This window comes from Pelophylax lessonae, assembly GCF_965119305.1.
Source record: "Pelophylax lessonae genome assembly, chromosome: 3".
NCBI classification, from domain to species: Eukaryota; Metazoa; Chordata; class Amphibia; order Anura; family Ranidae; genus Pelophylax; species Pelophylax lessonae.
In genome coordinates this window covers 361,605,183-362,065,229 of record NC_138770.1, presented here as the reverse complement: position 1 = coordinate 362,065,229, position 460,047 = coordinate 361,605,183, and the positions used below count along the sequence as shown (strand labels likewise).

Sequence of the window (460,047 nt, the reverse complement as noted above, 5' to 3'; positions counted from 1 at the left end):
AGAAGAAAGCACTCTCCTGAAGATTTACCCCCCTTCATCACCGCTCCATTTTTGTAATACGGCACTGCCTTACTTACTACCTGACAATTATGCGGTTGTGCAACACTGTATCCAAATAAAATTGACGTCCTTTTTTGCCACAAATAGAGCTTTCTTTTGGTGGTATTTAATCACCTCTGCGTTTTGTTTTTTTTTGCGCTAGAAACAAAGGACGGCCAACAATTTTGAAAAAGTATATATATATATATATATATATATATATATATATATATATATTTTTACTTTCTGCTATAAAACATATCCAATAACAAAATGTAAAAAATCTAATTTCTTCATCAATTTCAGCCAATATGTATTCTACATATTTTCAGTAAAGAAAAAAAAAATTCCAATAAGCGCATATTGATTGGTTTGTGTAAAAGTTATAGTGTCTACAAACGATGGGTTGTTTTTTAAAAAAACATTTTTTGCTAGTAATGGCGGCGATCAGAGATATAGTGCCGGTTCACACTATAGCGTTTGCAGCGATCGCATGTAATGTCGGAGCGCACTGCTCCTTCATTACATGCGATCGGATGTGCGATGCGAATTCAGCCATACACTTTGTATGGCTAAATTCGCACTGCACCCGCACAAAAGTCTCACATGACCCTTTTTTTCAGCCGCATCAGGATCGGATCGCACAGTGGTTCACACTTGTGCGATCCAATCCTGTGCGAACTGTCAGGTCGCACTGCGATATGCAATCAAACTGGAGGTGTCGTTAACATTTCATTGACACCCCCTGCGTATCGCATATGGCGGTGTGAACTGCCAGATGTGTGGATGCGATGTGGGAACAGGCTGTGAATTCACAGCCTTCCCGCATCGCACAAGTGTGACCCGGCACTTATAGTGAGACTGTGACATTGTGGCAGACAAATCGGACACCTAACTTTGACACTTTTTTGGGGACCAGTGAAATTATTACAGTCATCAGTGCTAAAATATGCACTGTCACCGTACTAATGACACTGGCAGCGAAAGGGTTTAATATCAGGGGCGTTGTGCATCAGTGTGCCTAGTTAAAGACATGGCTCTGTGTTTCTTCTTTACAGGATCCATGTCTTCTGTACTGACGGAATCCAGAAGTTCGGGTCCTATTGATTTCAATGGGGTTCTGGAATCCGAACCAAACTTTCGGGAAATTTGGGTGTTCTGGTCGAACCAAACTTTTCAAAAGTTCGATCATCCCTAGTTGTATGCCCTACCTTCCAGAGATGGTATGGAGAAATCTTCATCTGTGGTGGTACCAGTGCCACTGCGCCCCTCCCCCTGGTCTCACTTGTCTCCAGGCTCCTCTCCCTCATCTCAATCAGCTCCAGGCTCCTCCCCCTCACCTTCAGGCCCCTCCCTCTCATCTAGATCGGCTCCAGACTCTTCCGCGGGCTACCCCTCATCTCACATGCCCTCCAGTTCAGCGGCCATGGTCTTTGTGCTGCTGAACTGGAGGCGTTCCTGTTCCTCTCCCTGCCACCGCCCAGATGGAAGGAGGGATTTTTTTTACAGGATCCAGTGATCCATGTTTTGATGGCTGGAGAGAGGGGGTGGAGTCTTCTAGCCGAGGCTGGCTCTCTGCCCTGCATCCGGTGCAGGAGTGAAGTAGGCAGTGCCGGGCCCCTCCCCTCCTCCCACTTACGTAGCGCCAGCCGCCGGGCCCTAATAGTCCGATTTTGTCTCTGAGATAACATTGGGTGAATTAATTCTGTACTGGGTAGAGGGCCCCCTTCCCAGCCAGCCCTCAGACCACGTCTGAAGTGCCTGACCGCTCAGTCCGCCCCTGTCCATCACGACTGGCCTTAGTGGCCTGGAGATTGAAGGCAGGGGTTACAAGAATTAGGATGTTCTCCAGAGGTTATTAGATCTTTAACCACCTACCCACTGAGCACTTAAACCCCCTTCCTAACCAGGCCAATTTTTAAAAGCTTTCAGTGCTCTCACATTTTGAATGACAATTACTCAATCATGCAACGCTGTACATATATGAAATTTGTGTCCTTTTTTTCCACACAATAAAGCTTTATTTTGGTGGTATTTAATCATCACTGGGTTTTTTATTTTTTTGTGCTATAAAATGTAAAAATCTGATATTTTTGTAAAAAAAATGCATTTTTCTTTTTTTCAGTTATAAAATTTTGCAAATTAGTAAATTTTCTTCATACATTTTGGCCAAAATTTATACTGCTATATATCTTTGGTTAAAAAAAAACCCAAAATAATTGTATAGTTTTTGATATTTATGAAGTTTATAGAGTCTACAAGCTTTGGTGTAAATCAATGAAAATTGATCACACCTAATCACACCTCATGTACTGACAGCCTATCTCATTTCTTGAGACACTAACATGCCAGGAAAGTACAAATACCCCCTTTAACCTTTGACAAATGACCCCTTTTTGGAAAGTAGACATTCCAATGTATTTAGTAAAAGGCATAGTGAGTTTTTTGAAGTTGTAATTTTTTCCCATAATTCTTTGTAAAATGAACTTTTTTTTTTCTTTTTTTTGTTTTTTTTTTCACAAATGTATCATATTAAAGGGTTATTTCTCTCACCTGGCATGTGCATACCACACATTTCACTCCAAAATACATTCTGCTATTCTTCTTGAGTATGGCGATACCACATGTGTGAGACTTTTACACTACCTGGCCACATATAGAGGCCCAACATGCAAGGAGCACCTCCAGGCGTTCTAGGAGCACAATTTACACATATAATTTCCTGACAACTTATCACACTTTTGAAGGCCCTGGAGCACCGGGACAATGGAAATGCCCACAAAATGACCCCATTTTGGAAAGCAAACACTCCAACTTATATTTTATGAGGCATAATGAGTTTTTTGAACATGTCACTTTTTTCTGCAAGTTTGTGGAAAATGTGGAAAGAAAAGGAAAACTCTAAGTTTTTACACAAAGTTTATAAGATATTTCTAAGACGCAGCATGTGCATACCACACATTTCACCCCAAAATACATTCTGCTACTCCTCCTGAGTATGGCGATACCACATGTGTGAGACTTTTACACAGCCTGGCCACATACAGAGGCCCAACATGCAAGGAGCACCTCCTGGCGTTCTAGGAGCATAATTTACACATATAATTTCCTGACAACCTATCACACTTTTGAAGGCAATGGAGCACCAGGTCAATGGAAACACCCACAAAATGACCCCATTTTGGAAAGCAAACACCCCAACGTATAATCTCTTAGGTATAATGAGTCTTTGGAACAAATAATTTTTGTCCATATGTTTTTGGAAAATGGGGAAAGAAAATGAAAACGCATTTTTTTTTTACACATAGTGGTGTATTTATAAGATATTTCTAAGACACAGCATGTGCATACCACACATTTCACCCCAAAATACATTCTGCTACTCCTCCTGAGTATGGCGATACCACATGTGTGAGACTTTTACACAGCCTGGCCACATACAGAGGCCGAACATGCAAGGAGCAGCTCCAGGTGTCCTAGGAGCATAATTTACACATATCATTTCCTGACAACCTATCACACTTTTGAAGGCCATGGAGCACCAGGACAATGGAAACACCCACAAAATGACCCCATTTTGGAAAGCAAACACCCCAACGTATAATCTCTTGGGCATAATGAGTCTTTGGAACATACATTTTTGTCCATACGTTTTTTGGTAAACAGGGAAAGAAAATGAAAACGCATTTTTTTCTACACATAGTGGTCCATTTATAAGATATTTCCAAGACATAGCATGTGAATACCACACATTTCACCCCAAAATACATTCTGCTACTCCTCCTGAGTATGGCGATACCACATGTGTGAGACTTTTACACTACCTGGCCACATATAGAGGTCCAACATGCAAGGAGCACCTCCAGGCGTTCTAGGAGCACAATTTACACATATAATTTCCTGACAACTTATCACACTTTTGAAGGCCCTGGAGCACCGGGACAATGGAAATGCCCACAAAATGACCCCATTTTGGAAAGCAAACACTCCAACTTATATTTTATGAGGCATAATGAGTTTTTTGAACATGTCACTTTTTTCTGCAAGTTTGTGGAAAATGTGGAAAGAAAAGGAAAACTAAGTTTTTACACAAAGTTGTCCGTTTATAAGATATTTCTAAGACGCAGCATGTGCATACCACAAATTGCACCCCAAAATGCAATCTGCTACTCCTCCTGAGTACGGCAATACCACATGTGTGAGACTTTTACACAACCTGGCTACATACAGAGGCCCAAAATCAAAGTAGCACCTCACATTGTTGAAGGCCCTTTATATTTCTAACACCTAGCATGTACATATCAATATTTACACCCCAAAAATACATTCTGCTGAGCAAAGGGTAAAGAAAATATTACTTGTGGTTTTAGTAGTGCAGTTGTCCACAGGAGAACATTGGTCCAGGCAACAGGCAGGGACGTGGTCCGCCACAGCGAACTGAATTGCCCAGGCAGCAGGCAAATATTGTCCATAGTCGGTACAGGCAGGGATACTGTCCATATACAGTCCAGGGTAAGTGCAGGTAGAGATATTGCCAGCAGTGCCTTGTATTCCTGGTATTAGTCCTGGTAGTAGGCAGGAACATGGTTCATACTACAGGTAGCAGGCCAGGAAAGAATGGGGACAGGCGTAGAGGCTTCTCCCACCCAAATCTCTTTGAAGCCTCCGGACTCCAGACCCTAATTCGGGAATGAGAAAACTAAAAAATTTGTTTTCTTCATCCAGAAAAACATTTCTGTAGCCCCTCACATATGTGAGATCCCTGTGTTATAAATCCCACTACTCCAGTAGCAGGATAAAAGATCAGTCCAAGAGGCAGGCATAAAACGTGGTCAATAAACAGTCCAGGGTCAGTTCCATAGCAGGTAGAGATGTACAGTTTAACGATAGGCAGAAGCGTGGTCAAATAACAAGCCAGGGTCAGTTCCAGAGCAGGCAGAGATGTACAGTTAAGTGTTATGCAGAAGCAATGTTGTATAACAGGCCAGGGTCAGTTCCAGAGCAGGCAGAGATGTACAGTTAAGCGTTAGGCAGAAGCGTGGTCAAATAACAAGCCAGGGTCAGTTCCGGAGAAGGCAGAGGCATATACAATTTAGTGCAGTGGCATTAGGGGTGTGGAGGTAAATGATAAGATTTGAAAATTACATTTACTGTACTTCACTAATAATTTAGAGAAGTATGGTAACGGCGGAAACACTGACCTATACAGAGGCCTGTTTGGAAAGGACACTCGGGACAATAAAATGTGGTGTCCCTTCTAAATCCTCCTCTGGAGCAGGCTCTGCATTTCTTCTGTGGTATTCGGCCTGTTTCACTGCGGGGGGAGTCGTTCAGGAAAATGCCACTCATAGAGTCTGCTCACTGAATCCGAGCGAATGCTTTCTGGTGTGCCTTCAGGGTACACAAGTGTGGTGATAATTTCTTCCTGGTATTGAAGATAGGGTATGGGGGTCTCAGTAGATTTGTGGTAAATAACATAAGTATTATACATGGCTAAACTGAAAAAATAAATGGAGACTTTTTTATACCAATGGTGGGTTTTTCTTGTGGGAAGGTAGGGTTCAATCATTTAATCATTGAAGTTGACTCCTCCCATGAATAAATTATATTCGTGGACACATGCTGGTTTCTTGATTGGGCCGTTTATTCTTCTGGGGGATTTCCACATAGGTGTCGTTATGAATAGTTGAGAGCATGTAGACATTTCTTCTGTCCCTCCACCTGATAGCCAATAGCTCATCGTTCCGCAAACTTGCTGTCTCCCCTCGTTGTAGTTTTTGATCAACGAGCTTTTGCGGGAAGCCCTTCCTATTGGCTCTCACTGTACCACATGCTGGAGTCTTCCTCCTGTGTAGATTGCGGAAGAGGGGCAAGCTTGTATAGTATATAGATGGTAACCCTTTTCAAGGAGTGGATATACAAGCTCCCAAACAATTTTTCCGCTGACTCCAATGTACTCTGGGCATTCATGGGGATGCAGCTGGGCGTCCTTCCCTTCGTACACCCGGAAGGAGTAGATGTAACCTGTGGCTCTGTCGCATAACTTATAGAGTTTAACCCCATATCGGGCCCTTTTGCTGGGGATAAACTGCTTGAAGCCCAGCCGTCCTGTGAAATGGACAAGTGACTCATCCACGGATATATTTTTGTCGGGGTAAATAACTGGGGGAATTTCTCAGAGAAAAAATTTAGAAGCGGCCGAATTTTAAATAATTTGTCGAATGCTGGGTCATTTCGGGGAGGGCACTGGGTGTTGTCATTGTAATGTAGGAAGCGCATAATCATTAGTTATCTTGATCTTGGCATAACGGATGAGAAGATTGGCATGTGGTGAATAGGCTTGGTTGATCAGTAGGAGTATAATTCGTTTTTTTTTGTGAGTCCCATATTGAAAGTGAGTCCTAAAAATATTTTAAATTCCTCCACTGTTACTTCTCTCCACACATAGGGACGGGCGTAACTTGAACTTGGGTTGCTTGAAATGAACTGTTGTGCATAGAGGTTGCACTGGGCCACGATGGTAGATAGAAGGTCTTGGGTAAAAAGTAAATTTAAAAAATCAATAGGGGAAACATTTTCTGTGTTCACCTGGACACCTGGCTGGGCGGTAAAAGGGGGGATGTTTGCTGCGCCTGAATTAGGGGGACGCCACAGAGGGTTTTGAAGGGCATAGGGAAGGCTGGCATGGGTGCTGAGATGACACCCCACAGTGGGCTGAGATGACACCCCACTAGTGCTTGGCATTTCTTGCAGTGGTACTCCAATTCCTGTGGATGCCACTATGCTACTAGTGGATGCCACTGCGCTAATGGTGGATGGCACTGAGCTGCTGGTTGATGCGACTGCTCTATCTGTGGTAGCCTGCTCCTCGTCAAAACACCTTTGTTTCCTAGGCACACTTTCTTCATCCTCCGATGCTGTAGCAGATCTACTGCTTACAACTGGTTCAAATTCAGAATCAGACTCCGAGAGCTCCTCGCTGCTCTCGTCGGTCAAAGAAAGAAGCTGGCATGCCTCTTCAGCGGAATAAATTTTTTTGGCCATACTGGTGACTGTGGGCTGTCTTGAGAAACTGCTGAGATATGGCAGCAACAGATGTGGCTGCACTGATGGGTGTCGATGAGGGTGCATTAGTGGGTGCTGATGAGGGTGCACTGGTGGGTGCTGATGAGGGTGCACTGGTGGGTGCTGATGAGGGTGCACTAATGCACTGCACTGATTATCTTGCACTGTTGTGCACGGATAAGGCGGCACTGACGGTTGCTGATGAGGATCTACTTATAGGGTGGCACTGATGTGTAGTGGCACCGATTAGCACTGTAGTGGCACTAATGTGGTGCACTGTAGTTGCACAGTTGCCACGGATTTGACACTGATGTGGCACCGATGGGCACTTTAGTGGCACAGGTGGCACAGAGGAGCACTGATGTGCACTGTAGTTTGACAGTTGGCACTGACGTGGCACTGTAGTGGCACTGATGTGAGACTGATGTGACACTGACGGCACAGATGTGGCACTGATGTGCGACTGATGTGGCACTGGTGGCACAGATTTGACACTGATGTGGCACTGTAGTTTGACAGTTGGCACAGATGTGGCACTGTAGTGGCACTGATGTGAGACTGATGTGACACTGACGGCACAAATGTGGCACTGATGTGGCACAGATTTGACACTGATGGGCACTGTAGTGGCACAGGTGGCACAGATGAGCACTGATGTGCCACTGGTGACACAGATAAGCACTGTAGTGGCACTGATGGTACAGATGAGCACTGATGTGGCTCTGATGAGTACTGATGTGGCACTGGTGGCACTGTAGTAGTGCTGGTGGCACAGATGAGCACTGTAGTGGCACTGGTGGTACAGATGAGCACTGATGTGGCTCTGCTGAGTACTGATGTGGCACTGGTGGCACAGATGAGCACTGTAGTGGCACTGGTGGCACTGATCTGATACTTTAGTGGTACTGGTGGCACTTTCTTGGCAATGATGGCACAGATGTGGCACTGCTGGGTGCCGATGAGGGTGCATTGGTGGGTGCTGATGAGGGTGCACTGGTGGGTGCTGATGAGGGTGCACTAATGCACTGCACTGATTATCTTGCACTGTTGTGCACGGATAAGGCAGCACTGACGGTTGCTGATGAGGATCTACTTACAGGGTGGCACTGATGTGTAGTGGCACCGATTAGCACTGTAGTGGCACTAATGTGGTGCACTGTAGTTGCACAGTTGCCACGGATTTGACACTGATGTGGCACCGATGGGCACTTTAGTGGCACAGGTGGCACAGAGGAGCACTGATGTGCACTGTAGTTTGACAGTTGGCACTGACGTGGCACTGTAGTGGCACTGATGTGACACTGACGGCACAGATGTGGCACTGATGTGCGACTGATGTGGCACTGGTGGCACAGATTTGACACTGATGTGGCACTGTAGTGGCACAGGTGGCACTGATGTAGCACTGATGTGCACTGTAGTTTGACAGTTGGCACAGATGAGGCACTGTAGTGGCACTGATGTGAGACTGATGTGACACTGACGGCACAAATGTGGCACTGATGTGGCACAGATTTGACACTGATGGGCACTGTAGTGGCACAGGTGGCACAGATGAGCACTGATGTGCCACTGGTGACACAGATAAGCACTGTAGTGGCACTGATGGTACAGATGAGCACTGATGTGGCTCTGATGAGTACTGATGTGGCACTGGTGGCACTGTAGTAGTGCTGGTGGCACAGATGAGCACTGTAGTGGCACTGGTGGTACAGATGAGCACTGATGTGGCTCTGCTGAGTACTGATGTGGCACTGGTGGCACAGATGAGCACTGTAGTGGCACTGGTGGCACTGATCTGATACTTTAGTGGTACTGGTGGCACTTTTTTGGCAATGATGGCACAGATGTGGCACTGCTGGGCACTGAAAAGTATTACAAGGCTTACTGTATACAGGTCTCTCTCTCCTCTCCACAAACGCTGTATAGGTGTGAAGAGAGGAGAGAGCTCAACCCCTGCCTGACCCTGCATTGTTGACATTGTGATCGCTCCGTCATTGGACGGAGCGATCACGTGGTAAAGGGCCGCGCTCATTGGTCCTTTACCCTGATCCGTGATGCGTTGGGTCCCCGTGACCCGGCGAGCATGGTCACTCCCGTGTGCACGCCCCAGGGGGCGCACGGGAGCGCGATTCTGGGAGGACTTTCATGAACGCCCTCCCAGAACTAGACGACCGCACTGCAGCTGTTTTTTTACAATGGGCCGGTCGGTTAGGTCAGGTTAAAGAGCTCCAGGAAAGGGTCAACCAATTCCATATACTCCAGAACATGGGATAGGTTTACAGGCTTTACAGCCAGATGTCAGTTTGACCCCGGTGACCCAACTGTGTGTCAACTTCTGTCTTTCCTGCAATCCAGATTGGATTTGGGGCTCAGTCTGAGTTCACTTAAGGTGTAGGTTTCAGCCATCTTGGCTTTTACCCAAAGGAAATGGAAAGCAAGCCCACTGGTGGAGCTCTTCATGAGCGCTGTGCTCAGACTACGCCCTCCCAAAATAAATAGGTTCCCTCAATGGGACCCGGCAATAGTTCTAAATTTTCTGGCAAGCCCTCCTTGTGTTCCTATGGAGGATTGTTCATTATGGGTCATCACCTTAAAAATGGCTTTTCTAATAGCCATAACTTCAGGGGGAAGGGTGTCATAGATCCAAGCATTGGGGGCTATTGAACCTTATATAATTTTCTTCCCTGACAGGGTTGTGTTGAGACCATTGGATCACATTGTCCCAAAAGTGGCTTCAATATCTCACCTCTCCAGTGAATGGGTGCTTCCAGCCTTCCCAGCAGAATCAGGTTCTGACCTGCATGAGTTGGACATTACAAAAGTCCTCAAATCCTATCTTCAGGCTATGTCTGCATTCAGACGTTCTGACAGACTTTTAATGTTACCTTCCGGAAAATTTAATGGGAAAGAGGCTTCTGCCAGAACCATCTAGGCCTGGATAGTGAAAACTATTTATCAAGCATATAGAGCGGCCGGGAAGGATCCTCAGGTGGTGGTTCGAGGTCAGTCAACCAGGGCAATGTCTTCTTGGCCAGCATGTGTGGGAGTGTCTCTGGAGACTGCAGAACAGCTAGCTGGTCATCACATCATACTTTCTTAAGACACTACAGGGTGGATCCAGCAGCTTACTACAGTGGAATTTGGGAGGAAAACTATTCAAGCTTCTGTGTCTATTGTCAAATAGACTAAAGCCCCGTACACACGTACCGATCGGACGATTGTAGGCTTGTTATTATGATGCTTCCGACAGCCGACATTTTCGGCCGAACAGAATCTGTCATGCAGGCATTAAAATTTTTGTCGGCCAACACCAGAACGGCCGATTGTTCGCCAGTCAGTACAGAATTTGGCCGACAATCAGCAGATTTGCAAGACTGGGCATGCTCAGAGAAGAAAAAACACACGGAAAGTTAACCATCACATGACATCACTTCTGCAGTCGGCTGTTGTTGGCCGACAAAATTCGTGTGCAGTCTTTTGCACTTTTCAGCGGACAGGACAGCCCTGGACAAAAGACGGCCGATCAGTCGGCCGACGATCGGTATGTGTGTACGAGGCTTTAGTTTGTAGCATTAAACCCTCTCTCTCAAAAGCCTATTATTTATCATATGTATGCTGCCATGTTGGTGTCAGGAAAGTGGAAAATTGTATCAAATACTTACCGTAATTTTACTTTCCTGACGCCAATACATAGCAGCATATCAACCCTCCCTCCAAACTTTGTACTTTATATTAAGAATAGAGGAGGTTGCTCTCAGTCAGACTTTTATAGCTTTAAACAGGTCCTGTGGGTGGATATAGGGGCAGAGCTATATCATATGTATGCTGCCATGTATTGGCGTCAGGAAAGGAAAATTACGGTAAGTATTTGATACAATTTTCCATTATACTGTAATTGTTTCATTTTCTTGTCCATATTTGCAAAATGCATCAAGATTTTGTTGACATCATGGCTGCAACATTGTATGAGTACAAAGACTCTTTAAACTGATATTTACGGAAATATTTAAGGCTTCATTAATATTTCAGCATTTTTGGGTACATTTCTGCTCACATCCAGGTGTTTTTGGGCGATTCTCTGCTCTAAGCCCCAGCTCTACAAATGCCCAACAAGACAAATCCCATTCATTTCATTGGCCCCTGTTCACATCTGATCGTTCTGTCGCCTTAACCACTTGCCTACTGTGCACTTAAACCCCCTTCCCATCCAGACCAATTTTTAGCTTTCAGTGCTCTCACACTTTGAATGACAATTGCGCCGTCATGCAACACTGAACCCATATAAATTTTTCGTCCTTTTTTTCATAGAAATAGAGCTTTCTTTTGATGGTATTTATTCACCGCTGGGCTTTTTATTTTGTGCGCTAAAAAATGAAAAAATACCGCAAATTTAAAAAAAAACGTTTTTTTTTTAGTTTCTGTTATAAAATTTTGCAAATTAGTAATTTTTCTTCATAAATTTTGGCCAAAATTTATACTTCTACATATCTTTGGTAAAAAATAACCCAAATAAGTGTATATTATTTGGTCTGCGTGAAAGTTAGAGAGTCTACAAGTTATGGTGCTAATCATTGAAAATTGATCACACCTTATGTACTGACAGCCTATCTCATTTCTTGAGACAATAACAAGCCAGGAAAGTACAAATGACCCCCAAACGACCCCTTTTTGGAAAGTAGACATTCCAAGATATTTAATAAGAGGCATGGTGAGTTTTTTGAAGTTGTCATTTTTCCCACAAGTCTTTGCAAAATTAAATTTTTTTTTTTTTTTTTTTTTTTACAAAATTGTCATATTCAACAGGTTATTTCTCTCACATGGCATATGCATAATTACAACTACACCCCAAAACACATTCTGCTACTCCTCCTGAGTATGGCGATACCACATGTGTGAGACTTTTTTACAGCCAGGCCACATACAGAGGTCCAACATTGAAGTAGCACCTCCATGCGTTCTCGGAGCATAAAATACACTTTTCATTTCTCAACCACCTATTACACTTTTGAAGGCCCTGGAGCACCAGCACAATGAAAAAGCCCACTAAATGACCCCATTTTGGAAAGCAAACACCCCAACGTATAATCTATGAGGCATAATGAGTCTTTTGAACATGTCATTTTTTTCCAGAATCTTTTGGAAAATGTGGAAAAAAAATGAAAACGCATTTTTTTTACACAAAGTTGTCCATTTATAAGATATTTCCAACACATAGCATGTACATAGCAAAAATGACACCCCAAAATACATTCTGCTACTCCTCCTGAGTATGGCAATACCACATGTTTGAGACTTTTACGCAGTCAGGTCACATACAGAGGCCCAACATTCAAAGACACATAGCATGCACATACCATGAATTACCCAAAATACATGCTGAGCAAAGGGTAAACAAAAGCTTACCTGTAGTTTTAGAAGCGCAGTTGTCCACAGGAGTTGAGTCCAGGCAGCAGGCAGGGACTTGGTCAGCAACAGTGCATGCAATTCTCCAGGCAAGGATACCAGTCCAGTGTCAGTGCATGCGGCAGGCAGAGGCATGATGGTAGTAAGTCCTCTAGTAGGGCCTCTGTCGGGATAGAATGGGGACAGGGGTAGAGGCTTCTCCCACCCAAATCGCTTTGAAGCCTCCGGGATCCAGACCCTAATCTGAGAAGAAGAAAAACAAAAAAAATTGTTTTCTTCATCCAGAAAAACAATTCTGGTCCCCTCACATATGCGAGACCCCTGTGGTATGAATCCCACTACTTCAAGAGGCAGGCAAAAATCGTGGTCAAACAGTCCAGGGTCAGTTCCAGAGCAGGCAGAGGTAGGTACAAAATCAGCAGGCAAAGGCGTGGTCAAATAACAGTCCAGGGTCAGTTCCAGATCAGGCAGAGGTATGAACAGAATCAGCAGGCAGAAGCATGGTCAAAAAACAGGCCAGGGTCAGTTCCCGAGCAGGCAGACATAGGTACAAAATCAGCAGGCAAAGGCGTCGTTGAATAACAGGCCAGGGTCATTTCAGGAGCATACAGTGGCATAAGGGGTGAAGGCGGAGGACTACGTTTCCCATACTAATAATTTAGACAAGTATGGTAACGGCGGAAACAGTCTTCTACACAGAGGCCTGGTTGGGAAGGACACTGGGGACAATAATAACGGGTGTCTTTTCTAATTCGTGCCTTGGTACACTCCCTACATTTTTTCTGCCGTTTTTTGTCTGTTTGTGTGGGAGGGATTTTACTGGGAAAATGGCGTTCAGACAGTCTACTGATTACGTCAGATCGAATGTTTTCTGGTGGGCCGTTTGGAAATATAAGGGTTGTGAAGATTTCCTCCAGGTAATAAAGGAAGGGTTGGGGGCTTTCGGTGGACTTGCGGTATAATATGTACGTATTGTATGTGGCCAAATGAAAAAGATAAATTGCTACTTTTTTGTACCAATGATATGTACGTCTTGTGGGTAGATAGGGTTCCATCATTTGGTCGTTGAAATCCACTCCCCCCATGAACAAGTTGTACTCATGTACACACGTTGGCTTTCGGATTGGGCCATTCCTTCTTCGGGCCTCCACATAGTTGTCATTGTGGATTGAAGACAACGTGTAGACGTCTCTTCTGTCCCTCCACTTCACAGCCAGAACTTCCTCATTTCTCAGACTCGCCGTCTCCCCTCTTCTCAGCTTGGTGTTAACGAGCTTTTGAGGAAAGCCTTTCCGTTTTTTTCAGACCGTGCCACATGCAGGAGTCTTCTTTCTGTGAAGGTTTCGGAACAGGGGCAAACTGGTGTAGATATTATCTACGTAAAGGTGGTAGCCTTTTTCCAGGAGAGGGTAAATGAGGTCCCAAACTACTTTCCCGCTTGATCCCAAGTAGTCCGGACATTCAGGGGGATGCAGCTGGGTGTCCTTCCCTTCGTACACCCTGAAGGCATATGTGTACCCTGTGGCTCGGTCACATAGTTTGTACAGCTTCACCCCATAGCGGGCCCGTTTGCTGGGAATAAATTGTTTGATGCCCAGCCTGACGGTAAATTTAACCAGGGACTCATCCACACATACATGTTGGTCTGGGGTAAATAATTGAGGGAATATTTCCGAAAAATAATTTAGAAGTGGCCGAATTTTATATAGCTTGTCAAATGCTGGGGAATTTTGGGGAGGGCACTGGGTATTGTCATTAAAATGGAGGAACCTCATGATCATCAAATACTTGGCCCTGGGCATTACTGCAGAGTAGATGGGCATATGGTAGATAGGTTTGGTTGACCAATATGCTTGCAATTCATTTTTTTTATTGAGTCCCATGTTGAAGGTGAGGCCTAAAAAAGATCTTGAACTCCTCCACCGTTAGGTCTCTCCACTCAAAGGGACGGGAATAAAATGACGTGGGGTTACTCCGAATGAATTGTTGTGCATACAGGTTGCACTGGGCCACAATGGACGTCAGCAGGTCCTCCGTAAAAATTAAACCGAAGAAGTCTATTGGGGCAAGGTTCTCCGTGTTGACCTGGACTCCTGGCTGGGCAGTGAAAGGGGGGGATGATGGCTTCTCCTGAGTTGGGAGGAAGCCACAAGGGGTTCGGAAGGGCATAGGGAAGGCTGGCGTTGGTCCTAACCCTTTGGGGGCGAGGTGACACCCCACTTGAACTTGGCCTTTCTTGCCGAGGCACTGTGGTGCTGGTGGATGGCACTGCGGAGCTGGTGGATGGCACTGCAGAGCTGGTGAATGGCACTGCGGAGCTGGTGGATGGCACTGCGGAGCTGGTGGATGGCACTGCGGAGCTGGTGGATGGCACTGCCTCCTCCTCACCAGAACGCCTTCATTTGGCAGGCGCGCAGTATGGAGGACATCCTCTCTGCCGGGTAAGCAGAAGAACTCAGCTTTTTGTAATCATGCAGCGCTGCCAGTGTAAGACACAGCCACTCCGATCCTCTCCATTCTGCCCCCCCCCGCTGATGACTTGACTTTTTATAATCATGCGGTGCTCTAATCCGCACTGGTCACTCTTCAATAATGGGGGCATGGGTCACTGGTCACTCTTCATTTATTGGGGCAAACACACTGGTTAATCTGCATTAATGGGGGCACGCACACTGGTCAATCTGCATTAATGGGGGCACGCACACTGGTCAATCTGCAAACAGCTACACAGTGGATTGGATTGGAGTCAGTGGACTACCTCTGCAGTAGGGCACTCACTGCAACTACTGCAGTCAGTGCAAAACTGCTAGAAAAAAGCTAGACAACAGCAGGACAGTGGATTGGAGTTGGACTGGAGTCAGTGGACTACTGCTGCAGTAGTGCACTCACTGCAATGATTTACTGCAGTCAGTGCAATTCTGATAGAAAAAAAAGCTAGGCAACAGCTACACAGTGGATTTGAGTGGACACTACTCGTTTCAATACTCCGAGTCAAGTAGAACAATATTATACTGCAGAAAGCACAACACTTCAGCATGTCCAACTCCATGGTCACCTATTAAAGGGCTTCTGATTTGTTCATATAATGCTGCCACTTCATAAACATGCTCAAGATAGGAAGCAAGTCTTGTGTAGCGTGCCTCATTTTCTTTCCACCACTGAAGAGGATCACTTATTCTGACAATTTCTGGTTCCTTCAAATAGAGATGAAGTTTATCATCCAGGCTCATTATTGCAGATTCAGAAGAAATTGAATCCTCCGCATAAGGCCCCAATAAAACACTGAAAATTACCTGATCAAGTCCACCACGATGAAGAAGATTATCTTCTATTCGTTGATGCCTTTCTGGACATTTTCTGTTTTTGCTGCATGCTGCTCTTTCATATTATCAAAATAGTGATCTGGACTTGTCTTTTTGGCAGGAACCTCCTGCACCTCCTGTTGAATATCTTCTGTCAGCCATTGTTTTGCCTTTGCCAATACATCATCAGAAGAGAAAGCATATTGAGGATTCAAAAGACTTACAAGCACAACATTTTCATGCTTCTCAAATCATGCTATCAATCAAAACTCTTTGGCTTGACATCATTTGAAAGTTGGAGTGTGTCATCATTTGAATGTTGGAGGGTGTTGTGTGCCATGACACTGAAGTATGACATATCATCAAGCAGCTTCATCATTCCTTTCCGTATGTTTGCTCCACTGTCTCGAAGTAGCATAAGCATCACTCTGTCTTTGTTAATTCCCCAGTCTTCAAGCATGCCTAGAAACATTTCTGTTCTGTACTCAGTGTGGGATCCTTGCATCACTTTTGTATCCAACACCAATGGCCTTTTTGTCCATCTGCTGTCAATGAAGTGGCATGTAAGAATCATTATTGACTCTGTTTGTCCTGACCAGCAGTCAGTCGTGAATGAGAGTGAGTTGCCAGCATTCTCTGGTTGCAGCATAGCCTTTACTTTGTCAACAACCTTTTGGTGAATCTTCCCCAGCATTTCTGTTTGACAATAGTTCTCACTCTTCAGTGTGTAGCTTGGCTCAAGTATGGACATCAACTGCTTAAATCCTGAGTCAGACACCATTGTAAATGGCTTGTTATCAGTGAAAATCATCTCTGTGATTACTCTGTCCAGCAGTTGGGATCTTCCATCTGAATCTAGACTGTGACACATGTTTTTTTTTCAGAAACATATCTGTTATTGTTGCCTGGGATAGTGGAGGAGGTATTTCAAAATCACATTGATAATCGTTTTGTTTTTTCTGTGCTGCGTGATATAATTCAATATGATGAACTCTTAGATAGGCCCAAAGATTTGAAGTATTTATGTTTTTTTCCAGTTACTGATCCCATGCTTATGTTGTTTGTACATGTGTTGCACACTGCTGCTTTTCCTGGAGAAGGTTGAGATGAGAAATAGTCCCAGACCACATTTTTACTTTTTCTCTCCTCATCCATCTCCATTTAAATTTGAAAGACACAAAAAAGATTTTAAAAATGGCTTGCTGAAGTTGCTGGCACCCTGTTTTGGGTGTCTGGTTTGGTGGTGGGTCAGTGATGGTCTGGGGAGGCATATTCATGGATGGAGGGACGCAGGACTTCTACAGGCTAGCCAATGGCACCCTGACTTCCATTGGGTATTGGGATGAAATCCTTGGACCTTATGCTGGTGCAGAGGGTCCTGGGTTCCTCCTGGTGCATGACAATGCCCGGCCTCATATGGCGAGAGTATGCAGCCAGTTTCTGGTGGATGAAGGAATTGATACCATTGAATTGAATTGCCCCCACACTCGCCTGACCTAAATCCAATAGAACATCTACGGGACATTATCTTTCGATCCATGCAATGCTGCCAAGTTGCACCTCAGTCTGTTCAGGAGCTCAGTGATGCCCTGGTCCAGATCTAGGAGGAAATACCAAAGTACACCATCCATTGTCTTATTAGGAGCATGCCCCAACATTGTCAAGCATGCATACAAGCATGTGGGGGCCATAGAAACTACTCAGCACCATTTTGAGTTGCTGCAATGAAATTTCAGCAAAATGAACTAGCCTGCTGCAACATTTTTTCACTTTGATTTTTGCGGTGTCTTTGAATTCAGCCCTCCGTACATTGATAATTTTTATTTCCATCAAACTAAGCGGTATCCTTTTGTTCCTAATACATTACCCAGTCCATATCAGTATAGATATCAAGCATGAGATTTTTCCCCATTGAGATCTGATGTGTTTTCAAAGTGTTCCTTTAATGTTTTTGTGTAGTGTACTAACCGGTGTTTGCCAGAGCTCCTGATGGTGGAGATGGGCTTTGCTGCATGTTAGTACCATGTCACTGTCCTTTAGGATCCCCCACCAGGAGGTGAGGAAGCCAGGGTCCAGTAGTGAATATAGCAGGTAAGGATTAAACAGAAGCGTAGTCAGTAAACAAGCCAAGGGTTAGTAACAATTGGTAGCAAAAACATGGATGGCAGCAGGGAAGACAAGAGCAAGATATTGGCAGGAGAAAGCACAATAATCGGGCAAACAGGTAGTGCAAAAACATGGCTTAAATCATGAAGTTCTTGGGAGAAGCAAAGAGCTCAAGGTTTAGCAAAATTCAAGGCACAAGGCAGGGTTTTTTCCAATAGATCAGACAGGATCCTGTCTAGCATCTCAGGTAGTTTAGTGAGAAAAGTCATTGTCAGACACAGCAGAGGACCCAGGTTAAAGTCTAGGCCCTAATACTGATGTTCGATTTGTTTGATGCAATGTTTATTAGTAATGTTGAAAATTGTTACCTGGTTACTTCCTAATGATTTTGCGGAAGGCACATCAGAGAATTGTTAGAAAAGTTGAACGTGTCATAGACCTCTCTGCATAGCAAAAGAATGGCAAGCATTTCTGCTATTGAAGTCTGAGGTGCTGCTGATCAGCATGTAGTCCAAGGCACCCATACTGCAGCAGACAGACCCCCTGAGTTACAAGGACCAAGAATGGATGAGAGACTATCTGAAACCCTTGTCCGAAGCTTAAAAAGAGGTATTGATTGAAGTACCAGTAGACACTGAAATGGTTAAAAAGATTGTGTTCACCAATCTACAAATAAGTTGCTATAATAAATGTCAGATGTTAAGACAGCTGCCTGCCGAGTGTGAAAACAGGGGTGGCAGGGCTTTGGGAGATTCTCATGGATGCTGGCTGCTTGCTTGTGTGTGTTCTCCCTGCAGATACTGTCTTAACAAACGGGAAAAAGGAGTGTTGGTAAACATGAAAAACAGCTAGTGGTGGCTGATCCTGATAGGAGTGGTTTCCTTACAGACATCATAGCACCATAGAAATAGGCCCCCAAAAGCCTAGGAGTCAGTAGTTCTGGGAGAGATGTCAGGAAAGCCAGAATATACTAAGAAGTGATATACCCAGGAACCCAAAGCAAGGAAGAGAGTATGTTAGAGAGACCAATGGTACCCCATTCAGGTTTAGATAAGATGCTTGTGGAAGCACACCCGAAAAAAGATTTGGGAAGGTCTCATTAAAGTCCATAGTCCATAGCAGAGTGAGGCATAGAGAGGGACACCAATGGAGGCATTGGGTAGAGCTCCTCTTTAGGGAAAAGAAAAGTAGGAGCAGACAAGATTGGACCCCTGTAAGGTGCCAAAGCAAAAAGTTTGTGTGTTCCCCCCTCCTCTAACAAAAACATGAAAAACATGATCAAAACATAGACAGCTATCCATTACTCATACAAAGAGATTATGTTTTTTTTCAGAGAGTTCAAGGGTAAGAGTCATGTATGTACCTAGGTAGTTCGTCCACAGAAATAAAATAGCTAGTTACCAAGCAACAGCAGATGGGGGTGGGGTGTTAGCTGCATTATCAATGACATGTTGGAGGAGTTTATTAGTTTAGAATATATAAAATATAAAAAAATTACATATTGTAAAAAATAGAATTTTTGTAAGAACTTACTGTAAAATTATTTTCTCTGAGTCCTCTGACAGTCGCCGCCCATTCATTTATTCTGCACCTCTGGGTATTGGCCCTTCTCTGTAGGAGTAGCTAGGCAGAAGATTTTGTTAGAACAAATCACAAAAAACCTTGTAGAGACACACCTACAGGGGGCTGTCCCTCTGGTCAATACCCCCAGCTAGCCTCATTCCCAAATCAGTTTAGTAGCAAGCAGTACAGATAAACATGAACCCCAAAAGAGGGGTGGGGCGGCGACTGTCAGAGGACTCAGAGAAAATAATTTTATGGCAAGTTCTTACAAAAATTCTATTTTCTCTTACGTCCTCTGACAGTCGCCGCCCACTCATTCATTCTGCACGTCTGGGACGTCCCAAAGCAGTGTGGATGTGAGGGGTGGGAAAACGCAACCGTCAAAGAGGCAACGCAGCACCCAGGTCAGAGAAAATAATCTTTTCTGAGCCAGAAAACTGGGCAACAAAAAAGCTCAACAGGAGCGAACCCAGGAAACAAACAAGAAATAAACCCCAACAGGAGGAGACAGACAAAAACTACCCTGTCTCCCCTAAAGCACTGCTGCACTCAAAACTTTGCGGCCAAAAGAGGCATCGGCCGATGCCAACACATCAAGTTTGTAAAACTTTGTAAAGGTATGCACGGACGACCAGGTCGCCGCCTCGCAAACCTTAGTCACCGACGCCTGATGGCGGAAAGCCCAAGAAGCACTAACAGCTCTGGTAGAGTGCGCTTTGACAGGGAAAGGTGGAACCCAATCCTTAATCGAATAGGCCTGCACAATCGTCTGCCTGATCCATTTTGAAATGGTTGCCGCAGACGCAGTCGTACCCTTCTGAGGTCCCTCGGGAAGGACAAAAAGGCAATCCGACTTCCTGAAGAATTCTGTAGACGACAGGTAGACCCTGATCACCCGAACCACATCAAAGGAATGCAAGGCAAACTCCCTAGGATGCTTAGGCCTCGCACAAAGCGAAGGCAACACAATGTCCTCATTGAGGTGGAAGTCTGAAACCACCTTCGGAAGGAAGGACTGATTAGGTCGTAAGACCACTTTATCCTTATGAACAACCAGATAAGGGGAGCGGCAAGACAAGGCCGCCAACTCCGACACTCTGTGAGTAGTGTTGAGCGAACACGGACTGTATTATTCGTGTTCGTACCGAATAATTGGATTTTTTGTACCCGAACACGGACACGGACACTTTACTGTATGTTCGGGTAAAAATCCGTGTTCGGTCGTTTTATTTCCGGGTTTTGCATGCTTTGGCGCTCTTTTCATGGCGGGCTTTCAACAGCCAATCAACAATCGTTTAACTGGTGTGCCTTAAGCCATCCCAGCCATGCCTGCAAATGTCTCAGTAGCTGTGATTGGCCGTCTGAAGCATGTGACCAAGTCTTTATAAGTTCGAGGCAGCCGCAGCGGCGTCATTATGCTGCTTAGATTCAGGGACAGAGCACACATCAACGTGCTGGCTGCTGATTAGGGAAAGATAGGCAGGAAAAAACCATTTGTGTCCGGATAGAATTGAGGGACAGGTCGGAGTGTTTAGGCAGGGCGAGTTGTAGGCATTTTAGGGATAGAGTCTGCTGAATTATAGGGTCAGTGTCTTCTACAAACTACAATCGATATTGCTGTGTGGGGGGTGGGGTCTGCACTCAATCCTGATCTACGATCTCTTCTCAATCCTGTTAGGGACAGAGTCTGCTGAATTTTAGGGAAACTGTGTTCTACAAACTACAATCGATATTGCTGTGTGGTGTGGGATTGGAGATAGGCAGGTGTCAGTGATCCACATCCATTTTTCTGTGTGTGAGCTGCAGTGAACACAATCTTTTTGGGCTGCAGTGAACACAATCTTTTTGGGCTGCAGTGAACACAATCTTTTTGGGCTGCAGTGAACACAATCTTTTTGGGCTGCAGTGAACACAATCTTTTTGGGGTGCAGTGAACAAAATCTTTTTGGGGTGCAGTGAACACAATCCTTTTTGGTGTGCAGTGAACACAATCTTTGTGGGGTGCAGTGAACAAAATCCTTTGTGGGGTGCAGTGAACACAATCTTTTTGGGGTGCAGTGAACAAAATCCTTTTTGGGGTGCAGTGAACAACATCCTTTTTGGGGTGCAGTGAACACAATCTTTTTGGGGTGCAGTGAACAAAATCCTTTGTGGGGTGCAGTGAACACAATCTTTTTGGGGTGCAGTGAACACAATCTTTTTGGGGTGGAGTGAACAACATCCTTTTTGGGGTGCAGTGAACAAAATCATTTTTGGGGTGCAGTGAACAAAATCATTTTTGGGGTGCAGTGAACACAATCTTTTTGGGGTGCAGTGAACACAATCTTTGTGGGGTGCAGTGAACACAATCTTTTTGGGGTGGAGTGAACAACATCCTTTTTGGGGTGCAGTGAACAACATCCTTTTTGGGGTGCAGTGAACACAATCTTTTTGGGGTGCAGTGAACACAATCTTTGTGGGGTACAGTGAACAGAATCTTTGTGGGGTGCAGTGAACACAATCTTTGGGGGGTACAGTGAACACAATCTTTGTGAGGTGCAGTGAACACAATCTTTGTGGGGTGCAGTGAACACAATCATTGTGGGGTGCAGTGAACTCAATCTTTGTGGGGTACAGTGAACACAATCTCATACTTCTGAAGGTTTGAGGGTGCTGCCTGTTCCATACTCCCCCTACTCCTCATCTAGCCTTTTAGGGGTACAAACAATAGTAATTGGGGCCTAGTGTGGTTGTGTACGTGTGATATACATACACTTTTTTTGGATCATATTTTCTATTCCGCTATTTAATCAAAAACCTTTGGGGATCAGTTAAATTGGGGGATAGTCTGTGTTGGTACGTGTGAGAGAGATCCACCTTTCCAAGTTGTTGGGGTTCATCTCATACTTCTGAAGGTTTGAGGGTGCTGCCTGTTCCATACTCCCCCTACTCCTAGCCTTTTAGGGGTACAAACAATAGTAATTGGGGCCTAGTGTGGTTGTGTACGTGTGATATACATACACTTTTTTGGGATCATATTTTCTATTCCGCTATTTAATCAAAAACCTTTGGGGATCAGTTAAATTGGGGGATAGTCTGTGTTGGTACGTGTGAGAGAGATCCACCTTTCCAAGTTGTTGGGGTTCATCTCATACTTCTGAAGGTTTGAGGGTGCTGCCTGTTCCATACTCCCCCTACTCCTAGCCTTTTAGGGGTACAAACAATAGTAATTGGGGCCTAGTGTGGTTGTGTACGTGTGATATACATACACTTTTTTGGGATCATATTTTCTATTCCGCTATTTAATCAAAAACCTTTGGGGATCAGTTAAATTGGGGGATAGTCTGTGTTGGTACGTGTGAGAGAGATCCACCTTTCCAAGTTGTTGGGGTTCATCTCATACTTCTGAAGGTTTGAGGGTGCTGCCTGTTCCATACTCCCCCTACTCCTCATCTAGCCTTTTAGGGGTACAAACAATAGTAATTGGGGCCTAGTGTGGTTGTGTACGTGCGAGATACATACACTTTTTTTGATCATATTTCCTATTCCGCTATTCAATAAAAACCTTTGAGGATCAATTGAATTGCGGGATAGTCTGTGTCGGTACGTGTGAGAGAGATCCACCTTTCCAAGTTGTTGGGGTTCATCTCATACTTCTGAAGGTTTGAGGGTGCTGCCTGTTCCATACCCCCCCTACTCCTCATCTAGCCTTTTAGGGGTACAAACAATAGTAATTGGGGCCTAGTGTGGTTGTGTACGTGCGAGATACATACACTTTTTTTGATCATATTTCCTATTCCGCTATTCAATAAAAACCTTTGAGGATCAATTGAATTGCGGGATAGTCTGTGTCGGTACGTGTGAGAGAGATCCACCTTTCCAAGTTGTTGGGGTTCATCTCATACTTCTGAAGGTTTGAGGGTGCTGCCTGTTCCATACTCCCCCTACTCCTCATCTAGCCTTTTAGGGGTACAAACAATAGTAATTGGGGCCTAGTGTGGTTGTGTACGTGTGATATACATACACTTTTTTTGGATCATATTTTCTATTCCGCTATTTAATCAAAAACCTTTGGGGATCAGTTAAATTGGGGGATAGTCTGTGTTGGTACGTGTGAGAGAGATCCACCTTTCCAAGTTGTTGGGGTTCATCTCATACTTCTGAAGGTTTGAGGGTGCTGCCTGTTCCATACTCCCCCTACTCCTAGCCTTTTAGGGGTACAAACAATAGTAATTGGGGCCTAGTGTGGTTGTGTACGTGTGATATACATACACTTTTTTGGGATCATATTTTCTATTCCGCTATTTAATCAAAAACCTTTGGGGATCAGTTAAATTGGGGGATAGTCTGTGTTGGTACGTGTGAGAGAGATCCACCTTTCCAAGTTGTTGGGGTTCATCTCATACTTCTGAAGGTTTGAGGGTGCTGCCTGTTCCATACTCCCCCTACTCCTAGCCTTTTAGGGGTACAAACAATAGTAATTGGGGCCTAGTGTGGTTGTGTACGTGTGATATACATACACTTTTTTGGGATCATATTTTCTATTCCGCTATTTAATCAAAAACCTTTGGGGATCAGTTAAATTGGGGGATAGTCTGTGTTGGTACGTGTGAGAGAGATCCACCTTTCCAAGTTGTTGGGGTTCATCTCATACTTCTGAAGGTTTGAGGGTGCTGCCTGTTCCATACTCCCCCTACTCCTAGCCTTTTAGGGGTACAAACAATAGTAATTGGGGCCTAGTGTGGTTGTGTACGTGTGATATACATACACTTTTTTGGGATCATATTTTCTATTCCGCTATTTAATCAAAAACCTCTGGGGATCAGTTAAATTGGGGGATAGTCTGTGTTGGTACGTGTGAGAGAGATCCACCTTTCCAAGTTGTTGGGGTTCATCTCATACTTCTGAAGGTTTGAGGGTGCTGCCTGTTCCATACTCCCCCTACTCCTAGCCTTTTAGGGGTACAAACAATAGTAATTGGGGCCTAGTGTGGTTGTGTACGTGTGATATACATACACTTTTTTGGGATCATATTTTCTATTCCGCTATTTAATCAAAAACCTTTGGGGATCAGTTAAATTGGGGGATAGTCTGTGTTGGTACGTGTGAGAGAGATCCACCTTTCCAAGTTGTTGGGGTTCATCTCATACTTCTGAAGGTTTGAGGGTGCTGCCTGTTCCATACTCCCCCTACTCCTCATCTAGCCTTTTAGGGGTACAAACAATAGTAATTGGGGCCTAGTGTGGTTGTGTACGTGCGAGATACATACACTTTTTTTGATCATATTTCCTATTCCGCTATTCAATAAAAACCTTTGAGGATCAATTGAATTGCGGGATAGTCTGTGTCGGTACGTGTGAGAGAGATCCACCTTTCCAAGTTGTTGGGGTTCATCTCATACTTCTGAAGGTTTGAGGGTGCTGCCTGTTCCATACTCCCCCTACTCCTCATCTAGCCTTTTAGGGGTACAAACAATAGTAATTGGGGCCTAGTGTGGTTGTGTACGTGTGATATACATACACTTTTTTTGGATCATATTTTCTATTCCGCTATTTAATCAAAAACCTTTGGGGATCAGTTAAATTGGGGGATAGTCTGTGTTGGTACGTGTGAGAGAGATCCACCTTTCCAAGTTGTTGGGGTTCATCTCATACTTCTGAAGGTTTGAGGGTGCTGCCTGTTCCATACTCCCCCTACTCCTCATCTAGCCTTTTAGGGGTATAAACAATAGTAATTGGGGCCTAGTGTGGTTGTGTACGTGCGAGATACATACACTTTTTTTGATCATATTTCCTATTCCGCTATTCAATAAAAACCTTTGAGGATCAATTGAATTGCGGGATAGTCTGTGTCGGTACGTGTGAGAGAGATCCACCTTTCCAAGTTGTTGGGGTTCATCTCATACTTCTGAAGGTTTGAGGGTGCTGCCTGTTCCATACCCCCCCTACTCCTCATCTAGCCTTTTAGGGGTACAAACAATAGTAATTGGGGCCTAGTGTGGTTGTGTACGTGCGAGATACATACACTTTTTTTGATCATATTTCCTATTCCGCTATTCAATAAAAACCTTTGAGGATCAATTGAATTGCGGGATAGTCTGTGTCGGTACGTGTGAGAGAGATCCACCTTTCCAAGTTGTTGGGGTTCATCTCATACTTCTGAAGGTTTGAGGGTGCTGCCTGTTCCATACCCCCCCTACTCCTCATCTAGCCTTTTAGGGGTACAAACAATAGTAATTGGGGCCTAGTGTGGTTGTGTACGTGCGAGATACATACACTTTTTTTGATCATATTTCCTATTCCGCTATTCAATAAAAACCTTTGAGGATCAATTGAATTGCGGGATAGTCTGTGTCGGTACGTGTGAGAGAGATCCACCTTTCCAAGTTGTTGGGGTTCATCTCATACTTCTGAAGGTTTGAGGGTGCTGCCTGTTCCATACTCCCCCTACTCCTCATCTAGCCTTTTAGGGGTACAAACAATAGTAATTGGGGCCTAGTGTGGTTGTGTACGTGTGATATACATACACTTTTTTTGGATCATATTTTCTATTCCGCTATTTAATCAAAAACCTTTGGGGATCAGTTAAATTGGGGGATAGTCTGTGTTGGTACGTGTGAGAGAGATCCACCTTTCCAAGTTGTTGGGGTTCATCTCATACTTCTGAAGGTTTGAGGGTGCTGCCTGTTCCATACTCCCCCTACTCCTAGCCTTTTAGGGGTACAAACAATAGTAATTGGGGCCTAGTGTGGTTGTGTACGTGTGATATACATACACTTTTTTGGGATCATATTTTCTATTCCGCTATTTAATCAAAAACCTTTGGGGATCAGTTAAATTGGGGGATAGTCTGTGTTGGTACGTGTGAGAGAGATCCACCTTTCCAAGTTGTTGGGGTTCATCTCATACTTCTGAAGGTTTGAGGGTGCTGCCTGTTCCATACTCCCCCTACTCCTAGCCTTTTAGGGGTACAAACAATAGTAATTGGGGCCTAGTGTGGTTGTGTACGTGTGATATACATACACTTTTTTTGATCATATTTCCTATTCCGCTATTCAATAAAAACCTTTGAGGATCAATTGAATTGCGGGATAGTCTGTGTCGGTACGTGTGAGAGAGATCCACCTTTCCAAGTTGTTGGGGTTCATCTCATACTTCTGAAGGTTTGAGGGTGCTGCCTGTTCCATACCCCCCCTACTCCTCATCTAGCCTTTTAGGGGTACAAACAATAGTAATTGGGGCCTAGTGTGGTTGTGTACGTGCGAGATACATACACTTTTTTTGATCATATTTCCTATTCCGCTATTCAATAAAAACCTTTGAGGATCAATTGAATTGCGGGATAGTCTGTGTCGGTACGTGTGAGAGAGATCCACCTTTCCAAGTTGTTGGGGTTCATCTCATACTTCTGAAGGTTTGAGGGTGCTGCCTGTTCCATACCCCCCCTACTCCTCATCTAGCCTTTTAGGGGTACAAACAATAGTAATTGGGGCCTAGTGTGGTTGTGTACGTGCGAGATACATACACTTTTTTTGATCATATTTCCTATTCCGCTATTCAATAAAAACCTTTGAGGATCAATTGAATTGCGGGATAGTCTGTGTCGGTACGTGTGAGAGAGATCCACCTTTCCAAGTTGTTGGGGTTCATCTCATACTTCTGAAGGTTTGAGGGTGCTGCCTGTTCCATACTCCCCCTACTCCTCATCTAGCCTTTTAGGGGTACAAACAATAGTAATTGGGGCCTAGTGTGGTTGTGTACGTGTGATATACATACACTTTTTTTGGATCATATTTTCTATTCCGCTATTCAATAAAAACCTTTCTAGGGCAAGATCTTAAATTACAGAAATATGAGGAGACCGTCAAATAAGGGCCGTGGCCTGGGTCGTGGTGCTGCTGGTAGAGCTCCTGTTGCAAGGAGAGGACATGGTCGATCTGTGCCAGCTACACGCACAAGTGAAACACCTTCCTCAAGTGTGAGTAGGCGACAGAACCTGCATCAGTATTTGGTAGGGCATCAAACGCCCCTAGAAGTGATGAGGCCAGAACAAGTTGAGGCGATAGTAGATTGGTTTGCTGCTGACAGTGCCTCCAGTTCCTTCACATTGTCTCCCACCCAGTCTACTGCAGAAAGGTCAGAGTTGGCACCTGCAGCCAATGTCCAACCGTCTTTCACCTCACCCCCTTGCAAATCAGGCCAGCAGTCTGAGCCCCAAGCCATACAGCAGTCTCTTATTCTTTTTGAGGACTCTGTCAGCAGGGTTTCCCAGGGCCATCCACCTAGCCCTGCCCCAGAAGTGGAAGAGATTGAGTGCAGCGATGCCCAACCACTTATTTCTCAAGATGAGTACATGCAAGGATCATCGCAGCACGTCTCCGATGATGACGAAACGCAGGTGCCAACTGCTGCGGCGTTCAGCATTGTGGAGACCGACAAGGAGGGCAGGGGTGAAGACTGGGTGGAAGATGATGTGGAGGACGATGAGGTCCTCGACCCCACATGGAATGAACGTCATGCAGGTGACCTGAGTAGTTTGGAGGAAGAGGCGGTGGTCGCACAGAGCCACCAGCACAGCAGAAGAGGGAGCAGGGTGCAGAAGCGGAGCGGCCGTGCCCTAGACACTACGCCCGCTACTGCCCAACGCAGCAAGGGAACGAGCGCACCAAAGTCAGCTCAAAGGAGTTCTCTAGCGTGGAAGTTCTTTAGAAAATGTGCTGATGACAGGACACGAGTGGTTTGCACCCTGTGCAATCAGAGCTTGAAGCGAGGCATGAACCTTCTCAACCTGAGCACAACCTGCATGATCAGGCATCTAAGTGCAAAGCACGAGCTGCAGTGGAGTACACACCTTCAAAACCAAGAAACGTCTCTGGCTCATCCTGCTTCCTCTTCTGCTGCAGTCTCGGCCGCTCCAGCCACATCTGTAGTGATACCGGCACCTGCCACCCCGCAAACAGACGATCTGTCAGCAACACCACCACCTGGGTCACCAACAACCATCTCCACAATGTCCCGTGGAAGCGTTCAGCTTTCCATCTCCCAAACACTTGAGAGGAAGAGGAAGTACCCCCCTACCCACCCGCGATCCCTGGCCCTGAATGCCAGCATTTCAAAATTATTGGCCTTTGAAATGCTGTCATTCCGTCTGGTGGAGACGCACAGTTTTAAAAACCTTATGTCGGTGGCTGTCCCACAGTACGTCGTGCCCAGCCGCCACTACTTTTCCAGGCAAGCCATCCCTTCCCTGCACAACCAAGTGGGGGAAAATATCAGGTGTGCACTGCGCAACGCCATCTGTGCCAAGGTCCACCTAACTACGGATACGTGGACCAGTAAGCACGGTCAGGGGCGTTATATCTCCCTAACGGCACACTGGGTAAATGCAGTGGCGGATGGGCCTGAGGCGGATAGCAATTTGGCGCATGTCCTTCCACCACCGAGGATTGCAGGGCGCTTCAGTTTGCCTCCTGTTCGTAACTCCTCCTACTCCGCTTCCTCATCCTCTACCGCCTCCTCATCCGGACAGCGTAACACCTTCACCACCAACTTCAGCACGGCCAGGGGTAAACGACAGCAGGCAGTTTTACAACTTGCCTGTTTGGGGGACAAACCACACACCGCGCAGGAGTTGTGGAGGAGCATGGAACAGCAGACAAATGAGTGGTTGCTGCCAGCGAGCCTCAAGCCCGGCCTGGTGGTGTGTGATAACGGGCGAAATCTCATAGCAGCTCTGGGCCTAGCCGGTTTGACGCACATCCCTTGCCTGGCGCATGTGCTGAATTTGGTGGTGCAGAGGTTCCTTAAAAACTACCCCGATATGTCAGAGCTGCTGCAGAAAGTGCGGGCCGTTTGTGCGCACTTTCGGCGTTCTCACCCTGCTGCTGCTCGCCTGGCAGCGCTGCAGCGTAACTTCGGCCTTCCCGCTCACCGCCTCATATGTGACGTGCCCACAAGGTGGAACTCCACCTTGCACATGCTGGAAAGACTGTGCGAGCAGCAGCAGGCCATAGTGGAGTTTCAGCTGCAGCACGCACGCGTGAGTCGCTCTGCGGAACAGCACCACTTCACCACCAATAACTGGGCCTCCATGCGAGACCTGTGTGCCTTGTTGCGCTGTTTTGAGTACTCCACCAACATGGCCAGTGGCAATGACGCCGTTCTCAGCTTAACTATCCCACTTCTATGCCTCCTTGAAAAAACAATTCGGGCGATGATGGAAGAGGATGTGGCACAGGATGAGGAGGAGGAGGAGGATGAAGAGGTAACATTTCCAAGGCTTTCAGGGCAGTCATTCGCAAGGGGCTCCGAGGGTGGGTTCCTGCACACGCAAACGCCAGGGACGCAATTGTCCAGCAGGGGCACAGTTCTGGAGGATGAGGAGGATGAGGAGGAGGAGGAGCTGGAGGAGGAGATGGAACCATGTTCACAGCAGGGTGGCACCCAGGCCAGCTCATGGCCATCACTGGTGCGTGGCTGGGGGGATACAGAGGACACAGACGATACACCTCCCACAGAGGACAGCCTTTCGTCGCCTCTGGGCAGCCTGGCACACATGAGCGATTACATGCTGCAGTGTCTCCACAACGACCGCCGAGTTGCCCACATTCTAACTTGTGCTGATTACTGGGTGGCCACGCTGCTGGATCCCCGTTACAAGGACAACGTACCGTCCTTAATTCACTCACTGGAGCGCGATCGCAAGATGCGCGAGTACAAGCGCACGCTGGTAGACGCCATGCTGCTGGCATTCCCATCTGACAGCGGGGCCACAGTGGAAGCACAAGGCAGAGGAGGAGGAGGAGGAGGTCGCCAACGCAACCAGGGCACCGCCAGCACCTCAGAAGGCAGGGTTAGCATGGCCGAAATGTGGAAAAGCTTTGTCAGCACGCCACAACAAACAGCAGCACCAGCAGCTCAGATGGAACGTCTTAGCAGGAGGCAGCATTTTACCAACATGGTGGAGCAGTATGTGTGCACACGCCTACATGTAGTGAATGACGGGTCTGCCCCCTTCAACTTCTGGGTCTCCAAATTGGGCATATGGCCTGAGCTTGCCCTTTACGCCTTGGAGGTGCTGGCGTGCCCTGCAGCCAGTGTATTATCTGAACGGGTATTTAGCACGGCTGGGGGCGTTATAACAGACAAGCGCAGCCGCCTGTCCAGAGACAATGTGGACAAGCTCACGTTCATTAAAATGAACCAGGCATGGATCCCACGGGACTTTTCCGTACCTTATGCAGAATAGCAATGGATACCGACCTTACCCACCCATTGTTCCATTTTTGCTCTTTCTCACTCTTTTGGGGTGTACCCTCATTTAAAATTTTTGAAAAGAAGCAGTGTTGGCTACCTCGTCCTCCTCCTCAGGGCCGGACAAGGAGGGACAGTTGGCGATGCATGGATGTGTTTATGGGCTTCAGAGACAGCATCCCATGTTGAATTAGGCATGCATGGCTGCACCCTTCCTCCTCTGGGTGCATGGCAAGGCACGGCCCTTAAGGCCCTTCAAAATCCTCAGCACCAAGCCCATGATGCTGTTAATCCGGCCCTGGTCCTCCTCCACTGCCGCTTCCACCTACACCGCCCATAGGTGTGCGCAGCCTATTGCATTAAGGTGTGCACCCCAAAGTTGAAATACACATGCATGTGTTTGCCAGCAGGGAGAGTAATGTATCGGGGCCATGTACCTGTAGGCAAGGAGAAATAGAGCAGAGCAGGTCCCAGGGAGATCTTTCCCATCTCCTCACTGGCAATGCTATGTGCCCTAGGTGATTAGGGTGTGCCCAGGCACACCCAGCACACCCTGTGCGCACGCCTATGTCACCGCCACATCCACCACCACCTCAACCTCCCTCCTACTCCATATGGGCCTCGTCCTTCAGAGATGAAGAAGAACATTGTTTTATTTTTCTGTTTTTTTTTTGTTGTTTTAAGTTATTTCCCTATCCACATTTGTTTGCAGAGCACTTGCCATGCTCTTAATTACGTTTTGCTGCCATTTGCAGCACTCTAGCCCTTTCCTTTGGTGTTTTAGAGCCATTTTAGTGCCTTAAAGTTCGGGTCCCCATTGACTTCAATGGGGTTCGGTGTCCGGGAAAAGTTCGGTAAAAGTCCGGGACACGGACCCGGACTTTTTTTTAAAGTTCGGCCGAACCCGTCGAACACGGACATCTAGGTGTTCGCTCAACCCTATCTGTGAGCAGACGTGATCGCCACCAGAAAGGCAACCTTCTGTGACAGCACAGGCAGAGGAATATCTCAGATGTTCTCAAAAGGAGGTCATTGTAAAACAGACAAAAACAGATTCAGGTCCCAAGGGGGCAAGGGTGCCCTCCTTGGAGGAGCCACATGATGCACCCCTTGAATAAAGGTACGGATCAAGGAATTAGATGCCAAGGGACGCTGAAACAGAATGGCCAGAGCAGACAACTGGCCCTTAATCGTGGTCAGCACCAGACGCTGATCCACACCGTTTTGCAGGAAAGCCAACACCCTCGCCACCGAAAAGGAGCGGGGATGGAACCCCTGCAACTCACACCAGGCGCAATACGCCTTCCAGGTACGATAATAAATCTTACCAGAGGAGGTCTTCCTAGCCTTGAGTAAGGTAGGAATGACTGCCGACGAGAGACCTCTATCTCTCAAGACTTGGCTTTCAACAGCCACGCCGTCAAAGCCAGCGACTGTAAAGCAGGATGGAAGATCAGCCCTTGAGACAGAAGATCGTCTCGTAGCGGAAGCCGCCAGGGAGGCTCGACGACCATTTGCATGATGTCTGCGTACCAAGACTGACGCGGCCTGTCTGGGGCCACCAGAATTACCAACATCTGTTCCGAGACCAACCTGCGGAGGAACCTCGACAACAATTGAATGGGGGAAAATACATAAATCAGCCGATACCAATGCCAAGGACCACCAACGTGTCCGAGGCGTCCGCCAGAGGGTCGCGCGTTTGAACCACAAACCTTTCCACCTTTTTGACGAGACGCGAACAGATCCACATCCGGGGACCCCCACCATGCGAAGCACCTCCGGGTGCAGGGACCATTCCCCGTTGTCCAGGGTCTGGCGACTCAGATAGTCCGCCTGCCAGTTCTCCACACCCGGAATGTGGACAGCCGAAATCGCCTGAACATGCGTCTCAGCCCAGGACAGAATCTCAGCCACTTCCTTGGCCGCCTGGGCACTCCTGGTGCCCCCTTGGTGATTGATGTAAGCCACCGCTGTGGTGTTGTCCATCTGCACACGCACTGGGCAGCCCTGAACCCGAGCCAACCAACAGAGCAAACAGAGCCTGATTGCCCGCAGCTCCAAGACGTTTATCAGCAGGGAGGACTCCCCCTCCGACCAAGTGCCCTGGGCACACAACTTGCCCAGAACTCCACCCCAGCCCGACAGGCTGGTGTCCGTGGTGACCACAGTCCACAGCAACGGCCGGAAGGACTTGCCTTGCGTCAGAGCCGGAGACTGGAGCCACCACAAGAGATCCGACCTCACTTGGGGGCTCAGAGAAATCCTCCTTTCCAAAGACTGAGGATGCCTGTCCCACCTGACCAGAATCTCCGCTTGAAGAGATCTCGTGTGAAACTGTGCAAATGGGATCGCCTCGAAAGCTGACACCATCAGGCCCAGAAGCGAGGAGAAGCGAGGAGAAGCGAGGAGAGCTCGTTGTCCCTGAGGGACCTGACCTCGCCCTGCAGGGTCCGGAGCTTGTCCTCCGGAAGAAAGACCTTTGCCTGAGCGGAGTCCAGAATCATCCCCAGGTAGGGGAGATGAACCGAAGGGGACAAAGCCGACTTCTGAAAATTGATGGTCCACCCGAAATCCTGGAGTGTTCAGACCGTGACCGACAGATCGCGTAACAGGGTGGCACTGGAGCTCGACCTTAGTAAGAGATCGTCCAGATAACCAAGGATGGCAATCCCTTGTACCCGTAACAAGGCTAGCACAGGAGCCAAAACCTTGGTAAACACCCTTAGAGCCGAAGCGAGGCCGAAAGGCAACGCCATGAACTGATAATGCTCCTACGTGATTGCGAAGCGGAGGTACCTCTGATGACCCTCGTAGATAGGGATGTGTAGATACGCATCCTTGAGATCGATGGAAGCCAAGAAATCCCCGTGACTCAGGGATGTCCCCACCGACCGGAGGGACTCCATCCGGAACTTCTGAACCTGCACAAAGTGGTTCAGGAACTTCAAGTTCAGAATTGGACGCACCTTGCCCTCCTTTCTGGGCACTGTGAACAGATTGGAGTAAAAACCCCGAAACCTGTCCTGCTGTGGAACCGGCACGACCACTCCTTGGGTGAGTAGATCCTGAACCGCCCGCTTGAGATCCTGGAAACGATCAGGAGTCAAATGAAGATTTGGGGGAAAGAACCTGTCTGCGGGGCGAGACTGAAATTCGATCTTGTACCCTGAACGAATGAGTGCTTGAACCCACCTGTCCTGAACCTTGGACAGCCAGGGCTCGGGAAAACAAGGCAGATGCCCCCCCACCCCTGAGATGGGTGAGGGCGTCCCTTCAGGACGAGGTGGACTGAGTCGCTGTGCCAGCGTGGCCGGCTTAGGACTTACCCGCCCAAGGCTTCTTCTGGCCACTAGAGGCCTTGAAGGACTTCCCTTTGTCCTGTGCCCCGAATGCATGAAAGGACCCCCGGTTAGGTTTAAAAGAACGACCCCACTTGGCGCGGGACGACTTCCCCCTAGCCTCCTGGGGCCTCTTACCCCCAGTGAGCCCTTTGATCAGCTCATCCACAGAGTCCCCAAAAAGACGACTTCCCGCATAAGGGCTGTCAGACACTGTCTTCTTCGAAGCTTGGTCGGCCGACCAGCTTTTCAACCAAATAATGCAATCCCGACCGCCGACAGCCGTGCGACTAAGGGAGCCTCATCCAAGGCCGCGTCACACAGGTACATCACGGCCTGGGCCATTTGATCCAACATCTCCAGCGCAGCAGAAGAGGCGGATTCTGCAATTAGAATGCGCCTAAGCACCTTGGCACACTCTGCAATAGCCTGAGATACCATTACCGAAGTGAACACGGGCTTCAGCAAGGAACCCGCCACCGGATACATGTGGCGGGAAGCATCTCCACCCGCCTATCCGCTGGGTCCTTAAACACCAGGGAATCCTCCACGGGCATTAAAGTGGATTTATTTAATCTAGAAACAGTGTGGTCCACCTTAGGAGCCACAGTCCAGCGAGAATCCACCGAATCTGCAAAGGGATAACGGTACTTAAATCTCTTATCGCACCACCAGCATATGCTTGATACAACGTCATTGGTCATTCACGGTTTCTTGAAACTCCTCGGGACAAGGAAAAACCTGACCCAATTTTTGGGCCTTGCGGGTCCTGAAGGAAACACAGTTACCCGACAGGGGGGGGCTCATCATCCAAATTCAACGTCTCCTTAATAGAGCTGATAAGTGCGTCCACCGCAGTCCTGAGCTGTCCCAGAGGACGAATCCTCCTCCTCCACATCCGACTGAGAGGACAGGGACACCTCAGGGGGGACGTTGTCCGTGGCAACCAAATCAGGCTCTGAATCAGAAGACAGAGGGCATAGGCCGTTTTTTAGAAACCCGGTCAGACATCAGCAAATCCACTTTTAACGCTAAAGTCGCAAGTGCAGCAGATAAAGAGGCTATGGAAGCGGATTCAGGAGTACCTGAAACACCAACCAGGTCTGTGGGGAATTTGCTATCCTGGGACTCCATAATAGCAATAAAAAAATTAAATGACGCTGGCACTTTAAATCGGCGATTTCCACGGACCCCACCGCAAATGGAGACCCTGTCCCCTGCTACAGAAATCCGGAAAAAGGAGTGCTAGCAGGAATCCAGGCCAGAGAAAACAGTAAAATCCCCCCCCACAGTGTGCTATACTTGGCCGCGCTGCTGAGAAGCTGAAGGGAAGAAGGAGGAAGTGACATCACGCCCCTAGAGGCAAAGCCAGCCCTGAGCCACAACAAAATGGTTGCCAATAGAATCCAATGGAGAGAAAGCACCGGGAAAATGGCTGCTGCCCACAAAGCACATCATGCCCACACTAAAGATGGCGCCCGATCGGCGCCAAGGATGATAGAAAATGGCTGTTGCCCCATTCTGAAGCCTGACAGCCTGCCCTCACCCAAAATGGCGGCCACGCGAAACAGCGCCAAATGTGGCCTAAACGCCGCGCCACTGGCCCCTGCAGAGTACTGCCACGCACCCTTAGGGAGTAGGAGACCCCCGCACCCCCCCACCTAGCGGTCCAACCGCAATAGCGCCCCCACAGGGGCAGTGAGGGACACACAGGGGACCGCACCTACAGCCATGAGGGGGGATATTACAGAACCCATACCTGACTGCCATCCCCAGAGAGAGAGAGAGAGGGCCCACATACACACCCCATCAAACATAGTACAGAGACAGAGGTGTAGTAACAGTACTCACCAGTCCAGCGAACGTGGGCACCGCCTTGAAACGGGAAACCTCCCACCCTGAGTGGGGGTGCCATCAGCCGAAGGGGATGCTAGCAACGCACGGGCATACCGCAGTTGAGACATCTCAGCGAAGATAGGAACTTTGCAGGCCTGTCCCAGTCGCTAGTGACACTGTCGTTTGTGAGGCCTAGGCGTACCAATAACCTGTTCACGCTCGGTGGCAGGCTGGGAATCCGTAAGGTACTATAATGACCAGTGCCAGGCCCAGCTCTGCAAATGATGTAGTCTTCTCAAGCGTGAGTAACTAGCGCTGGTGAGAGAAAATAAAAACTATCTTTTCAAGAAAAAAACAGAAGAAAACAGAAAAAGAAGAAACTGAGACACTAGGTCCCAGCCAGGGAAACCTAGTCTACTTCTGAGCTAGGCAGCAGAAAACTGATTTGGGAATGAGGCTAGCTGGGGGTATTGACCAGAGGGACAGCCCCCTGTAGGTGTGTCTATACAAGTTTTTTTGTGATTTGTTCTAACAAAATCTTCTGCCTAGCTACTCCTATGGAGAAGGGCCAATACCCAGACGTGCAGAATGAATGAGTGGGCGGTGACTGTCAGAGGACGTAAGAGAAAATAGTGTTTTTTTTGTCCATGCAGTCACTCCGGTGTATCACTCCCCTCTAAACTGTAATTTACCTTCCACTGACGTGTTTCACCTTGCTCAAATCCCTTTTTGAATCAAACAGCAGTTGTGCTCTCACTTGATGTTATATAGGTCTAGATATTGCTTTCTCTCAAGGGGTTAAAGTGATTGTAAATCCTTACCCAGTGAACCCAGTAAAGTGACTGGCCTCAGGTGATACACAGAGATGAAACAAATCCTTCTACATAGGTGGTACCTGTTTATCTGTAGTCTTCTCTACAGCCAATCGAAGTACAGAATTTATAACCCATGTCTGAGCTGTCAAAAAAAAAGGGGGTTGAGAGTTGTAGTTACAATTTGCAGAGCTCAGTGGGGAGAGATGTAAGAGCTGATTGGAGGGATGGGACACACCTCCCTACACACAGAGGTCAGTCAATCAGCTGGAGGTCCCTCCCTGTCACTTTTTTTTTTCTTGGTGTCAGGAAAACCAGCAGTGATTCATGCTGATAGCAGAGGAACAAAGCAGCAGTCAGAAATTACACTTAGTGCTCTTAATTGAGACAAGTGCACATTATAGAAGCATATCCTTTGTTCATATTTCATACCTGAAATTTACAATTACTTTAAAATCATCAACTTCTTTCCGGGAGAGTACTGATCGAACTATCCCTCAGATGGTTGCTCTTCCAAGCTCGCACATCCACTCAAAAAAAAAAATCAGAAAACGCATAGCGCTCACTGTATCAAAGATACTTATTTAAAATACTCTATAATAAAACATTCCCATTTTTAAACCTCATTTGCTGTTTTAAGTATTCTTGTGTCCCAGGGCGCTCTGTAGATGCTGTTAATTCCTGCCAATGCCTGCCAATTCCTGCCATGTGCATTCCCAGATAGCAAGCAATTGAGCTGTAAGTTTGGAAATGACTTGCTAAGCTATTGCTCGACTTGCCAGGCTTCACAAGTTTGTTCCACAATTAAACTTTCTTTGCAAGCATTCTGCAATTCTGCTGCAAGTTCTGGTTCAGTTATGTTTTGAAATAGTCATCCCACCACAGGGGTCACTGTGGTTGAATTTTCATCTTTGCTCCCTGCTCTGTGTACATTTTTTCCTTAATTGGTGCTGGATACCACCAGCTATAGGGGGTGTATATAGAGAGCCATGCATTTTACTGTAAATAAATAGCAATGTACTGTATACTGAGAATTATGCACAGTGTTGTAGAGAGATCCATGTACTGTACTGTATACAGAGAGACCCATGCATTGTGCTGTATATGCAGATCCATAAATTGTGCCCTCGATTGAGATCCAATCCCCTGTACTGTATTCTGAGATCCATGCATTGTGTTGTATATAGAGAGATCTATAAATTATATTGTTGAGCTAAATGCACTATACTGTATACAGAGATCTATGCATTGTGTCATATATAGAGAGATCATTGCACTGTACTGTATACAGAGATACATGTATTGTGTTCAATATAGAGAGATCCATGCATTGTGCTGTATACAGAGATCCATGCAATGTACTGTTAGTGATCTATGCATTGGGCTGTATACAGGAATACATGCAATGTATTGTATATTGTGATCTATGCTTCGTGCTGTATATACAGATACATGCATTGCACTGTATACACAAAGATCTTTGCATTGTACTGTATATAGAGATCCATACACTGTACTGTATATAGAAAGGTTCATACATTTTGCTGTAATATGCAGATCGATGATTGCATCGTATTGTATATAGAAATCCATACATTGTGCTGTATATAGAGATCCATACATTGTACTGTATATAGAGAAATTCATACATTGTACTGTATATACAGAGATCCATACATTGTACTGTATTCATAGAGATCCCATCCATGAGAAAGAGGAAAAGGTGGATTTTGTCACCATCTATACCAGGCTGACCTAACACTACAGAGGTCTCAGGTCACATGATATCTTTTTGGTCTAGGCATGCCTTATATCCCTGACAGTAAAGCTGAGAGCTGAGCTGAGGGTTCCCCCAGTACTGATTCCTCCATTGTGCTGTATGGGGGTCAGTCTATAAATTGCTAGATTTGCCTCCTACATTGTGTGAAATGTCCTTCTGTAGCTTTATTACTCACTGGCTATAGTCTGCAATCTCTGTATTTATGCATCTGCTAACCATTGATATGAAAACACAGCGATTCCCATCATGGGATGCCCTGAATATTCGTATATAAAACTATCAACTAAAATTCAGAAACAATATATAGTGGTGATCGAAAGTTTGGGCACCCCAGGAAAAAAATTGTATTAATGTGCATAAAGAAGCCAAGGAAAGCTGGAAAAATCTCCAAAAGGCATCAAATTACAGATTAGACATTCTTATAATATGTCAACAAAAGTTAGATTTTATTTCCATCATTGACAGTTTAAAAATTACAGAAAACAAAAAAATGGTGTCTGCAAAATTTTGGGCACCCTGCAGAATTTATAGCATGCACTGCCCCCTTTGCAAGGCTGAGAACTGCCAGTGTCATGGATTGTTCTCAATCATCGTCTGGGAAGACCAGGTGATATCAATCTCAAAGGTTTTAAATGCCCAGACTCATCTGACCTTGCCCCAACAATCAGCACCATGGGATCTTCTAAGCAGTTGTCTATAAAACTGAAACTGAAAATAGTTGATGCTCACAAAGCTGGAGAAGGCTATAAGAAGATAGCAAAGCGTTTTCAGATGTCAATATCCTCTGTTCGAAATGTAATTAAGAAATTGCAGTCATCAGGAACAGTGGAAGTTAAAGCAAGATCTGGAAGACCAAGAAAAATAGACAGAACAGCTCACAGGATTGTGAGAAAAGCAATTCAAAACCCACGTTTGACTGCACGATCCCTCCAGAAAGATCTGGCAGACACTGAAGTTGTGGTACACTATTCCACTATAAAGAGATACTTGTACAAATATGGTCTTCATGGAAGAGTCATCAGAAGAAAACCTCTTCTACGTCCTCACCACAAAAATCAGCATTTGAACTTTGCAAATGAACATATAGACAAGCCTTTTGCATTTTGGAAAGAAGTTCTGTGGACTGATGAGTTTAAAATTGAACTTTTTGGCCGGAATGAGCAAAGGTACGTTTGGAGAAGAAGGGGCACAGAATTTAATGAAAAGAACCTCTGTCCAACTGTTAAGCATGGGGGTGGATCAATCATGCTTTGGGGTTGTATTGCAGCCAGTGGCACAGGGAACATCTAATGAGTAGCAGGAATAATGAATGCAATAAAATTTCAGCAAATTTTGGATGGTAACTTGATGCCATCTGTGAAAAAGCTGAGGGTAAAGAGAGGGTGGCTTCTACAAATGGATAATGATCCTAAACACACCTCGAAATCCATGGGGGATTACATCGAGGCGTAAACTGAAGGTTTTGCCATGGCCTTCACAATCTCCTGACCTCAACATAATTGAAAATCTATGGATAGACCTTAAAAGAGCAGTGCGTGACAAACAGCCCAGAAATCTCAAAGAACTGGAAGACTTTTGTAAGGAAGAATGGACAAAGATACCTCAAACAAGAATTGAAAGACTCTTGGCTGGCTACAAAAAGCATTTACAAGCCGTGATACTTGCCAAAGGGGGCAGTGCAAGATATTAACTCTGCAGGGTGCCCAAACTTTTGCAGATGCCATTTTTTTGTTTTCTGTTATTTTGAAAGTGTAAATGATGGAAATAAAATCTAACTTTTGTTGACATATAAGAATGTTTAATCTGTAATTTGATGCCTTGTGGAGATTTTTCCATCTTTCGTTGGCTTCTTTATGCACATTAATACACATTTTTGATCACCACTGTATACAATAAATGCTATAAATTAAGTTGCAGTTCAGTGAGTAAAATAACTATTTGATCCCCAAGCAAAACATGACTTTTTACTTGGTGGAGAAACCCTTGTTGGCAAGCACAGAGGTAATATGTTTCTTGTAGTTGGTGACCAGGCTTGTACACATCTCAGGAGGGATTTTGGTCCACTCTTCTTTACAGATCTTCTCTAAATCCTTAAGGTTTCCTGGCTGTCACTTGGCAACTTGAAAATTCATCTCCCTCCTTAAATTTTCTATAGGATTAAGGTCTAGAAACTGACTAGGCCACTCCATGACATTAATGAGTTTCTTCTTGAGCCATTCCTTTATTGCCTTGGCGGTATGTTTCGGGTCATTGTCATGCTGAAAGACTCATCCACTATCCATCTTCAGTGTTCTAGCCGAGGGAAGAAGGTTCTCATCCAAGATTTTATAATACATGACCCCATCCAATGGCCTCTCAATGCGGCAAAGTCAGCCTGTACCTCTAGCAGAGAAACAGCCCCAAAGCCTCATGTTTCCACCTCTGCTTGACTCTAGGGATGGTGTTCTAAGGATGACCCAGTCAGCATTTTTCTTCCTCCAAACACGACGAGCCGAGTTAATGCCAGAGAGCTCAATTTTGGTCTCATCTGACCACAGCACTTTCTCCTAGTTATTCTCTGAATCGGTTAAATGTTCATTGGTATGACTGTACGTGTGCTTTCTTGAGGAGGGGGACACGCCGTGTTTGGAGGAAGAAAAATGCTGACTATGACACTAAGAACATCATCCCTACAGTCAAGCATAGAAGTTGAAACATTATGCTTTGGGGCTGTTTCTCTACTAAAGGTACAGACTGACTTTGCCACATTGAGGGGATTATGGATGGGGCCATGTATTGCAAAATCTTGGATAAGAACCTTCTTCCCTCAGCCAGAACACTAAAGATGGGTCATGGATAGGTCTTTCAGCATGCCAATGACCTATAAAATACCGCCAAGCCAACAAAGGAGTGGCTCAAGAAGAAGCGCATTAAGGTCATGGAGTAGCCTAGCCAGTCTCCAGACCTTAATCCTAAAGAAAATTTATGGAGAGAGCTGAAACTTCGAGTTGTCAAGTGACAGCCAAGAAACATTATGGATTTAGAGAACCAAGGACTAAGTCATGTTTTGCTTGGGGGTCAAATACTTAATTTTACTCACTGAACCTAATTTTTGGCATTTGTATCATTTATTTTTTTTATGGATTTTTGGTTGATATTCTGGCTCTATCATTTAAAATGCACCTATGATAAAAATTATAGACCCTTCATTTCTTTGTAAGTGGGAAAAATTACGAAATCTGCAAAAGAATAAAAAATTATTTTCCCCACTGTATGTGTATGTGTCATCTGTGGATCAGTGTGTCACTGTCACTTATCCCCCGCTCTTCCCTTTCTCTCTTATTCCTATAGCCTGTCCTTGTACTAGCTACATCACTCACTCCCACTAATCACCTTCGAACCTGAGCAGGGAGAGGGCAACAGTACTGTGGAAGCTACAAAATGCATGATTCTGAGCTGCACATTGTTCTCTAAGAAGTCAGAAAACTAGAACATTTTGACTCCCAATGCTAAATTCACCTTAGATTCCTAAGTGAAAAGTAGAGCATGGACCAACTGAGTTTTGAGACTTCATATTGGATATTATGAGGATCCCCATCCCCTCTTACCTTGTTTAAGATGTACAATGCCCCAATTACCATGTACCAACTGCAGCTGAGAGTATCTATAGATTCAAATACTTTATTTTGGTGCTATGTAATAATTGATTTTGTTTTTTTAACAGGCCAGTCTCAAATCCAAGGCCATAAGACAGATAAAGATTATATATTTTTATTGTGCCATTTTAGGATTGTTTTTGTAATTTTTTTTTCATATTTTTAAAAATGTTCTTTTCATTGTTTTGTAAATGTTCTTTTTCATGGTTTTGTAAATGTTCTTTTTCATATTTCTATAAATCTTCTTTTTAATGGTTTTGTAAATGTTTCGTATTTTGTAAAATGTTTAACCAAATAAAACAAAAGGTTTGTAAGATGTAATAGTGTTATTTAGTTATTTTATTAAAATATTTTAATACATGTTTTTATTTAGATAATTTTTTTCTTAAAACGTTCCACTGGTTTTTGTGTTTAATAAAAGTCAGCAGCTACAAAAAGTGTAACTACTGACATTTAATAAACACACACTCACCTATACTCGCCACATTCCAGCGATGCGGCTGGTGGGAGCATCGGTTCTCTCCCTCTTTTCCCTGTGGCACCGGCATCACTACTGTGGGCACCCGGCTGTGACAGCTTGCTGCTTTACAGCCCCGTGCGCACTGCAGTTGCGCAAGTCGTGCTGCGCATCTTGAGTGGAAAAGCAATCTTCTGGGACCTGTGATGTGTCCCAGAAGATTGCAGGGAGGGAGGGGGAGAGGAGAAATTCCGTTCGAGCCGCCTAGGCGGCCTGAGCGGATGTGGGAGCAGGTACCTTTCAAAACTAGGTACCTGCTCCCCCCCCAAACACAATGACATGCCAAATGTGGCATGTCAGGGGGTCAGGAGGCTTTAAAGCCGAAGTTCAACTTTTGAGTGGAACTCCGATTTAATGCACTATTCAGTGAAGTGAGGTAAATTTTCAGGGAAATGGTAAAATTTAGGCCAAAAAAAGCTGAGCTAGAAATATTTGAATGGAGGATTTTTTTTCTACTTCAGCCACTTTGGCTTGGATCTTGCATTTCTCCTGACAATTTACTTCTGTTCACTTTTTAGTGAAAATACCCTATAAAACCTGAGACTTGCATAACTACCAGAACTCCTGCTAAAGACTTGCAGAGCTCTTGCTATAGACTTGCAGGGCTCTAGTCATGGACTTGCAGGGCTCTTGCTATAGAATTGCAGGGCTCTAGCTATAGACTTGCAGGGCTCTTGCTATAGACTTGCAGGGCTCTTGCTATAGACTTGCAGAACTCTTGCTGTAGACTTGCAGAGCTCTTGCTGTAGACTTACCACTGCAACCTTCCTTTTGCTAGAGACTTGCCATGCAAATTTGCTACAAGTTGGAAAAGTGTAAACTAGAACTTGTGCTTCAAGTGCTCTGCAAGTGTACAACTTGCCAGTGAAAATATGCAGCAAGTTAACCAGACAATTCAACACTGTCACACATTTGTGGCAAGCTATCCTTGCTATCTGGGTTGTGTCTCAAAATCTCAAAGCTTCACCCTATGAAAAGAAACTCTGTTGTAGAGGAGTAAGGAAATATCTTTGGTTGATGTCAATATCCTAGTTGAAAACAGTATGAAGTATAAGTGGAAGTACAGTAGTAGTAGCTCCCAGCACTCTTTCCCGCCTATATGCGGGCAGTGGTCTGGGAAGCAAAAATGGCAGGTAGGAGAATGAAGGGGAGGGGAAATTTGGATCAAATTAAATAATGACATATAACGTAAGAGGTCTGAATACCCCAACAAAAAGACACAAAATATTAGAGTAGCTCAGGAGGAATGCTACTAGTATTGCATTCTTCCAAGAAACATACATCTCACAGGAGACAAATGTGAAATTATACTCAAGACACTACCCAACATGGTACTATGGTGACACACCTATTAAAAGAGCAAGAGGGGTAGCAATTGGGCTGGCCAGGGACGTAACGTTCTCCCTTGAAGAGAGTAGATCTGACCCACAAGGCCGGGTTACAACTACAAGGTATAGATTTTACTCTGGCAAATGTATATTGCCCGAATAAAAATCCCAGCAGGTACTTGGGGAAGATATTGCATGAGTTGTCCCTTTTTAAAAAAGTTTTTTGTTGTTAGCAGGAGATCCAGTGGATAGATCCAGTCCTGGACTGTACATCGAGTGCATGGTGACGGGAGAATGTCAATTTAAAAAGGTAAAGAGTAAGTTGCATCAAGCCCAACTGATAGATGCCTGGAGAATACAACATCCAAATGAAAGGGATTACTCCCATTATTCCTCCGTACACTCTATGTATTCTAGACTGGACTACATCATGATAGATCATAGAATGATAGAAGCTGTTATTAGTAAGAAAATAGGGATTATAACTATAACCGATCATGCGCCATCAATATTAGAAATAAAAATTCTTGGATCTCAAAAAAATACAAACACCTGGAGATTAAATGAAGATCTGATCCTAGACAAGGAAGTAGGTTGTAAGATAAAAAAAAAAAATAGACCAATACTTCCTTGAAAATAGAGTCCCCCAAGATTTCTGTTGCTACAGTCTGGGAAGGCCATAAAACATATATTAGGGGGATACTAATATCTATTGCCCCCCAATTGAAAGCTCTGACAAGTCTCTCATCAGTGCACCTACTCCCATCCTGATGGGGAAATGCACAGACAAGTCCCTGACCTCGAAAACCTCCACTTTGGGCTAAATTAAGAGGTTTCTGGCGGCGGACACAAAGGACCCCTCGGAAGCGGGAGAACTAGGCCGCTCCCCCCGTGAGGGCGGCTCCACCCACAGGCACAGGGCTCCATCGTGGTGTGATTCTCTGGCCTCCTCGTTCTGCTCCGATAGAGGGGGAGACTCTACGCGATGATCCAAGGTAGCTGCCTTGGTAAGTGGATGCTCCATGGCTTAGAACAATGCTTGATGCTCCATGGCTTAGAACAAGCCATTAAGAAGGAGGTCTCGGCGATCAGATTGGACCTTAGCCAGGTTTTACAGCTGAGACTGGACAAACACGAGTCTGCCATTTGCAGCTTGCAGCAGCAATCTAAGTGACTGGCACTAGCCCATAGGATGGTTTTTTATAAAATTGAAGATCAAGAAAACAGGAATCTCAGTAATAATATTGGGATCAGGGGTCTACCCGAGGTTACAAAGAATGAGGACCTGCTACCCACGATGTGCGGCAGGTTTAATAAACTACTGGACAACCCCATGGATGATCCTATCAAAGTTGATAGAATTCACCGTGCTTTGCGCCCTCACAATTTATCTGCTGCGGCTTCTAGGGATGTGATCTGCATATTAAATTATTATGAGGAGACGATTATGTGCAAAGCAAAGGAAGCTAAAACATTGAAACTTGACGGTGTTACCCTGTCCTTTCTTCCCGATCTAGCCAGAGAGACCCTGGATCGCTGTCGGGCCTTACGACCTCTTACTGAACAACTCAGACAAAACAACATCCCATACCGATGGGGTTTTCCCGCGTGCCTCATTGCCACCAGGGATGGTCGTTCAGCCCCTCTCCTCTTCCCAAAAGACCTGGATCATTTTTGCATGGATCATAACATTTCCCCACCTGAGCTCCCAGGCTGTCAGGAAGACATACCGCTGTTTGATCCATCCCCGACTGCTGCCTGGCAAAAGGTGGCCAAGAAACACCATGCCACCACACCGTCTCCGTCCCATAAGCTAGGATGGGTATCCCAACGGGTATTCCATAAGGCCTCACTTGTTGCCTGCTTAATGTCCTTCTTTCTCTACAATTCCCGTCGTGAATGCCTGCTGTGGTTGGGTTGGTTTAGTTTACAAAATCAGTTCTTGCTCTTGCCTTTGATCACTGGGGTATTCACTTGCAATGCTGTTTTATGATCAATGTTGCTCTAGCTGTACAGTGCTCTTAGCATGTGTGTGTCACAGGTGCATTTTCAGTACATACAGTTTTGTTGGAGTTAGTTTACATGACTTTAGTTTACCATAGGGTTGCCTCGGGGGGGGGGGGGGGGTGAGACATTACAATGGCCCTTCTTGGTGGTTGTACTGATCCCCAGATTGCGATTGATGTACCCCCCATGTACCCCCCCCCCCCTCCCATGTGGGGTTCCCCGTCTCCTTCTCCGTACTCGCGACCGTGATTGTGATGGGCTCGAGTGTGGGGAACCTGGGGGATGGGGAATTCCCACACATGCATGGCATTCAGATGCGTGCAAGTTAAATACTTATCAGGTTGTTGTTCATGCCTCTCCCTCTCTCTTACCTTATCTCTGATTACTGCTATCCTTTTTCATTGCCTCTTTTCTACCCTTGATCCCTCTATATTCTCCTTGCCTCTGGGTGCTTGTATTGGTTTATTTCATGTTTGGAGTTCCCTCTGTGTCGACCATTGCATCTTACATAGTTACATAGTTACATAGTTAGTGAGGTTGAAAAAAGACATCAGTCCATCCAGTTCAACCTATGATGTGTGTGTTTGCTTTTAACCGTACATTGTATACCACTGTATGTTGTGGTCTTTAAGGTGTCCATCTAATAGTTTTTTGAAACTATCAATGCTCCCTGCTGATACGACTGCTTGTGGAAGAGAATTCCACATCCTTACCGCTCTTACAGTGAAGAACCCCTTACGCACTTTAAGGTTAAACCGCCTTTCCTCAAGCTTTAGTGAGTGGCCTTGTGTCTTATTGTATCTCCTCTCTCTGAATAGTTTGTTCCTTATGCTAGGGTCGCCAGTACAGTATTTGTACATTGATATCATATCCCCCCTCAATCGTCTCTTCTCCAGAGAGAATAGGTTCAGTGCTTGTAGTCTCTCCTCATAGCTGATGTCCTCCATTCCCCTAATTATTTTTGTTGCACTTCTCTGGACTTTCTCCAGTTCCAGTACATCCTTCCTGAGGACCGGTGCCCAGAACTGGACAGCATACTCCAGATGTGGCCGGACCAGAGTCTTGTAGAGTGGAAGAATAATCTCTTTATTTCTGGAGTGAATCCCCTTTTTTATACAACCCAGTATTCTGTTGGCTTTGCTTGCGGCGGCTTGGCATTGCATGCCACTGCCAAGCCTGTTGTCTACCAGTACCCCCAGGTCCCTTTCCATCCTAGACTCACCCAGAGGTTCCCCCCCTAGTGAGTAGCTTGCATCTCTTAACCTGATCACCTTTAATGTAAAAGGCCTCCACGTCCCGGGCAAGAGACATTCTCTCTATAGGGAATTGAAGAGGATGCATTGTGATGTTGCTTTCCTACAGGAAACGCACCTCACACATTTCACTAATACTAGGCTGTCCTCTCCACACTTCCCCGATTGGCATTATAGCCTTTTAGATATTAATAAAGCGAAAGGTGTTGCCACTGGTTTTCGTAGGGGGTCCTCCTTTACGTGTGAGGACGCATTGGTGGATGTGCAGGGTAGGTATCTGTTTCTGAGGGGAACACTGGGAGGCACACCGTGTACATTAACAAATGTATATGCCCCCAATCAGGATCAAATTGTTTTTTTTATTGAAAGTATTAAGCAAATTGAAGGATTCTGGTAAAGGATCTATCATACTGGCCGGAGACTGCAATGTTCACCTGGAACCTAAACTTGACACTTCGTCAGGCAATTCCTCACTGTCCCATAGGCATTTAACGTTTCTCTGTAGGAGACTCCAAGACGCACAGCTCATGGATACCTGGCATACCTCACATTCGTCCGAGAGGGACTTTTCCTTTTACTCACATAGACACCAATCGTACTCCAGACTTGATTATATCTTTCTTGATCATCATCACCTAAAACTTTTATCCCACTCTACAATAGAATCCTCTTTGCTCTCAGACCATTCCCCCATACTTACTGCTTTGAAAATTCCTTCATCCCATTGAGATCCAATAATTGAAAGCTTAATGATTCCCTGCTGCACGAGGATCCAGATAAAAATTAGATTAGTTTGGATATAACTCTTACTTTGCTGAGAATACCTCACATGATGTGTCCCCTGCGGTTTTATGGAAGGCACACAAGACCTTCGTGTGCAGTAAATTTATAGAATTAGGCTCATGTAAGAAAAAGGAGAGGCTGCGGCGACAATCTGAACTAATTCAAGAGATCCAGACCTTGGAACGTAAACATAAAGCATCGTCACCATCTCTATTACTCACTCTAACCCAAAAAAGGGAAGAATTGAAGGCTACTTTCCATATTGCACATAAAAATGCATTTCGTAAGGTGGCTCAACACATGTGTGAGTGGGGGAACAAGCCTAGTAAGTTCTTAGCAATATCCTTGAAAAATAAGATGTCAGCCTCCTTTATACAAAAAATAAAAACTCCTATGGATGTGATAGTATATGAATCTTCTGCCCATGCTAGGGAATTTATAACCTATCAACAGCTTTACCAGGTGCAGGACCCCAACAGAGATGACCAGAGTAGGAAGGCGTTGATGCAGGAGTTTCTGTCTCAAGCGAACCTTCCTAAACTTCCTGCAATGGCATTTGAGACTCTAGAGCAGGAAATAACAACCATGGAGCTCCAGGCAGCTCTGGGATCTATGGCTTCAGGGAAAGCTCCATTGAATTCAATAGGATGTACGTTCAGCTGCTCAGCAAGACATTGGGTTGTCATAAATGGCAGCTGGGGACCTCCAGCCAACCAGTATTTCGAGATTTTGTCATAGCCTAACTAAGAGCCCCCCTGTTGACTGAATGTGGCAAAGTCTTAAGATATGTGAGCAGGAGTGTCTCTACTTGGAAGGGTGTGAGGAGGAATGGTCTTTGCAAAGTAATAGCATAGTACAAAAGCAAAACCCCCACTTTCTCTTTCTTGGTCTCTCTGTCTGCACAATGGGAACACAAGGTTGTCTGCGTAATGTATCACCATTATTCTTTCTTCTTTTTCCTGTAACTTTCTTTCCTGTAGTTGTCTCTATGTATTCGGTAACATTCTGTATTTGAATTGTAACCTCATTCCTTTTTTTATTACTATTTACTTACTTTAAATTTCATTCTATTTGATTAATGGTCAGCTTATTTTCTGTATAAATAAATTAGATCTATATTGTTTAGCACAGTTATCATTTGTTATTAACTTTATTAGTAATAGCCGCATCAGCATTGTCTGGATTCTTATATAGACAAAAGGTTGAAGTCACTTATTATATATCATTAAGCGAATAAGTGAGGTAGAATAATCAATATTTACCGCTGTTTTATGCCAACTCACAGAAATTTTTACTGCTTGTTTTTCTGATTGTGTATTACAAGACCTAATTAAGCATTATTATTTCATAAAGGCTGCTATTCTATTGTTATTATACACAGTACATTTCCAGAATTGCCCACCATGGCAACCATAGACATCAGACAGTTAAAAAGTGCTCCAGTTCAATCATCTAATTGTGTTAAATGAACATATAAGGCTTTTACTCGGAGGTAACCCTTGATCCACATAAACCAAACAATAGATTCACCTACATATTTTCCTCAAGGTCTCAAGATTTACAAACAACATGCTATGTTAAGTTTTTCATTTGTCAGTGATATAGCAGCTTGATAAATCAGCCCCATGTATTTTAGCAGCACAATGATCATTGTTACAGTATGTTACAGTAAAGTCTGCACTGCAACAGTCAGAAAACAAGAGTAAGTGTCGCACATATGCTGAAAGTATGGTCAATAATTCCAATGTGCGAAGGGAGTGGGCTGGGTGAAACCAGAAGTGTTTTTATTGAAAAGTTTCTGCAATGACATAAAGCATGACCTTCAGTCTGATAGACAGGATAGCAACTGCTATTCTATTCCCACATAATAATACATATATATATATATATATATATATATATATATATATATATATATATATATATATATATATTAGCATTCTCATATACAGGAATAATGTCCTCATAGAAAATATTAAACAATTTAACATGTGCCGATATGTTATTACTCATTCTGCACCACTGTGGTCTAATAATACAATCCAATATAATCTAAGAACATACAGTAACACTATGATAGTCACATTCCTGATACACTGGTGTCATGTGATGCATCAAGTGTAATCCACTAACGTTTGTGCAGTGTGTTGTTTAATCATACAGTAGCGACAGCAGCCTTTGCTGATCACAGGGATGTAAATTAAATCAATTTCGCTGTTTATAGCCCTAAATATGCTCCCTCTTATCTGCAATGAAATAAAGCATGACCTTCAGTCATGACAGGATAGCAACTGTTATTCTGTTCCCACCAGAAATAACAGTCTGTCTTTTTGGTTCCCCCTGCTATATTAGCAGTTTCCATTAAAATGTGCTCTCTGTCATTCAGGCTTTTAACTCTATGCTGCTAACTACTGGTGATTTATTAGAAATGCCATGAATTTTACTTTCTCTATGAACAGAACTATAATCCTGTACTGCTGGAGCTGGAAATGTGATACTTATTAGGGATAGACCGATTATTGGCAAGGCCGATATATCAGTGGCCAATATGCACTTTCCCCAATATATCGGTATCGGCCCCGGAACTGGCCGATATTGCCGACATTTTTGTGACATCATTCTTCCTTCTTAGGCCACCTCCCTCACCTTGGTCAGCCTCGAATGGAGTCAGGACTAGTCTCGCGGGAGTGTATCACAGCCTTACACCCACCCACAGCAGCCCAGTGCCAGTCAGCCACCCACATCCACAGGCCCTGTACCAGCCAGCCAGCCAGCCACAGGCACTGTACCAGTGAGCCAGCCAGCCACCCACAGGCCCTGTTCCAGCCAGCTACCCACCCACCCACAGGCCCTGTACCTGCCAGCCACAGGCACTGTAGCAGCCAGCCAGCCACCCACAGGCACTTTACCAGCCAGCCAGCCACCCACAGGCCCTGTACCAGTCAGCCACCCACAGGCCCTGTACCAGTCAGCCACCCACAGCCCCTGTGCCAGTCACCCATCCACCACAGGGTGCCAGACAGCCAGCCACCCACCACAGGGTGCCAGACAGCCAGCCACCCACAGGCCCTCTGCCAGCCAGCCACAGGCACTGTACCTGCCAGCCACCCACAGGCCTTGTACCAGCCAGCCACCCACAGCCCCTGTGCCAGCCACCCACCTACCCCAGGGTGCCAGCCAGCTACCCACCACAGGGTGCCAGACAGCCAGCCACCCACCCACCAAAGGGAGCCAGCCAGCCAGCCACCCACCAGATGGTGCCATCCAGCCAGCCATCCACCACAGGGTGCCAGCCAACTAGCCACCCACCACAGGGTGCCAGCTAGCCAGCCAGCCATCCTCCACAGGGTTTCAGCAAGCCAGCCACCCACCACAGGGTGCCAGACAGCCAGCCACCCACCACAGGGTGCCAGACAGCCACCCACCAAAGGGTGCCAGCAAGCCAGCCATTAAGCATTAAACAAAAATGAACATGTTCAGTACCAGATCTGTGTCAAAAATTGTCTTTATTTTTCAAAACTTTAAATGTACAAAATATCGGCCCAAATTGGCCGATACCGATACGTTGTGACCAAAATAACGGTATCGGTATCGGCCCTGAAATAACCATATCGGTCTATCCTTAATACTTATTAGTTAATATTCTTATATCTGATCTATTTTTTCAAAACATGTCGGATGTTCAACTTTAAAAACAAACCTGAAAAAAAAACGGTTAGAAATGCTGACGTTTAATAATCAAAGAAGCCTGTTTTTTTGCAGTCTCTGTAAGCCTCCAAATTAACGTGGTATTAACCACTTGCTGACCGCCTCCTGTACATTTACTGCGGCACGCAGCCGCTGACAGGCAAAGTGACGTAGTACTTCGTCGTCTGCCAAAGAGTCTGTAGGGGGCGAGCGCGCTGCCGGGGGCACGCTTCCGCTCGTTCCCTGCCTACCCAGCGAGTGTGAACGGCGGCTCCGATGTCCGCCGACCACTGGCAATCTCCCTCAGGAGTGGGAGAAAGACAGACGGCTAATGTAAACACAGCCGTCTGTCATTCTCCCTGAAGTAATGACAGAGGCTATGCGATCCTGCTATGTAGGATCGTATGTCTCTATGATTACTTCACTAGCTACGCCCCCTAACAGTTAGAATCACGGCCCTAGGGACACACTTAACCCCTTGATCACCAATAAACTTAACCCCTTCCCTGCCAGTGTAATTTTTACAGTAACAGTGCATATTTTTAGCACTGATTACTGTAGTAATGTCACTGGTACCCCCAAAAGTGTCAAAAATGTCAGTCAGGGGTCTGATCTGTCTGCCGCAATTTCGCAGTTCCGCAAAAAAAAAAAAAATGCAGATCGCCGCCATTACTAGTTAAAAAAAAAACAATAAAAATGACCTAAATCTTTCCCGTAGTTAGTAAACGCAATAACTTTTGCGCAAACCAATCAAAATACGCTTATTGCAATTTTTTTTGCCAAAAATATGTAGCAGAAAACAAATTGGTCTAAAATTGTTGCTCTTTTTTTGTTTATAGCGCAAAAAATAAAAATCGCACAGGTAATCAAATACCACCAAAAGAAAGCTCTGTTTGTGGGGGGAAAAAAAAGATGTCAATTTCATTTGGGTACAGCATCGCGCGACCGCGCAATTGTCCGTTAAAGTCACACAGTGCCGAATCGCAAAATAGGGCCTGGTATTGAGCAGCCAAATCCTCCGGGGCTTAAGTGGTTAAACCCAAATGTAAAAATGTATTATATTGCAGTCTACTAATTCTTAGATATGATGGATGCATTGGTTTTCTTTTTAGGCTTTCTTTCTTTTATTTTTACCTGGTGATCTGCCCAGTAAAGTCTGATGTTTTTCAACAGAACAAGCTGTCTTGAAAATGTGTTGAGTGTTGACACAAACCATTTACCACTGACTGGGGTGCCTAAAATGAACAGCCTGTATTTATTCATCCAAAAAAATGCAATAAATACTAAAATCAACCTAGCATCAATGGCATTCAGCAGCGCTCAATATGTGTGTACATATTTTTAATCATAATCGTCCTCATAAATAATGTGCAAATGAGTCTAAAAAAGTTCAGTCCTTTTGATGGTAAAACAAGATTTCACAATAAACAATGGTACTCCCAGTGCTCTGAACACAGATCCTGCACACGCCTTCACCACACCATATGTGCTCCCCTTTAGAATGGCACTCACCAGATGACCACTGGTCATTCGCATGTAAGCATAGGTTGCTTGTACCCTTGGTGACCTTGAGCAGGGACCCTCCTAATCTGCAGGTAACCACTGTTGTCTGGTGTTTCTCAGAGACCGGACCGTACCAAATATAAAGACAGGATAGGAGGCACAATAGCGTAATACTGCTTTTCAAGTTTATTACACAACACAGTATACAGCACCAAAACCCCCCTAATCCCATCTGCTTACATCAAAAACATGAATGACAAGGCAATGTAATCATAAAACCGCAACCAAGGCGTTCTGGCCGGCTCGCCACTACTGATGGACCTTCCCACAGCTTCCCAGCGGCGAGTTCCGGATTCCGGCCGTGAAGTCACAGGTTGCCTTGGAGACAGCGTGCCTACGTTCTGACGCATTTCATCACAAAGACTTCCACTGAGGACGCAAGCACGCTGCGCTGCACTCCAATTTATACCCGGCACTATTGAATTCCGCCCCGTGCATGAATGAATAATCGTTTCGTAGGAGGGACCCGATGACGCTTTAGCATCCACTCAGTCCCACCCTCATCAGGAAGTGATCGCTAACTGGAATCATTCCGTGTATCCAATCATAGGTAACTGAGCAACAGAATCCGAGATGCCATTTTCGTTGTGGGCGGAATCCAAAACATGCATGTATTACATATACATAACTTGCATATTAAAGGACAACAAATAAGGTGCAATATGTGCATATCTATAAGACACCCTATAGTGCATTATAACGATTATAGGTCTAAAATTTATTTTTTTTAAAAGCTTATATAAAATCCATATTTGTTTCTAGATTTAAAATAAACTTAAAATAGACCAAGCTGGTAAATGTATATACCCCATAAAAAATAAGATATATCTAAAATGAATATTAGTCTTTAAGATGATAAAACGTATGTAAAAAAGTACAAAAAAACACCATACAAGTATATAATAAATATAAAAAGGCACCCCAATAACGCCATTTTTGTAATGCAACACCAACCATAAAAACCGAGAAAATTCAGGGAAAAAGGGGACAGATAAAAACTGCTCAAACTGCTAAATGGTGACAAATATGCAAATAAAATTAATCCCCATTAGTAGTTACTTAAAAAACAGTTTAAATCTAAGTCTATATTTAACCCATTAGGTGTCAAGGCATTGGTTAAATATATCCACTGGGTCTCTTTTTTAGAGAGTTCCCTCACCCTATTTGCTCCTCGCCATGAGTGGGGCATTTTCTCGATCCCCCAGAATTTCAAACCTGACGGGTCTTTCCCGTGCTTCTCTCTGAAGTGTAACAGGACACTGTGTTCTTTGAAACATGTGGTAATTTTGTATATGTGTTCAGAAATGTGTATGCCCAATTTCCTTTTTGTGCGGCCGATATATATCAAACCGCACGGGCATTCCATACCATATACCACATGGGTGGACATACAGGAAATTACTTCCTTAATTTCAAAGGTTCTACCATTTGCATTTGATGTAAAGGCACTTGACGACGTGCCTTACATCTTCTACATGAGTAAAATCCTGTAGTATTCCAAAACATCTTTGGTATCTTTGGTGGATCAAGTACTTTTTTGACAATTTTGTCACCTATTGTGGGTGCTTTACGGTATATAAATATGGGGCTTTCAGGTAAAACCGGTCCTAAAACTTTGTCCATTTTCAGAATTCCCCAATGTTGCTTAAAAATCCCTTCAAATTCTCTATATTGCACATTATATTCTTTGATGAAGCCCCATTGGTGCCTTTCATTAATGACTTTATCCTTTGTTGCTAAGCACTCTGTGTGGGGGATGTCATACACCTCCTTAATTGTTTGATCAATAGTATCTGGCTTGTATCCTTTCTCCACAAACTTGTTTTTAATTATAGCTGATTGCGTCAGGAAATCTTCATCATTTGTGCAATTTCTCCAGATTCTTAACATCTGACCCTTCGGGATATTTCTCAACCAAGTTGGATGATGCCCACTTTGGATTGGTAGGTATCTATTTCGATCAGTGGGCTTGAAGTATGCTTTTGTGCAAATCTTTTTGTTGACTATAGAGACACATACATCTAAGTAATTGATTGTCTCGCAACTCCATGTAAAATCCAACTTGATATTTTGTTTATTACTGTTAAGGTCATTCATATAATTTATCAGGGACGCTTCGTTTCCTGCCCATACAAAAAACATATCGTCAATATATCTTCTGTACGTCAGTAACTCCTCCTTCCGATTTGCATGGATCCTTCTATCCTCCCATTCACCCATAAAGAGGTTTGCGATACTAGGTGCAAACTTTGCACCCATCGCAACACCTCTCTTTTGGATGTAGAACTGCCCCCCATACCAAAAGTAGTTATGGGACAAGCAGTATTCTAAAATCATTCCTAAAAATTTCGTCTGTATGTGAGGTAGATCTGACCGTTGACTAAGGGCCCAATTCAAAGATAAAATTGCATCTTCGTGCTGAATGATCGTGTACAAAGATGACACATCAGCAGTCACTAGATATATTTCAGATACATCTGGCAGGATCAAATTCTCTAAAATGCATAACAAATCTTTGGTATCCTTTAGATAAGCACGTACCGGTACAACACTTTCCTGTAAAAAACGGTCCAGATATTCCCCTACCCTTGTGGATACTGATCCAATGCGGTTTACAATTGGTCTAGCTGGGGGGTTAAGCTGGTCCTTATGCACCTTAGGAAGTGTGTATATCGTTGCAATACGACTAAAACTCGGAACCAAATATTTCATTTCCTTTTTGGTTATGATTTTTTTACTAAAACCTAACTCAATTAGAAGGTTCAAATCTTTTCTGTATGAAATAGTGGGATCATGATCCAGTTTTCCATAAACTTCGGAATCGTCAAGCATTTCCATCAGCTGGTTGTGGTAATAATTCTTATCCAAGATCACCACACCTCCCCCTTTATCCACGGGTCTAATTATCACATCCTTTCTCTTCTTTAAGGATTCTATGCCCTCCTGGATATATCTTGGGTTGGGGTTTCTAACTGGTTTGATTTTCTCTAGGTCTTTTAGGTGCTTGCGGTGGGTTAAACAGTGATTTGTTTTTTAATCCGCTATTAACCCCTATGGTAGTAGATCTACCCGTTACATTCTCCACCCTATTCTGAGAAGGGTTGATATTTAGAAAATATTTCTTCATATTTAATTTTCTAGTTTTTTTTTTATAGACGTTAAATTTATTTACGGGTTTCTTTATACCACATTTTAAACCTGCGTTAAGGATATTCACTTCTTTCTTATTTAATTTGACTCCTGTCAGATTATAGATACCCTTTAATCCATCTTTCATCTTCTTTTCCTGGATCCTTCGTCCTGCTCTGCATTAGGGATGATCGAACGGTTCGGGTCGACCATCGGTTCGACCCGAACATTGGATGTTCGATATTCGGCCGAATACCGAACTTTTTGCGGCAAAAGTTCGGTATTCGGCCACCAGAACCGCCCAAAATGCACTGGGACAGGAACTGGGCTTTAAAAGCCCGTGATTGGCCCAGAAACGTCTGCAAAAGCCAATGAGGGGGCAGGAGTCTCCTAGGAACGTGATTGGAGTGACTACGGGGACCAGAGGCCAATCAGGAGTGAATACGCCCCACACTATATAAGATGGCCCCGCCTAACCCCTAGCACAGTTATCCAGAGCCTGTTGAAGAGAGTTGAAGCAGTTCTGTCTGACTCCTGCTTGCTACACTACATTTCCTACATATCGAGTGGTTCTAAAGCTCCATATAGCAGAATTGTATTTAGCTTACAGCCAGTGTAGTTAGATACAGCGATTGTGCTGGTTCTTAGAGTTAAAAAAAAAAAAAAAAAAAAAAAACTTAAGGGACAGTGTCAGTCTTCTGCTGTATGGAGCTTTCTATTTAGTGGAAAGGGATATCTAGTGTAGTTAGGGAACTTTGTACTACATTAGTTAGATTTGAAAATTTAGTTTCTGTAGGGAAAGTGTGAGGGTTCTGTTTAGTGAGCACGTGGCACAGTGCTGCTTTATCACAGCAGGTATACGTGCTTGCTAGGCAGCAAAATACAGTGACAACTTAACGCCTGTTGTTCAAAGCGTTAGGTGCACTGTACAAAAGCCTTTGCAACTGTGCGTGACACGCAACTGCTGTGCTGTATCCAGCGACAACTGTGGGTCGCATAGCAGTGTGCGTTTTTCACCGCACACAGTTGCCAACGCATCGGTGACAACCTAACGCCTGTTGTTCAAAGCGTTAGGTCCACTGTGCAAAAGGCTTTGCTACTGTGCGTGAACCGCAACTGCTGTGCTGTATCCAGCGACAACTGTGGGTCGCATAGCAGTGTGCGTTTTTCACCGCACACAGTTGCCAACGCATCAGTGACAACTTAACGCCTGTTGTTCAAAGCGTTAGGTGCACTGTACAAAAGCCTTTGCAACTGTGCGTGACACGCAACTGCTGTGCTGTATCCAGCGACAACTGTGGGTCGCATAGCAGTGTGCGTTTTTCACCGCACACAGTTGCCAACGCATCAGTGACAACCTAACGCCTGTTGTTCAAAGCGTTAGGTCCACTGTGCAAAAGGCTTTGCTACTGTGCGTGAACCGCAACTGCTGTGCTGTATCCAGCGACAACTGTGGGTCGCATAGCAGTGTGCGTTTTTCACCGCACACAGTTGCCAACGCATCATTGAGAAATATGCCTGGTAGACCAAGAAAAGGCATACGTGGCCCTGCTGCGGAAAGGGGCACAGCTTCTAGGGTGTCTAGAGGCAGGGGTGGACGTGGTGGTCAGTCCTCAGCCAGGCCACCATTTGGATTGTTCTCCGGCAGTGGCCAAGCTATACGTCCACAGTATGTACAGGAGGTGGTGGACTATATGAACAAACCCTCATCATCGGCATCATCTGCAACTACAGTGACCCAGGCAGAGAAAAGTGGTCAGTCTTCTGCAGTTGTCAGAACAAATACAGATGAGTCCATGTCCACCTCATGTCCTCCCTTAGACCCAATTTCAGACATGGCAGAGGAGTCAGCTGAGCTGTTTGACCACAGTGTCGGCCATCTACTCCAGCCTGATGCTCAGTCCTTTATGGAGTCTGATGTTGGGTCTGAGTTTGAGGAGGAGGCAGAGCAAACAAGAGGGGAGAGCAGACGGCCCGCTCCATCTAAGGCCGCACCTGTTGTCTCCCAGGCCAGGCCTGATGCTCAGTCTTTGATAGAATCAGATGTTGGGTCTGAGGTTGAGGAGGAGGCAGAGCAAACAAGAGGGGAGAGCAGACGGCCCGCTCCATCTAAGGCCGCACCTGTTGTCTCCCAGGCCAGGCCTGATGCTCAGTCTTTGATGGAGTCAGATGTTGGGTCTGAGGTTGAGGAGGAGGCAGAGCAAGCAAGAGGGGAGAGCAGACGGCCTACTCCATCTAAGGCCGCACCTGTTGTCTCCCGGGCCACTATACACACCTCATCTTGCTGGGCCTTTTTTGAGACATCCCATGCAGATAAAACAGTTGCGATCTGCAAGATTTGTAAGAAGGGTATAAAACGTGGCAAAAATGTCAACCACCTGGGTACAAGCTGCCTAAACAGGCATTTGACAACCCACCACTCGGCCCGTTGGCAGGAGCATTTAAAGAACCCACAAAAGGGCCAAAGATCGGTCAGTCGGCCTCCTAGTTCTCCTCGCGCTCCTCCTCATGCTCCATCTGCTCCACCTGCTCCACCTGCACATCAGTCTGTTCCTGGCCCTGCTATAGTCACTCGTCACCTGTTGGCAGCCTCCACTGGCAGGGATGATGATATAGCAGGCAGTGTCGCATCTACCTCCAGCACACCACCAGCTGTAACATCTAGACGCCAAATTTCGATTCCACACATGCTGGAACGAAAAAAAATGTATACTCCCCGCCACCCACATGCCCAGCGTCTAAACAGTAGTTTGGCTAAACTACTGGCTCTGCAACTATTACCATTTAACCTGGTAGAGTCTGCTCCCTTCCGTGACTTCGCAAAATGTGCAGTTCCACAGTGGCAGGTGCCAAGTCGGCATTACTTTTCCCGTAAGGCCCTGCCATCCCTATACCAACATGTGGAAGGCAATGTAGTGTCGTCCCTGGCCAAGTCAGTCAGCCGTAAGATACACTTGACGGCTGACACTTGGTCAAGCAAACATGGGCAGGGACGGTACATTTCTGTCACTGCTCACTGGGTGACACTGCTTGCCAGTGGAAGGGATTGTAGCCAGGGCTCGGTGCTGCAGCCAGTGTTGCCCCCACGTCTGCAAACAGCTGGTGGTGTCGCTGATCCGGGTAGATCGATCACTTCTACCCCCTCCTGCTCCTCCTCCTCTACCTCCTCCATGCCCTCCTCTGCAGAATGGTCCTTTGAATATGATGAGGTACCACGTAAACGTTCAAAGGGCTATTCTATGTCTCAGGCCAAAAGGTGTCACGCAGTGCTGCAGCTTGTGTGTCTAGGGGACAGGCAGCACACTGCCCCTCAGATTCTTGGGGCTCTGCAGGCACAGGCCCAGAGGTGGTTGACACCACGCCAGCTGCAGCCAGGGATGGTGGTTACTGATAATGGGTCAAACCTCCTGGCCGCCCTTCGTCAGGGAAAGTTAACCCATGTGCCATGCCTGGCGCATGTCCTGAATCTCGTGGTACAGCGGTTTTTGAACTCGTACCCGGGAATGCAGGATGTGCTAAGGATGGCAAGAAGGGTGTGCAGTCACTTCAGGCGGTCGTACAGTGCCACTGCACGTTTGGCCGAAGTGCAGCGCGAGTTTCACCTGCCGGTACACCGCCTCATCTGTGACATGCCCACCCGCTGGAACTCCACCTTGGCTATGCTGCAGCGCCTGTACACGCAGCAGAGGGCCCTCAATGAATACCTATGCGAGTACGGCACCAGCACTGGCTCTGCGCGCCTGGGCTTCTTTTCACCACGGCAGTGGCTTTTGATTAAGGATGCATGCGTTGTCCTCTCGCCATTTGAGGAGGCCACAAGGATGGTCAGCCGGGACAGCGCATGCATCAGTGACACCCTACCGGTACTGTTTTTGTTGGAGCACACTCTGCGTGGCATTATGGACAGGGCACTGGAGGCAGAGCAGCAGGAGGAAGAGGAGGACTTCCTTGCCTCTCAAGGCCCCCTTTATCCTGAGAATCCTGACCCCATTATGCCTAGCTCCCAGAGGCCCGAGCAGGATCCAGGGGTGGAAGAGGAGGAGGAGGATGATTCTGCGGGAACTTTTGCAGGGTTTGAGGAGGAGGAGGAGGAAGACATGCGGCAATCTGCAAGGCCTAGTTTGACTCCCTCGGGACACTTTGGAGTAGTACGTGGCTGGGAGGAGGAAGAGCCCGTTGAAGATAATGTCGTTATGAGTGACCCCGAGGAGTCAGCTTCTCAGGCCTTCGCTAATTTGCGACGCATGGGAAACATCATGCTCCAGAGCCTGCGAAAGGACCCCAGAATCAAGGCCATTAAAGAGACAAACCACTATTGGTTGGCCACCCTACTTGACCCCCGGTACAAGTGTAAAGTCTCAGAGCTTTTCCCATCCACCCACAGGATCAAATTCCTTGAGGACAGTCTCAAGAGGAATCTGGTGAACATGTTCCCCGACTCCCGTAGGGTGCAGGGGCGGGGACAACCTACCATGGATTCTACTGGTGGTCACGAGAGGAGCGTTGGAGAAGGCGTGCGGTTGACGGATGCCTTTCGGTCTTTTTTTAGTCCTCACCGCCCAGGCCTCTCAGCTGCCACATCACATCGACACCGTCTGCATCACATGGTGGACGATTACGTGAGGGCACAAAGTGACACAGAGGGCTTTTCATGTGACGAATCCGATCCACTGGCATACTGGGTCTTAAGATTAGACCACTGGCCAGAACTGGCCCAGTATGCCATGGAGTTGTTGGCCTGCCCTGCTTCCAGTGTCCTATCGGAACGGGCATTCAGCGCAGCAGGAGGATTCGTCACAGACCATCGAACTAGACTCTCCACCGACTCAGTCGACCGTTTGACATTCATTAAGATGAATCAGTCGTGGATATCAAGCTTTGATGCACCTGATGCAGACCTTGTAGACTAGGCTATCGTTGTGATGTGGCAGTTGAGCCTCAGTTTAAGCCTGGACCATGGTGCCACCCTCAAACCCTCCTCTCATTCTCTTTACGTTCACAGAACCTCATTTTGGTTATGACAAAACGACAATGTTTGCGCACCTGTTCCACAGGTGCACACCTTTACAATTTTTGGGCCTCCTTCAACACCAGCTCTTTGGGGTTAAGGTGGGGAGGCTATGCTAAAACAAAAACGACAATGTTTGCGCACCTGTTCCACAGGTGCACACCTTTACAATTTTTGGGCCTCCTTCAACACCAGCTCTTTGGGGTTAAGGTGGGGAGGCTATGCTAAAACAAAAACTACAATGTTTGCGCACCTGTTCCACAGGTGCACACCTTTACAATTTTTGGGCCTCCTTCAACACCAGCTCTTTGGGGTTAAGGTGGGGAGGCTATGCTAAAACAAAAACGACAATGTTTGCGCACCTGTTCCACAGGTGCACACCTTTACAATTTTTGGGCCTCCTTCAACACCAGCTCTTTGGGGTTAAGGTGGGGAGGCTATGCTAAAACAAAAACTACAATGTTTGCGCACCTTTTCCACAGGTGCACACCTTTACAATTTTTGGGCCTCCTTCAACACCAGCTCTTTGGGGTTAAGGTGGGGAGGCTATGCTAAAACAAAAACGACAATGTTTGCGCACCTGTTCCACAGGTGCACACCTTTACAATTTTTGGGCCTCCTTCAACACCAGCTCTTTGGGGTTAAGGTGGGGAGGCTATGCTAAAACAAAAACGACAATGTTTGCGCACCTGTTCCACAGGTGCACACCTTTACAATTTTTGGGCCTCCTTCAACACCAGCTCTTTGGGGTTAAGGTGGGGAGGCTATGCTAAAACAAAAACGACAATGTTTGCGCACCTGTTCCACAGGTGCACACCTTTACAATTTTTGGGCCTCCTTCAACACCAGCTCTTTGGGGTTAAGGTGGGGAGGCTATGCTAAAACAAAAACGACAATGTTTGCGCACCTGTTCCACAGGTGCACACCTTTACAATTTTTGGGCCTCCTTCAACACCAGCTCTTTGGGGTTAAGGTGGGGAGGCTATGCTAAAACAAAAACTACAATGTTTGCGCACCTGTTCCACAGGTGCACACCTTTACAATTTTTGGGCCTCCTTCAACGCCAGCTCTTTGGGGTTAAGGTGGGGAGGCTATGCTAAAACAAAAACTACAATGTTTGCGCACCTGTTCCACAGGTGCACACCTTTACAATTTTTGGGCCTCCTTCAACACCAGCTCTTTGGGGTTAAGGTGGGGAGGCTATGCTAAACAAAAACTACCATGTTTGCGAACCTGTTCCACAGGTGCACACCTTTACAATTTTTGGGCCTCCTTCAAAGCCAGCTCTTTGGGGTTATGGTGGGGAGGCTCCGCCAACACCAAAACTACCATGTTTGCGCACCTGTTCCACATGTGCACACCTTCATAATTTTTACGCCTTCTTCAACACCAGCTCTTTGGGCTTACAGTGGTATGGCTCCGCCAACACCCAAACAACAATTTTTGCGCACCTGTCACACAGATGCATATCATTGTAATTTTTTTCCTTACAAAGGCAATTATTGCTTTCATTACCAGCACTTTCATAGGGATATGGTGTCAAGGCATCGTCCGCACCACCAAATGCCCAATTTTTAAGCATCCTTTACTTCTATTCAAAGTCAAGAGACAACAGTATTCATCCAAAACATCTCTAATCTTGTTCACTATGCACTACATTGTGGCCCCTACCCCTAACCCTCAATGTATCCGTGCATATATGTCTGTTTCTTGTGAGATTTCAAGTTAAAGTGCACCAAACACCATTTTACATGAAATAAAGTGCAATTACATACATCTTTGGACTTCTTGAAACATTTGGTAATAAAAGCCCCATTGTGGAAATACACCCGTTAATTATATGCACATTTAAAGAGACAGCACCTTTTTCCAAAAAAACCTCTAATCTTGTTCCCAGTGCACTGCATTATGTCCCCATCATACACATTGGCTGAGCCGTTGATTAGGAGCAAAAGAAAGGTGCGGTTAAGCAAAAAAGTCATTTTTGAAGGTTTGGTATGCTGTAATTCTGGTTCTGGACATGCTACAGAGCTGAAACTTCACAGGTACACCTTTTAGAACCCCCAGACACTAAATCCAAAGAAATCTCTCTTTTTTTTTTTACATTTTTTCAATAATTGGCTATCTATCAAAAACGACAATTTTTAAGAACTTTTTTTTGTGTGATTAATAGTCCCTGGGGCATGACCCAGAACCCTAGGCACTTTTTAGGGGCATTTATTGGGTTTTAGGGCTTAAAAATTGTGTTTTTTGATTACAGAAGTTCGGGTCCCATTGATTTCAATGGGGTTCTGAAATCCGAACCGAACTTTCGTGAAGTTCGGGTGTTCTGGTCGAACCGAACTTTTCAAAAGTTCGATCATCCCTAGTCATCAAGACCATGTGGTGTTTGTTTTAAATCAATGTTAATTATTTATGGAATATCTCTGGTATCACAAGCGCTGGGCGAGTGTTTGAAGATTTTGTCCTCAACCACTATATTCTTTGTTTACATTTCTGTCTTACACCTAGCAGCTATGGAGGGGGTGCAGTATTTGAAAAATAGACAATTAGATCCCAAAACCGTATTCGTTGGTCAAGAGATACCCGATACTGATATTGATATATCCGGTATTTTAAACATTTCAACTAATACTTTGGAAAAACAAGTCAGAACGTGGTGGGATATATACACGTTCGAACAATATGCAAAAGACAAGATCATCATGAGGAGTCTGAGGTGGGAGATGACTCCCTTTAGGATGGTCTTGATGACGAGGCATCCACCACAAAGTGGTTAGAATTTTTTAACCAGGCTGGTTATAAACTTCAAGAATTAGTTTTAAAAAGGAAAAAGAAGAAGATGATAAATTTTAGAAAAAAAGATATCAGATATACAAAAAGAATTGGAAGTACATAAAGACTCATCTTTATTGGCGAAATTCAATGTAGATATCAAGAAGCGTTTAGAAAAAGTAGATCTCGATACTCAGAAGAAAAAAGTGAAAAAATATCAAAGAGATTTAAACGATTTTAAAAAGAACCACATTTATTTGTGGCAGATCCCATTCCAGGGTAGTACCAATGAACCTTCCTTCCCCACAAATATTAGGGAGGATGTTCCATCTACGAGTAATATCCTAAAGAATACAAGAGTAGCGAACACTCCTCAAGGATCCACACAGAGAGGTAGCTCCTGGCAACAGGTCAATGGGAGAGGAAAAAAGGCAAAACCTATGGGAAGGGAGAATATTCCCAACTCATCTAGCCCTGGGCCAAGACCTAAGCCCCCCCAGCAAGCAGCTGGTAGCTCAAAAGATAACAATAAAAAGAAACCTTACGAACAACCACAACAAAGAGTGCAAACATATAATAGGTTTGAGCCTCTAAGAGTGGAGGAGGATTATCAAAATAGCTACCAACAGCCTCTTTTATGGAGAGGTTGGAGGGGGAGAGGCAGAGGAAGGGGCCGAAGACCGGGGAGAGGAAGACCGTGGAACAATTGCAGAATGCAGAGAGAAGAAATGGAATACTATCACCAACAAGAGGTGAGAAGCAACCCAGTAAACGAGTATTATACAGGGGATGCAGAGCAGGACGAGGATCCAGGAAAAGAAGATGAAAGATGGATTAAAAGGTATCTATAATCTGGCAGGAGTCAAATTAAATAAGAAAGAAGTGAATATCCTTAATGCAGGTTTAAAATGTGGTATAAAGAAACCCGTAAATACATTTTTTTTTTTTCAAATTCTTTTATTGAACAGAACAATAAATACAAAGTGCGTACAGGCAAAATAGGTGTACATCAAGATTTGGCTAATCGGACACATCAATACAGAACATGAATTGACCACATAGGGCGTTAAGCCCTTGAGGAGAGAGTAGCGCCTTCCGTGAGCTCTCCCCGCCCCCCAGAGCGGGCCAGGACAGCCCCGAGGGTCCAACCATATGTAGGTGTCATGGACAGCAGAATCTACAGGCAACATTGAAAGGAGAATGTGGAGTAACCAAATTAATACGTGATATACGCACATCGCCACAGTTAGACTAGTTCCAGGATTTTCAAGATAGTAACACAGAGGGAGGGATGTAAAGAGCCACAAAGGGAAAGATAAGAACTACTGACAAAAGGAAGGAGGGGGGAGAGATACCCGGAGGTGGGAACCCCTGGGCCTAGGTAGGGAGGAGAAAGGTGAAAGTGGGGGGGGAGAAGAAAGGATAGGAGGAGGGGTGAAAGAGCAGAGGGGATGCAGGAGCAGCCTGCGCGGGTGACCACCCGCCCGTTCTTTCCATCAATCAAGCCGGTGGAGTGCTGAGAGACTGACCTTCATCGGAGAGAATGAACGCGTTCCAGCAGGCCCAGGTTTTAGAATACTGTTCCCTTCTACCCTGTGCAGTGAGTACCATGTCCTCCAAGTCATTGATCCACTTCACTCTCCGGAGCCACAGGGAGATGGTAGGCGGGGCAGTGGACTTTCAGCAAAGGCCTATACACGACTTCGCAGCATCAGTAAGGTGTCTAAGTATGGAACGTTTGTAACGTCTCAGGGCCATACCCGAGCAGTGGAGAAGAAAAAAGGCTGGGTCATCCGGTATGGTGCGGTCAGTCATTGTCTGGGAGATCCTGCGTACCTCGGTCCAAAAGTCCCTGAGGGCAGGGCAGCTCCAGAAAATGTGGGACAGAGTGCCCCTTTCCCCCTGGCATCTCCAGCATTTGTCCGAGGATCCAGGGAAAATACGGCCGAGCCACGCTGGAGTATAGTACCAATGGATGAGGATCTTATAATTAGATTCCTGGATGCGCGTGCAAATAGAGGACTTAAGGGAGAACCTGATCATGTTACGGCGCTGGGGCTCGGAGAATAGCCTGTGAAGTTCATGTTCCCATCTCAGAATTCCCGGCAGGACAAAGTCCTCGGGGGGTAGAGAGAGTAGGGCATAGATTTGAGAAAGGGTATGTAGAAGGGGGCCCGAGGCATCCAGAAGGCACTCGAAGGATGTCCGGTCCCTCAAAAATGGAGTCGGTGGTCCCAGTTCCAGGAAAAAATGAAGGAGCTGGAGGGCCTGCCAGCGAGATAGCCGGAACCTTCCAGACCGGGATGTCAAGTGGGAAAGGGACGGCCATGCATCCCCCACCAGAAAGTGGGAAACCTGGAATGTGCCCTCCAGCAGGAGGTCCCCAAATTTACCCCCCTCGCACCCGGGATCCCCAAGATTGGGAGCAATGGCGACTGGCCCTCCGACAACCCCTTGCTGACCACCAGCGCCGAGCACGTACGGAGTGTCGGCCCGACCGTAGGGTGCATCCTAGCCACCGCCAGGAGTTCCCGGGACAGTAACGGCGCTCTGGGCAGATATAGGGGAAACAGGGACATGTCCAATCACACCCACAATTTCAGATCAGCATGACGGGCCCAGTCCACCCACCGCGTCAGCATGGCTGCCTGATGATATCGGAGGTCCGGGAGCGCCAACCCCCCATAACGTTTAGGCAGGACCAGGATACGGCGCGCCATCCGAGGCCTCCTGTTTGCCCACACAAAAGACGTAAAAAGAAGGATGCTGGAATGGAGACCGGAACCACTTGGAGCGCGTAGAGAAGTTTAGGCAGAATCGTCATCTTCAAGATGTTACAGCGGCCGAACCACGAGTGGAGTCCCGAGGTCCATTTCTCAAGGAGGGAGCCGATCACCAACAGCAGGGGCGGGAAGTTAAGATGGAACAGGTCGGTCGGGTCCGGTGACAGCCAGGTGCCCAAATAACGCAGGCCCCCCGAAGCCCACCTAAAGGGAAAGGTACGCGAGAGTGAGTCCTTCAAGGCTGGGGAAAGAGCAACTCCCATGATCTCGGACTTAGTAAAATTGATTTTCAGATTCGAAAGCTTGCCGAAGGAATCAAATTCCCTCAAGAGGCAGGGTAAAGAGATCAGGGGTTGCGCAAGAGAGAACAGGAGGTCATTGGCATAGGCCGAAATTTTATGGGTAGAGTCTCCTACCGGGATCCCCGATATATCTGGATTCGAGCGAATCCTTGCCAGAAATGGTTCCAGGGATAATGCGAAAAGCAGGGGCGAGAGTGGGCACCCCTGCCGAGTTCCGTTGAGAATGCGGATCGGGTCCGAGAGGACCCCGTTCGCCTTTACGCTTGACCCCGGATTAGTATAAACACTCGCTATCCAGGACTGCATCTGCCGTACCCGTAAATAAATTTAACGTCTATATGGACATTCAAAAATATGTCAGAAAATAAATATGAAGAAATATTTTCTAAATATCAACCCTTCTCAGAATAGGGTGGAGAATGTAACGGGTAGATCTACTACCATAGGGGTTAATAGCAGATTAAAAAACAACTCACCAAACAACTGTTTAACCCATCGCAAGCATCTAACCACAATATAGACGTCTTTAAACAACTCTTGATAAAAGACCTAGAGAAAATCAAACCGGTTAGAAACCCCAACCCAAGATATATCCAGGAGGGCATAGAATCCTTAAAGAAGAGAAAGGATGTGATAATTAGACCCCCAATAAAGGGGGAGGTGTGGTGATCTTGGATAAGAATTATTACCACAACCAGCTGATGGAAATGCTTGACGATTCCGAAGTTTATGGAAAACTGGATCATGATCCCACTCTTTCATACAGAAAAGATTTGAACCTTCTAATTGAATTAGGTTTTAGTAAAAGAATCATAACCAAAAAGAAAATGAAATATTTGGTTCCGAGTTTTAGTCGTATTCCAACGATATACACACTTCCTAAGGTGCATAAGGACCAGCTTAACCCCCCAGCTAGACCAATTGTAAACCGCATTGGATCAGTATCCACAAGGGTAGGGGAATATCTGGACCGTTTTTTTACAGGAAAGTGTTGTACAGGTACGTGCGTATCTAAAAGTATAACAAAGATTTTTTATGCATTTTAGAGAACTTTTATCCTGCCAGATGTACCTGAAATATATCTAGTGACTGTTGATGTGTCATCTTTGTACATGATCATTCAGCACAAAGATGCGATTTTATCTTTGAATTGGGCCCTTAGTCAACGGTCGGATCTACCTCACATACAGAAGAAATTTTTAGGAATGATTTTAGAATACGGCTTGTCCCATAACTACTTTTGGTATGGGGGGCAGTTCTACATCCAAAAGAGAGGTGTTGCGATGGGTGCAAAGTTTGCACCTAGTATCGCAAACCTCTTTATGGGTGAATGGGAGGATAGAAGGATCCATGCAAATCGGAAGGAGGAGTTACTGACGTACAGAAGATATACTGACGATATGTTTTTTATATGGGCAGGAAACGAAGCGTCCCTGATAAATTATATGAATGACCTTAACAGTAATAAACAAAATATCAAGTTGGATTTTACATGGAGTTGCGAGACAATCAATTACTTAGATGTATGTGTCTCTATAGTCAACAAAAAGATTTGCACAAAAGCATACTTCAAGCCCACTGATCGAAATAGATACCTACCAATCCAAAAAGAGGGCATCATCCAACTTGGTTGAGAAATATCCCGAAGGGTCAGATGTTAAGAATCCAGAGAAATTGCACAAATGATGAAGATTTCCTGACGCAATCAGCTATAAATAAAAACAAGTTTGTGGAGAAAGGATAGAAGCCAGATACTATTGATTAATCAATCAAGGAGGTGTATGACATCCCCCACACAGAGTGCTTAGCAACAAAGGGTAAAGTAATTAATGAAAGGCACCAATGGGGCTTCATCAAAGAATATAATGTGCAATATAGAGAATTTGAAGGGATTTTTAAGCAACATTGGGGAATTCTGAAAATGGACAAAGTTTTAGGACCGGTTTCACCTGAAAGCCCCATATTTATATACCGTAAAGCACCCACAATAGCTGACAAAATTGTCAAAAAAGTACTTGATCCACCAAAGATACCAAAGATGTTTTGGAATACTACAGGATTTTACTCATGTAGAAGATGTAAGGCATGTCGTCAAGTGAATACCCACTTTAGAGGGTTGACTGCCTTTACATCAAATGCAAATGGTAGAACCTTTGAAATTAAAGAAGTAATTTCATGTATGTCCACCCATGTGGTATATGGTATGGAATGCCCGTGTGGTTTGATATATATCGGCCGCACAAAAAGGAAATTGGGCATACGCATTTCCGAACACATATACAAAATTACCACAGGTTTCAAAGAACACAGTGTCCTGTTACACTTCAGAGAGAAGCACGGGAAAGACCCGTCAAGTTTGAAATTCTGGGGGATCGAGAAAATGCCCCACTCATGGCGAGGAGCAAATAGGGTGAGGGAACTCTCTAAAAAAGAGATCCAGTGGATATATTTAACCAATGCCTTGACACCTAATGGGTTAAATATAGACTTAGATTTAAACTGTTTTTTAAGTAACTACTAATGGGGATTAATTTTATTTGCATATTTGTCACCATTTAGCAGTTTGAGCAGTTTTTATCTGTCCCCCTTTTTCCTGAATTTTCTCGGTTTTTTTATGGTTGGTGTGACATTACAAAAATGGCGTTATTGAGGTGCCTTTTATATTTATTATATACTTGTATGGTGGTTTTTTCTACTTTTTTACATACGTTTTATCATCTTAAAGACTAAAATTCATTTTAGATATATCTTATTTTTTATGGGGTATATACATTTACCAGCCTGGTCTATTTTAAGTTTAGTAGATATACTGCGGCGGTCAGCACCGGCCAGGCAAAGTGACGTATATATACGTCACTAGTCTGTGACCGGTTTGTGAGCCAATAGTGGGCGAGCGCGCGCCCGCTGAGGTGCGCGCGCACCCCGGCTCGTTCACTGAAGAGTCCGCACGTGTGACCGGCGGACCCGATGTCTGCCGGTCACACTACGATCGTCGGTAGAGCGGGAGAAAGGCGGGCGGCTTATGTAAACAAGCCGCCTGTCATTCTCCCCTGTGTAAAAATGGAGATCAGACGGTTTTACTATGTAGAACCGTTGATCTCGGTTTTTACAATAGTACACATGTCCCATCACAGTTAGAAGCACGCCCCTAGGACACACTTAACCCCTCCCTCTCCAATACAGTTAACCCCTTCCCTGCCAGTGTCATTTTTACAGTAACAGTGCATATGTATAGCACTGATTACTGCAGTAATGTCACTGGTAACCCCAAAAGTGTCAAAAATGTCAGTCAAGGGTCCGATCTGTCCGCCGCAATGTCGCAGTCCCGCAAAAATAAAAATCGCAGATCGCGGCCATTACTCGTTAAAAAAAAACACCAAAAATGACAAAAATCTTTCCATTTGTTAGTAAAAGCGATAACTTTTGCGCAAACCAATCAAAATACGCTTTTTGCGATTTTTTTTACCAAACATATGTAGCATAAAACAAATTGGCCGAAATTTTAGACCTATAATCGTTATGATGCACTATAGGGTGTCTTATAGATATGCACATATTGCACCTTATTTGTTGTCCTTTAATATTCAAGTTATGTATATGTAATACATGCATGTTTTGGATTCCGCCCATAACAAAAATGGCATCTCGGATTCTGTTGCTCAGTTACCTATGATTGGATACACGGAATGATTCCAGTTAGCGATGACTTCCTGATGAGGGCGGGACTGAGTGGATGCGAAAGCTTCATCGGGTCCCACCTACGATATGTGCGTTCATTCGTGCGATCACTTCCTGATGAGGTCGGGACTGAGTGGATGTGAAAGCATTATCGGGTCCCGCCTACGAAATGATTATTCATTCATGCACGGGGCGGAATCCAATAGTGCCGGGTATAAATTGGAGCGCAGCGCAGTGTGCTTGCGTCCTCGGTGGAAGTCTTTGTGACAAAATGCATCAGAGCATAGGCACGATGTCTCCAAGGCAACCTGTGATGTCACGGCCGGAATCCGGAACTCGCCACTGGGAAGCTGTGGGAAGGTCCATCAGCAGTGGCGGCCCGTGCATAGGGGGCGCCAGGGCGCCGCCCCCCTGCCCCTAAAAAAAAGAAAAAAAAATTACAAAAAGAACAAATAAAGTTGGGAAAAAAATTGGGTTTGCAGGCATATGCGGTGGCACTGTTGGCTATGGGGGGGTGGGGTTTACGTCCCAGAAGAGGCGCCGATTGGCTGCCTTCTGGGGGCGTAACCTGGGCGCAAGTCATTGCGATTGGTCACCCCCACTTTCCTGATATCCTGGCTGTGATTGGTCCAGGCTCCAGCCTGGACCAATCATCATCCAGGGCATCCGATTGCGACGCCGCTGACGTCACAATGGGGGCGGTGCCGGTGCGTGCATCAGTCACTCACCGTCACCGCCCGGTCAGCTTCCCGCCCCCGAAGAGGAGTCCAGTCCTGAGAAGAAGCCGGCGCCGGTGACCCGCCGCAGAAGAGGCCGAGAGGGAGAAGCGCCGCTCACCTTCCCGCCGCCGAACGAAGAAGAGGAGAGGGAGAAGCCGCCGTTACTCACAGGTAAGTGCACTCTCAGTCGGGCACGCACGCATAGCTCTGCATTGGGGTACAGTACATGTATACTGGTGGTCACTGGAGGCACGCACGCATAGCTCTGCATTGGGGTACAGTACATGTATACTGGTGGTCACTGGAGGCACGCACGCATAGCTCTGCATTGGGGTACAGTACATGTATACTGGTGGTCACTGGAGGCACGCATGCATAGCTCTGCATTGGGGTACAGTACATGTATACTGGTGGTCACTGGAGGCATGCACGCATAGCTCTGCATTGGGGTACATGTATACTGATGGTCACTGGAGGCACGCACGCATAGCTCTGCATTGGGGTACATGTATACTGGTGGTCACTGGAGGCACGCACGCATAGCTCTGCATTGGGGTACATGTATACTGGTGGTCACTGGAGGCACGCACGCATAGCTCTGCATTGGGGTACATGTATACTGGTGGTCACTGGAGGCACGCACGCATAGCTCTGCATTGGGGTACATGTATACTGGTGGTCACTGGAGGCACGCACGCATAGCTCTGCATTGGGGTACATGTATACTGGTGGTCACTGGAGGCACGCACGCATAGCTCTGCATTGGGGTACATGTATACTGGTGGTCACTGGAGGCACGCACGCATAGCTCGGCATTGGGGTACATGTATACTGGCTGCACTGGAGGCACGCACGCATAGCTCTGCATTGGGGTACATGTATACTGGTAGTCACTGGAGGCACGCACGCATAGCTCTGCATTGGGGTACATGTATACTGGTGGTCACTGGAGGCACGCACGCATAGCTCTGCATTGGGGTACATGTATACTGGTGGTCACTGGAGGCACGCACGCATAGCTCTGCATTGGGGTAGATGTATACTGGCTGCACTGGAGGCACGCACGCATAGCTCTGCATTGGGGTACATGTATACTGGTGGTCACTGGAGGCACGCACGCATAGCTCTGCATTGGGGTACATGTATACTGGTGGTCACTGAAGGCACGCACGCATAGCTCTGCATTGGGGTACATGTATACTGGCTGCACTGGAGGCACGCACGTATAGCTCTGCATTGGGGTACATGTATACTGGTGGTCACTGGAAGCACGTACGCATAGCTCTGCATTGGGAACATGTATACTGGAGGTATGCACGCATAGCTCTGCATTGGGGGCATGTATACTGGCTGCACTGGAGGCACGCACGCATAGCTCTGCATTTGGGGACATGTATACTGGTGGTCACTGGAGGCACACACGCATAGCTCTGCATTGGGGGACATGTATACTGGCTGCACTAGAGGCACGCACGCATAGCTCTGCATTGGGGGACATGTATACTGGCTGCACTGGAGGCACACACGCATAGCTCTGCATTGGGGGACATGTATACTGGTGGTCACTGGCTGCACTGGAGGCACGCATGCATAGCTCTGCATTGGGGACATGTACGCTGGTGGTCACTGCATTGGAGGCACGCACGCATAGCTCTGCATTGGGGACATGTACACTGGTGGTCACTGCATTGGAGGCACGCACGCATAGCTCTGCATTGGGGACATGTATACTGGTCACTGCATTGGGGACATGTATGCTGGTCACTACATTGAAAGGGGGCATTTATACTGGTCACTATATTGAAGGGGGCATGTACTGTGGGGTTTGTGCTAGGGGCCTGTACTGTGGGGTTTGTGCTAGAGGGCCTGTACTGTGGGGTTTATGCTAGAGGGCCTGTACTGTGGGGTTTGTGCTTGAGTTGTTTGTGCTTGAGGGGTTTGTACTGTGGGGTTTGTGCCACTCTCAGTCCATGTATCCCATAATAGGATGTCTCTCACAGTATATCCCATAATAGGGCCCCTGTTCCCTATTATGGGATATACTAGCACTGATGGACCCCTTAATATGTGATATATTGGGAGAATTGGTTCACGCAAGCAAAATACAGGGGACAAAATGGGTGGAGTCTATAAGGGGTGGGGCTTTTGAGAAATGGGAGTGGCCAAAATGGAAGGGCGGGGTCTTGCGCCCCCCCATCTTAAAACTTCACCAGCCGCCACTGTCCATCAGTAGCGGTGAGCCGGCCAGAACGCCTTGGTTGCGGTTTTATGATTACATTGCCTTGTCATTCATGCTTTTGATGTAAACAGATGGGATTAGGGGGGTTTTGGTGCTGTATACTGTGTTGTGTAATAAACTTGAAAAGCAGTATTACGCTATTGTGCCTCCTATCCTGTCTTTATATTTGGTACGGTCCGGTCTCTGAGAAACACCAGACAACAGTGATTTCCTGCAGATTAGGAGGGTCCCTGCTCAAGGTCACCAAGGGTACAAGCAACCTATGCTTACATGCGAATGACCAGTGGTCATCTGGTGAGTGCCCATTCTAAAGGGGAGCACATATGGTGTGGTGAAGGCGTGTGCAGGATCTGTGTTCAGAGCACTGGGAGCACCATCGTTTATTGTGAAATCTTGTTTTACCATCAAAAGGACTGAACTTTTTTAGACACATTTGCACATTATTTATGAGGACGATTATGATTAACAATATGTACACACATATTGAGCGCTGCTGAATGCCATTGATGCTAGGTTGATTTTAGTATTTATTGCATTTTTTTGGATGTTCCTCATTTTTAACAGCGGCTGCTATCAGTGAACTATATGGTGTTTGTTTTAAATCAATTTTAATTATTTATGGAAAATCTCTGGTATCACAAGCGCTGGGCGAGTGTTTGAAGATTTTGTCCCCAACCACTATATTCTTTGTCTGTATTTATTTATGTAAAACCTTTATCTCAAAAGGAAAAAAAATGTTCCTGTCACTGCTTGTGTAACTGCACTGAGAGCTAGAGCTTGGCTTCAATTTGCTAGTGTATCTAAATCTGCTAGTACATCCCACACTCTCCTCCCCCCAGATTAACAATGCTGCTGTCCAAAGGTGCCCCTGTGCTTATTGATCCAGAGTGTTGGCAATCAAATACAGAAGGTTTATTGCTGGCCAGAGAGAAAAAAAAAATAAACCTAATGCAGCCACTATATCTAAGGATTGGTAAGCTGAAATATATTACATTTCTGGTTTTGGGTTACATACTGATTTAATGTTACAGTGTAAGGCCCCTTTCACACTGTCCGCTCCGTTTTTCGATCCGCCGATCCCACGCTGTGTGTGGAGACAGAGCTGTGAGGTCCCCACTGTTCTCTATGGGGGAATCGGATGAGAACGGACCGCCTGTCCATTCTCATCTGATCCCATCCGATCCGATCCACTGGACGGATGGAAAGTAGGGTTTCCATCCGTCTGGATTTGAAGGACAGGATCGGATCGGATGGCAGCGGGTGTCAGCGGAGATGTCTCTGCTGACATCCGCTACCCCATAGAGATGCATGTGGCATATCCGTTCAGATCCGCCTGAAAAACTGACAGCCGAATCTGAACGGTCTGCATGTGTGAAAGGGGCCTTATACAAAATTCACTTTAGCGTCAGGCATTTTAAAGCTTTACTCTAGTCAAAATCTATCTCCTTACAACTATCCTCTAACCTTACTTAACACGAGTAAGCATATTCCGTGTGAAATGTGATAACTGCCCTCTGTCCTGTGGTATGGAGCTGTGATGTTTGTATGTTTTATGCTTTGAAGAGTTTCATAAATATAGTTTTATCACACCATTGGAATGCAGTCAGCCTTTCATTTTTGCTTCTTTTTTTTGTTTTCTTACCTTGTGAAGCTTTAAACCTGTAAATTCCCCATCCAGGATCCTTGCCAGCATTTCCAATGCTGCAATGCTGCCAGAGACCAGTGGTCCCCAAACTCTCCTCCAACTACATGGGATCTCTTAAGGATCCTGAGAGCACCCTGACACTGGACATCCAGTAGTAAGTGCTCATATCATGCAGGCAGTAATTTGAACACCCAAAGAAGGACCAATGCAGGAAGTGAAAAGACAAGAATAAGGCCTTGGAGTGGAGCATCATAAAAAAGCTTAAAGCGGAACTAAACCCTTCTATCATTGTCAGCCAAGAAAGCCACCATCTTGACATCTGTTTGATCTGCAGTTCCCATGGTGCTCCACATGTGATCTGGTATGACACCAGCCATTTGATGGTTTGACAGTTTATTTGAGAGCACAAGCAAATGGGAGAGTTAGCATTTAAGGGCATGCCTTGAATGTAACTGTTTTTTGTAAATTTGATGGGTTTAGGTCTACATTAACCGCTTTCGGACCGCCCACCGCAGTTATACTGCGGCAGGGTGGCCCTCCTGCGTGAACCGACGTAGGTATACGTCGGTCGTGCGCACACTTGTATAAAGTACTCGAAACCCATACTTGAGTAAAAGTACAAGTGCTCGATCAAAAAGTGACTTGAGTAGAAGTGGTAGTGCTCTATCAAAAAGTGACTTGAGTAGAAGTACTAAAGTATTCAACATTTTTTGTACTTAAGTATTGCAAGTAGTTTTTTTAAATTTTGCTACTCAAGTACTGAAAGTAAAAGTACCAGTAGTTTTTTTTTTTTAAAAAATTGCTACTCAAGTACTGAAAGTAAAAGTACAAGTACTGTGTTATGTAGTTATTAAAGAAATAAGTGAACATCATATTGATTTTTATGATTTCAAATGATTAACCTAAAGGACAATCACAATTCCTTTGGCTGTACCTTTTTGTAAACAAAAACAGATAAAGTATGTCCCTCCCATCCCTCCTTCTCTTCCCTGCATGTTTTTTCTCTTCACAGCTTATTGGTGCGCAAAATCATATATAAACCAATGTGATATACAACAATATATTCCAATAATGAAAGAAAGGAAGAGTGTATGAAATCAAAGTCAATAAAAAGTCCATATATATATATATATAATGCCATAATACCATATACAGTGGGTACGGAAAGTATTCAGACCCCCTTACATTTTTCACTCTTTGTTATATTGCAGCCATTTGCTAAAATCATTTAAGTTCATTCTTCTTCCTCATGAATGTACACATAGCACCCCATACTGACAGAAAAACACAGAATTGTTGACATTGTTGCAGATTTATTAAAAACGAAAAACTGAAATATCACATGGTCCTAAGTATTCAGACCCTTTGCTGTGACACTCATATATTTAACTCAGGTGCTTTCCATTTCTTCTGATCATCCTTGAGATGGTTCTACACCTTCATTTGAGTCCAGCTGTGTTTGATTATACTGATTGGACTTGATTAGGAAAGCCACACACCTGTCTATATAAGACCTTCCAGATCACAATGCATGTCAGAGCAAATGAGAATCATGAGGTCAAAGGAACTGCCTGAAGAGCTCAGAGACAGAATTGTGGCAAGGCACAGATCTGGCCAAGGTTACAAAAAGATTTCTGCTGCACTTAAGGTTCCCAAGAGCACAGTGGCCTCCATAATCCTCAAATGGAAGACATTTGGGACGACCAGAACCCTTCCTAGAGCTGGCCTGTAACAAAACAAGATTAATATATTTTCAAAGGTGTAGGAATCAAACAGGTGCTATTCCAAATAATAGGTGCAGATTCCCACCACCTTGTGGATTTCCCCCTTACCCGGTGGATTAGGGTAAGTGCAAAATAATATCCAAATAGACTCTTCCAGTGAAACAAAACCGCAAAACCTGTGCTCTCAACTTCCAGTGAAAAAAGCAAAATCAGCCTCTTACCAGAAAAAAGGTATATGTACGCTTGTGACTCTCCTTGGTTGGGGGAGGTTCTCTTTCCCCTTAACAGCAGATATGTAGACCATTTTATTTATACATACAGTAGCATTTATTTTCGTATGCGCTGATTTACACATGACATTATACACATTTTTTTGAGCTTCATGAAACCTGCCATCTACTGTTCTGCTAGTGGTAATTTTTATAATTGTAACGAGTAACTATGCAGCACAAAAAAAAAAATATTGGAGTAGAAGTATTGAAATCATCGCAAAAATGTAGTGAAGTAAAAGTGGTAGTAGGAGAAAAAAATTCTACTCTAGGAAAGTACAGATACTGCCTTTTGGTACTTAAGTACAGTAGTGAAGTAGTTCTACTTAGTTACAATACATCTCTGGTCGTGCGCCTGCAGCTAGGGGGCAAGCAGGGACTCAGATGCACGGGGCAGGCGGCTCTGATTGCCGTCTGCCACCAGCGATCATTCCCCGCTGAGAAAGAACAGTCAGCTGTTGTAAACACAGTTGACCGTTCTTCTCTCTGCAATGATCACAGAGTGCCTGTGATCCTTCTATACAGGAACACAGATCTCTGTTAACATTTCACAAGCCACGCCCCTATACAGTTAGAAACACACCCCTAGGTACACATTTAACCCCTTGATCACTTACTGTGTTAACCCCTTCCCTGCCAGTGTCATTATTACAGTAACAGTGCATATTTTTAGCACTGATTACTATAGTAATGTCACTGGACCCCTCAAAAGGGTCAAAAATGTCAGTCAGGGTTCCGATCTGTCCACCGCAATGTCGCAGTTCCGCAAAAAATCGCAGATCGCCGCCATTACTAGCAAAAAAAACCCCAATAAAAATGACCTAAATCTTTCCTGTAGTTAGTAGACGCAATAACTTTTGCGCAAACCAATCAGAATACGCTTTTTGCGATTTTGTTTACCAAAAATATGTAGCAGAAAAAAAAAAAATTGGCCTAAAATGTTAAAAAATTTTGATTTTTAATTTTTTTTGGGGGGGAATGTTATATAGCACAAAGTGAAAAATATTGTTTTTTTGTTTGCAGAATTGTCGCTCTTCTTTTGTTTATAGCGCAAAAAATAAAAATCGCAGAGATGATCAAATACCACCAAAAGAAAGCTCTATTTGTGGGAAAAAAGGACATCAATTTTATTTGGGTACAGCGTTGCACGAGCGTGCAATTGTTGGTTAAAATAACGCAGTGCCGAATCGCAAAATATGGCCTGGTCATTAACTACTTGCCGACCTCTCGCCGCAGTTGTAAGGCGGCAGTCTGGCGCTCCCAGGCAAAGTGGCGTACGGCACTAGCCTGGGAGGAGTTAGGGGGTGATCGCGCGCCGTCGGAGGTGCGCTCCTGCCCCTGCTCATCTGCTGGGGAGGCAGTGCATGTGACCTACGGCTCTGATGGCCGCCAGCTACTCGCAATCTCCCGCTGCAGTGAGAGAAGGACAGATGGCTGATGTAAACACAGCCGTCTGTCATTCTCACTAAAGTAATCACAGAGGCTATGCGATTCTGCTATGTAGGATCGCATGTCTCTGTGATTACATCACAAGCCACGCCCCATGACAGCTAGAATCCCGCCCCTAGGGACACACTTAACCCCTTGATCACCAGTAAAGTTAACCCCTTCCCTGCCAGTGTCATTTTTACAGTAACAGTGCATATTTATAGCACTGATTACTGTAGTAATGTCACTGGTATTCCCAAAAGTGTCAAAAATGTCAGTCAAGGGTCCGATCTGTCCGCCGCAATGTTGCAGTCCCGCAAAAAAATAATAATCACAGATCGCCGACAGATCGCCGCCATTACTAGTTAAAAAAAAATACAATAACAATGATTAGATTTCCTGTAGTTAGTAGCTGCGATAACTTTTGCGCAAACCAATCAAAATACGCTTCTTGCGATTTTTTTTACAAAACATATGTAGCAGAAAACAAATTGGCCTAAAATGTTAAAAAATTTTGATTTTTACATTTTTGTGGGGGGGGGGGGGGGGGGGGGAATGTCATATAAAAAAATGTGAAAAATATTGTTATTTTTTCAAAATTGTCGCTCTTTTTTGGTTTATAGCGCAAAAAGTAAAACTCGCACAGGTAATCAAATACCACCAAAAGAAAGCTGTATTTGTGGGAAAAAAGGACAAATTTAATTTGGGTACAGTGTTGCACGACCGTGCAATTGTCAGTTAAAGTAACGCAGTGCCGAATCGCAAAATATGGCCTGGTCAGGAATGGGGTAAAATCTTCCGGTCTTAAAGCGGTTAAAGTTAAAGAGGGGGTCTGGTGCTAGAATTATTGCTCATGCTCTGATACTCGTGGCAGTACCTCACATGTGTGGTGCAATCGCTGTTTAAGTATGCGTACGGGACCAGCATGTGCGTTTGACTTTGCACGTGAGCGTGCGGGGGACAGGGGTGCTTTACATTTCTTAAGTTATTCATTTTATTTTTTGCTTATTTTACACTGCCTGTCACTTAGGAGATCCGCCAGCTTTGTTTACACAAGCGGGCGGATCTCCTCACTCCTCACTCGATCGACGATCGGGGAAGAGCGGTGGTGATCACCGCCTCTCCTCCCCTGGCCCGACTCGCGCTGTGTCTGAATACAGTGGGAGCGAGCCTCCGGCGGCACGCGCGCGCCGCCCACGGGGGGAGGGGTCGAGCGACGTAGGTCTACGTCGCTGGACGAAATTCGAGGCACTTTGCCGCAGTACGCTCCATGTGAGCAGTCGGCAAGTGGTTAAATTGGTAACCTGTAAAGGCTTATAAAAGGTTGCCTATGGAGATTTTTAAATACCGATGTTTGGCACCATTCCACAAGCGTACACAATTTTAAAGTGTGATATGTTTGGTATCTATTTGCTCGGTAAAACACCATATTTTAGATTTTACCATAAAAATTGGGTATTTTATTTTATTTGTGTGCACTGAAATTCAATAAAGTGTATTTTTTCCCCAAATAATTGTGTTTGAAAAACCGCTGCACAAATACTGTGTGACATAAAAAATTGCAAAACCTACCATTTTATTCTCTAGAGCCTCTGCTAAAAATATATGTAATGTTTGCAAGTATGCCTATGCCGTGTGTGAGAAATAGCTTCTTAATTTGACATTATTTTAATTTAATTTCTTTATTTTCCAAACAATTTTGGGGAAAAATACAACTTTAAAAAACTTGCCATGCCTCTTACTAAATACATTGGAGTGATTACTTTCCAAAAAGGGGTCATTTGGAGGGTATTTGTACTGTCCTGACATGTTAGATGAGATTGGCCGTCAGTTCATTAGGTGTGATCAATTTTCAATGATAGGCACCATAGCTTGTAGAATTTATAACTTTCACACAGACTAAATAATATACACTGATTTGGGTTATTTTTACCAAAGAAATGTAACATTTTACATTTTGCTCAAAATGTATGAAGAAAAATTACTTACAGTATTTGCAAAATGTTTTGACAGAAAAGCTTTTTTTTTTTTTTTTTTTTTTTTTTAATATTTGGTCATTTTTATGTTTTAACCACTTTACTACCAGTCACGAAACCTCTACGTCATCAGACTTTGCGGGGTTATACCGGGATGATGCCTCTAGCTAGAGGCATCATCCCGGTACCGTTGTTTGAAGCCGACGGTCGGCTTTCCGTCGGTAACGATCGATGCGGCTCGGGAGCCGCTCGATCGTTACCCGGGGGGGCGGGAGGGGATGTCCCCCCCTCCCGCCGCCTTCCGCGGCTTTGCTTCGGGCTACCGTCCCACCGGGAGCCCCGAGCACCCAGCCGGCACGTCCGCCGGCTGGATGGAGTCCCGATGAATGCCGGAAACGGCATTGATCGGGTCTCCGATGACGTAACCCGGAGGCGGCGTCCATGACGTCACGTCCGGGTTACTGTGCTGCAAAAGGCGGCAGATTTGAAAAACGGCTGTATGCAAAAATGCCGTTTTCGGCGTTTTGCATACAGGGAAGTGTAGTGGAGGGGTCTAGGGTCTTTTAGACCCTCGATCCCTCCATAAAGAGTACCTGTCACGACATATTGCTGTCACCAGGGATGTTTACATTGCTTGTGACAGCAATAAAAGTGATCAGATTTTTTTTTTTTTAAAAACCTGTAATAAAGTTTAAAAAAAAAGAAAAAATAAATAGGAAAAAAAAAAAAAAAAAAATTTAGCCGTCCCCGTCACCGTTAGCTCGCGCACAAAAAAAAACGTATACGCAAGTCGAGCCGCAAATGAAATCGCTGTTCAAACCACACATGTGAGGTATCGCCGCGATCGCCAGAGCGTGGGCAATAATTAAAAAAAAAGAGCTACACTCTAACTCTAAACTGGTAACCGTTAAATAAATTTAAAGCGTCGCAGATTGAGATCTCTATTGACCGTAGTTTGTCGCCATCCCACGGGGGGCGCAATTTTAAACCGTAACATGTTTGGTATCTATTTACTCGGCGTGACATCATCTTTCACAATATACAAAAAAAATGGGCTAACTTTACTGTTTAGTATTTTTTAAATGCAGTGAAATGTGATTTTTCAAATTTTTTCCAAAAAAATGGCGTTTTAAAGACCGCTGCGCAAATACCGCGTGACAAAAAATTTTGCAATGACCGACATTTTATTCTCCAGAGTCTTTGCTAAAAAAATATATATAATGTTTGGGGGTTCTAAGTAGTTTTCTAGGAAAAAATACTGGTTTTAACTTGTGAACAAAAAGTGTCCGAAATAGGGCTGGGGCTAAAGTGGTTAAAAAATATAAAACCCAGCGGCAATTAAATACCACCAAAAGAAAGTTCTGTTTGTGTGAAAAAAAAAAAACGGTTAAACGAATATGCATCTAAATACCTTTACATCTGCTTTTAGGTCTTGTATACACAAGACCTTTGAGTTTGTATGCCATGTGAAAGCCACGTCGATTCACACTGGGATGCACAGGTGTTCCGTGCATCCCCATACATACAGTCCTATTGCTGTCAATTGGGATGCTGCGGCTGGACAAACACGCTTGCTGCTTCCAATGTGACATCTGTGTGGGTTTAGACGAAGGGCCCCAAATACACCCAGAAACTTTCAGTTTCTTGTTTTCATGCTCTCACTCTCTCTATACACAGATTTATACGTGTACATGTTCTATTTCAAGATTTTATGAAATCAACAGCATATGGATGCTATATCATTTGTAATCCTAATCAAATATTTTATTTCACAAATAATATGCATTCAAGCTGGCAAAAATATGGAAATTGTTTATTACCAGAAGCCATTTGTAGCACTGTCAAATGTTTTTGTACACTACTGATGCCAGTTTTTTAGAGAACAGGTGGCTTAATACACTATCTATTAAACCATTGTCTGCTCCCTCCTCGGTCACCCAGCCTTCCATTCCATGTTTGCCATTTTTAGAGCTAATTACAAGGATTTTAGACACAATTTCTTCTAATTAGCAAGCTTTACTGTCAATCCATTTAAAGCAGACCTTGCCTCAGTTATACTGTATGATGTTTTAGGCCGATCCCGGAAGTTCATGGTTTCTGATGCTGTTGTAATTGATTTTAAATGTGATTTACTGCAGTTTTTTAAAATAATACATTTTACTTTGAATCCTACACAATGAGGATTTGCTTTCTTGTATAACCATGTCACCCATTGGAGGAGAGGAGAGTGGATAGCGGGAGAGAGTGAGGACAGACCCATACAGTGAGGGAAAAAGTATTTGATCCCCTGCTGATTTTGTACGTTTGCCCACTGAAAAAGAAATAATCGGCCTATAATTTTAATTGGTAGGTTTATTTTAACAGTGAGAGACAGAATAATAAAAAAAAAATAACCAGAAAAATGCAATTAAAAAAAATTATAAAAGGGATTTGTTAAGTGTTTGACCCCTTCGCAAAACATGACTTAGTACTTGGAGGCAAAACCCTTGTTGGCAAGATGTTTCTTGTAGTTGGCCACCAGGTTTGCACACATCTCAGGAAGGATGTTGTCCCACTCCTCTTTGCAGATTCTCTCCAAGTCACTAAGGTTTCAAGGTTGACATTTGGTAACTCGAACCTTCTGCTCCCTCCACATATTTTCTATAGGATTAAGGTCTGGAGATTGGCTAAGCCACTCCAGGACCTTAATGTGCTTATTCTTGAGCCACTCCTTTGTTGCCTTGGCCATGTGTTTTGGGTCATTGTCATGCTGGAATACCCATCCACTACCCATTCTCAACGCCTTGGCTGAGGAAAGGAGGTTACGATACATGGCCCCGTCCATCGGCTCTTTCATGCGGTGAAGTTGTCCTGTCACCTTAGCAGAAAAACACCCCCAAAGCATAATGTTTCCACCTCCATGTTTGAAGGTGGGGATGGTGTTCTTTGGGTCATAGGCAGCATTCCTTCTCCTCCAAACATGGCGAGTTGAGGCCAAAGAGTTTGATTTTGGTCTCATCTGACCACAAAACTTTCACTCAGTTCTCCACTGAATCATTCATATGTTCATTAGTAAACTTCAGATAGGCCTGCATGTGTGCTTTCTTGAGCAGGGGAACCTGACAGGTGCTGCAGAATTTCAGTCCTTCACAGCATAGTGTGTTGCCAATTTTTTTCTTGGTGACTATGGTCCCAGCTGCCTTGAGATCATTGACATGATTCTCTGGTGTTGTTCTTGGCTGATTCCTTATGGTTCTCATGATCATTGAAACTCCACGAGGTAAGATCTTGCATGGAGCCCCAGATACAGAAGTGTCGGCCATAAAAGGCCCCAAAAATTAGCCCACATGGGTTTAACTGACAGCAAAGAACTTAATTTTTGATGGCTAGAGGTACAGTAGGCGTTCACAGGATACATAAGTAAGTGTCGGCCTGTATAGGCTCCAAAAATTAGCTCACATGGGTTTACCTGACAGCAAAGAACTTTGTTTGTGATGGCTAGAGGTACAGTAGGCATTCACAGTATACAGAAGTAAGTGTCAGCCTGTATAGGCTGCAAAAATTAGCACACATGGGTAGAACTGACAGCAAAGAACTTCGTTTTTGATGGCTAGATGTACAGTAGGCGTTCACAGTATACAGAAGTAAGTGTCGGCCTGTATAGGTTGCAAAAATTAGCTCACATGGGTTGATTTGACAGCAAAGAATGTAGTATATGATGGCTAGAGGTACAGTAGGCGTTCACAGTATACACAAGTAAGTGGCGACCTGTATAGGCTCCAAAAATTAGCTCACATGGGTTGAACTGACAGCAAAGAACTTTCGTTTTTGATGGCTAGAGGTACAGTAGGCATTCACAGTATACAGAAGTAAGTGGTGGCCTGTATAGGCGGCAAAAATGAGCTCACATGGGTTGAACTGACAGCAAAGAACGTAGTATCTGATGGCTAGAGGTACAGTAGGCGTTCACAGTATACAGAAGTAAGTGGCGACCTGTATATACTGCAAAAATAAGCTCACATGGGTTGGACTGACAGCAAAGAACTTCGTTTTTGATGGCTAGAGGTACAGTAGGCGTTCACAGTATACAGAAGTAAGTGGTGACCTGTATAGGCTGCAAAAATTAGCTCACATGGGTTGAACTGACAGCTAAGAACTTCGTTTTTGATGGCTAGATGTACAGTAGGCGTTCACAGCATACAGAAGTAAGTGGTGACCTGTATAGGCTGCAAAAATTAGCTCACATGGGTTTAACTGACAGCTAAGAACTTTGTTTTTGATGGCTAGAGGTACAGTAGGCGTTCACAGTATACAGAAGTGGCGACCTGTATAGGCTGCAAAAATTAGCTCACATGGGTTGAACTGAGAGCAAAGAACTTTGTTTTTGATGGCTAGAGGTACAGTAGGCGTTCACAGCATACAGAAGTAAGTGGTGACCTGTATAGGCTGCAAAAATTAGCTCACATGGGTTGAACTGACAGCTAAGAACTTCGTTTTTGATGGCTAGAGGTACAGTAGGTGTTCACAGTATACAGAAGTAAGTGGTGGCCTGTATAGGCTGCAAAAACTAGCTCACATGGGTTGAACTGACAGCAAAGAACTTAGTATATGATGGCTAAAGGTACATTAGGCATTCACACAGTATACAAAAGTAATGCCTGTATAGGCTCCAAAAATTAGCTCACATGGTTTGAACTGACAGCAAAGAACTTTGTTTTTGATGGCTACAGGTACAGTAGGCGTTCACAGTATACAGAAGTAAGTGGCGGCCTGTATAGGCTGCAAAAATTATCTCACATGGGTTGAACTGACAGCAAAGAACTTAGTATATGATGGCTAAAGGTACATTAGGCATTCACACAGTATACAGAAGTAAGTGTCGGCCTGTATAGGCTGCAAAAATTAGCTCACATGGGTTGAACTGACAGCAAAGAACGTAGTATATGATGGCTAGAGGTACAGTAGGCATTCACAGTATACACAAGTAAGTGGCGACCTGTAAAGGGGCCCAAAAATTAGCTCATATGGGTTGAACTGACAGCAAAGAACTTCGTTTTTGATGGCTAGAGGTACAGTAGGCGTTCACAGTATACAGAAGTAAGTGACGGCCTGTATAGGCGGCAAAAATTAGCTCACATGGGTTGAACTGACAGCAAAGAACGTAGTATATGATGGCTAGAGGTACAGTAGGCATTCACAGTACACAGAACAGTTAGTGTCGGCCTGTACAGGCCCCAAAAATTGGCCATTCAATGGACATGAAATGCCTTTTATGCCACTGTATTTAGCGAAGACAAGGACCAGGAATTGTTGTGGGTTGATGGCGGCCTGGCAGATATTTGTGGCCTGTGATGAGGAATTGAATGAAACATGGTCTACTGGTGGTCACATGTGTTGAATTCCTCAGAGATCCATGCCTCATTCATTTTTATAAATGTTAGGTAGTCTACACTGTCATGAGCTAGGCGAGTGCGCTTATTGATCACGATCCCCCCTGCGGCGCTGAACGTCCTTTCGGACAGGACACTGGATGGGGGGCAAGCCAACAGTTCCATTGCAAACTGTGCAAGCTCTGGCCAGAGGTCATGCCTGCCCACCCAGTAGTCCAAGGGTTCATCACTCCTCAGAGCGTCCACATCGGCCGTTAACCCAATGTAGTCGGACACCTGTTGGACACCTTTTTTTACGCTTCAACATTTGAGTCACAGAAGCCTGCCTTTTTTCAGAACAACGTGACGACGGCATCATGGAAGGTGGAGTGTTGGACAACTGTGAGGAGACAGGAGAAGGAGAAGAGGTTGGACGGTGAGAGCATGGAGTGTGGCTTTGTGGGTTCTGACGGTGTTGCTCCCACTGGGCTTGGTGATGGTGGATTTCAGGTGCCTTCTTAAGGCGGTTGTCCCTAGGTGAGTGTTGGGCTTACCGCAACTTATGCGTTGACTGCAAAGGCTGCAGATGGCAACACTGGTGTCAGCAACAGACACATTAAAAAAAGCCCACACTACGGAGCCATGTGTCGGCGTCCTGGGAGCCGCAGATGTGACTGTACATGGTTGATGGCTCACTCCTGATAGATTTGCAGTCTGATTTGTACCTCTTGTGCAATGCAAGTTCTGCCTGCATCTCCTCCCTACCTGCCAGTCCGTCAGTCTGCCAGTTCTACAAATAATTGGCCAGTAACTGTTGTCACTGTGTGTAGCACAGTTAACACAGCAAAAGAGGCCACATTTTTGCAGGACTAAAATACAATCTTAGAAAAGTATACTGTTAAATAACACCTCACTTCAATCTGTGGTATTGGGGGGCCACAGGTTTATCACACCATTTCTACAAATAATTGGCCAGTAACTGTTGTCACTGTGTGTAGCACTCTTTACACAGCAAGAGGCCAAATTTTTGCAGGACTAAAATACAATCTTAGAAAATTATACTATTAAATAACACCCCACTTCAATATGTGGTATTGGGGGGGGGGGGGGGGGCAGTGGTGTATCACACCAGTTCAAAAAATTGGCCAGTGAGTTTGGCGCTGTGTGTACCAGACTTCACTCAGCAAACGAGGCAGTATTGTTGCATGACACAAATACACTTTTAAAAGTTTACTCAGATAACACCCCACTTCAATATGTGGTATTGGGGGGCCATTGGTGTATCACACCAGTTCAGAAAATTGGCCAGTGAGTTTGGCGCTGTGTGTACCAGACTTCATACAGCAAACGAGGCAATATTGTTGCATGACACAAATACACTTGTAAAAGTTTACTCAGATAACACCCCACTTCAACATGTGGTATTGGGGGGCCATTGGTGTATCACACCAGTTCTAAAAATTGGCCAGTGAGTTTGGCGCTGTGTGTACCAGACTTCACTCAGCAAACGAGGCAATATTGTTGCATGACACAAATACACTTGTAAAAGTTTACTCAGATAACACCCCACTTCAATATGTGATATTGGGGGGGGGGGGCATTTTGTCACTGTGTGTAGTGTTGCTGCAGAAACGCTCAGTCTCACCACCACACCTGTCACAATGCTGCACAGTGAACAATAATACTACTAATCCACAATAATATGCTTTCTACAAAGTATATTATACCGTGGATTCCCCCCCCCCCTTTTTAGTGCACTGCACAGCAATACCAAAAAATTTGCAGCCCTTTAACCACTTAAGCCCCGGAAGATTTTACCCCCTTCCTGACCAGGGGGTATTTTGCGATTCGGCACTGCGTGACTTTAACAGACAATTGCGTGGTCGTGCGACGCTGTACCCAAATGAAATTGACGTCCTTTTTTTTCTTCAAACAGAGCTTTCTTTTGGCGGTATTTGATCACCTGTGCGATTTTTTGATCATGCGCTATAAACAAAAAAAGAGCGACAATTTTGCAAAAATAATAATATTTTTCACATTTTTTTATATGAAATTCCCCCAAAAAAATGTAAAAATCAAAACTTTTTAACATTTTAGGCCAATTTGTTTTCTGCTACATATGTTTGGTAAAAAAAATCCAATAAGCGTATTTTGATTGGTTTGCGCAAAAGTTATTGCGTTTACTAACTAGGGGAAAGATTTTTGTCATTTTTATTGTTTTTGTTTATTTAACGAGTAATGGCGGCGATCTGCGATTTTATTTTGGGGGACTGCGACATTGCTGCGGACAGATCGGACCCTTGACTGATATTTTTGACACTTTTGGGGGTACCAGTGACATTACTACAGTAATCAGTGCTATACATATGCACTGTTAATGTAAAAATGACACTGGCAGGGAAGGGGTTAACTTTATTGGAGAAGGAGGGGTTAAGTGTGTCCCTAGGGGCGTGATTCTTACTGTGCAGGGATGTGGCTTGTCATGTAACAGCAGAGATCTACGATCCTACATAGCAGGACCGTATGATCTCTGCTGTTACACAAGGGAGAATGACAGGCGGCTTTGTTTACATTAGCCGCTTGCCTTTCTCCCTCTGTAACGGATGATCGCGAGTGACCGGAGGACATCGGGTCCGCCGGTCACACGCGGCGGGACAACAGTAAGCGAGCGGGGGCGGGAGCGCGCCTCTGGCGGTGCACACTAGCCCCCTATTGGTTAGATAGCGAGTGACATACCCATACGTCACTTTGCCTGCACGGTGCTGACCGCCGCAGTATATGTACTTGCGGCGGTCGGCAAGCGGTTAAATGACTTTTGTGGACATTAACAGAGCGATTTGTGTCACTGCTGACGATCTCTAACTGCCCCTACAGCAATCACTGGATACCTCTCCCTATACTAAAGAGACTGTAATAGACCCTATAACGACATTGGAGCACTTTAAATGACTTTTGTGGACATTAACAGAGCGATTTGTGTCACTGCAGATGACGATCTCTAATTGCCCCAACAGCACAGACTGAATAACCTGTCCCTATACTAAAGAGAGACTGGAACTATGCCAATATACCAGCCCTGAAAAGGACTTTTGTGGACATTAACATAGCGATTTGTGTGACTGCAGCCGATCTCTAACTGCCCCTAAAGCACCGACTGGATACCTGTCCCTAACCTGAAAAGAGACTGTAGAAGGCCTATACCGAAATACCAGCCCTGAAAAGGACTTTTGTGGATCTTCACAGCGCTATATGTGTCTAAAAAACTCTCCCTGATGAACACAGCAGACCTCTCCCTACACTGGCAAAAAGCGGAATGTGAAATGGCCGCCAGGTCAGGTCTATTTAAAGGGTAGGGGGACTGTCCATGTGCTGGAATGTTTCAATTGGCTGTCCCGTTCCACCTGACGGCTGTGTCATGGGTCAAAGTTCTCCCCAATGTAAACTAATATGGCCGCCGCGAACGACGCCATGTGTTCGCAAATTTGGCGGGTTGCGAACAAGCAAAATTTGCCGCGAACCGACCGCCGGGCGAACCGCAAGGCCATCTCTAATCACTGGACACACTGATTTTGTTCTGTATGGACTATATTATACGAAAATGAAGTCACTAATTTGTTTTTTTTTTTTTACTTATTGTATAACTGTATTGATTGATGTTTAATCTATTTTTGCTTATTTGCACATTTTTGCACAATTTAGCATTATTTGCAGCACTAGTGTTTTGGCTACAATACCCAGTATGGGTTATATTTTGATGTTGGATTGTGATAAAACATAAGAATATTTTTTTTTTTATTTGCGTTATTTTTGCACACCTTGATGAGAAGTTTGTTGCAGAACAGTTGATACTCCTACTTACTGCACAGTATTATACTCCTTGTACTGATTTCTAAAATTACTATTGTAGCACCACCCCCGCAGGAGCTGCTGATTATATTATTGGGTCTACACCCTGCCTAACAACCCAATCAAATTGGCTCGATCCCTCCTCAGGCACAACTGACCCAGAATAGGACTGGACTATCAAATAGATACACAGGTTGGAATACAATACTTCACTATGCAACAATACCTTGTTACCTTCTTGAATAGTAGTCCTTCTGGGTGACACAATGGAACAACGCACAAGATTGTAATTAACCAAACTTAGTTTACTATGTATCAAATTGAATAGGGGAGATACAATACAATACAATACAAGTCCATAAAAGGTTATTTAAAACAGCTTTAAAAAGGTAAAAGAATACCCCCACACTCCTCCTGCATTAAGGCTAGACACAGTACCAGGTAGGTGGGCCTATCTGAGTCCCTCCCCCAGAGTTCTCTTCTTTCTTGTTGATCTTCGCTAGCAAGGTTATTGAATAGAGCTCATTTGTAATCCAGATTAGGAATAAAGATCAAGAGAGAAAAAACAACGAGCTGTTAGTTGTCACCGCAGGGTGTCTGCGTAACTGAGCAATAACTTCTGCGAGAGAGATAAGCCTCTGGCGACTCCTTTACAGACCTTATTGTTTGTCTATGAGTCTCCTGAGAGAGTATGGTGATAAACCCCGGGGTTTTATCACCTCCTGCTGCGCTACCGCTATCTGTAGATAAAACTGTCTCTTCAGCAGATAAAGTCAGTTATTGGGCATGTGCCCTCTCACCAACAGAAGTTTCTCCTTCGCGCGCTTCCACTGCGGTCTCAGTCCTTTGGCTATATGCCAGCCGCGCGGGGTCCTTCTGGCGGATGACTTCCGGTCTCGGCAAACAGCAGTATGACCTCCAGGAATGTGCCTCGTGCTTGAGATGGGACGGTTCCACGTCGTCCCTCCAGGCTAAAAGGCTCTGGCCCAATATCCAGTGTCAGTCCTTCACTCTTGCTCGCTGGTTCCTCAGAGTCCAGCGCAGAAAGGCCCCCCCCGTTCGCGCGCTTCTCTCTTCCTTTAAATAACCTCCCCCATAGTGCCGTGCGGTGCAGCCGTGCACCCTGGATCTTGCAAAGCAGCCTGGGAGATGTAGTTTCTTCATCTTGTGAAAAGGAAGTCACAGCCCGGGAAATTCCATGCAGCTACCACTAGAGGGAGCCTAGTTCCTGGATCTTGCAAAGCAGCCTGGGAGATGTAGTTTCTTCATCTTGTGAAAAGGAAGTCACAGCCCGGGAAATTCCATGCAGCTACCACTAGAGGGAGCCTAGTTCCTTCCCACATATCAAACAGTGTCTTTAGGCATGTTTAACCCCGCTACACACTCCCCCCACTTGAGAAACTTTGGTCCCCAAAGAGGTCAACAGTATGTACCCTAGTGCATAGGTTGGCATTATACAACAAAAACATTAACATTTTGCTGAAATAAGTCAATCTGAATACATCCAATTTTGTATTCTAATAGCAGTGCAACAGTAAAACGATAAAGTGCAATTAATAAACAAATAAGTGATTTCTACAGTGTTAATATAGTGCTGATTTCTAGTGCTTTTATATAGTGCTCCTTTAAAAAGCACATGTGCCTTTGCAATTTCTTAAACACTTACATCTTAAAGTTTGTGTTGAAAAAAAAACATCAAAAGGTGAGAAAGAGAAAAAAACATATAGTGAGGTCAGAGCAACAAAATGTGCGCAAACATTAACTCACAAAGTAAACCAAATTGTGAACATCAAAAACTGTGCTTATTATAATGGCCAAACCCAATATCCTTATGTACAAACTTAAATGCAAACGTTTTCTACTTCAATACTTTGTTCTCATGATCTCTCACAGACCCCCCAAAACTTGGGTGGCTTGTACAGTTGTGCCTGGGGGTGAGCTAGGGTTGTCCCCCACCAAATCTACAGTGGAGGAACTAGGCTGGTCAGGAGATCTTTTGGAGGTAAAAACAGCTTCTTCCGAACATTCACCCAATTGATCATAGGTCAGTCTCTTAGGTGGGTGAATGACTCTCCTTTCCCTCTGTTCCCGTGGAGGCATGCTCTCAGAGGTGCTAGGATCAGGCACTTCTGAGGATTCTTCAATGTCCCCCTCCTCATGTTCCAACACAGAGGAACCTGATGGTTCAAGAGAGGTCAGTTCTTCTTCAGAGAAGGGTGCAACCTCCTCCTCAGGATCTTCATCCTCAGCTGCTTCTTCTGGAAGCATATGAAAGGGTATGAATTCAGGGGCTTCTGCCCGAAGGGCTCCTCTATCAGCCAAGTCAGATGAAGACAGGGAGGCAGGTGTGGGTTCTGGCAACTGAGATGACCACAACCAGTCGGGTACCTCCTCTTCATCTTCCAAATCTTCAGATGGAGAACTTCCCTCTCCCTCATCTGGGAGCGTCGTCTGAGATCTGGTGACTGGTCTGGACCGGCGAGAAGTCGAAGGGGCCTCTGACAAGTCTTCCACAGGGGGCATACGAACCGCTTCAGAGAGAGGCAGCAAATGGTTCCGATGCCAAGCCTTCAATGGACCCACACTTCCTTCAGGCCGAATTTGGTACACAGGAAGGTTTGGCAGTTGCTTGCAGATAACATAAGGTTGGGACTTCCAGCGGTCTGCCAACTTGTGTTTTCCCGGGACACCCAAGTTACTCAACAAAACCCTGTCCCCTGGTTGCAGGTCATGGATCCGAACTTTTAGGTCGAAATTTTTTTTATTCCGCAGTCCACGTTGATCAGATGTGGCCTGAGCCTTGTCATAGGCCGCTTTCAGACTCTTCCGCAGTCGGTCCACATATCCTCTATGCGATGCTGAAGAGGTATGATCAGGCGAAATGCCAAAGGCCAAATCCACTGGCAACCGAGCCTCCCTTCCAAACATCAGCCGATAAGGGGAATATCCAGTAGCATCACTGACAGTGCTGTTGTAGGCATGCACAATGGCAGCTACGTGCTTGCCCCAATGCTGTTTCTTCTCTGAGCTCAAAGTCCCCAACATATCCAAAAGAGTCCTGTTAAATCGTTCAGACTGGGCATCCCCCTGTGGATGGTAGGGAGTGGTTCTAGTCTTTTGAATGCCTAACATATCTAACAGTCTCTTGATCAGTCTGCTTTCAAAGTCCCTTCCCTGATCAGAATGGAGGCGTTGTGGTAACCCATAATGTACAAAGAACTTCTCTACAAGAACTTTGGCTACCGTTGAGGCCTTCTGATCCCTTGTTGGGAATGCTTGAGCATATCTGGTAAAATGGTCTGTTACCACAAGGACATTCCCCTGGCCACTCAGATCAGGCTCTAAGCAAAGGAAATCAATGCACACCAGCTCCATGGGTCCCTGACTTTGTAGATGGCCCATTGGGGCTGCTTGACGTGGCAGAGTCTTCCTCTGTATACACCGGACACAAGAATGACAGTATCCTTTAACTTCGGCCCTCATACAAGGCCAGTAGAACCTGTCCCTGACAAGCTGAAAGGTTCTTTCGGGCCCCAGATGGCCATGATTATCATGAAGAGCGGCCAGAACTCCCTCTCTGTATTTAGCTGGTAAGAACAGTTGCCACTTCTCCTCCAGATCTTCAGATGGACCTCTCCGGTAGGCCACTCCTTCTCTGATCTGTAACCGGGTCCACTCTCTATGCAACAGACGGGCCCCCTGAGGGGAGTCAGTTAGAAGCAACTCAGGGCTCTGGATCTCCAGAGCTTCCAAGAGAAGTTTTCCCAAAGGGTCTTCCAACTGCTCCTTCCGCAAGTCCCTTTTGGACAGCCGGGGCAAACCCTCCCCTTCAACTTGGGTCACCTGGCAGTAGCATTTGGGTACTCCGATAGCCGAAACCCCAATCTCTTCTGCTCTTGACCCTCCTCGGGATCGAAATTCAGTTCCCTGATATAGGGCACGCACCCCTTCTGGAGCCAAATGAGTCCATTCTTCCGCAGGTTCCTGTGGAACATGCAACCTTCTGGATAGGGCATCTGCATCCCTATTTCCGATTCCTGGCCGATACTTCAGGCTAAAATTGAAGCTAGAGAGGGCAGCCAACCATCGATGTCCTGTTGCATCCAGCTTGGCCGTAGTCAACAGATAGGTGAGGGGATTATTATCTGTCTTGACAATGAATTCAGCTCCGTACAGGTAGTCTTTCAATTTGTCAACCACTGCCCACTTCAAGGCCAAGAATTCAAGTTTGTGAGTAGGATAATTCCTTTCAGCAGGCAATAGGCTTCTGCTCACATAGGCAACAGGTCGCAGATGACCCTCATGCTCCTGATAAAGTACCCCCCCCAGCCCATCTCGGCTGGCATCAACATGCAGTTCATATGGTTTTGTGGGGTCCGCATAGGCCAACACAGGGGCAGTGGTTAGGGTTTCCTTCAGCTGGACAAAGGCCCCTTCGCATTCCGGGGTCCACTGATACTGGATGGATTCCTTAGCCTTCCGGGGGCCTATGGTGGACTTCGCCGGCTTTACCAACTCAGGGACATCATCTTCTTCATTCTTCAGGAGCTCATTTAGGGGTCGGGCAATCTGGGCGAACCCCTCCACAAACCTCCTGTAATAGGAGCAAAAGCCCAAGAATGACCGGAGTTCGGTCACATTTGTGGGTCTCGGCCAGGAAGCAACAGCATCCAGCTTGTCCGGGTCAGTGGCCACCCCTTCTTCAGACACGATATGGCCCAGGTAATGGACCGAGGACTGATAGAATTGGCACTTCTCAGGAGAAAGTTTCAGACCTTCTTCATGTAGCCTCTTCAAGACCTTTTCCAACCTCTCCTCATGTTCTTCTAAAGTTCTGCCAAACACGATAACATCATCCAAGTATACCAGTACCTCTATCAAATTCATATCTCCAACGGTCCTCTCCATCAGCCTTTGGAAGGTAGCAGGGGCCCCGGACAACCCCTGAGGCATGCGATTGAACTCAAAGAACCCCACAGGGGTGATGAAGGCTGTTTTCTCCCGATCTTCAGGGTGCATGGGGATCTGATAATACCCACTCTTTAAGTCCATCACACTGAACCACTTCGCCCCTGACAGACTCTGTAGGGCATCTTCGATTCGAGGAGTGGTATACTGGTCTGGGATGGTTCTTCTGTTCAGCGTTCGGTAGTCGATACAAAGCCTCAAAGATCCATTTTTCTTCCGGACTACCACTATCGGGGAAGCATACGGGCTCCTGGATTCTCGGATAATCCCGATCTTTTTGAGCTCTGCCAGCTGTTGACGTAGATCTTCTAAGTCACCTAAGGGGACTCGCCGGACTCTCTCCCTGAAAGGCTTGTCCTCACTCAGGCGGATCTTATGAGTAGCGCTCCTGGCACATCCCACGTCAAACTCGTCCTTAGAGAATATTTCCCTACATCGAGCAAGTTGTGCCTTGGCCCTCTTCACCCATTCCGGCGGGAGGGCAGCGTTTCCAGAGCAAAGCTCCTCTATAACCGCTTCACCCTGTTCCTTTTCTTTGAAATCAATGGGGGCAACTGGGGTAGCCGGGTTGACTTGGCCCAGGAGCACTCTGGCCGGTACCTTCACTGGTGTAATAGAGGTGTTTCTGACACTCACTAAAACCCTTCCACGGTTTTCCTGTAACACCTTCAAAGGGATCACCTCAGGGATCACTTCTATCCCTCTCTGTCTCTCCTTTTGACCTGATTCAAAGATAATGAAGGGACCCGGCTGTTGCCATGTGAGTTTAACAGAAGCCTTAAAACAGGCCACCTCTCCTGGCTGTAAGACCTTTTCTGCTCTATCCAGCTTCCAGAGTCGTCCAACTCCTTCTGCGGGGGTCTCTTGCTCCAACACTAATCGTTGGTAGGCCTGCCGTAGCATGGGATGGATCCTTGGCGCCTGAGCATCTTGTCCCTGGACCAGTTGTATCAGAAGGCGCCTTACCAGGTCAGTGTTTGTTCCTACGATGAGAGAGCTTTTGTTGGCCCCTGGTGGACGAGGACAGACCACCGCTAAGGTGTCGAAGGTTTCCGCTTCACCAGCCACTGATGGATCAAAGGTCAACCTGATTGGCAGATACCCGTCATAGGGAAAACTTTGGGTCCCAATACCCCATATCTCCAGATCTTCCAACTTCTGCAAAGGTAGATGGGTAAGATATTTATCATAGAAGTCTCTATACAAAAGAGTCACCTGGGCCCCTGTGTCAAGGAGGGCTCTTGTGTAAATTCCTTCCACCTGAACCGAGACCACTGGGGAGGGCCCGACCAAGTTAGTTGGGAATTCTCTTGATGTAGCCTGGTTGTCTGATTCAGTTCTCTGTACCCTGGCCCTCTTCTCCTTTTTCTTCCTTGATCTGGGCCCCCGCTGAACCCGGTGTGCATTGACTTTCCTTCCCTCAGTAACCCGGAGTCTAGAACTGGGGGTATTATATTTGGGTCTGACCCCCTGACTCAGTTTCCCTGATCCTGCACCACTTCTGGAGTCCCTTAAGACTGGCGGACACCCGGTTGACTCCTTCACCGGTGTCCTCTGAAGTTTCCCGCTGGCTCGCGAGGTTTCGCGGCAGCATTTCCTGAGCTGGGACATACCCTTCTAACATGCCCAACTCCCCCGCAGTTGAAACAAGTTAACAATCTTGCAGGCCGTGGCTCTGGATCTGTGCTGAGACTAACAGGTTCATCTGGCCTCTCCGATATACTCCCCTTGGGTAGAGTGGATACCTGACCAGTCAGGATGGACACCATTTCTATCAACTGAGACACTTGGGTCTTTAGGAGTTCAACTTGAGAGTCACCCTCTTCCACACTTATCACTCCAACCCGGGCAGTTGAGTCAAACTGCCGACTTTTCTTCTTGTTGTCCAACATAACCTCTTCCTCTCTGACCATTCGAATCAGATCGGGGTATTCTAGAATGCCGCCATCTCGACGAGTTCGTAACAGTATGGCAATGGGATCTAAAGGTTGAGCCCCTTTCAGAACCTGTCGTGCACGAGTCTCATCTATTTTCCGGTGGTCTATTCCTTTCTTTAACAGAATCTGGTGGATAATCCTATCCAGACGTTTAATGAATTCGGACAACTTCTCCCCCTCTTCTTGATAACAGTGGTCCAACTGGTAGAGAAGTTCAGCCGCGTTCTCCGTCCGACCAAACACATCTTGCAGAATGTCCAAATAATCCTGTGCAGTGCAGTTCTTCTTGCTAAGCTTTAGATTACGTACAGCCTCTAATGCAGGTCCCCTTAAACTCTCTGTGATTCTCTGCTTCTTGTGCTGTTCTGGTACCTCCCATTCCTCCAAAGCCTGAGTGGCGGTATCTAACCACTCTTCGAACCCATCTTCTGCTGAAGGCACAGGCTGTTTCCCAGAGAATGTCCGGAGCTTCCTATATCCAGTCATCAAATAGCTCGAGGAGTCCCTACTACATTTTGCCACAATCTCCCCAAGAACAGCACACAGTTCTGAGCTAAAAGTCGACAAAGGTGATGACTCAGGATGCCCTTCTTGGACACCTTTTTCTTGGCTGGATACCCCAGGGGTGGTGGATGAGGGACCCGCAATAGGAACTCCTGGATGTATCAGGAAAAGTTCTGTTTGGTCAGTAGTTTTTACACTGTTTCCGTTGAAATAATCAGGGACCCCCTTCCTCCACTCACACAGTGCATACGTGTGTGGGACAGTGGTGTCAGTTTTCATGTCAATCACCCAAAATTTCCTGTCTGTGGATAGTGCCCTCAAAACAGGGAGGAGCTTTTCTTCAGTCCAGGCTTCTCCCTTGATTTCAACCACCAGGCCATTTTCCACTATGACATTCTCTTCCTTGCACCACTCAGCAGCAGCGACAGGATCCATTTCTGCGTGGGAGGGGATTCTATGGCTGAGAGGGTTGTATTGCAGGACTGTAGAAATCCCGGACGAGCCCCCACGTGTAGCACCACCCCCGCAGGAGCTGCTGATTATATTATTGGGTCTACACCCTGCCTAACAACCCAATCAAATTGGCTCGATCCCTCCTCAGGCACAACTGACCCAGAATAGGACTGGACTATCAAATAGATACACAGGTTGGAATACAATACTTCACTATGCAACAATACCTTGTTACCTTCTTGAATAGTAGTCCTTCTGGGTGACACAATGGAACAACGCACAAGATTGTAATTAACCAAACTTAGTTTACTATGTATCAAATTGAATAGGGGAGATACAATACAATACAATACAAGTCCATAAAAGGTTATTTAAAACAGCTTTAAAAAGGTAAAAGAATACCCCCACACTCCTCCTGCATTAAGGCTAGACACAGTACCAGGTAGGTGGGCCTATCTGAGTCCCTCCCCCAGAGTTCTCTTCTTTCTTGTTGATCTTCGCTAGCAAGGTTATTGAATAGAGCTCATTTGTAATCCAGATTAGGAATAAAGATCAAGAGAGAAAAAACAACGAGCTGTTAGTTGTCACCGCAGGGTGTCTGCGTAACTGAGCAATAACTTCTGCGAGAGAGATAAGCCTCTGGCGACTCCTTTACAGACCTTATTGTTTGTCTATGAGTCTCCTGAGAGAGTATGGTGATAAACCCCGGGGTTTTATCACCTCCTGCTGCGCTACCGCTATCTGTAGATAAAACTGTCTCTTCAGCAGATAAAGTCAGTTATTGGGCATGTGCCCTCTCACCAACAGAAGTTTCTCCTTCGCGCGCTTCCACTGCGGTCTCAGTCCTTTGGCTATATGCCAGCCGCGCGGGGTCCTTCTGGCGGATGACTTCCGGTCTCGGCAAACAGCAGTATGACCTCCAGGAATGTGCCTCGTGCTTGAGATGGGACGGTTCCACGTCGTCCCTCCAGGCTAAAAGGCTCTGGCCCAATATCCAGTGTCAGTCCTTCACTCTTGCTCGCTGGTTCCTCAGAGTCCAGCGCAGAAAGGCCCCCCCCGTTCGCGCGCTTCTCTCTTCCTTTAAATAACCTCCCCCATAGTGCCGTGCGGTGCAGCCGTGCACCCTGGATCTTGCAAAGCAGCCTGGGAGATGTAGTTTCTTCATCTTGTGAAAAGGAAGTCACAGCCCGGGAAATTCCATGCAGCTACCACTAGAGGGAGCCTAGTTCCTGGATCTTGCAAAGCAGCCTGGGAGATGTAGTTTCTTCATCTTGTGAAAAGGAAGTCACAGCCCGGGAAATTCCATGCAGCTACCACTAGAGGGAGCCTAGTTCCTTCCCACATATCAAACAGTGTCTTTAGGCATGTTTAACCCCGCTACACTATTAATATACACTTTAGATATGAGTCTGATACATAGATATGTCTCCTCTAGCCATCACCATGCATGCCACACTATGTTGGTCTGTGCTTGTGTTTGGCCCTGTTTGTCCTGCCCGGCCCTCGTGGATCCCAGGCCAACAGCTCCCAGGATAGACATTCCCACTGGCAGCCAATGGATCATGAGCATGCGATTTTTTTCAACAGATTTGTAAGTATGGGTCCCTTGGTGGCCCCTTAGTGTTTTGCATCAACATAACATTATCTACTTTATTAAATGCTACAAACTGTTTATTTCTTAGAAACCATGTATTGAATCAACCCCAGAGGAAGTGAACGGTTGTTCACAAAACGGGTTGGGTTACCAGGATGCATTTTCATACCTACTATGGATTGCTCTATGGAATACTGAACTTGACATTGAATATTATTATACTATGTATAACATCACAAATCTGTTTCATAATATGGTACCTGTCTGTGTTTACTTGCTTTATTGTTTATTGTGTCGCACCTCATTCATTCAAAGTCCCAAGGGCAAATTTTTGCAACTTTTTGTTATTCTGAGAGCAGGAACTCCTCCGCTGTCAGAATACTCTGAACAGCAGCACTGATCGAAACAAAATTTTTCAACAAGACCGAACGAGAGCAGTCGCTACTTGGACCAACTGATTGGAAATATTATTATTGAAATTACTACCGATATCAATTTACTCAGCACTTTACATAAACAGTATGCGTCTGCAAGAAAAAGTATGTGAGCCCTTTGGAATGATATGGATTTCTGCACAAATTGGTCATAAAATGTGATCTGATCATCATCTAAGTCACAATAGACAATCACAGTCTGCTTAAACTAATAACACACAAAGAATGAAATGTTGCCTTGTTTTTATTGAACACCCCATGTAAACATTCACAGTGCAGGTGGAAAAAGTATGTGAACCCCTAGACTAAAGACATCTCCAAGAGCTAATTGGGGTGAGATGTCAGCCAACTGGAGTCCAATCAATGAGATGAGATTAAAGGTGTTGGTTACAGCTGCCCTGCCCTATAAAAAACACACACCGGCAGACTTGTATAAAGTACTCGAAATTTCTACTTGAGTAAAAGTACAAGTGCTCGATTAAAAAAATTACTTGAGTAGAAGTGGAAGTGCTCGCAGAAAAAGTTACTTAAGTAGAAGTACTAAAGTATTCAACATTTTTTTTACTTAAGTATTGCAAGTAGTTTTTTCAAAAAATTTGCTACTTAAGTACTAAAAGTAAAAAGTACCAGTAGTTTTGAAAAAAAAATTCTACTCAAGTACTGAAAGTAGAAGTACAAGTACTGTGTTATGTAGTTATTAAAGAAAGAAGTCAAAAGTATGAACATCATATTGTTTTTATTATTTCGAATGATTTATTCAAATGATTAACCGGTGTTTGTTAGTAGTTTCTTGATGCACTTTAAGCGCTGTAGCATCATTTATTTGTTTGTTTCATATTTTCTTTTTATTGGAAAGATTTGGTATAGCAGCTTTTATTATACACAGCCTTTATTTTCATATGCGCTGATTTACAAATGACATTATACACATTTTTTTGAGCTTTATGCAACCTGCCATCTACTGTTCTGGCAGTGGTAATTTTTTTAAAAGTAACGAGTAACTATGCAGCACAAAAAAAAAATACTTGAGTAGAAGTATCGAAATCATCGAAAAAATGTAGTGAAGTAAAAGTAGAAGTAGGAGAAAAAAATTCTACTCTAGGAAAGTACAGATACCGCATTTCGGTACTTAAGTACAGTACTTAAGTAGTTCTACTTCGTTACTATACATCTCTGCACACCAGTTCTGGGTTTGCTTTTCACAAGAAGCTTTGCCTGATGTAAATGATGCCACGCACAAAAGAGCTCTCAAAAGACCTACGATTAAGAATTGTTGACTTGCATAAAGCTGGAAAGGGTTATAAAAGTATCTCCAAAAGCCTTGCTGTTCATCAGTCCACGGTAAGACAAATTGTCTATAAATGGAGAAAGTTCAGCACTGCTGCTACTCTCCCTATCAGTGGCCGTCCGGTAAAGATGACTGCAAGAGCACAGCGCAGACTGCTCAATGAGGTGAAGAAGAATCCTAGACTGTCAGCTAAAGACTTACAAAAGTCACAGGCAAATGCTAACATCCCTGTTAGCGAATCTACAATACGTAAAACACTAAACAAGAATGGATTTCATGGGAGGATACCACAGAGGAAGCCACTGCTGTACGTTTACAGTTTGCACAAGAGCACCTGGATGTTCCACAGCAGTACTGGCAAAATATTCTGTGGACAGATGAAACCAAAGTTGAGTTGTTTGGAAGAAACACACAACATTATGTGTGGCGAAAAAGAGGCACAGCACACCAACATCAAAACATCATCCCAACTGTGAAGTATGTAGGTGGGGGCCTCATGGTTTGGGGCTGCTTTGCTGTGTCAGGGCCTGGACAGATTGCTATCATCGAAGGAAAAATGAATTCCCAAGTTTATCAAGACATTTTGCAGGAGAACTTAAGGCCATCTGTCTACCAGCTGAAGCTCAACAGAAGATGGGTGCTGCAACAGGACAATGACCCAAAGCATAGAAGTAAATCAACAGAATGGCTTAAACAGAAGAAAATACGCCTTATGAAGTGGCCCAGTCTGAGTCCTGACCTCAACCCGATTGAGATGCTGTGGCATGACCTCAAGAAAGCAATACACACCAGACATCCCAAGAACACTGCTGAACTGAAACAATTCTGTAAAGAGGAATAGTCAAGAATTACCCCTGACCGTTGTGCACATCTGATCTGCAACTACAGGAAACGTTTGGTTGAAGCTATTGCTGCCAAAGGAGGTTCAACCAGTTATTAAATCCAAGGGTTCACATACTTTTTCCACCTGCACTGTGAAGGTTTACATGGTGTGTTCAATTAAACCATGGCAACATTTCATTATTTGTGTGTTATTAGTTTAAGCAGACTGATTGTCTATTGTTGTGACTTAGATGATGATCAGATCACATTTTATGACCAATTTGTGCAGGAATCCATATAATTCCAAAGGATTCACATACTTTTTCTTGCAGCAGTATTGCATATTCACATCAGTCCCTGCCCTCAAGGACAATACAATCTAAGATTCCTAACTGACATTCATACACTAGGGCCAATTTAAGCAGGATCTAATTAACCTACCAGTATGTCTTTGGCCATAAATTGATCAAACTTCATCTGGTCGCTGCTGAACTGGACACATTTAGATCCATTTAAGGCTACCTTAACACTTATTATCTTCAGAAGTGGTTCTAAAGGCTCAATGTTTTTTATCTTCATGCATTCTTTGTTTCTATACTTATCTGAGCCCCATCGCGATCCAGCGATGTGCATGAGAGCCTCAGCTCTCCAGGGGCTCTCCTTTCCTGACTGAGACAGCAGAGGGAGCCATTGGCTCTCACTGCTGTCAATCACAGCCAGTGAGCCAATGAAGAGAGGGAGGGGACAGGGCTGAGCCGCTGCTGTGTGTGTGAATAGACACGCAGAGCAGTGGCTCAGGAGGGAGCCTGCTTGGGTGCCCCAATAGAAAGCTGCTTGCTCTGGGGGCACTTGCCAGGAGGGAGGGGCTAGGAATGCCACGGGGGACCCGGGAAGATGAGGATCGGGGCTGCTCTGAGGAAATCCACTGCACAGAGCAGGTAAGTATGACATGTTGTTTTAAAAAAAAAAAAGCCTTTAATGTCACTTTACCATGAACACATCATTTCACTTTCAGCAGGTCGTTATTAAAGAGGTCGTTATTAAAGTTTTGTAGGATACATAGTATGACCCATACAAATGTTAAAAAAAAAAAAGTGTGTGCAGGACAATGCCTTTTTCCCCAAAAGGATGGCATCATCTTGCTCAAGCATCAGCCATCATCATCTAATAAGATGGTCCAGAGATGACAAAATCATGTACTTCCCTTTTGTTTTCCTGGCTGTGTATATCCCTTATCTTGTACAGATCCCACACTTGGTACTTCCTCTCAACTCATGCGCTTTCCGAAAGTTACAATGTTCCAGTGAGCACTCCCACCAGCAGCAGATTCATGCTGTTATGTCAGTTTTCAGATCCAATCTACTTTAATATGCAACGTATACTGTACTGTATAGAACATAAAATGTGGTAGAGTGATTTAACCACATGTTATACTAAATTCAGTATCTCACAAAAGTGAGTACACCCCTCACATTTTTGTAAATATTTTATTATATCTTTTCATGTGACAACACTGAAGAAATTACACTTTGCTACAATGTAAAGTAGTGAGTGTACAGCTTGTATAACAGTGTAAATTTGTTGTCCCCTCAAAATAACTCAACACACAGCCATTAATGTCTAAGCCACTGGCAACAAAAGTGAGTACACCCCTAAGTGAAAATGTCCAAATTGGGCCCAATTAGCCATTTTCCCTCCCCGGTTTCATGTGACTCGTTAGTGTTACAAGGTTTCAGGTGTGAATGGGGAGCATGCGTGTTAAATTCGGTGTTATCGCTCTCATATTTGTCACTGGAAGTTCAACATGGGCCCAATTCGGACGTTTCCTCTTAGGGGTGTACTCACTTTTGTTGCCAGCGGTTTAGACATTAACCTCTTCCGGAACACCTGCCCCCTTTTTACTGCAGCAGTGTGGCCCTCCTGTGCAAACCCACTTAGACCTACGTCGGTTGCGCGCCTGCAGGTAGGGGGCGAGCGGGCGCCACTGGCGGCGCACTCCCACCCACACTCGGCAGCGGGGAAGCAAATGCACGGGGCAGGCAGCTCCGATTGCCGCCTGACACCCGCGATCGTTCCCCGCTGAGAGAGAACGGTCAGCTGTTGTAAACCCAGCTGACTGTTCTTCTCCCTGGAAGGATCAGAGAGCCCCTGTGATCCTTCTATATAGGAACATTGATTGTGATTATTTCACAAGCCACGCCCCCCCCCCACCCTTAGAATCACTCCCTTAGGCTCACATTTAACCCATTGATCACCCACAATGTTAACCCCTTCCCTGCTAGTGTCATTATTACATTAACAAGGCATATTTTTAGCACTGATTACTGTAGTAATGTCACTGGTTCCCCCAAAAGTGTCAAAAATGTCATTTAGGGGTCTGATCTGTGCGCTGCAATGTCGCAGATCGCCGCCATTACTAGTAAAGAAAAAAAAAAAAAACAACAACAATAAAAAATTATATAAATCTTTCCCGTAGTTAGTAAACGCGATAACTTTTGCGCAAACCAATCAAAATACGCTTATTGCAATTTTTTTTTTACCAAAAATATGTAGCAGGAAACAACTTGGCCTAAGCTGTTAAAAAGTTTTGATTTTTACATTTTTTTTTGGAGAATGTTATATAGCAGAACGTGAAAAATATTGTTTTTTTTTTCAGAATTGTCGCTCTTTTTGTTTATAACGCAAAAAATAAAAAAATGCACAGGTAATCAAATACCGCCAAAAGAAAGCTCTATTTGTGGGGAAAAAAACCCCATCAATTTTATTTGTGTACAGTGTCACATGACCACGCAATTGTCCGTTAAAGTAAAGTGCCGAATTGCAAAATATGGCCTGGTCATTAAGGGGGAAAATTTTCCGGTCAAGAAGTGGTTAATGGCTGTGTTTTGGGTTATTTTGAGGGAACAGCAAATTTACACTGTTATACAAGCTGTACACTCATTACTTTACATTGTAGCAAAGTGTCATTTCTTCAGTGTTGTCACATGAAAAGATATAATAAAATATTTACAAAAATGTGAGGGGTGTACTCACTTTTGTGAGCTAATGTATATCAAAAAATGTTTTCTATTATTTGGATACTGTGAAAGGGTTAGAACATCTGGTAGGTTTTTATTACTGGTTGTGTCCTTGCTGTGGAGAGGCATCATTTTTTAAACAGACAATTATATAATACATAAAGAGTTAACATGTTACTAAACCTACAACAGCAAAATGAGTCTGTATATGCAGTAAAGCATGCTTGTTATACTCACTGTGGAACCTTAAGCCTCTGCATTGTGTAAAAAGGCTGTTTGATCCTGTATTCTCTGATCCTTCCCTTCTTCCACTGTCCCCAATCTATCTCCTGATAGCATAGATCCCTATGAGGCAATTTGCACATGCTCAGTTTGGTGTGTATTGCTTGTGTTTTTTTTTTTGCAAGGGTGCATGTGATCAGCACAGGGCCAATCAGCACTGTCCAGAAAGAGGGTCAGGGGTCATGCAGCCTCATAGGACAATCAGGAGAATGAAAACTCCTCCTACAAGCAGTGCTCAGCCTGACACTGATAGAAGTCACAATACTGCTATTCACTGCTGATGAGAAAAGGTATTTAGCAGTTTATTTTTCACTAAAGTGCATTTTCATGTTATGTGTGCTGTGGGAGACCAGATATAGTGACCGCAGGATCCTGGCTTTAGTAACACTTTAACAGTGAGTCTGATATACAGTATGTGCTCGGTGGTATTCCCAAAACTATTTCTTAATTAACAACCATGATGTTACAGATTGACGCCTGCTCAATGGGATGAGACAATCAACGCGTTTCAAACTTTTAGATTATTTTCTTCCTCAGGGATATAAAACCACCCTGCAAAAGCAAAGAAATCTCACATAATATACAGTCCATTAAGAAAAACAAAATTTGTTTCACATGAGACTTACAACCACAAACGACAGACCAATTGATTTCCAGTATGTTAGACTCACTTTCTGCCTCCCAAATCCCCATGGAAGTAAAAGGCATTAATGAAAGGACCTTCATCAAAAAACAAAAATGATAATAAGTAGGGAACATTGGAATAAACCAGAAAAAAAAAGGATTCTAAAGTTATTGTCTGTTTAAAGAAAAATTCTGGACAGAAATAAAGAAAACATATATTTTTTGTTCTTTTATTTGTTCTTCATTTCTGTCCAGGTTTGTTAAGTATGCCAGAAAGCAAAGTGTAACAGCATAATGTTGAAAGAGCCAAATGAACCATTTAGAATTGCTTTCTGCATGAATTGCTCCTAAAGTATGATCTGTTCTTTAGATAATAATATCTGTAACATACAGCTGTATGTAAAATGCTATACATCATATCTTTCAAAAGCAAATGGTTTAAAGTGATAAGATAGGCAAGAAGTTCAAATTAATTCAGCAACCTGCAATCACCCTCCTTCCCCCTAGTCCCCCGGAGTGAAATGAGTGAACCATACATTTTATTTTTGAATAGCATATTCAGAGTATAGACCGGCCTTTTTTTTACCAGGGTGCCCAGGTATCCTGGTGCCCATGGGGTGTCCTCTGTGCTGCCTTGGCAAAATGCCTACAAATTGCTCAATTTAGATTATATACAAACCAGTGGGTGGATCAAGCCTGTCCTTAAGTTACACAAAGCCATGGGTTTCTTTTTTTGTGCACCATTTAACCCAGTGGCTTAAAGTGGTTCTAAAGGCAGAAGGTTTTTTTTTTTTTTTTTTTATCTCAATGCATTCTATACATTGAGTTAGGAAAAAAACCTTCTGTGTGCAGGAGCCCCCTTAGCCCCCCTTATGTTTACATGAGCCTCCTCCAATCCAATGATGTTCATGATAGCCTCGGCTGTCCAAGACTCTTCCTCCTGATTGGCTGAGAAACAGCAGCAGGTGCCATTAGCTCCCACAGCTGTCAAAGTCCGTGAGCCAATGAGGAGACAGAGGGGGTGGGCCCGAGCCATGGCTCGGTGTCTGAATGGACACACAGAGCAACGGCTCGGCTTGGGTGCCCCCCATAGCAAGCTGCTTGCTGTGGGGACACTCGTCAGGAGGGAGGGGCCTGGAGCGCCGGCGAGGGACCTGAAAAGGGGAGGATCTGAGCTACTCTGTGCAAAACCACTTCACAGAGCAGGTAAGTATAATATGTTTGTTTTTTTAAACAAAAAAAAACAAGACTTTAATATCACTTCAACAACCAATGATGTCATCAGTTGACTAAAAAGGACATTGAGCGCTGGCACAGCATTCTTGTTTGCCCGTGTCCTGCCCCTTTCTGTCAGCACTGGTTTCACATTAGTTGAGTAGGGGAGAGGAACTGAATGAGAAAAAAAACTTTGAAATACTAGTCAGTATGAGCATGCAAAGGTGTGTTTACTTTGGTAAATAAATTACCTCTAACATTGGGCGTCCCACGTGTGTGGATATTGCTGCGTTATACAGTATAAAACTTAGAATGGGGTGCCCCAAGATTGCCTTAGCAAAAAGAAAAGGTTTAGAAACACTGGTCTAGACCTCAACCCAATTAAGATGTAGAGACAAGACCCTTAGGGCTCATTTACACCAGTGTCTCCCAATGGCTCCCGCGTCTCAGCTAATGAGGATGGAGAGACCGGGAGAGCCTAGGCTCTTGTGAACTTTGCTGAATCAAGATGGGGCATGGTTAAGTAATTGGGGGGGGGGCTGCTGCACACAGAAGGTTTTTTACCTTCATGCATTGAATGCCTTTACGACCACTTTAAAAGTTAATGGATGTGGCATAGTTGGGTAAAAAGGATTTCAGTTCATCAATGGGTGACAATACAGATTTGCTTCAATTAATTAATAAACCTGTATCCACTAACAATAAAGGATCGTCTTTTTTTTTCAGATAATTTTTATTTGTTTTTTCAAAAATAACAGAGGGTTAAAGAGAACATTGTAAGCTTTAAACAAGTACAGTCGGACATTGTGTAAGGTCCGAGCTAATAGCAGATACACTTTCAGATTTCCTACTGACCCATTATTACAATAATGCAAAGTTCACAAAAATAAATTAAACACAAAAGGGAAAAAAAACAAAAGTGAGGTGTCCATAACACTACTAAGGGGTAGGAAGGAAAAATAAGCGAGGGGGGGGGGTAACTTGTCAGTTGAGGGGGGTTTACTGCAGGATTTGGGGATATGGTCAGGTGATCATGTGGGAGATGATCGTATCTCAGTTTTTTCAGAGGCTGTAAGGCACTTGTCAATGAAAGGAAGCTATCTGAGTTCATATAGTATGGAAGACTGGCCATTTTGTAGAGTAATATTCAGTTTTTCTCTAAGAAGAAGGGTTTTGAGGTTGTTTTTAATTTCTGGGATTGTAGGTGTGGTAGAAGATATCCAGTGTTTGAGTATTTGTCTGCAGGAGGCAGATTAGTATCCATTGATAGTTGTTTTGAAGGTTTAGGGTTTGTGCACCATTTAGGGGGGCACTCATCTTTGGACAGCCAAACAGAAGGAGCATGGGGTCCTTGGGGAGCTGTTGTCCAAATATGAAAGAACACAATTACAGTAATCTGAGATGGCAGGGCAATGCCACAGACAATGGAGTAGATTAGGTTTTGGGGTCAAACACCATGGACAAATCCCTTTTGTTTGAGGTTATTTTGTGGAGAAAGGGACATAAGCTGTGAAGAATTTTGAACTGGGTATTTCTCCATATTACGTTAGGTATCAGGTGAAAGGCGATAGAATAGCCTTCCAAGATGTTATCTAGGATATTCTCTCCCGGAAAGTCTCTAGCCCTGGCTTTTACTGATGTTTTATGTAAAGCTTTCGTAAAAAACAAGCTGAGAGGATTGTAGGTGTCTCCAATGGAGTATTGCTTTTCTACTAGTAGATTATCTATCAAAGATGGCCAAAATCTATTCGATTTGATTGGGCAGGATTTGTTGATGAATTTAGAGAGTTGGAGAAATGTAGGAAGTGGTGTTTTGGGACATGAAATTCCTCCACTACGGAGTCCAATAAAATTCAGGTTAACTGAAGGGGCATCACATAAGGATACCAGGTTAGTCAGGCCTTTGTCTTTCCATTGTGAGAAAGCCTCAAACTGTGGACCTTGAGGGAACATTGGGTTTCCTTGTATAGGCAGGTGTTTGGAGATGAAGGGAGAGAGACCAAGTTTCTTCCTTGATTCTCTCCATGCAATGACCATGTCTCTGTTCAATAGGTTATGTCTGGGATGTAGAGGAATCGATTTAAGAGCACATTAGAGGAGAGCTGATAATTCAAATGGTTGAAGCATTGCTGCTTCAAGATTATAATTTGTATATCGTGGGGTTAGGGGTATCCAGTCTAACCCAGCATGTAATAAGCAAGAAATTTTATACACTCTGATGTTTGGTAGATTTGTCCCCCCCCCCCCTTCGCTCCTTGGGAGATAAAGTTTGCAAAGAGCTATTCTGGGCTTTTTTTTTGCGCCAGATGAAAGCTGTTATGGCAGTATTTCATGCTTTAAAAGAAAGAGGGGAGGAAAGGATCCATGTATGAGTATTTCTCTTGTTGCGAGGGAGCATCTCACTTTTGCTTTAATAATTTTAAGGCCGGAGCACAATCAAAATGAATCTGTTGTAGCTGCCCTATGTCTGATGAGAGTGAGGAGGAAAAGACCAGTATGTCATCCCCAAAGATGGCTACCTGTAGCTCTTCCTGTCCTATGAGAATGCCATGTAGGGGGGCCTTGCTGATGAGATAGCGGGAGAGAGTTTCTATTGCCAGGTTAAAAAGTAGCAAGGATAGGGGGCAGCCCTGCCTTGTACCTTTGTGGATTCCTGTCGCAACAATTCTGGCTGAGGGGGACGAGTAAATACTATTGATAAAATTAAAGGAGGGACCTGTAAAGCTAAATTTTTGTAGGATCAGAGAAAGCCAGTGAACATTAACATTATCGAAGGCCTTCTAGGCATCTAATGTGATGATCGCCACGTCCTCCAACGGGAGGGATTTGGCATATTCTAATACAGTTAAGACTTTGCGTATATTAGAGGAGGCTGACCTGCCTTTAGTGAAGCCTGCTTGTGCTGGGTGTATTAAAGATGGCATAATGTCAGCCAGACGTGAGGCTATAATTTTGATCAAATTTTTGAGCCTACGTTTAGCAATGAGATGGGCCGGTATGAGCCCAGTGCTGTTGGATCTTTACCCTTTTTTGCTATCAATTTGATGTGAGTCTGATGTCCCGAGGGTAAGTATGGGCCTCCCCCCAAATTGTGTTATATACCTCTGTTCGAGTCAAGGCGATCGTATTTCCAGATAGTTTGTAAAACCCTGGGGTATATCGGTCAGGACCTGGGGCCTTGCCATTGGACATCTTTTTTATCGCTAACGAGATTTCTTCTTGGGTGATTGGGGAGTTTAGTTGCAACATGGAGGAGGGATCTAAAAGGGGAAGACTGGTTGCGTCCAATAATTTTTTCGCTTCCTCTAGGTTTATATGTTTGTTGGCGTATAGTGTAGTGTAGTATATTTCCAGGATTTTGTTTATGTCTTTTAGGGTGGAGTAGAGATTTCCCCTGTTGTCCTTCAAGGAGGTAATGTGTGTCGGGTGATGGGTTGCCTTTGCTTAATCTGGCTAGTAGCTTTCCGCCTTGCTGCCATGTTTGTGAAATTGTAAATCAGTGTAGGCAATTTTGATGTGTTCCAAATTATATGCCCAAAGATCAAATGAGCTCGCTTAATGCCAACTCTTTAAGTTAGCAGGCTTGTGTTGTTGGTTCAAAAGTGTTTGTGTCTTATGAAATCTAGCGCTAGCTGCTAGATAGTGTTTCTCGGTAGCTTTTTTCATAGGAGGATACATAAGATATGATCTTGCCTCGCAAGAATGCTTTTCCCGCTTCCCAAATTAAATTTGGGTTGTCCCTGTGGATGGCATTAGTGTCTGCATAGTCGGTCCAGGCTTCTTGAAGCATTGTTTTGAAGGGTTCATTGTGCATTAAGTAGGTTGGGAAGCATCATTGTTTAGTTGAGGTTCTAAGTATAAAATCATCTAATTTTATTGAGATGGGACTGTGATTTGAAATGACCATGTCGTGGATAATGGACTCTTGTATATGTGGCAAGAGGGAGGCAGTACTGAAGATGTAATTTAGTCTGGCAAAAGAGTCATGTGTGTGGGAGAAGAAGGTGTATTCTTTATCTGTTGCATGAGATAACCGCCAGGGGTCTATTAATTATAGGGCGGTGACCATTTGATTTAGGTGGGTGGCACGTCCTTGATTTGTCTGGGTAAATTTGACCCCTCTTATGGATCTGTCTTCTTTTTCGCACATAGTGGAGTTAAAATCCCCTCCTATTAGGTGAAGGATTTGGGGAGTGCGTAGGAGTAAAACAGCTAGGTTGTTGAACTACTGTATGTTTTACATACAGTAAAAAATAAATACAGGTAATCAGTAGCCCTTTTATGGGAAATTTAAGACGAGCCGTGATTATTCTGCCTGATTCGTCTTTGTCTACCGAGACTAAATCATAAGAGAGGTTTTTGTTCAGAAGGACAAGGACCCCTACTTTTCTGCCTTTAGCAGATAAACCCAAAACTTTTCCCACCCATAATTTCTGCATTCTAGAGAAGTCATGCTCAGACAGATGGGTCTCCTAGAGTAGAACAATGTCGGTTTTGAGCCTCTTTTTTTGTCTAAGGATTTTTATTCTTTTGACCAGGGATCGCAGTCCCTTAACGTTCTATGAAACTATAGTGTGTGTATAAAGAATTACCTTGTTTTGGTGCCTTATCGTTTTATACCCCCTACATGGATGAGCATATCGTGGAAGTGTCCCCAAGTGTTACTTTGTAGTGTTAGGAAGGTTGGTTCCAGGAGGTTCCCCGTAGGTAGAATAGAAAGGAAATGAAAAGCGGTTAGAAAATGTGTGATAGGCATAGAAACAAAATCGTATATGCAAACCGAACACAATAGTGACTTCATTTTTTTCCATATGTACTTCTCCCTACCAGCAAAACCACTTGCCTTTAGGCTAGTAGCATGGGGGAGATCCTGGACTGCAGCCTCCCCTGGTCACAAAGCTCAATGGAGTGTGAGGAGATGAAAAGAGCATAAAACATACTGAGCTAATGCCCCCTGAAAAACCTTGAAGGATTGCTAGGCGATCCGTATAGTTGAGGTATTTCACTATAACCGGTCTCGGTTTCTTGCGATTATCTGACATGACTCCCACGCGTTGTGCTCTTTCTGCCATACATTTATATTGTATGCCCAGAGCTCCTGGTATGTGCATGGAGCAGATGTCCACGAGTGACTCTGGCTTATAAGTTTCAGGGAGACCTATAATTCTTAAGTTGTTTTGCCGAGATATATTTTCTAGGTCTTCTATTCAGTCATATAGAAGTTGTTGCACTTGAGTATTATGCTCCATAGCTGTATTAGTGTGTATTTGTTCGTCCTCCAGCAAGGATATTCGTTGTTCAACTTCTGTGAGCCCCTGGGACTGTTCCCCTAGTTCCTCCCTGATCTGCAGCATGCCTGCTGCCACCACCTTTTCCACTGCATTAGTAATGGTGTGAGATAGCAAGGCGACCACCGCTCTTGCTATTTGCCCATGGGATTCCTCCTGTATCTCCCCCCCCCCCCCCCCATCTCACCTTCCTCCAGGCTCAAGGATCTAGCAGCCATTGACTGAGAGAGGCATGCCAGGTCCCATGAGGGAGATGGAGGGTGCGGTGTGGTGGCCATCTTTAGGTCCATAGTCGTCTGTGAGGGAGACGAGTGCTGCGATCGCTAGCAGGAGCATAGCTGCAACAGGTATCTTTCCATCCAGCAAGCCGAGGGGAAGCGGTAGGGTGAGGTCCGGTCGGGTAAGAGCTGTCCCAGGAGGTTGTATAGGGTTTAATGTTGCAGGCTAGCTGCCGATGCTCACGTCCTGCTACATATAACGCCGGAATCGGAAGTCAGGATCATCTTAATATAGCTCTATTTTTTTCCTATAGAATGTCGTTTAAAGCCCTTATTCTCCACGGAATGTCTGGTTCTAGCCGCCAATGTTTCTTTAGATACTGCAAATAAAACCAAAGAGCTTTTTAACAGGACTTTTAGGTAACGCTGACAAACTAGCAACGCTAAAAAAACAATATTTATTTAAAAGTTTTTATTCATTGTTTATTCAATAACATGCATAAAACACCAGAAAAAAGGAACAAAAGGCCAGACCTTCTCTATTCATTCATTCTCTATTCAGTTTTTTTATTGCAGAAAGTGATAGTTCAGCTTTTATAAATGAAGCAAAGGAGGGTGCAAAGGGTGGGCATAGTTGGCATTTTTTTTACTTTTTTTTTTTATGAATAGCCCAGAAGCTTGTAGTAATCCTTGCAGCTCAAGAAAATCACAGCTGCGGGGAAACCCAGAGGAGGGATCTGAAGATTTAAAAAAATATAGCCAGCATAAGCGACGCTTTTCATTTATTGCAAGTACCATAAAAGCTTGTCCCTTTTTAATGTGGTAGAAGTCTTAAAAAAAACGTAAGGAATTGTGCAGGGTTAAAAATGGGATAAGATGTGATTGCAAGTATTACCTTGATCTGTCCATTCCTGAAATTTATCGTAACCTTTATATTAGAGACAAAATTGTTACTGCCTTAATAGGATGATAAACAACATGTTCATGGTTGCTATAAATAATATTAATGTAGCGCTTACAGTATCTCACAGACGTGAGTACACCCCTCACATTTTTATAAATATTTTATTATATCTTTTCATGTGACAACACTGAAGAAATTACACTTTGCTACAATGTAAAGTAGTGAGTGTACAGCTTGTAAACCAGTGTAAATTTGCTATCCTTTCAAAATAACTCAACACACAGCCAATAATGTCTAAACCACTGGCAACAAAAGTGAGTACACTCCTAAGTCAAATGTCCAATTTGGGCTCAAAGTGTCAATATTTTGTGTGGACACCATTATTTTCCAGCACTGCCTTAACCCTCTTGAGCATTGAGTTCACCAGAGCTTCACAGGTTGCCACTGGATTCCTCTTCCACTCCTTCCATAATGACATCATGGAGCTGGTAGATGTTAGAGACCTTACGCTCCTCCACCTTCCATTTGATGATGTCCCACAGATGCTCAATAGGGTTTAGGTCTGGAGATATGCTTGCCCAGTCCATTACCTTTACCCTCAGCTTCTTTAGCAAGGCAGTGATCGTCTTGGAGGTGTGTTTGGGGTCGTTATGTGTGAATTCTGCCCTGCGGCCCAGTGTCCAAAGAGAGGGGATCATGCTCTGCTTCAATATGTCACAGTACATGTTGGCATTCACGGGTTCCCTCAATAAACTGTTGCTCCCCAGTGCCAGCAGCACTCATGCAGGCCCAGACCATGCATGACACTCCCACCACCATGCTTGACTGTAGAAAAGACACACTTGTCTTTGAACTTCTCACCTGGTTGCCGCCACACATGCTTGACACCATCTGAACCAAATAAGTTTATCTTGGTCTCATCAGACCACAGGATATGGTTCCAGTTATCCATGTCCTTAGTCCTCTTGTCATCAGCAAACTGTTTAAGGGCTTTCTTGTGCATCATCTTTAGAAGAGGCATCCTTCTGGGATGACAATCATGCAGACCAATTTGATGCAGTGTGTGGCGTATGGTCTGAGCACTGACAGGCTGACCCCACCCTTTCAACCACTGCAGCAATGCAAAAAGTTGTTTTTCCACAGGCAACCTCTGGATATGATGCTGAGCATGTGCACTCAACTTCTTTGGTCGACCATGTTGAGGCCTGTTCTGAGTGGAACCTGTCCTATTAAACCATTATGGTCTTGGCCACTGTGCTGCAGCTCAGCTTCAGGGTCTTGGCAATTTTCCTATTTTTAAATCCGCAGTGGTGCAAAAACCTACAACAAAAAAAAAAACCTGTAAGTGAAAAAAAAAATGTGCATGTGAACACACACTAAAAAGTGCACTGAAGGGTGTGATTTCAGTCCACCCCCCGAAGGAGTAGGACTTCTACCCTGATCTCCTGAGGTGCAAGGCTTCTGACAGGACAAAGGGTTTACATGGTCTGCCTAGCCAAAAAACCTGGCAGACCCCGTTCTTATGGGCAGCCAAAGCCGCCACCGAATACTTGGTCGAGGGGCTCTCCTGAAGAGAGACACCCTAGGGGCAGGGAAGGAAGGAACCAGAAGGCCACACATACCCCCCTAGACGTCAGGGCAAGCCCGAGGACTCACACCCTTCAAAAACACACACAAAAGTGAAAGGTGACAAACATGGGAGAAAAAAAAAAATTAAATAAATAAGTGGCCATGCATGATGCACGCACTGGCCAGGCCTTAAAGCCTGGTAACAAAAATTGCGCAGTGCAGAAAAAGTGTTTGCAGCTGTGACCATGTGCCTGTTCACACATTGGGGTCCCATACCCAAGTGTTTCTAAGAGCACCTCTGGGGCGACCACTCCCAGAGGGCAACGACACCATGGACTCTCTGCCTTGCCAGCCCATGGCCAGACAAGGTAGAATGTTTGAATCAGGAGGCAGTGGACCCTTCCAGCTTTCTCGGGGAGAACTTACTCCCTGCCCCCAATTACCTATGGGCACTCTGGTTTCAGTTCCTGCCAGTACTAACCTTCCAGGTCCCCATCACTCCAGCAGGTTTGCATAGCCGCCACCCAACCTTGGCCAGGTCAGATGACAGCACAGCACCCCCACTGGATCACTGATAAGAACAGATACTAGCCAAAAGGATTTTCTTATAGCTTAGGCAATCTTTATGTAGAGCAACAATTCTTTTTGTCAGATCCTTAGAGAGTTCTTTGCCATGAGGTGTCATGTTAAACTTCCAGTATAAGAGAGTGAGAGCGATAACACCAAATTTAACACACCTGCTCCCCATTCACACCTGAGACCTTGTAACGGTTTGTAACACTTATGAGTCACATGAAACTGGGAAGGGAAAATGGCTAATTGGGCCCAATTTGGACATTTTCAGTTAGGGGTGTACTCATTTTTGTTGCCAGCGGTTTAGACATTATTGGCTGTGTTTTGAGTTATTTTGAGGGGACAGCAAATTTACACTGTTATACAAGCTTTACACTCACTACTTTACATTGTAGCAAAGTGTCTTTTCTTCAGTGTTGTCACATGAAAATATATAATAAATTTACAAAAATGTGAGGGGTGTACTGACTTTTGTGAGATTCTGTATTTCTAGAACTGATCAATGTATTAGTGGCACTGGTCCCCAAAAAGTGTCAGTTAGTGTCCGACTTTCCGCCGCAATATTGCAGTCCCACTATAAGTCACTGATCGCCGCCATTACTAGTAAAAATATATATATATTAAAAAATATCTAAATAAATAAAAAAATCCCATAGTTTGTAGATGCTGTAACTTTTGCGCAAACCAATCAATAAACGCTTATTAGGAATTTTTTTTCCGTTTTACCAAAAATATGTAGCAGAATACATTTAGCCTAAATCTATAAAGAATTTAGATTTTTTTCAATTTTTGTATTGGATATTGATTTTATAGCAGAAAGTAACAAATACTGTCTGTTTTATTTAGTTTTTCTCTTCTTTTTTTTTTTTCTTATAGTGCAAAAAATAAAAACCGTGGAGGTGATTAACCACTTAAGCCCCGGAGGATTTGGCTGCTAAAAGACCAGACCCCTTTTTTCAACTTGGCACTTCGTAACTTTAACTGATAATTGCGCGGTCATGCAATGCTGTACCTAAACGAAATTTACGTCCTTTTTTCCCCACAAACAGAGCTTTCTTTTGGTGGTATTTGATCACCTCTGCGCTTTTTATTTTTTGTGATATTAATAAAAAAAGAGCGAAAATTTTGCAAAAAAATGACATTTTCAAATTTGTCTTTTAAAAAATATCCAATATACTCAATTTATGTCATTTTTTCTGGCCAAAATATATTTAGCTACATGTCTTTGACAAAAAAAAAAAATCAATGAGCGTATTTTTATTGGTTTGCGCAAAAGTTATAGCGTCTACAAACTATGGTGTAAATACTGAAATTTACGAAGCTTTAATTTCTGACTGCCTATCTCATTTCATGAAGTGCTAAAATGGCGGGGCAGTACAAAACCCCCCCCAAACTACCACTTTTTGGAAAGTAGACATCCTAAGGAATGTTCTGAGAGGCATGTTGAGCTCATTGAATATTTTATTTTTTTGTCACAGGTGTTTGAAAAATGACTAAAAAAATTTTTTTTTTTTTTTTTTACACAAAGTTGTCATTGAAATGATATATTGCTCACGCATGCCATGGGTATATGTGTAATTAAACCCCAAAATATATTCTGCTGCTTCTCCTGAGTACAGGGATACCACATATGTGAGACTTTTTGGGAGCGTAGCTGTGTACGGGAGCCGGAAAACAAATTACCACCATCAGAATTTCAAAGGGCGTACATTTTTCATTGCATTTTCTCACTACCTATAATGGTTTAGGAGGCCCTGAAATGTCAAGATACCACAAAACCCCCCCAAATGACCCCATTTTGGAAAGTAGACACCCCAAGCTGTTTGCTGAGAGGCATGGTGAGTCCATGGAATATTTTATATTTTGCCACAAGTTTCGGGAAAATTACAATTTTTTTTTTTAATTTTTTTTTTTACACAACGTTGTCACTAAAAGATAAATTTCTCACACATGACATGGGTATATGTGGAATGACACCCCAAAATACATTCTGCTGCTTCTCCTGAGTATGGGGATGCCCCATGTGTGAGACTTTTTGGGAGCCTAGCTGTGTACAGAACCGCGAAAACCAATCAACACTCTCAGGTTTTCTAATGGCGTAAATTGTTCATGTCACCTCTGCACTACCTGTCACAGTTTCAGAGGCCCTAAAATTCCAAGATAGCACAAAACCCCCCCAAATGACTCCATTTTGGAAAGTAGACACCCCAAGCTATTTGCTGAGAGGCATGGTGAGTCCATGGAATATTTTATATTTTGCCACAAGTTCCGGGAAATATATATATATATATTTTTTTTTTACACAAAGTTGTCAGTAAATGATATATTGCTCACACATGACATGGGTATATGTGAAATGACACCCCAAAATACATTCTGCTGCTTCTCCTGAGTACAGGGATACCCCATGTGTGAAACTTTTTTGCAGTCTAGCCGAGTACAGGTCCCCGAAAACCAGTCCCCACTTTCAGGCTTTCCAAAGGCGTAAATTGTTGATTTCACTCCTGACTACCTATCACAGTTTCGGAGGCCCTAAAATTCCAAGATAGCACAAAACCCCCCCAAATGACCCCATTTTGGAAAGTAGGCACCCTGAGATATTTGCAGAGAGGCATGTTGAGTGTTTTGCAGATCTCACTTTTTGTCACAAAGTTTTGGAAATTGAAAAAAGAGGAAAAAAAATGCATTTTCCTGTTTTTTTCTTCATTTTCCAAAAAAAATGAGAGCTGCAAAATACTCACCATGCCTCTCAGCAAATAGAATGGAGTGGTGAAATAGTAAAGAATCCGAATAATGTCCAGAATATGGAAACAAAAACGGGTAACTTGTGCAGGTACCGCTTACCGGAAATAAGATAAACAAAGGCCCATCAGTATGTTCAAAATACGTCCTAGGGATGAGGTCCAGGTGGACTACCAGGTTCCAACGCGGATCCCTCAATGGAGTGGTAACATGTGTGATACAAAAAAATATACCGCCATAGCGTAAAACCAAAAATATGTGTAAAGAAAGGACACCCAAAGTGCATTGAGAACACCACTGCTCCCGTAGTGAAATAAACGTGATAAAGGATGCCACAGAACCCCAATAGGTACTCCTTACCAAATTATAGATGAAAAATAGCAGATACACCAAAAAGGGGGGAAGGGGGATCACCCCAATAGGACAGCAGCTTACCACAAGGATGAGTATGGAGAGCTTATATAAGACTGGATAGGTGTGACTTGAACATGCAAGCAAGTGGGGGGACACCTCTGATGGATAAAACACCCTTACCGACTCCCGATGATAAGGAGGCAGGAGGGATATGTATGGAACCGATCCGTTGTGTCTCCTCACTCAGATAGACGGTATTGGATCAACCTTTATGCCTTGACTGGTCACACATAGAAATGTAGCCATGGGCTACACTTCAGCCCATGGCTACATTTCTATGTGTGACCAGTCAAGGCATAAAGGTTGATCCAATACCGTCTATCTGAGTTCCCTATTTTTGCTTTTTTATGTTATTTTGACACCTTTCCTTTAATTTTTTTTTAAATCATTTTTATTGTTATCACAGTGAATTTAGATATCCCCTATGATAGCAATCTGTAGTGACAGGTACTCTTTTTTAAAAAAATTGGGGTCTTTTAGACTCTAGATCTCTCCTCTGACCTTAACGCATCTGACCACGCCAAAATTGGTGTGATAAAATACTTTCCCAATTTCCCAATGGCCCTGTTTATTTCTGGCGAAAAAGAAGTCATGAAATGCTCGTAGCCTCCGGCATCTTAGGCCATAGAGATGATTGGAGCCATTCCAATCTTCAATTAGCTCTATGGTTAGATAACTGGACCACCGGCTGCACTCTCGGGTTAACCGGTGGGACAGGAGAGCCCAAAAAAAACCACGGAAGGCTGCGGAAGGCGGCGGCAGGGGGGGTGGAGGCCCCTCCCACTGCATGTAAAAGCAGTCTAGCGGCCAATTACCTGCTAGGATTGCTTTTACATGTAAGCCGACCGTAAAAACGATACCAAGATGATGCCTAAATCTGCAGGCATCATCCTGGTACAACCACTCAAAGTCCAGCAACGTACCAGTACATTGCTGGTCCTTGTTTGGCATATAGGTTTTTTTTTTTTTCATGCAGCCTGTGGGCTGAACGGAAAAAAAGAGAACCTATCAGAAATCAGCACAGGAATAATGTGTAGTATTACTCATCATTAACCGCCCAAACAACCACCCACTGAATTTAATGATGGGTATACACGACACTATCCACGTATACCAAAATAGGATTTTAACTGCAGTGCTGAAATCAGAAAATCACCACAGCTGCTATGAGCAAAGGTATCCATATATGCTGAGCGCAAACGCTGTTTGTGTCAGAATATATAAAATCAATGCGTGGTAGCCGACGAGTACCTGCAAGAGAAACAGGTCACAAAAGAATGAAAAAACAAACAAAGGACATTTAAAAGTACAGTAAGAAGAGTAGAAGGACATATAAAATTACTGACACAACAACAGTTTTTGGATCCTTTTATTTTTCTTTCTAACTGTTTCTTCATGTCTTGATTTGGGACTGCGATCTTCCAGCTTGGGTCTCTCAAAATGTCGATGGACATCCAACATCCTTCGAAACCCTGTGTTTGTGTGCCCTACACTGTGTCGTGCTGTACCCTACACTAATACTCCACTAGTGTATGGTAGCGCTCAAAACATTCCCCGATGCAGAGACCAGGTTGGTCAGGACATTTGGGACAATAATAACGGGTGTCACGCCTAAATCCGCGCCTGCTACAGACACGACATCGTCTTTGGGGTCGTATTTGGGTAGGGGTACTCGGGAGGGCATAAGGAAAATGCCTCTCATGCAGCCGGCTCACTGCATCTGGAAGGGGAAGTTGGGCAGGCATGCCTCCTGGGTACAGGTAGGCAAGGATGACCGCTTCCTGGAATTCCCGGAAGGGTCCAGTTCGTCCTGACGCCCTGTATAGGACAGAGGCGTTCAGCATAGCCAATTGGAAAAGGTAAACAGACACTTTTTTGTACCAGCGTCTGGCTTTACGGGCAACTAAATACGGCGCCAAAAGCTGGTCGTTAAGGTCCACCCCTCCCATGTTAAGGTTATATTCGTGGACACAGAGGGGTTTCTCCATAACGCCAGTTGCCGTAGGGATTTGGACTGTCGTGTCTGCGTGAAGGGAGGACAGAACATAAACATCCCATGTATCCTTCCACTTCACCGCAAGCAATTTGTCCGTTTTCAAGCAGGCTCTCACCCCCCGACTAAGACGGAAATTTACAAGCCGTTGGGGGAAGCCCCGGCGATTAGGTCGCATGGTGCCACATGCGCCAATTTGTAAATCAAGCAGGTGACTAAATAGTGGCACGCTTGTGTAAAAATTGTCCACGTACAAATGGTACCCCTTTCCGGATAAGGGTGACACCAAGTCCCAAACAATCTTACCGCTGCTCCCTATGTAGTCTGGGCAGTTCGGGGGCTCCACAGTGCCATCTTTTCCCTCATAGACACGGAAATTAACTGTATAGCCTGTGGCCCTGTCACAAAGCTTATACAACTTGACCCCGTATCTGGCACGCTTGCTGGGGAGGTACTGTTTGATAGCAAGACGGCCAGTAAATTTAATCAGGGACTCGTCAATGCAGACAACTTGTTCGGGGGTAAACAAGGCTGCAAACCGATGATTGAAGTGGTCTATGAGGGGCCGAATTTTGTGGAGCCGATCATATTCAGGGTCTCCCCGAGGACGACAGATTTCATTGTCGCTGAAATGCATAAATCGCAGAATTTGCTTGTATCTCCCCCTGGACATGGAGGCAGAGTACATGCGCATACGGTGAGCTGGGCTAGTGGACCAATATAGCCGCAATTCACTTTGTTTAGTTATGCCCATGTGGAGGGAAAGGCCCAGAAAGATTTTAAATTCGGAAACCGTTATAGGATTCCAGCCGAATCGTCTGGCAAGGTGCGAATTTGGGTTGGCGGCGATAAATTGTTGAGCATATAAATTTGATTGATCCACAATAGATCTGTAAAGAACAGCTCAAAAAAGTTCAGGGGCGTAAAACCAGCTGTCTCCACGTGGATTCCAGGTTGGGCAGTGAATGGGGGAAGTACTGGCGCTGTAGAATCAGTGGGTTGCCAATTGGGATATGCCAGCGCATCAGGGAGGGCACTATGGGCTCTACGGGCCTGTCTTCGAATACGCGGTGGCTGCGGGCCACTACTTGTGCTAGCCACCGCACCAGCTTCAACTGCACTTAGGGGACTCGCCACGTCACCAGGTGTTACTGCAGTGCTGGTTGTACTAGGTCCAGGGTGTACTAGGCCGCTGGCGCTTGCCAGGTCGCCAGAAAAATGAGCGGCACTAGTAACCACACTCTGCTCCATACGAGCACCCTGCGATTCCTGCATCTCAACAACTCCAGAATGGGGTCGGGTACGCCTGGGTCTAACAGGGACCCATCTGTCGTCGGAGCTATCTGTCAGGGAGCCGCTGTCGTCATCAGGTTCATATACTGACAGTAATTCGGTCATTGTAGCTTCCCCATCGCTATCAGATGACCCGGACAGCATATAACTGAGAACCTCTTCATCATTGTACGAACGTTTAGACATTTTGGTAACTAAATTTACCCGTACAGTGATGCGACTCACAGGTAATAAAAGCACCTGGTTGTCGAAGACTATTTCAAGCGCTACCAAAAAAACTGCTAATGCTAGCAGGGATCAGGCCTGACTCTGCTAACACAGCGGTTTTGTGTCTTGTGTTTTTTTGTAAGTGACAGTAATCTATTGATTACTACACTTACCTGGGTGAAAGGGTTAAACGCAGGTGCTGGACGGAATCAGTGCTGATCGTGCAAACACCACGTTTTGGGAACCCTAAACTATGGGGGCGCTAGTATAGCTCTGATCAGATCAGATATTGATCTGTTCAAACACTATACTAGAAATGGAAGTGCATGTGCGTGCGTGCGTGCGTGTGTGGTAATCAAGGGGTTACTTCTAAACTATGCGCTGGGGATCTGGGGGGGGGGGGTGGCGGGGACCCTAAACCTCCTTTGGGAAAGAAACTAGCTCGCTAGCGCAACCTCAAGTCACAATGACACCAATACAAAATACAGTAAAAACAGTATATTATGTGTGTATTAGTGCTAATGTGACAGAGGGTGTAGGGGTTAACGGGATGTGATCAGGGGGGGGATCAGGGGTTTAAATCTTTATTGGAAGGGGCTGGCGGGTATCCTAAGGATAAAAGGAACGGTGGCAAGCGCTAAACCTGGTCACAAGTCACACTTATACAGGTAAATAGAAAATGCTATATACTGTATACAGTGTGCGTTGTGGCAGGGGGTGTAGGGGTGATCAGGGGGGGATCAGGGGATTAAATCTTTATTGGGCAGGTGGCGGGGACCCTAAACCTCCTTGGGACACAAACTTGCCTGCGCTAATTCTGATCACAATCACACTAATACAAAAATACAAAAACACTGTATATTACGTTTGTATTAGTGCTGATGTGACAGAGGGTGTAGGGGTTAACTAGCGGTGATCAGGGGGGGGGGTCAGGGGAGATCAGGGGCTCAAATCTTTATTAGAGGGGGGTGGCGGGTAATTCAAGTGGAAAAAGGGGGGTCGCAAGCGCTAGACCTGACCACAAATCACACTTATACGGGTATATAGCAAAATGTTATATACTGTATACGGTGTGTGTTATGGCAGGGGGTGTAGGGGTGATCAGGGGGGGGGTCAGGGGCTTAAATCTTTATTGGGCGGGTGGCGGGGACCCTAAACCTTCTTGGGACAGAAACTTAGTCGCCTGCGCTAATTCTGATCACAATGACACTAATACAAAAATACAATAACACCGTATATTGCGTTTGTATTAGTGCTGATGTGACAGAGGGTGTAGGGGTTAACGGCGGTGATCAGGGGGGGGTCAGGGGAGATCAGTGGGTTAAATCTTTATTAGGGGGGGTGGGGGGTAATTTGAGTGGAAAAGGGGGGGGTCGCAAGTGCTACACCTGTTCACAAATCACACATATACAGGTATATAGGTAAATGCTATATGCTGTATATAGTGTGTTGTGTCAGGTGCTGTAGGGGTTAATCTGGGGGGCGATCGTGGGTGAAATGTGCCTATCTAAGTGTGTATGTACGTGCTTGGTGCTGTACTTACAATTAGATGTGCTCTCCTCTCAAGCTGGATCCAAAAAGACCGTTGTGAGGGGAGGGCACATCTCCTCTAAGCCTGTGTTTACATTTCACAGGCTTAGAGGGTGATCTGATTGGGCAGGACCGATCAACAGGTCCAGACCAAAAATGATTGGCCTGGACCTGATGACTGATCGGTTCTGACCCCAATCGAGTCATCGGCGGGACCGCGGGTGCACGCGCGCGCACCAGAGCGGCGAAGGCTAGTGACGTACCGCTACGTCACTCTGCCTGGCCGGGGCTGACCGCCGCAGTATATAGTAGTGCGGCGGTCGGCAACCGGTTAAATACCACCAAAAGAAAGCTCTATTTGTGGGGAAAAAAAGAACATAAAAATAATTTGGGTACAGTGTCACAGGACTGCGCAACTATCAGTGCCGAATCGCAAAAAATGGCCTGGTCATGAAAGGGGCTAAATCTTCCGCAGGTCAAGTGGTTCAATAATACATTACAGTTTAACTAAACTCATTTGAAAAAGAAAATTGAAATGTGGAATGGATTTTCGATCACAGTTTTTATCAATTGACTTATTTCTAATTCATGTTTAGATTTCTTCACTGAAAACATGAAGCTGACAAAAGCTGACAATGACAGAAAAAGTGCTTTATCCTCAGTTACCAAGTCCACAGTCTCTTATAATGCTACTCACATATCATAGTGTAGTAATGTGCCAACAATACTATTTTTTGTTGTGTCCAGGTGTGCCCTCACCTGGATCTTATGACCTTATACTCTATGTATGGTCAAATTGAGCTTTAATTAGTTAATGGACATCAAATACCCCCTTGTTTATTCAATCAATCTCCTTCTCTTTAGTTTATATCTTTGTACCGCACCTTTAGGATGATCCCTAAATATTTCTTCTACTCAGCAAACAAGCATAACGAACACTACATGTGTGCTTTATCTTTAAATACAGGGGCGGCCGCGGTCCACACTGGAAAATGGTCCTGTGCGTCTTCTGGTCTGTTTCAGGTGCAAATTCAGTCAAAAATTCAGACCTGATTCGCACCTGAAAAGGAGAACAGGCATGCACCTGACCCCTGCTGCGAGGCATGGCCGCAGCTAGTGTGAACCCAGCCTCACTCAGCAAACTAAAACTCACTATGTATAGTGCTTCAAAAGTTACTCTATCCTTTATTATATAAAATGACCACACCGTGCCACCATCACCTGGACTCTTTAATGTTACATCACATATAAGGTCATATTATAGCGTGCATGCAGCTACCATCTTTGAGTGGACTTTTTACTATACCTCTACAAATATTCATGGGATCTTAATACACTGATCAAAATTATAACGCATACATACTGAAGTGCATATAAAAGTACTAATGAGGCAAATAAATATACCATCACCTGGCCTTTTTCAATGTCACATCACGTATATGGTCAAATTATAGCGTTAATCCTTCAGGTTCTTCTTCCTAATTAATAGCCCTACAAAATTTCTTTAAGGCACTCTCAAGCTCTCTCGGCAAGCATAAATAAGCAAAGCCATATAGTGCTTTATCCCTAAAAAACGCTTTATTCAACTCACATGCTGAATAGCTTTAAAAGAAGGGGGGGGGGGGGGGCGAACGGAAGCGCCACCTAAGTTTAGTATTAAGCAAGCAATTTACTGTCGCACAATAATAAAAACTCCCAGAATGTAAGTGTTAAAATGGGCTCATAGGATGGGATAAGCAGGAGAAGCCGTTCCGATCCATCTCTCACACTAATCACGCGCATGGGGTGCTTTACCGTTCGCGTATTGGGGTACAAGGGTACTCTTACCCCCTGTGAGACCCTTGACCATCTCATCCAAGGAGTCCCCAAAAAAGATGCTTCCCCAAATAGGGGAGATCAGACATGGTCTGCTTAGAGGCATGGTCTGCCGACCAGCTCTTAAGCCACACCATACGGCGGAGTGCAAACCCCCCCTGCAGAATGTCTTGCGACCAGGGGAGCTTCGTCCAGGGCCGCATCACACAGATACACCATGGCCTGGGCCATTTGGTCCGTGAGCTTAATAAGGGTCGGGGGAACCGACTCACCCAGCCAGTTGCTCTTAAGCACCTTGATCCATTCCGTAACCGTCTGAGAAACCAGCACAGAAGCGAACACAGGCTTGAGGAACGAGCCCGCCACCATGTACATGTGGCGGGAAAGGGACTCCACGCGCTTGTCCATCAGGTCTTTAAACACCGGGGAGTCCTCCACAGGCATCATCGTGGATTTATTTAACCTGGAAACAGCATGGTCCACCTTAGGGGACACTGTCCAGTGATTGGAAACTGGGTCCACAAAAGGATAGCGGTGTTGAAAATGCTTTGGCACCGCCAGCACGTGCTTAATGCGACGCCACTGTTCGTTCACGATATCGTGAAACTCCTCGGGGCAGGGGAAAACCTGACCTGATTTCTGGGCTTTGCGGGAGCCGAAGACAAGCCGCTTTCTTGATTGGGTGGGCTCATCAATATTCAAAGTCTCCTTGACGGAGCGAACAAGCGCTTCAACCATAGCACGTTCCCACGCTGCAGCGGAGGAGGACTCATCTTCCTCGCTGTCAGAGTATGAGGACAGGGAACCCTCAGGAAGGGCAGTGTCCGTGTCAACCACATCAGGCTCTGAATCAGAAGACTGAGAGGGAATCGGCCTTTTTTGAATAGGAACTTGTGACATGACAAGATCAACTTTGGACACCAAATGTCCAAAGGCTGCAGATAAAGATGCTAGGGAAGGTGAGTCGGAGTTCCCAGATGCACACACCAGATCAGTGGGGAAATTTTCATTCTGAGTCTCCATTTTGGCAATGATATAAAAAAGGAACGCTGGCCCTTTAAATCCGCGATGGCGGCCCACACCACGATCCTGCACTGCCACTGGAGTCCCCTTTTAATAAGTAGTAAACTGATTAAAGCTAAAGGTGTCAGAAGAAAATGCCTCAAAAGACTAAAAAAAAACCCTTCCTGTGCCCGAGAGAGAAGGACAAACCGATCTGAACGCTTTTCCGCAGTCAGTGAAAAAATGGCAGGAGGAAGTGACCTAACGTCACTAGAGGCTGAAGTGCCCTGAGCTACACAAACATGGTGCCAATAGAAAGTATAGGGGAACACAGGGAAAATGGCCGCTGCCCTCACAATGAGGCTTGCCCACATCCTAAGATGGCGCTGGAAAACGGCACCAAAAGCATACAGCAATGCAAACAATGGCTGCTGCCCTCAAACTGATGCAGCCAGGCTTGCCCACACCCAATATGTTGGCCGAAACTGCATCAGGAGTTCAGGGACCCTGGCCACTGTGGGAATCCACTACATGAAGCCCCCCCGGAACAAGGTAGGAGCCATACACCACCCCCCCCCACGCAGTGAACACCGCTAGAGCGCCCCCATATGGAGCAGTCCAACTTTTAAGCCAAATAATGCGGCGGATTGCGACCCCAACCGCAGATAACCTTGCGACCAAAAAAGCCTTGTCCAAGGCCGCATCACATAGGTACAGCACGGCCTGGGCTATCTGATCCACAAGGTCAAGGGTAGTCGGTGAGGCTGACTTCGCCACTAAGGTGCGCCTAAGCACCTTGGACCATTCCGTGACCATCAGCGAAGCGAACACAGGTTTGAGCAGGGAGCCCGCCACCAAATACATGTGGCGGGAAAGCGTCTCCACAAGCCTATCCACCGGGTCTTTGAACACCGGGGAGTCCTCCACGGGCATCAACGTGGATTTATTCAACCTAGAAACAGTGTGGTCCACCTTAGGTGACACCGTCCAGCGACTGTCGACTGGATCCGCAAAGGGATACCGGTATTGAAAGTGCTAAGGCACTGCCAGCATTGATCGTTCACGGTTTTGTGAAACTCCTCAAGGCAAGGAAAAACCTGACCCGACTTCTGGGCTTTTCGGGACCCGAAAGACCCCCGCTTACCTCACTGGGTGGGCTCATCATCAAGATTTAAAGTCTCCTTCATGGAGCTAATGAGTGCATCCACTACTGCGCCGCAGCGGAGGAGGACACCTCTCCCCCCATCCGAATGAGAGGACTGGGACCCCTTAGGGGGGACGTTGTCCGTGGCAGGCTCTGAGTCAGAAGACTGAGAGGGCATTGGCCTTTATAAGCAGCGTGTTCAGACATCAGCAGATCAACCTTAGATGCCAGGGTCGCAAGCGCAGCAGATAAGGAGGCCATGGAAGAGGATTCATGAGTTCCTAAAGTCCCAACCAAGTCTGCGGGGAACTTGTCACCCTGGGACTCCATTTAGCATTAAAAACATTTTTGTCACACTGGCCCTTTTAAAACGGCGGTTCCCGCGGTCCACACTGCAATTCTGCACCGCTGGTGGAGACCCCTTTAAAACTGCTATAGCCACAGAGAAAGAACAGTTTTGCAGAAAAAAGTCCGAAAGACAGCCAAAAATCAGCCCCACAGTGTACATTACCACCTCACACACGCTGCTGCAGTGAAGGGAGAAGAGAAAAAGGAAGTGACCTCACGCACTAGAGGCCGATCCATGCCCTGAGCCACAGTATAATGAATGCCTATTAAAAGTAAATGGTAGGAAGCACTCGCAAAATAGCCCCCGCCCTTACTAGGCGGCCGCCCATAGTAAAGATGGTGCCCGAACCGGTGCCAGAAGGTCAGAAAATGGCTGCTGCCCACACGAGGAAGCCAGCTAGCCTGCCTTCACCCAAAATGGCGGTCGAACAAATGGCGCCAAGTCAGCACAAACCCAGGAAACTGGCCACCGTGGGGACACCTCAGAGGCACCCCCCAGACATGCAAAAAGCCCCCACACCTCCCCATTCAGGCAGTGTACACCGCATAGCGCCCCCAATGGGGGCAGGGAGTTAGGGGCCGCCAAAAATGGCCAGGGAGGGGGAAACTACAGAGACCGCGTGTTCTGCCTTCCCCTAGGAGTGGGCCCACATAACACCCCCAGATAACAGTCCCAGGGACAGGGGGATAGTGTAACTCACCATTCCATGGACTGCGGGCTCCGCTCCAATACGTATACACAACGTTCGACCTGCGCCAGTGAAAGAGTCAAGTACATTCGATCTTATGAAAAAAGTTTCAACTGTGGCTGTAGGTAGTCTTTTTAGGAGGTATGCAGGATAGTTCAATCCCTGGGGTTAGTGGAGATGGATGGTGGAGGTGGCTGTAGGCTTCATACAGAGCTAGAGGGACTCTGCAACAGACAAAAAGGGGTAGGAGAAGAAAAGCAGCGCCACCTCAGTGTAGATTAAAAGGTTATTTATTACATAAAAACGTAGTAACTCACACAGAGGAAATCGTTGATCAGCAAATGGTGATAGTTTATCTGCAACACTGCAGGGATGTTCGGGAAGTACACTGTGGCGGCCGTGGTCCTGGCTGTGCCGGTGGAGTCCGACACTTCCTGTGGTTCTGGCAGCATGCAGTATCCAGGCTTACATCCAATAGTGGCAGGGGGGTGCTCGCGTTCGGAGCATGCGTGCTCCTTCCTCAGGCGATCTCCGTTCGCCTGAGGAAGGAGCAAGCATGCTCCGAACGCGAGCAGCCCCCTGCCACTATTGGATGTAAGCCTGGATACTGAATGCTGCCAGAACCACAGGAAGTGTCGGACTCCACCGGCACAGCCAGGACCACGGCCGCCACAGTGTACTTCCCGAACATCCCTGCAGTGTTGCAGATGGACCATCACCATTTGCTGATCAACGATTTCCTCTGTGTGAGTTACTACGTTGTTTTTGTGTAATAAATAACGTTTTAATCTACACTGAGGTGGCGCTGCTTTTCTTCTCCTACCCCTTTCCGCTCCAATACGGAACACCTCCCACCCTGAGTGGGGGTGCTGTCAGCCAGGAAAAGATGCTACCGACACACGGGCATTCCTGGAGTTGAGACATCCCGGTGAAGATGAATTCTCCGCAGGTTCATCCCCTTCCTCAGGGGCACTGTCACAGCGAGGCCTGGGTGGACCCATGACCAGCGATGCTCGTTGGCAGGCTGGGACACCATAAGGATCTATATTATCCAGTGTGAGGCCCAGCTCTGCTGTCGCTTGTAGTCCTTCAGGGATCCCCCTGACTAACTATAAATAGTGAGTGATGAAAGAAATAAAAAGAAAAAACTTTTTCCAAAAAAAGACAAAAAAACTGAGACAGGTCCCAGCTGGGAAACCTAGACCTACTCCTGACGCTAGGCAGCAAGAAACTGAAGAGAAGCACCTAGAGGCTGATCGGTAATGCCTGAGGGACAGCCACTGAGAGGTGTGTTGTGTGTAAAGCTTTTGTTGTTAACCTTTTAACTACCTAGTCTGCTTCTGCAGAGAGGGCGCATTACCCACTCGTGAAGGAATACTGAATAGGCTGCGACTGTCAGAGGACGTAAGAGAAAAAGATTTTTATTGTTGGGCTGTGGATTGGGTGCAAGATATCACATGTAATGGCGGCATATAGGAACAACACAAACAGGATCCAAGGGAATACAATAGAGATGTCCAGTATAAAAAAGTTAATTTATTGATTAAAAAGGGGGGGGGGGCAACTACCTACATACCACCCTGGGTCTAGAGTCAGGCAGGGGCACCGTCAGGATTGAAGACTGGATGGCCGATTGCCAAATTCCGCTGTGTGCTGGAAGTGGGGAATCCTTGTTGGAAACCAGCTGGCGTGAGGATAAACTGTCACTTCGCTGCTCTGATGCGATGGCCGGAAGTCACTCACCTTGCAGGAGCAGGGTAGAACGCAAACGTCCTCTGTTGCCGGGACTATGCATTTCACGTGCATGCGCTTTATCAAGATAGGGTGCAACTGATTTACTCTCACTGCTAAACCAACATCATTCCTTTTTCAAAACATAGTAAGCACAATTGATACCCCATAGAAGATTACAGGACCACTGCCAGAACAGTCCAGGAGGAACTCCGGGGACATCCGAAGACAGACAAGAGGTCCGGAGCTACCAATTTATGGGCTTGACACAATGCTAGACCTGGTGCTGGATAGAGTGGGTGAACTATGAATGCAGTGTGGGAGCTGGGAGGTACACATTAATACTGCTATGCCATTCTGGCCCACAACTTCCCGAACTCTGTTTTTACATCATAAATTTACAGTAATGTGCAGTTTAAGATAGATAGTTAGAAAGACAGACAGATCGATAAAGAAATTCACTCATCAATGAAATATAAAAAGTTTATTGCATTCAGCAAATTTGGCTATACACATTTAGACTATAACATTGACCAATGTTTTTTTTTCTTGTTCCTGAGATTCCAAAGTTTGAGTCATAGTAAAAAAAATTCAAGAAACTGAACAAAAATGTATAGCTATGATAATATATACGAATGCCAATAAAAAAAAAAAAAATTCCCCTCCCTCTAAACCCATAGGCAAGACATAGCTTCATAATAATCCAGTACAGGTTCATTAAGATTATAACACTTATCAATTTACTTTTCTAGTTCCAGTTTCCACAGCTGGGAGACATAGCAATAAAATACAGTAAATTGAACAAAAATGTTTTACCATAATAATTTATACTAATGCAAGTAAAAATATTTCCCTCGCTCAAAACCTGCTGGCAAAACACAGCTTCATAATGATTCTAAATGAGTTCAAAATTGTAGCATGAACTAATGTGATGATAAAATGGGCCAATTCAAAAAATATAAATGGAACGTTTTTGAATGTGCTTTTTTTTTCTACGCAGAGAAAAATGCTGAACTTTTATATATTCATTTTATTACAAGCATTTTTATAGTGCCGGCAATATACATATTGTACATTTACATTAGTCCCCGCCCTCAAGAAGTGTACAATCTAAGGTTCCCTTCTAATATCCATACACACACATAGGGCGAATTAACCTACAGCATGGAGTTTGGGAAGAAACTAGGACTACCCTGGGGAAACCCATGCAAACACAAGAACATGCAAACTCCGTGCAGAGAGTGTCCTGACTGGGAGTGCTGCCCAAAAATTATGTAAAATCTTGTAGCAAGCAGAATCCAATCCTATTCTGCTGTGACTGTCAGATGGTGATTAGGGCAAATCCCAGTGCTGGAGCAAGCTGTTTGGAGGAAGATACCTGTATGTCCTTGCCCATTATTCTCATGGAATAATATGCCTATCTATTGCCACCCATAGAATTTCTCCTACTTTTCCTTAAATGATCACAAGGGTCCCTGCTACAAGGTTTGCCTAAACCCTTCATGCTTGCCGAGTTGCACAAAGCAGCATGCCCATGTAGAGAAAAAAAAAAAAATCGGACTACTTGTAATCATATTGAAAGCAGTTGGGAGCAAATATGGAACTCTTTTTAGCTACAAATAATATAATAAATGTGGGGTGAGGAAGGAGGGTTACGTAAAAAGCATTTTTGTACCTTTTATGAAAGCAAGTTATGATTTAAGCTAGCACTCTTAAAGCTAAACTAAACACTCCTAACCTTTTTGCAGCCATAGATGGTTCCATCTTAGCCCTAAAGTGTTACTAAACCCAGGACCCTGCATTCACTATATCTGGTCTCCAACAGTACACAGAACATGGAAATGCAATTATTTTAAAAAATACAAATTGCTAAATACCTTTTCTCATCAGCAGTATATAGCAGTCTTGTGACTTCAATCAGTGTCTGGTTGAAGCTTGTAGGAGATTATGTCATTCTCCCTTGATTGTCTTGTGAGGTGGCAGGACCCCTGATCCTCTGTCTGGACAGTGCTGATTGGCCCTGTGCCAATCACATACACCCTCCCAAGAAAAATAAAAAAACTCTCTAGTAAAACACACCAAACTGAGAAAGTGCAGTGACTCCAAAGGCTCTGTCTTATCAGCAGATGAATCGGGGACTGTGGAAGAAGGGGAGGATCAGGGAAGACAGGATGAAACAGCCTTTTTTAGACAATGCAGAGGATTAACCCCTTAGGTTCCACAGTGATAACAAGCATGCTTTACTGCATATGCAGACTGATTTTACTGTTGTGAGTTTAGTAACACTTTAATGTAGATCTGGGGTCGCCAGAGAGCTGGCATAAGCACACTGACAACTGTGACATACACTGACAGAATGTAGCATACACTGCATGCACTAGTAGGCAGAAATATAAATGAAAACAATGCAGAAAACTAAATTAGTTATTTGAATAAGGATATCATAACATTTATTGAACATTTCTAACTTGAGAATTATTTTAGTAAACAATTAAATTGGTGGGTTTAGTTCTTCTTTAACTACCTGTTAACTGCAATACGCATATGATATATACGCTGCGGTTTGCAAGTATTTTACAGTGATTATGGCTGAAGATATCAGCCATAACCCCGGTATTGTTTTTTTCAGCCAGCGGCTGATCTCTCCATAAAGAGGACCTGTCATCCTTATTTCTATTATTCCTTGTAATAGGAATAAAAGTGTTTAAAAAAATAATAAAATGAAAGGGACAGTTAAAAAAAAAAAAAATAAATAAATAAGAAAAAAACAATTGAAAGCCCCATCCCTCCATGCTCGCTCGCAGAAGGGAATACATACGTAAGTTTCGCACACATAAGTAAAACGTGTTTGCACCACACATGTGAGGTATTGCTGTGAACTTTAGAGCAATGATTCTAGCATTAGACCCCCTCTGTATCTCTAAACAGGTAACCTGTAAAGGCGATTAAAGATTTTTAAGAACCGTAGTTTGTCGATATTCCACGAGCGTGTGCAATTTTAAAGCATGACATGTTAGGTATCTATTTACTCGGCGTAACATCATCTTTCATAGTATTAAAAAAAATGAGGGTATATATAGTGTTTTGTTTTTTTATTTTAAATTGCACTTGAAAAACTGCTGTGCAAATACTGCATGTACCGTGTGACATAAAAAATTGAATTGCAACTAAATGTATTTCCTAATGTCTCTGCTAAAAAAAAAAAAAAAAAAAAAAAAAAAAAAAAAAAAAAAAAATATATATATATATACAGTGGGTACGGAAAGTATTCAGACCCCCTTAAATTTTTCACTCTTTGTTATATTGCAGTCATTTGCTAAAATCATTTAAGTTCATTCTTCTTCCTCATGAATGTACACATAGCACCCCATACTGACAGAAAAACACAGAATTGTTGACATTGTTGCAGATTTATTAAAAAAGAAAAACTGAAATATCACATGGTCCTAAGTATTCAGACCCTTTGCTCAGTATTTAGTAGAAGCCCCCTTTTGATCAAATACAGCCAGGAGTCTTTTTGGGAAAGATGCAACAAGTCTTTCACACCTGGATTTGGGGATCCTCTGCCATTCCTCCTTGTGGATCCTCTCCAGTTCTGTCAGGTTGGATGGTAAACGTTGGTGGACAGCCTTTTTTAGGTCTCTCCAGAGATGCTCAATTGGGTTTAAGTCAGGGCTCTGGCTGGGCCATTCAAGAACAGTCACGGAGTTGTTGTGAAGCCACTCCTTCGTTATTTTAGCTGTGTGCTTAGGGTCATTGTCTTGCTGGAAGGTAAACCTTCGGCCCAGTCTGAGGTCCAGAGCACTCTGGAGAAGGTTTTTGTCCAGGATATCCCTGTACTTGGCCGCATTCATCTTTCCCTCGATTGCAACCAGTCGCCCTGTCCCTGCAGCTGAAAAACACCCCCACAGCATGATGCTGCCACCACCATGGTTCACTGTTGGGACTGTATTGGACAGGTGATGAGCAGTGCCTGGTTTTCTCCACACATACCGCTTAGAATTAAGGCCAAAAAGTTCTATTTTGGTCTCATCAGACCAGAGAATCTTATTTCTCACCATCTTGGAGTCCTTCAAGTGTTTTTTAGCAAACTCCATGCGGGCTTTCATGTGTCTTACACTGAGGAGAGGCTTCGGTCGGGCCACTCTGCCATAAAGCCCCGACTGGTGGAGGGCTGCTGTGATGGTTGACTTTCTACAACTTTCTCCCATCTCCTGACTGCATCTCTGGAGCTCAGCCACAGTGATCTTTGGGTTCTTCTTTACCTCTCTCACCAAGGCTCTTCTCCCCCGATAGCTCAGTTTGGCCGGACGGCCAGCTCTAGGAAGGGTTCTGGTCATCCCAAACGTCTTCCATTTGAGGATTATGGAGGCCACTGTGCTCTTAGGAACCTTAAGTGCAGCAGAAATCTTTTTGTAACCTTGGCCAGATCTGTGCCTTGCCACAATTCTGTCTCTGAGCTCTTCAGGCAGTTCCTTTGACCTCATGATTCTCATTTGCTCTGACATGCATTGTGATCTGGAAGGTCTTATATAGACAGGTGTGTGGCTTTCCTAATCAAGTCCAATCAGTATAATCAAACACAGCTGGACTCAAATGAAGGTGTAGAACCATCTCAAGGATGATCAGAAGAAATGGAAAGCACCTGAGTTAAATATATGAGTGTCACAGCAAAGGGTCTGAATACTTAGGACCATGTGATATTTCAGTTTTTCTTTTTTAATAAATCTGCAACAATGTCAACAATTCTGTGTTTTTCTGTCAGTATGGGGTGCTATGTGTACATTCATGAGGAAGAAGAATGAACTTAAATGATTTTAGCAAATGGCTGCAATATAACAAAGAGTGAAAAATTTAAGGGGGTCTGAATACTTTCCGTACCCACTGTATATATATATATATATATATATAATGTTTGGGGGTTATAAGTAATTTTCTAGTAAAAATACTGATTTAAACTTGTAAACAAAAAGTGCCAGAAAAGGCTTGGTCTTCCAGTGGTTAGGGAGCATGAAATTTCAAACTTTGTTAACCTCAGAATATTTACATTCATTTTTAGTAAAAGGTTTAGCAACAAAACTATGTCATCAAAAAAAATGCACGCAGAACATATGTTTGTAGTTGTGACAAAATCTTAACCCTGGAAGAATTTATCAAATATTATCTGGCAGTGTTAAAAGAAAATTCTGGAAATGTAAAATGAAAGTAGTTCTAAACTCAAAAGGTTTATTACCTTAAGACACTCTCTACATTAAGGTAAAACACCATCCAATACCTGCTCCCCACCCCCCAATACCATCCATAAACACTTACGAAGGAGACTCGGAGATTAACGGGAGCCATAGGCACCTGCTGTTGTCAGTCAAATCCTGTGAGGAGGAAGTGGAGGTGTGGCCGAACTGCACTGTGTGTCTTGTGGATGCACACAGCCCAGCTCAGGCGCACGTTTGCTTGGGTGCCCCCTAAGCACAAAGCTTGCCGAGGAGGAACTCCGAAGAACGAATGGACAGGGCTGACAGAGGAATCCAGAAGAAGAAAGAAGTGAGGAACTGCTCTGTGCAACATTACATAGAGAAGGAAAATAGAATATCTTTTTTATTTTAGATTTAAAAAAAAATATTCTTTACAAAATCACTTTAACTCCTGCTATAGAGACAGTCTGTGTTTATGCAACAATAGTTCATGTCAACTTCTGAAGAATTTTAAGTATTTTAATTTTTTTTTTAATTTTTAAGTGTTGTGTGATGTCTATGAGTAGCCTTAGACACAATCTTATAACAGTTTGAGAGTATATGACATAACAATGCTTATAAAAATGAAGGGACTTTGCATTATGAAACCTTGACTTTATGAGCTGATAAAAAATTTAGCATATTTGCAACTGCATTCTGCTGATACAGAAACTTGAAATTGTGTGCTTGCTGCAGATTATATATATATATATACGTATATTATAAAAACGAACAACAGGTTAAACAAAAAAAACCTTCTTAGGTGCTGGTCTTTTCACCAAGTAAAATATTAGATAAGATGTCTTTTTCTCCGAACTACATATAAGGACTGATTCAAGTATATCTATGACAAAGCTATCAGCACGCATATATCAAATACATTACCAAACTATTCAACATATTGTTGTTAATTTATTAAAACAGAGCAGAACCATTGTTTTGAGATGTGATCTCATGTACAACAGATGGGGGTATATATCTATATGTTCTTCAACCTGCCAATATCGGTATGCATAGTAAATGAAAGCATTGATGCATAGGTTATGAGTGAGTCACCAGTCACTACCGTATGAATATTCATTCTCTGAAAACAAAAAGGTCCTCTTTGGAAAAACCAAGATCTTCTAAAGACCTGCAACAATGTAAATCGGAAAATCAGTGAGTCGTCCATGTAAACAGCTACATCAACCTTAATTATGACACTCAATCTTCACAAAACAAGCACAAATGAAAAAATACTTTAATGTGATGTAAAAAAATACTGTTTAAATTAAAAGCACATTTTTGACAAAAATACAATGATCTAAAATATAGCATATCATCAAATCTGCAACCTCCCTGGTTTATCAAGTTATCTTAAACAGTCAGTGGCAAAAACAAATGTTTTACTTATGAGAAAGCTGAAGTACAAAAATCTTGCAGTGCATTAACACAAAGCACGTAAGTAATATGCATCACTTCTCGTGTTAAAAGAGAAGTGCAGGATATGAAAAAAAAAAAAAAAAGCTCAAACTTTTCTTTTTGCAAGATAAGTGCATTAATACTATATTGGTACATAGGGGAGCTGGAATCTGGGAAAAAAAGGTGAACTTAGCCTTTTAGGCTTATACAACAGGCCAAAAATCATACAAAATTGGCCGTCTCAACAGGAACTGGCTGAATTTTGGCCCACATGTACAGCTGTCTGTTCTACAGAAGCCTATCTTGACACCGGGTTCTGTCAAAAAGGCGTGCTGAAAAACCAGCATCCGGCCCACAACTGATCAGGGCTGATCAGTGTGTTCTGGCGGGGGGGAAGATCTCCTGTCAGAACACAAAGGCACAGAGGGGGAGATTGCTGCAATAACATTGCTTGCATTAGTATAGTGATCTGCCTGTTTTTCTTCGTTCAGCGCACTGGGTTGAATGAAAAAAGCTTCTAGTGTGTACCAGGCTTTGATGTCAAAAGGTTGAAAGACCCACAATTTTTCCTAAATCTCTCTAGGATGCCAGTGGAAAGGTCTGTTTGCAGGTGCTTTTGTAAGGAAGTTTCACTCTTCCTTCATTGATTTGACACAGCGGAGGTGATATATTTCAGAAAATCAGCAAGCTCATAAAAACCATGCAAGCACTTGTGTTAGTACATAAATGGACTTGGAAGTGGAATTGGGCATTTTACAATTTAAATATCAGGAAATTTAGATCTTTACACCTGTAAAGCAATGGAAAGAGTAGGGATACAGTGCAATTTACAAATAAAATACAACAACCAATCAGTTTCCTGTAGTCATATGTGTAAAAGATGAATTGATTGGTTACTTCATTTCACAGAGTGATACAAGAAATGTAAGGCTGTTTTTAGACTAATGAGGTGCAGTTTGACCGTACTGCAATAGCAGCAAAGTGTACCTGCGGGTTTGTTGTGGGTTAGCTGCGCTTGCCCATAGAGTTCTTCCAGGTCCTGCAGTTTTAGTGCGCTTTCTGAAAGCGCACCAAAATTGCAGGACCTAATAAAACTCTATGGAAAAAAAACGCAGCTAACCCGCACAAAACCAGCGGGTACTCCTGTATGCTGTATCTTTGGTGTGCTTTCAGAAAGCACACTAAAACTGCAGGACCTAATAGAACTGCTCTCGCGGTGCGGTCAACTAGTGCCTCATCAATCTGAAAGTAGCCTTAAATAGGCTTACACACATGTAGGGGGATGAGAGGAAGGACAGAACCCTGTGTAACATGCAATATTCAGCAACTGATTATTATTTTTGACTGGGTGTCTAATAACTGGGTTTTTGACTTACCGTAAAATCCTTTTCTCAAGTTCATTGACGGACAAAGTTCTCTCTGATTCATATCAGTAGGGTTATACTGCCCCCTACAGGAGTAGGACACTAGGCAGGAAAAAGTTCTGGCTACGCCTATGGGGCAGTCCCGGAGGGTACACCCTCTCTCTTCCTGCATAGGATGTCAGTTTTGGATCAAAGCAGTGTCAGAAAGAAACACCAACCCAACTCAAAATAGAGGGGCGGGTACTGCGTCTGTCAATGAACTTAAGAGAAAAGGATTTTACTGTAAGTCAAAAATCCAGTTCTCTCTATCGTTCATTGACTGACGTAGTTCTCTCTGATTCATATCAGTAGGGACGTCCCAAAGCAGTGCCATAAAATGAGGGGTGGGAACAGCAGAAAAGAACAAGTCCCCAAGGCCAAAAAAACAGCCAACCAGGCAACATAGGACTCATCAGAACAAAAGATGAGGCCCACCTGAAAACAAACAGTAAACACCCTCAAGGAAGGCCAAAAGCCCTCCAAACAGCAGCCAGCAAAAAACCTTGTGGTCGAAAAGGAGGCATCTGCAGATGCCAGCACATCCACCTCATAAAACGTAGCAAAGGTGTGAACAAACGACCAGGTAGTCCTTTTACAACCTGAAGCACAGATGCCTGTATGGCAAAAAGCCCAGGAAGCACTAGGCGCCCAAGTAAAAAGCGCCGAAACAGGGAAAGGTAGGACCTGACCCATAAATAAAGAAGCCTGCACCACTGACTGTCCGATTCACCTGGAAATAGTTGCAGCAGACACAGGCAGCCCTGTCCTTGGGCCATCCATGAGCACAGAGAGCAAACCTGACTACGGGAAGACTCCATAATCGTCAAGTACCCCTCAAGTGCCGAACTCCATCCAGAGTATGCAGCACACATTCTGTAGGATGAGGGGGCTCAGGGCACAAGATGGCAACACAATGGCCCCGTGCAAGTGAACACTAGAAACCACCTTCGGAGGGAAGGACGGATCCGGACGAAGTACCACCTGGCCCCATGAACCAACAGATAGGGAGAATGACAGGACAATGTCGCCAGTGCTGACACCCCATGTGCAGAGTGAAAGCAACCAAGGCCACCTTCTACAATAAGGTAAGCAGGGGATACCCACGGTACTAGCAAAGGAGTGTCTGGAAGAAGCGACTGCACCAACCAAGGTCCCCAGTTGGCGACGGAGGTCGCACCGGAAGAACCAAGTGTCACACCCCCTGGAAAAAGTTACGCACCAGGGAACGGTTGCCAACGGCCTGTGGAATAAAAATGATCAAAGCCGAAACCTGACCCTTGACAGTACTCAAGGCCAACTTTTGATCAATCCCCCCGTTGAAGGAAGCCAAGATCCGGCCACTGAGCAAGAGTGAGGGGGAGCCCAAGAAGACTCACACCACGTAATACGCAACTTTCTCACATGATGAAAAAAATCATCATAGAAGACGCTTCCCACGCCTTACGCAGGGTGGGAATCACCGAAGCAGACAACCCCCCATCCTCTGATACCTGGCTTAAAACAGACAAGCCCGCAAGCCGTCGAACATAAAGCCAGACGGGAGATCGGCCCAGAGAGAAAAAAACTCAAGGAGCGTCAGCGGCAAGCCTGACCAGGTCGGCGTACCAAGCTCGGCGAGGCAAGTCCGGAGCCAAGAGAATGACGGAAATCCTGCCACCTCGATCCTGCGAAGGATTCTTGGCAGCAACAGGAGAGGAGGAAAGGCAGACAGCAGCTGACACTGACCTCGGCCCATCCGCGAGCACTCTCGCACGACCATGCTGGCGTCAGCCTTGCACAGGTGACCACGCCAAACATCTCAGCATTGAACATGTTGAACCTAGCGAATGTTCTTGCCCATGACAGAACCCATGAGGCCACCATTGCACCTGCCAGGAGCGGGCCACGACCTCTGCACAATCCTGTAGATGCGATGTCAACAGGCCCACATCCGGAGTGCCCCCAAAGAAGGCACAACTGCTGGAACGACTCCAGATAAAGGGACCATTGCCCTGCATCCAGGAACAAGGTGCTCTGCCCAATGAAGAAACATCAGTTAGAAGGCAGCAAGGACACTCATGGTGCCCCCATGGTGAATGACACAAGCCACGGTCGCGGCGTAGTCAATTGAAAGTGCACCGGACAGCTGCAGGTGCCTGATCCAGTGAACTAGACAAAGCTGGAACGCTCTCAGCCCCAGGACAATAAGCGGTAACCTGGATTCTCCAGTGACCATACTCCCGAAGCAGAAAACCTGCCGAGGACTCCTCCCCACCCGGACAAGCTTGCATCCGTGGTGACAATTGTCCAGTAGACGGGGAGGAAGGATTCCAGAGCAAGACTCCCCGGGCACCCGGCCCAGCCAGATCCGCAAGTCCAGAGAGTTTGGATTCCAGTCGCCTTCGAGAAGGAGTGCCTCCTGGGGGATCCCCAGAGGGATTGAGCGAAAGGGACTGAAGGGGAATGACAGGACCTCTTTCTAGTTGCTGGCAACCATTTTCTAGCTTGACCTGTGTAACACCATTTTCTTTCTTACAACTGTGACTTGTAATGACTTGTTTCAGTTAAGGTTACTTTAAGTCTTTAGTTAAACATGATCAATGACCTAAGTAAATCACCCGATATGTTCTGACATTTCAAGATAAAGATACATCCCCACTTCCTTTGTACCTAACACATTCTGCTTCCTTTTATTCTAAGTTGAGCTATAGGGTCTAGACAAGGCGTATTTTGCAATTTCTAACGAACATTCTGTATTAACCCATTGTTCATCTTTTGTGAGAACTTGACTCTTCCTGAGAGTATCCACTCCCCCTCCCAACTGTATTTCCTGTTCAATACTGTGTATAATAGTTACCCCGCTTTGCAAATAAAGTTAAGAATGTTTTAGACTGATCACGGTTTGGACGTGTTTTCTTTAGCAGGATAGAACATTCTCCAGAGCTCTGCCTTATTTGCATAGAACAGACTAGACTCTGCTAGTTAAGTCAGGGACTTAACCTTTGAATATACATTTAAGGTATCTAGGGTGAATATAAAGAGAAATCACCAACAGTATTGGGGGCTACGTCTGGGATCGGAGAGAGAGCGGCCATCACGGGTCCAAGGATTCACCGGTCTGGGTAAGGAGATATTTTATTTTATCTGTTTGCCTGTCCGGTGGGACTTGGCCGTTTGGCCCTGGTTCCGTTCTTTGAGCCATAGACACCAAATGCTCAGGGAGCGTGTTGGATAATAGAGCAGCTCTGGGAGATGCTCTGGATCTTTATATATATATATATATAGAGGCTTCAGGGAAGCCAGAATAATATTTTTCAGGGAAAGATATTATATGTTAGGTTGTTGAACCTGAATACGTTCCGGGAACGTATCGAGACAGTGTCTCTGGGAGACACAGGATTTGTCATTTATAAGGAAAGACAATATCCGGGGCTTCTGGGAAGCCCAGCGGATTTTTTCTCGAGAAGAATCCCGTTCCTCTGGGAGGGACAAATAAAACGTCTCTGGGAGGCGTTGAAGCTGTCTTCAACAAAGACAGTATTTTTTTTTGGGGTTTCAGGGAAGCCCAGGGGGTTTTAGGAAAACCCCGTTCCTTTAGCGAATAATAAATAGATGTCAGTCTGTTCTGTGTAGAAAACAAATACTTTCCTTTTTTCTTGCTCCTATCTTTCTATCGCATAGAAACTGTAAGATTTAGAGTATAAGATAATTTGTTTGTGTGATCTAAAAAAGCTTATTTAGTAAGTAGATAAGTTCGTTCATCACGTGATTATTTTGTTATTTCATTTGAAAATATTGTCATATTGTATTGGAGTATTATATTGCTGGTTTGACATATATGGAAACTGTGTCTTTAATTATATATGACTTGTAAAAATTGCGCCTGCTGACTGTTAATATAACACAGTGTTCCTGATAGCGACAGTTTCATTATTACTGTAAAAATTGACTGACCGATCGTAGGTTATCAGACAAATCAAGATAAATGTTTATTATGTGTATTGTTTGTTTGTCTATAATGGTAGGAAAGCCTTCTTGATAGCCACTATACCTGGGAGTATAAGGTGTAATATACATACACCAAATGGCTTTTCAGGAGGGTTTTTAACCATAAAGAGGGTCTAAGGACCCAGATACATTTAAGTGATTTTGTGAATGTGTAAATCTTAGAGACATGTTTTGTTTATGGTTTTGTGAAATTATACTGAAGGTTTAGGTCTGATGCTGGCCATACGGGATACAATTTTCTTACAATTTTCAGTGCGGTTTTCTTGAAATTTACTTTCAGCTATGTAGTACAAACGTCTGCCTAATTGAATACAGATGAATATGTTAATTTTGACCTCTTATGTGGTTTGTGGTGGATCTAACAGAAAATTGTACGATAAAGAGTTGTCCGGACATGTGTGGCCAGCCTTAGAGATATTAGGATACAAGTAAATCTTTTAGTAAATGTTTAGTTGTAATATAAAGTACATGGAAAAAGTGGGGAGAATTGGTTTATTTATGCCCCGTATTAGTACAATTAAAAAAAAAAAAAAAGCTACGTAGAGCTATTAGAAGTGAAAGTGAAAGTCTTTAAATACGTAGATATAGACCACAGCGATTGCCTATAGACAGAAGACGGGTGAGAATTTGGCGTTTTTGGAGTAGCACAGTCTTAGAATTCAAACATTTGCCGTTAATTTAAAGTCACAGTACATGTTAATTGTAAAACAGTAAGTTTCTGATTGGGCTACTAAAACTTTGTAAGGTTTTCAAAAAAGCCATAACAGAGAGCGATGTGGCTGGCTCTTTTGATCTGTCTAAAGAAAAGCAGCCTGTCAGGACGCATTTCCAAGGACCTTATCAGAAGAGGCAAATCAAAGAGTAGGACATTTTCAACATAGGCCCCCCTATAATAATAATATTACCTTACAAATACCCCTGACCACACCTGCACCCCACAGTTTCATTCTCCAAGGCAGGTGTAGTTTTCTTCGTAATGTCAGACAAGCAGAAAATGTTTATATGTCAGATACATTTAAAACTAGTACATTTCCTTACACGAGGGGAAAAGAGGGGGGGGTCACTTCTGCAAATGAACGGTCTCAGCATTCCTATACATATGCAATTATTTTTATAGAATTTTTTTGAAGTTTTGCCATTTATACATTTGTGCCCATCTTGTATGAGCGTAGTAATAATGAATAAAAACACTATTTTACTAGAAAAAAAATATATAAATTGCCGTTGTCGGCAGGATATTTTGAAGTTATTTTTTATAGAATTATAGATAATGAAAAATTATATTTGGCAAATGATCCCCTATGTGAAGGGGAGCCTTCCTGCAAAATTTTGAAAATTGGCTATTTGCCAAGAAAGCGTTCAAGTGTCATATCTTTATTCCTGTTACAATTATGGAATTTATTTTTGGACAGAAAGAGTTACCGCAATTAGTGTGACCATTGGACCCTGTTGGCACAGAGCCAAAAGTTTCAAATCAGATTAACTTTTTATCTGATTATAGTTTTTAAATTATGTTTTATGTGTATCCTCTATTAAAAGAGGGGAACCTCTGGCCAGATTTTTGTTAGAATCTGAAAAAAAAAAAAAAGTTTTGGGAAAAATTGGCACTAAGCCAAAAAGTTTTTTAGTTCTTTATCTGATTATAGTATGCAAGTGGTATCTGATGTGCCATCTCTACTGACAACCATACCATCCGATGCTACCCACTGTACAGTGATTGGTTTAAGTAGCGTGTTTTTTTTTAAAGCGTCCTATTGGACGAGGAGACACAGCCATCTTTGTTTCTTATTTTTCAGTCCAGGTAACTTACCTGGTGTAGAAATGCCTTAGGGCCAAGCAGACAATTCAATTGTCCGCTCTATAGTTCTCCAGACCATGCAAGAGGGGATGGACACCTGCTCATGGGTCAGTCCCGCTACAATATGTATATGACATATGTAGTCACTCTGTGGAGGCCAGTCAGAGCGAGTGAGTTTATTGAAATGTACATGTATGTGGAAACAAAGTGTCACAGGAATAATGACAATGGTGTCAGGAAAGTGTTGTTTACCTTGGTTTTGTTCTCACAGGTGATAGTAGAGTCAGTCATATAAGAAGTGGGTCTTGCCAGCCCACAGTGGGTCTTGCCCGCCCACAGGATCATTGTTATAGATCCAGACTGCTCCTATCTATAATAACATTTTGAGACAAACCACAGGTCCAGAAATGTCACCAGAAATGTTAAATGCGTTTATATATCTGAAAAATGCTATGGTTGTAGCGCCTGAACTGGGCCTCCCAAATCATGGAAAAATGTTTTGTGTTTATGCAAGGGACAATTGTAAGACCATGGCAGGTGTACTTACCCAGGAGTATGGTGGAAAACTTTGCCCTATAGTTTTTGTCCAAAGATGGTCGCAGTCCAGGCCTAAAGGCATGCCTGAAGTGACTCCAAGCATAGCATCTTGTGAGATGGTAATAGGGATGACCACATCATTTGCCCTAGGTAGGCCCCAGTTTTAAATGGGCTACTGGTATTAAAGAGTGTGTTACACCACAACATAATATATAGGCAGCCATAGAGGGAGCAGAGGATGTTTTAGTTAATGAATTTCCTGCTCCAAGCCAAAAGATCACACATTATTGAAGCTACAAACACATACTACAGAACAGGTTTTAAGGACTTAGGTGATGTTTTAGAAAAAGTTGAGAATCACCTTTTTCTAAAAGAGGGGAGCTCTTGTGTGTATCCCCGCAGCTAGCGCCCCACTGTTTATTGCCTAGTATTATGGAATAGGACACAGGGGGTGGGAAAGAACATATGAAGTATTACTGACAGTTTAGTGCAAGCATATGTTGCTAGATGCATCACTTGTATTAGAAACAAACAGACCAAACATGAGCATCTCCAATACCCATCAAACCCATTCACACATCTACAAATAGATTTCACATATAGGCCCAAAGCAGGGAAGAAATAAGAGTTCTTTTTAGTCAAATAGTGGACGTGTTCAGCAGATGAGTGGAAGCTTTTAGGACCACAAAAAGGGAGATGCCCACACGGTGGCATGCATTCTCAATCAGGAGATTATTCCTGGATGGGGGTGCCTGCCTTGAATTAGGTTTAATTATGCTCCAATTTTCATATCAAAAATATGCCAGGAACTAGTTAAAATCTTGAAAATAGATTATTATCCGCAGAGTTCAGGTATAATGGAAAGAATGAATAGCACAAATAAAGAGTAATTGAAACTTAAGAATCAAGTGGAACGGAACGAAAAGTTGCTCTCACCTTTTCTTTTCTTTTTACAGGAAAATACCCATCCCTTCAGAGAAGGAGACATAGTGGTGATGAAGCTGCTGCGCAAAGGAAAGAAACAAAAGGATTTCGCCTACGGCCCAGAGACCACTGTGGTAGCAGTTACCAGGACCGCTGTCTTGACCAAACACAGCCCTACTTGGATCCATGCCACTAGAGTGAAGTTGGTGCAGACAGGACCTGAGCCAGAGGATCCAGAAGCAAGCAAGAGAGGTACTAACGGGGGCAAATTGCCCTGACCTTGAACAGGAGAGTCAAGAAAAGGGGGTACTGACAGGGGCAGAACGCCCAGACCCTGTAGAAAATAACTTTTCCAGTTGCACCGGACTCAGGCAAACTGTGGCTGCTGATAATCCTGATTCCATTTTCAGTGTTTTCCCTTGTATGGACTGTTACTAACTGCATCTATCACCCTGAAGATTTGGGTGTCATGAGAAGTATATGCGGACCATACCCTGCATATGAGACGCATAACAGAACAAAGAGAGAATTGAGTATTGAGCATAATGTAGATGAGAATCCACCCACTTTTCATAGTGAAATGTTACTAACAAAATTTAAATATGCTTATGCTAGGAAGTCCGGTTTTGAGAAATGTTGGATATGTAGCAAACTCCATCCAGAAACAGCCCGCATCCCTCTTATTGCTGTCCCTTTGAATATTACCCAGTTTCTTAAAAGAGACCTCTGCTACTTTAACCAATGTATCAAGTAATAATAATATCACCTTCCCAGTAGATGGTAGAAGCCATTTCCCAGACTGGTGTTTTAGCCTAGGAAATAACACATGTGTTAACCCTTCCATTTGCAGAGAGTCAATTTTTAATATTACTTCCTGCCAGGCCCCATTGAAAAATCATGTTCTCTGTTTGACATATCAAGTCCTAGTTTAAATAAGACCATTATGAGTAATTACCAGAATTTCTCTAGAGACATACAAAGAGTACTGGACCACCTTGTGACCGCAGTACAGAATAGACGCCTACAAGAATATATTGCCCAAAGACCGTTTTCACGGGGACAAAGTATATATGTATGTTGTGGGAAGGAATGCTATCCCCGGGATTAAATAATTATTCTGGAATCATTGATGAGATCATGGAAAAAAACTCAGATGATATTAAGTTGCTAAATCTTGAACAAAGGGCCATTAGGAAGAAGTTAGAATTACATGAGCTAGCTATAGAAAGTATGAGTGCTGCCCTGACTGGCCTCTGTGAGCATACTGAGGACTATGAATGTTGCACTTGGATATACAATACCACTTTGGAAGTGCCAAATTATTATGACATAATTGCCCAACACAGAAAGGAGGTCAATAAGTTGCAAGAAGAGGCCCGTAACATTGCTAAAAGCTGGGATCCCTTTGTAGGTATGGGAGGTTTTGGTTTTGGAGGAGTGTTTTCCTGGTTAAAAGACATTGCTATGATGATTGTGATGTTTTTACTTTTTCTATTATTTTTATATGCATTTTTTAAGCTTATTATGTGTTTAATCGCTAAAACCACAAAGAACCCAGACTCAGCTAGCAGAGGGGGATCTTATGTAAGTTTGTACTTTAACAGAGATGCTGAAAATGTTGACACATTTCTAACAGCTAGACAAGGTGTTCTGACCCAACAAACCCAAAACCCCTTTCGATTACCAGGAATATGTAAAGTTTTATAAAGCTAAGAAAGCTAAGTCTACCGTTTAGGTGGGCAGGTTTAGGTCCTTATTTGATTATACTAAGGAAACAAAGGACATTGTCGCCTAACCTGTTATTCCTTTCCAGAGAGGCCTTGTGTCCTCTGATGACACCGTATAAATGATGAGGAGAAAAATCATGCATATGAAATTATGATTTTTTAGAGGGGATTGAAGGGGAATGACAGGACCTCTTTCTAGTTGCTGGCAACCATTTTCTAGCTTGACCTGTGTAACACCATTTTCTTTCTTACAACTGTGACTTGTAATGACTTGTTTCAGTTAAGGTTACTTTAAGTCTTTAGTTAAACATGAACAATGACCTAAGTAAATCACCCGATATGTTCTGACATTTCAAGATAAAGATACATCCCCACTTCCTTTGTACCTAACACATTCTGCTTCCTTTTATTCTAAGTTGAGCTATAGGGTCTAGACAAGGCGTATTTTGCAATTTCTAACGAACATTCTGTATTAACCCATTGTTCATCTTTTGTGAGAACTTGACTCTTCCTGAGAGTATCCACTCCCCCTCCCAACTGTATTTCCTGTTCAATACTGTGTATAATAGTTACCCCGCTTTGCAAATAAAGTTAAGAATGTTTTAGACTGATCACGGTTTGGACGTGTTTTCTTTAGCAGGATAGAACATTCTCCAGAGCTCTGCCTTATTTGCATAGAACAGACTAGACTCTGCTAGTTAAGTCAGGGACTTAACCTTTGAATATACATTTAAGGTATCTAGGGTGAATATAAAGAGAAATCACCAACAGGGACCGTCTTGAAAAACAACACCATCAGTCCCAGAACTAGCATGCAGGTCCAAAGAGAAGATCATGTGCGGAACAGCAGTCTAAAGTGCCAAGAGTTTTGACCCCGGAGGGAGAAACACCCTGGCCGAGGACAAGTCCAAAGTCAGACTCAGAAAATCCAGTCTCATAGAAAGGACCAGGGATGATTTCTGAAGGTTCAGAACCCACCTGAACTCCACCAGAGTTCCCACGGTGACAACCAACTTCGTTGTCAGCACCATAGGGGACTCCAAACGGAGAAGCAGAGTGGCCAGGAAACCAGGGCCGATACGCCCCGCTGCTGCAACCGTCGTGAAGACCCTAGCAGCATAAGCAAGACCAAAGGGTAACGCCACAAACCAAGAGATCCTTCCCCACTGCAAAAAACAGAGAACCCGTAGCTGTCCAGAACATAACAGGACGTGAAGGTAGGCAGCTTGATGTCTATGGAGGCCAGGAAGCCCCCCTTATGTAGAGAAGCCACCACCGTGCGAACCAATACCAACTTGAATTTGTGATCTGCACGGAACCAACAAAAGACCAGTAGGTCCAGCTTGTTGAACCAGAGCCTGAACTGCCCCACAAAGCGACTGTAAGCGATCTGGAGACAGCCACACATTGGAAGGGAAAAAACCTTACCGGAAATAACCGGATCGAAACTCGATCTTGCAACTGGACCACATGACCTCCTGAACCCAGTCAGCCTGGGATCCAGGCCAGCTGAAGGTCCTCGACCCCCTAGATGGGAGAGGAAGCACCTTCAGGCCATGTAGGCCTTGTTAACAGGTCTAGAAAAGACCAAACCCATGTACGCCAGACCAGGGTCGTCTGGAACCCACGTGGAAGTCTGGAAGGACTTCGCCACATCGACTGTCCCCGAGGGACGTAGAAACTGTTTGCAAGCCGAAATGGAGGAACCCCCCGACTGTGACGAAGGCCCTCACCCCTGACAGCCTGTGTCAGGGGCAAACAAAAAGCAGCCCCTGCGCCAGCTGGTCCAACAGCTCCCCCAGAGCAAGAGGGACATGCCCCACACCAAATTGCGGTGTTGGGACTCATCAGGCAGAGTCTGCGTGAGAAGGGCAAACATGAACACTGTTCCCAGTGCAGCTACGCCAGTAAGCACAGAGCACAGGCCACAGCCCGCGCCATCCTATGCCCTAAGTCCTTAAAGGATGGGGATTCCTCCACCGGAACAACGGTAGTCCCATTCAGCTAGAGACCGTACGTCCACCAAAGGCGGAAACAGTCCTCTGTACCAGAGACTCCCCCAAAAGGGCAACGGCTAACGGCCGCTTAGACACCCCAGGGGAACGTCTCAGATGGTTCCACTCCTACATGAGCAGCCTACAAAATGAGCACCTCCGGGTGGCATGTGAGTGCCAGATGCCACCTGCGCCCTAGGCACAGCCGCCGCTGCGACCCCCAAATTGCAGGGTGCCACGCACCGAAAACAGCCAGTGCGTCCACCAGCGCCTTTCGCGGCAGGGGAGGTGGAAATTTCATCCTCATCATCCGAGGAGACAGGGCGCGAGGTAACAGACCCAGCTGGGAGGCTCACGTCAGGCCCATGCCTGCGGCGCCTGAGCCAGACTCAGACTCCGAGACATCAGAAGAGGCAGGGGTAGGTGGAGAAACGTTTTAGCGCACCTACCACCACCCCCCAGGCCCAAATGCGTCCTGAACTGCCGAAAAGGCATAGACGGACAGTGGAGATCCGGAAGGCCCTGCGGACTCCGTGAGGGGGTCAGGTGGGAAAAAAAGGCCAGCAGGGTCCATACTGAACCTGAGGAACCCTCCAGCAACTTAACGGACCCACACAGAGAGGGAGAGACCACCCTCGAGACTCACAGTCCTTCAGGCACTCCCACCGGCCTTCACTGCAAAAAATCTCTTCGCAAAATGGCCTAAAACGGGTGTACCAAGATGGCCGCCTCCATAGAAGCAGACAAAGGCTACAACAAAATGGCGGACCCGCCTGAAAATCGCGGTATTCGGGGCCCTTTCGGGGACCCCCCAAACACCCATCCGCACCATCCACTTCAGAAGAACCCCAGCAAGCCCCCCCCGCATGATCATTGAGCACCGCGGACAGCGCACACAACTGCCCGGCTCCCCATGCGACCTGCACACTAGGCCCCAGGCGCATGTAGGCCCAAACAGTCCCCCACGTGGGGAGGGGGTAGCAGGGGGGGTGGACAGGAGGGGAGTCACAATAGGACAGAGGGAAACCCAGGAGTGCGAGGGTCCGACCATCCCAGGGAGAGGGCCCACGTCCACCCCAAAAGGGAAGGAGGGAACATTTACTCACCATACCAGGAACACAGACGGGCGCCATCTCTTGACAGGACCCCACGCCACCGGAGAAGGGGGCTGTCGGCCAAATAGGAATGCTGCGACATCAGCCTAGACCCTGTCGTGTGCGTCCTGGCGAGACGTTTAACTCGCAGGGCCAGTCCCCGTCCAGTGGGACTATGTCGCCGCCAACCCAGCGTGGAGCTAAGGCCTGCATGTGCTCGCTGGCCAGACTGGGGTGACCACTGGATATGGGGTTTCAGCCTGTCACCCAGCCCGGCAAAATTGCTTGAAGATCTCACAGGAAAAAACTTCTGGAGAAAAAAAGGCTAGCTAAAAAAAAATCTACATAAAAAAATACTTTATATGCCAGGACCAGAGATCCCAGGAAGGAACTAGGTCCTTACTCCTGACTAGGCAGATTAATACTGATATCCTATGCAGGAAGAGAGAAGGTGTTCCCTCCGGGACTGCCCCATAGACTGCCTAGTGTCCTACTCTTGTAGGGGGCAGTATAACCCTACTGATATGAATCTGAGAGAACTGCGTCGGTCAATGAACGATAGAGAAAAGTAAATTATTAGTTATTGTGTGTGTATTTTAATACTGTATGGGTATACACTCTTTAAAAATAAATGCACATATGCCCCATAATTACAAGTCAAAATTTTTTTTACCATTATGAAACCTACAAATATTTGTACCCATCATAGGTATCTAGTAATTTATCCAAAAAGCAAACTTGTTCAATTGCACATAACTATCCCTGAGCTTACCTTTCTGCTTGCTCCACAAATCCATTTGGACCACAAATACAAATAAGAATTGTGGAATCTTCTTTACTTCTTTGAATGGACTCTGAAAGTAGTGAAGTTGATATTTGCCCTTTGAAACCAGACCATGAATCACTTGGTTCTGAGAGCACTAACTGTGTTTCAAACCTGTGAAAAGGACCAAAGTGAATAAAACAGGCTTTATCATGCACACAAAGAATATGACTCAACACATTCTATTCCTGAAATCACAACTGTCTATTCGAGTATATGAAACGCCCCAAATCTAGTTTTCAGTGTGTTTGGTATCATGCTCCACTGTATACAGTTTGCATAAAGCAAATTATTTTTTGTCAATCTAGTGCAGAGGTTCTAACCTGGAGATCCTACCAGTATCACTTCCAGTTGTAAACTGATAACTCTAAGGCCCCTTTCACACATGGGAGTCCATTGGCGGACTCTGTTTTTCTCAGCGGGGGGATTGATCCCCCGATTATTAAGTTTAATTATCTTTCCCAAGTTGCTATATAAGCTGGGAGATTGGGATGAGTGAAAGTAGAAAATTTTGAATACATTTGGAAATCCGAGTATGGTGGGGGGAATGACATAACAATTTTTCAAAGGGGGTAGGCTGAGAAATCAACCTGCATCTGTCCGGCCGAGACTGGATGAAAGCCGTGAGTTGTTGATTCAAATACCAGGACCGTAGTCTAGGTAAATTAGAAATAGTATTATTATTAAAAGAACCAGATGGAGAATGGCCATAAAGTAAATATTGATGTCAATCGACGATGAGAAGCTTTGCTCCAGGGACCAATTGTTGATGTAAAGTATGTATACCAATGGGAAAAGAAGGATTGTCATAACAATGAAATTGGGCCTACATATTAAGAAATATTAAAGGTAGCAATCCACCTGTCCCCCAAAATTAAAGTTTGGTCTTTGAGTGGCAATACGTGTCCTTCCTCTTATTAGGCAATATCCATGGGAGAGTCCAGACATACAGTTGATTTTTGCCCTCTGGTCTGGAAACAAGAAATGCATTGCCTACCTTCGGTCAATTGAAGACAACTTCTCTAACTGTTCTCTCCACAGAATATCATCTTCTGTTTTATTGAAGAATATCAGTTTTACTTTTCTGCTGGTATAAAATCACACAGTTAAAAAAACAAGCACTGTTGGTTATGCCCTTCAGTCTGATTAAAATTAAAAAGGTGAATTTTCATTTGATCAATATAATAAAATAGAGTATGTCAAAGCCCCGAGAAATGTGAAAGATTAGTATTTGAGCATTTTATTTAGGCAATAAATCCTGTGACTGGATTGGCAGCTTTGATTCTTTGAAAGAAGAGGAGGAGCCATGGAACGCGTAGTTGCCAGCCCCCTTGGCCAGTGACGTGTACGTGCTCCCTATCAGCAGGTCGAGTGGAAAACGGTAGACGCCACTGCCCATCCATACACATTGGCGGGTCCCTGACTGTATGCACATGTGGAATCAAAGTCACTGATCCAGTCACAGGATTGTTGCTCTTTGTACATGCTATTGACTTGGAGCCACTGAAGCTGGAGCACATTTCATCATGATTTAAGTGTTGCTTTTACTATGCATTAATCCCTGCTCCCTGTTCTGCTTCTTTTTCACAACCCTTGCAGGCATTTTCTCTAATGCAAACCTGTGCTGACAGAAATACTTGGACTGCCCCCACAAAATGCTAGTTTTCACTAGCAGTGAGCTGCTTAATCAATGTGCTGTGTCTCTTTCACTGTCCAATCAAGAAGCTTGGCATGTGTCTGGTACTGCTATAATGCTGAGGTCCCAGACCTGGATAATTTGTCTTCTAGAAATGCATACAACCAAGACTGGCTGCAGAAAAAAATCTGTACATTTAGATACGTTTCAAATAAAGGGTGTGTTTGTAGCACAAAAAAATAAATAGAGGTACCACATCCCTAGTCTGTATATGATCTATACTGGGAAAGATATCCCAAAGGGTGAGACCAACAGCTAAACCTGAGGTGTGCAGGTAAGTGCTGGGGTACACAGAAAAAAAGAAAAACAAGAGAAAAAGTGAGGAGAGCGAAAGAAAAAGATAGGAGGAAGGAAGCAGGGAAAAGGAGGGGGATGGGAAAAGCAAGGTGGGGAAAGTAAAAGAGAGGGACTGGGAAGGGGAGCTAAAAGGGGTAGGAATGGGGAAAGGTGGGACAGAGAACTGTAGGAAATAGGAAGAAAAATGGGAGGGCTAGTGGGACTTTTAAGGTACCGGATAATTCAAAATAATAATAATAATTTTTCTCTTGTTTTTCTTTTTTTCTGTGTACCCCAGCACTTACCTGCACACCTCAGGTTTAGCTGTTGGTCTCACCCTTTGGGATATCTTTCCCAGTATAGATCACATTTAGATACGTGCCCTAAGAACAGCGTTAAAGTGACACTAAATTATATTCTTCGTCTCCAAAAATAATCTATACAAAACTACTACCAAGCAGCCCTATAATTTATTTTATGTGTTACTGCTTTTTCTGCCTCCTTGCTATGTCCTCCATGACCTTCTGAGCTCACCTATTCCCCCTTCCATTTGCATCGAATGAACAGTGCCCGTAAGGTGCAGTCATGTGCACTGCTTTATGCACAATACAAATCCCATAGTCCAAAGTTCCTAGACCATGTAAGGGGAATGCTATGGTGGCTATACTCCTACATACATTAAGACCACGGACAATGAATGTAACCACCCTCTAACAAGAGGTCAGATTATAAAAAAAGGAATCTGGAGATTCTGAGAACGCTGGGAACAATAGAAGATACTAAAAACACCTGTGCTTTTGCACATACAGCACTGAGTAATGTCTTTTGCTTTCTTGTTTACTTTTAAGACTATCAACTATAACTGTGTGTGAATGGAGCTTGCTTGAGTGCCCCCATAGCAGAGTGCCGCTCGGCTCCACATCCCCACTCTCTCCTTTTTCATACACATCGCTGGATCGAGATGGGTCTCACGTAAGTATAGGGGAAAGGGAAGGGGGGCTGGAGCTGAACTCAATAGGTTTTTAGGTTTCCATTAAATTTTATTATGAATATTCAAAGAGAAACAAAAACAAAATAAACAGAACAGTAAAGATTACATGGGCTGATGGTCTAAAGGTATACAAAAATTTCACAACTATAACAGCAGTTCAACAAACCTAAGAGTATCATAAAAACAGGGACAGTGATAGATTAATTATATTGGAGAATTACAGGGGTTGTGAAGAGAGCACATATTTTGTGTAACATAGGCCAAAATGCCCTGAATTAATAAATAATTCAAGTTCACGTTAAGACTATGGTACGATTTGAGCTGATTTCTTGAGGCAGGGGACGTTGGTTGGGTATAGTTCTGTAAGGTATCGGAGGGGGTGAGGTTCTCAAGATGGCTAATACCAAAGATTGAGAGTTACTCATGTTTGAGGATAATTTCAAGGTTGACAGTCCAGCTAGCCACTTTGGTTAGTTCTATTAGCTTCATGAAGGTGGGTATGGGAGAAAAGGGGGGAGTGGGCGGGAGAGTGGGGAGAGGATAGGTAAAAGGTGGAATAGAGTCAAAAAGGGGGTGTAGAGATTAAAATAAAGAGAGTGAGGGGGAGACAGGCCAAAACAGGGGGGGCATGTGCCTCCTACCTATCCCGGATCTTCGGCCATTCAATCTCGGTTATCAAAGAGGTTTTCTGTAAGTGACATATCAGTACTACTTAGTACAATTGCACCGAAGCCTAGGCTTATACTTTTTTTTTGCTTAGGCTATCTTGTGATCACCCATCCCCCTCACCTTTCACACTTTTACACAGCATATAGAAGAAAACAAAAAATGTATGATGCCATATAACAATAGCAAGATCATAATCATACTTGCAAAATTTAATCAGAACCAAATTAAAGCAACCACAAACAGTAACAGTATGTCCACAGAGATAGCATACATTGGCAAGGAAAAGTATATGAATCCCTTAAATGGCCATACATTATACAATTTTCTTTTAGATTTACCAAAACCATATAATATGAGGTCAAACCTAAATACTTTCAATATGTATGCAATTAGGCAGGCCCTTGCACTACATAGTTGAAGGTAAAGCTAAAGGAAATTGAATAAGAAAATGGTATAATGTATGGCCAGGATCAGATCATTGGTTGAATTGGATGGACTTGTGTCTTTTTTTCAAACAGACTAACTATGTACAGTATCTCACAAGAGTACAGTATCTCAACACACAGCCAATTATTGTCTAAACCACTGACAACAAAAATTAGTTCACCCCTAAGTGAAAATGTCTAAGCTTTCACCATGGTGTTGTGCCATGGACACCCTGCCTGTTCAAATAATTATTTATGATAGATTCATGAACAGGGATGTTTGCCAGTTCCAGTGATGTCTTCAAGTCTTTAGCTGTCACTTATCAATCAAAGTAGCAGTAAACCCCACTTCCAAGCTTTTTACTTTATTTGGACTCCAGGTTTACAAACTACTGACTCCAATTAGCTTTCATTTAAGCAATTAGTCTATGAGTTCACTTACTTTTTTCCTCCAGCACTGTGAATGTGTAATGAGTATGTTGTTCAATAAAGACACAAATTAGAATGGTTCGTACTTTATCAGCATAAGCGTAGTGTGTTTGTCTAATGTGACTTAGATGAGAATTAGATCATGTTTTATGACAAATTAGTACCAGTTTTTCTGCCACTGTAAGTACTGAAGTGAAACAACCAGAAACCTTTACACAGAAAGAATTATTAGTGTACTAACAAAAGTAGAAAGGTCCACAGAGACAAAGTCAGTGCCACACTGACATAAGCAGAAACCTAACCACTGAGCCACAATCAGTACCATACTGACACAAGCAGAAACATGTCTACTGATACACAACCAGTACTGTATTGATACAACAAAACATCTCTGCACAGACAGAATCAGTACTGTACCAATGAGGCACACACCCCGATGCTAGGATTGCCTCTTACACAGAACAGTCGAGTCTGTTACTGGCCTTGAAATATTGTGCAAAAGCAAAATATATGAAGAGCAGCAATCTGCTGTATGCAATATAGAAAATGTATGGTGTAGAGAACCCATTCATATTCTGTAAGACATTTCTTATGGATAAGAAAAAAATCAAAGGTCAACAGGAAAGATATTAATCTCTGTCAGTGGTCAATAGATGGAAAAACTGTGCCGATGTCAGTAGTAGGAAAAATGCCCTGAATTCTGTGGTCAGTAGGAGTAAACAATGGCCACCCGAAGGGAACCGTGTAACAAAAAAAAATAAATAAAAATAAGCGCTGTAGTGCTAGTAGTCAGTAAGAGGAAAATTCCCTTGCTCTGGCATCAATGGAAGAAAAAACTGTCCTAATGTTGGTGTCAGTGTGAGCAAAAATAGGGGCTTTGAAGTGTGCTAGATGCTCTGGAAGGGGCTGTGGGAGGCAGAGGGCTCTGCAGAGGGTTGGGGGACTAGCACTGTCGGGGGAACTCTGTAAGGAGCTATATGATCAACATGTAGAAATACATAAGTGGTCCATACAGTGAACTTGGTGTTGAGTAAAGCCTCGTACACACGCACCGATTGTTGACCGACCGATCGGCCGCCTTTTGTCCATTGTTGTTGTGTTGGTTGAAATGTGCTCTAGACTGCACACGAATTTTGTCGGCCAACAACAACCAACTGCAGAAGCGATGTCATGTTCTGGTTTACTTTCCGTGTGTTTTTTCTTCTCTGAGCATGCCCAGTCTTGCTCATCTGACTTTTGTCGGCCGAAATCTGTACTGACTGACAAACAATCGGCCGTTCTGGTGACGGCCAACAAAAATTTTATAGCATGCACACCAGATTTTGTTCGGCCGAAAAGTCGCAGTCGGTTGTCGGAAGCATCATACTAACAAGCCGACAATCGGCCGATCGGACGTTGGCCGAAAATTTACGGCCAACAATCGGTGCGTGTGTACGAGGCTTTATTCACTTTAAGGCCATCACAGAGTACAAAGATCTAGAGGAAAAGAGATTTAATCTCAAAATACGGAATAGTTTCTTTACAGTAAAAGCTGTGAAAAAGTGAAAGACTCCCTCAAGAGCTTGTCCTGGCTGGCTCAGTAGCTTGCTTTAGGACTTGATTTTTTCCTAAATGTACATAACATAACTGGATACTACCATTTATAGGTAAAGTTGATCAAGGCAATATCCGACTGCCTCTCGAAGGATCAGGAAGAAATTTGTTTCCCTTGCTGGAACAAATTGGATCATGCTTTGCTGTTTTGTTTTTTTTTGCCTTTTTATGGATCAACTGTGATATAGGATTGTGTATAAGGGATTGTATGATTTTTTTTTCTACCTTTTACTGGTTGAATTAGATAGACTTGTGTCTTTTTTAATCTATGTAACTATGAGCTGTGTGCAGCATGCTTTGATCAAATTGCAATGTTGAATGTACAATTGATTTTATTTTATTGATGAACGGGTGTCCACATTGCACTTTCCAGTTCACCTTGTTTTGTTCTACTTTTGCTCCTAGCTATATACATGGAGCATGCAAGGAAAATAAGTCTGCTTTGGTACCAGTAAAGGCCATAAATGGTTCAAATCTCAGCCAGTTCAGCAGGAACTGGCCAAAATTAGAACAAGGTGTGGGCAGGCTGAATGTACTCAAGTTGATCATTGATCCATTAACTTGGGTACAATCAGTCTGTCAGATTTTACATGCAACTAATGCCAGTGGCTATTACAGCCGCTAGCAATAATCACTGTGTTCTCTTGGCAGGGATGGCTTCCTGTGCACCCCAAGTGGTTGCAGGAAAGAAAATCGCACAGTCTATGGCTAGCTTTAGGCACCTTATATTGTGAAACAATATCCGGTTTTGCTGTTTGAAGATAAATGAACAATTATAGCTCACTAATGTCCTTTAATGAGAGCAAATAGTATTATAAAAACTTGCTTTTACTTAATAATTCAAAAGTTATCCAAGGTCAAGTTTGATTTACAACAGCTATCATTAGGATTTTTAATGGTTTCCAAGAAACTTCATTACTTGGTTAATGACCTGCAGTGTGAGAATTGTTGTGTATACCCGAAATGTAATTGATATTAAGGTGATGAGCACAATCGTTCTTGACTGATATTTAAGCATTCTCTTTGAATAATTCTGTTGTTTTGAAGATAAACAAATTATATTATTTAAAAATGTATTTCATAAACAAATATATTTCTTAAAAGATATTAAACCTTAATTAAACCTTCATGTTTTTTTTTAAATGTATTTTTTCAAACGCCTAGAATATATATATATATGTAAGACCTATTTATGTCATGACATAAGGGGGAAACACCAAAACTTAAAATTTGAAAAATGAAATTATTTCGTAATTTAGTTTCTTCTCCTGCCCACCCTTGGACATTTGTGCTGTTGAGAAGACTGACTATAGTTCAAGAAACATCAAACTCTTTCCTTTGTTTGTTGGTCTGTCCAATCAAAAAGTTGCAGTGACTATAAAAGCAAACCGCAAGCCAGGGGCAGACTGGACAGGGGGCAGAGATGCAATTGCTCCCAGGGCCGATCTGGTGACCTGTACAAAGGCCGTTGTGCTGCAAGCAGACCTGCACATGTGCAGTTTGGGAGCTAGCCGAGTCTATTTCTCGGCATGGCTGAAATAATGTGGAGGTGGGAACATTCCTACATCCAGTGCTTATTAGCCGGTGATGTGTTGTGTACCTATCACAGGGCTGATTCTGTATTCCTGTCTTACAGTGCCCAGCCAGGACAGCCTACTCCCTCCTCCACACGAGGGGACAGGGTGATTAAGCTCTGTCTCCTCCCGTCCCTTTCTTCCTGTGCCCGCCCACACTCCAGGCAGCCCGTGTGCTGTGTCTGTGAAGAGAATGTGTGAGCGGGAAAGTTAAAACTGAGAAGATGGCAGCAGTCTCTGTCTCTCCCTGTGCAGGCATTGTGGAGCAGTCTCTCCCTCTCTGTGTGGGCAAGGTTGAGCAGTCACTCTCTCCCTCTGTGCGGGCAATGTGGAGTAGTCTCTCCCTCTCCATGTGCAGGCAATGTGGAGCAGTCTCTCCCTCTCCCTGTGCGGACAATGTGGAGCAGTCTCTCTCTCCCTCTCCCTGTGTGGACAATGTGGAGCATTGGGCTAATTAGCACCTAATAAGTGAGGTAAAAACCTCACTACTATTCTTTTGTTTTATAATGTCTAGGGGGGGGGGGGCTGAGTCGCTGCACCATGGGCCTCTGGGTTGTACTTGCCCCCGGGACCAAAAGTTGACAGTCAGCCCCTGCAGCAAGCTTCCTTCAATAGCAAGTTATATAAATAATTTAACTGCAATAGTGAAATGATACCGGAAGTGGAGCTGATACAAAACATCATCATTTAGGTGTTCTTAAGGCAAATTGATGTCTTGCAGACCATGCAACGTATCTTCTGTGTCTACCTCTGCATTACCTCACTGCAGCAGCCTTGAGCTACCAAAAAGTTACACTGTCCAGCTTATAAATGTGCTGAATTTGAAGTGTGGTGGAATTCCCTTCTTTCTTGTGAACCTACTGTTTTTAATGACATTTCATGGTGGCTGAAATACGTTGCTCTGTTTGATAATATGAGGAGAAGAATGGACAAACTGCTAATCCAAAATGTGTCCCAACTAGCCTCTTATATAAAATTGTTATGCTTCATATAGAATATTTTATTTTAACACTTTAGGGTAAACAAGTTTCAGAGTTACAAGACTCTCTACCTTGATAGGTTCTCTGCATTTTCCAAAGGAAAAATGTGTACTAGAAGTTTATATTTTCCTGGCAACAGCCTGTGTTCGTTGTGTGAAACACACCTACAGTGCATCTGGAATGTATTCACAGCTCTTCACTTTTTCCACATTTTATGTTACAGCCTTATTCCAAAATGGATTAAATGTATTATTTTCCTCAAAATTCTACAAACAAAACCCTATAATGACTACGTGAAAGAAATTTGTTTGAATTCTTTGCAAATTTATTTAAAATAACAAAATAACAAAATACCATGTATGTAAGTATTCACAGCCTTTGTTCAATACATTGTTGAAGCACCTTTGGCACCAACTAAAGCCTCAAGTCTTGAGTATGATGCTACAAGCCTGGCACACCTATTTTTGGGCAGTTTCTCCCATTTTTATTTGCAGGACCTCTCAAGCTCCATCAGATTGGATGGGGAGTGTCAGCGCACAGCCATTTTCAGATCTCTCCAGAGGTGTTCAATCTGGTTCAAGTCTGGGCTCCGGCTGGGCCACTTAAGGCCATTCACAGAGTTGTCCCGTAGCCACTGCTTTGTTATTTTGGCTGTGTGCTCAGGAACATTGTCCTTTAGGAATATGAGCCTTCACCTCAGTCTGAGCTCCAGAGTGCTCTGAAGCAGGTTTTCATCAAGGATGTCTCTTTACATTCCTGCATTTATCTTTCCCTCGATCCTGACTAGTCTCCCAGTTCCTGCCACTGAAAAACATCCCCACCGCATGATGCTGCCACCACCATGCTTCACTGCAGGGATGGTATTGGCAAGGTGATGAGCAGTGCCTGGTTTCCTCCAGACGGGACGCTTGGCAATTAGGTTAAAGAGTTCAATCTTTGTTTCATCAGACCAGAGAATTTTGTTTCTCATGGTCAGAGTCCTTCCGGTGCCTTTTTGGCAAACTCCCGGCAGGCTGTCATGTGCCTTTTACTAAGGAGTGGCTTCCCTCTTGCCACTCTATCATACAGGCCAGATTGGTGGAGTGCTGCAGAGAGGGTTGGTCTTCTGGAAAGTTCTCCTCTCTCCACAGAGAAACACTTGAGCTCCGTCAGAGTGACTATCGGGTTCATGGTCACCTCCCTGACTAAGGCCCTTCTCCCCTGATTGCTTAGTATGGCTGGGTAACCCATTCTAGGAAGAGTTCTGGTGGTTCCAAACCTCCATTTACGGATGAATTGGAGGCCACTGTGCTCATTGGGACCTGAAGAAATTTTTCTGTACCCTTTCCCATATCTGTGCCTTGATACAATAATGTCTCTGGGGTCTACAGACAATTCCTTGGACTCCATGGCTTGGTTTGTTCTTTGACATGCACTGGTAACTGTTGGACCTTATATAGACAGGAGTGTGCCTTTCCAAATCATGTTTCAATCAACTGAATTTACTATTGGTGGATGCTAATCAAGTTGTAGAAACATCTTAAGGATGATCAGTGGAAACAGGATGCACCTGTGTTTAATTTTGAATGTCATGGCAAAGGCTGTGAATACTTATGTACGTGTGATTTTTTCCGTTTTTTATTTTTAATAAATTTGCGAAGATTTAAAAAAAAAAAGACATATTTCACATTGTCATTATGGGGTATTTTTGTAGAATTTTGAGGAAAATATTTAATTTAATTCATTTTGGAAAATGGCTGTAACATAACAAAACAAAATGTGTAAAAATTAGGGAAGTACATGCAAAAAGATGCCCCGAGTTAAAAAAAAAAAAATTAGACAAGTCATTTAACTATGCGGCTGTAAATCCTGTATTGTACCATTACCTCTTAGAAAACATTTACATAGAAACATAGAATGTGTCGGCAGATAAGAACCATTTGGCCCATCTAGTCTGCCCAATATATCTGAATCCTATGAATAGTCCCTGGCCCTATCTTGTATGAAGGATAGCCTTATGCCTATCCCATGCATGCTTAAACTCCTTCACTGTATTTGCAGCTACCACTTCTGCAGGAAGGTTATTCCATGCATCCACTACTCTCTCAGTAAAGTAATACTTCCTCATATTACTTTTAAACCTTTGCCCCTCTAATTTAAAACTGTGTCCTCTTGTGGTAGTTTTTCTTCTTTTAAATATGCTCTCCTCCTTTACCGAGTTGATTCCCTTTATGTATTTAAATGTTTCTATCATATCCCCTCTGTCTCTTCTTTCTTCCAAGCTATACATGTTAAGGTCCTTTATCCTTTCCTGGTAAGTTTTTTCCTGCAATCCATGTACTAGTTTAGTAGCTCTTCTTTGAACTCTCTCTAGAGTATCTATATCCTTCTGGAGATATGGCCTCCAGTACTGCGCACAATACTCCAAGTGAGGTCTCACCAGTGTTCTGTACAGCGGCATAAGCACTTCTCTCTTTCTACTGCTTATACCTCTCCCTATACATCCAAGCATTCTGCTGGCATTTCGTGCTGCTCTATTACATTGTCTTCCCACCTTTAAGTCTTCTGAAATAATTACTCCTAAATCCCTTTCCTCAGATACTGAGGTCAGGACTGTGTCAAATATTCTATATTCTGCCCTTGGGTTTTTACGCCCCAGGTGCATTATCTTGCACTTATCCACATTAAATTTCAGTTGCCAGAGTTCTGACCATTCTTCTAGTTTTCCTAAATCCTTTTCCATTTGGCGTTTCCCTCCAGGAACATCAACCCTGTTACATATCTTTGTGTCATCAGCAAAAAGACAAACCTTACCATCGAGGCCTTTTGCAATATCACTTATGAAGATATTAAACAAAATTGGTCCCAGTACAGATCCCTGAGGTACCCCACTGGTAACATGACCTTAATGCTAGATACAAATCCAACAAATCTTTTGTGAAACTTAAACTTTCATTTTTGGTAGATGCTGGCAAGTTGCTAAAATGCAATCTCTGCTTATGTGGCTGCCCTCAGCCACTTGCTGTCAAAATGATGTATTATGGAAAAAAAACTTGGAAATAAATACTCAACTCCAGGCTTCTGACAGATTTGTCTGGGCACAATGTGATTTTAATGGCGCTTTTTGTGGGATTTTGGGAAAGGCAAGGCAAGGCAAGAAATCCAAATCCCATGATAACATAGGTTCCAATGCCGTATTTGTGAGAATTGGGATCATAGGCTTTCCCAAGATCCCTGTGAGGCTCAGTGATGTCAGTGTCCAGAAGCACCCAGAACCCAAGAGTAAGGTATTTTTCACACATTTATTTTTTCTTAGTCCTGTAATGCAGTTTTCTGTCAACAGGAGGTGGGGCAACCACATAAGGGGACAATACATTTTAGAACAAGGTCCTCTTTGAACAATTTCTCTGTCTCTCAGGTATTCGAGTTGAGTCGTCAGGAATGGAGCCAGAAACTATGGCAGGGGGATCTCACTACCTATATCACTTTTCTGTGGATTGACCTATAGTAAACACAAGTAACTCCTATACAACCAATATTAAATTGTAAACCAATAACGCCCTCATTTTGTGCTAATATAAATTCTAATTGCTGCTGCTTTGATCATATAGTGTCCCACACACTAGTCAGTCAGATTTACAAAACTCTCGATATAGCACTGTAAACTATGCATATACACATTTAAAACAACAAATCTATAATGAAAAAAAATGATAAAGCCAGGTGATGTTGATGTAACGCGTAAGGGGATGAGCTGGTGATGTAAGCAAGCAAGTTTAGAAAGTCTGTCATAAGTGAGTACGCTCAGCACAAACAGTAAGCAGAGGTCACTTGTGCCTTAAAGTAGGTGTAAACCCTATTCATTAAATCTGACGTGGGCACATATCTGTAGTGTTTACTTATCTCTCTCCAAAGCCCTAAGTTCCATTTCTTTCTACTTTTCTGTTATCAGCATGATAACTTCTGACAAGCTTTCTGACACAGAAGATAAAAGCAGCTGGAAATTTGTCTTGGAGAGGTAACTTAGAGACAGATAAGCAGAGTGCTTGTCTATTCAAATCATAGGTCTACAAGTTTCCTAGCTCCTCTGCATATGTGAAGGGGTGTGTGTGCCTTTCCTCCAATCAGATTACACACAGTGTATACTTAGACTCCCCACCCACTGCTGAAACAGGAAGAAACATTTCTAACACAATTTGCACTTTCTGAAGAATATAGAGAGCTGAAGACAGCAGATATACATCTAAAACTTATGTAGGGAGATTTGTCTCATCTCTGTGTATCCTCTGAGGCTGTTCATTTCACTGAGTATATGTGAGGGTTTACATCCACTTTAAGGGGATAGTACAGATTCAGCAGATTTAAGTATTTATTGTGTACAGCCTCCATCCACACCTTAAGGGGACAGTGTAAACCTTATTCCTGTAGCGCACAGAAAGCACTATGAGTCAAACTTTTTTTATTTTGAGCAACATTCAAGAATTTAGTTATGAAGTAATATCATATAAATCAGTGGAGTTGAATGGGCATATGAAGGCAAAACAAGGATCCATTTGGGCTTAAAGAATATGTAAACTCAACATTTCATATTCCTGATATGTGCCTGCTGTACCATGCAATTGTATGAAAAAGTATCCTGTTATTTGTATTGCTTCCCTTGTATGAAATCCCCGGTGTTCCTGACAGTTTCTCTGTTTTCCTATTAAAAACTGGCCATACTAAGCAGGAGAACACATCGTGGTCAGCTCTCTAGCTATGCTGGGAACTCAGTCTACTCTCCTCCCCAATGATAAGACTTGTTTTGACATGCCCCCCCTGTACAGCCTTTCACTGGGCAGACCAGTGTTCTGCTGTTTTTCCTCCCCCATCTCTTATGCAGCTGAGAACAGAGGGGATGTTATCACTCACAAAAAGAGAATTATATATATATATATATATATATATATATATACACATACATAAATATTTGGCACTGTTTTATAATCACAGGATATTTTTTCTGGGGATTGATCCTAATTGCAAAAGTGTGAACAGGTAATTTCCTAAGCATGTAATTTAGACAGCTGGTGTTAATATAAACAGCAAGCAATATTGTTCCCATGCCAAACTGGTGTGGTCCTAAATGTAAGCAATAAAAAACAATGTGGGAGCTGCTGTAAATAAAAAAAAAAAAAGAAATGTTGAGCAATGTGCTGCAAGAATCTTGCAATTTTTGAAAGTATGTTAGATTTTGCTTAGGTAGTAGGGACCACAAAAATACAAAAGGAAGAGCCGTAACAGAAAAAGAAAAATAATAGGAATATTCTAAGTGCTAGCATTAAAGCACGCCTGATGCTTTGCTCTGTAATAAAAAAAAGGTTCACTTTAAGCAAATGCATATTTGATGCATTTCCTAAACCCAAGTTACAGCAGTCAGCATACTTGATGATTACAAATTGGCACACAACAAATTGCATTCATATAACATCAGGTAGTATTATAGTAATTTGAAATAACTGATTCTGAAAACACAAACAAAAAAGCAGAAGATTGCAAATATAAAACGTAACATTGAACTGAGAGCAGCACAAACACACTGACCAGAAGACCAGAAAGAAATGTCACTCACATTTCTATCTTCATAGCCCAAGGACAGTAGATCATGAAATTATAGAACATGCTGTCTAACCTCAGTATTACTTTATGTAATTAACAATCTCAATGCAGAGGGGCAGTACAAGAAATGGCGACTGAATTATATTGGCTGGACATATTGACAGAAATTCACACAATACCACAATTGAGTGGCATTTAAATAAAGCGTGTTTCTGTAGGGGAGGATTGGTGTATGTAGAAAGTAAAGGGTTGACTAGTGTATGCAAAGGGATAGGTGATGTACGCTCCCCACTCCTCTGCCATTCCACATTGTTTCCCAAGAAATTTCATCCCCCGAAGAGAAGAGATGTACTGTACTGAGTTACACAGAGCAGAAATTCAAGCCAACTAAAATAAATCCTAAAGGCTTGACGATTCTCTCACGATTCTCAGCGTAAAATTAGCTTTCAAATTATACAAAATAAAAAATAATGGGCTAACTTTACTGTTTAGTTTTTTTAATTCATTGAAGTATATTTTTTCTAAGAATTGCGTTTGAAAGACTGCTGCGCAAATACAGTGTGACATAAAATATTGTAACGATTGCCATTTTATTCTCTAGAGTCTCTGCTTAAAATATATATATAATGCTTGGGGGTTCTAAGTAATTTTCTAGCAAAAAATAAGGATTTTAATTTGTAAGCACCAAGTGCCAGAAAAAGGCTTAGTCTTTAAGACGTTAAACTGCCCTTCTTTAGAGACGGAAGTTCATTCCTTTGATCTAAAAGAACCAAAAGATACTTTGTAAATCATGTTTATAGTTTTCTCCTAGCGCTTGGCAATGTTGATAAGTTCTGTATGAGTCGAGGGCATGCATAATTAAGATCGTGAGGGGGGGGTGAATCGAGATCGCAATTTGTTAACGATCAATCGTGCAGCTCTACAAACATCAATACTATGAATGTCAATCCAATACAGATTTCGGTCACTGCTTTCTTCAAGTAAATTAAAGGTCTTTACACAGTATATTTTGAAAGGGTGGGTAAAAAAAACAAAAAATGTATATCTTCTTCAGTTTCTACAGCGTTCACACCATGTACAGAGACATCTGTTTTTCTGCATGCGTTCTGTAAGGGCACAAAAAGTTAAAATAAAGTTCTCTATGTGCCCTGTTCACACCACAACACTGGTATCATGTACAGACTTTCTGTGCAGGAATCTGCAAAGTGTACGCAGAAAAAAAAATGATGTGACAACACTCTGGTGTGGCACATAGCAGATGTGCATGACAACTGCATAAAAACTCACTGAAGCATGCATGAAAATGGATGTAAACTCACGTCTCTGCAAGTGAAACCTGCACCCATTCGTTTCTTTGCATGTATGGTGTGAATAAACCCTTACAAGCAAAACTACAAACAGTTTAGTTGAAAACCGCTAACAGGTGCTGGAATAATTGTAGTGTCAGAATCAAAGCTCGTAAATTCTATGCTAAATGAAAATTATTTTTTTTTTAATGGATACTCTATATTTGTTAGCAAGACAAGCTCCATCTGCTTCATGGTTATATGAAATCACTCTGTCATGTGGGAAGTATAAGGGCAGCCAATACTGGTCTCCTTCTGATAATGTTATTTGCCTGGATGTGTCTGACTTAAGAGAAGAACTCCAGATTTTCCTCCTCAAAACAACAGATGCAGTGTGCATGTGAGTGAATCCCAGCCACACTGTCCGTTTCTGTGCAATTTACCTCTTTTAGCTGAATACAGCAGGTTTTCAGTGTCTGTAATGTCACTTCTCCTCCTGACTGAATTCCTAAGTTCTCTGACTTCCGGTTTCCTTCCTTTTCCAGGCCTGATACTACATATCCCATGATCCTTTAAGCTGCTTCAGGGCAGGGTATGGGAGACACTTGTACTAGTTCTGGGAGTTATTGTGGGTGGGTCCTAGGGTTACTATGGGTGTTGCTGGGCCATGAAGGTGCTGAAAGGTGTAAATGCGTCATACCTCCTCCTCTGTCACTCCTGTCTTGCAGCATGCCAAAGAATAATAGCTTACTACAAGACCACAGAAGAAGATAATATGGAGGTGTTTCCTACCTACAGTGCTTAGCATAAATAAATACACCCCTTTTGAAAAGTAAGATTTTAAATCAATATCTCAATAAACACAAGAGCAGTTTCCAAAATTTTGCCCAAACAAAGTTTTATAGAACATTTCTTTGGCTCATTACATGAGCAAAAAAAAAAAAAGAAAATCTGGTCCAACCACATCTGGAGTATTCTGTCCAGTTCTGGTCGCCAGTTCTCAGGAGGGATGTGTTGGAGCTGGAGAGAGTCCAGAGAAGGGCAACTAAACTAATTAGGGGATTGGAGGACCTTAATTATGAAGAGCGTCTGCAAACGCTTGATTTATTCTCCCTGGAGAAGAAACGCCTGAGAGGGTACATGATAGCAATGTATAAATATCTCAATGGTGATCTCAGCATAGAAAAAAATCTATTCAGTAGAAAGGATTGCATGAGGACTCGGGGGCATACAATGCTATTAGAGAAGCGTTTTAACCTCAGGCAACGTGGGGGGTTCTTTACTGTTAGGGCTACAAGATTGTGGAATTCACTACCACAAGAGGTGGTTTCTGCGGGAAGTATGGTGGCTTTCAAAAGACTCTAGACATACATCTCAAGGATCAGAACATTAAAGAGGTTGTACACCGAGAAAAATTTTTTTTCTCTTCTTTACATCCTGAAAGAGAAACCCATAATGAGCTAGTATGCATCGCATACTAGCTCATTATGAAATACTTACCTTAGAACGAGCCCCCGCCGTGCCGTCCGCTTACCTGTATGACGGGCGACATGTATAGTGTGCGCGCGGGAGTCGACGGTCACGGCACGGGGCTCTGAAGGAACGGCACGATCTGCCGTTCCTTCAGAGCGCGCGGGAGCCGACGGTCACGGCACGGGGCTCTGAAGGAACGGCACGATCTGCCGTTCCTTCAGAGCGCATGCGCCAGTGACGTCACTGGCTGCATTAAAGGTAAATATCTCCTAAACGGTGCATGTTTAGGAGATATTTACAGTACCTATAGGTAAGCCTTATCATAGGCTTACCTATAGGTACAACTTCCTGAGGAGGGTTTACTTCCTCTTTAAGGGGTATGAGAGATGATTACAGCCACACACACCTACACAGGTTGAACTAGATGGACTGTCTTTATTCAACCTCACCTACTATGTAATATTGCAACATCTATCTATTTGCGTTCCTCAAGAACAGAACTACCTCTTTTAAAGCTTGGATGCTGGATTGAGAGTGTTGCTTAAGTTGTCTCTTCAGATTTCCCCATTTGCCCAGCAGCACAGCTAGCTTTCAGAACAGGCTGTGTATGAAGTGTTTTTTTTTCTTGAATAATGCTGTGATCTGTGAGGCAGGACTTGAGAGGTTTGGACTCTTCCTGTAGGTGTGACTGGGCAGGACTGAATGTTAATTAGGATGTATTCAATCTCACCCACCATCAGAGCTGTGAAGGAAGTTACATCATTTGCAGAGTTTGAAAGGCTACAGACGGGTGTTATAGGCTCTAGCTGCTGCAGGAAGTGGCTTTGGAAGGGTCAGAGTCTACCAGCAGGATATACAGAGTGTCACATAATACAAAGCCACAACAAAAAACAGAATATCAGGGGATCTGAAGACAACAGAGCAACATGGTATAGAGGTATGATCTATGCTGGGATTGAGAATTCTATTCAGTTCTAGTGAAAAGCTGGCATTCAGCTTAAGTACATTAATCAAGTGATTAACCCAGAACCCAGAACAAGCATACTTTAAATTAGTGACAGAAAACCAGCAAACCTTCTGATTTCCAAACTTGCTATGTAGACAGTATTGGAGCCAAAGCATCAACATGACAGCCAAGGAACAAACATTCTAAAAAAGAGAGTTCATAAATGGTGGCCTTCATAAATGGCACCCTCCATAATCTTCTAATTACAGTTTACCTTTAGACAGCATTTATTAACTTACGATAGATAACGTCACTTTTACTGTGTCTGGAACATTATATATATATATATATATATATATATATATATATATATATATATATTTAGCATATTAAAGCTTTTAGCAAACTAAATAGCAACAAGCAACACTAACACCTTTTACTTTAAGACATTTCAATCTTTAAAGTGTCCCTGTATTGGTATAAACATTAAAAGGACTAGATGAAGTAATGGAAATAGATACACAGATAGACTACTGTCAGATCAGTCAGATACACTAGTGTATTAATCATCTCCAATATATTAGTGCATCCCTTAATTCTGTTGCAGCATTTGTGTATGGGGTCTAAGTATGACTGTGCAGTTCAATATGCACCAGGAGTTCCATATTTATCTGCGTGGAATTCCATATTTTTCTAAAGCCTACCAGTGACCCTAAAGTGGGTGTTACTATAATATGCAATTCTAGGTGTTTGGAGCAAGGTGCCAACTTTCCTGTTGATAACGAAATGTGCACAGGATTTTCATATTAGTGTGCCCCAGTTTTCAGGGGTCAAAGGGCTCTTTAGGACAAAGCTAGGTACTGACCAGACCACTTGTTGGATCACAGCCATCAAACTCTGTGCATTATAATATGCTAGTACAGGAGAGATGCCGGTGACAGATTCAGGCCTTTCATCACCAAGATGCACACAAAACCAGATTTATGCATTGTCAACTATGGGCTAGATCAGTGGTCTCAAAAATTGCAGCTCTTTTCTTGACTTTATCAGGGCTTTGGGGCACTATTCTTCCCACTGACACCAACAAGGACACACCATTCCTTCTACTATCGCCAACAGTGGGGTAAACACTCCTCTCACCGACACCAACAATGGGATATTTTTTCTTCCACTGACACCAACGATAAAGCACTATTCCCCCCACTAGTACCAATGACGGGGCACTATTTCTCCTATTAAGGACTAAGGGCACTGTGTAATTCTTTTACTCCCACTGACGCTAGGGCATTTTCTACTCGTACTGGCCACTCCGGCACCCCTAAGACCCCTGGCCTAAATGAACAGGTCTGCTAAAGGCAATACACAGCTGCCCACATATCACTCTGATCACTGTCAGTAACTCTTTGCTTGTATAATTAAGGCTTCAAACTACTGTCCTGCCTATCAGTGAGCAGTCCAATTGGGTTCTAAGTTTTTTCTTTCTTAAAACATTTTGTGTGATTTTGCTGGTGAATTGGTTTACTTTGTGCTTACAATTCCCCCTCCACATAGATGTACTGATACAGAATGCATGAACTGTCTCCATCCACCTCTCTGGTACCTAATCATGTTAGTGTAGGACTAATATGGCTAGCATGTCGATAAGGTAATTGAAGAAGTGGCTCAAAACTGTTGCCTGATGATACAAAGTATACATATGGTCTTGGCTTCTTCTGCTTCTCTGTATGATTTATTTATATGTTTTCAAACAGAATGCATAATTCAAGAAGTTATTGTTGGTTCAAGATGTCACAGATATAAAAAAAACTGCACATTTCAAGAAGTCCCTGGTAAAAATTTGAAAAATGTTTTGTCTCTCTACTCTTCTAAACTGAAATGTTAGGGATTTATGCAAATTAGCAGCATATGCAAGGTTATTTGTGTACATTTATGTAGCCCAAAAGGATCCAAAACACACCATAGATTTTTGTTAGCTAAAACATTCAACTGCAAATATTTATTACAAACACATGTATATATGGTATGTATAAAATGTATACATTGTGAGATTAAAAGAAAACAATACCTGAGTGTGTTGGAACTATTTAAAACATGATTCAGTAATTTTACAGTTGGTGTGAAACCAGTGCCAGCTACCAGAAGAAAAATATCCTCAACTTTATCAACTTGGGAAGTCTTAAAACATCCTTGAGGGTTGCTCATTAAGATGTTATCACCTGCACCAATAAAAAGAACATTCAGATATTAAATAATGCACAGTTCTATGCTTATTTAGGTATTTACCCTCTTTTTTTTAAATCCAGAAAAGGTTTTAATATGTGAGATAAAACATACATCAAATATCACAAGGCATTAACATAAAAGAAGAAAAGATAAGTAAAGGTTGTACATTTCGAGTAAAGGAATACAAGGTACGCAATATTCACCCCCATATATAGCCTATGGTGCGGATATTTCCAGATGGTACTAACAAGCTATTTGCTGACACAATCTCGGATCATAAAGTGACACTGAAGTACCCAATGAGATCGTATGACACTTATAAACCCAAAAGATAATAGAGGGATATATGAAAAAAGAAATAAACAAAAAGAAAAGATAAGAAACCCAGGTGGCCAATGGGCCATCAAAACAAAGCATGTCTGCTCACTGCCACTGCTTTAACCCGTAGCTATTACATTCATAACATAAGTATCTCTTACACCTGTAAAAGCCTGTTCATAAATAATTGTGGTGGTGCTAGACCTGGGGTATTCAACCAGGCCTGCCAGATAGAAACTTTTTGGGGATGTTCCAGTGTCAGTAAGTCAATTGCTCCTTCACGAGTAAATGACTTGTTCTATCCACTGCTTTCTAGTTGGCACATGGGAGGAAAGCCAGAATCTGGCTATCAGCTTCTGGGCAATATACAAAAGTCTAGAGATTGCAATATTGGAAGGGGGGAGCGTATGTTTCTTTGTGTGTTGCACCTAGGATACAAATTATAGGATCCAATGGAACCCCTACCATATAAACTTTGGATATAGTTTCAGTCATTTCTCTCCAATAACTATGTAGTTTGGGGCAACGCCAAATGAGATGGATTAATGAGCCCTCATTAATGCAGCATTTGGGGCACAGAGAAGAGTCTCTTCTGCCCCAACGGTGCAGCTGAATAGTAGTACGATGTGCCCTATGTAGTAAAAACAAATGAGACAACTTGTGTAGCGGGAGCAGACTGCAAACACAGTTTTCAAGTTTCCTCATCTATGTCCCCCCAGTTCCTTTCCTAACCACGTCTCGAGGGTAATGATGCGGAGTTTTGGATAGTTGTCAACAAGGTAGAGTAGATATATGAGATCATACCCTTTCTAGTAGATCTATATATGATTCCTTTTACCAAGGGGTGGGATGATAAGGCTAAGGTGGTTTTACGCCTTTGGGCTGGTAGGGCATGATGCAACTGGAGGTACCGATAGAATTGGGATCTGGGAAAGTTAAACTCCTCTTGGAGATTTGAAAAGGATTTCAACACATTTTGGTTATACAATTGTGAGATCAGTTGGATACCTGCTTCTTCTTAAACCCCTCCAGTTTGTACACCTCTTCTAGCATTGGATTGTGCCAAAAGCGGGGTTCCCTTCAAAAATCCCTCCATTTTCAGAGCACCTTTGACCGTGACCCAAAGTTTCCTCAAAAGAGCTATTGTCGGTATGATTTACCCTCTTTAACTGAAAATAACCTTACACGAGTTATGTGCAAAAGTAAAAATTGGTTTATGCTGTTGCATGGTTCTGGTCTCTGCTGACCTTGTTCAGACCGTTTATGTATAAAAACAAAAAAATAACCAAATAAACCAAAAATGAGAAAACACATTTTTAGAGTATTGTAAACAAAACAGAATTGCATACTTAATAAAACGCAGTTTTCCCCTTACTTTGCTCATGTTTTTTCTCTACTCTGTGCACATTCTATTTACTCTTTGTGTAAACTTCCTGTTAATTATGTGCATGCTGCAGTGGCAGCTGAACCTCACAGTTTTACCTCAGTTACTATGGCTTGAACTCAGAACCTTGCAGGAACAGGCCATCATGCTGCAACTCAACTTCATTGAGAAGAGGCATTTGAAGGTGTTTGATCCTCTTTTAAAAATACATAAACTGTGCATATATTAAACCAGGTGCTAAGGGTTTACTTTAGGGTTATTTCAAAAGACAAGGGAGCATGTATTGCATCTGGAGGAAAAGAAGTTCAACCTCGGAAAATGTGAAGGTTGTGCAAAGACTGTGCATAGCCAGGAGCACCAGCGGAGTACCCCAGAAGAGAAGGATTGGGGCTGCTCTGTGCAAAATCCCTGCACAGAGCAGGTAAGTATAACATGTTTGTTATTGGGAGGTATTTCTAGACAGCTCAGATGACTGTTTAAAAAAATCTGGATGTGTTTCTAAGTGCACAGAAAATAACAATATCAATATTTATACAGTGCCTTGCAAAAGTATTCGGCCCCCTTGAACTTTGCGACCTTTTGCCACATTTCAGGCTTCAAACAAAGATATAAAACTGTAATTTTTTGTGAAGAATCAACAACAAGTGGGACACAATCATGAAGTGGAACGAAATTTATTGGATATTTCAAACTTTGTTAACAAATAAAAAACTGAAAAATTGGGCGTGCAAAATTATTCAGCCCCTTTACTTTCAGTGCAGCAAACTCTCTCCAGAAGTTCAGTGAGGATCTCTGAATGATCCAATGTTGACCTAAATGACTAATGATGATAAATAGAATCCACCTATGTGTAATCAAGTCTCCGTATACAGTAAATGCACCTGCACTGCGATAGTCTCAGAGGTCCGTTTAAAGCGCAGAGAGCATCATGAAGAACAAGGAACACACCAGGCAGGTCCGAGATACTGTTGTGGAGAAGTTTAAAGCCGAATTCGGATACAAAAAGATTTCCCAAGCTTTAAATATCCCAAGGAGCACTGTGCAAGCAATAATATTGAAATGGAAGGAGTATCAGACCACCGTCCCTCTAAACTTTCAGCTCATACAAGGAGAAGACTGATCAGAGATGCAGCCAAGAGGCTCATGATCACTCTGGATGAACTGCAGAGATCTACAGCTGAGGTGAGAGACTCTGTCCATAGGACAACAATCAGTCGTATACTGCACAAATCTGGCCTTTATGGAAGAGTGGCAAGAAGAAAGCCATTTCTGGAAGAAAACCTGATGGGAGTCTGCAAAAGACCTTAGACTGGGACGGAGATTTGTTTTCCAACAAGACAATGATCCAAAACATAAAGCAAAATCTACAATGGAATGGTTCACAAATAAACATATCCAGGTGTTAGAATGGCCAAGTCAAAGTCCAGACCTGAATCCAATCGAGAATCTGTGGAAAGAACTGAAAACTGCTGTTCACAAACGCTCTCCATCCAACCTCACTGAGCTTGAGCTGTTTTGCAAGGAGGAATGGGCAAAAATTTCAGTCTCTCGATGTGCAAAACTGATAGAGACATACCCCAAGCGACCTACAGCTGTAATCGCAGCAAAAGGTGGCGCTACAAAGTATTAACTTAAGGGGGCTGAATAATTTTGCACGCCCAATTTTTCAGTTTTTTATTTGTTAAAAAAGTTTGAAATATCCAATAAATTTCGTTCCACTTCATGATTATGTCCCATTTGTTGTTGATTCTTCACAAAACAATTACAGTTTTATATCTTTATGTTTGAAGCCTGAGATGTGGCAAACGGCGCAAAGTTCAAGGGGGCCGAATACTTTCGCAAGGCACTGTATGTGAACCAGCTCCATTAAAAGCCGTTCGGTTCACATGCTATGCGAATCAGATGCGAACAGAGCCTTAGCATTTATTGCATACAATATAGTTGTTTTGGTTGCTTAAAATGGGTGGGTAACATGGAGCCCACTATAGGTAAATAGCAGTGGTGCCAGCCAAACCCTATCTACAGACTGATAAAGTTCTAGACTGGGTGGGATGAAACACATTGACATCATGGGGCATGCCCAACCCCCCCTAACTTCTGCTCCCCCACAATAAGCTGGACTACACACCAGCCAGTACTGGCTTGATACACCTTCACTACGCCATCCACCTGATGCCTGTCAGGTCATCAATGTCTTTGCCTTCATACACTGATGTTCAGGAGACCTGGATACAAGTTGACCATAAGGCTCCATGTACACGGGACGTTGTAAATGGCCGTTTAGGAGCAGTTGGGCGTTTTTTTTTAGAAGCCCCTGCACCCACCTGCATGTTATCTTATCTGCCAATGTACACAGGGTCGTTTACAGTCATTTGCAGGCAGTTGAGTTCAGGGACTTTTTTGGAAAGCAATTATTTGCGTTCGAACGTGTGTTTCCCGACGTTTCAAACGCAAAAACGGGACCGAACGCGACCGAACGTGATGAAGTACGATCAGCCACGATAGAGGTTTTTTTTCTTCCATTCAAAATCAATGGTTCCCTATGGGAGCCTATTGATTTGAATGGAAGTCGCACCGCAAGTCGGATCAGGATGATCAGACTTGCGCTGTGAGGATCTTGAGGGGGAACTCCACAGCAAAAATGGGAAAAAACTGTGTGGGGGTCCCCCCCAGGTTCCAAACCAGGCCCTTCTGGACCATACCAGGCCACATGCCCTCAACATGGGGGGTGTTGGTGCTTTGCGGCAGGGGGAGCTCTGCACCCCCCACCTCAAAGCACCTTGCCCCCATGTTGATGGGGACAAGGGCCTCATCCCCACAACCCTGGCCGGTGGTTGTGGGGGTCTGCGGGCAGGGGGCTCATCGGAATCTGGAAGCCCCCTTTAACAAGGATGGCCCCCCAGATCCCAGACCCCCTCCCTATGTGAATGGGTATGGGGTACACTGTACCCCTACCCATTCACCCCATAAAAGGCAGTGTATGGAAATAACGACAGGAGACGTTTTGGAAACTTTATTAAAAATCTTCAACCGGACTTCTCCGCTCTGGTCTTCTCCCTCTGAAAAGCAGAAGAGCGGACAGCAAAAGAGCAGAAGACAAGAAAAGTGGAGAGGGAGAAGACCAGAGCGGAGAAGTCCGGATGAAGATTTTTAATAGAGTTTCCAAAACGTCTCCTGTCGTTATTTCCATACACTGCCTTTTATGGGGTTAATGGGTAGGGGTACAGTGTACCCCATGCTGCAAATGTATATATTCAATCGAATATATTCCTCGCGCCTAGGAGTGCCTAATAGGATAGGTGATGTGGCTACTACCTTAGAAGGTGGAACGCACGCCTTCAGCCCGGAAGTCAGCCTGGAACGCTCGTCCCCTCCCCCTTCCTGCCCTATCGGGCTGCATGCTCGGATAAAGGTCTGGTATGAATGGGGCTACCCTCAAATTCCATACCGGACCCGAAGGGCCTGGTTTGGAACCTGGGGGGGACCCCCACGCAGTTTTTTTCCCCATTTTTGGCGTGGAGTTCCCCCTCAAAATTCTCACAGCGCAAGTCGTCATCCTGATCCGACTTGCAGTGCGACTTCCATTCAAAACAATAGGCTCCCATAGGGAACCATTGATTTTAAATGGAGGCAGAAAAAACGCTGCTAAAAGCAACGTGGCCAAGCGTGCAATAACACCAATGGAAAAAGCTACTGAAAGCACGTTTAACACCTGCTTTTTCCCGGCGTCAGAACTAGCTTTGCAGCACGTTTTTTCTAACGTCCCGTGTACATAGAGCCTAAGATGGTGGGACTCTAATACTTTATATAGTATCTTCAGCAGCTTACTGCATGCACCTTTCCAGCATGCAAGGAACGCCACTGTTTATAGTTTATGGTCATATCAGCTGCACTGTTACTTCATCTCTAATATACATTGGCTAAACTGTGTATCAGGGAGGCTGTTTCATGGGATTTGTGTTTATGGGCACTTCCCATGCTATCATAAGGCTCCATTCACACCTGTATGTTTTGGGATCTGCCCGCCATCTCAATTGCACTACAATCGCAAAATGTGGGGTCATATGGCATTACTTTCAATGGCACATAAAATGCAGAGCTGTTTGGCAATTGCGGCAAATTAGATCATGTGAAGCTTGTCGCCCAAAAGAAGCTCCTGCTCCTTTTTGAGGTGACAAGCATCACAAAACGAGATTTTCCGTAATTTCCAAGAGATAAATCATGGCAAAACCGCACCAGGTTTTAGGTGCCATTGAAAACAATATATAAATCAAAAAGCTGCGCTTACCCAAATTGAATAAAACATTCCTCGTGTTAGTCATATAACAAAGATTCTTAATAAAACCAATTGTTAAAGTGCAAATGTCCATAAAGTGCAGTCCAAAATGCTAAATCAAAGTGCAATAGTGCAAATAAACGTGCAATACACTCGTGCTGCAATTCATCTAAAATAAAGTGACTTGTGCTCTATGTGCTCCACTCCAACTGACTCCACTTAGTGTCACCACCGGTGTTCCCTCCAAGGACTGAACTCACCAAAGGTTGTTGACCTCCTGAACATATGCCCAGGAAGGTCAATACATATTTTATAGCACAGGCCCAATGTGTATAATATGCCATCATCCAGGGACCGGTACTTGACATATTCATCCCATGCATGTTTATTAAAATTACTCAAAATAGAACAAAAAGGTTACACTCACAAAAAAATGCCTTTCTTGGCACCCAAAACCCGTCTCCTGATGACGTATTGGGTTTGACAAAACTTGTAGGGGTGGGAACTCCCGGTTAGGTTATTTCTACTCTTGGGAACGCACGTTGAGGATGGGAGCAGTGGCGTTCCTGTGAAAGCTTTGGCAGATCATTCTGGGTGCCAGGGGAAATACCTTATTTGTGAGTGTAACCTTTGGTGGGGGAAAAGGGGATGGGGGGGGAATTGTGGATCTTACAGGCAGACACTGATGTGTAGGGATGCACCGAAATTTCGGCCGCCGATATTTTCGGCCGAAAATGCTACTATTTCATTTCGGCCGATAGGGGGTTAAAAAAGCCGAAAATGTATGGCCGCTGATCCGTGAAAGAAGTGAGTCATTGACTTCCCTGTCCGCCGCGATCCGATGCGGTGCCTTCATTGTGATTTACAGCTTGTCGTCCTGGGGGAGAGGGACCCAGAATGCACAGTGACAAGTGTAGGAGGATCTCATTCTCCTCCATGCCGATTGCTGCATCGCTCCACCCACCTCCTCCCTTCAGTGCCTTCACGTGGTGTTTGTTGTGGAGGAAGGTAATGTTATGTGCTGTGCTGTAAAAAAAAAAAACAGTTTCTCCCCTTTTCTCCTGCATAAATGTCAGTAGTAGAATGGATTCACAGCCTAGTGCAGTGCTCACCCCCTTCTAATTGCAGTGCGCGAGTTAATAAAGTTAACCCCTTAGATCAAAAAACTAAGAATCTGCGCTTAGGATAACAAATAAAGAAATTAAGAAATATATATGTATAAAGAGATAATAGAGAGATTGGCTGCAGCCCACTTCAAGATATAACCCTGGGAGGGGTTATATAATAGATATATAAAGAGAAGAGGAAGTGATTGGCGCTGCCGGTGAATATGTAGGATTCAATGTGAATATTCTCTATCAGCGTAGTGTGTAAACTGAGAAGGGAAAAAAATACAGATGTATATATATATATATATATATATATATATATATATATATATATATATATATATATATATATATAGAGGGAAATAAATTATCAATATATAAATATATAAAGAACCTCAATAATCTACATAATAAAAGTGTCAAACACGCCTATAATAAATAACCCATAAATTAATATCAGCAATAAATAAGCAATATATTCAATATTCTATAAAAGCTCTCACTAATGTGGATAAAAAAAGAATGTATGGCTTATACAGTACATAAATATGAACTTAGCAAGTATAGAATAAATATAAATGAGCAATAACAAGTGCAGTAAAACGAATATCCTCGTGCACGAGGATATACGTTTTACTGCACTTGTTATTGCTCATTTATATTTATTCTATTTATTTAAGTGATTTGCTAAGTTCATATTTATGTACTGTATAAGCCACACATTCTTTTTTTTATCCACATTAGTGAGAGCTTTAATAGGATATTGAATATATTGCTTATTTATTGCTGATATTAATTTATGGGTTATTTATTATAGGCGCGTTTGACACTTTTATTATGTAGATTATTGAGGTTAAAAAAGTCATTTTCGGTTTCGGTTTTCGGCCAAGGGCATCCTGAATTTTCGGTTTCGGCCCAGAATTTTCATTTTGGTGCATCTCTATATAATAGTTGAGGACCACAATAAAATGGTGGCGCCCGTGACCTTCAAGAGTATGGTGCCAACCTGGGTATATATTGACAGACAGCCCTACCGTCCAATTAAAATTCCCCCTGAGGAAGACACGTGACTCTGTGTTGATACACGTAGGGGAGGGGCCAGGACAGCGACGACACCTAGGAACCAACGTTGAGCTGGAGGCTAGATCTGTTTGTAAGGCTGCTGTTTATACTGGATTGTCCCAAAAACGATGTATCTTTGAATTGTGAACGCTTGTGTTGGTTTGGTGCACTGCAAGCACCTGTAAAGAGTGAGTACCCTATGAGTTTTTTTAATAAATGCAATTTCAAAAAGGGTATAAGCACTATTGGCTTTTCTTATCTTTCAATGAATATATCGCGATAATACAATCCGTAATGAGAGGAGCCTAAAATGATGTTTGAGAAGTTGGATATAGCCAACAGTGGGCTAAAAAGCTGGTTTAGATCACGCCTAATCGCGGTGATCACATTACCCCAGGTGAGAATATTTCTGGTGGGGGGGGGGGAGCACATTGAGGTGGCACACTATTGTTTTTTTGCATGGAGAAGGAATTGCACGGCAGATCAAGCACTGTGTGTTTTTCTTGATTTTTTTTCTTTATATTTTCATTGCAAGCAATCATTTGCATGGACTCTTTTGTTGTTATATGGTGATTGCACATTTATGTTGGACTAGATTTCACTTAATGTTGGACAATTTTTCACTAAATTTATACACTATTTAAAATTATTTTGATATTGTTATATTCTGATTATATAGTCATTTAGAATTCACATAGAGCAGCATTTAATGTGTATTGTCAGGAAAGACCTACTAGAACAGTTGAACTTTATTAGGTATTAATTAGAGGCAGGTGTGTACTGACTCATATTTTACATGTGTTTGTACAGGATTGCTTATTTTGACCATCCAGCTACATCCCCGGTTATAAAAGGGTCTGCACACTTATGCAACCATATTTTTTTATTTTTACCTACCTCCACTTAAAAGATTTCAGCTTGTGTGTTCAACTGAGTTGTTCAGTTTATAGGTAACATTAAAGGTGGAAAAAGTTCTGAAATTGTTTATCTTTGTCTCATTTTTTTTGCATCACAGAAACCTGACATTTTAACAGGGGTGTGTGGATTTTTGATATCCATTGTACCTTGTACATTACATACTCACAACCACTATATTCTGTATGCTGTGCTGTATGTTGCATATCTTTTACAGTCGTTTGTTACATATTAAAGGCTTCTGGATAGTAGTCCTAAATGCTGTACTCTGTACATGGGTTTTGAGTTACATACTCCTGAGTCCTGCATTCTGTGTGCTGGGCTCTATGTTACATATTCCTGACCCCTGCACTCTGGACACAGGCTATATGTTGCATATTCCTGACCCTTGTACTCTGGACACAAGGCTATATGTTGCATATTCCTGAGCACAAGCAAAGTTTTAACATTGAATGTAAATTCCATCCCTTTTGCTGACTTTTTTCCTGCACCCTGTGTGAGACGCACTTCTCACAACTGCACAATACACACTCCTGAGCCCTGTGTGTTATACACCCCTGAGTCCTGTATTTTGTTTCCTAAAAAATGCGTCCCGTGCGATATGCAGTTCTAAGCCTTAACTTTTTAGCATTATTTAGCGCCACTTTACTTCTCTCCCCAGAGGAAGGCGGGATTGGAAGCGGGAAGTTGGCCGGGGAGGGTGAGTTCCTGCACTTATTCTGAGAGAAAAAAGCCCTGATAAAGCATATTACTCTTACCTATTTCCAAGTTGTCAAGCATGGGTGTAAAGCTTCCATTTGGGTAGATTTTGATGATTATATAGATGTACTTTTCATTATTGCCAGATGTTTGTTGTGGATCTGACACTAACGTCTGGGAAACTGGCGTATAAGGTTTAACCACTTCCACACCTAAAACAAACAGATATATTTGTTTAACACAATGTAAGTAGGTGGTTCAGAATTCACTTGTGAATTTAGTTTATGCAAATGCAAAAAAAGCAACCCTTCCATGACAAAAGTCAGCCAGAGATTTCAAAATGCTTTCCAGAGACATGGACACTGAAATTGCTGGAGTGTGTATGTATATGGTGATAGAGTGAAGAGAGGAGGCAGCTGAAGGACATTTCCAGGACAGGCCAATTTTGGAGAAAAAGGATATCCAGCTGATCAAGGCATTATTATCTATTGGTTCTACTAAAACAATGAAGAGCCTGGGCCTCTGCAGGTCTTCAATCATCTGACTTCAACCATCCCTTCAACCTTGCACAATTTCCTCGCTTTTAGCCCCGTTCACATTGGCGCAATTTCACATTCAATTTGACAGGTCCAATCGCATTTCAAATCGCAGTCTATTGCTGGAAATGGGAGAGCCCTAATCGGTGCAACGCTGACTTTGCGACGCGTCACAGATTTCCAAAAGTAGTTCCTTCACTACCTTTGGCGACTTTGGGGTGATTTCAATAGACATTTGTGTATAAAGCTGCACAGATGTCTTTGAAGTCACCCCTGAAGTCAGACTGAAATGCAGCTTTTAAATTGTTTGCGTTCAGATGAACTAGCATGATTTCTAAGCCGCAATCAGCGTGAATGAGGGCTCATTCTAATTTCACTGCACACTGTGAGCCTCTCACAATGTGTATTCGAAGCAGCAGAAAGTCAGATAGAGCTTGCCTCATATCATGGCTAGAGGAAATACAGCATCATCTAGTCCTTTGCTGCCCAGCCTGACTGTTCCTTGTTAGCCCCTTTCACTTTTTTGGCTTTCAGTTCTTTTTATCATGAAGACTCACCATCACCCATTGGCATTACCTAAGACAGTCTGAATCCTAATACAGCCTGCCTTGGAACACCCATTCCTCCAGACTGACATCCACCCTTCAAGGCATTTTGATATTTGCATGATTCCTCCTAAGTGCCAGCCCACTGCTTGCATCAGGACTGAGGGCTCTTGAGAGGAAAACTGAAGAAGGGTGCTGTAATGCTTTCAGGAAACTATGTAGAGCCTCCTGTCAGCCCCCTAAACCAGCCATGATCTGCCTGCACTGCATAGGAAAGCACAGGGCCCAGTGATAAAAGCACAGGTTCTAAAATAAAGCTAGCCATAGACAATTTGAATCTCAGCTGGTTCAACAGGGACCGGCTGAGATTGGAACTGTGTATGGGCAGGCTGATTGTAACGAAGTTGATCAATCGATCAACTTCGGTACAATTTATTGTCAGTGGCTAAAGCTCTCCACGTCTCCCTACCGGTAGAACACAATAGCTCAGCGGGAGGGATTACAGTCAGGTGTTGATGGGGGAATCAATTTATTTTCTTTCCTGCAAGAAAATCACTCCATTTAGGCCTGGCTTTAGGCATTTAATGAAAACAAAGGGGTTTTAATGAATAATTTCATTAGCGTGTTGATGAGGATGGAGGGAGGAACCAGGGAATAAAAAATATAAAAAGCTTAAAATGATTGTAAAGTCTTGTTTTTTACCCTATAAAAATAACAAACATGTTATACTTACCTGCTCTGTTGCACTGTATTTGCACCGGAGCAGCCCAGTTTCTCCTCTTCTCGGGTCCCTCTTCTGTGCTCCAGGCCCCTCCCTCCTGTTGAGTGCCTCCACAGCAAGCTGCTTGCTATGGGGGCACCTGAGCCAAGTCACGGCTCCCTGTGTCCATTCAGACACAAAGCCCCAACCCAGCTTTGCACCCTCTCTCCCCTGATTGGCTAGCTGACTTTAATTGACAGCAGTGGGAGCCAATCAGGAGGGAGAATTTCGGATGACATTTGTGGACATCGCTGGACAGAGAGGGGGCTGCTGCACACAGAAGGTTTTTAATCTTAATGCATAGAATGCATTTAGATAAAAAAAACCTTCTGATTTTACCACCCCTTCAACTTTCAGCTTTAGGTGAAATATTTAAAGTGTAGTCATCTATGGGATCCTTTGTTACTGACAAAAACCCTACCTCTATATGATCAGATAGTAGATGAATAGGTTTTCCAGGTTTACAAGAAGCACTTTGGGCAATAGTTTGAATATTTCACACAATATTTATTTCTATTCCAAGCAATAAAAATATACCTACTACAACTCCAATTCCAAAAAAGTTGGGCCTCTGTGTAAAATTTACATAAAACCAGAATGCAGTGATTTGCAAATCTCAAACTCATTTTTTATTCACAAAGGAAACTAGAAAACGTGAAATGTTTAAACTGAGAAAACAGTTCTAGGTAATGTTTGTCATATTTTTTGCTTCAAGATGCGCCAGATATTTTCAATTGGTGAAAGGTCTGGACTGCAGGCCAGTTACGCACCAGGACTCTTCTACTACGAAGCCATGCTGTAGTCATAGATGCAGTATGTGGTCTAGCACTGTTTTGTTAAAATCTGCAAGGCCTTCCCTTAGAAAAATAAATCATCTGGATGGCAGCATATGCTGCTTTAAAACCTGGATATACAACGTATGTACCATATAAAATATTAGATTATATTGATAGAATAATATTCGCTATTTACTAGATCGCACTAGCAAGTGCTGCAGTTAGACCTAAAACTAGTTAAACAGATCTGTATTGTTAAACTACAATAAACATTGCTCACTTAAAAATACACGGTCTTCTTATCTGTTAGAACCCCACCCTCTCCTTCATATCTCTCTTTTAGAACTACACCAGTATAAAAAGATTGTCAATAAAGATTCCACCTCATAGATATCTGACATTACTAAAAGTAAATGATATGCATAGTACTAGCAGTTAGGCATTTCAGTCAAGATAAATGTCCGACACTGCAAAATGTGTGATTCATCCAAGTTTAATGAGATCTGCATTCATAAAATTGGTCTAGTATTCAGACAGAAGAATAGTAAAATGATGAATTTGAAGGGCCCTTGGGTAAATTGTTTATAATAAAAATTCAGCAACTGAAGTGCATGTACTTTGACATGGGCATGAGTGTTCAATTTCCGGCTTTTAGAATCAGCTTTAGTATTCTTGGAAGTATTTTCTTTGAGATTTGCGTGCCACTATAGTTTCTTCCTCCATATCCCATCAAGAGAGGTTTGAGATCACTTATAGGGTATTTCGCACCCTGGATACGTATTAATTTAGCGGAAGTTGGAAAATGAGGAAACCTCAGTACGGAAGATGAATAAATTAAGCAGAAATGTTACATAGTGATAAAACAAAAGTGTGTGTGCACTAGACATTAGAAGCCACTATTTAGCAGCATTGGAAATGTTTCAGTCCTTGCTACTCCCAGCACTTTTGTTCACCAATGGTTTTGGCTATTTTCTTAATTGCCGACATAGCATTGGATGCAACAAAAAGACGATTTTTACAGGTTTTTTTCAAACTGCGCAAGCCGTGCCTCTGTCTGCATAATCCCAAGCAAATGCTACTGTGTCATAATGACCATGTAAGAACCACTATTAGGAGGGAGGCAATGTGCTCCATTTCATCTCATACTGGTACTGCCCTCCACTAAATATTTGTAAAAATGTACCCATTATATCTTTGCTGTATGTTACAAACTCCAGCCTGCCAAGAGTCATCATACACATTAAACACTCGGGACCACAAAACTCTGTATCATACTGTACTCTAAAGTACGTTACATATATCTGACTGCTCCACCTATGCATTGTGCTATACAATACATACTTCAGACCAGTATACTTTTTACGTTGTAAATTTTATATATATATATATATATATATATATATATATATATATATATATATATATATATATATATATATATAACCAGCGTGTCTGGCGGTGGCGGCGGGCGTTGTGATTGGTTATGGATCTACACCGGGGGACATTGTTTTTTTTTTGTATTTTTGATAAAGGAATTTCCAAAAACTGTCTGTTTTTTTTCTTTTGGCAAATGAGTAGGGGTACAATGTAACTTATACTAATTTACATGGGGGCAGGATCTGAGGGCTTCTCCAGATTCCGATAAGGCCTGGTAAGGATTGGGGGGGGACTCCCACGCCGTTTTTTTCATGATCTTTTATTGCCTGCAATGTTTTTTTTTTTTCATTCAACACCAACAGCTGATGAGTCATCATCCGTTGTTAAGGACACAGTGGCCCGTTTCACAGCCCATTTCTTAACAACCAGCTAATGTTAAAGATGTCAATTCCTGTCGGCTCCAAAAACTCACATCTAAAATCACAGCTGAACAGCTGCTTAGGAAATTTGCAGTGACATGTGTGAACCTAGCCTTAGGCTTTCAAGGGTCCTAAATTATGCATCTGATTTCCTAACTGCCTCACAATTCCAAAGGCCTTAACATGCCACGACAATTAAAAAACCCACAAAATGACCACATTTTGAAAAGCAGACACCCCAAGGTATTTTAGGAGGCCCGATTTGCCTTTTGAAGCTGTTATTTTTTTGCCACAAGTTTTTGTAAAATAAAGAAAGAAAAAAATGTATTTTTTACACAGAGTTGTCAATTAATCAAATATGTCTAACCCATCAGCATATGCATATTTAGAATTCCACCCCAAAACACATTATGCTACTCCTCCCGAGAATGGAGAAACCACATGTGTAAGACCTTTACACAGCATAGCTGGATAGAGGGGCCCAAAATCAAAAAGGAGCACCTTGAGTCTTTCAAGGGCCAAAAATTATGCAACTACTGTAATTCCACAGACACTAGTGCTGATTGGTGATTAGGACACAGGTTTTGGTTGACACTGGCACTGAAGTTGGCTGACAGTAAAAAGGACCCTGGTTCTGGCCGATGCTTGTACTAGTATTATTACTTCTATTACTGGTGCTGACTGGCAATCAGGACACTGATTTTTTGTAAGCAATAGAACTTAATGACACTGGTAGTGCTGTGGCTGGCAATCAGGACACTGGTGTTGGCGGACACTGGTATTTAATGGCAATGGTATTGGAGCTGTCTGAAGAGCAGGAAACTGAAACTGTCCGATTGGTACTGGTGCTGGCTGACAATACGGTCACTGGTTCTGGATAACATTGATGCCTGGTGACACTGGTATACGTGCTGCTAGTGACAAGGGCACTGACACTGGTACCTGTAATGCTGGGGATCAGGGCACTGTTACTGTACTGGCGGTGATCAGGGCACAGTTACAAGTACTGGCTGCAGTCAAGGTACTGTTAATGTGGTGGCTACTATCGGGGCACTGGTTCATGTAATGCTGGCAATCACAGCACTGGGTGTACATATATATTTTACCCCAAGACACTCTTCTTAGAGAAGAGACACCATCTACTTTAACAGAGAGCACTACCACTAGGTCTGCATACCAAACTTCTGGGTGCTTGAATGGAAAAACTGCTTGGCACCAATGTTATAGGACATATCAAAACTGTATTTTGATGGCAAAACATGCAGGAGATATGGGACAAAAAATAAACTCCAAGGATTTAGGTTTTTGTTAGCTGGTGATAGAAACATCCAGAAAAAAATACATGAAAATGTTATTGCTAATCCTATTATTTAAATTACTTTTGAGGAATGAGACATTGCCTTACTCTGTAGTGAGTATTGTGGTTGCAGAGAGTCAGATCTTTCACAGATCTGCATTCCAACTATATAAAATGTCTTAACACAACTACAGGGAGTGCAGAATTATTAGGCAAATGAGTATTTTGACCACATCATCCTCTTTATGCATGTTGTCTTACTCCAAGCTGTATAGGCTCGAAAGCCTACTACCAATTTAGCATATTAGGTGATGTGCATCTCTGTAATGAGAAGGGGTGTGGTCTAATGACATCAACACCCTATATCAGGTGTGCATAATTATTAGGCAACTTCCTTTCCTTGGGCAAAATGGGTCAAAAGAAGGACTTGACAGGCTCAGAAAAGTCAAAAATAGTGAGATATCTTGCAGAGGGATGCAGCACTCTTAAAATTGCAAAGCTTCTGAAGCGTGATCATCGAACAATCAAGCATTTCATTCACAATAGTCAACAGGGTCGCAAGAAGCGTGTGGAAAAACCAAGGCGCAAAATAACAGCCCATAAACTGAGAAAAGTCAAGCGTGCAGCTGCCAAGATGCCACTTGCCACCAGTTTGGCCATATTTCAGAGCTGCAACATCACTGGAGTGCCCAAAAGCACAAGGTGTGCAATACTCAGAGACATGGCCAAGGTAAGAAAGGCTGAAAGACGACCACCACTGAACAAGACACACAAGCTGAAACGTCAAGACTGGGCCAAGAAATATCTCAAGACTGATTTTTCAAAGGTTTTATGGACTGATGAAATGAGAGTGAGTCTTGATGGGCCAGATGGATGGGCCCGTGGCTGGAATAGTAAAGGGCAGAGAGCTCCAGTCCGACTCAGACGCCAGCAAGGTGGAGGTGGAGTACTGGTTTGGGCTGGTATCCTCAAAGATGAGCTTGTGGGGCCTTTTTGGGTTGAGGATGGAGTCAAGCTCAACTCCCAATCCTACTGCCAGTTTCTGGAAGACACCTTCTTCAAGCAGTGGTACAGGAAGAAGTCTGCATCCTTCAAGAAAATGATGATTTTCATGCAGGACAATGCTCCATCACACGCATCCAAGTACTCCACAGCGTGGCTGGCAAGAAAGGGTATAAAAGAAGAAAAGCTAATGACATGGCCTCCTTGTTCACCTGATCTGAACCCCATTGAGAACCTGTGGTCCATCATCAAATGTGAGATTTACAAGGAGGGAAAACAGTACACCTCTCTGAACAGTGTCTGGGAGGCTGTGGTTGCTGCTGCACGCAATGTTGATGGTGAACAGATCAAAACACTGACAGAATCCATGGATGGCAGGCTTTTGAGCGTCTTTGCAAAGAAAGGTGGCTATATTGGTCACTGATTTGTTTTTGTTTTGTTTTTGAATGTCAGAAATGTATATTTGTGAATGTTGAGATGTTATTTTGGTTTCACTGGTAAAAATAAATAATTGAAATGGGTATACTGTATATTTTATTTTTGTTAAGTTACCTAATAATTATGCACAGTAATAGTCACCTGCACACACAGATATCCCCCTAAAATAGCTAAAACTAAAAACTACTTCCAAAAATAGTCAGCTTTGATATTAATGAGTTTTTTGGGTTCATTGAGAACATGGTTGTTGTTCAATAATAAAATTAATCCTCAAAAATACTCATTTGCCTAATAATTCTGCACTCCCTGTACTTTAAAGCCTCATTTATACCATAAACCCTGCTTACCAAGCTTTACTTTCTACTGAAGCATATAAAAATTGCAAGTGCTTTTTCAGTTAAGCTAGTGCTTTGCACACAAATCTGTATTGAGTAATTTAATGCCAGACTCCGGGAAGTCCCAAACCCTCACACAGTGAGACTGCAGCAAGCTTTGCCCCTTGTGCACTTTGCAACTGTGCACCCCATGTAGTACACTCCTGAACACTGTGCACTCTACATAGCATCCTCCTAAGCCCTGCAACCTGTAAGTAGCATCCTCCTAAGCCCTGCAACCTGTAAGTAGCATCCTCCTGAACCCCGCACTCTGTACTTGGCTTCCTCCTGAACCCCGCACTCTGTACTTGGCATCCTCCTAAACCCCGCACTCTGTACTTGGCATCCTCCTAAACCCCGCACTCTGTACTTGGCATCCTCCTAAACCCCGCACTCTGTACTTGGCTTCCTCCAGAACCCCGCACTCTGTACTTGGCTTCCTCCAGAACCCCGCACTCTGTACTTGGCTTCCTCCAGAACCCCACACTCTGTACTTGGCTTCCTCCAGAACCCCGCACTCTGTACTTGGCTTCCTCCAGAACCCCGCACTCTGTACTTGACTTCCTCCAGAACCCCGCACTCTGTACTTGGCTTCCTCCAGAACCCCGCACTCTGTACTTGGCTTCCTCCAGAACCCCGCACTCTGTACTTGGCTTCCTCCAGAACCCCGCACTCTGTACTTGGCTTCCTCCAGAACCCCGCACTCTGTACTTGGCTTCCTCCAGAACCCCGCACTCTGTACTTGGCTTCCTCCAGAACCCCGCACTCTGTACTTGGCTTCCTCCAGAACCCCGCACTCTGTACTTGGCTTCCTCCAGAACCCCGCACTCTGTACTTGGCTTCCTCCAGAACCCCGCACTCTGTACTTGGCTTCCTCCAGAACCCCGCACTCTGTACTTGGCTTCCTCCAGAACCCCGCACTCTGTACTTGGCTTCCTCCAGAACCCCGCACTCTGTACTTGGCTTCCTCCAGAACCCCGCACTCTGTACTTGGCTTCCTCCAGAACCCCGCACTCTGTACTTGGCTTCCTCCAGAACCCTGCACTCTGTACTTGGCTTCCTCCAGAACCCTGCACTCTGTACTTGGCTTCCTCCAGAACCCTGCACTCTGTACTTGGCTTCCTCCAGAACCCTGCACTCTGTACTTGGCTTCCTCCAGAACCCTGCACTCTGTACTTGGCTTCCTCCAGAACCCTGCACTCTGTACTTGGCTTCCTCCAGAACCCTGCACTCTGTACTTGGCTTCCTCCAGAACCCTGCACTCTGTACTTGGCTTCCTCCAGAACCCTGCACTCTGTACTTGGCTTCCTCCAGAACCCTGCACTCTGTACTTGGCTTCCTCCAGAACCCTGCACTCTGTACTTGGCTTCCTCCAGAACCCTGCACTCTGTACTTGGCTTCCTCCAGAACCCTGCACTCTGTACTTGGCTTCCTCCAGAACCCTGCACTCTGTACTTGGCTTCCTCCAGAACCCTGCACTCTGTACTTAGCATCCTCCAGAACCCTGCACTCTTCTTGCGACCCTGTTGACTATTGTGAATGAAATGCTTGATTGTTCGATGATCACGCTTCAGAAGCTTTGCAATTTTAAGAGTGCTGCATCCCTCTGCAAGATATCTCACTATTTTTGACTTTTCTGAGCCTGTCAAGTCCTTCTTTTGACCCATTTTGCCCAAGGAAAGGAAGTTGCCTAATAATTATGCACACCTGATATAGGGTGTTGATGTCATTAGACCACACCCCTTCTCATTACAGAGATGCACATCACCTAATATGCTAAATTGGTAGTAGGCTTTCGAGCCTATACAGCTTGGAGTAAGACAACATGCATAAAGAGGATGATGTGGTCAAAATACTCATTTGCCTAATAATTCTGCACTCCCTGTAGTTGTGTTAAGACATTTTATATAGTTGGAATGCAGATCTGTGAAAGATCTGACTCTCTGCAACCACAATACTCACTACAGAGTAAGGCAATGTCTCATTCCTCAAAAGTAATTTAAATAATAGGATTAGCAATAATATTTTCATGTACTTTTTTCTGGATGTTTCTATCACCAGCTAACAAAAACCTAAATCCTAGGAGTTTATTTTTTGTCCCATATCTCCTGCATGTTTTGCCATCAAAATACAGTTTTGATATGTCCTATAACATTGGTGCCAAGCAGTTTTTCCATTCAAGCACCCAGAAGTTTGGTATGCAGACCTAGTGGTAGTGCTCTCTGTTAAAGTAGATGGTGTCTCTTCTCTAAGAAGAGTGTCTTGGGGTAAAATATATATGTACACCCAGTGCTGTGATTGCCAGCATTACATGAACCAGTGCCCCGATAGTAGCCACCACATTAACAGTACCTTGACTGCAGCCAGTACTTGTAACTGTGCCCTGATCACCGCCAGTACAGTAACAGTGCCCTGATCCCCAGCATTACAGGTACGTAGCATCCTCCTGAACCCTGCACTCTGTACGTAGCATCCTCCTGAACCCTGCACTCTGTACGTAGCATTCCCCTGAACCCTGCACTCTGCACGTAGCATCCTCCTGAACCCTGCACGCTGTAAGTAGTGAAGCATGCACTTTGCATGCTCCTCAACCCTGCACTCTGTACGTAGCACACTGCACGCTTCTCATCCCTTCATTTTATGCATAGTGTACTCCTAAACTCTGCACCCAGAACCATCATTTGCGGCATGCTCTACCCCTTAGTGGGGAAGAAGTGGTCATTTATATTGAGGTGGAAGTGTGGTTAAAATCTTAAAACTATTCTTTAGGAAAAAAAAACCTAACCACCAGTATACAGGGGCACACTGACCACCAGTATGCAGGGCCACTGGTTACCAGTATACAGAGGACATACAAAATCAAATATACCAAATCAAATATAAACTACCATTCAACTAGAAAATCTCAAAGCACAGAATCTTTTTGGCTGGTTCCCACAACCAACGTGAATCAAAAAGTAAAAAATGCAGCACATACTACACCTCCTCTAAAAATTGTGCAAATGGACTTATAAGTGCAATGGTAAAACCTATATATAGGAAAAGCCAGTGCAAATCAACCAATGTATTGGAAATTAGTAGTGATGGTGTCACCCTCTCTGCAAAAATAATTTGAGAAATTGCAAAGCTGCAATGTGCAAATAACGGTGAACCACCATTGTGCAGATGCACACTGACAACTGACACTGACAAACTACTTTTTTTTTTTTAAGAACATTTTATTGAAGTTCAACTCTGTACAACATAAACATATACAGAACCTGTAAACATCAGTATATAGTATTAATTGCTACAGGGCTATCGTTCTTAAACAATTTGAGAAAGTATAGTGAGGAACTCCGTGTTTAGTTGTATCACTGAAGAACACAGTTGTACAACCTAAAACCTTTTAACATGAGGGATACAGGGTGGGGAAGACTGAAGGTAGGGCGAGGGAGAGTGGACAAGGGAGGAGGAAAAGGATGGATGTGATTGAGGGACAGGGGGTAGGGTGAGGGGGGGAGGCAGGGTATGAGAGAGGCATAGCAATGAACATCAGGGAGTAAGGGGGTACTAGATGCAGCGATTTACTTTTAACATCAGCAGTACTTAATCAGCAATAATAAGGTAAAGCTGAGATTTGTGTTACAAGCAGTAGTTATTGGGAGTTAGAGACACTTATAATGACACTTGATTCCAGGCATGTCTCTTAGCGAGGTATGGAGAGAAGTGTCATCTCCAGAGGTGAGTGCGTTCGGAGGGTTGGTAGGTAGAGTCTAGGTCAGATCACAAGTGGGAATCCCATCCCCAGAAGGGAAGCAGGACCATTTCTGGACGAAACGTGTGCCATTGTCGTGGGGATCTAGGGATAGTCCCGTTGTTTCCTTTTCACTAAGAAAGTGTAAATCATTTGTCAACTCGCTGATGGAGGGGGGGAAGGTGTCCATCCAATGTTTTAGTATTAATCTTCGGGTTATCATTAGGCATGTTATCAACCATTGCTTGTGTCGAATCAACATTTTCCAAGAGTGTCTTGGTAGGCCAAGACTCGTAGAGTCTAGGTATCCAAATAGTAGAAGATAGATGTCAGACCTGTGTACCTGGCCACATATCGTAGAGTTTTGTCCCAAAAGGAAGAGATGTTGGGGCATTGCCAAAGCTTGTGAAGTATGGAGGGGTAATGTTCATTGCATAGCGTGCAGAAATGGTGAGTTGCATCTGGGGACCACCGGAGATGTGGGATATATGCCCTATGAAGGATCTTAAATTGTTGCTCTCTCCAAAATTCATTAGAGATTAATTTACGGGTAGTAAGATAGCCTGCCAAGATTTTTTTACTGTGCAGTCTCTGAGTGAAGAATCTTGTTCCAGGGTTTCACTATCTTGCATGAAATTTCTCGGAAAAGTTATTTGTGGAGGGGTTTGTATAAGTGGGATATCTTGAGTTTGCCTTGTTGCATCCAGGAGTCCGCAAGAGATGGTTTGAAGTGGTGGTGAGAGGTTTGGCAGCTCGAGTCCACAAAGCTTACACATTGCCCAAAGTAAATGTAGTGGCTAGTGGGAAGACCATATGTGAATGACAGTGGCTTGCCTGTCGTAGCATCAAATAGCTGGGCAAAATGCTTCACCTCCCGCTGTGACCATTCCCCATAAGCGGAGTATGGCTGCGCCTGTGGAAACATGGGGTGCTTTCGGATAGGTAGGTAGCAAGAGGGACACTGAGGTGCTCCCAATCGCTTTCTCACCTCCCTCCAGGCCATTACAGTATCCTTTAGTAAGTGGTTGTTTCGTAAGGAAGGAGGGAAATCCCCGGTCCCACAGTGCAGCAAGGCTGCCAGATCATGGGGAGCGGCCATATGGGTTTCAAGGGTATAATTGGTGTATCTCAATTCATGACTCAACCAGTCCATACAACCCCTCAGGAGGCACACAATGTTGTAGATTTGTGTGTTAGGAAGATCCAGGCCCCCTTCCCGTTTGGTCATGTGAAGCCTGCTAAGAGATATTCTGGAGTGTTTGCCCTTCCAAATAAATTGAGAGACTGCCTTGTGTAATCGGTGTATATCTGAGTGTTTAAGAAGAAGCGTTATTGTTTGGAGAGGGTAGAGAAGTTTCGGGAAGGTAGCCATTTTGTATAAATGACATCTGCCAAGGAAGGACAAGGGTAGATTTGCCCAATTCTTAAATTTCGCTATCATTTTGTCTATTACCGGGGTGAAATTTAGCTGGTATAGGGAAGATGGAAAGCGCCCTATTTTTTACTCCCAAGTATGTGATATGGTTAGTGGTGATGCGTAGGGTGGAGGAGGAAGCCCAGGAAGGGGTGCAAGTGGTATTTAGGGGAAGAATCTCACTCTTGGCGAAATTTATGCGCAGACCCGAGCACAGACGATATTCAGCGAAAATTGCTTGTATGGTAGGTAGGTGAGTCATGGGTCGACATTGAATGTTAATAAGTGTCTGTAAGTATTGGAGAAAGGCCAGCTTTAAGCATAAAATCCATCTAGTACGTAAAGCAGGTAGTACATCTAGCATACACATTGAGCGAGGTGAGGGGGGTATCAGCCCAACAGGGGCTTGGGAAAAATGTAGAGGGGTAGTAACCGTTAGAAGCCGAGACTTCACTTTTTTCCTCATGTAAAAACACAAACGGACGGACAGCGTAAACAGTTTCCTGATGCTTGACGTCCATGTCAATCAGTGGGCTTTAGGTGAGGTTCAACTCAGCAATGTCGTTTAACTGCGGGCATTAGATGCCGGAGGTAGCGCCAAGCTCCTGAAAACGATAAGGCTGTGTAACTGGGATTAAATCATAATACCCTAAGGAAGTGGGTGAAAGAGCGTTAGTAGTAACTGACATAAAGTGAACACATACATTGCTAACAGCATTATCAGGCAGATATACCAACTTAAAAACCTGTGATGATCAGGTCGTACGTTTGTTAGTATGAGCATAGGAAGTCCGACGGGTCATTAAAAGGGAAGACAGACGACTCAGTGAGCAGTGCCGGATCTTTGTTTACAAGAGGTAGAGTAGGGCAAACACAAGATAACCCTTGTCAGCAATCAACGCGGCCTGGAGCGGGATGAGGGACTGTTTGTGCGCTGTTTTTTTGCAGGATCTTTCCTAGGGCTCCTTTGTTCCCTGGCTCCCTGGGGGGCGTTGTGGTGAGGGGGTCAATGGAGATTGCAGTGAGATGTTAAAGTGGCATTGGATAAATGGAGTGGCTTCGTCTGGGTGTGTGAAAGACTTTTGCTCCCCTGACAAGTCTGAGGCGTAAAGTGGCAGGATAAGCCAGGGTGAATTTGACGGCCTTTTGGTACAGGGCCTGGCATATCTGTTGACAGGCCTTTCTACGCCTTTAAACTTCCTGTGAATAATCGGCGAAAACCAATAATTTGTGGCCATCAATTTGGAAGGACTTTGAGTTGCGGAATGATTTGAGAATATTCTGTCTGTCCATATAATTGGGATACCGCACTATGACAGGTTGCGGGGTGCGTCGCTCATTAGAAGGGGCCCCCAGACGATGAGCTCGCTCCACAGTGCATGCGGTATTGATCCCCAGGGCCATGGGAAGGCGAGACATGGCTATGTCTATCCATAGATCATGAAGAAACATCAACTAGCTGCCCAAACCCACGTTTTGGACACGCCCACGTGTGCGGTAGCGACCGGCATTAGCACCCTCACTTGTACCTCAAGCACCACCATAGCACCTCAAAAAAATTTGTCTGGAGCCGCCCCTGGTCCCCCAGCACCTGGTACCAAAGCAGCTCTTGATGTGTCCTACGCTTTCGGCAATGAGGCTTAAGATCCGAGCGGGTAGCCCTGCTGGTTGGTATATACAGGAGGTGACCAGCGCTATGGAGTTTATAATAAATACAAAAAAAGGGGACCTAAGGTGTAAGCTGCCAACAACCAACCCTGAAAGGGTTAAAAGTGATAAAATTATAAAGAAGGTTGAGACCGGCGCTACCTTTAAAGTGCTAATGTGCCAAATAAATAAATAAATAGTATATAAGTAAAGTGCTGAAGTGTATTATTTATTTAAAGTGCTCATATTCTGAGTGATAACGGGTTGGGTGTTGTAACATTTATCATAAGTGCTGGTGCCAGAACAAAACTTGAAAAAAGAAACCAAACCCAGTGCTTTTATTCAAAATATTAATGAGTATTACAGTGATAGAACGTGGAAGTTTACATAAATGACATATACATAAACGGTGCTTATTTTGTTGGAAAAAATGACTGTAAATAATCCCTGTTATTAATACGTGCTGTGATCATAAAGTGATGTGAAACTTAATATATGCAAGAAAATGAATAAATTAGATAAATTAGTAAGTCCTCTTTAGTAGAGAAATGAAAAAACAGGTGTTGAACAAAAGAAAAAATGGAGCACGGATTGCAAACACCACTGTAGCCACTAGGTGTCGCACCCGGCCAATATACCACCTGTGTGTCGATAGGGACCAATAAGGAATCCTGGGGTTCCCTCACCACGGTCTCTCCCTGTCCGGAGTACCTCAGGATATAAAAAGAGAGAGAGAGGGGGACCCCTTGGTGCGATGTATATTGCCAAACTTTTAAATGGCGAGGTAGTAACTCACGGTTAGGCTGTCCTCGATCAGTAAAGAGAAGCCGGGAAGCTTCCGCGTTCCACGGCCCAAGCTCCAAATACCGGAAGTGACGTAGTGACGTAAGACTCCACCCTACGCGTTTCGTAATGCAACGTCTACTGGAGCGGCGTCAACATATCGGGCTCCCGGTGTTAAATAGCCGCACTGTCTCCTAGGTAACCAAATGGCTTCCGCCGCCATATTGGTGCTCTTGGACCCGAAGCCGGACGGAGGACACCTTTAGCCTCACTGCAATGCCGGCGTTTTTGGGAGTGGCAGCTTTCATCATTTCGGGGACAGCCAATACCGATCAAGGTGTATATGTGAACTTGCGAATCATGCGAAAAAATAAAAATAAAAATAAAAATAAAAAATAGTTTTATTTCAAAGAAGAATTTTTTGAAATAAAACTATTTTTTATTTTTATTTTTATTTTTATTTTTTCGCATGATTCGCAAGTTCACATATACACCTTGATCGGTATTGGCTGTCCCCGAAATGATGAAAGCTGCCACTCCCAAAAACGCCGGCATTGCAGTGAGGCTAAAGGTGTCCTCCGTCCGGCTTCGGGTCCAAGAGCACCAATATGGCGGCGGAAGCCATTTGGTTACCTAGGAGACAGTGCGGCTATTTAACACCGGGAGCCCGATATGTTGACGCCGCTCCAGTAGACGTTGCATTACGAAACGCGTAGGGTGGAGTCTTACGTCACTACGTCACTTCCGGTATTTGGAGCTTGGGCCGTGGAACGCGGAAGCTTCCCGGCTTCTCTTTACTGATCGAGGACAGCCTAACCGTGAGTTACTACCTCGCCATTTAAAAGTTTGGCAATATACATCGCACCAAGGGGTCCCCCTCTCTCTCTCTTTTTATATCCTGAGGTACTCCGGACAGGGAGAGACCGTGGTGAGGGAACCCCAGGATTCCTTATTGGTCCCTATCGACACACAGGTGGTATATTGGCCGGGTGCGACACCTAGTGGCTACAGTGGTGTTTGCAATCCGTGCTCCATTTTTTCTTTTGTTCAACACCTGTTTTTTCATTTCTCTACTAAAGAGGACTTACTAATTTATCTAATTTATTCATTTTCTTGCATATATTAAGTTTCACATCACTTTATGATCACAGCACGTATTAATAACAGGGATTATTTACAGTCATTTTTTCCAACAAAATAAGCACCGTTTATGTATATGTCATTTATGTAAACTTCCACGTTCTATCACTGTAATACTCATTAATATTTTGAATAAAAGCACTGGGTTTGGTTTCTTTTTTCAAGTTTTGTTCTGGCACCAGCACTTATGATAAATGTTACAACACCCAACCCGTTATCACTCAGAATATGAGCACTTTAAATAAATAATACACTTCAGCACTTTACTTATATACTATTTATTTATTTATTTGGCACATTAGCACTTTAAAGGTAGCGCCGGTCTCAACCTTCTTTATAATTTTAGCCCTGCTGGTTAGCTGATGAAAAAGAGTCCTAAATGCGTCCTAGCTGCCCTTGTCTAAGGTGACGTCATCAGAGGGCTGGTGCATGATGGGTTCCTAAGACACCAGAAGGCTCATTCATTTCCACCCCAGACGGTACATCCTTCCAGTGGTTCGGACACTGGGACTGTTTACACTCACACAAGTGTTCCTAGTGGCTTTACCTCGAGTGGTCTTGGAAGATCAGGTAAGTTACATTGTTTTACCAAGTCCCCTACACATAGATAAACAGTTAACCTGTACAGTGTGGGAACAGCCCCATTGAACTGGAGGATTTTAGGTTCCTTGGACTTCAGCTTTAATGCAAACATCCTTTTGGATTATTTGAATGTTACTGTCAAATATATTTAAGACGTACTGCCCATATATGTGGTATTTTGCACAGACATACAATGCACTTTACATTACCTGAAATAGTTAACTTGAGGTAAATATGGTATCCCACGGGAACCTCAACATGACAGTCCTGAGGAAGAGCAAAGCAAAATAGCCTGGTATTATGACTGACGTCCATTTTTGAAGTTAGTCTGCATTTCCTATAATAATGGCCTAGAGGGAATATATTTGAAAAACGCATGAATGTCACATAGTTGTACTGCTAATGAAAAACATGTCGTCAAATATATAAATAATTCACTACAGTAAGTCAAAGTTGAAAGATATTTATGTGTTAATGCCTGGGTTCAGAAATTCTAATGACACAGAAGACAAGCAATTTTCCCAATTTAAAGTGTAACTGTGACACACACACACACACACACACGAATCACAGTGCCAGCTATATATAGCTTTATAGCTTTCAGCTATGTATAGTTTTATAGCTTTTAGCTATTTTCTGTAGTTAGGCTCTATGCCAACATGGTGTCTAGAATGGAAATGTAAAGAATAAGTTCGCCTTTTAAAAAAATAATAGATGCACATTTTTTTGCAGGTAAAAAATGTGCATTTATTATTTGTTTTCTAAGGAGCCTGCAAAGCATTGCATCCACAATCAGCAGATCACAGGTGCAATCTTAGGCTCCTGCAGACTCTCAGCATAGCTTGTCTGCCCATAACTCATTTTGGGCAACCAGTTACCCGAGAGCAGGAGGATAATGAGCTCCCCAGCGCCTCATAGTTCATTGATAACTACAAGCTGTCAGCTGTAATGGCTGACAATACTTGAAGGCATTCATACCTTCATGGGCGGAGCCCCACATGCAGGGCAGGGACAAGGGATGGGCAGGAGGGGCGGTTGCCCTGGGTGCAATGGTTTATTGCAGGGATGGGTGGGGGTGCCTTGACCCCAACCCTAGGGGAAGGGGAAGAAAATTTTGGCATCCTTGCCCTGGGCGCTGGATGACCTTGTCCCGGCACTGTCCACATGGCCTCACTGTTTTCAAACCAGCAAGTGCAGGGAGGTGGGATCAGGGTGGCGTGGATGGTGTCAGAGGAGAGGCTGCAGATCCTTGAACATGTTACATCCTTAAAGGATACTTTTATTTTTCAGGCCAAAAACATTGGCAGCAAGCACACAAAACACTCTTTGGTCAATAAATGCAGTCTAAGGCTGGCCATACATTATTCAATTATCTTGTACAATTTTCCTTTAGATTTACTAAACTATACTAACCATATAATATGAGGTCGAACCTAAACGCCTTCAATTTCTATGCAATCAGGCAGGCCCTTGCACTACACATTTGAAGGTAAATCCAATGGAAATTGAATAAAAAAATTGTATAATGTTTGGCCAGCTTTAGTCATTTTCTGTGAGCTGGACTGAAAGCACAAACAATGCTTTCTTCCATCTGTAAAATGCATATTTCCTCACCCCCATGCAATAGAGACAAACAAAGATATACGTGTTTGAAATGAAGCCTGGGTAACAGGCCTCCCTCCACAGATACAGGGGAGTGAGTGAGTCTGCCAGGGGAAGGAATGTTGGCATTCACAGGATTACCAAGTGCAAAAAACAAAACAAAAAAAAAAAAAACAGGAGAGGAGAAAACTAATACAATCAAATCATCTGAGGACTAACGAGCTGCAACATTTACATTTTTTTCTTTTGGGTTTAAATACGCTTAAAAAAGAAAACTCTATTTCAGCCTTAATCATATTACTGAAGAATTCTATGGCTCAGGTTTGGTTTCTTGCCATATTAGTATAGAATACATTATATAATAACATATTATGGCAGCAATATACTTCATAAAGAAGCAACAAACCAGTCATTTAGAAGCCAACCTGAAATTAATCCCTTCACATATAGCATTGTCAAATCTGCTCCATACTGACCTCTTTCAGAGCTTTTAACAAGTGAGTGGTTTCCCTCTAGTAACTTCCCCAAGCTCTTCCAGACAGTGCAATCCTTCTTCTGCAGAACCAATTCTACTTTTCCAGTCTTCCCTGAAGCATGAACTATATATAAAGCACATTACTATTATCAAAAATGGCTACTGCTATAAAGGGTGAGTTATAGTCAATGACTTATATACAGAAGAGGAAAACTAGTGCATGGTACATATTCCTCTGAAAATAAAGACTGCTTATTTTTGTTTCCCTGAAAATGAAACCAAGGTGAAGGGCACAGCCTCCCATAGACATGAATGCAGTACTTGGATGCACTCATCCAAGTACTGCTGTGCTTGGGTGTAATGCACGTAAACACAAATGTAGCTTAGGGGCGTATCCAAAAAAAATTTAATGTTTTCTATTTTTTGGATATGCCTGTAGTACCCTATACATGTGTTTACTATAGCACCAACAAATACCCAAGTACAGCAGTGCAAAGTAATTTATGTCAATGTGAGGCTGTACTCCGCACCCAGGATTCCCCGGCAGGGGAAAGCTGTCAGCATTCACTCAGTCGCCGTGAGTCCTTAAACAAAACATGAAATACAAACACACACATCAGACTGTCATGTCATAACTAAACAAATACAGTAATTGACAAAAATATAAGTGAACCCCTAGAATCATGACATTTAGAAAGTTAAGCCCCGTACACACGCACAGATTGTTGGCCAACCGATCGGCCGTCTTTTGTCCAGTGTTTGTTGGTTGAAATGTGCTCTAGACTTGCACTGGACTTTTGTTGGCCAACAAAAACCAACTTCAGAAGTGATGTCATGTGATGGTTGACTTTCCGTGTGTTTTTCTTCTCTGAGCATGCCCAGTCTTGCTCATCTGATTTTTGCCTGCCGAAATCTGTACTGACTGAGGAACAATTGGCCGTTCTTTGTTGGCCACCAAAAAATTTATAGCATGCACACCAGATTTCGGGCCGAAAATTCACAGTTGGTTGTCGGAAGCATCATACTAACAAGCCTACAATCGGCAGATCGGACGTTGGCCGACAATTTACGGCCAACAATCTGTGCGTGTGTACGGGGCTTTAGAAAGGTGCCCTGTCATATACATTAAAAGGTACATATATAGATGAAGCTTCAACCAAAACACATTTCAATGGACGCTGCAAGAACTGTAAAGATTCATGTTTAATGCTGGAAAAAGCCACTAAATAAATTCTAAAGGTGTGCGTTCATTAATCTACAGGAAAATAAACCATTTACAATAGAGAAAATACAGTACCGTTGCTGCTATCCCTAAAAATGACCTAAAAAGTTCATATTATGGAGTCAGCAAGACAACCAGGCAACTTGCATTTTGGAAACAGAGATCAGTTACGGCAGCCTCCATGTTTACCTCATGACATCTTTGAGATAAATATACGGATAACTACACTTCAACTTAATAAGAGATACTCAACACTAGGAATAGGCCTAACACATAAGTGCTGCCGAAGCACAGAAAGAGGAGGAAATGGCTAAATCTATTAATAAAGGAGACAATGCCATTTTTAGGTACATCAATGATAAAAGGAACCAATATAATGAGATCACTGAAATGAAAAGTGAAGACAACACTTATGTTGAGGTAGACCTGGGTGTAGTAAATCACTTAAACAACTACTTTTATTCAGTCTTCTCAGAAATGAATTGTACTAAAAAAAAAAAAAAAAAAAAAAAAACAAGTTGGAGGATCATATTAGTTTTGATGTAAATGGTTCATTTTCAGATTTCTGGATAAGAACTGGATCGGTTAAAGCTATATAAGCTATGGGTCCTAAAGATATTCACCTTGGAGTTCTTAGAGAACTTTGAGGTAAAGTTTTTGGGAGGATAAGCAGATCCTAATAATCAATCTCTTCTAACAGGAGAAGTTTCCAATGACTGGTGGACAACTAATGTTCTCCTTATCCACATAAAGGGTAACAAGGTACAAGCTGGCAATTATAGCCCAGTGAGTTTAACATCTGTTACAGTCATGTTGGATCATTGATCACTTAGAAACACACAACTTGATGGACCCAAAGCAGCATGGCTTTACCGAGGGCATATTGTGTCAGACTAATCTGATTAAATTTTTTAACTAATGTTTTGGACCAGGGTGGTGCTGTGGACATAGCCTATCTTGATTTCAGCAAAGTATATGATACAGTTCCACATAATGATCTAATAAAAAAAGTTGTACAAGCTAGGACCTAACCCTTAGGTGGGTCAGTGAATTTGCAGTTTGCTTAAGGATATATACCAGAATGTGGTTGTAAATGGTATTTTTTCAGAACAGAGACCCGTCACTATTGGTGTACCACAGGACTGTACTAGTCCTATTCTATTGTATCTATTAGTATGTGATATAACCACCCGTGGACCGCCCGCCACATATTTACGTTGCTATTTTGACGTTAAATACCAGTGATATGGCAGCAGATAGCTGCCATAACCCCAGTATTTCTCTATGCGGCCGGTGGTCCTCTTTCACATAAAAGTGGTCCCACTTGCTTTCCCGACAATTTCCCTGCTTATCGAAGCCGTCAGCAGCGGAGAAAGTGATCCAATCCTTCCGGGTACCAGGCAGGAAGTCGAGTGAGGGTAAGATGGTCCCCACTGGACTCTATGACCTTGGAGGACCTGAGCGACATCATACGCCGCTTCCGCCCAATGGCCTAAAGGGACTATTTTCTTTTTTTGACTTAAAAAATTACTTTTTTTTTTTTTTGCATTTAGGTGTAGATGAAAGATCTAAGGTCTTTTTGACCCCAGATCTCACCTGTCCTGCTTATTTCTATTAGAAGGGATGTTTACATTCCTTGTAATAGAAATAAAAGTGATCAAAACTATTTATTTTAAAAAGGGACTGTGGTGCTTGCCTCGGCAGCACATATACTAAAATTGGAACGATACAGAGAAGATTAGCATGGCCCCTGCGCAAGGATGACACGCAAATTCGTGAAGCGTTCCAAAAATTTTTGAGCATCTTAAAGCATTGGACATCTAAGGACCCTCCCTCTATCACGGAAGTCAGGGGGGAACTACAAGTGCTTCTACGGAGAGACTTGATGGACTTACACCAACTAAGGATTCTCTATCACTCTCGATTCCACCGAAAATGGTCTGCCTATCTCCTAGCTACTGACTCCTCTGCTTCACCCTCCTCACTGACTCTGCCTCCCCTTAGCGTTCCTATGAGCTCTGGAGCGTCGGGCTCCGACATATAGACACCCGATACGTACTTTGATAAGGGTCATAATGTTTAATCTTTGCAAATTGCATAGTGGGTCTCCAAGTTGTGTCCTCTACATCTTTGGATGTCGTACCTTGACACATCCGCAAATGTGATATGGTATCGCTCTGCAACAGCTCTTTCTCCCCCCCCCCCCCCACCCTCTTTACTCTTTCCTTTCCACTACCTTCCCCCTCCCTTATACTTCATCCCCTCTCCCTTACCTCCACCCCCCCCCCCTCTCTCTCTCTCTCCCTCTCTCTCTTTCTCTCTCTCCTCCTCTTCCTTCTTCCCCCCCCCCCCCTCCCTCACACTACTCTATTTTTGGATGTTTTACTCTATGCTCTCTTATTCCCCCAAGTGGGATCAGTATACGGTGTAAAATGTGAAATGAAGTGTCGATGCTAACCTATTGCATTCATTCTCGGGGTCAGAGTCTCTTTGATTGGATCTGACTGTTTGTTGTACATCCCTGTTTTAACTGTTTCTGATGTATTGTTTATTGACCTTCAATAAAATATTATAAAAAAAAAAAAAAGGGACTGTGTAAAAATAAAACATAAAAGGCAAAATAAGAAAAAAAATTAAAGAGCCCCGTCCCTCCGAGCTCGCGTGCAGAAGCAAATGAATACACAAGTTGCTCCCACATATATAAACTGTTTTCAAACCACACATGTGAGGTATCACTGCGATTGTTGGAGCGAGAGCAATAATTCTAGCCCTAGACCTCCTCCAACTCTAAACTGGTAACCTGTAGAAATTTTTAAAGCATCGCCTATGGAGATTTTTAGGTACCAATGTTTGTTGCCATTCCACGAGCGAATTTTAAAACATCACATGTTAGGTATCAATTTACTTGGCGTAACATTATCTTTCACATTATAGAAATAAATTGGGCTAACTTTGCTGTTTTCCTATTTTTTAATTTAAAAAAGTGTAAAGTGTATTTTTCCAAAAAATTGTATTTGTAAGACCGCTGCACAAATACAGTGTGACTAAGTATTGCAACGATTTTTTCTCTGAAGTCTCCGCTAAAAGTATATATATATATTGTTTGGGGGTTCTAAGTAAATTTTCTAGCAAAAAATAATGATTTTAACTTGTAAACAACAAGTGTCAGAAATAGGCTTGGTCCTTAAAGCGGAGTTCCTCAAATACCTTTTTTAACTAAAAATACCCCTATAATACTAATCCATCGCCCTTTACAGAACCGCTATTCTCATACTTACAAGGTGTACAGTATTGGATTTTAGTCAAAATCTTACTTTTAAAAACGCTGTCTGAGCGCGGCCATCTTGGATGTGGGCATCTGAAGCCGCAGTGTAATCTGCTGTGTCCTTCTTTTTGATTCCAGGGAGTGTTCTGGGAGTTCTTCCTGATTCCAGCCTCCTGGGAGTGATGACAAACAGCTCCCAGGATGCAATGAAAAGGTGGAAGTGATGTCGGTAGCCGCGGCCACAGAGGGGGGAGAAGGAGGAAGTACAATCAAAAATTCCCTGAAAATAAGGTAAGGGACCCCCGAAAAAAATTGAAAATGCCCAATTGTTGATCAGCATAGCAAGCACTCCAGGAATCACTATAGTTGCAAAATAGGCCGGAACTCCGCTTTAAGTGGATAACTAAAGGGTTGGTGAGTAAGGTATGTCTCTCTGCTGAAGACACAAAAATGTGGAATAGAATTGATATCCCTGGAAGTGTCTATAACATGTAACATGATTTGGCATTGCTGAAAGATTGGTCAAAACAGTGGAAACTGCAGTTCAAGGTTTCTAATCGTAAAAAAATGCACCTAGGGAAAAAGAATCCCTTGATAGACTGCAATATTGAAAGATTAGGAAAAGAAAAAGATTTGGGAGTACTTATTTTAGATGACTGCAAAATTAGCAGTGTGGTCAGGTAGCGGGAAAGCAAATACAATTCCAGGATACACAACTAGAGTGGTCACCAGCAAGTGGAAGGTCCAGATTCCCCTATATAGATATTTAGTTATCACTAGAGGGGTCAATAGCAGGAGGAAGGAGGTCCTGATTCCCCCATATAGATCTTCAGTTAGACCTAATTTAAAATACTGTGTCTAGTTCTGGAGACCTCAGTTACAAAAAGATATTGATAAAATAGAATAGGGTCAAGACGCAAACAAAAATGCTGAAAGGCCCAAGGGATTAAACATATCAGGAGAAACTTCAGGAGCTTAATATTTACAGTTTGGAGGAAATGAGGGAAAGACACATCTTTAACCACTTAATATCCGCCCTATAGCAGTTTTACACACACATACATACATACACACACACACACATATATATAACTGTATATGTAGCAGTGCCCCCTAGAGGACTGCTGAGAATTACACTTTCTGGATTCCCCTGGGTTACCCTTAGCAACTGACAGCAGATAAACAGCAATGAAAGTTCTAGGCTCAGTCAATAATCAATCCAGGGGATGTTGTTTTTATTGAGAACTTGGATAAGAGAAGGGATGAGTGGGATACTCCAACTTAGATTAGGTAGAACCTATCACTCAATACCCAGTGTGAGTGGCCATCATCCCGATTAGTAGGAAAAGGAGAATCCCCCAATGGTGTGGGACTTTATATGCCACATGCACACTGAACAAGAATACGAAAATTGTATGGGTACAAAACAATTTTATTACACAAAACACAAAAATTATACAACGTATATGTCTAAAAAAGGATAGACACACAATTAAAAAACCTTGCAAGTGTTAACAGACCAGTATCCGTACAGAAGACCCTTGGGTGTCATTGGTAGGATGAACCGGACAAGACCCTACGCGTTTCAGGTTACAAACCCTTCATCAGGGCTCAACCAGAGTTCAGTACACAATGTCAACCAATTTGTGAGTATAAGTTGTATATTAGTATTGTCAAATTCATGAATCTTATGACATACAAAGATAAAACAATATATAATATGTATTTATAACGAATATAACAAATTGCATATCAATATAGTCCAATTCATGAATCTTATGACATCAAAGATTAAACAGTCTACAATGTGCATTTAACGAGAATATAACACTATTTGTAGATTTTTGAAGGTTGATACCTACCACAAGGGGAACTTCTTAGTAGGGGCAACTGGGCTGTCGATTAAAATCGGTGTCAACCGATGAGAGGATGTCAGGGGCTGCAAGAACAATATTCATTGGAAAGATAGTAACAGGATAGACCAATGTTGGCGGAAGCTGACCGGATCGAGGGCACCGCAGTGATCCGTCACTGGTCCAAGTAATTTGGAGGTAATAATGTCACTCAAACGAATCCCAAAATATCACTGAAATAATGATAGAATGAGGGGAAGTGAGTAAAAACTCAGATATGCATAATATGGAGCAAATTGGAGTTGTTTAACAGAGAGGGAAGTACTTCTCACATACCTCTGTAAAGTACATTATATTCATGGCAGAAGGTAAATATGGTGTAAAGAGTAGGGTAATTGTCTGACGTGGATATTCTCCTGGAGGGGAAAAAGTATAAGTGGACAAATATGAGCAATGAGGGGGAAGAAGGGAAGGGGGAGGTGGGGTGATTGATGGTGATGAAAGGAGGGGTCAAAGGACCATAGGTGATTGATGAGATATGCAAAGCACACGTGTCATAAAGAAAAAAACATGTATGAACGTGATGATTAGGAAAGGACAAGTGAAGATCAGGTGGGATGCCATAGGATGGATAACCATAGAAAGTGCAAAGTAGTCAATCTGTATATCACCTGAGCAGATATGGCAGAGCTCGTATAATAGCAGTATGAGTAAAATGGTTGTCTAAGAAAAATTGATACAATCAGTATTGCTGATATTAAACCTTATGGGTGTCCATATCATAAAACCACAGGTGAAACAGAAAAGGACTTACATTATTGCAGTCAAAGCAGTTGACATGATAAAAGAACCCGTGAATGAAGAAACAGTGATGGTAGAATTCATGCAGTGTAAAATACAATAAGGATTAAAGCAGAAAGGCATCCTAGAAGGCAACAGCATGCACCATCAACCGATGTCCACATCACATGCATGAGTATCCAGTGTGCAAATATGAAGACCCCTCAAATTACAGCCGTGCTGGGTGTATTGGGAGTGGAGATAAATACTTACCTTCGTCTTGTTCACCTCGGCGTGGACATCCTCTGCGAGTGAAACCTCGTGAGCCGCCTGCTATAAGGCGTCCCGGATGACGCCGGCGGCTGCGCAGTAGGATGAGGTCCTTTGACCTCTGGAAAGGGGCCAATCGTAATCACTTTGTCGGTGGAGCGCGGCGCCCGCCCACAACCAGCAGGAAGTGAAGAGAAGAGCGCCGCGTTACCTCGGCAACCAGCGATGGAAGGGAAGTGCGTCACCACACAAGCAGAGAGGTTGAGTTTCCCAATACAGGGGACGACTATCCGAGAAGCGCCCCCTACCTGCGCCAGGGGTAACCGCAACACCCGGCCAGCGAGCGCCACATTGGGAAAAGACATTGAAAAAGGACGAAAAAAGAAAAGAAAGAAGATGTAGAATGAGAGAAAAAAAGAGGCTAAAGCTCCTATAGGGAAAAGGGAACCATATAAATTAATCCATTAATATTTATGCTGGGGTTTGTATTTAATGTAAAGATATATTCCAAACAATGTCCCAAGGGTCTAATGTATCACAGTAAGCAATAGGATATACACATCGAACAGTAAAGAGGACCATACAAAAGATTGTCTTGCCTGTTCTTTAGCTGCAAATTATATTACTGATTCTTCTCAATGTCGATACAATCTTTTGTATGGTCCTCTTTACTGTTCGATGTGTATATCCTATTGCTTACTGTGATACATTAGACCCTTGGGACATTGTTTGGAATATATCTTTACATTAAATACAAACCCCAGCATAAATATTAATGGATTAATTTATATGGTTCCCTTTTCCCTATAGGAGCTTTAGCCTCTTTTTTTCTCTCATTCTACATCTTCTTTCTTTTTTCGTCCTTTTTCAATGTCATTAAATACAAACCCCAGCATAAATATTAATGGATTAATTTATATGGTTCCCTTTTCCCTATAGGAGCTTTAGCCTCTTTTTTTCTCTCATTCTACATCTTCTTTTTTTTCTTTTTTCGTCCTTTTTCAATGTCTTTTCCCAATGTGGCGCTCGCTGGCCGGGTGTTGCGGTTACCCCTGGCGCAGGTAGGGGGCGCTCCTCGGATAGTCGTCCCCTGTATTGGGAAACTTACCCTCTCTGCTTGTGTGGGGACGCACGTCCCTTCCATCGCTGGTTGCCGAGGTAACGCGGCGCTCTTCTCTTCACTTCCTGCTGGTTGTGGGCGGGCGCCGCGCTCCGCCGACAAAGTGATTACGATTGGCCCCTTTCCAGAGGTCAAAAGGACCTCATCCTACTGCGCAGCCGCCGGCGTCATCCGGGACGCCTTATAGCAGACGGCTCACGAGGTTTCACTCGCAGAGGATGTCCACGCCGAGGTGAACAAGACGAAGGTAAGTATTTATCTCCACTCCCAATACACCCAGCACGGCTGTAATTTGAGGGGTCTTCATATTTGCACACTGGATACTCATGCATGTGATGTGGACATCGGTTGATGGTGCATGCTGTTGCCTTCTAGGATGCCTTTCTGCTTTAATCCTTATTGTATTTTACACTGCATGAATTCTACCATCACTGTTTCTTCATTCACGGGTTCTTTTATCATGTCAACTGCTTTGACTGCAATAATGTAAGTCCTTTTCTGTTTCACCTGTGGTTTTATGATATGGACACCCATAAGGTTTAATATCAGCAATACTGATTGTATCAATTTTTCTTAGACAACCATTTTACTCATACTGCTATTATACGAGCTCTGCCATATCTGCTCAGGTGATATACAGATTGACTACTTTGCACTTTCTATGGTTATCCATCCTATGGCATCCCACCTGATCTTCACTTGTCCTTTCCTAATCATCACGTTCATACATGTTTTTTTCTTTATGACACGTATGCTTTGCATATCTCATCAATCCCCTATGGTCCTTTGACCCCTCCTTTCATCACCATCAATCACCCCACCTCCCCCTTCCCTTCTTCCCCCTCATTGCCCATATTTGTCCACTTATACTTTTTCCCCTCCAGGAGAATATCCACGTCAGACAATTACCCTACTCTTTACACCATATTTACCTTCTGCCATGAATATAATGTACTTAACAGAGGTATGTGAGAAGTACTTCCCTCTCTGTTAAACAACTCCAATTTGCTCCATATTATGCATATCTGAGTTTTTACTCACTTCCCCTCATTCTATCATTATTTCAGTGATATTTTGGGATTCGTTTGAGTGACATTATTACCTCCAAATTACTTGGACCAGTGACGGATCACTGCGGTGCCCTCGATCCGGTCAGCTTCCGCCAACATTGGTCTATCCTGTTGCTATCTTTCCAATGAATATTGTTCTTGCAGCCCCTGACATCCTCTCATCGGTTGACACCGATTTTAATCGACAGCCCAGTTGCCCCTACTAAGAAGTTCCCCTTGTGGTAGGTATCAACCTTCAAAAATCTACAAAGAGTGTTATATTCTCGTTAAATGCACATTGTAGACTGTTTAATCTTTGATGTCATAAGATTCATGAATTGGACTATATTGATATGCATTTTGTTATATTCGTTATAAATACATATTATATATTGTTTAATCTTTGTATGTCATAAGATTCATGAATTTGACAATACTAATACACAACTTATACTCACAAATAGGTTGACATTGTGTACTGAACTCTGGTTGACCCCTGATGAAGGGTTTGTAACCCGAAACGCGTAGGGTCTTGTCCGGTTCATCCTACCAATGACACCCAAGGGTCTTCTGTACGGATACTGGCCTGTTAACACTTGCAAGGTTTTTTAATTGTGTGTCTATCCTTTTTTAGACATATACGTTGTATAATTTTTGTGTTTTGTGTAATAAAATTGTTTTGTACCCATACAATTTTCGTATTCTTGTTCAGTGTGCATGTGGCATATAAAGTCCCACACCATTGGGGGATTCTCCTTTTCGATACTCCAACTTAGGGATTGACCGATTATCGGCAATGTCGATATATCGGGGGCCGATATGCACTTTCCCCGATATATCGGAATCGGCCCCTGAGGTTACCGGTATTGCCGATATTCCAGGAAAGTGCTGTACCGGAGTGATGCCTGCAGCTAGAGGCGTTACCCCGGTACCGGCGTCTATAGCCGAAGGTCGGCTGTCTTGTAATGACAACCGATGCGGCTGAGAAGCCGCTCGGCTGTCATTACAAGGAGCAGGAGGAAATGTTCTCCCCCTCCCGCCACCTTCCGCGGCTCGCCCAGGTCTCCCATCCCACCGGGAGACCCGGGCATCCTACCTCCACGGCCGCCGAAGAGAAGACCTGACCAAAGCCGCATTCGGCTCTGATCGGGTCTCCATGTAAAAACCCGGAAGTGATGTCATGACTCATCATTCATGATGTCACTTCTGGGTATTCGGTGCCAGATTCAAAAAAATTATAGCATTCGAAACAGCCTAACTTGGCTGTTTTGAATGCTTTTAAGTGCAGAAAAGGGGTTTGGGGACTTTTAGACCCCAAAATCCCTCCACAACTGTACCTGTGAAAAAAAAAAAAAAAAAAAAAAATTTAAATGTTCGAAAATATAGGCCGATACCGATATCCGATGACCAAAATATTGGTATCGGCACTAAAACAACAATATCGGTCGATCACTACTCCAACTATTAACTATTCACAGTCTTGAGGACAGCTAACTGTAGAATGCGGCAAGGCTGCTGCTTCACTCTGCTACTGAAGTGAAGATGCTTTAAATGTTCCTGCTTGGATATTCTCTTCAGGGCTCTAACCTTGGCACCCCTTTTTCTCTCAATGCCTGTGTGCTGACACCCGTCCGCTGACTCTAGCCTCTGGAATGGTCCCCTTCCTGGCAGACTCCTGGGCAAGTTCATCTGTACTCACGGACACTGTTTTTCCAGAGTCCCCGTTACCTCCAAACTCCACTGAACCTCTGGGTTCAGCCACACTTTCTGATTTACCAGGCTGACTGCCTGTACCCACCTTCCACAGCTTCAGAAGAGTAGACAGCCGTCAGCCTCCTTCTGGGACTTGGCTTCCCACCCAAAAACCCCCTGTCACATGTGCCCTTGACTTTTATAGCTTATAGCATATCCCAGGATATACCACTTGTCTGTGCCAGCCCACTGAGACAGCTACAAAAGCCTGTGTGTCACTGGCTGGGTTTCCTCCACTGTCCAACTCGCCTCCCCATTGGACACATCGGGGACACTTCCTCAGCCCAGATGAATCACACATGGAACAGGCCTAACAGATCCTGCTCCCTGTGAAGCAAGGAGCACATAGATTTGCCTGCTGCTCTGCTGTTAAGCAGACAGAGCCAAAAACTATTCTGTCTATCTAGCACCTGACTAGGAGGGTGCGCTATATATATATATATATATATATATATATATATATATATATATATATATATACACACACACACACATACATATATACATACATACATACATACATACATACACACATACATGATCTGACTCTACCGGGTAGGGGGCATAAATGTGCGCCGCCTGCGGCTCAATTCCACTGTGGCTATACATGGTGGCAGCTGATCAGCGGGGACCATGGACTGGATGTCTGCCAGCACCCGCTGCCCATCAGACAGAATAGCAGAATGTCTATGTAAACAAGACAGATTGCTGTTCTGACAGGAGGGAAGGGATGGAATTTGTGTCCTTGCAAAGCAGGGAATAAATTCCATCGCTTTCCCTAGTAAACGCACCCCCACAGTATAGTAAAACACTGGTTATGCACGCAGTTAACTTTGTTCGCCCCTGTTAGCCCCTTCGCAGCATGTGTCATTAGTACAGTGACAGTGAATATATTTTAGAACGGTCACTGTATTAGTGTCACTGGTTCCAGGCAAAGTGTCACAAGTGTCAGTGTCAGAATGTCCAACAATATATTGCAGTCCCACAATAAGCCGCAGATTGCCCACATTACTAGTAAAAAAATAAATAAAAATGTATATTTCCTTGTTTGTAGATGCAATAACTTTTGCGCACACCAAAATTGTCAGTCTTTTTTTATAGCGCAAAGCGCAAATAAAAAAAAATGCAGAGGTAATCAAATACCACAAATTTGTGTAAAAAAAAAAAAAGGACATACATTTTATTTGGGTACAGCGTCGCATGACCGTGCAATTGTCAGTTAAAGTAACGCAGTGCCTTATCGCAAAAATGGCCTGGTCATGAAGGGGAGGGGGGATAAATCTTCCAGAGGTCAAATGATTAAAATACATCAAGGAGATGAATAAGGTTCAGGGCACCATATTCAATATGATTTGATGTATATTATTTTAACAACTGAGCTTTGTGCTGATAAGATACACCTTATTACCAAAAGTATTGGGACACCTGCCTTTACACCCACAAGAACTTTTAATGGTATCCGCTCTAATTCATCCTAAAGGTGTTCTATCAGGTTGAGGGAAGGCCGGTCAAGTTCCTCCACCTCACGAATCCCATTTTCTCTTTCGTTCATTGATGGACACAGCTCCTGATTCTGCTTAACCTTAGGGACGTCCCAAAGCAGTGTTAAAAATGAGGGGTGGGAAAACAGCAGAAAAAAAAACCAACAGCCTGCAAAAACTTGCGGCCAAAAGAAGCATCCGCAGATGCCAACACATCCACCTTAAAAACTTTGTAAACGTGTGCACAGACGACCAGATAGCCGCCTTGCAACCCAGCATCACTGATGCCTGACGACAGAAGGCCCAGGAGGCACTAAGCTCCCAGGTAGAGTGTGCCTTAAAAGGGAAAGAAGGAACCTGACCCCTAATTGAATAGGCCTGAATCACTGTCTGTCTGATCCATCTGGAAATGGTCGCAGCAGAAACGGCCAACCCTTTTTCGAGGTCCAAACGCGAGTACAAATAGGGAGTCTGACTTCCTAAAAGACTCCATAGCTGCCAGGTACACCCTGATTGCCTGAACCACATCCAGGGAATGCAGAGCGATTTCCTTAGGATGTTTAGGCCTGGGACATAAGTAAGGCAACACAATGTCTCAACTTAAATGGAAATCAGAGACAACCTTTGGAAGGAACAACGGACAGGGATGAAGAACCAACTTAGCTCTGTAAATGTAACGCTCCTGCATTTCATGTATGGTGTGGATTTTCAGCTGCAGAAATATTCCACTTCAGTAGTCATGTAAGAGATGCTGAGATACCATTCCCAACCTCAATGACTCATCATGTGTGGAAGGTCTTAATTCAGCTAGTAAATACACACACTCAACAAGCTGGTTCCTAGAGTGACTTTATGTATGTAGTAACACAGTGATGAAGATTTAAGAGACAGGTTGAGTGGAGGTGGTAGGTGACAGACACTTGAAGGTAAGACAGTAGCAGATGGATGCAGGTAGGTTTAGCAATCATGTATGGTAGCAGATGACAGAGTAGCAGGTGGACATACAAGAGAGATCAACCCAGTGCAGAAATAAGTAGCAGTAGTCTTTAGAGCTAGCAATCTAGATATGCAGATGTGATAAATAGTCTTTACTATGCAGAGCTAGATAGTGTAAGCTTAGTATAAGTTTATAAAGGGTTCCCCTGCGGGGTACTTAGCACTAATAGCAATACAGCCGAAGGTTGGTTCAGGAGGAGTGGATGATCCGGAAGCGGGATGCAGGGATCAGCGCAGCGAAGTTCCGTCAGCGAGGTATGCTTGCAAGCACGAAAGCTTCAAGCCAAGTTAGCATCCAGGTAAGGGTGTTTGAACGAACACATGTGAGTGAGAACCGGCGATTTAAATAGCCATCTAGTCCGGCGCTGAGTGATGACAGCTTCAGTCTTAAAGGTGTATGCGCACCTTTCCAAAAGAGAATGGTGGGGCGCATACACTTGTGAAAAGAGTAATTTAGGGTACCAAAGTTACCGGAACATTACAATACCCCCCCCTTAAGGCCGGCTCCTGAAGGCCTCTGGAGCTGGTTTGTCTGGGTATCTCGCATGAAAATTGCGGATTAATCTAGGGGCATGTATTTCAGAGGTGTTTAGCCAGGTGTCGTCTTGGGGCCCATAGTTCTTCCATCTAACCAAGTACTGAAGTCTTCTTCTGTAGATACGAGAATCCAGAATCTCTTTTATCTCGTATTCTTCTCCACCTTCAACTTGTACAGGAGGCGGAGGTGGAATATTAGGCCTTATTCCTTGGTCCGGAACATGGGGCTTCAGTAGCGACACATGGAAAATGGGATGGATTTTTAGGTCTATTGGCAATGTAAGCTGTACTGCAGCTTTTCCAATAAGTTTTTTGATTGGGAAAGGTCCCAAGAACAGAGGTCCAAGCTTTTTGCTAGGGATCTTCAGTCTTAAATTTTTTGTTGAGAGCCAAACGAGGTCCCCGATAGTGTACTGTGGAGAAGGTCTTCTGCGAAGATCGTAGTACTTCTTTTGTTGACTGTGAGCGTGTGCAATGGTAGTATTTAATAAACCCAGAGAATCCTTTATTTGGGTAAGATAGTCTGAGGCTACTGGGTTGTTTGAAGGAAGGATGCGTGGTGGAAGAATAGAGGGATGAAACCCATAGTTCAAGTAGAACGGACTCTGCTTGGTTGTACTGTGGGTTGCGTTGTTGTAGGCAAATTCTGCCAGAGGGAGAAGATCCATCCAATCATCCTGTTGGTAAGAAGTGTAACAACGTAAATACTGCTCGATGCATTGGTTGACTCTTTCAGTCTGTCCGTTGGTCTGCGGATGGTAAGGAGAAGTGAGCTTCCGCTCGATCCGTAGTATGTGACATAGTTCTTGCCAGAACTTAGAAATAAATTGGGATCCACGGTCAGACAGAAGAGTTTTTGGGATACCATGTAATCTAAAGACATGTTTCATCAGGAGTTCTGCCGTTTGTTTGGACGAAGGTAGTCTGCGAATAGCAATGAAATGTGCCATCTTTGTCAGATGGTCCACTGACACCAAGATGGTATTAAATCCTTTGGAAAGAGGCAATTCTACGATGAAGTCCAAGGACAAAACTTCCCATGGAGTTTGGGGTATTGGTAGACTGCATAGTAGACCGGATGGTCTCGTAGTGTCAATTTTGGACCTGGCACAGACATTGCATGAAGAGACGAATTTTTGTATAGATGTTTTCATGTCAGGCCACCAGAATTGCCGGGAAATCAAATTAAGAGTCTTTGTCATACCGATATGTCCTGCCATAGGCACATCATGAGATAATTCCAAGATCTTGGTGCGTAGGGTAGGTGGTATGTAAAGTTTGTCGTTGTAGTAGAGGAAGCCTTCTGCATCAGTATTTAGTTGTGGTGGGGGTGAATCCAAACTTATACCATGCAAAACCTCTTCCTTCAAGGAACGGACAACTCCAATAATGCGTTTGTGAGGTATTATAGGAACGGAAGGGATTTCAAAGTAGTTTTCTTCAGTTAGTCGTGATAGTGCATGCGCCTTTTTGTTCTTATCTGCAGGTGTGTAAGTCACTAGGAAGTTAAACCTTAGAAAGAATAGTGACCATCGTACCTGTCGGTGCGAGAGAGTTGTGCTAGTCTGAAGATATTGGAGGTTTTTATGGTCCGTGTATATTATTATTGGTAATTGGGTGCCTTCGAGTAAATGTCGCCAATTCTCCAGAGCCAATTTTATAGCAAGCAGTTCCTTTTCACCCACGGGGTAATTTATCTCGGGACTGCTTAGGGATTTAGAAAAAAAGGCGACTGGATGAAGTGGTGAAGTGTGGGTTAGTCGTTGGGAGAGTATTGCTCCTACTGCCATGTTTGACGCATCTACCTCCAGAATGTATTGGAGGGATGGGTCTGGATGGCGTAATATGGGAGCGGAAGTAAACCTTGTCTTTAACAAGTGAAAAGCTTTATTGGCTTCTTCTGACCATTTGAATGTTTTTTTTATGCTAGTGAGCTGTGTGAGGGGTCTCACAATAGCAGAAAAGTTTTTAATGAACTTCCTGTAGAAATTTGAAAATCCCAGGAATCGCTGTAGCGCCTTGCGTGTGGTTGGTGTAGGCCAATCCTGAATGCAGGATATTTTACTCATGTCCATCTCGATTCCTGTTTTGGATATGATGTAGCCTAGAAAGAGTACCTCGTCTTTATGAAACAAGCATTTCTTCAGTTTCACATAAAGGTTATGTGCAAGCAATCTCGATAGTACAAGTCTTACATGTCTTATGTGTTCAGACAGGGATCGTGAATATATAAGTATATCGTCCAGATATACCACAACACAGACATCTAGTAAGTCTTTAAAAATATTGTTTATAAATCGTTGGAAAACTGCAGGGGCGTTGCATAGCCCGAATGGCATCACAAGATATTCGAACAATCCGTATCTGGTTCTGAATGCAGTCTTCCACTCGTCTCCATCACAGATTCGAATGAGATTGTATGCTCCTTTCAGGTCCAATTTTGAAAAATAGGTAGCTCCACGCACCTGCTCAATGAGCTCAGGGATAAGCGGTAGAGGATAGCGATCTTTTATTGTGATAGCATTCAATTTCCTGTAGTCGATGATAGGTCTGAGACTTGAGTCCTTATTGCGAACAAAAAAGAGTCCTGCTGCTGTGGAAGAAGTGGAAGGTCTAATAAAACCTTTTTCCAAATTCTCATCCAAATAGGTTTTGAGATGGGAAAGTTCATCCTGTGAAAGAGGATAAACATGACCGAACGGCAATTTGCTATTTGGGAGTAGATCAATGCTACAATCATAGTCTCGATGAGGAGGTAATGCTTGAGCATTTTTCTCAAGAAAAACCTCAGAAAGATCCTGATAACATAGTGGTGCAATCTCATCTGTCACCATAGACAGAATCTTCCCGGAAGACGGGAGGTTACACGTATCCTCGCAATAGCAAGAGAGGAAGGCCAAGGACCGTTCCTTCCAATCTATGGTTGGTTGGTGTGTGTGTAACCAGGGAAGTCCCAACACAATGGGAAAGTGGGGTGAAGGTATTAAATCGAAGGTAGTAGTCTCCCTATGAGACTCGTTAATAGTGACTAGAAGTGCTTGTGTCTGATCGATGATTGGACCAGAGGATAACGGAACACCGGTAATAAGACTTACTGAGACAGGTTTAAGTTTAGAAATAATAGGAATTTTATTTGAAGCAGCAAAACATATATCAATATAATTTCCACAAGATCCTGTGTCAATCATGGCCTTAGTAGTAATCCTGTTCTGGTCCCACTGTAATGTCAAACAAACAAAAATGTAAGGGTTAGTGAATGAAGTTGTCAATCCTCCTAGGAGGACATGTGAACACTCACCCTTCTTTTTGTTGACTAGGGGACAGACATTTATCTTGTGATCCGGGGATGCACAGTACAAGCAGAGATTTTCATATCGTCTTTTGGCTTTTTCCATAGTTGATAGCGGTGGGCGTATGGTTCCTACCTCCATAGGAACGGGGTTAACGGCCGGAATCCGAGAGGAAACGGATAATGGCATTCCCATTTTCTCAGCCTTTCTTTCTCGTAGTCTTCTATCTATGGTAATACTGAGTTGTATTAATGCATCCAGGGTTTTTGGTAGATCCGCTCGGGCGAGTTCGTCCTTAACGGCTTCTGATAGGCCAAGCCTAAATTGGGTTTTCAGAGATGCATCATTCTATTCTGAATCAAGGGTCCATCTCTTGAATTCCGCGACAAAGTCTTCTACAGGCCTCCTTCCTTGTTTCAAGGATCTTAATTGAAGATCGGCAGTACTCTGCCTATTGGGGTCATCATATAGGCTAGTGAGTTCTGCTAGGAACAAGGCATAGGAGTTGAGAAGCTGGTCGTTTTTCTCAAAAAGAGAGTCTGCCCAGGCTCGAGGATCGCCTGTTAGGTAAGAAATAATAGTACAAACCTTAATGTGATCAGTAAGGTAGGTACGAGGTTTTAGCAAAAAAAGTAACTCACATGCGTTTTTAAATTCGCGAAATTTTTTGCGATCGCCTGTAAATACCAAAGGGGGATTTATCTTGGGTTCAGGGGACTGAGCAGAGGTAAGTTGTGTCAGTCTAATTACCTGCTGCGACAGAGCCTGATTGTCTTCTTTTAATTCAGCAAGTGAGTGTATTAACGTAGTTACTTGCTGTTTTAATTGTGTCACCTGAGTGGTTATTTCTGCTGAATCCATTTGTAGGTTCGTTCAATCTGTAACGCTCCTGCGTTTCATGTATGGTGTGGATTTTCAGCTGCAGAAATATTCCACTTCAGTAGTCATGTAAGAGAGATGCTGAGATACCATTCCCAACCTCAATGACTCATCATGTGTGGAAGGTCTTAATTCAGCTAGTAAATACACACACTCAACAAGCTGGTTCCTAGAGTGACTTTATGTATGTAGTAACACAGTGATGAAGATTTAAGAGACAGGTTGAGTGGAGGTGGTAGGTGACAGACACTTGAAGGTAAGACAGTAGCAGATGGATGCAGGTAGGTTTAGCAATCATGTATGGTAGCAGATGACAGAGTAGCAGGTGGACATACAAGAGAGATCAACCCAGTGCAGGAATAAGTAGCAGTAGTCTTTAGAGCTAGCAATCTAGATATGCAGATGTGATAAATAGTCTTTACTATGCAGAGCTAGATAGTGTAAGCTTAGTATAAGTTTATAAAGGGTTCCCCTGCGGGGTACTTAGCACTAATAGCAATACAGCCGAAGGTTGGTTCAGGAGGAGCGGATGATCCGGAAGCGGGATGCAGGGATCAGCGCAGCAAGGTTCCGTCAGCGAGGTATGCTTGCAAGCACGAAAGCTTCAAGCCAAGTTAGCATCCAGGTAAGGGTGTTTGAACGAACACATGTGAGTGAGAACCGGCGATTTAAATAGCCATCTAGTCCGGCGCTGAGTGATGACAGCTTCAGTCTTAAAGGTGTATGCGCACCTTTCCAAAAGAGAATGGTGGGGCGCATACACTTGTGAAAAGAGTAATTTAGGGTACCAAAGGTACCGGAACATTACAGTAAACCAACAGGTAAGGTAAACGACAAGACAACGCGCCAGCTCCGACAACCTGCACGCAGAAGTAATAGCCACCAAAAAGGCCACCTTCTTGGACAACCTAAGCAGGGGAACCTCCTGATATTTTCGAATGGAGATTCCTGGATGACTGGCAACACCAATTTGGGGACCCACAAGGGTAATGGCGACTGCACTGAAGGAACCAAGTGTCGAGCTCTCTGGATAAAGGAACGCACCAAGGAAAGCGTGGCCAATCGACATTGAAAGAAAACCACCAAGGCCGAAAACCTGGCCCTTGATGATACCCAAGGCCAGGCGCTGCTCAACCCCCTTGTTCGAGGAAAGCCAAGATCCGAGCCACTGAAAAGGAGCGAACGAGAACCCCAAAAGACTCACACCACGCAACGTACGTCTTCCAAATACGATGATGGATCTTCCTAGAGGTAGATTTTCTAACCTTTAACAGCGTAGGAATCACTGATTCAGACAAACCTCTATCCTTCAGCACCTGGCTTTCAACAGCCATGCCGTTAAAACCAGCGACTGCAAATCAGGCTGGAAGATTGGTCATTGAGACAGCAGATCTTCCCTGAGAGGAAGTCTCCAAGGAGCATCGGGGACCAGTTGTACTAATCAGTGTACAAAGACCAGAGAGGCCAGTCTGGAGCCATCAGAAAGACCAGAATCCCTTGTTGCCTTGATCCTGCACAAGAGTTTTGGCAAAAGTTTGAGAGGGAGAGAGGCATAAATCAGACGATAATGACACCAAGGAGCCACTAATGTGTTTTTGGCCAGAGGATCCCGACAATGCCACAAACCTCTGTACCTTCCATGGAATGTGTACAGCAGAGAGAGCTGGATTCATCGTTCTGTCCACCTTAGAGTGCCGGCTACTTTCTGACCCACCAGGACACTTCTTGTGCCCCCATGGTGACCGGACACTCCTGAAGACGAATTGTCCAATGATCCAGACAAAGTCTGATCGCTCGGAGTTCCAGTACATTGATCAGCAGTCTGGACTCTTCCAGAGTCCAGAACCCCTGAGCACAAGCTATACCAAGGATGCCACCCCACCTGGACAGGCTGGTATCCGTGGTGACAACCGCCCAGTACAGGGGGAGAAGGATTTCCTTGTCAAAGTGCTGGAGAACTAAGCCACCTCTAGAGAGTGTGGATTCTTGCCCCATTTCACCAGAATCTCTTTTTGCAGAGATCTTGTGTGAAACTGTGCAAATGGAACTGCCACAAAGCTAGACACCATCGAGCCCAGCACCCGCATGCAAGCCTGGAAGGATGATCGTCTGCTGGACAAGAGAAACTGAATTTCCTCCTGCAATTTCTGGAGTTATTCCAGAGGAAGCAACACTCTGGCCGAGGCCGAATAAGCCCAGATAGTCCAGTTTTGTGGATGGAACAAGAGCAGACTTCTGAAGGTTCAGAATCCAACTAAACTCCCTCACAGATCGCAGAGTAATCTCCAAGGTGTCCATCAGAGCAGTCGGAGACTCTGCTCGCAGAAGAAGATTGTCAAGGTACCCCAGTACCGCAATCCCCCACTGATGTAAACAATGCTAGCACTGGGGCTAACACTTTGTGAAGACCCGAGGAACGGAGGAGAGACCAAAGGTAAATGCCACAAACAATGCCACAAGTATAATGCTCCTTGCCCATGGCAAAGGGGAGGAAGCGCTGGTAACCGGCACATATTGGAATGTGAAGATAGGCGTCCTTGATGACGACAGAAATGAGAAAATTCACCAGATGTAGGGATGCCACTACCATGCGAATGGACTCCATTTAGAAATTCTGTACCCGCAAGAAGCAGTTTAGCTCCTTGAGGTCCAGAATTGGACTTGCCTTCCTTCCAGGGAACTGGAAACAGGTTTGAGTAAAACCCCTGAAAACATTGCGTAGCTGGAACCAGGCCAATCACCCCATGAAGCAACAAGTCTTGCACTGCCCCAAAGTGACCCCCATAAGCAATCGGGGACAAGTGCAGGTTGGAAGGGAAGAACCTTTCCGGAGGAAAAAAACAAAACTTGATCTTGTAGCTGGACCAAATTACTTTGTGGACCCACTTGACCTGTACCAGAGAGGTCCACAGATCCGGAAATCAGCGAAGATGTCCCCCCATCCCAGATTCAGGGGAGGGCGCCCCTTCATGCAGAGGAAGCCTTGTCCGCAGGTCTGGAAGAGCCCCTCATGGCTTGCAAGACCAGGTCCTCTTGGAACCTCCGGGGGAGGCCCGGAAGGACCTTTATTCCCAAACAGGCGATCCCCCACAAAGGGGAGATCAGAAAAGGCCTTCTTAGAAGTCTGGTCTGCAGACCAGCATGGTCAACCAGATAAGACACCGAAGGACCACTGCTGATACAGACAGCCTAAAATCAAATGAGGCGCATCCAAAGAGGCATCACAGATAAACTGTAGCCCCTGGATCAACTGATCCGCCAGCTCTGCAAAGGCAGGGTGAAGCGGTTTCCCCTCCAGGTCCCGGCGTAAAAGTTTAGCCCACTCGGTCAGAGCTTGCGACACCAGGGCAAATACCGGCCTAAGCTGAACCAGCCATAGTGAAACATACGGCGGGCCAGAGCCTCCGCTCTCCTATCAACCAGATCTTTAAAGGCCAAGGGCTCTGAAACCTGGAATCAAGGTAGCTTTATTTAACCTGGAAACCGGTGAGGTGGGATCGTCCGCTTTTTAAGTAGGGAATTCTTATAAGGATACCGTATAGCAAAACGCTTAGTTGTCAAAGTAAGCGGGAAAGGGGAACACCCACGCCACAGTGAAGGACCTGTGGTGCCAAAAGGGACCAGCGCACCGGACGCAGCATTTCTGCCATGTTTAAAGTTTCACGCTTTATCACAATCAGTGCATCCACGAACGTCTTTTCATGCACGGCTAGAGGAGTAGAGGAAATATCCACACTGTCTGAGCACTCAGGGTGCGTGGACGCAAACCCAGTAGGGCGGCTTGCGTCCACAGCGGCCGAAACAGATTCAGGTTCTGATGGACAGATGAGGCAGGGGAGGGCGGTGGATGCTATATACTAAGGTCACCTGGAAAAACATAACAAATCAGGGGAGGGCCGCTGGTTGCGATCCTGCAAGGCAACAGCCAATCCAGGGTCCACAAATGGACCACCTACTGGACCCCACAAAATACAAGGGCGTTGCCTTCTGAGTCCCTCCATAGAGGCCACAAAATAGGAAATAGCCCCCTTAAAAGGGGGGCCGCCTGTCGTGATGCAAACGCGCAGGCAGGGTATCCTGATGGTCACGCAGCGCTAAGAGGAGTAGGTGCCCTCCACAATAATAGCGGCATGGTTGCCATCACAAATTAAACCGCCCCAAGCTGCCCACATGGTCTAGTAGGCTGCAAGCCTTGGTCTCAATTCGTGTGGAGGCCCAGCCGCAAGTGCACTCATCCCAGTCAGGCTCACTGGGGCCTTCCCACCAATGGAGGCCAACTCGGCCGCATGGCCTAGTAGGCTGCAAGCCGCGGCCTAAATTCTTTTGGATGCCCAGCCACCTGGGTGCGAGCATCAGCGAAGCCGACCACCCAGGGGCAGCAGAGGGGAGGGTAGATTCCCAAACAGAGGGTAATGGCTTCAGCCACCCTCACTGGGGCTGCCTAACATAGCTCCCGACCAGCAGGTGGCAAAGCTGTGGCATAAATTTGGGGCCACATGCGGCCAAGTGAGGAGCCCAGAGGACATCCCTGCCCTAGTCACCGACCCCCAGGGTAGCAGAGGAACCCTGTTCAACCCCCCATTGTGCACCAGGAAAAACCTGGTCAACTCCAACAAGCCCCCTTAAGAGCATATGGCAAAAGCCAGTTCATATCCTCACCCGGGGGGAAGACCCACAGTGACCACTGAATTTTTGGAGGGCTGGGGGGGGGATTCGGGGGTTCCCCTGTCCCAGGGAGGGGCCCATGTCCACCCCAAAAACACTCCAGGGGTAGAGGGGGAACAGCTACTTACCATACCAGGAACAGGATGGGCACCGCTCCTGACAGACCACTGCTTCATCTGGATGTGGGAGGCTGAGGCCAGGTCGTATGCGTCCTTGCGAGTACTCACTTTTGTTAGGCATTAATGGCTGTGTGTTGAGTTATTTTGAGGGGGACAGCAAATTTATACTGTTATACAAGCTTTAGACTCACTACTTTACATTGTAGCAAAGTGTAAGTTCTTCAGAACTGTCACATGAAGAGAAATAATGATTATATTTACACAAATGTGATGGGTGTACTCACTTTTATGAGATACTGTATATGAATGCTTTAGCCAACTGGTTCATCAATGTTGTATTATTATCTCTATTAACAATGTATCCCCAGGTATTTATGCCTAAAGAAGAACATTCTGCCTTTTTGTATTAAGTTTTTTGCTGGATCCAATGCGTCCACCTCTCCCTCATCCAAAGAGAATGAATGACCTTAATTATTCAGCCAAAAGTTACACAAATTTAAGAATTATAATACTGCGTAAAATAGAACAGAAAGGTGTTACCCTACAGAGGACAGCGTAAAGCCTAGTGTGTGCTATTAGTTTTCTCTTAGTCCAACCCAGCGGGCTGAATGACAAAAAAAAAGAAAGAGCTCAGGAGGAGTTCCTGTACTAACAATCCAATGTTAATACAGCCATCTCCCCACTGAGCTATTGTGTTCTGACGGGGGGCAGCCCACTCGCCAGAACACACCCACTGGCTCAGAGCGCTGAATGGATGCTGACTGGCAGATCTTTTTCGGTCATGCACCTTCAACGGATGTTCGACCGGCTTCTGTTGGACGGGCTGCCATATGCACAGCCAAATGACGGCCGGTTTCTACTGAACTGGCCAATACAGCTCGATATTCAGCTTGTGTGTAAGGCCCTTAAGTAGGCAGTACCCAAATGAGTGTACTGGAGGCTCATCATAGATGGACAGGACAGCACTTATGGTGCTAGTTTTTATCTTAGTAATATGCCAATATTATTCCTGAAAGCCTGAAATAGAAATTGAACAATAAAAATTGTATAATGTGTAGCAAGGTTTAGGGAGGTTTTTGCGCAATCAAGAATTTCCTATCCACATATATCCACACTCACTGTGTTTCTGCTGACCTTAGGTTATCTGCACAACCAAATTCTTTTTCATGCCTATAAATACTCGGAGAAAACTGGCGTGATTGGCCAATGAAACACGTCAGCGTACATGTCACGATCATGTAACGACTCACAGGAAAGGCTATGCCGATTATGTGCCCTGGACCCGATGCCATAAGCAGTATCAGGAAGCACACAAAGGCTGAATAGCTTTGCAAACAGACCCAAGCAGGAATAAGGTAAACCGGCACTTGACTAGGATGGGGACAATAATACATGGTGGTGAGTGTGATCTACTTACCTTCCACTCACACACGCAATTGGACTATGGTGTCCCCTATGTAAGTTAATACTTCACTTTTTGACATTTACGGAATAACCTCTTCCTTGCTGAACTGGATGCTGCATGACAATTGCTATACCCAATCCTGTACTGGAGCCACTCTTCTTCACTTAATAGACCTCCAACCAACCCAAAAATTAACATAATGAACCTTATGTGTATTCATGGTGGGTGTTACGTATGAGTGGAGTGGATGGGCAAAGCATGAGCAGCTGCCTATTCCCATTTGTCGTTTGTTTTTATATTGACAACGTTGTCATTTTGTATGTGTTTTGTGAAGGTTTAGTGTGATAATGGGTTTTGTATAGGGATGCACCGAAATTTCGGCCACCGAAATTATCGGCCGAAAATGAGCCTCTCTCATTTCGGCCGATAATGGGTTAACAGTGCCGAAAATAAAAATGGCCGCCGTGGGGAAGGAGGAGGGCGCAGCGCAGCGCAGCGCAGGGCAGGTTTCAAAAGTCCCGCCTCTGGCCGGCCGTCCGCCTCTTAATAATGTCCCTACTACTCTGTGCATTATGAATGGACATACTAGGCGGGGGGCGGGGAGAGCGGCCGCTATAGAGAGAACTATTGTGATCCTTCACTGTCAGCTCCTCACGTCTATGTATGAATGAGAACTGAACTGAGCTGACACCGGGCGGGGGGGCGGGCGGAGCGGCCGCTATTAGCTGTGACTATGTGAGAGTTTCACTTCCCTGACAGGCACGTATCTCCGCTGACAAGGAAGAGAAGCTCTCACATAGTCACAGCTAATAGCGGCCGCTCCGCCCGCCCCCCCGCCCGGTGTCAGCTCAGTTCAGTTCTCATTCATACATAGACGTGAGGAGCTGACAGTGAAGGATCACAATAGTTCTCTCTATAGCGGCCGCTCGCCCCGCCCCCCGCCTAGTATGTCCATTCATAATGCACAGAGTAGTAGGGACATCATTGAGAGGCGGTGCCGCCGGCCAGAGGCGGGACTTTTGAATGCAGGAGAGGACACCCAAGGAGGAGGACGCTGAGGCAGTGGGGGAGGGGGGAGGGGAGCTGAGGCAGCTTACCAATGCTATTAGTATTATGAGGCATGAGGGGTTAATGTATTGTCACTGCTGGTCACTCATCTATTAGTGACTGACCAGTGGCAGTTAATTAACCCCTTTTGTGCTGCATTAGTGCAACCAGTGTCAGTGTTAATTAACACTGGTTGCACTAATGCAGCACAAAGGGGTTAATTACCTGCCACTGGTCAGTCACTAATAGATGAGTGACCAGCAGTGACAATACATTAACCCCTCATGCCTCATAATACAAATACCATTGGTAATTAAATTAACCTCTTGCCAACCCATCACAGTACATATACTGTGACAGGGTGGCAGCGACAGGTGTAGGTGTACGTCGCTGCCTGTTTTTGGTTTATGTCCCTGTTCTATCCATTTCAAATTTTTTTGGGGGAAAAAGTCATTTTCGGTTTCGGTTTTCGGCCAAGGGCATCCTGCATTTTCGGTTTCGGTTTCGGCCCAAAATTTTCATTTCGGTGCATCCCTAGTTTTGTATTAATTTTTCATAATAAATGACACCTTTAATCAGTACCTGTGTGTCCCTATATGACTTCTGGGAGATAATGCCCTCCCCTTCCTTTTTCTGTATGGTATTTAAGTCTTGGGACTGCACCCAACCTAAACCATTAGGTGTTTGGTGATAGGGTATGTAGGTTTGGGGAGACACCGACTAGTAGGTACCCCTGAATTATTGTGGATGAGCCGGTGTGCTATCCTTGGTTTTTGAATTAAGTTACTGTACGGTTACACGAAAACTACAGATACAATATAAAATAGGGTTAGTAAATCCTTATATGAAATCATGCAGACTGGCACCTTCTTATTAAAATCTTGATACAGTAGTTATAATTAATGTGAAAAGGAGATATAGTATATGAATAGTATGGATTTTATTATATACTGTACAACGTAACAGCAAAGACACTGGGGTTGATTTACTAAACCCGGACAGTGCAAAATCTGGTGAAGCACTGCATAGAAACCAGTCAGCTTTCAGGACTTTTGCCAAAGCATACCTGAACAAATTGAAATTAGAAGCTGATTGGCTACCATTCACAGCTGCACCAGATTTTGCACACTCCAGGTTTAGTAAATCACCCCCAGTGGAAGAGACAGGGAATGTTACCCGTCTTCCCTGGAGTGGAATGCAGTGCGGTGTGTGGGAAGGAATGCATAGTATGTGTAACAGGAGAATACCTGTAACCACTACCCTAAGAAGGGTCTTAGTGGATGGAAATGCACCAGAGAGATGCGTGTTGACAGCGGATTTCCAATGAAGACACCAGTCTACCTGGGGATACAGTACAAAACAGTATACACATCTGCCACCTTTGTGGACAATTAGGCAGTGTATGCACTAGTGCAACCGCGATGAAGGCAGTTTAAATGACTGTATTGAAACTGGGAATTTGCACATGGGATATAACTGGATGCTAAATGCCAAATTGCTGAAAGGTAAGCTGATTTATCATGAAGGTGGATACAAAAAGTCTAAGTATAGAGACATCTCAGTAATTACTGCAGTCAATTAACAATAACTCATTCATATGTCACCTCAGCTGCTTCTTTCTTTTTGTTTGAGTGCAGAAACATATTACCTGTTTTAGCTACTGCACTTTCTATGGTTTGCAGTTAAAGGGGCTTGATGCAGAGTTTGCTGCCTCTTTCACAGTATACTGCTACAGTGCAGGGATGGTTACCATATCTAGTGGTCCAGCACATGGCAACATCTGACGCAGTGCTAAGATAAATTTGATGCAATACATTTGTCTGTACGATAAAGAATTTGATTATGTGGAGAAAGTCAGCCCATGTTTACATTGAAGCGAGGCCTGAGGAAGGAGCATGCATGCTCCGAACGCGCACCCTGATGTCTATCCACCCTGCAGTGACCTTCCTTTCTCCCGGCATCACTTGGCTCCTCTCCCTGCTCACGGACTCGAAGCTCTGGAACCTACCGGTGCTGCTGGCAACGTGGCACTCGGAGGACGCCGCGCTGTCTCCTACTTGAAGTGTACCCTTGATATTTCTAATCTACACTTAGATGGGCGCTGTTCTTTTTTATGTTTCTTAATACCAGCTATGCCTATTCATCAAATTATCTGCAGATTCTTTCAGTCGCCGGAATGGCCTACCCTATTATACTGGCTAACGGTTTCGACTACCTATCTACTTTGGCTTTTGGCTACATTACAGACACATGCCATACGTATTGTCCTGTCCATCTATGAACCCCCCCCCCCACTCATTATTTGGCTAAAGTGGGGTACACACTAGTAGAAAATCTGCCGAAAATTCCCGCCCGATGTGAAATGCCGATGCCGACATTTTCAACGAAAAAAAACGGAGGGACAAACACCAAAATTTTTTTCGTCCGTCCCCAGACGACCGATTTTCGTTTAATGTGTATGCAGTACGTCCGTGAAAAATCGGATACGAAAGACCGCGCATGATCTGAAGTTGCTGACAACCCGGAAGTCTAGGAACAAATGTGCCAAAAAAAAAAAAGAAAAATCGGACGAGAAATTTCGTGAACATTTATGCACTGTCGACTAAAAACGGTAATGAACGCTGAGAAGACAGAGAAAAATCGGAGGATATTTCGTCCGATTTTCGTCAAGTGTGTACGGCCCTTAAGTCTGGCTTATACTGTCAAGTGTAGGATAACACCTTGATTTTCTAGCCTATGTGTCTTAAATTGTAAAAGGAGATTGATAGTCATAGAATACACTTTTATTACATAAAATCAGCAAATTATTAAGAATAAAAACAATCTGAGAACCCAATAAAAACGTACTTGAAATATCCCCTTTCGTGTTGTGAGTGCTGCCTGTCTGGCCAACTCTTCCCACAACTTCCTGGATTCCCTGCATGCTTTGCAGCTTCTCATATTTTGTTTACATTCAATTTCTAAATAAAACATATCCCATGATACTTTGGTGTCTGCAAGCAATGATTCCTGTACTGATTCTACCTCCTGAAACTTCTCCTCTCAGCACCTCTGTAGCTCAGAAGGCTCTGTGAATTCTTTGACACAACAGTGCCTATTCACAGGTCATAGGGAATATGTGTCACAGCATTCAAGGTAGTAAATGTAGGAGGATCTTTACATGTAAGTTTATAAACTCCAACATCGTTAAGAATAATGGGAGTAGGCTAGAAATAATTGAAATACAATGTGAAAATAAATATATAAGTTTACATTTTTACCATGGATTTGCTTTACATGCATAGACCTTTTGCCCGAGTAATTAATGCCATTCACTTTGGACAGGAAAGTGGATTGGATCTAGCAAAAAGCTTTATACAAAAAGGATGGATGACATTATCTATTTATGCATAAATGCCTGAGAATACACAGTAAATAGTAACAGTGACAATGCTGCACCAATTAAGTTGATAGATTTCTGTCTCTAAGGCCCCTTTCACACCTATGCTACTCAAAAGTTGTGAGATTTTAAGCTTTTTTTTTTGCCTCAATTTTGACTGGACTGAAGCAAGGCCTGTGTAATCTTGAGGTCTATGGACCTCAAAAACGGACCAAAGTAGTGCAGGGACTACTTTGGAGTCATTGAGACTTGAAGTCACACAGATACGAATGGTACTCATTGGTAATCATAGTGTAGGACTTGTCATGCAACTTTGCAGTCCCAAGTCACAGGACAAGTCGTACACGTGTTAAAGGGGCCTTATATAGGAATGAAGACATCGATAGTTTTAGGCAGTTGTGAAAAATGCTGTAAATTAACCACTTAAGGACCAAGCCTATTTCTGACACATGTTGTTTACAAGTTAACCACTTAAGCCCCGGAAGATTTTACCCCCATTCCGACCAGGGGGTATTTTGCGATTCGGCACTGCGTGACTTTAACGGACAATTGCGCGGTCGTGCGACGCTGTACCTAAACGAATTTGACGTCCTTTTTTTCCCACAAACAGAGCTTTCTTTTGGTGGTATTTGATCACCTGTGTGATTTTTTTGATCACGCTATAAAAAAAAAAAAAGAGTCAATTTTGCAAAAATAGCAATATTTTTCACATTTTTTTATATGAAATTCCCCCCCAAAAAAATGTAAAAATCAAAATTTTTTAAAATTTTCGGCCAATTTGTTTTATGCTACCTATGTTTGGTAAAAAAAATCGCAAAAAGCGTATTTTGATTGGTTTGCGCAAAAGTTATCGCGTTTACTACCAAAGGGAAAGATTTTTGTTGTTTTTTTTTTTAACGCGTAATGGCGGCGATCTGCGATTTTTTTTGCGGTACTGCGACATTGCAGTCGGACCCTTGACTGACATTTTTGACACTTTTGGGGTTACCAGTGACATTTCTACAGTAATCAGTGCTATACATATGCACTGTTACTGTAAAAATACACTGGTAGTGAAGGGGTTAACTTTATTTGGGAGGGAGGGGCTGTGTGTGTCCCTAGGGGCGTGGTTTCTACTGTGATTGGCTGTGGCTTCAGCTGTAAGGACACTGATCAACGGATCTACATACTAGATCCGAGTGATCAGTGTCTTTGCAGCGAGGAGAATGACAGGCAGTTTGTTTACACAAGCTGCCTGACATTCTCCCTCTCCCCCGCCAATCGCTGAGTGGCCGGCGGACATCGGGTCCGCTGGTCACACGCGCGGGGGGGGTCCGTGACCACGCGGGAGCGGGGGCGCGCGCGCTCGCTCCCTAGACCCTCACAAGCAAGCAACGTAGCCCTACGTTAGTTTGCCTGTGAGGGGCTGACCGCCGACGTAGATAGTCGTGCGGCGGTCGGCAAGTGGTTAAAAGCAGTATTTTTTACTAGAAAATTACTTCGAACCCTCTGAAAACTCTGATATTTTTAAACCTGCGACTCCGAATAAAATACCCAATTATCCTGCCATGAAAATCCTTGTGTAGGTACTTCCTGTTATAATGAGACGATGATCTTTTTCATATCTCCCGATTGTTCTCTTATGTGTTGTCACCCTATCCACTGCTTGCCCAATTGAGACGATGGCAGACTGTGCTTCTAGACATTGCACAGGCGGGTTAATTTATGGTCATGTGAAAACCTGCCTTGCAAAGCACAGGTTCACTTCAGCAGAGCTTTCAGAGTACACAGAATTAAAGTGGCACGGTGCTGCAGCTGGTTCCAAGGTCTGGAGATAGAAAAATACATAAATAAAAAGTTCCATTCTATCAATCAGCCAAAGATTAGGAGCCCACTTAAAAAAAAAATATGGAGATGAGCTCTCGAGACCAAAGCTGAAAGCTGGGAGCTGCTGCTGTTGGCACTGCTTTGAATAACTGACACCAAATGCCACTCAGGGGAATAACAGATTTGCAACCACAGCACAGGGCAACACTAACACCATCAGAGAACTGCAAGCAACTGCCCAGTTTACCCCCTCCGAGGAAATAATTATTCCTGCCTGCAGCAAATTTAGAAGATACTGTTCTCTCAGCGAGCCTTCTCATTTAGATCTTGAAGTGCCACTAAACTCTGATTTTAAAAAAAAATTCTATTCAATTATATATTCTTAAAGTGTCATTAAACCCACATCATTAAAAACTCTAAAAAAAAATGGCGTATTACATGCGGTTCATACTCAGTCACTATGAGATTTGTTTTCTGTATTTTGCAAAAAAAACTCCTTCTGCTCATGTCCCCACTGCAGTTGGGGATTTTGCAAACCAGTGTTGGCAGCTAGTGAATATGCTCAGTTTTCAGTGTATTTTCTGCCCTGAGCATTTCCTCCCTATCACATCTGAGCAGCCAATGTGAAAATAGAGTCACACACGTGGGCGCATACACAGTGGTTAATGACAGGCTACTCCCTCCCTCCTTCTCCATGCCCACTAATCAGCTAAACACAATGGTTGTGGGATATTACATCTTGATTGATGGAGGCTTCACCTATCCATTATTCTAAGACACAGGCTTGAGGGGACTGACACAGCCTGTGACTGGCAGAAATCTGCCCACACCATGTTATTGCCAAAAAAATAATAAAGATTTGATTTCTAATATATTTGTATGACGATTTAAAAGTCAATTGATATTATTTATTTATTTTTACTTTGTATTCCAAAGGCCGTTTTTTTTTTTTTTTTTTTATTTGAACATGTGGCCAGCAGCAGATTACTAGAAGCTCCCTCTGCTTATGTTTCTCTGCAGACAGGCTGGGAATGATCTGGGTCATGTGACAGCTGTATTATATTTTTAGGAAAGAGGTACTTAGCTGTTTTTTTTTTTTTTAATTAAAATTACAGTACCAACATTCACAGAAAGAGAAGGGGGAATGTAAATTAAACAGTGTTTAGTATCACTTTAAATTAAAAAAAGGGCCGTCTACTTTTGTCAGTTTCCTAATTTTTGCAGCTGGGTTCCAACTTCCTGTAATAGGGTGGCTATGTTTGTTCTTCATGGTCCCACTTTATGTAGGAACATACTCTCTTGCTCACTCACAGGGTGGACTAGGAGCTTTGAGAATTGTAGTGTGCATACAGCAGTACACATGACTGCAACTAATATGCACTGCTCGTTCCAAACAAACATAGGAGTAACGTTATGGCTCCTTGAATTCCCAGCTGACTCCTTCCTCTCCCCTGCAACCACCAATGACTAACACAGCGGATCATGCAACCGTACCAGAGCAGAATAAAAATAGGTAAGTATATGCATCTTTATTACACGAGTTAGGCAGCATAAGAAGACGAAGGGGGGATGGAACATTTTTAAGACTAGTTAGTGTTAGGCTGCAATTCTACTTCAGGTAGTGGATGTATATGGATTATTTTTTAGAGAATTAGGATACAATTTAGTGTCACTTTAAGGAACAGATTTAGATGAAGCTGCTTTAGGACCACCATTACATACAAGATGAATCAATTTCTATATAATACTGATTATTGAGGGAAATGTGAAAAATCCACTTTATCCATATGTTTGTTCCAGACATAATAAGATCCAAGGTCATTATTTTATAAGCAGTATATCAGTCCGTATGTGTCTGGTTTTGTTGCAAATAACATTCAGCAACACCTTTCACCACCTTGTACATTTTTTCAACAATAACAGCAAATGAAAGAGCCTTTTCCTGAGAATTAAGTGTATGTATACTTTAATATATTAAGTTCACACACAAAGCAAGGAAACAATAAATGCCTTCAAAAGAACCCACACAATATATATATATTTCTATTTATAAGAGCATGGCATTTAAATGATAATTTATTCCTACCCTTTCAATTTCTTGACTATTTTTTTCTTACCTTGTAAACCTTGTATTGCATTCTCCAATTCTAGAAAAAAAAGACAAATAATGGTTTACATTTTGACTATTTTTATCATTGCTTTAATGATGCATAAAAGCTACTGGCATAAGCAATACACAGGAATATTAAAGTGGAAGTTCATAAAAAATAGTTATAGAAAAATCATTATTATATGGACTTCCATATTAAACCTTTTTTTTTTTACCCATTAAAGGACATTTTATATAAATTATCTTGGCTAGATTTTTGAAATACTTTTTCAGTGAGAGAGATGAAAGATCACATATAAAGTGTTAGTAAATGCAGCAGGTATTTGCATTGCCTTGCTGGTTTTCAAGTGAAAAAAATTAAATCTGGTTCCACATTCAGCAACAAAAAACTATCACAAGGTCATCCCCACTTTTCTGAAAAAGAGTTTCTGTTGTCTTTGTGTCCAATCAGGAAAAATCTCCCAAATGGGGACACAAACAGCGAAAAAAACCCCTGAGGGCCGGTTTCTGTGTTCCATGCACATTTCCCAAAACCACGTTCAAAACGCACTGCAACTGTGATCTGCAGCGGGTGTCAGTATTAAGTTAACACCCCACGCAGTGCATTTGCCTAACTGGATCGTTTGGTACAGAAGTACCATGCAATCTGGTTGCTCTGTGTTTTTTAAAGTAGTGCGTGCACTACTTTTGCTGGGGTCTGGTTTCAAAATAAATAGGCTCAAATCACAATGCACTAAACTGCATTTGAATAGCACAGAAATGTGGCCCTGAAAGATTTGTTTACTTACAACTAATGAAGTTTAGGCACCTTGTGGCATCTGTGTCTTCAGAATAATTCCTGTCAATTAGGCTTCTCAGATGTAAAGCCCAGACCTTACAAAGACCTTGACTTCTTTCCAAGTGGACATTGAACATCAAGTCCCACTCCTCCTAACATCAAGACCAGCTCCTTTTCAATAGACTGTAAAAATGTGGAGCCTCTATCACCTGAGGCTCTGGCATTTGAAAGTTTAAGAGGGTCAGGTTTTAGTGTTGGGAAAACACCTGGGTGGGTAATTTCAACTTAGAAGCTAAAGCCCTGTATAAAGCCTGGGTCTAGTATACAAGGGGTTGCACAGGTACTTGCACTTCAGAACAATTTAGTGCTTCAAGTTTATTAAATTACTTAATGGTAAAATACATATAGTATCAATTATTTTACTTACTCACTAAAGCTGGGTACACACTATACAATTTTCTCTTTCGATTTTTTCATTTAGATTTACCAAAACCATATAATATATGGTCAAACCTAAACACTTTCAATTTGTATGCAATCAGGCAGGTCCTTGGACTACATAGTTGAAGGTAAATCTAAAGGAAATTGAATAACACAATTTGCATAATGTGTATCCAGCTTTACTTGCTGCTAATAGAAAATTAAACCCTGTATTTTATAATGTGAAATATGCTACTTGTTGGAGTACCGGAAGATTCTTGCACATCCTCAGCTTTACACAAGCAAAATCCCTCTCTTTTCTACTCACCTTAGTTTCACTTCTTCTTCAGCTGGCCATACACTGTGCAAATTTCATCTGTTGCATGAACTGGCTAAAATTCCCTGTTGGTCTCCACCTGTCTTAAATCCTTAGATTGAAAAATTGAGGGAGCTGGGTAGAAAATGTTTGAGCATCCAATTAGGTGCAAGTGCTGTCCTGGCATTCTGACAGCCAGCGGCAGCTGTCAGAAAAGCAACCAACACTGGGAACAGACCTCAAAGCCCACACCCTGAAGGGTTAATTAAGTAACATAAAACTACATTACACATCCATAGCTCAAAAGCAGAAAAATTCTATAAACCACTACTGTAAAAAAATCTAAATTTGCAGGGCTACCATAAAAGGTAAATATGGAAACGAAGAAAGAAATATATGGAACTCTTATGTAAAAAAGTGCTTAAAGAGCAACCTAACTTCTGTTGAGAAAAACTGAATTTTTGTAAAATCTTACCGTAAAATTCCTTTCTCTGAGTCCTCCGACAGTCGCCGCCTCCTCTAAGTCATCACAATGGGTATTGTCCACCTGTCCGTAGGACCAGCTAGGCATATAGACTTAGTCAAAAGACAAAAAGCATTAGCATATACACACCCACGGGGGCTGTCCCATCTGGCCAATACCCCCCCTGCATCACTACTCCCAACTCAGTTTGGTAGCATAGCAGTAGGTAATAAGAACCCCACAAAAGAGGGGCGGGGGCGGCGACTGTCGGAGGACTCAGAGAAAGGAATTTTACGGTAAGATTTTACAAAAATTCAGTTTTCTCTTACGTCCTCCGACAGTCGCCGCCTCCTCTAAGTCATCACAATGGGGATGTCCCAAAGCAGTATATAGACATGAGGGGTGGGAGATGCAACCGTATAAAAGGCAACGCAGTACCCACATCAGAGAAAGGAATCTTACATGCACTGTAGGAAACAACTGGGCAACAGAGAAAAAAAAACAAGCTCAACAGGAGCAACAGCCCAGGAAAGCAAATGCCAACAGCCAGGGACCCAGAGAAAAAAACTCAAGGGTCCATCATGGCACATCCGCACTGAGAACTTTGCGGCCAAAAGAAGCATCAGCTGATGCCAGAACGTCTACTTTGTAGAACTTGGAAAAACGTGTGCACCGACGACCAAGTCGCCGCCTTGCACACCTGGGCCACCGAGGCCCGATGCCAATAGGTCCAGAAAGTACTCAAAAACCTGGTAGAGGGCGCCCTAAATGGGGAAGGGCGGAACCCGTTCCGTCAAGGCGTAAGCCTGTTCAATGGTCTGTCTGATCCACTTGGCAATAGTCGCTGCGGACGTAGCCATGCCCTTCCGAGGTCCCTCAGGAAGGACAAAGAGGGAATCAGTCTTCCGAAAAGACTCCGTAGACGACAGGTAAGCCCTGATCGCCCTGACAACATCAAGGAATGCAAGGCAATCTCCTTTGGATGTATTGTCTTCGAACAAAGCGAAGGCAGGACAATGTCCTCATTAAGGTGATAATCCGAGATCACCTTAAGAAGGAAGGATGGGGGTGGTCGCAAAACCACCTTATCCCTGTGAATTATCAAGTAAGGGGAGCGGCAAGGCAACGCCGCCAGCTCCGACACTCTGCGAGCCGAAGTGATCGCCACAAGAAAAGCAACTTTCTTCGACAGCAGAGGCAACGACATCTCCCTGATATATTCAAAGGGAGCCCGCTGCAACGCGGACAGGACCAAGTTCAGGTCCCATGGAGGTAAAGGCTCCTTCCTGGGAGGAACCAAATGTCGCACACCTTGAATGAATGTGCGCACCAAGGAACGAGACGCCACAGGGCGTTGGAAAAGGACCGCCAGTGCTGACACCTGGCCCTTTATTGTGGCCAGCGCCAGGCGCTGATCCACTCCAGACTGGAGGAAAGCCAAGATTCTCGACCCCGAGTAAGAACGAGGGGAAAACCCCCTGGACTCACACCAGGTGAAGTAGGCCTTCCAGGTACGGTAATAGATCTTACCAGAGGAAGATTTCCTAGCCTTGATCAAGGTAGGAATAACCTCAGAGGATAGACCCTTGTCCTTCAAGACCTGGGTCTCAACAGCCAGGCCATTAAAGCCAGCGACTGTAAAGCAGGATGGAAGATCGGACCTTGAGGCAGGAGATCTTCCCGCAGAGGCAGGCGCCACGAAGGTGCCACTGCCAGGCAAACAACGTCGGCGTACCAGGACCGGCGAGGTCAGTCCGGTGCCACCAGAATCACCATGTGCAGTTCTGAGGCCAATCTGCGAAGGAACCGGGATAGCAACTGAATCGGAGGAAAGGCGCACAGCAGACGATACTGATGCCAAGGGGCCACCAACGCATCCGAGACGTCCGCTAACGGATCGCGAGGTCTTGCCACGAAGCTTTCCACCTTTTGGTGTAGCCGGGATGCGAACAGATCCACATCTGGGGATCCCCAATTCGCACACAGCATCTGAAAGACCTCCGGGTGAAGGGACCATTCCCCCCTGGTCCAGGGTCTGGCGGCTCAGATAGTCGGCCTGCCAATTTTTCACACCCGGAATGTATCGCTCTTAGTTCCAGTACATTTATCGGGAGGGAGGATTCCTCCTCCGACCAAGTGCCCTGGGCAGATAGGATGCCCAGGACTCCACCCCAACCCGACAGGCTGGCGTCCGTGGTAACCACTGTCCACACCACAGGGCAGAAGGACTTGCCTTCCGCCACCGACGGGGACTGGATCCACCACAGAAGAGTCAATCTGGTCCGGCGACTCAAGGAGACATCCAGATCCAAGGACTGAGGAAGTCTGTCCCACCTGGCCAGGATCTCCGTCTGGAGAGCCCGCGTGTGGAACTGGGCAAAGGGAATCACCTCGAAGGTCGACACCATCAACCCCAGGCTCCGCATGCAGGTCCTGAGTGACGAAGACGGATTGTCCCCGAGGGACCTGAGTACGTCCCGCAAAGTCTGGAGCTGTCCTCTGGCAAGAATACCTTTGCCTGAGCAAAGTCCAGAACCATTCCCAGATAGGGAAGACGAAGCGACGGAGACAACGCTGATTCCTGAACGTTGATGGTCCATCCGAACTCCTGGAGCGTCTGTACCGTGATGGACAGATCGCGCACAAGGTCCTGGCAGGCTCTCGATCTCAGAAGCAGATCGTCCAGGTATCCCAGGACCGCAATGCCCTGGGCCCGTAGCAGGCCCAGGACCGGTACCAACACCTTGGTAAACACCCTTTGTGCCGAAGCGTGACCGAAAGGTAACGCCACAAACTGGTAGTGGTCCTTTGCAATAGCAAACCAAAGGTACCGCTGATGACCCTCGAAAATGGGGACGTGCAGGTACGCATCCTTCAGATCTATCGAAGCCAGGAATTCTCCCGGCCTCAAGGAGGCCACAACCGAACGGAGAGACTTCATTCGAAACCTTCGAACTCGCACGAAGCGGTTCAGTGCTTTCAGGTCCAGAATAGGACGCACTTTGCCCACTTTCCTGGGCACAGTGAACAGATTGGAATAAAAACCCCGAAACCTGTCCCGATGAGGCACCGGGACAACCACTCCCTGAGCAAGCAGGTCCTGCACCGCCCGATGCAAATCCTGCAGACGCCCCGGAAGCAGATGGAGATTGGAGGGAAAGAATCTGTCTGCCGGCCTTGAAAGGAATTCGATCTTGCATCCTGATCGAACGATTTCCTGGACAAACCTGTCCGATATCCGGAGCAGCCAAGGTTTGGAGGAAACCGCGCAAACGTCCCCCCACCCCAGAAACAGGTGAGGGCGCCCATTCAGGCAGAGGCGGAGTGCCCCGCCGAGCCGGTATTGCCGGCTTTCTGCTTACCCGCCCAGGGCTTCCTCTGGTTGCCCTGGGCCTTGAAAGGCTTGCCCATGGATTGGTTCCGAAAGGCACGAAAGGACACCTGATTAGACCTAGGCGCAGAACCCCGCTTGCCTCGGAAGGACTTGTTCTTCGGGTTCTGGGGCAGTATAGTGCTCTTGCCCCCCGTGGCGCCTTTTACCAGGGTATCCAACGCCTCGCCAAAAAGACGAGAGCCAACATAGGGAAAATCAGCAACAGTTCACCATGAGGACTGGTCGGCCGACCAGCTCTTCAGCCATATCAGTCGCCGGTTAAGCACCGCGACACTCGAGAGGCGAGCCACCAAGGGGGCCTCATTTAAGGCTGCATCACACAGACACATGACTCCTTGGTGGACCTGATCCACCATTTCCAGTCGGGCATGCAGCACGTCATCAGACACCAGGTAGCTACGACGCACCTTGATCCAATCAGCTACCGCCTGAGCCACCATAACGGACGTGAAAACTGGTTTGAGCAACGAACCCGCCACCGTATAGGAATGGCGGGCTAGAGACTCCAACCGCCGGTCCGTGAGATCCCAGAAAACCGGAGTATCCTCAATAGGAACTAAGGTAGCCTTGTTCAGCACGGCCACATGTGATCTACCTGTGGAGGCACACACCAACGCGAGTCCGTAGCCGGCGCAAAAGGATAAAGCAATTTGAACCGACTAGGCACCACGAAACGGACGTTTTAACGTGCGCCACATTTCATTAACAGTGTAATGAAAAGTAGCTGGGCAGGGAAAAACCTGCGCAGACTTGCGGGTTCTGCGTGTCCCAAAAGAGGACACAATGCCCGGAGGATCGGGCTCACCCTCTAAATGCAAAGTTTCTTTTACAGAAAATAATTAACTCATCCATGGTCGCCCGTTCATCAGGGGACCCTGGGGAGGATGTGTCGACACCCTCAATTTCAGCCTCCCCCTCAGACCCCGGGGGGTCCAGGGATGAGCGGGACCCTGAAAAGGGCACGCTCGCAGCAGCAGCAGCAGCAGCAGCAGCATCAGCCATATCCCCATCTGAATCAGAAGAGAGAGACAGCCTGGGCCGTTTTCTCGCAGCCCGTTCAGGCATCAGCATTTCCACATTTGCCACTAAAGTCGCAACTACAGCAGCCAGATCAGGTCGCAGCGGGGCCACAGGAGAACTGGGGCCCCCCACCAAAGCTGGAGGAAACTTGTTTTCCTGAGAATCCATGGCTCAATACAGTAAAAAATTACAGTGCAAAAAATCAGTGTACTGTCCCCTTAAATAGCGCTGCGGAGTGCGCAGCCCACCGCTACTGTCACAGCAATGAAGACCCCCAAAGGAGAAAGAAAAACTGAGCCAGAAGCAGTATGCAGAAGACGACAGAGGGATACACTGCAGAGCCCGCAGATCGTTGCTACCTGTGCTGTCGCAGAGAAAAAAGGAAATGCTGTTGGGAGGGGCTGGCTATAAGCCAGACCTCAGGGAAAATGGCTGCCCCATAGGGAAGCATAGGAGGCTTCACTAAAATGGCCGCCGACATGCGGCCGAACCGATCGTTCTCCCGCCCCTAAAATGGCGGCGGATGGCGCCAAAAACGAGCGGTATACTCGCCCCAGAGGGGCCACACAGTGTGCATAGCAAAAAACATGGTGGACCGCGCAAATTTTCGCCCTCAGCGGTCGCCGCACCAGACACACAGCTGTACCCCCAAACATGCACCTAAGTTGACACAGGGACAGGGACCCCCAGCAATCAGACATATCTGTACAAAAACGAACCCCGCAGGGATCGCACAGGGAGTCACACAGGCACAGACATGGGGACACACAGCAACACAGACTGCCACCCCAGACAGAGGCCCCCCACAGAAAAGTACTTACCTGTACCTGATGGCGTGGGGGAGCCTCTATGCACGGATAAACCTCTGTCCACATCTGACAGGGAGTGCCGTGAGCCAGGGACATGACGCTGCAGTACCGCAGACGAGTCCTGTGAGGTAGCCACCTCACGGCTGCATCCCTGCATCGAACAGGGATGGGTCGTTCTTAGTGCCAGGGCGAACCATAGCTGAACGCTCGATGGCGGGCTGGGGGTCCATCTGACCCTCAGTGCCCTGGAGAACCAGGGCGGCCAGTCCGAATCCCAGCACCGCATGATCCATCTTCATCCGAAGACTAAACTAACACTAAAGCTGACAAAATAAACAGCTAGTAAAGTGAGAGAAAAAAAACTGACATTTTCAAAGAAAATAAAAAAAAAGATCAGGAAGGCTGAGACTAAAGCCCCAGCACAAGGAGAGCCTAACTAGTCCTGATGCTAGGCAGATTAAAACTGAGTTGGGAGTGGTGATGCAGGGGGGGTATTGGCCAGATGGGACAGCCCCCGTGGGTGTGTATATGCTAATGCTTTTTGTCTTTTGACTAAGTCTATATGCCTAGCTGGTCCTACGGACAGGTGGACAAAACCCATTGTGATGACTTAGAGGAGGCGGCGACTGTCGGAGGACGTAAGAGAAAAAAACATTTCCCTCGGGGTGATCTACGTACATTGCAAGGATGTTGACAAACTCTGTTGCAGATTCCTGCCTTTTGTTATTCTGAAGAAATGGGAGTGATTTTATAATTATCATTTAGCTGCTGCATCTGCAGTGCACTAATGAGAAAATTGAAAAAGTCTGCATATCTTTAGATATGATTTCCCTTTGGGAGTATCTCACTAAAATGACTCAAAAAAATTATCAAAATCTGACTTGTATCTTAGTGCAGACTTCTGGGAAAATCAGTGAGCCAATCACACAAGCAGGAAATTACATTTCTGGGGGGCGTTCTGTACACTGTTTGGGTACAGAATGCCCTCAGGTTGCCATATTGCATTTTACAGAAAAATACAGCCCTACAGATTAGGGAAAGGGGTTAAAGGAAAGGTAATTTTTAATAACATTTAATTCCAATTATTGTAGACACTATTATATATTTTACATTTCTACTTTACATGAAGATATATACAGTATCTCACGAAAGAGAGAGTACACCCCTCACATTTTTGTAAATATTTTATTATATATTTTCATGTGACAACACTGAAGAAATGACACTTTGCTACAATGTAAAGTAGTGAGTGTACAGCTACAACAGTGTAAATTTGCTGTCCCCTCAACATAACTCAACACACAGCCATTAATGTCTAAACCGCTGGAAACAAAAGTGAGTATACCCCTAAATGAAATAGTCCAAATTGGGGCCAAAGTGTCAATATTTTGTGTGGCCGCCAATATTTTCCAGCACTGCCTTAACCCTCTTAAGCATGGAGTTCACCAGAACTTCACAGGTTGCCACTGGAGTTCTCTTCCACTTCTTTATGATGACATCACGGAGCTGGTGGATGTTAGAGACCTTATGCTCCTCCACCTTCCGTTTGAGGATGCCCCACAGATGCTCAATAGGGTTTACGTCTGGAGACATGGTTGGCCAGTCCATCACCATTACCCTCAGCTTCTTTAGCAAGGCAGTGTTCCCCTTCACCAAATAAGTTTATCTTGGTCTCATTAGACCATAGGACATGGTTCCAGTAATCCATGTCCTTAGTCTGCTTGTCTTCAGCAAAGTGTTTGCAGGCTTTCTTGTGCATCATCTTTAAAAGAAGCTTCCTTCTGGGACGACAGAAATGCAGAGCAATTTGATGCAGTGTGCGGCTTATGGTCTGAGCACTGACAGGCTGACTCCCCCCCCCCACCCCTTAAAGCTCTGCAGCAATTCTGGCAGCACTCATACGTCTGTTTCCCAAAGACAACCTCCGGATATGACGCTGAGTATGTGCACTTAACCTCTTTGGTCGACCATAGCGAGGCCTGTTCTGAGTGGAACCTGTCCTGGTAAACCACTGTATGGTCTTGGCCACCATGCTGCAGCTCAGTTTCAGGGTCTTAGCGATCTTATAGCCTAGGCCATCTTTATGTAGAGCAACAATTCTTTTTTTCTCAGATCCTCAGAGAGTTCTTTGCCATGAGGTGCAATGTTGAACTTCCATTGACTAGTATGAGTGAGTGAGAGCAATGACACCAATTCTTTTTTTTTCACAATCAAAGTTGATTGAAGAGAAAACAAAAGAATACAGATAATGACATTCATTAAGCATTAAGTAAATCAACATACAGCAAGGCAATGTAGTGCAATGATAGAAACGCAAGGTAACCTTGTTTATGACAGGGCCCCAGTTATTACATGCAAAACACTCATAATACATAAGGGGAATCACAGTGTAAGTTATGGTAAGCTAACCATCTAGCAGCATTATTAGGTACACCATTGTAATGGGCTAGATATCCAAATAACTGAACATATCTTATTGGTAAAGGTAAATTGCCTAATAAACAGAGCATAAACTTGAATAACAAATGGAACAAATTATGGCTGCTGAAGAGAGAAGATTCTAGCTTAGTTAGAATGTCAGGGGTGAAGGAAGAGAGGGGAGGGGGAGGTAAGGGATATCGAAGAAGCAATACGTCCAGGCATAAATGGGAAGGGAACCATATAAGTAGTAGAGAACCAACATGGCTCTCTTGCAATTTCAATGGAAAAGCAGCGACAGAAATGCAGGCCTCCAGGTTAGGAGGTTAGAGCGCTTCATGTCAGATTACAGTGAGAATCAGTGAGTTTCATAGCGAGAGGAGTATCGAAAGACATGCCAAGCGGACCACATTTTGTTTAATCTCTTAAGGTTATCATTAGCAACCGCTACCGATTCCTTCCTCCATGTTATAAATATCGTTCACTGTCAGCAGCCACTCTTTAATCATGGGAGTGGAAGTGGATTTCCAGCATCTGGGAATCAAGGACTTAGCTGCATTGAGTAAAAAACGTACTATCGACTTCTTATACGTACTAAGTGAGCGGTCCGCTATGTGTAACAGGCAGCATTCAGGTGTAAGAGAGATACTGGTGTTGGTAATTTCACGGATAAGATCACATACCTGGCTCCCACCAGATATGTACTAACGTGCCCGGAGACTGGCCACATCTCCAGCACATGTTCGAGGTTTGAGGGAACCATTTGTGAAGCCTATCGGGAGTGAAGTACCAGCACGTGAGAAGTTTGTAGGCATTCTCCTGAAATCTAGAGCTTACAGAGCATTTGTGTGCTAGTATGCAGGAGTTCGTCCGTTGTCCGTCTGAAATGGAACTCTTCAAAGCAGATTCCTATTTATTTTTAGGAGGTTGTGAAGTATTAGTCTCATTGTCCAACAACAAAGCATATGAAAGGGAGGTCGCTTTCCGGCATGGTTGTTGGTCAGACAGATGTTTTCAAAGCTAGAGGGCGGTCGTGTGAATGCAGATTTCCTTGTGCTGTCAGACAGGTAACGGTGCATTTGTCGGTATGTCCAAAAAGAAAGAGTAAGTCCGGGGACAGAATGGGCAGCAGTGTCATATGAAAGAAATGAGCCACGACAAAAAAAAAAAAAAAAAATGGGAAGCTACTATACATACATTTATTACCCGGGGCAAGTAGCCAGGGGTTGGATCGGCCCGGTGGGAGCTCCGGATTTCGGGCCAGTGGGGTCAGAGGGCCTGGTGAGCTGCATAAGTCAGATGAAGCTGCCAGTCTATGAAATATTCTAAGTGTAGCGCTGGTTAGTGGGTGCGTTTTTACCTTAGGCGGGCAGGCAGACCAGGGTAGAAAGTGGAGGGGAAGCCTGACGATATGGGATTCCAATTGAACCCATGCTTTATTGGGGGTGTGACAATGTCCGTCGATAATTATGGTTAAATGCGTCACAAAATAATATAATTGAAAATCTGGGAGACCCATCCCCCCTAGCGCTTTCCTTCTAGTGATTAGTTTGTATCGGATTCTGGATTGATTATGTGCCCAGACAAAACGTAGTTGCAAAGTTTTTAATTGTCTAAAAAACCCTTTGGGAATCCAGATCGGTAGCGTGTGAAACAAGTATAGTAGTCTAGGAAGCGTGACCATCTTGACAATGGCTGCTCTACCGGACCACAAGAAAAATGTTGTGTTCCATTGTGTCGAATCCGTAGCAATTTGTTTCAAGAGGGGTGTGAAGTTTTTTCGAACAATGTATCTAGTGATGGCGTGATCCATACCCCTAGGCATTTTAACGCTGCCGATTCCCAGCGAAAAGGGCAACTGGTTTTAACTCGGAAGAGCAAGTCCTGCGGAACCGTCAGGTTCATGGCTTCTGACTTGGAAAAGTTAATGCAAAAGTTTGATACATAGCCATAAAGTTCAAATGCTTTCAAAAAGTTGGGAATAGTAGTATGGGGGCAGGTGATATAAAAGAGCAAATCGTCAGCATACGCCGCAATCTTATATGTCACACCGCCAACCAGAATACCCGAAACTGAGTCATTAGCTCGGATCGTGCGCAGAAAGGGTTCCAGAGTCAATATGAACAGTAAAGGCGATAAGGGGCACCCCTGCCTCGTACCCATTGGTTATCGATACTGGTTCTGAAAGGAGCTGATTAACCTTTACGTTAGCTGTAGGTGAGTGATAAAGGGATGCCATCTAGCCCATTAGTTTAGGTGGGAAACCTACGTGTAGACATGTGGCCAGGAGAAAATCCCAGGCCACTCGGTCAAAAGCCTTCTCCGCGTCGGTGGACAGGAGAGAGCTCTCGACCCCATGTCGTCGTGCGTGATGTACTAGATTCAGGGTTTGATGACATTGTCTTTAGCCTCTCCTTCCAGGCATGAAACCCGTCTGATCCGGAACAATACGTTTATGGAGCAGGGGTCCCAATCTCATCGCAATAATTTTTGATAAAACCTTCAGATCCAGGTTCAGGAGGGAGATGGGTCTATAATTTGTGCAATCTGTAGTCGATTCGCTTGGTTTAGGTATAACCGTAATGTGCGCTTGATTGATGAGTTGATGATTATGTAAATTTCCTATATGTGTTTATATATGCATGACAGTGAGTATATCTAAAAATTCAGGTGAACCTATGTGTTAGCATGAATTAACTCTTAACAAGTGAACAGTGTTAATTTAGTGGTCAAAAACATTTTTTGTCATAATTTTCATCAGTGGCATATTTCCAGTGATGAAAACTAACAGAAAATGACACCACATTTTTGTCAATTGATGATACCTATGACGAACATCAATTCCCATTTTCGTCAATGACCAAAAATGAAACAAAAATGTGAGAGAAGGGAGTTTACCCACGTGAACTTCCAGTTTCCTCGGAGCTCCCCCTGTAAAGCCCATGAGTGTTCCCCCTCCAAGTAAGCAAGGTATCAGCTGTAGCCTGCTTAGTGGTGTTTCGTGCTTAACACTATGCAGCATTACAGGCCTCCTCAGATGACTATCCAGAGCACTGTGCAGTAGTGACAGGCCTCCTCAGTCCAATGTCCAGAGCACTATGCAGCACTACAGGCCTCCTAAGACCACCATTTAGAGCACTGGGCAGCATTACAGGCCCCCTCAGACCACTGTCCAGTGCACTGTGCAGCATTACAAGCCCCCTCAGACTGTCCAAAGCACTGTGCATTTACAGACCTTCGCAGATCCACACCCAGAGCACTGTCCTGCATTACAGGTCTCCTCAGACTACAGTCTAGAGCACTGTGCAGCATTTACAGGCCTCCTTAGACCACTGTCCAGAGCAGTGTGTGCATCACAGGCCCCCTCAGACCACTATCCAGAGGACTGTGTGCATTAAAGGCTTCCTCAAAACACTGTCCAGAGCACTGTGCCCCATTTACAGGCCTCCCGACCATCCAGAGCACTGTGTGCATTACAAACCTCCTCAAACCACTATCCAGAGCATTGTGCAGCATTTACAGCTCCAAAAACCAATAGGGTGTGACCACCCTCCTCCTGCGCTTGGTATCCAAACCCCTCGACCACACTCCTCACGGGACTCACAACTGGCTTCTCAAATGGCTTAAGTCTTGCTGCCCATATCGGACTGGGGTAGTCCACCGGTACTAGAATCAAAGAAAACAAAAAGGGCGCACCGACCTAGCGCATTATCCTCAGTAGAAGGCTTTATTTATGTAACAATAAAAAATGGCTACTCACAGACCTAGCTTGATATGATGTATTTTCATCTACGTCTGTGAGTAGCCATTTTTTATTGTTACATAAATAAAGCCTTCTACTGAGGATAATGCGCTAGGTCGGTGCGCCCTTTTTGTTTTCTTTGATTGCAGCATTTACAGGCCTCCTTAGCCCACCGTCCAGAACACTGTGTGCACTACAGACCTTTTCAGACCACCGTCCAGAGCACTGTGCATTACAGGCCGCCTCCTCCTTTTTTACTCCAGGTGTATACGAGTTTGGAAATTCTAAAGAAATGCTTAAAAAATACATTACAATTTAACTAAATCCATTAGATTTTAGCCAACTAAAATGTACTGCAGATTGTTGTAGATTAACCACTTGCCGACCAGTCACGTTGACTGTACTGCGGCAAAGTGGTTAGTTATCGTCTGGCGACGTAGACCTATGTCACCAGACATTCCCCTCCCTCGGCGGCGCGCGCGCGCCGCCGGAGGCTCGCTCCCGCTGTATTCGGGAGTCGGGCCAGGGGAGGAGCGGCGGTGATCACCGCTGCTCTTCCCCGATTGTCGGGGATCTAGTGTGGAAATCCGCCCGCTTGTGTAAACAAAGCGGGCGGATCTCCTAAGTGACAGGCAGGGTCAAATTGAAGGGTTCAACATAGCTGAACCTGCGATCTGTCCCTGTGTCACCTCCCCCCACACACGTCAGTAAGCACCAGGCATATATTAACCCCTCCCTCTCCAATAAAAATTAACTCCTTCCCTGCCAGTGTCATTTTTACAGTAACAGTGCATATGTATAGCACTGATTACTGTAGTAATGTCACTGGTACCCCCAAAAGTGTCAAAAATGTCAGTCAAGGGTCCGATCTGTCCGCCGCAATGTCGCAAAAAAAAAAAAAAAAAAAAAAACACACCAAAAATTACAAATCTTTCCCTTAGTTATTAAACGCAATAACTTTTGCGCAAACCAATCAAAATAAGCTTATTGCGATTTGTTTTTTACCAAAAATATGTAGCAGAAAACAAATTGGCCTAAAATGATAAAAAATTTAGATTTTTACATTTTTTTGGGGGGGAATTTCATATAAAAAATGTGAAAAATATTTTTTCAAAATTGTCGCTCTTTTTTTGTTTATAGCGCAAAAAGTAAAAATCGCACAGGTGATCAAATACCACCAAAAGAAAGCTCTATTTGTGGGGAAAAAAAGGACATAAATTTAATTTGGGTACAGCGTTGCACGACCGCGCAATTGTCTGTTAAAATAACGCAGAGCCGAATCGCAAAATATGGCCTGGTCAGGAATGGGGTAAAACCTTCCGGTCATAAAGCAGTTAAAAATACGCTCATTGAGATTTTTTTTGTCAAAGACATGTAGCTAAATACATTTTGGCCTAAATATATGACAAAAATTGAATATATTGGATATTTTGTAGCTGTCAATGTAGAAAAATATTGTTATTTTTTCAAAATGTTTGCTTTTTTTAATTAATATCGCAAAAAAGAAAAAGCGCAGAGGTGATCAAATACCACCAAAAGAAAGCTCCGTTTGTGGGAAAAAAGAAGTAAATTTCGTTTGGGTACGGCGTTGCATGACCGCGCAATTGTCAGTTAAATTTGCACAGTGCCGAATCGCAAAAAGTGGCCTGGACGTAAGACAGCAAAATCCTCCGGTGGTAAAGTGGTTAAATACAACTAAAACTAAAATAATTCAGCTGACTAAAATAGAACTAAAATTAAAATGGCATTTTAGTCAAAAGACTATGACTAAAACGTAATCAAAAATTTAAAAATTTGACGCCAAAATTAACACTGCAAGTGAAGGCGCCTTATGTTAGCACTAGATGTGCTTGTGTGACTGTAACCTCTGGGAACATGTTACTGTAAGTTACTTGGGAAATTTGTGCTGCGTCAGTCATTACCCAGCTGAAGGGACGGGAAAAATAATATGAAGATTTGTTATGTTACTGCTTATGGGTCCCACAGAAGCTCGGCAAGTGAGAAAACGCCTAGGTGCATGGACTCTGCTGAAGGCAAGTCTGAACTGAAATTTTCCACTTCGGCACAGCCATTGGATCACAGGACAGTTTGCAATGAAGGTAGTTCGTTGTGTTTACTATTTAAAATTTGCAAAAAACAGTAAAAGCAGACTTTTCTGCTTTGACAGAACAAATGATTACATACTGATCTAATTTTGTCGTCTGATAAAGCTAGAAAATGCTACTACGAAAATAGAATTCAGATTTGTGCAGGTCAACACTTGTTAATGCAGAAGAACAGCCATACAAAGAGCTTTGGATTAGCAATTCAAAATTAAAATGTACCGCTCTTGTGAATATAGTAATTGCTCAATATGCATCAATGTACGTACGTCAATGGGATTACAAAGTCCTTATTAAAGACTGGCTGGGGAAAAAAACAAAGCTCAATTACCTTTTTCCCCTAGCTGTTTTTTAATCGAATGCAAATGTAGATTGGCTCACATAAACAACAGGCCAGTATCAGCATTAGTTTAAAGTGGTTCTAATGCCTAAACATTTTTACCTATAAGTATATGTCTGTTTTGACACCTGATGTCTCTGCAATCTCCCCCTCCCCCAAAAAAAAAAATTGTACCTGATAAAAAACATAGATACAATTGTAAAATAAACATTGTAAGGGTAGATTTAGACATGCGTCTAAATCTCCCTAGCCTCTGAAGACCAATAGGAGCTTGAATTGGGCTCCGGAGGCTACTATAAGGCGGTGAGGAAATCAGGCAACGCCTCCTCACTACCTGTTTAACCCAGTTGTCAACCGCCCGCCGCAGTTTTACTGTGGCAAGGTGGCTCGGCTGTGTGAACCGACATAAGTTTAAGTCGGTGGCGTGCGGAGGTAGGGGGCACGCCCACGCCCCCGTTCCCATGATCTGCTGATTCGGTTCAGAACCGATTAGTCATCAGGAACAGGCCAAAAATCATTGAACTGGTGATCGGTTGTGATCAATGGCAGAACGTCCTGTGCCTGTGTAATGTAAACACAAGCACAGGAAATGATGCAATCTTCTCTCCTGGAGCCCTTTTCGGTTCCAGCGTGAGAGGGTATAGCATCTAAACTGAGTACACAAGAACTACACTGACACCAGTACACATAGGTAAATATTTAACCCCCTGATCACCCCCCAGTTAACTCTTTCATTCCCTGCCACAGTGTCACTATATACAGTATACCGAAAATTTACTTATCACTATATTAGTGGTAGTTTAGCTGCATTCCCAGATAAGTTTAGGGTACCCGCCATAAATTCTCTAATAAAGATTTAACTCCCTGATCACCCCCAGTTAACCCCTTCATTGCCCTGTCACAGTACCACTTTTATAGTGTACAGATCTTTTCTCTGATCACTGTATTAGTGTCACAGGTAACGTCAGTTAGCTTTAATGTTAGTTAGTCTCAATCCAGGACAGCGTCAGATTGTCTACCACAAATTCACTAATACATTTTAACCCTTGATTGCCAGTGACACACACACACACACAATAAGCACCACACTACTAGTATAGTGTCTGAACAGATCAACGTCTTTGATCAGATCAGAACTAGCCCATTGGCTGAACAAAAAAAAAAAACAAAAAGAACATTGCCTATATGCCCATCATTAGAAGTGGGTGGATGCTGGGAGGTCCATTGGTGGGCATACCACACACTTTCTGGCAGAGATTTCTTCATCCACATCGATCGATGTGAATGAAGGAATCTGTTAGGTTCTCTTTTTTTATTCAGCCCACAGGCTGCATGAAAAAAAAAAGAACCTTACAATGTATGCCCATTGAGGGCCAGAAACGTACTGGTATGTCGCTGGACTTTGAGTGGTCATACCAGGATGATGCCTGCAGATTTAGGTATCATCTTGGTATCATTTTTTACAGCGAGCAGTCGGCTTTCATGTAAAATCAATCCTAGCGGCTAGTCTGCTTTTACAAGCAGTGGGAGGGGACTCCTGCCACATTCCACGGTTTTCTCTGGCTCCATTGTCCCATCGGGTAACCCGAGACTGCAGCAATTGGTTCTGTCAGCTGACCATAGAGCTGACTGGAGACCAGAATGGCTCCAATCATCTCTATGGCCAAAGGTACTGGAAGCTACAAACATTTCATGACTTTGGATTCACCAGATATAAACAGCGCCCTTGGGAAATTGGGAAAGCATCTGATCACACCAATCTTGGTGTGGTCAGATGCTTTCAGGGCAGAGGAGAGACCTAGAGTCTAATAGACCCCAATTTTTTCAAAAAAGTGTACAGGTCACTACTTAAAACTATCACAGGGGGGAATTTAAATTCCCTGTGAAAACAATAATAATAAAAAAAGAAAAAAAAATGAAAGGGAAAATAATAGTAAAAGCAAAATAAATAATAATTAAAAAAAACAATTCAAGCACCCCTGTTCCCCCGTGTTTGTGTGCAAGGGTGAACGCAAGCATCGGTCTGGTGTCATATGTAAACAGCAATTGCACCATGCATGTGAGGTATCGCTGCGAATGTCAGATCGAGGGCAGTAATTCTTGCAGTAGACCTCCTCAGTAAATCTACAGTGGTAACCTATAAAGGCTTTTAAAAATGAATGTAGTTTGTTGCCGCAGCATGGGCGTGAGCAATTTTAAAGTATGTCGTGTTTGGTATCTACGTACTTGTCATAAGATCATCTTTTATATTCTACCAAACAATTGGGCAATATATAGTGTATTTGTGCATTAAATAAAAAAAAAAAAAAAAAAAGTGTCCCCCCCCATGTGTTTGTAAAATCTCTGCGCAAATACAGTGTGACAAAAAAAAAATTCAACACCCACCATTTTGTTCTGTAAGGCTTGGGGTTCAAAGTAATTTTCAAGTAAAAAAAAAAATGTATTTTTATGTAAACAAAAAGTGTCAGAAAAGGCTTGGTCTTCAAGTGGTTAGAAGAGTGGGTGATGTATGGCATAAGATTCTAATATTTGGCATAAAATGCAAGGACAGTTCAAAGAACCCCCAAATGACCCCTTTTTGAAAGTATACACCCCAACCTATTTGCTGAGAGGCATGTTGAGTCCATGGAATATTTTATATTTTGCCACAGGTTTCGGGAAAATTACAATTTATTTATTAATTTTTTACACAAAAGTTGTAACTTAAATGATAAATTGCTCAAACACGCCATGGCTATATGTGAAATGACTGCTCGAAATACATTCTACTGCTTCTCTTGAGTACGGGGATACCACATGTGAGACTTTTTGGCAGTCTAGGCACGTACAGGACCCCAAAAAACAATCACCGCCTTCAGGCTTTCTAAGGGCATAAATTGATGAATTCACTCCTCACTACCTATCACAGTTTCGGAGGCCATGAAATGCCAAGATAGTACAAACCCCCCCCCCCAAATGAACCCTTTTTTGAAAGAGGACACCCCAAAGTATTTGATAAGAGGCATGGTGAGTATCTTGCAGCTCTCATTTGTTTTGGAAAATAAAGAAAGAATAGGAACATTTTTTCTTTGTGACAAAAAGCAAGATCTGCATAATACTCAACATGCCTCTCAGTAAAAAGCTTAGGGTGTCTACTTTCTGAAAAAGGGTCATTTGGGGGGGCTTTGTGCTGTCTTGGCATGTCATGGTCTTTGGAACTGTGATAGGTAGTGAGGAGTTGAATCAATTTATGTCCTTAGAAAGCCTGAAGGCAGTGATTGTTTTTTGGGGTACTGTACGTGGCTAGACTGCCAAAAAGTCTCACAAATGTGGTATCTCAGTACTCAAGAGAAGCAGCAGAATGTAATTTGGGGTGTCATTTCACATTTACCCATGGCATGTTTGAGCAATATTTCAATGACAACTTTGTGTAAAAAAAAAAATAGTATTTTTTTGTCATTTTTTAAACACCTGTGTATATATATAAAAATGTAACATTCGGGGCGTGGCCAGAAGCCGTGTGGGACGGACGCGTCTGGAGAGAGCTCCGATTCCAGCAATTTTTGTCTGCATCCATCCTCCTCAATCTGCCCTCATTAAGGTCAAAAAACACCACCGGGCGACTCATCTAAACCCCAGGGATTGATATCATCCGATATCTTGAAGAAAGAACACCAATTGAAGGATCGCCGAGTTGAGGCCTAGGAACACACAGAAGCCGCGGCCTTTCCTAGAACGGAGCCCGATCGCGCCCGAGGAGCGTCGATCATCGATTTAATCTGTTGCAATCCTCCTCAATCCAGGCTTTTTGGAGACCATCCTCACCTCAATCGGCTTTCCTGGACCTTAGGGGACCCTCTCAGCCCGTTATTTTGATAGAAGAACCGCTGGGAGCAGAATTAAGAATGAGGCCTAGGTAACCCACCTTCGACCCTGAGGAGTCCTAGGAGACCCACCTAGCCACAGAGGGATCACTGGGGGTCCCATCCTTCCCCCCCCCCCACTATTTTGTTGCTGCTGATCAGGGGCAAGCTCTGCTCCTCCAGATTCCCACTGCTGAGGGAGGCTGTGGCCTGGACAAGGACTCTCTGCTACTGTTATCCTGTGGGCGGTGGGGGGGGGGGGGAGGGGTCCTGAAGCCTGTGTACTGACCCCCTTCCAATTGCCGTCTTTACCTGCCCACTGCTTCTCAGCCCCTGCAGAGCATCGCTCACAGCTCCTGCAGAGTATTGCTCACAGCCCCTGCAGAATATTGCTCACAGCCCCTGCAGAATATTGCTCACAGCCCCTGCAGAGTATTGCTCACAGCCCCTGCAGAGTATTGCTCACAGCCCCTGCAGAGTATTGCTCACAGCCCCTGCAGAGTATTGCTCACAGCCCCTGCAGAGTATTGCTCACAGCCCCTGCAGAGTATTGCTCACAGCCCCTGCAGCATATTGCTCACAGCTCCTGCAGAGTATTGCTCACAGCCCCTGATGAGTCTCCCTCAGTCTGACAAGTACCTGTCTGCTGCTTTGAGGCTTCACAGCTACATCCTCATCGCTCTGCAGAGTATTGCACCAGGCCTCCACTACTTGCCTTACAAATCCCTGTGCCAGATCATCTGTCTCTCTGCTCCTCTTTTGCTGTGGATTGCTAAGCTCAAATTTTTCCTACATTAAACGGACTTGCACTACCTGCCCGTGTCTTCACTCCCGTGTGGATTTCATTGCAACTGATTTGAAGACACTGGTCATGCGGTGCTGAGCCACGAGATCATCCGGCTCCAGCAGTTACGTATTAGTCTAGCTACACCTACCATATACATGTCGGCGGGCAATTCCCACCCCGCCGACCCCTCAGACCTTCAACAGAGCTCTATGCAACGTTACCTGCTGCGCACTGCGCCAACGGAACCCCGCTCCCCCAGACCTGACAAGATGGCGACCTGTCGCGCGGTGGGTAAAGCTAAACCCCCCCCCCCCCTCCACCTTCTCAGCCGGCTTCCTTTGGTGTGGACGCGGGATGCGCGGATCGACCTCCTTCTCCAGCAGCGTCCTCTTCCTCATCTCCCTTGCCCAGCTCTTCCGCAATAAATGGGGGTCCGGACGTCCGGGATTGTGGGGGAGCCCTCCGGTCGGACTTCGACTCCTGGGCCTCTAAAATGGAACTCTCCCTGCATGCTAAATTAAATGCGATCGGTCAGCAGATTTCCACTACCGACTCCACTGTTGCCTCCATCACCGCTACTCAAGAGGCCCATGGGTCCCGCATTTCTGCACTGGAGGCTGCTTCCCGTGACCACCTCCACCGCCTGCGTCAGCAACAACTTCGCATTGATGACGGCGAAAACAGGAGTCGCAGGAACAACATTAGGATTCAGGGTCTCCCTGAGGCCACCTCTGGTGCGGACCTTAAACCCACTGTGACTGCCATTCTCAATCAGGTTCTCGGTAGAGCTCCTACCACAACCATCGAACTAGACAGGGTGCACAGAGTGGGGGGCCCAGGAGGTAGGGGTGATGATCGTCCCCGTGATGTGTTATGTAGGGTCCACTACTATACCCTGAAGGAAGAAATTATGAGGAAGGCTTGGCAACAGGGTCCTCTGGACTTTGATGGCTCCTCCATCCACCTCTACCCCGACCTATCCCGCAACACCCTACACATGCGGAGAGTGGTCCGTCCCTTACTGGACTTGCTACGCCAAATTGGGGCCCCTTATATACATGGAGCACCCCTTCAGCATTAAACTGACTTTCAACTCCCGGAAGTTTGTGCTGGCGGATCCTGATCAACTAACCGAGTTCTTCTCCTTCCTGGGTCACACTCCGTTGGACATTCCGAATTGGCTGGATCCTCCTGCTGAATGGGTGCGACCACAGAAATCTGGGCCTCTTCCTCAGAGAAGATGGCGCTCCCGCTCACGCTCTGCCATACCCAGGAGTGGGGCTCGTCGCCCTCAGTCCCCGGAAGCCTGATGACCGCATGTACCGCAGTATACGCTGACTGTCCTGATGTGACCAGACCCTATCTGTTGACCCCCTGTTTTCCCTCTCCCGCTCTAACAGCTACCAGCCTTATCCGTCAAAGGGTCTTACTTCTGCCCTTTGCTATTGCTATATCTGGCTGGGGTTTGAGGGGGTCGCGGAGTAACCGCTACCGCTGAAGATTTCTGGTCCACCAGTCCTTAGTTGTTTTTATGTTCCATGTTGTTGGTATTACTTGATATACAATGATGATGCTTCTTCTAGTTGGTGACAATTTGTATATGTATTTTTTCTCCATGTTTACTGCTCATCGCCCCATGGCTTCCTGCACTTACTGTTTTAAACTGCCCTTTGCTGTCGTCCTGACCGGCTCGGGTTTGGGGGGGGGACGCCTGACACCGCATGATTCTGTTGGATCTTGTCTTATCAGTTAGTATTTCAATTGCTATTTCGTTGTTGATCTACCATATGTCATGAGGTTGTTACTTTCTCCCCCGATAGCCGCAATTCTGCGTCTTTCCCATTCTTCCTGTATTGAGCTCTAATGTTGTAATTTTCCTTTGGTGTACTCATAACTGATTCTTTTAGGTCTGCTGTGTTGCCGGACCCACTCATGTGCTTCTAACTCCCTCTTCACATTTCCACCCCCCCATAGGTTGAGCACAGTTCTGTGCCCGTATCGTATGTAACGTGCGGTGTCCTGTATTCAGGCACCATAGTTTCCTTGGCTCCTTTCCTGGAGTCCCCCCTTTCTACTCCTCAGTGTACCACTTAGTTTTCCCCTCCTTTTTCTTCTCTACTTTTTTTCTCTTTTCCTATATTCCGGGTTTCCATATACCACTTCCTTTTTTCTGCGCCCCGACCCCTTTTTCCGGGCTCGGCTTGCATACCCCTGGTGACCTACTATCCTCTACCTGCCCGCTCGCGTCCCACTATGGCCCACACGGTAAGTACTCGCCCCCGCCTGACCCTAGGCTCCTAAAGTGTACAGGGCCTCAATGTAGCTTCTAAGCAGGGCCAAGTTCTATATCGTATGCATAAGCACCATGTCAATATCTTGCTACTCCAGGAGACTCATTTTTGCTCCAACTCTGTCCCTGCTTGCTCCGACTCTGTCCCTGCTTACTCCAACAGGTACTACAACCGATGGATACACAGTTCTAATCTGCTTCAGAAGTCCAAAGGGGTGTCTGTGGCTTTTCATAAGTCCCTGCCTCTCAGCATGATTGACCATGTTGCAGACCCACAGGGGAGGTACGTGCTAGTTAAGTTTGCACTCTGGGGGATGACGTACACGGTCGCCAACTTCTACTTGCCTAATACTAATCAGGTCGCCTGGGCCTTGCGGTACCTTGAGCTGCTTGCGAGGTTCGTGGAGGGGAGGGTCATCTTGGGTGGCGACTTCAACCTCCCTTTGGACCCGCTGCTAGATACCTCCTCCTCTCGTTCATCCCTCTCCTATACGAAGTTACGCGCCCTGAAGCGTACCCTTCACGACATGCGCCTTGTTGATGTATGGAGGATCCTCCACCCGACCTCTCGGACCTACATTCACTTTTCGTCAGCCCATCAGTCCTATAGCAGGATAGACTATTTTTTCGTGGATCATGCTTGTCTTGATTGGTCCCCCGAGGATGGCATTGGGACGTTGGTCTGGTCCGAGCCATTCCCCGATTTTTCTCACACTTTCCCCCCCAGATACTCCGCTGAGAGAGTGGACCTGGAGGCTTAATGACTCTATACTGGCGACTCCGGGCTGTGTGGATACGATCTCCACTGTCGTTAACCATTTCTTTTCGGACCACGCTGACGACCCTACGCCCCTCCCTTATCAGTGGGAAGCACTCAAGGCAGTGTTACGGGGTACCTTTATTCAGATGGGTACCCGGCTTAAAAAAGAAAGATCGGCCTCCATTGCAGCCGCGACTCTAAAGCTGCGCGAACTAGAAACGAAGCACAGCCGGACCCCTTCCGATGCCATTCTGGCAGACCTCTCTACGGCCCGCTCCCAACTTAGAGACCTATATGTGGCCTCCACCCACACGTTTGACCAGAAACTGGCTCTACACAGATACAAGTCCCAAGATAAATGTGGACGCCCATTGGCTGGCGCTCTCCACCCACACGCTGCCTCTACGTTTATCACCCAGATTCGTGGCCCTACAGGGTCCCTGGCGACGACCCCAACGCAAATTGGTCAATCCTTCGTGACTTCCTATCAGTCGCTTTACCATATTTCTGCGTCCCTGCCCCAGGGTGCCCCAGGGGCCTCCCTTGACGACAAGGCCGCATGTGTGTCGACGACCGCCCTCCCATGTATGCCTGATGACGCCGTATCGGACCTGGAAGTACCGATCTCAGCGGACGAGGTTATGGCGGCGATTGCATCCTCCCCTACCGGTAAAAGTCCTGGCCCCGATGGCTTTACTGCCAAGTTTTATAAGGCGTTTGGCCCCCCTTCTGGCCCCTTTTCTAGCCCGGGTATTTAACTCGATTCCGGACGGCTCTGCATTTCCCCCTCAGACGTTAGAGGCCCACATATCTCTAATTCCAAAACCGGGGAAAGACCCCGCCTCGTGCGCCAATTACAGGCCTATCTCTTTGATTGGAATTGACCTTAAACTCTATGCTAAGATCCTAGCGACCCGACTGAAGCCTTTATTGCCGGACTTTATCCATATGGACCAAGTGGGCTTTGTCCAGGGCTGAGAGGCTAGGGACAACACCCTGAAGACCCTCTTGCTTACCGACTATGCCTGCTCCCAAGCTATACCCCTATGCCTGCTGACGGTGGACGCGGAGAAGGCCTTTGATCGCGTGGACTGGCATTTTTTACGTCTTACCCTAGAGCAAAATCGGTATAGGCCCGTTGATGCTAGCTAGAATTATGGCCCTCTATAAGTCGCCTTCCGCTAGGCTCCGAACGGTTCCCTGTCCCCTGCTTTCAGCATACACAACGGCACACGCCAGGGTTGCCCCCTGTCTCCGCCCCTCTATGTCCTGGTTATGGAACATTTGGCCGTTGCACTTCGCAACAACCCCAATGTTTGCGGACTGACCATAGGCCCCATACATTCTAAGCTGGCACTATTTGCCGATGACCTACTGCTCTACATCACTTCTCCTCAAAAGTCCCTCCCTGCGATCCTGACCAAGTTCCGCAAATTTGGCCTTATGAGCAACTTTAAAGTCAATCACTCTAAATCGGAGATACTCAATATCTCCCTGCCTAAATCAACTCTCCAGCGTATCTCGGAAGCTTATCCCTTTAAGATGGGATCCTCCTCTGTTCGCTACTTGGGCGTCCAGCTGCCCTCTGACCCGACACGACTCTTCGCTGACAATTTTGCCCCTCTCCTCACTAAAACCCTATCTGACCTGTCTACCTACTCCACGAAACGCTTGTCCTGGTTTGGGAGGATCAATGTTCTGAAGATGGACGTTCTACCTCGTTTTTTTATACCTCTTTCAAGCGCTTCCTATCCACATACCTGCCTCCTTCTTTGACAAGCTACGCAAAGCACTCTCGATATTTGTATGGCTTCATAGCCGACCCGCTTAAAATATGCGACTCTCACCCTTCCAAAGTCTAGAGGGGGCACTGGTATCCCAGATTTCGCTCTCTACTACCGAGCGGCGACCTTGACGCGCTTAGTGGATTGGTTTCACAATGCCCCAACTAAACTGTGGGTGCAACTTGAACATCTTCTGGCCCCCTTCGATCTCAGGGCACTCCCCTGGCCCCCGGTACATCTTCGTGGCCACACTTCTTTCTGCGCTTTAACGCGTCAGACCTTGCGGGTCTGGGATTGCCTGAATAAATCGGGACGTCTATCAAGTCCTCAGGGCCCCATGACGCCCTTCTTTGGATCCCCAGCGTTCCCTCCGGCGGCCTCATGTTCCAGATTTGGCTCCTGGAGCGCAAAGGACCATCGACGGGTATCCCAAATTCTCCGAGCTGACCCGTCCCTGTTGATGTCTCCTGCATCCGCCATCCCCAGTGGTGATCTTGTGAACTGGCTGCAGCGCCGCCAGGCCCTCTCCTATATACACACTCTGCCCTCGTTGACTGATGTTAGGGGAGACCCTTTGGAGTTGGACTCTATCCTGCTTCAGGATGTTCCCCCCACGCACACGGTGTCTCTCTTATATTCCTTGCTATTGCGTGCCCTCCGCCCTGACCTGCCGACATATACTGCTGTCTGGGACAAGGACCTGGGCCGAACCCTCTCATCTACCGACTGGCACAAATGTTTTGCGTTGACCCACTCGCTGTCTCCTGCTACCCAAGTTCAGGAGAAGGGGTTCAAACTCTTGAGCAGATGGTACAGGTGCCCTTCCTCGATTGCCTACATTGACCCACTCCAGTCGGACCAATGTTGGCGGTGCACGTCCTCTAGGGGAACACTTATTCATATCTGGTGGGAATGTCCCCAGATCTATGAATTGTGGACTGGAATTATAGCTCTGTATTGCAGGCTCCAGGCAACCAATGTTCCTGCTACACCGGAACTGGCCCTGTTGTCTTTGTTACCCGGCTCCTTCCGGTCGATCAAGAGAGACGTTTTGAGGTTTTTCTTAGCGGCTGTTCGGACGGTGATACCCAGACACTGGAGGACCAAGCACGTACCCTCTAAACTTGAGTGGGCTCTGGAACTGGACCGGCTTAGGGACATGGAAAACCTGTTGGCGTGGGAGGGGGGCAGGGAGGACCGATTCTCTGCTGCTTGGAGGTCCTGGGACATGTTTCGGTGCTCGGATGCCTTTCAGTCCTGGCTCGAGACGTCGTGCTACCTGGTGCTAGGGGGCAGTAGTGGGACGTGGGCGGCCCCTCCTGATTTCCTCCACCTTCTTTGCCCCCTTGGCATACCTCTTTACATTCTCCTGCTTTATCCCACCCTCTTCCCTTTACTCCCCTCTCTGGCTGAACTATTGACACCATAAGGCAATCCTCTTTTGCTTATTTGTTGTTTTTAGGCGCTTCTCAATAGGAAGCCGGGATATTTATCAATGCCTTCCGCACTTCCCACATTCTTCCCAAGTGACACCAGCTATGATAGTGTTTATACCGGTGTTGGCCTTTCCTTGACTTTTCTCTTGTTGATGTTAACACCTGACACCCCAAGTTGCTGTTCTTCTTGTCCTTGTGCTGCTGCCGGGATCTAATGGACCTGGCGGTTTAGGTTCCTTATTTGCACTTATTAATATTGATTGTTGTAAGCACTTACTCACAGTTTACTATATGTCATTCCTGAACAATTTATTTTTCTTTATGTTTCATACCTCCATGCTTCTCCCCTAACTCTGTAAAACCCTTCTCTTTCAATAAAATAAGATTGAACTAAAAAAAAAAAAATGTAACATTCAATGGGCTAAACACGTCTCTCAGGAAATTCTTTGGGGGTGTCTATTTTCCAAAAAGAGGTAATTTGGTTGGGGGGGTGGGGTGAGGGGAGTTGTACTGCCCTGCCATTTTAGCACTTCAAGAAATGAGATGGCCAGTCAGAAAGTAAAAGTTGCGTAAATTGCAGTATACATAGTTTGTAGACGATATAACTTTTGCATAAACCAATACATTACCGCTTATTGAGATTTGTTTTATCAAAGACATGTAGCTTAATACATTTTGGCCTAAATGTATAAACAAAATTGAGTTTATTGGATATTTGTATAAGAAAAAGTAGAAAATTTAGTTTTTTCTCTAAATTTTTGGTCTTTTTTAGTTTATATCGCAAAAAATAAAAACTGCAGAGGTGATCAAATATCACCAAAAGAACACTATTTCTGGGGAAAAGGGACATAAATTTTATTTGGGTACAGCATTTTATGACTGCGCTATTACCAGTTAACCACTTGCCAACCGCCGCACGACTATCTACGTCGGCGGTCAGCCCCTCACAGGCAAAGTGACGTAGGGCTACGTCACTAGCTTGTGAGGGTCTAGGGAGCGAGCGCGCGCCCCCGGAGGCGCGCTCCCGCTCCCGAGTGGTCACGGACCCCCCCCGCTCGTGTGACCGGCGGACCCGATGTCCGCCGGCCACTCTGCGATCGGCGGGGGAGAGGGAGAAAGTCAGGCAGCTTGTGTAAACAAGCTGCCTGTCATTCTCCTCGCTGTATGAGAGCTGATCACATGGATCTACTATGTAGATCCGTTGATCACTCTGCATACAGCTGAAGCCCCAGCCAATCACAGTTAGAATCACGCCCCTAGGGACACACACAGCCCCTCCCTCTCAAATAAAGTTAACCCCTTCACTACCAGTGTATTTTTACAGTAACAGTGCATATGTATAGCACTGATTACTGTAGAAATGTCACTGGTAACCCCAAAAGTGTCAGAAATGTCAGTCAAGGGTCCGATCTGTCCGCCGCAATGTCGCAGTACCGCAAAAAAAATCGCAGATCGCCGCCATTACGCGTTAAAAAAAAAAACAACAAAAATGACAAAAATCTTTCCCTTAGTTAGTAAACGCAATAACTTTTGTGCAAACCAATCAAAATACGCTTTTTGCGATTTTTTTTACCAAACATAGGTAGCATAAAACAAATTGGCCGAAAATTTTAAAAAATTTTGATTTTTACATCTTTTTTGGGGGGAATTTCATATAAAAAAAAGGGAAAAATATTGCTATTTTTGCAAAATGGACGCTCTTTTTTTGTTTATAGCGCGTGATCAAAAAATCGCACAGGTGATCAAATACCGCCAAAAGAAAGCTCTGTTTGTGGGAAAAAAAGGACGCCAAATTCGTTTAGGTACAGCGTCGCACGACCGCGCAATTCTCCGTTAAAGTCACGCAGTGCCGAATCGCAAAATACCCCCTGGTCGGAATGGGGGTAAAATCTTCCGGGGCTTAAGTGGTTAAATTCACGCAGTACCAAATTGCAAAAAAATGGCCTGGTCATTAAGGGGGTAAAACCTTCCGGTCCTTAAGTGGTTAAACCCTATTAATGCCACCAAATGTGCCACAACCACACAGTTGTGGGGCGTTTACAGTGCTTCCCTATTAACTTGAATGTGTAGCGGGCCAACTTTTCTGCAGGCACAAAACAAAGCATCGTTGCCGCAGCATGTATACACCCTTGTCCACTGCCTGATACAGCTTAAAGGGGGCAGTTGGCAGGCGGTAAAAACACAGCTCAACTGCACATTTTTGGCGCCCTCAACGGAAAGTCTACATGAGGCCTAGGGCCTCATTTATGAGGGGCATACTAAAGGGAGGCAATGTTGTTCTGTCAATACCCATGCAGGCAGTCCCACTAATGTTAAATGGAACACAGCAGCTGCACAGGAATGCACAGGTGTTCCATGCATTCCTGTACAGGCAGTCTCATTCATGTCAATTGGGATGAAGTGGCATGGACACAGCCACTGCTCTCAACTTGACATTCATGAGGGTGCATGTCCCTGAACTCACACTGTCTGCATTTATGGCCATGCACCTGCACCTAGACCCACATAGTTGTCAGATGGGAGCAGTGGCTGTCTTTGCAGCCAGTGTGTGCTAATTGATTTGAAAGAGACTGCATGCACATGGATGCACAGAACACCTGTCCATACCCATGCAGGTACACATGGCCCTCCATGAGCATTCCCTTTAATACACCCAATGTGAATGAGGCCTTAGAAGGAATTCAGCAGGAATTTTTTAAGTTATGTTGTGTTTATGTGTACAAATAAGGATTTTAGTATTTTTTTTTGTGACAATATCGATTTGATAAACATGTACGCTACTGCTAAAAAAAATCAGTAGCACCCTATTTCTATTCTATGGGTCCTTTTTCTTTCAGAATGTATGGTTTGGGGATCTTTTACAAACTATTAAAGCAAAAGTAAAAAAAAAAAAAAACCTCCAGATTTTTGGAACATTTTGGGTAGTTCCAGTTTTGCGTACCTTTGGATTTTCACCATTTCGCAATAAAATACACAATTTAAAATGTACAAATATTTGTTATTTATTAACTCAATACAGGTTAAGCCTTAGTAGGAGTTTAGCAGGAGTTGTGAAAAATGTGCTGTGTTTGTATATGCTACAAATGATTTTAGTGTATTTTTAGCGAAAATATTGTTTTGATAAACATTTATGAAAATATTGCGGGGCCCTAAAAGTCTGTAGCAACTTATTTTAATTCCATTGGTCATATGCTTTCGGAAAGTATATATTTATTTTGTAAGGGAAAAATAAAAAAGCGATAGAAAAAGTAAATAATTGTCTGGCTACCGGAGTTTAAAAGTGAAGCACAGGGCCTGGCAGCGAAAGAATCAATCAGTAATCCAATGTGCCCCAATAACCAACAATGGTCACCTTTTATTCACATGGTTTAAAGTGGAACCAAAGAAAAACAAACGAACAAAAAAAAAAATTCTGAGAGCAGGTTATTTCCCTTATTTGTCTTTTATCAAATGCTTTCTTTGTGGAAACTGCCTGGGCACTCTAACCATCAGCAAAATAGAGCTGTGTGCCAGGATGATTTAATTCCAGCATGCATGTGCAGGCGGAACACAATCAGTTGCCGTCCACTGACTAAAGAGAGAGGATGCCAGAAAACTAGAAGATGGCAGGGGTTGCTGACAGAGAAATAAGAAGGAAGCACAAACCTCACATGGCTGGAGGAGGGCATATTATGGGATAAATAAGTAAATCTGCCATAATTTGAAAATATGCTGCGCAACATATTTAGATTATAGTAAGTGCTCTGGGACCCCAAGCCAATTTAGTGGTTTTCTTTTAATTGTGATTTAACCACTTTACCACTAGAGCATTTTGCTGTCTTACGTCTGGGCCACTTTTTGCGATTCGGCGCTGTGCAACTTTAACTGACAATTGCGCAGTCGTGCGACGCCGTACCCAAACTAAATTGACGTCCTTTTTTTCCCCACAAACAGAGCTACATTTTGGTGGTATTTGATCACCTGTGCGATTTTTACTTTTTGCGCTATAAACAAAAAAAGAGTGTTTATTTTGAAAAAATAACAATATTTTTCACATTTTTTTTATAAAAAATTCCCCCCAAAAAGGATGTAAAAACCAATTTTTTTTAAAATTTTTGGCCAATTTGTTTTCTGCTACCCATGTTTGGTAAAAAAAAAATCGCAATAAGCGTATTTTGATTGGTTTGCGCAAAAGTCATTGCGTTTACTAAAAAAGGGAAAGATTTGTCATTTTTGGTGTTTTTTTTTTTTTAACGAGTAATGGCGGCGATCTGCGATTTTTTTTGCGGGACTGCGACATTGCGGCGGACAGATTGGACCCTTGACTGACATTTTTGACACTTTTGGGGGTACCAGTGACATTACTGCAGTAATCAGTGCTATAAATATGCACTGTTACTGTAAAAATGACACTGGCAGGGAAGGGGTTAACTTTATTGGAGAGGGAGGGGTTAATATATGCCTGGTGCTTACTGACGTGTGGGGGGGGAGGTGACTGTGTGAGACAGGGACAGATCGGATGTCCAGCTATGCTGAACACTCCGATCTGTCACTCCCTGTCACTGAGGAGATCCGCCCGCTAGTGTTTACACAGGCGGGCGGATCTCCACACTAGATCCCCGACGATTGGGGCAGAACAGCGGCGATCGCCGCTGCTCCTCCCCTGGCCCGACTCCCGCTGTGAATGAAAACAGCGGGAGCGCGCCTCCGGCGGTGCGCGAGCGCCGCCTACAGGGGAGGAGTCTAGCGACGTAGGTCTACGTCGTCAGACGGGAACGAGCCACTTTGCCGCAGTACTATTCCAGTACTCAGCGGTAAAGTGGTTAAAAAGAGAAAAAACAGTGGATGGAACTGCTTAGCAACATTTGGTAGGTTTATCAAACATTTGAATTGAAAACACCAGTGACAAATCATTTCTCTTTTGAAAAACAATATAATGGATAAAAGTATTTTACATCTGGTTGTCTGCACAAACATACTTAAAGGGGAGGACATTTTTAAATCTGGGAGCGGACCAAAATATTTTTTTTTATTTCAAGATTTGATTCATATACAGTATTTTAAAATTTTGATTTCTCCCATTTGGACAAATACATTAAGCTTTCATTTGGAGCCGAAAGCTACATTTTTTAAAACCGTACATGAGGGTCACCAGGCCCCAGCACACTTTCAACCGAGCCAGAAAAAAAATAATTATTTGTTTAACTAGTATATTAAAAACAGGAGCTTTCATTTCAAATATTTGCTATAACATTTGGAAGCCACACTGCAGCGTCAAGGCACCTCTAATAAGTTTGCTCATTAGTAGTTAAATTTTATGTATCATTTATTTGCTGAAAGGTTATAGAAATAAAGATAACGTCCTAAAAATTGAATGAGGCCCGTAATAAAGCTCCCTGTGCATTCCAAAGTGCTGAGCAGCATAAACTTTTTCAAAAGGATGCTTTTTTAAAGCATGATGTCATGTAGCCTAGAGTTTAATTGAGTATTCCAATCAAAACAGCTGGGGAGTCCTCACAAGACCTGCTATTTGCAGTGAACTTCTGCATATGCCTACATCTAAAGTGCCCATCTCTTTTACAGACCTGGAACATGCCTGGATGAGACCGCGCCATTTCATTCCAGCTGTATAGAATTCCTTTGGACTATATGTTGTCTAAGAACTTCTAATTTTCTGTAAATGTCTGCTGTACATTCAATCGGGTTGATTTACTAAAAGTAAACTGGCTGTTTGCTTTACAAGGGAATTTCCCTTAGCTTACTGAATGTAATAAAAATTCACTTTGGGAAGAATAACCAATTATGTGCTTCACATGATTGGATAATGGAAGTTAGCAGAGTTTCACATCAAGCTAAGATAAGCGAAGATTACCTTGAAAACAGCCATTTTGCCTTTAACAAATCAGCTTTACTAAATATACATTTTGCAAAAGCTTCAAATGGCAGGATCTAAGTAGAACTCTTATGCACAGAGTACCTGGAGACTGCATCCATTTGATAGTGGAGTCTGGCCTTTTCTGTTTAACGGGCCAATATAAAACTGTACCTATGGTACTGGTGATCTGTGTGTGTACATTTCATAGAGTAGATGTGGGGTTTTACTAATGAGTTTACCAAATGCTAATTTACATATTAACAAACATATTTGCTATTAATAGATCTCTGGAGCATTCAAGAGCTTCCAAATTATTTTTTTTGAGAGTAAGAATACACTTTCAAGAAGTATCAACCATATAGATTCTAATGAATCTAGTCACATCCAGTCACTGTCAAAAGCTTGCCGCCTCAACCTCCGCAACATCTCCAAGATACGCCTCTTCTTAACCAATAATACCACAAAGCTCGTAATCCACTCCCTGGTCATCTCTCATCTCGATTATTGCAACTCCCTTCTCATTGGCTTACTTTTAAAAAGGCTATCCCCCCTTCAGTCCGTCATGAATGCTGCTGCCAGGCTCATCCACCTTGCAAACCGCTCTGTGTCTGCTACCCCTCTTTGCCAATCCCTCCATTGGCTGCAATTCAACCAACAAATTAAATTCAAGTTACAAACCATACAAAGCCATCCATAACTTGGTGCCTAGCTACATCACTAACCTGGTCTCAAAATACCAACCAAGTCGTCCTCTTCTTTCCTCCCAGGACCTCCTGCTCTCTAGCTCTTCCCAAGCTCGCCTCCAGGACTTCTCCCGAGCCTCTCCCATCCTCTGGAATGCTCTACCCCAATCTGTCCGACTATCTCCTACTTTGTCCACTTTCAGACGATCCCTGAAAACACATCTCTTCAGAGAAACCTATATGGAAACCACCTTACAACTGTACTTTTATTTTCTCCATCAGCCTATCCCCCACAGTTATTACCTCTTGTATCTCTTGACCCTCCCTTTTAGATTGTAAGCAGGGCCCTCTGATTACTGTAGTAATGTCACTGGTCTCCCAAAAAAGTGTCTAAAATGTCAGTCAGGGGTCTGATCTGCCCGCCGCAATGTCGCAGTCCCACAAAAAAAAAAAAAAAAAAAAAAAAAAAAAAAATCGCAGATCGTCGCCATTACTAGTAAAAGAAAAAAAAAAAAAAAACAACAATAAAATTGACATAAATCTTTCCCGGAGTTAGTAGACGCAATAACTTTTGCGCAAAACAATCAAAATACGCTAATTGCGATTTTTATTACCAAAAATATGTAGCAGAAACCAAATTGGACTAAAATGTTAAAATGTTTTTTTTTTCACTCGTCGCTCTTTTTTTGTGTATAGCGCAAAAAATAAGAAAATCGCACAGGTGATCAAATACCACAAAAAGAAAGCTCTATTTATGGGAAAAAAAGGACATCAATTTTATTTGGGTACAGTGTCGCACGACCGCTCAATTTTTCGTTAAAGTAACGCAGTGCCGAATTGCAAAATATGGCCTGGTCATTAAGGGGCAAATCCTTCCGGTCCAGAAGTGGTTAATAAAAGTACTGCCCAAATTTACTATGTTTGCCCAGAAGACTCTGGAGGAGAACCCCCCTTATGTGGTTGCCAGTTTGGCTTTAAATAATCTATCCACAAAAGCACAAGAATCAGATTACATGAAACACACAAAAAATGAGCCGGGCAATATAGTGGAGAGCAGAGGTTTAACAGCCCCTTTTTAAACTACTAAAAGGGATTTGGCTTGCATCTTAGAAACAGATGATTGGCATAAATCAAAAGGCACATATGCAAAACTAGATCTCTCTGAACTTAAGGCTTTGGCCAGAGAAAAAGAGATAAGTGTCTGAACTTCCGGAGCAAACCATAATTTCCAAATTGTGGCAGCAAGATGAAGAGAGAAGGAAGGGAGAAGCCATCCCTTCTTCCCCTACCACAGAGCAACCTGTTGCAGCTTATCCTGTCAGAACCCAATTCGTTTTAAAAAAAAAACGAAGTTGACAGTAAGTTTCAAATTAAATGGCATGTACCTTTTAGTCTCCAAGAAATAGGAGCCATATTAGAGGGACTGGGGAATCCTAGAAAGAATCCCATTGGATTTGCAAACAAACTTAGTGCTGCACAGGAAGAATATAAGGCTTCTGCTTCTGACGTTTATCAGCTTCTTATTAAAGCAGTAGGAAGCAACATGCCAGGGTAAATACTTGAGGAATGTAATGCAGACATCCCAAAGCTGGATAAGATGGTTAGTGGATGGGGGGTTTGTGAAAAATTAAAAGAGAAACTGCCCCAAATATATGGACAAACCAGACATGCTGAATTCATGAATGGAAAGCAAGTGAAAGAGGAAGCTGCAGTGGCATATTGGAGGAGGCTAAGCAATATGGCTGAGGAAGCAGGTCTCAATATAGAGGAAGAAAAGAAGGGAGAAACTGAAAAGTCCATCTACACAACTGGTGAAACATAAGGTTTCTTGATGGTTTAATACCCCAATTGAAGGAAAAGTTGATAATGGCAAGGCCTGAGGCAGGCAATTTTATCTATTCAAATCCTCCTGCATATATTGTTATCCATAGAAAACAGGATTAACCAGAAAGAAAGCAAACCCAAAATTATGTACATGGGAAAGCAGAGGAGAAAAGGAAGAGGAAGAGGCAATTTAAAAACCATGGCAATCAGGCACCAATCATATTCTACAATTGTAATGGGGAAGAACACATAGCCAAATTCTGTCATCTTCCTGACCGTAGACTGGAAAGGAGCTCAGAGGCACCTCATGCTGATCCCAGTTCTCTGCCAAAAGGCAGTGGATCAGGCCTAGGAAAATGACATGCCAGTGTCAATCATGTTAAATAGGGGAGACAATGGTCCCGAGGCCAGGGTAAAACTATTTTTACAAGAACTCCCCTATCCTGGAGGAGAAACAGAATTATCCTGTTTAATTGATACTGGTGCAAGCCAAACTGTTTTTAATATAGAGGACATACCTCCAGGATTATGATCTGAAAATGTTCTCTGGTGTTGGCCTAACTGGGACCTCTACTGATTTGGTTGAGTCCAAGCTACTAAAACTCAGGCTAGGACAGCAAACAGAAATTGTCACTAAAGTGTTAGTTTCAGGCACAGTTTCAGACACAGCTCCTACTAATCTTTGAGGAGCTGACATTCTGAACCAAATTTTAGCAAACATAGACTACACTCCTACAGGAGTCCAAGTGGCCAGTAGTCTGTCAGGGGAAGCTTTAAATTCTGCCTGTGGAGTATTTTTAATTCAAAACTCCAATCTGCCTTTTCCACCAGAATTGGAAGTGATTCCTGCTGAGTTATGGGCCACCAGCAAATATGATGTAGGTCTGTTGAACTGCACCCCAGTTATGATAAAAATTAAACCAGGGACCTAACTCCCACAGATTAAACAGTACCCACTGAGCATTGCTCAGACTGAGGGGATAAAGAATCAGACCACTCAACTGAAAGCCGCAGGGGTTGTTGTACCAATTAAGTCCCAAGCCAATACACATCTGTTTCCAATTGCAAAGAAGCCAGATAAAAAGGGTGGACAAGTGACATACCGCATGGTGCATGATTTGAGAGCCAACAACAATATAATTGAGCCCCCCCCCCCAATCAAGCCCAATCCCTGCACTTTACTAAGTGGAATACCTGCCTCCAGCGCCTGCTTTACAGTGATTGATCTTGCAAATGCTTTTTTTTCGGTGCCCCTACACCCAGATTGCTGGCACCTTTTTTTTTATTTACCCATGATGCCCAAAAGTTAGCCTGGACAAGATTGCCTCAAGGCTGTGTGAGTAGCCCCTCTGAATATAATACTGCATTAAAGCAAGTATTGGACCACTGGTCCCCCTCACACCCAAACACAGTTTTACTTCAGTACACAGATGATTTGCTTGTTTGTTCAGATACAAAGGATATATGTAGCAGAGAAACAGTAAGCCTTCTCGTGTTTTTCTACAACAGTAACAACAAAGTTAGCAAAAATAAGCTACAACTGCCAAGAGAAAGTGATCTTCCTGGGTCACTGCATTTCACATGGAATCCATCACTTAACCCCAGATCAAGTTAAAACTGTACAAAAATTTGAAAAGTCAAGAAATGTACGGCAACTACGTGCCTTCCTGGAGTTAGTGGGAAATTGTAGGGACTGGATTCCAAATGCATCAGAACCTATGGCTCCTCTTTTTGAGGCTACCACTACAAACCTTTTCAAGCTCACATGGGACAATGAATTGCAGATGAAGGAGCTTATTAAAATTTTGTCTGAAGCTCCCATCATTGGACTTCCTGACTATACTAAGACCTTTTCCTTGTTTTGTCATGAGGTCAATGGTTTTGCTGCAGGTGTACTCACCTAGTTACATGGAGGCAAACAGAGGCCTGTGATGTATGTATCAGCCTCATTGGACCCGGTCATCAAAGGCTTCCCTAGTTGTATGCAAGCCTGCTGGACAAAGTAACTGAGCTTGAACAAAGTAACTGAGCTTGAACTCCCCTGGCCCCCGGTACATCTTCGTGGCCACACTTCTTTCTGCGCTTTAACGCGTCAGACCTTGCGGGTCTGGGATTGCCTGAATAAATCGGGACGTCTATCAAGTCCTCAGGGCCCCATGACGCCCTTCTTTGGATCCCCAGCATTCCCTCCGGCGGCCTCATGTTCCAGATTTGGCTCCTGGAGCGCGAAGGACCATCGACGGGTATCCCAAATTCTCCGAGCTGACCCGTCCCTGTTGATGTCTCCTGCATCCGCCATCCCCAGTGGTGATCTTGTGAACTGGCTGCAGCGCCGCCAGGCCCTCTCCTATATACACACTCTGCCCTCGTTGACTGATGTTAGGGGAGACCCTTTGGAGTTGGACTCTATCCTGCTTCAGGATGTTCCCCCCACGCACACGGTGTCTCTCTTATATTCCTTGCTATTGCGTGCCCTCCGCCCTGACCTGCCGACATATACTGCTGTCTGGGACAAGGACCTGGGCCGAACCCTCTCATCTACCGACTGGCACAAATGTTTTGCGTTGACCCACTCGCTGTCTCCTGCTACCCAAGTTCAGGAGAAGGGGTTCAAACTCTTGAGCAGATGGTACAGGTGCCCTTCCTCGATTGCCTACATTGACCCACTCCAGTCGGACCAATGTTGGCGGTGCACGTCCTCTAGGGGAACACTTATTCATATCTGGTGGGAATGTCCCCAGATCTATGAATTGTGGACTGGAATTATAGCTCTGTATTGCAGGCTCCAGGCAACCAATGTTCCTGCTACACCGGAACTGGCCCTGTTGTCTTTGTTACCCGGCTCCTTCCGGTCGATCAAGAGAGACGTTTTGAGGTTTTTCTTAGCGGCTGTTCGGACGGTGATACCCAGACACTGGAGGACCAAGCACGTACCCTCTAAACTTGAGTGGGCTCTGGAACTGGACCGGCTTAGGGACATGGAAAACCTGTTGGCGTGGGAGGGGGGCAGGGAGGACCGATTCTCTGCTGCTTGGAGGTCCTGGGACATGTTTCGGTGATCGGATGCCTTTCAGTCCTGGCTCGAGACGTCGTGCTACCTGGTGCTAGGGGGCAGTAGTGGGACGTGGGCGGCCCCTCCTGATTTCCTCCACCTTCTTTGCCCCCTTGGCATACCTCTTTACATTCTCCTGCTTTATCCCACCCTCTTCCCTTTACTCCCCTCTCTGGCTGAACTATTGACACCATAAGGCAATCCTCTTTTGCTTATTTGTTGTTTTTAGGCGCTTCTCAATAGGAAGCCGGGATATTTATCAATGCCTTCCGCACTTCCCACATTCTTCCCAAGTGACACCAGCTATGATAGTGTTTATACCGGTGTTGGCCTTTCCTTGACTTTTCTCTTGTTGATGTTAACACCTGACACCCCAAGTTGCTGTTCTTCTTGTCCTTGTGCTGCTGCCGGGATCTAATGGACCTGGCGGTTTAGGTTCCTTATTTGCACTTATTAATATTGATTGTTGTAAGCACTTACTCACAGTTTACTATATGTCATTCCTGAACAATTTATATTTCTGTATGTTTCATACCTCCATGCTTCTCCCCTAACTCTGTAAAACCCTTCTCTTTCAATAAAATAAGATTGAACTAAAAAAAAAAAAAATGTAACATTCAATGGGCTAAACACGTCTCTCAGGAAATTCTTTGGGGGTGTCTATTTTTCAAAAAGAGGTAATTTGGTTGGGGGGTGGGGTGAGGGGAGTTGTACTGCCCTGCCATTTTAGCACTTCAAGAAATGAGATGGCCAGTCAGAAAGTAAAAGTTGCGTAAATTGCAGTATACATAGTTTGTAGACGATATAACTTTTGCATAAACCAATACATTACCGCTTATTGAGATTTGTTTTATCAAAGACATGTAGCTTAATACATTTTGGCCTAAATGTATAAACAAAATTGAGTTTATTGGATATTTGTATAAGAAAAAGTAGAAAATTTAGTTTTTTCTCTAAATTTTTGGTCTTTTTTAGTTTATATCGCAAAAAATAAAAACTGCAGAGGTGATCAAATATCACCAAAAGAACACTATTTCTGGGGAAAAGGGACATAAATTTTATTTGGGTACAGCATTTTATGACTGCGCTATTACCAGTTAAATTCACGCAGTACCAAATTGCAAAAAAATGGCCTGGTCATTAAGGGGGTAAAACCTTCCGGTCCTTAAGTGGTTAAACCCTATTAATGCCACCAAATGTGCCACAACCACACAGTTGTGGGGCGTTTACAGTGCTTCCCTATTAACTTGAATGTGTAGCGGGCCAACTTTTCTGCAGGCACAAAACAAAGCATCGTTGCCGCAGCATGTATACACCCTTGTCCACTGCCTGATACAGCTTAAAGGGGGCAGTTGGCAGGCGGTAAAAACACAGCTCAACTGCACATTTTTGGCGCCCTCAACGGAAAGTCTACATGAGGCCTAGGGCCTCATTTATGAGGGGCATACTAAAGGGAGGCAATGTTGTTCTGTCAATACCCATGCAGGCAGTCCCACTAATGTTAAATGGAACACAGCAGCTGCACAGGAATGCACAGGTGTTCCATGCATTCCTGTGCAGGCAGTCTCATTCATGTCAATTGGGATGAAGTGGCATGGACACTGCTCTCAACTTGACATTCATGAGGGTGCATGTCCCTGAACTCACACTGTCTGCATTTATGGCCATGCACCCGCACCTATACCCACATAGTTGTCAGATGGGAGCAGTGGCTGTCTTTGCAGCCAGTGTGTGCTAATTGATTTGAAAGAGACTGCATGCACATGGATGCACAGAACACCTGTCCATACCCATGCAGGTACACATGGCCCTCCATGAGCATTCCCTTTAATACACCCAATGTGAATGAGGCCTTAGAAGGAATTCAGCAGGAATTTTTTAAGTTATGTTGTGTTTATGTGTACAAATAAGGATTTTAGTATTTTTTTTTGTGACAATATCGATTTGATAAACATGTACGCTACTGTTGTGAGGTAGAAAAAAAATCAGTAGCACCCTATTTCTATTCTATGGGTCCTTTTTCTTTCAGAATGTATGGTTTGGGGATCTTTTACAAACTATTAAAGCAAAAGTAAAAAAAAAAAAAAAACTCCAGATTTTTGGAACATTTTGGGTAGTTCCAGTTTTGCGTACCTTTGGATTTTCACCATTTCGCAATAAAATACACAATTTAAAATGTACAAATATTTGTTATTTATTAACTCAATACAGGTTAAGCCTTAGTAGGAGTTTAGCAGGAGTTGTGAAAAATGTGCTGTGTTTGTATATGCTACAAATGATTTTAGTGTATTTTTAGCGAAAATATTGTTTTGATAAACATTTATGAAAATATTGCGGGGCCCTAAAAGTCTGTAGCAACTTATTTTAATTCCATTGGTCATATGCTTTCGGAAAGTATATATTTATTTTGTAAGGAAAAAAAAGTAAATAATTGTCTGGCTACCGGAGTTTAAAAGTGAAGCACAGGGCCTGGCAGCGAAAGAATCAATCAGTAATCCAATGTGCCGCAATAACCAACAATGGTCACCTTTTATTCACATGGTTTAAAGTGGAACCAAAGAAAAACAAACGAACAAAAAAAAAAATTCTGAGAGCAGGTTATTTCCCTTATTTGTCTTTTATCAAATGCTTTCTTTGTGGAAACTGCCTGGGCACTCTAACCATCAGCAAAATAGAGCTGTGTGCCAGGATGATTTAATTCCAGCATGCATGTGCAGGCGGAACACAATCAGTTGCCGTCCACTGACTAAAGAGAGAGGATGCCAGAAAACTAGAAGATGGCAGGGGTTGCTGACAGAGAAATAAGAAGGAAGCACAAACCTCACATGGCTGGAGGAGGGCATATTATGGGATAAATAAGTAAATCTGCCATAATTTGAAAATATGCTGCGCAACATATTTAGATTATAGTAAGTGCTCTGGGACCCCAAGCCAATTTAGTGGTTTTCTTTTAATTGTGATTTAACCACTTTACCACTAGAGCATTTTGCTGTCTTACGTCTGGGCCACTTTTTGCGATTCGGCGCTGTGCAACTTTAACTGACAATTGCGCAGTCGTGCGACGCCGTACCCAAACTAAATTGACGTCCTTTTTTTCCCACAAACAGAGCTTTCTTTTGGTGGTATTTGATCACCTGTGCGATTTTTACTTTTTGCGCTATAAACAAAAAAAGAGTGTTTATTTTGAAAAAATAATAATATTTTTCACATTTTGTTATAAGAAATTCCCCCCAAAAAAGATGTAAAAAACAATTTTTTTTAAAATTTTTGGCCAATTTGTTTTCTGCTACCCATGTTTGGTAAAAAAAGATCGCAATAAGCGTATTTTGATTGGTTTGCGCAAAAGTTATTGCGTTTACTAACAAAGGGAAAGATTTGTCCTTTTTGGTGTTTTTTTTTTAACGAGTAATGGCGGCGATCTGCGATTTTTTTTGCGGGACTGCGACATTGCGGCGGACAGATTGGACCCTTGACTGACATTTTTGACACTTTTGGGGGTACCAGTGACATTACTGCAGTAATCAGTGCTATAAATATGCACTGTTACTGTAAAAATGACACTGGCAGGGAAGGGGTTAACTTTATTGGAGAGGGAGGGGTTAATATATGCCTGGTGCTTACTGACGTGTGGGGGGGGAGGTGACTGTGTGAGACAGGGACAGATCGGATGTCCAGCTATGCTGAACACTCTGATCTGTCACTCCCTGTCACTGAGGAGATCACATCACTTACACAAGCGGGCGGATCTCCACACTAGATCCCCGACGATTGGGGCAGAACAGCGGCGATCGCCGCTGCTCCTCCCCTGGCCCGACTCCCGCTGTGAATGAAAACAGCGGGAGCGCGCCTCCGGCGGTGCGCGAGCGCCACCTACAGGGGAGGAGTCTGGCGACGTAGGTCTACGTCGTCAGACGGGAACGAGCCACTTTGCCGCAGTACTATTCCAGTACTCAGCGGTAAAGTGGTTAAAAAGAGAAAAAACAGTGGATGGAACTGCTTAGCAACATTTGGTAGGTTTATCAAACATTTGAATTGAAAACACCAGTGACAAATCATTTCTCTTTTGAAAAACAATATAATGGATAAAAGTATTTTACATCTGGTTGTCTGCACAAACATACTTAAAGGGGAGGACATTTTTAAATCTGGGAGCGGACCAAAATATTTTTTTTTATTTCAAGATTTGATTCATATACAGTATTTTAAAATTTTGATTTCTCCCATTTGGACAAATACATTAAGCTTTCATTTGGAGCCGAAAGCTACATTTTTTAAAACCGTACATGAGGGTCACCAGGCCCCAGCACACTTTCAACCGAGCCAGAAAAAAAATAATTATTTGTTTAACTAGTATATTAAAAACAGGAGCTTTCATTTCAAATATTTGCTATAACATTTGGAAGCCACACTGCAGCGTCAAGGCACCTCTAATAAGTTTGCTCATTAGTAGTTAAATTTTATGTATCATTTATTTGCTGAAAGGTTATAGAAATAAAGATAACGTCCTAAAAATTGAATGAGGCCCGTAATAAAGCTCCCTGTGCATTCCAAAGTGCTGAGCAGCATAAACTTTTTCAAAAGGATGCTTTTTTAAAGCATGATGTCATGTAGCCTAGAGTTTAATTGAGTATTCCAATCAAAACAGCTGGGGAGTCCTCACAAGACCTGCTATTTGCAGTGAACTTCTGCATATGCCTACATCTAAAGTGCCCATCTCTTTTACAGACCTGGAACATGCCTGGATGAGACCGCGCCATTTCATTCCAGCTGTATAGAATTCCTTTGGACTATATGTTGTCTAAGAACTTCTAATTTTCTGTAAATGTCTGCTGTACATTCAATCGGGTTGATTTACTAAAAGTAAACTGGCTGTTTGCTTTACAAGGGAATTTCCCTTAGCTTACTGAATGTAATAAAAATTCACTTTGGGAAGAATAACCAATTATGTGCTTCACATGATTGGATAATGGAAGTTAGCAGAGTTTCACATCAAGCTAAGATAAGCGAAGATTACCTTGAAAACAGCCATTTTGCCTTTAACAAATCAGCTTTACTAAATATACATTTTGCAAAAGCTTCAAATGGCAGGATCTAAGTAGAACTCTTATGCACAGAGTACCTGGAGACTGCATCCATTTGATAGTGGAGTCTGGCCTTTTCTGTTTAACGGGCCAATATAAAACTGTACCTATGGTACTGGTGATCTGTGTGTGTACATTTCATAGAGTAGATGTGGGGTTTTACTAATGAGTTTACCAAATGCTAATTTACATATTAACAAACATATTTGCTATTAATAGATCTATGGAGCATTCAAGAGCTTCCAAATTATTTTTTTTGAGAGTAAGAATACACTTTCAAGAAGTATCAACCATATAGATTCTAATGAATCTAGTCACATCCAGTCACTGTCAAAAGCTTGCCGCCTCAACCTCCGCAACATCTCCAAGATACGCCTCTTCTTAACCAATAATACCACAAAGCTCGTAATCCACTCCCTGGTCATCTCTCATCTCGATTATTGCAACTCCCTTCTCATTGGCTTACTTTTAAAAAGGCTATCCCCCCTTCAGTCCGTCATGAATGCTGCTGCCAGGCTCATCCACCTTGCAAACCGCTCTGTGTCTGCTACCCCTCTTTGCCAATCCCTCCATTGGCTGCAATTCAACCAACAAATTAAATTCAAGTTACAAACCATACAAAGCCATCCATAACTTGGTGCCTAGCTACATCACTAACCTGGTCTCAAAATACCAACCAAGTCGTCCTCTTCTTTCCTCCCAGGACCTCCTGCTCTCTAGCTCTTCCCAAGCTCGCCTCCAGGACTTCTCCCGAGCCTCTCCCATCCTCTGGAATGCTCTACCCCAATCTGTCCGACTATCTCCTACTTTGTCCACTTTCAGACGATCCCTGAAAACACATCTCTTCAGAGAAACCTATATGGAAACCACCTTACAACTGTACTTTTATTTTCTCCATCAGCCTATCCCCCACAGTTATTACCTCTTGTATCTCTTGACCCTCCCTTTTAGATTGTAAGCAGGGCCCTCTGATTACTGTAGTAATGTCACTGGTCTCCCAAAAAAGTGTCTAAAATGTCAGTCAGGGGTCTGATCTGCCCGCCGCAATGTCGCAGTCCCACAAAAAAAAAAAAAAAAAAAAAAAAAAAAAAAAAAAATCGCAGATCGTCGCCATTACTAGTAAAAGAAAAAAAAAAAAAAAACAACAATAAAATTGACATAAATCTTTCCCGGAGTTAGTAGACGCAATAACTTTTGCGCAAAACAATCAAAATACGCTAATTGCGATTTTTATTACCAAAAATATGTAGCAGAAACCAAATTGGACTAAAATGTTAAAATGTTGTTTTTTTCACTCGTCGCTCTTTTTTGTGTATAGCGCAAAAAATAAGAAAATCGCACAGGTGATCAAATACCACAAAAAGAAAGCTCTATTTATGGGAAAAAAAGGACATCAATTTTATTTGGGTACAGTGTCGCACGACCGCTCAATTTTTCGTTAAAGTAACGCAGTGCCGAATTGCAAAATATGGCCTGGTCATTAAGGGGCAAATCCTTCCGGTCCAGAAGTGGTTAATAAAAGTACTGCCCAAATTTACTATGTTTGCCCAGAAGACTCTGGAGGAGAACCCCCCTTATGTGGTTGCCAGTTTGGCTTTAAATAATCTATCCACAAAAGCACAAGAATCAGATTACATGAAACACACAAAAAATGAGCCGGGCAATATAGTGGAGAGCAGAGGTTTAACAGCCCCTTTTTAAACTACTAAAAGGGATTTGGCTTGCATCTTAGAAACAGATGATTGGCATAAATCAAAAGGCACATATGCAAAACTAGATCTCTCTGAACTTAAGGCTTTGGCCAGAGAAAAAGAGATAAGTGTCTGAACTTCCGGAGCAAACCATAATTTCCAAATTGTGGCAGCAAAATGAAGAGAGAAGGAAGGGAGAAGCCATCCCTTCTTCCCCTACCACAGAGCAACCTGTTGCAGCTTATCCTGTCAGAACCCAATTCGTTTTAAAAAAAAAACGAAGTTGACAGTAAGTTTCAAATTAAATGGCATGTACCTTTTAGTCTCCAAGAAATAGGAGCCATATTAGAGGGACTGGGGAATCCTAGAAAGAATCCCATTGGATTTGCAAACAAACTTAGTGCTGCACAGGAAGAATATAAGGCTTCTGCTTCTGACGTTTATCAGCTTCTTATTAAAGCAGTAGGAAGCAACATGCCAGGGTAAATACTTGAGGAATGTAATGCAGACATCCCAAAGCTGGATAAGATGGTTAGTGGATGGGGGGTTTGTGAAAAATTAAAAGAGAAACTGCCCCAAATATATGGACAAACCAGACATGCTGAATTCATGAATGGAAAGCAAGTGAAAGAGGAAGCTGCAGTGGCATATTGGAGGAGGCTAAGCAATATGGCTGAGGAAGCAGGTCTCAATATAGAGGAAGAAAAGAAGGGAGAAACTGAAAAGTCCATCTACACAACTGGTGAAACATAAGGTTTCTTGATGGTTTAATACCCCAATTGAAAGAAAAGTTGATAATGGCAAGGCCTGAGGCAGGCAATTTTATCTATTCAAATCCTCCTGCATATATTGTTATCCATAGAAAACAGGATTAACCAGAAAGAAAGCAAACCCAAAATTATGTACATGGGAAAGCAGAGGAGAAAAGGAAGAGGAAGAGGCAATTTAAAAACCATGGCAATCAGGGACCAATCATATTCTACAATTGTAATGGGGAAGAACACATAGCCAAATTCTGTCATCTTCCTGACCGTAGACTGGAAAGGAGCTCAGAGGCACCTCATGCTGATCCCAGTTCTCTGCCAAAGGGCAGTGGATCAGGCCTAGGAAAATGACATGCCAGTGTCAATCATGTTAAATAGGGGAGACAATGGTCCCGAGGCCAGGGTAAAACTATTTTTACAAGAACTCCCCTATCCTGGAGGAGAAACAGAATTATCCTGTTTAATTGATACTGGTGCAAGCCAAACTGTTTTTAATATAGAGGACATACCTCCAGGATTATGATCTGAAAATGTTCTCTGGTGTTGGCCTAACTGGGACCTCTACTGATTTGGTTGAGTCCAAGCTACTAAAACTCAGGCTAGGACAGCAAACAGAAATTGTCACTAAAGTGTTAGTTTCAGGCACAGTTTCAGACACAGCTCCTACTAATCTTTGAGGAGCTGACATTCTGAACCAAATTTTAGCAAACATAGACTACACTCCTACAGGAGTCCAAGTGGCCAGTAGTCTGTCAGGGGAAGCTTTAAATTCTGCCTGTGGAGTATTTTTAATTCAAAACTCCAATCTGCCTTTTCCACCAGAATTGGAAGTGATTCCTGCTGAGTTATGGGCCACCAGCAAATATGATGTAGGTCTGTTGAACTGCACCCCAGTTATGATAAAAATTAAACCAGGGACCTAACTCCCACAGATTAAACAGTACCCACTGAGCATTGCTCAGACTGAGGGGATAAAGAATCAGACCACTCAACTGAAAGCCGCAGGGGTTGTTGTACCAATTAAGTCCCAAGCCAATACACATCTGTTTCCAATTGCAAAGAAGCCAGATAAAAAGGGTGGACAAGTGACATACCGCATGGTGCATGATTTGAGAGCCAACAACAATATAATTGAGCCCCCCCCCCCCCAATCAAGCCCAATCCCCGCACTTTACTAAGTGGAATACCTGCCTCCAGCGCCTGCTTTACAGTGATTGATCTTGCAAATGCTTTTTTTTCGGTGCCCCTACACCCAGATTGCTGGCACCTTTTTTTTTATTTACCCATGATGCCCAAAAGTTAGCCTGGACAAGATTGCCTCAAGGCTGTGTGAGTAGCCCCTCTGAATATAATACTGCATTAAAGCAAGTATTGGACCACTGGTCCCCCTCACACCCAAACACAGTTTTACTTCAGTACACAGATGATTTGCTTGTTTGTTCAGATACAAAGGATATATGTAGCAGAGAAACAGTAAGCCTTCTCGTGTTTTTCTACAACAGTAACAACAAAGTTAGCAAAAATAAGCTACAACTGCCAAGAGAAAGTGATCTTCCTGGGTCACTGCATTTCACATGGAATCCATCACTTAACCCCAGATCAAGTTAAAACTGTACAAAAATTTGAAAAGTCAAGAAATGTACGGCAACTACGTGCCTTCCTGGAGTTAGTGGGAAATTGTAGGGACTGGATTCCAAATGCATCAGAACCTATGGCTCCTCTTTTTGAGGCTACCACTACAAACCTTTTCAAGCTCACATGGGACAATGAATTGCAGATGAAGGAGCTTATTAAAATTTTGTCTGAAGCTCCCATCATTGGACTTCCTGACTATACTAAGACCTTTTCCTTGTTTTGTCATGAGGTCAATGGTTTTGCTGCAGGTGTACTCACCTAGTTACATGGAGGCAAACAGAGGCCTGTGATGTATGTATCAGCCTCATTGGACCCGGTCATCAAAGGCTTCCCTAGTTGTATGCAAGCCTGCTGGACAAAGTAACTGAGCTTGAACTAGACTGGTGCTCTGACCCTGTATGTGCCACATGCAGTACAGGAAATCATGAATCAAGTAAATACCAGACATGTGTCTGCCAGTAGATTTGACAAGTACCAATCTGCTCTTTTTGCTCCATCAAATTTATCAATCAAACTATGTTTTTCTCATGATTGTATGGCTCTGATGGAGGTAGAAAGGGCCTCTGTCACACCAGCAAAAGATGAGCCTTTATCAGATTGTGAAACATATTTATTCATAGATGGTTCCAGATTTTACACTGATGGTCAGCCACACACAGGGTTTGCTGTAACCACTATAGACACTATTTTATATCAAGAAACATTGACACCCCAGATGTCAGCACAGGAACCTGGAAGCGGAGTTGTGTGCTGTAGTTAAAGCATGTCAACTCCTAGAGAATCAAAGGGGAAATGTTTACACTGACAGCAGATAGATGTTTGGAGTGGCTCACGATTTTGGGCCCATTTGGAAAGCATGGAACCTCCTTACTAGTGCAGGGAAGCCAGTGAGACATGCAAAACTCAGAGCAGCTATTTGAGGCCTTTCAGAAACTAGCAGAAGTTGCCATCTTGAAGGTAAAAATATGCAAGGGGAAATGACATGACAGCCAGAGGAAATGCTTTAGCGGGCCAAGCGGCAAAGGATGCTGCACTTATGGCATTTGGAGTCACACCCACTGTAGGGGTCGCCCAGGTAGCAGGGAAAGATTCCCTTCATCAAGAGCAGTGGGATATAGAAACTTTAATTCAGTCACCTGACGAAGAGAAGGATAAGTGGATAAAATGTAATGCTACCCAAAATGAGCAGGGCCTGTGGAGTGCTGAGAACAGGTGGTGTCTACCGAGGAGCTTGTACCCAGTTTTAGCACAACTGGCACATTGCGTCAGTCATCTTGCTAAGGGCGCGGTGGTGGCACTTACTGACTGCTATCAGATAGCACCTGGATTTAGCGCACTTGCAGCCAGGTTTTGTGCTTCATGTCTCACTTGTACTGTTCAATGCAGAAAGGCCTGTTCATATTCCCCAGAAGCATTCTCCTTAGCCAGATTTCCCTTTCCAAAGAATTTAAATAGACTAGACTACATTCAGATGGCCAGAATAGGCACCTTTGTGTATACTCTAGTGTGCGTTGACATTTTTTCAGGTTGACCTCAGGCCTGGCCAGTAGCTAAAGCAAATGCAAAAACAACAGCAAAGGAAATTTCTAAACAAAATAGTTTGTAGATCTGAGGTTCCAGAAACTATTGAGAGTGACAGAGGAACGCCTTTAGTATCCAAAAGAGTTGTTCATTGAAGGTGACATCACATGGTCATAGTTCCCTTCTTGGACAGGATGGGGAATTGAAGCAATGAAAATAATACATAATTACACTAGAATTATAGATGAGATTATTAACCTTACTACCACTGATATGGGTTTATTACATGAAGAAATAGCTCAGCTAAAAAAAGTAGTTTTAAAGCATAGATTAACGTTAAATTATCTCACTGCAGCTCAAGGTGGTTTGTGTAAGGTTATTCACACAGACTGCTGTATATACATTTCTAATAATGAGGACATTATCAAAGGGCATTTTGCTAAAATAAGAGAATTACAAAATAAGGCCAGAGAGATTGCTAAAGATGAATGGAACCCCTTTAAGGGATTAGGAGGTTTTGGTGACTTTTTATATGGCATAGCAACATGGTTACAGAAATTAGGTGCTTACATAGCAGATTTAACTTTTATTTAGAGTTTCAACCAGAAATTTCTACAACAGGGCCTTAAGGGTTGTGGTCATGCTTAAGCCTGCACACCAAATAGGTTTTTTAAGGCTCAGCCTTAAGCTGGATACACACTATACAACTTTTTATAGATTTTTTTCCTTTAGATTTACCAAAACCATATAATATGAGCTCAAACCTAAACACTTTCAGTTTGTATGCAATCAGGTAGGCCCTTGCACTACATAGTTGAAGGTAAATCTAAAGGAAATCAAACAAAAGCTGTATAGTGTGTATCCAGCCTAACTCATGATCATGCTGACTAGTCTTCAGGTGTTTCTTGTTCCTGACCTGTGCTGTACTTATTGATAAGCTGCTGTTATTGGCTTGTAGAGATAAGCATGGGCGCAATAGTATACTAAAGGGACTGCACTGGATGCAGACTCACTGGGGGTGCATACATCGCTGGATCCCGGGAACAAGACGAGTACCCTCTCTTACAGGATCCTGCAATCTCCCTAGCGGCACCCCGAGTGTGGCTCGGGGGTTACCGCTAATGGCTCTGAAATTTCACCCCAAGCCACACTCGGGAATACCGCTGAGGAGGTTAAAGTGGTTCTAAAGCCAGAAGGGTTTTTACCTTAACCTTTTCGCTGCCAGAGATGTTTTTGCATTTTTGGCACTAATTTAAAAAATTATTTTAGCCTTGAAGATGATGTAAAACAATACCCAAACATTATATATTTTCCGAAAGCAGACACCCTAGAGAATAAAATAGTGCCAGTTCCAATTTTTTACGTTACACAATACTTCAGCAAAGGTCTAGGAAACTCAAAATTTTAATTTTAGGAGAAATAAACGCAATAAATTACCCACATTTTTGGTAAGATATAAAAGATGAGGTTGGGCCGAGTAAATAGATACCAAACATGTCAAACCTTAAAATTTGCGTGCACCCATGAAATGGCGACAAACTTTAGTACAATATTTTCTACAGGCGAGCCTTCAAAAGCCACCTATAGGTATCAGTTTAGTGTTAGGGAGGAGGTCTGGTGCTAGAACTGTTGCTCTCCCTCCGGTGTGCGCGGTGACATGAGTATCACAACAAATACAAATCACATAGGTGACAAAAAAACCCCTATGTGATGTTTTTTAGATGACAGCCTCAGATTCTCTTTATTGAAACATGCAAGATCTCCTCTGGGCTCCACTGAATGTTTTGCAATGCAGATCGCATTGCAAAACATTCTTAACAGTCTAAGCTACCTGGGAACACAGAGAGGCTGACCTGGAAGTGATGTCATAGACGCAGCTTTCTGGGTCACAGCAAGAAGTGGAGGAGAGTGAATATGTGGCCGATCTTCTCCTTCCCCCCCCCCCCCCAAGCCACAGGCACCCGCCATGTCGGTCCTGGGCCCACAGATGGGCAAGAAGAGCCTGGACCGGGGTGTGTGTGAGCAATCGAGCGGTGCCTTCACCTGACAGGCAAGAGTTTGCCTGTCAGTTCCACACACAATCCCGGTGGCTGCAGGGAGGGGCTCGAAGTGCTGCAGGGGGACCCGAGAAGAGGAGGATCCGGACTACTCTGTGCAAAGCCACTGCACAGAGCACATAAGTATGACATGTTTAATATTTAAAAAGGAAAAAGAAAATAGCCTTTAATATCACTGAATGCTGTAATAAAAAAAAAAAGAAATCAGACTTCATCTTTAAGTCCCTGCAATTTGTGGAAAATTATTTTTCTCCCTCTAAGGATCCTTTTTTATTTGCTTGAAAATATTAAAATACGTTGGTTGAATAGGCAATAACATACCAATTAAAAGAAGATAGGAATAATCTCTGACAGTTATTTCCACTCTGAAGATGTTCTCTTGATAGTCAACAGTGACGAGATTCAATTTCATATTCTATTTGGGGGTGAGTAAAAACAAAACAAAAATTACAATATGGCACCAATACATCTTACAAAGTTAACCTCATGAAATGTTTAATCGCAGGTGTGGAAAAGTAACAGCTCCTTCAGTGCCGGTTCACATTTGTGAGATGCAAATATGCAGTGTGATCCCGCATCTCATCCGCACCTCTGGCAGTTCACACTGCCATATGCGATAAGCAGGGGGTGTCAATTAAAAGTTAACGACACCCCCAGTTGCGATTGCATATCACAGTGCGATCTGCAAGTTCGCACAGAATCGGATCGCACTAGTGTGAACTACTATGCGACCAGATTCTGCTGCGAATAAAAAAAAGCCTCATGTGCGAGTTTAGTGCGGATGCGGTGCGAATTCAGCCATACAAAGTGTATGGCTGAAATTCGCACCGCACATGAAATCACATGTAATTTAGGAGCAGTGCGCTCCGAATTACATGCGATCTCCACAATCGCACAAATGTAAACCAGGGCTCAAAGTTTATAAATAGCAACTTTAAGGCCTCATGCAACCAGGGTGTTAGAAAAAACCAGCTGCAGATCCACTACCAACGCCAGGAGAAATCAGCTGTAACAACGTGCTTTTAGTAGCTTTTTCCATTGGCGTTAATGCACGTTTAGCCAAGTTAGCTTTTAGCAGCATTTTTCTGCCTCTATTCAAAATCATTGGTTGCCTTTGAGCCGCCTTTGATACAGCTTTAAGCCACTGATTTGAATAGAAGTCGCATCCAAGTTGGGTCATGATGATCTGACTTGCGGTGCGACTTGTGCTCTGAGGCTCTTGAGGGGGAGCTCCACGACAAGATAGGAACAAAACGGCGTGGGGTCCCCCCCAAGATCCATACCAGCCCCGCAGGTCAGGTTAAGGGAGGGGACGAGCAAGCGGCCCCACCCCCTCCTAGACCATACCAGGCCATATGCCCTCAACATGGGGGGGGGGGGGGTGGGTGCTTTGGGGAAGGGGGGCCATGAACCCCCGCACCCCAAAGCACCTTGTCCCCATGTTAATGAGGACAAGGGCCTCTTCCCGACAACCCTGGGCGCTAGTTGTGGGGGTCTTCGGGCAGGGGGCTTGTTGGAATCTGGATGCCCCCCAGATCCCAGACCCATGTGAATGGGTATGGGGTACTTTGTACCCCTACCAATTTACCCCAAAAAAGGCAGTGTAGTGTAAATAATGACAAGAGACGGTTCTGAGAAGTCCTTTATTAAAAAAATCATCCGGTGAGGTCAATCGGAGACCCTGCCCCCTTTTGTCGTCACCTGATGATGCGTGACAACACAAGGGGGTGGGGTCTCCATGTGACGTCACCTAGTGGCCACGCCCCATGGCTATATAAGAAGCCGCAAAGAGCGGAGCCGGCATAAATCACTGGAGACATCGTCGGGGAGGACCGGGTTGGCATCGGAAAAGACCAGAGGGAGAAGCCCGGAGGAAGAAGACCGGAGAAAGAAGATCGGAGGAAGTCCAAAAGGGAGATGACTGGAGGGAGAGGACTTCTCAAAACTGTCTCTTGTCATTATTTACACTACACTGCCTTTTTTGGGGTGAATGGGTAAGGGTTCAGTGTACCCCATACCCATAGGGGGATCTGGGATCGGGGGGCCCCCTTGTTACAGGTGGCATCCAGATTCCGATAAGCCACCTGCCGGCAGACCCCCACAACCAACACCCAGGGTTGTCGGGAAGAGGCCCTTGTCCTCATCAACATGGGGACAAGGTGCTTTGGGGTGGGGGGTGCAGACCCCCCTGCTCCGAAGCACCCACCCCTCCATGTTGAGGGCGTGTGGCTTGGTATGGTCCAATAGGGAGTGGGCCCGCTCGCTCGTCCCCTTCCCTTTCCTGACCTGCGGGGCTGCATGCTCGGATAAAGGTCTGGTATGGATTTTGGGAGGGGGACCCCAAGCTGTGTTTTTGCGTAGGGTTCCCCTCAAAATCCATACCAGACCCAAAGGGCCTGATATGGAACCTGGGGGGGTCCCCCATGCTGGTTTTTTTTCCCATCTTGGCGTGGAGTTCCCCCTCAAGATCCTCAGAGCGCAAGTCGCACCATAAGTGGGATCATCCTGATTGGACTTGGATGTGACTTCCATTCAAATCAATGGGCTCCCATAGTATGATGCGGCTTAACGCTGTATAAGCAATGTTAGGCAGATTTTAGCAGCATCAGACGTTTTTACAGCTGTAACGCCACTCAGAACGCACAGGCCCTGGGATATTTTTAAAGCTTGAAACGTCTGTATGCACATGAGGCCAAAAAATAACATGGAGGGGGGCGTTTTTAAGCTGCAAAAAAAAAAATGTCGGGCACTCCTAAAAGCAGCTGCAAAAACACCATGTGTGCAAGAGGCCTAACTGCAAAAATGTAAACTAAACTCTTCTCACATAACTGTTAAAGCATTTGTATATTCTTGCTTTTTTCAATCTAAAATAACAAACATTTTATACTTGCCACCTCTGTGCAATCATATTGCACAAAGCTGCCCTGAACCTCCTCTACTGGGGTTCCACGCTGGCACTCTAGGCTCCTTCTCTTTTGCGTGAGGTACTAGAGCAAGCAAGCTGCTTGCTATGCGGGCACACATGCAGGCTCATAATTTGTATTTTTCTTTGTAAATTCATTTAAATATTACTAGAACTGCTCAAAATATCTGGCCAAACACAATATTAAAAGATTGCAAAAAATACACATTAGTAAGCAATACAGATAACAGTGTACTTGAACATTTTGTAATCCCCTTAAGGAATTTTTTTAAATAGTGCATGCTTCTAAAATACAATTCTTAATCTAACTCATAATAATAAAAGACATCTGTATTTTCCTAGAGCCTGGCACTGCATTTTATTTTTTCATATCTTCACTGATACAAAAAGTATGGGGACAAAGTGCAACCAAATAACATGCTGGATGGACACAAGGTACGCACAGGAGACAAGGAACCAAGCAAACCTACTGCAGCTAGCTAGGAAGGGACACGCCAGGGGAGAGGATGCAGGGGGCAAGCCTATAGCGAGAAAAAGAGAGAGAAAAAGAGAGAGAGAGAGAAAAAGAGAGAGAGAGAGAAAAAGAGAGAAAAAGAGAAAAAGAGAGAGAGAGAGAGAGAGAGAGAGAGAGAGAGAGAGAGAGAGAGAGAGAAAAAGAGAGCGAGAGAGAGAGAGAAAAAGAGAGAGAGAGAGAGAGAGAGAGAACGAGAGAGAGAGAGAGAGAGAAAGAGAGAAAGAGAGAGAAAGAGAGAGAAAAAGAGAAAGAGAGAGAAAGAGAGAGAGAGAGAGAAAGATAGAGAGAGAGAGAGAGAAAGAGAGAGAGAGAGAGAGAGAGAGATTCATCTGTATGTGTGTCACAGCGAAACGCGTCTAGCGATAGGTAGAGCGAGTACCACGTGATCTTTGGCTGGAGGATCGTATGCTGCAGGAGCAGCACACCGCCGAGCTGTCCTTTTCACTTTTGCATGCTATTTTGTGATGTTTGTGAGTATAAACCCCCGTTGTACACCTAATAAATGTGATGTCCAAACGAACTTCACTATGATTAGTTTTCTTTTCTGAGGACACGGGGGAAGAATCTTGACCTTCCAGCAACGATCCTTCCATATCAATTGGCGAAGCTGAGTGCAAAGCCCTTTTTTCATGCCTGCTATTAACTACTTGGTGGTAAGTAGACAACTATAGGCGGAAACCCCGCATACAGCACAGATCGAGCACTCAAGCACTTTATGAACATTGGGGAAGGATACACCATCCAGGAAGGATGCACTAATGGACATTTATTTGAAGCACAATATGTTTGATTATTTGATTGAAGGAAGTTTATGATTTATGATTTTATGAAGAATCAATCATTTATATTTATGGAATTATCTTTTACTTTAAAGCAGCGCTGCATTCACATTCCACATTCCTAAAAGAGCACCAGCACTTTTCACTGCAGCTAGCAGCTTTCTAATAGAACACATTTAATTCTATTTATCAGCACAAATTAACCACTTGCCTACTAGGCCTATTTTTGACATTTGGTGTTTATAAGTTAAAATCAGTTGTTTTTGCTAGAAAACTACTTAGATTCCCCAAACATTATATATTTTTTTTTAGCAGAGACCCTAGAGAATAAAATGGAGATTATTGTAATATTTTTTATCACACCGTATTTGCGCAGCGGTCTTCCAAACGCAATTTTTTTGGAAAAAAATCACTTTTTTGAATTAAAAAATAAGAATCCAGTAAAGTTAGCCCAATTTTTTTCCATAATGTGAAAGATAATGTTACGCCGAGTAAATAGATACCCAACATGTCATGCTTCAAAATTGCGCATGCTCACGGAATGGCGACGAACTTTGGTACTTCAAAATCCCCATAGGCGACACTTTAAAAATTTCTACAGGTTGCCATCTTAGAGTTACAGAGGAGTTCTAGGGCTCAAAATATTGCTCTCGCTCTAACGATCGCGGCGATACCTCACATGTGTGGTTTGAACACCGTTTACATATGTGGGCGGGGTTTCCGTGTGCGTTCGCTTCTGCACGCGAGCTAACGGGGACAGGGTGCTTTATTTTTTTTTTACTATTTATTTTATTTATTTTTTATTTTTACACCGTTTTAAAATGTAAACATTCCTTGTAATAGAAATAGGCATGACAGGACCTCTTTTTTGTGAGATCTGGGGTCAAAAAGTCCTCAGATCTCACAAGTACACTAATAAAGATGGAAAGGAAAAAAAAAAAAAAAAATGACAAAAAAAAAAAAAGCGACCTTTAAGCCGGTTGCTCGGCAACGATGTTTGCCGTCGCTCCGGTCCTCCAAGACAATAGAGTCAAGTGAGGGCAAGCTTGCCCTCACTCGACATCCTGTCTGTGAGGAGCCGGGACCCAATCGTTTTCCCCGCTGCCGGCGGGTCCGATAAGCGGGGAAAAGGACCGGGACGCGGCGGGAGGGGGGGGGGGGCACCCCTTCCGCCATCCCGGACAGTGATTTTGCGGCGAATTCGCCGCTGGGACCACCCTTATCGGAAAGCCCATCGCCTGCAGTTTAAAAAAATGCCAGGGTTATGGCAGCTATCTGCTGCCATAACACCGGTATTTAGCTTTAAACTCAGGACGTCAATTTACTATGGGCCGGTATTGAAGTGGTTAAGCACTTTTTAGCACTTAATCCATAAGCGCAGGGTCCCTCAGTCCTATATCCTATGGGGTAATTTCTCTCTGCTAGGAAGAACTTCTGCGAGAAAAAAAAAGGCACATGGACGTTTAGTCGCTCAAGGTGATTGGAAAAGAAGGGCCACAACTCCTACAGAGGAGGCATACACTTTGATGTAGAAGTGCTTGGCGACATCAGGCCTCAAGAGAGCAGTGCCAGTGAGGAAACTGCTTTAAGGCATGGAAGACCTTCACTGCATTGGGGAGCCAGTTCCTAGGGGTAAGGGCTGTGATAGGTGCAACCAGAACAGAATAGTTGCAACTGAATTGCAAGTAGTAGTTTGTGAAGCCGAGAAAGCACTGGATAGCCTTAAAACTGTCAGCCTAGGGCCAATTGGAGATAGCGGCAACCTTTTCAGGGTCCATGGAGAGACCATCGATGAAGACAGAAAAGGTATTTGAGATTGATAAAAGAGGCATTTTTCTGGCTGCCATAGCATAAAGCATATTCTCACGAAGCCGTTGGTAGACTGTATGGACATGAAGTCTGTGCATCAGGAGATTTGGAGAAAAAATAAAAATGTCATCCAGATAGACTACTACACAAAGATAGAGGAAGTCACGGAAGATCTAGTTGAGAAAGTGCTGAAAAACCGCTGAGGCCAAAAGGCATCACTAGATATTCATAGTGGCCAACCCTGGTGGTAAAAGCAATCTTCCATTCATCTCCCTCTTTGATACCTATTAGATTATAGGCTCCTCTTAGATCGAGTTTCGTGAAAATTTGTGCTCCATGAAGTCTATCAAACAACAGGGTAATAGGTGGCAGCGGGAAACATTTCTTAACTGCAATGGCATTTAATCCCCAGTAGTCAATACAAGCATGAAGGGAACCATATTTTTTCTGGACAAAGAAGAACACCACTCTGGTGGGAGAGGAGGATATCTGGTTAATTTTTTTTGGAGATTTTCTGCAATGTATTCAGACATGGCTTTGGTCTTGAGAAGGCTGAGGGGATATACCCGGTCCCTAGAGATGCTGGAACCTGGGACTAGGTCTAAAACCAAAAAAGGAAATTCCCCTGGGGGCGGGACTTTTTAGGCACCAAGATGAAAAAACAATCAATTGTATAAAAAAGTCAATTCTTTATTAAGTCATACAGAAAAGATTAAAACATAAGGCAAGCTATAAAATACTTCACAATAAACAGTCGAACTAGAGACCACACGACCCCTGGGTTAGAACACCGACGCGTTTCGGAGTCTCTTGGAACTCCTTCCTCAGGGGTACCCTTGGAGGGTGGTCTGTGGGTGATCAATACAAAACAAATTAGTTTCAACATTTTACATATGTATGTATTTATTACATTGGAAAAGTTTTTTGATAATAACTTACATAGTTCACTGTGGTGATAGGTATACGTAGCCTGCCTAGGCAATTTAAAAACAAATGGTCAGCATATCAGTGTTGTCCATAGGGGGTGCCGTTTTCAAAGATGTATGGGTCTAAGCCAAAATCCTAGATGTTCAGAATTTGTGTGCTGACCAGTCTCAGTTGGAGGCTGGGTAGGGGCAGCTGGAACCTCATATAACAGCAGATCTGCTGAATGAGAATCGCATAATTATTACAAGGACTAGTTCAGAAACCAGGCATGTATAGTGCACCGAAAAAGAGGATAGCCTCCACTTCCATATATTTTCAAAAAATTGGATATCAAAATAGGGGTATATAAAATGAAAAAAATGTGGACAATATATAAAAATATATGTAATGCCAATTGGTGTATCAATGGCAAAAAGGAATACCAATTAATTATAGTAAAGGCTGTGGGGTTCCGTTAGGCGTCATATACATGGCTAGTATTCAGATAGCTGATAGAAAAAAGTCAGCAGTATTAAAGTGGAATAATTCAAAAGGATTTCTTTCTTACCTTGAGTATAGCAGAAAATCATTAACAGAGATGGAAGCGCCTCACAAGACCTGTGTGTCCGGCAAAAGATCAAGCAGATCTGATGCCAGACACACAGGGCTTAAAATAGCGTGGTAATCAGCTGAAAAAACATTTCAGCTGAATTACACGCATCCAGCTGATAGCCGTCAAGGTTCCCTGGAACGTAGGAGCCGGACACGCCCCCAGCCGGATATCCGGCGGAAGCGTGAGCGGCCAGTGCATTCCACCGACACGGAAGCACTGCTCGTCTGCGTGAGCCGCAAACGAGTGTGTTGGGCGTGCACCACCGACCTCTAAAGAGAGGTAGGGGTGGATGGATAGACACCCATCTATGCGGGCGCCACTAGGTGGCGTCCGCCTTACCGTGCCGGGCTGCTCCTACAGGCACATCTAAGGACAATAACTCTGAATACTAGTAAAAGGATTTATTCCTTTGGTGCTAAACTACACCAGAAGAGTTGCTTATTTACAGCAAATCCGAACAGTTCAATATCTTGTTTATATATGAACATACGGACTGCCCTAAAGTTTGAATAACAAATTTTATAAATGTATAAATTAATAAAAATTAATGGGAAACGGACTTAACTCCTGATTGGACAACTCGAGGATATGCTAAAACATTTGTGTACAACAGTGCAAAGGTGTGGAAGCAAAGTATTTTTATACATATATGTAAGACAATCTATTATATAGAAAGGTTACACAATCACATTGTAGGAAATTAACCAAAGATTAGTAAAGGGAAATAGGATATTCACAAAATATTAATAAGAGAAAAAAAGAAAAACAAGGACAAACAAGAAGAAGAAGAAGAGGGAGAGGGAGAAGAGGGGGAGGGGGGAAGGGGAAAGGGGGGAAGGAGGAGGGGGGAAAGGAAAGAGGAGGAAAAGAAAAAAGGAAAGGAGGCAAGATAATTGTGATGGTATTGAACACTGGTATATCGACTAAGAGAAAGTATCAGGGGATACCGAATATTAAATTAATTTGGTATACCAGTGGTTGTTCGCCTGTCAGCAAGGCGCCCTCAAACAGGTAATCCTAATATAGGAGTCTCTCTATGTTATACTCAGGAGTATGGTTTATCTTTCCATGCCTCCAGATGTAAAGCCCTCAAGGAATGGTCTGAATGAAATTAAATCATTCAGTCCTGGTGGCTCAGTGGCCTTTAATCGGTAGATCCAACGTAACTCCATTTGGAGGAGGGTCTTGTTCCAGTCCCCTCCTCTGGGGTTTGGATGGATTCTATCCAATATCAAGAATTTGATTTTGGGAAATTTTTCGGGATGGACCAAGGCGGCATGGCGTCCCAGTGGGAGCTCTGGGTTACGTGTTTGTATACTTTTGATATGTCTGCAGGCACGTTTTGTAAACTCGAGTTTTTTCATTTTATATACCCCTATTTTGATATCCAATTTTTTGAAAATATATGGAAGTGGAGGCTATCCTCTTTATCGGTGCACTATACATGCCTGGTTTCTGAACTAGTCCTTGTAATAATTATGCGATTCTCATTCAGCAGATCTGCTGTTATATGAGGTTCCAGCTGCCCCTACCCAGCCTCCAACTGAGACTGGTCAGCACACAAATTCTGAACATCTAGGATTTTGGCTTAGACCCATACATCTTTGAAAACGGCACCCCCTATGGACAACACTGATATGCTGACCATTTGTTTTTAAATTGCCTAGGCAGGCTACGTATACCTATCACCACAGTGAACTATGTAAGTTATTATCAAAAAACTTTTCCAATGTAATAAATACATACATATGTAAAATGTTGAAACTAATTTGTTTTGTATTGATCACCCACAGACCACCCTCCAAGGGTACCCCTGAGGAAGGAGTTCCAAGAGACTCCGAAACGCGTCGGTGTTCTAACCCAGGGGTCGTGTGGTCTCTAGTTCGACTGTTTATTGTGAAGTATTTTATAGCTTGCCTTATGTTTTAATCTTTTTTGTATGACTTAATAAAGAATTGACTTTTTTATACAATTGATTGTTTTTTCATCTTGGTGCCTAAAAAGTCCCGCCCCCAGGGGAATTTCCTTTTTTGGTTTTGTACTTTTTGGGATGTGGCACCGTGGGGACATATACAACGTGAGCATTCATTAATGTTATTGGGACTAGGTCTATGGCACATTCATAGGGTCTGCGGGGGGGGGGGGGGAAGTTGGTCCACCTGGCACTTTGAAAACACATTCAGAAATTCCCAGTAGTGCGTTGGCACCAGGGAACAAACCTCAGCGGATTCCACTGGAAGAGTTGTGGCTGGAACCACCTTGCCTAGGCATCTAGTGTGACAGGTGGGTCCCCAGGATAATAAATAGGGACCAGACCAGTCGATTATTGGGGAATGTTGTTGCTGTCAAGAAAGACCCAGGACTAACTTAAAGAGAGCCAGCGGTAACACCAAAAAGCAGATGGATTCCTGGTGAAGCACTCCTATCGACATCTTGATGAGTGGTGGAGGAACGAATAGGACCTGAGGCCAGAATGGTTCCATTAATGGCCGAAAGTCAAAGGATCTGAGGTGGGTCTGTGGTCCGAGTGATATCTTTTACCAGGGACGCAGAGATTAAATTGTCCGCTGCACCAGAGTCAACAAATGCTTCCATTGAGACAGTGGAAGTGGGAAAGTGCAACTGAACAGTAATAGTTGGACATGGACTTCAGGGGGTAGGAATTATGGTCTAGCATACCCCCTCTAGGTATACTAGCCTTGGAAGTTTCCTGGCTGCTGTGGGCACGGTTTTAGGAAATGTCCATTTTGTTGACCGTAGATGCACAGTCCCAGAGTTAGACGATTCCTTTCCTCAATGGATAGGCATGAATGGCCTAGTTACATAGACTCTTCTTGAGAGGAGGAAGAGGAATAATTGGGGGATACCAAGGGGTGTTGGAAAATTGGAGAAAGATGAGAAGCTGAGAATTTGCATTGCTGAGCCCTTTTCTGGGAGCGCTCCTGGAAATAGATGTCGATCTGGATGGCCAAAGAAATAAGATTTTCCAGGATGGTAGGAATTTCACTACCCACCAACTCGTCTTTGATACGTTCCATCAAACCTTGCGAGAAGGCCGCATTAAAGGCTTCATTGTTCCAGGAAAGTTCAGCTGCTAGTGTGCAGAACTGAATAGCGTACTCTCCAAAAGTGAGGTTGCCTTGACAAAAAAGTGAGCAAGCAGCGGAGGACGCACTGCCTGGCCCATCAAAAATAATTTAAAAAAATGAGTGAGCAATGCTGCGATATCATTCGTTACTGGATCAAACTTTTTCCGCAGCAGAGAGGCCCATGCCAAGGAAAGCAGAGAAATCACGTATGTGACCTTGGCCTAACCAGAAAGAACTCATAATAAATGTTACGTTGGTTAACCCCTTGAAAACTAAGCCGTTTTCTGACACTTGTTGCATACAAGTTATAAATGGGATTTTTGACTTACCGTAAAATCAATTTTGCTGATGACGGGCTCCTGATCTTCATAACCATTGGCTTTTACTGCCCCCTACAGGGAGTAGGACACTAGACTCAGTTTAGTTACAAGCAGTGTCAGAAGAATTACAACTCCACAGAGCGGTGGGTGCTGTGTCCATCAATGAACATCAGAGAAATGGATTTTACGGTAAGTCAAAAATCCCATTTTCTCTTTTGTTTATTGACGGACACAGCTCCTGATCTTTTATAACGATAGGGACGTCCCAAAGCAGTGTTTTATTACAAAGGCTATACAGTAGCCAATCAGGGAACAGGAGCTCAACCAAAACAACTGGAGCCCACCTGAAAAAAAAAATACACTCTCAAAAGAGAATCAGGTCCTCTAAACAGCAGCCTGCAAAACCATGCAGCCAAAAGAAGCATCCGCAGATGCCAACACATTCGCCTGATGACAGAAGGCACTAAGCACCCGAGTAGAGTGCGCCTTAACAGGTAAAAGGAGGAACCTGACCCTTGATGTAATAGGCCTGAAACACAGTCTGCCTGATCCATCTGGTAATGGTCGCAGAGGAAGAGACAATCCTTTCCAAGGCCCATCCATTAACATAAACAGTGAGTCTGACTTCCTGAAAGACTCCGCAGCTGCCAGGTACACCCTAATTGCTCGGACCACATACAAGGCATGCAAGGCATTTTCCTTCGGATGTTTAGGCCTGGGACACAGGGAAGACAACACAATGTCTTCATTCAATAAGTTTGGTATATTACTTATCTGTGTCAGCTGCCGCCCCACCACAACCCAGAGATGCACCTTTTTCTTCCGTGGTATGAATACTGTTTAGATTTGCGGGTGCGACTTAGGTATGCATTCACGTCTGTGCGCGAGATGGGGCGCTTTAATTTTTTTTTTTTTTTTTACACTGTCCCTTTAATTCTTTTTTTTTACTTTTATAGCTTTCACAAGGAAAGTAAACACCCCTTGTCACAGCAAAAGTCACGTCAACCACTTGAAGCAGAAGGCCGCATATTTGCGTTACGTGGGCGTGAAGGGGTTAGCAAACCCACGGCAGGCCTTAGGATCTCCAAAGAATTGCGGCGGGGGCCGAAAGATGAAGTGTGGACGTCGCCACCGAAACGGTTTGGGGCACAGGGGCTGCCTGAGGTAAGTCTGCAGGCGCCGAAAGCAAAGCCTGGAGTTGATTCAAATGATTGGTTAGAGACTAGAGATGACGAATAACGTGAACTTGGCTAGATTCTTGATAACTAAGCCTTTGGAGAAGTCGCTCTTTGAAAAACGCAGTTGATGGGGATTCATCTGTTATGGTTCAAGCACTGTCACGATCAGAATGTAAGACCACCTCAGACAGCAGCGAATGCCACAGGAACAGATGGGTCCAGCTTCCACGTGAAGACATGTTGCTCAAACACTAACACACAGGTGCAAAAGCTTCCTAATACCTAGGTTCAGGGCAGAACAGCAAGAACCAGAGCAACTCTGACAGGAGACAAAACCAGGCGCTGGATCAATATGCACAGAAGAGTGACAGTATGAAAGTTAATCTTGGTGGTTAACTAGTGGTACTTCAGCAGTCGTTAATTGGCAATACCTCTAAACACTTTTGGTACCTACTGGTCACCACCACCCAGTGGTTTAACTTGTTTCTATGTACAAAACTTTTATATTCATGTATATTTTGTGGTCTTGTGTGGATGACATGCTTCAAATTATGCCACTGCTCTTCAGCAGGAATTCAGTCAGGACATTAGCCATTTTAAAATACAGAATTCTTTCTTCTTCAGTTATTTGGTTGTTCATTTGTTCCAGAGTCTTAAATCGCTGTTGTCTCCTTTACCCCTTTTTTAATCCAGAGGCATTTTTGTATCTTTTGCACATGTTTAAAAAATTATTTTAGACCTGAAAATAAATGTATATAAAACCCCAAAACATCATATATTTTCTGAAAGCAGACACCCTATAGAATAAAATATTGGTAGTTCCAGTTTTTTATGTCACACGATATATTAGTACAATGGTTTAGGAAACACATAATTTCAGTTAAAATAAACTATTTTATAAAGTTAATTTTAGGGAACACAAATGCAATAAACTGCCCACTTTTTTTGGTAAAATATAGAAGATGAGGTTGCGCTGAGTAAATATGTCAAACCTTAAAATTGCATGCGCCTGTGAAATGAATGTGAAACTACAATACCCTACATTTTCCATAGGTGATGCTTTAAAAGCCCCTATGGGTCATCAGTTTAGAGATAATCGTGAATAATGGGCCTAGAGTTACTATATATTATATCTCACTCCAGCGTTCGCAGTGATATGTAACATTTGTAGGCACCACGCCATGTGCATATCACAGTGATATCAGGACCCAGAAACAACATTTTACATATTGCTTCCAGGTCAGGCATTCAACGCGCTGGTCCCGGTTCTGCCGATGGGTATGCAGAGCCTGGGATACAAGGTGTGGGAATGTGCAGAGGGGAACCCGCAGTAACAGGGATGTGTGAAAGCAATCTGGGGGCTGCACAGCCACCAAGCTACTTTTAACTGCTGACACTTGGCTTGTTAGATTTTCACACACTCCTGGTTGAAGAAGCCCTGTCATCAATGTGAATAAGTGCAGGTAAAAACAAAGAAAAATCAAGTATTTTACATATTTGCTTGCAGTGTTTTTCTTTTCTATAAATTATATTTCATTCACCTGCAATGTGCCTTTGAACTTGCTAGCAAAACTGACAAGTTAATTCCCAAACACAGCTCCCTCCCAACTTACACATCATAGTCCTCTCCTCTTCTGAGAGTTTATAAGTACTCTCTGTGCTGGACCAACACCTCTGCTCCCTCTGCCGAGGTAGAAGTAAAGTGGTCTGATTCTCATCAATCCCTGACCCTCAGGTTTGGGCCCTTTACGGCATTAAGAAGCTTCGGGATGTTATGCCAAGGGGTATTCTGTTGTCTTTTCACAACCTTTTTCTCAAATATGACCTGCCCTGTTGGATGCATTTCCATTATTGGCAATTGCGTCATGCAGCTCAATCACAGTTCCCTGAACCCCCCTGCTTTAGTGTCAGACCGAATTGAAGACACCCCCTTTCACAGAAGCAGCTCTCCAAACCCCTCTCAGCATTCTTTCTGGCTCTGTTGTGTGTAGAATCTCCTAAGAAAGAAAATCTCAGAGCAGTGGAGTGCAGATATTCCTACTTTGGGCAGGAAAACTTGGGAGGAATGTTTTGAAGACAACTCTAGACTGGTCATCTCTGCACAGAGAAGTTAAACTAAATTTCTTCACAGAGTTTATTTCATGTCCCTAAGGCTACATCAAATGTATCCAACCAGATCTCCAGAATGTACCCACTCTACTGTCACTCTTCTGTTTGCTCTTTTTTTCATATGTTCTGGACCTGTGCTAGGGTGACCCAGTTCTGGACAGATGTTTTTGATCTTAATAATACCCATCTATTTCTCCCAATGTCTCCTGACCTGGCCTTGTTAGGCATCCATGACGACGAACAAGGGCATAGAAATTATCAAAACTTCTGATTTCCTATCTGGTATATTACGCTAAGAAAGATTATTTGCAGATGGACCTCTAGCCCCCACTCCCTTACCCTAGCCTCATAGAAGACTGCACTTGATGCGGCATTGCCAGTGTATAAGTTAACCTATCTTGGCAGAAATTTTCCTAAGAAATATGATACAGTTTGGCAGCCGTGGCTGTCTCTGAATACTCCCAATGTTTATTTGGATAATCTTTTAGTTATTTGCAATTTTGGTATACATTCCCTTGTAAGTGTGCCATCAATTTTCTGTATTATATTGTTGCTTGTTGTACTGCATTGTAAACTACCACTATTTGCTCTTATTGTACCACATTTCTGTTATTAAAAGTAGTCCTGGTTTAAAATTAAAAAAAAAAAAGTAGTCTGATGACAGGATCTCCTTAAAGATTTATATCACAAACTGATGGCCCTACATTTTGCTTTAGGTTTGTAGTCATAGACTACAAGCCATACAGGCCCTGAAGGAGCAAAGCAAACCCACAATATCATAATGTTTCTATCAGACTTCACAGCTGGGATAGGGTGTTGATTTGTAATAGTGTGTTTTCTCCATGCATACCATTGTTTACTAGAAAAAGTCCAAAGACAATCATTCCAGTTGCACATCCTGACAGCTTATCAGTGGCAAGATGGACATCAGTGTATTTAATGGCGGGGAGTAGTTTCTTAGGCAACGTTTTAAAAATAGAACCTTTGATAAATGGCTGTCCAAAAAATTTTGAATCAACCAGGTCTAAGAGAAGCTTGCATAGCCTTTGATGTTATACTAGTTTCATTGACACTTGTTTGAGGACTGTACTGCATGCCCTTGCACTGATCCTATTAGAATGCCAACTACTAGATAAGGGACTACTCTGCTGAATAAATATCCATTCCTAAAATAACTCACTATGGGCTCATAGAGGTGACAGTTTTGATAGTTTCAGGTTTTTTTTTTTTAGCCATTTTTAAACTTATGAACTTCAATGCTCTTTTTTCTTAGTTCCTTTAAATCTTCGATTTTTAACATAACCCTCTGACTTTGGTTACCCTCTTTTTAACAATTCCCTATCGCAGAACCTAAAACCTCATACAGTATATGTTTAATTATATATGCAGAAAGTGCATAATATTCCTGTTTCAAAACTAATATACAGCATGTACTGTATAAATGAGTGACAAGATTACAAATTTGCAATATAGCGTTTGACTGAATATTTTTATTTTTTTTTTGACAAATGTGATTTCTTCCTTATACCACTTATTCATTTTCCAGCTCAGAAAGCTTACATTTGTTCATAAGAATCAGTGACTGAACAATATGAAAAAAAACATACTGCACACACATCCTTGCCAAATTTAGTCAAATCATTCAAACAAAACCATTTCAATATCCTTTTTCTTTAATCTTACCTTTTGCTTGGTGTAAATAACTAGGATAACATTAGCATCTGTCTGGAACCATTCATATCTGCATGAACAAAAAAAAATAAAAAATACAAAAAGAAATTGCATGACAAAGAAAATGCTCAGGAAAATTTTTGACAAATGGTTTACTGTGCTGAAGGATATTTACCCAGGTGAAAATATATTTTTCATGCGGTTAAAAATGTAAATCTAATTTTAGTTCTAATTTTTTTTTTTTAAAGAAGCAAAGTATTTGAAACTCCACTGTTTAACTCATATCCGTTTCTACCAACATTCCAAATATACAGTATCTCACAAAAGTGAGTACACCCTTTACATTTTTGTGAATATTTTATTCTATCTTTTCATGTCGCAGCTGCATCCTCCATTTTTAGTGTCTCACGCACATATACAACCAGTGCATCCACCAGAGCCTTATCTTGCACGGTGGTGAAGGTAGAGATGTCATCCTCACTATCAGAGGAGACAGGGTGGGAGGTAGTAGACCCGGCAGGGAGACCCACGTCTGCGGTGGCTGAATCAGATTCAGAATCTGACACATCAGATGAGGCAGGGGTAGGCCGAGGGCGTTTGTTGGCACCTTGTCCTTTAAAGGCTACCTCCACCCGAGACACAAATGATTCCAGGACCCCCGACAGTAGATCTACAGATAGCTGGGATCCGGAGGGCCCTGTGGCATCATTGAGAGGGTCAGGGAGGGAAGAAAGTTCTGCAGGGTCCATGTTGCACCAGGGGAACCCCGCAGCGAAATTTGAAAAAAAAAAAAAAAAAAAAAAAAAAACTTACATTTTTTTTTTTTTTTAAGAATGTTCCACCCCTCTACAGCGCCCCCAAGAGGTCAGGCAGAGCACACTGAAGACCCCCAGCAGAGAGAGAAAGACCCCCCAGACTCATCACCCGCACCAAAGATGCAACAGGAAGGCCCAGAATGTCTGCACAGCACGTGTCTGCAGCGATCTCAATCATTAGAGAAAGATTACTGGCCGCCAGTAATTTGTAATAGAAATCCACCGCAAAAATGGCCGCTGGGTGTACCAACATTTCCACCGACAAGAAAATGGCGGCACCGCGTGGCCTTCAGAGCTTCTGAAGGCCCTCGAGTGGACCCCCCAGCCTCCTGGAAGGGATCGACAGGTAAGGGGCCCTGGGAGGTACAGGTGAACCCCCCCCGCATGATCGATTGTCTGTGCCGGCGACGCACCCCTCTGCCCCCACCTTCGGCCTAACGCCCAGTCCCAGCCACCGGGAGTAGTTTTTAGCATCCCATGGCCCCAATAATGGGGGGTGGGGGTGGTTAGCAGGCAGGTGGAGGGGTGCGTTTTGACAGTAAAGAGGGGAACCCGGGTTTGTGAGGGTCTGACTGTACTAGGGAGGGGCTCGCATCCACCCTAACACACGCCAGGGGAAGAGGGCAGAACATTTACTCACCATACCAGGAACATGCAGGCGCCATCTCCTGACAGAACCCCTCTCTGCTGAAGAGGGGGGCTGTCGGCCAATAGGAACGATGCAACTCGGGCCTAGACCCGGTCGTATGCGACCCGGCAAGACGTTTAACTCGCGGAGCCAGTCTCCATCTGATGGGACTATGTCACAGCCGACCTATTGCGGAGCTGGGGTCTGTGCGCGCTCGTTGGCCGGCTGGGGTGAGCTGTCACGGGGTAATGTGGCAGAGCCTGACGTAAGAGGAGTGGCTTACCGGGTAACTGGCGTGGCACAGGTTCACCAGAGGCGCGGAGTCTAAGTGTTAGCCGGTTTTCACCAGGGGCCCCAGATGGTGGGGATGGATTTGGCTGCTTGCTAACACCAGGTCGCGGTCCCCCGGATTCCCTGGTGGAGCCAGGATCAGGTCCAGGACCAATAGCCGGTAGCGGATAAACAGATCATGATCAGGCAGGAGAATAGTCAGGACAAGCCAAGGTCAAAAGGCGGGCAGCAGGTAATCAGAATCCAAAGACAAGCCGGGTCAGGTAAACATGAACAGCAGACTACAAACAGGCACAGGAAACAGGAGAGCTGAAGATAACACAGCAACTTCCTGTAGTGACAGCTGTGTTTAAATAGGCCAATTTGGTAGCCTTGAGATATACTGAGGTAGCCTCTAATTATTCCAAGGTAGCCTCTGACTATTCCAAGGTAGCCTCTGACTTTTCCAACGTAGCCTCGAACTACTGCAAGGTAGCCTCGAACTACTGCAAGGTAGCCTTGAGCTATTGTAAGGTAGCCTCTAGCTATTCAAGGTGCCTCTTCGTACGCACAAGCGCATAGGCATTCGCCGGTTGGCAGCGCCAGTGCGCCTGCGCAGGGTATTGATTCCCTGACATTGCCCCCCCCTTAAGGGCAACCTCCGGGTGCCCAAAAGATTCCTTTTGTGGGGATGGTTGCGGAAAAAATTTCGGATTAATTCTTGGGCATGGAAATTCTGTACCGGTTCTCAGGAGTTCTCTTCGGGGCCGTAGCCCCTCCATTTAACCAAGTATTGTAACTGATTCCTCCGTCTTCTGCAGTCTAGGATGGCCTCCACCTCAAATTCTTCGTCCCCGTTGATGGTGACAGGAGCAGGTGGTTCCCAACTTCTACCTGGAAAGGAATCAGGTACTGCAGGTTTCAAAAGTGATACATGGAAGACCGGATGGATCTTGAGGGAATCGGGTAGAGTTAGTTCGTATGATACCTCATTTAATCTCCTCTTCACCGGGACCGGGCCAATAAACTTGGGTGCCAGTTTCTTGGAAGGGCATGTCAATCGGAGGTTGGTAGTGGCTAACCATACCAGGTTGCCTGGTTGAAGAGCCAACTCACCTCTCCTCCTTTTGTCAAAGGCCTCTTTATTGGCGGTCTGAGCCCTGGTCATGGCATCCTGTAACAATTTGTTGTTCTCTTTAAGGAACTCCATGATATCCCGGACTGCTGGCACTGTAGGTTCAGGAACAAAGCAGGGCAAGAAGGATGGGTGAAACCCATAGTTAGCATAGAATGGGGACTGACCTGTAGCCGAGTGTTTGGCATTATTGTATGCGAACTCCGCTGACGGTAGTAACGAGACCCAGTCATCTTGAACAAAAGGTGGTAAAACATCGGATATATTGCTCGAGGGTCTGGTTGGTCCTCTCAGTCTGCCCTATAGTCTGGGGATGGTATGCAGAGGACATTGACAACTTGATCATCAATGAGTCACATAAAGCTCTCCAGAAGCGAGAAGTAAATTGAACACCTCTATCCGACACAATGTCCATTGGAACCCCATGGAGTCTTACAATCTCTTTGATGAAGACCTGCGCTGTCTCGAGCGCGGAGGGTGTGCCCTTCAGTGGTATGAAATGAGCCATTTTCGACAGACGGTCCACTACCACGAAGATTGCAGAATAACCGTCTGAAGGAGGAAGTTCCACAATGAAATCCATGGCAATCATCTTCCATGGTCTGTCAGGGACTGGTAGTGGTCTGAGCAGGCCCCATGCCTTGTTTCGGGTTGTCTTGCTTCGTGTGCAGATAGTACAGGAGGAGACATACTGCTTACAACATTTCTCTAGGTCGGGCCACCAGAACGTGCGTTGAACCAGATCTAGGGTCTTGTGAATCCCAAAATGACCAGCCATCGGGTGGTCATGACAAAGTCCCAGGATGGACACCCGGGCACTTTCTGGAACAAAAATTTGATCTCCTCTCCATAGCAGTCCATTTCTGGGTACCAGTACAGTTCCAGGAGGATGGGAAGCATTTATTGTGGCTTGTCTCAGAGAGGTAAGAAGGTCAGACTGTAATAGCAGGAAATTACCTTTGGTCAAGATGGTGTCAGGTACAAGGATTCCTTTAGAACTGTTGTACATTCGGGAGAGAGCATCGGGTTTCGTATTTTTGGAACCGGGTCGGTACGTTATGTGGAATAAAAACCTGGAAAAAAAAAAGTGCCCATCGTGCTTGGCGAGGTCTCAAGCGTTTGGCCGTCCTCAAATACTCCAGGTTCTTATGATCAGTGTAGATAAGTATGGGATGTGCCGCCCCTTCCAACAGGTACCTCCACTCCTCCAAGGCGGTCTTGATGGCAAGGAGTTCCCGGTCCCCTACATCATAGTTCCTCTCCGCAGGAGAAAGTTTACGGGAGAAAAAAGCCACCGGATGGATCAGGTCCTTGAGGCCTTGACGCTGGGAGATGACTGCTCCTACTGCGATTTCCGAGGCGTCAACTTCGAGGATGTAAGGTAGGGCAGGATCCGGGTGGCTGAGGATAGGGGCCGAAGTGAACAGCTCCTTTAGAGTTGTAAATGCGACTTGAGCCTCGGGAGACCAGTGGAAACAGGTACCCTGTTTGGTGAGCAGGGTAATAAGGGCGATGATAGAGGAAAACCCCTTGATAAATTTCCTGTAGAAATTTGCGAATCCTATGAAACGCTGAATCCCCTTCTTATCCACAGGTGCTGGCCAATCCAGGATGGCGGAGACCTTCTGAGGGTCCATTCTGACCCCTTCAGAGGAGATTACTAGACCGAGGAACTGGATACTCTGCTGTTAAAACTCGCATTTCTCAGGTTTTGCGTAGAGCCTGTGTAGCCGGAGTCGGTGGAGTACTCTTTTAACGTGTTCTCGGTGCTGGGCCAGGGAGGAAGAAAAGACCAGGATATCGTCCAAGTAGACAATCACAAAGATGTCCAGATAGTCTCTGAGGACATCGTTGATGAAGTGCTGGAAGGTGGCCGGGGCATTGCAGAGCCCGAAAAAGGCATTACCAAGTACTCATAATGACTGAATCGGGTGCGGAATGCTGTCTTCCATTCGTCCCCCTCCCTGATACGGACCAAATTGTAGGCTCCCCGCAGGTCCAGTTTGGTGAATATAGCGGCGGTTCTTAATCTCTGGAAGAGTTCAGGAATCAAGGGTAGGGGGTACCGGTTCTTGACCGTAATTTTATTTAATTTGCGGTAGTCCACACATGGCCGAAGTGAATGGTCTTTCTTCTCTACAAAAAGATCCCAGCTCCTGCCGGAGAAGTAGAGGGTCGGATGAATCCCTTCTCAAGATTCTCCTTTACATAGTCCTTTAGAGTACCCAATTCCCGTTCAGACAAAAGGAAAGATACGTCCCAAAGGGATCTCGGCCCCCGGGAGTAACTCAATCGGACAATCATAGGGGCGGTGGGGGGGGGTAGAGTCTCGGCCCCTTGTTTACTGAAGACATCCAGATATTCATGATAGGGTAATGGGACAGAGGAATGTATCTCCTTATCAGTGTCCATACAAAGTAGACTGCTAGGAGCACTATAGCGTACTGACAGGCAATGATTCTGGCAGTAAGGGGACTGGAACTTGACGTCTCCAGAAGTCCAATTTATTTGCGGGTTGTGCGCTTGTAACCAGGGTAACCCCAGAATAACGGGGAACAAGGGAGAAGAGATGGCATCCAGGCAAAACAACTCCTTGTGACCTTCGAGGGTGACCACAGGCAATGGAGGGGTTTCTTGAGTTACTGGCCCAGACTTGATGTGGGACGCATCCGCTAGGAAAATGGAAAGTCCTTGTGACTTGGGTCGAAGTGGGATGTGTTGTTGTGCAGCAAAGGTGAGGTCAATGAAGCAGCTGCATGCCCCGGAATCAATTATAGCGGTGACCGGGATCAGGCCTTCTGGAAGCTGTAATGAGATAGAGAGAGCCAGGTGAGTGGTATTGTTGCCAGAAACTGGGTAACTTGAGGGAGATATAGAAAGACACTTACGCATCTTCGCTGGGCATGTGCGTACAAAGTGTCCGGCTTCTCCGCAATACAGACACAAATTGTTCTGACGTCGCCGTAAGCGTTCTTCTGCCGATAAGGAGGGACGCATGAGCCCAAGTTGCATCGGCTCTGAAGTATCCGATTCAGGAGTAACCGGAGCTGTGCTGCTGGGACGGGAACCAGAGGAGAAGGTGTGGACGGGATTAGGGACCCGTGGCATCATCCAGACAGGGCGGGTCTGCTGCGTGGACCTCTCTGCCCTGCGTTCACGGAGCCGGCGGTCTATCTGTATGGCCAAGGCGATTAATGCCTCCAGGGTTTCAGGTATGCCCACTCGGGCCAGCTCATCCTTCAAACTTTCTGACAGACCCAGGCGGAACTGATGTCGCAAGGCTGCGTCGTTCCAGTGAGTGTCCGTACTCCAACGCCTAAAGTCAGCGACGTAAACTTCCACGGCTCTACGGCCTTGTTGAAGTGCGGTGAGCGCGGTTTCTGCGGTAGCAGTACGCTGCGGATCTTCATACAACTGCGCCATTGCATTAAAAAAAACCGACATGGTGTCCAGCTGGTTACTGTGCTCTTCAAGCAGGCGGTGAGCCCAGGACTGAGGTTCACCTTGAAGCAGGGATATGATGAACCCCACCTTGGTTGCTTCCAGGGAGAAGGTTCGGGGTTGCAGGGAGAAGTATAGCTCGCAGGCATTGCGGAAGGCTCTGAACTTGCTCCGATCCCCAGAAAACCTTTCCGGCGTAGGGACCCTTGGCTCAGGAGGTAGCATCACCACCGTTGGACCCGAGGGATGCCCAGAGGAGGCCATGGAAGCAGCAGAAACTGCAGGATCCGTGGAGGAGGTTAGGGACTGAACACGACCCTCCAACTGGGTATAGCCCTCTTGCAGGGACTTAACGGCTTGGGTAAGGGCCTCGAGACGCTGGCAGATGTCATCCATAGGAGAGGCTCCTCTAGCAGGCTCAGTCATGGCTGTGTTATACTGTCACGGGGTAATGTGGCAGAGCCTGACGTAAGAGGAGTGGCTTACCGGGTAACTGGCGTGGCACAGGTTCACCAGAGGCGCGGAGTCTAAGTGTTAGCGGTTTTCACCAGGGGCCCCAGATGGTGGGGATGGATTTGGCTGCTTGCTAACACCAGGTCGCGGTCCCCCGGATTCCCTGGTGGAGCCAGGATCAGGTCCAGGACCAATAGCCGGTAGCGGATAAACAGATCAGGATCAGGCAGGAGAATAGTTAGGACAAGCCAAGGTCAAAGGCGGGCAGCAGGTAATCAGAATCCAAAGACAAGCCGGGTCAGGTAAACAGGAACAGCAGACTACAAACAGGCACAGGAAACAGGAGAGCTGAAGATAACACAGCAACTTCCTGTAGTGACAGCTGTGTTTAAATAGGCCAATTTGGTAGCCTCGAGCTATACTGAGGTAGCCTCTAATTATTCCAAAGTAGCCTCTGACTATTCCAAGGTAGCCTCTGACTTTTCCAAAGTAGCCTCGAACTACTGCAAGGTAGCCTTGAGCTATTGTAAGGTAGCCTCTAGCTATTCAAGGTGCCTCTTCGTACGCGCAAGCGCATAGGCATTCGCCGGTTGGCAGCGCCAGTACGCCTGCGCAGGGTATTGATTCCCTGACATGACCACTGGATCTATATATCCAGCCCATCACCCAGATCTGACATAGTTGCTTGTAGATCTCACAGGAAAAAAATCCAGAGAAAAAGCTAACTAAACAAATTAAGAAAAAAAAAAAAAAAAAACTTTTGCCAGGACCAGAGACCCCAGCAAGGAACTAGGTCCTTACTCCTGACTATGCAGATAAAAACTGACATCCTATAGAAGGGAGATAGGATATACCCCCTGGGACTGCCCATAGGCGTAGCTAGAACTTTTTTTCTGCCTAGTGTCCTACTCCTATAGGGGACAGCATAACCCTACTGTTATAAAGAACAGAGACTGCGTCCGTCAATGAACGATAGAGAAATGCATGGTTTTGCATGCGTTACTGCACTGCACCTGGTGTGAACAAGCCCTAACATGTAGTCCCCACCTCAGCCTCCTCCTGTCTGTATACAGGAGGTGATACAGGAATGCTAAAGGGGGGTACTTAATCCCTGTACAGTGCAATCTGTATTTGGTCCTAAATCCTGTATACAGATGGGAGGGAGAGAGCACAGCCCGCACCTACTCCTGGTTCTTTCCTCCTCTCTGTATACAGGAGTTAGGACAAAAACACACTCAAACTGGACTGTACAGGGTTTGATTATCCATCCCCTATCTCCTCCCAACACTTCTCTTGTCACAGGGGGAGAAATTGTGGGTAGGGGGCAGTAATCATTTTTTCAAGTCTTTTATTAAAAAACAAAATGAAAAAAAAATTGCCCCCCGGGGTGTAGATCCTATTTCAAATATGATAAATGCTGGCCACTGATCAGAAAAAAACAAAACAAAGTTCCGCTTCAGAAGAAAGCTCCCGCTACCCCATTCACATGAGGGGGGCAGGATCTTCCAGGTTCTGATAAGCCCTCCGCCCGCAGCCCCCCAGAACCACCAGCCAGGGCAGAGCCCCCCTGCTCCAAAGAACCCCCACATGTTGCGGGCATGTGGCCTGCTGTGGTTAAGGGGGGGGGGCGCTCGTTTGTCCTCCCCTTTCCTGGCTTGCTGAGCTGCATGCTTGGATAAGGGTCTGGTATGTATTTTGGGGGGATCCAACCTGTTTTTTTTTTTTTTTTTCATTTTTCCATGGAGGTTCTTCTCAAATCCACACCAGGATATGCTCAGATAAAAGCCTGGTATTACAGATTGGGGGGGCCTATATGCAGGTTTTTTCCTGATTTTTTTTTTTTTTTAATGCCGGTAATTTTATTACATTCAGCTGTCAGCAGGGAACCCTGCTGACAGCTGAGGACTTGTCGGTTGATAAGAACGTACTGGCCGCCAGCTTCTTGACAACCATGTTGTTTATGGGTTGTTACAGGTATCGGCGGCTGCCCGCTCTATGACAACTAGCTATTCATACTGTTTGTTAAGGATGCCGGCTACCATCTGCGGTAATTTATTGACTGCAATAATTTATAACTTCATAAAATAGTGCATGCTGTATTTTAGTAGCATACTCAGATGCAGTAAGATACCACTTTGTGAATGGAGCCCATCATCCCTAATCACCGACATACCAGTTACAGCGTCTATTGTCCTGGTGCTTTAGGGCCTTAAAAAAAAAAAATGTATGGGTAGTCTGGAAATTAGATGTGTAATTTATGCGCCTAGAACACCTGAAGGTGCTCCTTGGATTCCGGACCCCTCTATGCGGCTATGCTGTGAAAAAGTCTCACATATGTTAACCCCATACTCGGGAGGGGTAGCAGAATGTGTTTTGGGGTGTAATTATAAGTATGCCCATGCTGTGTGTGAGAAATAACTTGTTTAAAAATGATGACTGTGATTTCTTTTTCCAAAAAATTGTGACAAAAAAAAAAAAAAAAATCACATCTTCAAAAAACTCACCATGCCTGATTGAATAAATTACCTTGGATTCTCTACTTTCCAAAAATAGGTCTTTGGGTCAGTACATCAGGAATAATCAATTTTCAAATATGCACTGTATATACACCATAGTTTGTAGACCAACTAGCACACACATTTGGATTATTTTCACAAAAGAAATTTAACAGAATACATTTTGGCCTCAATATATGGACAAAAAAAAAAAAAGATTTGCGAAATTTTATAACAAAATCTAAATTTTTTTTTTATTTTTTTTAACATTTTCGGTCTTTTTTGATAATATAAAAATAAAGCACCCAGTGGTGATTATCACCAAAACAAAGCTCCATCTGTCTCAAAAAAAAAAAAAAAACCCTAACGATTTCATTTGGGTACAGTTTTGCATGCTTAAGTAACGGTCATTCAAAGTGACAGTGCTGAAAGCTAAAAATTGGCATGGCCTGGCCTGGACTGGACTAGAAGGGGTGAATATGTATGGACTTGAGGTGGGTAATAATCATGTGGTATTCTGAAAAATACAAAGACATTGTGTCCGTTTCCAGCATGCTGTTTTTTTTTTTTTTGGCTAGGCTTCAGGTACACACTATCTTTTAAAAAAAGAAAAATCATAATTAAACAAGCTCAATCAGTATACATTTACTGATAATTAGCTACCATTTTCAGCTTTATTTGAGTGGATTTGTAAATAAAAAAAAATGCATCTATGCTTAGAAAAAAACTTTAAAAGGCTGAGTACTCAGAAATCTAAGGCAATTAAATTTTACTTATTTATGGTTGTAGGTCCTCATTGATGTAAGTACTAGTAGATAAGCAACTGCATCATTAAAGTATTTACATCACACTACCACATAATTTTCATTAAGCTGCATTAAATGATTATTTTAAATATACTACATGTTGTTCACTAATGCTCTCTGCTGTTAGTGAGGTTGTGCAATCTGTTAGAGTACTCTTACATTTTAAATTGCGCTAATAGCTGGTTATTATGGAGTAAAGAGAGCAAACAGGCCCTGTATTAGTACAATTGTGCAATTTCACCTCCATTTACTAAACTAGACTACAAAAGACAACAAAGGTTTTTTTTTTATTAAGACAGAAAATTACTTTGATTTTGTATCTAGCATGAAGATAAAATCCTTGAGCCTTAACCACTTTAAGGCTGGTATTTTGTTATAGCTGTTTGAAAAAGAGCAAAAGATAACTTTGATCATGCAAGAAATCCAGAGAGCTCCTAACGTTTTATGGACTCTGCTGCACAGAAATCTCCCCATGTTACTGAGATAAGGAGGGAATTTCATTTTCATCTTGGCTAAGGTATGGAAAGGTTAAAACCTGCCTGTTTTTTGCCATCTGTGTCTGATTGAAGAGCCTTGTCTTCACTTCCTGTTCTGTAGAATGATAGTAGGTGACAGGAAATCTCTGCCAAGTAAGTAAACCACCCTCAGTTGTCTCCAGAAAAATGTTTTCCCTTCTATCCACACATCTGTGAACATTTTCAGTAATGGCTGTGCAGTTACCTGTGTTAGATGGGGTGCTGGGAGTCATTAAAAGACTAAAGCCCCGTACACACGTACTGATCGTCGGCCGAACGATCGGCAGTCTTTTGTCCAGGGCTGTCCTGTCTGTTGAAAACTGCAAAAGACTGCACGCGAATTTTGTCGGCCAACAACAGCCGACTGCAGAAGTGATGTCATGTGATGGTTAACTTTCCTTGTCTTTTTTCTTTTCTGAGCATGCCCAGTCTTGCTAATCTGCTGTCTGTCGGCCGAAATCTGTACTGACTGGCGAACAATCGGCCGTTCTGGAGTTGGCCAACAAAAATTTTAATGCCTGCACGACAGATTCTGTTCGGCCGAAAATGCGCTGTCGGCTGTCGGAAGCATCATACTAACAAGCCTACAATCAGCCAATCGGTCGTCGGCCGAATATTTACGGCCGACAATCGGTACGTGTATACGGGGCTTAACTGTTGAAAAGTACAGCTATCCTTAAGGTACAACTAAAGGAAACACTTTTTTAAAATGTTGGATAGAGTGGAGAGGAATTTGAATGCTTGTAAGTTTTTTTTACTGTCTGTGCCCCCGTTAGGGAGATTCACTCTCTATTTGTCCTGTTTACCATTATGATTGAAAATGAAAATAAAAGAAAATCCCAAATTTTGGGTTTTCTCCAGAAAAGTAATAGAGGGGGAATCTTCGAATGGGGACACTAGATCTGGTGACCTGGGAACCCCAAGGCTTCAACCACTTTCTGTCTGCCATATTGTAATAATACGGCCAGGCTGATGCTTCCCAGTTTCAGGAGACCGTCCACGGAGTCCTCCCGCTCACATGGCTCGATCCTGTGACCACTGTATCCACCGGATCTCACACTGCTTGGTACCCAGCTGCTGTGAGCAGCCAATTTATCATGTGATCACTGTGACAAACACAGTGATCACATGATAACATGTAAACACAACTGTCATGAATGTCTTTCAATCATAATAGCTTGCTTATTATTGTGATTTTTTCTGTGATCAATCACAGTGATCACATAGTACAGGGCCATTGCCAGCAGTCCTGTACCATATGATGGCTATAACCAATACAGTAACAGAATGCCGTTCATGACAGTTAAAACCATTGCTGTTGCATTGATCATCACTGTAACAAGCAACCACCATGTAAAAAAATAAATAAATCTAGATCACCTTCCCAGAGTAGCGTAGTGTCACTACACCACTCATTATAACATTATACAAAAAAATAAATAAAAATTGTAACAAAAAAAAAATTATATTATATATATATATATATACACACACACACACACACACACACACACACACACACACACACACACACGTTTTTTTTTTTACATACTGCCCCTAATCTCCGCCACCCACTCACAGTGTCTCTAATTACCACTGCACCAGTTACAGTGTCCCTGATCACAACCATACCAGTTATATTGTCCCTAATCACCACTACATCAGTTACAGTATCCCTGATCACTGCCACACCAGTTATAATATCCCTAATCACCATCACAGCAGTCATTGTGTTACCATAAAAACGTGTTCACATGTGTGATACGGTCTGAAGAGCTATCAATGTTCGGATTGATCATCAGAGACCATTTGACAAGCAGTAAGGAGGCATTGCATTGCCTCCAAACCACCTGTTTTAACCCCTTGGACCCCGCAAATGAAATTTTATTTTTTTTCCCCCACACAGATGTATCTTCAGTTTTATCGCTCTCAGTTCCTATAAGCCAGTGATGGTGAACTTTGGCATCCCAGATGTTTTGGAACTATATTTCCCATGATGCTCAGCTACACTGCAGAGCACATGAGCATCATGGGAAAAGTAGTTCCAAAACATCTGGGGTGCCAAGGTTTGCCATCACTGCTATAAGCCAAGAAAGCATAGTCTACTGGTATGTGACTGCAACCAGAAATGCAATGATCACTAGGCATTTAGTAAATGAGGCTAAAGAAAGGAAGAAGAAATTAGTTCCAGGAGTGCAATTGTCCACCGGACATGGCTGGGATTGGTGTCTTGCACGAACATAGTCCGTCAGAAGTGCAAATGGGTCAGTTCAGCTGCAAGCAGAGATGTGGTCAGCGTATAGGCAAAGAATCAGGCTGGTCAACAGGCAGACACATGGTCAATAAACAGGCAAATCAGGAACAGTGATTCTAGCTATACTGGTCTGGCAACACTTTGGCTGGTGTAGTGGTGATCGGATAACTGTGACAGACTGCACCATTAGGACTCTTTCACACGTGAGGTTGGGGATGGTAAAACCTTGTGGTTGAGCCATGGTTTTACCATCCCTCAATGACTGCCCCTTTAGCTGCAGAGGCAGCGGCTAGGGTATACACCTGCCATGGTTGCAATGCTTAGCTGCACAACTGTTGCAGGAATTATACCCCCTGTATGCCTGCCGATCATGACCCATTCAAGTGAATAAGGTTACTTTTTCATTCCACTTTTTCCAAAAACTTGTGGCAAAAAATTAAGTCTTCAAAAGACTTCTAAATGTCGTAGAAAATATGTTGAAGTGTTTGCTTTCCAGGGCCTCCAAAATGTCACAGGTAGTCAGGAAATTTGATGTATGATTTAAGTCCCTGAGAAATCCTAATGGTGCTCCTTGGATTTTGGGCCCCACTGTGTTGCTAGGCTGTGAAAATGCCTCGCAAGTAGTATCCCCATGCTCAGGAGGAGTAGCAGAATGTGTTTTAGGGTGTCATTCTAAGTATGCCTATGATGGTGTTAGGAACATCTTATTCAATGACAACTTTGTGTAAAAATAAATACAATTTTCTTTCCTGAATTTTCCAAAATCTTGAGGGGAAAAAATGACAAGTTTGTGGGAAAGAAAAACAAATTTTACTTTATTTCTTTATTTTCCAAAAAACTGCGGGAAAACAAAAAAAGTCACAATGCCTCTTACTAAATATAGTGGACTGTCTACTTTCCAAAAATGGGTTATTAGGGGGTATTTGTGCTGTCCTAGCATTTTAGGGCCTCAAGAAATTAGATCAATTTTTAGATTTATATACCATAGTAGAGTCTCTTACTTTCACATAGACTGAAGAATATACACGGATTTGGGTTATTTTTACCAAAGAAATGTAGCAATTCATTTTGGCCTAAATGTATGAAGATCATTTTTTTTGCAAATTTGTATAACAGAATCAAAGAAAAGCTGAGTTAGACTTACCAGTAACTCCTTTTCTGAGATTGTTCCAGGACAGCCCATGAGACCTAGGGCTCCTCCTACCAGGCCAGGAAACACGTTGAATCCAATCAGATAAAAGGCAGTCCTCTAGTCCTCACACTTCAGTATTCCTGAGAACCCTAGGACATTCCTGTAAAACATATATATAATACATAATACAAGACATCACCGGGTGGGAATCCGGCTGTCCTGGAAGACTCTCAGAAAAGGAGTTACCGGTAAGTCTAACTCAGCTCAAGTCGTCTTCCAGGACAGCCCATGAGACGATGAGCCAGAATTTACCAGTCTAGGGAGGAACTACTGCCTGGAGCACCTTTCGACCAAACGCCTGCTCCTGAGAAGAGAGGAGGTCCAGGCGATAATGTCTAACAAAGAACGAAAAGTTAGACCACGTAGGTAGCTGCATTACAGATTTGTTCTGGTGAGGCACCAGCCCTTTCATTCCAGGATGCGGACAAAGCTCTTGTTGAATGTGCGTTAACGAAGGTTGGAGCAACATTTCTAACTTCATAGGCTTCTGTAATTGCCTGCTTTATCCACCTAGCTATGGTGGCTTTAGAAGCTCCATTACCCTTGCATGTGCCTGAAAAAAGTACAAATAAGGTTTCACATTTCCTAAAGGTTTCAGTCACCTCTAGGTAAGCCAGAAAAACCCTTCTGACATCCAAAAATGAAAATTCTTTTGTCATTTTTTGGAGAATTACAAAAAAGTAGGTAGTACAATATCCTGTGATCTATGAAAGGAAGTGGCTACCTTAGGTAAAAACCCTGGATCGGTTTTTAACACAACTCTATCATCAAAAATCATAAGGAAAGGCGCCCTAATTGAGAGGGCCTGCAACTCACTGACTCTACGAGCTGTCGTAACTGCAATCAGGAACGCAGTCTTCAGTGTGAGAAATTTTACTGCCAGATCCTTCAGAGGCTCGAAAGGAACAGTCACCAAGGCCTAAAGGACTAGAGATAGGTCCCAAGTTGGACATGATCTGACAATCATTGGTTTCGATTGGGCAATTGCCCTAAAGAACCTTGCTATAACTGAATTTTCTCTAAGGGAATACTGGAGAAAAATGCTAATGGCTGCAGCATATACCTTTAAGGTACTAAGGGAAAGACCCTTTCTGGCACCCTCCTGAAAAAATTCAAAAATAGACTGCACATAGGGGGATAATCTGTGATTTTCAGACAACCAGGAGTTACATTTCTTCCAGACTTTGGAGTATATTGCTCTCGTGACAGGCTTTCGACAACTGACTAGGGTCTTTACCACCGTGTCTGAGAACCCCTGGGAGCTTAGTATCTGGTCTTCAGATACCAAGTTGTCAACCTTAAGAATGTGACTTGACTCAGGGCCCGGTATTTCATCATCAACAGGTCCTGTCTTAAAGGAAGAGCTATTGGAGGCTTTGAGGTTAAAGTCTGTAGGCGTGTAAACCACGGCCTCTTGGCGGAGGACTTCCGAGATTAGCCTGACTGGGGGGAAGACAAAGCAAAGGTTGAATGACCAGGGATTCGCAAAGGCATCGATCCCCAGAGACTGATCCCTTTGGTTCAGGGAAGAAAATCTCTATGTCTTGCTGTTTGTTTGGGCTACAAATATGTCCACTTCTGGAAGACCCCACCTGGCCGCAATTTATGCAAAATCTTTCGGGTTGAGGGACCAATTGTCCCGACACAGCCGGTAGTGGCTGAGGTAGTCTGCTAAGCAATTCTGAGTCCCCTTCAGATGAAGCGCGGAAATGGAGGCCAGATTCACTTCGGCCTAAGAAAAAATATTTTGGAATATGAATTGCAACCCCCGACTTTGCGTACCCCCTTGTTTGTTGAGGTATGCTACAGTTGCAATGTTGTCGGATCGAATCCATAGATGACATCCCTTGATTTCTGCTTGAAAGACCTCTAAAGGCATTCTGTACTGCCACAAGCTCGTTTTGAATTGGATGACGCTCCTGCTTCTAGTGGGGACCATTCTCCCTGCACTATTTGGCTCTGACTATGTGTCCCCCAACCAAAAGAGCTTGCGTCTGTGGTTATCCTCTGAGACACTTGAATAACCCATTCCAACCCCTTGGTGAGGTGAAGTGGTGATCTCCACCACCATAGGGTTCTTTTTACTTTGGAGGGGATTTTTACCTTCAGTTCCAAGGACCTTTGAGACCCGTCCCAGATTTTCAGCAGGAACCACTGAAGGGGACGCTGTCTAAACCGTGCCCAAGGGACAGCCGGAAAAAAGGAGGTCATCAGGCCCAAGACTCTTGAGATATCCCTGAGCGAGACCCACTGGTTGGTTTGTAAAGAAGCCACCATCTGAATCATCTTTAAAACTTTGACTTGCGGAAGAAAAATCTTTTGGTCCAGAGAGGAAATCTCGTACCCAAGATATGTCACTCTTTGGGAAGGTGTCAGATAAGACTTTTCTTTGTTGATCATCCAGCCTAGTGACTTGAGGAACTCCTGCACTGTCTGGAGATCCCTTTCAAGTTTCTGACCTGAGTCTGCCAATACTAGAAGGTCGTTCAGGTAGGGGATGATCAGAATCGATTTCTGTCTTAACGGGGCCAAAACTTCCCCCAAGACTTTTGTGAAGATGTGTGGGGCTGAAGACAACCCGAAGGGTAGGGCTTGGAATTGAAAATGTCGGACTTCTGACCCAAGCTTTACTGCTAGTCGTAAAAACTTTTGGTAAGCTAGGTGAATGGGGATGTGAAAATAAGCATCTTTAGGTCCAGTGTTGCAAACAAAACATTCTGGGTATAGTAGATTTCCTGTGGAATGCTCCGATTCCATGCGAAAATGCTTGTATTTTATCAAGGGATTTAGAGTGCTTAGATTCAGTATTAAATGATAACTTCCCGAGGGCTTTCTTACCACAAAAATGTGGGATTAAAACCCCCTGCCCTGTTTTGACTTTGGAACCGGGACCAAGACGTTCTGATCTACCAAGTCTCCGATTTGGAAACTTAAAGCAGCTGCTTTAACTCGATCTCTGGGCAGACTGGTAATTAACTATCTCCCTGAAGGCCGGGAATCAAATTCCAGTCTGTGGCCTGTGGACACCAAGTCCAAAATAAAAAGGGCTTTATGTGATCCCCTTCCACTGTAGGAGAAAGGCCCTTAATCTTCTGTCCACTCTGTGAGAGGAGTCATTGCAGTTTGGCAAGGTGTTGAGGAGGGTTAACCAGGACGACCCTCCTACCCCTGCCTTTGTAGCCAGTCCAATGGTTCTTGGGTCCGGCCTGCTTCTCACGCGGACCCTGTTGTCTGCCCCTCCCCTGAAAAAACGTTGAGGATACGGGGATTTTTTCTTATCTGGAAACAACTTATTTTTGTCAGCAGTACGTTCCAGAGCTTCTGCTAACCCGGGGCAAAAAAGATGGTCGTGTGTAAAGGGAAGACCACACAGGCCCAATTTGGAAGCACAGTCTCCCGACCATGTCTTAAGCCAGATACTTCTCCTGGCTGTATTGACCAACGCCGAGGTTCTGGCTGTCATTCTGACCGACTCATCTGAGGAATCAGTCAGAAATCCTACTGCCTGAAATAAAAGAGGGAAAGATTTGTCCTGGCAGATAGGGGAGACTGAATCAACGAGAGCCATAACTGGAAATGTCTGCTTCTACAAGTGGATGCTAAAGCCGGTTTTAGACTCATAACTGAGGCTTCCCAGGCCCTGCCCAACAAAATATCTGCTCTTTCATCCATTGCATCTTTAAGTGTACCCATGTCATCAAAGGCTAGATCCGTATTCTTTGAAATTTTTGAAAGAGGGGCATCCAATTTAGGAATTTTCTTCCACGGCTGGGCTGCGTCTTTATCAAAAGGAAACCTTCTTTTTAAGTTACTAGAAAAATACGGTTTACTTTCGGGATTCTCCCTTTCCAATTTAATTGTGTCTAGAAGGGAGCTGTGCACAGGGAAAGCCCTGGCCTTTTTCATATGCGTTGCATACATAAGATCGTGCTTAGATCATTGCACCTTCTCCTCCTCAATTTCTAGTGACATACACCGCTTTAAGCAATTCATCCACATCTTCTAGCGACAATTTGTACCTAGACTTTCTGCTGGATTCCCTATCCTTGCTCCTCCCCTGATCCAGATTCCTCAATGGGGAGACTCCAACTCCTCCCTTGTGTCGTCACAACACACACTCTGTGCTGGTTCAGAAATAGATTTTGAGGCTTGAGAAAAGGTAGAGGGTAGTTCATCCCTAACTGAAGTCAGCATCCTCTGGGAGGATATAGCTGGATCATCCTTAACTAAACCGTCTACGCATGTGCGGCACACTGTTTTGCTCCATTTGGAACTTAGCTTTGTTCCACAAAACGGCACATTTCTTTTTTGGGGGGCTGCGTCTGGACCTTGTCCTGAGCCTTGGTCTATAACAACAAAAAAAGAGAAACTATTCTTTGAGATTAAGACCCCCCAAAACAAACAATCCCAAAACACAGTGCAGGAGTGAGGAAAAAGTGCCCCCTTTCACCAGCCCCCAAGCCATTTCGGAGGGAAAGAAAAAGGAAAAAAACAAAAAGGAGCTGCAAGCGGGAAGACTCCCCAGGCTTACCTGAGAGGTGTCGGTGCCAGAGCCTGCTTCTGCCGCTTGAGCGGTTGCTGCAGGGGACTCCATCCTGCTCCACTGGTGTCCCACAGCCTCTGCTGGGTCTTAACCTTAACACTGGCCATCCAGTAATCTCTCTGTTCGCGCTTTCTGGAAACGGGAACCAGCGTTTCCAGTGCCCACCGATGACGTCACTGTGGTCGGAAGTGACTTTGTCACTTCCTTTGGGCCAGAGTGGAACGTATGAGTTCCGCCCCTTCTGCCCTCACATGGAGCCAATTTCCAGGTAAAAGCCCTGAATCAGCAGCGTTCACGGGATAACAGCCTCGCTGCTCCAAGGACTGCTACCACCAGGATGGAAGAGACTCCCCCTGCCCTCCTGACATCAGCCACGGTCTGGCCTTCTCCAGGCCTCGAGGGCAGGAGACAAGCAGCCACCTACTGACCTGTAAGCAGAGTTAAAACACTTGGGCAGGAGAAGTAAGCAAATGCTTTCAGAATCTTCAAAGGACAGACCATGAGACCAGGAGAACCAAGCTCCAGGAAACAGGTTACCCCCTGTCCGGAGGAAACACTAATACTGAAGTGTGAGGACTAGATGACTGCCTTTTATCTGATTAGATTTAACGTGTTTCCTGTCCTGGTAGGAGGAGCCCTAGGTCTCATTGGCTGTGCTGGAAGACGACTTGAGAAAATTTTGTTTTTTTTTTTACATTTTTGGTATTTGTTTTTGCTTTTTTGTTAATATAGCAAAAAAAAAAAAGAAAAAGGTGGTGATTAAGTAATACCACCAAAAGAAATCTGTCTCAAAAATGATAAAAAACATAAATTTGGGTACAACATTCATGACTGAGTAATTCTCATTCAAAGTGTGACAGCGCTGAAAATGTAAAAATGGCCTGGGCAGGAAGGGGGTGAACGTGCCCAGTACTCCTCCTGCTTATGTTTCCATGCAGACAGGCTGGAAAAGATCTGGGTCATGTGACAGCTGTAAATCGATCAGGAAAAAGGTACTTAGATTTTTTTTAATTAAAATAATTACTGTGCCATAATCCATATACAGAAAGAGAAGGGACAATGTAAATTATTCAGTGTGTGTTTGTGCTTTTCCTATGCAAGAAAATAAGTGGGTACTGAAGATACCATACACGCATGCTTAGAAATGCACAGACAATTCAGTCATTCAAAGCATTTTTAACCAAAGCCAAGTGGGAAATCTCTGGAAAGCTGTATCATTTCATTATTCCTCATTTTTTTTTTTTTTTCTGTAAATGTTGTCTTTGAGTGCATTTTTTTCGGTTGGAGTTGTTCAGTTGTAAAAGTTCTCCTACAAACATAAGATACTTCTGCAACAACTGATTTTTTTTGCAATGGCCATTTGGCACTGGAACAAAATATAAAATACATGCATTACATGTATTATCGTCAAGTTAAAAGCAGAACTAAGTTCTCCTATCATTTTAAGCCAAGGAAGCTGCCATCTTAGCCTCTATTTGATCTTCAACTGGCATGTGCTGCACTGTACATGTGTCTTAAAGAATATGTAAACCCTCACCTTGTAAGACCCCATTCACACTAGCGCGACTTGTCAGGCAACTTGGTCGACTGACAAGTCACGGTGGGTCGCTCGCCATTGAATAGTACAGGACCCATTCTAATAGGAGCGACACAAGTCGCTCCGACTTAGAAAAAGGGTCCTGTACTACTTTTGGGCGACCTGGAGGCGACTTGAATTGACTTCAATGATATGAAGTCCGTGCAAGTCGCGCCGAGGTCGCGGTGCCAGGTCGCCCCAGCAAGTTGTGTTGCGCCAGTGTGAATGGGCTCTAAGACAACCCATTTAGTTTTAAATAGAAATAAAAGGCAAAATATGTATGAAAACATATAAAAATGTATAAACACTTTTTCCCCTGTTTTATTAGTGATTACATTACCTCTGTTCTCAGCTGCATAAAGAGCTCAGGAAAGAGAAACAGCAGTACACTGGTCTTCCCAGTGAATGTCTGTGTGGAAAGGGGAGGGGGCGTGTCAGCACAAGTCTGATCATTGGATGAATGAAGGCTGAGTTCAAGCACAGCTAGAAAACTGACCAGGCTGTGCTCTCCTGCCTAGTGTGGTCAGTAAATGGAAAGCAGAGGGAATGGCAGGAACACCAGGTATTTCACACAAAAGAGGCAAAAAACGAACAACACAAAACTTTTTCATACAAGTACATTGTAAAGCAAGCACATATCAGGAATATGAAATACTGTACTAGGTTGACATATTCTGTAATTATTAGAATAGTCTTTCCCGCATAGGATACTATCAACATTCCTATCTACATAACACCCTAAATGGGATATTTATGCATGGGTTAATGTTAGGCTAATTAATCATCCAACATCCAAAAATGCATAGGCATACAATTGGCATTTATATCCCAAACATATGAAGTTTGGAGATACCTTTGACCAGCTAATTTGCAGGTGCTCAGTGCTTGTATACAGAGAGATACAGTATCTCACAAAAGTAAGTACACCCCTCACATTTTTGTAAATATTTTATTATAGCTTTTCATGTGAAAACACTGAAGAAATTACACTTTGCTACAATGTAAAGTAGTGAGTGTATAGCTTGTATAACAGTATACATTTGCTATCCCCTCAAAATATTTCAACATACAGCCATTAATGTCTAAACCGCTGACAACAAAAGTGAGTACATCCCTAAGTAAGAATGTCCAAATTGGGCCCAATTAGCCATTTTCCCTCCCTGATGTCATGTGACTCAGTAGTGTTACAAGGTCACAGGTGTGAATGGGAAGCGTGTGTGTTAAATTTGGTGTTATTGCTCTCACTCTCTCATACTGGTCACTTGAAGTTCAACATGGCACCTCATGGCAAAGAACTCTCTGAGGATCTGAAAAAAAGAATCGTTGCTCTACATAAAGAGGGCCTAGGCTATAAGAAGATTGCCAAGACCCTGAAACTGAGCTGGCCATGACCATACAGCGGTTTAACAGGACAGTTTCCCCTCAGAACAGGGTCAAGCAAAGAAGTTGAGTGCACATGCTCAGCGTAATATCCAAAGGGTGTCTTCAGGAAATAGACCTATGAGTGCTGCCAGCATTGCTGCAGAGGTTGAAGGGGTGGGGGGGGGGGGGTCAGCCTGTCAGTGCTCAGACCATACGCCGCATACTGAATTAAATTGGTCTGCATGGCTGTTGTCCCAGAAGGAAGTCTTTTCTAAAGATGATGCACAAGAAAGCCAGCAGTTTGCTGAAGACAAGCAGACTAAGGACATGGATTACTGAAACCATGTCCTGTGGTCTGAGGAGACCAAGAAAAACGTATTTGGTTCCTTTGTTGTCAAGCATGTGTGGTGACAACCAGGTGAGGAGTACAAAGACAAGTGTGTCTTGCCTACAGTCAAGCATAGTGGTGGGAGTGCCATGGTCTGGGGCTGCATGAGTGCTGCCGGCACTGGGGAGCTACAGTTCCAGTTTGAGGAGCTACAGAGGGAACCATGAATGCCAACATATATGGACACATACTGAAGCAGAGCATGATCCCCTCCCTTCGGAGACTGGTGCTCAGGGCAGTATTCCAACATGATAACGACCCTAAACACACCACCAAGACTACCACTGCCTTGCTAAAGAAGCTGAAGGTAAAGGTGATGGACCGGCCAAGCATGTCTCCAGACCTAAGCCCTATTGAGCATCTGTGGGGCATCCTCAAATTAAAGGTAGAGGAGCGCAAGGTCTCCAACATCCACCAGCTCCGCGAGTCCGTCATGGAGGAGTGGAAGAGGACCCTAGTGGCAACCTGTGAAGCTCTGGTGAACTTCATGCCCAAGAGGGTTAAGGCAGTGCTGGAAAATAATGGTGGCCACACAAAATGTTGACACTTTGGGCCCAATTTGGACATTTTTACCTAGGGGTGTACTCACTTTTGTTGCCAGCGGTTTAGACAATAATGCCTGTGTGTTGAGTTATTTTGAGGGGACAGCAAATTTACACTGTTATACACGCTGTACACTCACTACTTTACATTGTAGCAAAGTTTAATTTCTTCAGTGTTGTCACATGAAAAGATATAATAAAATATTTACAAAAATGTGAGGGGAGTACTCACTTTTGTGAGATACTGTACACTTCATGCAAGCATGATTAAAGAAAGAATTGTTAATAGTATTTCTTTAAAATATCCAAGATAACAGCTCAAGAGTTCTGCCTGCATTTTTTTCATACTTAAGGGGTGGTAGACCACCACATATTTAATTTGATTGTGGCTCACAAGCTGATAAAAGTTAGGGCCTTATGATGTAGGCATGTAGGGTCTTCAATGAGCATTATAGAAATGCTTAGGAGTGGGTCGGAAAAGAGAATTATACCCAGACGCTGCTCATTCTTAATATCTGCACAGCACCATATAGGCATCATAGAAAATAATTAAGCTGATAGAAAAAGCCTATACCACTGGATTTTACCTGACGGTCTACCATTGTTTTTCCAGTGAACATTAAAATTATAGTTTTCTAATTCTTAGCAAAGCATGCACCCCCTGCAGTCTGGGTACTGATACTTACATCACCTTTATGTGCTATATTATTGTAGCCATATCCTCTCTGCATTTATAGTGCACGCACACCAATCAATCTTAGCATGTCTGCCTGTGCCTGCCCCTACCAGAAGAGCAAATTTAATATTTTAGATCTGGTGCCCAGCTGGGAGCCAAGGTGAATCATGCTACTGCTGAGCCATTATACACTCAACTCTGCAACCTTTGCAGCTGAGCCATTATACACTCAACTCTGCAACCTTTGCAGCATATTTACCCCCATTTGCTCCCCTAAATTGGTGCTCTGTGGCCCACTCCATTCCCCAACCATTCCTAGGTGAGATTAAATAAAGAGTGTCTGGGTATGAGAAGAAGAGGTTCACCTTGCTTGCCAGATTTGCTGTTTGGAGGCTGAAGAGTGGGAAATTTGAGTGGAGAGTGATAAACAGTTTTACTTTTGAGTGCTGGTGACTGTTTGCATTTTTAGGGGCTCTTTCCTTGCATTTTTTTTTACTCTTTTTTATGTCACTTTTTAAATAGCTTTCTTTCTTTCTCGACTGCTTTCTGAGCTTGCTCTTTCTTGAGCTTGCCATCTTTTTGCTTGCTGGATCTCTGAGCAAGTGGACCTTGACTAAGTGGTGAGTTAAAAACCAGAGTTGAAAACAGGAGGTTACAACAGGAGTCTTCTGACCAGTAAGTAACATCTGAAATTTTCTATTAGTTGTATTATTGTTGTAACCAGGAAAATGTGTGCTAGCAAGATTGAAGTTTTGTGCAGTGCACAGTGTGCCGCATGTATACAATAACGGAGCAACCGCTCCAGGATGGATACTGCTGCAACAGATGTGAGCGGGTTGCCCTTCTGGAAGCTCACATTAGAGATTTGGAGGAGCAAATTGGCAAAACTGACAACCTTGAAAGGGGTCCTCTGCTCGCTGAACACGTGGCTAGTGGGGTCAATGGGGAGGGTGGAGGGGTACTGTAAGTCAGGTTTATCAGGTAGGAAGATGGGTTAATACAGTCAGAGGGAGTGGTAGGGGCTCACAGAAAAGGAAGGCCAGTCCTGGGTTTGAGCACCCTAACAGATTTGCCATGTTGGGTGAAGATGTGGGGGTGGCAAGCTCAGAGGTGGCAGCCCTAGATGTCACCGCTATCCCTAACAGCCTGTAGAGCAGTCCATCTAGTGGAGGTGGTGAGGGGACTGTAGGAAGGCCTAGACAAGCGGTGGTAATTGGGGATTCTATAATCAGAAGGACTGATCTAATAATGAATAATTTGTCGCCAGGATCACTTCAACCGAATGGTTGGCCGTATCCCTGGTGCCAGGGTTCGGCATGTGGTGGAATGGGTTGATAAATGACTGGGAGGGGCTGGGCATGGCCCAGCTGTCTTGGTCCACATTGGAACCAATGACAGAATATATGGAAGGTGGAGGCTCCTTAAGAACCAATTTAATGAACTAGGCTGCAAGCTGAAGGGAAGGACCTCCAAGGTGATACTCTCTGAAAAATTGCCATGTGCAACACAGGAAAGAGATTAGAGAGCTGAATGCATGGCTAAAGACCTGGCAAAGGAAGACATCACACAGCACTGATATATTCCACTAAGTAGTTCATGAATGGAGTTATTCATTCAGCAGTCAATGCAGACTAAATAGATCAATAGTTCATTGGGAATGGCTTTATCCAATCAGGACTTGATGAAATACATGTATGGATAGATTTCAATCTAACCCCATGTAGGGTATTCCTGTTGCAAGAAAAAAGGAAGGCAAAAAGCCAAAGCAAAGTCCTCCATTAATGTAACGTATGTACAATTTATATTCCTCTCAGGATTGATCACCACTATGGTGTCCTTTTATGAAACGGAGATGAGCAGTGATCCTGCTGATCACAGCTCATTTCCGATCATTCTCAGTTTATGAAACAGAAATGATCGGGGGAGAACATGTTCTTCGCTGATCATCTCTTCACACGGGAATCTGTCATTGCCTGACACAGAAACAGCCAGGCTATGAAGCTGCTATCTCCGCACTTCACTGGCGATCTGTGCCAGAATTCACACTCCCAGATTCACCAGCCTGGAGCATGTGAAGCAGGGAGTGAAGACAGAATCGGGGGTGAACTGAGGGGGAAAAACGAAGATTATCGACTTCCTTCTTCCTCGTTCAGACCCCCCAACACAGTAATCATGTCCCCCTGCCATATTTATGTGTATATATATATATATATATATATATATACACACACACACACACACACACACACACATACATGTAGATATATATTTAATGTGTATATATATATATATATAAAATGTATGCGTGTGTGTATTCAGTATGTATTTAGTTATTTATGTAAGGGGACTATTATTTATTAACATTAGTGGGGATCGTGTACTCAGCAGTGATAATTTATCACTGCTTGTTAAAGAGCGCCTTTGATTTTCATACTACGGTAATCTCTCTTTGTCTCACGAGATTACAGGTGCTCCCATTCACTTCGACACAGATCTCCGAGAAAACACTTCTCTGATCACCCTGGGAGAACTGAAGTTCTCCGCTTCATAAAAAGGGTGCCAGAGGAGATAATTTTCCCCGGAGAACTGCAGAGAAGCGAATAGAGAAAAAAAATTCACCCTTTCATAAACGTACACCTTAATTATTAGAAAAATTGCAGACTGGCTGGAAAATATTTTTTCTCTCACCAAATCCTCAGCTAAGTGAAAATAGCAGTCCTTGTCTAATCAGAGAGAGGGAGGGGGGAGGAAGGAGGAGGGAAGAGCCTGTAGATACCAGCACTGTGCTGGGACAAAAAGTCCTACTTCAAATAGGGATATCAAAGCTTCACAAGATCCTATCATAAAAAGATAGCAGATGTATGAGGTATTCACACCGTTGGAAGCACTGCATGATAGTTCACCACCAGTCTGTGACTAGTCTCTGATGTCAGCAAAGAGCAGCGTGACTAATCCTAGTCATTTGATAGACAAAGTTCTCCAATGATCGTTAATAAGTTCACTGCTGGACCCTCTCCAGTCTCCTGTATATACGATGGGGAGTGCTCTGGATCCGGTGGTTAAGGGTACAGGTATCGGTAGAGATCTGTGCTGCGGATCCCGGTCATATGATAGGCTGGGTCCTCCAATGTACGTTCAAAATGTGCTTTCCTTGCCTATCCCCGTCTCCAGTATACACAATGGGGAGCGCTGTGGATCCCAATGATTAAAGATGCATGGACCTCCAGCACAGAAGTTAATATCCAAGCATATGAGAATATTTTGGGTTGCTAGCCATTAAGGCTGCCTTCTCTCCTGCTCCTTGCATGATGGGCTCAAACAACTTCCACCTTCAAACTCTCACACACCTCTCACAGCTGATCACAGGCCAGGCTGTGATATTCTCTACGTACGTATCGCTACGATGACCATACAGGAAATACAAAAAGACTTACCTTTAACCACTTCAATACAGGGCACTTTCACCCCCTTCCTGCCCAGGCCAATTTTCAGCTTTTAGCGCTGTTGCATTTTGAATGATAATTGTGCGGTCATGCAACACTATACCTAAACCAAATTTATGTCATTTTTTCTTTTTTGCTAACCGAAAAAGAAAAAGAGACTGAAAAGTTTGGAAAAAAAAAATGTTTTTTTGTTTAGGTTATACAATTTTGTAAATAGATAAGTTTTTTCCTGCACTGATGAGGTTGCACTGACAGGCACTGATGAGGAGGCACTGATGGGGTGGCACTGATAGGTAGCACTGATATGCAGCATTGGTGGGCACTGATAGGCGGCACTGGTGGGCACTGATAGGCGGCATTGATGGGCACCGATAGGCGGCACTGATAGGCAATAATGGGCACTGGTGGGCAGCACTGATAGATGGCAATGATGGGCACTGGTGGGTAGCACTGATGGGGAGGGCACTGGCGGGCAGCACTGATGGGGAGGGCACTGGCGTGCTCCCTGAGCCCTGATTGCCGTCCAAAGTGGCCATGGTGGGCATCCCTGGGGTTATGGGTGGGAATCCCTGGGGTCATGGGTGGGCATCCCTGGTGGTTCAAGTGGCACCCCCCACCCCCCCCCCCCCGAGGGTCTGCACCGGTAATTAATGATCTGATTACCAGTGCAGACCCCCCCTGTCAGGAGAGCCGCAGATCGGCTCTCCTCTACTCGTGCCTGTCAGGCACGAACTAAGGAAAGCCGATCAATGGCTCTTCCTGTGTACTATGTGACCAGCTGTGATTGGACACAGCTGGTCACATGGTAAAGAGCCTATGTCAGTAGGCTCTTTACCGAGATCGGAGATGCGGTGTGTCAGAGTGACACGCCGCATCACCGATGCGGCGGGGGGCACGCAGAGCGCATTATCCTGCCGCCGTCATATGACGTCCGGTCAGGATAATGCAACCACTTTCCCACCGTCAATCGCCTATAGGGCGGGCGGGAAGTGGTTAAGAGAGCAAATTTTACAAGGATGAGGGCTGCTCTCCAGGATTTAGACTGGGAGGGAATATTGGCATCTATGAGCACAGAACAGAAATGGGAAATTTTCAAAAAGACTGTATTGCAAAGTATATTCCCATGGACAATACGTTTAAAAGGCTAAAAATAAAAACCTATGTGGCTCATGGCCAAAGTTAAAAAAGCTATAAATAAGAAAAGAGCTTTTAAAAAATATAAAAATGAAGGAACACTATCATTGTTTAATTGTTACAGAGAATATAAACAGAATATGTAAAAAGGAAATTGAGGACACAAAAATTCAAAATGAACGATAGATTGCAAAAATAGTAGGACAAACCCCCAAAAATTCTTCAAATATATTAATAATAAAAAGGTTAGGTCTGAGCATGTAGGCCCTTTACAAAATAATCAGGAGTGGGTGACTGGGGACAAAGAGAAGGCAAATTTATTAAACACTTCAGCTCTGTGTATACAAAGGAACATGGGGGAGCTCAGGACCATAATGAGGATGGTATTGACACAGCCTCAAATGATCAACAATGGCTCAAAAGTGATATGGTCCAGAAATATTTAGACAGAATAAGGGTGGATAAAGCACCTGGAACAGATGGCATCTACCTATGCATCCTAAAAGAATTGAGTGCCGTAATTTCAAAGCCTTTATTTCTAATTTTTAGGGACTCCTTAAGGACTGGAATAGTACCACTGGATTGGCGTAGGGCAATGTGGTGCCTATATTTAAAAAGGGATCAAAGTCTTTGCCAAGTAACTATAAACCTGTTAGTTTAACTTCTATAGTCGGGAAGATGCTGCAGAATTTAATAAAAGACCACATAGATGGAGTTCTTGCTGGAAAAAAATATTTCAAGCAACAGACAGCATGAATTCATGAAAGACAGAAGTTGTCAAACAAAACCTGATTTCTTTTTATGAGGAAGTAAAACCTTGGACAGAGGGGTGGCTGTCGACGTAGTATACTTGGATTTTGCAAAGGCGTTTGACACAGTTCCCCACACACGGCTAATGTGTAAGGTAAAGTCTACAGGCTTGGAAATATCGGTTTGTGAATGGATAGAAAATTGGCTAAAAGATCGAATTCAGAGAATAGTGGTTAATGATTCTTACTCTAAATGGTCTAAGGTCATCAGTGGTGTACCCCAAGGTTCAGTGTTGGGACCCATACTTTTTAATATCTTTATAAATGATATAGGGTCGGGGATTAAAAGTACAATTTCAGTCTTTGCAGATGACACCAAGCTTTGCAGTGGAATAACTTCTTTACAGGATGTCGCCAACTTACAAGCTGACCTCAATGCACTGTTTCATTGGGCAACTATGTGGCAAATGAGGTTTAATGTTGATAAATGTAAAGTTATGCACTTGGGGGCTAACAATATGCATGCAGCATACATACTAGGGGGAGTAGAACTGGGGGAATCCATAGCGGAGAAGGATCTGGGTGTTCTGGTAGATCCTAAGCTTAATAATAGCATGCAATGCCAAGCTGCAGTTTCCAAAGCAAGCAAAGTCCTTTCTTGTATTAATAGAGGCATGGACTCCAGAGAGAGAGATATCATTTTGCCCCTGTACAAATCATTAGTAAGACCTCATCTGGAATATGCAGTTCAGTTTTGGGCACTAGTTCTTAAAAAGGATATCGGGGAACTGGAGAAAGTGCAGAGAACGGCAACCAGGGCAACCAAACTGATAAGAGGCATGGAGGAACTCAGCTATGAGAAAAGATTAGAGGAACTGAATTTATTCTACCTTGAGAGAGAAGATTAAGGGGGGATATAATCGACATATAAAAATATATAAGAGGTCCATATAGTGAACTTGGTGTTGAGTTATTCACTTTAAGGTCAACACAGAGGACAAGGGGGTACTCTTTACGTCTAGAGGAAAACAGATTTTGTCTCCAAATACGGAAAGGTTTCTTTACTGTAAGAGCTGTGAAAATGTGGAAAAAAAACTCCCTTCAGAGGTGGTTCTGGGCAGCTTACTAGATTGCTTTAAAAAAAGGCCTGGATTCTTTCCTGGGTGTACATAATAGAAATGGGTATGAATATTTATAGGTAAAACAGATCCAGGGAATATCCGATTGCCTCTCAGCGGATCAGGAAGGAATTTTTTTTCCCCCTGCCGCAGTAAATTGGATCATGCTTTGCTGGGGATTTTTTCGCCTCTCTCTGGATCAACTGCGGGTATAGGATTGTGTACATGGGATGGTATGGTTGGGTTTTTGTTTTTTTATTGGCTGAGCCAGATGAATGTGTGTCTTTTTCAACCTCACTATTTATGTAACCTACAGGTGATGAGGCAGAGCCGATACATTCCTTGCATTCTGCTTACTAAAATCTTGCAATTTATGGAAACTCCTACTTCCTTTCATATGAAACCAGGTGAACACACAATCATTCCCATTTAACAACTGGCTCATATGTACTGTGAATTTTGTACGAAGTCCATATCTGTGCTGTCATTCCAGTTCCGTAATTGTTTTTATATCACATTTTTGATGAATGAAGACTGATTTTGATTGGTCATGTGATCCCAGGAAGGAGGATAACTTTCATATATAGTACATACTTGAAACATTTTAATTATTATAAAATGGCTTGAAAATAATCGTATGTAATTTAACATGGACTGTTAACTTTATACACATGTAACTACAGTATTCCTTTTCAACATAACAATGTCATTGTATAATATACAGTACATGTACATCATTCAGCTACAGAGAAAACATTAAAACTGTTCAATATAGGGAGATATTGAGGATATAGGTACACTATGGCAGGGATATGCAAACTGTGGGCCTCCAGCTGTTGCAAAACTACAAGTCCCATCATGCTTCTGCCTCTGGGTGTTATCCTTGTGGCTTTCAGAGTCTTGCTATGCCTCATGGGACTTGTAGTTCTGTAACATCTGGAGGGACAAAGTTTGATTTCCGCTGCACTATGGAGAAGATTTTTAACTTTAGCTTGTTCAATTATGCTTTGACAATGAAACCTATAAGCCGATTAATTACTATGTGCGGCTGCACCAGATTTCGTTTTGGTAAATCTCCCCCCCCCCATGTGTTCTAGTACATTTACAACACATCTAAAGATTAGTAAGCTGTGATACACTAACAGTTTTGATTTTGGATTTAGATATGCATATGTGTTTAGATATGCACAACATCACTATTTTATCCCACACAGAAAAACACAGACTAACCTGGGATGAAAGAGTTTATCTTCATGCTGCAAATGAGACACTGCACCTAAAAAAAATGTGAACATCAAAATTAAAAGCTTTTAGGATATTATCCATATCAAAGCAATATTAAGCTTAAACAATGCAATGAAGTGGTTTCAAAGCAAGTGTGTAAGTGGCTTGGTAGAAGGCAAACAGGCATGGGGTTGTTTCTTCAAAAGAGTTACTATACAGATGCATCTCATAAAATTAAAATATCATCATACAAGTAATTTATTTCAGTAATTCAATTAAAAAAAATAAGCCCATATCATTTTATATAGATGTGTTACACACAAAGTGATACATTTCAAGCATTTCTTGCTTTTAATTTTTATGATTATGGCTTACAGCTAGTGAAACCCAAAATTCAGTATCTTAGACAATCTGAATAGTACATAGGACTAATAAAAAAAAAAAAAAAAGAATGTTTAATACAGAAATGTAGGCTTACTGCAAAAGTATGTCCATGTGCAGTATAGTATGCACTCAATACGTGGTCAGGGCTCCTGTTGCATGAATTACTGCATCAATGCGGCATGGCATGGAGGCAATCAGCCTGTGGTACTTGATAAAACACAGTGGATCAACACCAGCAGATGACATGGCTTCTCAAATCATCACTGACTGTGAAAAATTTTGAATTGCATATTTAATTTGGAAATCAAGGACCCAGACTCTGGAGGAAGAGTGGAGAGGCATAGAAAGTTGCATGAGGTCCAATGTGAAGTTTCCACAGTCAGTGATGATTTGGAGTTTCACTTTTTGAACTGAATTACTGAAATAAATAAATCTTTTGATGATATTCAAATTTTATGAGATGCACCTGCATGTCCCAGGACCTACAAACCCAGCCACATATGCAAATCACCACTTCAAGATCATTACCATTTTACACCCCTACATCCCAAAATTCAAACAGCTTGCCTCCATCAGTCAGCGTGACATGTGCTTTGAATAGTTAATTAAAGGGGCATAACATAGGTTTTCACTTTAAATGTAAGCTGGTGCTGGTACCGGTCTGAATTTAGGGATTCTAGTGGAGTGCAGAAGTACTTTTTATAAGGAATATACTGTATACACTGATAGTACTGTACACTGCAATAGACCTGCTTTGCTCACAGTGCTGGCCCTTCTTCTCTGTCTCCTGCTGAGCAATTGTAAGATATTTAAACCAAAGTTTGAAAAGGTCTGCTACCCCTGGCTAGATTCCCAAGATACGGTTATTCCAGAAGTGTGTTCTGTGCCTACATGTCTATAATGACTTACTTCCATTGGCTGTGAGATCATTAGATATACCTATGCCTTCAAAACTTTTGTAATTCTAGATTTCCTGTGCCAGATTTATGTCATGAGACACAGATATTTGGTCCTTTTCATTTATCATTGCACTAGTATGTAAGGACATGCTGTTAATATCTAGTTTGATAAACTGCTGAGTTATGTCTTGGTTTTGTATTTTCGCTTGGTTTTGTTTTCTTTTGTATGTTGAAAAATTAAGAGTTCAATAAAATGTACCCTTTAAATAGATATTTAAACTAGCAGAACATATAAAAAACATATAATTGGATCAAAGTGTGTGCTTTTTATACATTTGCCTGGAGTTTTACCTACTTGAGCTAAAACATAAATTTAGATTTTATATTTCTCTCACCATCAAGCATAAGTATACAGTATGTACAGAGGTGAAATAGGGCTGATGTATATGTGTACCATTAGGCTGCACCAAGAGTTTCAGCTTTTGAATGCACTGGGGACAAATACAAATTGTCAGCTTTTCTTTTTACCCGTTACCTGTGATGGATGCTCTATCGAGAAGACTTTCCCTCACCTTCTTTCTCTTATGAAACTCATGTATTATAGGGGTATGCAGAAAGCACTAGAAATGTTGACAGTTCCAAGGCCTTGTTCACACAGGCGCACTAAAGCATTACTCCCCCTGAAGGGCCAGGTTTACCCACACAGGGATGCTCAGGTGATCCCTACATCCTCGCATACAGTCCTATTGATGTCAAATGGGATGAAGCGCCCAATTTTTACATCCATTAGGATAATACTGCGTGTCCCCCATACAGTGTATGTTGGGGGGCATATACCCACACTGAGGTGAAACTGGGAGTAGCGGCTGTGTCCATACAGCCACTGCGTCCCAAATGACATAAATAGGACTGCAAGGAACACCTGTGCATCCCTGGGTGGGTAAACACGACTCTCCAGAGGCATACACTCTTGTGTGAATGAGGCCTAACACTTAATTTTACTTTCATTGGTCACAGAGATGGCAATAGAAGCCTGACAGAAGCTCTAACTCTTCCCTTCCTTCTATCCAAAAAAATATAAAAAAAAAAAAAAAACTTTGATTCAGAATTGGGCTTTAAGATACATTACAAAATCAGTGGCATATCTTTTTGCTAGTGTTTAAAGGCTTGTGCTCTGTACAGCATTTAATTATTTTAACGACAGGGTAGGGGCATTTATGTGGCGAGACCTCAATGTATTTGTTGTTACATGCAAACATCTAAGGAGTTAAAATCTTGGTTAATGTTCCATGTATCCCTAGACAGGCACTAGACGCACCGGGCTTCTTACCACTGAGTGTTGTGACCACACCATAATCCCCATACCCTGGTAGGTGGCTCTATCACTTCGAACCCATGCATTTTTTACAACCACCTTACAAACTTGGGTTCTCTACATAAAGACCTGACCCCTTTTGAGTCTCTCTGCCTTAGGCAAACTAATTGCCCCTGCACAATATCTATAATCTATGGTATACTCCTTCAGCACATGCTTCCTTACTATCCATTTTTCATTAGAGACTGGGAGAGAGCTCGGGCAGCTCACTCGCTGCTGTGGATTAGGAAAAGTAAATTTTATTTCACATTCAAATCAACCCTTTCCACTTATGTCCTGAAGAGGAACTACAAAATGTTGTTCAGGTGGTATTGGTGTCCTACTAGATTGCACAAAATGCTGCCAACATCCCCTGACCATTGCTGGTTATGCGTAGGTGATACAGGTACCATGCTCCACATATGGCAGCCCTGCCTTCTGATTTAGGTCCTCATATGAGGCCTTTGTGTACCTATTATTGCTCACATGTTTGACCTATGTATGTGCTCTCAGTGTATCCTGTGGATATTAAGTCTTATTCTTTAAAAAAAAAAACAATGTACTATGTAGCCCGATTAACATGAGTAATATTTTACTGTGGTGCAATGCTGCTCCCCTGGGCACATTGCAACAGGACCCAATTAAGAAACCAACAGGATCTTGAGCATATATTGCCTGCCAACCACAATAAACAAGGAGGAGACAACACAATATCAACAAGGAACACATTCATACGTAAATAATTGGTAAACTGACCATTTTCTTCTTGTGCTACTGTGTTGACTGATGAAGTTAAGGCTATAAAAGGTAAAATAAATAGTATTTGAGACTCTTACTAAAAACATATAATACAGAGACAGTTGTGAAAATAAATGTTTGAATAAAATGTATTATACTGTGCATGACCAAAGTGGAGCACCAGTCAAAAACGGAATTTTTGTAAAATCTTACCTGTAAAATTCCTTTCTCTGAGTCCTCCGACAGTCACCGCCCACTTCATATTCATCACCAATGGGGTTATGTCCTCTATTCCGTAGGAGTAGCTAGGCAATAGAATATGTTAGTACAAAGACTTTTAACATATCCCACCCCCAGGGGGTGGTCCCCTCAGTACATAACCCTCCACTTCCTGTATCCAACTCAGTTTCAGTGGAATAGCAGTAGAGAGTACATCAAAACCCCAAAAGAGGGGCAGGGGCGGCGACTGTCGGAGGACTCAGAGAAAGGAATTTTACAGGTAAGATTTTACAAAAATTCAGTTTTCTCTTACGTCCTCCGACAGTCGCCGCCCACTTCATATTCATCACCAATGGGGATGTCCCAAAGCAGTGAAAACATGAGGGGTGGGAAGAATGCAGCCGCGCCCAAGGCAACGCCGTCTCCCCATCAGAGAAAGGAACCTTACCAAAGGAAGGAAACCAGTTGGGCATAAGAACAAAACACTCGCTCAACAGGAGCAAGAAAACCCAGGGAAAAAACAAATATCCCAAAAAGCCAAAGAACCCGTAACAAGGGCTCTAGGGAACTGCCGCACTAAGAACCTTGCGGCCAAAGGAAGCATCAGCCGATGCCTGAACATCTACTCTGTAGAATATCGTGAAAGTGTGTACGGTCGACCAAGTCGCCGCCTTACACACCTGGGCCACAGAGGCCCCATGACGACAGGCCCAAGACGTACTCAGAGACCTGGTAGAGTGCGCCTTCACAGGTACAGGGGGAACTTTCCCCTTCAAAGCATAGGCCTGTTCAATGGTCTGTCTGATCCATTTGGCGATTGTAGAAGCCGACGCCGCCATGCCCTTCCGAGGACCTTCCGGAAGGACAAACAAGGCATCCGACTTGCGAAAAGACTCAGTCGATTTGAGATAGACTCTAATCGCCCGGACAACATCCAAGGAGTGAAGCAGCACCTCCGTCGGATGCTTCGGCTTCGCGCAAAGCGAAGGTAGGACAATGTCCTCATTGAGATGAAAGTCCGAAACCCTTTTTGGAAGAAAAGAAGGGTTAGGTCGCAAGACCACCTTTTCCAAATGCACAACCAGATACGGAGACTTGCAGGACAAGGCTGCCAGCTCCGACTTGGATAACAAAGACAGCGAGATCTCCCTGATCCTTTCAAAAGGAGCACGCTGCAATACTGATAGAACTAGATTCAAGTCCCAAGGGGGAAGAGGGTCCCTCCTAGGAGGGATCAGATGACGTACCCCCTGCACAAAAGTGCTAACCAAAGAATTAGATGCCACAGGCCGTTGAAAAAGAACGGCCAAAGCAGACACCTGACCCTTGATCGTGGCCAGCGCCAGACGCTGGTCAACACCCGTCTGAAGGAAGGGCAACACCCTAGACACCGAAAAAGTGTCAGGAGAGAAACCCCTGGATTCGCACCAGGCAAAATACGCCTTCCAAGTACGGTAATAAACCTTCCCCGAGGAAGATTTCCTCGCATTTATTAAGGTGTGAATGACCTCAGGGGAAAGACCCCTGTTCTGCAGGACCTCGGTTTCAACAGCCAGGCCGTCCAGGCCAGCGACTGTAAAGCAGGATGGAAGATCGGTCCTTGCGACAGAAGATCTTCTCGAAGAGGCAGACGCCACGGGGCGTCGATTGCCAGATTTACGAGGTCTGCGTACCAGGACCAGCGAGGCCAGTCCGGTGCCACAAGAAACACCGTGGTCGGTTCCGCGTGTAACCTGCGAAGGAACCTGGACAGCAATTGAATCGGTGGGAACGCATACATCAGTTGGTACTGATGCCACGGGTCAACCAACGCGTCCGACGAGTCTGCCCGAGGATCGCGCGTCCTTGCCACGAACCGTGGTACTTTGTTGTTCAGACGAGACGCGAACAGGTCTACCTCCGGAAGACCCCACCTCGCGCACAACATCTGGAAGACAGCCGGGTGAAGGGACCATTCCCCCTGGTCCAGGGTCTGGCGGCTCAGAAAATCCGCCTGCCAATTCTCCACCCCCGGAATGTGAACTGCCGATATTGCCGGGACATGCGTCTCGGCCCAAGACAGAATCGCGGCCACTTCTCGAGCCGCCCGGGCACTCCTGGTGCCCCCTTGGTGATTGATGTAAGCCACCGCCGTGGCATTGTCCGTCTGCACCCGAACCGGGTAGCCGTGAAGATTGTCCGTCCAACGACGAAGACAGAGGAGTATCGCTCGCAGTTCCAGAACGTTGATCGGAAGGGAGGATTCCTCCGTCGACCAAACACCCTGGGCGGACAGAACGCCCAGAACACCACCCCAGCCCGACAGGCTGGCGTCCGTGGTGATCACCGTCCACGAAAGGGGACGAAAAGACTTGCCCCCCGATACTGAGGGGGATTGAAGCCACCACAGAAGATCCCTTCTGGTCTGAGAACTCAATGACATCTGGAGATCCAGAGACTGCGGATGCCCATCCCACTTGGACAATATCTCCGCTTGGAGATCCCGTGTGTGAAACTGGGCGAAGGGAATCGCCTCGAAAGCCGAGACCATCAATCCCAGACACCGCATGCACGTCCGAATGGACGAAGATGGAACGTCCCTGAGGGACCTGACTGCCTCCTGAAGAGCTGCGAGTTTTTCTTCCGGCAGGAAGACCTTCGCCTGGACAGAGTCCAGAATCATACCCAGGTAAGAAATCCGAACCGATGGGCACAATGTCGACTTTGGAAAATTGATCGTCCAACCAAACTCCTGCAGAGTCTGCAACGTGACGGACAGATCCTTCTCCAGACTCTGGCTGGTCGCAGACCGAACCAGAATATCGTCCAGATACCCCAGAACCGAAATGCCCTGGGCCCTCAACAAAGCCAGAACCGGTGCCAGCACTTTGGTGAACACCCTCGGAGCCGAGGCGAGACCAAAAGGCAACGCCACAAATTGGTAATGATCTTCCGCTATGGCGAATCGAAGGTACCTCTGGTGACCCTCGAAAATCGGGATGTGAAGATACGCATCCTTCAAGTCGATGGAAGCCATGAACTCCCCCGGAACCAGGGCAGCCACCACCGACCGCAGGGATTCCATGCGGAACTTGCGCACCCGCACAAAGCGGTTCAGCACCTTCAAGTCCAGAATCGGACGCACCTTGCCCTCCTTCCTGGGCACGGTGAACAGATTGGAATAGAACCCTCGAAATCTGTCCCAATGAGGCACCGGGACCACCACTCCCTGAGCCCTCAGGTCCTGCACCGCTAGATGCAGGTCCCGCACCGCTAGATGCAGGTCCCGCAAACGCTCCGGGGATAACAGAATATTTGAGGGAAAAAATCTGCTCTCCGGCCGAGAGAGAAACTCGATCTTGTAGCCAGATCGAACGATTTCCTGTGATTCGGGTGAGGGCGCCCCTTCAGGCCGCACTGTTGTGGGCCGCAGAACCGGATTGGCCGGACTTTTGCTTACCTGCCCACGGCTTCTTGTGGGAGCCTTGACCCTTGGACGGCTTGCCCCTATAGTGTGACCGAAAGGCACGAAAGGACCCCTGAGGGGGCCGAAAGAAAGCATTCTATTTTCCCGGAGCCGTCTTAGTCTTGTGGGATTGAGGTAAGAGCGTGCTCTTACCCCCCGTGACCCCTTTATATAGGGCATCCAGGGATTCGCCAAAAAGGCGAGAACCATCAAAAGGCAGATTGGCCAAGGTCTTACGTGAAGATTGATCCACAGACCAACACTTCAACCAAACCAGGCGGCGAGATAACACTGCCACACTGTGTACACGTGCAGCCAACGGAACCATATCCAGGTCCGCATCACACAAATACATGACACCCTGGCGGATTTGATCCACCATATCCAAAGTCGCCTGGGGGGCAGAATCAGCCACCAGGACACGCCTAAGCACCTGCGTCCAGCTCGCGACCGGCTGGGCCGCCAGAAGTGAAGCAAATAAAGCTTTCAACATAGAACCCATAATAGAATAGGTACGACGGGCAAGGGACTCCATCCTCTTGTCCGTGGCATCCCGGAACACCGGGGTGTCTTCAGCAGGAATCGCAGTGGACTAGTTCAAAACTGCTATCGCATGGTCCACCGGAGGTGGGACACACCAACGCTCATCAGTAGCGGGCGTAAAAGGATAGCGCAGCGTAAACCTACTTGGTACAGCAAAAGGTTTGCGTATATTACGCCATTGTTCTTTCACAGCGCGCTGAAAATCATCAGTGCATGGAAACATCTGCGATGATTTGCGCCTTTTCTGCGTCCCATAAGCCGCCAAGGCAGCTGGAGGACACGTTTCCTCCTCCAAACGCAGAGTTTGCTTGATAGAAGCAACCAATTCACCCATGAGTGCAAGCTCTTCAGACGAGCCAGGGGGAGAATTATCAACCCCCTCTACCTCAGCCTCCATTTCTGACCCTATAAGGTCCAGGGAGGAACGAGACCCCGATAAGGAGATCTCTGCCACAGCAGCCCCAGTACCATCACCCTCTGAATCAGAGGAAATTGAAACTCTGGGCCTTTTAGAGGATTGAGCAGCCACCAGCATTTGCACCTGAGTCGCAAGGCTAGCCACAATCGCAGCCAAATCCCCCCCCCGGGGGGGGAAACCGCAGTCCCCTGGCTTCCCACTAAATTGGCAGGAAACTTGCATTCCTGAGAATCCATGCCCCTGTAGTAGCAAAAATAAATGGGTGACCGCCCCTTTAAGAGAGCGCTGCGATCGTAGCCCACTCACACTAAGCACCCCACACAAGGGACCCCCACAGGGACAAGTATACCAAGGCAGGATACAGGGAATAGAGAGAAATGAACCTGGAGAGATCGGTGCTGCTGCTGCTGCCTGCGGTGCTCCTGAAGGAAAGGAAGTGCTGGCATACAGGGCGCTCTATTAAAGCCTATGGAGGCTACAAGAAAATGGCCGCCATGCATGTAAAACATGCGGCCGGAGCGATCGCAGCCAAAATGGCGCCGTTTTGGCGCCGAAACCGCCGCTCCCACACCCCATGAGGGTGAAGTAAAACACACCATCTGCCCAAAAAAAGGAACATGGTAAACCGCCGCAGCGGCGCTGTAATGTGCCCCAAGCATGAGAAACTCAAGCCCCACAGCACACAGCCGTTCACACAGACAGAAACTGACACAGAGTGCAGCCAGCCCCCCCTCCTGCAGCCCACAGCATGCAATGTGAGAGATAGGGAAAACGTAATAGTGTGAACACAGGGCAAGGTACACAGTCCCAGACTGACACCCCCCAGACAGACAAGTCCCCACATAAATGCACTTACCTCTTACATGGCGTGGGGGACCCGCACAGGCGAACAAACCGCTGTACATGAGACAGGGAGAGTCGCATCCAGGACGCATCAGAAGGTGGGTTGAGAAACCGCACAGCGTCCGGTGAGGTAGCCACCTCACCTAGCATCCCTGCACGGAACAGGGATGGGTCGTTCAGATAACTCAGGAGCGATACCTGACTGAACGCTCGATGGCGGGCTGAGAAACCACTGACCCACAGCCTGCTACCAGGGGGGTCAGCCCGAGACGCAGTCCGCATGATCCTCTTCTTCCGAAGAACTAACTAACGCTGGTAAAATAACAGCTAACAAGAAAGAGAGAAAAAACTCAAATAAAATCCAAAGAAAGGAAAGAGAGCTGAGACAAGGTGCCCCAGCACAGAAACTTCCAGCTACTCCTGACAGCTAGACAAATGAAACTGAGTTGGATACAGGAAGTGGAGGGTTATGTACTGAGGGGACCACCCCCTGGGGGTGGGATATGTTAAAAGTCTTTGTACTAACATATTCTATTGCCTAGCTACTCCTACGGAATAGAGGACATAACCCCATTGGTGATGAATATGAAGTGGGCGGCGACTGTCGGAGGACGTAAGAGAAACATTATTTTATTTTCAGACAGGGTATAGAAGGGTTAGACCCCGCCTGTCATATTTCCCTCTATTTGCTGTACCAGTGATAACACTGCTGACAGAAGTGAGCACAAAGCCTGCTGCAACCTGTTCATACAATGTCCTTCAGATCTACCAACAATTCTGTAGTGCAAGGGCCTGCTGTCCTGAATAGCTTAGGTAGGTCTTCATGTTACATAGTTTTTGATCTCAAATTGATTGTGCAGAAATTGTACAGTCATATAGCAACATGTACTGTGAGTCCAACAGTTATACAACATCAACAAAAACAGCTGTATTAGAAAAAAAAAAAAAGACAAACAGGGGACCAAAAGACAGGGGAAATTGCCACAATGGGACCATGAAAAACAATAAAATCACAGACTACAATATGCAGTGTCATAAATATGTAAGCTGAGGCGTGGGAAGCTTGTGAAAATAAGAAAAGGCATTAACATGATTCAAGCAGAACTCCAGCAGAAACATTTTCCAGTTTTGGACAGATTGAAAGAGAAAAATCTGTCAGTGGGCACATTGCGCAGGTCTCCCATTACTTCCTTTCCCAGAGACATAGCAGGGAGTTATTGGAAGCCTCCCCAGTCAAAGTGAGAGGAAATCCCCTCTTAAACCTTCTCATCAATACAGCTGGCAGCGCAGCGCCAAAAAAATCTTTTGGCTGGGTGGGTGAAGCCTGATGGGGAAGCTGAGAACATTGGTTCCCTATCAGGTCTGCTCAACTTGTGGTTGACAACAGGCAGTGGGCGAATCCATAACCAAAAGAATCCACCCACTGCCTGCTGTAAATCACAAGGAGAGAGCAGACCAGATAAGAGACTAGTTCCTCACCATCAGACTCCGCACACTGTCAGCGTCACTGGTTACTAGGAGGCTGTCAGCCTCGCAGCCCTTAATGTAGAACTAAAAGTAAAGCTTTATTTTTCATTTTGGATACAGTAAGGGAGGGTTATAGCCCTTCTTTTTTTTGCCATATGTATCCCATTTAGGAGATTTCACTTAATTTCCATCCCATACTAAAACAGGAAATTATAGGAAATCTCTAAAAAGTGAAGGAATCTCTTAGGGAATCTGTCACTATTGCCAACAGAACTAGTGTCACCATTGGAACATTTCCCCTCTATTCCAGTTATAGCAATAACTCAAAATTTTGGATTTGGTTTCACTTTCACTGTGATGACGGCAAACAAGACAAACAGAGGGAGATAGATGTCCTTTAACTTTGGCACAGACAGCAATAAAAACCTGTCAGGTGTTCTAATTGCTCTCCCCGCTAACAAAAAAATAACATAAAAAAAAGTTTTGCCTTTAGTTTAACAATTAATGACAAGTGTGGAGGGGGTAGCAGCAGCCAATATGCTGCCTGCTGCACAGCGTACAAAGAAAGGCACATTGTCTCTGTATGCCTGTGTGCCAACCTACAGTTGTGTTATCTTCAACCCGGAGATAGTTATTTTTGAGTTTGGTGCAGTAAACATTGCACTATTTACAACTACATAAATCTGTCACCAGTGTCGGTAAAGCCACCAACATGCGTGGCAGGGATTTTTTCATCTTATGCAGGCTTTTTTTTTTTTAAGGGCCATACCACCAGAAAAGGCTTGATAGGGCATTATTGAATTTCCCAGTCTCTGTTTCCAGCAACAGGGGAGATGTTGCTCATACCCCTCTAGGAAGATATAACTTGTATTATACTTACTGACACTGCTCTGTGTGGTAAGCTACTGACATGTGAAGTATTAAAGCAATCTACTCTTCCTAATCCATTTTTGTCAGCTAACACACACCTTTGGGTGTGCAGGATAGAAGGAGGTCAATTGTATCCATCAATGCACTCTTAATGCTTTTAGAGGCATCTCAAACTGATGCTGTTGATACTTGCCCAAAGTCCATTGACCTACCTTCTTACTCAGTCCACTTGGTTCTTTCTATTACATCCGCATTTCAACTACAAATGGAAATCAGTGTACTGAAATACTGGGAAATGTGGAACTTTGCAGGAACTGCCCCAGATTAGTTGAATAAAGTTATACTTTTTAGTACTCTGCTCTTCAATGGCATCAAAACTTTTGGTAGAATGAGATCAATGCTTCAACAGAAGCTATATAGCTAACAAACAAAATGTGACTATGTACTTTCTGACCTATGTTTGTCAGACACTCTAATAGACTAAACTACAATGCACTAAACCAGTTGCATGACCCTACCTAAGACTTTTGCATTAGAATCAAATTTGTTTGAGAGAGACGGGCCTCTTGAAGTAGTGCCACATTTGCCTTCAATTTTCAAGTGTCAGAGTATCTTTAACCTGCTGCCATCCGCGCTACAGCCTATATACGGCTGCAGCGCGGACTTGAATTTTCGGGAGGCCGTTTTTAAACGGCCTCCCAGAAAGACACTCCCCGTGCGCTCCCGCGAGCGCGCATCGGGGAGAATCTGTGTCGGCCGTGTCCCTTCACCCGATCACTGATCGTGGTGAATGGCCAATCACAGCGGCCATTCACCACGTGATCAAGCCGTCCAATGAGAGATGATCTCATATGTAAACATATGAGATCATCTCTCATCGCCGGCGCTCCTTCCTCACACAGAGCCTGCAGTGTGGAGGGGGAGCCGTCAGCCGCCGGGGACACACAGCAATGTAATCAGGGCACTGATCACCAGTGCCCTGATTACTAAAGGTAAAAAAAACACACAGTGCCCGCCATCAGTGCCCGCCATCAGTGCCCCCCATCAATGCCCACAATCAGTGCCCACAATCAGTGCCCATAGTGCTGCTAGTCAGTGCCCATCAGTGCCTGCTCATCTAGGCACTGATGAGCACTGACTGGCAGCACTATGGGCACTGAGTGTGGGCACTGATGGTGCTGCCCATCAGTGCTCATCAGTGACGCCCATCAGTGCTCATCAGTGCCACCCGTCAGTGTCCATCAGTGCCATCCACCAGTGTCCATCAGTGCCGCCTATCAGTGCCCATCAGTGCCGCCTGTCAGTGCCACCTCTCAGTGCCCAGCAGTGCCACCTCTCAGTGCCCAGCAGTGCCACCTCTCAGTGCCGCCTATCAGTGCCGCATATTAGTACCTCCTCATCAGTGCCCATAAGTGCCACCTCATCAGTGCCCATAAGTGCCACCTCATCAGTGCCCATCAGTGCAGCCTATCAGTGCCCATCAGTGCTGCCTCATCAGCGCACATCAGTGAAGGAGAAAAATTTATTTTCAAAATTTACTCGCAGAAAATAAGAAAAACTTTTTTTTTTTTTTCAAAATTTTCTGTCTTTATTCTTTTTTTTTTGTAAAAAATAAAAAAAACCCAGAGAGGATTAAATACCACCAAAAGAAAGCTCTATTTGTGTGAAAAAAAATGATAAAAATTTCATATGGGTACAGTGTAGCATGACCGCGCAATTGTCAGTCAAAGTGTGACAGTGCTGAAAGCTAAAAATTGGCCTGGATGGGAAGGGTGTTTAAGTGCACAGTAGGCAAGTGGTTAAAGTGGTTGTAAAGGCACAAGGTTTTTTATCTCCGTGCACTCTATGCATGAAGGTAAAAAACCTTCTGTGTGCAGCGGCCCCCTCCCCCTAATACTAACTTGAGCCCCCTCTTGATTCAGCGATGTCCACGAGAGCTCTGCCTCTCCGGGGACTCGTACTCCTAATTGGCTGTAAAGACGGCAGGTGCAAGCTAGGAATCTTGCAAAACTAGGGGGATCCCTGTGAATATCCCCAATATTCCTCGTGGATATAATTGGAGGCGAGGTTGAAAAAGAACATAAAAACAGTTAAAATAACTAAAACATAATGATGAGAAACAAAACAAAGTTTCTGTGTGCAACTTTTTTCCCCCAGAGGAGGGAAAGCTGCGTACAGCTATTCACTTTTTATGACTGCTGTATGTGCCATTTGTGGCCTCCGGGCAACGGAAACCACCGTGAACTTTACACTCTGGCACTTTTGAGTGTCTAAACATCTGTGTGCATGTGACCTTAAGCCATTCACTGCTTTTGCAACTTTTGCATTTTTTTGCACACCTGTTAAAGAGAAACTAAACTCAGTTTAAAAGAAAAATATTCTATTTACAGGGTTCATACACATTTTTACCAATAAAATTCCATGACTTTTCCATGACTTCAAGTAAGTAAGCTGGGAGCCGGTGTCACTTCAGGCGCACAGGTGAAAAAGCCAGCGATCGGATAGGAAGCTGTCGAGCACGCAGCTGCAGACTGGTGCTATGCACCTTTAGCGTGGCTAGACAGCACTCTCCTCTCTCCTCTCCCATGTTCTAAATGTCAAACGTTTTACGACACACGCTGTACATTTAGCACGTCCCGGGTCCTGATCTTTCTCCAGCCACCTCTCATACTTTTCATCATGCAGCCATACATTTTAAAGCTGCATTTCTCTGGCATTGCTACACACCAACGTTAGCTGAAAATGCGTTACCTCCATAAAGTTAACTATTGTAATTTGACCAATATACTGGAGAAAGAAGATTAATGGACACTCCTGCTTGGGGATAAAGCTTCAGTTCAGGCAGTCATGATGGAGGTGCAGCCGGACTGGTATGGATGGCACAGATGCACAAATGAGGCGCTTACTCTTATATTAGTCTACTGGAGAAAGAAGATTAATGGGCGCTCCTGCTTGGGGATAAAGCTTCAGTTCGGGCAGTCATGAAGGTGCAGCCAGACTGGTGGATGGCACAGATTGCACAAATATGCAGCGATTACTCTTTGTAGGCCGAAGCCATAGTCCCACGAACAGGCAGAAAAGACAGAAAGGCGCCACTGTGGAGCAGATGCTTAATAATTTTATTGACACATTTTACATGGTATAAGCGTCTATCTGCATAGGAGGTAGGCGTCCTTCAGGGTCCGAAACCGAAACCGGTTACCGCCCCCCGCATCATCATGCTCATGCGGCCCTCCAGTGACTATGCGATTCACCGCTGCCTCGATCAGAAGTGAGTCCCTGATTGGTTCTCTAGTGTCATCTCTCGGCTGCTGCTGGCCAGTCTCAGGGAAAAACCGCTGACCCGGAAGGATGCCTACCTCCTATGCAGATAGACGCTTACACCATGTAAAATGTGTCAATAAAATTATTAAGCATCTGCTCCTCAGTGGCGCCTTTCTCAATTCCATGACTTTTCCAAAACTTTGTGGGGTTCAGACATTTTTCAAAAACTTTTCCAGGAAAGTGCCATTTCAAAATCCCATGACTTTTCCAGGAATTTAATGACTGTACGAACCCTGTATTAAAGTATGCATTCTTATCTCAAAAAACGGAATTTTTGTAAAATCTTACCTGTAAAATTCCTTTCTCTGAGTCCTCCGACAGTCGCCGCCTCTTCATATTCGTCACATATGGGGTATTAGACTTTGCTCCGAAGGAGTAGCTAGGCAACAGAATATGTTAACAATAAAGCTTTAACATATCCCACCCTCAAGGGGTGGTCCCCTCAGTCAATACCCTCCTACTTCCTGCAACCATATCTCAGTTTTAGTGGAATAGCAGTAGAGTATACATTCAAACCCCAAAAGAGGGGCGGGGGCGGCGACTGTCGGAGGACTCAGAGAAAGGAATTTTACAGGTAAGATTTTACAAAAATTCCGTTTTCTCTTACGTCCTCCGACAGTCGCCGCCTCTTCATATTCGTCACATATGGGGACGTCCCAAAGCAGTGCAAACATGAGGGGTGGGAAACGCATCCGCGCCGAAAGGCAACGCAGTCTCCACATCAAAGAAAGGAACCTTACCAAAGGAAGGAAACCAGCTGGGCAACAGCAAAAATAAGTGCTCAACAGGAGCAACAACCCAGGAAAAGACAAAAAACCAGGGGATACAAAACTTATCCCAACAGCCAGGAGTCCCCAACAAGGGACCCTAGGGAACAGCCGCACTAAGAACCTTGCGGCCAAAGGAAGCATCCGCCGATGCCTGAACATCTACTTTGTAGAATTTTGTGAAAGTGTGTACGGTCGACCAAGTCGCCGCCTTACACACCTGGGCTACAGAAGCCCCATGACGACAGGCCCAAGACGTACTCAGAGATCTAGTAGAGTGCGCCTTCACAGGCACAGGGGGAACCTTCCCCTGCAAGGCATAGGCCTGTTCAATGGTCTGCCTGATCCATTTGGCAATGGTAGAGGCGGAAGCCGCCATGCCCTTCCGAGGACCCTCTGGAAGAACAAACAAGGAGTCCGTCTTTCGAAAAGACTCAGTCGATTTAAGGTAAACCCTAATCGCCCGAACAACATCCAGAGAATGCAATCTCACCTCCTTTGGATGTTTAGGCTTCGTGCACAACGAAGGCAAAACAATATCCTCGTTAAGATGGAATTCCGAAACTCGTTTCGGCAGAAAAGAAGGATTAGGTCGCAAGACCACCTTATCCAAATGAACAACCAGGTACGGAGACTTGCAGGACAAAGCCGCCAGTTCCGACACTCTGCGAGCCGAAGTGATGGCCACCAAAAAGGCGACCTTTTTGGACAACATAGACAACGAGATCTCCCTGATCTGTTCAAAAGGAGCACGTTGTAACACAGATAGGACTAGATTCAAGTCCCAAGGGGGCAAAGGATCCCTCCTAGGAGGAACCAGATGCCGCACACCCTGAATAAAAGTGCCAACCAAGGAGTTGGAAGCCACGGGACGTTGAAACAGAACGGCCAGCGCAGACACCTGACCCTTTATCGTAGCCAGCGCCAAACGCTGATCGACACCCGTCTGAAGGAAAGACAGCACACGGGAAACCGAGTACGTGCGGGGTGAAAACCCCCTGGACTCACACCAGGCAAAATAGGCCTTCCAAGTACGGTAATAAACCTTTCCCGAGGAAGACTTCCTCGCGTTGATCAAGGTATGAACAACCTCTGGAGAGAGACCCTTCTCCTTCAGGACCTCGGTCTCAACAGCCAGGCCGTCAAAGCCAGCGACTGTAAAGCAGGATGGTAAATCGGTCCTTGAGACAGTAGATCGTCCCGAAGAGGCAGACGCCAGGGGGCGTCGACCGCCAGATTCACGAGGTCTGCGTACCAGGACCGGCGAGGCCAGTCCGGTGCCACAAGAATCACCGTGCTGCGTTCCGAGTGTAACCTGCGAAGGAACCGGGACAGCAACTGAATCGGTGGAAACGCGTACATCAGCCTGTACTGATATCACGGGGCCACTAACGCGTCCGACGCGTCTGCCCGAGGGTCGCGCGTCCTTGCCACGAACCTCTTCACCTTGTAGTTGAGGCGAGACGCGAACAGGTCCACATCTGGAAGACCCCACTTCGCGCACAACATCTGGAAGACAGCCGGATGGAGAGACCATTCCCCCTGATCCAGGGTCTGGCGACTCAGATAGTCCGCCTGCCAGTTCTCCACTCCCGGAATGTGAACCGCCGTTATCGCCGGGACATGAGTCTCGGCCCAAGACAGAATGTCGGCCACTTCTCGAGCCGCTCGGGCACTCCTGGTGCCCCCTTGGTGGTTGATGTAGGCCACCGCCGTGGCATTGTCCGTCTGCACCCGAACCGGGCAGCCCTGCAGCCGGTCCGTCCAGCGATGAAGACAGAGCCTTATCGCACGCAATTCCAGAATGTTGATCGGAAGGGAAGACTCCCCCTCCGACCAGGTCCCCTGGGCGGACAGAACGCCCAGAACACCACCCCAGCCCGACAGGCTGGCATCCGTGGTGATTATCGTCCACGAGATCGGACGAAACGACTTGCCCCCGGACACCAACGGGGACTGGAGCCACCACAGAAGGTTTTCCCTGGTGCGATGACTCAACGAGACCTGAAGATCCAGAGATTGAGGTCGCCCGTCCCACTTGGACAAGATCTCCGCCTGGAGACCCCGCGTGTGAAACTGCGCGAAAGGAATCGCCTCGAAAGCCGAGACCATCAATCCCAGACATCTCATACACGTCCGCAGAGACGAGTTCGGAACGTCCCTGAGGGACCTGACTTCCTCCTGAAGAGTCCTGAGTTTGTCTTCCGGCAGGAAGACCTTCGCCTGCACCGAGTCCAGTATCATTCCCAGATAGGGAAGACGAACCGACGGACTCAGTGTCGACTTTGGAACATTTATCGTCCAACCGAACTCCTGCAGAGTTTGCATCGTGACAGACAGGTCCTTCTCCAGACCCTGACTGGTCGCAGACCGAATCAGAATGTCGTCCAGATACCCCAGGACAGAAATGCCCTGGGCTCTCAATAATGCCAGAACCGGTGCAAGCACCTTGGTGAAGACCCGCGGAGCCGAGGCGAGCCCAAAGGGCAACGCCACGAACTGGTAGTGATCCTCCGCAATGGCAAATCGAAGGTATCTCTGATGACCCTCGAATATGGGGATGTGAAGATACGCATCCTTCAAATCGATGGAGGCCATGAATTCCCCCGGAACCAGGGCAGCCACCACCGAGCGCAGGGATTCCATGCGGAACTTGCGAACCCGCACAGAGCGGTTCAGAGCTTTCAAGTCCAGAATTGGACGAACCTTGCCCTCCTTTCTGGGCACGGTGAACAGATTGGAATAAAACCCCCGAAATCTGTCCCGATGAGGCACCGGAACCACCACTCCCTGAGCCCTCAGGTCCCGCACCGCCAGGTGCAGATCCCGCAGGCGCTCTGGAGACAGTTGTAGATTTGAGGGAAAAAATCTGCTCTCTGGCCGAGAGAGAAACTCGATCTTGTAACCAGATCGAACGATTTCCAGAACCCATCTGTCCCGCACACGGGCCAACCAGGGCTGAAGAAAACCGAGCAAGCGTCCCCCCACCCCAAAACTGGGTGAGGGCGCCCCTTCAGGCCGAACTGTTATGGGCCGCAGGTCCGGATTGGCCGGACTTCTGTTTCCCAGACCAGGGTTTCTTCCGAGAGCCCTGGCCCTTGAACGGTTTGCCCTTGTAGTGCGGCCGAAAGGCACGAAAGGACCCCTGAGGGGGCCGAAAATTCGCATGCTTCTTCCCAGAAGCCCCCTTAGCCTTGGGGAAATGGGGCAAGAGAGTGCTCTTACCCCCGGTGATCCCCTTAATCAACACATCCAGAGACTCCCCAAAAAGGCGAGACCCATCATAAGGCAGATTGGCTAAGGTTTTACGTGAAGATTGGTCCACCGACCAACATTTCAACCAAACCAGGCGGCGAGACAACACCGCCACGCTGTGCACACGTGCAGCCAACGGAATCAGGTCCAGGTCCGCATCACACAGATACATGACACCCTGGTGGATCTGATCCACCATGTCCAGGGTCGCCGCCGAGGCCGAATCGGCCACTAGGACGCGCCTAAGCATCTGCGTCCAACTTGCGATCGCCTGGGCCGCCATGAGAGAAGCAAATAGAGCCTTAAGCATAGAACCCGTAACAGAATAAGTATGACGGGCAAGAGACTCCAGTCTCCTATCCGTGGCATCACGGAAAACAGGGGATCCCTCTGCAGGAATCGCAGTGGCTTTGTTCAAAACCGCAATTGCATGATCCACTGGTGGAGGCACACACCACCGTTCATCAGTGGCAGGGGAGAAAGGATAACGCAGCTTGAATTTACTTGGTACCGCAAAAGGTTTGCGCAGATCGCGCCATTGATCCTTTACCGCGCGCTGAAAATCAGCATTGCAGGGAAAAACCTGCGGCGTCCTGCGTTTTCTCTGCGTCCCATAAGCCGCCAAGGCAGCGGGGGGACACACTTCGTCCTGCAAACGTAGCGTCTGCTTAATGGAAGCAATCAACTCATCCATGATTGCAAGCTCTTCAGGCGAGCCAGGGGGAGAATTATCAACCCCCTCAACCTCAGCCTCTACCTCAGACCCCACTAGATCAAGAGAGGAGCGGGACCCCGATAGGGAGGTCCCTGCCAGAACAGCCCCATCACCTTCACCCTCAGAATCGGAGGACAGAGTAACTCTGGGCCGTTTAGTAGATTGAGCAGCCACCAGCATTTGCACCTGGGCAGCAAGGCCAGCCACAATAGTGGCTAAATCCCCCCCTGGGGGGGAAACAGCGGTCCCCTGGCTTTCCACCAATACTGTGGGAAACTTGCCCTCCTGAGAATCCATTGCCCCTGTACGCCAGACAACCAAGGGTTAACTGTCCCCTTTCAGCAAGCGCGGTAAGCGCAGCCCACCGCACACACTCAGGCACAATGAGACCCCCACAGGGAATATACAGACTGAATACAGGCAATGGACAACAGGAATAGAAGGATAAAACCTGAGGAGACCCCGCTGCTGCTGCTGCCTCGACCGGTGTTCCAGGAAAAAGGAAGTGATGCAGCCAGGGCGCTCTATGTAAGCCTATGGAGGCTACAAGAAAATGGCCGCCGTGCATGTAAACCATGCGGCCGGAGCGGGCGCCGGTAAAATGGCGTCGTTTGGCGCCGAAACCGCCGCTCCACAGTGCATAAAAACACACACAATTTCATCCCATTATATGGATACATGTTAGATCACCGCAGCGATCGCTGTATATGCCCCAACATGCCATTAAAAACATGCCCCACAGCACACAGCTTCCCACACTGCCCAGCCTGACACACACAGTGTCATACAGCTCCCCCCCCCCCTTGCAGCCCACAGCATGCAGCCGAGAGATAGGGAGACAAGCAGTGTGATTTAAAGGCAGGTTACACAGTCCCAGACTATGACCCCCCCCAGACAGACAGGTCCCCACATAGACACACTTACCTCATATGGCGTGGGGAACCCGCACAGGCGAACAAGCCGCTGCACATGAGGCAGGGAGAGTCGCAATTCAAGACGCACACAATGGCGGTTAAGAAACCGCACAGCGTCCGGTGAGGTAGCCACCTCACCAAACATCCCTGCACCGAACAGGGATGGGTCGTTCACCGTGCCAGGAGCGTTACCTGGCTGAACGCTCGATGGCAGACTGGGAAGCCACTGACCCACGACCTGCGATCAGGGGGATCAGCCCGAGACCCAGTCCGCATGATCCTCTTCGTCCGAAGAACTAACTAATGCTGACAAAAACAACAGCTAAGTAAAGGTAGAGAAAAAACTCAAATAAAATATTAAAAAGAAGAAAGAGTCTGGGACAAAAAGTCCCAGCACAGAGAGAGCCAGCCACTCCTGACAAGCTAGACATTAAAACTGAGATATGGTTGCAGGAAGTAGGAGGGTATTGACTGAGGGGACCACCCCTTGAGGGTGGGATATGTTAAAGCTTTAAATACAAAAATATGTGCAGCGCTAGAAGAAAAGAATTCCCAACAAAACAAATTGTCCAATCGCAGGAAACATTCCACAAGTAACGTAAACAATTGATGGTGAGAAAAAGTCCAATATATAATGGTGCAAATCATATATAAGTGCAGCAAATCCCGTCACCAGTGAAGGTAGAAATATATTGCGCTCACCAGATGGATGGGACCCCAAAACACCTTATAGTGTAGGAGTCAAACAGGCTTAAAAATGATGGAGTATCCCCACAGATTTTTCACCGATTCCAACGGCAACCATGCAAATCTCCGGTAGATGGAATAATTCAGAGATTCCCCTTCCACATGGTGGGTGGTAAAACCGAAAAAAATGGAGGGACATATAGCGTAATATTGCTAAAATCAATTTAATATCAATAAAGCTGATACACTTACAGACATCCGTGAAAGACAGGCATATAAGATGTAAAACAGCTGGGCTGACCAAGTCCTCTTCAAGTCCTCTTTAAGAGGACTTGGTCAGCCCAGCTGTTTTACATCTTATATGCCTGTCTTTCACGGATGTCTGTAAGTGTATCAGCTTTATTGATATTAAATTGATTTTAGCAATATTACGCTATATGTCCCTCCATTTTTTTCGGTTTTACCACCCACCATGTGGAAGGGGAATCTCTGAATTATTCCATCTACCGGAGATTTGCATGGTTGCCGTTGGAATCGGTGAAAAATCTGTGGGGATACTCCATCATTTTTAAGCCTGTTTGACTCCTACACTATAAGGTGTTTTGGGGTCCCATCCATCTGGTGAGCGCAATATATTTCTACCTTCACTGGTGACGGGATTTGCTGCACTTATATATGATTTGCACCATTATATATTGGACTTTTTCTCACCATCAATTGTTTACGTTACTTGTGGAATGTTTCCTGCGATTGGACAATTTGTTTTGTTGGGAATTCTTTTCTTCTAGCGCTGCACATATTTTTGTATTTATTGATTTATCACTCTCCTTAGTTCAGTGATTGATGTCAGCTGCTTACATTTTTTAAGTTAGCGCAATAATCTCTATTTTATTCTGTATGTTAAAGCTTTATTGTTAACATATTCTGTTGCCTAGCTACTCCTTCGGAGCAAAGTCTAATACCCCATATGTGACGAATATGAAGAGGCGGCGACTGTCGGAGGACGTAAGAGAAAAAGTACCTTCTATTGCTCTTAGCCACCTCTAAGTCTTTTTGCTGCTGTGACCAGACTTCAACAGGAAGTAGTCAGTGTTTTTGTTTTTTTTTCTTTTTTGTTTCCTGAAAAGTTAATGCATAAGGTGCTAGTATGCATCGCATATTAGCACATTATGTGACAATTACCTCCAAATGAAGCCCTCGCCATCCCCGCTGGAGGCCGCATTCATCTGTCTTCCTTCCAGATCCCCGGACTCCGGCTGTGCTACAGGTTGGAGCCGCGCAACATCACTCCTGCGCATGGGTGCGGGAGACGCCGGTCACCGCACAGGGCTCTGAAGAAACGACACGGGCAGCCGTTCCTTCAGAGCGCATGCCCCAATGACGTCATTGGCGCATTATACAGTAAATATCTGCTGGTGCAAATTTAGGAGATATTTACAGTACCCATTTGTAAGCCTTATTATAGGCTCACCTATAGGTACAAGTCAGAGATGGGGATTTACAACCACTTTCATGTTATATGGCTACATTTGTTCTCAGTGGTCCCACGGTATGTAGGAATGTAGCCAACCCCTTCTCGCTTGCTCCTGAGATGGACTATGGGATTTGGAGTGTTCATCGAGTAGTGCACATGACCACAACTAACGTGCACTGCTCATTCAAAACAAATAGAAGTGAGGAGAGGGAAAAAAAAAGGGGGGGGGGGGCTTGGGAGCTCACTAGTGAATAGGAAGTGGCTTTCCTTCAAGCATGGTGGATGAGATGAATAGGCATAGAAACTAGGCCTGAGGTGAGAGGAGAGAGAGGGGGAGCCCGCCATCCTATCTACCTAAAGCAAGCCACAAGGAGACCCTTATCATAGCCTGGAAGGCTACCTATGCCTGGTTGGTCTTGATGCCATAAGGCATACATGACCCACATCTTTTGGTAAGTGACCCACTCTTACCATTTATCACAGTGGAAATAGAATAAGAAGCTGCATCGATAATCACAGAGCGAATTGGGAAATCATCACGCTGAGCACTTGCACCTATTGTTTGTGAATAAGCATTATTTGCACAAGAGACTCACCATTTATTCTGGATTTTAACATTTTGGAACTTTGTTGAACTTTTTTATGAAATTTTCACTACAGTCACCTATTATGGATTTTAATGTATGAATTATTTTGTGTATATAATTAGAGTACCCACATATTTATTTAATTATATATTATTAATATTTTATTGAATACCTTTATTTAGATCAATTTTAGCAAGCGCTATGGGTAGCCTATTTTAGACTACTTTTCTACGTTCTGCAGGAGCGCAGGGTGGGGGCATCTATGTTGATTTCAGTGTGTTTTTTGATTGTCATACTTATTGCTGTTGTATAGGGCATAACGCACCCCCCAGAAATGATTTTCATTTGGGCAGAGGTTGGATGCGAATAGTCCACGATGCAGGGATTTAAAGGGAGACCATATTCATATAATTTGGAGGTGCCCAAAGTGACAGAGGTTATTGATACAATAAATATTGCTTTTGGAACTCCTCTTGGATTAGACCCAATGTATGCATATTAGGGTATATGGAAGAGGATAACAACATGAGGGGTAGATGAACGGCAATACTTTGATGTTTGTTTTAGCACAGAAATGTATTCAGAGGAAGTGGCTGGCAATAATCCACCAACCTATGCAGAATGGAAGAGTGAGCTAAATAATACGACCAGTAAAGAGAAATTTTTGTACTGTATACCAAAAAGGGAAATATTAAAATATTTAGGAAACCATGGGAATGTTGGATTTATAGAGAGGGGCAAAGTATGATATACTGATAAGTAAAATCTGCAATTTTCTACTTTTTTATATCGCATTGTAAGAGGATGGAAAGTAGAGCACTGTATAAACAGAATGCCTATGGAAAATGTTGTGATGTTGTGATAAATGTGGATGTGAGAAGCATGTATAAAAAATTCATTAACTAAAGATTACATGATTAAAGAAAAAAAAAAAACCAAGAACGATAATAAAAAAACATAAGTATGTTGCTTAAAGCTATATGACTCATACATTATCACAATTTCTTCAGTGTAAATTAACTGAAAATAAATGCTGGGAAAAAATGTGAAAACACAACATAAAAGGTAATGCTATCTAATTTTTGCTAGTAAGATACAGTGCCTTGCAAAAGTATTCGGCCCCCTTGAACTTTGCGACCTTTTGCCACATTTCAGGCTTCCAACATAAAGATATAAAACTGTAATTTTTTGTGAAGAATCAACAAGTGGGACACAATCATGAAGTGGAACGAAATTTATTTGATTTTTCAAACTTTTTTAACAAATAAAAAACTGGAAAATTGAGCGTGCAAAATTATTCAGCCCCTTTACTTTCAGTGCAGCAAACTCTCTCCAGAAGTTCAGTGAGGATCTCTGAATGATCCAATGTTGACCTAAATGACTAATGATGATAAATAGAATCCACCTGTGTGTAATCAAGTCTCCGTATAAATGCACCTGCACTGTGATAGTCTCAGAGGTCCATTTAAAGTGCAGAGAGCATCATGAAGAACAAGGAACACACCAGGCAGGTCCGAGATACTGTTGTGGAGAAGTTTAAAGCCGGATTTGGATACAAAAAGATTTCCCAAGCTTTAAACATCCCAAGGAGCACTGTGCAAGCAATAATATTGAAATGGAAGGAGTATCAGACCACTGCAAATCTACGAAGACCTGGCAGTCCCTCTAAACTTTCAGCTCATACAAGGAGAAGACTGATCAGAGATGCAGCCAAAAGGCCCATGATCACTCTGGATGAATTGCAGAGATCTACAGCTGAGGTGGGAGACTCTGTCCATAGGACAACAATTAGTCGTATACTGCACAAATCTGGCCTTTATGGAAGAGTGGCAAGAAGAAAGCCATTTCTTAAAGATATCCATAAAAAGTGTTGTTTAAGTTTGCCACAGGCCACCTGGGAGACACACCAAACATGTGGAAGAAGGTGCTCTGGTCAGATGAAACCAAAATCAAACTTTTTGCAAAACGTTATGTTTGGCGTAAAAGCAGCACAGCTCATCACCCTGAACACACCATCCCCACTGTCAAACATGGTGGTGGCAGCATTATGGTTTGGGCCTGCTTTTCTTCAGCAGGGACAGGGAAGATGATTAAAATTGATGGGAAGATGGATGGAGCCAAATACAGGACCATTCTGGAAGAAAACCTGATGGAGTATGCAAAAGACCTGAGACTGGGACGGAGATTTGTCTTCCAACAAGACAATGATCAAAAACATTAAACAAAATCTACAATGGAATGGTTCACAAATAAACATATCCAGGTGTTAGAATGGCCAAGTCCAAGTCCAGACCTGAATCCAATCGAGAATCTGTGGAAAGAACTGAAAACTGCTGTTCACAAACGCTCTCCATCCAACCTCACTGAGCTCGAGCTGTTTTGCAAGGAGGAATGGGCAAAAATCTCAGTCTCTCGCTGTGCAAAACTGATAGAGACATACCCCAAGCGACTTACAGCTGTAATCGCAGCAAAAGGTGGTGCTACAAAGTATTAACTTAAGGGGGCTGAATAACTTTGCACGCCCAATTTTTCAGTTTTTTATTTGTTAAAAAAGTTTGAAATATCCAATAAATTTCGTTCCACTTCATGATTGTGTCCCACTTGTTGTTGATTCTTCACAAAAAATTACAGTTTTATATCTTTATGTTTGAAGCCTTGAATGTGGCAAAAGGTCGCAAAGTTCAAGGGGGCCAAATACTTTTGCAAGGCACTGTACACAGTATATCAATATATTTAGCAAAACTGTCGTTTTTCATGCAGTTGATAGAAGTTACATTACTATAAAGTATCTATATACATTATGCTTTCCTGTGAAATATCTATATAAGAAAATAGATAAGAAAATAATAGAACACAGGGCATAAGGTGTGATATTTGCAGGATTACAAGGTAATACTAAAGGGAAAAAAGGCCAGAAAAAAAAAAAAAAAAAAAAAAAAAAACAACAGTACAGGCACCTCAAGGCCTGGTAAACTGAAATATAATACATTTTTGTCTTCGAGTTTAGAAACACTTTGATCTTTGATATATAGTTGCGAAAATATCATTATTGGCCATAACAACCAATATTTTCAAGAGTGACCTATTCTATCATTACCTTTCAACAATGAAGCGTGCTTGACAGCCATCCTCCCAATGAGGCACTCTTTCAGCATGGATTCATAGTTGACCCAGCGATGAACCTATCAACATAAACATCTTATATCATACACTCATACACTCATATACTGCATCAAATCTGTAAGAAAAGGAACTTTTAGTAAAAATAGGCAAATACAGTAAATATCATTAGGACAATCACTAGAACAGGTTGCATCATGATCATAAAAAAATATGTACAAGACAAAAGGAGTGGGGTAAGCTTGGTCATTACCAGCAAGTGCTGGAGCTTTTACGGTTCTGAATATCCTGCTCTAGCAGAGAGGAATGAAAGCCGCTGTAGGTACGCTATTTTATACCTGCTGGCAGCTCTCTCGCTTTCTTTTTCACAAAACTAGTCACTTTAAGCAATCTTTGAATTGTGAAAGGGAACAATGTAAATATCGACATCAACATAACATACAATTTGAATTTAAATGATATACTATGTTATCTGTGTACCTCATCAAAAAGTTGTGTACCATCTGCTCCTGCTGCCTTCATTAACTCGTCTTCACCTCCTGGATGATATTCCATGTAAGGAGTGACATTATATACAAGCCCTGTAACAAATAAAATACATGAGTGCCCAGCTACTGAATTATACAAGGGACACCACCAATAATTCTCCTATTTAAATTGCGTATAGCATGATCCATCTTATTTATTTTGTCGATGTGATAATATACCACAGAGGGCTTTTGAAGCCTAAGTCCAGATAGAGCAAGACCATGAAATTGTTGCCTAAAAAATAGGAGCCCAGGGCTCTGTGGTTGTAACCAAATCTGTAACCTTGAGCATCATTATCACTTTACCCAAAATGATTCTAAAGTCAGAAGATTTTTTATCTTAATGCATTCTATGAATTAAGTAAAAAAAAAAAAAAAAACAGTTTGCAGCAGCCCCCTTCAGCCCCCCTAATACTTACCTGAGTCCCATCTCAATCCACCAGTGGCTCGGCCATCCGGGACCCTCCCTGATTAGCTGAGACACAGCAGCAGGGCCATTGGTTCCCACTGCTGTCAAAGTCAGCCAATCAGGAGAGAGAGGGGGCAGGGCCAAACCACAGCTTCATGTCTGAATGGATACATGAACCTGTGGCTTGGCTGCCCCCATAGCAAGCAGCTTGCTGTGGGAGCTCTCAACAGGAGGGAGGGGCCAGAAGCACCAAAGAAAAAGAGGATCTGGGTTGCTCCGTGCAAAACCACTGCACAAAGCAGGTTAGTAGAATATATTTGGTATTTTTAAAGAAAAGAAAAAAACCAAGACTGTAGTAACACTTTAAAGTGCTACTAAACCCACAACATTAAAGCATGCTGGTTATATTTGCTGTGGAACCTAAGAAGGTTAATCCTCCACACTGTGTAAAAAGGCTGTTTGATCCTGTCTTCTCTGATCCGCCCCTTCTTTTACTGTCCCCAATCCAACTGCTGATAGTATAGAGCCTTGGGGGCACTCGGCATGTGCTCAGTTTGGTGTGTATTGCTAGAGAGTTTTTGTTTTTCTTTGGAGAGTGCATGTGATCAGCACAGGGCTAATTAGCACTGTCCAGACAGAGGGTCAGGGACCTGCAGCCTCATAGGACAATTAGGGGAGAGCGAAAACTCCTCCTACAAGCTTTGGACACTGATAGAAGTCACAAAACTGGTTTAACTGTTGATGAGAAAAGGTATTTAGCAGTTTAATGAAGGGAATATGCCTTCAGATAGCAGCAATCTGAGCATATAAATTAAGTCCCACACGTGACCATATCAAAGGATCCGTACAGGCGCAGCGGGAGAAAGTGCCCATTATTTTGTTTGAATACTGTAAGGTCGAGGAAATTGACCTGTGATTGATGGTTCCCACTACCTCCAGGTGCAGGGCGTGGCCATGGGCACTTGTTGTGCACCAGCCTACGCCAACTTGTACCTGGGGGGGTGGGAACGTCATATTACATCTGATGATGCGCTATCAAGCTTTTTTATGTACGTAGCAGTCTGGCTACGCTTCATTGATGATATTTTTGTTGTGGTATGGACAGGCCCTAAACACCTATTGGACGAATTTATTGTGATACTCAATATCAACACGTTCAACCTCAAACTAACTTGCACGATTAATCAATCACAGGTCAATTTCCTGGACCTTACGGTATTCAAACAAAATAATGGGTATTTAACCACAGACCTCTATCGGAAAGAGACTGTAGGCAATATAATTTTACATGCCTCCAGTGCTCACCCTCCTGCGCTAATACGCAGTATTCCTTATGCCCAGTATATTCGCCTAAGGCGTAACTGTACCTCAGACAGGGACTATAAAAGACAAGCTGACCTACTTTGTGACCGGTTGAGACATAGGGGCTATAGTAAACGCATCTTACGTAAGGCGTTTAACAGAGCCTCGGCGCAAAACAGAAATGACCTTCTGTTCAAGAAAAAAACGGTGCCTGCCCAACCAACAGTAAAATTCATCACTAAATACTCGACACATAACATTCTAAGATCCATTTTGGAAAGACATTGGTATTTATTGTGTGATGACCCCATTATCAAAAAACATATAAGTGAACATCCTCAAATAGTGTTTAGACGTACAACTTCCCTAAGGGACCATTTAACCTCGAGTCATTACCAACCAATCAAAAAGAGGAAATCATCCTTAAGAGGAACCTACAGATGTCATGAATGTGCCCAGTGCCCACGGGTCGAGGAAGGAACACACTATACACTCCCCAACGGCGAAACCTTTATACCCAAGTTCAGAGCGGATTGTAGTACCCGTGGCGTAATCTATCTGATGCATTGTGCCTGCGGCACGTTCTATGTGGGCAAAACCATACGGGAGCTGCGCCAACGTATTAACAACCACGGGTATGTATCGGAAGGGGGGGGGAGATGATCACACCGGTCAGTAGACATTTGGATCTTTACCATAAATTCAATCCCAAGAAAGCCCGTTTCTTTGTTTTGGAAATTATTCCCCAAGATCCCCATGGGGGAAATTGGGATCTGCGGATTCTCCAGAGGGAAGCTCTCTGGATAGAACGCCTCAATGCTACACAAAGGCCGGGAATTAATGAAATGCAATTATACAAGTCCTTTCTTTAGACAGTGGCTGCACTACTAAACATCTAAAGTCCGATCAAATGCGGACAAATTTGTTAATGTGTGGGGACCATGTGTCCCTTCTCTTCTATTGCAGATCGCTGTGGTCATCTTCTTCCCCCCTTCCGAGAGCACTGTTCTGGTTTGTTGATTGGGTACCATTCCCCTCTGATAATCACAAATATGCAATATCTAGAGATGGGCATAATGTACTTGGTCCTATTTAAGATACATACTTTCCCCCTGTCATACAATTTTGTGACATTTTTGTACTTTTTAGGGGCCTCTTCTTCCAATAGTGTTTTCCTTCCTCCTCTATGGCACTGACCTTACGTTTTAAGTCAGACTTAAATGGCTAGAGAGTTATTTCTCAGCTTCTACGATGTATGTTTATATGCAATATAAAGCTATATTTTATAGCCCTTTCTGTATATGTACTGTATACTTTACATCTGTAACACAGTGTATTACTAAATGCAGTGTTTTTCTTTGATTTCCGTGTTTATCTTGTGCATATGCGGTGTTTCTCATGTCGCTGGCTGGTTGGTCCCGCAGGTGTTCATGTCTGGGCCTCTGGGGGCGCGATCCGAGCGGCTCCTTTTGTTGGTGCGTGTGCGGCCAGACAGGCCGCATGTTGTCTCCGCCCTATCCGGCGGGGACTTCCTGTGGCACTACGAGCACCTATGCAGGCACTTACTGCCTCGAATGGGCGCTCATCCCCATTGGATAAGCCCGCGACCGATAGCGTGGCGCCTTGCGCCGCTTTGGTCGGTACGCTGCGCATGTCCGGGGGAATGGCCAGGGCGGTGACGTCATTGACGAACCGCCCGGGGTCCACACTATTTAAGGGCTGTATGTACAGGCCCTAGTTATGGTGGCGGTTCCCCATCCGGAGAGGACGTTCGTGGACACTCGATCAGAGCATACACAAGGTAGTTTACTTGGCTGTTCTTCCCATGCGTCAATCTCTTTTTCATATATTTTGAAATAAGGAGGTGGAATACATTTATACCAATTGTTCTAATTAACTATTCCCACAGTGCTTACTCCTTGGGCCCATATGGGAGACTCTGATTTAGAGTTCTCTAGCAGCACTGACTTGATTGGTAAGATATTGGGATTTACCTTTACCACCTATACACTCTTTCCATCCGACTTGACTATAATCTGACGTCATTAATTATCCCATGCTTTCCTCACGTTGTTTGATTGGTGCCATCTTGGATATTTAGTCCAGGATTTATGCACACTGGTCTGTGTTTAGGTCTTATCTATGCATGACTCTCCTATACACTATCTACCTATACATCTCTATGTGGTGGTGCTCTCTATTGAATACTCAGCTTGCACATCCCATGTTTATGGCACAATCTCTGGGTGCAATACATGGATCTATAATGAGGTTAACCATTTATGCTTAAGAGTATAGATACACATTTATTGTGTTTAAATCTAGATGACAGCAAGGCATATACTGTTCCTTGGCGGCTACACGTCCAAGGCTCCTCTACCTACCAACGTATCAAGCTCTGACAAATCCACGACATCCTCCCCGTTAATTACAAACATTGTTGAGACATCTGTCTCGGTTTACACAAAATGTACAAGTATGTACGATTGGAAAAAAAATGTTTCTATACATATACTTCTCTATAATACACATCTATATGTACGATGTATACAACAAATTAACCTCCATGTCACAGTGGGGACCCCCACATGCAACCATTTGGTGGGCATCTTTGTTCACTTTCTCCAGCTGCGCCTGTACGGATCCTTTGATATGGTCATGTGTGGGACTCCAGTCAGCCATTGAGACAGCCACTATATATAGGAAATGTACTATGGAGTCTTCAGTTCTATGTAGTTGCAATTGTTGTAACAATGTATGAACAATCATGTGTTTGTTATGTGGTTCTTAAACCTATTTGTTTACTATACAGAGCTTTTCATAAATAAGCTCCAGATAAAGCTTTGAAAAAGGCGAAACATGTTGAGCAATTGAACATATACATAAATACAGCATCAGCTGGCCTAGCTGGACGGCTATTGTTCCCTCTGCAATCCGTCAGCAGGACTCTCCTGGTGCCAAATATCTTCACCCTTTTAAGGATTTGTATGAAATTTGTTTACCTCTGTATGAAATTGATACTCCTATAACTGCTACATATCTGTATATAGTTTGGGGCTTGTTGTCAAGCCATATTTTTATATGTAATACTTCTTCTCTTTGTTTTTATGTGAATTGAAATAAAAAGTTATTTTATCTATTTGAAGTGCCAACAAAATCCTTGTCCCCCAACCTTCCATGTTCCAATTTAGTAGTTTATATTTACTAAAATAATTGCATTTCCATGTTCTGTGTACTGTGAGAGACCATTTATAGTGAATGCAGGTTCTGGGTTTAGTAACACTTTAATGATGTGTAGGAGGGTTAGCTCAATGGGGATCACCTTCCCTGAGAAAAAGGTAGTCTGATGGCAGGTTTTGTTAAAATAACTTGTAGCCAGTTTTATATTAAAAGGTTGCATTAAATAAAACAAACAAAACAGAAAATAAATCTTTGCCATCCTGGCACAAACATTTCAGGTTCCTAACTCACAGGTGAAGGGCTTCTCCGAATCACCCACAAAAAAAAGATAATGCAAACCATTTTCTTTCTCTAACAAAACAAACTTTACATCAGTAGCTCTCTCAAGTTTTGGCTTCCTGAGTCCCAGGCCAAGAGCAAACTCCTGCTCCAGTCCTGCTTTATTTATACCACCTGCTGGTGGTCAGTAGTGGACAGCAAAATCTGGACCGGAACCAACACTGCCAAGGTGGCCCGAAAAATCTGGCCGGATTCCTCCTTAGTTTCCTGCATATGAACGCATGCAAGGTGATACATAGCGTCCATCCATCGCCTCGCCTTTCATAATGTCACAGATGTTATAAATATAAGGTCTCTCTGAACCTTTTCTACATAAATGGATTTTACTGGTCCTTTTCCATTTGCTTTTCTCCTCCTGAACCAAATGAATGAAAATGTCATAAATGTGTTTCATAGCAGCTCTATTCCAATCATTCAGATCGGCTTATTGCAGTGTCAATACAGTATCTATAGATGCCTGTTCATAACATAATACATTGAAAAATGCATTGTTTGCATAACTGCTGCTGAATATTATTCCAACTTTGTTAATTAAAAAATTCATATTTTATTCCTGGAATTTCAACAATACTGAAAATGAAGCTTTTATGTGAATGTTTTTAATGCTTGGATGCATTGAATTCTAGTAATATTACATTGTGTATTCTGATTGGCAGAGAGGAATAATCAGTGTGCTTTTCAGCACTATAAAAATTCATGAAACTGTTTTAAAGGAGACGTACAACCAAAGCTTGTTTGGCTGAACATCTCCTGTGGATCACCCATTTTCAGCGCACAGCGTGCTAAAGCCTGCTGTCTGCTGACGTCACAGAGCCGGTTCAGGTTCGGGCAAGATTGCGACAATAGAGTCGGGATCTGCCCACATGCCTGGACTGGTACCCAGCTCAGCCTGGGTACCAGCGGAGAGCCGGTGACTGACAGTTAGCAGCTCTTTGTTAAGGGAGCTGTGAGAACCAAGCGATCAGCGGTGTTTAATCGCTTGGTTCTCGGTGTTAGAGGGGGACCGATGCTGCATCCACTTAGGTTAGAATGATTCTAAAAAAAAAAAAAAAAAAAAAAGCCATACATCTCTTTTAACCATTTACCTCTCACACCTGCACACCTATTGTAGTCCAGAACTAAAAGGTGCAGTATAGGTGCAGTGAATTTTGAAAAGTTCTGCATGCTGCATCTTTGGTGCGGTTTTACAAAACCAGAAATGCAGCTTCCCATTGAAATGAATGGAAATTGCAGCAAAATTGCTGTAAAACGCACCCCGATTTTGCATTTTTGGTGTGCTTTTGGGAAATTTTTTTACAGGTGCAGGCAACCCCAAAAACACACAGCAAACGCACCTAAAACACAGCAAAATCATAGTAAAAACATAATTTTGCTACAGAGCAGTATGAAAGTACTCTTATGCCCCGTACACACGTATCGATTGTCGGCCGTAAATATTTGGCCGACAACCGATCGGCCGATTGTAGGCTTGTTAGTATGATGCTTCCGACAGCGCATTTTCGGCCGAACAGAATCTGTCGTGCAAGCATTAAAATTTTTGTTGGCCAACACCAGAACGGCTGATTGTTCGCCAGTCAGTACAGATTTCGTCCGACAGACAGCAGATTTGCAAGACTGGGCATGCTCAGAAAAGAAAAAAGACAAGGAAAGTTAACCATCACATGACATCACTTCTGCAGTCGGCTGTTGTTGGCCGACAAAATTCGTGTGCAGTCTTTTGCAGTTTTCAACAGACACGACAGCCCTGGACAAAAGACGGCCGATCGTTCGGCCGACGACACGGGGCATAAGGCCCCTTTCACACAGGAGGACCGTTCAGATCCGCCTGTTCGTTTTTTTGGCGGATCTGAACGGTCCCCCCATGCATTTCTATGGGGCATCGGATGGCAGCGGAGACATTCCATTCGTCCAGCGGATCGGATCGGGTGGGATTGGATGAGAACGGACCGATGGTCTGTTCCCATCCGATTTCCCTCCTTGGAGATGCATGGGGAACTGACAGCTGTGTCTCCGCACGGATCGATCCCCCGCTGAGAAAAACGGACTCCGTCCGGCGGACGGAGTGTGTGAAAGGGGCCTTAAGAAAAAGTAGTACACATTTTTTTTTTTTTTTTTTTTTACGACAAGCAAGGCTTACTTTTGGTTATGGAAGAAAACAAATAACAGTTCTCTGAGGTCAGTATCAAATAAAAACACTTATTAAAATATGCAGCACACTTACATAGAAGTTAGCATGAAACAGCATGGATAGGGAACAGGTGGGACAAGCAGCTGTAATCAGTGAGAGGCTGTAGACATCACTGAGTAAAAGTCAGCCAGCTCCAAGTATGGGTATTGGCAGCGGCGTTCTAGGCTGCACACGAGCATGACAGCTGTCAAAATGCCTGGTGGATGTCGGGAGATGGGGTGTGCATGCATATCCGTCATCCTCGTGTGCAGCCTAGAACACCACTGCCAATACCCATACTTGGAGCTGGCTGACTTCGTCTCATCCTTAGTTTCGTTTTTGCTCAGTGATGTCTACAGCCTCACACGGATTACAGCTGCTTGGTACCAGGTGTTCCCCATCTATGCTGTTTCATGCTAACTTCTGCGTAAGTGTGCAGCTTATTTTAATAAAGTGTTTAATTTGATACTGACCTTAGCACCCTGCTATTCGTTTTCTTCCCCATTGAGGTTGAGATACAGATGAAAGTCCTCCAAGGGACTATGCACTTCTCCTAGGAGAGCTGTATGTACTTTGTACTTGTACTTTCTTTTGGTTATACTGCCGTGCAAAAATTATTTTATTTTTTATGGCAATCTATGGGGAAAAAAAAAAAAAGTAACAAAAAACGCTTAAAAAGCTTGTAAAGGCTAAATGTTTTTTTACCTTACTGCTTTCTATGCTGCAAGGTAAAAAAAAAAAAAAAACCTTGTGAATGCAGCTCTCCCCACAACCCCCCTTAAATGCATACCTGAGCCCTATCCTTAACCAAAGATGTGCACAAGAGCAAAGACACTCTTGGTTCTCTCCCTCCTCATTGGCTCCTGCTGCTGTCAATCACAGCCAGTGAAGAGGGAGCAGGGCCAAGCCTTGCTCTGTGTGCTTTAAGGACATACAGAGTGGGGCTCAGGAGTGAGCATGCATGAGTGCCCCCATAGCAAGCGGCTTGCTATAGGGGCACTTAACAGGAGAGAGGAGACAGGAGTGCTGGAGGAAGACATGACAAGAAGAGAATCAGGGCTGCTCAGTCAAAAACAAGCTACTGTAATGGGGAAAAAAAGAGAGGACTTTACAATTACTTTAAAACACATTTACTTTCCACATTGATCAGTGTCAGTTAAAAAAAAAAAAAAAAGCTACTTGTGATAGACCGCCTTACTCAAGAAGAGTATGTCCACCATATAAGCTTCCCTTGCCTAATACCAGAACGATCCAAGATCCCTTAGTCCACCCAGTCACTTGTCGAGACATCAGTGTAGGATGGTAAGAAGCATAAGACAGTTTATTTGAACACAGGCACAAAGAGATATACACTAAGGGGACAATCCCCCCTATTTGCATAATGACACAGGACGGGATAAGCTACATTCAGTAACATGACACACAGGTATCTTCAACTTTCCAACTGTAGACAGTCTTTAGGAAGGGCTGCTGGAGAAATCCTCCCTCCAATCTAGCAGCTAATCCACATACACATATACATCCCATAATAGGTTGATCCCAAGGCAGACAGAAACAATATAACAATGGGATACAGGCACTTAATGACAAACCCCACACCACCTTAACCTTTCTAGCAATGGTCTATGAGGTAAACTCCTACAAGCAGCCTGAAAAAGGTCAAAACCAGTTTATCTTTATATATTTCCTGAGGGGTATTGTTCATAAATATTACTGTCCAAAGTGAAAAAGCCCCTTCATTCTTTTAAACACAAACCACACATATAGAACCCAGGATAACCGGGGTCACAAAATGCTGAGTCCGTTGTAGTTGTACAGTGAGTTTGGTTCGAGCAGACCCGACTGGGGTTCTCGGTCACCCTATGCCCCTAATAGACACAGGTGACTTACACATAGGAGGGGCCGGGGGAGCTGGACAAGGAGTTTCCCGACCTCTAAGGTAATCTGTGTTCCACAAGCCCCCTGCCCAAAGTGACTCCCGTCACATATCTCACCTTTCGGTAGGAGACTAACACAGAAGGAGACCCCAAACAGGTTGACTTTGAAGTTAGTCTGTAGTTCCAGACCCCCAGAACAGTCTATTACATCCCCAGTCTCTGGAACTGGTATCTGGGGATAGAGGTTCACCATCGCCTGTCAGTGGAACCCAGAAGAGGTTACTGGTCCTGGGCAGAGACTAGCAGAGCTCTGCACTGTTGTCAGCACTTCAGCTTTGGGGATGCCAATCTCTGGAGTTACCGCTGCCGATTCTAGGGCATGCTGCTGAACGCGTTATAGCATTTCCCTGTATGCCCTTTTCAGATACTGTTCTTTCCTTAGCAAGTATTACAGATCAGGTTTAAGCTCCGAGACCCCTGCGAGACAGAGCATAGCCTCTCTGTAGTCTCGCAAGACTTCAAGGGTAGGCTCCACTTCATCGCCAAACACATCTGTGAGGCTCTCCCACAGCAATCAAGGGCGGGCCAAAGTCATATCCCTCTAGAGCGCATTCTATAGTCTCTCCTAAATATTCCTGCTCTGCGTGCCATTGCAGAGCCCCACATCGATTGTCAAGCTCTATCTCCTGCTGGACTAGCCTGTTCAACTCGGATACCTATTGCTCCTGGGGCCTCTCTTACAGGAATGCCATCCACAACTCCCATTGGTCACTGGCCCGTTGCCTTGGGGTTGGAAAGCACTCGCCCTTGTGCATACCAGCAACCTGGAGGGCTCCAATCCAGACCTCCACCTGAATCTGCTGCCTAATCTCCAGTTAATGATCCGCAGACACAGTCCTGAAGGTGACTGAAAGGGTGATCTGCAACAGCTCCTGGAACTCTGATGCCAGGTCCATATCTTGGCTGGGGTGACTGAAGTCTGCTATCCCCATCTTCGATCCCCGTGGTGGTTTGGACGTGTTCACAGGAAGGAAGCACTATCCCACTGCTGCCACCAATGTGACGGACCCCCTTATTCAAGAAGGGTATGTCCGCCGTATAAGCTTCCCCTGCCTGATACACTGCTATTACTGTAGATAAAAAGTATACATTTTTATTTTATAATTTGTCCTGATTAAAATAACACTGCTATTTGGATTCTGGTATAAAGCAACACAAATGTTAACACAAAGAAATAAAATACCGTTATTTTTTTTTTTTTTTTTACTGTGGCACTAAAAAGTTATTTTGAATAATAAAAAAAAAAAGTTGAATTATTAATATTAATAGACAGAAAAAATAAAATAAAAAAAGAAGGATTAATGAGGGTAAACAGAAGCAAAATGTTATTTAAGTAACATTGTATGCTGATGAAAGCTCATTCCTTTGAAATCAAAGTGACAAATGTTAATTTATATCTCTATTTCAAGTCTTATCAGTGCTTACAAACACTATGCCACTCCATTTATTTATTTGGATTTTTTATTTTTTTTTTTTATTTTTTTTTTTTTTACAGCAACAGCTCCTACAGCCACCTTGTTTTCACTGCAACTATCATTTTGACTGCTAGCAAGTACAAGGAAGGTAGCAGCAGTAAGGCAGGAGTGTAGTGCATCCTACACATCCTGTGTACTTTGATGAAGTGTGTAGCATGCCCAGTGTCTCCAACTAATTAGTGAGAGGTCTCAGAGGTATAATTTTTACAAAAATATGAATATTACAAAAATATGAAAAAAGTTAATGTTAATAAAAGGTTTTAGGTAAAAAAAAAAAATTTTCACTACTTCCAACAGTCCCTGTTTCGGCGGGAGAGTTCAGAGATTGCAACATAATCCCGACATCCCGCAGATCTGAGCTTTGTCATGCACTTCCGCAAGTAACATAGGTGGCAGCTGCAAGTCAGTGCAGAGACGCAGTACTGGCCCTGCAGCCGCTCTGTGGATTGTTCCCACTGTGACTGTTAACTGCCCCAAGTAAACAAAAGACTCCTGTCCGGGAAGCCCCTAATCAGAACTAGCACACTGTAGCCAATTACCACTGCTTGAGGGCTTGTTGGCACTGTGAACCGGTAATGGAAAATGTGAGCTGCTCAGGCTACAAGCGAAAGTAAGGGCTCTTTCACACGGTCCGCCTCCGTAGGCGGATCTGTGCTGCTCAGCGGGGATCGATCCACGATCCCCGCTGAGCCGGCGGATGACAGCTCCGTCTCCGCTTGCAGTGCGGAGAGGGAGGTGTCACAGCCCCCGCTGCTCTCTATGGGGGATCGGATGAGAGCGGACCGCCTGTCCGCTCTCACCCGATCCGATACCTGAACGGATGGAAAAATAGGGTTTCCATCCGTCCAGATTTAACGGACAGGATCAGATACGGGTGTCAGCGGAGGTGTCTCCGCTGACATCCGCTGCCCCACAGAGCTACATGGGGGATCCGATCAGATCCGCCTAAAAAACTGACAGGCGGATCTGATCGGACCGCCCGTGTGAAAGAGCCCTAATCCCATGGCCACCACTGAGTGCAAGCAAGGGAGGGAGCGCGTTTTGGCTCTTTTGAGCAAAGGATGAATCCCATGAAGCCGCACATTAATACAGAACCATTAGTACTAATACTCAACCATGCTTAATCAGGTGGCACTGCAACAGCTCTGGTGTCCCTGGTGTGTACTCTGAGGAGCTGCAGTTGGACAGGTCATCAGGATGGCCCCCCATGTCAGGAATGTGAGCAGAGAATAGCTGACGTAAAGCTTTCTTAGGAATGTAGGAATCCCCAGCCTGAATTTAAACTATTCCTTGTTGTCATTATCTTTGCCCTCTGCCAAGTAGTCGCACAATCTACACAGATTAGAATATAGTTTTCCTAGTTGACAATATATTCTATTGTCTATATATGCATAAAATTTTGACAATATAATGTGCCACTGACCTACAAAACCATCACTCGAGCTATTTATTTTTATGTGAAAGAAGACCAAATGATCTTTGACTCAACGTAAAATCCATTTCTCTGATGTTCATTGATGGACACAGCTCCTGTCATTCTTGAAAATTGGGTTATGTTGGCCCCTACAGGAGGGGTGAGGTCCATCCATGAGCACAAATACAGAGACTGACTTCCTGAAAGACTCCGTAGCTGCCAAGTACACCCGAATTGCCCGGACAACATACAAAGCATGCAAGGCAATTTCCTTCGGATGTTTAGGCCTGGGACACAGAGAAGGTAACACAATGTCTTCATTCAAATGAAAGTCAGAGACCACCTTGGGAAGGAATGACTAACAGGGGCAAAGCACCACCTTATCCTTGTGAATCACCAAATAAGGTGAGCGACAGAATAACACGGCCCTGTGCGCAGAAGTTATAGCCATCAAAAAGGCCACCTTCTAGGACAGCGTAAGCAGGGGAATCTCCCAAATGTTTTCTTGTTAAATAGTTCTTATTAAGATTATTTCAAATAGTAACAAACAGGGAAAGTAAATTATAATAACAGAGGAAAGCAAACTCATAAAACACTGATATTATGGCCAGTAGCACATAGGTGCAGTTATGTAATCTAACTTCATGCCCATGTAGATAAGCCATTACAGCATTAAGCAATCCAAATATACGAATAGCATTAATACTTATAAGATGGGGTCGCTGATGGCCATTCTCTAATAGGGCCACCCCCAACCCCCCTGATCACCCCAAATGGGTACACACTGTGTCCAGTTGGGGGGAAGGGGGTAGACCCTGCGACAGCTAAACATCCGCGGACCACCATAGATTAGACTGACATGTACACATAGTTCTACAAGGTGTTATTTGTGACACTAACAGAGAATACATGAAAAGGTAAAATAAAGGGAATACTGTTTGGTAGTAAATCAAAGCAGGCTAATTGGGCTTGAGACCAGGAGTGGCATTAGGATGCTTTAACCTCCCTGGCGGTATGATTAGGTCAGGAATTATGTACCAAAAGCGGTACAATTTTTTTCATGGAAATTTGGCGTTATGTATTATAGGCCTACAATTCTTAGTAATTACTGACTTAAACCTGACCAAAACAAGAGTCTAGTAGACATCCCAGATGTGATAAATTTGAAACACAAACGCATGAATTATAATCGAATCAATAATATAATTTTAGTATATAATAAAATTATATTATTGATTAGATTATAATTCATGCGTATATATATATATATATATATATATATATATATATATATATATATATATATATATACACATATTATATATACACACACACACAATATAAAATGTGTTATGTGTTTGTGTTTTGTGCAACGTTTGGATTTCCCTCTCAGTTCCGCTCCCATGCAGCATTGCTGCTGCAGGGAACGGAACTAGGAAGTCATCACACCGACGGACGAGCGGCGGGGATCTCGGCTGGTGGTAACAGCAATGAGAGATCATCGCTGGATCGCCAGGAGAAGGTAAGAGACACCGCTGGGCTCTGTGCACATCTACCCCGAGCGTGACTCAGGGATACCGATCCTGGACTAAAAAAACCACCCTGAGTCACGCTCGGGGATACCGCCAGGGAGGTTAACCAGTGAATCAATCGTTTGCAAAAGGTAGGCATTCTATGATCTTTAACAGCTAGTAACTTTTCAAAATGACATTGTGTTTACCCGTGAAGTAAGTTCCTGAATTTTTGGTGACTCAGGTGATTTCCAATGGTGAGTGATGGTCAATCTAGCAGCAAACAAGATGTGGAGTGCTATAGTCTGGTACTTCGGAGGGATCAGATCTATTCCCAAGTTCAAAAGTGCCAAAGCCGGCCAGATAGAGAAGGTTCGTGCCCAGAAAAGGTTCGTGCCCAGAAAAACTCCCAAGCAAAACCTCCACTTCCTTCCAAAAGGGTTGAACAAAGGTGCAATCCCAAAGGATATGATACAGTGTTCCTACCTTATTGCACCATCTCCAACACAACGCACTGGAGGAGGGATAGATTTTAGATAGCCTATGGAGGCGTTTAAGTACCATCCATGGTCAGTGCTGTATTTTGGCCTAGGCCAACAAGGCCCAGGCCTAGGGCAGCACTTTGCAGGGGGGCAGCAAAAAAGCCACCCCCACCACCTGAGACTCTATTGGCCACTGGTTGCTAGAACCACCTCTCTCACCTCCCTCTCTCTCTCACACCCCTCCTCTCTCTTTCTCACCCCCTCTCTCTCTCTATCATCCTCCTCTCTCATCCCCCTCTCTCATTCTCCCTCTCTCTCATCCCCCTCTCTCACTCATCCCCCCTTTCTCTCACCCTCTCTCTCCATCATCCCCCTCTATATCTCGCTCAAATCTCCCTCTCTAATCCCCCCCCTCACTCTCTCTCATCCCCACTCTCTCTCGCTCTCTCTCTTATTCTCCCTCTCTCTCCCTCCCTCACCCAACCCCTCTCTCCCTCCCTCACCCCCCCTCTCTCTCCCTCACCCACCCCCCCTCTCTCTCCCTCACCCATCCTCTCTCTCTGTCCCGCCCCCCGGTTCATGCTGGGACTTGTAGTCCTTCAATTTTGGAGGAAGACACATCCATTAAAAAAAGGAGTGGGGAAAATTTACATGGGGAGGGCGCCCAATTTTAGTCTTGCCTAGGGCAGCACAAAACCAAAATACACCACTGTCCATGGTATATTTTCAGAAATTGTTCCCAATGATCAATACATTTAGACAGTTTATAGTTGACCGTGATGGCGTTATGCCATTGTGAATCTGTAAAGGTCAATTGGAATTCAGATTCCCATTTAGTCCTACTTGGGCCCAATGAAGGTGCTTGGGTATTCATATACAAGTTGTAAAAAAAAAAAAAAAAAAAAAAAAAAAAAAAAAAGAAGATATGCTCCGCGTGCCAGATATAGCGTGGCCCCTAAGGAAGTCCCATGCTGTAGCAGGGATGGATAACTGGAAGGCGAGTTTGTTAGTTTTGTGAAAATGGCGAATTTGTGCAGTTTTAAAGCAGTCTGCGGGAAGGGTGCTATCCTTAGCCAATCCTGAGCCAATAGTTGTGGCCATTCTTTTTCCAATCCAACGTTGAGAAGGATGGAATGATCCATTCGTAAGCCCCCAATGGAATATCTAAGTTACGCCTTTCAAGGGTCTGATGGTGAATGGACAGTAAGGATCGCCAGGCAGTTAGTGTGGCCGTAATAGTAGGATGATGGATGCGGTGGGTCGAGGAGGACAAGGATGAGGCAGCTAATAGTGCCCCTAGATCCTGGTGCACTAGAAGGGATCTCTCCATGAAAACCTAAAGTTTGTCCAGTGGTTCCTGTAGCCAATATTGCATTTGGTCAAGGAGTGAGGCGGTATGATAAAAGGGGATGTTGGGGAGCCCCGCGCCTCAGCGGGTTCTCTGGCTCACCAGCGTTTTAAGGGCTATTCTCGGTCTTTTGCCAGACCATATCAAGGTCCTAAGAAGGGTATTACATTTCGCAAAGAAACTAGAAAAAATATAAGAGTTTGGGAAGAAGCTGCATCTTAAATGCAGCCATTTTACCTAGCCAGGATAGTTGTGATTTATTTATCGTTTCATATCATGTTCTATGTTACGAAGTAGAGGCGGGAAATTAGCCTTATATAGTTCAGAGGTGGATGGTGTCAGTTGGATGCCTAGGTAGGAAATGGTGCTATGTTCCCATTGAAAGGGGAATTGAGCTTTCAAATGGGCCAAGTTATCTTGGGTTAAATCAAGAGGGAGTGCTTAGCATTTGGTTGCGTTAAGTTTGTAGTATGATACTTGGCCAAAGGTGTCTATTACTTGTTGAACTTGGGCGAGAGATGTTTGTGGATCGGAAAGCGACAGAATAACGTCGTCTGCAAAAAGCCCTATTTTGTGCTCCTGGTTACCTATTGTTATCCCTCTAATAAGAGGGTCTGCTCTAATAGCTGCCGCTAACGGTTCGATGGCTAAAGTGAATATGATTGGGGACAACGGACAGCCCTGTCGGGTGCCGTTGGATAAGTCAAAAGATCTAGATAAAGAACCAGAGGTAAATACCTTTGCAGAAGGGTTTTTGTATAAGGTCATTATGGCAGAGTAAAGCTGGCCTGAAATGCCAAATTTATATAAGACTCTGTCCAGGTACTGCCAATGGACCCTATCAAAAGCCTTTTCCGCGTCCAAACTAAGGAGCACAGAAGGCAATTGACGGGTCCCAGCCTGGTGAATTAAATGAATCATCCTCCTAGTGCCGTCCGGTGCTTGTCTGCCTTTAACAAAGCCGACCTGTTCAGGACTTATAAGAGTCGGGGTAACTTCCAAGAGCCTATTTGCGAGTACCTTTGCGTATATCTATATCTTCACATCATAATTTAGTAAAGATATAGGCCGGTAGTGTGAGGGAGAGTGGGGTCTTTCCCCGGTTTCGGTAGAGTAATAATAATAATAATAGCTTCCATCATTTCCTTGGGAAATTGCTCGGTGGAGACTGCCTCATTAAGAAGATTAGACAAGTGAGGAGTGAGAATGTCAGAGAACACTTTATAATACTCTGAGGACAGGCCGTCTGCGCCCAGCGCTTTATGGGATGGAAGATCTTTAATTACCTTGGTGATTTCTTGAGGGTCTATAGGTCTATTTACTAATTCTAGAGAATTAGTAAAAAAAGATTAGAGAAAAAAAAATGAAATACCATCCAGTGGGATTCAAACACCGCCAGGGATCATGGAAGTCCTCTTGAAAAACATAGGGAGCCAGACCCAACTTTTTCTTGCGAGTTCTAGCTGTGGAATCTATAGATGGGTCCATGGTGATATTAAAGTCTCCACAAAGAAGAACATATCCCCTCTGCACTGATCCCACTTTCTTCATCACTTTCCAAACAAACTTTTGCTGATGGGTATTAGAAGCATATAGTGTGACCAGGGTATAGGTAATATTATTGACGGTTGCCACAACAATCAGGAACCGGCCGTTGATATCCGTAACTATGTCCAGTAAGTGAAAGAACAGAGTGTCCCTGAATGCCATCAGGACACCCGTTTGTTTTTTAGAAAAGTTTGCCTGAAAAATATGTGAAAAAGATCTGGAAGAGCATTTAGGTGGGTTCAATGCTGTGAAGTGCTGTGAATATCTGCTTGTTTGTTAACAGCGTCTTTCCAAAGAGATCTCCTTACGTGTCGGCTATTTAGCCCCTTTGTATTAACAGATACTAGTTTCAGTACCATGGCAACACAATAGAAAAAGTATACAAAGGGAATGCCACAAAGTCACGTCAGGTGATAAAGACATGCACGGTGCACCAACAAAAGGTTTGCTGATGAAAAAAAAAAATAAAAATAATAATAAGACAACAAAAAAGGGGAAAATTTGAACATACAGGCAGCCGCCCTGGCAACGGAGGGCCTCCAGCGGCCCATTGTACAGGCGAATCTATACGCATCTCTAAGGGGTTAAGATCAATAGTCCAGCCGGACGAGATCTGTCAATTTAGGAGGGGAAAAGCAACTCAAGGGAGTACGGACAGGTAGCGGCCCAGAGAACTCGGTGTAATAATTACAAGGCGGAGGAACCACAGCGTGGTGTGGTAGGAGGGTCAGCGACCCGAATTGCCCGCTTGAGAGGGTTGGTGCGCGATGTCTTCATCATCCTCTGGGGGGGGGGGGGGGAGTAGTCCCCATTTTCTCATTGAGAGGAGGCCATCATCCAGGTCAGAAATCCAAAAGGTCCTGTTGTTCCTTTCAATTTCAAGTTTAGTAGGGAACTTCCACCTGTACTTGATGTTATTGTTGCGCAGGATTTTTGTGATGGTGTTAAGATTTTTCCTGGCAGCTACAGTGGCTTGGGAAAGATCTGTGTAGAGTGAGATACCTGCATATGGTTCAGGCAGGGAGGCACATTGTCCTGCATATTGCATCAAGCGATCTTTCACATGAAAGAAATGTATTTTTGCAATGACGTCTCTAGGTACGCTCTCAGGCAAAAAGGACTGCTTATGGAGCCTATGAACTCTGTCAATTGTCAAATCCTGACCTTGCACATCAGGGAGGAGTTCAGCAATCATCTTTTGTAGATAGGAGTGGAGTTCCGCCGCAGGAACCGAATCAGTAATGCCGCGAAACTTAATATTGTTGCGGCGGGAGGGGTGCTCCAAGTCCGCCAATTTTATTTTCATGGTGCGCATTTCATCCAACAGAGCATCATGGGCATCTACTAATTTATTGTGAGCCTGAGCATAATCACTCATATTAAATTCCACTTGATCAACCCTATTACCTAGACTCTAGGTCCTAGAGCTTCCATTTCAACTTTAGTTTGTTTCATAAAGCTTGACATGTCATGTTGCAAAGCTCCCCGCAGTGTAATAAGCATATCCTTCATTGTGGAATCAATTATGGGCTGGCCAGCAGTGGGAAAAGCGTCCAGTTTTTCCCCAAAGAGATTTGTGTCAGGTGGAGTAATTATAGGAGGAGGGAGAGGTACTCACTTGAGTAGTTGTAATGTCCAGCTTCCTCTGTTTCACCGGGCTCTGGAAAATCAAGGTGCCAGGGTGACCATTCCCCTCTTGTGTATATTATTGCCTTAAAGCGGAGTTCCGGCCACAAAATCGACATAACCGATTTTGTGGCCATCCGCTTGCTTTTCCTCACCTGAAACAGAAATGCATAGTTAGGATTTTTTTTTTTTTTTACTTACCTTGTAATTGTAGAAAGATATACTCACCTGTCTTCCACTCCCTCCCTCGGCGGCCGCGGCCCGCGCCGTCACTTCTTGTTTGCAATGATTCCTGGGAGCTGAACGTCATCGCTCCCAGGAATCAATGCGACGGCACCGGCCCCGCTCGTCACTTCCGGTGCGACGCCGCATTCCTTGCTAAACAGCTTCTGGGCATGCCCAGTAGCTGTGGAGGAATGCGGCGCCGCACCGGAAGTGACAAGAGGGGCCGGTGAAGGCGCATTCTGGGAGAAGAAGACACGGATGAGGACGCAGAAGAGGATCGCGCTGGCTTCAGCTGCCCACAACAGAGATGGCAACGCTGGAGAAGAAATTTTAAAAAAAGTGAGTGAGTATTTCTTCTTGCAGGTAAGTGCAAACCGGGACAGATCAGAGGCGAGCCATTGTGGAATGTACTAGCCCTGACTGTCCCGGGGGTATGTTTATTGAAATTTCTTTTTTGTGGCCGGAACTCCGCTTTTAAGGAATCTGTCTCATGAGACACAGCAGCAGCTGCTGTGTGTCTGTGTGGCAGTGCTGCGAGGCTGGTGCCATTTTGACTTCTCTGAGGCCCCGCTGTACTGAAGAAATGTATACGTTTGCGGGGTCCTTCCCGCGGCTTGCGTTTCCCCATGTGAAAAGTAAAGTTGTGGGGTAATAGTAGCGGTGTATAGGGATGGATTTGCTACCTTCCCTGTCGCTGTGAGCCGCCTAAACGATCCCGCTTATCCGGAGCTCAGAACTAAGCGTCCATCACCTCAGGATGCCGGCCACGCCCCCTCCCAAATATTTTCAAAGGGAAGCTTCTGTAGAGCTGAAAGCACCAAAATTAAGATCCCAAGACGGTAAGAAGGCCCGCACTGGACGAAATGTCGGACGCCCTGAAGAAAGGTACGCACCAGGGAGTGCGTGGCCAAAAGTGGAAGAAGACCGCCAAAGCCGACTCCTGGCCCTTGATGGTACTAAAGGCCAAATTCTGTTCAATGGTAGATATTCCTAGGAGGTAGAATTCCTAGCATTTAACAATATAGGAATCACCGACTCAGACAACAGACTATCCTTTGGCGGCTTGGCTGTTGAACGCCGGGTGCCAAAGTCAGCAACTGTAAAGCAGGCTGGAAGATAGGTCCTTGGAACAGCAGATCCTCCCTGAGAGGAAGCTTCCAAAGAACGTCGGCGATCAGCCGCACTAGATCCGCATACCAGGCCCAGCGAGGCCAGTCCGGTGTCACTAGGATGCCTGGAATCCCTTCTGCCTCGACCCTGCGTAGGAGTCTGGCCGGAAGCTTGAAAGGAGGAATGGTGTCGATCAGACGATACGGACCCCAGGGGACCACCAGTACGTCTGTGGCCTCTGCCAGGGGATCCCTTGACCGAGCCACAAACCTCTGCACTTTTCTGTTGAGACGAGACACCATCAGATCCAGCTTGGGGGTCCCCCGCCAGAGACACAGCTGATGAAACACCTCCGGATGAAGGAACCACTCCCCTTGGTCTAACGCCTGCCGACTGAGGTAATCCGCCTGCCAGTTTTTTACCCCGGGAAGGTGTACGGCGGAGAGGGCTGGAACGAACAGCTCTGCCCACTTTAGAATGCCGGCTACCTCCAGAGCCACCAGGCAGGGTTCGTACACATTTTTACCAATAAAATTCCATGACTTCAAGTAAATATTCATGACCTAATGTTTCATGAAATGTCTATGCAGCTATTGTAATTTAACCAATATTATCAACTATATTTGAATATACTGGAGAAAGAAAAAAGATTTGATGGGCGCTCCTGCTTGGGGATAAAGCTTCAGTTCAGGCAGTCATGATGGATAAGGTGCAGCCGGACTGGTATGGATGGCACAGATGCACAAATGCGGCGCTTACATCGAGGGCGGCTCTTTGTTAGGCCGAAGCAACAGTCCCACAAACAGGCAGAAAAGATAGAAAGGCGCCACTCAATTTAGCAGATACAAATAATTTTATTGACACATATTAAAAAAACTTACAAGGAGGTAAGCGTCTATCTTCATAGCTCGGCGTCCTTCCGGGTCCACAGTGTTTCCGTCCCTGAGGCTGTCCAGCAGCTGAGAGATGACACTAGGGGAGAACCAATCAGGGGACTCAGTCAGATCGAGGCAGCGGTGAAGCGCATACCTCACTGGGGGGGGGGGGCGCACAAACGTGATGACGCGGGGGGTGGTAACCGGTTTCGGAGCATGCGTGAACCACTCCTTCAGACCCCTAATGGAAACACCGTAGACCCGGAAGGACGCCGAGCTATGAAGATAGACGCTTACCTCCATGTAAGTTTTTAATATGGGTCAATAAAATTAATTTACATCTGCTGCACTGAGTGGCGCCTTTCTCTCTTTTCCGCATACTCGAATATACAGTGATTGTGAAACAAATTTCAATGACTTTTCCAAAACTTTGTGGGTTAAATTAGTTTTCAAGACTTTTCCAGTCCTGGAAATTGCCATTTTAAAATTCCATGACTTTTCCAGGTTTTTCATGACCGTATGAACCCTGCCAGGGCACTTCTTGTGTCCCCTTGGTGTTTGACATAAGCCACGGACGTGACATTGTCCGATTAAATGCGCACTGGGCATCCCTGAGGACGATCTGTCCAATGATCCAGACACAGTCTGATCGCTCGGAGTTCGAGGACATTGATCGGTATTCTGGACTCTTCCAATGTTCAGATCCCCTGAGCAGAATGCTTGCCGAGGACGCCTCCCCAGCCGGACAGGCTGGCGTCCGTGGTGATCACTGTCTAATACAAGGGGAGAAAGGATTTTCCCAGCCAAAGCGCAGGAGAACAAAGCCACAATATCAGGGACTGCCTCGTTCCCAGACTCAGCCAGATCTGATTGTCCAGAGACTGCAGAGTCTCGTCCCATTTGGTCAGAATTTCCCTTTGCAGGGACCTCATATGGAACTGTGCAAACAGAACCGCCTTGAAGGTAGATACCATCAGGCCCAGCACCTGCATGCAAGTCCGGAGGGATGACCATTTTTTGGACAGCAGGAGATGAATTGCGGCCTGCATTTTATGGAGTTTGTCCAGAGGAAGGAGCACTCTGGCTACGGCCGAGTCCAGAGTCAGACCCAAATAGTCTAGCTTTGTGAACAGAACCAGGGCAGACTTCTGAAAATTCAGAATCCAGCCAAACTCCTGCAGAGTTCGTATTGTGATCTCAAGGTTCTCCACCAGGGCAGAGGAAGACTCTGCTCGCAGAAGGTGATCATTCAAGTAGCCCACTGCCGCGATCCCCCATTGGCGTAGCAAGGCTAGCACCGGAGCCAACACTTTTGTGATGACCCGAGGAGCGGAGGCGGGACCAAAGGGTAACGCCACAAACTGATAATGCTCCTCTCCCAATGCTCCTCTCCCACAGCAAAGCAGAGAAAATGCTGGTGACCGACACATATTGGAATATGAAAATAGGCATCCTTTATCTATAGAGGCGAGGAAATCCCCCTGACGCAGGGATGCCACCAATGTTCGAATGGACTATTCTGAACTTCTGTACCCCCACAAAGCAGTTTAGCACCTTGAGGTCCAGGACAGGACGCACTTTGCTTCCTTCCTGGGGACTGTGAACAGGTTTGAGTAGAAACCCTGAAAACGTTCCAAAGTCGGAACTGGGATAATCCCCTCTTAAAAGGAACAGGTCTTGTACCGCCCCATACACACCCTGCAACCAGTCTGGGGACAGATGCAGGTTGGAAGAAAACAACCTAGCCTGGGGACAAGAGTGAAACTTGATCTTTTAGCCGGACCGAATGACTTTGTACACCAACTTGTCTTGCACCACAGAAGTCCACGGGCCTGGAAACCAAGGAACGGGTGTGGGGGCGCACCTTCATGCAGAAGAAGCCTTGTCCATGGGTCTGGAGAAGCCCACTCTTGGCTTGCCAGACCAGGTTTGTTTGGATCTGCCAGAGGAGGCCCTGAAAGGCTTTAAGCCCTTGTCAGTCAACCCTGAGGAACGAAAAAAACTTCTCATGAGCGGAGATGGAAGGTCCACGTCTACAACGAGGTTCCTTGCTCTTAGTAGCCTGCGGAAGAAGGTACACTTCCCCCCCCCTGTGAGACCTTTAATGAGGTCATCCAGGGTAGCTCCAAATCTCCTTGAAAGGGAAGATCAGTCAAGGTCTTTTTCGAAATCTGGTCCACAGACCAGCATTTGAGCCAAAAGACACGCCGAAGGACCACAACCAAAACAACGAGGTGAGCCATCAGGAGAGCTGCGTCCAAAGAGGCATCACAGATAAACTGCAGCCCCTGAACCAGCTGATCCGCCACCTCAGCAAAGGCAGGAGAGAGCGGTTCTCCCTCCAGGTCACGGCGTAGGAGCTTAGTCCACTTGGTCAGAGTTTGCCACACTAGGGCAATGGTAAATACAGGCCTCTTGCCGAACCAGCTAAGATGTACATAATGCGGTCCACAGCCTCCGCCTTTCGGTCAGCCAGATCCTTAACCACTTCTTACCTGCCCGCCGTCAAATGACGGTGGAGCAGTGTTTCCATTTTTCTTGGACGCCGTCATATGATGGCACACCAGAACAGCCTCTCTCGCGCGCCCCTGGGGAGCGGGGATCGTGGTCACGTTGTGTTGCTAGGACACGGCACGACCCCGATCTCAGTAAAGAGTCAATGAAATGACTCTTTACCCATGTGTTGGGCTGTGTCCAATCACAGCCGGTCACATGTAAATAGGGAAGTGCCGTTATTCGGCTCTCCTCACCTCACGCTGACAGTGTGAGGTAAGGAGAGCGATCAGCGGCTCCTCCTCACAGGGGAGACGAGGACATGTAATCATGGCACTGATCATCAGTGCCCTGATTACAGAAAATCTAAATAAAGTGCCAATTAGTGCCCACCATCAGTGCATACAATCAGTGCCCATAGGGCTGCCAGTCAGTGCCCATCAGTGCCTGCTCATCTAGGCACTGATGAGCACTGACTGGCAGCACTATGGGCACTGATTGTGGGCACTGATGGTGCTGCCCATCAGTGCCGCCTGTCAGTGCCCATCAGCGCCGCCCATCAGTGAGACCAAGAACTCTTCCACTGGAATCACAGTTGCCTTGTTTATTCTGGAAACCGGAGGGTCCATCACAGGTGGCACAGTCCACTTCACAGTCCACTCCTCATAGGGGTAACGCCTAGTAAAGCGCTTAGGAACCCCATGGGGATGTTTTGGTCGTTCCCATTGTTTTTTTGACAATTCTGTCAAAATAGGCAGGGAAATAAATCACCTTTGCCACTCTGGATGGCTTGTAAGGGCCAAAGGGTACTTACACCTCCGTCACAGCTTCAGCTGCGTCCTCCATCTTTAGGGTCTAGCGCACAGATACAATCAGTGCATCTACCAGCGCCTTTTCATGCGTGGTCACAGACGCGGAGGAATCATCCTCACTATGAGAGGATTCCAGACGCGTGGTCCCAGACCCAGCAGGGTGACCCACGTCCACAGTGGCCAAACCAGATTCAGGATCTGATCGGACAGATGAGGTAAGGGAAGGTGGGGGGTGCTTTTTGCTAGCCTGTTGCCCACAAGCTGCCTGACTCCACCCGGGACACAAGGGACTCCAGGACCACAATCAGCGTATGGATGGATGGTTGGGACCCGGAGGGCCCCGCAGCCTCAGAGAGGGGATCAGGTGGGGAAACGTGCTTCAAAAGCTCCATGAGTAACCAAGGGGACCCCACAAAAAAGTGTAACACACTGCTAAACTACAACCCCCCACGCTGGCAGCACCACCAAGTAGCCAAGCACAAGGCACAGAGATACTCAGCAGAGGGAGAGGACCTTCCAGACTCACCACCCGCAGACACAGGCACCTGCAATCACCAGGAGAATCTATACTACACGTGGGGCGATCAGGAAGCTAAATGATCCAGAAGTCCGCACCAGGGGATTAGGGGCTTCCACTGCCTAAAACGCCGTCCACGGGGCTGCACTGTCATGGCCACTGCTATTTGCAATGCAAACCACAAGAAAATGGCAGGACTACACAAACATGGCCGCTATGTATAGGAATACACAAGGCTACAACAAAATGGAGGCACCGCGAGACCTACAGGGACCCAGAAATCGGGAGGACCAGGCCTCAGGACAGATCTAGGCAGGACAGGGGGCCCTGGCAGGAGCCCCCATGAGGAACAACCTCCCTGCCAGTCAATCATCCAGTTGCCAGCGGCGCACCACCCCGCCCCGATCGCCAGTTAGTACCCTGCCCCCACCCCAGGAAAGTGGTCAGACCAACCAAAAAAATACATCCCCAGTGTATGTGGAGGGGGGGGGGGGGCAGGACGAGGAACTTGACAAGGGGGGGTGCCTAGGGGAAGGAGGGGAACCCGGGTGGGCACCGCTCCAGACAGATCCTTCAGTCGAAATGGGCTCTCGGCCAGGAGAAACAGGCTGAGGCTAGGTCGTATGCAACCTTGCAAGACATTGAACTCGCAGGGCCAGCCCCTGTCCAGTGGGGCTATGTCGCGGCCGACCTAGCGAGGAGCTGAGGCCTGCGCGTGCTCGCTGCCCAGACTGGGGTGAATACTGGATCTAGATTATCCAGCCCGTCGCCCAGTCTGCCAGTTAATTGTAGATCTCACTAGAAAAGTCCAGAAGGAAAAAAATTTCTATCTGAAAAAATTTTGCCAGGACAAAATATCCCAGCAAGGAACTAGGTCCTTACTCCTGACTAGGCAAAAAAAAAAAACTGAGTGACTATAGTAGGAAGAGGGAGTATACCCCCTGGGACTGCCCATGGGTGTAGCCAGAAGATTTTTCTGCCTAGTGTCCTACTCCTGTAGGGGCAGCATAACCCAATGGTCAAGAATGACAGGAGCTGTGTCCGTCAATGAAATAGCTGCCTGGCTTAACTGGGCCCGGCTGATTGGGCTTAGCTCCCTCCTGGCCAGATCGCCCTATTCCTAGCTGGCTAGCCTGGAGTCTCCTCCTGGCCGACTGGGCTGAGATTCCGGCCTTCCCGGCAGGGCTACGATTCCGGCCTTCCCGGCGGGGCTACGATTCCGGCCTTCCCGGCAGGGCTACGAGTCCGGCCTTCCCGGCAGGGCTACGATTCCGGCCTTCCCGGCAGAGCTACGATTCCGGCCTTCCCGGAAAGGCTACGATTCCGGCCTTCCCGGAAAGGCTACGATTCCGGCCTTCCCGGCAAGGCTACGATTCCGGCCTTCCCGGCAAGGCTATGAATCTGGCCTTCTTGGCTAGGCTATGAATCTGGCCTTCTTAGTTAGGCTATGAATCTGGCCTTCTTGGCTAGGCTATGAATCTGGCCTTCTTGGCTAGGCTATGAATCTGGCCTTCTTGGCTAGGCTATGAATCTGGCCTTCTTGGCTAGGCTATGAATCTGGCCTTCTTGGCTAGGCTATGAATCTGGCCTCCAAGGATGAAGAGTATACACTTTGGCTAGGACATTGCAGTAGCAGTAAGTACTCCTTGCAGAGTTTGCAGGTTAGAAGTATGTAATGCAGACTGCATGGATGTGGAGTAAGTAACACAAAGCTTAGGAGTATATAACAGAGTGCAGAGGTCAGTAATATGTAACGCAGAGAGAAGGATCACGTGTAACACAGATTGCAATAGGTTAGCAGTATGTAACACAGAGTGCAGGTGTCAGCAGCATGTAATGCATATTCCAGGAGTCAGGAGTAATTATAACAGAATGCAGGGGTCATTAATATGTAGCATAGAGCGCAGGGTTCAGGCAATATGTAATGCACAGAGTAGGAGTCAGTAGTAAGTAATGCCAAGCACAGTGGTCAGTAGTGTGTAATACATGCAGGATTCCATATTAAGGAGAGTGCAGGAATCAGTAGTATGTAATGCAGAGTGTAGGGGTCAGCAGTATGTATTGCAGAATGCAGAGGTAGGAAGTATATAAGACAGAGTGCATAGATCAGATGTATTTAAACCAGAATGCAGGGCTCAGGAATAGGTAACAGAGAGCAAAGTCAAAAGTATATTTTGTAGAGTCCAGGGGTCAGGAAAAAGTAATGCAAAGTGCAATGGGGTCAGCAGTAGGTAATGCAGAGGGCAAGGGTTAGTGTTATGTAAAAGCAAAGTGCAGGAGTCGGCAGCACATAATGCAAAATACAGGGGTCAGCAAAATGTAATGCGGAGTACATGGAGCAACAGTATGTAACACACAGTACAGTAAACTACATACATTTCAGTCATATTTGTATGGACACCATCATATTGTTGTTATTCATAAGAAAATTATACCCATATATTGTTTGAATTATCTTTCACAGTGGGGTTATTGCACTTTCCTTTTTTTTTTTCTTTTAGAGTGGCAGATGCAGGGAATAGGGTACCTTTGCATATATGCAGGGTTTGCAGGAGCAGTAAAATACTAATAAAAACATACGCAGAGCAGTCCAACATCACAGAAACCCTGGACAACTCCTTACTTGCAGTTCTTTTCACCTTGACTCCTAGCACCACCAGACCTGATCTTCCTCATCCAGTCTTTGCTGCCTCCTATTATCCAACCCAATGATTCTCTCTGGTGCCTGTGAACTATGCCGAGTGGAAGTGAACACCTGACAGCCAATGTTGGCGGTGATCAATCAACCAGAGAGAGAGAGACAATGGCACGTGTCAAGTCTGAGCACTGCGACTGACCAGTTGCCAACCCCCAAACTAAACTAAGTGCTGTATAGAACATCCATTTACCAATCTGTATAAATTAACTTACTGTATCTAATTATCTATGTTTTACCAAACTATCAACTACAAGGTATTGAAAAAAAAATATTTAAAAAAAATGGTAAAGCATGCATTTTTGTGCAAGTAACTTTTTTTTTTTTTTTGGGTTACAAATAATATTTTTTTTCCTGTTCGGTAAACCATGTGAAAAACAGATGAAAGTCCCAGTGAGACTGATTAAAAACGGATCTAAATTAGATTGCGATACAGCTGAGTGGCAGTGGTGAACGAAAGTGAGAACACACATCTACTTTGAGAAGTTGTAATTTTTGAAGACTGTCATGCAAATAAGGCTATAATTACCTGTCACGTTTTATTATTTAAAAAAATCTTGTAATGTCGTTTTGATAGTTTAGAAGATCAGGAAACATTACAGAAAGTAAAGATATGTAAAAGAACAGCTTAGATATATAACTCCATGCTGACACCAGCGCTTGCTTGAATGGTGAAAATAGTAATGAAAGTGAATAATATTACACAAATATAATTAATAAACAATACTTTCTTCAAATATCAAATAAATACAGTTGAAATACAATAAGGGTAATTCCATACACTTCAATAAACCAAAAAAAAAACAGTGACATGCCAAATAATGATAAAAACAATTAATGGTAAAATGTGCATAAGTGTCCAGTGAGAAAAACAGTCCAAATAAGTAAGATAGTATGTTCCGTATATTCCAAGATTGAAAGATTCATGATCTTTTAGCAGTAGCATGAAAATTCTTCCCAATCTTAAGCATCCACACCAAGAGGAAAAACAGCACCCCTGTGCAGAGAAGGCAAGCAAAATTCCCACTCAACAGACGCGGTGGATCCTCCTTGCTATACAGCAATAGGATCAATAAAGCTTTGTGGGGTTCCTTTGCCCCAGGTGAATGCTCCACATCGATCCTGCGATCCCCCTCACTGCAGGCTCAGATGTTCTAGATAGGGTGGTTCATAGAAAGGCAAAAAAGGAACGGACTCCATATAGTGTAAAAACATAAGGCCTTTACTTGAAAGTCCAGAACACGGGCTATACTTAAGGCAAACACATAAAAAAATCTAACAGCAGCAGTGAAAAAATAATCTCCCGTGCGGCTTCCCGCACTAGTGTATGGGACCTGCGCAAAGGGGCAGCGCGCCGGATTCCTGGCTTGCGTTCCACCTGCAACTTGAGACGTCACCACGTACATTCCAGCTTGACGCGTTTTGTCATTAATTTGACATCTTCAGAAGCTGGGACGCATGCCATATCTCCCTCCATGATATACCCTCATCTTGCCACCTACACACACGCCCCACATTTAGCGCCAAATTCAAATCAAGCAGATGTCGTGTCAATTGCAGGAAGGGCACCTTCAATATATTGAGGCCCGTAATGCGTGGGCTATCACATACATCCTAATATATAGTGTTTTAGTATACTAAAATCATTTTAACTAAATGGGTTATCAACATGAGTTATAAAAGCATACAGTACTGACCCACAATATGGATTTGATTTCTAGTATCTGGCAATTTTATAAAAATTGGTTATAAAAAAAAAAAAATTAACAAAAAACATTGTGGCATACATCAAAATACGCCATAATCTGAAAACAAAAATCAATAATATTATATATATATATATATATATATATATATATATATATATATATATATATATATATCTATATCATATTCCTTTAGTCTGTTTAAATAACCTTCTCCTCACCGCCATCTAGAGGACAGAAGCTAGAAAACATTGGACAATGTTATATTTAAGATGGGCCATCTAGTGGCTTAATCCAGAACTGACCCAAGTGTAGCAGCTTATTCCGAACGGGGAGGGCCAATGTTTCATAAATGTCTGCAACAAACAAATGGCCATTAAAAATAAAATTAAAATACAATGATTAAAAACGACCCCCAATTGAGATGAACTCTGCCGGTACAAAAAAAAAAAAAAAAACATATGAATTGTAATAGTTTATTTTTATACCTATAATTCCAGACCTATAAATTCACCAAGCCAATTCAGGTGTTGGATATAAAACAATTTATATCCATGTCTATATTCATACCCTGAGGGCTGTGAACACAATTCATATATCCAACGTGATTCATTTTCGGATACTGCAATGCACATATTTTTACCCCTCCAATGTGGATCTATTTTATTTATTCCACAAAATTTAAAGTAGACTGGGATCCATTTTGTGTTAAAGTCTGAAATGATTAGAAACACTAGGGTACCTAAATCCTTTTTTAAAATGCTGTTAATGTGCTCACCCAATCTCACCGCCAGCTTTTGTGTCATGTGGCCCACATATTGGAGGCTGCACGGACAGGAAAGCAGGTACGTGACACGAGTGCTCTGGCATGTTATGAGTTTCTTAATAACATACTGCTTGTGTGTGATGATTGGATTGAAAGGATACTGTTTTTTCTTCCTATCTTATTGTTCTACAAGGTTTACACTTTCCGCAAGAGAAGAAACTTTGTGTTACTTACTCCAAATCCATGCAGCCTGCATTACATACTTCTAACCTGCAAACTCTGCAGTGAGTACTTACTGCTACTGCAATGTCCTAGCCAAAGTGTATACTCTTCATCCTTGGAAGCCACATAGCCTAGCCAAGAAGGCCAGATTCATAGCCTAGCCAAGAAGGCCAGATTCATTACCTTTTCCGTGTCTTTATAGTTTGTATTGAAATTGGTAAGGAAGGCCTGGTTCTATCCAATGTGGAAATATTGTGTTTAACCTCCTGTAGTACATGATTTTTGTAACCCTTATCCTTAAACCTATCTATAAGTACATCGGCTTGCTGATATTCCCTTCCTTACAATTGTGCCGCAATTGCATCAATTGTCCCTTTGGTATTCCTCTTATCCACTGCGGGTGATGGCAATTATGGGTGGGAATGTATCCATTCCGATCATTGGATTTGAAGAATGTTTTGGTGAAAAATTTGTTCTCATTTATATATATCGTCAAATTCAAAAAATTGATTTGCTCAAGTTCCACTCTCCTGTATATGTGATACTATAGGCATTGTTGATATTAATATCCTCCAAAAATGTCTTTAGGCCTTCTTGATTACCTTTCCACACAATAAAGATATCATCTAAATATCTTTTATTCATTAATAATTCTCTCCCATCTTTCCCAAAGACCTCCTCATTTTCCCATTTGCTGAGAAAAATGTTTGCCACACTGGGCGCATACTTAGCCCCCATGGCAACGCCTTTATGTTGGTGATAAAAGTATTGTTTATTAAGATGATTATTTTATATTCACTTTCATTACTATTTTCACCATTCAGGCAAGCGCTGGTGTCAGCATGGATTAATATATCCAATCGCTTCTTTTACATTTAGCTACTCGGCTTGCTCCAGCATCTGCTTCACAGCATGTTATTTCATTATAACTTCACACCATTTTTGTTTTGTGGGGATTCTTTGGAGGCAGTGAAATGATTCCACTCACAAAGTAAAGATGGTATGCATATCTCCAATAAAGAGGACGTTATTTTGTAGGAAGAAGATGCAGAGAATATTCCCTCTAGTAAGTCATCACTTCAGCAATCACTGCAAGAACTGCAGTCTGCTCACATAATTTTATAATAAAAACATATTTGCCATTCTGAAGCTTCCCTCCAAACACTTTGCATAATATTATTTTATTTATACTGTGATTTTGTCCTTGCCAAATATGCTCCAGAAATCTCCTTCTACTAAGTCTAGCTGCAGCCATTTTAACTGTGGGCAGCTGAAGCTGCTGCCTGTTCACTTCCTGGATTTACACAGTAACAAAGATGCGCACACCCTCACAGTGTGGGGACATACAGACACACACCCCTGTTTGCCTTCACATTTCTCCTCATAGATCTCTGCAGTCGCCTGTTATCGCTACCCTTATCCAGCCCCCTCCACCTTTGCAGCTCTCCTTGGCTCTCCTATGACTCCCCCCTCCTCCTTTTATGCCAAACTCTCACGAGAGTGAGAGAGCGCTGTGCATGATGTCACTGGAAGTGAGCTGTATTTACTGGCAGAAAAAAAATATGGTGGTAAAAACAACAGGGTACAGCTAAGGGTTATGGTCGCAGCAGACGCAACCAATCCCTTACAAGGTCCCTCAGGAAAGGACAAATAGAGCATCTGATTTTCTGAAAGACTCAGTGGCCTCCAGGTAAACCCTGATCGCCTGAACCGCATCCAGAGAATGCAAGGCAATTTCCTTGGGATGCTTAGGCTTGGAACAGAGTTAAGGCAGCACAATGTCTTCATTCAAATGAAAATCAGAAACCACTTTAGGGAGAAAAGACTGATTTGGCCGGAGTACCACTTATCTCTGTGGACCACTAAATAAGGTGAGCGGCATGACAACGTCGCCAATTCATATACTCTGTGGGCCGAAGTGTTGGCAACCAAAAAGGCAACCTTCTGAGACAACAAAAGCAGAGGAATCTCCCAAATGTTCTCAAAAGGAGGTTTTTGAAGAACCGATAATACCAGATTCAGATCCCAGGGAGGTAGCGGGAACAGTCTCGGAGGAGCCATATGGCGCAGTCCCTGAACAAAAGTACGAATCAAGGCATGTGTAGCTAACGGACATTGAAAATGTATAGCCCAAGACGACAATTGGCCTTTGATAGTGCCCAGAGCCAACCGCTGTTCAACCCCTTTTTGCAGAAAGGCCAAAACCCTAGCTACTAAAAACAAGCGAGAGTGCACCTTTAGCGAGTCACACCATGAAATATACGATTTCCACGTAAGATGCTATATCTTCCTGGAAGTCGACTTCCTAGCCTTCAGTAACGTAGGAATCACAGAGTCAGAAATACCTCTATCCCTCAACACCTGGCTTTCAACAGCCATGCCGTTAAAGCCAGTGACTGTAAAGCAGGATGGAAGATCGGACCTTGAGACAACAGATTTTCCCTAAGGAATTCTCCAAGGTGAATCAGCGAACAACCTTACTAGGTCTGCATACCAAGACCGGTGAGGCTAATCTGGAGCCACCAGAATGACCGGAATCCCTTCCACCTCTATCCTGCATAGAAGCCTCGGCAGTTTCAGCGGAGGAAATGCATAAATCAACCGATGCTGAAGAGTGAGAAGTATTATCAAACCAAAATGCTGGCAAAGCTACACCGAAAAGTAGTTGACAGAAGTAAAGGCTATGCTATTTGAAAGAAGCCGTAATTGACAGAAGAAGTCATCCTCTTCAGTGGTGGAGAGAAAAGGAGGGACGCTACAAAAGACTTGCTTCCCATGCTAGAAGATACCTCTCTCTCTCTGCTCCTCTGTCCTCCACTCCTGAGCATGTTTACGAAGTTGCAGCATTGTTTGAACAAAACAGAAGACCTTTAACAGGTGACCATGGACATGCTGAAATGTTCTGCTTTCTGCATTATAATATTGTTCTACTTAACTGGGGGTATTGAAAAGAGTAGTGTCCACTCCAATCCACTGTCTAGCTGTTGCCTAGCTTTTTTCTAGCAGTTTTGAACTGACTGAACTGCATTATTTGCAGTCAGTGCCTTACTGCAGAGGGTAGCCCTCCACTGACTCCAGACCAGTCCAATCCACTGTGACATTGTGTAGCTGTTGCCTTGCACTTTTTCTAGCAGTTTTGCACTGACTGCACTGCATTAGTTGCAGTCAGTGCCTTATTGCAGAGGTAGTCCTCTTCCACTGATTCCAGCCCATCCAATCCACTGTGTATGTGTATTTTGTGTAGCTGTTGACTAGCTTTTTTTCTAGCTGTTTTGCACTGACTGCACTGCAGTAACATATTGAAGTTTGTGAGTCCCCTACTGCAGCACTTTTATCATAAAAGTGCTGCAGTAGTGGACTCACACACTGCAATATGTTACTGCAGTGCAGTCAGTTTTATGCATTAATGCACAATCAGGATGTGAAATGCAAAGCAAATGTCCCTGGAATTGAAGTTTTCATATCAGTTTTTATGCAGTTAAGGTGTGAAGAACGAGCACTTAATGTTAAAAATGTTAATAAAGATTAACATGTTTATTAAGAGATTTCTGTTGTATTTTGTGTTTTTTTGGGTAATTTTTACATGTGTGAAAATATCGCCCAATACCGATATGTGATTGGCAAAATATCGGTATCGGCAACGAAAAAACGATATCGGTCGATCACTACCTATAATAAGGCCTACCTGTAGGCAGTGTAAATCTCTCCTAAACGTGCACCGTTTAGGAGATTTTTACATTACATGCAGCCAGGTACATGCGCTCTGAAGGAATGGCCACCCGTGCATTGAACAATGGCTCCTGCACGCATGAGTGGGAGTGACGTAATAGCAGTTCCGGCCAGTCACAGAGCTGGGGTCCGCAAACCCGGAAGCAAGACGGGTGAAAATGAGAGCCCCTGCAGCACTGACCTCTCAGCGGAGAAGGTCTTAATTTTAAGGTAAGTTTAACATACTAGCACATTATGGCTTTACCTTGCAGGCCCCCCCCCCAAAAAAAAAAAGGCCAGCGGTTTACAACCACTTTAACAGCAGGAAAAAACAACAGTGAGATCAGAATCCAGAATGTCTTGATTAAAAGAAATGGCTACATTGTCACACTTGTATCTTTCAACTAAAAACATCAGTTCGGTTTTGGGTAGCGTGGGTAAAGCTTGGATGTTGAACCTAGTTTTCGGTGTGTCCCCACTGAAATTTCCCCTGTTATGATTTAAAAAGTCTTTCAAGTGAATAACATATTCTGCATTAAATATAAGAAGTTTGACTAATAGTGTGCCAATGTAGAGTTCATCATGCAATTATCTAGAAAAAACAAAACAATATAATGCAAGGAGATTTCTTTTTTGTTACATTTTACAAATAAAAGTTCAGACGAACTTCATATTTGTTTCTTTTAATTTTGAAGGACCGTGGTCACTAAATCAGTCACAAGTGGTTTCTGCAACAGAAAGATTTATTTTTTGAAATCTTAAGAGAGAAGTTCCCTTTTTAAGAAAAAATATAAAAAAAAAAAAAAAAAAATTTCTTGTAGACGCCTGAAAAACATTGCACCCATGATCAGTGGACCAGGAGTACAATGTCAGGCTTCTGCAGACAAGCCCTGCAGTTTTCAGCCCATACCGCCAATACAGGCTGACTGTTTACAAGCTGCAGTCTTTTCACAGTCAATTTAGAACTACAAGCGGTCAGCTGCGGTGGCTGATCGCAGTTGTAGTCTATTCATTCACAAGAAACTGTGAATGGATGATGCGGCCATGTGGGCGGAGTCCGGCACAGCTGCGCTATTTTGGAATTATGACAGCAAGTGCGGGGAGAAGACTCTCTGCCCTCAATCCACTTAAATACATGTGGAACATGTAACATGTCCTGAAAGGTGAACTTAGCCTTTAGCTGGCCGTCAATGGTTCAAAATTTGTCCGGTTCAGTAGGGACTAAATTTCAATTCATCTATGTCGGTTCCCTCTAGAGAGAAGTTAACGATAAGCTTCTCTCAAACGGAAATTTTGATCAGTGCCTGTCAGTCGGCAGTGATGATCGGTGTATTCTGATAGCAGAGGAGTCCTGATGTCAGAATACAATAGTGCAGAAGGGAGGAATCCTCCATCCACCTCGACTGTGCGGTTCATCAGTTTGCTTTTATTTTTTTATGGCCAGCTATACATATCTTGGTTATTTAAAGTGGTTGTAAAGTCATGGTGCATAATTACTGGAATCCACTTTGTTATAGCAAGCTTTGTTGCACAGTGTATGTGTTTGTTTCAAACAATGCAGCTAAATACCTTATTTCAGAGTGCTGCTATGCGATCACGTGGCCTCCCACCGCTCTCCTTCAATCTGAGGACTACAGCAGAGTCCCCTCTGAGATTATCCTCCAATGTCAGCTGGGAAGAGAGGAGGAGACCGGCGGGATTGCACAGCTGCGCCAAATATAAGGTATTTAACTGCATCATTTTAACCACTTCAATACAGGGCACTTTCACCCCCTTCCTGCCCAGGCCAATTTTCGGCTTTTAGCGCTGTTGCATTTTGAAAGGCAATTGCGCGGTCATGCAACACTGTTCCTAAACCAAATTTATGTAATTTTTCCCCCACAAATAGACCTTTCTTTTGGTGGTATTTGATCACCACAAGATTTTTTCTTTTTTGCTAAACAAATAAAAAAAGGAGCAAAAAGTTTGAAAAAAAAAAAAAAAAAAAGTTTTTTTGTTTATGTTATACAATTTTGTAAATAAATAAGTTTTTTCCTGCACTGATGAGCACTGATGAGACTGCACTGATGGGGTGGCACCGATATGCAGCATTGGTGGGCACTGATAGGCGGCAATGCTGGGCACTGATAGGTGGCACTGATGGGCACTCATGGGCACTGATAGGCAGCACTGACAGGCGGCACTGATGGGAACTGATAGGCGGCACTGGTGGGCAATAATGGGCACTGGTGGATGGCAATGATGGGCACTTGTGGGCAGCACTGATGGGGAGGGCACTGGCAGGCAGCACTGATGGGGAGGGCAATGGGGGGCTCCCTGATTGCCCTCCCTGGTGGCCATAGTGGGCATCCCTGGGGTCATGGGTGGGCATCCCTGGTGGTTCTAGTGGCACCCCCCCCCCCCGAGGGTCTGCACAGGTAATCAGTGATCTGATTACCAGTGCTGACCCCCCCCCCCCCTGTCAGAGGAGCCGCCGGCTGGTCACATGGTCAATAGGCTCTTTACCGAGATCGGAGATGCAGGGAGTCAGTGTGACACCTCGCATCACCGATCAGCGCTCTGCGCGCCCCCCGGCATTATCCTGCCGCCGTCATATTACATCCGGTCAGGATAATGCAGCCACATTCCCGACGTCAAACAAACACATACACTGTGCAACATAGCTTGCTATAACAGAGGTGGTTCCAGTGATTATGCACAGTGACTTTACAGTCACATGATATACTGTAGCAGCACCCATATAACTAACTACTAACCTTGCAACAATCCCCTCTGCCATGTTAAAAAATGTCTCCAGCGCATTCGTTTAAAAAAAAAAAAAAAAAAAAATGCCGCTGTGTATCCAATTTCAGAGCGCCGATTTGCGCTCATGTGACCAGCCTCTCTCCTTCTGGCTGACGTCAGCAGGGGTACTCAGCCCCGCTCTCTTTGCTGTCAGATCAAGAGAGGAGAGAGGCGGCTGGTCACGTGAGCACTAATCGGCGCTCTGAAATCAGGTACACGGCGGCATTTAAAAAAAAAAAACAAATGCATTGGAGACATTATTTACATTGCAGAGGGGATTGTTGCAAGGCTTACCAACCACTTTAACTTTTTGATGAAATCTATTTTTATGTGTGTATATATATATATATATATTTATATATATATATATATATAGCTCTAGGAAGGGTTCTGGTCATCCCAAACGTCTTCCATTTGAGGATTATGGAGGCCACTGTGCTCTTAGGAACCTTAAGTGCAGCAGAAATCTTTTTGTAACCTTGGCCAGATCTGTGCCTTGCCACAATTCTGTCTCTGAGCTCTTCAGGCAGTTCCTTTGACCTCATGATTCTCATTTGCTCTGACATGCATTGTGATCTGGAAGGTCTTATATAGACAGGTGTGTGGCTTTCCTAATCAAGTCCAATCAGTATAATCAAACACAGCTGGACTCAAATGAAGGTGTAGAACCATCTCAAGGATGATCAGAAGAAATGGAAAGCACCATTGAGTTAAATATATGAGTGTCACAGCAAAGGGTCTGAATACTTAGGACCATGTGATATTTCAGTTTTTCTTTTTTAATAAATCTGCAACAATATCAACAATTCTGTGTTTTTCTGTCAGTATGGGGTGCTATGTGTACATTCATGAGGAAGAAGAATGAACTTAAATGATTTTAGCAAATGGCTGCAATATAACAAAGAGTGAAAAATTTAAGGGGGTCTGAATACTTTCCGTACCCACTGTATATACACACACATACATACATACATACATACATACATACATACATACACACACACAGCTGCAAGAAAAAGTGAACCCTTTGGAATTATATGGATTTCTGCACAAATTGGTCATAAAATGTGATCTGATCATCATCTAAGTCACAACAATAGACAATCACAGTCTGCTTAAACTAATAACACACAAAGAATGAAATGTTGCCATGTTTTTATTGAACACACCATTTAAAAACATTCACAGTGCAGGTGGAAAAAGTATGTGAACCCTTGGATTTAATAACTGGTTGAACCTCCTTTGGCAGCAATAACTTCAACCAAACGTTTCCTGTAGTTGCAGATCAGGCGTGCACAACGGTCAGGAGTAATTTTTGACCATTCCTCTTTACAGAACTGTTTCAGTTCAGCAATATTCTTGGGATGTCTGGTGTTAATGGCTTTCTTGAGGTCATGCCACAGCATCTCAATCGGGTTGAGGTCAGGACTCTGACTGGACCACTTCAGAAGGCGTATTTTCTTCTGTTTAAGCCATTCTGTTGTTCATTTACTTCTATGCTTTGGGTCATTGTCCTGTTGCAACACCAATCTTCTGTTGAGCTTCAGCTGGTAGACAGATGGCCTTAAGTTCTCCTGCAAAATGTCTCGATAAACTTGGGAATTCATTTTTCCTTCAATGATAGCAATCCATCCAGGCCCTGACGCAGCAAAGCATGATGCCCCCACCACCATACTTCACAGTTGGGATGATGTCTTGATGTTGGTGTGCTGTGCCTCTTTTTCACCACACATAAGGTTGTGTGTTTCTTCCAAACAACTCAACTTTGGTTTCTTCTGTCCACAGAATATTTTGCCAGTACTGCTGTGGAACATCCAGGTGCTCTTGTGCCAACTGTAAACAAGCAGCAATGTTTTGTTTGGACAGCAGTGGCTTCCCCTGTGGTATCCTCCCATGAAATCCATTCTTGTTTAGTGTTTTACGTATTGTAGATTCGCTAACAGGGATGTTAGCTTTTGCCAGTGACTTTTGTAAGTCTTTAGCTGACACTCTAGGATTCTTCCTCACCTCATTGAGCAGTCTGCGCTGTGCTCTTGCAGTCCTCTTTACAGGACGACCACTTCTAGGGAGAGTAGCAGCAGTGCTGAACTTTCTCCATTTATAGACAATTTGTCTTACCATGGACTGATGAAAAGAAAGGCTTTTGGAGATACTTTTATAACCCTTTTCAGCTTTATGCAAGTCAACAATCCTTAATCATAGGTCTTCGGAGAGTTCTTTTGTGCGAGGCATCATTCACATCAGGCAATGCTTCTTGTGAAAAGCAAACCCAGAACCGGTGTGTGTTTTTTTTATAGGGCAGGGCAGCTGTAACCAATACCTCCAATCTCATCTCATTGATTGGACTCCAGTTGGCTGACATCTCACTCCAATTAGCTCTTGGATATGTCATTAGTCTAGGGGTTCACATACTTTTTCCACCTGCACTGTGAATGTTTACATGGTGTGTTCAATAAAAACATGGCAACATTTAATTCTGTGTGTGTTATTAGTTTAAGCAGACTGTGATTGTCTATTGTTGTGACTTAGATGATGATCAGATCACATGTTATGACCAATTTGTGCAGAGATCCATATCATTCCAAAGGGTTCACATACTTTTTCTTGCAGCAGTATATATATTAGATTATTATATATATATATATATATATATATATATATATATATATATATATATATATACACACACACACATAGATGAGATAGATATATACTGTATTTTCTGGCGTATAAGACTACTTTTGAACCTCAAAAAAATCCCCCAAAAATGGGGGATCGTCTTATACGCCGAGTATAATATCTCCAAGGTAACCCAAGTATAAGTATTACCGGTAGATGAAAATTAGGGGGGGTTGTCTTATACGCCCAGTCATCTTATACGCCGGAAAATACGGTATATCAAATTTTCATGTCTATGCCTCTTCACTCCTAATTTCCTAATTAGGCTTTTCACAAAACGCTGGAGGAAGAAGCAATTATACTTCAAAACGTGTCCTTGTTTCAGTGTCCTACACAACAGTATAGACAGACAGCTCTCTACCCCAGGCTCCAGCCCCCAGAGGCGGGGCCATCCTTCATTGTCAGCAATTTTATATCTACCAAGTTCCAGCCCCCAGTGGCTGTTCCATTCATCTGTGCCGACAGAGTTACATCAAGCACAGTCCAATCTCTCTCCAGCCGGGGATCAAGGCGGGGATCCCTGGTTGCTTGCTCCTGGTCCAGCGTTCCAGCCACCTGTCATGCTCAAACACCTGTCAGTTGCTCTGTGAGTGCAATATTTTTTCTTTTTTTAAATAATTTTTTTTTTAACTTACTACACTATGGGGTGTGCACTCCTCTCTCTCTTTTTGTTTTTCACAACAGTGATGACCCACGCAGCTTGGAAGCAGTACCTCCACATTTTATACAGCCTTTCAGACTGTTTTCTACCTCTGGACTACCTGCTCTATTAGTCATTTTTTATCATTTTTTGAATTGTTCATGATCAATGAATGACTGTCTGTGGTGGTGAACCTCTGTGGCTCATTACTGATCATCAGGTGCAGTGAGACATCACAGGTTGTCCTGTTGGCCTTTTTTGTCCTTTGGCTTTTCCCCATTCCCATTACGACTACAGACTATAGAAAAGATAGCAGTGTGTCAGCACGACAATGAGTGCTCAAGTGCCACCAGCTCTTTCTCATTACCACTGCTGCCTATAGAAGAGAAGGCGTTGCCCTGCTGACAGGCACAACCCCCCCCCTCCAGCCCAGGTGCCAGCAGCTCTGAATACAGAAGGGAGCAGGATGACATTCTTCCATTTATAGACAGTAAGTAGAAAGAACCACTGCCACTCAAGCTGGGAGTGGCCATGTGAGCAGGGTGGGGGTGTCCTCCCCATGATTAGGCTCCAAAGGCCAGAGCAAAATGTATTGGGGGCATGGCCTGTCTGGAGTCGGGGATGAGGCTGCCATTCATCTCACACCATGCACATGGGGTCTGCTTCATAATGTGCAGCTTATGGGTCTCTTCCTTTGACATTACAGCAGGGGAAAAAGGGGGGGGGGGGTTCAGACGCAACCCGACCACACAAACATGGATCTGCCTTTATGCTTGGTGTGGTCAGTTTGAAAAATGAACCAAGGGGAACTAGCAGGATCACCAGGTATTTAGAAGCTATGTGCCAAAAAAACCTTACAGGCTAGGTTTAGTGAAATTCATGTAAATAAACCAACACATAGACGCATCTGAGTTTTTAGAGTAACACACACTTTAACAACTAAGAAATGCTGGGTTGAAGCCAGTGAATAAAAATTCTGTAACTTCCAGGGCTCCGTTGGATGTAATTCCTCATACTCCACTCTCACATCCTCTTACCTATTGCTTTTTTTTTTTAGTCTTTGCCTTCTAAAGGCTTCAAAATGTATGTGAATTTAATCTTTAAAGCCAAATAGATAATGTAATGTAACTGGATTGCTATCTCTATTATGCTGAAAGCTCTGAAACATTTACTAATGTGCTTTAACATTTGTGCAAGCAATTACACTGCAGGCACTTACCTCTAATACATGTCCAGCAATCAGACTTTTTATTGTGTTTAGCAAGTTCCTCTTCGGTCACCTCGATTAATCTTCCGCCAAGGCCTGTTAAATCCTTGCTGCTACTTTTTACTCTAATCCAGTCCATCAGACTTCTTCCTGGCTTCAGTGGTGTCTGAAAAAATATACATTTATAAATAATAATATAGCTATTCAGTTATATAGCATGTGACTACTATTTATACTATTTGGCTAGCTGTAGGAATGCTCACCACTGAACCACTATTAAAAACTAAAGTGAAACTCTAAACAAAAATTATAACCACTGGATCTCAATTATACAGTATGCCCAGTATACACGAAACAAACCCTTTCGACTGAAAAGTACTCATGATTGGAATCTACAACTGCTGCAGTTCTGTTTTCTTAGTCACCTTTCCTCCAGGCCTGTGATTAGGCAATGAAAAGTCTGTAATACTAAAAAGCTTATCCCTTGACTCCACCACATTGTAAGCAATTCAGCAATATCGGTAACCTCCGGGGCCGATTCCGATATAACTGGGAAAGTGCATATCAGCCCTCAATATATCGGCCTTGCTGAGAATCGGTCGATCCCTAGTAAGCATGGTCAAATTTAATGTAGGAAAAAGGGATCCACTGCACACTAGGGGGATTCACTTATATTTGTGTTTACTGTCCACAAGCATAGCAGTGAAGGTCCCCACTCTAGAAATGCTCCCTCCAACGCATTTCACCCAATAGGGCCTAATCATAGGGATTATTCCTTCATTTATGCAGGTTACATCAGTAAGTAGATCATTAAGTCCAACAGTGTCAGAAATACATTGCTGGGTGTATAAATACGCTGTGTTCCAGCATTTGACACCTGCTGCACTTTGCATTCAATAGCTCCCACCAGCATGCAATGAGAACGCTCTGCACGTAGGACCTTTTCATTATGGGGACAGATAATAGCAAGCAGCAGGCCGTAGTTTGAGTGCCACTGTCTTCTAATCTCCTTATTTATTTAGAAGATCACTAACAAGCAATAACAATTAAGCAGTGCTTGTTGGCATAATATTTTTTCAATGTTTTCACATGAATAAACAATTTTCTCCAAGAAATAAAAACAAATATCGCATCAGCATGAATATTATTTCCTAAACACAGCAGTAGTCTGCAATATTATGTTGCTTTAAACAAGAAGTTACAAAAGAAAGGTTACACAATGAGACATTGCATAGAAGAAGCTAGCTGTGCCCATAATGGAAAAGAACAGTATAACACCAAATCAGGAGCTAGTAATGAATGACTAATGCACAAGGAAAAAGCCTAAGTAACAAAACAACTGCATTTGTTGTATAACTGAAGTCACAGAGTACTATTCAGGTGTAATGGTGTACTACCACTATTGTTACAGGTGAATGCTCAAATGGTAGTCCTCTTTCTATTTAAACCTGAAAATCATTTTTGCTAAATTGAGTCTACAGTTCAATGGCCATCGGTGAAGGCAGCTTGACATTCTATACAATTTTCAGTACCCTATGAGCAATTTTCCAGCAATAAGAACCACTTGGACATTTCTCTGCACTGCAGACCCAAAAGAAAAGCTGCACAGTACAAAGTTGTACACCTGCAACAAGCTCACTGCTGACATTTCTAGAATCAAGGTCAAGAAGACATACAAAAAGCCCTAAATTGGCTATACAAAAATTGGCCAACTGGAAACACAATCCTGCTCCGTTGATTCTTCAGGAAATAAGTTTGGCCCATAAAAATAAGATTTTTCTACTTGCCATAAAAATCTTTTTCTTGAAGTCTACTGAAACACACAGAAACAGTCAGGTTATACTGCTGCCTACAGGAGTTTGGGGCAATGGAAAACAAAACGCATTAAAAAGTGGTTGTAAAACCTTAAGGTTTTTTTTATCTTAACCTCTTGGCACCGGCCACACGCAAATATGCAACCTTTTGGCGGGTGGGTCTTGGTGCCAAGTGGCTGCATATCTGCGTGCATTAGTGCAAAAATAGCTGTGCCAAGAGCGAGCTTACCGGTGGCTAACGGAAAACCGCAATCGGGAGCTTTCCGATCATGTGACCACCGTGACAGCCAATCACAGCGCTCACATGATCTTAAACCCAATCCCACCTTCCGCCATCCTAAAACCCTTAAAGGGTCGGGAGACGCTGGCTCCAAGGGGTTAATGCATTAAAGTATAACTAAAGGCAAAACTTATTTTTTTAGTTTTAGATAGAACACCTGTCAATTTTTATTGCCGTTTATGTTACCAATAAGGACATTCACCCTCTCCATTTGTCCTGTTTAGCATTATCATTGAAAGTGAAAGAAAAATAATAGCTATTACCTTTTGGGTTGTCCCCAGAAATGTAATAGAGGGAAATTGTGAAATGTGGACAAAATGCATTAAAGTGGTTGTAAAACCTTAAGGTGTTTTACCTTAACCTCTTGCCACCAGCAGCATGCAAATATAAGATCTCTGGGGGGGGGGGGGGTTGAGCCTTGGTGCCAAGCAGGGGCCTGGAGGGGGACCTAGGGGCCCCCAAGGAATTCCCTTAATTTGCAGAGATTTCCTCTTACTTCCTGTTTGGCTATGGAACAGAAAGTGAAGGTAAGTCTTTTACTTTCTGACTGCCTATCACATTTCTTGAGGTACTTAACCACTTAAGCCCCGGAAGATTTTACCCCCATTCCGACCAGGGGGTATTTTGCGATTCGGCACTGCGTGACTTTAACGGACAATTGCGCGGTCGTGCGACGCTGTACCTAAACGAATTTGGCGTCCTTTTTTTCCCACAAACAGAGCTTTCTTTTGGTGGTATTTGATCACCTGTGCGATTTTTTGATCACGTGCTATAAACAGAAAAAGAGCGTCAATTTTGCAAAAATAGCAATATTTTTCACATTTTTTTTATATGAAATTCCCCCCAAAAAAAATGTAAAAATCAAAATTTTTTAACATTTTCGGCCAATTTGTTTTATGCTACCTATGTTTGGTTAAAAAAAAAAAAAAAAAAAAAAATCGCAAAAAGCGTATTTTGATTGGTTTGCGCAAAAGTTATCGCGTTTACTAACAAAGGGAAAGATTTTTGTCATTTTTGTTGTTTTTTTTTTTTTAACGCGTAATGGCGGCGGTCTGATTTTTTTTGCGGTACTGCGACATTGCGGCAGACAGATCGGACCCTTGACTGACATTTTTGACACTTTTGGGGTTACCAGTGACATTTCTACAGTAATCAGTGCTATACATATGCACTGTTACTGTAAAAATACACTGGTAGTGAAGGGGTTAACTTTATTTGGGAGGGAGGGGCTGTGTGTGTCCCTAGGGGCGTGCTTTCTACTGTGATTGGCTGTGGCTTGAGCTGTAAGGACACTGATCAACGGATCTACATAGTAGATCCATGTGATCAGTGTCTTTACAGTGAGGAGAATGACAGGTGGCTTGTTTACACAAGCTGCCTGACATTCTCCCTCTCCCCCGCCGATCGCCGAGTGGCCGGCGGACATCGGGTCCGCTGGTCACACGCGCGGGGGGGGGGTCCGTGGCCACGCGGGAGCGCGCCTCCGGCGGCGCGCGCTCGCTCCCTAGACCCTCACAAGCAAGCAACGTAGCCCTACGTTAGTTTGCCTGTGAGGGGCTGACCGCCGACGTAGATAGTCGTGCGGCGGTCGGCAAGTGGTTAAATGCCAGGGCAGTACAACCAACCCCTAAATTACCACATTTTGGACAGTAGACACCCCAAGGTATTTGCGGAGTGGCATGCTTAATGCATAGAAGATTTTATTTTTTGCAACACACGTTTTTGGAAAAATGACATTTATTTACGCAAAGTTGTAAGCATAATTAGATATTTCTCACATCTGCCATGGGTTAATGTGGAATTACACCCCAAAACACATTTTGCTACTTCTCCCTAAATATGGGGATACCACGTGTGTGAGACTTTGTGGGGGCCTAGCCACATACGGGGGGGGCCCAAACTTTCAGGTTTTCAAAGTATTTTCCTTGTGTTGCCTTTTTCACTACCCATCACAGTTTTGGAGGCCAAGAAATGCCAGGAGAGTACAAACATCCTCACCACCCAAATTACCCCATTTTGGAAAGTAGAACACCCCAAGATATTTGCTGAGAGAAATGTTAAAAGAGGAAGTAAAACAAATGTATTTTTGGTTACCTGCAAAGTAAATGCATAATGTGCTAGTATGCAACTCATGCTAGCACATTATATGACACTTACAGTCCCCGCTGGAAGCCCCATCCATCTTCACCTGTCTTCCTTCCGGGTCTGGAGACATCGGCTGTGCTACTGGCCAGGGCCGCGTGACGTCACTCCCGTGTATGCATGAGGGAGCCGCCAGGGAGTTCTGAAAAAAAATATCTCCTAAACAGGGCAAGTTTAGGCGATATATACAGTACCTATAGGTAAGCCTTGTTCTAGGTTTACCTATAGGAACAAAACAGTACTTGGGGGTTTATAACAACTTTAACCACTTTACCACCGGAGGATTTCGCTGTCTTACGTCCAGGCCACTTTTTGTGCTTCGGCACTGTGCGAATTTAACTGACAATTGTGCGGCCATGCAATGTGGTACCCAAACAAAATTTACGTCCTTTTTTTCCCACAAACAGAGCTTTCTTTTGGTGGTATTTGATCACCTCTGCGCTTTTTATTTTTTGTGATATTAACAAAAAAAGAGCGAAAATTTTGAGAAAAAATTACATTTTTAACTTTGCCTTTTCAAAAATATCCAATATACTCAATTTATGTCATATTTTTTGGCCAAAATGTATTTAGCTACATGTCTTTGACAAAAAAAATCTCAATGAGCGTATTTTTATTGGTTTGCGCAAAAGTTATAGCGTCTACAAACTATGGTGTAAATACTGAAATTTACGCAGCTTTAATTTCTGACTGCCTATCTCATTTCATGAAGTGCTAAAATGGCAGGGAAGTAGAAAACCCCCCAAATTACCACTTTTTAGAAAGTAGTCATCCTAAGGAATGTCCGGAGAGGCATGTTGAGCTCATTGAATATTTCATTTTTTTGTCACAGGTGTTTGAAAAATGACTAAAAAAAAAAAAAAATGTTTTTTTTTTTTTTTTTTTTTACACAAAGTTGTCATTGAAATGATATATTGCTCACACATGCCATGGGTGTATGTGTAATTACACCCCAAAATATATTCTGCTGCTTCTCCTGAGTACAGGGATACCACATATGTGAGACTTTTTGGGAGCCTAGCTGTGTACGGGACCTCGAAAACCAATCCCCACCATCAGAATTTCAAAGGGTGTACATTTTTCATTGCATTTTCTCACTACCTATAACGGTTTAGGAGGCCCTGAAATGTCAAGATACCACAAAACCCCCCCAAATGACCCCATTTTGGAAAGTAGACACCCCAAGCTGTTTGCTGAGAGGCATGGTGAGTCCATGGAATATTTTATATTTTGCCACAAGTTTTGGGAAAATTACAATTTCTTTTTTTATTTTTTTTTTAACACAAAGTTGTCACTAAAAGATAAATTTCTCACACATGACATGGGTATATGTAGAATGACACCCCAAAATACATTCTGCCGCTTCTCCTGAGTATGGGGATACCCCATGTTTGAGACTTTTTGGGAGCCTAGCTGTGTACGGGACCCCGAAAATCAATCACCATCTTTAGGTTTTCTAATGGCATAAATTTTTGATTTTACTCCTCACTACCCATCACAGTTTCGGAGGCCCTGAAATTTCAAGATAGCACAAACCCCCCCCCCCCAAATGACCCCATTTTGCAAAGTAGACACCCCAAGCTATTTGCTGAGAGGCATGGCGAGTCCATGGAATATTTTATATTTTGCCACAAGTTCCGGGAAATATATTATTATTATTTTTGTTTTTTTACACAAAGTTGTCACTAAATGATATATTGCTCACACATGCCATGGGTATATGTGAAATGACACCCCAAAATACATTTTGCTGCTTCTCCTGAGTACAGGGATACCCCACGTGTGAGACTTTTTTGCAGTCTAGACCCACGCATTTTGTCACTGCAACGTCATCTGGGGGCGGTGTCATTCTACGTGCTCCCGGTGTTTATATAGGCCTCCGTATTCTAGTGACCCTTTTGTTTACCTCCGCCATATTGGTAGCCTTACTGAAGCTACGCGGCGGCCATCTTGGTAACTCGAAGCCCTTTGTTACTGGTCAGTATTTCATGGATACGGTAGGCTGTTTACATCATGTGAACTTCCTTGAACAGCGGGTCCCATATGCATATCAGAATACATACATTCTAAGTAGTAATAACGGTGTAATATTGATATCAAAAAGGGTCACTAGGATACGGAGGCCTATATAAACACCGGGAGCACGTAGAATGACACCACCCCAGATGACGTTGCAGTGACGAAACGCGTAGAGTGGCAACCAAGCGTCATTCGTCACTTCCGGTTAGGTGGTTTCGGTCCATGGAACGCGGAAGTGCCGAACGGCCGAACGCAAGGGAACCCCCGATGAGCTGACCATGAACTTCCTAACAGTGAGTTGATACTAACTTCTTCCCCCGATATACTACTGTACTACGCAATGGAAGTCTTCTTGGTTTTTGTACACTGACTCCCTAGATGTCTTATCACTGAACAACCTGCAAACAATCGAGCCCAACACAGGAGCCATATAGGCACAGCAGGAATTAAAGTGATACAGTGGGAGAAGCAATAACCCAGCCGCTTTGGAGCAAGGGAGAGGTTCTGGTAAGTGCTTTACCTCAGGTATTAGCACTTGCACTCCCAGCACACGCTGAATAGGCGTAATTCACCCACAATTTGCTATCACTATTTTATTATCTATGTGATCACGGTTGCAAGTTTTCACTCCCCATATGGGGATATCACAATAAATGGTTAATAGCAACAACTGTTTATTCACTTATTAGCACTTTGGCACTTACACCAAGCAGTACCAGCAGGTTGGTTCACAATCTGCATTTGGCAAATTGACACACAGACGGTCTAATTTATTCTGCACCAGTACACTTTGAATACCTTTGCACTTACTAGTATTGATAGCACGCAGCACTTTTTTAATCTTCTTGCACACCTCTGGCTTTTTGGCCAAATTTCAGTGAGCACAGTGCACTTTTTGGGACCATCATAAATCCATATATCCTTTGCACAACTGGGTAGTGCAAGGTGGTAGCGCCCTAAACCAACACAACCCCAATTTCCATTATCTTTTACCCTAGTGGTAAGTTGGAGGCAGCACATCCACCTGGTCCTTTTTTAAAAAGTTCAGTATTAGTGTTTAATACACATTCCGTAGCGCAGGTGCACCCCATCTCTTATTAACAAAGCCTATTTAAAAGTTCACTCATCTATAAATATAGGGAGAAAATAGAGGAGTATACAAGCAATATAAATCTCTCCACCAGAGTTCTAACAAAATTGAAAGTTTATCTTTATGATAAAAAATAAAACATATATTTTTGCGGGAAATTTTATTTTATTATTTTTTACCAAAGCCTGCAGAGCAGTGCACCATATTTAGGGTGAAATCTCCTCCTGGAATCCTGCAGGAGCTTAACATTGCACCTACATTGTCAGCAGCACCCGCGTGCAATGCCAGATTCCTGCAGCCACTGCCTACCACTGTGTCCGTACCATTGTACAGGCGGTCATTGATTTGTACAGGCTTCCTGACTGCAGCTAATCAGAAATGGCCAGCCATACCCGCTGCAAAAAATCCACTGATCGGGGCAGTGGACAAACCTAGATGGCTGTGTGCATGAGCCCAAAATTTGACACCCAGACTAGACCCAAAAAATCCACTGATCCGGGCAGTGCATGAGCCCAAAATCTGACACCCAGACTAGACCTAAAAATCCACTGATCTGGGCAGTGGACAGACCTAGATGGCTGTGTGCATGAACCCAAAATCTGACACCCAGACTAGACCTAAAAATCCACTGATCTGGGCAGTGGACAGACCTAGATGGCTGTGTGCATGACACCCAGGCTAGACCCATGTCTATTCTAAAAACAACAATGGTAATGGGCAATATTGCACCTCTAGGAATGACAACAACTAAGATCCTGCTATTGTTTGATATAGTACCAAAAACATCAAATTGTTGACATTTACACTTCCTTATTTGTAGTGACAACATGAGATTTTTTTTACATTTACATGTGACTGTGCTTATGTTGTGTGGTGTTTATGTCCAGATAGAGAAGATCAGCCATACATTGTAATAAAGAAGACAGAGTTATCTACAGTCATACCTTGTTTCGGCCACCTGCGGACACCCTTTGCTGGGAGTTGGGGACAGGGAATGACGGCGAAGGGACGTTCAGCATTCTTGCTCAATAAAATGCAATAACAAAACAAACAGGAAAGGTTCAGGTAAGCTCAGAGGTCCGTATACACAGCACTGTCACACATGGGCCATCACAGAGACATGATATAAATACTAAGAACAATTAGTTAGTCTCTGTAAACCATAAACTCCCCAGAGTCGCCGGCTTCCCCAGCGCTGCAGTCCCAGATCAGGACCAGTGACACATACACCGCCTATTTCAGCTACTTCTCTAATGTCTCCACTGAGGAAGCCATTTTCTTTGGTACAGCTCCCTCTCGTCTATTGACTTTGGTCTCCGAAAACATGGCTGCCTCCAGAATCCGCTAGCACTTAACAGAAGACATCTTCACTACCGCCTGTGTTAGCACTATCAGCTGTACAGGGTCGCATTAGGGAACCACAGCGGAGTAATGTGCGTCTCGAGCCTCGTTTTGGTCGTCCGTGCTCACTTCCTGTTTATATATATATGTAAAGCGTGGTCTCTAGGTTACAGTGTGACACTTGTTGTATTTTATTATTTTAGTTTAGACTTTCTTTTATGTAGTCATAACCTGATATTTTTCTTGAATTTATTGTTACAATGCTTGTCTGAATTTTATTTAGCAGCAATTTGCCAGATGAAAGAGCAGTCATACGCCTAGCTCCTAACTGTCCCTGATTTGGAACAAAGTGCCTCTTTCCTCCTCATTTGTCCCTCATTTTGGTCTGATCTATATAGTTGTATATAAAATGCACTTTTTATTTTTCAGAAAATGTTTCCCAGTGCTAAGACCCCGTTCAGACAGGGGCGAAGCGACTTGCTGGGGCGACCTGTGAAGTCGCGGTGCACGCGCGACATGCACGGACTTCATATCATTGAAGTCAATGCAAGTCGCCTCCAGGTCGCCCCAAAGTAGTACAGGACCCTTTTTCTAAGTCAGAGCGACTTGTGTCGCTCCTATTAGAACGGCAGAAGGAAAAGGAAGCTGGACAGGAAGGGCAGCAGAGGTGGTGTTTATTAGAACAGATCCCCTGTATATTCCTTCTGCAGCAGCTGAATGCTAGCAGGAGGGATAGGAGAATAAGCCAACATTCAGCTGCTGAAGAAGTAAAATACAGCCAATCAGTTCTAGTAAATGTGTGACAGGAATACGGCACAGGCCCCCCGAAGCTACGCCCACAGTCCTGTCTGAATAATGTGTCCTGGTTTCAGGCCAATACCACCAACATCCTCTGCAAGGGATAAGTAAGGCTGAAAAGCCGGAAACTGGGGGTGAGGGGAGAGGAGGGGAACCACCAATCGTCCTTCCCATCATCCCCTGAATGGTACTGAGTACCCCAAAACTGCCCATCCCTCAACCGCAGTCTGGTCTGAATAATGGGTCCAGGTTTCAGGGGGAATGAAACCCGAACACATGATTTTAAACCTGGACTGTCCGGGTGAATCCCAGACAGGTGGCAACCCTACCCGGCATCCCTTTCAAAAGTTCCGAACACCTGGGAAAGGGAAGGGTCAGTAATCATGTAACCACTGCGATTGGCTGTTAGTGGGAACCAAAAGTTGTCTTTGACAGCTTGGTCTCTGTGCTGGGAGTAGGCGGACGCACGTACATGGTCGGCCATTTTCAGACAGGCGGGCGCATGCACAGGGAGTCAGTGACGTATTGGTGCTGACTGCCGCTATTTTTGAATGTACTGCAGTCAGCACTTGGTCTCGGTTCCTTGGCAGCACATCAGCAGGCACAAGACTAGACCCCAGCCCACACCATGGCTGGAGGAGCCTGTGGTTACTCCCACCATGGCACTGTACCCCTGCACCGTCCATCCATGATCCATGGCTGCTGGAGACTCCCACCACATGACCCCTGCAACATACATCCATCCTTCCATGGCTTGACTGCTATCTATCTGTCCACACTTGAGGATTGAGGAGGCACAGCAGTTACCAGAAAAGAAAGGCAGTGGTGAGATTTTACAGAATCACAGATGTTCATAATCTCTTGCTATCTCTTGTATCGTGTCCGCAGCCTCTTACTGCCTCCTGTACCTTGTTTGCAACCTCTAATCATCCTATATCATATCCGCAGCCTTTAACCACCTCCTGTATCATGTCCGCAGCCTCTAATCATCTTCTGTATTATGTTTGCATCCTCAAACCACCTCCTGTATCATGCCTGCATTATCTAACCACCCCCTGTATTATGTCCGGACCCTCTAACCACCTCCTGTATCATGTCCGCAGCCTCTAACCACCTCCTGTATCATGTCTGCAATCTCTAACCACCTCCTGTACCATGTCAGCATTATCTAACCACCTCCTGTTTAATGTCTGCTGCCTCTAACCTCCTCTTGTATAATGTCCGCAGCCTCTAACCACCTCTTGTATCATGTCCGTAGCCTCTAACCACCTCCTGTATCATGCCTGCATCATCTAACCACCTCCTGTATCATGTCAGCAGCCGCTACCCACCTCCTGTACCATGTCTGCAGCCTCTTACCACCTCCTGTATCATGTCTCCTGTATCATGTCTGCAATGTCCTAATATTATGTCTGCAGCCTCCAACCACCTCCTGTATCATGTCCGCATCCTCTAACTACCTCCTGTACCATATCCGCATTATCTAACTACCTCCTATATCTTGTCCGCAGCCTCTAACCACCTCCTGTATCCTGTTGGCTTCCTCTAACCACCTCCTGTATACTATGCGCATCCTCTAACCACCTCCTGTATCATCAAACAAACAGAAGAGCCGGCAGATCCATCTGAAAGCTTTATTTTAACATGACCAGGTTAAAAGCAAATGGCTGACGCGTTTCGGCAGCAAGCCTTGTTTACAGCACAAATTTAAAATGAAAAACAAAACATATATATATACAAAAGGTTATGAAGTCCACCCCCATTAATTACATGATGTCATTCAATTGAGGTAAAGAAGAAACACCACTGCAGGTGTGGTATTTCTGGGAGGTGTTTATCAAAACATATCATAATGATACCTCTAAAATCAGTAGATGAGTAACATGGATCTGAGAAAATAAAATAAAAAAGGAGGAAATTAGCATACAATTGTGAAGCAAAAAGTAACAAATATAAACACAACATACTAAAAAAGATCTACATCTTTCCGAAAGTTCATGCCAGACAGTATTCTGGTCTGGAGGCTAAATATCCAGACTTCTCTTTCTATGAGTCTGCAGTGGACATCTCGTCCACGAGATGGCTTTTTAACCCTTTCCAGACCATAAAACACAAAGGATGACATATCACTGAGATGCTCATGTTTAAAGTGCTTTCACATTGGATAAACCTTTATCATTTAGATCTCCATGGTAATGTTCACGTATTCATATCCTAAGAGATATTACTGTGCAACCCACATACTGTAAATTGTATGAAATGCATTCCACAGCATAGACCACATTATTCGAACTGCAATTAATAAAGTCCCGGATCAAAAAGTCCTTTCCAGTGGAACACAAGCAGACTTTTTTTTGTTTTTTGGAATTTCTACCACAAAACCAACAGGTATTCAGACCACAGGCATACGATCCTGTGGTATGTAACCAAGTTTTTGTTGTGTCCTCTCAACTGATACAGACTGTAGGATAAAATATTCCCTAACGTTCTAGCACAGCAACTAGAAAATATACAACCAGCCACCATGATAGGGACTATATCTTTGTCCGTGTATAAAATAGGCAAATATTTTTTGATGATGTTTTTGACAGAATGGAACTTTTGCAAATATGCATTTACAAAGGTGATGGAATTATTGTGATCCCTATTGTGATCCCTATTGTGATCCCTATGTTGCTTACGCTTCAGAAGCAAAGATCTATCTCCATCAGAAGCTACAAATATACCTCTAATGATGTCCTCTTTCTTATAATGACGTGTTTCAAGTCTGGAGGCAACAACACTACACTCTCGAGAAAAACTGTCCTCTGTGTAGCAATTTGTCCTAGCCCTGATACATTCTCCTACTGGGATCAATCGTATTGCTGGACGGCACCTGGTAGCTAGTAATAGGGAGTTTCCAGCACACTCTTTACGACATTTACAAGTGTGAACAATTCCATTGGAGCTGTCTCCCTCTAGAGTAATGTGCAGAAAGTTGATACATTTATAGTGGCTGTCAAAGCTAAATTCTAAGTTAAGAAGATTATTGTTAGCATAAGTGACAAAGGATGGGATGTCATCAGGCATGCCATCCCATACAAGTAGCAGGTCGTTGATGTATTGACCATACCATCTTATGTGGTTAGTAAAAGGATTAGTGGCGGAGAAAAGAAAACATTCCTCCCATCAGCCCATGTACAGATTCTCCAACCAGGGGAAAAACTTTGGCCCCATGGAGGTATCCTTAAACTGTAAATAGTATGTCTTGTCAAAAATAAAGTAGTTGTGGCTTAGTAAAAAATCCACTGACATGACTATGAATTCCCTTAGTCTGGCTTAATAGGAACTGTAGCTTTGTAGGTGGAACCATAGGGCATCCAAGACCAAATTATGGGCAATACAGGAGTACAGTGATTTCACATCCATAGTGATCCAGTTATATGAGTTATTCCACTGGATATCCTGTATGTTGGGCAAAACAGCTGAGGTGTTCTTAAAGGATAAGTCCACCCTAACGCTAAAATCCCTGCATCAATAGATCTCCACAATCTAACACTAACCTATCTAACCCTGTAAAGCAAAAATCAGTATACATACATTTTTTGAAGCCAATCCAAACGGATCCCACGCTGAGCTGTCAGCTGCATCCTCGCTGTGTAGGTGGGTGTAGAGGACACAGCCGACAATGGAAGCCCCTTAGTAAGTCCATGGTTGATGTCACTTCCCATTCATTTCACAGCCGTTACCGGCCATGTCCTCTGCAGAGCTTCTACCGCTGGAGACCATGTCGGATTGGCTGTAAAAAAATTTATGTATACTGATTTCTTCTTTACAGGGCTAGATGGGTTAGTCTTAGATCGTGGATGTCTATAGATGCAGGGATTTTAATTTTAGAGTGGATTTATCCTTTAATATAGACCGGTAACCTGATAATTAACGGCTGGAGATATTGGTCGATCCACTGGCTCAGTCTTTCATTTAGGGATCCAAGGCCCACAACTATGGGGCGCCCCTGTACAGGTGAAGTTTTTTTATGTACCTTGGGCAGATGATGAAAGACTGGGACCACTGGAGAATCAACCAAAAGGAACTTAGCTGTCTTGGACAACAAAAAAAACATTTCCAGTCCCTTTTCTACCAAATTGGACAGTTTTTTGAAAACTGAGGTGGAGTTTCCAGTCAAAGTGCAATATTTCAAACTGTCATTCAGTTGGCGTAAAGCCTCTCTACCTGTAGTTTTAAGCATTGAGAACCACAACAGACCCCTCTTTGTCGGCCTGTCATATCACTATAATACCTTATAATGCTGCGGCACTTAAGGGTCTTAAGGGCAAGCGTCTCTGCGTTGGTTGAATTGTCATTAAAGCGGAGTTCCACCCAAAAGTGGAACTTCCGCTTTAGGGAGTCCTGACCCCCCGACATGCCACATTTGGCATGTCATTTTTTGGGGGGGGGAGCGGGTACCTAGTTTTGACAGGTACCCGCTCCCACTTCCGCTCGGAGCGCCGCGGCGCCCTGAGCGGAAGTTCTCCTCTCCCCCTCCCTCCCTGCAATCTTCTGGGACACGTCAGAGGTCCCAGAAGATTGCCGGCCAATCACGGCGCGCAGCGCGGCTCACGCATGCGCAGTGGGTACCCGGCTGTGAAGCCGCAAACTGTAACAGCCGGGTGCCCACAGCAGTGATGCCGGCGCCGAGGGAGAGGATCGAGGCTTCCGGCGGCCGCATCGCTGGACCGTTGGACAGGTGAGTAAATGGCTGGAACTCCGCTTTAACCAAGGCTGGGGGTTGTTTCTATTTTCTCCCTAAGTGAGACCGAATTCCTTTCTCTCTCTCTTTCCCTCCCTGTGTGTAATTATCTGTCACACCATGCATCCCACCTATGGACTCCGACTGCAGACTCTGCAGAGTAGATCTGACCATGAGGTCTTGAAAATCAAATGTGTTTGTTGAAGATATAATGGATGTATTACTCTGGATAGCTGCAGGCAGTGGGCCCCAATACAGAGAAAAAATGTTTCCTAAGGACCACATTGCGAAAAAAATAACTGTTTACATCAAGTAAGGTTTGAAAAGTATCAAAGTGTGTGGAGGGGGAAAAAGAAAGACCTTTAGGGAGGAGAGAAAGTTCAGAGTTTGAAAGCAAAACAAGGCTGTCCATATCACTAGTCACCTGTGTTAAGTCTTCTTGTTTCTCCCCTGTCGTGAATAGTTTGGTCTCTTTGAGACCACATTGTTCTCGCTTTGTTTTTCCTTTTTCTTTTATTTGCTGTCCATTGTTGCCATGTAGTTTTTTGAGGATGAACCCTCTGTATATCCAGTGTCTTTTGCAAAAACTGATGAAGTGGAGCTCCTGGATGTAACCGATGATCTCCCATTCGTAGTGTCTGAATACTCAGACACTGTGAGTCTGATGCGTCCGGGGAGCTAAAGTTAACATGTCTTGGTACCCTCCTCTTACAGTGCCTTGCGAAAGTATTCGGCCCCCTTGAACTTTGCGACCTTTTGCCACATTTCAGGCTTCAAACATAAAGATATAAAACTGTAATTTTTGGGGTATGTCTCTATCAGTTTTGCACATCGAGAGACTGACATTTTTGCCCATTCCTCCTTGCAAAACAGCTCGAGCTCAGTGAGGTTGGATGGAGAGCGTTTGTGAACAGCAGTTTTCAGTTCTTTCCACAGATTCTCGATTGGATTCAGGTCTGGACTTTGACTTGGCCATTCTAACATCTGGATATGTTTATTTGTGAACCATTCCATTGTAGATTTTGCTTTATGTTTTGGATCATTGTCTTGTTGGAAGAAAAATCTCCGTCCCAGTCTCAGGTCTTTTGCAGACTCCATCAGGTTTTCTTCCAGAATGGTCCTGTATTTAGCTCCATCCATCTTCCCATCAATTTTAACCATCTTCCCTGTCCCTGCTGAAGAAAAGCAGGCCCAAACCATGATGCTGCTACCACCATGTTTGATAGTGGGGATGGTGTGTTCAGAGTGATGAGCTGTGTTGCTTTTACGCCAAACATAACGTTTTGCATTGTTGCCAAAACGTTTAATTTTGGTTTCATCTGACCAGAGCACCTTCTTCCACATGTTTGGTGTGTCTCCCAGGTGACTTGTGGCAAACTTTAAACGACACTTTTTATGGATATCTTTAATAAATGGCTTTCTTCTTGCCACTCTTCCATAAAGGCCAGATTTGTGCAGTATACGACTGATTGTTGTCCTATGGACAGAGTCTCCCACCTCAGCTGTAGATCTCTGCAGTTCATCCAGAGTGATCATGGGCCTCTTTGCTGTATCTCTGATCAGTCTTCTCCTTGTATGAGCTGAAAGTTTAGAGGGACGGCCAGGTCTTTGTAGATTTGCATTGGTCTGATACTCCTTCCATTTCAATATTATTGCTTGCACAGTGCTCCTTGGGATGTTTAAAGCTTGGGAAATCTTTTTGTATCCAAATCCGGCTTTAAACTTCTCCACAACAGTATCTCGGACCTGACTGGTGTGTTCCTTGTTCTTCATGATGCTCTCTGCGCTTTAAACGGACCTCTGAGACTATCACAGTGCAGGTGCATTTATACAGAGACTTGATTACACACAGGTGGATTCTATTTATCATTATTAGTCATTTAGGTCAACATTGGATCATTCCGAGATCCTCACTGAACTTCTGGAGAGAGTTTGCTGCACTGAAAGTAAAGGGGCTGAATAAGTTTGCACGCCCAATTTTTCAGTTTTTTACTTGTTAACAAATTTTGAAATATCCAATAAATTTAGTTCCACTTCATGATTGTGTCCCACTTGTTGATTCTTCACAAAAAATTACAGTTTTATATCTTTATGTTTGAAGCCTGAAATGTGACAAAAGGTCGCAAAGTTCAAGGGGGCCGAATACTTTCGCAAGGCACTGTATATTTTATTCTATTTTTCAGGATAGAATGAAGTTTGTCCGTTCGTTACATGTGTAAACAATACCTTGCTGATAGTCCGGCAAATATTTTTGTCTTTTGACACTCAATATATCCTGCTCAAACTTGTTGATGGAATCAGTGAGATCAGTATTGAGTGAAGTATACACTTCCAAAGCTTGGCAGGGTTTCAGCGAGTCTCTGATGGAATCAATTTCTTCATTGATAGTGCACAGCAGTTTATCTTCATGTGTGATAATTAACCCCATCAAATCCAGTGAACATTTAGAAAGAATATTATTCCATTCAACCATAAATTCATCCGAGTAGGGGGGTTGAAGGAAATTTTAATACTTAATCCCCTAGGGAACAAAATTGTTTTCAGTTAGCTGAAAAGGGTAGTGCAGGCAATATCTTCCAATATCGGTGTTGGATATTTAGTATACATTCCTGTATCATGTCCGCATCCTCTAACCACCTCCTGTATCATGTCCACATCCTCTAACCACCTTCTGTATCATGTCTGCATCCTCTAACCACCTCCTGTATCATGTAGGCAGCCTCTAACCATCTCTTGTATCATGTCCACAGCCTCCAATCACCTCCTGTATCATGTCCACAGCCTCTAACCACCTCCTGTATCATGTCCACAGCCTCTAACCACCTCCTGTATTATGTCTCCAGCATCTAACCACCTCTTGTATCATGTCCGCGGCCTGCAACCACTGTCGGGATTCGAACCTGTGACCAGCCACATCCCAGGCGGTAGCCCTGCTTACTAGGCTACCGTCCTCTCTGGACATTCTTCCCTGAACATTCTTCCCTGAACATTCTTCCCTGAAGCCTATTAATTCAACCTTAGTCTTGCCTAGCCTTGCTCATCACCCTTGATTCCCCACACCTGGTACTTCCCTATATAAGTCCAGCCCCTTGCACTCCAGATTGCTGATTATTGAGCTCCTGAACCTTGATCAAGCTACTCCTCACCTGCTGCTCTTATCTACTACCACAAATCCAACGCTGACCAGGAATTGACTACCGACTACTCTTCTGCCTTGTCCCTACCTACTGAACTGCTACCTCTGTTGCCGATCCGGATTGTCTGACCACGCTTACTGCTGCCCGCCCCGATCTTTGGCTCGTCTGACTTCTCTTTGGTTATCCCTTGTCTGCTCCTCCGCCTTCGGACCGAACCTGCCCTCTGCCTGGCTGGGTGATCCTGAGGACCGCGTCCTGGTGTTAGCTTGCAGCGCAGTCTATCCCCACCATCAGGGGCTCTAGTGAAAACCAGCTAGCACTTAGTTTCCGCACCTCAGGTGAACCCGTGTCCTCATCAGAGTACTACGCTGTGTCTATCCGGTATCCAGCACCTACTAACTGCCTGCGGTCTTTGCCACTGGGCTCCACTCCTACCTCCGGCCAGCAGTCCTCTGACTCAGGTGAGCCTATAGGATTGTTACAACCACCTTCTGTATCATGTCTGCAATCTCTGGCTATACATACCTCCCAACAGTCCCGGATTCTGCGGGACAGCCCCGGATTCTGCGGGACAGCCTCGTATTTGGACTTATGTCCCGCTCAGCTGAGTAGTTTCCTGCATTGCCTCTACTACCGCTCACTCTTCTTCTGCACAGCACAAACAAGGAAGAGGAAATGACAGCCAATCAGTCTTCATAACCTCGCCTCCACATTTGTCTGTCAGTATCTTACACCAACTGTCATTTCTAATTCTGAGCGCTCAGCATCCACTGCCTGACATGCCAGTACTCCGATATCTGACAGGTTGGTGATCTCTCTGCTCCTGCTGCACCTACACACATTCTCCTCCCCTGCAAGCTCTCCTCTCAGGTCTAGATCACCTATTCTCCCTTGGTCTAAACTTTTTCTCCTCCCTGTCATCCTCATTCAGACACATCAATGCTCTGCTTTCCTTCCCCACAACTAACAGCTCCAGTTCCAATACTCCTTTCTCTGCAATCAGTGACTTTTGTCCCATAGCTCTGTTATCAGCTATTGTCCCTGGCCTGCAGCATCTTCGATCCTGATATACATCTCCTCTTCCAAGTCATCAATCACTCCTACCCTGAGACAGCAGACCTCTGGTTTCCCTCCATTGGATGCTTTCTCCCTTTCCCTACCAACAAGCACTCTGGTTCAGTCACCACCAGCATCCCTTGTTTCCCCGCCAGTAGTTCCTGTTATACGCCTCCATTCCCCAGATAATTCCCTGCTCCAAAGCCCAACTCCTTCCACTCTTTACTGTACTCCAGCCTACACTACCTGCCTTCTAGCTGTCTGCACCCTAGGCTTTGGATCCCTGTCCCAGTCCCTATCTATTTAATTCATATCCCTGAAACACCCGACCAACACCCCCCATGTAAAGAGGGATTCTAATGTGAAAAGAGGAATACAGATGCTAAGCAGGGAGTTACTGGTGTAAAGGGAAGACCCCTGATGTGATGGGGTCTCCAGATGTGAAGGGGGACTACCGATTTTAATGAGGGACTTTGATAGGAACAGGGGACTACCGATTATAATGGGGAACTCCAATAGGTAAGGGGGGCTACTGATTTTAATGGGGGACTCTGATAGCAAAGGGGAACAACCAATTTTAATGGGGGACTCTGATAGGAAAGAGGGACTACCGATAGGAAAGGGGGACTACCTATTTTAATGGGGGACTCTGATAGGAAAGGGGGACTACCGATATAATTGGGGGATTCTGAAAGGAAAGTAGGACTGCTGATTTTTAGGGAATCTTGATTTTAGGTATAGGGGGCTCTTGATTTTTGGTATAGGGGGTTCCTGATTTTAGTTGCCATTGCTCTTGATGTAAAAGGGGGACTCTTGATGTGAAGGGTGAAGGGTTCTTATTTGAAAGAAGGGACTCCTGATGTGAAAAAGGGGGAAGGTGGGTCTCCTGAGGTGAACAGAGGACTCTGATATGAAGGGAAAAACTGCTGATATGAAGGGGGGACTCCAAATTTAAAGAAGGGACTCCTGATGTAAGGGGTCTTCTGATGTAAGGGGGAAGAATTAGTGTGAAAGGGGGGGCTTTAATGTAAAGGGGGACACCTCATGTGAAAGGTCTAACTTCTGATGTGAAGGGGAGATTCTGATATAAAGGTTGACAAAGTATACCTCAGCCCTTGACTGTGATATCGGCAGCCTCTAACCACCTCCTGTATCATGTCTGCATCCTCAAACCCCCACCTGTATCATGTCTGAATCCTCTAACCCCCACCTGTATCATGTCTGCATCCTCTAACCCCCACCTGTATCATGTCTGCATCCTCTAACCCCCACCTGTATCATGTCTGCATCCTCTAACCCCCACCTGTATCATGTCTGCATCCTCAAACCCCCACCTGTATCATGTCTGAATCCTCTAACCCCCACCTGTATCATGTCTGTATCCTCCAACCCCCACCTGTATCATGTCTGCATCCCTTAACCCCCACCTGTATCATGTCTGCATCCTCTAACCCCCACCTGTATCATGTCTGCATCCTCTAACCCCCACCTGTATCATGTCTGCATCCTCTAACCCCCACCTGTATCATGTCTGCATCCTCCAACCCCCACCTGTATCATGTCTGCATCCTCTAACCCCCACCTGTATCATGTCTTCATCCTCCAACCCCCACCTGTACCATGTCTGCATCCTCTAACCCCACCTGTATCATGTCTGCAGCCTCTAACCACCTCCTGTATCATGTCTGCAGCCTCTAACCACCTCCTGTATCATGTCTGCATCCTCTAACCACCTCCTGTATCATGTCTGCATCCTCTAACCACCTCCTGTATCATGTCTGCATCCTCTAACCCTCACCTGTATCATGTCTGCATCCTCTAACCACCTCCTGTATCATGTCTGCATCCTCTAACCACCTCCTGTATCATGTCTGCATCCTCTAACCCTCACCTGTATCATGTCTGCATCCTCTAACCACCTCCTGTATCATGTCTGCATCCTCTAACCACCTCCTGTATCATGTCTGCATCCTCTAACCCTCACCTGTATCATGTCTGCATCCTCTAACCACCTCCTGTGTCATGTCCGCATCCTCTAACCCCCACCAGTATCATGTCTGCATCCTCTAACCACCTCCTGTATCATGTCCGCATCCTCTAACCCCCACCAGTATCATGTCTGCATCCTCTAAACACCTCCTGTATCATGTCCGCATCCTCTAACCCCCACCAGTATCATGTCTGCATCCTCTAACCACCTCCTGTATCATGTCCGTATCCTCTAACCCCCACCAGTATCATGTCTGCATCCTCTAACCACCTCCTGTATCATGTCCGCATCCTCTAACCCCCACCTGTATCATGTCTGCATTATCTAACCACCTCCTGTATCATGTCTGCAGCCTCTAACCACCTCCTGTACCATGTCAGCAGCCTCTAACCACCTCCTTACCATGTCCACATCCTCCAATTACCTCCTGTATCATGTCCCCAGCTTCTAATCACCCCCTGTATCATGTTCACATTATCCAACCACCTCCTGTGTTATGTCCGCAGCCTCTCACCACCTCCTGTATCATGTCCGCAGCCTCTAATCACCTCCTGTATCATGTCCGCAGCCTCTAACCACCTCCTGTACTATGTTTGCATCCTCTAACCACCTCTTGTATCATGTCCGCAGCCTCTAACCACCTCCTGTATCATGTCAGCAGCCGCTACCCACCTCCTGTACCATGTCTCCTGTATCATGTCTGCAATGTCCTAATATTATGTCTGCAGCCTCCAACCACCTCCTGTATCATGTCCACATCCCCTAACTACCTCCTGTACCATATCCGCATTATCTAACTACCTCCTATATCTTGTCCGCAGCCTCTAACCACCTCCTGTATCCTGTTGGTATCCTCGAGGAGGAGCTGATTGCTTGACTTCCTGAAGGGCGGAGCCACTGTGCTTCAGGCTGGTTTACCCACAAGATGCAGAGGCGTAATTTCTGGCCTTAGTGACATAATCAGTGGGCGCCAGTGGTGTGCGGTTCCAGCCTCATAAGCGGCGCAGATATCAAAATTAGGTGCCCGTCCTTCACAGGACACCAACAAGTCCTCTCTGGTTCTAGAAGCCACCTGCTCAATAGCTACATCGAGTTCAATACTATTATAGCCTTTTTCTATGAACTTGGACTTTATAGTCTGAGATTGGACATAAAAGTCTTAAATTTTTGAGCAATTTCTTCTTAGGCGCAAAAATTGGCCTTTTCGGAATTGCTTTTAACCATGAAGGATGGTAGCAACTCGATGATCCAGATAGGAGTTTCTGTCAGTTTCTTTAAAATAAGTAATAGTTGTCAGACCTTTTACTCCCACCTTGATGGTTAGATCAAGGAAATGAATCTTTTCAACACTGGCTTTGCATTGGAGAATAATGCCCCGGTTATTAGTATTCGGGCACAAATGAACTCTTGAAAAGAGTCCAATTCGCCATCCCATACCAGGAGGATGTTGTCTATGTACTTGCCCCAGAATAAGAGTTCTGGGCGCCTATGTGCATAGATGACATCCTCCTCCCATTTGGCCTTAAATAAATTAGGCATGCTTGGCGCAAAATTTGTGCCTATCCCAACCCTCCGTTTCTGAACATAATATTGATTACCAAAATGATTATGCATCATAGCAAATTTAAATTATTCTAACAAAAAGCTAATCTGTTCTGTGCGTAGGGTGATATCTGTCTGAAGAAAGTATTTGAGGCCTTGAGCATGAGCAATAACTGTGTATAGTGAGGTGACGTCAGCCGTAGCCAACAGATAGCCTTGTTTCCAATCTAAACTATTCACTATATTAATTGAACTTGATGTTTTTTTTAAATATGAAGGTGTGTTAACTACCAAGGGTTGCAGGAATTCATCAATATACTTGCCTATGCGAGAGATAATGGAGTATCAGGGACGTAGATAAGGGGGGGGGGGGTTAGGGGGTTGAAACCCCCCCCCCCCCGAGCATCAGTGTATAATATACATTGCGCCGCACTATGCACTAATGCATTGTTATTTTAATGCTGCTGCCTGCTGTTACTCTACCTAACCACCTTGAGTGCCGCCCGGGCTGTAGGCTTGGCTCGGGATGAGGGAGGCTCCGACTGTGCTCTTGTCTGTCTGCTCCGACTCCACACCTCCTCTGTAGTCCAGACTGAGACTCCAGAGACATGTCTTGTCTTGTCCAGCCAGTTATAGAAGCTTCCAAGAGGACAGCAGCACTGAGAGCAGAGCAGGAGGGAGCGGGCAGCACCTATGCTGCCCATTGACACAAATGGTCGGCTCCTCCTCTCTTCGAGCTGCCATTTCCTGCTTTTGGCTGTCGTTTGGTAAAGGAACTGCCTGAGCTTGAGTCTGAGTGCTGTTAGCTCAGCTGAGCCTGCCTGCCTGCTTGCCAGTACCACATGGAAGGATCATCTCAATTTTCTTTGAAGTGCTGCTGTGCTGGAGTCTGGACCTTAACCTTAACTCCAGGAGAACACGTCACCAACAACCACCAGGTGTGTCTCTCTCTCTGTGTGCTGTGTTCTAGATCTGAACTTCAACCATGAATCAAGTTCATGGCTGCTAGAACAGTTGGAGTTCATTTTTTTCTTCTGTTCTTTTATAAAGGGTCCTTTCACACGGCCGCTCCGTGTGTCCGCAAATCATCCCATCCGTTTGCGGATGATTTGCGGACATAATGTAAGTGAATGGCACTGCGGGTGTCAGCGGAATACCATCCGCTGACACCCGATTTTCCTCCTTTCAGTTCTGTTCCGTTTTTACGAATGGAACAGAACCCCATTTTTCCTTCCGTGTAAAAAACGGAAAGGAAGGAAAATCGGATGTCAGCGGTGTCATCCGCTGACATCCGCAGTGCCATATACTTACATTATGTCCGCATATCATCCGCAAACGGATGGGATGATATGCGGGCACACGGAGCGGATGACAGAAATGTCATCCGCTCCGTGGAAAAAAAAAAAAAAGTCCCGCAGCGGACCTTTCACACGGAGCAGCCGTGTGAAAGGAGCCTAACTCTTTCATAATATCTCTTCTTATCCTCCTCTTATTTCATGCTTGCAATGCACACCTCAGTCCCAACATTAGAGTGTAAAATAGGGGTAAGGTTGATGATCTCTTACGAAAGCCTATCCTGCTATTCTGAATATAAGTACAGTGGGCAGCATGGATTTATTTTATTTTTTTTACTCTTGTGTTATCTATTTTATGACAAAGATTGGCTCTGAAAGGAAGGAGACCTACAAATGAACAGGCTCTCTCTCCCCATGTGTGTGCTATCTGCACATTCACATAACAGTGGGAACATTCTGAGATTTACCCTTAGCTGTATGGAGTGCTGTGCTACTACATTTGAATGCTGCCCTGAAGGTTATTAATTCATATTTAATGTATGCTGCTAGCCTGCTACATTGTAGTCCTGCTGAGGAAGTTGTTGACCCTTTCCATGTGATGCTAGGCCTACTGGTCTTAGCTTAAAGTGGTAGTAAACCAAAAAAATCTTCTCCCTGAAAATTAATGGCATAATGTGCTAGTATGCATCGCATACATTATTAATATTATTATTATCACATTATTTTTATTATCACCTTATTTTTGCCTGGCTGTTTTGTTACATATTTGAATGTATTCTGTTTTAATTATCTCACAGCAGAGTCACTGCTTATATCACCAATTAGTTTTGGTTTTAATAATGATGTTTTCCAAGTACAGTTTCAAATTTTGGATTTTTATATACATATATATATATATATATATATATATATATATATATATATATATATATGTGTGTGTGTGTGTGTGTGCCTCTTTCCCTTGTGTGCTCCTCAGGCTAAAACTGCAGTGCAGAATTTCTTCCTGTCATTAATTTATACTATAACTAGGTATCTGAGATTGTAGGAAGTGCTGGCAAAGTTTGTTGATTGAGGTGTTGGGTGCTGAGTCTTCTATAATTGCTGTTGTGTTAGCCTGTTGCGCCCTGACTGTTCACATATGTAACAATTTGGGATTGTGGGCAGAATATCCCTGTGATTCCGCCCGCCGCCACACACAGATTCCAATCCAAATCGCATAGCAATGCTGGCAAAACGCAGCACATGTGTTTGTGTTCTATTCATTTTTAGTAACACCAAAATGTGGTGTGGTTTTGCTGTGATTGTTGAGCGATTTATCACACAAAGATCCAAAACCTCACCATGTTTTGGTGCCACTAAAAATGAATGGAACACAAACACAAGTGCTGCGTTTTGCCAACATTGCAGTGTGATTTGGAATTGCAGGCAGAATCACGGGATACTGCCAGCCCATGATCCCAAATCACTACATGTGAACAGGGCCTTAATGACATCGACTAAGGCTGGGCTGAGTCTTCCATTGCTGTTGTAATACTGTTGTGTTTCCCGGGTGCACTGCGGTGTCTGCAAAGTACCACTTCTCCTGTCATGTTTGCCTGTTTAACAAAAAATCAGTGTGTGCTTTGCTGCTTCCTTCCACAAGATGGTGCCCTTTGCATCTGCCCAGTAAAGATCCCAAATTGCTACATGTGAAAAGTCAGGGCCTAACAGGCTAACACAACAGCAATTATGGAGGCCCAGGCCTCAATGTTTTTTATAGGTACAAGGAAGCCCAGGTTTTGTTTAACCATGTCTCTTAAAACCCTCCCACTCTAATGTTTTGCCACACCCACTTCTGTAGCGTGCCACAAGTCACTTCCTCCCTAGCATATCCCTCATTCTCGGAAGCTCGGAAGTTGTGAGGTATGTTCTGTATGTATGAACAATGCACAGTGCCGCTTCTCTTATCTGGTATGCCAGGTTAACAAAAAAATCAGTGAGTGCTTCCTTCCACAAGATGGTGCCTGTGACAGTTCGCACCGTCACTGACAGTGAATTGTGACAGATAAATTGATGGTTTGGACTGCTTCAGTTGGTCAGACTTGTAACAGATGCATGTCATCAGCCCAAACACCTGTCTTACACGCATTGTAAATCATGCTGATTTGCTCACCTATTGTTTACGATGGGTTCTCAGTATTTACATTATGATATGTGTATTTGTATCTTGTTTTAGCTTTGGTGTCGGCAGTCTGTTCTTCCAGGCTGGCTTAAGTGTAATGAGTTAATTAACATGTTAATTGGGATTAGCCATGAGTCAGCTGTACCTCGTTAGCTATTCATTGTGTGATGTTTTGGGTAAATATTCATGTAGTGACCGACCTACTTCTAAAGTGTATAAAAGTCTGTTTCTTTTTTAATAAAGGAGTTAGTTTTTTCCAGTATACAAGCTAAGTGTCAGGCTAGTTTTGTATGACAGCGGCTGGGATTTGATATCTATGTTCATGACTGCGAGGTATACTGACGGAAGACCACAAGTACAGTGTGGGTCTGAGGTTCCGTCACAGTGCCCTTTGCACCTGCCCAGTAAAATTGGCTATTACAATGCACCACCCTGTGGGCAGTCCAGTGGCTGAGGGCACTGTACACTGTGTTCTGGTGAGGGGGAGAACACAATAGCATAGCTGGGGAGATCACTGTGCTAACACAGCGAGTTTTAGTACAGTGATCTGTCAGTTTTTTTCCTTCAGCCAGTACCCAGCTTTAGGCTGGACAATAGCCAACCAAACTGGGCAGTGTTCATAAGAATTGGAAGAAGGCAAAACTGAAATCAGGCTCAATTTTCAAGAGGATCTGAGAACATAGAATTAATAATGTGATTGCTTACTATGAGTAACACATAGTTTTTTTTCCTTTTTCCAGCTTTTTTTAATTTGGCGCAATTTGTTTTTTTTAAAAAGACTTTTGCTTAGTACCTACTGCTGAACCCCCCCCCCCCCCCCCTGAAACAAAAATGTATCTACGGCCCTGTGGAGTATATCCCACTGATGGGTTCTGGAGATTTTTATGGATCTTAGGGAGGTAATACATTACAGGTACCCATGAAGCCAGGGGGACCAAAAATGCTTTCTCTTTTTTATTATTTATATCATCCCTAAAACCCCTTTCAATAATATTTACCAAAGCTTTTTTATATACATTAGTTGGGATACATTGTAAGGGGGCATAGGTGTCCATATCAGATAGAAGACGATTAATGTCTGCTTCATATGCATCTTTAGTGAGTACAAACCCCCCCTTTATCCTCTGATCTCACCACAATGTCAGTTCTCTCGTGCAATTTCTGTAAACCTTTCTCAAAATGCAAATCCCTAAATCTATTTTTTATTGCTAGCTTATCTAAATCTTTGCAGAAACACAAGGAGCCATGGCCTTGGGAGGTTTAAAGAAAGAGGCATTAGGAAGTTGGGTATGTCTGAATCCATCGGTCAATCCCAGTGTACACTGTATGGGGTTGGTAAGCATATATGGTATCTCCTAATATTGATTTTCCTAATAAACTTTTGGACATCAATAAATGTTCCAAATTTATTAAGTGATTTCGGGGGAGCATGTTTTAGCCCCTTGCTCAACACCAACACCTCTTCCTTAGAAAGACAGGTTCCAATGATATTAACCACTTGCCGACCGCCCCACGCAGATTTACTGTGGCAGGGCGGCTCCGCTGCACATAATCACGTAGATCTACATAAGCATGTGCACGCAGTCTTGGCGGCGCATATGCTGATGAGACACAGCAGGAGCCAGACCACGGGAGGAGCAAGCACGATCCCCACTGGCCTCCCACCAGTGTTCCTTTCACAGAGCCCCCCACACAGTTAGCAAGCACTTTAGGCATACATTTAACCCCTTGATCACCTCCAGTAATTAACCCCTTTTCTGCTAGTGTCATTTATACAGTAACAGTGCATATTATTTAGCACTTATTACTGTATTAATGTCACTGGTCCCCAAAAAGTGTACAAAATGTCAGTTAGGGGTCCGATTTGTCCGCAGTTAATACATGCTTTTTGGGATTTTTTTTTACCAAAAATATGTAGCAGAATACAAATTGGCCTAAACTAATAAAAAAATGTGATTTTTAAAATGTTTTTATTGGGAATGTTTTATAGCAGAAAGTAACAAATATTGTTTTTTTTTTTTTTTCAAAATTGTCGATATTTTTGTTTATTGCGCAAAACCTTAAAACCACAGAGGTGATCAAATACCACCAAAAGAAAGCTCTATTTGTGGGAAAAAAAGGACATCAATTGTATTTGGGTACAGCCTTTCATGACCGCGCAATTGTTAGTTAAAGTAACCCAGTGCTGAATTGCAAAAAATGGCCTGGTCATTAGGGGGTAAAACCTTCCGGAGCTGAAGTGGTTAAACATGCCCGAGCAGGCTAAGTTCTTCTTTTTTTACCTCTGCCTCACCCCACCTCGTGTCCCTCTCTTTGTTCATTTGGCCTTTTTCCTCCCCGTGTAGGTTAGTACTGTTAAATACTGGAGAGGTAATATGTCCCTGAGGTTGTCTATGATAATAATCAACTTCTGGGGTGTGAAGTGGAAATTGGGTCATAATATTCTGTTCCTCATAGGGGTCATATTCAGTGTTTGTTAGAGGGTGAATTCTATTAGCAGTATAAAACTGTTGATAATCCTCCCTGGGGGGTTCTAAGGACGTCTTCCTCTACCATTGTTATATTGAAAATTAGGGGGGCGCCCTGACAATGATTGTTATAAGAGTTATATGGGCGACCCCTCATCTCCCATGTCTCGAACCCCTAGGAGTGGAGTATTGGGTAATATTACTATATCCTCCTCTAGGTGTGCCACCATTGGTGTACGTGGATCCTTTAGGGACCGTTTGGTAAGTATTGTTAGGATAAGTTTTTTTAGGGACAATTTGTTTGTTTACTTGGGTCCTAGATGGGAGTGTGGATGTTGAGGGTTCAACCTCAACCTCCATCTGGTTTGTTTCCAAAATAGGCAATACCTCATTAGCCTGCCATCTAAACAGAGATGTATAGTAACGAAGTAGAACTACTTAAGTACTGTACTTAAGTACCGAAATGCGGTATCTGTACTTTCCTAGAGTAGAATTTTTTTCTCCTACTTCTACTTTTACTTCACTACATTTTTTCGATGATTTCGATACTTCTACTCAAGTATTTTTTTTTTGTGCTGCATAGTTACTCGTTACAATTATAAAAATTACCACTGCCAGAACAGTAGATGGCAGGTTGCATAAAGCTCCAAAAAATGTGTATAATGTCATTTGTAAATCAGCGCATACTAAAATAAAGGCTGTGTATAATAAAAGCTGCTATACCAAATCTTTCCAATAAAAAGAAAATATGAAACAAACAAATAAATGGTGCTACAGCGCTTAAAGTGCATCAAGAAACTACTAACAAACACAGGTTAATCATTTGAATAAATTATTTGAAATAATAAAAAACAATATGATGTTCAAACGTTTGACTTCTTTCTTTAATAACTACATAACACAGTACTTGTACTTTTACTTTCAGTACTTGAGTAGAAATTTTTTTTCAAAACTACTGGTACTTTTTACTTTTAGTACTTAAGTAGCAAATTTTTTGAAAAAACTACTTGCAATACTTAAGTAAAAAAAATGTTGAATACTTTAGTACTTCTACTTAAGTAACTTTTTCTGCGAGCACTTCCCCTTCTACTCAAGTCACTTTTTGATCGAGCACTTGTACTTTTACTCAAGTAGAAATTTCGAGTACTTTATACAAGTCTGCATCTAAATACCAAGTTACTAGCATAATCTTGTACGTCCCTATTCAATTTCTTTTTCTTTTTATTCCTTTGCTCAAGTTCCTCCTTTTCTAGAGTTTTCCTTACAATTTCAGATTTCTTCTTGAATTCATCCAGTTCCTTAAAGGGGATAAGTTTGTCTTTAAGCTCACCAATCTCACGGTCTAGTCGGGTCAGCCTATTCCGTTTTACTACCTTTAAGGGACTGTAGTTATTTCAATCCTGTCTCATTAAAATAGGTGAACAATTCGTCTATACCTGCCTCATCACTTTGCGTGCTGATGTCCCATCTCAAACTACCTGCAACCATTTTGTCACCCACATATTGTTCAAGAAAAGCGATGTCCCAATTGGCACATATTTCTGACGGCATAAGGTTTTTTAACCTCATGAACCTACCACTTAGGTCATCACTAATTGCATTATTACCATCAAAGACACCTTCAGTATTGAATGTGCGATTGTTCCTATAATCAAACACATCCATTTGACCAACAGGATCAACGGCAGATAATTAGTAAATCAAAAATCATATAGAATATCCTTGCTAAAACATATCAATTACAAATGAGCAGCTGCTTAAGCTATCTGTGAGACTAGATGCAAGAATTGTGATAAATATATGAAGCAGCGCTAAAAAATTGAATTCAATATTGTGAAAACCTAAAAAAAAATCAATATAATTACATCAAACTTAGGTGAAAAACATATATAAAGAAATCACACCAAACATATAAATAGTGTCCATAAGAGCCCATTACACAAGGGCTGAAAAGGAAAAATATATGTGAAACAAGAAAGTCCAAATAAAACAAATTGTCCACGATTCACTTGCTCCACCAGTGTCCCCACAATCACAATTGGTAGTGCTTCCACCACCAGGTGACAACAAGTATTAAAGCCTCTTAGCGGATCCTGTGGACCATCATATAGTATGGTCAAATGCGCGTGTTACATCTTCTTATGAAGGGGAACTCCAAAGCGACGTGATCCAGTCAGGGTTGGTTCATCAGCAGGATGAAAAATAAAAAGCATATATGCCCATAGTGTAACCAATAAAAAACATTTATTCAAAAAATAAGAAGTGAAACTTGCAAAGGGAATTACATTAAGCAAATCATTGGATAATAGGTTTAAAAAACTTGCATATAGCAATAAAAACAGATACAATTGCTCTCCCAAAAATCAGCAGGCTGTGTGGCTGCACTGAACTCTCCCGCCGGTCAATGAGTGTGTGTGATGACGAAACGTCGTAGCAATGCCCAACTAGTTTTGTCAAAGAGATGACGTCGTCAGGGGACTGGCTTACACATCATACACCACGCTAGACATTTTTAAATGTCTGCTGATAACCAGGCAACCAACACAGACTGTGAAGTGCTCGTTATTGTAACGCAGCACATCTGAGAGAAGGGAAACAAAAGGGAGTTATTGTAGACGGGTTTGTAATTTCCTTATTGTCCTACTGACATATTGGTAGCCACATAGGCACCTTTTCATCCAATCAGACTAACAAAACCTATAAAATGTATATCGTGATTACATGTGACACTAAAAATGTTGTGTACATGATCATTTGCCCATGTGGCTACCAATCTGTCAGAAGGACAATAAGGAGATTACAAACCCGTCTGAAAGAAAATATTTCAACCATTAGGGCAGGTGTTGTAAATCATAGTGTGCCTAAACTTTTTGCTAGATGTCATGGTAGAGACCCTACTGGTACTACCTTTTTGGCCATCTATACATCTTCTTCACATTGGAGAGGAAGTAATATCAGGAGGGAAATTTCACGCTTAGAAACAAAGTGGATTTACAGCCTGCAGACTTATGTTCCCTTTGGCATAAACGTTGATTGGGACGTAAACTGCTTTATTAATAATGGCTGACCTACCACTTTTTTTCCTTTGATGGTTATAATAATTTTTCTGTATATGCACTCTGCATTCACCAATGGGTGAGACATGGGTGGTTTTAGGCCTATGGATGTGTTTTATTGTATAATCTTTTTTGGTTACAATGATCAGTTTTCATATTTATGCTCATGTTCATATGTACAGTAGTTTTGCTCAAACAATAGCAGCAGGCTCTTTATCTGAGAACATTTATAAATATAAGTTAATTTTAAATAAAACATTTTTTTTAGTGTAATATGTTGCTTTGCCACTAGATGGAGTTCTTCTGCCATTGAGTTCTTTCACACTACAAGGTGGCTTTTACAATAACTTCCTTTTGTTTCCCTTTTCTCAGATGTGCCTGTGTTCCGTGAGAATTACCTACCCGTGAGAAAAACCTACCCTCGTCACTTCCGGTTGCACGGCACTGTGTGTAATGCGGCGTTTACATTAAAACAGCTGTGCTGCAATACGAGTCATCTCCACTCCTATCCCTGTCACTTCCCTCATCTCGGCTAGTAAATATAAAAGCAGCGGCGGGTGTATGAAAAGATAAATCACGGAGCCGCCAGCAGCTTTTATATTTACTAGCCGAGATGAGGGAAGTCACAGGGAAAGGAGCGGAGATGACTCGTATTGCACCCAAGATGTTTTAATGTAACCGCCGCATCGGTAGGTTTTTTTCACGGAACACAGTGATAATTTCATACTAGTGCGCATGCGCACTAGTCTGCTCCTCAGCTGTTACATTACGTATCCGGAGCTGTGAGCATGCGCACTGCTGCGCTGCTCAGCTGTTCCTGGCCGGAAGTGACGAGGGTAGGTTTTTCTCACGGGGTAGGTAATTCTCACGTTACACCGGTTGTTAAGGACGCCGGCAGCCTCCAGTTAGAAAAACAAAAAAAAAAAAAACTGGGCACCGGCATTTAGCGGAGTTTAGGAGATGTCAGCGGTTTTTCTGGCAAAATGCTGCTGCTCCAGAGCGCACTGGCAGAGGATTTTTTTTCACTGCCACTAAACTCTCCTGCCACAAAACACTGCTAAAAGCCTACGTGTGCATGAATACATAGGATGACATGCAGGGGAGTTTAGAGACAGTTAAAAAAACGTTGCTGGGTTGGACTGCACAGTTGTGCTGTGAAGCCTTATGCCTCGTACACACGTACCGATCGTCGGCCGAGGGCTGTCGTGTCTGTTGAAAACTGCAAAAGACTGCACACGAATTTTGTCGGCCAACAACAGCCGACTGCAGAAGTAATGTCATGTGATGGTTAACTTTCCTTGTCTTTTTTCTTTTCTGAGCATGCCCAGTCTTGCAAATCTGCTGTCTGTTGGCCGAATTCTGTACTGACTGGCAAACAATCGGCCGTTCTGGTGTCGGCATACAAAAATTTTAATGCTTGCACGACAGATTCTGTTCGGCCGAAAGTGCGCTGTCGGCTGTCGGAAGCATCATACTAACAAGCCTACAATCGGCCGATCGGTCGTATCTTTTCGGCCGACAATCTGCACGTGTGTACGGGGCATTAGGCCCCTTTCACACAGGGGAGTCCATCGGCAGACTCCGTTTTTCTCAGCGGGGGATCGATCTGCCGATTCCCCGCTAAGCAGGCGGATGGCTGCTCTGTCTCCGCGCTGTGAGCGGAGACAGAGCTGTTAGGTCGCCACTGTTCTCTATGGGGGAATCAGATGAGAACGGACCGTCTGTCCGTCCTCACCTGATTCCATCCGATCCGTTGGACGGATGGAAAATAGGGTTTCCATCCGTTCATATTTGACGGATCGGATGTCAGCGGACATGTCTCCGCTGATATCCGATGCCCCATAGGGATGCATGGGGCATCGGTTCAGATCCGCCTGAAAAACGGACAGGCAGATCTGAACGGTCCGCCTGTGTGAAAGGGGCCTTATACTGTTGACTGATAACCATTTGGCTGATCAAGTATTCATCATGATTAGCCATTGCCCAGTAACAAACTTTTTTACTTTCTTCTGTAAAACAAATCCAGTAAAAAAATGTAAAAAATCAAATTACTTCAAAAATTTAGGCCAATATGTATTCTGCTACATGCTTTTGGTAAAAAGCCCAATAAGCATGTATTAATTGGCTTGTGCAAAAGTTATAGCGTCTACAAAATATGGGATAAATTTATGGACTTTTTATTTTTTTTTATTGTTTTTACTAGTAATGGCAGCGATCAGCGATTTTTAGTGGGACTGTGACAGTGCGGCAGACAAATCTGCTACTAAGTGGCACTTTTTGGGGACCAGTGACACAAATACAGTGATCAGTGCTAAAAAAAAAAGCACTGTCACTGTAAATGACACTGGCAGGGAAGGGGTTAACATCAGGGGTGATCAAAGGGATAACTGTGTTCTCTGAGAGTGCTTTCTTACTGTGTGGGGGGTGGCTTAACTGAAGAAAGACAGGGATCCGTGTTCCTGCTTAGCTTTCTTACTAGCAGAAAGGCTATCTGCCTTGTTTACAGTCCTAGGCAGACCGCCATTCTGCCACTCTCCAAATGATTGATAGGTTTCGCCGGACTGGCCTATTGGCTCCCGCTGTGAGCCAAAGAAAGTAATCACGTACATGTATATGTACAAGTATATGTACCTTTGCAATGGGAGTCTTATTAGTGGTGAGAAACTTTCAAAGTTTTATTCACATCTGAAGGATTGCACACACCGCTGTTTTTCTGATTGCAACAGTGTGATTGCACCAGGTGGTTACAATGAAGGCAGACCTCTCTATTTAGAAATTGGATTGATAAAGGACAGAATATCATTCTCCAAAAAATGTGTTTAAAACCTGGCAAGATATATAGTTTGCCTGTAGGGGTTTGTTTTTTTTTCTAAAAAAATGGCAAGGTCTTCTCATGCTAGTCATGCTCCAGGTTATCAAACTCCTTACTACTGGAAAATGAGAATTAAGAAATGATAAGCACTTGAGAAAAACTAACTGCAGTGACAGAAAAATAGGTGTCATAAAAGCAGTGTCAAAAATGTTGTGCACATTATATATCACATACTATGTTTTTCAGTTTAGCTCCACTTAATTTGTCACTTTTATTAAGAACATAAAAGCAATATGAAATCTACGGTTAGAGGACCCATTCTTTATTTCAGCGTTCTCTTTTCAAGATCGAGATACAAATTTCAAAATAATTGGTTTCTTGGGTTGCATGAAACCTTGAGTGCTGAACTCCATTGGGATCTGTACACAGAAAAATAGGAAACAAACATGTAAGCACCATAGCCAACAAAGCCAGGAAAACAAATTATATTCTACAATAAAGGTTTTTGGGTAAAACGAATTGCAATTTTCTAACTTAATTTATTATTTTGATGTTTCTTCCTCTTCAGCTGTGTTCACTTACCGTATACTTTAGTGCTTGTTGCATCCTTTGTGGTTTCCAATAAGATATGTTCTCCATAGTATGAATGTCGATACATGTAATATGCACTCAAAACACATCTAACATGAACTGCAGTGTTTTAAAAAAAGCATATGGTGAATGTAAACTTATAATAATTAGTGTGAGAGGTATCTCCTTTTTCAGAATAGTCAGTGGGTGACAGACTGCCTGTTGTAGTGTAAGTCACTTTTTTTTATACTATTGCCACTATCAGAAACCTGCTGCTTAAAGCAGAGCTCCACCCAAAAGGGGAAGCACCGCTTGTTCGCACCCCCCCCTCCACTGCTACATTTGGCACTTTTTGGGGGGAGGGGCACCCGGTTTTGACAGGTACCCGGTCCCACTTCTGGGTAGGATCGCCGATCTACAACATTTCCAGCCCCACCTCCTTCCCCCTTGCTGCCTTCTGGGACACACAAAGGTCTCAGAAGAAAGCACAGTAGGAAACTGGCTGTGAAGCCTGAAGGCTTTATTATCAGTCTCCCTTACTTACAATGCTGGTTCCTGCACCCAAAGCCGTTTGATGAATTGGCTTGGGGTGCCCACATCGTGGGATTCCTGGACATGTAAGTGTCCTTATAATAAAAGTCAGCAGCTACATTATTTATTTTTTTTTTTTTTTACAGACTGGAGCTCCTTTTTAACCACTTGCCGACCGCCGCAAGTAAATATACTGCGGCGGTCAGCCCCTCACAGGCAAAGTGACGTATATAAACGTCACTAGCCTGAGAGGGTCTGGGGAGCGAGCGCGCGCCGCCGGCAGCGCGCTCCCGCGCGGTCACGGACCCCCCCGCGCGTGTGACCAGCGGACCCGATGTCCGCCGGTCACTCTGCGATCGTCGGGGGAGAGGGAGAAAGGCAGGCAGCTTGTGTAAACAAGCTGCCTGTCAGTTCTCCCTGTGTAGAGACACTGATCATACGGTTCTACTATGTAGGACCGTTGATCAGTGTCCATACACCTCAAGCCACAGCCAATCACAGTTAGAATCACGCCCCTAGGGACACACACAGCCCCTCCCTCTCAAATAAAGTTAACCCCTTCATTGCCAGTGTAATTTTACAGTAACAGTGCATATATATATAGCACTGATTCCTGTAGAAATGTCACTGGTAACCCCAAAAGTGTCAGAAATGTCAGTCAGGGGTCTGATCTGTCCGCCGCAATGTCGCAGTACCGCAAAAAAATCGCAGATCGCCGCCATTATGCGTTAAAAAAAAAAAAACAACAAAAATGACAAAAATCTTTCCCTTTGTTAGTAAACGCGATAACTTTTGCGCAAACCAATCAAAATACGCTTTTTGCGATTTTTTTTTTACCAAACATGTAGCATAAAACAAATTGGCCGAAAATGTTAAAAAATTTTGATTTTTACTTTTTTTTTTGGGGAATTTAATATAAAAAAATGTGAAAAATATTGTTATTTTTGCAAAATTGACGCTCTTTTTTTTTTTATAGCGCGTGATCAAAAAATCGCACAGGTGATCAAATACCACCAAAAGAAAGCTCTGTTTATGGAAAAAAAAGGACGTCAAATTCGTTTAGGTACAGCATCGCACGACCGCGCAATTGTCCGTTAAAGTCACGCAGTGCCGAATCGCAAAATACCCCCTGGTCTTTTAGCAGCCAAATCCTCCGGGGCTTAAGTGGTTAAAGTGATAGACCCTTACATAGGTCCTGAAGTGACCAGCCTCAGGTGATACACAGTGATAAATGAAATCCTCCTACATAAGTGGTACCTATTTTTCTTCAGAATTCTCTCCTCTACAGCCTTCTAAAGTATACAGATGGTATTTCTCAGCTTCTAGGAGGTAAGGGGATCTGATGTCACTTACTGCACAGTGTGTAATCTGAGATCTGAGTGGAGGGAAAGGAGACACCTCCCTATGCACATTCTCATAGGGAAACATGCATAACTGAGGCTGTCAAGGATTAACTGTCAGAAGTGACTCATGCAGTGCTTTCATTTAAAAGGTTTTCAACAAACTTAAAGCTTATATTCAGGCAGATATGTAAAATATACCAATGAAAGCAGATATATTTTTATTAAAAATCAAAATTGAAATAAACATTGAAATATCATAAATGTATCTTAAATGCAATCGATATAATACATACATTTATCTTGAGTTCAGTATGCTGGAAGACGTAGCGTTCACATGCTAGATTTGATGCCAAGGAACCCACTGACAGTAGGAAATAGACAACTTCATATGTCTGTTGCTGCTCCCTCACTGTTCAGTCAGAGACTGAGACCAGGGAAGTGAACTAGCTGTGTTGTTTATCTGGAGCAGATAAATGTCAGATCACCTGATTGGTTGTGCTATATGGCAGGGTTGTGTAAATCTCAGGACTAGTGGACAAAAATGCTCATGGCCATAATGAGGATGGTATTGACACAGGCCCAAAGGATCCACAATGCTTTAAAAGTGATATTATCCAGAAATATTTAGACAGAATAAAGGTGGATAAAGCGCCTGGACCAGATGGCATCCACCCCCGCATCCTAAAAGAATTGAGCGCTGTAATTTCAAAGTCTGTGTTTCTAATTTTTAGAGACTCGTTAGGACTGGAATAGTACCACTGGATTGGCGTAGGGCCAATGTGGTGCCTATATTTAAAAAGTGATCAAAGATGCCAAGTAACTATAGACCTGTCAATTTAACTTCTATAGTCGGGAAGATACTGGAGAGTTTAATAAAAGACCACATAGATAAGTTCTTGGAAAAAAATATTTTAAGCAACAGACAGCATGGATTCATGAAAGGCAGAAGTTGTCAAACAAACCTGATTTCTTTTTATGAGAAGGTAAATAAAACCTTGGACAGAGGGGTGGCTGTGAACGTAGTATACTTGGATTTTGCAAAAGTGTTTGACACAGTTCCCTACACACGGCTAATGTGTAAGGTAAACTCTGCAGGCTTGGAAAGATCAGTTTGTAAATGGATAGAAAATTGGCTAAAAGATAGAATTCAGAGAGTAGTGGTTAATGATTCTTACTCTGAATTGTCTAAGGTTAGCAATGGTGTACCCCAAGGTTCAGTGTTGGGACCCTTACTTTTTAATATCTTTATAAATTATATAGGGTCTGGGATTAAAATTACCATTTCAGTCTTTGCAGTTGACACCAACTTACAAGCTGATCTCAATGCACTGTTTCATTGGGCAACTATGTGGCAAATTAAGTTTAATGTTGATAAATGTAAAGTTATGCACTTGGGGGCTAATAATATGCATGCATTATACATACTAGGGGGATTACAACTAGGGGAATCCATAGCGGAGAAGGATCTGGGTGTTCTTGTGTTCTGGCAGATCCTAAGCTTAATAATAGCATGCAATGCCAAGCTGCGGTTTCCAAAGCAAGCAAAGTCCTTTCTTGTATTAACAGAGGCATGGACTCCAGAGAGAGAGATATAATTTTGCCCCTGTAAAAGTCATTAGTAAGACCTCATCTGGAATATGCAGTTCAGTTTTGAGCACCAGTTCTTAAAAAGAATATCGGGGGAACTGGAGAAAGTGCAGAGAAGGGCAACCAAACTGATAAGAGGCATGGAGGAGCTCACCTATGAGAAAAGATTAGAGGAACCGAAAAAAGGAACTGAACTATAAAAAGAGGAGATAAAGGGGGGATATGATCAACATGTATAAATACATAAGGGGTACATATAGTGAACTTGTTGAGTTATTCACTTTAGGGTCAACACAGAGGACAAGGGAGCACTCTTTACGTCTAGAGGAAAACTGATTTCGTCTCCAAATACGGAAAGGTTTCTTCACCGTAAGAGCTGTGAAAATGAGGTGGTTCTGACCAGGTCACTAGATTGCTTTAAAAAAGGCCTGGATTCTTTCCTATGCTGTACATAATATAAATGGATACTAATATTTATAGGTAAAGTTGATCCAGGGAATATCTGATTGCCTCTCGGAGATCAGGAAGGAATTCTTTCCCCTGCTGTAGCAAATTGGATCATGCTTTGCTGGGGTTTTTTCGCCTTCTTCTGGATCAACTATGGGTATAGAATTGTGTATATGTTATTCTATGGTTGGGTTTTCTTTACTGTATTTTATTTTATTGCTTGAGCCAGATGGACTTGTGTCTTTTTTCAACCTGACTAACTATGTAAAATGCTAACAGTTTTGCAAGTAAAATAGATCCCAATGCATACCTTTCAACTTTTTAAAATAATAAGCAATAAAGAGGGACAGCTTTTAGCACACAATATGTAGAGCAATGAAAACAAGGTTTTTTTCACGGAAAAATGTAAACAAACAGGGAAAAACAATATTATGCATATTATTGGGCCTTCAAACACAGAGTGAAAATCATGTTTTCTGAATTACATTTGGCTATCATGAGGATACTCTTTGGACTGGCATGTCATAAGGGAAAAACTCAATTTTTATACACTGAACGTTTATGAAGAACAAACCAACATGTGGACAAAGAAAAATCCTCACCGCTCGTAACATGTTTATATATAGGCATGGCTAGAGGGGTCACTCATAATGACATTACTTCCTTTCGTACTGTGGCTTGTTGCTACGTATGGGGGAAATTATATTGTCTTATGAAAAGTTTGAAATTTTGGTACTGTTCGCAAACCAGCCATGGGTCTGATATGAGACTAGCATTTAAAAAAAAAAAAAAAAAAAAAACGGACGATCCTTGACTCACATTCATAAATACACATACAGTACTAGGACTAATTTAGACGGGCCAATAAACCATCAGCATGACTTTGAAGCATTGGCTTACGATACACTTTAGTCAAATACATCCATACCAAAAATAATTGGCACTATCAGGAAAAGCACCAAAAAACACTTTTAAAATACAGTATAACTTCAATAAGAAGTATAGTAATACAACACAATGTAAAAGGTCAACTAGGGGCTCACAAATTTACCTTTCAAGTATATCAGCAACCATTAGAGCGATTAAAATGTATCCATATCCAAAACTTATTTTAGCTTTGCACAACGTGGGGAAAAGTTAGAAACCCCTGTCAGATTTTACTGCTAACCAGAGCCCTGTTACAGAGATTCCCCTCACTTTCTGTTCTGGGGACAATCTTTTACCAGACAAGAAGTAAAGAAAAAATGCAACAGAGAAACAGAAAATAATAAAAAAAAACAGACAGATGTTTGAGCATTTCTGTACGTAAAAAAAAAAAAAAAAAAACATCTTTACATCTGTCTGTGTTGCTGATAGAGAGGTTTCCCCTCACTTCCTGTCCTGGGGACATCCTTTTTACCAGACAGGAGGTGAAGGATTCTCTCCAATGGAGTTCTAATCTTACCCACTCTATCCAAAACTAAAAGAAATGTTTTGGCTTTAGATACATATCAACAAAATGTAGGATTTTGCCAAAGATGAAGCCCGGCTCCAATCAAAACATTTTTTTTTTCTTGTTTTGGGTTGAGTAGAGTAGGGTTAGTGCCTTTTTTCATTTTATTGCTGTCTGACTCCCTGTTGAGGATATTTTTTACTCACTTTCATTTCTACTTAATACCGTAAGTAGGAATCTCCAAAATGGGGACACAAACTATAAAAGAACGCAAAAAAAGGTTATAAGCCTTCCGTAAGCTCTTAAACAAATGCTCTTATTGCTGAGTCCCCAACAGTGTTCAGATAGCAGCAAAAACCTGGTTCCACAAAGCATGGGAGAGGAAACCGGCCCAAATAAATCACATACATAAATAAAAACCTGGCATGGGTTCTAGACTTCTTCAATTCTATCCAAAACTAAAAAATCTTTTAGGCTGGGTTTCCACTTTAGGAACTAAAAAGATGATAATACCTAAACAAACTCTTTTGTGAAATAGATGTAAATGTAGAGTGAGATGGATAATACTATCTTTATAAAAAGTGCAGATATTTAGCTTACCAGCGTGTCTTCACAGGGTCGACACGTGAAGTGCTGGAGGATGGCCACTGTTGCTACTTTCATGCTTAGCAATGCAAACCTCATTCCAATGCAGTTTCGTGGTCCATCTCCAAAGGGAATGAATGTGTATGGAGTATGACTTTCTCTGTTTTCCTTGCTAAACCTATAGAAAAAAATATTACCGCCAAATGAATACTTACTATGAGCTGCAGTATTTTTTTTTAGGCTACGAAAGGGTGACTAATATTTTACTTTCAATATATTTATTGTCTTTTGTAAGAATAAAGCACACAACCTTATAACAGTAGTTATCAAAAGTACATAAACAAGGCAAGACAGGGAAATACCTCTCCTGGGTACATGGTCCATACCAACAGAGTGGGTGACTAATATTTTAAATAAAGCTTGGAATTTTGGAACTGATCAGGTATGCAAGAAATGGTACTTTACTTTGTTAAAGTATTTTGTACTATACTAAGCACTGTCAGCAAGTTGTTTTTTTTTTTTTTTTTTTCGCATAAGATCATAAACAACTTTCATACATTTCATATTTCTACAAATAAATAAAAAACAATATGTGATTGTTTATATATGGGAAACAACAAATTCTTACTTTAGTAAGTATAATTCATTGTAGGTTTTTGGGTGACCACCTTTTTGATTGTGCCAGTTCATATCAGATAATGAATTGTTTTTAAAAAGTTGTCACTGGGGACGGATATCAAGAGGTAAACAGCTTGACATCTTCTAGTTTAGGGTCAAACTGGAATATGCACTAAAGGAAATGATAAGGGTCAATAGAGCCTCTATTGATCTCTCAATCTCTCAAGTATGGAATTCTGTCATTTGCATTTATTCCTATTGTTTTCCAGAGGCAATTGAAGCAGAGGTCCTGATTGTTGAAACCCTCAATGTAGCTGTCAGGGGCTCCACTGCTCTTGCAAATTAATAGTAGCGTCAATTGACACAACTGGCAAGTGCATCTATATAAGTGGAGGTCTAGCTGTTCATTATGACCTTTGCCAGTGAGTTATAGTATAGAAGTTTAACATATTTTAAAAATCTGGTGCCAAAACCTCAAAAGAGTGTGGTCCAAAGGGAGATCCACAAAATGAGTGAAATGCCTTGTGACATCTGGAAATGACAGCACCAAGCTATTTGTATTTTTGTCAAATATGTTATGTGTATATTCAGAGAGCATGTTTGGCTCAGATGTAAAATGTTTTTTTTTTAACTATTATTGATTGTAAGAATAAAATCTTAACCAACATCCTAATTTTAATTTTGAAGCAGGGAAATGGGTCAGTAAGGATGGGAGTTCATGAACAGTATGCTGGTATTTTCCATACTATACCTTTCAGGTCGAAACTCTTCAGGCTCCGGCCAGTATTCTGGGTCATTATGCAACACATATGCTGGGATCATACAGACCATTCCTTGTGGTATGGTAACGCCATTGATTTCAACAGTTTTCTTTGAAACCCTCTCCACTCTTGCTGCAGGAGGGTACATTCGAAGAGTTTCCTGAATCACCATATCCAAATATTCCATTTTCATCAGAATATCATAAGTGGGGCTGGCCTGAGAGGGTAACATTAAATAAGTATACTCAGGCCACAAAAAAAAAAAAATCACAATTTAATGCATATCCAAATTCAGTCATTTAGTTTGCTAAGGCCATTTGCATCATAAACAGTTGCTATTTTTTACAGTCAATAAATGCTGTTTTCACCTTTTTTTATGCTTTTTCTGCCTATCTGTGCTGTTGATCTTATAAAACCTACACTCACTCCAGCATCAGCCGCAAATCATCGCTCTGTGCTGGCTTACATTTAACCATGCCTGTACAATGTGCGTACTCTTAATAAGCAGGAGCGCATGTGATAGGTGACATGGCAGCAGTACATTTAGGCTATTTACATTATAAATCAATATGCTTTAAGTTCAAGCTGAGAAATGTGAAATATTTATTCTGTAAAATGAATTTCCCATTGCAGTAACCTTTCTGTATTACTGATGTGTTGATCCAGAGGTAGACAAAAAAAAAAAAAAAAAACAAAGTGAAAAAGTACTAAAATAACCAAAGAAAAAAATCAGGGGGAAAAGTTTACTCGACTGGGTGATATTGATTCAGCTAATGCGTTGTTCTGTAAAATGAATTTTCCATTGCAGTAACCTTTCACCTTTGGTGATGTGTTGATCCTGAGGTAGACAAAAAACCTAAAGCGAATAAGTAGAAGAAAAAACAAAGGAAAAAAAATCATGGGGAAAAGTCTACTAGACTGTATGAGGTTGAGTCTGCTAAAACTTAAATTTTATGTTAATGTGCAAATCTTGTGGGGGAAAAAAGTCATTTTCTAAAACCTCTGAAAGCTGTTTGACATGGACCTGTGAGAATGGAAAAAAGCTTCCAAAGCTAACTTGGGTTTAATAGTCTAGGCTCACTAGTGAGTGACTGACCTAGAACAGGCATGCAGGCAACAAAGTATAAAAAGTCAGAGCTGTCATTCTACATAATTATTCGTAGTCAATGATGCCAGCATCAAGATGGCAGCTTTAGAACTGGCACTTTTAGAACTAGGTAAGCAAAAACAGTGCAATATAGGAATTTCACTCCTTTATTTTTAGCTTGGGCCAGACAGCATGCCACCACTACAGTCCTTTATCATGGGACTCCCCAGAGATTCCATTATTCTTAGGGGCAGAACAGAGAGATATAACACCCTTGGGAACTCTAGGCAAGACCCTGCCTGGCCTAACCAAGATACAGTCCCACTACTGAGCTCTCTCTCTTTAGCCAGCACAAATACCTTTATCACTGCACACAGATCCATGTTCAAGAGTACCTCCCTACTTTGTAAATAACAGTATTGGCTGGATAGCATTATCAAAAATCAAAACAATGCTGTACAAGTCAAGTGAACAGTATTACATGAGTGGCAGTTATTACTTCACGGGCACCTCTGAAAGCTCATAGCTGTAAGAAGGTTTAAAATGCCTAATCCACTCGGAGAGACCCATGCCATCATTTGCTTTGTTATCAAAACATGTTCTTCAAGTTTAAGCTATAGTCCAGTTCTCCTGCCCTCTCCAAAGTGAGCAGTCCAAATGCTCCCCCAAAGGGCAGTACGAACCCCAGTACTGTCTGCATCCACATTCTTCTGACTGCTAGCTCACCAAGAGAATAATTATCTCTTTATTTCTGTTACCTGCCAACTCAACTAGAACTTTACCCAACTATGACTTTATATCTTTACAGCAACAACAGTGATAGACAGAGGAAGGTTGCCAAGCAACCTAAGGTGAGATCCAAACTTAAACAACTTCTCTCTCCCTATAGCAGCTGACATATTATTCCTTAAAGGCTCATAAAAAAGGGTTTGGCTAGCTAGTGACTATATGGGGAATTTTCTGGACAAAACACTTTTTTTAAAATGGACTATTATAACTGTTTTTCTTTTCCAAGTATAGGCTTCCATTCTACATTTTAATCAGAAATGTCATCCCAGCACTGTTTTAGAACTGTAGCATCCCTTCTTAGAACCATATCCATGATACTTCCACATTGCGGTTGCATGGGAAATGCCTATGATGTCTTTCTAAATTCCAGTGAGCATTAACAGTCAGTCTAGAGGGGGCCAGAGATGACCACCACTTCCTCCATTCCTGCTTCCCATGTCTAGATGCAAATTGCTGCCTGATGTGATTGGTACTTTTTAGGGCTGTGCTGGCAAGCAGTCAGATCATGCCTACAAGTGCAACTTCCCCTTAGTATTTACAGCCAGCTCCACTTAGCCAACGCCACTTCAATTTTGTTTTTCTGCTTGCTGATAACAGTGTGGAACAGAGTACAGCCATAAGTGATCTACTGCTGCAAAGGGGGGAAGCCTGGAGATAGATGCACAGCAGTAGGCGGAAGGCTGGACATGACTGGGTTTGCAGGGAAGGTTGCTACCTAGTGGGGGTTAAGTTTTCAAGCTAAAAATGTAAGTAGGTGATTGGTTTTTGGGAAGGTGGGGCAGGGTGGGGCAGGGTGTGGCAAGGTGGGGTTAGCAGGGGCTAGTTTAGGGTGGGACCAGGGGTCCGGTCAGTTGCAGACGAGACAGCAATAGGAAAACTTCTGTAACCCTCTTTTCCATTGCAATGGCGGATTTGGACTCCATGTTGGCCCAGATACGCAGTGCGGCCATGGTACATGGTCCGCAATGGCTTCAGTCCCATATGACTGAATTGCTGCAGGGGTCGGGGCAGGTACCAGCTTCGCCTGCCCCAACTTTGTCACGGCCTAGGAGGTCAAGGCCTCCTGAGCGCCTCAGCCCCGAAACGACCCCTAGGGTCCGCCGTCGCTTAGGGAGCCCCCCTAGGGACCCTTCGACCTCTGCTGCGAGTGGGAAGCCTCCTACTGGTGCAGCGGGGGTTGGGAGGAATCCTCGGCGGGGACGGGGCCCTGGCAAGCAGAGCGCGGTCCCCTCCAGCGCCATTGCCCCCTCACCTGCAGCTCCGGATGTTACGACTGGCTCCCCGGGTCTTTCCAGCAGGAGCGCGGTCCGGCGTGGGAGTGTAGTGCGGGGTCCGGGTACGGACCTACCACCGGGTGCGGCCGTGGCCTCTCGTGGAAGAAGCCGAGGTTCCAGGAGTGCCCCCTGCATCCCATCAGTGGTTCCGGACCAGCTTTCGGCGCCCGCCGCTGTCCCATTGCGGCGGGGCGTTCGGCGGGAAGAAGAGGAGGCGGGGCCGAGTAACGGTGCTCGATCGGAGGCGCCCGTCTATGACGTCACTGGCCTGCGACCTGGCGATGGAAGCCTTCCAAGGACAAGTAGAGCGGTGTCGCCTGGTGATGACGTCACCATCCAGCGTCCCGGGTACGGAGGCCACCCTGGTCCAAGCAGAGTGGCAGCTCCCAGCGATGCATTCTTCAGCCTGTCTGGTGGCAGCGGTGGCTCTTCAGGACATGGCCGAGTGTCCTACTCGGCTGCAGGGGAGGAGCGCTCTGAAGGGGAACTGTCGGCATCTGATGAAGAGGATCCTCTGGACATCGAGGCGACTCCACATTCGGGACACGGACGAACGGCTGAGCGGAGGCTTTTACCGGGTCAGCCAGGTAAGTCAGTTTCTTTTGCTTCTCCTTCCCTTCTGTTTCCTTCTTCCTCTGTGCCAGGCTCTTCTTCTGTTACTGTGGGTGGGTCTAACACGGTCTATTCTTCTGGTATGTCAGATTTGCTTGCTGTCCCTGCTCCATCTGCATTGTCTGCGTTGCTTGATTCGTCCACTCTTCCGGCAGGGGGGCCCTCTTTGCCTACTACAGGGGTGGGGGTCCTAGGTAGCAGTGGGGGGACACAAGGTTCTGGGGGACTGGGTACACCCGCGGTCCCGGACGGGGTAGGGGGCGTGTCATTACTGCATACTTTTTTATCTGGCTTTAAAGATTTGTTGTCCAGGTGCGAGCCGGCATTAGCGGCTGCGCCCGCGGGGGCGCCGATACATGCTTGGGCTGCTGCGACAGGGGGGGCTGGTGCACCAGCGGGGTCACCAGCAGGAATTTCTTCTGTTTCCCGGCCCCTGGCAGAGTTGGCCGGATCCACGGAGGTGAGTTTGGTGACGCCGGTCCCGGCACCTTCAGCCCGGGCCCCGGTCGGGACAGCTGGTACCATTGAGGTGAGTTCTGTAGTGCCGGCGTCTTCTACGGAGGCAACGCCGGAGGCAAAAGGGGCGTCGGGATCAGCTGACGGGGACAAGGAGCTTGTGCGCCTGGCCGACTCTGCAAAATGCGAAGTATATGTCTGCTTCGAGGGCCTTCGACGGAAGTGAGGGAAAAAATCTGGCGAGGTGAGTATATTGAGATTTTTTCGCTTCTACCTTTAGAGAAATTCAACTTGGATAGGGTCAAGCCGGACGAATCCAAGAAGGAGGAGAAGGAGAAACGCCGGTATCGTTTGATTCCGCGTTCTTTTACCAACTGGTTGCAGGCGTTTAGCATTCTGGCCAGTGTCATTGGGGAGAAGCACTCCGATCAGTGTTCCCCCCTCTTTTGTTATTTGGATTCTATCGGTGAAGCTTATCGGGTCTATGGCGGTACGGCCTGGCTACGCTATGACGAACATTTTCGTCAGCGCAAGGCCGTCAGACCATCTTTGTGCTGGGATCATAAGGACATCAGTCTCTGGATGCGCCTTATGACCCAGGCGAGGTCTATTGGTCACCCCTTTCAGGGTGGGGTCGGGGGGGTGGCCTCCTCGCCTTCTCCGGCCGCAAAGCGAAAAGGTTTATGCTGGCAGTTTAACGAGGCCACTTGCAAGTTTGGGGCCTCCTGTCGCTTCAAGCATGAGTGTTCCAACTGCGGCGGCAATCACCTGTCGTCACGATGCTTCAAGCATGGGGGAGTCAAGCATGCCGACGCTGGAAAGAGGGCGGACGCCGGTGAGGGTGGAAAGGTTGGCCAGGTTCCTAAGTAGGTACCCTGATCGGGAAGCCGCCGCTCTTTTGCTGGGGGGTTTTCGCACGGTTTTCACATTCCTTGTACTTTGTCGGTGGCGCCCCCTCCTGGGGGGAATTTGAGTTCCGCTAGGCTGCATTCTTCAGTTGTTTCTGCAAAGCTTATGAAGGAAGTTCGGTTGGGCAGGATGGCTGGCCCCTTTTCGTCTCCGCCTTTGCCAAATTTGGTGGTTTCCCCTCTGGGCGTGGTTCCGCAAAAGGAACCTAATCAGTTTAGGCTGATTCACCACCTGTCCTATCCCCCTGGGGGTTCGGTGAATGACGCTATAGCGGAGGACTTATGCTCTGTTTCGTACGTATCGTTTGATAAAGCAGTGGCCTGGGTTCATCGTTTTGGGCGGGGGGCCCTGATGGCTAAAACGGACATTGAGGCTGCGTTTAGACTGTTACCGGTGCATGCGGACAGCCTACATCTTTTAGGTTGTGAGTGGCAGGGAAGAATTTTCATTGACCAATGTTTGCCTATGGGTTGTGCCATTTCTTGTTCGCTGTTTGAAACATTCAGTTCCTTTTTAGAATGGGTTGTTAAGGATGTTTCTGGGTTTTCTTCAATAATTCATTATTTGGATGATTTTCTGGTCATAGGTCCTCCCGGGGAGGTGACGTGTGCAACGCTATTGGCTACGGTCCAACAGCTATTTGATTATTTTGGAGTCCCGCTGGCTCCCGACAAGACTGAGGGGCCGTGTACGGAACTGCGTTTTCTGGGTATTGTCATTGATACGATGGCAATGGAATGCAGGCTTCCGGTTGACAAATTGTTAGATCTGCGGGGAGTTATCGCAGGGACCTTGGCCGCACGAAAAATTCAGTTGCGTGCCCTGCAGTCTCTGCTTGGAAAATTGAATTTTGCCTGCCGCATAATGCACATGGGGCGGGTGTTTTGCAGGCGGTTGGCGGCGGCAACGGCTGGTGTCCGGGCACCGCATCATTACATTCGCTTATCCAAGGACCATCGTGATGACTTGCAGGTCTGGGATTTGTTCTTGAGCTCCTTCAACGGCCATTCTGTATGGTTGGAAGCTCCGGTGTCAAACTTTGACCTGGAACTGTATACTGACGCGGCTGGCTCTGGGGGTTTTGCGGCATATTTTCAGGGTCAATGGTGTGCTGGCGAGTGGCCGGCCTCCTGGCGGAGTTCTGACTTCATACGTAACTTGGTATTGTTTTAATTGTTTCCCATTGTGTTGGCTGTAGAGCTGTGGGGTCAGGATTTCAAAAATAAGAGAGTCCGTTTTCATTGTGATAACCTGGGGGTAGTTCAGTCGATAAATAGCATTACTGCTTCTTCGCCGCCGGTTATTAGGTTGCTTCGCCACCTGGTGCTGAAATGTTTGCTGCTTAATTCCTTTTTCTATGCTGTGCATGTCCCGGGTGTTGACAATTCGGTGGCTGACGCTCTTTCTCGCTTCCAGTGAGACAGGTTTCGGAGGTTGGCACCGGATGCGGAACAGCAAGGACTGACTTGTCCCGGGGATCTGTGGAACATCGTCTTGCCGCAGTGATGGATTTGGTTCGAGCGTCTGTTTGTCCTTCCACTTGGACGGCCTACGAAAGGGTTTGGGCGACATGGCATTGGTTGGTGAGTGAGGTGGGTGGTCTTTCTGATGATCAAGATCGGTTGTACCTGCTTCTCTATTTTGTGAGCCTGAATTTTGCAAAACTTGTGTCGGTCTCTACGTTAAGCCGGAAGATGGCAGCCTTGGCCTTCTACTTACAATTGTCGGGGGTTGCTGATGTTACGAAGCATTTCCTCGTTAGGAAGGCGTTAAGGGGTTACAGGAAGGGTTGTCGGTCGGTCGATTCCAGGCGCCCGGTCTCCTTTGACTTGTTATCCCGGCTGGTGGACTGCTTACCGGGTGTTTGTTCTTCTGACCAGGAGGTGGAACTCTTCAGGACGGCGTTTCTTTTGGCGTTCTTTGGAGCTCTCAGGATTGGCGAATTGGTGAGTAACTCAAGACGGGGGGATGGAGGATTGCAGTTGGGTGATGTATGTTTACATCCAGACAAGGTTCTAGTCTGGATACGCAGGTCTAAAACGGACCAGCTGGGCCGAGGGACTTGCGTGGAACTGGGGGAGATTCCGCGGTCCTCACTTTGCCCCGTATCTGCGGTGCGGCATTGGTTACGGGTGCGCTCCGCTCACCAGGGTCCTCTGTTGTTACGGGCTGACGGCACGGCACTCTCCCATTTTCAATTTACGGCAGTCTTCCGTAAGTGCTTGGAGGCAGCTGGTTTTCCGGGGACAGATTACTCCTCTCATTCTTTCCGCATTGGAGCTGCCACAGAGGCGGCTCGGTGGGGCCTTAGTGATCAGGCCATATGGAAGATTGGACGTTGGGAGTCTAGGCGTTTTTGCTTATATGTCCGTCCGCATCTGTTGTGATGCGGCGGATGAGGTTTTTTCAGTTTTGGTTTAGGGGGTCCGGGGGAGGTCCTTAGTTACTGTTCGTTACGTGTGTTCTGGAGTTCTTCGTATTCTCTGTTGGTGTTTTTTGTATGTACATGGGATGTATGTTGGTATGTACCCCCCTTTTTGTTTTTACAGGGTCCACGGAAGTCTTGGTCTGGATTTTAGGACACTCTTACGTGGTTTGGGGTGCCAGGAGGGCGGTGGTTAGGCCGGAGGGTCGTCAATTGGGCTTGAGCAGGGACGAGGTAAAGGTGCGATGGATTGGTGTGTCAGGCATGCTATGGTCCCGGGTTCTTCCTGAAGTCCATCGTTGCGCCCGTCTAGAGAGGCCGCCTGACATCCTTCTGTTGCATGCGGGAGGTAATGATCTGGGCCTCCGTTCCTCCAGGGAATTAATTAGGGATATTAAACTGGACTTCCTGAGACTGCGGACGCTTTTTCCACGGACAGTGGTAGTGTGGTCGGACATAGTCGCCCGCACTTCTTGGCGCCTGGCTCGTTCGGTGGTTAGCCTGAACAAAGCCAGGATTAAGGTGAATAAGGCGGTGGCCAAGTTCTTTGTGCGTAACGGGGGCTGGCGATTCGCCATCTGGAGCTTGAGCAGGACCTGGCCCTTTATCTTAGGGGTGACGGGGTTAATTTGAATGCGGTGGGCATTGACCTGTGGACCTTAGGTCTACAGGACGGTGTTCACAGGGCTCTGTGGGTCTGGAGGGCTACACGGCCATAAGGGGTCATGCCCGTGTGCTGTGGCTGGGGTTTTAGGGTCTTGGAGGGCTGTGACTACTTGGAAAGGGAATATGGAGGGGTAGGGCCCATCTTAGGTATGGGTGTACCTACCCCTGGCAACGTCAGTAGGCTGTATCAAGGTATCCCAATGGTTAATAGTCCTTGAGCTGGTGCAGTGGCGGCTGAGGGCCTGAAGGTCTATTGGGGTCGGGGATACAGCCAGGGGGGAAGTCAAGTTGCCTTCCAAGACCCTAAATGGTCATTCACTTTAACGTTTGTTATTGGATTGTTTTGTTTGAATAAAATGGTAATTCTTTGCTAACTAGTGTTTACTAGTTGGTTGTAATAAAGATGGCTGCTATGGCCTTTTAAAACCCAAAACGGTAGTAGTGTCCTTTCTTTAGATAAGTAAAGGGGGGTCTGTTGGTGAGTTTGGTTTCTATTAGGCAAAAGCAGCCGCAGCATATGCAATACCACAGTCAAGGGGGGAAGCCTGGAGATAGATGCACAGCAGTAGGCGGAAGGCTGGACATGACTGGGTTTGCAGGGAAGGTTGCTACCCAGTGGGGGTTAAGTTTTTAAGCTAAAAATTTAAGTAGGTGATTGGTTTTTGGGAAGGTGGGGCAGGGTGGGGCAGGGTGTGGCAAGGTGGGGTTAGCAGGGGCTAGTTTAGGGTGGGACCAGGGGTCCGGTCAGTTGCAGATGAGACAGCAATAGGAAAACTTCTCCCGCCCGCCCGCCCTTTACAATTACAGGTTGAGCGTTGAATGTATAAAAAAAAAAAAAAACAAATGATATGCATAAAAAAATAAATAAATAAATAAATTATAAATTAATAAAATAATTATGAGAGAAAAATGCTGTATGCAAAATAAAAGAATCGGATTGTTGTTTTGGATTCGGCTGTTTGTATATGGTTTTAGTTGGTGCACGGTTCGTGTGTTTTCATTGTCGTAGCAGTGGCTGGGGTTTTAGGGTCTTGGAGGGCTGTGACTACTTGGAATGGGAATATGGAGGGGTAGGGCCCATCTTAGGTATGGGTGTACCTACCCCTGGCAACGTCAGTAGGCTGTATCAAGGTATCCCAATGGTTAATAGTCCTTGAGCTGGTGCAGTGGCGGCTGGGGGCCTGGAGGTCTATTGGGGTCGGGGATACAGCCAGGGGGGGAAGTCAAGTTGCCTTCCAAGACCCTAAATGGTCATTCACTTTAACGTTTGTTATTGGATTGTTTTGTTTGAATAAAATGGTAATTCTTTGCTAACTAGTGTTTACTAGTTGGTTGTAATAAAGATGGCTGCTATGGCCTTTTAAAACCCAAAACGGTAGTAGTGTCCTTTCTTTAGATAAGTAAAGGGGGGTCTGTTGGTGAGTTTGGTTTATATTAGGCAAAAGCAGCCGCAGCATATGCAATACCACAGTCAAGGTTACTGGGGAGGTCCTAAAAAACAAAATATAAAAAAAATGAAAATTTAATAAAAATATAATGCCCTACCTTAAAACCTCAGGTTCAAGTGGACATTTTTTGAATTTGTGTTATTGTCAATTAAATTGGTTGCTGCCAACACAAACCTAGCTTGATCTTATTGTAATATCCTGCTACTAATCTAAAGATACTTTCATCTGTGTGTGCCACTTGAAAAAAGCAAAAGAGTAAAAACTCTCCTAAACCTAAAGTAAAACCTGCACTTTTCACTTCATCATTCAAATTAAGATCGTAGGCATGTGGTGGTCTTGTTGTATGTAGTTTAAGAGAATTAGAGACTGTAGTATGGTAAGCAATGGGTTAAGTTGCTGTCTGCAAAATGTTACAATACTATGTATATGTCTGGGAGCTGGGTGTGGCTGAAGTTCAGTTCATGCGTGGTGTTCAGTGAATAAAGAAGCAACCTGTACAGCCTGGCCTGTGTTAATACACTACATTTTGGCGACGAGGATGGCTAGCTTTCTGGATTTACCGGCTATCGGATCGTTTGATGTGTCTGGAGACCACACTAGTCTCTCACAGCGCTGGGACAAGTGGAAGAAGGGATTTCAGCTCTATGTTGTAGCCACAGGAGTGACTGCACTTGCTCAGAAGAGAGCCATGCTGCTGCATCTAGCTGGATCACAAGTTCAGGACATTTTTGAAACCCTGGGAGCAACAGGGGACGATTCGGACTATGAGACAGCCATGCATAGACTGAGTGAGTACTTTGAGCCAAAGAAAAATATTCCCTATGAAAGATATAAGTTTAGACAGGCTGTGCAAGAACCGGGAGAAACCACAGACAGTTATGTGACTAGGCTGAAATATCTGGCAAAGTCTTGTGATTTTGGGACTGTAACTGAGGACATAATCAGAGATCAGGTCATAGAGAAATGCGAATCTGTGCACCTCAAGGGGAGGTTATTGAGAGAACCTAGTCTCACACTTACTAGTCTGCAGGAGATTGCAAGAGCCATTGAACTGTCTGAGCTCCAGGCTCTGCATATTGAAACCAAAGACACTGCATCTGCCAATACAGTCTCCAAACCTACCTATAATAATAGGAACCCCTGGAGTAGAAAAGAGAGTTTTCCGAAGAGGACTTTACATATAACCTGCAGTAAATGTGGCAGAGAGGGACACACATGTCAGGACTGCACTGTGGTACAGAATAAAATGTGCTATGCTTGTGGAAAGACAGGTCATTTTGCAGCTGTGTGTAGAAGTACAACCAGAGATAACAAACCCAAAGGACCATCAGCACAAGTAAATGTTATAGCTAAGGATAAAGAGAGTGCTTCCAACTGTGTATTTTTATTCTCCCTGTGTTCTCTGCAAGCTGGGACATTAACCATTAAGATTGGAAATACAGATGTGTCAGTGCTGATTGACTCTGGAGCTACATGCAATGTTATGGACTTAGCTTCTTGGTACAGTCTTAAAGGCAGAGAAAATCACCTTAAATTGTGGAACACCACTAAACAGATTTATACTTATGGCTCCAGTACACCACTACAACTTAAAGGCAAATTCTATACCCCTGTGCAAACACATGAGACTGGTCCTCCATTGCAGACCGAATTCTATGTTGTAGATGGCACAGGGTCACCTCTGCTTGGTCGTCACACCGCTATGGCACTGGGAGTGTTAAAGATTGGCCTTGATGTAGGCAGCGCAAGAGTGAATATGGTGTCTCCTGCTATTTCCGCATTGAAAGAGGAATTTAAAGATTGCTTCTCTGGGTTTGGAAAATTAAAGGATTTTCAGTTGGAGCTTCACATTGATCCACGTGTAAAGCCTATTGCACAGCCAGTACGCAGACTTCCTTATAGCCTGAGATCACTTGTTGAGCACAAACTGGCAGAGCTGCTAGACCTTGACATTATCGAACCTGTGGATGGACCCACTCCGTGGGTATCGCCGTTAGTTGTTGTACCAAAAGGCACAGATATTCGGATTTGTGTGGACATGAGATGTGCTAACCAAGCTGTGCAGAGAGAGAGACATCCAATTCCCACTATTGAAGATGTTCTACATGCAATGAATGGGGCAAGTGTCTTCAGTAAACTGGATTTGAAATGGGGTTATCATCAGATTGAACTGACCCCAGCATCTAGAGTCATCACTACATTTGCAAGCCATAAAGGTCTTTTTAGATACAAGAGGTTGATGTTTGGCGTATCGTCAGCACCGGAGGCCTATCAACATGTGATTCAGCAAGTGCTACATGGTTGTGAAGGCACACATAACATTTCTGATGATATAATTGTGTGGGGAACAAACACACAGGAGCACGATGAACGTCTCCGTGCTGTGCTAAATCGCTTGAAAGAGAAAGGATTAACATTAAATGAGAAGAAGTGCACATTTCAAATGAATAAAATGACTTTTATGGGCCATGTGCTGTCTGAGAGGGGCATTGGTCCGGAGGACTGTAAAATTAAAGCTGTGTCTGATGCCAGAAATCCTGAAAACCCTGCAGAAGTACGCAGTTTTCTTGGGCTAGTGAATTACTTTGCTAAGTTTATTCCAGATATGGCGACTGTCAGTGAACCCTTGAGATTGTTGACTCGCAAAGCAGTCCCTTGGAAGTGGGGCCTTTTGGAACAAGGTGCATTTAATGAACTTAAGAGACTTGCGCCACAACTTTGGCTTATTTCAATCCTACTGCACACACCCAAGTTATTGTCGATGCTAGCCCTGTGGGGTTAGGCGCCATCTTGGTCCAGAGACAGTGCACAGGCGATTACAGACCTATTCAGTATGCAAGCAGATCCCTTACTGATGTAGAGAGGCGTTATTGTCAGACCGAGAAAGAAGCTTTGGCTGTTGTTTGGGGTTGTGAAAGGTTTCACACATATCTCTACGGACTTGATTTTGAAATCATCACTGACCACAAGCCTTTGGAAGTGATATATTCGCCACGATCAAAACCATCCACCAGAATTGAATGATGGGTTCTCAGATTGTTACCGTACCGATTTACAGTGCGGTACAGACCTGGACCGACTAATGCAGCAGATGCACTGTCCAGATTGCCTCAGTCTTCAGCACCTGTTCATAACCTAGCAGAAGAGTACATTCGTTTTGTGGCTACTAACGCCATGCCTCAGGCATTGACACCGCGGGAGGTTGAAGAATTGCCATCTGTGGATCCAGAAATTGCTTGGTTGAGAAAATGTGTAAGACAGGGGGTTTGGGTTGATTGTGACCCAAGCTATCACAGAATCAAACAAGAGCTGAGCATTGCAGGTCAACTAGTTTTACGTGGCAATCGTATTGTGATGCCTAAAGACTTACGGAAACCTACATTACATTTAGCCCATGAGGGCCATCAAGGCATTGTTCGCACCAAACAAAGATTACGTGAGAAAGTCTGGTGGCCAGGAATTGACAAGGATGTGGAACGTTTGGTTTCTTCATGTCGAGCATGTCAGTTGGTGGGCAGCAAACCTAAACCAGAACCAGTAACTCACACTGTTCTACCTGAGGGACCATGGGAAGATTTAGCCATTGATCTGTGTGACATTCCATCTGGACACCATCTTTTAGTTGTTGTGGACTATTATTCAAGGTGGCAAGAGGTGGTAGTTCTCACTAAAGCTACATCATCAACTGTAATTGAGGGGTTGGAGAGCATCTTTGCGTCTCATGGGTTGCCTAAACGGTTGGTGAGTGATAATGGTGCCCAATTTACTTCTCAGGAATTTCAGGATTACCTGAAATCGAATGCTATTGAACATCATCGTACACCTCCATACTGGCCACAGGCTAACGGGGAAGTGGAACGCCAGAATCGAACCTTGCTAAAAGCTTTGCGAATTGCTCATTTAGAGAGAAGAGACTGGAAAAAGGAACTGTGGCGTTTTCTTTTAGCTTATCGCACAACTCCGCATACTGTCACGGGCGTTAGTCCGGCTGAACTTCTTTGTGGTCGTCAATTCAGGACAAAATTGCCAGACATTGGGGGTCTTCCTACGAGTCAGAAACCTTTTCGGCACATTGATGAGGAAAGGAAGACCCGGGCTGAACAGTATGCAAACCACCGCCGCCATTGTCAACCCAGTGGCCTTCAACAGGGTGATAAAGTGTTGCTTCAAAATGATCGGTTTAACAAACTGGCTCCGTCCTTTGAACCTGAGCCTTATGTTGTAAAGGAGAAAAGAGGTACTCAAGTGGTTTTAGAGGATTTAGATGGACACACAAAAGTGCGTAATTCCTCATTTGTGAAGAAATTTATTGAGCCAGAAGGTCAAGTATTGGAAAACGGCGAACAGGCAAAGAGTAGCGATGGTACTGCCAGTGATCCAGACTTCAATCCACAACCATCCACATCGGAATGGCTACGAGAAAAACGAGCAACTAATCCACCGGCCTACCTTAAGGACTATGTGTATAGTCAGGAGTTTATAGTTTAAATTTTTAGTTGTTCATCCATGCATTTTGTTAATCTTATTAATCCGTTGTGCATGTTATGTTTTATTCAAAGAGAGGAGGGAATGTAGTATGGTAAGCAACGGGTTAAGTTGCTGTCTGCAAAATGTTACAATACTATGTATATGTCTGGGAGCTGGGTGTGGCTGAAGTTCAGTTCATGCGTGGTGTTCAGTGCATAAAGAAGCAACCTGTACAGCCTGGCTTGTGTTAATACACTACAGAGACGGTATTGTGTTTATTGTGCCTTACAGATTTAAGGCTGCTTATCCCCAGGTAGTTTCTTACCTTGTTGGGAAGATATGAGTCAACTTCCTCTTGCAGTTTTAGTTGTACATCAGGGTGTGTTGCCAGGTTATAAAATAGATAGGTCAGTGTCATACTAGTGGTCTCGTATCCAGCGAGTATAAAAACAAGAGATTGAGCCATTATTTCTGAATCTGTCATTGCTGTAGAGATAGAATCAAGGGTTATGAGTGCTAGTAAATACAGCAAAGTCTAGTATACACTTCTTTGATTGGTGAAAACTTGGTGCTTTTTGGGTTCTAGGGTCAGTGTTACACCTGTGACAGACTGTTAACAATACAGACCTAACATGTTCATATACTTCTAAAGTATCCTTAGAAGTAGACCTCTTATTTTCAAGCACAACTGTAATTTTACGGCAACTTACATGCTTCAAAGTAGGTTTGTAAGATGGGTACTACATTTTTTTATGTGTTTTTAGACCTTGTACATATGGGCTTCAGCTTGTAAAAGAGCAATGTGTACTGCAGGGTTTTAGAAAGCATTTGCAAAGCTTTCAGCAAGCTTTAAACATATTTCTTGAAGTGGGAGTAAACTACCATGTATGATATAAAAGGCTTACCTATAGGTACAGTAAATATCTCATAAATGTGCACCATATAGGAGATATTTACTTTATATGCAGTCGTGCCATAAACAGCGACTCCCATGTGCATGCGCTGAAGTGACGTCATCGCCGGCTCAGCCATTCATATTGCCGCATCCCGTGAACCTGGAAAGAAGACCAGGAAAAGATGGAAGCGCCATCAGTGGTGACAAAGCGCCACTGGAGGGCTTCGTTTTCAGGTAAGTCTGTCATATTGTGCTAGTATGCAATGCTTACAAGCTTATTATGACTTAAACTGCCCGGGGCCCAATTTTTTTTGGATGCAGTTTACTACTGTTTTAAAGCCTTCAACACACCCTTCTGCTCCAGTGCAGGGATGTTAAACACAAATCTTAATATTAGTACTAGCTGTCACATTAACATAGAATGAAACTTTCCTATTCTTTACAGCCAAGGAAGGGGCCATCTTATTGCCTGTTTGATCTGCAGTTGCCATGGTGCTGCACATGTGATCAGTTATAACACCAGCCAAGGAAGCAGGTTTCAGCAGGTTTTCAGCATACCTCAGTGCTACATGCAACCTTGATTTATATTGTATTGTATACATGCAGCACATATGGTAATGAACACGTGTAGGTGAGAATGGACCCAAAGTTTTTCCCTTTGTTTTTCATACTAAACTACTGTACATAGAAGTGAACCAACCAAATAGGAAAGAATGGGATTTCTAATTGACATGCATGTCATGTAGCAAATTCAAGAGATTTGTGGCTTCAAATTGGACAAGTGTTCACCAATTTAGGCTAAAGCCTACTAGCAGCTTGTTTAAAAAAAAAAACAGCACTTATTTTAGGATGTGTTCTAACCACAAACTGTCAGCTTCATGATTGGGAAATTATATGACTGCTGTGATCACTTTAACATAAAAGCCAGTGGGTAGGTCCTGCTGTCAATACAATGTCCTGGCAGGGTGAATTACTCCACTCATCTCATTTGTGTGAATGGAGGAATCTGTCAGCCAGCTGAACGAAAAAATCGAACGCACCTACAGCCAGCTTTAGTCTAATCTGGAAAGGCGATATTAAAGTGATTGTAAGGCTTTTTGTTTGATTAAATTAATAAACATGTTATGCTTACCTTGTCTGTGCAATAGTATTATACAGAGCAGCCCTGAATCTCTTCTTATCGGGCCCCCCCACTGGCACTTTTGGCACCTCCATTTCTCGGTGCACAACCATAGGAAGCCACTTTGTATGAGGGCACACTTGCAGGCTCGCTCCTAAACCAGGCTCTTTGCAGTTATAGACACACACAGAGTGGCTTGGCCCCGTCCCCTGCTCCCTCCTCACAGGATTTGATTGACAGGAGCCAATGGCTCCCACTGCTCTCACTGAGTCCTGTAGGAGCTAGGAGTAGTTTTGGGTTCTCTGGACTGAACCTTGACTCCCAAGAACAACCTCAGCACTTCCGACACACCTGGTTGAATATATATAACTGCAAGCAAGTATAAAGACACCAATGTAAAATACCATTTGCCCTGCTGTGGGTTGCTACCAAGAAAATAGACACACATGTATAGTAATAAATGAACGTCATCAACTGATGCAAGTTTAAAGTAAATGACAGTAGAACATAAATGAGCACACAGCGAGCAAATTTGAGCACAGTTTGCTAGAAAGAGTAATAACTATGCTGAAGTGACTAATATCAGTCTCTATATCACTAACTGAAATCAATACCCATGTTAGCAAACCAGCAAAACCAGCAAAAAACAGTGTAAATGAACGTTAAATGTAATGTTAGTAATGCTACTACTACTCTGGTTTAGAGTGCACTCTAAGGGATTGGCTTGGGTATGGTGTAGCGTCTCCTAAGAGGTACCTTTTTAGCTAAGCAAAAGGGCAAAGGCATTGGGGTAGAAACTGTTAGGGGCAGTCTTTACTCCTCACTTTTCAGCTGACTAAACATTGGGGTCCAGTAACCATTGACGTGCTTTAAGGCAGTCAGCAAGTCCTGCAGTCAGTACTAGAGCTATACAGTGGCTGGTTCAGTAGTTCCTAATGACTCAGTCCCCAATGGAGGCAGTAAGTAGTGGCCACAAGGCCCTCTCATCCGACCCAGCGACACAACAACAGAGGTCCCTCCGATCAGGTGTCAGCTCACTCTGGATGCCCATGGTGACTCCAATAGGCAGCACAGCAGATATGTATTCATGTAGTGGCTCTGTCCCTGAATGCACAGGTCACCGCTCTGCACTTTCCAGGTGTAGGCACAGCAAAGAGGCTCTTGGGTGGCTCTTTCTCCCCTTCTCTCTGATACAGACACACAGCAGGAACCTTCACAACTCCCCTCTCCATGCTATACTGTGCCTTTCTTAAGGATTTGCCTGGCAACGTTATGCTCTCTCCTCCTCTTTTTAGCAGGGCTAGCTAGGAGCTAGTTAGGGGCTGTAATCTATGCCCCACTGACTTCCTTATGCAGCGCTGCCAGGTGGAATACTTGTTCCATCATGCTCCTCTCCTCCCCTCTGATTGGTCCCTGTGTCACTGCTGTTTTATTTGGATTTCTCTTCTGTACATTTACTTATAATTTTGTTAATTAATAAATATAAACTATTAACACTTTTATTTCTGGAAGCATTCTTAATTTACAGCATTTTTCACACCTGTCTAAAACATTTGCACAATAGTGCATTTATATATTGTATGAATATACTGTGTATATCACAGTTGCAGCTGTCAGGAGGTTAAGTGATTGATTGAAAGTAGACATGTGCAACTTGTTTCAATCTGAATACAAATTCTGACAGATTTTTGGTTATTCAGAGATTGGGATGTAACAGAATCCCTGAAAGAATTAGTAACGAATAGTAATGAATTTTATTGTAATTCATTAAAAATTTTTTTGTTTATTCATTTTCAATTCCAAATTTTCAGAACGATTAGAATTCAGATCGGTTGAAAAATGATCAACTGATTCTAATTCTGTGTAAAGAATAGCTGTTTTTTAAGCAGCGGGCCTGGAAGCTGGCAGCCGCGTCCTTAACAACCGATGACTCATCAGCTGCCAATGGGCTTCCCCACTGACAGCTACAATGTAAACAAGACTATGCCGAAAATACAAAAGTGTTAAAAAAAAACAACGTGGGAATCCACCCCGATCCATACCAAGCCCTTTGGTCTGGTATGGATTTTAAGGGGATTGGATTTTTAGGGGAACCCCATGCCAATTTTTTTTAAAAACTCCCCCCAAAATCCATACCAGACCCTTATCTGAGCATGCAGCCCAGCAGCGCACCCCCCCTGAACCATACCAGGCCACATGACCTCAAAATGAGGGGGTGCTTTGGGGCGGGGGGGGGGGGTTTGCCCCAATGCACCTTGTCCTCATGTTGATGGGGACAAGGGCCTCTTCTTGACAACCCTGGGCTGTGGTTGTGGGGGTCAGTGGGCTGGGGGCTTATCGGCATCTAGAAGCCCTCTTTAATAAGGGGGCCCCCAGATCTTGACCCCCCCCCATGTAAATGAGTATGAGGCACATAGTACCCCTATTCATTCAACAAAAATGTGTAAAAAGTTAATAAAGACAGTACACAAGTTTTTGACAATTCCTCTATTAAAAAAAAACAAAAAAACAGTGTCCCCCGATGTAGATCCATCTTACGTCGCCCACCACACTGCCGAACTCAGAAAAAAAAAAAAACACACCACCAGCCTTATTGCCTTTTCCTCTATCTCACATTTCCTAAATAGCTAAGAGGTAGAGTCACCCGAAAACGTCAGTGGGTGACCTTGCCCCCTTGTGACTTCACCGACCGGGGCATGCTGGGTCAATGATGTCACAAGGGGGTGGCCCTGCCCCTTACCTATTTAAGAACTATCACCAAGCAGAGTAGACATTAGGTGGTCAACCTTCATCGCGGGCAGAACTTTTTTTTTCTGGGTCCAGCGGTGCGGTTTTTCTTCATTTTTGACACTTTTTTGGTGCATGAGTAGGAGGCTTTTAGATTTAGATAAGCCTCTGCCCGCAGACCCCCACAACCACTGTCCAGGGTTGTCGGGAAGAGGCCTTTGTCCCCATTACCATGGCCCCCCCCCCCGCCCCAAAGCACACACACCCCCCCCATGTTGAGGGCATGTAGCCAGTTATGGTTCAGGTGGGGGAGGGCCGCTCGCTCACCCCCCCCTTTTCTGGCCTGCCAGCTGCGTGCTTGGATAAGGGTCTGCTATGGATTTGGGGGGAAGTGGTTTTTATTTTTTCTTTAATGTTTTTTTGGAATTTTCTATTGTCGGCATTGTTTTGTTTACATTTCAGCTGTCAGTGGGGAAGCCCGCTGACAGCTGATGAGTTATCGGTTGTTAAGGATGTGGCGGCCGGTTTCCCAGCCTGCTGCTTAACAGCCAGCTATTTTTCACACAAAATTTGAATTGGTCGATCATTTTTCAAATGATACAAATTCTAATCGTTCCAAAAATGTTGAATTCGTTAGAAAATGAATAAACAAAACTAAATTTAAACACAAATGAAACAAAATAAAACTAATTCCAAAAGAACACTAAACGAATTCTGAAAAAAAAAACTAAATCAGTAACATCAATATATATGTGACAAAATTAAACAGATTTTTCCATTCTGCACATGTCTTATTATAAGTTGTTTTGAAAGATGTGAAATTTACAAATGTTAAATAATTC

The 460,047-nt window shown here is 44.2% G+C and overlaps 2 protein-coding genes across 2 annotated transcripts in view; both read right to left on the bottom strand.

Annotated features, from left to right (window-relative positions):
- Positions 1-136,901: 136,901 nt before the first annotated feature.
- On the bottom strand, positions 136,902-407,291 carry CYB5R4 (cytochrome b5 reductase 4). Its single transcript, XM_082249678.1, has 16 exons — positions 407,016-407,291; positions 398,739-398,892; positions 357,503-357,603; positions 357,000-357,084; positions 334,393-334,434; positions 331,006-331,051; positions 300,253-300,310; positions 284,651-284,744; positions 233,474-233,503; positions 200,443-200,565; positions 198,574-198,714; positions 181,598-181,750; positions 171,618-171,768; positions 152,638-152,724; positions 151,590-151,754; positions 136,902-137,084 (listed from the first exon to the last, which is right to left on the bottom strand). The coding sequence occupies exons 1-16, from the start codon at positions 407,088-407,090 to the stop codon at positions 137,030-137,032; spliced, it is 1,560 nt and encodes a 519-aa protein (XP_082105804.1). The 5' UTR covers positions 407,091-407,291; the 3' UTR covers positions 136,902-137,029.
- Positions 407,292-432,741: 25,450 nt separating this feature from the next.
- The window catches only part of LOC309551352 (cytochrome P450 3A9-like), a 97,674-nt gene continuing 70,368 nt past the window's right edge, over positions 432,742-460,047 (bottom strand). Inside the window, exons 10-13 of the mRNA XM_082251905.1 lie at positions 454,789-454,949; positions 440,321-440,547; positions 438,967-439,129; positions 432,742-432,875 (exon numbers count right to left, since the gene is read on the bottom strand). Coding sequence (XP_082108031.1) covers positions 432,798-432,875; positions 438,967-439,129; positions 440,321-440,547; positions 454,789-454,949 — 629 coding nt within the window. The 3' untranslated portion in view covers positions 432,742-432,797. The remainder of the gene's footprint in view (positions 432,876-438,966; positions 439,130-440,320; positions 440,548-454,788; positions 454,950-460,047) is intronic.

Excerpts from the sequence above, each read along its gene's own strand:
- CYB5R4 (XM_082249678.1), bottom strand. The coding sequence starts at position 407,090 with ATGCTGAACGTCCCTTCGCCGTCATTCCCTGTCCCCAACTCCCAGCAA. Across the intron at positions 233,504-284,650 it reads TTCCTATCTTCTTTTAATTG|AATTGGAGAATGCAATACAA; the intron begins GTATGTTATTGC and ends TTTTTTTTCTAG. Across the intron at positions 171,769-181,597 it reads GCTTGACAACTTGGAAATAG|GTGATAACATCTTAATGAGC; the intron begins GTAAGAGTAATA and ends TTATTGGTGCAG.